The sequence below is a fragment of the Choloepus didactylus genome, chromosome 3 (assembly GCF_015220235.1).
Source record: "Choloepus didactylus isolate mChoDid1 chromosome 3, mChoDid1.pri, whole genome shotgun sequence".
Taxonomy (NCBI): Eukaryota; Metazoa; Chordata; class Mammalia; order Pilosa; family Megalonychidae; genus Choloepus; species Choloepus didactylus.
In genome coordinates, this window is record NC_051309.1 from 199,305,029 (window position 1) to 199,881,744 (window position 576,716).

Below are 576,716 nucleotides of genomic sequence, written 5' to 3' on the forward strand. Positions count from 1 at the left end.
GGGGTTACCTGTTGGAGTTAAACATGGAATTATTCACTGATCAAGCACAGAAAATTTAAAATGGGTAGTTCCTGAATGCTAAAAATGGAATGCAAAGACAGCTAATCCTTGTGGAAATTGCTGGTTCTGGGACTGAAGAAGTATGAAGATGAACTTGGAACATCTTGTCATACCAGAAACCAAGGAAGTTACTGAGTAAAGTTTGTCAGAATGACCAGGGAGCCAACCTGAAGGGGCAGGCTCCCAAGGGATGCATGAGTTCATAATGACATTGAAAGAAAAAGGGAAGGGAAGGGAAGGGGAGGGGAGGGGTCCACAAAAACCGTGGTCATTTTGGAAGATGTTGGAGAACCATCTTCATATTTTGAAAAATAAGGGGAAAATTTAAAGGGAAAAATCATGCCTATCCTGCCTGTCCTAAATCAGTTGTACTTTCGGGTAGCCAGACAATGGATAATAATTTTTTCTGTAGAGAAACATTCCATCTAATAATGAATCATCATGAGTAGCTGCTGCTGACATCACAAAATGAGAGACAATCTGACATTATCTGCCTGTTATTGGCAGTACACAATCCTCTGAAGTAATTTTGCCAAAAATCTGAACCTCATTCTGATCACACTTCTAGATCTAACTACCAATTTTTGGAAAATCCAGGGAAGTGTTAAAGAACACTGTAAGGATGTAATCAGCAAAAGGCAGGCTGATCCTTCAACAAATAAATTTCAGAGAAATATGAAGGTGATGGGGAAGAGAGCACCTGTAGATCAAAAGGCAGTTGAAATATGGCGTGTGAATATTTCTCAGTAAAATTGCATTAACTAGAAAGAAAAAGTTGAGAGACACCAACCAGAGGCAATAATGGCCTTCTAAAATTGTATGAAACAATTAGGAAAATCTAAACGTTGAATGAACGATTTGATAATACTAAAAGGCGTTGTCAATTATTTTAGGTATGGCAGTGGTGGTGTGGATGAAATGACGTGGATGAAATAAAATGATTTGCTTCAAAATAATCTGGGGTCATTGGTAAGTTAAACAAGGTTGTCTGAATTAATAATCATTGACATTGGGTGATGGGCACATGGGTACTTTTGTATATATTTTACTTTTTTGTAAAGATTTTTAATATTAAGAAGGACAGCTAAGTGTGGATTGGTTTCTATGAATAATAGATAATAATCTCCATTGATTTCTCCCTTTTTTGCATTCCCTGTCCGTGGGGGTGGAAAAAGTGCCTTGTTGAAGAAAATTCTTTTTTTCCCCCATTCTGACACTACCTGGGAAGTCTTAGTTTAGTGTATGGTAGGTTGACATTGGCCTGACAAAGCTCTGTAGAGTGTAATGCAAAGGGAGAGTTAATGTATGAGATGAGAAGGAGATCTTTGGCTTATCTTTTTCTATTTGTAAAAAAAATGTATGCCAGAGGTCCTGGACCTCAACAGAATTTAATGTTTAACGGCACGTCCTCAGTTCATCCAATACTAAGAAAGCCATTTTTCCTATTAGTAGTCCATCCTGCCTTGTGTAAAACCAATCCAAGGGGTATAATACAAACAAATGCCTCTGAACTGTTGGGGCTGGGGGAGGTAGGGGGATCCTTACTGTTCAGATACCCTGTGATAGACAGCAGTCTGACCAGTCTTTGGTCTCTAAGTCTAGCATGAATCTCATGGATGTAGGTAGGATTGTGGTAGAGCAACTGACAGGAGAAGCGCCAGAAACAAATGTTTCTTATTTCTTAAGATACAACTTTTCCTGCCCAAGTACATCTCACTACCCTGTGGGAAGACAGCTGAGTGTGAAGCCTGCCTGATATTTCTGGTTATCTCAACTTAGAGTTGTATTTGCCTATGGATGAAGATTTTTATTATTGTACTCTGAATCATTCATTCATTCATTTAACAGATATTTATTGAGCACTAACCATGTGCCAGGTGCTCCTTTAGGCCAGTTCAGGTACAATAGTGAACAAAATATTCTGAGTTCCCTGCCTTCATATGTTTTATAGGTGGACAGATAATAAACCATAAATATAATAAATAAGTAAATTGTAAAGTCTGTTCAAAGGGGATAAGAGGTATAGAAAAAGAAATAGAGCAGGGTAAGCAGGGTTGGGGGTCTTGGGGTTGGAGTTGCAATTCTAAATAGGAGGTCAGAGAAGACTTTGTTGTGAAGGTAGCATTTAAGCAAAGACTTGGAGTAGAAGAGTTAGCCTTGAGCTAGTTGGGGAAAGAGTGTTGCAGGCACAGAGCAAAGCTTGTTCAAATATACTGACGCAGGAGCATGCTTGGCAGGTTCGAAGAATTTCAGGGTCACTTTGGGCAGCAGAGTAAGCCAAGAGCCAGAGTAAGAGGTGATGGGTGATCTTGTAGGATCTTCCAAATCATTCTATGGACTTGGCTTTTCCTCTGAGTGATAGTGATATAGGGAACTGCCAAGGGATTTTGAGCAAAGGAGTGACATGATCTGACAACTTTCACAAGATCGTTCTGATAGCTGTGATGATTCTAGACTATAGGGGTGCAAATGTAGAAGCAGAAGTTGCAGTTATCCCAGTGGCTTGGAGGGAGCAGTAGCCACGGAACTAGTGAGAAGTAATCAGATTCCACTTAGAGTTGGAGTAGCTCGCCCAAGATCACACAGCTAGTTGGTGGCAGAACCAGGTTAGAGGCCAGTCCTTCCAAATTACCATCTCATGCCTATTCCACTCCTCCTCCTCTAGATTCTGTTTGTATCCTGTTGCCATGTTGAGATCCAGGATTTTGCATGTGATGTTTTGGTTGTATTGTAAGTATTTTAGTCTAGCTACATAATCTAAGCACCATTCTTTTGGAAATGTTTTGGGGCTAGAAGACAGTTTATCAGCTCTTTACTACTTCGATGTAATTTCTAGATGGTTGTTTCAAAATGTTTTGGGCATATATTCTTGCTCTGTCCAAGGCACACCTAGTATCTTAGTTTCCTGGGGTTGCTGTAACAAAGTACCATTATCTGGGAGGCTTAAAACAACAGAGTCTGGAGTCTAGAAATCCAAAGCAAGTTGTCAAAATGTCCACGTTTCCTCTGAAGTCTGTAGATTCTGGCAGTGGCTTGCTGGCAATCCATGATGTTCCTTGGCTTGTGGTATAATTTTGTCTCTTTCTCCATCACACAGCTGTCTGATCTCTCTCTCTCTCTCTCTCTCTCTCTCTCTGTCTTTCCCCTACTGACTCTGTCCAAATTGCCTCTTCTTATACAGATTAATCCAGTTTGCCCTTATCTTAACTAATAACATCTTCAAAGATCCTTTTTGCAAATAAGGTCACCTTCATGGGACTGGGGGTTAGGACTTGAACATATCTTTTGGGGGTACACAAATCAGTCCATCACCCCTAGTGATCCAGATGTCATCTGGAAGCACTCTGCTTGGTTTCCTGGAGAGATTCTGCCCTGTCCCCTGGCTACTTAAGGAAGAAACAGATGTCACCACTGTAATTATAACCACGATGCTTTTCTCTTACCCAGAGGGGTCCTGAGGTGACTGTGATCTTCGCTGTATGATTACATGGTCTATTCTCTTCAAATCTCCGGTCCTACATGACCAGGGGTAGTTCCCATAGGAGACACTGTGAGGTATCTCAGTTTCTAGATCTTAGAAGACAGATCTCGATGTAGCTCTTTGACCTAGGAGATGATGCTAAGAAACCCAAAGAGTTTCAAAGTCTTAGCTAAACAGGAGCTGGTAGCTTCAGTCTTAACACAACTTCCCAAGTGGGCCTGCCAGCAGAACTCCTAGTGTGTGAGTGCAAAAAAAGACATGTTTTATTCACCGATCTGTTTTCAGCTCCTCAAACCATCCTTGACACATAGAAGTGACCCAATACATATTTATTGCATGTATAGGTAAACTACAGACCTACTCTTTGGCAGCGATTTATCTCATTTTTCAGACATTTTTTCCTTCTCTTTTCTTTCTTATTTCTTGTCTTGTCCTTCCTCCCTCTTCTTCTTCTTTTTTTTTTTTTGTGGTGATGGTAGCACAACTGTATAACTCATGCAATTAATTCCACCGAATTGTACACTTAAAAAGGGTTAAAATGGCAAATTTTACGTTATCTATTTTTAACACAATAACGAAAAGAAGAAAGGACCCTGGGGGAGGTTAAGGCATCTGGACAAACAGTCGGCCCCAGAGCCTGGGCTCTGTCCCTGGGCCCCTTCAGGGCTTCAGGGGATGAAGGATTTTGCTTTCTACCTTGTTTGTTCTTGAATCACGCCTCCCACTTCTTTTATTTTCATTTTTACATCTATATAGAGAATTCCTCCTGTACCCCACCTCATGCCCATTTGTCATTGACCCAATACCAAACCACTCAGTCATTATAAAATTTCCCTATCCATATAAGAACTAAAACCTATGTATAAAATCCATATAAGAACTAATATGCCACAAGCTCACAGCCATGTATAATCCCTGGAAACTTCCAAGTCCCTTCATAACTAAGTTTTAAGGAATTTAAAAGTAGAAACCAAATGCATTACAGCAGTGCCCTTTATTCCCTTTTCCAGATTCATATAAATTTGAGATTTATTGTAACATATGGTAATATGCTTTAGGGATGTGAATGATTTCTGTCAAAAGGTGAGAATGAGTTTTATCAGACACTGCAGACAGATGGACCTGTGTAATTTGTGTAATTCAGACACCATAGACAAGCACACCCTATTTCCCTTTGCAACAATGCTTTTGTCTTTCACGGAGATGCGTTTCTATGTCCTGTGCTCCAGTGAAAACTACCTGCCATCTCTTCATCCAGAGAGGTAGAAAGTGGTGTCTTTGAATATGATGCAGGTAATTATATTTTGCTTTTTGGAAACATCTTCAAAATTCCAGTATGGCATTTTCATCAGGCACAAAAATTGGAATAGACTCACCTGCCCAAGACTGCAAACATCCGGATGGTCCCAGTGGAAGCTGCATAGTGGTCCTGGCGGATGTGACTTATTATTATCCTTCCTCTTTTCTGTTGTTCTCGTTTATTTCGCCATAACCTCAGTTAGTGAGACAATTGCATCTCCCGCATTTGGAGTCCTGGTCTTCACTCTATTGATGTGAGGGATGGTAAGAGGCATGGATGAGGACGCCATGTTGCCTAACTCCATCCAGTCTTCATGACTGGTGGCCCCTGGAGCAATGCACTGCAGAATCCTGCCTGAATGGAGGGTAGCTCCAATAATTCTGAGGAGCACCCACATACATTTTGATGAGCAAGTGTAATTTCTGTTTCTCAGTGAAAGCTACCTGCATGTTTTGCTATCTTATTTTCTCTGCAGCAAGTGATAGGATGTACTTTATGTGCTCATTGAAAACGAGATGCAAGATGTGATCAGATTATCACTGTCAAAGATACATGCAGCATTGGACTGCTGACTCTCAGTTCTTCACTCTTTGAGACACTAAAGAAGCACTGTTGTTGACAGCACATGTTGAGTGCCTATTGTGGGAGCACTGGACGAGGAGCAGCTCCATCTATGCCTCCTGAACCACCAACACCCCCAGAGAGGAAGTTTCTGTATTTGTTGCAGGAAATCCTGTTGAGCACCATCATCACCTCATGATGACAGTCATGCCACATGGCTCTCCACCAGCTCAGCTAGTGCCACGTGGCTGTTCTGTCATTCTCGTGGTTTCTGGGCACCGCTGGGCAGCACCTGGCTGGCTGTTCCCTGCTGCTCACTTCCTGCTTGACACTTCCCTGGTGTAGCTGAGGTAAGAGACTTCATGAACCTCTTGGAGCCTGCACACCCTCCCTGTCTCACCTGGCCCCAGGCCCTTGAGGCTACAGGTAGGCAGGGGCATGTTGCCCTGGCTCTAAGCTGCCACTACTCTCTTGGGATCTGCCTTTCCCAGTAGCTGCCTGGAGATAGCCCAACAAGATGAGGAGTTGAAAAGTTGACATCCTATGGGGCAAACTTTGATCAATGGAAGATGAGAGATGGTGGATAAATTCTTCTCCCTTCCTTGCCATTATGGACTGCATAGCTTATTCGGCCCCTCTGAAAGCATCCTGTAAGATGAAAACATCAGCTCTATGCGAGAACAGCTCAATAGCTCACGCTTTTGCATTTGCTCATCCTCCTTCCCCTTTTCCCTCTCTGCTAGGGACTGCTTTCCCCGATAAAGTGACAACACGAAACCTTTGTCCTCTGTTCTGGTTTCTAGAGAACCTGGACTAAGATGTTTATTACAGAATTTTTTTTAATTAATTTATTACAGATTAATTTTTTTCAATTAAAAATTTGATTGTAAAGCTTTGACCCAGATCATGCATTTTTTTATTTTTAATAATACATTATATTGCAAAAGTAATATATACCCTTAGTAGAAAATTTGATAAATGTGGAAAAATATAAAGAGAAAAATGAAAATAATTCATAATCCTGCTACCTAGAGATAAAGACCTTTAACATTTTGAAGAATTTCCATCCAGTGTTTATTCTGTACATCAAGAGTATTTATTGTCTAAGTAGACTTTCCCCCAAACAGATCTATAATTTTCAAACTCTCTCTCCTGCCTAACACTGCACTTGTCTGCAGATTTTTTTGTGGCCAGCTTAAATTGAAATCATACAAACCCATAGAGTAAGATTCCTAAGCATATTCTCAGAAATCGATGGAAATTTCCATAGTGCCTAACATGTTTTAAAAATGCTTTGGAAATTGGTATATTTTCTGACCACACATGAAACTCCTCTGTTTCTTCTTTTCCCTTGATATACAGTGGCACTAATAATAATCTTTCACAATGATGCTTAGAGAACAATAGAGCCTGGAAGGAGGGCTGATGATGCATTGCTATAAATAAGAACTAAAGTAGGAATTGTCATGAAATTCAGTTGAAAGATGCTGGGCAGTTAAAGTGATTACTGCTAAAATGAAGACTATTCATGTTGGTTTTACAGGAAGCTATGCTAGCATTTTGGGAGACAATGTGATGTAGTTATTAGTAGCACAGATTTTGTAGTCAGCCAATTCTGACTTCTCTACTTGTAAGTTATGTGACTCTTTAAGTACCAGTTTTCTCTTCTGAAACATCAGACTAATACTGGGCATCTTACAGAGTTGTTCATTTATTTATTCAACAAATACAACTGTGAGTCAGGCACTGTGCTAGTCTTTGGGGATACAGTAGTGACCTAGACAAAGTATCAGCTCTCAGGCAGTCCACAGTGATAGCTTGGTAGATGATCATTAGCATCACCGTCGATCACTGTCATCACTGTCATTGTCATCATCTTCATCGTCATCGTCGTCGCCATCATCATCGTCATCATCATCAGTTCAATTTCCCGTATATTGAATTTTGATATAAGAACATTGGTTAGCCCCAAGCAGGGCACTTTTTTTTTTTTTGCAGATTTTATTGAGATATGTTTGCTTATCATATATTCCATCCAAAGTATACAGTCAATAGCTCACAGTATCATCACTTGGTTGTGGAATCATCATAACACTCAATTTTAGACCATTTTCATTGCTCCAAAAAGAAAATTACCATATAGACACACAAAAAGAAAACCCAAAACACCCCTTATCCCTATCTCCCCCTATTATTGACCCCTAGTATTGGTAAGGTACACCAGTTACTTTTGATGCAAGAATTTTAAGGTAATACTGTTAATTATAGTGCATAACTTGCAACAGGTAGTTTTCCCCACATACTGCTCTATTATTAACTCTTTGTACCAGTGTTGTACATTTATAATAGATCATGCAAGAACTTACGTAAATTTGTTAATTGGTAACATACATGGCTCTAAACAACCCCATTCAACCAAATTTACCTACAATAAAGCACTATTCCTTATATTCCCCAAAACAAACTACCCTCACCCCATATCTATTTCCAAACATTTTAAGATCAACCTCATTATACATTCTGAACATATTAGGTTACCACTCCCCCTTCTCTAGCTTCTATCTATTTCTAGGTATCCTATATTCTACATTTTAAGACTCTACATTTTAAGAGTTTATATATTCTAGTTAGTTCATATTACTGAAATCATACAATATCTATCCTTTTGTGACTGACTTATTTCACTCAGCATTACGTCCTCCAGATTCATCCATGTTATTGCATGCTTCAGGTCCTCATTTCTTCTTACTGCTGCATAATTCCATCATATGTATATACCACATTTTGTTTATCCATTCATTCAAGCAGGGCACTTTTTAAAGTTAAGCTTTTCATTTTGAAATAGTTATAGATTCATAAGCATTTGTAAAGGAAACAAGACAAAGAGACTCCACGTACCCTATACCTAGTTTTTTCCAGTGGTAACATCTTAAAAGCTATCACACACTGTTCCAGTTTGCTAGAGTTGCCATTATGCAAAATGCCAGAGATGGATTTATTAGATTACAAATTTACAGTTCTAAGGCCATAAAAGTGTCCAAACTAAGACATCAACAAGAGGATACCTTCACTGAAGGAAGGCCTGTGGCATCCGTCCGGAACATCTCTGTCAGCTGGGAAGGCAAGTGGCTGGCGTCTGCTTGTCCTTTGCTCCTGGGTTGTGTTTCAAAATGGCTTTCTCCAAAAGGTCTCTCTCACCTTCTCTCAGCTCTCTGCTTGGTTCTCCTGGCAGTTTTCTCTGAGCACCTGGGAGTCCTCTCTTAGCTTCTCTGGGGCACAATCTGGGCTTCATCTCTTAGCTTAGCATCTCCAAATGTCCTAATGTCTGCCTCCCAGCATCTCCAAGTGTCTGGGTCTGTGTTGGCTCTTAGCTTCTCCCAAGGGCAAACGCTGGATTACATATCTTAGCTTCTCTCCAAATGTCTCTCTCAGCTACTCTGACCTCTCTTCTCTTTGAGGTCTCTTAAAGTACTCCAGGGAACTAATCACTAGATGGGTAGGGTCACACTTCCATGGAAATGATCTAATCAAAGTTCTTACCCACAGTTGGGTGAGTGACATGTCCATGGAAACAATCAAAAGTTTCACCCTAATCAAAAGACTAATAAGTCTGCCTCCACAAGACTGCATTAAAGAACATGGCTTTTGTGGGGGACATAATAGATTCTAGCCAGCACATCTTAGCAATATTAAGTCTTCTAATCCATGAACACAGGATGTGTTTCTATTTAGAATCTTAATTTCTTTCAGCAATGTTTTGTAGTTTTCAGGGGACAAGTCATTCACCTCCTTTGTTTAAATCTATTCCTAGATAATTTATTCTTTTAGATGCTGTTGTAAACTGAGTACTATTCTTAATTTCCTTTTCAGTTTGTTCATTCCTGCTGTATAGAAACACAGCTGATTTTTCCAGTTTGGAGATTAGCTCTTTGATTTGAAGTCTTTCTTCTTTTTTAATGTAAGCTTGAGAACTATATATTTCCCTCTCTGCACTGCCTTCGCTGCATCCCATAAGTTTTGGTATGTTGTATTTTCATTTCCATTCACCTCAGATACTTCCTAATTTCACTTGTGGTTTACTCCTTAACTCATTGGTTGTTTAAGAGTATGTTAATCAATTTCGAGATATTTGTGAATTTTCCATTTCTCCCACAGTTACTGGTTTCTACTTTCATTCTGTTGTGTTTGAAGAATATCTGTTGTATGATTTCATTACTTTTTTTTAATTTACTGGGTCTCATTTTGTTGCCAAAAAATGGTCTATCCTGGAGAATGATCCATGTGCACTTGAGAACAATATGTATTCTCTTTTTCTTGGGTGCAGTGTTCTATAAGTTTGTTAGTTCTAGTTGCCTTAGTGCTTCATTCAAGTCCTGTACTTCCTTATTGATCTTCTGACTAGATGTTGTATCCATTATTGTGAGTGGTGTTTCAAAGTCTCCTACTATTAATATAGAACTTACAGTTCTCCCTTCAAATCTGTCAGTATTTGCTTCATATATTTTGGGGCTCTGCTGTTAGGTGCATATATATTTATCATTGTTACATCTTCTTGTTGAATTCTGCCCTTTGTTAGTATATAATGACCATCTTTTTCCCTCATAACTGTTTTTGACTTAAACTCTATTTTATTTGATATTAGTATAGCTACCCCAGCTCTCTTTTGGTTACCATTTGCATGGTATATTTTTTCTATACTTTCACTTTTAACCTACCTGTTTCTTTGAATATAGTGTGAGTCTCTTGCAGACAGTGTATAGGTGTGTCATGTTTTTTTTTTTTTTAAATCCATTCTGCCAAACTCTGACTTTTGATTGGAGAGTTTAATCTATTTACATTTAAAGTCACTACTGATGATGCAGGACTTTCTTCTGCCATTTTGCTATTTGGCCTTTGCATGCCTTATACCTTTTTTTGTCCCTCAATTCTTCCATTAATGCCTACTTTATATTTATTTGATTTTTTATTTTATACCATATTGAGTGCCTTCTCATTTATATCTGGATATATTTTTCATCTCTTTTCCTTGTAGCTACCATTTGGTTAAAATTTAAAATCCTATATGCATAACAATCATATTTGGTTTGATACCAACTTAATTTCAATAGTATACACATATACCCCTGTAGCCCTCTGTTCTCCCACCTTTTTTTTTTTTTTTTTTTGCCTTCCTCCCCCTCCCCCTCATTTTTCTACTCCTCCATCCATAAACTGGAAAAAGGGGAGTGTGGTCCATATGACTTTCCCAATCACATTGTCACCCCTCATATACTACATTTATATACAATTGTTTACAAGATTCATGGGTTCTGGGTTGTAGTTTGATAGTTTCAGGTATTTACTGCTAGCTACTCCAATTCACTAGAACCTAAAAAGGGTTGTCTATATTGTGTGTGAAAGTGCCCACCAGAGTGACCTCTCGGCTCCTTTTGGAATCTCTCTGCCACTGAAGCTTATTTCATTTCCTTTCACATCCCTCTTTTGGTCAAGAAGATGTTCTCCATCCCATGATGCCAGGTCTACATTCCTCCCCGGGAGTCATATTCCACGTTGCCAGGGAGATTCACTCCCTTGGATGTCTGATCCCACGTAGGGGAGAGGGCAGTGATTTCACCTGCCAAGTTGGCTTAGCTAGAGAGAGAGGGCCACATCTGAGCAACAAGGAGGCATTCGGGAGGAGCCTCTTAGGCACAGTTATAGGCAGGCCTAGCCTCTCCTTTGCAGCGACAGTCTTGTCAAGGGCAAGTCCTGTGGTAGAGGGCTCAGCCCATCAAACCACCAGTCCCCTATGTCTGTGAGCACATCAGCAAACACTGAGGTGGGGAAGCCCAACACCCCTGCATTCTCCACCCACTCCTCAAGGGGCTCTGCATATTTTTGTCATTTTTTTTTATTAACTCTTTTTTTAAAAATTAACTATGTCAAAAAAAAATTTAGTTTAAAAAGATATACAATAAAAAAACATTTCAAACAAACCAGAACAAGCGAGTAAGAAAAAGACAACTAATCTAAAATAACTACTTTGCTTCCAACATGTTCCTACTCTACCCCAAGAAAGTAACCTAATATAGCAACATTTCTGTGAACTTGTTCCTACCATACCCATCAGAAATTAACAAACCATAGTCATTCCTTGGCATTCCCAGAACATTAAATTTACCCATGATAGCTTATCTGTTCTTATTGGGTTATCTTTTCTCATTCATTAATTGCTCTCTATTGCTAGTTCCCTTACATTCTGCTTTATAAACCATGTATTTTAGGAGTGTGTTCTAGTTTGCTAATGCTGCAGAATGCAAAACACCAGAGATGGATTGGCTTTTATAAAAAGGGGGTTTATTTGGCTATACAGTTACAGTCTTAAGGCCATAAAGTATCCAAGGTAACACATCAGTAATCAGGTACCTTCACTGGAGGATGGCAGATGGCATCCGGAAAACCTCTGTTAGCTGGGAAGGCACGTGGCTGGCATCTGCTCCAAAGTTCTAGTTCCAAAATGGCTTTCTCCCAGGACATTCCTCTCTAGCAAGCTTGCTCCTCTTCATACCGTCACTCACAGCTGCACTCTGTTCAGTCTCTTTGAGTCAGCACATTTATATGGCTCCACTGATCAAGGCCCACCCTGAATGCGTGGGGTCATACCTCCATAGGAGTATCCCACCGAAGTCACCACCCACAGCTGGGTGGGGCACATTCCAAGCAAATCTAATCAGCACCAAAACGTCTGTCCCACAAGACCACAAAGATAATGGCATTTGGGGGACACAATACATTCAAACCGGCAGAGTGTGTTGTTTAACCTCCAGGTGTTTGTGAATTTTCTAGTCTCCGATAGTTATTGACTTCTAATTGTATTCCATTGTGGTCAGAGAATGTGCTTTGAATAATTTCAATTATTTTTTTAAATTTATTGAGGCTTGTTTTATGTCCCAGCTTATGGTCTATTCTGTAGAAAGTTCCATGATCACTAGAGAAGAATGTGTATCCTGGTGATTTGGGATGTAATGTTCTATATATGCCTGTTAAATCAAATTCATTTATCAGATTGTTTAGGTTTTCAATATCCTTATTGGTCTTCTGTCTGGTTGATCTATCTAGAGGAGAGAGTGATGTGTTGAAGTCTCCCACAGTTATTGTGGAAAATCCATTGCTTCCTTTAGTTTTGCCAGTGTTTGTCTCATGTATTTTGTGGCACCTTGTTTGGCTGCATAAATATTTATGATTGTTATTTCTTCTTTCTGAATTGCCCCTTTCATTAGTATGTAGTGGCCTTCTTTGTCTCTCCTAACATTCTTGCATTTAAAGTCTATTTTATCTGTGATTAATATTGCTATTCCTGCTTTCTTTTGGCTGTAGCTTGCATGAAATATTTTTTCCATCCTTTCACTTTCAATTTCTTTGTGTCCCTGTGTCTAAGATGAGTCTCTTGCATGCAACATATTGATGGTTCATATTTTTTTTTATCTATTCTGCCAATCTATATCTTTTAATTGGGGAGTTTAATCCATTTACATTCAATGTTATTACTTTGAAAGTATTTCTTGAATCAGCCATCCTATCCTTTGGTTTATGTTTGTCAGATATATTTTTTCCCTCTCTCTCTCTCATTGTCCTTTAATGAACCAATATTGAATCTCTTTAGTACTGAACCTTTCTCTCTATCTCTCTCTCCTCTCTTTGTTTCTCTGTCAGTAGGGCTCCTTTTAGTATCTGAAGTAGGGCAGGTCTTTTATTAGCAAAATCTCTCAGCATTTGTTTGTGAAAAATTTAAGCTCTCCCTCAAATATGAAGGAGAGCTTTGCTAGATAAAGTATTCTTGGTTGGAAATTTTTCTCTCTCAGAATTTTAAATATGTCATGCCGCTGCCTTTTTGCCTCCATGGTGGCCGCTGAGTAGTCACTACTTAGTCTTATCTGTTTCCTTTGTATGCAGTGAATTGCTTTTCTCTTGCTGCTTTCAGAATTTGCTCCTTTTCTTCAGTATTTGATAGTCTGATCAGAATATGTCTTGGAGTGGGTTTATTTGGATTTCTTCTACCTGGAATTCACTGGGCCTTTATGCTTTGTGTATTTATGTTGTGTAGAAGGTTTTGGAATTTTTCCTCAAAAATTTCTTTGAATACTCTTTCTAGACCTTTACCCTTCTCTTCCCCTTCTGGGACATCAATGAGTCTTATATTTGGACGTTTTATTTTATCTATCATATCCCTGAAGTCCATTTCAATTTTTTCAAATTTTTTCCCCATTCTTTCTTTTGTTCTTTCATTTTCCATTCTGTGGTCCTCGAGGTCGCTGATTCATTGCTGAGCTTCCTCTAGTCTTGTACTGTGAGTATCCAGAATCTTTTAAATTTGGTCAACAGTTTCTTTTATTTCCATAAGATCATCTATTTTTTTATTTACTCTTGCAATTTCTTCTTTATGCTCTTCTAGGGTCTTCTTCATGTCCTTTATACTGTGCCATGCTCTTCTTCATGTCCTTTATATCCTGTGCCATGCTCTCATTTCCTGTCTTTAGTTCTTTGATTAATTGCTCCAAGTACTGTATCTCCTCTGATCTTTTGATTTGGGTGTTTGGGTTTGGGTTATCAATATCGTCTGGTTTTTTCATATGCTTTAAAATTTTCTGTTGTTTTTGGCCTCTTGGAATTTGCTTTACTTGATAGGGTTCTTTTAGGATATGTAGGATTTTTCAAAGACTAATCTCTGATTTGTCAGATCTACAGCTTGGTGGCATACACTTTCTCTAACTAAGCAGCAGATAGCATCCACGAGTCACCTACTCCCCACAGGTCAGTTCTCCCCAACTTTGTCTTTGTGGTGTGTGGGGGTCTGATTCTTGTGGGGTGCAATTGGTGCACCAAGTTTGGGTGTGTTGTTGGTGTTGTCTGCCCTGAATGTGGGGTGTGCGTCTGAGTGGTTAGGGAGGGGGGGTAGCTTTAATAATCAAACCTCCCAGGTGTTCCTGGGGATTTAAGGCTGTTGCAAGAGTCTAAACCTTCATTTCAGTCTCACCACAGACTGTATCTGCCGCTGGCCCACAAGTCCTTGGTATTGGTGTATGGTCCCTGGGATTTCCGAGTGGGTCCTTCTTCCAAGCCATGCCCTTTTAGGGCCTCTGCTGAAGGAAGGTTGTGCTACGTCGCAAATGCGCACTGTCCCTCAAGGGAAGTTCTGGGCTGCCAGGCTGTGTAGGGGTGTTCCCAGCCTGCTGGAAGGATAGCTTAATGGGGCATGTTAATTTCCACCTTTTTGCACAGCTCCGCCTTCCCAGCTTCGGGACAATTAGCTGTGGGTGCGTGAAAGTCTATTGTCCATGCCCAATATTGTGGCATGTGTTCGTGTTGCTGGAAGCAGTTCCTGTCACACTGGGTTTTTTGGCGTGGCTCTGGGCTGTGGCACCTGTGCCAGGCAGGAGTTTTCCCAGTCCACCAGGAAGATGGCTGCAAGGGGCATGGTTATTTTCCCCTTTTGGCTCCCCTCAGCCTGCCTCACTCTGAGACGATTAGCCATGGGTGTGCGTAAGGCTATTTTCCACATCAGATATTGAGGCATTTGCACAGCCTGTTCCCACCGTGCTTCACTGTGCGGTTCTCACTGCTGTATCTGCAGCTGCTTTTGAGTTTTTTTAAAAAAGAACTAGCCTGCCTCCAAACGCCAACCCATAGTTTCCCCACATCACAGCATGGCTGCCAGATATTCAGCAGGCTCACTCACTCATTTCAGAATGCAGATTCCCAGTTTCACCAAGTGCACAGATGGTCCCTGTGGATTTAGCAGAACTTGTCCAGCTGGTGCATCACTGGAACTGGTGTTCTGGGTCACTTTCTGGCTTTTAACTAGTATTTTTCATGGAGATATTTTTTTGCGCTGTCTCTCCTAGCTGCCATCTTATGTTTTCCCCCCACCCACCTTTTTTTTTTAATGCTTGTTACCACTTATATCTTTGTACACTGTATGTCCAAAACCATAGATTTCTCATTACTTTTTATACATTTGCATTTCAGCACCTGTAGGAAGTAAGAACTAGAGTTACACACCAAAGAATACACTACAATAATACTGGCATGTATAATTTCCCAAATAGTTACTTTTCCCACAGGTCTTTATTTCTTTATGCCACTTTGAACCAGTTTCCTTTCCTTTTGTCTGAAGAACTCCCTTTAGCATTGCTGTAGGGCAGGTCTAATGGTGATGAACTCTATCAACTTTTGTTTGTCTGGGAAGGTCTTAATCTCTCCCTCATTTTTGGAAGAAAGCTTCACTGGATATAAAATTCTTGGCTGGCAGTTGTTTTCTTTTAATGCTTTAAGTATCTCAGCCCATTGCCTTCTTGCCTCTGTGGTTTTTGTTGAGAAATCAGCACTCAGTTTAATTGGAACTCTCATACATAACATGTTGCTTTTTTCTTGCAGCCTTCAGAGCTCTCTCCTTGTCTTTGCATTCCATAGTGTGCACCCATTGGTGTTCTCTGGGCTTCTTGAATGTGCATATTCATGTCTTATGCTAAGTTTGGGAAGTTCTCTGTCATTTATTTGACTATTCCTTCTACTCCTTTCTCTCTTTGTTTTCCTTTTGGTACCCCCATTACGCATGTATTGGTGCACTTGATGGCATCCTGAAGTGTCTTAGGCTATTTCCACTTTTAATATTTCTTTTTTCTTTCTGCTTTTCAACCTGACTCATTTCAAGTATCTTGTCTTTGAGTTCACTGATTCTTTCTTCTGCCAGTCCCAATGTATTCTTGAAATGTTTCTGGGCATTTTTCATTTCAGTTATTGTGGCCTTCAACTCCAGTAGTTCTGTTTGGTTCCTTTTTAAATTTTCTCGTTACTAAGATTCTCGTATTGCTCATTCATTGTTTTCCTGATATCATTTTGTTATTTCTCTGTATTTTCCTTCATCTCCTTGAGCATTTTTAAGATTATATTTTTAAAGATTTTTTTCAGGATGTCTCCATTATGGTCTTCTTTGTTGGTATTTCCTGGATTTTTATCCTCTTCCCTTGGATGGGCCATCATTGCCTGCATCTTTGTCTTGTACTTTTTTGTTGCACAGTGTACATTTAAAATTTTTTAAACATTTACTCTGGGATTTATTCCCTGGCATATCTGGTGATAAGAAAGAGATTTCCTTGAGCTTTGGCCCTCCCATCAGGAATATCTTCTCAAGGTGAATGTGGTATGTAGGGTTTTCGCTGTCTTTCTGGGCCTCTTTTCCTGGGCTTTTTTGCTTGTTAGTTGTTTTGCATTTCTTTTGTTTATGGTTGTTTGGTTGTCCCCTCTGTTTCTCAGTAGACAGATCTCTGTCTCCCGGGTATTTGAAGCCAGTGAGACTTTGCCCCAGACTGTCCCCCTCTATAGTTTCTTACACTGCTTTTGTTGTTTCAAGCTGCTTTTGCCTAGAGGGCAAATTCTGGGAGGAAGTGTATGCCAGAGAGGACTTTCCCAAATCAACCTTTCCCAGCTAAAACAGGGCCAGGACCCACAAAGGGGGCACAGACTTTCTCCAAATATATACCCTGGGGAGGGGATCAGGAAGGCCACCCAGTGCTTCTTCCACAGAAACCCAAAGCTGAGCTTTCTTGGCCTGCCCAGCAAGTGCAGTTCTTCAAGTAACTGTCCCCTGCAGCCCTGAGGAAGCACAGCATCTTTAAGTTTTCAACACTGCTGCCCCAGTCTGGGGCAGGTTGAAATAATGTCTGCCTCAGAGCCAGGCCCCCAGTGATCTGAATTTGCTAATCAGAAGCCTTGATCAGTAATCAGCTCTACTCATCTCTGGTCTTGAGGAAGAGAATTTTTATTTCCCTTTCTGCCACGAGTGAGCTAGCCAGGGACTGGACCTCACAGTGGCCTGCCGCAAGAGTGGGGGATGTGCGTTGGTCTCTGATGGGGTGCAGAGAAAGACTTTGCTGTTCTTCACAGTGTTATATCAGCCTCTTCCTCCTGGTCTTCTCTGGATGATGGACCTCTAGAGTTTCAAAATACTTGTTTCAGACAGTTCCTGCCTGTTTAATAGTTGTGTTGGTGGAAGGACCGAGTCCTGGAGCTCCTACTCTGCCATCCTCCCACAAACCTCCTCCATTATTTGCTTTTAACCCTGTCGAATTACTGAATGCATATGAATGCCTGTGAATGCATTCACAAGTGCTGTAAAGAAGTAGAGGGCAGCATGTGAAAGTTGTACATCTTTGTCACATGTTTACCTTCTCACTCAGAATGTCACCATGAAGGCCATGCAATGTGGGAAGAGGGTAGACCACTGGTTGGATTCACATCAGACCTGAGGGCCACACTCAGAGAGAATGCCAGGCTTCAGAGTCCTATGGGAGTGGGGGTGGGGATGGAATTCCAAAGGAATTTGAAGATGTACATTTTACATTCTTTAAAATCATGAGTTCACACTATTTCCAATTCAGATTTAAGACTATAGTATTTTTACTTATTTTCTTTTTTTTAAAATCCTTGTGCTAAAAATCTTAGCTTCTGATGATGTTAACATAATTATTCACTTATTTTCTTTATCCTAGAAAATACCTATAATAGTTTCAAAATAAAACTACCAATGTTACTGCAACACTATTAACTGTATTTTCAGGTGTCTTTGGGGTTCCTTATGCTCTTTAATTTTATCCCTTTAATGATATACAGTAAAAATTCTGTTTAAGATTTTCACTTAAATAATTCTTTTGTCCATATGGTTATGCCACAAACTTGATATGCAGTTAGGGTCATTTGTTTGAGTTTGTTTTCTAATTTCTGGTTTCCTTTATTTTTCATTGGTGACTTATTTACACTGTTAAACTACATAAACCACTTAATGTTTCTAAAGTCTAACTTATGCAACGTGGTAAATTTTACTGAATTCTTGCTTCCATCCCTGTTGTTTCCAGTGCTCCCCCATTCCTACCCACATGGGTAACCAGTTTTATTCATTTCTGGTTATTCCTTCAATTGTTTATCTTGTTGTTTTTGCAAATTTAAGCAAATGTAAAATTATATTCATTCTTCCCACCCCATTCTTACGCAAAAGGTCTCAGTTCGATCATATTTTTTGCTGTGTTTTTGGTATTCATATTCATATTAATATTATGCTTAGGAAGGCTTCAATTTTTGTTTTAATTGCTATTTTTGTACTGGTATCTTTGTATGTGAACTTTAGTCCTCTTTTTGCTATCTGCTGTCTTGTGGATCCCAATTATAGGTAATAATGAAATTAACTGATAACCACTTCCTCTCCTCTCTCTCTCCCCAGCATCCAATATCTCTGGGTTCCTTACTGAACATATTATACTTTCTGGGAACTTTCTCCATTATCTCTCACTTATAATTATTTATATTATATCTGTATTTCAAGGTAGCACATTGAAATTCCTTCCACCATTTTTATTCCCATTTTTTTTCTTAATTCTTCAGATAAATATATTTCAGGCTTATCAAAGACCTTGTGCTGAAGCTTCCTATGTTTTTTTTTTTTTTTTTTGGAAGGCTGTCTGGAGCTCATTTTTATAGATTCCTTGTAAGGGCTCATGGAAACAACATTAAACGATGTCTTGCATGTTTACAACTGTTTGTGATCTTTATTATTGATTGTCAGTTTGGTTGGATATAAAATCATTGGCTCATATTTTCTTTCCTTGATTATTGTAAATATGTTACTCTTCTGGCTCCTGATATATTTTGTTGTCAACAAGTCTGATACTAAATCTCTTCTTTTTTCCATTATAATTTTGGTGGTGGTGGGGAGGCCTAGATACCCAAATAATTTCTTCTTTTTCATTGAATTCCAAGAATTTAATTAGAATATGTCTCAGTGTAGCCTGCTCTGGTTGATTTTCACAGATACATAAAGTGTCCTTTCAGCATGTGGGGCCAAGTGTTTTTTTGCTATATATTTTTTTTAATAGTAGGAAAGCTTTCTTGAATTAGTATTTGTTCTGCTCCATTGATGTGATTTCCTTCTTCAGGAACTCCAATTATACATTGTTGGATTTTCTTTGCCTATCTTCTATATCTTTCTTTTTTCTTTAATCCTTTTTCTTCTTTATTTCTGTTTGATTTTTAAATTTACTCCTTTATAATCTTAATTTCCCTTTCTATGCTTTCTGTTGTGTCTATTTGTTCTTGTGTACCTTCCAGTTTAGTTTCTATTCTGAAATAATTTTTTCATTACTCTCTAATTTTTTTTCTGATCTATCTTATTTCACACATTCCTTTCTAGCTATCACATTCCTAAAACTTTTATATTTCTTATTTATTCCATGTTCCCAGAGTTTCTATAATTTTTAAAAAGTACTTTGAGTTCGTTTTATTTTAGGATACATTTTCCTTCTATTTTTGTGGCTATATTTTTCTGTTGTACCTTCATACCCTTGAAACAGTAATTTCATTTTCTTTTTCCTAAAATATCTTTGTATGGGGTTTGATTACATTCCTTTTCTAATGCTCATACTTATATGAGATGGGTTTCCCTGTACTTTTAGGATGAGATTTTCATGTAGAGACTAGGTTGATCCAGGGTAGCTTTACAGCATGAGGGCTTCCTTCTCTATTTTTTCATCAGTGTATCCCCCACAAAATGGCCATTCTGTGTATCTACCTCCATGGTTCTGAAATCTGCTTCCTTTGTACCATCTCTCTTTACATCCAGTACCCCTGCCCTGATCATTTTAATTCTCCCACCATAGTCTTTTCCTCAGGGTAGATCTTTGTCCCTCTGGAAAGGAGTTTTTGTTGAGTATTTCTGAGGTTATTGAGGACCTGGCCTCTTAGTTTCTTCTCTCAGAGTGGAATACTCACCTGTGAGGATGAGCTTTTATTGGAAACTTCTTAGTTCTAAGGTTCTCAGCAGTTGTGGACTGGAGCTTATCTTACACTGGCTTGCCAGAGCTGATTGTGTGTATCTCTTCTCAAATAAGTGGTCAGAGATATTAGCTGTGGTGAGAGTATTTAACTACAGAAATCAGCAAACACTACTAATCAGTGATTTTTTTTTTTTAAGAACAAAATACTGGTTCTCAGCACCAGGAAGTTCCCCTTTTCCTCCTTCAGTTCCTCATACAGCTGCTGATCCTACACAAAGTCCTGAGCCAGTTCTGTTGATGGTGGTAGTTTGTCCACAACTACAATTATTCTAGGGATCTGGGGAAACCTTGTAACCTAATCTGTTGAAAATATTGTCTAAGGGTTGTTTACGTGTTGCTGTCCTATTGCTGTGTGGATTTGGAAAGATTTATGATGGTCTTGACCTAACTAGAAGCCCTCCCAGAAATACTTTTCAATGTTACTGGCAATAATAATGCTCACATCTTTATAATATGATAACATTTTCATGTCTTCACAGTAGCACCTTATAGTTTACATAGAGTTTTCATTTGACCCCCTTGTGAGATAAACAGAGCAAATCTAATTCCATTTTGTGGATGAAGAAATTGAGGCTTACAAAGGTCAAATGATTTGTCCATTTACAGCTTATAAGTGCAGAACTGGAACTTGAACTCAGATTTTCTTGAACATAAAGTTTTCAAGTGTAAATACATTTGCTGCAAATGTTGAAGTTGAGTCGATATGTTGCCAAAATCTGGGGCAATATTCAGATCTTTGGACTGAAGTTTCAAATATTTGATCACATGGACTTAAAATTTGACTAAATTGTGTAATAGCTATTCTTGCACTGAAACTGCTTCTTTTTCCAGTTTCTCCATTTCTGTAAATTGTACCCCACTCCCCTGGGAACTCAGGCTTGAAACCAGAAAACAAGATAATGGGGTGTTCCTTCCACATTGTAATTCAGGAATGCCAGAAAGCTGTCTTCACTTTTCCTCATGCCTTCCACACAAATTCCTCCTGGTTGACTGCCACTTGAAATTCCATAATATATTACTTTGGCTTCAAGCCAAGAGAAGGGAAAAGACATAAATTTCTTCCTTTCAGTGCAGACCATGTGCTAGGCGCTGTCTTGTTTGTTCTCTATTTCAACGTTATGCATTACACATTTTTATAGATGAGAGAACTGAAGTTAACTAATGTTTTCTAGGTCACAAAGCAAGTAAACGGCTCGTAACTGCAGGCAAGTTGGTTTGACTAAAAAATCTGTGATTTATCTACTATTCTAGGCCAATTATGTGGGTCCAGCACTGTAGTAAATATTTGTATCCTTGGAGTAAATAAGTTTATTAGTGTAGCAGTTGACAAAGGTGCCCTATCCATATCTCCTTAGGCTTTACCATTGTAGTGCACTGGGCAGAAATTTCAACTGTCTGAAGACTTTTTTTTTTTTTTTTTTTTTTGGCTTCCAGAGTCCATCCTTCTTAAGAATACTAGTTAGGCAGGATAAAGTATAGGAGAATTAACTCTGGAGCTCCTCCACCCCACCCCATCCCCCTCACCAGTGGTCCTCGACCAATGGCTGGTTGGAGTGTAGATGCTCCAGCTGCCTTTTCCCTGGGAGGTTAATTCTGAAGCACAGGTTCTCTGCTTACTCCCAAAGTTCTCCACTGGGACTAGACTCCAGTTATCTACACAGAGATGTGCTTGATAATGCACCCGTTGTTGATTGCCTTCCTATCCCTGTCTCACTTCCGAATTTACCTACTGGTGTTTCCCTGGATCCTCTCCAAAATAAACCACCTGCACTTGAATGCTTGTCTCAGGATCTGCTTCTTTGGAATCCAAAATAAGGCAATCAGCAGCTGTCCTAAATGCAGATTTTCATGAGAGGAAGAATCAGTGGACTTTGGGATCATTAGACATTGGAGGGTATACAAAAGCCACATCAGCTCTCATTTGCCCCCAAATACTCTTAAGTCAGAAGTTTATTGCTGATCCCGTTAGCCATGGCTAGAGATGTGGCATCATATGTTGGTCAACCAGTATGATTCCAGCCTAGGAGATAGGAATAAAGGGGTAAACAAAGTGTGTAAAATGTCCTGCTCTCATGAAGATTATAGTCTAGTGACTGCTGGGAAATTCTTAAGAAGAACCAAATGGAAAATGTGGTTGTTCTAGTTTGCTAATGCTGCAGAATGCAAAACACCAGAGATGGATAGGCTTTTATAAAACGGGGGTTTATTTCGCTACACAGTTACAGTCTTAAGGCCACAAAGCATCCAAGGTAACACCTCAGCAATCGGGTACCTTCACCGGAGGATAGCCAATGGCGTCTGGAAAACCTCTGCTAGCTAGGAAGGCAGCTGGCGTCTGCTCCAAAGCTCTGGCCTCAAAATGGCTTTCTCCCAGGACGTTCTTCTCCAGCAAGCTTGCTCCTCTTCAAAACATCACTCCCAGCTGCACTCAGTTTCCTCTCTTTGAGTCAGCTCATTTATATAGCTCCACTGATCAAGGCCCACCCTGAATGGGCGGGGCCATGCCTCCATGGGAACATCTCATCAGAATCATCTCCCACAGCTGAGTGGGACACATTCCAAGCAAATCTAACCAGCACCAAAATTTCCGCCCCACACAAGACCACAAAGATAATGGCATTTGGGGGACGCAATACACTCAAACCGGCACAGTGGTATATCCATACAATGGAATATTATTCAGCCATAAAAAGGAACAAAAGTTCTGATACTTGTACATAGATTAACCTTGACGACATCATGATAAGTAAAATAAGCCAGACACAAAAGGACAATTGTCTTATGATCTCACTTATATTAAATAAATAGAATATTCAAATTCATACAGACAGAAAGTAGATTATAGGTTACTGGGGGTGGAGGTGGAAATGGGGAGTTAATGATTAATGGATACAATGTTTCTGTTTGGAATGATGGAAAAGTTTTGGTAATGGATGGTGGTGATGGTAGCATGACATTGTAAATATAATGAACACCACTGAGTTGTATACTTGAAAGTGGTTCAGATGGGAAATTTTATATTGTATATATGTTATCACAATAAAAATTAAAAGAAAAAAGAACCAAGTAGAAAACCTAGAATTGAAACATACATATCTAAAATTAAAAAAGAATACATGACAAAAACATTGGGAAAGTTTAATTATAGAAGAAAGGATCAGTGAACTTGAAGACAGGTTGACAGAAATCAAACTGGAACATATGAAGTGAATAAAAGATTTAAAAAAAAATAATAAACAGAGCTTCAGTGCTTGGAAAATATCTAACATGTAATTGCAACCCCAGAAGAAGAGGAAGGGAGAGAATGTGGTAGAAAATTTGTTTGAAAAAAAAATGGCCAAAAATTTTCCAAATTTGATGAAAAATTTCAGTCCACAGATCTGGGAAGCTCAGCAAATCCCAACAGAATAAATTCAAAGAAAACTGCCCTGAGGTGCTTTGTAGGCAAACTGTTAAAAGCCAGAGATAAAGTAATCAAAGAAAAAGGATTCCATACATGATTAGAAACAATGGAAACAGAAGACATGAAAGGCATCTTTAGAGTGCTGAGAGAGGAAAAAACCTGTCAACCTGGAATTTCATGTTCAGTAAAAATATTCTGAATTATCAAAGTGAAACTAAATGAATTATCTAGATCATTTGATCTTTGGAAACACTTGTTTGGATGAGTTAGGCTCCAAGGTGTCATATGGGCAGTGGAGCGTGATTCTGGAGCCAGACTGTCTGAGTTCAATTCCTGACTCCAACACACTAGCTGAGTAAGCTGCCTCATTTTCTCATCTGTAAAATGACAATAATAATAGTATCCACATCACATGGATAGTGTAAGGATTAAGTGAATTCTTTAATTTCCTCCAACTCTTTGGAAATTTTCAAGGTATCTTTCTACTATCGGTTTCTGGTTCAACTCCATTATGGTCTATTATAGACTGAACTGTGCCCTCCAAAAAGATATGTTCAAGTTCTAACTCCCAGGCCCATGTATGTGACCTTTCTTGGAAATAGCATCTTTGAAGATGTGATTTATTAAGATGTGGCCAAATTGGATTAAGGTGGGCCCTCATCTGATATGACTGGTGTCATTAAAAGAAGAAGGAAAATTGGATGCTTAGAAAAACAAGAGGAAAACACCATGTGATGATGGAGGCAGTGATTGAAGTGCTGCAGCTGTGTGCTAAGTAATGCTAAGGATTGCCAGTAAATCACCAGAGGCCAGAAGAATCAAGGAAGGTCTCTGCCCTACAGGTATCAGAGGGAGCATGGCCCTACTGACACTTGGATTTTGGATTTCTAGCTTCCAGAACTGTGAGACAATAAATCTCTGTTGCTTGCATCCACCAAATTTGTGGAACTTTGTTATGGCAGCCCTAAGAAATGAAGACATGGTTCAAGAACATATTTTGCATTATTTTAATTCATTTAAATTGTAAAAGTTTGTTTTATGATCCTCAATATATTCTATCTTAGAGAATGTTTCATTTGAGGTTGAATATGTATTCTGCTGTTGGGTGGAACATTCTATAAATGTCAATTAGATCTAGTTGATTGATGATGGTGTTAATTTCTTGTAAATCTTTGCTGTTTTTCTGTCTACTAGTTCTATCTATTACCAAAAGAGGAATGTTAAAAGCCTATAACTGTAATTATGGATTTTTTAAGTCTCTTTTAAGTTCTCTTGGTTTTTGCTTCATGAATTTTGAAGTTCTGTTTTTGGGTACATTTATCTTTAACCTCACCGTTCCATGTGAGCTGTGACTTGAAAGATAAGATACAATTTAAAAGATGCCAAAACCAGGAAGAGAATTCTAGTAAACAGGAATAGCTGTTGCAAAGGCACCAGTGAATGCAAGAAAACATCATGCCCTGTGAATAAACAACAAGCACCATATTACTGAGGTAGAAGATGAATGGTAGAGAATCACCAATGAGCTATACAATTTGCTCTATTGTTTTGCTAACCTTTGACCTGAATTATCCATAAAGAGCTATATGTATTATCTGGATCATTTAATCTGTGAAAACAACTGGTTTGGATTATTTAAGGTTCAAGTGTGTCATATGGGCAGCAGGGCTTTGTCTGAGCCCAATTTCTTGTTACTGTCTGAGTGAACTTGAGCAAACTCCTTAATTTCTCTCTGCATCATTTTCTCATCTGTAATGAGAACCTCAGAATACACGAACATTTTCTCATCTGATAATAATGTCCATCTTGCAGTGTTATTGTAAGGATTAAGTGTGATGACCCCATGCAAAATGCTTGCAATGGTGCCTGGCAAATGGAAATCACTCAGCCAACAAAAACTACACATTTCAAAGTATTTGTTCAAAGCAAAGTCTTGAAGTAGCCAAGCTTCACTAACTGATTTCTTTAGGAGACTTTGCTTCCCTCCAACATACTCTACAAAATGTGGATTGCCTGCTTCTTTGCAGGTTAACAGGAATGGCTACCTGATGCTGCAGCTCTACCTGTCCATGTATCTGTTGGTTTTTCTGTCCCTCTTTCTAACCCCAGTGCTGTTTTACCAGCATCTGTTATCTCTGCCCCACCATGAGACTCTTTTTCTGCCCTCCTGATTCCCACTTAGGCATTTGTTATATAGCTGAATTGTAGCAGAGTGAGGTGTTACTGTATTTACTTAGCCTGATAATATGTAGAAGCTCAGGTGATAATGGAATGTACAGTTCTTATATTACAGAGCCTCGGACTCCCAAGTCCATTAACCTCTGGCCCCTTTTATGCTAGAATTCAACAAAGGGAAAGTCAAAAGTTTAACTCCAGAGAAGAAATGACTGTGTAAATGCAATTTTTTTCAGGCATTAAAATGAAGGCTCAAATTCTGATCCCATTGTATCTTGCACTTGTTTTTCCTGAGAAGAGGTTTAGCAGATTGTTTTCCTAGAGCACATTTTTAGATACTTGGCCATTATAACCAGGCTTGCAAGTACAGACCTAACTCTGGATAAAATTGTAATCATGGCCAAGTTTGACTCTGCTGCCTTTGCTGCTCCCATTTGACTCCAGCTTCTACTTGACTGTCCCTGTTTTACCCCATGGAACTCTTTCCCTCAGGCAACATCCATGCTCCAGAACATTCCATTTCTAAAGGCATCCACCCTGTCCTATGTTGTGTTTCCTCAGGGCTGGGCATTGACTAGGATGCCACAGAATTCTAGAATTTTCATGCTGAAAGAACCTCAGAGATGTATTAAATTAGATGTATTAATGTAAGTTAAAAGTAGGGCTATATGTATACACACTCACACGTGTGTGTGTGTGTGTGTGTGTGTGTGTGTGTATATATAAAACATGGGTTATTGGAGGGGAATCTCCCCAATTCCTCCATATCAAAGGCTTACTCTCTCATAAGACCTTCCTGGTAAAGGACACACAGCTTAAATTATCTTTTCTCTTTGGTTCGATGAGCTATAGCATTATACCAAATAGGAGAGATTCGAGAGCCATTGTCTTCCCCAGGAATTTTTGCAATGAGAGGTCACTCTTTATTTATGAGGCCATGAATCTCTTTAAAATCTTGGAATTAAGTATTTTTTTTATATTAAAATGTTTATTTTGGGATCATTGTAGAATTACATGAGATTGTAAAAAATGCATTCAGTACTTTTAGCTCAGGTAATAATTGTACACTACCCTACATACCATAGATGTGTTTAAGCTATGATGACTGATGGATGGATTGGTAAAATAACTATATTTCATGGGACATACATTCAGAAATTATGGGGCCCAGAGACAGAAAGCAAATCTCCCAGATCATTCAGTAGCTTTGTAAGTGTTTTGTTTCCTTTGCATTTCTCATTTTTAAGGTATTTTTATTTAGCTTTTGTACATATGATACACACTTAATGTCACTACATTCTATGGCTGTTAATTAGTGAAACATAAAATCTAATTTGTGAAATGCTAGAATTTTCTTCATTTAGCTGGTCAGGAATCTGAGAGGTAGGCTGAGTTCAGTGGTTGGGTGAAGATGAGAACTTTTTTTAAAAAAATTAACTTTATTTATCAAAAAATAAAAAAAAAAAATTTCCAAACAAAGCAAAGGAATAGGAGAAATAAATGTCCTGAAATAACTTCATTGCTTCCAATATGCTCCTACCTTACCACAAGAAAATTAACGAACCATAGTCATTCCTGGGCTTTACCATATCATTAAGATGAGAACTTCATAGCAGTCACCTTCTGAAGAACCACAAGGCTTCTCCCACCTCAGAAAAGGAGTTTGGTTTACAGACATTGTTCCAGCAACACAAAAGGCACCACACTTCCTTTAGACCAAACTTACCCACAGAGAATTCTATTTATCGTTCTTTTATCTCCTTCCAGAATTCAGACAGGCAAGAATCCTGCCTCCAGGCTGCCACGCTCAACATACGACAGCCCACTCTCAAGGAACCAGAAATATTTGGAATTTGAAGTGGATTGAGCACTGAAAAAACACATTAAGAAACCAAAGTTTGGGACTAATTTAGCCAAGCCCTGGCCTCCCTGAAATGCATTGGTAAGCATTACCTCCAAGCTGACCTTTTTGCAAGAGTTAGTAGAGAATGGTGGTTAGAGGTTTTTTGTTTTTTTTTTTTTTTTTTTTTTTGTTTTTTTCCATTCTTTTAACATGATAAAAATTCTCTCTGCCAACTCAACTTGTACTTCGGGATGAGAACAGGTTACTTTCTCTGCGGGAGAGGGAAGTGTTAGAGTGAGGCCCTCTGGGGGAGTTCTTGATGTTGGCTACAGCTTTGATGAAAGCTTAAGCTGAAAGATGCATCAAGTTGGAAATATATATTTTACAAGTGGAGGGTGTAGGAGGGTGTTCTGGATTCCACCAGGCATGCACAGAGCATCCTGTCATGCAAAGCAGGGAGGGGGGTTGAATTTACTGCCCAGATCCCCTGTGAGGCAAGATCCTCTCACTTACTGTGCTGTTTGAATCTACTATGTACCCCAGAAAAGCCATGTTATTTTAATACAATCTTGTGGGTACAGACCTTTTAGTTAGGTTGTTTCCGTGGAGATGTGGCCCACCCAACTGAGGTAGGACCTTTTGATTAGATTATTTCCATGGAGATATGACCCCACCCATTCAAGTTGGGTTTTAATTAGTTTACTGGAGTCCTTTAAGAGAGCTCACAGAAAAGAAGAAAAAAAGAAGCTCAGAGCTGACACAGACCCAGTGTTTGGAGATGCAGACAGAAAGACATTTGGAGATGCTAAGCTAAGAGATTAAGCCCAGAGTCTGTCCCTGAGAAGCTGAGTGAGAACCCACAGATGCTTATAGAGAAAGCCATTGGAATCAGAAGCTGAAAGCAACACAACCCAGGAGCAAAGGACCAGCAGACGCCAGCCACATGCCTTCCCAGCTGACAGAGGTGTTCCAGACACCATCGGCCTTTCTTTGGTGGAGGTATCATCTTGATGATACCTTAGTTTGGACACTTTTAGGAACTTAGAACTGCAAATTTGTAACCTAATAAATCCCATTGATAAAAGCCAATCCTTTCTGGTATATTGCATTTTGGCAACTTTAGCAAACTAGAACACTTACCTTCTCAGGAGCAATGTGCTATAATCCTCCTAAGATCCATGCAAACAATGAAAATAAAATTCCCTAATTTTGAAGAAGACAAAATATAAAGTTACACCAAGAACAAAAGAAGGGCAGCATTTGGCTAAGTTGTTTGCTTAAGTTTGAAGCTTTTCTCTCCATAATCTAATAGGAAAATCTTAGAGCATTTACAGCAGTGGCCACCAGTAGATAGACTATCAGAGACAAAGGCAGGATCTGCGGTTGTAAATCCCCATATCCTTGAGGAGAGCTTGAAGAACATCAGTCAGAAAGGAGCGATGCTGGAGAGCTGGGGCTGGGTGTGGGGAGTGTTCCGAGGGGGCTGGAGGAAGAGCAGTGTTGACAGGTGCAAAATCAAGCTCTTTTGACTTATACAGCAAAAGTGTTTTGTTTTTTTTTTTCCAAATCCCACCTCTTATTCCAAGACCATTATCACTGGCAAGGTCTGACTTAAGGTTTTGGAAAATCTCATTGTGTTATTTACCCTCCCAACCTGATAGTTCAGTGTAAGGGGAGATTTGAAAGGAAATAGAAGGGCAGAAGACCCCATAAAAACCCTCGGGGGTGAAAGGCAGACATTCAACTCTAACTCCCCTTGTATCTGTGTATGGCTATTTCAGGTCCTTTCCACCACCAGCTGGGGCACCAGCTTTTTGTCCATCCTTTATCTCTGCCTCCAGGCAACTTCTTCACCCGACTGCCCCAATCCTGCTACCTTGGGTATACTTCTGATCCCAGGTCTCTAAATCCAGAATGATGAATTCTGAGAGTACAAAACAGGTTTGAAAGAATAGCTCCAGGGGTCAGTATGGATCTGAGTCTGGTAGTAAAGAAAAGTTCTTGGCCTTATACTTAGCAAAATGGTTGTATTCCATATTGCCTTACAATTAGGGTTGCAAGATTTAGCAAATAAAAATACAAGACTCTCTGATACATGCTATCACATGGATGAACCTTGAAAACATGACAAGAGAAAGAAGTCAGTCACAAAAGTCCACATATTATATATGATTGAATTTATATGAAATGCCCATAAGGGGGAAATCCATAGAGAAAGAAGGTAGATTAGTGGTTGGCAAGGGCTGGGGGTTGCGGGGGGGGGGGGGGGGGGCAGGGATGGGGATTGATTGCTAATAGGTTTTCTTTTGGGGGTGCTCTAAAATTCTAAATATTCTAAAATTAGCTTGTAGTAATGGGTACATGACTGTGAATACGCTAAAAGTCATTAAATTGTACACTCAAAATCGGGGAAATTTTATGGTACATGAATATCTTAGTAAAACTGTGTTTTAGTTTCCTTGTTGCTAAAACAAATACATATGTACTGGGTTGGATTTAGCAATGGGAATTTATTGGCTCATGGTTTTGAGAGTAGAAGTCCAAAATCAAGGTATCATCAAGGTGATGCTTTCTCCCAGAAGACTGTGGCATTCTGGAGCTGGCTGCTTGTGATCCTTGGTCCTTGGGTTTTCTGTCACATGCCAATGCACATGACACCTTCCCTGACTTGTCTCTTCTCTTGCAGGTTCTGTTAACTTTCAGCTTCTGGCTATTCCCTCTGTGGCTTTTTTTTCTGTCTGACTTTGACGCTGCTTATAGATGACTCCAGTAATCCTGATTAAAGCCCAGCCTGATTCATTTGGGCCACACCTCAACTAAAGTAACTTCTTGAAGAGATCTTATTTACAATGGGTTCACACCCAAAGGAATATGTTTTTCTGGGGTACATAGCTAAAATCCAGCACAAGCTATTTTAAAAAATGCCAGATGCAGAGTTAAATTTGAATTTCAAATAACAAAAAAATTTTTAGTATAATTTTATCTCATGCAATATTTGGGACATATTTATGGTGAAAAAAATTTCATCATTTATCTGAAATTCAAATTTCACTGGATGTCCTGTATTTTACCTGGCAACCCTACTTATGATTCAACTAAATGTTTCAGAGAGCATCAACCCATAGCGAAAGTAAGAAGAAATAGTTCATGACATGTCATTTAAATGAGATATAAGGGGACTTCTACTTACTCATACTTTGGGTATCAAAATGCTTAACAATTACCCAAAACAAGAACTTCTTAATATAATGATCCTCAATTTAAAAAGAAAGTCTACTGGTAGCTGCCAAGGCAGATAAATCCAGGAAGAAAAGAAGCAGCCTATACATTCTATTATTCAAAATTTCCAAAAATTACAGAAAGTGATTAGAATTGAGAAGAACTGGTTGTTTTCTCGGAGCTTTCTATCCTTTACGTTTTATGAATCTTGCCATTGAATCAGAAATATTTGGAGGGAAGTTTAAGAGTATGGATCTTTACAGAATTTTCAATTTATTTCAAGTATATGAGAAATTATTGTAAAGAATTTACTACCTAATAATGATTGCCACATAATAAGATTTACTATAAAGCAAAAATTGTCACACTTTATGGAAGAAATTGATGGCAAAATATTTTCTTCATGTAGGGGTGATGCATATATATATTCTCTGGAAGTTTGTATTTGTTTTCTTTACTATGATTTTTTTTAATTAGAGAAGTTGTAGGTTCACATAAATATCATGCAGAAAATACAGAGTTCCCAGATACTTCCCTCTGTCTATTATTAACACTTTGTATTAGTGTGGTATCTTTGTTACAACTGAGGAAAGACTATGATTATAATTGTATGATTAACTATATTCCATAGTTTACATTAGGGTTCACAGTTTGTGTTGTACAGTACTATGGGTTTTCAAAAATTTTAATTCTAGTAATATCTAGAATGCAACCTAAAATTTCCCCACTTAACCACATTCAAATATATAATTCAGTGCTGTTAATTACATTCATGACATAGTCAACCATCACCACCATCCATTACCAAAACTTGTCCATCGCCCCAAACAAAAACTCGGTGCCAATTAAGCATTTACTCCCCATTCCCTACCCTCCTCACAGCCCCTGGTAATCTGTATTCTAGTTTCTGACTCTATGTATTTGCTTATTCTAATTATTTCATATCACTGAGATCAGACAATATTTGTCCTTTGAGTCTGGCTTGTTCACTCAACACGATATCTTCAAAGTTTATCCATGTTGTCTCATGTATCAGAACTTCACTCCTTTTCACAGCTGAATAATGTTCCATTGTATGTGTACATCATATTGTGTTTATCCATTTATCTATTGATGAACTCTTGGTTTGTTTCCATCATTTGGCAATTGTGACTAATGCTGCCATGAATATCAGCATGCAAATATCTATTGCACTCCTGTTTTCAGTTTTTAAAGGTATTTACCTAGAAATGGGATTGTCAAGTCATATGGGTGTTCTATACTTAACTTTCTGAGGAAACACCAAACTGCCTTCCACAGTGCTGCACCATTTTACACTCCCACCAACAATAAATGAGTGTTCCTATTTCTCCACATGCTCTACATTTGTTACTTTTTTGTTTTTTGAATAGGCATTCTAGTGGGTGTGAAATGGTATCTCACTGTGGTTTGGATTTCCATTTCCCTAAAGGCTAATGATTTGGAGTGCCTTGTCATGTGCTTATTGGCTCTATGTGGAAGTTTGAAGCTGTATGTACCCAGGAAAAACGTATTCTTAGACTTAATCCATTCCTGTGCATGTGAACCCATTGTAAGTAGGACCTTTGATGAGGCCACTTCTGTTGTAAGGTGTGACCCAGCCCAATCAGGATGGGTCTCAATCCTAACTCTAGATCCCTTTATAAGTAGAATGAAATTCAGACAGTCTTTTTTGGTTACTATTAGCATGGAATTTCTTTTTCCGTCCTTTCATTTTCAGCCTATTTGTGTCTTTGGGTCTAAGAGACTAAGGTGAGTCTCTTGTGTATAACATACAGTTGGATCATGCTTTTTTATCCATTCTGCCAATCTGTGTCTTTTGATTGGAGAGTTTAATCCATTAACATTCAGGCCTATTACTGAATAGTACTGAAGTAAGTACTGCTTCAGCCATTTTGTCCTCTGGCTTTTAAATGTCGTGTCTTATTTTGGCTCTCTGTTCCTTCATTGCAACTCCTTTTCTGTATGGTTGATATTTTGCAATGTATCTGACAGATCTCTTTCTCATTTCTGTTTTTTTCTATTTTAAAAATATTTCTTTTTGGTTACCCTGGGGTTTATATTATACAACCTCTTTCTATAACCTGCTAATTTGAAAAGATATCAACTTTTAGTTTCAATGACATACACGTTCTCTGCTGCCATACTCCTCTGTTTCTACTCTTTATGCTATTTTTGTCCTACTTTACCACTTTTTATTTTGCACATCCATTATCAGGAAATATGACTTTTCCTGTTCCGTTGCATTCTAATTCTTATATGAATTAAAGAGTAGAATTGTATACTGAGGATACAGTACTACTGAGTTTTGCATTTACCATTTTAGATACCCTTACTAATAATCTTCATTTCTTCACACTACTCCAAGGCATTCTCTCCTGACGTTTCCCTTCAACCTTCAGAACTCCCTTTAGTAATTCTTGTGGGGAAGATCTTAAACTCTCCCTCATTTTTGAAAGACAATTTTACCAGATAAAGATTTTTTGAGCAGCAGTTTTTCTCTTTCAGTACCGTAAATGTATCATACCACTGCCTCCATGGTTTATGATGAGAAATTGGAACTTAATCTTATTGAGTATCCCTTGTATGTGATGAATCCTTTTTCTTTTGCTGTTTTCAGAATTTCTCTTGATCTTTGGCATTTGACATTCTGGTTAGAATGTGTCTCAGAGTAGGTCTATTAGGATTTATTCTGTTTGGAGTATGTTGCACTTCTTGGACATGTATATGTCTTTTATAAGTGTTGGAAAAATTTCAGCCATTATTTCCTCAAATATTATTTCTGCACCTTTTCCCTTCTCTTCTTCTGGGACACCCATGACATGTATGTTTGTGCCTTTCATGCTGTCACTCAAATCTCTGAGACACTGCTCAATTTTTTCCATTCTTTTCTCTACCTGTTCTGACTATGTGATTTCAATTGTCCTGTCTTCTGGTTTGCTGATTCTTGCCTCTGCTGTTGTAAGCCTCTAGTGCATTTTTAATCTCCATTATGACTTTCATCCTCATAACTTCTGTTATGTTTCTTTTTATACTTTCAAATTCTTCTTTATGCTCAGATATTGTCTTCTTAATGTCCTTTATCTCTTTATGCATATTTTCCTCTTTATGCAATTCCTCCTTGAATTGATTTAGGACATTTGTTTGAACATCTTTGATTTGTTGTTTCAACTTCTGGGTCTCCTCTGAAGTTCCCTTGACTGAGCCGTATCTTCCTTTTTCTTAGTGTGGCTTGTAATTTTTTACAGATGTCTAGGCATCTGATTATCTTGATGAGTTAACTCTGAAGTTCATTTTTTCCCTTTTTCCTAGGGTTTTATTATTGATTTGCTTTGTGTTAAGGCTCTTTTGACACTTGGTCCAACTTATTCTGGGTCTATAGAATAGCCCAGATTTAACCGATCAGATTTTCTCAGCTCTTCTTCATCTGATTCTTGCCCTGGATATGTAGTGCAATTGTTTCACCTCCAGGAGAAAGCTTCCGTTCCTCAGTTCCTCCTCCAGGAATTTTGATCTGTTCTGTTTGTTATTGTGCAGACTTTTCTCCCCAACTCCTGTGATTGTTTAAATTATCTCCCTTACTCAGTGCCCCATTTTCCTTACACTTTCCAGTTCTAGGGCCCATCTTATCTTGTAGCAGTTCATAGCAGCTCATGACCTAGGGATTGGTAACATACCCACTCCCGAACTAATTACTGTCAAAGGGAAAAGTATAACCCTCTGACAGTTCGGACTTACCATGAAGCTGGGAGTGGGATGAGCTCCCCTAGGGACACAGGGGCTGTGGGTAGAAGAAGTAACTAGTTGTGGTAGACTGAATTATGTACCCCAAAATAGACATATTTGTAATCTTAATCTGCATCCCTGTGGGTATGAACCAATTATATATAGGACCTCTTGAAGATGTTATTTTTAGTTAAGGTGTGTCACAACTAAATGAGGGTGGGTCTTATTCCATATTACTGAAGGCCTTATAAGGAGGAGAAATCAGAAGCCAGAAGTTAGAGAAGGTGAAAGAAGGAGAAAGAAGTTAGAAGTCAGCAGAAACTGGAAGGGCAGAAAGGAGAGGACACTACCATGGCAGAGATACAAGCCAAGGAACTCCAAAGATTACAGGCAGCCAGCACGAGAACACTGCAGACTGGGAGAAAGCAAGCCTTGCTGATGTCTTCATTTTGGATGTCCAGCTCAAAACAGTGGGCCAAAACACTCTTGTTGTTAAGCCAAAACCCACTGTGTTGTAGTTGTAATAGCAGCCTGGTAAACTAAGATACTCACTAAACAAATCCAAGTTCTTTGAGGAAAAAAAAAAGATTTGTGTGTAAGATTGTATGCTGGAAAGGTAACAAGCAAACATTTTATTGACAAGCATATTAGAAAAATCTTTTAAAAAATTGCGTTTCCTCAAAAAAAAAAAAAAGGCACCATTAACCAGTTTACTCATTGTAACTCACACAATATACATTTTTCCATTGAGGTAACCATGCTCACCTTGCTTTTGGTGATTAAGTGTCATCCTTCACCCTGTCATCCAGGGATTGCCTCATCCTCAATAAATTCAGACGGCAGCAATTAAAGGACCAGATAGTAAATGTTTTAGACTTGTGGGCCAAATAGTCTCATCACAGCTGCTCTATCTACTTTTGCGCGAAAGTAACCAGATAGGCATGACTGGGTTCCAATAAAATGTTACTTAACAACAACAACAAAAAGGTTGCCAGTGTTTAATTTGATAGCTTCTGCTCTGTGGTATATATACCATTTCAACTTCATTTAGCGTAGCTACTTTTGGGTCAAGGTTTCAGTCATTCAACTAAAAAAAAACTATTAGAGCCACTAGCCTCTTGAGCTAACACATTGAATCCAGAATCTCTGTCTATATTCGAATTATGTAGTATATATTATTATATATATAAATAAATTCAGCCCAATCCACCATTACATTCCTTCTACTCTGATCTAATACCCTTAAGATCCATTCCTAAAGATATCCCCCAGGTTTCTGTTAATATAAATTGGCAAAATCTTGCAGTTCTTCTCTTCTGTATTGGAATGTCATGGGTCCCATTTTGTACCTGTTGGGACCTGCTGGAATTTAAGTCTGGTCTAGAAGCAACAAGAGATATTTTGGGTAGACAGACCCTGAGGAGGATCACCAGTCCCTTGTAAAGCAACAGCCTTAGAAGAGTCAGTCATGGGGATGCTAACCACCTCACACAGGGAGGAAAAGCTGCTTCTACTAGCAAAGGAGACTCGGCAGAATTTGGGGATTCAAGGCTCCCAGCTGCACTGAGTATGCCCATGTATCTGATTCCCAATTTTCAGGCTCCCACTCCTTCTATTCATTGCCCTAACTTTAGCAAAAGAGACCCTGCAAGGTTGGGGATTCAGCTGGATTGGGCTTTGTGTTTGGTTTACAGAAATCTTAACCTTATTGCTACAGGAAAAAGATATCTTTTGCAGTAATCATAGAAGTTTTCTGATCCTTTACGCAGACTTTGAATCGGGACTTTAAATCCCTGAGCTCATCATTTTCTTTTGCCCCGTTCTCCAGAACACTGAGAAGTGACCAAACAACCACATTATATGTAAAATATTCTATGGCAGAAACCCTTTAGTCAGTTAAAGCCTTAATTTCTATAGACACTTGATTGCATGTATCTATAGATAATAATTTAAGTAACTTTTGTCATGCTATGGACTACCATTATTTCCTTTACCAGTGGAAACAGATTAGAGAACAAATTTCAGATCGCCTAGAATCAGTTCAGAAAATCCATCCTCTAGAACAATTTCCAGTATCAATTTCCATATAAGTCAGGGATCGGAGAAGCAGAATCACTATATAGGGTTTGCTTATTTCAGAGATTAGAACTTATACAATTGTAGGACCTGCTGGAGGTGTCTGTGCAAGGCTGTTGCCTTTCTATCTGGTGATGAGTCTGAAGGCTTAATAGGTCAGTTAGCTCAATAGTGGAGAAGGAAAGCTGGATATGAAGTGGGATCAGCATGGACAAATTAGAATCCATGAGGACAACTGCAACCCACAAGGACAATCCCGGACTGTGTTTGTCTCTCACTGTCTCTTGGGTAACACAGATAAACAATAGGAGATGCTGGTGGCCTTTACGATGGAGCTGCCCACATGCTTGGCCCAGGACTCAGAGCAGCTGAAAGAAGTGATCAGATGGGAACGGGAGGAGTATTGGACAGCTGCTCAGTGTCCCATGTGTGAGCTGACATGGTGCACTGACCTTCACAGAACAAAAAAGATGGTGGGTGTGCCAGTATGAATGTATTATGTCCCCCCAAACGCCACTGTCTTTGATGTAATCTTGTGTTGGCAGACCTATCAGTGTTGATTAGATTGTAATTCTTTGAGTGTTTCCATGGAGATGTGCCCCACCCAACTGTGGGTGATGACTCTGGATAATTTCTATGGAGGTGTTGGCCTGCCCATTCAGGGTGGGTCTGAATTAAATTACTGGAGCACTATATAAGATCAGACAGAAGGAGCAAGCTGCTACAGCCAAGAGGGGCACTTTGAAGAAAGCACAGGAGCTGCAGATGACAGACAGTTTGAAGACAGCTGTTAAAATCAGACTCTTGCTCTGGAGAAGCTAAGAGAGGAAAATATCCCAAGTGCAACTAAGAGTGACATTTTTGAGGAACTGCAGCCTAGAGAGGAACGTCCTGGTAGAAAGACATTTTGAAACCAGAACTTTGGAGCAGAGGCCAGCCACGTGCCTTCCCAGCTAACAGAGTTTTTCCGGACGCCACTGGCCATCCTCCAGTGAAGGTACCCCATTGCTGATGTGTTACTTTGGGCACATTATGGCCTTAAGACTGTAACTGTGTAACCAAATAAACCCCCTTTTATAAAAGCCAATCCTTCTCTGGTATTTTGCATTCCAGCAGCATTAGCAAACTAGAACAGCATGTACTTCATTTTGCCTTCTAAACATTGCTCGAATTTCTAGTGGTTAACCGTAACTCAGAAATATGCAGGAAAGGGCATTCTGGAAATGCAGTTCTAACTTAGCTAAGTGGACATGGTACAAGGCCATCAGAAGCAGTAAACGCTATTTCTTATTGTCATAGTGTTTACATTTGAGTGCGGAAACAGACAATAAACCAATATAAACAGATAGAGTTCCACAACAACCTTCTGAGGTAAGAACTTGTATTATCCCCATTTTACAGAGGAGGAAACTAAGGAGAAATAGATGAAGTATTCTGCCCTAGGTCTCACAGCTAGTAAGTGCCAGGCCAAACTCTGGACCAGCAGCCTGCAATGAAAGCCTATGGGATTAACTATTACTCTATTTTATTTATTCTGCATAAAGCCTTCTCCAAACACTCAACTCAAACCAAACCATCCTTTGAAGTGATATCACAGATTATAGCAGTTTGTGGCATTTGTTCATTTTGTTCTTTAATTATGTTGTCCTTATTGATAATTATCTCCCCAGCTTGGTATAAAACTCTGCCAGATAATATTAAATTTTTTTTTTTTTTTGTATGTCTGCTTCAGCTCCCAATAGTGCGGTGCATTCAGCTGGCCACCTGTAAATACTTGTTGTGTTGACTTATTGCCTTGGACAGTCAGAGCAGGGTGGGTGTACCCACAAGACGTGTGTATCTGTGGCCTTAGCAGCATTAAATCTGAAAGCAGTCTCTTTCTAAATTGCTTTTGTCAGTTCTTTGAAATGTGCTGTAGAAAAGAGAAAGCAGCCAGGGCTCCTTCAAGGATTCTACTGGTCTTGTGATAATCGCATAATCCGGACAAGTCAGGGCAAAGGAACAGATGGGGAAGAAAGAGGGGTCAAGGCTGAAGCCGGCCAGATGATGCCATACATTTTAATTTTCTGTGAAGAAGGAAAATTCCAAAGGATTATGATGCAAATTCCTATAGTTCATTCAGCCGATGGAAGGTATACAAGCCTTGAAACTTCAGGCCTAAATCCTGTGTTTTTGTACACCCCCAGAATGAAAAGGACTTTTGTTGACTTTCATTTCGAGTTAATTCAACATTCAACCCACAGAAAACGGAAGGTGGTGGATGACATAGAAGAGGAAGGGGCCTCCACCCACCTCACAACATTCTGGCATTAGTTGTTATCTGCTCTCATGAAATCATTGGAAGGGGATTTGTTTTGTGGTTGCGTTTTCTTTTTCTTTCCCCCAACATCATTAGCACTAGGTCTGCAGTATTTCCTCAAATATGCGAGGGGAAGGGAGCGGTGACTTCCTAAAGGAAAGTATTTATATTTTTAGCCTGAAATAGGCTTTTACAAAGCTTTTCTCAAAAAAAAAAAAAAAAGAAAAAAAACATTAAATGAGAGTTCTGAACAACAGAAAATAGATTTTAAGCTCTAGTTAAGGTAGTTCAACTTGTAAAATATATTTTAATATGATGCAAAAGAGAAGCAGCAATTTTGCTTTATTTTATTTGCTTCTGGGTTTTCGAATATTTGCCTCCACTCCACTCTCTCCAGAGCTTTTTTGCTTTGGGCTCACATGTCAGGAGGGTCCAGGAGGGCCATTCCTTTTCGAATGCTGGGATCCAGCACATGCTGTGACTAATAGGCATGGGGAAGAGGTTGCATAAGTGGGGAAGCAGGGAGAAAAGGCATGAGAGAGATGCTTCCCTAGGAGGACACAACCCACACTGTGTTATCGTAAACTTACCGTGGCTATGGCTGGAGAGATTTGTCATGGTCACCCAGGCCAGTGCTCTCAGACTGTTGATCATGTGCACCAGGGGATGGAGCCCAAGAATCTGTATGTAGAGCATGCGGCCCAGGAGAGCTCGTCCGATTAGCAGCTGGTGCAGTGGCCTTGTGTCACAAATGAGCAGTTGATGGTCTAGACAGGTAATGTGACTCAGAGCCACAGCCGATTTAAAGTGGAACTCACTTGAGACATGTGGCTTCCAAAGGGACACCAGGCTGTCCAAATGTGGATGTGGACAGAGAAGACACAGCCTCTGTATTTGCTTCATTGCGTTCAGGAAGGCATGGCTGCCATCCCTCCATTCCTCTCTTATTTACCCATCCTGAAATCCATTTAAGAGACACAACCTTTATGCCACAGATGCAGATAAAATGTGAATACTTCTGAGGAAAGTACAAGGCTGATACATATTCTACCCAACCCAACATTAAGAAGATTTGATAATGGTAAATGATCCATTTCTGAGCAGATTTTGATATTTGAGGAAGAGGTGGCATGAAATCGCATGGAAATCAAAAGCGTGCCCTGAATGGCAGGAAAGTCCACAGATTGAAGACTGGCTAGAGGATGGGAATTTTGTTTTCAAATTTTATTATTATGAAAATTTCTAAACATTCAGCAAAATTAAAATGATAATACACTGATCACCTATATACATACCATTTTTATTTACAAATTTTTAACATTTCCAAACATTTGCCTTAACTGTCCACGTGTGTGTATATTGTGTGGTGTGTACATCTCTGAACCCTTTTTAAAATTAAGTTGCAGACATTTGTGATACTTTATCCCTAAATACCTAAACCATCAAGGAAAGGTGAACTTTTCCTTTTTTGTTTCTGCATAGGACTAGCCGTAACCTTGATGTGACTACATGGTCCTAAATGTTCCATTTCCTTTTGCTTTGGCTAAGTTGAGAAATCACTTTAGGATTTGCTAACCTCTTGAAGCCCTACTCAGTTTAGAGTGTATTAAATTTTTCAAGTATCCTTATAAAGGTTTGGCTAAAAATCACTTAATTATTATGTCATTTGCAAACAGTTATTTCCTTTCCCCATTAAAGAAAACCAAATATGAATATCAGGATGTGGCTGAGATGTTCAGTTATGTGTCAGGGATGTTTTCATCTCTGCAAAAGACCTAGACCAGTGCTTCTCTGCTTCAGCAGGTGTGGGGAGTGGGGCTGGGTAGTTTTGCATTTCTAATGAAATCCCTAGTCCGGTCGATGCTACTGATCCATGAATTATACTTTCAGTAGCAAGGATCTAAGACTAAATTAATTTCTCTGGCCTCAGTTGCTCTTACATACAAAGAGGGTACTAAGGGCCATTGACTGAGGAGGCCTGGTGCTTTAAGTTCTTCCCAGGAAATGTCAGGAAGGAATCTAGAGGACTGTATTACGATAAATTCAAGCATCAAAAAATTGTGTTTACGTCCTTGCTAGCATGAAGTTAAGACTTTGATTTGTGCACATGCAAATAAATCAAGGTTAAAAAGAATTACTGAAAGCCATGTTGATCTAGGTGTGGATTGGAGTCTTGGAAGCTGCCTAGCAAAGAAAACAAAGCTTGGAATAATTTAAGTCACTTAGTGCGTTGGCACCATGTAATTATCTATGTAAGTGAATAAACTATTGCTTGGGTATCTCTGTATCATTTGTTGGATAGAGGAGAAAAATCAACTCAGAGAAGAAGTTCATGCTGAACAAACTATTTAATTTCAATTTCTTAACTTGTAAAAAGCAGAGGATGAAATCTTTGGCTGAATTTGGGTTTTAGAGCTGTGCTGTCCAGTGCAGTAAGCACTAGCCACATGTGGCTTTTGAGCACTTGAAATGTGGCTAGTCCAAATTACTATGTGCTGTAAAAGTAAAATATACACCTTATTTAGAAGACTTAGTATGAAAAAAAGAATGTAAAATATCTTATAATAGCTGTTTATATTGATTAAACATTGAAATGATTTTCTGGATATATTGGGTTACATAAACTGTAGTATTAAAATTAATTTTGCTTGTTTCTTTTTACTTTTTTATGTGGCTACTACAGTATTAAAAATTACCTATGTGGCTCATTTTTAATTTCTGTTATAATGGTGCCGTTTTAGATTATTTGGTTCTGGGATGCAGCAGTTATTCTAGATTCCATCAGGGGTAAGGCAGCACTTTTATAGTCAAAAATCAGTGAACATGTGCTCAAGTGTCACTTGCCTGTAGGCAAAAATGAAGTCACAATAGAAAACCTTGTGGCTCACATTCCCTTTATCCAGTGTGTAAATGGATGAGTAGCAAAATGGGGACAAAAACTAAATGAAAAAATAGGGTGGGATGGGGAGATGATTTGGGTGTTCTTCTTTACTTTTATTTTTTATTCTTATTTTTATTCATTTTGGAGTAAGGAAAGTGTTCAAAAATTGACTGGGGTGATGAATGCACAACTATATGATGGTACTGTGAACAAGTGATTGTACACCATGGATGACTGTATGGTATGTGAATATATCTCAATAAAACTGAATTAAAAAAAAAACATGAAGTCACAGTAATACCTGAAACTTCCTGGCTCCCAGCCTCCCTTTTCACATGCAGTAACTCTAGTCTTTCTGGAGAGGCTTGCAAGCCGCCTTCCAGCTGCTCCCCACCCCACCCCCGCTGGCCTCTGATGTCACTTCCGACCCCCAGGTCCCCCCTTTTCCCTCTGAGGAAGCATCTCTTGGGTCCCCCAGAATGCCTTTTCTGAGGCAGCTTCCACTGGGCTGCTTCCCCACCTCCCAGCTGCCAAAATGATTTGTCTATGAAGGAACCTTCAATATAGAAGTGGTTAAAATCTTTCCGCCTCCTCCCCTTGCCCTCAGTAGATTTTTTGTTTCCAATGTAAATTGTTGGAGGAAAATAATTACTTGCAGAGAAGGGTGTTCAGTACATAAGCTATATGTAAGTTTCTCCTCTGGCTCAGCCTGGAAACTGCCATTAAGGATCTAAGAGTATAATGCAGGGACAGAAAAAAAAAAGAAGTCATAGTCTTCCAGTTCTGTGATTCAAAAGGCAAGCCTCCTTTTTACTTCGTTCCAGTTGGAAAATTCTAGAAAAGTTCACGTCTTCACCCGTGGCCCGATCACTGCATCCAGAAAAGTGAGGTTCTGTGACTGGGCTTGGGTCCCTCGGGGTGAGGGGTGGGTGGGAAGGGTACAGAGATGGCCTGCCTACCAGAATCACAGGACTGAAGTGAGGGAGAAGCATTTTTCCAAAGGACAGGAGTGCTGACAGGCACAAATGACAAGATACACTGCAGAGAGTTATCCTTTACTCCAGGGCACAGAGTCAGAGAAGGGGGCTAGAACCAAGATTGCTAGGGTCTCAGACCCTGCTCTTTCCACTGCACAACAAATGTTAATTATGAAGATTCATACCAGACCTTCCTATCATGCTTTTTTAAATGCATTTTTTATTGTGAACTTTAACATGTATACATAACAGCGATAACTTTCAAAGTACGATTTAACAAGCAGTTAGAGAGCAAATCTCAAAGAATGTCATGGGTCACAGTTCCACAGCTTCAGTTATTTTCATTATTGTAGAATATAACATACATACAGAAAGGTGTTAACTTTCGATGTACAGCTTGACAAGCAGTTATATAGGTAATTTCAAAAATTGTTGTGGGTTCCAGTTCCACAGTGTCTGTTCTGTCCCCATTGTGCAATATAAGGTATATACAGAAAGGCAAAGACTTTCAAAGCACAATTCAACAAATAGCTATAGAGCGAATTTCAAAGAATGTTATAGATTGCAGTTTCACCATGTCATTTACCTCCTTCCAGCTATTCCAACACTCCAGCATCTAAAAATATATATAATTATGTAAAGTTTCAGTATTCATAGACCTTTGTATATCTTATCTTGTTTGTTGCTACCCCTTCCTCTCACTTAATCTCTTTCTCCATCTTCAAGGGTGTCTAGGCAGTGAGCACCCTAACTTGTTCATATTGAAAGGGGGTGTCAGCAGTACGGGGAAGGGGGCTGCGTCTGATTATTGTGCATGAAGAGGCTGTTGCCTCTGGGTTTTAGGACTTGTCTGGTGGATTTAAATTTCTGAGAGATAAAACCTAGCGAATGAATATTTTATAGAATCTCATGTAGGGACCTAGGTATTTGGGGACTACTTTTGGTAAGGGCATGTGTTCCGGTTTGCTAATGCTACTGGAATACAAGATACCAGAAATGGATTGGCTTTTATAAAGAGGGGTTATTTGGTTACAAAGTTATAGTCTTAAGGCCATAAAGTGTCCAAGGTATCAACAATCGGGGACCTTCACTGGAGAAAGGCCACTCGTGTACAGAAAATCTCTGTTAGTTCAGAAGGCATGTGGCTGGCATCTGCTTGCTCCCAGGTTGTGTTCCAGCTCCACTAGCAGCTCCTGTGTGTTCTTCAAAGTGTCCCTCTTGGCTGCAGCAGCAAGCTCCTTCTGTCTGAGCTATTATATAGTCCTCTGATAAACTAATCAAAGCCCATACTGAATGGACAGAGCCACACCTCCATGGAAATTATCTAATCAGAGTTATCACTTCACTTACAGTTGGGTGGGTCACATCTCCATGGAAACAACCTAATCCAAAGGTTACAACCTAATCAGCACTAATACATCTGCCCTCACAAGATTGCATCAAAGAACATGGGTTTTTCTGGGGGACATAACATATACATAAACCGGTACAGCATGGCTTACTGCTTATCACACTTTTAAGTGTTCAAGTTGCTTTCATATAATGTATCTTATTTTCAGTTTCATTCTACCTGGTGTTAAGGAGAGAAATAACAGACAAGGATCAGTGACATAAGCAGAGTATTTCCAAGGAGTTAAAGCTCAGAACATGAAGTGTTATTTGTCTCATGCTGAACTTTAAGATTCCTTTGAGGTTTTGAGCAGGAAAAACAGGAGAAATTAATTTGGGTCTATCAACACATAAGGAAGAGCCATGGCACCTCATTAGGAAACACATGAAGCTCCCCGTCTAGCTGTCTGGTCTAGCACCCTCCATTCCTCCTCTCACACCAGTGCTAAAATCTCGAGGAATATTTACCAGCTCACACTCTGTTCCAGCCGCCTCCCTCTGCCCGAGGCTTCCGCACATCCTGCTTCCTCTTCCTGGAGTATTTTTCTTCCCATTTTGTCAACTGGGTTGGTGGCCCCACACCAATCTCTGGGATCCCACCACATCCAGTGCTTAAGCTGATGGTTGCACTTCTCTCTGGATTGTAATTTCCTGTTTATTTGCTCATATCCCCCATGAGATCACAGGCTTCTCGATATCTGAAATTGTGTCTTATTTGTTCTTATATTCCCAGCCCTAAACTCAATCCCTGTCACTAGAAGACGTGCAATAATACTTGTTGAATGAATGACCAGGAATCATAACTTTACAAAGATTTAAACGCTACTTGGTGTGGTAAGGTTTAAATGCACGTTGAATAACGTGTAGCAGGGTTTGTTTTCATTTTATTTAGTCGTTTGTTTTTCAAGAGTGAGAGGCAAGTGAGAGGCAAGTGAGAGAGATTGGCAAGGAATGGAGGAAGAGAGGAAGCAGACTCAAAGGCAGTTAAGACAGAGGCTTAAGTAGGTTGGAAGGCAGCCCAAGAGGGTATTTGTGGAGCTAATGGGCCATTCCTGGGGACAGAGAATATGGATTTTTTTTAAACAAAGAGTTTATTGAGCTCTGTGCTGTAGCCAGCACTGGGCTTGATGGTGCCAGGGAGCAGGGAGAGGAAAACACCAGGGGCAAGAGAGAAAAAGGGCTTGGCACACCAGGAAGCAGCCGTGGAATTGCTGGTTTTAACAAAGGGCAAATGTGATTAGTTCAAAATAAGCTAAACCTCCATGTGTGGCCTGAGCAGGTCTTTTACAGTCTCCAGAGGAAGAGGTTGACGTTTCCAGAAGTTTTAACCAGCATCTTCTTAATATTGGCCAAGGGTGACCCATCTTTATCACCTGGACTCACTTCTCCCCTTTGCCCAAAGGAAAAGGCTCAGTAGTGTGAAAAAGTCTACATGCACCACACCAGCTACACCCAGATTCCTAAATATACCTGTTTTCCTTTCTCTGAAGTTCTGTAAGGGCTGCTCTCTGCCTGCATCAAATATTTACAGCCATGTCCACCCTGTAAAGCCTGACTACCATTCAAGATCCATTTCAAATGCAAGTCTTCCCTAGCTTCCATTCAGAATCAACCATTTCTTTTTAGTTTCTAGCATAGTTGGCCTTTAAACTCTTTGGTCAAATAATCCCTAAAAAGATTTTGCAAAACTTTAACCCCTTGCAAATGATCAAGCTGATATCCTTTTTTTTTTTTTTTTTTTTTTTTTTAGCATAGGTTTAAATAGTGCAAATATTCACTTTCTACGGTATTGTGAAACTGGTGGCTTAAAATACAGTATGCTAGTTTGGATATATTATGTCCCACCAAAAGCCATATTCTTTAATGTAATCTTGTAGGGGCAGATGTATTAATATTAGTGTTGATTAGGTTGGCATTCTTTGATTGAGTGTTTCCATGGAGATGTGACTCAATCAACTGTGGGTGAAACGTTTGATTCATCATGGGTCTTGATTAGTTTACTGAAGCCCTAAAAAAGCTCACAAACAGAAGGACCTTGGAGCAGCTGCAGCTTAGAGAGACATTTTGGAGAAAGCCGTTTTGTAATGCAACCTAGGAGCAAGCAGATGCCAGCCGCATGCCTTCCCAGCTAACAGAGGTTTTCCAGACACTATCCGTGTTCTTCATTGAAGGTACTCTACTGTTGATTGCTTTGTTTAGACATTTGCATGGCCATAAGACTGTAACTTTGTAACCAAATAAACCCTCTTATAAAAGCCAATCCATCTCTGGCATTTTGCATAACGACAGCATTAGCAAACCGGAACATATGATGATTATATTTCTCTTTCATATGTATCCAATGGAATCAAAACAGCCTTGCAATGTGATCATCTTTAGCCATAAAAAAGAAATACAAGAACAAATTTTTCCTTCGTAGGAGTAGAATGAAAATGATAGGAAACGATGAGGTGTAGAGTCCCGCAGCTGCTTCTCTGCTTCCCTGATCATGCTTTGGGCAGTGGCAAAACTACAGGCAGGTTTGTGCCTCAGAGGGCAGAAAAAATCTGTGTTCTCTGCCCTCATAATGTCCTGGGGAGGTCACCAGACCATAGAGAAAAAATGACTGTGGGATGGGGTCTGAGTTGAGCAGGTCTTAGATAGTGGCAAAGCATTTCCTGCACTTCAGCAGATCACAGAAACAGCAGAATGATACCTGGGACATGGGAGGGGTCCAGGAGAAGGGGATAAATGCCTCCAAACTTGAAGGAGCAAGTAGATTGAAAAGGAATTATTTCTCCCTGAGACTGAACACCAAGGGCCAGGCAGAACAACAAGCATCTAAGCAGATCCCGGGTGGACCGATGACACGGGAGACCAGAGGAATCTCCTCCCCTCTGGATACCTCGGCATGACATGTGCCTCCCTCCATATCCCCCCCAAACCCCAAGGGTACATCCACAGATAAGGGATTGAATGAGATTTAGTTTCCACTACCCTCATGTGATGTGGCTCCAAAAAGAAATATTGTGAGTCAAAGAAAAATAAAGCTACATTTCTTACATGTCTGAATATACTGAGATATGTACCTGCTACAGATGTTTAGAACACACTTTATTCTTTCTCTCCTCTCCCCAATTAGTCCAAATGCTCCTAGAATGGGGGCTGTTCCTTCTTTATAGTAAGGGCTTTGACACTAGTATTTGTGGCATGTGTATGAGTGTGTGTGTATGTGTTGGTCACTGTGGCTGTAGTGTGTGAAGGATTGTCTTGATTCAGAAAAATGTAATCAGTATTTTAATGTTAGATTTGGTGGATTTATGCCATTTTGGGTCTTATTTTGGAATTATGGTTAAAACACCCCCTCATGAGCTTTAGGAAGAAAGTATTTTCACTGTGGAAAAAGTGAACTTAGAGAGCAAAATATGAAGAAAAACTCAGATTGGAGAAGGTAGGAAGATACTCATGAGAATGAAGGAACTTGTGAGAAGAATTTCAACCAGCTAGAGAACCAAAAGGCGGGAACAGGTCAGTTCTAGTTCATTGAGCCATCAGAGAGCTGCCCAGACTGGCCTCCAGGAGTCTAAGGTTCTCAGAAATAAAGGCATTTCATGAGTGGTTCTTCAAATCCATAGAAGTAAGGCCAGAATTAGAGCAGCTTCAAGTTAAGCTTTTAGCTGAAATCTGAAGCTTGAAAGTTGGCCTATAAAGCATATGCCTGTACTCCTAATTAAAGCATGAATAGTTGGTTGGGCAAAGCAAAAATAACAATGAAGCATTTTTATGTCTCTGTAATCCTTGATCAGCCTAAGATAAAGCTGTCCACAGTACACTAACCTCCACCATTTGTCCTCTCAAGCTACAGGTTGTGAAGGAGCTTTCTGCAAAATAGTCATGTCATGAATTTGAAATGTGATCTCTGACTGATAAGGTACCTTGTGTTGGAAAAGAGCCTGGGCAAGGTGGACATGGTGAGAACAAGGAACTGCACAGCGGGCAGGCTGGTTTTTACCATCTCCACCAGGGAGAGAGATGCTGGTAAGAACTTCCTCCCCTGGGAGAAGTGAGGATATCATCATGTATCTCAATCATAGAAATCTTGTGGCATCTTCGATTCACGCAAAAGGGATAAACAGTAGTTTTGCCTATGTATTGAATGAGAAGCATATTAGACAAAGAGGTTTCCTAGGTGCATGCTTTCTCTGTATTGGAAATGATATTAAAATTGGATAGCAATCCAAAAAAAAAGTGGTGAATTCATATACGTTGTAGAAAAGATCATCATTATTATAATGAGCATATCAAGGGCAGGTGAATTGGTATTCAATTATATGGTGGTCAATAATTTCAGCACCAAAATGACCAGGAAAATGTGCAGTAAACCTGTAATAAATGAGGTTTTTAAATTTAAAACACTTAGTTCTTTCCAAGGGAAGCTTCATGTTGGGTGAACATTTTGCTGTCTCTTAACAGTCACTCATTTCCTCTCATTCCAGGAGGAGAGATATTGACTTGAGGAATTTACGCTAGTGAGAAGGGTGTATGGCAGTTTTTGTTCTGTCTGTTGTGGCCATTGTTTAGAGGACTTCTTGCCCCTTTCCCCCTGATATTCAATCCAGAGGAGGTCTCCTCAGAGCCTGTTCTTTCAATGCTGACCTGTGCCTGAGACTCTCCTGTCATTTGTCCTGTGGACATGATAGGATTGACTTTCGCCAAAGATCGTTTTATAGTTACGGAACACCATCTGTCCTAGATCAGAAGGCATTTATTTGTTAATTTCCTCCAGAAGGCTTCCAAGACCTTCTGCAGGAGAGCACTAAATATATTTTCTGGTCTTCAGTTACAAGTTGGAAGGCATCAGCTAAGGCTTGTAAATTGTCGATGCTGGTGGGTGGGTGAGATCATGAGGCAATGGCTTGCTGTCCACCATGATGACAATCGGGCTCATCTCACTAATCCAGCAACAAGCTGTGTTCCCACTTAGGGTGCTTCCTTCATGCAAAACACCTTGTCCCTTCCACCCTGCTATCCAAATCCCTTTGGACCCAGAAAATGTTACCCTTTGTCACAAAACTTTCTCTGGCCACTTTGGTTCTCATAGATCATCTGTTCTGAAATTTCAAAGAACCTGTACTCTCCTCTGCACAATTAAGCAAGATCAAACTGTTATATTAGTGTTTGCTTTTATTTCAGGCATACATACATACATATATATATACATATATATATATATATATATATATATATATGTGTGTTTGCTTTTATTTCAGGCATATATATATATCTATCTATCTATATATATATATATATAAATATATATCTATAAATGCGTTTATTTGCTGAATTGGGCTTAGAGAGAGAAAGGCTACATCTGAACAACAAAAGAGGTTCCTCGGAGGTGTCTCTTACCATAATTATAGGAGGGCTCAGCCTCCCATTTACAACCCTAAATTTCACAAGAGCAAGCCTCAAGTCCAGGGCCTGATTTATTAGGTAGTGGGCACCTAGTTTCACTTAATAGATACTCTATCCCAAGATAAACGGTCAGTTTCTTACATCATCTTTACTTTATTTCAGGCATATTTATCTCAAATCTCCCAGCTAGACTGCCAATCCCTTCTTCCAAAAGTGCCAATTACCCAGAAGGTGCTCTTTAAACATGATTTAAAATGAACAAACAAAAACAATGAAAATCTTGCTCCCCTGTGTGATAAAGGAGTATGTATTCCTTCTCTTTAGTGTAGTCTCTGTGGTATTTGGGAAGATGTGTTTGGTCAATCATCTTTGTCCCACAGGCTCAGTAACTTTTTCAATGTCACTAGTGTAAGTGGTAGAGCCAGCACACAAATCCAGATGTGCTGGGTCCATATTGAGTGTTCTTTCCAACACAGTGTACCCCTTCAGTAAGAGAGCAGAAATCTGTGTTCCCACAGACTTCAGCAGTTACAAGTCACATAAATGGAACTCTAGAAAGAATAACATTATTTCTTCCAGATTGTAGGGGTTTGCCAACTGTCCTAGCACTCCTTTCCAAAGGGGAGAAGACATTTAAATATTTATCACAGAAGATTTGTGACTGGCTAGGGGAGAAGTATGATCAATGGCTTGTGAGTGGATATCCGGACATGGGGAGAAGAGCAGTGATTTGAGTATGGCAGCATTTTTCTTAGGCATTTCCTAAACCATGAGACAGTGCAATTAGGATCAGAGACTATGGAGTCTGATCACCTTGGTGTGAATCCTTCTATGAGCTATGTGAACCTTACTTTTCTGAGCCTGAATTTCTTCATCTGTAGGAAATCTGTATCCTTAGGATAATAAGAGCCTACGTGGTAGTGTCGCTCTGAAAATTAAATGAATCAGTATCTGTCAAGTGCTTAGCAAAGTGCCTGGCTCATGGTGAGCGCTATATAGCTGTTTGTTAAATAAATAAAATATTTTCTCCAACACAGAAAATTCCATAAATTCTATAAAGAATATAGAATTCATTTTAATCTCATGATACCTAAACCTCCTTTTGTTAAAACACAGATAACATTCCTTATCATAGTTTCTACTTGCCTTCCCCAGAAGAACACATTTGATATGTATCTTAATGGAATTTTAAAAAGCATTTTACAAATAAATAAATACTAATACTATATTAAATATATTTCATTGTTTGATGGATTCTTTTCATAAATGGCGCATGATGCCATTATGGAATCTGCTTTTTTCATTCAATATTATGTTTTTGAGATACAGTAGTGGAGAGTTGCATAAATCTAGTTTTTTCTTTTTAATTACTAGGTAGTATTCTACTGTGTGACTATATTTTATTTGCCCACTTACTAATGGGCATTTAGGTTGTTTCTAATTATTTGTTCCAGAATGAGTATTTAATAATATTCTCATGTATTAAGTCAAATATTTTTATTGTAAACATGCATTTCCAAGGTCAAAAAAGCTTAGTTATGCAAAGTTACAGAATTAATGTTATATTTCATCATACATGAGTGTTTCAGAATTATGTGTGAGAAGGCACATTAACTCGGGAAAATGTTGCAACACCACTTTCAAAATAAGCTTGTATTTTAAGCAGAAAGGATTTTTATGAGAATATCTCATTTTAGCTGTACTTGAATGTTGATGCATCACAAAATCCCCAGCAAATGCATCTTTTGAGAAAAATTCTTTTCAGAAGAAATAGTCTAATATCATTTAAATGCAGTATTGCAATGCTATGCTCCCCAACATCTATTTTGAGGTTTTCTTTCTGCTGAGTCCATGCTTGGTGAGGTATTCAGTTTTTAGAGACTTAAAAACAGATTTTTATCAATATAACCCAAGCACACACATCTATAGGAAATTCTTTTTCAAAAAATTTTTATTGGGGTAACATATATATAACATAAAATTTCCATTTCAACCACTTGCAAGTATAAAATTCAGTGGTATCAATCACATTCAGTGCCACTATCACCACCATCCATTACCAAAACTTCTCCATCACCCCAAACAGAAATCTGTACTAATTAAGCATTAACTCCCTATTGCCCACTCCCAGCCCCTGAAAAAGGCAAAATCTTTACATCATATAGACCTGCTGCACCATTGTCTGAACTTCTTTCCCATAGCTAAGAGAAATAAATCTGTATCTTACATGTCTTCTATTACAAATAATATTATTATTTATTTACTTTTAAGTTGGATTTTTTGGGAGTGTATGTATGTTTGTGTATGCATTTTTGTTTAATTACCAAAATAACACCTACTCATTTAAAAATATCCCCAAAATTGTAGTCCAGGAGAAAAAGAAATGTTAACCTCATTACCGTTTCTTTGCAATTACACTCACTAGGGGTAACTCCTATTAACCGCTTGGCTTGCACCTTACTGTGAATAAATGTAAGGTAGTGAATCAGGAGCTTAGCAGGTAACAGGTGGTCAACTCTAAATGGATGACTGAAGGGAGTGTTATGAAGGGACTGTTTACAAAGGAGTGGGTATGTTAAGGGAAACTAATGTGGGCTAAGAGCAGCAGGAACTCTTTACCACACTTAGCGTGAAGGGGTAAGGGAAAGGGTGGTTACTAACCCAGCAAGACCTGTCTATATAGAATTGGCCCCAAGATAGGAACCCTGACCTCGGGTAGGGGAACACAGCCACTGCCAACTCCTGGGCCTGACCAGGCAGAGCTGAGGGAGTGAATACCACCTTCTCACTCCTCCTGGCTTCCCACCTCTTGCTGATTTCTCCCATTGGTCAGATCCAGCTGGAAGTAAGAAGACAAGTGAGCCCTCTGATGCAGTCCGTGGTAGTCTGGTTCCTGGATGGAGAGGAGGATAGTGGAGATGGGGGAGCAGTGTCTAAGGGAAATGGAGAAATCCGGCCAGGAAGCTCACCCCGAGCCTCTGTGCTGCCCCAGTCCCCTGATAGAGTCCCTCCACACCACATGTATTTGCAGATTTCCCTGGGTTTCCTCTTAGGGCACAGGCAGCCTCCGTTCTCTGTGTTGGATGATCACTTGGAGAAGATTGCCAGGAGGGCTGGCAGGGTGAGTAAAGCTGGGGACCTGGGCCTCCTAAACTAGCAGAGTCTCCAGCTGGGATACCACAAGAAGGGCAGAACTGAGCAACAGGTGTTACCTGTGGGCCGTTTTAATACTTAGATTCTGACTCATCAAATCCAGGTGGTATTTGCTTAGCTCCTTGAGCCACCAAGCAAAGACTGATGAAAGAGCACTCAATTCTTAATTAATGCATAATAAATCATAGAGGCATTTCTCCTTTTTGGGAATACAATGCTTGGACTCACCTGGCCATTTTCAGAACTGTGCATTGCTTTTGTTTAGCTGTAATAGCTCCTCTACCTCACATCATGTTGGAATATTAGTATAGATATCAGACAATTCTGTATATAACTGCTTATATTCCAAGGGTTTTGGCTATAAAATACTGAATTATAACAAAATTATGATCAAGTAAATTTGTCTTCATTTTTAATTTGATTGTTTTTTAATTTTACCTGTGGAATCGATTAGAATAGATTTGAGGGGGTTAACGATTTATAAAATGGATCACAAATCTCTATGTTTGAGTTTTGAGAGTTAGAAGGAGAGAGTAGCACACCAACAGAGATATCATATTTTAATAAAAAACAAGGAAATGTGGAAGTAAATTAATCATAATATGTTCTCAGCTTAGATTCTATACTTTCAGCTGTGCACTGATTAGTACAACTCCTAAGTAAAAGATAACCTTAAGCACTTGCAGTGGGAAGGCATAATGCAGCTGATGGCAACATAATTAGAACTTTTTGAACCACCTAAGCATTCTCCCTCCTCTCCTTGGCATAGTCCTCGAGCCAGTCACCTACTTCTCAATGCTCCGTTCCTAGTGTGATCTCTGTACTTTGTGGTCTCACTAGTGACAATGATGGACAAGCTATCTCTAAGACAAATGGAGACCCACTAACTACATGTCTTCATAGTCAACAGTTTTAAATCAAGCTAATGAACTGTTAAATAACTTATGTTTTGAGAGACGTATTATTTTATAATTTTTTATTATTTATTTTTAACAGCTTTACTGAGATATAATTTGCATTGCATAATATCACCTCTTTTAAGTATCCAATTTAAAGAATTTTAGTATATTAACACTGTTGTACAACTATCATCACAGTCTACCTTTAGAACATTTCTATCACCCTAAAAAGAACTCCCTCACCCATTCTCACTCCCAGCCCCAAGCAACTGCTAATCTGCTTTGTCTCTATAGATTTGCCTCTTCTGGATATTTTATATGAATAGAATCATAAAATATGTTGTCTTTTGTTTCTGGCTTCTTTCCCTGGGCATACTGTTTTTGAGGTTCATCCATATTGTATCAGATATTGATACTTAGTTCTTTTTTATTGCCAAATAGTATTCCATTGTATTGCTAAGCCACATTTTATTTTCCATTCGTCAGTTGATGGACATTTATTTTCCATTCGTCTGTTGATGGACACAAAATCTACTTTTTGGCTATTTTAAATAATGCTCTATGTACATTCACGTGTATGTTTTTGTGTGGACGTATGTTTTCCTTTCATTTCTCTTGGGCAGATACCTGGGAGTAGATTTGCTGGCTCATTTGGTAAGTCTATGTTAAACTTTTTAAGAAACTATTAAACTGTTTTCCAAAGTGGCTGCACCATTTTACATTCCCACTTGCACTTATTAGAGTTCCAATTTCTCCATATCCTCATCACTTGTTATTGTGTCTTTTTTATTATAACCCTCCTAGTGGTTAAGAAATGGTTATTTCATTGTGCTTTTGTCATTTTGTCACTAGGCATTTCCCTAATGACTAATGATATTGAGCATATTTTCATGTGTTTATTGGCCACTGGTATATCTTCTTTGGAAAAATGTCTATTCATATTTCTTGCCCATTTCTTAACTGAAATTTTTATCGAGATACTTATAGATTCACATTCAAGTATAAGACATAACATAGAGATATCCCTTGTACATTTGCCCAGTTTCTCCCAAAGGTGATATTTTGCAAAATTATCATATAATATCACAACCAGGATATTGACATTGATATAATCTGTTGATCTATTCAGATTTCCCCAGATTTACTTGTACTTCTTTGTGTGTGTGTGTGTATTTATTTAGTTCTATGCAATTTTATCACCTGTGTGGGTTTGTGTATCCACCACCACAATCAAGATAAGAATATTTCCATCCCAACACACATCCCTTGTGTTGCCCTTTTATAATCATATCCACTTCCTTGCCCCCATTCTCCCCACTTCCACTGTTCCTAATCTGTGACAACCACAAATCTGTTCATTTTTATAGTTTTGTCGTTTCAAAAATGTTACATAAATGTAATTATAGAATAGGTAACCTTTTGGGATTTGTAGTTTTTCCCCACTCAGCATAATTCTCCATAGATTCAACCAAGTTGCTGAGTATAGCAATAGATTGGATTGTTTAGCCATTTACCCATTGAAGGACATCTAGGTTGGAAGGACATCATGAGTCCTTTACTATTATTAATAAAGCTCTTTAAACATTCATATACACATTTTTGTGTGAACATAGTTTCCATGTCTCTGAGAAAAAGGCCCAAGAAAACAATTTCTGGGTTATATGGTAATTTCATGTTTAGTTATATACAATGTTATAATTGCAAATTGTTTTCCAAAGTGGCTGTACCATCTTATATTTCTACTAGCAGTGGGAACAGGGTCACATTTTAATAGGAAGTGATCCTGTTTCTCTGCAGCCTTGCCAGCATTTGCGGTTGTCACTGTTTTTTATTTTAGATATTCTGATTGGTGTGTGTATAGTGGTAGCTCATTGTGGTCTTAATATTTTCCTGATTATTAATGATGTTGAATGTCTTTTCATGTGCTTAGCTTATTTGCCAGTTGTGTATCTTCTTTGGTGAAATCTTTCATGTCTTTTGTCCATTTTCTAACTGGATTATTTATCTTTTTACTGTTGAGTTTTGAAAGTCCTTTATATATTCTGAATACAAAGTCCTTATCAGATAGATGATTACAAATATTTTCTCCCAGAAATACTGTGGATTGTCTTTTTACTTTCTTGATGGTGTCTTTTTTTTTTAAGCAACATTTGATTATTGTTTTATTTAAAGCAATTTTATTGAGATATAGCCATCTCTTCCTTTGGTCTCACACAGAAGTTGAAGTTTTAAAAAACAGTCAGTATCATCCTTTACCCTGTTTCCAGTTTGCTAGAGCTGCCATTATGCAAAATACCAGAAATGGATTGGCTTTTATAAAGGGGATTTGTTAGGCTACAAAGTTAGTTATAAGGCCATAAAGTGTCCAGACTAAAGCATCAACAAGAGGATGCCTTCACTGAAGAACGGCTGATGACATTTGGATCACGTCTGTCAGCTGGGAAGGCACATGGCTGGTGTCTGCTGGCCCTGTGCTCCTGGGTTGTGTTTCAAAAATGGCTTTCTCCTAAATGTTTCTGGGATTCTGTCTTCACTCCTCTCTTTCAGTTCCTGTGTGTCCTTGCTTCTTTTTCCCAGGATGCTTCCCTTTAAGCATCTGGGGGTCCTCTTTTCGCTTCTAAGGGACAAACTCCAGTGAAGGTATCCTCTTGTTGATGCCTTAGTTTGGACACTTTTATGGCCTTAGAACTTTAAATTTGTAACTTAATAAATCCCTGTTCTGGTTTGCTAATGCTGCCATTATGCAAAATACCAGAAATGGACTGGCTTTTATAAAGTAGGTTTATTTGGTTACAAGTTTAAAATTTCAATTACTGTTTGTCATTTTTAGAGGTTCCATTTTTTCTTTTAACCTCAAACTCAATTTTATTCAATAGTCTCAAACTTGTTTGTCTCAATTCTTGCATAAGCACCAGCATCAGGTAACTAAATTCACTTTTTTAAAAAAATTCAGTTTTATTGAGATATATTCACATACCATACAGTCATACATGGTGTACAATCAGCTGTTCACAATACCATCCTATAATTGTGCATTCATCACCCCGATCTATTTTTGAACATTTTCCTTACACCAGAAAAAATCAGGATCAGAATAAAATATAAAAATAAAAAATGAACACCCAAATAACACCCCCATCCCACGCTATTTTTCTTTTAGGTTTTGTCCCCATTTTTCTACTCATCCATCCATACACTGGATAAAGGGAGTGATGAGCCACAGGGTTTTCACAATCACACTGTCACCCCTTGTAAGCTACATTGTTACACAATCATCTTCAAGAGTCAAGGCTACTGTGTTGGAGTTTGGTAGTTTCAGATATTTACTTCTAGCTATTCCCATACATTAAAACCTAAAAAGTGTTATTTATATAGTGTGTAAGAATGTCTACCAGAGTGACCTCTTGACTCCATTTGAAATCTCTCAGCCACTGAAGCTTTATTTCGTTTCATTTTGCATCCCCCTTTTGGTCAAGAAGATGTTCTCAATCCCATGATGCCGGGTCCAGATTCATCCCCAGGAGTCATATCCTGTGTTGCCAGGGAGATTTACAGCCCTGGGAGTCAGGTCCCACTTAGGGGGGAGGGCAGCAAGATCACCTGCTGAGGTGGCTCAGTTAGAGAGAGAGAGGCCACATCTGAGCAACAAAGAGTCACTCAGAGGGAGACTCATAGGCACAATTATAAGCAGGTTGAACCTCTCCTTTGCAGTAACAAGCTTCATAGGGCCAGCCCCAAGACAGAGGGCTCAGCACATCAAGCTGTCAGTCCCCAATGTTTGTGAGAACATCAGCATAGAGGTTCCATTTTGTACTTTTTCGAATACGTTTTACGTTTGCTCCATACATATTTTTTTTTCTTTTTAATTTTTATTGCGATTTTTCAGATAACATACAGTTATCCAAAGATCCAAAGTGTACAATCAGTTGCCCCTGGTACCCTCATACAGCTGTGCATCCATCACTGCACTTAATTTTTGTTCAATTTTTAGAATCTTTTCATTACTCCAGACAAGAAATAAAGTGAGAGATGAAAAAAGAAAAAGAAAAAAAAGGAAGCTTTTTAAAAAATTTCTTCAATCACACCAATAATATCTATTTTTTATTCTGTATCTGATTAATCAAAGTTTTGAAGTTTCTGTGGATTCGGCTCACTCTTGGTGCCTTCTTTCCACTTGTGTCGTTTGCTGTTTGTGCTCGTGTTTCCTAGCACTTCAGAGACAGATTTGTTTGCTTCTACCAATACCTTGGCATCACTAACAACCCATTTTAAGTTAAATTCTTAGCTAGTAAGTTTTGATAATGTGATTTCAGACTTCAGTCAACATGAGGACTTGTCCACAGCCTTGAATCATAGGAGACATTCCTCCCCATTACTTCCACCTAGAGGCAAAACTAAAATGCACAACTTTTTTTGCCTCTTGTCTTCATCCTTTTAATGAGATACAGCCCTTTGAGGGGCCTGTCTTTAGGAAGGAGTCTCTTGATCTGACTCCATGGTTTACATAGCCTCAGAACGTTATCTCCTGCTTGTCAAGTATGGCCATGGAAACCCAAGCTCTTGCCGACTCGGGATTGTCAGATGTCTTCAGGGAAGCTAATGGCTCCGTCACTTGCTTTGTGACTGGTGTAACACTCATTCCTGGCTTTAAAGGAGTTCTTGCAAGTTCACCCATGCATCGAAATAGGATGGTTTTGTTCATTTGTTTGTTTGCTTGCTGTTTTTTTTTCTTGATTGATAGTTAAGAAATAAATTTATGTTTCATTATTTTATTCCACAAAAAAATTCTGTGTTTTTCTTAATAGGAAATTCATTCCATATACAGTTGTTGTTAGAACTGATTTTTTTTTCCCTCATTTTGAATACAGTTTTACAATACTTTCTTCCATTGTTTTGGGTGGGGGAAGGTCAATGACCTATATATTTTTTGCCTTTATCTTCTTCAATCTTTTGCAAAGTGTCTATTCTTTCTCTCTGTGTTCCTGTTCCAGAGGGAGCAGCATCCAGGAGTGGAAGGGGACTGCAATTGTCCCCTCAATTTCCTGGAAGGTTTAGTCTCTCATCTAAATCAAGGGATAAGGCAGATGAGTGGGAAGTAAGAGTCATGCTGCCCCGTTTGTTCCAGGCAGTCTCTGTTTCTTAAAGCAAAATGGAATATGCCATGGGCTGAGGCCTGAGTGGGATTTTCTTAATCCAGCTCCGTTTGCCTTATAGTTTGGTATTTCTTTCTAGATTCAAGCAACAATTCTGTTAGTATTAACTGTCAGTTATATTGTGAGTTTTTCTTTTTTCCATGTCTTCATAGTTATTTTAGGAATTTGGAGATACTACATTGAGGGTCACCAGCCAGATGACTTTTTTTTTTTTTGTAGAGAAGTTATAGATTTACAGAGAGATCATGTACAAAACACAGAGTTGCCATATGACCATCCCCCCTTTACAACATTTTGCATTAGTATGGTAACTTTGTTACAATTGATGAGAAATTGTTATTATAATATTCTAATAGTTATGGTCCATAGTTTATATTAGGTAGGGTTCACTGTGCTGTACAGTCCTATGGTTGCTTTTTGCTTTTTAAAAAATTTTTTTGTTGTAGTCACCTAAAATTTCTTTTAACTACTTTCAGATATATAATTCAGTGGTTCTAATTACATTCACAATGTTGTATTACCATGTTTGCATCGCCCCCAACAAAAACTGCACCAGTTAAGAATTAATTCCCCCTTCCCTAGCCCTCCAAGGCCTCTGATAACCTATATTCTAGTTTCTGATTCTACAAATTAGCTTATTCTAATTATTTTATATCAGTGATATCATATGATATTTGTCCTTTTGTGTCTGGATTATGTCACTCAAAATGAAGTCTTCAAGCTTTGTCCATATTGTTGCATGCATTAGAACTTCATTCGTTTTCACAGATGGATAATATTCCCTTGTACATATATTTATCATTTTACTTATCCATTCATCGATTGATGGACACTTGGCCTGCTTACATATTTTGGCAGTTGTAAATAATGCTGCTATGAACATCAGTGTGCAAATAAATATCTGTTTCCCTGCTTTCAATTGTTTGGGGTAGATACATAGAAGTGAGATTGCTGGGTCACATGGTAATTCTGTACTTAACTTTCTGAGGAACTACCAAACTTTCTTCCACAGCAGCTACACAATTTTACATTCCCACCAATGATGAGGGATTATTCCTGTTTCTCCACATCCTCTCCAAACCTGTTATTTTTCATTTTAAAAGAAAGTAGCCATTCTAGTGGATATAAAGTGATATCTCATTGTGGTTTTGATTTGCATTTTCCTAACAACTAACGATCTTGAGCATCTTTTCATGTGTTTTTTTGCCATTTGTATATCTTCTTTGGAGAAATGTCTAGTCAAGTCTTTTGCCTATTTGTTAACTGGGTGGTTGGTCTTTTTATTGTTGAGTTGTAGGACTTCTTCATACATTCTGGATATTAAGCCCTTATTGGATATGTGATTTCAAAATATTTTCTCCATTTCTGTAAATTGTCTTTTTACTTTCTAAATGAAGTGCTTTGATGCACAAGCATTTTTAATTTTGATGAGGCCTCATTTATCTATTTTTCCTTTTGCTGCTCATGCTTTTGATGTCAAGTCTAAGAAACCAATGGCTAACACAAGCTCCAGAAGATGCTTCCCTGTATTTTCTCTAGTAGTTTGGCACCCTTATCAAAAATTGGTTGGTCACATATGTGAATGTCTAATTCTGAAATCTCAATTGGATTCCGTTGGTCTATAAGACTGTCCGTGTGCCGATACCATGCTATTTGGATCACTGTAGCTTTGTAGTAAGTTTTAATATTAGGAAGTGTGAGTCCTCTGACTTTGGCTCTTCAGGGTCCCTGATTCTTCCATATAAATTTGATGATTACTTTTACCATTTCTTCAAAGAAGGCTGCTGGAATTTTGAAAGGAATTGCATTGACTATATAAATTGCTTTGCATAGAATTGACAATTGACAATATTTAGTCTTCCAATCCATGAGCATGGATTGTCCTTCCATTTATTTAGGTCTTCTTTGATTTATTTTAGCAATATTCTGTAGTTTTCCATGTTAAGTCCTTTACATCCTTGGTTAAATTTATTCTCAGATAATTGATTCTTTTAATTGCAAATTGTAAATGGATTTAAAAAAAATTTTCCTCATCAGATTGTTCATTGCTAGTGTATAGAAACACTACTCATTTGGGGGTGTTGATCTTGTACCCCACCACTTTTCTGAATTCATTTAACTCTAATAACTTTGTTGTAGACTTTTTGGGACTTTATATATGATCAAGTCATCTGAAAAGAGTGAAAATTTAACTCCTTCCTTACTGATTTGGATGCCTTTTATTTCTTTTTCTTCCCTAATTGCTCTGGCTAGAATTTCCAGTACAATGTTGAATACCAGTGGTGACAGTGGTACCTTATCTTGTTCCTGATCTTAGAGGGAAAGCTTTTGGTCTTTTACCTTGAGTCTGATATTTGCTGTGGGTTTTTCATATATGTCCTTTATCATGTTGAGGAAGTTTCCTTCTTTTCCTAGTTTTCTGAGTGTTTTTTTGAAGAAGGGTCGCTAAATTTTGTCAAATGCCTTTTTTGCATAAGTTGAGATGACCATGTGTTTTTTCCCCTTCATTCTGTTAATGTGGTATATTACATTGACTTTTTTCAGTTGAACCACCCTTTTAAAATTTGTTGAGACTTGTTTTGTGGCCCAACATATGGTCTATCCTGGAGAATGATCCATGTGCACTTGAGAAGAATGTGTATCCTGCTGTTTTTGAGTGCAGTGTTCTGTATATGTCTGTTAGGTCTAGTTCATTTATCATATTGTTCAAGTTCTCTGTTTCCTTATTGATCTTCTGTCTAGATGATCTATATATTGAATAAAGTGTTGTATTGAACTCTCCAACTGTTATTGTAAAGGTGTCTATTTCTCTCTTCAGTTTTACCAGTGTTTGTCTCACATATTTGGGGGCACTTTTGTTGGGTGCATACATATTTTTGATTGATTTGTTATTTCTTCTTGGTCAAGTAACCCTTTTATTAATATATAGTATCCTTCTTTCTCTCTTGTAACAGCTTTTGATTTAAAGTCCATTTTGTCCAATATTAGTATAGCTACCCCAAATCTCTTTTGGTTACTACTTGCATGGATTATCTTTTCCTATCCTTTCACTTTCAACCTATTTGTGTCTTTGGGTCTAAGGCAAGTCTCTTGTAAACAACATATAGTTGGATCATGCTTTTTATCCAGTCTGCTCATCTGTGTCTTTTGATTAGGGAATTTAATTCATTAATATTCAGTGCTATTACTGTAAAAGCAGTACTTACTTCAGCCATTTTGTCCTTTTTTATGTCATATCTTTTTTTGTCTCTCTTTTCCTTTATTGCTGCTTCTTTTGGGATATAGTTGATCTTTTGTGATGTATCTGATTGATCCCTTTCTCTTTTCTGTTTCTGTACATCGTATATACTTTCCTTATGGTTATCCTAGGGTATGTATTACACAGCCTAAGTCTATAACCTACTAGTTTAAAAAGGTACCAACTTAATTTCGGTAGCATACACATTTTCTTCTCCCATATCCCTCCCTTTCCATTCCTTATATTGATTTTGTCCTAGATTACCTCTTTATACTTTGTTTGTCTGTTATTGGGAAATATGATTATTTCTTATTCTATTATATTCTATCTCTTATAGGAATTAAAGACTAGGGTTATATATTGAGGATATAGTACTATTGGGTTTTGCATTTACTCATTTAGTTATCTTTACTGAAGATCTTCACTTCTTCATACTGCTCCAAGCCATTCTCTCCTGTCTTTTCCTTTCAACCTGAAGAACTCCCTTTAGTTTTGTAAGGCAGGTCTTTCAGTGACAAACTCTCTCCATTTCTGTTTATCTGCAAATGTTTTAAATCTCCCTCATTTTTTTTTTTTTTAATCATCATTTTATTGAGATATATTCACATACCACGCAGTCATACAAAACAAATTGTACTTTCGATTGTTTACAGTACCATTACATAGTTGTACATTCATCACCTAAATCAATCCCTGACACCTTCATTAGCACACACACAAAAATAACAAGAATAATAATTAGAGTGAAAAAGAGCAATTGAAGTAAAAAAGAACACTAGGTACCTTTGTCTGTTTGTTTGCTTCCCCTACTTTTCTACACATCCATCCATAAACTAGACAAAGTGGAGTTTGGTCCTTATGGCATTCCCAATCCCACTGTCACCCCTCATAAGCTACATTTTTATACAACTGTCTTCGAGATTCATGGGTTCTGGGTTGTAGTTTAATAGTTTCAGGTATCCACCACCAGCTACCCCAATTCTTTAGAACCTAAAAAAGGTTGTCTAAAGTGTGCGTAAGAGTGCCCACCAGAGTGATCTCTCGGCTCGTTTTGGAATCTCTCTGCCACTGAAGCTTATTTCATTTCCTTTCACATCCCCCTTTTGGTCAAGAAGATGTTCTCCATCCCACGATGCCGGGTCTACATTCCTCCCCGGGAGTCATATTCCACGTTGCCAGGGAGATTCACTTCCCTGGGTGTCTGATCCCACGTAGGGGGGAGGGCAGTGATTTCACCTTTCAAGTTGGCTTAGCCAGAGAGAGAGGGCCACATCTGAGCAACAAAGAGGCATTCAGGAGGAGACTCTTAGGCACAAATACAGGGAGGCCTAGCCTCTCCTTTGCAGCAGCCGTCTTCCCAAGGGTAAAACTTATGGTAGAGGGCTCAACCCATCAAACCACCAGTCCCCTATGTCTGTGGTCATGTTAGCAACCATGGAGGTGGGGTAGGCGAATACCCCTGCATTCTCCACAGGCTCCTCAAGGGGGCACTACATCTTTTTTTTTTTTTTTCCTTGTTTGTCTTTTTTCTTTTCTTTTTTTTTTTTTTTAACTTTCCCTTCTTTTTTCAAATCAACTGTATGAAAAAAAAAGTTAAAAAGAAAACAAACATACAATAAAAAAACATTTCAAAGAGACCATAGCAAGGGAGTAAGAAAAAGACAACTAACCTAAGATAACTGCTTAACTTCCAACATGTTCCTACTTTACCCCAAGAAAGTTACATAATATAGCAACATTTCAGTGAACTTGTTCCTACTACATCCATCAGAAATTAACAGACCATAGTCATTTCTGGGCATCCCCAGAACGTTAAATAGCTTATCTGTTCTTCTTGGATTATTGTTCCCCCTTCCTTAATTGCTCTCTACTGCTAGTTCCCCTACATTCTACATTATAAACCATTTGTTTTACATTTTTCAAAGTTCACATTAGTGGTAGCATATAATATTTCTCTTTTTGTGCCTGGCTTATTTCGCTCAGCATTATGTCTTCAAGGTTCATCCATGTTGTCATATGTTTCACCAGATCGTTCCTTCTTACTGCCGCGTAGTATTCCATCGTGTGTATATACCACATTTTATTTATCCACTCATCTGTTGAAGGACATTTGGGTTGTTTCCATCTCTTGGCAATTGTGAATAATGCTGCTATGAACATTGGCGTGCAGATATCTGTTCGTGTCACTGCTTTCCGATCTTCCGGGTATATACCGAGAAGTGCAATCGCTGGATCGAATGGTAGCTCTATATCTAGTTTTCTAAGGAACTGCCAGACTGACTTCCAGAGTGGCTGAACCATTATACAGTCCCACCAACAATGAATAAGAGTTCCAATTTCTCCACATCCCCTCCAGCATTTGTAGTTTCCTGTTTGTTTAATGGCAGCCATTCTAACCGGTGTTAGATGGTATCTCATTGTGGTCTTAATTTGCATCTCTCGAATAGCTAGTGAAGCTGAACATTTTTTCATGTGTTTCTTGGCCATTTGTATTTCCTCTTCAGAGAACTGTCTTTTCATATCTTTTGCCCATTTTATAATTGGGCTGTCTGTACTATTGTCATTGAGTTGTAGGATTTCTTTGTATATGCAAGATATCAGTCTTTTGTCAGATACATGGTTTCCAAAAATTTTTTCCCATTGAGTTGGCTGCCTCTTTACCTTTTTGAGAAATTCCTTTGAGGTGCAGAAACTTCTAAGCTTGAGGAGTTCCCATTTATCTATTTTCTCTTTTGTTGCTTGTGCTTTGGGTGTAAAGTCTAGGAAGTGGCCTCCTAATACAAGGTCTTGAAGATGTTTTCCTACATTATCTTCTAGGAGTTTTATGGTACTTTCTTTTATATTGAGATCTTTGGTCCATTTTGAGTTAATTTTTGTGTAGGGGGTGAGGTAGGGGTCCTCTTTCATTCTTTTGGATATGGATATCCAACTCTCCCAGCCCCATTTGTTGAAAAGACCATTATGGCTCAGTTCGGTGACTTTAGGGGCCTTATCAAAGATCAGTCGGCCATAGATCTGAGGGTCTATCTCTGAATTCTCAATTCGATTCCATTGATCTATATGTCTATCTTTGTGCCAGTACCATGCTGTTTTGGCAACTGTGGCTTTATAATAAGCTTCAAAGTCAGGGAGTGTAAGTCCTCCCACTTCATTTTTCTTTTTTAGAGTGTCTTTAGCAATTCGAGGCATCTTCCCTTTCCAAATAAATTTGATAACTAGCTTTTCCAAGTCTGCAAAGTAGGTTGTTGGAATTTTGATTGGGATTGCATTGAATCTGTAGATGAGTTTGGGTAGAATTGACATCTTAATGACATTTAGCTTTCCTATCCATGAACATGGAATATTTTTCCATCTTTTAAGGTCCCCTTCTATTTCTTTTAGTAGAGTTATGTAGTTTTCTTTGTATAGGTCTTTTACATCTTTGGTTAAGTTTATTCCTAGGTACTTGATTTTTTTAGTTGCTATTGAAAATGGTATCTTTTTCTTGAGTGTCTCTTCAGTTTGTTCATTTCTAGCATATAGAAACATTACTGACTTATGTGCATTAATCTTGTATCCCGCTACTTTGCTAAATTTGTTTATTAGCTCTAGTAGGTGTATCGTTGATTTCTCAGGGTTTTCTAGATATAAGATCATATCATCTGCAAACAATGACAGTTTTACTTCTTCTTTTCCAATTTGGATGCCTTTTATTTCTTTGTCTTGCCGGATTGCCCTGGCTAGCACTTCCAGCACAATGTTGAATAACAGTGGTGACAGCGGGCATCCTTGTCTTGTTCCTGATCTTAGAGGGAAGGCTTTCAGTCTCTCACCATTGAGTACTATGCTGGCTGTGGGTTTTTCATATATGCTCTTTATCATGTTGAGGAAGTTTCCTTCAATTCCTACCTTTTGAAGTGTTTTTATCAAAAAGGGATGTTGGATTTTGTCAAATGCTTTTTCAGCATCTATTGAGATGATCAATTGATTTTTCCCTTTCGAGTTTTTAATGTGTTGTAATACATTGATTGTTTTTCTTATGTTGAACCATCCTTGCATGCCTGGAATGAACCCCACTTGGTCATGGTGTATGATTTTTTTAATGTGTCTTTGGATTCGATTTGCAAGTATTTTGTTGAGGATTTTTGCATCTATATTCATTAGGGAGATTGGCCGGTAGTTTTCCTTTTTTGTAGCATCTTTGCCTGGTTTTGGTATTAGATTGATGTTAGCTTCATAAAATGAGTTAGGTAGTGTTCCATTTTTTTCAATGTTTTGAAAGAGTTTGAGTAAGATTGGTGTCAGTTCTTTCTGGAAAGTTTGGTAGAATTCCCCTGTGAAGCCATCTGGCCCTGGGCATTTATTTGTGGGAAGATTTTTGATGACTGATTGGATCTCTTTGCTTGTGATGGGTTGGTTGAGGTCTTCTATTTCTTCTCTGGTCAGTCTAGGTTGTTCATATGTTTCCAGGAAATTGTCCATTTCTTCTACATTATCCAGTTTGTTGCCATACAGTTGTTCATAATATCCTCTTATAATTTTTTTAATTTCTTCAGGATCTGCAGTTATGTCACCTTTTTCATTCATTATTTTGTTTATATGGGTCTTCTCTCTTTTTGATTTTGTCAGTCTAGCTAGGGGCTTGTCAATCTTGTTGATCTTCTCAAAGAACCAACTTTTGGTGATATTTATCCTCTCTGTTGTTTTTTTGTTCTCTATGTCATTTATTTCTGCTTTAATCCTTGTTATTTCTTTTCTTGTACTTGGTTTAGGATTGGTTTGCTGTTCATTTTCTAGCTTCTTCAGTTGATCCATTAGTTCTTTGATTTTGGCTCTTTCTTCCTTTTTAATATATGCGTTTAGTGCTATAAATTTCCCCCTTAGCACTGCTTTTGCTGCATCCCATAGGTTTTGGTATGTTGTGTTCTCATTTTCATTCGTCTCTATATATTTAGCAATTTCTCTTGCTATTTCTTCTTTATCCCACTGATTGTTTAGGAGTGTGTTGTTTAACCTCCAGGTATTTGTGAATTTTCTAAGTCTCTGATGGTTATTGACTTCTAATTGTATTCCATTGTGGTCAGAGAATGTGCTTTGAATAATTTCAATCTTTTTAAATTTATTGAGGCTTGTTTTATGTCCCAGCATATGATCTATTCTGGAGAAAGTTCCGTGAGCACTAGAAAAGTATGTGTATCCTGGTGATTTGGGATGTAATGTCCTGTAGATGTCTGTTAAATCTAATTCATTTATCAGATTGTTTAGGTTTTCAATTTCCTTATTGGTCTTCTGTCTGGTTGATCTATCTATAGGAGAGAGTGATGTGTTGAAGTCTCCCACAATTATTGTGGAAACATCAATTGCTTCCTTTAGTTTTGCCAATGTTTCTCTCATGTATTTTGTGGCACCTTGATTGGGTGCATAGACATTTACGATTGTTATTTCTTCTTGCTGAATTGCCCCTTTTATTAGTATGTAGTGGCCTTCTTTGTCTCTCAAAACATCCCTGCATTTGAAGTCTATTTTATCTGAGATTAATATTGCTACACCTGCTTTCTTTTGGCTGTAGCTTGCATGAAATATTTTTTTCCATCCTTTCACTTTCAGTTTCTTTGTGTCCCTGTGTCTAAGATGAGTCTCTTGTATGCAACATATTGATGGTTCATTTTTTTTGATCCATTCTGCGAATCTATATCTTTTAATTGGGGAGTTTAATCCATTTACATTCAACGTTAAAACCGTGAAGGCATTTCTTGAATCGGCCATCTTATCCTTTGGATTATGTTTGCCATATTTTTCCCTCTCTCTATTAATATCCTTTATTGTACCCATACCGAATCTCTTTAGTACTGAACCTTTCTCCAAGTCTCTCTGTCCTGTCTTTGTTTCTCTGTCTGTAGGGCTCCTTTAGTATCTCCAGTAGGGCAGGTCTCTTGTTAGCAAATTCTCTCAGCATTTGTTTGTCTGTGAAAAATTTAAGCTCTCCCTCAAATTTGAAGGAGAGCTTTGCTGGATAAAGTATTCTTGGCTGGAAATTCCTCTCACTCAGAATTTTAAATATATCGTGCCACTGCCTTCTCGCCTCCATGGTGGCTGCTGAGTAGTCACTACTTAGTCTTATGCTGTTTCCTTTGTATGTGGTGAATTGCTTTTCTCTTGCTGCTTTCAGAACTTGCTCCTTCTCTTCTATGTTTGACAGTGTGATCAGTATATGTCTCGGAGTGGGTTTTTTTGGATTTATTCTATTTGGAGTTCGCTGAGCATTTATGATTTGTGTATTTATGTTGTTTAGAAGATTTGGGAAGTTTTCCCCAACAATTTCTTTGAATACTCTTCCTAGACCTTTACCCTTTTCTTCCCCTTCTGGGACACCAATGAGTCTTATATTCGGACGTTTCATATTATCTATCATATCCCTGAGGTCCATTTCGAGTTTTTCAATTTTTTTCCCCATTCTTTCTTTTATGCTTTCATTTTCCATTCTGTCATCTTCCAGGTCACTGATTCGTTGTTCAACTTCCTCTAGTCTTGTACTATGAGTGTCCAGAATCTTTTTAATTTGGTCAACAGTTTCTTTAATTTCCATAAGATCATCCATTTTTTTATTTAGTCTTGCAATGTCTTCTTTATGCTCTTCTAGGGTCTTCTTGATTTCCTTCATATCCCGTACTATGGTCTCATTGTTCATCTTTAGTTCTTTGAGTAGCTGCTCTAGGTGTGTCTCTTCTGGTCTTTTGATTTGGGTGCTTGGGCTTGGGTTATCCATATCGTCTGGTTTTTTCATATGCTTTATAATTTTCTGTTGTTTTTGGCCTCGTGGCATTTGCTGAACTTGATAGGGTTCTTTTAGGGTTTGTAGACCAGTTGAAGTCCTTATCTCTAATTTATCAGATCTACAGCTTCGTTGAGTACACTTTCTCTAACTAACCAGCAGGTGGCGTCCACGAGCCACCTGTTCTTCACAAGCCAGATATCCCCTGCTTAGCCTTTTTGGTGAGTGGGGGAGTGAGTCTTGTGGGGCCCAATTGGTGTACCAAGCTTGCGTGTGTAGTTGGTGTTGCCTGCCCTGTATGTGGGGCGTGTTTCTGGGCAGTCGGGGAGGGGGGGTGGCCCTAACAGTCAAATCTCCCTGATGATCCTAGAGTTTTAAAGCTACTGCAATAGTCTAATCCTTCAGTTCAGTCCTGCCACAGTTTGTCTCTGCCACTGACCCACAAGTCTTTGGTATTGGCGTATGGCTCCTGAGACTTGCAAGTGGGCCCCTCTTCCAGGCTGTGCACCCCGGGTCCTCTGTTGAGGGATGACTGTGCTATGTCACAGGTGAGTGCCGTCCCCCCAGGGCAGTTCTGGGCTGCTGGGCTGTGTTGGGAGGCTCCCAGTCTGCTCAAATGATGGCTGAATGGGGCTCTGTTAATTCACACTGCTCCCCCTTCCCAGCTCTGGGACATTCAGCTGAGGTTGCAGGGAAGGCTAATGTCCACGCCCAGTTTTGTGGTGTGCGCCTGTTATTTGAAGCACTTCCGTCACACTGGGTTGTCTGGGGCAGCTCTGGGCTATGGGGCTGGCGATGGGCAGGAGTGTTTCCTGTCCACCAGGATGGTGGCTGTGAGCGGACACCCCCCTTTTCTTGGGAAGTTGTGGTGTTTAGTGAATTTTCTCAGCCACTGGATTATTGCCTTTTGTCTCAGAGCTCTCTTAGTTCTGCTCTTGACTTGACGTGCCCAAATTTCAATTCTTTGAAGCTTTCTGTATTGAGCTTCTTAGAGTAATTGTTTTAGAAAAAGCAAAAAGGATTTAAAAAAAAAAAAAAAAAAAAAAAAAAACAAAAACGGCCCTCCTCAGAGGTCTAATGGGTTATTGAAATGCTAATAGACAAAGCAACCAGGGCCATTAAGGAAAGGTGCACAGGGCAGAGAGATCAGCCTTGCTTCGGGATTTGCATATGCGCCTCAAGGCCTGATCTCCGCCCTTTCCCTTTCTGTGTTCACCAGAACTCCAAAAATCCTCTGCTTTTATTTTGGAGTTTTTCGTGTTGTTTTTTTTCTATGCCTGTCTCCTCTCTGCTGGGCTGGCTGCTCTCAGAGTCTCTGGTGTCTGGTCTCAGTCTATCTATGGTTGGAGTTTGAATCAGTAGAATGAGTTTCCCATAAGAGCAGCCACTGCAATTCTCCCTTCTCCTTCCTGGAGCTGACAGCCCCTCCTCCCCCGGGACTGAGCCTGGCAGGGAGGGGCGCGGGTCCCCTGGCCGCAAAAACTTACAGATTTCGCTGATCTCAGCAGTTCCACGTTTTCATGAGTGTTGTATGAAGTATGCCCAAAGACAGATTGCTCTGTGGTGTCCAGTCCACGCAGTTCCTGGCTTTTTACCTACTTTCCTGGAGGAGTAAAGTTCTAGGGTCTCTTCGGCGTGTCTCAGCTGCGACTTTTCTTCCACCACCCTCTTCCAAAGCTTGAGAATTCCGGGAGCTCCCCGCCGGGAATCAGGGTTCTTTAGCAACCTCCCTCATTTTTGAAGGACAGTTTTGTGGAAAAAGAATTTTTGGCTGGTAGTTTTTCTCTTCAGTACTTTAAATATATCATACCACTGCCTTCTTGCCTCCATGGTTCCTGATAAGAAATCAGCATTTAGTCTTATTAAGAACCCCTTGTAGGAGGAATTGTTTTCCTCTTAATGCTTTCATAATTCTCTCTTTATCTTTGGCATTTGACATTCTGGTTAATAGGTGTCTTGGAAGACATCTACTAGGGTTTATCCTGTTTGGAGTACATTGTGCTTCTTGGACATGTATATTTATGTGTTTCATAAGAGTTGGGAAATTTTTGGTCATTATTTCCTCAGATATTCTTCTGCCCCTTTTCCCTTCTCTTCTCCTTCTGGGACACACTTGACATGTATGTTCATGTGCTTCTTGCTGTTACTCAAATACCTGAGACACTACTCAATTTTTTCTGCTCTTTTCTCTATATGTTCTTCTAACTGTATGATTTTGATCATCTTGTCTTCTAGTTTGCTGATTCTTTCTTCTGCCTGTTCAAATCTGCTGTTGTATGCCTCTAGTGCATTTTAATCTCTCTTATTCTGCATTTCATCCCCATGGTTTATGTTATGTTGCTTTTTAAATTTCTACATTCTTCTTTTTGCACACACATTGTCTTTTTAATATCCTTTAGCTCCATATCCACATTCAGTTTATTTCTATTCCTATTTTCCTTCATCTCTTTGAATTGATTTAGGAGATTTGTTTGGATTTCTTTGATTGGTTGTTCCTAAGTCTGCATCTCCTTTGAAATTTTAACTTGTTCCCTTGATTGAGCCATATCTTCCTGTTTCTTAGTATGGCTTGTAATTTTTTGAAAAAAAAAATTTTTTTTATTGTGAAATGTAACATATATATAGAAAAGTGATACATTTCAAAATACAGTTTAACAGGTAGTTATAGAGCAAATTTCAATGTATAGTATGGGTTACAGTTCCACAATTTCAGGTATTTCCTTCTTGCTGTTCTAATACACTAGAAGCTGAAAAGGAATGTCTATATAATGATTCAGTAGTCATAATCATTTGTTAAATCCTAACTTCTCTGTTACAATTCCTCCCTCTCATTTGATCATTTTCACAGTCTTGAGGGCTGTTTGGGCCATGACCATTCTAACTGCTTCATGTGACAAAGGGGTGCAACACTATGGGGTAGGGGGATACAACTGGTTGATGTTCTGGGACAGACCACTACCTCTAAGTTTCAGGGCTTATCTGGCATAGGAACAATCTGGAGGTTTTAAGTTTCTGGAAAATAAGCTTAATAAGTAAAACTTTTATAGAGTCTTAGATAGAGCCCTGGGTTTTCTTTAGGGTTTTCAGGAATACTGTTGGTTGGGGCTTGACATACCATGGCAATTTATAACATCTGGCTGGAGCTTGCATAAGAGTAACCTCCAGAATGACCTCTTGACTCTGTTTGAATCTCTTAGCCACTGAAACCTCCTTTTGTTTCTTTCCTTTTGGCTTGTTTTTTTTTTTTTTTTCCTGATATCTAGGCATCTAATTACTTTGAGGTGCTAACTCTGGCAATCAGTATCTCCCTGTTTCCTAGGGTTTTATTATATATTGGTTATGGATTAAGGCTCTTCTTCAATACTTGTTTGAGCTTATACTGAACAATTAGAGCAGACCATGTTTAACTATTTAGATTTTCTCAGGTCTTCTGCACTTGTTTCTTGCCCTGGACATGCAGTGTACCTTTTAAGGTCTTTTAAAGGGAGAAGGCATCCTTTCTTGTGCTCCTTCTCTGAGAGTCCTGATCTGTTTTGTTTTTGCTTTTGTGCAGAATTTCTCCCAGCTCCTGTGATTTGCTCAACTGCTAACCCTCAGTCAGTGCCCACTTTTCATTATTCTTTTCAGTCCTGGGGCCTATCCTGCCTTACAACAGTTCAGTTTTTCCTATTTTTCCATAGGGGTTTCTGCCTCCAGCAGCTACCACATTAGGACATCCTGCCCTAGGTAGCCAGATGGGGTCAGAATTTCAAACACCCACTTTGTTGTTGTTGTTTAGGCTTTTAAGCAGTTAGATTCTGGGTTGAGTGTGTTCACTGCTTGTCATCCATCCTGCCACAGGTCTCTTTTGTTTTCTGTGGGCCCTTTTGTGTGCATGTGCTGGCCAGATGCTCGGTTTCTGCCCTGGGTCTCCGTGGCCTTGCATCCCTGTCCTGGATATGATGGGGACCTAACTTGCTGATGTCAGTAGCTCTGGTCTGCATCCATGCAGGAGGTACCCAGGTGTGCTGCCACTGTGTGACTCTTAAGCTGCATGTCACTGAGTGTGAGTGGGGTGTTTGGACTAGCAGGTCCAAGGCACAGATCTCCTATCTTCTTTTATGTAATAGTTTTTTTCTCCCTCAGTTCAGCATTTGTGGAGTCCTTCTCCAGTCTCTATAATCCTCCAGAGTTCCAAGTAAGAGGGATTTGTCCTTTTATTAGTTGTTTCTGAAGGGAGATTTTTCCAGGAGATGTCTTAGGTAGCCATCATGATGATGTCACTTACCATAAATTTAACTGAAAAGTCAGCCATTAATGTTATGCCCTTGAAGTAATGTCTTTTTTTTTTTTTTTTTTTTTTTTTAACCTCTGGCTCCTTTTAGAATGTTCTGTTTGCAGTTTTACCTTGATATGCCTATGTGTGTTTTTCTTGTATTTTCCTACTTGGGCATAGAAGTTCTTAAATCTGTGAGATGATATTTCATATCAGTTTTGGAAAATTCTGTTATCTCTTAAAGTATTTCTTCTGCCCCATTTGCTTACCTCTTCTTATGAGGTTCAAATTATGTATGTATTAGAATGTTCCAGTATATGCTGCATGTTTCCATGCTCATTTTCCATTCTTGATTTCCTTTGTGCTTTAAAATTTGTCTATTTTCTATTGACCTTTCTGTTCACTAATTCTTTCTGCTACTGTATATTATCTACTCTTAACTCCAAGTAATTGAGTTCTAATTTCAAGTTGTAGAGTTTCCATTTGATTATTTAAAATAGATTTCAGTTCTCTGATAACATTCTGTATTGTTTTGCTCTTTTCCATCTTTTCCTCTATTTTCTTCAATATGTTATAGTTATTTTAAAAGTTCTTGTCTGCTATGGGTCTGTTTCTATGATATATGTGTATACACACACACACACACACACACACACACACACACACACATATATAGAGTGAGAGAGAGAGATTGTTCATATACCATACAGTTATCCAAAGATGCAAAGTATACAATCAATTGTCCCCAGTACCATTATACAGCTGTGCACCCATCACCACAATTAATTTTTTAGAACATTTTCATTACTCCAGAAAAGAAATAAAGACAAAAAAAGGAAACTCAAATCCTCCCATATCCCTAACCACCCCCGCCTCCATTGTTGACTCATAGTATCAGTATAGTACACTTCTTACTGTTGATGAAAGAATGTTAAAATACTACTAACTCTAGAATAAAGTTTGCAATAGATATATTTTTTTCTCTATATGTCCATCTATTATTAACTTCTAGTTACAGTGTCATACATTTGTTCTGGTTCATGAAAGAGATTTCTAATATTTGTATAGTTAATCATGGACATTGCCCACCACAGAATTCACTGTTTTATACATTCCCATCTTCTAACCTCCAACTTTCCTTCTGTTGACATATGTGACTTTGAGCTTACCCTTTCCATCACCTTCAGACACCTTTCAGCACTGTTAGTTATTCTCACATCATGCTACCATCACCTCTGTTCATTTCCAAACATTTAAGTTCAACCTAGTTGAACATTCTGCTCATAATGAGCAACTGCTCCCTGTTCTTTAGCCTTGTTCTATATCCTGGTAACTTATATTTCATGTCTATGAGTTTACATATTATAATTAGTCCATATCAGTGAGACCTTGCAATATTTGTCCTTATGTGTCTGACTTATTTCACTCAATATAGTGCCCTCAAGGTTTCTTCATCAACCCGTTTTTCTTAAGACAGCTTTGTTCACACACCATACATTCCATCCTAAGTAAACAACCGATGGTTCCCTATATAGTCACATATTTATGAATTCATCACCATCACCACTATCTATATAAGGACATCTACACTTCTTCCACAAAGCAAGAGGAAGAGTCAGAGAAGGTAGAGAGACAAAAGAAAAAAAAAAAAAAAGAAAGAGGAAAAAAAAACGTGACAGCTAGGAAGCAACAAAAGGAAAGATAGCATTAAACTAAGGTAGAATAAAGAGTACAAATGCCAAGAGTCCCATACCCCTCCCTTATGTCCCCCTCTTACATGCATTTAGCTTTGGTATATTGCCTTTGTTACATTAAGGAGGCATAATACAATGTTTCTGTTAATTATAGTCTTTAGTTTGCATTGATTGTATTTTTACCCAATACTTAACACCTTGCAAGGTTGACATTCGTTCTCCCTCATGAAAAAACATATTCATTCATTTTATCACAATTGCTGATCACTCTAGGTTTCACTGAGTTATACAGTCCCAGTCTTTATCTTTCCTCTTTCCTTCTAGTGTCCCACATGATCCTAACCTTCCTCTTTCAACCATACTCACAGCCATCTTTGTTCAGTGTACTTGCATTGCTGTGCTACCATCACCCAAAATTGTGTTCCAAACCTCTCACTCCTGTCTTTTCCTATCTGTCTGTAGTGCTCCCTTTAGTATTTCCTATAGAGCAGGTATCTTGTTCACAAACTGTCATTGTCTGTTTGTCAGAGAATATTTTAAACTCTCCCTCATATTTACAGGACAGTTTTGCTGGATATAGGAATTTTTGATTGGTGGTTTTTCTCTTTCAGTATCTTAAATATATCACCCCACTTCCTTCCTCCCTCCATGGTTTCTGTTGAGAAATCTGCACATAGTTTTATCAAGCTTCCTTTGTATGTGATGGATCGCTTTTCTCTTGCTGCTTTCAGGATTCTCTTTGTCTTTGACATTTGATAATCTTATTATTAAGTATCTTGGCATAGGCCTATTCAGATCTATTCTGTTTGGGGTATGCTGCACTTCTTGAATCTGTAATTTTATGTCTTTTGTAAGAGATGGGAAATTTTCATTGATTATTTCCTCTATTATTGCTTCTGCCCCCTTTCCCTTCTCTTCTCTTTTTGGGACATCCATGACATGTACATTCATGCATTTCATGTTGTCATTCAGTTCCCTGAGACATTGCTCATATTTTTCCATTCGTTTCCCAATCTATTCTTTTGTATGTACGATTTCAGGTGCCTTGTTCTCCAGTTCCTGACTGTTTTCTTCTGCCTCTTGAGATCTACTGTTGTATGTCTCCATTGTGTTTTTCATCTCTTGTATTGTGCCTTTCATTTCCATAGATTCTGCCAGTTGTTTATTCAAACTTTCGATTTCTACCTTATGTATGCCCAGTGTTTTCTTTATAACCTTCATCTCTTTTGCCTTATCTTCCCTAAACTTTTTGAATTGATTTAGCATTAGTTGTTTCAGTTCATGTATTTCAGTTGAAGTGTAACGTTGTTCCTTTTAAGGGGTCATAACCATTTTTCTTGTGTAGATTGTAGTTTTCTGTTGTTTAGGCATCTGGTTTCCTTGGTTACCCCAATCAGGTTTTCCCAGACCAGAATGGGCTCAGGTCCCAGAAGGAGGAAATATTCAGTATCAGGTTTTCCTCAGGGTGTATCTTTGAAGATTGACACACCCTGTGAGGCCTCAAGCTGCTGTGCTTCTCCTAACCTGCCCAGTAGGTGGCTCCTGTCAGCTTGTAGCTCCTGACTTGTGTAAGGAGGTGTGACCCAGGCTCTGGGATCTGGTTCTGAATGGAAGGCAGGTAGTAGAGCTGGGCCCCACCTCTTTCCTCTTAGGGAAAATACACCCCTAGGGAGTTTTCATTTGCATTTAAATGGGTTCTTTGTCTCTGACTGCTATCTCCACCCTTGTCTGGGTCAGAGCACTGAGAACTGAAAATGGTTGAGGCTTTCTCCACTGAGCTGCTCAGGTTGAGAGAGAGGAAAAGGAACAGAAAGCCCCCTTCAGGGCCAGTCCATGGCCCCCAGTCTCACCTGCCGGCCAGAGACAGCACTCGGTCCTCTGAGCTCCCCCTCCCAGCACAGAGAAGTCCCCTGGCTCTTCAAGGTCAGTCATCACTAAAATCCTTTGTCTGCTTGTTGGGGATTTGCAGCTTGCATTGAGCAGTCCACATTTGCCAATTAAAACCCCAGTTGGAGCTGGGCTGAGGAATATTTGCTTGTTCAGAGAGTGCTGCTTTCTACCACAGCGTGGCTTTGCAGTTTGGGCTGCTGTGGGGGAAAGAGGGCTCTTGGCTCATGCCCACAGCCTCTACTCACAGATTCTACACTGCAATCTCTGGCATTCCTCTCAATCCAGGTTGGTGCACAATGTGTGGACAGTCACACTTGTCCCCCAGCAGTTATTCCAGATCATTTACTAGTTGTTCCTGGTTGTTTATTAGTTGCTCTGGGGGGACTAACTAACTTTCACTCCTCTCTATGCTGCCATCTTCTTCCGTCTGTATCTTCTATTACATTTTTTCACTCAAGGATTCAACAGACTTAATATGGTCCTTTTCCTTGGCATTCCTTACAATATTTAACTAAGAGCTGGAGATTGTATATAAAAAAAGTGTAGAGGCTCCAGATGATATCTTCCTCCAGAGAAAATTTACCCTTTCCCTTGCAAAGCAGATAGAATGGGGCTGATAACTTTAATTCAGTAAGGGACTGGGCCAACTATAGTATGGATTGCAGTTTTGGCATAGCTCAGTTTATCTATGGTTCACCTTTTTTCTTAGGCTGATGTCCTCTTGGGCTTTCAACCGAGAACCTGATATGTATACTGGAGTTACTTCCCCTGGCAGGTCATGAACTTTATTTAATCTTTGTCTCATCATTACCATGAGACTGCCAAAAGCTTTTCTTTTATTTTCTGAAGTTTTCGTCTCAGGATTTTTCCTCCCATCTTTTGCAGCTGTCTTGAGAACAAACTGCCCATGTTTGAGGCATTTCATTTGTATCTCTCAAGCCACATAAGACTGCCAAAAAAGTCTGCTGGATTCTCTTTCCATCAGGAGCAACTCTCTACTCAGGCAAATCCTGGATTTTCAGCCTCTTGCTATTTCCAGGATTAATCAATTTCCTCAGAGAAAAGTGGCTGCAGAAGATCATATCACTGCTTCCCAGTTCTGTCCTCTAAATTTTTATTACCTTTTGTCCCTGTTGCTTCAGCAACTATATGATACCTTTAAGCAGACAGTTGTTCTTGGCAAAATAACTGGTCTGACATAAGCTACCCCACCCTATCGAGAAGCATAAGTACAGTTCTAGAGGTGGTATTTTTACTATTTATCATTTTTAGGTGTTTGTAGGGAGAAATTTTTAGGATATCGAACATGATCTATAGCCAGAAATTGAAGGCTTAATTGTGCTTGTTTCTTGATAATAAAGTATAATTTAATAGTTTCTATTAAAATGAGTTGTTTATACTGTGTGTGTATATTCAATTCTGATTTGAAATACAATTTTTGGACAGGAGGTGCTTATCTAATTACTTTTTCAAATAATATCTATACCTTTAAATATATTTAAGCAGAATGAATAAACAAATTAATTAAAAGTGGTGAGCTGAAAAGCTACCAAGATTTGCAATAATTGTCCCAGAGAGTAGACAAGTCTTGTTGATATGCCACCCATTTTGTACTCGTGAATTATCCAGAAAATACCTTTAATATTATTTTAATATTATAAAGGAAATATGACAAATAAAACTACTTCAAAAAGTTTTTTTTAAAAGACATCTGTATTTTTCTAACTAAAATAAATGGGATAAATGTTTAGAAGTTAACGACATTGTCCTGGATCACCAGGAATAACCAACTATATATAACATTTTCCTAAATTCTTTGTTTGGTCACATGTTTTAAATAATTAAGTGTAAAATAGCATAAGAACTGAATTTCATTTATAATTGAATACCCAACCTAAATGATTTTAAACTCCCACTTTTTAGTAAATATAACATGAATTATATTATTGAGCTTTCTTTTGTAAATGACTGTATTTTTGCCTTTTAGAATGTTTTGATATCTGCATATTTCAGATAGCAGTTATCTGATTAATCATAGAATTTTCCTAAAACGGTATATTTTTAGCTGGCCCTTCTCTTCCCTTTGGAGATCTGCCATCTGCAGTGATCTCAGAGGAGGGAGGGCCTGTTTACTGGAGAATATGTACTTTGGGCAAGATGGCAGGGTTCTGGCAGGTTATAATTTCCACTGCTGGAGATCTCAGACATTGAGAATTCACTTCCTTTTTGGGGGAGACACAATCAAGGGAAGAACTTGGCAATTCAATTTTTTTTTAAAAAAATCAACAGATAATAAACTGATTCTATTCCAGTGAATAGGAAAAAAAATGTATAAAAATTACATCTGTTTTACCATGTAGTTTTGTTATTAAAATCAGCTACTGCTATTCCACATAAAGTAGCAACAAGATGTTATATATGATCATCTATAGACTTAAAAAATTAATGACAGTGTGGTATGTAGTATGATGTTTTTTGTTTCCTACCACAGCACTTATGGGAGATGCCAGTTACATAAGGTACACACCTCAGTGGTGGGAGTATGGGTGAAATGTGCAAATTCTGGCAGTGGTTGTATCTCCATCTCCTTCCTTTCCTACCTAAGAAAGCCTATCAATATACAAAGAAGGACAGTAACATTATTATTGGAAGAACATTGAAGCCACCCTAATTTAAAGATAAATAAAAAAGAATCAGTCTCAAACTTATACTCTATTGTTGTATTAGCCTGCGTTCTCCAGTGAAAAAGAACTGACAGAATATATAAATACAAATATTATGAGATTTATTATAGGAATTGGCTCATGCAACTATGGGGATTAACAAGTCTGAATTTGGTAGGCAGGTCCCAAGTTGGGAACTCCGATGAAGGTTTTGATGAATTCCCCAGGAAAAACTGGCAGGCTAAAGTAGAGATAGAAATTCTTCTTTCTGACTGCTGAAATCATCAGTTTTTTCTATAAGGCTTTCCCTGATTGGATGAGACTTCTCTCATTGCTGAAGGCAATTTCCTTATTTGCTTGTAGATGTAATCAGCCATAGATGCAATCAACTTACTGATAATTTAAATCCACGAAACACCCTCACGGCAATAATGGGGCCAGTGCTTGCTTGACCAAACAACTGGACACCATAATCTAGCCAAGTTGACACATAAACTTAACCACCACAATTGTTAATAATAATTTTTTATGACACATTTTCTACTGATAGAGATCATTAGTGAATCATGACCTTGAGTTGCACAGAAGTGTATTTAATACATCAACATCAGACATCAAGGACTTATCTTTGAAGTGCTAGTCCAATATTACCCATTGCAAGAAGTCTTCTCTGATTCCCACTGTCACCCATTGGTAATGAACCACTCTTTCCTTTGTTCCCCTACCTTTTTTAGTGCTCCTCTGTAGCATGTACATGTTTCTACTATTGCACCAATAAGGCATAATTTCATTTTGGGTGTGGGGATTACTTGTCTGTCTCCTCTCACAAACTGTAAGCTCCCTCACAATAAGGTCTATGTCATATTTATTTCTCTATGTCTAGTACTCAGCACACTGCCCAGAATACAATAGGTGTTTGATATGTGATTGTTAATGAGTGGGAGCAAGATTTAGTAACTTCTAATCACTCACAGTTAAAGTCTGATGTCCTAATGGTGTGGATAGCCAGTATTGTAAAATATTACATGAATAAAAGCAATAACTTTATTTGATGGAATTTTTGTTCAAATAAAAATGAGTTTTAGCATGAAATTTGTGTGGGTTTTCATTGGGTTTATACTAGCAGGCAAGAAAAAAGTAAAACACTTTAAAGGGGGAAAAGTATTACTCTGGACTAGCTTTTACTCTTTATTTTATTTTTATTTATTTATTTATTTATTATTTATTAATTTTGTTTAATTTATTTATATTTTTGGGTTTTACTCTTAATTGCTACCATGCACAGCTACAGGAATTAACATGAACAAACTACTAATAGAAACATAAGACAGAAAAAAAGATATTTTGTTCACTGCTCTTTGGAAATTGGTTTTCGACTGGGATGGGCTTCTGCTGTTATAATTGAGGTGCCAGAGCTGGTGATATTGGGAAGCCGGAGTATAGAGGGGTCATAGCTGGGTTGAGAAAAGCTGCAAAGATATTCTTCTTTGGATGACTGTCAACAGAGGCGTTATTTAGCAGCATCTCCTCAAGAACCATCTAGGGTTAATTTTTAGGCTCTATGAGGGTCTCAGTTGTAGAGGCAACATTAAACTTGCCCTAGAAGAGATTAACTCTTTTGAGAAAAAATGAGTGAAGAATCACAACTGATAGAGCAGCAGCTCTATTCTCAAGAGGAATATCTTGAGCCATTTTGAGAAAGTGTCTTAGACAATCAAGAAGTCTTCCCTGTGAGGAATATCAGCATAGAATCTTGACTAAGGTAGGTGTCTTTGGTAGATTATGGGAAGAAAGTATGTGATGGACTTGTGCAATCTTTTCAGTATCAAATATATTCTAAACTGCAAGGTATAACCAATATCTTCACATAGGTGATCCCAGCTGTGTAGCCACGATGACAAGATGATCACTAAGTCTTCAAAGAAGTGGACCAGAGAGAGCCTTCCAATAGAGGGAGCCCTGGAGAGTGGTGGTTAAGAGCAGAGTCTGGAATCAGACTGTCTGGATTTGAATCCTGGCTTAATGACTTCAGAGCTGTGATCTTGGGCATGTTAGTTAACTTGTCTGTGAATCAGTTTCTCATCTGTAAAATTAGGATAATAATAGTCTCTCTCCCATAGGGTTGTCGTGTGGACCAAATGAATTAATATACTAAAGTGCTTCCATGGTATACAGCATATAGAAAGCACCACATAAATGTTAGCTATTTTTCTCATTAATCTGGGAAGTGCAGTTACAGACACTTAATTCAGGGCATCAATAATCGATGTTATTCTTTCAGGTTAGTAGACAAGCATGCAGTCATATGCATCAATCAAGAAATTAATTGATATGGCATGAGTGGTATGACACAATTAAGGGATTAGGCAGATTACCCTTGAAAGAATTCTTTAGGAGGCTTGTAATGAGAACATCTTATTAACCCCATGATTATAGAGGTGCTATGGAAGTTCTGGTCTCCTGCTTCAGCAAGGTTTTATTGAGTGACTTGTGCAGATGCCATTGTTTTTTTTAATTAAAATTTTTTTTTAAATTCGTTTTATTGAGATATATTCACATACCATACAACCATCCATGGCATACAATCGACTTTCACAGTACCATCATATAGTTGTGCATTTATCACCCCAATCAATTTTTGAACATTTTCCTAACACCAAAAAGAATAAAATAAGAATAAAAAATAGAAGTAAAACATAACATCCAAATCATTCCACCCCCCCATCCCACCCTATTTTTCATTTAGTTTTTGTCCCCAGTTTTCTACTCATCCATCCATACACTGGATAAAGGGAGTGTGAGCCACAAGGTTTTCACAATCACACTGTCACCCCTCATAAGCTACATAGTTATACAACTGTCTTCAAGAATCAGGGCTACAGGGTTGCAGTTTGACAGTTTCAGGTATTTCCTTCTAGCTATTCCAATTCACTAAAACCTAAAAAGGGATATCAATATAGTGCATAAGAATGTCTACCAGACTGACCTCTTGACTCCATTTGAAATCTCTCAGCCACTGAAACTTTATTTTGTTTCATTTCACTTCCCCCTTTAGGCCAAGAAGATGTTCTCAATCCCACGATGCCTGGTCCATCCCTGGGATGTCATATCCTGCGTTGCCAGAGAGATTTACACCCCTGGGAGTCATGTCCCATGTAGGGGGGAGGGCAGTGAGTTCACCTGCCCAGTTAGCTTAGCTAGAGAGAGAGGGCCACATCTGAGCAACAAAGAGGCACTCAGGGGGAGACTCCTAGGCACAGTTATAAGTAGGCTTAGGCTCTCCTTTGCAACAAAAAGCTTCATAAGGGCAAGCCCCAAGATCGAGGGCCCATATGCCATTGTTTTTGACACATAATCAATTGGTGCTTTGAATTATGAATTTAAGAGTCTAAATCCACTTACAACATGGATGGTTGTAAAATAACTTAGAAAGACTTCCTTTTCTTCTTTATTCACGTAGGATTTCCATAGATGCCAAGATCAGGTTGTCCTTAAAATAGTGTTTCCTTGCCTGGATTTTTATAAATTAGTGTTCCATATGAAGCATGCAAATATTGCAAGAGCAATGCTTATCTCTCGCTATGTAGCCAATCACTCCAAAACCTGGCAATGTAAAATAACCACCATTTTATTATGCTTATGATTCTATGGGTCAGGAATTCAGGCAAGGCATGTTGGAACTGGCTTACCTCTGCTCCACAAAGTTGGATGCTCCAGCTGAGGTAGCTCAACAGCTGGAGATGTCTGAGTCAGGTCAGTTGGGCCATCAGTCTGGGGCTTCAGTTCTTCTGCACTTGGAGCCTGGTGGGGCTGGAATGCCTCCTTCACTCATGTATCTGGTGTCTGTGATAAGGTGACTGAAACAGTTGAGGCTTGACCAGTGTTGCTTTCTCTCTTTACAATCATTCTTCATGTAGCTGACTTGCGCTGTCTTACAACATGATGATCTCAAAGTGGTTGCCCTTCTTACATGATGGCTGGCTTCCAAGAGTCAGGAAGTGGGAGAAATGACACAGCTTCACTTCATTTCTATCCTATTAGACAAAGCAATCACAGGGCCTGACCAGAGTCAAGGGGGTAGAGAGATAGACTCTCCCTCTTGATGGGGGTGTGGTAAGCCCATACCACAGAAGATCACGTGAACTTTGGAAAACATCGTTTGCCACAATCTGAAATTCCAAACTGAAGGCATTTAGGCTGGAATGCATCTCACTGAACGATGACTGCATAGGCTTCTGTTATATCACAATGGACAATTGGCAATTAATAAGATTGGATGAGAGCAAGTTTAACAAAGCCCTCTTTTCCTAGCAATAATGGCAGATGGTGGACTGGAGGCAAGAGAAGTGCTGACAAAGAATTTCATCCACAGTGCTCTTTTCAACCTTCACAAAGTACCACTCATCTTGAACTTCAGTATTGAGACAACTGAGGCAAGGGTATCTGAGATGTGTTTAAGGATTTCTTATTTGATTAGACATTCAAATATTGTTTATTGTGTTTTTCCTGAGTGTTTTCAAGTAAATTTGGTTCAAGAATTTCTTCTGAATGAGTAACACTTGTTTATCTTGTATGTTCTTAGTTCTTTTGGAGTCTGTAGTCCACGGGTGCTGGAGACATAGATCCGGCTCAAATGTTGGCTTTACCAAGTATTAACTGTGTGATTTTGGGAAAATTACTTAATATCTATGAACCTCAGTTTCTCATTCAAACAATTGGCATAATAATAGTTCCACCTTACTGAGTTTTGTAAGGATGAAGTATTTGATAGTTGCTAAATAATTTCCCTTGGAATATAACCAAGAACTATTATCTCTATGTGGCCCAATATAAAGGCCTTGGATACTGAACCTTGGGTAGGAAATAGTTCCTCTCCAAGCAGTGTCTGCACCTTCCTTTGTGATATCTACAAGTGCCTCTCTGAAGGGGGTATAATGCACAGTCACAAGATTTTGAGTGACATCAACATTGTTATCATTGCAGTTTTAGTGAGTTGGGCTTTGGGCTGGAGTAAATGCCTTCTTCCTCTGAGAGGTCTTCCTTCATCATCCTATGTAATATATGTCCTCCCTGTTTCTTTCTGTCACTTCACCTGTTTGACACTACAAGGCATTACTCTCATGCTATAATTATAAATACGGTTTCTTTTTTTACTTGGTTATCGCTTTTGCTACACCCATTTATTTTCCCTTGGCTGGTTTTTATTTTGTCTTCATAATAGCACTTTAAGGAATGCTCAATTCATCTTATAGCTCCCTGATGCTGCAGCAGCTGGAGATTGGGAGCTGAGACAGGAGGCACAGAGGGGCAGAGAAAGGGAAGGTCTGAAGAAGAAAGGAAAGCCAAATTCATGGGCAAATTGGATTTTGGTGAACTGACATGGAGTTCAGGAGAAGCACCTGAATCCTTGGATGGGGAATGCTCTGGGACCATTGGGAACTGAGGACTGTTGAAAATTTTGGATTACTTATCTCAAAAATATTATTCCCATTGTAATTATCTTCTGAAAAAATCAAAATGATATGTCAACATATGAAAAGTGTTTAGCATGCTGCCTGGCATGTAGTAAGCAATAATTAAAGATAATGATAATGTTAATAAGGTCGATAACAATGCAGATGATGACAGTGATAAGCAATAAAGTAGCTTCTTATCTTAATTCCACTGAATTTTTAAAAATTCTTAAATTTTTGTATTTTTATTTATTTTTCCATTGTGTTTTTAAAAATTCAGTTTTATTGAGATATATTCACATACCATACAATCATCCATGGTGTACCATCAACTGTTCACAGAACCATCATATAGTTGTGCATTCCATTGGTTTTTGATGGTGCACCATCTTAAGATGATCCTTCCTGTTCAGAAGATCTATAGTTCTTCTGCCATTCATGTGTGCATGCATGCATGCCTGGGTATTTATGGCAAGAATATATGTGATGGAGAGCATTTAAACTAGAAGTTGCTCTTTCACTATGTCACTTTATTGTAAACATCACAACAGTGGAAGCTTTTCTTGGCTCATTAAAAATGCTGTGGTAGGCAGCCTCTAGGATGACTCTTAACGATGTTTACCTCCTGGTGGTCATGCCCTTATGTAATCTTCTCCTTCTGAGTGTGGGCGGGCTTTAGTGACTCACATCCAGCAAAGAGAATACAGGAGAGGTGATGGGATGTCACTTCCAAGATTAGACCCTGACTTCTTTCTTGGGTGCTCTGAAAGAAGTTATCTAGCATGTTGTGAGTTACCCTATGGAGAGGATCATGTGGCAAGAAACAGAGGGAGGTCTCCAACCAACAGTCAGCGAGGAACTGACACCCTTAGTCTGACATCCTGAAAGAAACTGAATTCTACCAACACCATGTGAATAAGCTTGGAAGCAAATAATTTCCTAATTGAATCTTCAGATAAGACTGCAGTCTTGGCTTGACTGCAACTGCATGCGAGACCATGAGCCAGAGGCATCTGGCTGGGCTGTGCTTGGTCCTGACCCACAGAAACCATGAGATGTAAATGTTTGTTGTTTTAAACTGCTAAATATTGGGGGTAATTTATTATGCAGCAATAGATAACAAATACAAATGTCAAATGTCATTTATTTACGGGACGCTGGTAGAGAATCTTTTTGGAAAACTCCACCTGCCAGTGGTTGGTTAGCTAAGTGGAACAGATGGGACAGCATGGCATTGAGCTTTGGAGACTGCCTGCCTAGGTTTAGATTCCTGCTCTGCCATACATGGCTGGGGAATCCTAGACAAATTACTTACATTCTTTGCACCTTCGTTTCCTTGTACATAAAACTGGCATGGGAATACCTACCTCAAAGGGTTGTTGTAAGCATTAAAGACTTTCACATGCTAAGGGCTGAATAAATCTTAATCTATTATCATTATCATGTGGGATTGCTGCCCAAGGCCAGACAATGACCCCTGAAGCTAAATGTGGGACGAGGAGGTAGAACTCATCCATACATCTTAACATCTTAGGACTGAGCTGCTAAGCCATGTGTTTGGGAAAAGAGGCTTACTTATTGAAGAAGCAAGGATGGGACAGGAGGGAAGGCTTTAGCCTTCATCTTGGTTAAAATATGGCTCTGACACCTTTTAAGCCTGATAGGGATAGTCGAAGATGGATAACATATTATTTCAAGCAATCTTTCAACAGGTGGGTATTTGAATACACTGTTCTTTTTATATGAGGAAATACATTGTTCTGGGAAATTCATTCAAATAAGCCATCTGATTATACAAACGTAAAGCAGGGCCTATAATTGGATTGGAGATGTTTGAGATGTGTCTCAAATGGGAAAACTATCTGGTAGAGAATGTCAAAGATTACCTGTGTTGAAGGAATTATTGCCTTTATTTTCCTAGAGAAAAAGATACATCATACTTGCAAACGGTTGCTTGTTCTTGTGGAGTTTAGATGTTTTTGTTCAAGAACTGCTGATAGAAAAGGCAGGAGCTGTTCTTGGAGAGACTTGGTGAAATTCTGGTCATGAACACAGCTGCTTTTGGGCCAGGTGACCAAAAGTGTCCCTAAGTTTGAACAGGTTTTACTCTGAACCTCGAGTCACCATGGTTTAGGGAGGATTGGGAGATAGTCTTGTGCTTCAAGAAGATGATAGATGATAAAGGGCCTGTGAGGAACTTCATGGGCAGGGATTAGTGCAAAAGGAAGCAGAGCAGGAGACCCCCAAACACAGCAGATGCTGGATGGTTTCTGTAGCTGGCACATGGTTTGTGAGCACACATGTGGAAAGGGCTGGAGCCTGAGATGCTGTTGCATAAACAAAGCAATCATTTAGAAAAGTTCTAGGAGGGATTTAGTCACCTGAAGGGTAGCTTGCCTTAGTGACCCTGAAAGTACCTTCATTCTTGTGATTATATGGTTTTTTTAAAGCATGATGTGACAAGTCATGCAAAATCTCCACCTCTGATCAAAGCATTTCTTTTATTCAATGGAGGGGAAAGCCTGAAAATTGCAATGCAATTGTAATCTGGGCTTTGGAAGAAGCAAAAGTCAGGGAGGAAAAAGGCCACACTAAGGAAAACGATATATTCCGTGTCGTGAAAGAATAGAAAGGGAGGAAATCAGTGTTCTGTTGAGTGCCTACTAGATGTCAGACACGTTTATACATGTTATCTTGCTCCTCATAACAACCTTGTATTTTAGAGATAAGACATCTGAGGGTCAGAGCGGTAACTTGCCTGAAGTCCCTCATATATCTGTTAAATAGATTGAGCAAACATTGTCTCACTCCATAGCCAAACTCTCTCCACTAAACCACACTGACTAAAATTTACAGTACAGATGATCAAGGACATTTTATTTTAAAGGAGAGTTGTTCAGTATTTTAGAAGGGGTGAAATATTCATGAATAAGTGGACTCATGAATAAGTGAATGTCAACCCAGTAGCAATGAGTACACCTAGTGCTCAGATCTTGGTTTCTAAATACCATTGTCCATTAAAATGAACCAGTGCCCCTTGGAAAAATAGCTGATTCCCTGGCTGGGGCAGGGAAAGTACAAGATGAACCCAGAACATTTTCTTGTGCCAAAAAAGTAAGGAAGTGCTTGGAGAATGATGGGGACAAGTCAAAAGGACCCAGGAATCAGCTTTTAGAGGCTCCCACTGGTCAAATTTGGGATAATGTAAGCATCAAAATAATGATGGTTAAGGATTATAATTTAGTGAATAAAGTAAGAATCCATTGGTCCATCTTGTTATACAGAAAGACAGACAGAAAGAAAGAGAAAGCAAGCAAGCCAGAAGAAGGGAAAGCATCAACTAACAAAGGTATAAGGAATGATGGAATTAGAAAATCACAATTTGGCAATCATTATAATAATAATTTGGTCTAACAGAATCATCAGTGACTGCTAAAACTAATGGGTAAAAAATTTGAGGAGTATCAGAATATTTACATAGTCTCAAGATAGATTTCAAAAAGATACTTATTAATTACAAGGGATAGGATAGTAACTTTATAGTCAAGAAACTTAAATATTTAGAAAAAATGAAATGGGTGTGTATGAGAGAGACAAATACGATTAAAATGTTAACAACTGCGCAATCTGGCTGAAGGTATCTGGGAATTCTTTGTACCATTCTTGCAACTTTTGTCTAAGTCTGAAAATAAGTCAAAGTAAAAAAAAAAAAAAAGATAAATCCAAAGTAAAACACTGTCACAAGTGTGACATTTTTCCTTTTATTTTCCAGCCACCATCACTTCCTCTCTTCCTGAGGCACAGGCTTTGAGAAGGGAGGGCAAAAAGCGTGGCATTTCAACGGTGCCAAATTGAGGCTTAGTGCTACAGAGCTAAAAGCCAGGCAAGAAAATAAAAGGTCTCCCCACACGGCTGGTGTCTGGGAAATTCTAAGGGCAGAAAGCACAGCCTTCATCACAGCCTTCGCCCCAGCTGCCTTCCTCTTCCCAAACCAATCCTTGGCTTCCTGAGACTGACTTGCAGTGACACACACCTCATGCTGACTGGGAACTTTATAACTCAAGGTGACTCCTTTTCTTTCTTGATTCCTTCAACAGCCCAGTGTCATGGGTTGAGCAGAATTTAACTTCCATTATGCAGATAGGGAAATGGCCAGTGACTTGTTCAAGGCCACCCCCCATTAAGTCTAAAACCGAGGACTTTAGACCTGGATTTAGTGATTTTTCATGATAATAAAACTCCAGGACGCCAGCAGCAAACACTTCAGTCACACCCCACCCCCAACACCAACCCCCACCCCCAGCCCAGGATAGACAATATTTTTCTATATCTGGTTTTCAAACTGTGGTACCAGGAGCTGCGGCGTTAGTGTCATCTGGGAATTTGTTAGATATAAAAATTACCAAACTCCACCTCAGAACTACTGAATCAGTGGAGCTCCAGATGATTCTGATGCCACGGAAGTCTGAGAACCACTGCTCCTCAAGTGTAGCATGAACCACTAATACTTCTTCAGACAATCACCTTTTTAGATGTGACAACTAGTCTTTCTCAGTGGAATTAAGCGAAGCAGTTTTGCACAGAAACAATCTGAACAAAGGATTTTTGTTGTTTTTAGAAGCATAATCGATACCTTTCCTGGTAAATTTCTATAATCTCCTCCTGTTGTGTAGATGACAATGGCAATCAGGGGGTTCCTTCTGGAGTAGACCCACAGTACACGCTAGAGATCCTAGAAGTAGTTCCACAAGAGTTTGGAAGGAGGGACTGATGACAATTTTTCGTGGGTGACTAAGTTTTTTAAAAAGCCACTTCCAGGGGTACACTAACCAGTCAGCGAATCCACTTGTTCCAGCGGGAGGTGGGAGGTGGGTGCGGGGGTGGAGCGTGGGGAGGAGCGACACTCGCAGCTCGGGAATCGGTGCCTTCCAAGTGTCGCCGTGCGTCCCCCCGCCTCGGGGTCCCCCCGGAGCCCCGCTACCTAAACGCACACCCCCTGGCACAGCACCCCACGCCACCTCGATCACCTCCTACCTGGGATTCCTTGGGATTCCTCGGGCCGATACCAGCCAAGCGGGCTCCCGGGCCTCGGCGGGAACTGCCCGCCCCCTGGGCCGCCTCCTCCCGCGTCTCCGCCCCCGCCGGGGCCGCCCGGCGCCGAGGGAGGCGAGGGTGCCACGGCCGGAAAATGAGCGGTTCCTGGAGGGGGGCCGGGAGTTGCAGGTAACGCAGCCGAGCCGGCCAGGAGGCGCGGAAAGGGCTCCGCACACCCTCCCTCGCCCGGAGCCGCGAGGCGACCCGCTGCGCGCTCCCGGGGGCTACGCTGGGAGCCCCGGGTGCCTGGAGGTGAGGGAGGCGCGGCAGCCCCGGCCCTGTGTGGGGGGTCACTGACGCTCCCGGCTTGTCGTGCAGCGACGTTCCGGTGGCTGTTCCCGGGAGCAGCGAGAGGCGGCGGCTTAGGTGAGCCGTGTCGTGGCAGCGGGCGTGGGATGCCTCAGAAGATGGAGAAGTTTTTGCAGATCGCGCCTCACTCTCTGGCCATCGTCCTGGGCCCGGCCGAGGGGCCGGCGACTGAGAGGCCCGGGACCGCCCAGCCGGTGTCCCCGGCCCAGCCCCGGCAGCTCTCCCGGCACCACATCGGCTACGAGATTTTCGCCGACTTCAAAGCCGAGAACATGCAGCACTTCTGGAACAAGAAGGTCACCGCCGCGGTGGCCGAGACCTTCTTCCTGGGCTGGATCGACGAGCAGGTCCTGCTGATCCAGGGCAAGGAGGAGCATCTGGAGGCGCTGCGCGAGGGCTGGACGCGCCGGGCGCTGCGGCCACCCTCGGGGTTCCACATCCGCTGCCTGGGTGAGTGCGCCCGGCCGCCCGCCCCGTCTCGCCGCGGACCCCCTGCCCCGCCCCGCCCCGGGCCGGCTCCGGGCACGGTGAAGGTGACTGCCCGCCCCGCGCTGGCGTGCAGGTCCCGGCTCCCCTCGGTGCCCGGCGCCTCCCTCCACCTCCCGCTCCGCGGCCGGGGGTGGGGCCCGCTGCGCTCTGGAAGCGCCGGATTGGGGAACTTCCTGGCACCTAAAAGGGATATGTACCTTCCCCCCCATCCCACACCTCCCCGGGCCCGCGGGAGCCTCCCTGGCTGCGCCGGCGGCGCGCACCGGCGGGGCGGTGCCTGGGGCTGGGCAGGTAGGCGGCCCGGCGGCAGCGCGGGAGGCTCGGCGGGTCCGCGGCTGCTCTGGGGTCTGTGAGTCTCACCTTTTCCATACTGCTCGGGCCGTGTGTTTGTGCGCACCACAGAGAGGAGAGAGGGAGAATTCAGGTAGCAATGGGGCTCTAACGCGAGAGGCGGCGGTGGGCAGCTTGGGTGCACGGCCACCTCCCGGCACGTCCTTTCCCAGGGCCGCGACGCTGCCCCTGCGCGCAGTCTCTGGCTCCTTTCGCCTGCGGAGACGTGTCAGTCAGCTGTGGAATTGGCCAAGTTTTAAACGCAGACATTTCTCTATAAGACAAATGTGTATATTTCGTTTTAAACTTGTTACCTCTAGTTTATCTTTCTTCGGATCGTTTTATGCGTTTGAAAGAAGGGGCGCGAAGAGAATAGAGAAAAGTCTGATCCTCAGCAGAAGAGAAAAAAATGTGAAGGGGAAGAGAGCCCCAAAGGCAATAATTGCTGTCGCATTTACAATGTTGCATTGACTCGTTTTTCATGGCGCTGCCTCGTTTATTTTTTTCCTTCCTTAATCCAGTTTACATCTCTTTTAGATTTTACCTTATAGTTTTGTATTTTGGGCCCAGCAGTTAAAAGCATATATAGTAAATACTAGATGTTTTATGGAACGATTTCAAGGAAGAAAACCTTTCTAGTCTCTCGGTTTAGAAATTCTTTCATGACATTTTGGGACGAGGTCAAAAGTTCAAACGCTAAACGACTGTAAAGCCTTCTTTTTTGTTATCCACTGTTGCTATGCTGCCTTCTTCTGCATGATTAGCTTTTACCTGCATGTGTCTTCCAGTATGCAATGCCAAGTTTATAGCATTTAAAAACTGTATTGCGTTTTGTTTATTTTTGCATAGCAGAAATCTTTACAAAGATTGAGTAGACAAAAAGCCAGTAAAGATTGCATCACGTATGTTTTGTAACCTGTTCCAAATTTCAAAAGGTGCTTTAGTTTTAGTTTTGTTCTTTGTTAACTTTACCAAAGCTTCAGCTGAGCCCTTATAATTAAGCTGTGTTAGAAAAGGTGCCAAGATTAAACTGTTTGAGGCTTGCTCTGCTCTTGTACTGTGTGGACTGAAATGAAGTTAGAATATACATAGTTATTTTAATGCACTGTACAGATAGTTCTACAGTATTGTAGTAGTTTTCTTTTAAACTTCTCTTCCTACTTATTTCTTACTTTTTGTTTTGGAAAATTTTAAACATATGCAAAAGAAGACAGCATATTATACTGAAACCCCCATGTACCCTGCATTCAGCTCCAAAATTTATCAACTTATGGCCAGCCGATTTCATCTGTAACTGCCCCAACCCCACCCTTTTGAAGCAAATTCCAGACATTGTATTTTTTTGTAAATATTTCAGTATGTTCATATTTTTTCATTTCAGCAGAATTTATAAGGTTATAGGAATTGGTGATATCTGTTATATTAACAGAAGAGAAATATGTTGGCAGTTTTAAAGATTCCACATGCTGTAGTTGATTGACTATTGCGTTACCTGGCCAGGTAACCTCTTGAGCTTTCTCAAGCTGACTGGCAGCTGGGGGATACCACCACTGCAGACCTCAGCTCAGCCCTAAACTCTGTACCAACCACCCTTGGGTTTAAGAGGAAAAGCTTAAAAGAGCAAAGAGATTAGATAAAGGAGCAAGAGTGTTACCTGCTGGGACCCAGGTGGCCTTGGGGGGTTCAAAATCTCCACTGGAATTCTAGTTCTGCTTCAGTAATGATGGTAAAATGCTGAACTGTTTGTAAGAATTCTACTATAAAAATTCTCTACCTGAACATCAGTGGCTGCTAAGGCTTCCTACTTTTTTGTTGGGAGATCTTTTATTGGGTGTTGAAATTCCAAAATCTGGGAGCCACTGATGACTGGCTCACAATCTTCTATTCAGAGCATGAAAAACAGGTAAACAAGTTAATATACTAAAAAAAATCACAAGAGGATGCTCAAGGGGAGCCTAGCTGTAACTACCCTGAAAAGAATGAGGGACATTATCATTGGAATATCCTTGAATATGTCAATATTATATATAAAAACAGGACTCAATCACCATCTTTGATACTTTCCTATTAGTAATATATTCCTTGCAACATACCTTTCAAGTGATCCTCCAGTTTATACTACATGTATTATCAGGTACTTTTATGTTATTTTGTGATTTTAGCTGATTATTGCATGGGTGTGAAACAGACCTAGGACCAAACACTCAGATAAGTATTTACAGAAGCCATTCTGTTCCTACGTGTTACACTTGAATTAAACTCATTAGTCACCAACAATCCTCTTAAATAACTGGTAGCCAAATGCTGGTTCAAATTTTATTCTAGTTGTCAGTAATGATTATTCACAAAATTTGATTTTATTTTCCAGGTGTTCTCCTAGATTCCACCTTAGAAAGTGGTAGTAAAATTGTTCCATTTGATTCTCCCCAGGGAATAAAGCAGAGGAATGGCTTTACTCACCTCTCTTGATTTTCTGTTCCCCTTCACACAACTTGGAATGAATGACTCCACCATGAGGAGTAGAGAAGAGGTCAGCATAGGTGACTTTTTCTGGCTGTGCCGCAGTACAGTTGAGGCAAGCCTACACTCTCACAGCAAGATCGAAAGTTAATATCTTGTTTTGAAACTAGGAAAAAAAATGTCATTATTGAAGTTGCAAGCATTTTGGTGCATGTAATCCCAAAAGTATGTAATTCTCACCAACTGTCAAATTTCAGGCGGGGGATTGATGGGAACTGGAGAACAAGGAGATGATTATTGGATTTAACAAGAAGCAGGGAATTAAGCAACTCTAAAAAAAGTAGTTTTGATCCGGAATCTTCAAATCCACTCTTAGAAATAACTTAGTATGGGCATGTAGAAAAAGGTTGAGACTTTTGATGTCCAGGACATTCAAAGGGGATATATGTGTGCAGGAAACTAAAAATGTTTAAAAATCATTCCATAGATTTTGAGCAAATCACATTAAATTAAATCCCACCAATGTTTATTGAGTGTCTACTAGTCACTAGTCTCGGTGTCACCCCTGGGAATACAAATACTGATGAGACATGCAACCTTTTTGCAGATTCTGACACAAGAAACTGAGAGTCTGCAAAGTGCTTTTTGAGGACATTTGAGTAAGGAGCAGTTAGTTCTGCCTTGTGAGCTGGTTGGGAGTTTTCTAGAGGAGGTGAGGCTCAAGCTAAGCCTTATGCAGGTGGAGTGGGGCTGGGGTGGGAGGTGGTGCAGAGCAGGGGGCTTTCCTGGCTGGAGCAAGATCATGAACAAAGTCATGGGGTTGGGGAGTTCATAGCATGTTTAGGAACCGGCTTGTTTGGGTGTGTGGGGAGAAGGGTAGGGTAAGATATGCAGATTTAGAAGCCACTGGAGGCTTTTAAGCAGGGAGGGGAGAAACATGATTTGATGTGTGTTTATAATGAGATCTCCTGGGCTAGTGATGGTCATGGATGGGGCTGGGAGGGGATTAGATGAAGGAGCACCCAGCAAAGTCAGTTGGGCAGTCATGGGAGAGAAGGGTGCTATACTAGAGCATTTGCTGTCTTATTGTACATGTCCATGGTCAGCGTGATACCATTTGAAGCCTGGTTGAGTCCTGAGGACCTGCCAGCCCCAGTCATAGCCCTTGGTGTGGAGCCCCATAGGTTCCCCTAACTCCGGATCTTGGGGAGCACACGTTAGTGTCTCTGTCCGTTTTCCCATTTTAAGTTTAGCTATTCAAATAGATAGGCCCAAATATGCCTTTTATACTTTAAATCAGGACTTACATTATGAAATTGTATGGAACATACAGACATTAAGATTTTATTTTCTTCCAGAAATGTTTGTTGGTTTTCTCAAAAAGAATGTTGCTCTCTTAAAGTGGTTTCTTTAAGTAGTAAAATCTCAAGATGGAATTGTTTCATAAAAATTGCATTATACAAGTCACATTCCAAGAACTTAAGTTAACTTTAAATTGAATAATATTTCTAGACGAATGGCTTACATTGCTTAACAATTGTTTTAAAGCTTTTTGAGTTATAGATATTTAGTCATTCAACAACTGAAACACTTCCGTTTCTAAGATTTGTTCTAGGCACTGAAATGGACAATGAGATGCAGTCCTTGTACTTTTTGGAGTTTCCATTCTAGTGAAGAACAGATATTTACAATTAAAGAAATAATTTCAGAAAGCATAAGTGCTATAAAAATTAAGCCAAGGATAGAACAGAGAGTAACTAAGGGAGGGCAACATTTGATAGGTTACATTTTTGATTGTTTTTTATTTTCTAAGTGCTTTACTTTCATTAACTTAGCTTTAAGTCAGCTATCCTATTTAGGTGTCATTATTGTGCCCTTTTTACAAATGAGGGCACTGAGGAAGAGAAAGATCAAGTTAGTAGGTGGCAGAGGTGGGATTTGGACCTAGGCAGCTATGTGCAAGGGCCAGTGCTGTGAGTGCCTGTCCCACAAAACCTCTTGTTTCAGGTAATACTTGAATGATGACGAGTCGGCCAACAATGGCGGAGCAGCAGCTGTCAGCTTGACATGTTACAGGAACAGAAAAGAAAGCCAGTGGGGCTGGGGCTTGTTGAGCCAGCAGAACGTGGAGGGCACAGCAGGGATGAGGTCAGAGGGCGAGCCACAGCCAGTCCACGTGGGGCCTTGTAGGATTTTATTTCGCCGAAAGGAGGCATTGAGTGTCTAATGAGTATAGAGTGCTGGGATGGAGGTGTGCGCAGAAAATCCAGAAAAGCTTAAGATGTGGGTCTTGTTTTTAGAGCAGCTTACCTCTCACATTAAGATCTTGGGATGAAGTCTAAGCAGTGAACAGTGATGCACTGAAAGTTTTATTAATTTCTAGCTAGCCATAAAAAGCATTTTTTATGAATGACCTCACTGGCTCAAAGATATTTTCAGCAAAGGTGTGTCAGTTTCATTGCAATGAAACATTTAGTGTGAACTTCTGAGATCTAGGCCTTGCTGCCATGACTGAGAAGCTTTGCAAAGATTTATAAATCCTCTAATGATTTGTACAGATTTATAAAACCTCTAATGGCTTAATTCTGATTTTGAGCACGTGTTTGTTTCCTCATGGGTTTACTCTGAATTTGGAAAATAAATCCCATTAAGAGGTAAATTTACCAGTTATCACCAAGTTCCTTTAAAGGGGCCCATAAAACCGAAAGGGGGCTGTTGTCTGTCTGTGCACCTTGCACTGAGTGAAGGCACTGGGGAGCTGGCTGGCTGTTCCTGAGAACAATCACATGTTGGGGGTGAAAATCAGAGAGGCTTGTTACATACAAACTATTTGCTACAAATAATTTTAGAATATATTTAATCTTTTGAACATATATCTCATAAGGTAATATTTGATTGCCTTAAAAATAGAATTTTCAGTATAGGGGGCAGATTTCAACATTTATTTGGAATTTGGAGCTTACACTTTTAGTATTACTATGCTCAGTTTATATATGTGTAAAACAAGTTTTAAACCCTTCTATTCTGTATGATAGCTTTAGGTGTAATACAATCACAGACATTCCTTAATATAAGGGAACAAATTATTTTAATGAGGAAGTTAAATAGATGTATTTATAAGGGACAAGCTGTGGATCTAATATATTAATATCTATTATATATAAATATTAAAAATAATATACATATCTTTTGAAGTATATCCTATGTCAAAAGCTTTTAATACACTTGAATCACAGTGATGATATGGGGAAGCCCTTTTTAATGGAGAGCTGAGAAGGACATGATCACTCTTGATAGAAGTAAAGTTGGACACAGTCAAGGGTCAGAACTAGGGGTATCTCCTTGAAGAATCTGATAAATGACTTAAAGGATAAAGAGGATGCATCAGAGTCTTTGGGGTTGAAAAGGAGAGTAAACCCTTTTAGAAGGGCAGACCCAACTAATGAGAGCCTCACAGGTGGTCAGGGGCTGTGGCAGAGACACAAGGATGGAGGGGAATTTTAATGTAGGAGGTGGTGTATTTAAGAATGAAAAATCCATTCCATATGAATAAAATTATGAGGCCATGATAGACTATCTATTGAATATGTTGAACCTGTTTAATTTAGACTAAAAAGACCAACATAATGTTGGCTGTCATTACTTGAAAAAATATTATTCTATCCTTATGTAGAACTATGTTACATTTGAATCTAAAATTATGTTTTTTTAAGTCTTGTTTTAGTATCTCAAGGATATACAATGAATGGAGTTCGAATTCTAGTGCATTGCATAAAAAAATCCAATTATTGTTACGGTTTAAAAGAATCAAAGAAGATCCATGAAAGGGCAACACATTGATGCTTGACAAACCAGGACACTGGTGACTATAAATTTTGACATATATGCTGTTAGCCTTCCCCTTACCAGACTGAAAATTGCTTACCATTTTAGTCTGTCTTCACTGACTAGCCCAATACTTGGATAATTATTCTTTTTGGCCTTTCCTGGATCTTCTCTGTGTCATGCATTTTTTGTATCCTGGATATTACTCATACCCCACACCTTCGAGCCAGATCATCACAGCTGTCTTCCCGATTTCTGAGAAATTTTTCTCGTCTGATAAGAAAGGACAGACCTGGTTGTTGTACCTGTCACTCCCAAGCCTCGTGTTTAAATACGGACATGATGTCTGCAGTTGTAGCAGTCATCTTTTGACCATGGCAACCTGTGTGAGGAAGAAAAGCAAAGTGCTACGAATGGCGGAGCTCAAAGATAGAAAAAGAGCTTGTGTCCCTGATGGCATTGAACCATGGTCAGCCTCCACCTTCCTTTGGACTTGTTGTTATGTTAGAAAAATAAACCACTTATGTTATAAAAATAAATCAGCTACTGTGATTTTTCTGTTAAATACAGCTTAACACATCCCTGACTGGTACAGTCTTCTAAGAGAAACTGCAGTGCAACTATCTTTTGAGCTCAAAATCAGGCAAGACAACTATGGTCTCCCAAGGCATTCCACGGGGCCTTAGGATGTTGGTGGACACCAGCTCAGGCAAGCTCCAGGGCTTAAGATGTTCTTGTGATGATAACAATATGAAAGCAAAGCTATGCGTTGTAGATTTAATTTTTACGACCCAAATAAAGACACTATGATTTCTCTAGTTTATCAATTTATGGTCAAGGTGCTATAATATAATTTTCTAAAATGAGAACCCACTATCACTGGAAAAGGACTTATCTCTGTAGCCAGCATGCCACCTCTTCCCCAGTACCACACACTTGGGGGCCATCTAATGCTCAGCTTATCTCCAGGGTGTGGATGCTGCTGAGTGGCAATAACTCCAAAATAATCTCTTTGTCATGAATTTGGGGGCCCTTGGGGATCACTGAGGGCCTACAAGTGTCTTTAAGGGATGGACTCCTGTGTGGTGGAATTCCATCTCTTAAAACCTGAGGTTGCTTCAGCCTTCCATCTTCACAGTGGACCCACGAGCACTGAGAGGATGCTGGCTCAAAGGATGGTCTCTGAATGCAGCTGCCCTCTGTTTTGTTACTTCCTTGGCAACTTGGCCATCTCACAGCCTTTTCCTTCTCTCTCTGTCCCCTCCTACTTCCCTGGTAACACCATGTGTAAGCTACTTTCCTTCTTCCCTTTCCCTTTCCCCTCCAATTTCCCTTCAGTGTTTGGGCAATTTTTGCTTTCAGATCTTTAAAACAAAATGTTTTATGATCACATCTCTGCCTTTCCACTTCTAAGTAAAAATTCCCCCACCCCTGCATTTTCTGGACACTAAAGGTCTCCTTATGTCCCCATTTTCGGGGCAGTAGGATCCAACACCCGCCCTTCTAAGGAAAGCTATCTTCAGAGATTCTGGCTACCCCTCTCCACCCCCACCATCCCTGGAGGCTGCCAAGATGGTTTTCCCACACTTTCATGCTGAAAAAGAGGGGAGAAACTTTGACATACTTAATTCCTTAGAGGGGACACCACCGCTGATAGGATTTTCAAAATAAAATTTAACTTATTCACAGAAACTCCCAAACCTTTGGCTGTTGCCCCTGGAGGATGCTTTCCACACTTGGGACAGTCCTGCAGTTATTCCCAGCCCCTTGTCGCCGCAGAGCCCTCAGTGTTTGCACTCACTCCTGCTATTGTTCCTCATTTCCTTTCCTCCATGCAGTTCAGTGCGAAGTGTCACCTTCTCAAGTTGGCAGCTGTGCCTTATCCACAGGGTCACAGACCCACTAACTTCCCTGCTCCATTTCTGAGCACTTCCTACTTGTTTGGCAGCCCTCGGAGGGAGGATTTAGCTGGGAGGGGCTGAGCCTGGGGAAGTGTGGCTGTGTGCTAAGCAGCGGGCATGTAAGGGGAGAAGACAGGGTGTGTGAGAGGAGAAATAAGGGAGCGAGGATCACATGTGAACACTGCTGAGTTCACGATGACTTGACTCCAATTGGAAGGAGTCTTGCTGTGACTCAGGGCCACTCTTGGCAGTGGCAATGGTGGAAGTTGTATCTACCTTTCTGACATGGTTGAGGGTTTGGGCTGAGCTTGCGTTGTTCCCTCAGCCAATCTCCCCAAGGCCAGGAGGAGGATTATGGGATCTAATATGTTGTCTGGCAGTAAAGGTTTCCCCACTCTTGTGTGAAATGAACTTTTCAGTGTGACAACTCACCTTAGCTTTTTAAAATTCCTTCTCTCTGGCCAACCAACCAGACACTCCTGGACTCCTGAGGAAGCAAAAGGGTGATACGGCTCAATGAACACTGCGTCCTGTGGAAAACAGTTTCCAATTGTTTATTTCATTGGTTATAATCACATTTATCCTATAAATTTATGATGTTGGCCAACATTTACCCAGATCCTCAAACCTTCCTCGCTCCAGGATAATCTCTGATGCCCTAGGTTCTGATGACTCATCATTCCCCCGGGTCCTTCCCTTTGGGTCTTGATAGGCTTCAGAAGACTTGGAAAGACTGTTGACTTTGGAGTTAATATAGAATCTCAACAGACATGAATGATTCTATTTGTGTTAGAGGGTACTCTAGGTTGATCATTTTCCTTTCATCAGAGTCTGTTATTAATTTGCAAAAAAAAAAAAAAAAAAGGTTTGTTCAAGGAAAGTCTTTAATGGTTAGTAGACTGTGAAGAGCTAATGTAGAAAAATGAAAGTAGTAGCTGCTCCTAGATAATGGTGCTTACTCTAACATCTTTCTCTTTTTAAATTTTCTCTTATGTTAAAAAAAGAATATTCAAGAAGGCACCCTTTATGCCATATACTCCTTCATTTTATTAACTATTTGCCAACTTGTACTTCAGATTTGGGGGTGTGTGGAGAAAAGAGGAAGAAGAATTAATTTTTATAAATCCTTACTATGGATCAGAAATTGTTCTAAGCACTTTATATATATTGTCTCATTTAATCCTTGTAGAGGTAGTGCTAAAGGATCTCTGTTTTATAGAAGAGGAAGTGGAAGTTCAGGGATTAACCTTGCCCAAGTAGCGGATCTCAAATTCCAACCCAACATCTGACTCCAGAGCTGGAACTGTTTACCTTTTAAAACTGCTTATTTCTGCTGGGCAAAGATTTTAGCTTTGTTGAATGTTATTGATAATTTTTCTCTTATATTGTAATTTCTCCTGAATGTTGAACATATTTGATTCATTTGAATTATGAGTTATGAAACTTGTTTGGAACTCACAAATATTTTCCACAAAGTAAATGAAGCAGAATACCAAAGAGAATGCCAGGGGCTTGAGATTTTAAGCTAGGCAAGCAGTGCTGCTCAGAACATCTGTGGAGAGTGACGTGAAACTTGGATTACTCACAAACCCAGCCTCTTGATTTAAAGAGTTTTTAAATGCAGAATCATAAGAGAACTGCAGGAATAGTGGCAGTGCCAGATGTATATTCAAAGGGTGACCTAAGAGAAGCCTTAGAAAGCATTTAATGATAAGATAAATTTTGCTCCCAACTGAGAAGTGTTCCCTTATAGAACAAAGAAAAGGGCGTTGTAAAAATGGTACTGAGAAAATTGTTTTTATGATAAAATAGAATATGGTGCTAGGAGGAAAATTGTTTTTCCTTTTCTTTCTTTCTTTCTTTTTCTTTCTTTCTTTTCTTTCTTTCTTTCTTTCTTTCTCTCTCTCTTTTTTTTCTTTGTTTCTTTTTCTTTCTTTCTCTTTCTCTCTTTCTTTCACTTTTTCTCTCTTTCTCTCTTTCTTTCTTTCTGCTTTTTTGAGGATCCAGAATTAAATAGCTTTGGTATTTTCAGATTCTATGAGTAAGCCAATGGTCAACTCTATTTTTCTTAATATAATTTAAAGGCATTGCTTCTCCTAGTCAGACATTTTTTGATTTTTGTAAAAGGTTACACTAACAGTCTTGGGTCTGAAATAATTATTGGTTTTGAATATTCCTAAATTTTTTAAAAAAGGTAATTTGTTGTGGTAAGGTGTGTTTTGATTACTTTGGGTTATGGTGCCAGATAAGTTTTTTTTTAAATTAATAATATAAGACACAAGTTCTGTGAGTGAATTATATTGGGTAGTATAACTTATACAGTGTATCTGTGATTGTTAAAATATAAGACTTCAAAGTTATGAAATTACTTTTGAGTTTAGCTTTGTCTACATCCCATAAGCATTGATATATAATATTCTCATTGCTGTGATCATTTAATTAGCCTAAAATTAGTTTTTTTATTTCCTCTTTGATATAGTAACTATCTTGGAGAGAGATTGCTTTCCCTTTTTTTTTGTTCTCCTAGAAATTTTAAGTTTTTAAAAACTGTTGGTATTGATTTCTCATACTATTTTATAGTAGTCAGAAAATGTTACTTGAAAAAGAAATATTTTTTTTAGGATATGCATGTCTGTTAAATTTTGTTATTAAGTTCATGTTACTGTATGTTGTTCAACTCTTCTATTTTCTCATTTACTTTTTGTAAGTTTGGTCTAAAGACAGTGATAAGTCAGGTAAAGTCAGCTCTCAAGAATTATTTATTTTTTTCATTGGATTACAAATTGTTTTATTTCTATGTATTTTGACAGTTGATATCCAATAATATATTCATTATTGATTTTGCCTTTTGTCAATAGACCTTTTACATAAAGGTCCTCCCTGATGCTTTTTATCTTGAAATCTTTTTCCAAAATTAATATTGCTTCCTCTGCTTTTGCTTGGTAAATTACTGCCACCTTTTTCATTTTAATCTTTTGTATCTTTTTTTTTTTGTGTGTGTTTCATAAGCAGAATATAGTTAGAGTTTGAATTTTAACCCAATATCAAGAGTATTAGTCTTTTTAGTGATGTTGAACCATTAATTTGTATCATAATAGATTATATGTTACTCATTTAAGACTTCTTATTTTAGGTATTCTCTTTGTTTGTGTTTCCTTGCATTTCCTTTGTTTTCTGTCTTTTGTTAGACTGTTTACCTCCCACCCACCCCACCCCCTTTCTTTGGTTAGAGTGATGCTTTTCAAACTATCTGTGGTAAATGATTCATTTTAAAAAATATTTCCAGTCCACCTAGGACCATAATTTTGTAAAATACAATAAAATGAATTATTAAAAATAAAAATGAAAAACATACAAAATAGAAGCTTACTTTTTGATTATTAAATTCAACAAACTTAAATTTCTCTGTCAAATTGCTATAAAATTTTCTAAATGCTTACCCTCTCTTTCTGTGTTATCTTGTTGTGGATCAGTAATACTCTGTGGATCATTGTCTGTCTGCAGGTTACACTTGAATAGCACTGGTTTAGAAGTTACTTACTGCTTTTTAATTATACTTGCTTATAATTCTACCTTAATTGTATCTATTTATCAGCACAACACATTTCAATTACTTATGTAAGTTGAGGAATTTAGCATGCTTTTCCTCTTCTTTTTCGTCCCATTTTTCTATTTTTGCCAAGACTTAGTGTGCAGGCATAATATTTATATTCCTAAAATGCTATTGACCAAATTGATGATTTTAGGTTCTTAGAGTAGGTGTTAATTTGCAGATTATCTCTGACTATTTACTCTGATCTTCCCCAACTAATTTCTACATTAGTGGATAATATTTAATTGTGGAATAAACATAATAAACGAATTTTAATTATAAAAGCAGTATATGCTCATTAAAGAAATGGACCAAGTAAAGTACTTAAGTTACAATATAAGTTTCCAGTTCTTCATCCCCAATACTTTCTGTCCTATTCTTTAGAGGCAGCCACTGTTGACAGAATGGTGCGTATCCTTCAGGTATTTGTAAGACTAAGAGATCAAGAACTTTGTTTTGTTTGTTTTTGTATCACCACTGCCTGGAAAATAGTGGGAGCTTGAGAACTCTTTATGTAGTGAATTAGTATAAAACCAAATATGCATGTGTGTGTAATATATACTATGCAACTTGCTTAGTTCACCGAAATATTTATTGTGGATACTGCAACAGTTCCCTATTGCTGAATATTTAAGTTGTGTATTTCCATTCCAAAATTAAAATGTAATCAGTGGATCTGCTAAAAAGGCAATAAGGAAGAGGGCTGAGCACCTGCTAGATACTTGGTACTATTCTGTTAATTATTTTAACTCTTATACTGACCTTATGAGAGAGGGCTGCCATTATTCCTGTTTTATTGGTGAGGAAACTGAGACCAGTGAGGTTCAATAACTTGCTCAAGGTCACTCAGCTAGTAAGTGGTGGAGCCAGGATTCAAACCCAGGCTTCCCTGGGCCAGAGCTCCCCACTACACTTCCCCACCTCTCATGGCTGTTGTTCACACTTCCATGGTTTGTGAGTCTTCATGTTGATTGCAGCCATTGCTGTACATTCTGGAAGATGAAAATTGGAGCGCTTTTTGAATGCATCACTGGCATCAACAAACTGACAGGCGAGGATATTACTTATGCTCAGTGTACGTATCTGCTCCTCTGGATGTACAGAAACATAAGCACTTTCCCTGTGCTAGCACTGCCTCCTTCTCCCATATCATTTGAGCCTGAGGCTTGAGAAAAGCAAACAGGGATTGTGATGCTTCTTGCCACTGTGTTAAGAATCAAAATTTCCTTTTGCTTCTCTTGCCTAAAAGAGTTCTTAGCTGTTGGTGAGCCTAGGAATCACCTGGGGAGCTTGTTTAAAAAATGCAGGTTCTTTGGCACCAATTCTAGAGATTTTAATTCAGTTGACCCAGGAATTTGGGTTTATTGCCAACAGCTAGCAGGTATGCAGATGTTACTTGGAGAAGCATTGCTTAGGGAAAGGGTGGCCATGCTTGGGGGAAACTTCTCTCTGCAGGTCAGTGGGCTTCCTTATGGCAGTAACTATCTTAGAGAGTTCTGAGAGTTTGAGTTAGAAAGAACAACGCAATTATAAAACCTTTCTTTAAATAGTAAGGGTTCCTGTCTGAGAGTGCAGTGTAGTGAGCACAAAAACTTTTGAAAGTGTCAGTCATTCAATTCAGTAAAAACATGGGAGGTCCATTGTGGCAAGCCCTGTTGTCGGGCATTTCAGAAGCGCCAAAATGGAACCACTAAGGTCCTTGAGGAATTGGTGACCTAGTCCCGGGAGTGAGACATGTGCATGAGGGAGGGTGGTGTGTGCTTCAAGAGAGAACATAGGCAGGTAGAATGGATGGAGGCAACTATTTACAAATCCTCTTCAAACCCTAGTGGGCCCTCGCCTTGGTTCTGCCTTGCCTTTCTGTCCCAGGAAGGTGCCATGGAAAGCAGGTCTGGGCTGGAAGGCTGGAGGGCTGAGAATGGAATCACTGCCGTTCTCTCTTGGCCATGTGCTTTCCTGTTCACACCATCTGCTCCCACCCCATGTGCTCCGGGACCTGCTGAAGTGGAGGCACCCCTGAGGCAGTTATGTGATTTCAGCCTCAATTTTCTTTATTTGTTTCTTACACATAAGAGTAGAGGAGATCATTTAGATTCAGATATTCCTTAAATATGTGTTCTTGTTTATGTACATTTACATACATAAAAAAGGTACATGGGTGGTTTGAAAAGTGCCACACAAGGAAATAGTTACTATTGTAAAAGGAGACTGAGTGTGTGGCAGGAGCTCCTTGTGGAAAGTGAAGGTCAGGAGGACTCTGTTGAAACATATTAAAGTAGGTATTCAAAAATGAAATGCCTGTAATTATTGCCAAACATAAAAAAGAGTGTCTTCTTTTCTCAGTATGGAATTCAGGATTTAAAAAGTAGTCCTGTTTTAGTTTCCTAGGCTGCTCAAGTAAATACCATGAAATGGGTCAGGTTAAACAATGGAAATTTTTTAGGTTATGGTTTTGAGGCTTAAAGTCCGAATCAAGGTGTCATCAAGGTGATGCTTTCTTCCGAAGACTGTTGTTCTGCAGCTGGCTGCTGGTGATCCTTGGTTCCTTTGTAACTTGGCAAGATACATGGCATCATCTCCTGGTCTCTTTTTCTCTCCTGGGTTGTAATTCAGCTTCCTTGCTTTCTCTGTCTCTCTGTCTCTCTGTCTGTATTTCATTCCCTTTTATAAAGGACTCTAGTAATAAGATTAAGACCTATCCTGAATGAGGTGGGCCTCACCTTAGCTGAAGTAATCTCATCAAAAGATCCTACTTACAATGGGTTCACACCCACAGGAATGGATTAAATTTAAGAACGTGTTTTTCTGGGGTGCATACAGCTTCAAACCATCACATGCTCTATATACAAAGATGACATTAAGAAGCTGGGGTCGTTGATTGCTTTGCTTGTTTTCCTAGAGGTAGAGATGAATTTGTGCTAAATTCATCATTTGTATACATTGATGATACATTTGTTTATTTGTGTGGAATTTGGGTATGTACTGAGTCTTAGAGTAGATTTTTCTTTATTTAATGCAAACGACTCTTAGGGACATGGACGTTTGTGCCTAGCACATTTATTTGACCTTCTAGAAAACAAAAACAAGAAAATGTATAGACTTTTGGCATCACTATTGTATATTTTTTGTTCAACACATTTACTTTGCATTAGCTATTCTGATAAAATATTTTAATGACTTTTTTCCTTATAAAATTTTTAAAAAAGTTGAATTATGGACATATATTATTCTCCAACCATTAATAGATTTTTATACGGAAGAGCCTGCAATATCAGCTTTTTATAAATTATTCACATTAAACTGAAGTAGTGAAGTGCAGCACTCTGTGGTTACTGCTGTTTTTGCAAATGGTTTCCTTTTGACCCTCTAACTAGAGCAGTGGTGTGGAGACCAGGTTTTTCTATGGACAAGTGATCTCCCATGTTCTCTACCATTGATCATAAGGAAGTAGAATCAAGAGCCATCACCATTGCTGTTACTTTGCAGCTGCAGGGAGGGAAGCAGTGCAGATGTGAGTTGGTAAAATGATTTTTTCCTGGCCCAGAAGCCTACATTGTACAGTATCGATCTGGATGGAGGCTGGTGTGGGTGCCCCTGCCCTGACTAGGTCACAAGGGACAGGAGGGACGAGGGAGGAACACTGGCCTCCATTTATTCCAAAAAGACTACCTCATTGGAAATTGGAATTGCTTTTGTTTCTTTGATTTTTTTTTTTTTTTTTTTTTTGTTATTAGTTTATACCATGCAAGTATCTTAGATCCAGTGTTCAAGAGCAGAAGGGTGAGAGATATTGGCAGTGTTACTGCGTTAAACTAGCTCACAAAACAAGCTACACGTTCGGCCAATTCTAGAAAGAGATTTCCAGATGTTGCACTAAGCCTAAAGCATGGGGCGTCATGCCCTTCCTTTGGGGGCAAGTTTTGGCTCTTGTCGCTTTCTTCTCCTGTTTTAAACATCCATTTCTTTAATGGGGAAGAGATTGATTTGTGTTTGAAACTAATTGTGCCAAATGAAGAAATACATAAAAACAAGAAAGGGAATAGAAACTTGTAACCGAGGCAAATCTTCAGTTTGAAGATGTCCGTGAAGATGAAATCAGATGGAAATTGCTGATGACATTAACTCAGCAGCATATGACTAATTAGAAAAGGTTTCCTGTGGAAAAAAGTTTAATTCATTGATTTTTCCCTCTCATCTCTTTCTTTTTTAAAAAATGAGCACTTTATATCTCTCTTTGACACTGTTCAAGAGACAAAGCTAGGAAATCTCCAAAATGTCTTTGTTTTCTTAAAATAACATCAGTCTCCTCGTTTCTCAGGTATGTGCCTGCTTTTTCATAAAGTGGCCAAAAGTAAGAAAGCCTGGATTCCTTAAAATCCAGCACCATATAGCTATATTTGTTAGACACGTAAAAGCGAATTTACCAGTAAATGTATGTCATTTGAATAAACTATACCTTAAATTATTATGTACCCAACTGATGCTTAGTTGAAAAAGTCATATTGTGCATAATAACTAATGTGCCTAAATTATTTAAATGACATTCAATTCTTTTAAAAAAATGCTAAAGATCAAGTACTACGTTTATTTTATAATGATTTTTTCTCCTTTCCCCTCATTACAATTTCTGAAACTTTATTGGTAGAGCAGGGAGGGAAAATTTCATGCCAATAGAAAGTACATCAAAATTATTTCTAAATAGTGGTTTGAGATGAATTGGTGAGATCACATAATTTCAATGACGATTTGTAAGATAGAAGCCTCTGTGAGAATGTAGATCTGTATTGGTCAGTCTGAGGGTCAAGATTATGGTCCATGCTTCTAAAAATGCTTTTACTTTCAAGAAGAGGGATTTTGAGTATGTGCAATTGTGTAAAGAGAGAGAATTTGAGCGATTTTTTTCTAAGACCCAATCTTTTGAAACCGAAAGTTCTTATGACTTAAAAATGTGAACTCGAATGGATGAATGTAGTTCTTTGTAATACTACTAACATATTTAATTTCCCAAGTAGATAGGTCATTGTGCTGATTTTGCCCTCATTTCAAAAAGATTGTTCAGGCATTTCAAGTAAGATACTGCCTTCTTAAGTCATGAAAGTCAAAGACGATTACTACTTCTATGATCCTTTGTTTAAATATTTAAATGATTTATTTATAAATATTCTACTCATTTACATTAGCAGGTCACTTTGTGTTTTTCCCATTAGACTGTGATTTCTTTGAGGGTGGAGACAATAACATATTTGATTTGTATTTCCTAGTCCAGTTCTATGTAATGTGGATTTCAAAGTATAATTAATGCTGGCTGGCTGCTGGTGGCAATTTCAAAATTACCATTTTAAAATTGAAGAAAGAAAAGTGCTCAATGCTGGCAAGAGTGAGATAGCTGATGCCTTAATACATGATAGTAGTATTTTTTTAAAATTCAGCTTTACTGAGGTATATTCACATATTATACACTCATCCATGGTGTACAATCAGCTGTTCACAGCACCTTCATATAGTTGTGCATTCATCACCCCAATCTATTTTTGAACATTTTCCTTACACCCAAATCATCCCCCCCCCATCCTACCCTATTTTTCATTTAGTTCTTTGTCCCCATTTTTCTATTCATCCATCCATACACTGGATAAAGGGAGTGTGATCCACAAGGTTTTCACAATCACACTGTCACCCCTTGTAAGCTACATTGTTATACAATCATCTTCAAGAGTCAAGGCTACTAGGTTGGAGTTTGATAGTTTCAGGTATTTACTTCTAGCTATTCTGGTACATTAAAACCTAAGAAGGGTTATCTATATAGTGCGTAAAAATGTCCACCCGAGTGACCTCTTGACTCCGTTTGAAATCTCTCGGCCAGTGAATGGCCATTTTAAGTTGGTTTTGTTTTGTTTTGCTTTTTTTTTTCGGAAAGCATCTTGGCAATTTGTATCAAAAATCCATCTAAATAGTCACATACTTTGATTTAGTAATTTTACCTTTAGGACTATAACTAAGAAAATAATCCAAAATATAGTGAGCTATATGTAGGAAGCTATTCATTAACAATTTTTAAGAAAAATGGTAACTAGCCTAAAATCATGAGTTGAAAATAATTAGGCAAATTACAGTTCTATATACTGGATGGAATACTATACAGCCATTAAAATGACTATGAAGGCTGCAAACCACATAGAAAAATACTTGTGATATATAATATTACTCAAAAATGAATTGAATATTTCATAGCTATACAAATCCAAACAAAATCTCAAACCAGATGCATATGGAAAAATGGGAAAGGCTAATAATAATTACCATGTATTGAATAATTACTATGTTTTAGACAGTATGCCAAATATAATTTTTCCCTTAATTTTTATAAATGGCTCTTGTTATGCCCATTTTTGGATGAGGAAACTAAGCCTAGAGAGGGTGGGTAACCTTTCTCTGCTATGCTAAGTGATGGTTTTGGGTCTAGACTTAGGTCTGCAAGACCTAAAGTCTGAGCTTGGAACTGGTGATTCCCAAAGTCAACTATGCATTAGAATCATCTGGGGATCTTTAAATAAATAAATGAATTTAACAGATCAATAAATGCTCTATCACCCAACCCAGCTCTGTTGAATCAGAATCACCAGATATAAATCTAGGATCATACATTTTTAACAAACAAACTGGTTTCTATTACCAGCCTGGAACCAGCATGTAGGACCCTCCTCAAATTCCATTGGTTGTATAAAACCCCAAGAAATACATTAAATATTAATGATAGTGGTTGAATTTGGGTAATAGGACTAAGGATGATTTTATTTTTGTCTTCCACTTTTCAGCTTTTCTCTAGTGAGAACTAATATTACCTTGAAAGTATAAAAATCTAATGAGGAGAATGTTGGAAAAGAGATTTGTTATTAGAGAGTCTCCCTTTCTTTTGGGGAAATATTATATACAGCTTCTATTTAAAAGCTCATTATTAGGGAGAATGAAATCATATCCCAAAGAATCTTAATCTCAGCAACATATTACAACGTATGCAGTCTAATAGTGATTACAAAAAACAGTATATATATTAAATTTATTTGTTAGAACACTGCCTTAGAGAAGAAGACCTGGACTCTAGATTAAAAAAAAATTTTTTTTTAGAGAACTTTTGGGTTTACAGAACAATCATGCATAAAAAATAGTACAATTACAAAAAAAAAAAAAAGTGGTATTGTCAGTTGTAACAAACGCTCCACACCAATGCAATGTGTTGGTGGCAGGGTGGTGTATGGACTACAGATTTTTAAAAATCAGTTCAATGGCATGTGAATTATATCTCAATTAAAAAAATGAAAAAGAAATTGAATAATTATAAAAAGCCACAGAGAAACTGGTCTGTTAGCTCTGTGACCAGCAATAGAGGAAACTATGATCACAGAACATTTTTATTGTGAAGGAAGGGGGAAAGAAATATTTTTCTCATAGCTGAGGGTGTGAACAGAGATAATTACAGGAAATAAAGCACTTTATTGTTAATGTTCAATCACTTGATACTAAGTATAGGGAGCTAAACACAGGGGCTTTGTAGTCAAGTCTCTATAGTACTGCAAAATTGCCATCTTGGGTCACTCTGAAGCCAGAATAACAATGTGGTACCTTAAATAAAATAAGGGGATGCTGAAAAGTTTCTGTATTTCTTGGAAGGCTGATGCCAAAATTTAGAAAAGGTGTATATGTATTTCTAAAAAGAAAATGTTCAAAAACTTGTATTTATATTATCATTTACATTAGGAAGGTGTGTATGTATTTCTAAAAAGAAAATGTTCAAAAGCTTGTATTTATATTATCGTTTATATTAGGATGCATTTGCTTACATGATTGGATTTCTGGAACAGCTTTAGCCTGTGATGTCCAACATCAACATCTTTTATCACTTGTAGGGCTGGCCAAACAGTCTTCAGAATTCCTGGGTGGTTTCAGAAGAAAACCAATAATTTGATGATGCCTACATAAAGTTTGGATTCATAAATGTATATTGTAATGGATAAGATGCTTACTGTATATATTTTTATTTTATTTTTTTAGCGCAATTTTATTCAGATATATTCATATAACATACAATCCTCCAAAGTGTACAATCAGTTGTGTTCCCTAAAAATGAGAATTTCATGATGATGTCTTAAAGAGGACTTTATTTTTTCAATTAAGTGATTATTAATATAAAGCTTTCACAATAGGACACAATAGCCCTATTTTTGGAACTCCAGGGGAAAAGACCAACTTCTTTATACTTGTGAAAAGTTTTCAGTGGAGCTTTGCATATTTTGGTAGAAAAAATTTGCAACTCTGAAGAAACAGAAATTCTATTCTTTAAGGGACTCGAAGGGACAAAGACCAACATTATAGTTCATACATTTATGGCTGAATTAAGCTACGTTTTAAATTAAAACCACTTCTTTATTTTTTCAATTTGATGACACTCATGACTTTCTGAAAGTGAAACGTCTCATCCAGTCCGTCCACTGGACAATCCACTCATGACATTGGTAACAAGTTACCTCTGATAGCTTGGGAGGAGAGACCTTTTCTCCTTGAAGTTCTTGAAAAGATAACTCCAGGAGAGGTTTTGAAATAGGAATTGTGCTCAATTGCCAACAGCTCGATGATGATATCCTTATTTACATGGAAACAAACATGCTTTTCCAGGAATTATCTTCTTTTCTTTCATTTACATACATTTGCTAGATTGTTTTTTTCCTCCTCTTTTGACTATAAAAACAAGCAGCAGAAACAGTTGTGTTCCCTTTTCCCATAACGTCAACACCCCTTTTCAACATGAACAAGTTAGGGTGGTCACGGCCTAGATATCCCTGAAGATCGGGAAAGTGATTAAACTAGAAAAAGGGGTAGCAACAGACAAGATAGATTTTAACAAAGGATTGTCAATACTGAATCTCTAAATAATTTTCTCTTTCTAATTGCTAGGGTATTAGAATAACTAGAAGGAAATAACTGAAATGGTGGAACAGTAACCCATAACATTCTTTGAAATTTGCTATATAACTACTTGTTAAATTGTAATTTGAAAGTTATCACCTTTTTGTATATATGCTATATTTCACAATAAGGAAATAACTGCAACTATGGTACTATAATCCATGGCATTCTTAGAAATTTCCTATGTAACTACTTGTTAAATTGTACTTTGAAAGCTATCACCTTTTTTGCATATATGTTATATTTTACAATAAGGAAATAATTGAAACTGTGAAACTGTAACTCATAACATTCTTTGAAATTTGCTCTCTAACTACTTGTTAAATTGCATTTGGAAAATTATCACTTCAATGTAAATATGTTATCTTCCACAATAAAAAATAACAGCTCAAAAAAAAACAAGCAGCAGAACACTTGATTTTGAAGTGACTATCGTTGCATGTTTGGCAAGCAAGCATCCTTAGCATTTTAAACAATACTGTGTGAGTGAAGAAAAATATGTATATTTCAAGGTTCATATAAACATTTTTCTTTTTAAAATATCAGCACTATATTTTTCATTGACATTTAAGTTTCAGACTTCAAGTAAAAGTAAAGGTGGGCATGCAATTTTTTTTTACTGAAAGGAGGCATGGGTTGAGAAAGCTTGAAAAATACTGCCCTAGTGGATCACAAATAGGAAAATAAGGTTCTTCTTCATCTGATTTGCTGGCTTTTGGGCTGTGTTTTCTTCCACGCAAATTGCCCCTGAAAGGGAGGGTGGCAAGGTTATGCCCTTAATTAGGAATGAGAGTATGCAAATATTCTGGAAAAGAGTTTTACGATACTGTTGAGATTTGGAGTGCTTAGAAGACGTGAATTATGGCCTGATAAGTATCAAAGTAAACTCCAATAGATATTAGTGGTTAAAAACGTGATTTTGCATAGTTCCCCCATTACTCTGTTTTTGCAGTGAGTTCTAGTTGGACAGTTTTAAAAAATTCTCAAAAATCCAGATTATTTTAATTTTATTCCAAAGATGATGTTCTGTGTACACAAGGCTGATAAGCTGCTTGTGCTTGTGCCCCTCACTTTCATCTTTCACTGCTGTCCCTATTACAAGGGTCTTATCTAGTAAGGAGGCGGGCCCTGGGCCCTTTTAACTCAGCCCCCTTCTCTGCCTGCATCTGTGGAAAGGCTTCGAGTACCACGAGTGGTCCATTCCCTTCCTCTACTGCTGCCACATGCTCATCAATGTCACCCCCCCCCCCCGCTGGGTGGAGGTGAGCCGTTGTCAGGTGGGGTGTAGACAGCTCGAATATGGATTTGGGTTTTCATCTGTCCTGCCCCTTACCAGCTTGTGGTCTCAGGCAAGTTGCAGTCCTGCCAGAAATTAAAGGAGATAAAAAATAAGAAACACAAATATAGCAGTTTATTCTTTATTCTTTTAAAACTTTGGATTCTGTGAAGATGAAGCAGAATTCATTCTTTCTTTCTTTCTTTTTCTCTTTCTTTCTTTTCTTTCTTTCTTTCTTTTTTCTCTTTCTTTCTTTCTTCTTTCTCTCTCTCTCTCACTCTTTCTCTTGCTCTTCATTCCATCTTCCCTTCCTCCTTCCCTCCCTCCCTCCCTCTCTTTCTTCCTCCCTTCCTTTCTGCTTATTTATCCATGATAGTATAATAGGTTATATATTTTGCAAAGGACTGAAATTTTCATACTTGGTTTCAAAATATGCTAGTTGAATAACATAAGCTGTCGGAGTAAAATTTAGTTAATTCCAATGTGATTTTTGAGAAGCTCAAGGCAACCCTGAAACAAGAAGATTAAAATTAAGCTAAAGAGTTTTTTCTATTCCTGGTTCTGTTACCTTCTTGGCCCTCCTTTCCCGATGCTAATCCGATATGCTGTAACAACTTTATTTTGCTTTTGAATTGTACACAGAGGTTTGGGTAGAACCTTCCCTTGGCTGGATGCCCATGTGTAACCATATGGTACTTCAGAGAATGCAGATAATGGCTTCATTTTCCTCTCTGTTTTAATAGGTGGAACCTGTGCTAGCAGGTATGAGATCTTTTAAAAGGTACAAATGAATGCGTTACACTATTATTCATGCCAGAGCAGAGCAGACTTGTTTATCTGTTCAGAAAACTGTAGCTCCCTTCTTAGTTTCTGGATATTTTCACCCATGACTAAGAGAATACGAGTGATTCAGACCCTTACACTCAAGGCCACGGTTCACAGCTTTGTCCCTTTCTCTGTTCTTTGCTTTGATGTCACAGGTGTTGGGGCTGGGGCCTCTTAGGGCACATGTCCTCTAGTAAACCACGATGGCGAGGTTTGGCTGGGTCTCCTCTGCAGGCCCAAGACACCAGCACCTGGAGCCTGGAGATCCTCTTGGGCCCCATGTCTGGGCCCTCACTGGGGGAAGGAAAGGGTCCCTGCTCTCACAGGCAGCCTCCACTTCTGCCTCCCGGTAAAGCACGCCCTACCCCTGCTCAGTGGTCTGGGTCACAAAGGCACAGCTTCAGCCTTAATCCAGGCAGGACCCCCCAATCCCCGCTCTTCAGCGACCAAGAAACTGAAGCACCGAAGGTGATGTGATTTGTGTAGGGTCTCACGGCCAGAGTGTCCCAGGACCAAGGCTAGTGCCAGGGGCAGCCCAAGACTGGGCTTTGCCCTCCAGGGTGGATGCCCACAGCTTTCCTTTTCTCCTTGTCAGGGTCAGCAGAGACCAGCGTTTTTGGCTCTGGACTCTGGAGTCTTTGCCCTCCACATGCCAGTAGTGAAATGGCTTTTCCATCACTGGCCAGGGTGTGTTGGACCTAACAGAGTGAGCCTGGAAGGAACTCCTTTGTGTTTTCGGAGATAGAAGGTCCCACTGTTGCTTGAGAACTGAGCTTAAAATGCAGCTGCCGTCTACTGAACAGTACAGACTATTTAAATACATTATTGTATTTAGTAATCACAGAAACTCACTGAGGTCTTATTATCTCCATTTGACAAGAGGCTGAAATTCAGAGAGGTTAAGTATCTTATCTGAAGTCAGACAAGTGAAAAGTGGCAATGCTGAAATTTCAGCCCAGATCTACCTGGCTTCACAGCCTGAACTTTTTCTACAGGGCCTCCCACTTGGGTGTATTTCTTCTCACAGATTTACCCACTTTGGCTCTCCCGTGAACTTCGTGTGCTCTTCAAGGCTTATTTCATCAATTTTTCCTTCAGTGTAAATTTAACTAGAATAATGAATAATGGTCCTCTTTCTTTATAAAGCTCTATTATCCGGAGGCTCCTGTTGTCCAAAAGTTGACTGTCAAAGGCAAATCATACACAAAAAAGGCTTTTCTTCCCAAGGACCTATAATACTCCTTAATCTCACAGACCTGGAAAATGAGTGAATGTGGGATTGGGCTGTTGGGATCTTTTTTTCCTGATAATAGTTGTCAGTGATTTGGCCCACAAGAGGTTACTGCAAAACCTGTCCTCCTAGTTCTTACACCAAAGAGACAGCTGTGCCTAAAGTTATTTAAGGCTCCCCAAGTTCATCTGGTGGACAGCCTCAGCAGGTTTGAAAACTTTCAATTCCAGGGCTGGCCACAACTTTCCTGAGTTTTTCCTTAGCTCTTTCCCTCCGTGTCTCTAGACTGTAAATGCTCCAGGGCAGGGATTTTGTTCTTTGGCACATTTGAACTATTGTAAAGGGCTATGTACACCTTACATTAAATAAGGTATAACAACAATACAACCTTGTCCTTCAAGACAGCCTCAGGTCTTGATCTTCTCCCCAGATATGCAGATGTGTATAACCCCATATCTTGTAAAATCAGCGGCCACACTCTCACATGTGTAACTAATAAATTTTCTGCCTGCTTACTTGATGCTCTGCTGTGCCCTTGAATTCCTTTTCTCATGGGCATGGCCAAGAACCTGGAAGCCAAATCTGGTAACATCACAAGAAGTGGTTTTTACAAAGGATATGTTTGTTCTTGTAAACTTGAGAAGGCATCAAATGCTAAAGTAATTTGATGGTTTTAGGTAATGGTTTTGTTGCGCTTCATCCCATAAACTGCCTGCCACCCACTTGAAGGTGATTTTGGAATTAAAAAAAATCTGATAATAAACTTAGACTGTCCATAATAGGAAAGTTTAATCAGAGATCCTCTCTTATTAACCTTTAAACTATTCTCTGGCTCACTGTTTTCATTTGCTAGGGCTGCTGTAATAAGGCACCACAAACAGGATGGCTTAGCACAGCAGAGATTTATAGTATCACAGTTCTGGAGCCAGAAGTCTGCAGGCTGTGGGGAAGAATCATTCCTAGTGTCTTCCTAGCTTATGTTGGTTTGCCAGCAATCCTTGCGCATCGATCTCTGCCTCAGCTGTCACATGGCATTCTCTTCCCTATGTCTGCCTTGCTCTTTTCAGGACACTGGTCATATTGGATTAGGGCCCACTCTATTTCAGTTTGGCCTCATCTGAGCTAATAACATCTTCAGAGACCCTATTTCCAAATAAGGCCATTGTTCCGATTTGCCAATGCTGCCAGAATGCAAAATACCAGTAATGGATTGGCTTTTATAAAGGGGGTTTATTTGGTTACAAAGTTACAGTCTTAAGGCCATAAAGTATCCAAGGTAAGGCATCAACAATAGGGTACCTTCACTGGAGAAAAGCCATTGGCATCTGGAAAACCTCTGTTAGTTGGGAAGGCATGTGGCTGGCATCTGCTGGCTCCCGGGTTGCATTTCAAATGGTAAGTTCTCCAAAATGTCAATGTCAGCTCTCAATGGCCACCTTCAGACTGTCTCTCTAAGCTGCAGCTGCTCTGAACTCCTTCTGTCTAAGCTTTTACAGGGCTCTGGTAAACTAATCAAGACCCACGCTGAATGGGCAGGACCATACCTTCATGGAAATAATCATAATCAAAGGTATTACCCACAGTTGGTTGGGCACAGCTCCATGGAAACAACCTAATCCAAAGGTTCCAACCTAATCAAGACTTGATACATCTGCCCCCACAAGATTGCATCAAATAACATGGTGTATGGGGGACATAATACATCCAAACCGGCACAGTCATATTCTCAGGACCAGGGGTTAGGACTTGAACATGTCTTTTTCTGGACACAATTCAATCCATGACAGTCATAAAGATAATACAATATTCTTACCCTGTGTGAAACCCCCATATTTGAATATAAATTACTTCTCACTTATCTTCTACTTTTGTTTAAGCCTATATTATTTTCCTAGTCTATGGACCTGGGGTAATTTCCTTAGGTAAATTTCAGTTATATCTGATATGAAAACTAGAGAGAGTTAAATGGGACAGTTAGCCACCTTGATAAACTTCTACACCTTCTCAAATAAACAAATGCAAAATATTACTGTGTGATTGTAAAAAAAAAAAAAATCCTACTCCTTCACAAACCGATGAACAAAAGCTATGTTTATTTGACTTGTGGAATAAATTTCAGAATGAAGCATAGAGAGTAAAATGTGCATTTAATGAAAACAGTATTTTAATAGAGTATTTAGTGCATATCGTGTGATATACAGACACCAGGCACCATGGAAGATACAAAATACATGGTGCATTTGGTCCCAGCTCCTAAGGGCTCACACTCCACTGAGAGCACGTGGCCCAGTGTCAGGAGCACATGACTGTGACAGAAGGTCAGGCGCCAAAACGTGTTGCCAGGTAAGCTCCGTGGAATCATGGAAGGGGATAGACTATAGAGCTAAACAGTGATTTTTACCCTGGACTGCTAAGTGTAGGTTACAAACTGGCTCTCTCCCGGGCCTGCACATGCAGAAAGCCCTCCTGTCCCCTTACTCCTCCATGGCCTTGGGCTGGGGAACTGGTAGAGAAACATGGTGGCTCATCCTTGTCTCTTATAGACCTAGAAGGCTGCATATCAGAGACACTCTCTGATGTCAAGAGGTTAGTGGTGGAGAGCCTGAGGTGGCTGGGGCATTCTTTTACAGCTTATTATGCTTTGACGATTGAGCTAAGTATACATGGAGAAGGCAAAGAGGCCATGGGCGAGCAGAAAGGGATGCATTGTAAGGCGGGAGAAGCAGCTCAAGTAAGGCCTCCAAAGTAGTAAGGAGCAAGGTGGGCTCAGGGACAGTCAAAAGCAGATCCATCCCTCAGCCTGTGTTGGGCTTGTGTGGGGACGGCAGAGGTCAAATCATACCAACTCTTAGCATCACTATACCAGTGAATAATGCTATCAAGGCTGCCCTAAGCAGAATGGAGGGGAGGCTGCACCCCAGGGCTATAAGCAGACTTTGGGGGCAGTTGATGGCGGCTGCCTTCATTTTGTAAGTGGATGTCTAAGGGTGCCTCTGCCGTGCTAGCATAGGCTGGAGGTGCCACCCACCTCTCTCCTTGCCAACTTTTCTCCCAGGCCTTGCTGTAGAGCCCTTAACACTTGCTTCCATTGTTCTTCTCTGGGGATAGCTTGGGGCAGGGCGACCTATACTTAATGGAGAGTTAAGGAGTGTGGGAAATTAGAGGTTTGTTGGGGCCTGACTTTGTGGAGAGGAAAGCAGGCAGTGGGGTTTAGATGTGATGTGGCAAACAGTGGAAAGTTGCTCTGGGCTACTAAACCCAGGCAAGGAATGATAAAAGCCAGGTCTGAGGAAGATTTGTCAGGCCAAAGAACGGCAAATGATGGGGAGAAAGCAGGAGATGCAATGAGCTGAAAATTGCCATCATTTAATCTCTGACTTCTTCCACTGCTATTCTCTATTTAATCTAATATAGAAGTTCTCAATTTTTAGTGCACAGCAGACTCACCCAAGGAGCATATTAAAAATGCAGATTCCTGGGTCCCACTCCTGGGGACTCCGATAAAGTAGGCCAGGAATCTGTATTCTAGACGATTCGGTTGCCGTTGATCCGGGGACTGACTTTGAGAAAACTGACCTGGTTAATCATCAGGTTCTATCAGTTTTGGGTCTGATTTGCTTCCCCCTTAGGACCCCTTCTTTCTGTTCTTACTGCCACTAGCAGTCCATGCCCTCAACTGCTTTCTCTACCTTTATCCCTCACTATTCTCTTCAGCTGTCCCTGTTCCCCTTCCCATCAGAATGGCTTGTTCCTTTATCCCAGGAGACACCTCCTACATTCCATCTCAGCCCTCTGACTCCAATGACAAGCTGGCCTTTGAGGCACAGCTCAAGTTTGTGTTTCCTGGGAAAACTGCCCTGACCTCCCCAGCTGAGTAAGAGGTGACCTCTACTTCTGCGGCTTACTTAATTGTCACGAAGTGCAAGGTAAAAGCTTTGGCTCAGTCAGCTCTGGGGTTTCTCCTTGCTAGCCCCCTTCATCTTCAGTTTTCCCTGCAGGGTTGTGGTGAGGCTTAAGCAAGATTATTGGGTGAAGGGACTTAGCACAGTGCTTAGTACTTGAAATGTGCTTGGGTAAATGCTATTTCTCCTTCTTTCCTCCATGCAACCTGAATCCCTTGCAGGACCAAAAAACTCAAAAAGAGGTCTGTGCTTTATATTCCTCTCCATTCACTGCAGTGAGCATACTGTTTAACAGGAAATAATAATACAAAAAGTAGTAATAGCGGTACCGGTAGTGGTGGCAAAATAATAGCAAATTTATAAAGCATGGTTATAATTCTTTACTTATAAAATTACTCATTTACTCTTTTCAGTGATGCTTTGAGACGTTTGTGGTTACTATCATTAACACCAGATGAGAAAACTGAGGCACAGAGTGGTTAAGTAATTTGCCCAAGGTCACCTAGCTGCTGCTGTGTAGCACAGCCAGTATTTGAACTCAGGAAGTCGGACTACAACCTCTGAATTCTTATAGCACTTAAATAAGAAGAAAAGTCTATTTTTATTATGAAAAATGTCAATCATATACAGAAATAGAGGAAATGATATAATGAATTCCTATTTACTTAGCTTCAGTGGTAATCAACACAGGGCCCATCTTGTTTCATGTGTATTCCTCATCTCCAGTTTGGATTATTTTGAAGCAAATCCAAGATACCATTTCATTGTAAATACTTACCATTTCATTGTAAATATTTATGCATATATCCCTAAAAAATGGTTTTTTTTTTTAGCATAGTGACAAAGACTTTCCTAATAACATCAACTATCCATCTTGTATTTAAATTTTCCTGATGGTTTCATAAACATTTCTTACAGTTCATTTGTTCAAATCAGGAGCCAAACAAAAGATAGCCCATTTTCAATACAGATTTTAAAAGCAGAGTACCTGAAAACGTGTACTTATTAGAATTTTTTGTGTGTCTAAGTTGTGCAAGGCAGTTTGAGGAGGGTGAAAGATTTCAAAGGAGCTGTCAGTTGGACGTGGCGACTGACTCGACTCAGAGCACGGTGGAACATGCTAGCTCATTTTGCCTCCAAGGTTTTAAGCTTGGGTGAGTGACACAGAAGTAGAACTCTGGACAGATACAAGCAAGTAGAAGGAAGAAACAGCCCCAGGAACATATGATGGGTATGGCTTGTGGTATGTATTTAGAATCTTCAATCATATTCTGTCTTACACGTCCATTTTGCGCATTTCATTCTTCATTTCTACCCTCCCACTTGATTCTTCTTTCATGGGCAACTGGAAAGTCATTGCAATCTGATTTTTTTTTCTTTAAGAAATTAATGGAAACTTTGGGGTGTACTTAATAAGAACAATGTCTTTGAGTAAAGTAAGTAAATGTGGTGGGGTAAATTCACATTTCAGTGGCATAATCCCAGTGGTGACAGATCTGATTTTTTAGATGTATTCTTTTGTTGTTCTGTCTTATATTATATCCTGGAAAATGTCTGGTCAAATAAGCAAGCATGCAGAGAATTGGAAAAATGAAATTCTCTGAAATATTTCTATTTGCTTTGAAATTATTCATCTCCTTGTTTTAGGGACCTTGCTAACTTCAAAGAGAAGTGTTGTAATTTACCTTGAGCTTGATGGATTTTTTTTTGTTTGTTTGTATTTAACCAAGCTCACACTTTAAAACTAGATGGAGAATCATGTGTATGTCGTAAATTCTTTTGCTGAAACCTGCTGCTGCAGACATATGAGTTTCGTCAAGTAGATTTAAGTTGTAACAGGCATAAGAAAGACAGAAATTTGGCTTTGGTGCCAGCCAAGAGATTAGAATAGCAATTTGCTTATTTTAGCTGTTTTATAGCAGCATTTATAAAGTTGACTAATTTTTTTCTGCAGATATTTTGCCAACTAGCATTAAGAAGCAAGAGATTTAAGAAATAAACTTTTACTCTTTTCCTATTCAAAAAGATGGTACTCAGTTTTTCCTACCATATTTTTCTTTGGTTAAAGAAGTTAAATTTGGCTTATATCTGAATAATTTTTCATGCTTATTATAAGTAATTTTCAAAACTGGGTCATGAAACTACTGGATTTTTTGTGAGACGTTTAGTTGCTCTGCTGTGCTTTGAAACTTAGCTTAGGCATAGACATTCTTATTTTGAAAAATTAAAAATATTAACCTCTATATTCAATATCTTCAAGACTGCAGTGGGATTGTGAGTTGTAGTAGAGGAGAGAAAAGAAGAGAGGACACGGAAAGAGACTGTTTCCTTTCCCTGTTTGTTAAATATTTATTTAAAGTCCATTGCCATTTTATTGCCTTTCTTACCACATTAGACCTTTCCAACCTCAAGAACCCATCTTAAATTGCTAAAACTTTCTCTAAGTAAGAAAATTATTTTAATTTTGTTCAATCTCCTTACATTTGGATAAACATTTCCCTTGTGTTTTTGTATTAAAATGTAATTCACTGATACTGGTAACATAACATTTTAAATTTCATATGGAAGTTGGTCCCTTGGTCACATCGTCTGAGCCACTGGACCAAGCCTCTCCTGAATCTGCCCCTACCTCGCAGCTTGCAGTTACAGGAGCCAATAAGTTCCCCATAATTTTCAGCCAGCTTGATTTGGTGTTTCTGTTACTTGCAACCAAAAACATCCAACTGATCCTACTTGTTATAAACCTTACAAACAGATCTTTTTCTGTTTCATGTATAAAATGAAACCAAGTAATTCTCTTTGGGCCAAGGAATTTATATTCCCAGAGATACTAGAGAAAGTCATATGCTTGTACTATTGCCATTTTAGAAAGCTCTGTTACTTAAAGCCAATAATTTTAAGGCGATAGTTTAATGGCCATTTGAACTCTTAGTACACAGTGTCAATTTGTAACAAAACAAAACAAAACAAAACTCAAATAAAACATGAGATAACATTTTAAGACTTCCAAAACAGAGAAACGCTTTAAATTATTTTGTTTGGATTAGTTTTTAAAATGCAAAACATATACTAGTTGCTTAGATATTTTGTTAATTATTATTTCCATGCTTGAGTTCTGTGCAGTATTTCCCATTATGTCCGTTAACAGGGCAGTGACAAAGAAAACCCATAAGTGAATATATTTAAAAAGTATTAATGTTATTTCTCAATAAACAAATTCCCTCTTAAAAAAAGAGAAAGAGACATGAAGAAAAATCAACAGCTATTGAGCATCTGCTTTGTGTCAAGTTCAATGCTGGTGTTTCGTGGACATTTTCTTATTTAATCCTAGAGGTGAGCATTATTGTGCTTGTTTACCTGTTTGTGCAGATTGAGGCAGGATTGTGAAGTCCTTTCCTACCACTTCCCGGTGCTGCTGGAGTTATGCTGATTGTGATTATGTCTGGACTCTCAGTGGCTCTTACCCAGCTCTGGGCACTGTGCCTCTATAAGATATTTCTATTTCCAGTCTAGGTGTGAGGACAACCAATCTCACCTCCACCCCTATAAAGGGTATGCAAGGTTGCCGGGTGTATTATTATTTGCTTTCGTGCCAACCTGTTTTCCTTGCACATGTTAGAAAACTGGACCATGTATGTAACTTAATATTCTAATTTAATTAAAAGATTGTCCCTCCCCTTGGCCAAATGCCCGTAGATGTGGCTTATTAAACTCTTACTTGGCTGAAGTCCATTCTAGATGTGCTGAGACATTGCTTCTGTGGGTTTTGATATTGTTTATTGAATTCCACAGAGCAATGAAATGTAGCTACAGTTGTATTAGATATGTTCTGTCTGTGAAGAGAAAGCCCTGTGGCTTGTGCATAGTATCTGGAGAAAGGAAGATGTGTGGTGAAGGCCTAAATGCCCTGGCTGGGAGAGCAGATATGATGGTTAGGAGAGTGCGTCTGATGGTTCTTGTCGTCTGCCCCAGGGCTGGCTTCACCTGTGGCTCTGCTCTCTCAGTGTGTGCAGGGTGGGGCTGGCCAGGCCCTTGCAAGTATTTAAGGGTGATATAGGGTATATTTTGTTGGTTGCAATTAGCTAGGGGTGGAAACATATCTTTCATCATAGGCCAGTGGCTCACTGAAAAGAAATTAGTCATGTGCTTCACTCACCCAGCTAAGAAGCAACAATTAAGGGTCCATCTCCAAGAATAGGGTATTTGTTATGATTTTAGAGTCACCTAATTCATCATGAGCACATTTGGGAAAGTCAATGATGATAGTAGACTGCCAAATAAGAATGATATACAAAAAGAATTAGCATGCTGTTGTAACAGGTCTGCATTTTCAGAAAAAAATGTTTTTTCTGGATGTAATTAAATAATTGCAGTTCATAAGTTGTAACTTCTTGTGTTTCAGTTATTCCTAGGCTGGAATTCTGGGTCAGACCCTCTCCGTGGAGATGCCCAAGGATCAGGCTGGAATTCAGGCCTGAGTAGCTGCATGGGAGGGGTGTTTGGTTTTCTTCCTGGTGGCTGTGGGGTGGTGGGGCAGTGGAGGGGTGACAGATTTAGCGGAAGCTACTAACTGTTAGCAGTTTACAGGGGAGCAGAGGTCATAAGAGGCAGGATGTAGAAGGTTAAAAAGGTCGTCCTGTAAAAAATACACCGACAGAAATTGTACAAATGTAAGGACAGCTTTGGCAGGAAGGAGCATGGCTCTTTTGCCCCTGGTTCTGCCTTGAACTTGGAATCTTTCTTTACTGGCCTTGCCAAATTGCAGCTCTTGTCAGGAAACAGGTGTTTACACAGTTCCTGAAAACACAGTCGTGTGGATCATGAAAATTAGTTTTGACGACCTTGATGGAAAATTTAGAAATACGACAATGCTTGGTGAATATTGGACTTAAATTGTGGGGACAAATGATCTAGAAATATTTTGTGAGATGGACTTTTGTCCTGCGGTGAATTAATCTACTATTTTAGTCAACGGTATTTTTAATCAATTTTGTTAGTACCATTCTTTGTCATTTTCTCTATCTAAGGCCCCAAGTTCTCTGTTCCCTACTCTGAGTCTTTCTTCTTCCTGTTTTCTTTACTGGGATTGCTCTGCCCAAATCCTCCAAGTTTCAGCTGCTTCATCTCCTCCCTGAAGCTTCTTCTATTGATTCTGGAGCTCACTGATTTCTGTTTCTGAAAGTAGTGTTTCTAATTATCACTACCACCCATTCTGGCACTTACCCACACTCTGTCTCTTTTTACAGAAGACCTCATTGACATTTTCTAAGGAGTGTAAGAATTTATCATTTTTTTTTAAAACTCCAGAAAACTAGGTTCTGCGTCTTTTTAGTTGCCTGTTACTAGTTTCTTACTGTGATTTTCATTAGACTTTTTCCTGGACTCTTTTCTCAAGGTGAAGAAGAGGTAAACTTCATATGTAAGTACCCTTATTATACTTAAGGGATAGTGATGTGTCCTTTTAACTTCATCTCTGTGGACCAGACATTACAGTTTTAAAGCATTCTGCTTTTCAATCTTAAATGAGAGTGGAAGATCAGTAGCTATTAAAAATATTTTGCTAATTTGCTATCAAAATTAGATTATCCGTGGTGATGGTGTGCCTGTAATTTTTCCTTTGAGATGGATATCATTCAGTAGGTTTTAACATTGATAAGTTTAGTTCTTAATAATCTTTCTAAATGTAGCTAAAGCGCATTTTTCTTCATCTAAAGTGCCTGCAGGAAGATAAGCCAGACTGAAGGGCCAGAATCTCTTCCTGATTTCGTGGGAGCTTTTGTGCTTTGCACCTGATCTGTGTTTGTATGTGACCTATCAGAACTCTCTTTGTGGCTATTCAGCAGAACACTCAGGTCCAGAAAAATCAAACAAATTCAGACTCTGTTTTAGTGATGATGAAGCTGGTGGGGTTTGTCAAATTACTCGTAAAAAGTTGTTTTCTCAGGTGAGTTCATTTGAATTCAAATGAATAAGATGATTCACTAGAAACTCTCTAATCTCTTCTCTACTACCCACGCTTTAAAATCTTCAGGTTAAATAGTAAAGATCCCAAGGAAGTACAAATATGGAATATCAGGAAAGGTTGTTCAGGAAAAAATCAATCAGAAAAAATTGTGGCAATTTTATTGCCACGTCAGAGAAGTAAAACTGGGGGGTGGGGAGGTGGGAGGACGATACACCCCAAAGTAATTTGGGCAGAGAATAAAAATTTATTTGCAGCACCCCCCCCCCCCCACGCCCGAGGAACTGGGGAAAAATGTGGAAATGTTGGATTTCCCCACCTGGGTTACTACTGATATTCTCAAAAACTTCCAATTTAGTAGACCAAGCCCTGGATCTTGGAGCTTGCCCTTATGAAGCTTGTTACTGCAAAGTAGAGGCTAAGCCTACTTATAATTGTGCCTAAGAGTCACCCCCAGAGAAACTCTTTGTTGTTCAGATGTGGCCTCTCTCTCTCTAAGCCCACTTGTCAGGTGAACTCACTGCCCTTCCCCCTATGTGGAACATAACTCCCAGGGGTGTAAATCTCCCTGGTAATGCAGTACATGACTCCTGGGGATGAGCCTGGATCCAACATAATGGTATTGAGAAAATCTTCTTGACCAAAAGGGGGAAGACAAATGAAACAAAATAAAGTTTCAGTGGCCGAGAGATATCAAATAGAGTCGAGAAGTCACTCTGGAGGGCATTCTTATGCACTATATAGGGATCCCATTTTAGTTTCTAATGTATTAGAATAGCTAGAAGGAAATACCTGAAACTGTTGAACTGCAACCCAGTAGCCTTGATTCTTGAAGACGATTATGTAACTATGTAGCTTTTATGGTGTGACTGTGTGATTGTGAAAACCTTGTGGCTCATACTCCTTTTATCCAGTATATGGACAGATGAGTAGAAAAATGGGGACAAAAGTTAAATGAAAAATAGGATTGGGGGGGAGATGGAATGCTTTGGGTATTCTTTTTTACTTTACTTTTATTTTTATTTTTATCTTTTGGAGTAAGGAAAATGCTCAAAAATTGATTGTGGTGACGAATGCACTACTCTGTAATGGTACTGTGAACAGTTAATTGTACACTGTGGATGATTGTATGGTATGTGAATGTATCTCAATAAAACTGAATCTAAAAAAATCAAAACAAAAACAAAAAAACGAAAAACAAAACAAAACAAACCACTGGGGGGTGGTATTAAAGCTAATGGAAAGGGTACAGGCAGGAGAGAAGCTTTGTATTTCTAGAGGATTACTTTCATTCCAGGCATATAACAGTTTGACCACAGCAGGTAGATAGAACACGAAACTATGCTGTGACAAGATCCAAGCATGAATTTACTTCTCCTCTATAATCAGCTGAGCCTCCATGGGCAAGCCATTTGCTCTCGAGCCTCAGCTTCCTCATCTGTAGAACAGCTGCAATAATATTATTTGCTTTCCAGGAGGAGAGCATTTCACAAGCAGCAAAGCATCACACAGCCTTTATTTTTGTCCCTTTCACAGCAGAGCATGGTAGCCAGAATATTGTAGTACTTGATGTGTATTGAAGTAATGTATTTTCAAATACTTTGATGTTTCATATGAACCATTTTGGAGCTCTGAAGTTTTATACAGTGAGAGCTTTGGGCGCTTGGTCAACCTGTGACTACATCTTTATGATCTATTACCTCTGGACAAGGAGCAGTCTAGGTCAGCTGGCAATCTTTGGGTGAGATGTGGGGATGCTTCCTACAGTCAGCTCTAGCAGGAGGCAGAGTGGAACTGGGAGAGGTGGTGGCATTGGGATTACTTCCTGATCACCTGTATGGGTTGGCTGCATGGAGCATGGAGGTCCTGGGCATCCATTCACACAACTGGTGGCTGTAGAATTCCTTACATCCCTCTGTTCCCTCCCAGAATAATCATAGAGATACATGCATATAATCCATTTCTGCCTTCCAGTGATACTAATCAAAGGCAAGAAGAACACAGAGGCTCTTGAGCATTAGTTGCTTGCTTTGAATGTCAGTTTGGGACTGAACTTCATTCATTCAATCCAGTCAACAAAACATTTAGCACTTACTGTTTCCTGCACTGTGCCTGAGTTTGTGGTGGAAGACACCTATTGCCATCATTTATGATCCAGGGTTACAGACACAGTGGAGCTGTGTGCCAGGTGCTCCAGAACTCGTGGATGAACTGTGAATCTTCTGATGTTGGGGCTGGGTGTACAGGAAGGATGTACAGAGCAAACACATGACCTTTAGAGTTTGCTGCAACACAGTGGCATGGAGAGGAAGCATGATGAATCTTGAAGCAGAGCACAGAGTGAATTCCAGCTCCTCCCAAAATTGTGCAACCCTCAGGCAAGTTACTTATCATCTTTGAACCTCAGCTTTCTCATCTGTGAATTGGCAAAGACCTTTGCACAGTACTTGATATCCAATAAGTTTTTAATAAGGGTCCATTTATTCTCCCTCCCTTCCTCCTACTGCCCTTCACATCATTACTAGAGGTAAATTACTGTAGTAGAAAGTGCATTGGAACTGGTAGATTAGGGTTCTAGTTCATCCACCAGCTTACTATGTGAGCTGGAGCTACACATTCATATCCTTCTGTGGACCTTACATGGGATCTGTGAGAGGAAGGATATGGGTTGAGTTGTTTATGATTTTTGGCTGCTAGGAATAAGTTTATGTGTCAAGATTGTTTCATTTCTCTTGGGTATATATCCAGGAGTGGAATTGCTGTGTCATATTATAACTCTATGTTTAGCATTTTGAGGAACTGCCAGACTGTTGTCCAAAAGGATTGCACCATTTTACCATCTCACCAGCAGTGTATGTGGGCTCACATTTCTCTGCATCCTTGACAATGCTTGTTGTTGTTCATCTTTTTTATTTTAGTTATCCTAGTGCATGTGAAGTGGCATCTCATTGTGGTTTTGATTTATATTTTCCTGATGACTAATGAGGTTGAGGATCTTTTCATGTGTTTATTGGCCATTTGTATATCTTTTTTGAAATCTCTATTCAAATCCTTTGCCCATTTTCAGAGTTGGTGAATTAAAAAATTTTTTTCTGTGGTAAAATTATGTAATTTGCCATTTTAACCATTTTTAGGTGTACAGTAATTCAGGGGCATTAATTATATTTACAGAGTTGTGCTATTATCACCACCATCCATACCAAAACTTTTCCATCACTCCAAATAGAAAGTCTGTATTCATTAAGTAATAACTCCCCACTGCCCTTCCCCTGGCCCTTGGTAACCTCTGTTCTACTTTCTGACCATTAATTTGCTTATTCTAGATATTTCATGTAAGTGGAATCATACAAAATTTGTCTTTTTGTGTTTGGCTTATTTCACTTAGTATAATATTTTCAAGGTTCGTGAATGTTGTAGCATGTATCAGAACTTCATTCCTTTTTATGGCTGAATAATATTCATTGTGTGTTTATACCACATTTTGTTTATTTATTGGTAAATGGACATTGGGTTGTTTCTGCCTTTTGGCTATTGTGAGTAATGTTGCTATGGACACTGGTATACATTTAATACTTGTCATTTGGAATTCTCTTAGCTTGTTGAGATTGGCTTTTGCTCTGTGAGCCTACCTGGGAGATCCCTGTTCTAAGTTAGCAGCGGCTATGGAAGTGGTGTGGGGGCTTCCAGCAGCAGCTATGGCCTGAGGACCACCCGAAATCAGCACAGGCCATAGTTGTGGCATGAGTCAGAATAGGCTAGTTTATGCTGAAGTAACAAACAATTGCAACATCTCAGTGGCTTGACACAGGGAGCTTTGTTTCTTCCTCATACAAAGTCCACAATCCAGGCTGCCTTAACCTTATGGCTCCACTCTGCTTTTTGTGAACGGGAACCACTGGAAAGCTGTTCAGGGGCTTTTAACTGCCGCAGTCTGGAGTGATATTCACCTATTATGTTCACAAGCATTGATGAGATCCTGTCACTTGGCCCCACCCAACAGAAGGGGGTCTGGGAAGTGTAGTTTTCCACTTCCCGGGAAGAGAGGACCAGTGATGTCCATCACGGTCACCAATTGCCATTCAGGAGACCATGACCTCCTGGGACAACCCTGAGGAGATGCAAAAAGGGTGATGATTTTAAATCCTAATGCTTTCTCAAAATATTTCAGTTGGCCCCGTGAAACTACAAAGATTCACATAGGGACTTTAAAATTGATCTGGAATGTTTGCTTCTAGTTTGATTAAGCTGGTTCAGTAAGCCCCAGAATGGGCTGTCTTTTCTGCTTTTCGTGTCATCATTCCTGGTTAACGTGTTTTATTGAGCACTTACTATGTGCCAGGTGTTGTGCTGAGAGCTGGGGATACAAGGATTAATCAGCACTCATCCCTGTCTGTTAGGAGCCACTGTATAAAAATGGAGACTAACGTATAGGCAAATAATTATGCTGAGGAGTGAAGGTCTGTGTGTTTTAGTAGCTGTAGGAAAGCCTCCCAGGGCAGAGGGGAGAGAATCCCCGAAGCTGCCTTGGGGAGTGGGAAAAAGCATCCCACAGAAGTCACTGTTTGGAAAGGTTTATTTTAAATTATGAAATGACACATATTCACCGTTGAACATTTAGAAAATACCGAAAATTAAAATTAAGATCACCTATAATGCCATTACTCAGAAATAACCACTTTTTACATTTAGTGACATATTTCTCTTAACATTATTTTATGATCATTAAAATTGTTAAAAATATTTTTAATGACTGTAAAAGATAATTTTGTAAGTTTGTCATAATTTATTTAATTACCCCTTTGGATCATTTTGAGATTTATTTAAAATTATGTTGAGAAGAACATTCTCTATATAAATCATTGTTGATTTATCTATCATTTATTTAGAAATGAAATGACTGTGTCAAAGGTATGGACATTTCAAGTTGCTTATAAATGGACAGATTTTTTGCCACAGCCATGGCAGTGTGTGAGACCCTCTTTTCAAAGTCATCACAGTAATACTCTTGCTAAAAATTGTGTTATGAGTTTCAGGGTTTTTGGCCTCTCTATAGGCTGCCCTCCCCCCCCCCCCCAGACAGCGTATCGTTGATAAGGGGCTGGGGAAGCATGGGGTTCTGTTTACCTGTTACAGATAAGTGGCTCTTACCCTTGGTTCTGCCTGCACCCCTTCATGTGCATTACACATGCCCATCATCAACATGCCCCATTACTTACAGAAATCCTCGATTTGGAGAGAGGCACATCAGAGTTTTCTGGGATGCGCTTGAGAATCACTTATCTACAAAATCCGGTGACTTCATGTCCTCCTACATGTATGCAAGAATAATAAACCTATTACCTAATTTTCTCCAGAAACCACTGGAGGGCACTATGAGCGAGGGAAATGGAAGACGTGGCTCATCAGCTGTTCCTTTTAGAATGAGGAACATTAAGCACTGGAAGAATCCCCTAACTGCAGTGGAGGAAGTTACTTTCACTGTGCAAAGTTGAGAATAAATTAATGAAATAGGCTAGAAAAAGAACTTTTGACTTGACTTTTCTTGTACCTTCCATTTTAGGATATTGGGATAGTTTATTTTAATTAATAATTTACTGGAAATACTTTGAAATATGTATGAGCTGTTTTGGTTCTTTTAAGTTACATATGATGATGTGGTACCTATAAATTATGCAGATTGCAGAGGTGAAAAATTCATAAAGCTTTTAAGAATGAAAATGAAACAATAAATGTTCAGGATACCCAGATTGTGTTGCTATTGAGTCCGAAGTTAGTTTTGGTCAAACACTCTAAGAATTTTGTGTGTTTTGCTTTTTATAAAATAGTGCCATTGAATAAAAGAAGAAATCCTGTGGCACATGAAGGCTCAAGCATGGAAAGACTCCTTTCTTTTTCATGGTAGGAGGGGAGTGGGAGTTTGGGTGAAGGGAAAGTCAAAAAAGAAGCTTATAATTTTTCTCTGCTATATTGTAAAAAAAATATGATAATTTTGCTTATTTGAGTCAAGGCTTCTGTACCTAGATTGGAATGTTCTAATACCTTATCATTAGAAGTAGGCAATGCATAAAAAGGCTGAATTTTCAGAGAATGATTTTCAGAGGGGATTTATAATAATGATTCCTAACTTATTTGGAAAGTTTTCTGTTTCTCCTTGCACGGTGTGCCAGTTTGAAACTGTTAAGGACCCCAGAAGAGCCAAGATCTTTTAATTCAGTCTTGTTGGATGAAACCTTTTGATTGTTTCCACAGAGACGTGACTCACCCAACTATGGGTGAGACCTTTGCTTAAATTATTTCCATGGAGATGTGACCCTGCCCATTACAGGTGGGTCTTAATTAGATCACTGGAGTACTTTAAGAGAGCTCACAGAAACATGGAGCTCAGAGAAGCTGAGACACATATTTGGGGAGAAGCTAAGATATGTAATCCAGAGTTTGCCCCTGGGAGAGGCTAAGAGCCAACACAGTTCCAGATGCTTGGAGACACTGGGAGATGCAGACAGAAGTACATTTGGAGATGCTAAGCTAAGAGATGAAGCCAGGAGTTTGCCCGGAGAAGCTAAGAGAGGACCCCCAGATGCTTAGAAAGAAACACCCCAGGAGAACCGATCAGAGAGCTGAGAGAGGCTAAGAGAGGCAGAAGCCCAGAGACATTTTGGAGAAAGCCATTTTGAAATGCAATCCGGGAGCAAAGGACCAGCAGACGAGATGCCAGCCATGTGCCTTCCCAGTTGACAGAAGTGTTCCAGACACAATTGGCCTTTCTTCAGTGGAGGTATCCTCTTGTTGATGCCTTAGTTTGGACACTTTCATGGCCTTAGAACTGTAAATTTGTAACCTAATAAATCCCCTTTATAAAAGCCAATCCATTTCTGATATTTTGTATGACGGCAGTTTTAGCAAACCAGAACACATGGTTTCAGCCAATTCTCCTCCTCTTCCTCTTCCTCCTTCTTCTTATTAGACAAGTTGTAGGTTTATAGAAAATTCTGCAGAAAACAGAGTTCCCATATATCCCCATTACTAATATCTTGCATTAATGTGGTATATTTGTTATAATTAATGAAAGATATTATTATAATTGTACTATTAACTATAGTCCATGGTTTACATCAGAGACTAGAATACAGGTTACGGGGGGCCAGGGTGGAGATAGGAAATCGGAAATTAATGCTTAAATTGTACAATTTTCTCCTTGTGGGGGGATGGAAAAATTTTGGTAATGGATGGTGGTGATGGTAGCACAGCATTTTGAATGTAATTAATAGCACTGAATTATATATTTGTATATGATTAAAAAGGGAAATTTTAGGTTGTATAAATGTTATTAGAATAAAAATTAAAGAAAAAATACATAGGACTGTACGACACAAACAGGGACCCCTACTGTAAACCAGTCAATTCTTTTCCAGGGATGAACTCGCTGCTATTTTTGTCCCTTCCCTTAACTGGTTGGTTCAAGTTTAGTCTCCCCACCAGGGGGCATGCAAAGAAAAGCCGAATCAACAAACCTCAGTCTGATAATAAGCTACATGATTGCAACTCAGTGCAGTGACACTTTCCTAGCATTTTTACAGCAAGGAGAAGTTTTATGCATGTAAGTGTGTGTGGTTATTTGCTGTATTTTAACTGCATAAAATTGCCATATTTTCCACAGGGCCTTTTAGAAATCCTTTAAAAATAATTATAACACTGGTAGTTTCAAAGAAATTCTAGTACTATGAGGTTTGCTAATAGGCATATTTCAAACTTGCCAAAGAAAGCCCTTCTTCAGTGTCCTGAGATTTGGCTTTAATGTATTTATCTGCCTCCAGCAGCACTTAGGAATTTGGTTACAGTGTGTTCTTAGAGACTATTGCATACTGTAGGTTAGTGAGAGTGAGTTTGAAACATAATATTACTAAATAATCAGAACCCTCTATACCATGCTGATCCCCTCCCCATCTTTCAATGCCCAATCTGCTGCTTATTTTAAACTTAGGTTCATTTGGAAGTTTCCTCACTCACTATTTTAAAACATTTAGAAAAGTTTTTTGGAATAAGTTAGATGTTTAGAAAATAGGGGCAGTAAAAATAAACAACCAATGAAAGCATTCCAAAATATATATTGGACAATTGTAGGGAACAATTTGAGTAAATCAGAACCACCAGAAATCATCTCTAGATTTCAGAGATGATTAGTCTATGTTTTAAGAATTTATTATTGAACAAACATTGAAAACAAACCCAAAACAAAAGGAAAACAAACACTTGACCTTGTATTAATCAAGATAATGAAAAATAATGTATAAGATAAGTACATATATTGGGAATTTTATTTACCCAGAATTAAGGCATTCATATGGAAAAGTTTGACTGTGGAACTGTGAATAGTGGTATTCCTTTCAGCGAGTATTCTGTTCTTGCCAGTGTGTAGCTTATGTAATTAATTCCCTCATATAATCCCTTGCAAGAAAAATTAGTCAAATGGATAATGAAGCCACTTGATCTTTTTATGCTCATTACAGCATATATGCATTAAACTATAACACACCGGAAATTCTCCATTTCCCTAGTAGTTCTTACTGCCTTTATTGATTTGAGTATTTAAAAAAACGATCTTGCTATTAGGTGCCCGAGGCATTCAGTAAAACTCAGACTTTATAAGAGCGCATTTAGAAGTGCCTTTTTAGACGGAACCCAGCCTATGTCAGTTTACTGGTTCTGTACTACATGACTAAACTAATTTTTCAGTTGCTCTGAATGAAGTATAGAAGGCTATTTCTTTACTGAAAAAAGCAAACATGAAAACTTGAAGTCTTACAGTCAGCTTCTATCAATTTCTCTTTAATTACCTCCTGAAGTGCCTATTAATGACTCGTTACTTATAAAAATAAATTATAGGTACTCTGCAACCCTGCTTGTAGTTTCTTTAAAGTTTTTATTTGCCTACTGCCAGGAAAATGGGTGTGTGATAATTATACAGGCATGAGAATCGAATTGCTTGGTAATTTTATGTATTTAATGAAGTGTATGACAGGGCTAAGAGCAAATGGGGTTAAGCTGAGGTAGAATAAAGTGCCCTATAACAAAAAGCATGTCTTCTTATACCATGTTGGCCAGCTACATTATGTTGCACAACATATGTGCTTAGCAAATAGGGCTGATTGGTTTGCAGTCCTGGTTTCTGTGGTTTCAGCTGCATAATGGTTTCTTTTTATACGAGGCATTTGAAACTTTTTTGAGATTGCCGTCATCTCTCATAGATAAAATTGGCCATGGTGGGTAGCAAACTCTTGGTTTATTTATTTATTTATTTTTTAACTTAAAATTACTCTATCAAATAAAAAAATTTCCAAACAAAACAAAGTAAAGCAATGGGAAAAACAAATATGCTGAAATAATATCCTGTTTGTTTTTGAAACAAAACCTTTTTGAAGCAAAATAAAGTTTTACAGGGGATCCCGATATCTCAGGATAAAATAGATACTCTTTTTGGGAGAAGGGATAAAAATCTCAAACCTTATCCACCACCCTCTACAGAGGCATCCTTCTGATCCATAGAACTCCTCAGACTTCAGTGAAAAACCTTGAAATAGAAGATTAAATAGTTTTTGTATTTATGCACTATATATTTTCGCTCACTTTTTATACTTGCTCAGTCACATATCGCACAAAAACATTTGTGCATATTCTTGGGAACTGAACTTTTAGATCTGAGGTCAGCAAACTTTCTGTAAGGAACTAGATAGTAAATATTTTTGGCTTTGTAGACTAATGACTTCTGTTACAGTCGCTCAATTCCACCATCATAGTGCGAAAGCAGCCACAGACAATATGCAAATGAATGAGCATGGCTGTGTTCCAATACAACTTTATTTATGGGCACAGAAATTTCAATTTCATATGATTCTCACACATCATGAAATATTATTCTTTTGATTTTTTTTCACCTATTTAAAAATGTACAGCCATTCTTAGATCATGGGCTATAGAAGAGTGAGCAGGGTTGTAGTTTGTGGACACTGCCTTAGATCATCTTATAGGCATTACCTTTGAGAAACAAAAAATGAAAAACAATGAAACAGGGGGCATCCTATGTGTTTACCTGAAATCTGTATTTATTTCCATTTCTCTGATGACCTCTTTTCCCATTTGCTGGGACTACTCTAAAAGGCTGCTTTGTGTCTCAGAAGCCTCTGATTCCTGATACAAATGTTCACTGAGTACATTGTGCTAAGAGGCAGTTAAATATAGATTAGGACAATAGGCTATTGGCCTGGGCTACAGACTAACTAAACCATAGTATGTAAAATTAAAAAGTTTATTTTTAGCTCTAATATTTGATTTAAATTTCTCTTCCCAGTGTCATTCCTAATGGTCGTTTTCTAAGGAATAGGTGTCAAAGTCCAGACTAGACAAACGTGTGCCTGGATCCCCCTGCTTTCTCTCCCCAGCCCCAAACACCCACGTCGGAACAAGAGTGTGCAAGAGTTGAAAACGTGTAAGGAGAGGAGAGATTGTTAGCGACAAAGTATACAAGAAGTAAACACAACCATAAAGAATGGAATCTCACTTGTTGGAGGAGCTATCTCAGGCCTCCATCTTGTCTTGCCTGTTTCTTCTCTGCCAATCTTAGAATTTCTGATACTTTCTTTAGAGTTTTAGGGAGGAGGTGAAAGCCTTAGAGACGTTCTGTAGGATTATCCAGCTCCCTTCATTTTCCTCACCCTCCTTCCTTCCTTTCACGCACTGTGTCTGACAGAGTGGAGTCTGGAGAGCATGCGAGACCTAAAGCACTGTGTGTCCTTGGTGGGTGCAAGGCAGGGCAGCCCCCACCCCGAGGCAGAGCTCGTGAGGCGAGGCAGGGGACCTTGTCAGATGGAACTAGGAAAGGCCGAGGAGGTGGAAAGAGGAAGATGGTGGTGGGAGGCTTTGGGTTTTAAATTGGAAAGGACTGACAGATGGGAGCCACTGTGGCTCTTGAGCTTGGGAGGGACATGAGAAACTAGAAGACTGGATTTACCCTAATTGATTTTAGAAGATGGATTACAAAAGAAGGAAGCAGGATGATTAGGAGGCAGTTTTCATGACCCAGGCCGTGGCTGTGGCAGGTGGCTGTGGCTGTAATAGGGGGTAAATGGATGAGATGACTTTGAGAGATCATGGAGAGAATTTGGTGACAGATTGAATATGATGAGAGAATAAAAAGAACCAGTCTGGAGTCATGCCATGGCTTTCTCTTTTCCAGGTAAGGGTAGCTTGCCTTTCTGGAGGGAGTATCATCCTTGAAATCAGGTTCTTTGAGGCTGTATCCTGGGTTCCTCCACTCACTCTCTCTGAGACCTTGGAGCTTTCATTCATTCATTCATTCAAGCAACAGGTATTTATTGGGCATTTATTATTATGGGGCTGGGTTTGTAGGGCATATTTAGAGAGCCTGGCCTGCTTTCAGAGAGCTTAGAGTCTAAGAGGGGCTCTGATCTGTAGATAAGCAATTACAAGGCAGTGTGGTGAGTGCTGTACAAGAGTAGACACCAGTGTTATGGGGGCACATGAGATGGGGCACCAGTCCTGGCCTGTGTGGGGTGGGATGGAGTGAGTGAGGGTTCTTAGAAGTCTTTGACTGGAGAGTGATATTAAAGCATAGGTAAGGACCAGTATTAGTGAGCCAGGCAAGGGGTGGAGCAGAGGCAGTGGACGGGAGAAGGAGCTGGTTCCAGGAGGCCTAGGAAGTGGTGAAGTTAAAGACTCAGAGGCAGGGGCATTGGGCTGGTGAGATGAGAGCTGCAGCTTCCAGTGTGAGAGATGAGAAACAAGAGATGGGGGTGAGCAAATGAGCAAGGCCCCTCAGAGAGGGCTGCTGGGCCTGGGCATTCAAATTCTTTTATTCATGATGCACAGAAAGAAAAACGCTGTGCATTGTGGATCACTACACACACAAACACACACTTTGTGACTTGGAGCACACGTGCATAAGGGCACACGTAACTGAAAACAAAAACAAACTCTTAGTATATGCAATGTATTCTACGTTTTATATTCTGTTCTCTTCTTCCTTTGTTTTTGGTTAAACCCAATTTTTCACCAAGTAAATTAGACCTCTCAGCCAGAGCCAACAGCTCCATGTATGCCTTTTGCACAGATCCCTCTGGTTATATAGCTTGAGAAATAGATTGCGTGGAGATCAGATTGAAACAGAGACCAGCAAGGAAGCAGTTGCAATGTCCAGCTAAGGGTGGTGGTAGTCTGAAGTGTGGTGGTGGCAGTGGAGGTGGAGAGGGGTGGGCACAGCTGAAGAAACGAAGGGATCAGGATGGCTGGTTGAGGGAGAAGAAGGCCATCAGGATGTGTCCTCAGTTTCTATATGTTTCATTTTTGAGCCTCATTGCCTCTAACCATAGAGTTGCCATGATGCTGGTACCTGACTTCTGAGTTTTCATGAGGTTTTTAAAGATGCCAGCACAGGGTAGACATTTAACCCCCAGACAGAGAAAGGCTCAAATCTCTGCAGCTTATCGCCACTGAGCATTAGACACTGAACCCAGCGCCTCCTCGGTTTCTTCAGCTGTAAAGTGGGGAAAATAACAGTACTTCATCGAATAGTTGTGAGGATTAGATGAGATGATATTTGCAATGCCTTTAGTAAGTGCTCAATGAGAGGCAGCTATAAACTAGGAAAAAGCACATGGCATGCTTCAGGCTACTGATAAATTCCAGACTGTTCCTCTTTGAACTTTCCCTGTCTGATTATTTTAAAGCTTCTAAAAGAAAATCATTTTTATTACTATTTTCTGAATCATCTCCAATATTTAATTTCCATTTTCATAAAAGAAGGGCAAACTTGAAATTAACATTCTCAGGGAGTCATTGGACTGCTGCGTTTGCTCTTGCCAAGACCCCACAGCATGTATCACCAAAAAGTTAAAACCCAGTTTACCTCTCTGTGAGCTGAGCAGCAGGCTTTTGAGACTGGGATGAAGACATGAAACAGAAGAGTTCCCCTTATTCATATGTAGATTGAAATTTACTTCTTTTCTGGTAAATACCCAGGTAGAATGCTGCATTTTTACCCACCACTCCATACACAATGCTGTATTCCTACAATAATAATGATCTTAGCAATTGTATTGCATGTGTATGTGTGTGTGTGCACACATGATTCACAATTTTTATTTTACTTGCTCTTCGTAGCAACCCTGTGAAGTTGGTAGGACAGTGTTGTCATGGAATGACCTCTACTTTAGAAGTATGGGCAGTGGGGAGACTTGCCCAGGATCACATCTCAAGTTAGTGACCGAGTTGGGGTTGAAGCTAGGCCTGCAGACTCAAGGCCTGTGTAATTGTCACATCATGCCACTTCCTACAACTTCCTGGGGAGCTGAGAAGCACTTGTCTTTGAGGCTTGATAACCCGAGTTTCTGGTTTTAGCTTCAGTCATTCTGCCAACTCTGTCATATTAGATCTTCCGACTACTTATCTCAATTTAAGTGTTGGGGAGTTTTAGGGGGTAAATCCCTTTTCCTTCTTCTAGGAAGTGTCACTTTTCTATTGGTGTCATTGAAGATTAAATTCTCTAGGACTTTAAGGACATGATTTTATTTAGAAAATTAAAACAGATTCTTCAGTGCACTGGCCAGATAGGCCTAAAATAAAACCTTTCACAATTCAATTTTGCTTTCTTGAAATGCCAATTGAGGCAGGAACTAGTGCAGGAAGTAAAAAACAAAATGTCTGACAAAAAAAAAAAAAAAAGAAAAGAAAAGAAAGCAAGAAATAAAAAAGCAATTTCTAATGATAGTAAATATTCAGGCTAAGTATTGATTGCTCTCTTAGAGAATAGCATCTCAGAAATATCTTCATATTTATGAAATAAAATTCTTTTTCTAGGCTGGTGCTTCTTATAATGTTTGGAGTTTTGGAATTGCATTTATGAAACTGCCTTGTTCAGGTCGAGTGTGTTTATCTCACCAAAGCTCAAAATATAGGAGCCCAAACCTTGGGGATGCCAGCTGGCTCCTCACACTCACTTTGCTATGGGGAAAGCCGGAAGAGACATGCTTATTTCCTTGCTTTTCAGGAGCTGGGAAGCTGGATAGGTTGCAGCCTTCCCATTCTCCTAGATGTAGGTCCATCAAAACGGTAGACATGGGTGCCCAAGAGTTGCTTAAACTTCCTGAAAGGAGGCACTCCTGGGGCGATTCCAGCCCTGGTATGCAGCCCTGGATTTCAATCCCAGCCTGTCACTTACTGCTACTCATCCTCCATAATCTTCATTTTCCACATGCATGTACAAGGATGACAGAATCTGACCCAGGTTGAGGACTAATGAGCACAGTTTACACATTTCCTAGTGCGGTAACTGGCACACAGTAGGTGCTCAATAGAAGGCAGCCTGCTTTCTCCCTTCCCACTGTCTCCCTCCATGTGGTTCTAGGCACAAAGGAAACCAAAACGCCCCAGGGCTGGCCAGTAAACCAGACCGTGGAGCCAGTTGGTTCCCTGGGGCAGCTCTGTCCCTCCCTGTCTATTCCTGCCTTCTAATCAGGTACAGAATTTGTGCTGGAACCAGCTGAAGTCCCTGATGAGCAGGAAACCCCGAGAGAGAAGTGACTGCCTGTCTCTGAATCTGGATCTCTCCATTCTACACTAGGAGCACATGGCGCTTAAATAGCTACCAGTTATAAAATTAGATGCTTGTAGAGATAACCTTTATTTGGATAGCAGTTTACAGGTTTAGGGCATGTTTATTGTTCTTGATCACAATTTCTTATTCACTAGTTTGTCCTCCTGGGAGACTATAAACTCTAAGAAGAACCAAATTAATCTCATTCATAGATATGCACTCAGTACCTTGTATATAGTAACAAAAATGACTGTCAAATGAATAAGGAACACAGTGCCTCGCCCAGAGCTGAGAATATAATATGGACTCAATACCTGTTGAGTAAATATTTTTTTCTTACTTTTTAATTGTTTTCTTTTCTGGTATTCATTCATTCATTCATCCATTCATAAGTTGAGGCTAACATCCATATAGTAAAGCACATAAAATACACTAAACTTAAGTGTACTGCTCATGACTTTTTTTACATATATCTCTGTCAATTGATATCTGTCTTCTATGTATGCATAAACACGCACACACACATATTTACATCCCCATGTAACAAGCACTTAAATTGAGATATAGAAATTCCTATCACCTGAAAGTTCATTTTTAAAGGGAGTGTCTGTATTATATGTTCTACTTTTTACAATAAAATTCATTTACTCATCCATGTTTTGTAGAGCATCTATCATAGCACCAGCTGCAAACAAAGAGAGATACCTACAAATTTAAGATACACACTGCCCTCCAAGGAATTCTGATTTAGTTTGCAGGAAAGGACTAAAACATGAAATAATCCAGTCACCAGTTGTTTACCAAAATTAACACTGTAGACCAATGGTTTTTGGATTTTTAAACATTTTTATTAGTGGCAGAACTGTTTCTTCAAATTAATACTTACCTGGAGCCCCACTATATAAAACAAATAAACAAGGAAATGTTTCAGTTGAGTAGGGGGCACGGAATGTTGCTTGGTTCAACCCCCCCACCCCACGCCACCCCCACCCTGCCAGGCGAGGTGTTATGGAACCACAGGTTTAAGTGTTAATGGCAGTCAAAGGAGAAAAGATTGCTGTGGCTAAAAAGTCAGGGAAGACCCCCATCTCCGTCCCAGTGATTGGAGATGGCCAGTATGTACACTGTGGATGGGTACGGTGTGGGAGAGGAGGGAAATGGCCTCCCGGGATGGGAGGGCAGCCTGTTAGAAAAGGTTTGCAGTTATGAAGGAGCCTATGGTCAGTTTCAGGGACGGTGAGACGACTGCCCCGACGGCGTCGCGATGCGCGGAGGGGGATGTTCAAGGTGCCGCTGTAGCGTTTTGGGCGGGACAGCAGGGGCAGCCCCAGGGAGGGCGGTGCTAAAAGAGGGCAAGGCACAACTCCACACTCGGCTTTGCACTAGACTTCTGCTTGCATTTCATTTAAATTTTACTGCAGACAAAGGGACTTCAGCCAGTTGTCTTTAGACAGTCAGGCCAACCTTTGGAATAACTTAAGGGAGAGGAAGGTGAGTTACATCTGTGGTCTACTAGGTGGGGGTGAAGAATCTGTAATATAAGGTGATGCCATTTCCTTGAACCATTCGAAGACTTAAACAACTTGGAACAAATGTCCTAGGAATGTTTAAAAAGGGAGTTGCAAAGAATGAGTGTGAAGACTTGGAAAGAAAGGCATGAGAGATGCATTTATATTTATAGACTATAATGACACAAAGAGATGGCGTGAGTGCTGAGAGTACTCCTAATTATAAATAGAAAGAGTGTGAAATGGCTCAAATGCACTGAGTCTATTTCTACCAAAGCAGAGAGAGCTTGGAGAGACAGCCACTCTCACAGGTGAATAGGTTGTCATTAAGTGTATGTGTGGTGGTTTGGAGCAGTTATGTACCCCAGAAAAGGCCATGTTCTTTTAATCCATCCCTGTGGGGGCAGACCTATTGTGGGTGAGACCTTTTGATTAGGTTGTTTCCATTGAGATGTGACCCAGCCCATTCAAGGTAGGTCTTAATCCTTTACTGGAGTCCTTCATGAGAGGATAAAAGGCAGACTCTTGGAGAGAGCTTAGAGAGAGAGAAATGCCCCGGAGATGCTAAGAAAGAACCCACAGATGCTCAGAGAGAAAGTCACTGGAATCAGAAGCTGAAAGCAATGGAACCTGGGAGTCAAGGACTAGCAGACACCAGCCATGAGCCATCCCATATGATAGAGGACCCCTGGATGACAGCAGCCTTTCCTCAGAGAAGGTATCTTCCTCTTGATGCCTTAACTGGGACATTTTCATGGCCTTAGAACTGTAAATTTGTAAGCTAATAAATTCTCATTGTAGAGCCAACCCATTTCTGGTATATTGCATTCCGGCAGCTTTAGCAAACCAAATCAGTAAGTTACATGATAATTTACAAATGGTTCTTAGAAGTTATGCTTTGAAAGGACCCCTGTATGTCAGCAAGCATTGATTAAAATGATGACCTATCTGACTGTATAAAAGAGTACAGGGATTCAACTTTAGAAAGGAATCATGAAAATTACTTTTTATTTGTTGACAGCAAAATTGATATTATTTCCATTTGCAGTTCTTTGACTGCTACATTAAATCTTTTTGTGATTCACTTCTATGAATTCAACAAATATGTGAAAAATATTGAGCACTAATTGTGTCCCAGGACTTTACTGTTAGCAGGACTTATAGCAATGAACAAAACCAACAAATGTTCTTGCCCTCATGTAACTTATATTACTGTGTAATAACTCCTGTGTTTTCCCACAGTCTCACTGACAAGGTGAGATAACAGTGCAAGAAGGAATAGACAATTCATTTGGTTGAAGTCTGGGTGGATTTTCAGATATGTACAATTTTAGGAAGGTAGCGATTTTAAAACAAAAATTAAATAGAAAAATGAATCCAACTCAACATATCAATACCCATTGATGACCTCTATTTGGTAGCATAATAGAAGTCTCTCTCTCTCACTCTTAATATTCAAGGAGAATTCTTTCTGAAGTATTAGCAGAAATTTTAGGGTAGATTTGGTAGCCAGCAAATTCCAAATATATAAGTATCAGTAATATAGTAGTGTGTAATCCATAGGCTAGGAAGTTCTTTCAGATATTAAAAAAATGTATTTGTGAACACTTCAGCCATTTTGTTAATGTTTGGCCATTAGAGTAAGGATTTATCTGAAACCACTAAACATTAAGTGACACATTAAGGGCATTCATGTTGTGATCCACTCCTTAAAATAATCTTCCTTTTCTGATTTTTTGAGAATAATGAGGGAACAGATATATAGCAAATGTAAGGAAAGATGTGTGTTGGCAATTAGTTTAATGAGTATCCTGTCAGATTGTCTACCTAAAAATCAATCAAAGTACACATGTTAAAATAACACACATTTCTCTATTTATAAGCAAGTGCTACTTAGAGAGGTTATAAAAAAAACAATAACTTATAATGCTTTCCTTAAATAGAAAATCACCGATATTAAGAAGAAGATAAAAAAGATTAATTACCCATTTCAGTTGGGGTTTTACTTGAAACCCAAGAATTCTTGATTGTTTCCAACTTTGGCGCTAAGGCATTTTTTCTGTTCCAAATTAAAATATGGAGAACATGATTTGTCAGTTATTTTCACACTTATTAAATTTTAATTTTAGAGACAATTTAGAGAACGACAGTGAAAATAAACTGTAAGAACTGTTTATAACATTGGCAGAAGCAAAGTTATTTTCCTAAATATAACCTACAAATATTCTCATATTTCAGAATTGGAGTTGAATGCACTAACACAAGTGCTTCAGCATTTTTTGTTTTTGTTTATTTTTCTGGTTTTAGGAAAAAAACCCACCAAATCTTAGATTTTCTTTTCTCCTTTGAGTTTTAGTTATGATGATGATAATTTATAATATATTTTAATATATTGTAAAGGTAATAACATGCGAGAAAATTTCAAAAAGAAGAAAACATTCATAATTCTACAATCTATTTATTTTTTGCTCTCTCCTTCATATGTCATCATATTTTCTAATAGTTGTAATTATAGTTGACCCATAATTCTGTACTTTGTGTTTTTTTCTCAGTTAGCTTCTTTACATGTAAATCATATATTATGTAGTGTGGGCATATAAGTCTGAGAAGAAATTGTGTTTACTTCTTTATTCTTATCTATAAGATAAGATAACTGAGTTCTCGTACTCAGTTCCAACTTCTAATCTAAAAACAATCCAATAAGGTTTTTGTTTTTTTTTAAATAAAAAAACAAAATCATTATTCAATTTGGCAAATTTATATTTGTTGGTATTCTAAAATATAAATATCTAAAAAAGAGACACTACCACAAGTAGTTATTAGGGTGTCACTCATTTTTTTCACTAACTCTTCACAGTCTCTTAAAGAGTTCCCATGGTCCATTTGGATATTTTGGCACTGAGAAATGTTTTCAAAAAAGCAGTAATTGGCTTCCTAGAAAAACAACCCTATGAACTCATTTCCTTCTTTAGGTTGCCTGTTGTTTTTGTAGGTTAATGAAACTAAGGTGAGCAATTGCTTTGTTTTGTTTAAAATCAGGAATTTTACTCAGTCTTTTTGTATTACAATTTTTTGAAAAACTGGTTATAATTCTGCTATGTCTGACACAGTCACCTTTCATTCTCTCACTTTTATTTGACAATTTGATTACAGAATTGTGAAAAACAGCCCTGAGTTCAGAGACATTTTACCTTGAATGATACAAAAAAAAAAAAATCGTGTTTAGTAGTAAAATAAGCCATTGCTAACATTAAAACTCAAGGTGAGTCATTTAATTGCATCCGTTAAAAAACAAACAGACATTTCTTGTATTGCTTATCTGTGGTAGAAATTGTATATAGGATGTTAAGATCATTACTAAAAATGCTTATAAATGCTTTAAACCATTCAGCTTCATTTCACCAAAGAGATAACATGTTCATTCATTCCCCCACCTCCAAAAAATTATTGAGCAGCTCACCTACTATGTGTTCAGTATTTTGTTAGACATATAAATGTGACTACAGCATGGACTCTGATCCCATGGATAAAATGTTACTCCACATGTGCATAGTGTTTTACATATTATAAATAATATCCTTAAATTCTCACAAGAATTTCGTGAAGCAGATATTAGTTCCATTTTATTTATGAAATTTAGAACACATTATAGTCCACCCAAGGCTGTCTCTAACTTAGTTTCTCAGATTCCCAAACCAGTGATGCTCCTCAGCCATAGAGATGACTCTCTGAGAGTCTAAAAAGAAAGCTAAGAGATGTCCATCATTACTAAATACAAAATTAACAGTAATACATGTAATCAGAGAAATACAGCTAAAATGATACAGGAGTCCAGAAGAGGGAGAGATGGCTCTGGATGGGATGGATATAGGAATATCACTGGAATAGGACTTTGCATGTACAGAGCTGGAGAAGGTTGTTCCGTCCAGAGCTGGAAAAGCTTAAGTAAAGGCCAGGTGGGACATGGGCTTGGGGAGAATGGAAATAGGAACAGTTAGTGCTTCAGTTTGTCTTCAGTGTAGAATGTGCCACAGGGAATGGTCGGAGATGAGGCAAAAAAAAAAAAAAAAAGGACACATATTCCATGTCTTTGATGCTGGGCCATGAAATTTGAATTTTATTTGTGAGGACATGGAGAACAATTTGAAGTTTCTAAGCAGAAGTGTGATCAATATGGCAGCAGTTTTATACACAGGAGTTGCAAACTTAAATGCTTGTAAAGGCCAAACAGGGCAACCAACAAGTGAAGTAGAGAGAATGTGGTAAAAAGAGAGGATGTCTTCTCTATGGCACTTTTGCCATTCAGTGATTTGGAATGCAACTTTTCATCCTGCTGCAGATTTACTATTCGCCTTGTGCACACGTGCTTTATTATCACAAATTACATCATTATACGTTGCATGCCCATCAACATAGATTTATAATTATTGTTTTATGTAGTTGCCTTTTAAACCATACAGAAAAAAAGAGGAGTTACTAACTAAATATTCATTTATACCAACTTTTATATTTACCTATGTAGTTACATTTATGGAGTTCTTTATTTCTTTATGTGGATTTGAGTTACTGTCTAGAATACTTTCATTTCAGCCATAGAATTCCATTTAGCTTTCTTGTAGGGCAGGTCTACTGATGATAAACTCTCAATTCTTGTTTATCTGGGGATGTATTATTTTCTCCATATTTTTAATCCTTCGTTTTTGAAGAATACTTTTGCCAGACATAGAATTTTTGGCTGACATTTTTTCTTCAAGTGCTTTGGAAATGTCATCCCACTACTTTCAGGCCTCCAGGGTTTCTGAGGAGAAATCAGCCACTAATCTTATTGAGGATTCCTTATCTGTCATGAACAACTTCTCTCTTGCTGCTTTTAGGATTCTCTCTTTGTCTTTCAACAGTTTGATTATAATGTGTCTTGGGAGAAATATTTTTGGGTTTCTCTTACTTTGGGTTCATTGGGCTTCTTTCTTGTGTAAATTCCTGTCTCATGAAATTTGAGAAATTTTTAGTCATTATTTCTTCAAATGTTCTTTCTACTCCTGCTTTTCTTTCCTGAATCTTCCAGCATGTGTATATTGGTACACCTAATGGTGTCCCATGGGTCTCTAGGACTATAGATTTTTTCTTTTTCTTTTTTCTTTCTCTTCCTCAAAACGGGTAATCTCAATTGACATATCTTCAAGTTTGTTGATTCCTTCTTCTCTTGCTCAAATCTGCTGTTGAACCCTCTAGTGAATTTTTCATTTTAGTTATTGTACTTTTCAATTCCACAATCTCTATATAACCTCTTTTATAATTGCTATCTCCTTATTGCTAGTCTGTATTTGGTGAGACATTGTTTCATGATTTCCTTTAATTCTTTGTACATGGTTTCCTTCAGCCTTTTGAGCATTTTTAGAATAGTCGATTCAAAGTTTTGTCTAGTTGTACAATGTCTGAACTTCCTCAGGGACAGTTTCTATTAGTTTCTTTTTTCCCTGTCTGTGGGCCATACTTTCTGGTTTCTTTGTGGTCTTGTGATTTTTGTTGAAAACTGGACAATTTGGATATAATAATGTGGCAATGCTGGAATTCAGATTCTTCCTCCTTTCCAGGGTTTGTATCGCTACTTGTGGTGACTGTTGTTTGTTGAGTGAATTTTCTGAACTAATTTTGTAAATTCTGTATTCTTTGTTGTGTGTGGCTACTAAAGCCTCTGTTCAATTAGCATAATGGTCAGACAGTGATTCAACAGAGATTTCCTTAAATGCCTAGAAACTAAAAATAAAAAAAGATTCCAAGTCTTCTTTGTTGATGGATTGTATGTATGTGTGTTGAGATATGCCTTCAGCACTCTGCTGAGCAGTTTACAACTCTGCCTTAGCCTTCCCTTCCTACTTACCTCAGCCAGAAGTAAGAGCCTAGGACCTTCTCAAGTATTTTCTGAGCATGTGCCCACCCTGGGCATGTATGTGGCCTATTTGATTTGCATGAATATGTGGGAGATTTTCAAAGGCTGTATTCCCAAAAGCATTGTACACACAGCAGTGTGCCTGCTGTTTGCTCCAGCTGTTATTCCTTGCTTCAGGCAGTAGTGGCTAATACATTTGGTTTTAAATATATTTAAAACATTTCAATGTTTTTGACAAATGTCCCTGGGGTAGTCACCTTTCTGCTCTGGGATAGTTCTGAGTTAGGTAAAATAAAGTCCTTCAGGGAGCCAACAGACAGGTCAAAACATTCAATAACAGTTTTTTGAGCCTAAGTTCCACTCTGCTTCCTCCAGGAACCTACACTGGCAATGTGGGTTGCCATTTTTAAAACTGCTGCTGAGTTGGGAAGGAGAGGATGGGGCAGGGTAAGTTAAAATGCCACAAAGCTCTCCTACAAAGACTCTGCCACCTTTTTCTTGATTAAGTGTTCACCTGATTGTTGTTAAGCTTTGATTAGTTTCCAGAGTTCATATAAAGTTAATTCTAACAGTTTTTGCTACTTTATTCACTGTTTATGTGGAGAGATGGGTCCTGGGAGTTCCCTATTGTGCCGGTTTGAATGTATTGTGTCCCCCAAATGCCATTATGTTTGTGGTCTTGTGGGACAGACGTTTTGGTGCTGGTTAGATTTGCTTGGAATGTGCCCTGCCCAGCTGTGGGTGGTGACTTTGGTGGGATACTCCCATGGAGGCGTGACCCCACCCATTCAGGGTGGGCCTTGATCAGTGGAGCCATATAAAACATGCTGACTCAAAGAGACTGAACGGAGTGCAGCTGTGAGTGACGTTTTGAAGAAGAGCAAGCTTGCTAGAGAGGAATGTCCTGGGAGAAAGCCATTCTGAAACCAGAACTTTGGAGCAGACGCCAGCCACGTGCCTTCCCAGCTAACAGAGGTTTTCCGGACACCATTAGCCATCCTCCAGTGAAGGTACCCGATTACTGATGTGTTACCTTGGACACTTTATGGCCTTAAGACTGTAACTGTGTAGCCAAATAAACCCCCTTTTTATAAAAGCCAATCCATCTCTGGTGTTTTGCACTCTGCAGCATTAGCAAACTGGAACACCTATTCTGCCAGTTTTGCTGATGTCACTCTGTACACAAATGACTTTAAAATATTGGATATATAAAAGAAAATGTATGTGTGGGCTAGGTGCAAAATGCTACTATACTACCTTTGGTACAAACTGAATGGGAGAGGAGAAAGATTGAATGAGAAGAAGGAAGTAGCAAATGTGAGGCTATTGATCCAGCGTCAGGCCCCCAAATCATTGCAGCTTTCCTAGAGATTTATGCAATTCAGTTCTGTTCTGTTAGTGAGACAATGTTTGGCTGCTTGTAACAGAAAACTCAACTCCTACAGGCTCAAAAAGATAGAAATTTATTTGACTGGCATAAGAAGAAACCTGGGGATGGACAGGCAAGGGCTAGAAAAGTAGCCCAGTGATGTTGTCAAGAACTCAGGCCGTCTGTTTTTCTGGTTCACTGTCATTGGAATATTGGCTCTGATATCCTCAGTTGTTGACTCTTGCCCTCAAGATGCCTGCTGCAGCTCCAGATATCTCCTTTGCATTCAAGGCAGAGAAGTGGCAAAAGCCTTTTACTGGTAATATTTTTTTAAGTTGGAACTTAAGTTGTAAGTCCTCCCTCAGAAGACTTCTTATAATTTATTAGACATAAATAGGTCACATGCCCACTCTTAGATCAATCCCTGGCTAAAATGAATGAGATTACTATAGCTAGTCATAACTCTTCTCTTAGGGCGGAGGAAGGGCTTGCTCTCCATGAGATCAAGGGATCAGGGTTCCTCAAGCCAGGAAGAAAGGAGGACAATAGCTATTAGTGGTTGCCATAGGCAGAAACAAGGAGGTGGCTGCTTGAAGGGTAGCAGCTGGCTGCTTGGTCCTGAACCCTGCCAGAATTGGAGCAAGCTGTCATCTTTATCGGGGGAGGTGGGGATTAGAAATGGGGATCAGAAAAGCAAAATGCCCAAATAGTCATGAACTAGGAGTGAAACCATAAGTGTCAGCTCAGAGCCAAAATAGACCGAAGTCTGGGACATGTCCAAAGCTGGAACCGGAGCCCAGAGCTCATGACAGGGCCCAGATGGAGCAAATAGAATTCTGCTGAGTGCCTGGTGTCTGGCTCTAGGTTTTGCCTTACGGGAATTTACATTACATTTAGAGATTGCAAGCAGTTTCTGACTGGTGTGGCAATCTCCAGATCCTTAGACAAGTATGACTATGAAGACAGTGTGGCAGAGGCTAGCAAATTCCAAGCATTGAATGCAAAATGAAGGAAGGGATTTTCAGGGCCAAGTTGGGAAATTGGCAAAAGTCCCAGACACAGGAGGGGCCTGATTTACCGGGTAGCTACCAAAATAGGAGCTTGGGAACAAGGTTTAGAGCTGAAGCCCTGTTATTTGAAGGCTGGAAGCAGGGTGGGATTAGGGAAGTAGGAGCCCTTTGATTCAAACTGGGATTTGAGGGAGAGACGAGCAGGATGTGCTACTTGATGCCGGACCCCATTGTGGAGCCGGCTCAGGGTAAAGGCCTCCTGCTTCAGGGTGGGATTGATCCTGGGGATTGAAGATGAGCCTACTACAGGTGGGAATCTGATAGGATCTGCCTGGGAAGGAGAAGAAAGGATGCATGGGAAAGCAGGTTCACAGAGAATGGATAAGAAATAATTTGGAGGGAGCATTCACAAGACTTGGCAAGAGGAAGACAATGTTGGAGTTTGAACCCAGGAGGCTGGCGTTAACAAAAACATGGAATATAGAACCGACAATAATTTTCTAAGCTAGAATTCCTTGAGGCTGAGCCATACATAGGATGTCTCGGTAGAGGTGTTAGTAATTGATTAAGTGAGACTGGTACTTGGAAGAGAGCATACAGTTAGAAATAGAGACTGAAGTCATCAACTTCAAGATGATGATGGAATGAGAGTAGACAGGGAAGGGTCACGGAGAAAGAGTTCAGCAGGTGGTTTTTATTTATGTACCATGAAGAAGAGTTCAGCAGATAAAATAGTTACATTTGTTTCTTATTCATTTTATTTCCACGTGATTTTTTTCCCCCAGATCCCTCAGATTTCTGGTGGATTCTTCTTTCCTCATGTTTTTCAGATATTCTCAATTTCCTCATATATCTGCTTTTTCTTATGCCTGCAAGGATGGTTTGTATTCTTCATGGCCTGCCCCCCCCCTCAAAGAAAAAAGAAATAAAAAATTACCCCCGTCCCATCCCTTAGATAAGGAGGTGTGACTATTATACTTCATGATAACCATTTATAGTAATTGTTATTTATGAGTAGTCCACCAATATTATATTAAAAAACGGCAGAAGAAGAAAATGTTGTTGCCCTCTTCTTAGTTCTTTAATCATGCAGCAAATGGGAAAGAGGAAGACACTGTCTTACCCACATCAGAATCATTCTAGGTTGAACAATTTGGCCACATCCTGTACCTTAGAAGGAGCATTCCTTTAAGCTTTTTTTATTTCCTTATTAAGTTAGAGGTAAAATTTTAAGGATTTCTATTAATAAGAAAAAGAAAAAGCAATCAAAACCTATGTAATAAAATAATGAATGGTTTCATAACCTGGTGTAAGAGCTCCTAAGTATAAGTAATATACAGAGAGAGCTGTAAGTTCTTAACAATCCAATTGGGCAAATTGTTAATTGAACCTGTGATTTTTGAGTATGGGTGTCAACTATTTTTTTTTCAAACACAGATGGGAAATGCAAAGAACCTTTCAGGACTGAGGTGAAAGCTATAGATAACATGACCAAATTATTTATGGATGTAATCAGGATACTTTGGAGAGAGAAAGGTGAATTAGGATTAATTACACACGAACTATTTGGGACAAAGTAGGACTTACGGTCACTTTAGTTCTAGTTCTTAATAGTGGTTCACAATTCATATAATTCAAGGTGAAACTAAATGAAAACGAGGCATTTCCTGCTTGTTTCAGCATCTAAGTTGAAGTACTGTCTGGTTATATAAAATGCAGGTGGTTTAAGGTCCTGGAAATGCCAAAATGAGATTGTCTTAGTTGTTAAGCTTTTCTGGTTGCTTTTCAAGTGAAGGTGATGGTTGTTTTGGAGACTGTACTGAGTGGATTCAGGGCCCAGCCCTGTAGGCACTTAATGACTTCAGTGCGGGTTTTTAATCTCCTGCCCAAGTGTTATCTTACTTGCCCAGACAAGCCATTCACCACTATAGAAGAGTGTGGGAAAATTAACACTGCCGGAGCAACCAGGGGAGGAAAAAAAATGGTCTGAAGGTAAAAATGAATTGCAATAGTATTTATTTTAATGCATTCGGGAGAAGGGCAACTTTAAATCTGGGGGTTGCTTAGAGAGCCCAGCACCTTTCAATGGAAGGAAAAAGAAAAAGAGGATTGAAAAATATACAGAGCATAGCTATCTTTAATGTTTAAGTTAGCTATCAGGAAACCTGAAATGCTGAATGTAATAAAATGTTGACAGCCGCTTCACTTAACATGCGGTAACTGGAATAAGGACATCTTTGGCACCAAAGGAAATCAAGAGAATAAAAGCAGCAGTCGTCAGAATTTGAAGTAAGCCACTGATTATTACCATCTGTACATTTTACAGACGTTTTGCGAAAACCAGAAACCCAGGATCCAGACTGGAGAGTAAGTAGATTGAACTCTGGGGTATGTTGTTTGAAGAAATTCAGAAATCAGTCTGGACTTTTAAATACAATACTTCATAAAGCCTAACAATTTTTTTTCTGGTGAAAGTGGCACTAATTGTTCACGTGTCTAAAGAAATGGAACAGCAGGAGAAGTTATTTGCTGACTTCATGTGCAATACACCATTGTTATAAAACTTTACTATACTATGCTTTCATACATGCATGATTTCTCTGTAAGTGTTAAATTATTTGTAAATTGCTCTCCGGTTTCAGATTGTTCTTATACAATGTGCTTTTTAATGTGTTCTTTCCAGAACTTGTGGAAAGCTCATCATGAAACACATTTAAGTGTTTTGAATAATGAATTGGTTCATCTCTGTCATAGATCACATTGAATATCATTAGACGAATTATTTTGTCCTTTGTTTGATTATTTAACACTATGCCTTGGGTTAATAGGGAGATTCCTTATGGTTGAGACCCATATATAGAGATAAAACACAAAGTTTCAGGTCATATATGTATAGGGGTGTTTTAATCAGGGCTTATATTTGTTCAGAGACCTTAGAATTAAACTTATAAACTTGAGTCATTTAAAAGCTAAATTCCTGGTGGGGTGGGGTAGGGTGGGTGTGGGAAGCTTACTCTTTTTTATAAAAAGTGAAAAGTATATTTTAAAATAACAAATAGTGAAGAAGACAGGGCAATTTATCTAAAATGTCTATATAAATAAATACATGGAAACATTAACTTACTTGACATCTCACTGAGAAATAGAAACTTTCTTATAAATGAGTTTGATATAGAGCATGGAAAATAAAATTCAATGAGATAATTTTAGCTTGAAAATAGCAATCACTGGCAGATTGCAGAAGTCAACCAATTGTCACTTGGTGCTTTTCTATCCAACGCATATGGAAGATTGTTTATAAAGAGGGAGTATTTTTCAAATGTGCATATGAATTTTGTAGAATACTTGGCAATTCTTGGCTAGTTTGGCAGCATTAAAATCTTGGAGCTTTGATACTTAGATAAATCTCCTGGCTCTGAAAGGTTCTATGGATAGATTGGTTCTTTCCTTTCAAAACCTCAAATTTTAATGTTTAGCAAGAAACCTTTTTTTTTTTTTAATTCATAGAATAATCTAAGAAAATTTGGCCAAATTAAAATGAGAGTAGAAATAAGAGAGTTAAATTTCCACACTTGTTGAATACTTTATTAGCAAGTAAGTTGAATCATACACATTAGTTTGTGTTTAATTCTGAAAACTACTCCTCTCAATTGTTCACTTTCAATTAAAGCATATATTTGAGTCATTCCTATTGTAGGGTGCCCTGATAGTGCAGCCCCTTCAGCTTCTTTCATTTCTTTAATTAATGATGCAGATTCCTTTAGTTCATTAGCTAGTCTTGTGGGAGTAAGTTAGGTGTAAGTGAAAGGGCCATGAGGTTTTTTTGGACACTTGGGTCCTATTTGACAAATTATTGCTTTGGTACATTAAATGGACCCCAGTGTCCTAAAAGCATTTATGTAATTTCCATATGTTCATCTTTTCCTTCTGGAAATTTTAAACCAGTGGTAAGAGAAGCTTGGAAAACCAAGCTCTTTATTGAGGATAAACTAACGGTTATATATTTATGATACATTTTTAAAAGATCTCACTGAGGAAAAATCATTTCTGAAGTTTATTATAAATATGTTTATAATATACCTAATTTTTTTGATTAGAGGAGTTATAGGTTTACAGGTAAATCCTGCAGCAAAAACAGAGTTCCAATACACCACTGTCCCAGAGTTCTCTAATAACACTTTACATTAGTGTGGTAACTTTGTTACAATTGATGAAATAATATTATTATAATCATTGGGGTTCACTGTTTGTGTTGTACAGTCCTATGGTTTTTTAAATTTTTTTATTTGGTAACATCTATACAACCTAAAATTTTCCCTTTTAACCACATTCAAATATATAATTCAGTTGTGTTCATTATTTTCACAATGTTGTGCTACCATTACCACCATCCATTACTAAAACTTTTTCATCACCATAAATGGAAACTCTATAACAATTACTCATTAACTCCCCATTCCCAACCCCCATCCCAACCCTTGGTAACCTGTATTCTCATTTCTGACTTCGTGGATTTGCTTATTCCAATTATTTCATATAAGTGAGATCATACGATATTTGTCCTTTTGTGTCTGGCTAATTTCACTCAGCATGATGTCTTCAAGCTTCATCTATGTTGTCACATGTATCAGAACTTCATCCCTTGCTATGTCTGAATTATATTCCATTGTATCTATATACCCCATTTTGGTTACTCATTCACCTGTTGATGGACACTTGGGTTGCTCCCGTCTCTTGGCGATTGTGAGTAAAGCCGCTATAAAATGAACTTCAGTGTGCAGATAGCCCTCAGGGTCCATTTGCAATTCTTTGGGGTATATACCTAGAAATGGGATTGCCGGATCATGTGGTGATTCTATACTTAACTTTCTGAGGACCATCGAACTGTCTTCCACAGCAGCTGCGCCATTTTACATTCCCACCAATGAGTGAGTGTTCCTGTTTCTCCGTATCTTCTCCAATACTGGTTATCTTCTGTTTTTTGCATAGTAGTCATTCTAGTGGGTTTCAAATGATATCTCACTGTGTTTTTTTTTTTTAAATATATATTTTATTGATATTGTTCACATACCATACAACTATCCAAAGATCCAAAGAGTACAGTCAATTGCCCAGGTTACCATCATATAGCTGTGCATCCATCAACACAATTAATTTTTTTTTCAATTTTTAGAACATTTTCATTACTCCAGAAAAGAAATAGAGACAAAAAAAGGAAACTCAGATCCTCCCGTACCCCTAACCACGCCACCCTCCATTACTGATTCATAGTTTTGGTATAGTACATTTGTTACTGTTGATGAAAGAATGTTAAAATACTATTAACTGTAGTGTATGGTTTGCAACAGGTATATATTTTTTCCCTATATGCCTCTCTATTATTAACTTCTAGTTATAGTGTCATACATTTGTTCTAGTTTGTGAGAGAGATTTCTAATATTTGTATAGTTAATCATGGACATTGTCCACCACAAGATTCACTGTTTTATACATTCCCATCTTTTAACCTCCAACTTTCCTTCTGGTGACATATGTGACTCTGAGCTGACCCTTTCCACCACCTTCACACACCTTTCAGCACTGTTAGTTATTCTTACAACGTGCTACCATCACCCCTGTCCATTTCCAAAGTTTAAGTTCACCCTAGTTGAACATTCTGCTCATAATAAGCAACCGCTCCCCATTCTTTAGCCTCATTCTATATCCTGGTAACTTATATTTCATGTCTATGAGATTGAATATTATAACTAGTTCGTATCAGTGAGACCCTGCAATATTTGCCTTTATGTGTCTGTCTTATTTCACTCAATATAGTGCCCTCCAGGTTTCTTCATCAACCCATTTCTTTTAAGATGATTTTGTTCACACACCATACATTCCATCCTAAGTAAACAGTCGTTGGTTCCCTGTATAGTCATGTATTTATGTTTTCAGCACCATTGCCACTATCTATATAAGGACATACCCATTTCTTCTACAAAGATGAAGGAAGAGTCAAAGAAGGCAGAGAGGCAAAAGAAAAAGAAAAGAGAAAGAAAAACAAACAAACAAAAAACAAACCAAACTTGATAGCTAGAAAGTGACAAAAGGAAAGATAGCATTAACCTAAAGTAGAATAAAGAGTCAGACAACATCACCAATGCCAGGAGTCCCATACCCTTCCCCCATCACCACCCCCGCCATGTGCATTTAGCTTTGCTATATTGCCTTTGTTATATTAAAGGAAGCATAATACAATGTTTCTGTTAATTATAGTCTTTTAGTTTGCATTGATTGTATTTTCCCCCCAATACCACCCTATTTTTAACACCTTGCAATGTTGACATGCATTTGTTCTACCTCATGTAAAAACATATTTGTACCTTTTATTGTAATCGTTGAGCACTATAGGTTTCCCTGAGTTACACAGTCCCAGTCTTTATCGTTCATCTTTTGTTCTGGTTTCCCACATGGTCCCAGCCTTCCTCTTTCAACCATATTCACAGTCATCTTTGTTCAGTGTACTTACATGGCTGTGCTACTATCTCCCCAAATTGTTTTCCAAACCTCTCACTCCTGTCTTTTCCTTTCTGTCTTCAGTGGTTCCTTTAGTGTTTCCTGTAGAGCAGCTATCTTGTTCACAAACTCCGTTGTTGCCTGTTTGTCAGAGAATATTTTGAGCTCTCCCTCAAATTTGAAGGATAGTTTTGTTGGATATAGGATTCTTGGTTGGTGGTTTTTCTCTTTTAGCATCTTAAATATATCAGACCACTTCCTTCTTGCCGCCATGGTTTCTATTGAGAAATCCGCACATAGTCTTATCAGGCTTCCTTTGTATGTGGTGGATTGCTTTTCTCTTGCTGCTTCCCGGATTCTCTCTTTATCTTTGATGTTTGATAATTGAATTATTAAGTGTCTTGGTGTAGGTCTATTTAGATCTATTCTGTTTGGGGTATGCTGCACTTCTTGGATCTGTAATTTTATGTCTTTCATAAGAGATGGGAAATTTTCATTGATTATTTTCTCTATTATTGCTTCTGCCCTTTTTCCCTTCTCTTCTTCTTCTGGGACACCAATGACACATACATTCTTGCTTTTTGTTTTGTCCTTAAGTTCCTGGAGACATTGCTCATATTTATCCATTCTTTTCTCTATCTGTTCTTTTGTGTGTAGGCTTTCAGTTACCTTGTTCTCCAGTTCCTCAGTGTTTTCTTCTGCCTCTTGAGGTCTGCTGTTGTATGTTTCCACTGTGTCTATCATCTCTTGTGTTGTGGCTTTCATTTCCATAGATTCTGCCAGTTGGTTTTTTGAACTTTCAATTTCTACCTTATGTAAGCCCAGTGTTTTCATTATATGGTTCAGCTCTGTTGCCATATCTTCCCTAAACTTTTTGAATTGACTTATTATTAGTTGTTTCAATTCCTGTATCTCAGTTGAAGTGTAAGTTTGTTCCTTTGACTGGGCCATAATTTCATTTTTCTTAGTGTAGGTTGTAGTTTTCTGTTTTCTAGGCATGGTTTCTTTGGTTACCCCAATCAGGTTTTCCCAGACCAGAACAGGCTCAGGTCCCAGAAGGAAAAAATATTCTGTATCAGGTTTTCCCAAGGGTGTGTCTTAGAAAATTGGTACACCCTGTGATGCCTCAGGTCACTGTGCTTTTCTGACCAGCACGTGGTGCCTGTCAGCCTGTAACTCCAGACTGGTATAAGGAGATATGGCCCATGGCTGTTTTCCCCCAGGCTCTGGGGTCTGGTTCTGAATGGAAGGCAGGTAGTAGAGCTGGGCCCCACCCCTTTCCTCTTAGAGAAGATAGAACCCCCCCTGGGGAGAGGTCATTAGCATTTCAATGGTCTCTCTCTGCCTGTGCTATCTCCACCCTTGTCTGGGTCAGAGCACTGGGAACTGAAAATGGCTGAGGCTTCTCCACTGAGCCAAAACAGGGACAGAAAGTCTCCTTCAGAGCTAGTCCATGGTGATCCTCTGGCTCTCCAAGGTCAGTTGTCACCTAAAGCCTCTGTCTGCTTGTTGGGGATTTGTAGCTCGTAGTGAGCAGTTCACACTCACTAATTAAAACCCCAGTTGGAGCTCAGCTGAGCTATATTTGCTTGCTGGGAGAGAGCTGCTCTCTAGCACCAGGAGGCTTTGCAGCTGGGGCTGTGAGGGGAGGGGTCTCCCAGCTTGGACCCGCAGTTTTTAGTTACACATTTTATGCTGTGATCTCAGACATTCCTCCCAATTGAGGTTGGTGTATGATGAGTGAATGGTCACTTTTGTCCCCCTGCAGTTATTCTGGATTATTTACTAGTTGTTCCTGTTTTTTTATTAGTTGTTCCAGGGGGACTAACTAGCTTCCACTCCTCTCTAGCTGCCATCTTAGATCTGTCTCACTGTGGCTTTTGATTTGCATTTCCCTAATGGCTAATGATGCTGAGCCCTTTTTCATGTGCTTTTCACCAATTGTATATCTTCTTTAGAGAAATGTTTATTCAAATCTTTTGCCCATTTAAAAAATTGGGTTGTCTTTCTATTGTTGAGTTGTAGGATTTCTTTATATATTCTGGATATTAAACCCTTATCAGATATGTGGTTTCCAAATATTTTCTCCCATTCTGTACATTGTCTTTTTTACCTTCATCATGCAGTGCTTTGATGCACAAAAGTTTTTAATTTTGATGAAATCCCATTTTTGTATTTTTTCTTTTGTTGTTCATCTTTTGTTTAAAGTCTAAGAAACTATTGGCTAACACAAGGTCCTAAAGATGCTTCCCTGTGTTTTCAACTAGGAGTTTTATAGTTCTGGATCTTATATTTAGGTCTTTGATCCATTTTGAGTTAATAATGTTTAAAATGTGAGGCAGGGTTTCACCTTCATACTTTCATATATGGACATCCAGTTTTCCCAGACCATTTGCTAAAGAGACTATTCTGTCTCTGTTGGGTGAACTTGGCACTATTGTCAAGAATCAATTGGCCATACATAGGAAGACTGAACTCTCAGTTTGACTTCATTGGTCTATAACTCTGTCCTTGTGCCAGTGACATGCTGTTTTGATTAATGTAACTTTGTAATAAGTTTTAAAATCGGGAAATGTGAGTCCTCTAACTTTGTTCTTTTTCAAGATGGTTTAACTACTTTGTGCCCCTTATACTTCCATGTAAATTTGATGAGTGGTTTTTCCATTTCTGCAAAGAAGGCTGTTGGAATTTTGAGTGGGATTTTGTTGGATCTGTAAATCACTTTGGGTAGCTTTAATAGCTTTATAGTAAACGTCTTCAGGATTTTCTGTACATAGAATCGTGTCATCTGCAAATAATGAAAGTTTTACTTCTTTTCCAATTTGGATGCCTTTCCTTTCTTTCCTTGCCTAATTGTTCTGGCTAGAACTTCTAGTACAGGTTGAACAACAGTGATGACAGTGAACATTCTTGTCTTCTTTCTAATCTTAGAGGGAAAGCTGTCAGTCTTTCACCATTGAGTAATATGTTAGCTATTTTCCATATATGCCCTTTATTATGGTGAGGAAGTATCGTCTATTCCTAGTTTTCTGTGTGCTTTTATCAAGAAGTGGTGCTGGATTTTGTCATGCCTTTTCTGTGCCAATTAAGATGATCATGTGGTTTTTCTCTTTATTCTCTTAATGTGGTGCATTCCATTAATTGATTTCCTTATGTTGAACCACCCTTGTACACCTGGGATAAATCCCCCTTGATTATGGTGTATAATTCTTGTAAAGTGCTTTTGGGTTTGGTTTCTTGTATTTTGTTGAGGATTTTTGCATCTCTATTCATAAGGCATATTGACCTGTAATCTTCTTTTCTTGTGGTATCTTTATCTGGCATTGGTATTAGGGTGATGTTGGCATCATAAATTGAGTTAGGGAGTATTCAACTTTTTTGGAAGAGTTTGCGCAGAACTCGTGTTAATTATTTTTGGAATATTTGGTAAAATTCACCAATAAATCCATTTGGCCCTGGGCATTTCTTTGTTGGGAGGTTTTTTGATTACTGATTCAATCTTTTTGTTTGTTATTGGTCTGTTGAGAGCCTCAATTTCTTCTTGAGTCAATGTAGGTAGTTAGTGTGTTTAGGAATTTGTCCATTTCATCTAGGTTATCTAATTTGCTGCCATTCAGTTTTTTTTTTTTGTAGTATCCTCTTATAATCCATTTTATTTCTGTGGGCTTGGTAATAATGTTTCCCTTTTTATTTCTGGTTTTAGTTATCTGTGTCATCTCTTTTTTTCTTTTTTGGACTAGATAAAGTTTGTTGATTTTACTGATCTTTTCAAAGAACTGACTTGTGGTTTCATTGATACTCTCTGTTGTTTTTTAATTCTCTATTTAATTTATCTCCACTCTAATCTCTGTTATTTCCTTCCTTCTGCTCCCTTTGGGTTTAGGTTGCTGTTCTTTTCCTAGGCCCTCCAGTTGAGAGGTTGGTGTGTCTGATTTGAGTTCTTTCTTCTTTTTTAATGTAAACATTTAGAGCTATAAATTTTGCTGTCATCACTGCCCTTGCTGCATCCTGTAAGTTTTTGTATGTTGTGTTTTCTTTTTAATTTGCCTCAAGATATTTTCTAATTTCCCTTGTGATTTCTTCTTTAACCCATTGGTTGTTTAAGAGTGCTTTGTTTAATTTCCACATATTTGTTAAGTTTTCATTTCTCCCTTTGTTGTTGATTTCTTCCTTCATTTTATTGTGGTCAGAGAAAATAAACTATATGATTTAAATATTTTTGAACTTATTGAGACTTGTTTTGTGACCTAACATATAGTCTATTCTGGAGAATGACATATGTGCATTACAGAAGAATGTGATTTCTGCCACTGTTGGGTGAAGTCTTGTATACATGTCTGTTAGGTCTAATTGGTGTATTATAGTATAATTCAAGTCTTCTGTTTCCTTACTGATCTTCTGTCTAGATGTTCTATCCATTATTGAAAGCAATGTATTGAAGTCTACTGTGAATATAAAGCCATCTATTTCCCCCTTCAAATCTGTCAATATTTGCTTCATATATTTTGGAACTCTGCTGTTAGGTGCATATATATTTATAATTGTCATGTCTTCTTGTTGAATTGACTTCTTTATCTATATGTAGTCACACTCTTTGTCCCTTGTAACAGTTTTTGACTTATAGTCTATTTTTTAGATGATATTAGCTATCCCAGCTCTTTTTTGGTTACTCTTTGCATGGTGCATTTTTTCCATCTTTTTGCTTTGAACCTGTTTGTGTCTTTAAATTTAAGGTGAGTCTCTTATAACAGCATATAGTTGAGTCATGCATTTTTTTTTTTTAATCTATTCTCTCAATCGCTGTCTTCTGACTGGGGATTTTAATCCATTTACATTTAAAGTAAGCACTTCTAATGCTGGACTTTCTTCTTCCAATTTGCTATTTAGTCTTTGAAAGTCTTATACCTTTTTTATCCCTCAGTTCTTCTATTAGTGTTTACTTTTTGATTTATTTGTTTTTTGTAGTGTATAATTTTGAGTCCCTTCTCATTTCCTTCTGTATATATTTTTCAGATATTTTCTTTGTGGTTACTATAGGGCTTAAATTTAACATCCTAAATTTTTAACAGTCAACATGTGCTTTGATACCAACTTAACTTTCACAGCAAACACAAACTCTGTACCTATACATCTCTGTCTCCCTAACATTTTTTTGTACTCACTATAAATTATATCTGTATACATTTTACATCCCAGACATAGAGTTATCATTACTTTTTCATGCATTTTCATTTTAGATCTGTAAGAAATAAAAAGTGGAGTTACATACCAAAAAATACAGTACAATAGTACTGGCATTTGTAATTACCTATATGGCTACCCTTACTGGGAAACTTTGTTTATGCTGCTTTGATTCATGGTCTAGTGTATTTTCCTTTCATTCCTGAGAACTTCCTTTGGTATTGTGTGTTGGGCAGATCTAATGGTGGTGATGAAATTCCTCAGCTTTTGATTATCTGGGAATGTGTTAATTTTTGAAAGACAATCCTACTGGATATAAAATTCTTATTTCTTTTCTTTTAGTACTTTAAATATTTCAACTCACTTCCTTCTTGCCTGCATGGTTTCTGATTAGAATTTGGAACTTAATTTTTTGGGACTCCATAAGCAACTCTGTTGCTTTTCTCTTGCACCTTTCAGAACTCTTTCCTGGTCCTTGGCATTCAACAGTTTGTCAGCTATGTGTCTGGCCATGGTTCTCTTTGAGTTTATCCTGTTTGGAGTTCAGTGTGATTCTTGAATGTGCATATTCATGTCTTTCATTAAATTTGGGAAGTTTTCTGCCATTATTTATTTGAATATTCCTTCTGTTCCTTTATCTCTTTCTTCTCCTTCTGAGACTCCCATAGTGCATATTATTGGTATGCTTGATGATATCCCACAGGTCTCTTGGGCTCTGTTCCCTTTTTTAATTCTTTTTTCTTTCTGTTCCTCAGCCTGAATCACTTCAGTTGTCTTGTCTTTGAGACAAGCTCCAATTCGTTGTTGACACCCTCTAGGGGATTTTTCATTTCAGTTGTTGTGGCCTTAAACTCTGGCATTATTGTTTGGTTCCTTTTTAAAATTTCTATCTCTTTGTTGAGATTCTCATATTATTCCTTCATTGATTTTCTCATATTCTCTAGTTCTTTTTCTGTGTTTTCTCGTGTCTCCTTGAACATATTGAGGGTCATTTTAAGTTTTTGTCTGTTTTCTTCATTGATGGTTTCTGGATTTTTACCTTGTTCCCATGGATAGATCATAATTTCCTATTTCTTTGTCTTGTAATTTTTTGTTTCACAGTGTACATTCTAGTATTTTAAAGTGTTAACTCTGTGATTTAGTCCCTGAACTGTCTGTGCCTTAAGTTTGTATCCAGTTAGTGATAGGACAGAGATTTTCTTGAGTGTCAGGAGCTAACCAAAACAAACAAACCAATGTGAAAAACCTTTCACGGTCTTTGCAAGTTGGCTCTGGATTGACTGGTGCTCTCCTTCAGAGTTTAGCTCTACTATCAAAAAGATCATCCTAAGATGAATATGAAGCACAGAATCCTTTCTGTCTTTTCTGAGCCTGTTTCTTGTCCTGGGCTTGTACTTGCTTGTTGCCTTAGGAAATCCCTGATACAAGAATTTGAGTGTCACCTCTATACTCAGTGAAATAGACTTTCTCCCCCTCTTGGGTACTCTGTTGTAAGACTTAAAGCAGGTAATCCTTTGACCCAGGCTACTTTGACTTAATTATTTCTTACCCTGCTTTAGCTTTCTGCAAACTGTTCTGTCTGCAGGGCAAGTTCTAGGAGGGTGAATCAGAGTTTCCTAGTTCAGTCTTTCAGGCTGCCACCTGATAAAGATTAGCACTCACATGCAGGCTCCATACTACATGCATAGGAGCTACTCTGCTCCCTCTGGAGCAAGGCTAGGGGCCCACAGTAGACATGCAGGCTGGCCCCACACAGGTGCCAGGGAGGGGTAGGGAAGGGGTCAGCAAGGACACCGCAAGTCTCTCTTATTTTTTGAAACTGTCTTTTGATTCAGAACTCACCCGGTTACTGAAACCTTTGGCTGTTTTCCAGAGTTCTGAGAAGATGACTCTGCCAGTTTTTGTTAGTAGTCTAAATATTCTGTGACAAAACAACATCCTGGAGTGTCTTACACTGCTACTCTGGTTGATTAGAAGTCCTATAATAAACTTTTTATGTATATGTAAGCATCTTAAAGCTGTAGATAAAATGCACTGAGTAGGCATTGTTGATTTCTCCTATTGCAAACTACATGCAAGCAAGCAAGGTTTTACTTAGCAGAAGGTAGGGCTAGCATGGTGTGATGCGGAATGTTAATTATTGGTCTGGATGTGTGGGAACGGAGAGCAAATGTGGGCCTTTCACCTCCATCCTGACATCCTTTTGATGTGATGCTGACCGGCATTTTAGCTGCCTAGTGGGCCAGTTTGACAGGAATCTTCAGTCTGTCACACAGATTCTGGGAACACTCTGGTCTCATCTGTTCCAGTTTGAATCAGGAGCAGGGTAAGCTGAGCTGAGGTCAGTAGCTGCCTCTGCAGATCCGTTCTGAATCAGCTTCCAGTCTAGGGTTTCATTGCTGGACTCGCTCAGGGCTTCCTGCATGGTTTCAGGAGAGTTTGGGTGGATATGCCTCTCACAGAAATGCCTTATGTGTGCAACCTGGCTTCCTGAACAGACCAATCCTAGGAGATCGTCCGCTGTGCAAACCAAAGGACATCCAGGGATCTGCCTGCAAAAAAGCCTTGTCTAAGAGCAGTCGCTGCTTGTCACCCACCTGCCCTTGGTAGACTTTCTGCTGGTGGTAGGGTGGCCTTTGTGAAGCATCACTTTGCCATCAGCTGGCACAGGTCCTGGGGAATAACTCCCTTGCCCAAGGGTACTGGGGTGCTTTGCAGTTAGGGAAGAAGGGAAGGAAGGTGTCAAGGTACTACTTTAAAAATAGTCTATTTGCAGTGGTTTCTGTTTAATAGTGTATATCTATGAATAATCTGGAACTTTATTCTCCTTGGCATTTATCTCATGGAATTTAGGTAACAGATTATCAAACCTCACTGAGAGTTTACTATGGGAAGTCCTGAAGATTTGGTGCCTGCTATCTAAATGAAGAGAGAGGGCATATCATGCAGCAGTGAAGGAAATGAGTGCATAATTAGAGCTAAATTGAGTGGTTTAGGCTGGGAGTGCTGCAGGAATTTAGAGTTCAGGGAGGTCAAACAAGGATTCCTCTTCCTTCTCAAGGATGATCCTTTTGCTTGATCCCAGATGAGCCAACTCCTTCTGCTCAATCCTGGACTCTTTGCCTCCTGCGTACTAACATGTGCAGGTTTGCCCTCTCTGATTCTGATAAGGCTCTCCTCTGACCCGTCTTCTCCTTGAGCTATGTTATTTTTACTTCTTTACTACACAACTTAGAAAACTGTTCTGCTTTTGTTCATTTTGTTTACTTACCTCTTACTCTTCACAGTGAAGCTCTTGTCCCTCCCTCTGGCCCGAAACTTTTCTCCCCTGAATCATCAGCAACCTTGTAATTGATGAACGTTTTTCCTGTTTTCCTCGAGCTCTCAGTTATGGTAGTTGTTGTTGACCCCTTTTCTATTCTGAAACTCTACCTCCTTGGTTTCTGGAAAGTTGTGCTGTCTTTGTTTGCATGTGTTTTGTTGGCAGTACTGCTCCTTCACCCCCCGCCCCTGCTTATGTGAGTGTTTTCCAAGTTTCAACCCCACCTTTCTCCTTATTCTCTCCCTCGGATATTTCATCCACCCTACTTCAACTCTCACCTCAGAGGATTTAGTAATTCATTTCTCAACTGTGTATTGAGCTCCTGCTATACCCCAGGCAGTGATCCAGGCATGGAGGATGAACTGACAAACAAGACAGAGAGGTCCTGCCTCCTCGAATCTACAGTCACGTGAGGAGATTGACAAATAGACCATTTCAGCAACTCCCAAAAGCACCCCACTAGGGGAAGTACAAGCTCCTACGGGAACCCATGGAGAGGTACCTGACCAGACTGGGGCCAATGAGTGACGCCTCAATCGGCAGCCGCCTGGAATCCTAGTCTCTCTCTTGAACTTCAGTCTCTCTTGGATGAACAGTCACCATTGCAAACAGATGGTATCTAAAATGAGAGACCTATTACCCTTTCTTTCAAACTAGCTCCTCTCCACGCTGCTCCATTTCTGGTGATGTAACCAGCATTTCCCCAATTATTTAAGCAGAAAGGCTGGGAGTCATAGATTTCTGATTTCTCTTAAATTCCTCACCCAGTCAGTCACCCATTTCTGTCGGTTTTTTCTCTGTAATTGCTCCCACTCTGCTTCCTACTTTCCATTCCCATTGCCATTGCCTGTGGCCAAATGATCACCACCTCCTTCCTGCATTATTTAATATTTATAAATGGGTTATTTACTTATTCAGAGAGGATTTTTGAACATTACCCAAATGGGTCATGTTCATGGTAGAAAAATTAGATAGTACGGATAAACAGAGAAAGAAGAAAAGAAGATGAGAAAGAGAAAAGGAAGGAAGGGGAAATTACATGTTTCACTCTATTAATGTTTGCTATTTGTTCTTCTAGACTTTTTCTGTGGTATTTATAGATCTAAATATTCTCATATTTAAAAATGTGAAAAAAATAGCTTTCAGATTGTGATTATATTATCCATATTGTTTCGTGGACTATATTTTTCCTTTGCCATTGTATTAGTCATGATTCTTCAGAAAGACAGAACTGACGGGATCAATCTGTCTATCTGTAAATGTTAAGAGAGTCATTATAGGAATTGGCTTATGTGACTGTGGGGTTTGGCAAGTCTGAATTCCATAGGGCAGGCTCTAAGTTGAAAACCCAGTGATGACGTTGAATTCCCTAGGAGAAGCAGACTGGCTGAAGTAGAGATAGCAAGTTTTCCTTCTGACTGCTGAAACCCTCAGTTCTCCCTTCAAAGGCCTTCACCTGATTGGATGAGGCGATTTGTCTCGTTGCTGAAGGCAGTCTCCTTTGTTGATTGTAGATGCAGTCAGCCATAGATGCAATCAACTGACTGATGGTTTAAATCCATGAAATATCCTCAGGGCAACAGTCAGGCCAGTGCTTGCTTGATCAATTAACTAGGAAGCATAGCCTGGCCAAATTGACACATGGTATTAACCATCACAGGCGTCTGTCATCAGCACCTTTCCATATCTATAATATAGTTATTTGTAATAGTTTTTTCATGGGTGCATAGTAGTTTGAACTAGTTTTGACCCTAATCTCTGTGCCATTTCAATGTATTGTATACACCACTGCTAGATGATCTTAATGCTTGATTTGTTCTTGCTACTCTTATGCTGAAAAACGTTGGTGGCTTCCTATTGCCTACCTAATAAAAATCTCTGCTCTTTATCTAGGAAGGTTTCTCTTTCTCAGTCTTGTCTTCCTTCCCTCATCAGGAATAAGAGCTTTTTGGACCCTGATTTGGTGGTGATCATGCACTAAGCCCTTGTGTTGTACACCTTCAGGAAGGTGGGGCTCAGGAATCAGGGAAGGGCAGCTTGTTGTGGAAGGAGAACCCTGCAGTGCCTCACTCTGTGCCTTGTTCCTTCTCCTGCCTGTGGCGCCATCCAGTGTCACTCACACGCTTACTAGATCCTGGGACTATGGATGTGACCAAGGCACCTCCAAGCTCCTGCCACTGTGACTGCGGGAGACAGCCCTGTTAACACATACAGTCTGTGTGTTCAGTGTTGTAATCAAGGCAGGATCAAGGTGCCGTGGGAACAAGACAGCGCTCCAACTGGGATGATAGTCGAGCTGGTCTTGAAGTGCAACAGGCACTTGTTGACGTTAGTTGGGTGATCAGAGAGGGCGAGAGTGGGCAGTGCGGGTCTGGGGTGGGTAGGATTTGTGGGGGAGGCCGTGACACCTGGTGAAGCCTGCAAGGAAGGTGGAGGGCAGATGTGGGTGTTGGTGTGGCCGTGGCAAGAAAGAGACAGCAAGCACAAGGTATGGAGGGCCTTTGCTGGGAAGCTCAATCCATCCAGCAGATGGTTTTGATTGGGCAAATTAAATGGCAAAGGATGAAGTCGGCCTGGCCTGTGCTCTCCAGGAACTCATAATCAAAATCAAGCTAAATTTCTGTGTTTTATGATTTTAATACTAAGGTTAAATCCCAAAACCCAGATAATATGGGACAATACAAATTATTTAATTGAACTGACTGGATTTTTCTTTTCTGGTATACCAACAGACTAGAAAGCTTTTTTGATACCTAGGATTTTATTTTCATTGTTATAATATTCTTTAGGATTAGTTCACATCAGTTATATTCACTGATATAAAGCCAGATTAGTATATGTGTTTGAGTACTTACTTGTCAACATATTAAAGCTAGGCAAAAACATAATGGTGCCTCTCTAGGGAAGAAGCAAAAAACCTTTCTGCCGTTTAAAGGTAATGCATAATTCTGCAATTAAATATCTGTGTCCCTTCAAAAATTGCATTCCTTTTTTACTGATGTTTATATTTATTTGTATTTAGTTCACTGTGAATTTTCAAACCAAAGAAAATAACTTGCACTAGTTTTTGAATTCAGTGACAAGGAATTATTCAAGCTTCACAAATTGAATAAAAATATTTTAAACTGTGAGGTACTTTCCCTGTAGTCCCACCTCCTTATTTTATAGATAAGGAAACAGAAGTCCCTCAAAGGTGAAGCAGTTTGCCTAAAGAGATGCAGCTCATTAGTGTCTCAGCCACAACTCAAATCCAGGACTTCTGACTTTCAGTCCTGTGATTTTTCCACTATTTTATGCTGCTGACCTGGTGAAAGAAGGAAGGAAGGGAGGAAAGAAGGGAAAGGAAGGAAAGAAAAGAAAGAAAGGAAGAGAGGAAGGAAGAAAGAGGGAGGGAGGAAGGGGAAGGAAGGAAGAGAAAGAAAAGGAAGGAAAGAAAGAAGGAAAGAAAGGAGGGAGGGAGAGAGGGAGGAAAAGAAAAAAGGAAATTGGAGAATTGAGCTGACATGTTGCTTTACTTCTTTTACCTCTTTATAAACTGTGAAAAATCCTAATGTACTTTAAAAGAAACATTTAGAAATGTATCAGAATGTGTAAAAAAGATCAGGAATATCTGTGATATGCTAATTAGAAAGTGTCTCATCATGTGAGAAAAAGGAACCTTGGCAGAAGGAGCAGCTATTCAAAGAAACTTAAGGAAACTTCAAAAGTAGGACAAAAGAGTGTGCTTTTTATTTATTTGGTAATGCGTGGCTGCCATCAAATTTCTGATAGGGTCTGACACCTTTATAATAAACCCCATAGAAGTGGGGTGGGGGTGGGGGGAATCTCTCAGACACATGGAAGAAAAAGCAAACAATTTCACTTCCATCTGAGTTTCCTGAGGTGTAAGTCAGGGCCTCTCCCGGAGTACTTGCCTGCCAGACTTCTTCCTGTGGAAACTTGTCAGGGCTACCATTGGTAGTTTGCAAAGGGATTACGTTTTGGCAGCCATGCTAATCACTCCAAGGTGACCCTCTATTTGGAGAAGCAAATCCTTTTCGGTTATTGTCACAGTATGCTAATCCAATGCTGCAAGGAATTATGGGGGGGGGAGGGGGGGACTAAAGTGTTTCTTCCCCCAGTACTTACTTCCCCGGATCTCTCCTAACTAGAAGTGCTATTTCTAACAAACAAGTCCTAAGTGACATGGAAAAAAAACACCAGAGCCTGGTCAAATTTCAAATTCAGGCACAGACCTGAAACCCCAGAACAGAGAGGTCACCGCCCCCACCCCTTTCTTCCCAGTGTGGTGTTGGAGCCACAGGAGAAGCCGCTGCTGGATTTGCTGTGAGGGAGCCGCTCATCCAACTGTGGTGTTCGGAGCACTGGAGGACCTCGAGGCAGAGAAAGGGGAGGATTTGGGGTGCTCTCAGCCTGTGAAGTTATGACAGCCTCTAGGTAGAGAAAGGTCTGGGGAAAGATAAGGGACACCCTGAAATACCACTCCTGACCTTAGATGACTTTCAAGCAGGGTTGAGTAGATAACGTGGATTTTAGAGTTGGAACAAACTGATGTGCGATCCCAGTTGATCTGCTTGTTAAGCTGTGTCACCACGAAGTTGTTAAGTTGTTCTCTGTGAACCTCAGTTTCTTCATCTGTAAAAACGGGTTGTGGTGGCTACTTGGAGGGTGTTTTTCTGTTTTTTAGGGTTCAATGTGATAACATAATGAAATGCTTAGGGCTCATCGTGCGTCCCCAAAAGCAGTATCAATTATTATTATTCCTATCTTCATGAGTATAAAACGGGGATATATCAAGAACTGTTTGTTTAAATCAGGACCCAAAAGAGAGCCTGCAAATGATGTATAGCTTGATGAATTATCACAAAGTTAACAGACCCAGGTAACCACCATTCAGGTGAAAACGAAGGTAAGCTGGTTCCCCGGGAGCCTCCTCATCCTCCCAGTCCCCATCACTTCCCCTCCCTTCTTCCCAAAGGTGACGTTGTCCCCAATGCCCAGCACTCAACACGTATTTCGTGAGGGTCTCCTGTGTTCCAGGACAAGGCAGCCAGGAATCCTGTCCTCATGGAACTTACTTTCTAGAGGAAGGAGGCAGATAGTAAAAATATATGTGAATAAATTAATAAGACCATTTCAGGTAATGGCAAGTGTTATGAAGAAAATAAAACAGGCTAATGGGATGGGGAATGGCCATCGGGGGTACTTCGGAAAGGTAGTCAGGGAAGGACCTTCTGAAGAGGTGACATTTGAGCTGAGACCTGACTGAGGAGGGTCAGGGTGGGCTTGGGGAGACTTGGGGAGACTTGGGGAGCAGCAGGCAGGGAGCCTGAGGTGGGAATGAGTTGAGAGGAGTTTGAAGAACAGGAAGATGGCTGGAGTGGCACGAGAAGCTGTTCCTGAGTAGGCAGGGTCCAGATGAAAGAAAGCAGGTTTTATTGTAATTGAAAAGCCTTTTAAGGTAAACTCTAATCAGTGCAATGAGAGAAACAAGTACTGAGGAAATCCAGAAGAGGCAGAGATTTGCCTCCACTCTATTTTCTTATAACAGTGTCCTGTCACACATCAGACAATCCTTCTCCCTTTTAAAGCACTCTCACGGGTAAGGGCTTGGTTGATCTTCATGACCACCTTGTGAGGTGTATGAGAAAGGTATGATTATTTCCTCTTGGAGTTGAGGAGATTGAAATTGTGAGGGCTTAAGGCTTGTTGCAGAACTCTTTTTACCACACCAATGAGCCCAAGGGTCTTCATAGGGGACATTTGGGTTATTAATGTCATAATGGCTCAGAATCTTCTGCTAAAAGAAACAAATGAACTCCTGTAGGGGACAGGTGGCCTTGTGTCTTCCAAGGGGTTATTTGTGGAACACCAGTCACATATAGAACTCAGGAAGGAAGGAGTTCCAGGTGGAGAAAATGTGGAAACGGTACACAGTACCCCTCCCCCCTTGGAGATTCCCAATGTAAAATATTGTAGCGTCTCAGGGAAGCTCTTTAGTAAACAGATACATTAACCCAACTATTTCCCACACCAGGCCATAGAACCCCCTTTTATATGCAATATCCATTACTATCTCAAGGGATGCAAATTCCTAGAAATGACGTTTAGAGAACAAAGACTCAGAAAGTTGCTGCTTAGTGTTTAATAACTGGTCTCTTGAAATAGTTCAGTTATTTTCTGAGCCTGAAACTCTGTGAAAGGGTGAGAAACAACATTTATAAAACAGTTCCATATGCTTAGAATAAAGAACGTGGATAAATGGAGATTCAAAGTGTTGAAAATCATAAATCCTCTCCTGTTTTGAACACTAATGTTAATTACTTTGCCCTTTGAACCCACAGCATTTCCTTTCCTATTGGGCCATGAGTGACTTGTATTTTGAATTCTAGGATCTCAAAATAGGAACCAGTCTTATCTGGTTTAAAGGAAAAATGTTCTAACCACAGGTGGCTTTGATTTGGGATTATTATCTACAAGGATACATACTTATGTAGAAATGACTCCATTTATAGATATCTGTGCCTGTTTCCGTTACAGATTCCTCTTCTTTAAAATTTTTCTTGCTTTCATCTAGGAATTAACACAATCATATCTGAACTTGCAGGAAATAGGTATTTGCAGAAATCCCACTGAACTCTGGCAAAGTCTGTGGAAAAGCGCCTGATTTACTTCTAACATCAACTTTCTGATTCCCCACAGAATTTCACATCTTTTAACACCTTTATCTATCTTCATTTCCCAGCTCCAGCTCCATCTGTGTTGTCTTCTTCATTTCGTTAACTCTGTGGTCTATATTTTTTAAAAAATGTGAATGTTACTTTTATACTCTGCATTGCTTGGAGTTCAGCATTTCTCAAATCAGGTTCTCAGAATAAAACATTTTGAAAATATGAGGAAACACAGAGGTAAAAGGTGCTCTGCACTGCAGGATTTCTCAGTGTTTGCACTATTCTGTATGCATATAAGTAAGCTAGCGCAGTTAGTGTTTTCCAAACTTATTTAACTATTAAATCCTCATATCACCCCCCTTGTGTAGTAATTTATAGGAGTGTTGTCCTGCAAATCCCACTTTGGAACATGCTACTGTAGGATTAAACCCAAACCTCTTAACCTGAATTTTTTTTTTAACAACCCTTCCAGCATTATGGCCCATTTTCCTTTATATTATCAGTCCCAGCAAAACTAATGATTTTATAATTCTCCTAAAAAACCTTTTCATTTCCCCATTTTTGGTCTCTTCTGGTGATACTCCCTCTCTCTTCTTTGTTTCTTTTTCAGCAAATCTGGAATGTTTCCTTCTCTTTCTTCTGTGCCTAGATGAAAGGTTACAGTTCTTCAAACCCGAACACCTCTGGGAAGACGTTCCTGCCCACCAGAAACCACAAAGAAACTCTCTTAGGGCTGTTATCACCTGCACCACACCTTTAGCCCATATTTGGAACCTTTACTGCCTTGTGGCTTATCACATATGTGCTTTCTCTGCTCCTTGAGGCTAAAACCCATATCGCGAGTATGTGTGTGTGTGTTGAGTCTCTAGTTGAGCTTTGCTCAAGTAGAAACTGCGTTGAATGAAAACAGCAGTTTATATGTCGTTTTAAAGACGATTATTCATCCGCTCTCTTCCTGTATACTAGGTTTTAAAGTGACTGAGATGAGTGAGATTTTTGGTTTACCTACCTCCTGTTTCATGAGGTGGATGGAGATTATAGAAAAGTATCAAATAGCAAAAAAACATATTAAACACATAGCAGGTACTGGGTTCTGTGAATAAAAAAACTGTATCTTCCCTAAATGAATTTACAGTGTGTGGTGGTGGGGAAATAAATATTATAATGCAATTTAATAAAAGGTCATGCTAGTAGTATCAGAAAACGTCATAGGAATACAGAAATGAGAATGGTTAATTTATGCTGAGAAGGCTGCAGGAAGGCAGATATAAGGAATCTAAGGGATGTAAGGGGACAGATTCATCAAAGAAGAGATAGTGATTTAGACTAAAAGTATTCATGAAAGTAGGAGTTTGGAGTGGGGAGAGGAGGGGAAGGAGTTCCAAGCAGAGGAAGGAAATAACCAGAATGAAGACAGGGAGTCAAGAAAGCCTTGGAGTGTAAGTTGCATGGGAAGGTGTTATGGAAGAAAAAGCAGAATTTTGTTTGGAGTCATATTGTGGAAGGATTTTTACCATATAAGCATTGAGAGGACATTAAAACAAAGTTTAACCCCATGAGGGTTATGATCACATTTATGCTTTAGGAAAAATGGTGAAGGGAGTTGACTACAGATGAGTAAAGTGAGGGTTCAGTTGAGATTGAAATGGAGTCAATTATTATGATTATTCCCAGCCGATCTGGGTATAAGGAGTAGAGAAAATGTACAGCCTCGATCAGGCAGAGGAAAGATGCACATGCAGGGGACCATTTTCTTTCAAAGTAGATTTGAATTCCTCTTGGTGGAATAGATAATGTGGGTGCCTTAAACTCTTTCTGTCTTCTCTTAAGTGATCCATGCCTTGTATACTCCCTTATGACAAGCGCTCAGCCTGTTTTAAGAAGATAAGCTAACCCCGGACATGTTCTTTACTTGCCTAAAAACCTGATTGTTGATTTTCCTAGTGGTCTTTCCTCCAGGTTTCTCTATCTGGCAGCTTCCAAGATAGCGTCTTGTAACGAGTTAGGAAAGAATGTTCTCCCTGGAGAACCTGTTCTGACACTCTCAAGATCCTGTTTCTCCTTGGTGTTATGAGTAGGAGGGTTCAGTCTTCAGGTCTTCAGGGCACGATTTAAGAACCATCTGTTTTAACCAGGCATCTTGCCTGATTTATGGAGAAGAGAATCATGTAGGGGGAGGGGTTGGTATATACTATATTCTCCTAATTAGATCAGAATTACTGTGCGAGTGCCAGAGGCTCAGGCAATGATGTCTTTGTATTATTTGATTTGATGTCATTGTTATTTTTCCTTTAATTGTTCTTTAACTTAAAGTTTCAAAGTCTCTCTTTAAAGCATTTGTGTTTTTGGAACTCTCAGTTGTTGTTTTTTTTTTATTTACGTAAAAATGACCAGGTCTTCTTTACGGTGGTTACTTTATGCATATATCCCATCTCTACATGCTATAAATATTAATAGTTTTATTACCCTTACTTATGTTTGAGGAATCATTCTTCATGCCAGATAAATTCAACAAATTCATCTAATTCTCCCAATAACCCATTGAAGTAGGTTCTTTAATTATTATCCCTGCAGTATAAACAGAGACTGAAAGGGAGAGGGGGGATGGTGGTGATAGTGGTACAGCTGAGATTTGAACCCAGGCAGACTAGATCCAGGTTTGTGCACTTAACCACTCCATTATATTCCTTCCTCAGGTAACTTTCTCATTTGCTGCAGTATAGAAGGATGCTGCTATTTCCTCATTTTTCTAAAAGAAAAAATATGTGTTTTAACTAATGCTTCAGATAGGATCCATGTTCTTCCCACTAAGTTATCGCTTTCCTTTCCAAAAAAGGACGTGGAAAATACAAATTACATAAAAAGTTACAAGAAGGACTTGGTTTTTAGGTGGTAGTAGAGTAAGTGGAATGACTCAAAAGTAGTGAGTTTAAATTTCAGCTATGACTTGAATGAACTGTGTGAATATGTACAAGTTACTTATGTTTTCTGAGCTTCTTTCCTGACTTGTAAAATGATTTCAGCTTTAACTTCCATGAAGCTGAAATGAAAAACAGTGGAAAGAAAAGGTATTGGCTGCCTTTGGGAAAGATGTGGAATCAGGGCTGGTTCCCTTCAGAATGACCAGACCCTGGAGAAGTTTGCAGGAAGATGTGGAGCTAAGCAGAGCAGGAGTTGAGGAGGAAGGCCTGGGGTCTCCCAAAGAAACATGTATTTCAGATAAGATTCATCTTGTACTACTGTATTACATTTCTGGCATGCTATTTGTCATTTTCATATAATTATGTTTTTATTCGAGATTATAAATTGCTACCATTTGGAATTTTGTCACTATTTCCTGTTAGCAAAGAATAATCATCATTAACAGAAGGAACAGGGGTCAGAAGAGTTTGCTTTGTTTTTCATTTGTCAGTTTTGTTTATGAATCAGATTTAACTTAAGGCCAACATCTTGACACTTGAGGTTTAATTTGTGATCATTTTGTTTATAATAATGTTAGGGTAGCTCTGATTTTTTAATCAGATTGTTTTTCCCATTTTAAATTGAATATTTGGTGTGTAAGTTTTTGGTTTTTTTCTTTTTTTTTTGGTTTCTCATAGTGTTGTTGATGGAAACAGATATGCTACTGTTCAAAAACGGCAACAAGTGATTGAGAATCTAATATATTAGTTTAGTATTAGATTAGCCCCTTCTTTGGGACCCCCTTTTATTGCTCTTGCCAAGCGTTACATTTAACTTTTCTTTAGCATTCTTTTAAAAATCTAGGAATAGAGTAAAATTTAGCTACGTGTAAACATTTAATCATCTGGGTTTTCTAAATGTCAGTAGTATTTAAAGTTTTTTTTCTTATGCTACTATATTTGGACTGATAATTTGGTTGCAAAACAAACTTTTTTCCATTACTGGTTTGATAGGCTCTAACTGTGCACTCACATTAAAAAGTATAAAGTATTAGATCTCTGATGGCAAAGTGAGGAGAGAGGGAATAGTAGGGATTATAGGTTTAAATATAGTAAATGAAATGACCAGTGTATTTTATGTTGTAAATCAGCATGACCGAAAATTGAAGCAAATCATCCCCACATTTGTAACCCTGTGGTACAAATTAGAGGTAAGAAAAGGCTATCATTTGTTTATAGTTGTTTTAATTTTTCCCAGAAGTGGGGGCTGTTTTGTGTGTCAGTGGATTAGCCAGGCTTGAGCTCCAGAGCTGCCCATAAACAATTTTATAGATTTTAGAGTAGATCAAGGTGGATATGTGTTCATCTTCTATAAATACTCAATGTTCACAACCCCTGAGTGTTTAGAAAATCATTTTCCTCTGACTGCCCCTACCCCCATTTTCATTTGCTGATTGCACTTTCAGAAATTTCACTGAAATTCTGGTTGATTGTGAAACTCCCAGCCGACCTTTAAAACTAATTGGTACTATTTACTGAGGGTTTAAACAGAGAGTTTAAAAATATGACAGGAAGATCAGGTGAAAGAATAGAACTTGTTAAGCCCAAGAATCCAAGGGAAAAAAAATGGATGTTGATGTGGTAGATATGTAATTTCTTACACAAGGCTACTGAAGGAAACGGTGCCAAATGAGCTTTAGTGGATGTTGTCTCATTTTTTCTTTGTCATTTCATCATTATAAGTATATAAAAATGTCCTAGTCTCTTGGAGCAGTGTTCCATCCAACCACTATCCTGCTTTACAGTGGGACCAGAGACCAGTGGTTATCTGTCCTTTGTTATCTTGAGAAGGAGCTTTCCTTTAATAACTCAGCGTCTATTTCCCATCTAGGCAGTTCTCCCACATAGTTAATTCTTGGCTTGTGCAATCACGTTTAGTCTATTAATAATTTAGCCTCCTTGCTGGGCCAGGTTCTGTGCTGGGCTTAGGAGATTTAAAGGTGAATTGCTTCCTCTCAAGGATATCTCACTGCCCCATGGAGGGGAAACAGACAGGGAAGCAATTAATCACAAAATGCCAAGTGTTAGAATAGAGCACCCACAGAACTCGAGGGACACAAAAGGGGGAACTGATTGCTTGGGGGAGTCAGAACTCTTTTAGTTTTTATTCATGTAGTTTGAAATTTGCATACTAAGGAAACAAATTAATGTACTATGTCACTATCTGCCTTTCAAACACCGGAGTGTATTCCAGTTCTAGGATTTGGAATCTTACTCAGCAAACTGTATTCACCCACAATGCCTCACTTTAGCATCTTCGCTGAAATGCTAGGAAAACATTTAGATGTCAGGTCAATAAATCACAGAAACTGTTTTCTTAATAAAGTTTAGTGACTTTTTTTAGAGAAGACACTATATTCACAGATAGCCATGGGCGATCATTTCTTTAAATTGTTCTTGGACCAATGTATTGGCTAACGGAAGACCTTTCTGTGTCTGTTTTAGCTTGTCTGGGTATTTGGTAAGGTGGCAGGACCTTCGCCAAAACGAATATGATGACTTAGGTGAATATTGCCCAGGAAGACTTGAAAACCTGAGGAAATGAGCTGATGATGAAACCAGAGAGACACACATTACAGCAGTATTGTAATTCTGGTTCTTGAGAATGAATTCAGATGCTCAACTTTCCTCCTGAATGCAAAAATGATAGTCTCTTGTGCAATTCAAGACATTATGGAATGTAGCAAGCTGTGTGCTGCAACTTGAACAAAACCTCAAATGAGTGGAAATAAGGAGCTTGGCTTAACTGAATTTTCTGGTTTATTAAGAGTAAACCATTTATTTTCTTTTCTATTCTTGTCCACGAAAATATGTCTTTAATATAATACAGTGAACCTCCCAGAATCTTCTTGGTTTATGTGTTGTTGTGAGGATTTGCCCTAGGTTTATTTGACTTTGGCATTAATCCTTATGAGAAGAACATGAGAATATAGCTCTGGGGAATTCAGATTATTTTCTAAAACTTTCAACAATGAAATAAACACTGGTTATGTATTTCTTTCCTATTTGGTTAGTGAAATTAAAGATTCTCAGTGTGATGTTGGCTGTTTTTAGTATACATGACAGACACAAGAAAGGAAGTTCTGTCATCTAATGACACATATTTGCCACGAAAAGGAAAAAATGTAGACAATAAAGAAAATATAAGCCACCACTCAATGCTGCCAGAGTCATTAGGTAGAACTAGAAACTGACCATATTGAAAGCTATTCAGAATCCATGTCCATATCATTGGTGTATATAAATTCATAGGTAGATGCTGATTTTCTAAGCTTTTTATCCCTATAGCCATAAGAATCCCATGAAACATTAAAAGCCATGTACAAATACATATCACCTCTTCAACTTGTTAAGTTATATTTCATCACTGGTGGTAATGTATACTTGTATATTTGTATCCTACATGGTTACACAGTTTTGGAAATAGGAAATATTTTCATTCCTTGGATTTAATCAGTAAAGGTGAAATTTAGAGAGAACTTCCAGAATACTTAGAATAGTCATTCATCACACTCTTCATTTGTCACACTCAGAGTTAATCTTTATTAATTTTGGCTTTGCTAAATTTAAATTTGTCATTGTTTGGATAAGTTGGACTAGGATAAGTTTGTGAGATTTATGAAAGGGCTTGTTAGATTATATAATTGTATAAATAGAAACAATCAGGAACTATTTAAAGCTACTTAAGAGACCACTATTTCGAAGTTCCCATATACTTGAGAACATTGATAAGCTTTTTAAAAATTATTCTCCTCAGTCATTAAAGGAACCCTGGAGATGGTTTGTTTTCCCTTGCTTCATTTTTGGGATGTAAATTCCTGACTTTATTATGGCAGGTCCAAGGAATGGGCTTTTGATTAAGAGAGGACTACTCAAACCAGACAGTTCATAATGTGACATGTGGCTTTTTTCCAAAAATTTGTTTGAGTTGATTTAGAGCTCAGAACTCATATTTCCATTGAAAAAATCATTTTAAGTAGCAAATAAAGTTTTAGACTAACTCACCAAAGCTTATTTCTCTCCTTATGCAGCTGTAATATTATGGTCCTAATAACTTTAAACTATAATGCTATTATATAGTCTACTCTTACTAGTACCAGGGCCACAGTATGATTAAAATGGCTTTGGCGGGTTGGCTTGGGAAGTAGTGTGACAATTCTAACACTACATGTGAGTCTGTAGTAGTGTGCTAAGAGTTCATTTGTGAGTAGATGACTATTTGTAGTAACTAAAAGCATGATTCAATACTAATATTTCTGTCTAGGTCATCAAATACAGTTTAGGTCTATTTTAATTACCAGTAGTACATTCATCCTCTTGCACTGTATGTTATTTTTTTTTCAGCTACATTGGGGAATATATAGGGTTTTTGTATACTGGACTGTGACATGAATTGCCATTTGTAATATTTTGGGGGGGAGGGGAAGACAATGCATTCTATGACTGTGGCTTATAAATTTTAAGTCAAAGAAACCTGTGTACATCCTTGAATTATATGCTTTCAAAGAATGAGAGTAAAATATATTTAGTAATAAAAATCTTTAGATTTAAAGCTCTTTCTTTGGATGATTCTCATTGCATTTTCATTTTTATAAGGTCTTTCAAAGTCATAATTAACAGGTTCATGAGATGTTTCAGTTACTGCGACACCAAAGGTAGCCCGGTCGATAGAACCGTGTTCTTGAAAGGATGAAAGTGCAATTTCTAAGAAGATCTTCTGTTTCACGGTTTTTATTAATTCGAGCTAGGCTTCCCACAGCAAGCCCACATTCATGGCGTTTACTGAACGTAAAAATGTTCCTCTTGAAGGCTTCTCTAATTCTTTCTGAAAGTTAAAATTAAGAAACTCAGAAAGCCTGCATGATAGTGGCTATATATGGTTTACCTAATGGTTTTCTAAAATTATTTATGGGTTTTTAAATTTCTTAGCTTCCCTTTTGTTCTGGCTTGCTAATGCTGCCATTTAGCAAAATACCAGAAATGGACTGACTTTTATAAAGGGGGTTTATTTGGTTACACAGTTACAGTCTTAAGGCCATAACGTATCTATCAACAAAGGGCACCTTCACTGGAGAAAGGCCATTGGCATCCGGAAAACCTCTGTTAGCTGGGAAGGCACGTGGCTGGCATCTGCTTGCTCCCAGGTTGTGTTTCAAAATGGCGTTCTCCAAAGTGTCAGCGTCAGCTTTCAATGGTTGCCTTCAAAATGTCTTTCTTGGCTGAAGCTGCTCCGAAGTCCTTCTGTTTGTCAGATCTTTTATATGGCTCCAGTGATTTAATTAAGAGCCACCCTGAATGGGTGAGCTAAGACCTCCATGGAAATTATCCAGTCAAAGGTCTTCTCCAAAGTTGATTGAGTCATATCTTCATGGAAACACTCAATGAAAGGATTCCAATCCAATCAACACTAATATATCAGCCCTCACAAGATTTCATTAAAGAGCATGGCATTTTGGGGGACATAATACATTCTAACTGGCACACCTTCTTGTCTGTCTCAACTAACGTGGGACTTGACTGCAATGATTCTTACTGTGCAGGTGGGCGCCAGTTGTGGCTGGGTTTACCAGATAACATCGTGCTTACCTGGCAATCCCAGTCTTTATACCTTAGAGTCGGGTTGATTGCTCCAGTTATGCCCATGATTTCTTTTTCTTTGTCTACTGTCTTTCTTTTATTACTGTGAAATCTCCTCAGGGAAAAAAAGTACTTTTTCTTCTCCTTGGCCACTCTTCAGAGTGCATGTCTTTTTTTAGTGCCTCTGATAGGCATTTCCTGCTCTGTTTTCAAATCTTGCTAAACTTGAAAATGTTTTGAACCTTGAGAAATGGATATCCTGCTCTGCTTTCAATGCTAACACCAGTGAGTAAAATTACACTAATTGCTTTTACTCTCCTAGTCATTTTAGTTCCGGTATGAGAACATTATGGTGTTTATGAACAGGCTTTGGTGCCAGAAAAATAATATAAAACCATTGCTCACAAAAATAAAGCCATTAGGAGCATCAGCAACACATAATAATGGCAATTAATGACAACCAGGGGCCAACTTATTGCCTGCCATATCTGACATTTTTTTAAGGGAACAAAACATATGAAGTTTATTTTATTATTATTGTTTTACTTTGTGTAAGTATTTTTACATCTGCTTGTGATTATTCTGCCTTGTAACTACCACCTCAGGCCCAGTTCTTTTTAGAGGAAAAAAATGAATTCCTTATGTAATAAGTTATCGTTTGGAAACTTTCTCTGACAGACTATGAGCTCTTCTTATGAAACATTCAATATAAAATATAAAAAAAAAGTCCAGCTATAATTCACTACAGAAATATGGGTTTATGATAGAGACTTAGTGGATCTTGTGTGTCCAAGTTAGTTGCTTTTGTAAAGACAAAAATTTGTGCCTCATCTATTAAAGTAATAAAGTAATATGAAATGTTGCAGGGTAAAAAAAATACCCTATCATCTGGATAAACTATAACTTCTACAAAGTCAGCATGGCATCAAGTGGGCCCATTTGGATCTTGCTCAAAATTACTTGTTTATTGGAAATACCTTCAGTTGAGGATTATATGCAGCATAGACTCTAAAAGCAGAGGTATAGTTAGATTCCAAAAGATATATAAGCCATTTATATACTGAAAAATCACAAGTGTTATTTAAAAATTTTAAATATAAAGAATAAATACAAAGGCTGCGTGTCCAAATTGAAATAGCATCTTTAACATTGATAACAAAAGGGGCTTCTTGCAGAGTGTGAAGTGATGGAGTTTTAAAATTAGAAGCTGGGTATGTTGCAACCTAAGAAGCATATGATTTAATTGTTGCTAGGGTGAGTGTACTGCTTTTGCCAAAAGCTGAGTAAATAAACAAGATAAACCCACATAAATTGATGGCTTGGGTCCCCGTAACTCATTGGCCATCTGCTTATTATTTTTTTTAATCCTGCATTTTCTCACCCTACAATATCTGTGTATCTGACACTTTGGAATTCAGATCTGCTATAATAAGATTAGTCAATCATGTCTGTGGTTCTGTTGTTTGCTTTTCAGTGAGAGTTTGAAAAGTCACAAAGACCATGGAATCAACAATAAGGCATAAAATTTTCAGAAAGTCACGTTCTGATCCTTGTATATAAGCTGTGAATGTTACTTCTCAGGTTTTAAAAGTGTTACTTATTTTCCAGAAGCTGTCTCTTTATTTTTAATATGAAGGGAGTCTTAAGTCTGTTTTCTGCATGTTACATCCTGTTGGCATGTTCAGATCTGTCTATAAGCATTTTTCTATTATGTACATATAAAAATTTGGAGGATTCATTTATTTATTTGGGTGTTCTGTTCTATATTTCCAGAAGGGTGTTGAAAGCTGTCTTGAAAACTGTTAAACAACAACTGTGCTAGTAACACACATGATATGAAACACTGTGATTTGAGGATTGTTTTCATAGATACAGTGGAAATAATAATACCATCTTTACTACCTCACAGGTAGATTGAAAGGATAAGTGAGTTAAATTATGTGAACATGCTTTGAGTTCCTTGGTAGAAAACTATTGAAATCAGGCATATAATTAGTTTCATCACCATTATTAAATTTTGTGCTTCTACTGAAAATTGCCCAGGGAAATTGACAGTAATGCATTGTTGAAATTGTGCAAGGTCATGCTGTCAGGTGCCCCACGTGTAAATGGCTTCATTTTCCCAGGACTGTAACTCCAGGGCTCTGCAGTGCGCTCAAATCTCCTTAAACTGGAGATCATGGACTAGCTGTATTCTCCAGATACTTACCTTTTATCCCACAAGAGCCCATTCTTCTTTCCACATGAGCTGGATATCTGTGCCAGTTTTGCTTGTGGCTTCCATTGAGTGAGTGATGAGTGGACAGTCGTTTTATCTCTATTAGAGGAGTATTCTGACTCAAATACAGTTGAACCAATACCCCAGCAGATGGCAGGAAACCAATTGCAGAGACTTGGAGAAAAAACTGGCATTGATGTGTCCAACCCACGTTTGGCGCTACAACTCTGTTGGGATATTTTCTTAACGGTGACATTGTGGGAAAGTCTTCATCCCCAGGTAAAAGTGTCTCTTTCTGGAAGCCACTTTTCCCTGGTTACCCCTGGGTTCTCCTATTCTCTTCAGCTCCAGCCACCTTGCATTCATAACTTAATAAGAAAGTTCTTCTTGTACTTACTGCTTGGAGAAAGGAGGAGAGCCCTGTGGGCAGAGCTTAGATTTACAGAATTTTCTTTAAGCAGCTGCAATCTCTGGAAGACTGGTTGATTCCTGGAAAGCTCAGAGAGTCTCCAGAGGACTGAAGGTTATTAATGAGCTTTCATCACTTTGTTGAGTTTTAAAAAGTACTTATTATTTTAAGCAATTGTACGGAACTCTTTCTACTAGCATCTTCCCCTTGATTTGTAGAAATTTGCACATATATGCAGAAGCTATACATGTATCTTACAATTCTGTAGTGTAAGTTAAATTTGCAAATTGTAGGATTTCTTTGTTTCCTGTGCACACTCAAGAATAGCATCAAGCACATTTCAAAAGGTCTCATCCGTCTGTACTATCCTCAGACTTAGCGAGGCTCTTTCACTGGTCAACGTTCTGCCCCCAGCAGTTGGCAGCAAAGCCTATTTTTAGTTCTTATTCTCAAAAACGCTGAAAGTTCTTCCCTCTTTTCTCTTTTTTCCCTCCCCATTCCCATAGACTTTAATCTGACATACGCAGTGGTGAGTACCATGATCAGGGTTTTAGGAAATGAGGCAGAAGGGAAGAGGCATTTGTGGTTCTTTCTCTTCTTCGTTCCCTCCTGTTACATAAGGGGAGCATGACAGCACTTCCCCAGAGGCCAGATCATTTTTATAGGGCCTCTCTGCGTTTGCCCCAGGCCAAGTCTCTCTTTGGGGAGAACAGCCTGAGCCCTGTTACCTTGAGTTCTTCCTCACATGCTATGGGAGCCACTGCTGTTTGACGCTGACCTTCCCAGCCTCTGCATGGTCTGCTCCTCCTTCGCCTTTCCCGCAGGAGCAGTTTGCAAAGCCCTCTGGGAAACGTTTTGTCAAAAGAGAGATGAAGAGGAGGGTAAACATCAAACATGGCTCTTAAGTGGGGTGGAGTTTTGCTTCTTTTAATTTTACATCAGTACTGTAGGATACCGTTGACCCAGAGATCCCCATTCCACTAGAAATTTTACAGGAACATTTTGCTGATGTTAACCTTGAACCCTACATGCTCCCCAGGAGATATAGATCTCTTGCTGACCCAAGTTCTGTTTCACGGGAAAACCTGAACCCCATTTCTGACACACACACTTCTTTGACAGAGACTGTGTCTAATAATTTGAACTTTAAGGGGAGACTCCAAGCAGTCTAATTCATTACCCCCTGCCTGGCCCGGGCCCAAGCTCCTGGCAGCCTCCCAAACGTGCCTGCACAGGCGGTGCGTGACAGCCTTCCAGAGCATGTGCAGCAGGTTTGCAAAGTCTGGGCTTCGCTTCCTTTGGGGGAAATGCCAGCTTTGGCTTAGCATCATCCCATTTGGCTCTGACCAGTAAGTGGATGACTAATGGCTTCTTGGTATTCCTTATTTACAATATTAATAACCAGAAATGGAGCTAGACTGGAGAGGAGATTTTTCAAAATGAAAGTAGTTAGTCATGTTAAGCGGGAATGGGGAGAAGAGGTTGCCGACGTGAAGGAAATTGAGAAGTGCTGAAGACCCCACCTGTACAAAGACAACCCCCCCCTGAGGCCCACCGAGCAGTTTGTAATTCTCATTGTTAAGTAGGAGACCTTCTCTCTGTGGTCTGAGCCCAGTTGCTTGACTTCTGTGCCCCTCTCTCTTGTCTGCAGAGTGAAAGGGGTGGATCAGGGGTTGTTGCCAGGCAGGTAATAAAAAACGAGTGAACTGGGCAACATGGATATTCTCTTCTACTGTGAGTACCATTGTGACATCGATATTGATAAACAGATCTCCAGGGTGAGAAAAATTTACAGCAGTGCGTGCACCATGAGACATGGCCACTGACTTCTGGACTCTGAGTTGGAGGAACTTGTTGCCGTGAGGGCTAGGGGTGTGTGTGTGTGGCCCATCTGCGTGGGCAGCTTCTACTAGCTCCATTGCTCATTGCCTTTCAGGAATGAAGGCCCTGTGCTCATAGCTTTGACTTTTTTTTTGTTTTTCCTCAGATGCTGTAAATCTAAACATTTTCCAATTTTTAATACTATAACCTACCTACCCCACCCCACCAAAAAAACAAAAAAACAAAAAAACTCTTATGTGTGAATTGAATTTGACCAGTTTTCTATCTTTGGGATGAAAAATAATCTTAGTTCTCTTTTAGCTCAAAATTCTGTGTTTCTGTGATTCTTGTTACCCCCTGAACTAAGACCTTCTACTCAAAGTGTGGTTTGTATCCCATCACATCTCTTAGCAGCTAGAGAGAAAAGAATCTCAGGCCCCATCCTGGAGCTACTGAATCATGATCTGCATTTTAACAAGATGCCAAACGTTACAGTTTGAAAATGCTGAACTGGAGTGCAATTTCAGAACGGTCCTATTCACATGTTTTGGAACAGGGTAACACATGAACACTCGCCAGGATTTTAGCATGATTCCAGTCTTCGGATTAGTTCACTGACCAAGAGACTGGATGGGCCAAAATGAAGATTGGTTCTGATGAAGGGAGAAGTAAGGTCTGTGCCTTTTGTTGGGATAATAGTTTGCATTTCCAGAGCACAGCGGGATAGAACATATGAAGGCTTTGAGCTTCTGACTGAGGATAAAGGGTTATTAACTTTATTAAAAATTTTGAGCACCTACCTGATGTCACTCTGTGCTTGACACTTTCACATAATTTAACTTCTTGAGGCCTGTCAACCATATTTTGAGATAAGAATTATCACTTGAATTTTTTAGAGGAGAAAATGGATTGCAGAATAGCTTAGGTAACCGTCTGAGGCTGCTTGCTAGAAGGGGAAAGAACTGGGATTTGCACCCAGGAAAGATGGATCCCAGAAAAGAGCTGCCCAGTTCGAGCTTAGTTTACTCAACTTTTTCTAGCCCGGCCTTGAAGGAGACATTTTTTAGATTCAGTGAACATGCCTGATAAAGGTGTCATTTATAGAATTCCCAAGAATAAGGAAGACTAGAATGCAGGTCTTGTAATGCTGATCCAAGTTGATTTAGCTTTTTTTTTTTTTTTGGTTGTTTTTGGAATGGCTATTTGTTAGATATTTAATGGAGTATTTGCCCATTAAAAGGGTGAGAGCGTCTACAAAATAAGAAATATCAGTCACTTCACGAGGACCAATTATTCTGTTTTTAACAATTGTTTCTGTATTTAAGCCAGGAACATGGTTCCTGATTTTGATTTTGAATTAGAATCGCAGACAATAGCAAATTGGGAACATGCGTGCAGTTTTGGTGTTGAAAGAAAACAGAATGAATGTGAATTTAAAAAGCATGTTCCTTGTGCACCTTTTATGGAACATTTTCCCCTATAATGACCCCTTCAATTTAGTATTTAACATTTCAAAGGATTTTGAAGGACTCTGCCTTCTCAAAAGATTTTAGCTATTGTCATCATTAGACTTCAAAGCAGAAACTGCAGGCTCTTTTAAAGCCAGTGCTTTTAATCCTAACCTTTGTACTGAGATTAAGAACACAAGGGAGAGCCCTTAAGGGGTAAGCAGAGTTTTTGTTTTGTTTTGTTTTGTATTTCTTTTCCCTAGGGAATTATAATAAAAGCTCCATATTCTGGAATTGTTCTTTAGTCATTGACGGATTTTTTTTGAGATCTAAACTATGATGAAACCTGACAATGGTGTCTGTCATTTAAAAATGAGTTGAAATAATGAAAGGACTTGGTACTTCTGGATTAATTTCATGTGTGCATGGTCTGTTTCCATAAAAGATAAAGAGGCATAAATCTGTCCCAGATTAGTTTATGTGTCATTTTTCAATGTTTGAAGGAGGCCTTATACATATACATACATACATACATACATACATACATACATATGTGATGGAGGGTGAAGGGTGTAAATTAGCCATTGGACCCTCAAGCAGCCTCAGCCCAGCCTCCCATCCTTTGCCCAGAGGGGCTCTCTTGTCCTCTTACCATCCCATCTTTCCCCACATTCACAGACCATGCACATGAGCACACAAACACCTTCCTACTCTCAGCCAATAAGTCAAACTTGGAATTATTTGTATAGCATCCCCACAGAATAAAAACTCTCCAGAAGCACACAATGGCTCCATGCATCACTATAGAGGAACCACAGACCTCCCTCCATGGGCGTTTTTATAAGTACTTGTACATCTTGCATGAGCTCAGAATGTGGCCAGAAGGTGGAGTATAGTTAATAGTTTTCTCTTCTAGTGGTAACTATTGCCAGTAAGGTTCTGTGTTGCCATGTGTTAAAATGAGATACATCTCAGTCATCCAATTTATCATCAGCAAAAACCCCTTGCATTTGCAAGGCTCTTTTCAGTTTTCAAAGGACTGCTGCATACACTAGTTTCTTGGAGAAATCTGGAGTATGGTTTTGGGGATCACAAGTCGCATGGTTGGTTTGCTGCTGAGGAGTTGAGGGAGAAGGAATGTGGGGACTGTTTTTAGGTGTATGGCTGGTTTTCTAAGAGGCTTGGGGGGTGGAGGCAGGATGGCAAATAAAGGGAACAGGGATCAGTATACTTGAGAAGAATGGAGGGGCAGGGAAGGAGGGTTAAGGAAAAGTGATAGCATGACACAGTGCAAACAGAACTGAGTCAGAAGTCAGAGAACTGGGGAACACTTAGTTCATGTTCTGCTGCTAACCCGCTGCACAGCCTTGGGAAAGACACTCTGTGCCTCAGTTTCTTCATCCATGCAGGTGGGCATATGAGGAGACGGCTTTACGAGTCATCTTTTTCAGCTATCAGATTATTTGAACTCATCTAAAGATCCAGGCTTAAACCAATCAACAAATCAGCCAAACAATCGAATAAGCTAAAAGTCTGGTAGTGGAGGATAAAAACATTGAGTTTATTTTGCAGAACAATCAAAAGATACTGTTAGAATTTTAAAAAGAGAATGTCACAGATCAGGGACAAATATAATTTTGTCATCTACATTAAATATGACCAGAAAAAGTGTATTTGGAGGCCAAGGAAATGAAAGGATGGGTCCGAAATATTTAGGTTAGAATGAACTTGGGGTCTATCCCTGCTGAAGACACGAGATAGCGAGAAAAGGATGGATTTGGGGAAGACTGAAAGAGACAGCAGAAAGATTTGACCATATGTCTATTAGTTATTCTCCTATCATTTTAAAAATTTGTATAACCAAAGTGTGAATTTTTAGCATCTTATGCAGGATAGAAAAGAACACTGGAGGGTAATAATTTTGGTTGGATATTCAGACTGACTCATTGGTTGGGTTATTCATCTTTCAGACACCAAGTGAAAGAATGAGGGTGAAAACATTCCCCAAATATGACTAACGATACTATGGGGTGGTACAGGCTCCTCTCTGCCTTCTGTGAAGCTCACATTAATTGTCTTTTCTGAGTTCTGCCGGCTGCTCAAGTTACCCCAAAACTCAGAGATTGTCTAGGAAAGAAGGCAAACATTTAGCATCAAGAGGGCGAGGAAGGGTTAGGCCTGATCATGGAGAGCAAGTCAAGACTTGATCAGGGAGTTGAAAGGGTGTCACCGCAGCAGGTTATAGGCTCCTAAGTATTTGTTAAATGACTGCTGAAACTGTTGTTTTTTGAAAACTGGAATTCAACATTAATTGTTCCCCAGGGTACATAGAAAAACCTGATCAAAATATTGAGATCTCTGCTTAAAGCGATTTTTAGGCAGAAATGCACAGAAAGATAATTTTTCTAAGCTTAGTTATGTTATTCTCAAACCCACTCAAGCCAATTTCATACCATGATTAAAACTTTCATCTGATTTCATTCTCGGTGTGGCATGTGAGCAATCATCTGTGCAGCTTTATGAGGCCGACAGATAATGAACGTAATTATTATCGACTGAGACATCTTTAGGCATTTTTCATTCTTCAGGTAGAATTTAATTTGAACCAACAACTTTAAAAGTAACTTGTTTCGATGGTTTGAACTTGAACTGACCTAGAACTGCATTACACGGAATGAGGGCCCCGGCTAAAGTACCATATTCTATAATACGCTTTGTGACCAATAAGGCTGTGAGAAGATGCATAAGTGACAGCCATTAGGACTTCAGGTCTAATGTACATAAACACCCAACTCACTGTTCTGAAAAATTCCAGAGAAAATGGTTGTTCTAAAACAGATTCCAGCCTGTTCTCTTTTGTGAGGACTCACCAAATGGAATTCGGGAAACTTTGTATCCCTGAGGTGAAACCCCGTTCCCTTCATCCCAGCTACACCCTTCCCTGCTGTTCGGTATATGGAATTTTCTGTTAACTCTCCCTTTACTCTGAATCCACAGTGGTCTTTATGGGATCCTGAGTGCTGGGTTCTCACTTTTTAAAGCAATTTTAAAAGAGAAAACAGGACATTTCTCAGACATGAAACTGTTTCATTTCCCAGGGGTTCAGTTAATCCTGGGATATTGCAAGAATTCCGTGAAACATAATTCAATTAAATTCTATCACTTCATTCCATTCCAGTTCTGGAGAATCCTGTGGCTGCATAAAGAGTAACAAAGCCGAGACTTTGGTCATTGTCAGATAAATATCTTTCTTTCAACATTTAGGCCTAATGTGTCATTTCTCTAGTTAAACAAAGCCACTTGTAAAGGTTTAGCAGCTGTTAGGATTTACTATGCCTGGGCTGCCCTTCTAACTGCTTGTCTGATACATTTTGCTGTTTATTTTTAAATGGGTTTCATATTTCATAGAATCTTATAGCTGGAAGGGACCTTGGAAAACTTCTGCTTTTACCCACTTGTTTTGTAAATGAAGCAATGAAGCTCACAGAGGGTATGAGGCTTTAAAGGTCACAAAGTGAGTGAGTTGCAGAGTGAGGTCTAGAACCCAACTTTCTTTACCCTTTCAGGATTTTTGGTAACTTATTTCTGAATAGGATTTAGTGATATTTTTCACCTATGTACAGACTCTTAGGAGGAAATTTTTCCAAGGAATACATGGTATCATTGCAGATTTAAAAGTTGGAACTTTTATATAGCAGTTTCTTGTGTCTACCTTTTATTAGGGATGATAACTAACATACACAAAAGTAGAGAGAGTAAAAAGATGACCCCAAAACTGAACTTCAACAATTTTCAATTTATGGCTCATTTTGTTTCATCTATACCCTTGCCTACATCCTCACCCCCAGATTATTTTGAAGCAAACTCCAAACATCATATTATTTCACCTGTAAATATTTCAGTATGCATCTCCAAAAGGTAAAAGCACTTAAAAAAACATAACCACAATACTGTTATTAAGATTAAATAAATTAATAATAATTCCATAATTTATCAGATATCCTATAGTCGTGCTTTTTGATTTGTTAGATATATTCTTTAGCCAAGGAAAAACAAGCTGTTCAAATGATGGGTGTTTTAGATCAATGAAGAGGAGTCATCAAGAGCTCTTAATATCACTAATAAACCATGTCATGACTTTAACACTGAGGAATTGACCGATAGTTGCTTGATTTTGGACTGTTTTAATTCTCCCTTCTGCGTCAACTAGTAAATTTTAATGCAATGTTCTCCAAAGGCATTGCAGCTGTTCTTTTCATATCACGTTAAGTTCTTTAAGTAGCAGTATATTAAAGAAGCCTTTCACCACAGAAAGGAGAAAGTCAGAGTTGTTTTTGCTGGTGGGCCCTTAACTAATATTTCCATAGTGTGAGCAGATGTAAACGCCCTGTGCTCCAATTTACTAGCGAGAGATATAAAATATTTGGTGGTAAGACACACGTTCTAGTCACTAAAAATTATCTCCCAGGGAAGCATTTTAGGGGAGATGTGGTAAGGGGGCATGGTGGATAATGCATTTCTCATTTCTTCACCTTCTCTTTATAAATTTCCCTGGTAAAACTCTTCAGTGATAGAAGCCAAGAACAGATTCTGAGTGTCCATTCAGATTGGCATGGAATTTTGTGTTGCAGATGATAGGGTACAAAACAAAAATGCTCTTGTCACTCGTCTGCTGTGATGAGGAAGCTACGAATTCCTTTAACCTAACTAAAATCAGAAGTGTTCCCAGGAGACATTTTCTTCCTTAGAGAAAAGGTAGGGAGAGTTGGGTCCTGGTACTGATAACCAGGAAGATGGATTTTCCTGAAAGCAGTGTTCATTAAAACGAATACCCCAGTGCATTACCCAGCTGGTAGGAAAGAAAGAACCTCACCGGCGAGCACAGCCTCTGTGCTGAGTGCTGTTTTTGTCATCACACATCCAAAACCTAACAGTGGAGAGAAGTGTGATCTGAAACTAGTTTAATGCTTGCTCTATCTAGGTCAGACTGACTTCCAGGGCCTAATAAAAATCAGTGTCATGTGGTAATTGGGACTCAAGGCACACCTTGTGATTTGCTTAAACAACCTCCACCTTTTTAGTGTTTGTTTATTTTATCTTTTCTCTCTGCCATTGACTTTGGTCCAAAAAGAAGTGTTTCAGGAAGAGAGGAATTATGCAGCTGATATATGCTGTATTTGACCATAGCTGTTTAGTGACCAGGTTGACACTCGGATCTCCAGCGGCCATGGCCTCGCGCCTGTGGCCTCCTTTCTGGGTTTGAGTTATGGTGATTCGGGGTCCTGTTCAAGGAGACAGATGAATCTCACCCATCTGTGGGAGCTGTGCTCTTGCAGGACTGCCTCATATTTGCTTTGTTAGTGGTGTTCAGGAAGGAAGAGGAAACACCTCAGCTTCTGGAAGCCAAACAATGTCGACCTCCTGCCTGAAGGATGAGTGGAATTTCGGGATCTCCTTTTATCCAAGATCCTGCTCTTTAAATAGGTCGATTCATGTTTAATCCACAGAAAATGGGCCTTACCCTCTGACTATATGATCTGTAGAAAGCCCTCCCTTAAAAAAGGAATATATTTTATCAAGTTCCTTATTACAAATGGCCAACAGCCAAATGCTTAAAACAATAGAGAACTTAACTCCATTTATGGCAACATTTTCATGGAAAAACACATTAGGAGCTCCAGTGTTAACATGTGTCTCAGCTTCCATCCTCTGAAACTGCTGGCCAGAGAGAGGGATCCTCCACTAGTTCCAGCCCACGTATCCACAGAGATGGGGCCTGAGTGACAGAGTGGACACGGGGGATTCTGGAAGGGAATAAGGAGCAGTGGCAGATGTAGGGGGTACTGCTGGGGGGAAGCACAGAGGGCCATGACAGGGCTTCAGGTGGTTGATGGGTGATGAAGTCAATGCAAAATAAAGACTATTGGGGTCGTGGTTGTGAAGCAGAAAGGATGGGATGGATCTTGCGCTTATGAGATGCTTTGTACATTGAATGTTTCTAAGCCAGGGATACCTGAATGTTTCAATAGCACAAATCTTAGAATAAATCCTGCCTATGTGTCTATGAGTCCATTTAGGGCATGTGGAGACACAAGAGAAAGGGGAAAGTAGCAAAAGGTTCAGCTGTTATTATGTGTCTCGTGGTGTTTCCCAGGTTTAAGGTGTAAAATGAAGGGTGAACCAGACCAGAATTAAACACAAATTAGTAGGGTGAGATACAGTACATAGGAGAGGGGAGGCAACAATTAAGTCTTTTTCTTCTGACCATTTGTATTGATCAGATCCTCCAGAAAACAGAACCAATAGGATTATAAAATACGTGTGTGTGTGTGTGTGTGTGTGTGTGTGTGTGTGTGTGTGTGTGTGTGTGAGGGAGGGAGGGAGGGAGGGAGGGAAGGAGAGAGAGAGGCGAGAGAGAGAGAGAGAGAGAGAGAGAGAGAGAGAGAATTATTATAAGTAATTGGCTCATGTGTTTATGGGGACTGGCAACCTGAGATCTGTAGGGCCGTAGGGCACGCCAACAGGCTGAAAGCTCAGGCAGGAGTTTTATGCCACAGTCTTGAAGCAGAATTTCTTCTTCTCTGGGAAACCTCAGTTTTTGCTCTTAAGGCCTTCAACCGATTGGATGAGTTCCACTCACATTATCAAGGGTAATCTCCTTTATTTGAAGTCTACTGATTTTAGATGTTAACCAAATCTACAAAATACCTTCACAGCAATGTCTAATATAATAAGCACTAATAAACTAATATAGTGTTTGATTAAATAACTGGATACTGTAGCCTAACCAAGTTGACACATAAAAAGAGCTATCACACCCTCTTTCCCTGGAATGTCCCTTTTCACTCTGAATAGCTCTTCCCCAATCAATGACATTTATCTCATCAGTTGAACAGGGAGCTAACAATCTTTAGTGAGAGCTTCCACTACCTCCTGTCTTCTCTCTCTCCCTCCCTCCTACAATTATGTGTTAAATACCTTCTTTGTGCACCAAGTAAAGCTGGGTACTTGAAGGATGCGTCCCTGTCCATGTTGAGATCCTTTTCCATGGCCGATCAACTCAGGGGAATAGCCTAGCTCTGTACAGTCCTGCCTTGCACGGGGATGTCATATCTAAGAGGACACCATTCACATCAGAGACTTCATAGATTTATAGTTATTATAACAAATTTTGGAGAGATGAGGTAATATGTCTTTAAAAACAAAACTCTTTTCTTCCCCTAGTTGTCACAAAGGCACTGTATGAGCTCCTCAAGGTCCTGCCTTTCCCCCTTTACAGCATTACAAATTCCGCTAAAGATTGAACACTTCAAAATTTGTTACCAGGTTCTCTGCTGAGCACTCTGCATGCATTTTCATATTTATTATCCACACATCATTAGGATAGAGCTGTTTCCCCCATTTAACCTTTGAGGGATTTTTGGCTTAGCGGAGATTTTGGAGTTTGCCCACGGTCATGCATCTTGTAAGTGTCAAATCTAGGACTTAAATTCAGACTCCAAAGCCCATGCACTTTTTATTACCTCAGAAGGACAGGCACATATTTTAGGCCCATCTGTATCCTCCTACCCCATGAAGAAGAATATGATGTTGGAGACTTTTTTTTCTTTTATTCCCCTGAGACAACTTCATTCTTCAAAGTGTGAGGATTCAAGGCTCCAAGCAAGAACCCCCTTAGACTATATCTTCCCCAAAGTAATAATAATGGCTCAGGTTTACACTGACTACCCTGTGCCAGGTGTTATTGTAAGCAGTACACATTGTATTAACTTGCTCGAGCCTTTCAGCTACCCTAGGAGGACTATCATTGACCCCATTTTACAGTTGAAGAAACTTGGGTGCAGTGAGGCTCACCAGCTCGTCAGGGTCCAGTGGGCATTTTACCTGGGCAGGCTGTCTCCAGGAGCTCTACACACCCTCCTGCTGTGCCACTGGGGTCTCAGGTACCATGGAACCCCACGTCTGCTTTCCTCCTGGCCTCCAAGGAGCCTGTAGGAGGAGGCCTTTGTGAGTCTGACGGCCGTGACAGCTGGTACTGAGACAAAACAGCTGAATTGGGATCTGGATGGAATCTCTTGCTTGCTACTTGCCAATCTCATGGTTACTTCTTATTCTGACTTGCTTATTTATGGGCCCTGGGGCTTGGCAAAGAAGAAGCTAGAGGTTCACACAGTGTGCACAGAAATGAAGCAGACTCTCCTGTTAATGAGAGTTAGACATCTCAGGCGCTGCTTTGTTCCCACCCCTTCCCCCCACTTCATTCTTTTGATATTGCTCAAACCATGCAATTATGCCGGTGGCCAGAAGACAGAGATGATTTACTTTTCCTTGGGCTAATTTGGCTTGGTGCAAGGGTAGGGGGCAAACACTCCCTACCTCTGGAGCACTGAAAACAAGGTGTCTTCTTTCCTGTAGAAGCGATACGAACAGTTTCTTCCGAAAGGGAAGTTTTGCTTTCATAAGCTGCCAAAGCAATTCTCAAAACTTTATTAGGCCATCTCTTACTTGATTTATTTTTTTATTAATGAATCCAACTTTGATTTAGGATCCTGAAAGAGTCAAAGGATTGTCAACAACTACACTTAAGCAAACAGGCAGAGCAAAACCGTGAAGACGAAAGTGTAACTTAGCAAAGTTTAGGCCTTTGTGAAGGTGGACTTTTCCTTGTTTCAAACATCCCGGCAACCTCAAATCTGAGAACTTCAGCACTGAAAGCGCCCTGCGGTCCAGTTCTTGCCTAAGGTCTGCAGAGGCACAACTGGGGCTAAATCCAAGTCTTTCCCATAAGGACCACAAGCCCATATCTGCTCTTCTCCAGGCTTCTTTTCATGATCTCTTGACTTCAGGCCTTTTCCCAAACTTCCTATCCCAGGGACAATCTTCTCCCAGCCTGCTAATTTATCTCCTTTCTCACCTCTTCCTTTAAATCTCCCTAGTTCGATAAAAATATGCTGACTACTTCCTTTCAGCTTTCCTAATCTAGAGGTGAAATTGCCACCCCCTCTCTTGCAGAAACTCCACCCTAATTTTAGATTTATCCTTACCCTCATGCCCTTAACCCCCCAAGTGCCTTTCCCCTTTGCTTGTTTACTCAGATGCCATTGTTTCATGTCTCGTTGTCTTGTGCCTGTCCTACTTTTGCCATATGCTAAGCAAAGTTAGGGCTGAGGCAGGACCAGGTAGCCCAAAGACTGGAGAAGGTGAGAGTTGGAAGTGAAGGAGGGTGTGGGTAGGAACCCCACCCACAAAGGTGAGGCGGACCATGGTTAGAAACAGCCAACGCCTAAGAGACTTCAAAACTGGGGGATGTGGTTTGTGCCTGTGTGGTGGATCCATGGATCAGTGTTGGAGATGTGGGAACACCTGATCTCTTGTTGGTGGGGTGTGTTCTATTCAGACCACAGTTTTTTCTTCTAGCAGAAACCAAAGTAGAGCCAGGTTTTTAATTCTATTTTTCTTTTCTAATTAGGAAATAAAGCAATAAAACAAAATACAACTTTAAATAGAAGTCAAATAAATATTTGAAAATCCTCAGACTTACTAAGTTTTATTCCATTTGCCTGTCTTCCATGGCAGGGACAATAAAGGCTTTGTGGCTGGCAATTACTTTCAGCTCCCTGTGTGTCAGACTGAACTAAGAGCTTATATACGTTATCTTATTTAGTCTCACCACTTATGTGTTATTATTGGTCCCGTATTAAAGATGAGAAGCCTGAGGCTTATAGAGGTTAAATAGCTTATCCAAGGACACAGAGGTACTAAGAGGCAGGGCCAGAACTTGAACTGAGATCTGACTTCAAATTCTGGGTTTAGCACTGAACTGGCATAACCAAATGGTGTCAAGCTTAGCAATTCTGAGTTCTTAAGAACTTCTTTTTACTATTCCTATTGTTCAAAAATAAATTTTAGCATGGCTTACTGTGCTGTTACCTCAAAATCACCAAGAAATAGAAAAAAGACATCATTATTTACTTGAGCCCTAATCAGCTCTTTTATTTTAAAAGAGTGAGCTATCTTGTATTTGAATAGTACTTTATGTAGGTTTCAAAGTGTACTCTATATATTATCTCATTATAATGACATGGTGTCAAATTTGAGAGAAAAATGGACCTAGGGGCCATCTAATGCAACCCTCACCTTTTTTAAATGAAGAGATTGGGACTCATAGAGGTTATTTGATTTCACTATTAGGAATCACCAAAGCCTGGTTTAGAACTCAGATTTCCATACTTCTATTCCAGTGTTCTTTACCCACATTCATTCTGCAGGGGAGCCCTCTGTCTTCCTTAGGAACACATTGAAGTAGGTAGGCGAAAAAACACAGGCTCAGGGAAGTTAAGTGATACTTGCTTAAGGTGACAAAGGCACGTAGTGGCAGAAGCCGGATGTGAGCATAAGAATCTTGATTGCTGGTCCAGCTCATTTTCCATCACCTCCCTGCCAGCCCCTGAGTCCTGCCATCCTGTGCCTACTTGGGTTGCTCTGTGGAAGTCCCAGAGTGGCCCCATGTTGCCTTGAGCCTATTGAAAAGAGAGGGAACAGTATTATAATTGGTGGATTGTGAAAACATAAAAAAGGATATGTATGTGTGTGCGTTTCTTTTAACATCCTCTATTTTCTTCTTTTTTTGGTGAAAAAAGTCAGATTTTATAACTGATTGTTAAGGGAAAAAGGAAAAATGAGTGCTTTCATTTCCAGCAATCTGGCAGGCTGTATATCCTGAATACCTCTAGATTAAAAATAAAATCTAAAAATTTCCAGGTGAAATAGTAAATAGTATTTCTTGGCTCTTCGACCTCATAAAACACAAGTCCAGCTCCAGCCACCTTTCAGTATCATTGAAGCGATCACTCAGACCCAGCAAGGGAACTGGCTGCTCATGCTGAGCAAGGGGACTTGTAAACAAAGGGTAAATCTCAACAAAGTTTGACTAATTAAGACAATAATACAAGAAGGGTGAGGGAGTGGGAGGAAGGGGGGGAGGATGGAAGAAAAAGCAGGAAAAAGGAAGGGAGGATGGGAAGGAAAAGATGTAGGAGGAAGGAAAAGATGTAAGGAGGGAGGGAGGGAGGGAGAGAGGAAGGAAGAAAAAAACATTGGACAACAATAATCTGTGAGCTGTGAGCCTGTGTGTGTGTGTGTGTGTGTGTGCATGTGCGTGTGTGTACAGGGTTGAATTATTCTCAGGTCTGTGACTGGGAGAATGGTTCAGATAGGGATTATTTAGATTTTTCAAAACTAAGAATGCTTGTTAAAATATCAGAGGGAATCACTGAAACAATAGAGAGTAAGAGAGAATGAAGAGAGAGGGAAAGAGAACAAGAGAGCTTAATTATTCAATGTGGAATAATGAAGAACTTATTTTTGGTTTTCCAGTGTTAAGCCATTTGACCTGGCAGTCAGAACAAGTTATCTATGAACTCAGCCTTGGACCAGGTACAGGATATTAATTTAAAGATTAAATTACATTAACATCTATCGAGTACTATCTAATTGCCAGATACTATTCTTAGCTCTTTGTAAGTGTCCTCTGATTTAATCCTCAGAACAAACTGATTAGGTAGGTACTTTTATTTACCCCATGTATCATGGGGAAAAGAGAGTTTATACAACGTGGCTTTCAGACACTGACATATATACTCCAGAGTGATCACTTTTTTTTCTTGCAATTTTATTGAGATACTGTCACATACCATACAGTCATCCAAAGTATACAGTCAGTTGTTCACAGCATCATTGTATAGCTGTGCATTCATCACCATAATCAATTTTTGAACATTTTCATTACTCCAAAAATAATAATAAAAATAAAAGTAAAAAAGAACACCCAAAACAACCCACCCCCATCCCCCCTATTATTCATTTAATTTTTGTTCCTATTTTTCTACTCATCTGTCCATACACTGGATGAAGGGAGTGTGAGCCACAGGGTTTTCACAATCACATAGTCACACCATGTAAGCTACATAGTTATACAATCATCTTCAAGAAACAAGGTTACTGGGTTGCAGTTCAACAGTTTCAGGTATTTCCTTCTAGCTATTCCAGTACACTAAAAACTACAAAGGGATGTCTATATAACGCATTAAGAATAACCTCCAGAATGACCTCTTGACTACATTTGAAATCTCAGAGTGATCACGTTTAACTCCTGCACTATATTGTCTTGGCAAAATCCTTGTGGAGAAATCCTTGCTTCAACAAAATTCTGGAGGGTACTAGAGAGAGCTGTGACCCTCTGTCAAGGCTCAAGTCCTCCTGCATCTGTTCTTTTGTCCTGGGCCCGGGAACCCCTCCAGGAGCCCCACAGCTGCACACAGCAACAGTCAGGAGCCCTTCTCCCTGATTTCTTGGGTCCCATCCGACACTGCAGCTCTTGAACTGTGATCATTTGTGGTGGTTACAGGGGGCCAGCAACGGCTTAAAATTTCCTTCTAGACTGACAACTGCATGAACTCGTTCTCTCTTAAACTTTTATATTCTAGTTGCTGAGGTTGTGGTGGTGATTACAATAGTCTGCAATCACTTGTAAAAGCAAACTGGATGTTCGTCTCATAATTGATACACACTTAGGGCATATTTAGCCCCTCATCCAAAGCAATTATTTTTCACTTGTTATAGGATCTAAATTAAAAAATATCACCCGTGAAATTGTTACCTATTCATTAGAATATAGGCGGTTACTCCATGAATACATTTATTTGTAAATACCCAATATGGATGGATTCTCTTTTGCCTAAAACTTAAATAATTAAGGTTTAAAAATGTATAATGACTCTGGAAAAGTCTGTAAAAGGCTTGTCTCCAAGGACCTGGAGATGTCTAAACAGAATGTCACATCAGATATCCTCTTCAAATCAGTCTTGAGATTTTGGAACAGAACTGTGCCCCCCCCCCCCGCATTTCTCTGAGTTCAACTTCCCCTTTCCTTTAGAACCTTTTGTCTCTTTTGTGTAGCTTCTTATTCTGGTTAGACCTTTTCCCGTTTTCTAGGATATTTACCCTCTTTTCTACTGGGAAGCCACAGAGTTAGTTATGTAGCCATTTTCTGACTGGCACTGAAGTGTGTTCACATGGAATCCTAACTGTAGGCTGAGACTAGCCTTTAGGTCTAGTCTCATTTGTGTTCTGAAGCAGGTTCCACATATAAGATGTTTAGACTTAGCACATTTCCTTTTCCTCTCTGCCAGTGTCCTCAGCTTGGTGGACTGCAGGGAACCACAGCTGGCCTCTTTAGGACTGTACTGCCTTATTCCCTGTGGGAATTTGGAAAGTGAGAGGAAAGTAAGTCTTGGAGATGCAAGTTACACCTGATTTCATACTCTTGTTGCAAGAAGCATTTGCCATCATATTCAATGACCTTAGCCAGTTTTTCTTTATATTGCAAATGGGACCATAGCATAATCAATTCATTATGTCTTGCTAAAAAATAAACTTTTGCCACAGAGCTTTGAGCCTTTACCCTTCTTGTCAGATATAAGGGAAGAGTAGCTAGAGATGTCTCAAAACACAACCATTTTGCATTTGAAAATGTTTGATCTAACTGCAATTTTTCTTATCTTTCCATTTAGATTCATTTGTTCCTCTTATTAAGTGAAACTTACATTTTTTGACTGGTCTCCTTCCACAAAAAGTAGGGTAACGGTATGTCCTGGTTTGTCCAAGATGACACTGGTTGTGCTGTTTTGGATATATTATGTCCCCCAAAATGCCATGTTCTTTAATGTATTCTTGCAGGAGCAGACGTATTAGTGTTGATTAGGTTGGAATCCTTTGATTGAGTGTTTCCATGGAGATATGGATCCCACCCCTTCAGGGTGGGTCTTGATTTAATCTCTGGAATCCTATAAAAGAGCTCACAAACAGAAGGACCTCAGAGCAGCTGAGAGTGACATTTTGGAGAGCAGCTGAGAGAGATATTTTGGAGGCGGCCACTGAAAGCAGACTTTTGCTGCCACTTTGCTCTGGAGAAGCTAAGAGAGGAAAAAACACCCCAAGAGCAACATTTTGAAGAACACACAGTTGCTGAGAGAGGTGCTGGAACACAACCCAGGATTAGCAGATGCCAGCCACATGCCTTCCCAGCTGACAGAGGTTTTCCAGACACCATTGACCTTCCTTTGGTGAAGGTATACTCATCTTGATGCCTTAATTTGGACATTTTCCTGGCCTTCAGACTGTAAATTTGTAACTTAATAAATCCCCTTTATAAAAGCCAATCCGTTTCTTGTATTTTGCATAATGGCAGCATTAGCAAACTGGAACATTGGTTTTAAGCATTTTGTCCTATTATAATTAATATCATTCTTTTCACTTTAAAAAGTGTCCTAGTTGGGGTCCTCCACCAAAACTTTGAACAACTAGCAAGAACTGACAGAAGCATCTTTCTCAAAGCTCCAGAAAACAATTAAAGCCTGTGGTAACAGGATGAGTGCCAAATCAAGAAAAAGACTACTTAAAAGCAGTAGAACCTTGTGATGCCCTCGCTGCCCCTCCAGCTCCCACTGGTTTGGTGCAGAGCTGGCCTGTGCTCCCAGTGTGGATCCCTGACTCCAGATCTGAAGGGAGCAGAGTAACCCTCCTGCACATACTGGGGGCATGTAGGTCTGGCCCAGTCTGTCTGGTGGTGTCCTGAGGGGCTCACCATCCTACAACTTGCCCTGCATGTAGAAGGCAGCTCTCCAAACTCTACTACAGAATGCTGAGGGAGAACAGTCAAGTGGAGTTGCCTGGGGCAAGGGATTGCTATCTGTAGGGCATAGAGCACAGTGCCCAGGATGTGAGGAAACTGTTTGCTAACAGAAGAGAGGGCATTCAGAATCAAGCAAAAGGGTAATTCCAGGCCCATGACCAGACCCTTGGGCAGAAAGGACTAAGGATGACCCTATGCTTTGGCCTGGAGCTATTCTTCAAACTCTTTGTATAAAGAAGCTCTCAAGGACAACATTGCACAGGTCAAGCTGCAAGGACTGTGTATTTGGTTTGCTAAAGCTGCTGGAGTGCAATATACCAGAAATGGGTTGACTTTTTCAATGGGATTTTATTAGGTTACAAATTTACTGTTCTAAGGCCATGAAAATGTCCAAATTAAGGCATCAAGAGGAAGATACCTTCCCTGAGGAAAGGCTGCTGGCATCTGGGGTTCCTCTGTCTCATGGGAAGGCACCTGGCAATGTCTGCTGGTCCTTCTTTCCTGGTTCTGGTTTCAATGGCTGTCTCCAAATGTCTCTGAGCATTTCTCTCTCAGCTCTTGTGGGTTCTTGCTTGTTTCTCCTGGGGCATTTCTTTCTTTCGTCTTCTTCACAAAGGACTCCAGTAAAGGGATTAAGACCCACCCTGAATGAGCTGAGTCACATCTCAATTGAACCAAAATGTCTCACCCACAATAGATCTGCCCCCACAGGGATGGATTAGAAGAACATGGCCTTTTCTGGGGTATATAACAGCTCCAAACCATTACACACTGGGAAAGGTAGTTTCTTTGTTTCCTTCTTCTGCTTCTTTTTAAAATTTTAGTTCCTGGAATTCAAGGAAAGCTCTGTCGTAACACTAGCTAGATACATGCTTAAGAAACAGACATCTCGTGGTCTAAATTCCAGCAATAATACATTAAAATATCAAGATGCCCAGGTTTCAATGGGGAGTTACAAAGCATGCCCAGGCAAGGGAGGAGTGATGTCCTAGGCAAAGAGAAGACTAAAACATTAGAAACCATGAATGAGGAGGACCAGACCTGGGACTTACCAGATAAAGACTTAAAAACCTAAATATGCTCAAAGAGCTGAAGGAAAACATGGACAAAGAACTAAAGGAAGTCGGGAAAATGATAGATGAACACAAGGAGAGCATCAATGGAGAGGTGGAAACTGTAAAAAGGAACTAAACAGAGCTGAAGACCACAGTAACAGAAATTAAAAATTCCCTAAAGGGGTTCAACAGTAGATGGGAACTAGCAGAAGAAACAGTACACTTGAAATTAAGACAGTTAGAATCTTCTAGTCTGAGGAGCAGAAAGAAGAAAGAATGAAGAAAAGTGAACAGAGCCTAAGAAACCTGTGGGAGACCATCACGCACACCAGCGTATGCATTGTGGGAGCCCCAGAAAGAGAAAGATGGGCAGAGACAATATTAGGGGCAATAACAGCAAAAACTTCCCAAATTCAATGAAAGACTCAAATGTACATCTTCAGGATGCTTAACAAATTAAATGCAACACATGAGCCTGGGTGGGATCTAGCAAGGGAGGAAAAAAGGCTCAAAGGGACATTATTGGGACATATGAAAAATTGGAATATAGACTGTAAGCTTTTTATCAATATGAAATTACTTGAACTTGGTTACTGTACTTAAGGTGGTTACATAATTGAATATCCTTGTTCTTATGAAATGTACATGACAATATTAAATATTCAGGGAGCATGATATAGACAACCTACACTCAAGTGTTCAGACAGTAGATTGATAAATAGACAAACAGACAGTTAAATGGGTAGATAGAATGATACGCAAATGTGGCAAAATGTTAAAATTGGTGGATCAGAGTACCTGGGGGTTGGTGGGGGTATGTTGGTGTTCTCTGTATGGGGTTTGTATTATTTTTGTATAAGTTTAAAAGTATGTCAAAATAAAAAGTTAAAGTGTCCCTTTTGAGTGATAAACAATATAGTAACCCTATAGAAAGCTATTGCAAACTATTGTCAAGTTTTAGCTTACCCTTTGTTTTAAATAGAAGTTTCCCAACACCTTAAAAATACAAAACAAATAATTAGATGATTTAAGATAATTATCCATAAGCTTAATTACTTAAACTGCTAAATATTGAAAGGAAGTTTTTTTTAAAAAAAATCTTTCAAATGGACTTAGCAGCAATTATTTAATAAATAGCATTTTCATTCTATAAATGAAAGTTAAAATGTTGTAGTAATTATTAAATGATTCCACATTAATGTCCTATAATTTGCTGGGAATTAAAGCAGTTATTCTCAAATAGAATCTGGAATTTAAACAACTAGGGCCTTTAAAAAATGTATGTAATTTGATAAAACAGGAAACTATTTGAGCTTTGCTTCTTTTTGGTATATGATTTTAATTGTTAATGCATAACATTTCCTTAAATTACAGGAAGATGCATGTTAGAAAAAAGATCCATCCTTTAAAATCCATCTATGTTATAGTGTGGTTTTCATTGGCTTAGAAAAGAAAACTTTCAAGATTGATTAGTCTGGAGGAGGCCTGCAGATTTAAGTCTTTAAATCTCATGTACCATTTGTATAAGTGAACTGAGTCACTTGAGTCATTGGAATAAATTCATTTTCTATTTTATATGCACATATATTTATAAAAATGTATCAATAAGATGAATTTAAAATTTTTGGACTATACTAGCAATATAAAGATTTATATGACCATTCAGAAATCACAAATAAGTTACAGAAATTGTAATTTTAACTTCCTCCAAATTTGTGGCTGAACAAGAATAACCCTAAGTCTAGTAAACAGCTCATATTAGGCATTACTGAGGCTGTGGGGTAGACAGAAAAAGTGCTAGACTAGGAATCTCAAAAATGGAATTTCTAGTTCTTTAACCTCTGTATGATTTTGAGCAAATCATGTATTGTCCTCCAGCCTTAGTTTTTTTCATCGTTAAGTATGGGAACAACCCTCACCTTGCTCATTTCAGATCTTATGAGGCTCAATACACTGTTAAGTCCTATGCAAACACAAGGCTTCACTTATTATTCCTTAACTGCAAGAATTCTTCCCTACAAGTAGGCATGAGAAGAAATGAGGATAGATATAAATTAGTTCATTTACAATCCTAAGTCCACTTTATAATTCCGTGGATATTTGTTGTACCTCTACTAGGAACACGGCAACACATAGGCACTGAAGAGGATCTAAAATTAGCATACCATGACAAACATTTACTTTTTGAAAGGCATTATAAATAAAATGATTAATAAAGTGAAGTCTTTCTTGGCCACTCCACTTTCAGTTGAAATCCTCCAGTCTCAGTCTTCCTCTCCTTCATTATTTTCTTCAATTATACTTATCACTATTTATACTTATTTATATTTACACTTACCCCTATTCCATATTTAATATATTATATAATTTACTAATTTGTTTATTGTTGTCTCCTCCCACTGGGAATATAGACTCCTTAATGACAGAAGAATTTTGTTTTCTTTTTTTTTTTTAACTTTTGTATCCCTAGCATCTATAGCCATTGCTAGCACATAGCAAGTTCTCAATGAATATTTGTTCCTTGAGTGAAAACATGGTCAGCACTGTAATAAATAGGAAGGGTTGTTATTGTTATATAAGTGGATCAAGGGCTTCTGACACTGCAGTGGAATAGGAAGGAGAAGATGGAAAGTTTTTCAGAGCAGTGACCTCAATTTGAATCTTGAAGGATGAATCAGAGTTTTCCAGAAGTACAAGGAGGCAACCGGCTTCCTAAGCAAACAGGGTAGCTTTCACAAAGATGTGGGAATCTTAAATGAGATTACTGAAGAGTGGGCACAGTTCTGCACGTCTGGAGGTGGGGTGCCTGCATCCCAAGGGGTACCCTGTGTGATTCATTGGGGCACCAGGAGGAAATGTTAGAAGTAAGATTTACATTGATGTTTTAAGCAAGAAGTACAAAGGATATTAAATCTTACAGGACCTGTGCTGGGTGAGTGCATCAGGTGTCCTGAGAGATATGTGGGAACCACCAGGTGGGGGCCCTTTTTGCATGTGAGATGCTGTAATTTCCTTTACTTTTAGTATGTTGCTACCTATTGCAGTTTCTCTGTGCTGGTTACATGGATTTATAGCTCACGTGATCTTCACAGTTTTGTAACGAGGTAGGGAGTGACCATGAAAATATTTTCTACCACACAAATATCCTCTGTTTATCTCCTGGAAAATAGTTCAAGGAGTTGTTCAACCTAAAGATAAGTTTTTCATTTTCCTTTATAAAATTTCAGGAGTTACAAATTTGCTGACCTTTTCTGAATATAACAAACTTGGCACCCATCACTATGATCTGAGGAACTCACTGCTATTGTGATTTTAGCTGGTCTTTTGGGGTTAGTCAAATATGAACGGAATAAAGAAGGTCATGAAGACATTGTGCCCTGCTTTGGCTAAAGCTTTGTATGGTCCAATAAAGAACTTGTTCTACCTAGTGAAGCTTGGCAGGAGAAGCAAAATTTACTCACCGTTGTGTACACAGGGTAAGCCTGAGATGTGCATGAAACATTGACAGATGTACCCAATGAATTGTTAAAACTGTCAATCATGGAAATCCAGGCAACTGAATTTCTGCTTTTTCACTCAGCTTGTGAAGAGATGCAGTGAATTAAATCCATGATTGTTTCATTCTGAAGCATGTTGGACTTCATGTAAGAAAGCCCATTATTCATCTGTTTGGGTTTCTGAAGCATATCAGTTCTTTCTGGAGGGAATCTTTTCTCTGTGAGAGTGTGGTTGCTTTTGACTTTGTAAATCACCACATTTCGGTGCAATCTTTGCTTACTTGAAGGCTTGTGAGTATAAGTTCAGGTTCTTCAAATGAGTAAATATGCTAATTTGCAAAAGCAGTATTTCAGAATGAAACAAAGTAAAAGAAGTGATTGGACATCTGGGGTGCACATAGTTGGTTGAACAGCCTGATTATGAAATCTTCTGAAGATTTTTCTGAAAATATTTTAACAATTACGAAGAGCAACTTGAAAGCTTAGTAAAAGAGCACCACAGGTATTTTTCCAAACAAGAGGGCAGTAGCTATTACTAATACATGATATACTCAGAATAAAAACAGATTCTGAGATTACGTCAGGTGATACAAAGTTGTGTGTTGTGTGTGAACATAACTTTTATGTTCATAAAGTTTGTAGAACATAAGTCAGCTGCTTCATTCTCAGTGTCCAACCTCACCAGAGGGTTGGTTAACTATTTTTCATGATTTCCAACAGTATTCACATGTAAATTGGGGCTTACCCATGCTAGTTAATAAAAACTGAAACGTATAGTTATCTTATTATCCTACAGTTTCATTTTCGCCTTAAACTATTTAACATTGAACCAAATTACTGATTACAAATTTCCATCTTTAATTGAGGAACGTATTTTGAAGCATGCAGCATAATTTTATTTTAATTTTTAATATGTTAATCTTTAACATGGTTTAATTTCATTGAATTTTTCATGTTATCATTTATGAATCTTTGGCAAATGACACTGGCTTTCTATTTATAGCCTATCCTGAATCAAGACATTCAGGATAAAGGAAATTTGTGAAAACACAAGAACTTAGTGACTGATTGAGATTTGGATGGCTGTGGGCTGCATGGGCGGGAGAGCACTGAGAGAGAGAAAGCAGTTGAGGCAGGGCCTCACGTCCTTGCCTTGGAAGCCTGGATACCTAGTAGTGCCTTTCGCCATGACAGCATACAAGCCAAGAAGCCAGAGGTTGAGAGGGTAGGGATAGAGATGATTATTTTTGAGTAATGAGCAGCTTGAGTTTGATTTTGCATGGAGTACCCAGGGAAGATATTCAGTTGGCAGTGGGAAATCAGGATATAGAGATCTAAGAGAGAGGTCTGAGATAGTGAGAGGTATTTGGAAATCATTCACTTATAGGGACTAAAACAAAGCAGTGGATGGTGTTGAACTCAGCTAGTGAGATTGTAAATAAGAATAAAGGGTGACTGAGGATGGAATCCAGAGAATACCCAGTATGTAATGGGCAGATGGACAAAGAGTCATGATCTGATCAAGAAGTAGGTGGAGAGCCAGTAGAGAGTCACAATGCAAAAGTCAAGAAAAGGAGAAGTTGTAAGAGGAGAGTGGGCAGCAGTGCCAATCAAGAAACCAAAATAGGGCTAAAATAATCAATGGAGTTGACAATGGAGAGATTGTCAGTTATATTAGCAAAAGAAAATGTGTGTATGTATATATTTTTGAATTATGTAATAATGAGAAGTAGTCTGAGACTAAGAGCCAAAATAAGTAGCATAAATAATAAGTACTACAGAGTTCAGGAAAAGGGAGGATTCAAAATAAAAATGACTTCCCAGTTTCTGTATGTGGAAGTGCAATTCCATAAACACTGGAGTATCTGTGGTTCTCTGTCCTTTGTCTACCCTCCAACCCCATCCCCTAATATTTTCAACTGTCAAGGTCTGCAGATTCTAACTTGGCAATGTTTCCCATCTACTATTCTCCATTCTTTCTGCCAGAATTCAAATTCAGATGTGCTTCATGCTTCACACTGTTAGAATAGCCTCCTAACTGGTCTTCGAGTTCAGGTTGCTCTGTTCTCTGGGTTATCCTCCATACTACTGCTGGGATAATTTTTAAAACAGTTTTACTGAGGTATAATTTGTATACTATAAAGTTCTCCCATTTTAAGGTTACAATTCAATGAGTCTTAATAAATGTATACAGTTATACAACCATCACTGCAATCTAGTTTTACATTTCTATCACCCCATGTTCCAGTTTGCTAATGCTGCCATTATGCAAAATACCAGAAATGGATTGGCTTTTATAAAGGGGGTTTATTTGGTTGCAAATTTGCATTCTGAAAGCCATGAAAGTGTCCAAACCAAGGCATAAACATACGTATACCTTCACTGGAGAAAGGCCATTGTCATCCAGAACTCTGTTAGCTTGGAAGGCACATGGCAGACTTCTGCTTGCTCCCAGGTTGCGTTTCAAAATGGTGTCCTCCAAAATTTCAGCGTCAGCTTCCAATGGCCATCTTCAAAATGTCTCTCTAAGCTGTAGCAGCGAGCTCCTTCTGTCTGAGCTCTTATAGGGCTCAGGTAAACTAATCAAGACCCACGCTGAATGGGTAGGGCCACACCTACATGGAAGTAATCTAATCAAAGGTATTACCCACAGTTGTGTGGGTCACATCTCCACGGAAACACTCAATCAAGAGGTCACACCCTAATCAGAAAGATTAGTCAATCTGCCCCAACAAGATTGTATTAAAGAACATGGAATCTGGGGGGACATAATACATCCAAACTGGCACATCCTAAAAGGTTCCCTCGTGCCAAACTGCAGTCCAACTAGATAGAAATTTTAAGTGCACATCCAGTTATGTCTGTCCTCTGTTTAGTCTTCCACATTCCCCTTTTCCTTTTGAATCATCAACAAACTAATTTGCTTCTTATCCTGAGCACTCCACCAACTGGCCCCCATATGCCTTTCCAGCTTAATCTCTCACTCTTCCCCTATATTTCCCTGCTCTTCAGCCAAACGGGATTATTTATGGCTCTCTGCATAGGTTTCTGACCACTGTGGCTTTACTGTGGCTATTTTCTCAAGCAGGCATGTCCATCCAACACCATCTCTTTTAACTAAAATATTACTCATGTTTAGAGTCCCATCTCAGATGCCACCTCCACCAAGAAGCCTTTCCTGATACATATAACTATAGCACCTAACTCTATATCTCCCTAATTGGCCTTTATTTTGTTCTCTTTGTACTTGCCCCAACCCCTTGCTACTTTTTAAGACAGAAATGGAGTTTTTACTTATCTAAGACAACAAAGTGGGGCAGGAAAGATATTACCTGTTGGAAGTTCTAGAAGTACTGACCTAAAGTTGGAAAGGACTGGTGTTTGTGGGGCTGGTGTTGGAGTCTGGCTGCCCAGGGAGCAGACTTTGTGTTAAAGAGTAGTGGGGGTGAGTTTTAATAGGACAGTATATGACAGATTAGAAAATGAACATTTTATTTGGGCAGCTTGGCCTTTGTTCTCTGGAGAAGGTAATAAAGAAAGAAGATACTTTTTCCCCAACTCTGTTCCCCATCTGCTGGAAAAGACCCATCCGGTTCATTTGAAGCTCACAGTGTTTAGCTCAACTCTTCTTCATTCTCCATGCCCACCTTGAAAAATTTGCATCTTCATCCTCACAGGAACTGATGAGATGGAAAAATGAGAAGGGGGGGAGGTAGGGAAGATCAGATAGGGGAACATAAGAAAGAACGATATTGTAAAACAGCTTCTTGGATGTTTTGGAAGTCATTAAAAGATGATGGGTAGTATTGCTGTCAAAAAATAATACTCCTTCCTCCCTATAGTGAGTTCTGGGTCCAAAAGTAAATGGGCAAAAGATGAGGCCGCCCAGAGCCATCCCTCAAAGGGACTCTAAGAGGAAACCCAAATGTCACCAACTGGCCTTGATTCTCTCTTTGACTATTCCTCATGATGCTTTCCCCTGTCTCTTTTTAATTCAGAAAAGCGGTATTTAAATTGTATGAGGTGTAATAGATCCTGTTCCCTCACCATGAGTTTCCGTGTTCCTTTGTTTTCCTAGGTCCAGAGATAGGGAAACCTGTGTAATCTGTGAAAAAGGGGAGGAAGGAAGAGGGGAGCTTCCTTCCTCTCATACAGAGAGGATTCAGAGAATTGTTCTGCACCCAACAGAGCTCTGTATCTTTGGATCCTGATGAGTGTAAGACTTGGACAGAGGGTCAAGCAGTCGGCAGAGTGGATGATTCCAGGCCGGACAGAGAGTTGCTTCCTCCTCTTAAGGTCACAGGTTGTAGGTCATAGGGCAAGAGATGTTTACAGACATCTTTATCCATCTGGAAATGTTCTAAGGACCAGACTGGACCAGCAAAGGCACAAATGGCTCCATCTGCAAATTGGCAGGTGGAATTTGACCAAATGCAGAGTATTAATGGAGACTTGGCTTTAATTAAGCTTTAAAAAAAACCCACTGATATATTAATAGCATATGAAAAATTAAAAGTAGGATGCTTTTGATCTAAGACAGACCAAGTGTTTGCTAATATATTTGTTAGTATAAATTTTTAAAAGCAAATACTGCATTTCCTGTAAACTTAAAAAAAAAAAAACACCTTTAACATTTTTTTCTAGGTCTTTTACAAACTCAAATGCATCCTTGAAGAACCCAATTTCCAGTAATAATTGGGTGGAACCTGGCCCTGCCAGTCTACTTTAGAACTTGTTTTGTATTCAGAGTTTACCTAATATTAGCCTCTGTTTTCCAAGACAATAAAAGAGAGAGAATATGTTACTAGTGTGTGCAGGTAAGACTAAGACCAATTCACCAACAACTCGTCCTCCATGCCCAGCATACAAAGTCAATTCTCTGCTGTAACTCTGTTCCTTGGATTTTTTCTTGATCTTGGTAACTTCTCCACTTTGATCACAGTGTGTTGAGATCCACCAGATGCCACAGCTCTGATGCACACTCTGATTGTGCTGGGTTATGCTTTCTTCTTTCTGTTTTTAAACCCAGTTTGTGAATGCTGTTTGTTTCAGACTTCCAACTTAAGAGCATCACGGTGTCGGTGTTACCATCTGGTAGCTTTCCTGGCGCTTGGTGGGATTCAGCCTGTTTTGTTATTCTGTACGAAGGAGGGTCCATTGGTGACCAAAAGGTTGTGCTACCTAGAAGGGATTTGGGTTTTAAAAATGTGCACCCCGCCCCCACCCCGGCTTTAGTGATCAATAATAGTAATAAAATTAGCTATTTTTTATTGATGCCTTTAACACGTTAGCACTGTCCTGGCTGCTTACATATTTATTTTAGATCCTCACTACTGTCCTTTAAGAGAGATATTATTACCATCACAATTGAGAAAAATGGAACCCAGAGACTGACTTTCCCCAGGCCTCTTAACTAAGGCATGAATTCCAGGTGCTTTCGTGTCACTGCATTTCACTGCCTTCTACTTCTCTGAGACCAGTCTGGCCTGGAGATCCGTGTCACATTTGTTCTATCCTACTCCATTGACAGTCCTTCACATGACACAGTACCCTCTTAATTCACTTCTTGGGGAGTCCTGCATCCCCAGACTTTGCTCTCTTGGGGAACAGAATTCATTGACTGCTCTTTAGACCTTGTCAGAGGTAGGTGATGGGTGACAATGTGTCTAGTGGAGGGAGTAAGAGAAATTCAGCTTAGATTTTGACAGGAATAGAAAGAACAAAATATACACATTCTTACCATTTTAGGAATTCTCTTAAGATTTAAAAATGTTTTACCCTGTGGATTTACCACTTACCAGAAGGTTTCAACTTAAACAGATCTGTGTTTCCCAAAATGTGCTCCAGCAAAAGTGGTCAAATTAGAGCTCAAATAACTTTTCTTTTTGCATATTCATGACATTCATTAGCATATTAAAGCCTCTGATAGGTCCAGCAGTAGGGCAACCTGTTTTACGTTTGCTTAACACATTTTCCAAGCTTATTTGACACTGTAACTCTCTTTTCAAGTAACATCTATTACCATGTCTTGATACAGGTGCTCCTCAGAGTGCACCTTTGGGAGCTGTAGATCTAAACGACCACTGCCAAGACAAACACACTGGTGGTCCACACAAGAAGAGAACATCTTCTAAGAAATACTGAAAAGGCTGGAGCTTTCTGATAAAACTGTAACTAGCAGTCTAGAGCTTGGATTAAGGAAGATGCAATTTATCTTCTAACTGTGCTCTGGGGACAAAGCCTTGGCCACCTACCTTAGTTGGCTGCTTTTGGAGGAGGCGATGCATAAGTATATGAATGCATGAGTATAGATCTGCCTCTCTTCAGAAATTCCCCCAATTTTCCATGTCACAAGCCATGGACACCTCTGAAAACTCAGCCCTCCAGGGCCATGATCTTTTCCAGATTCCATGTAGCTTCATAAGTTGGGCCACACGCTGCCAAATTCCAAGGTATATATGTGTGTATTTGTATGTGTGTGTGTGAGACTAAATGAGCCTATTTGTCAAATTAAACTATTAATGCATTTTGCAAATTATGTTTCAGGAAGAGGCAGAAAGAGTTAATGGATGTTATTGATGGCAGCACAATAATGTGAATATAATTAATACTACTGAAAATTGTACAATTGTATTTGTTACTACAATAAAAGGTTTTTTAAAAAGCCCCCATCATACATCTCCACACATCATAATTATATTCCGTAGCATGATTAGAAAAAAAAGATAAATTACTCTCAGACTCAGTATTCCAGTTTTTCCTTAATAAATGTTTTAATCACAAAGTTCCATGTGACATCACATGCATACACAAATGCATGCACACCTATTTCCTGTCTGCATATTTAGGTTGTATTATGATATCGAAGTCATAATTTAGCAGAAAAGTGAGGCAAGGAGGCGCACTTTTGGTTGCTGTTTCAGTGGAATGGCCCTGAAAATTCCAGTTTGATGAGTCTAATATCCTAGTGGAAGTTCCTAGTGCCATATCAAGGGGTTTCTTGTATCCCAGGGCATTGTGTGTTTAGGAAGTCCTGGGTTGAAGTTTGTTTTCTAGGTTATAAGGACAAGGCTCTGATCTGTTATATTTCTTAATTTATATGCATATATTATTTTTTCACTCATATCAGCTTTTATTCAGTCACTTGTGTAGTTCAGTTTTTCTCTGATCTAAATATCCTTCAATCTATGGTTGGTATGAACCTTTTAATGTCTGAGGGGGGCTTCCTGTGCATAGCAAAGATTGTTTACAGATACTTAGGACTTTATTTAATTAATGTTCCATATACTAGAGAAAGAAATTCAAAAATCAAAATTTTCTTTACTAGAGATAGAGATTAAAAAATCAAATTTTCCTTTGGTTTTTAAGTTCGAATTATTCTATTTATAAATCTGGGATTTTAAAGGTAATAAAATAAAATCATAACTCTCAGGGGGGCCTTTGACAAATGTTTGATCAACTCAAAATGAAGACAAAAGTTCCTTTACTCAACAGTTAGCCCTGTTTAGAAACCCAGTTATATACATCACCTCGAACACTTAAATTGCATTTATAAATCTCGTATATTTAATTTTTAAAAGGCACTTAATATGTTTGACTGAGAAGGCTTCAAACCAAATATTCCCAAGTATTTAATCAGCCTTTCAGAAGTCATCAAATGCATGCCATCACTGCCGGCCACTGGGAATACAACTATGAACAAAACAGAACAGTGAACAGCAATGAATAAAACAGAAAATGTCACTTGCTCTTATGGAGTTTGCCTTCTTGTAACTCTTAAATTCACTCAGCTTTTTGTAAATCAAAAAAACTGAGATTCTCTTCCTTTAAAAATTTAAAGTTAAAATTCTTGTACCTTTCAACTTAAAATTACAAGTCTAAAACCAATTATTCATTTGAGTAAGAATCACAAAGCAAATCTGTCTAATTAGCATCTCTAATCTGTCTGATACGTAAATACCAAAAGTACAAATTATTCTTTAGCCTATACAAAAATACGAATACCATAAAATTAATTTGCTTTATCATTTATTTAACTCTAAATGTTCCTAATATTGAATACTGTGGTCACTATACAACTGAGTAGTAACTGTACTTGATGGACCATCCATGACCTCCAATACGTGATTGTTTTCGTAGGCTGAGAGATTTGAAATTGAGACTAGGGGGCTGTATATGGCCAGAGCAATTCTTTCCGTAGCACAGATGAGCACATTGAGTCTGTTTTTAACAGTTACTATAATAACAAGGGACTCCACATCCATTCTCTTTAGATAGAATCGGTTCTGCAGTATGCTGTTTGCTATATTCAGGCCTTACCTTCATAACCTCTTTCAGCATTGTTTCCTGATTTGGATGCATAAAACACTTAACCAGTAGTCTCTACCTCTTCTAATTTGCTTTAACATCTGTAGGGTTTGAAGCTGTATGTACCCCAGAAAAACATGTTCTTAAATCTAATCCATTTTTGTGGGTGTGGACCCATTGTAAGAAGGACCTTTTGATGAGGTTACTTCCCTTAAGGTGTGGCCCACCTCAATCAGAATGGGTCTTAATCCTAACACTCGAGTTCTTTAGAAGCTGAATGAAATTCAGACAGAGAAAGAAAGCCACAGGAGGCAAGAAGCTGAACCTAGAGAGAAGGGAGAGATCTGGAGATGCTGCCTTGTGCCTTGCCTTGTGACAAGCTAAGAACCCCAGGATCACTGGCAGCCAGCCCCAGGACACCATAATCTTTTAGGAAAATGCATCGCCTTGATGATGCCTTGTTTTGGACTTTCTTTTAGTCTCAAACTGTAAGCTAATGAATTCCCATTGTTTAAGTTGACCCATTTCATGGTATTTGCTAGAGCAGCCTAGGAAATTAAAACACCATCTGATGTCATTCAGTTAGCCCAACCTATTTGCTGTGTGATTCTTCGTGTCTGGCTATTTGGCCTTGACTCCAGGGGCATTCTGTTAACAGTCTGGACACAGCATATCACTTCTCTGCAAGTGGCTGAGGGGAGCTGTAGCTCCCCAAAAATATTCACCAACTCACCTCCATTCTTACATATGAACAATTAATACTTTCTCAGTTTTAAGTCAAGGGCTTTTCAAATTCCCAGCTGCCCCCTCCCTTCAAACAGATGCTCTCCTCTAAGCCCCTACTCTATAGAAATTCCAAAACTATCACTGCTTCTTTGATTTAAACTTGTCAGTAGTTCTTATTGCACTGAGAATAGAATATTAAACCCTTAAGCATGGCCTACAAGTCCTTGCATGATCTGGTTCATGCTTCCTCCACGACCCCATCAGGCATCCCTCCTGTTCTCTTATTTTGCTCCAATTCCAGCCTCACTGGCCTGCTTTCACTTCTTCCAAGAGAAGCAGTCTTTCCTACCTCGGGGCTTTTGTGCATGCTGTGCCTGCTTTCTGAAACACTTTTTCCTCATTCTTTGATTGCGTGGCTCCTCATCCTCTAGGTCTCAGCTTAACTGTTATCCCCCCATAGAGGTTATTTTTCTTCAGGGTACTTAGCATAATTTGTGCATTTATATACCTACTGTGTCCCTCAAATAGGCCATCAGCTGCATGAGGGCAGGGGGCTATGCATGATGTTCTGTTTGCCCAGCACCCACACAGTGCTGGCATATACTAGACAGTCAATAAGTATTTGTTGTACAAATGAATATTACAGATGCCACAGTAGTTGCCGTTAGCCTTATGTCATAATTATTGAAATCATTCACACAGCCATTTTTGGCTCTGGGAGGTGCTGAGTAATTGTTGAATTCAATGGTGCTACCTAAATGTCAACATCTCTAACATTCAATAATACAATTGCTTTATTACCGTTATGCTCCTTTACACATTTAGCCTTCTATGGCTTATAAAGCCGTAGTCTTTCTGTTTTCAGCAGTCCTTACTGTGAAGGAGACATTTTAGCAATTTGTGCCTTTTGGGGGGCTATGCTTTCCTAACTTAAAAGAAAAAGGTCACTGAACATTAGCTAATTGGTTTATAGTTAATAATAAAATTTGATTAGTGTACATGGAAGTTTCATATGGTACTTAATGACACTGTTTATTTATTTATTTACCCCTGATATCTCAAGAGCTGTATTTGTTACATTGGCCCCACTTGACAGCCCGTATCCTTGAGATACACAATGGAAACCTCTAGTCCTAGATTCTATGTCTGTGGCTGAGACTAGGCTCCTTCTGCCTCCAAGAATCTTGCTGCCTCCAAAGGATTCAAGCCTTGGAATAGCACGGGATTGTGCTAGAACTTCCTGAATCTTAACCATTTAGAGCCTGCTGCTCTTTGCATTATCAGCTCTTTGCTGCTGTGTGCAATATAGGAGTATATCCCCATGAAGATTTTTCGATTCCTGTCTCTGCATCTTGGCACCTGCTGTGTTTATGAAACAGCAGGATAAAAATGATTTTTGAACGTTGCATTGCCACAGATAGCAAAAAAGCAGAAAAATATAAAATAGAATATTGAAAAGAAAATCAGATTTATTTTTGTTGTTGTTTACAGCCCAGAGCATGTCTGGAAACCTAAAGGGGGAGATGGGCTTTGAAAAAAAAAAAAATACAGAACAGCAGCGGAGGGTGGTGGGGGTTAGCAGCAATGTGGAGGTGCGCCTTTAACTCGGCGTGACCTCCGCGTCCCCGGGCCGCGCCACCACCCGGCGCCCGGACCCGGGCGGCGCACCGCTCCCTCCTCCCCTCCCGCGCCGCGCGCATTGTTGTCCTTTAGCGATTGGTCGTTGGACCAGAAACAGCTGTGCCGAGCTGTACACTGTAGAGGAGCTGCGGATCTGAATGCAGTTTAGCTGGCTGGAGGATCGAGGGGAACAGAGGAAGAGCCGGAGGCCACTTCCACTGCGTTTCCAGGCGACGTGGACCAGGTGCCCCCGTATTTGCCTTTGTCGGAGGAGCTCGCAGTGGCGCCCCCTCCCTTTGGCTCTAGCTTACTTCGCGGTTGGCGCAGGTGGGTGAGGTAGAGCACCGCAGATCTTCAGTTACCACCTGAGGTTTTTCTCTCCCTCTTCCCGAGGGGGAGGGACCTTCCTAAAATATGTAAATATACCGGCGCTGACTCCTGGTTGGGGCACCAGCTTATATCCCAGCGCAGCCGCTGGATGTTTTACATGAAAATGAGAAGCCTGACAGATCCCGTGCTCTAACTTAAGGCAGCTTGGTGATCAGCCTGAGAGTGGCCGGCTGCCCTGCTTCCTACCCTTCGATAGCCATTCTTCGCGCTCGCGACTGAGCAGCGGTGCCACCGTGCGGGTGTCGTCCCGGCAGACTCGGCATCACTGGCAGCCATGGCTCCCGACGTCGCCTCTGCCAGTAAGTAGGAGCATGCATGTGTGTGGGGACGCATGCATGTCGGCACACACACACCCACACCATCCTGAGCCTCCGCTAAGGAAGAAGGAAGGTTGAAGAGGCGCTGCAGCCGCAGGGACACCGCGGGCTCTTCCTGGATTCCGCAGGAACCCGATTGCCGCAGCTGCTGTCTGCAGAGCCTGCTCGGATCCCTCTGCACACGCGCCCCCCCGCTCCCCATTTGAGCCTCTGTAATGAAGACTGCCTCCCAAGGAGTGCAGGGGAGGCAGAACCAGTCTGTGCCGGGGACTGCAGGCCAAACGGCTGATAGGCCCAGGGGGACACAACTTGTACACTGTCATCCGAACGCCTGTCGCTAGCCCGCCTGGTGCGGAGGGTCTGCCGCTGCCCCACCGGCTTCCCGGGCGCCCCATTCTGGGTCAGCCCCGGAGGCCTCGGCTGCCTCGTTTGTTTGGGTCTTTTGTGCCGTGGCTCACAGTTGGCTAAGCACTCCTGCGCTGAATCGGGCCATTGTCTGCGCTCCCATTGCTTTCACGCTGCAAGTCTCGGCGCCCCCACCCCGCCCGCCCCCTCCCCGCCTCCTCCTGGCCGGGGAGCCTGCTAACGTGCCTTTCCCCCCAGGAATCTGGAAGCTATAAGCCGGACGGATTGCAAATGAAGTGTAATGCATTGTGGGACGTGTGTAAAATCGGAGCCTTCGCCGTGGGGGAGTGGGGAGGCGTGGGGAGGGCCGGACCCGCCGCTGGCGGTGTAGACGCCGACGAGGAGGGGCTGGGAAAATGTGCGCAGAGTCCTCCCGGGTCGTGCCCGCCGTAGACGGATGAAGCTGCGCTCTGCGCCCTGGCGCTGAGGCCCCGAAGATCGGGGCGGCAGGTAGCCATCCCCACCATGAAGAAGACCCGGAGCACAACCTTGCGGCGAGCCTGGCCTAGCTCGGATTTCTCCGACCGGGCCTCGGACCGCATGAGGTCCCGCAGCGAGAAGGACTACCGCCTGCACAAGCGCTTCCCCGCGGCCTTCGCGCCCCAGGCTTCGCGCGGTTACATGACATCAGGTTGGTAACCGTGTTTCTGCCCGCGGGCCGGGTCCGCGGGGCGTTCTCAGTGCGGCGCTGCTGGCGTGCTTAGATTGGAGGACGGGAGGTGATGGATGCGATAAGTTATGGATAAAGCAGAAAAAAAAATTAGCTCACATCCACCATTTTGTACCTCCGCAAGATCCACAGCAGGCCCTCTCAATATGGGGTTGGAGAGCTATTAGTTAGGTAAAATACTGGAGGGGAGAAGAGCCGGGCGTTTTGGCTGCAGGGAGATAAATGACTGCAAGCTCCGCGCAGCAGCCTCCTTGAGCTTTGTAGGAAGAGTCTGCCCCCAGTGTTGCCTGCAGTACCAGACTTGCGTGCTCCTGTATTGTGGCCAGTTATCTTAGTGGGTGTTAAAAAAAAATAAGGGGCACAGGTTCCATTCACAGTCGTGGATGGTTTGAGTCAGGGGAGAGCTCTACATACATCTCAGGCTCGTCTTATTTGCACGCAGAGAACTGTGTTGGAGCTCATTGAATGTGTTCTGTCGGGTAATGGTGTATATGCGCATTTGAATGCTCACATGATTCTGCGTGGATTTAACATATGTTTCTTTGAATTAGGTTGTATGGAAAGAATGGAGGCTGTATCATATTGCATATCAAACAGGAAGGACCAACAAAACTGTAAATGAAAGTAAATATTTCCAAAAAGATTTCTTCTTAAATGCAGTGCTGTAAAAGCATTGCTGAGGAAGCCACTTCTCTTTGAAAATACAACGGAATGGCTTTGGTTGTGATTTGGGAACCCAGGGGTGAGATACTTGAGGAAATGCTGAAGAAGGAAAATCCTGGAAATCTTTTATGTTTTCTCCTTACCTATTGCTAACCACTTATATGCAATCATGTGTAAGGCATCAATTTTTGTTTTTCATTCCAAAAGAATTAATTTTCTCTTGAATTCATTGTAATGGAAGATCCAAGATTGTAGTTTAAACCCAATGTTATTCCAAATCATTCTAATCTCTGTCTTGACTGGGAAGATTGTGTTAAACTTGCGTTTGGTACTTACAGTCTAGCTGTACTATCTTTTCCTAAAACAGCAAATCCTTTTAACTGGGGCCAGTATCTCATGCTTTAAAAATGTCTTGTGACCACATTTCCATGAATATAAACCCTAAAGAAAGTAGCTGTTTTTTTTTTCTTGCAAAATCTGGCCACATGAGGATGGTTTGCTCTTTTGGCAATATCTTGGTTTTCTCTTTCATGAAAAGCCAAATTTGTAAAGGAAGTGATAACTACAGTTTATACTTCAGTAATGTAATTCAGTCACTGCTGTGGCTGCTATAATCTTCAGACCTGTGACAGCAAATTTTGAAATATGCCTAATCCAAAATCTAACCTCAAAACAAATATCTCCATAAGCCCATGTCTGCACTGAGTGTTCAGATAACCTTAGGTTTCATATACTTGGGGTTTGAATGTCTTCATTCTATACTTAATAGTGCCCTCTCTTTTTTTGCCCCTCTGGTGGAACCAGTGATGACATGACACCAACTATGAAGCAATGAGGAGGGCATGTGGCCATAGTTTCTTCAGCAAATCTGCAACACTCTTTAGTAATTTCAGGCATATTCCCATGAAGCCTATTTTTTATCTGTCCTGTCATTGCTTCATCATAATCACATTTTCATTCTTTGCAAAAGAACTTCTCTGCTCTTGCCTGGGGGATGAAGCTCTTTACTTTTATTTGTTTCTATTTTATTTCATTTCTTGACCTCCAAATGGTACAGCGGTCTTATGGCAATTACGAAGGATAACCTGTTTCAGCTTGGTAGTTTCTGTGTAGATTCAGTGTTAGGTTTCTGCTGAGAAACAGAAAATCAAAAGGATGGGGGGGGGGTGGAGGGAGAGAAGAGCTATGTCATTCATTCAGCATTTTGTGGAGTGCCTGCTAAGAGCAAAGTGCCTTGCTGGGTCCTCCTGGGTATACAGGTTGGATATAATACGGTTTTTGCCCAGGGAGGGAGAGGTATTATTTTTTATTTTAGATATTAATTTACACATGTAATTAAAAAAAGTGTTGGTCCTAATGAAAGCAAAGAGTAAATATTAAGACAAACACCTGTAATAACCGTTGGTAGAGCCTTTTTCACATGTAACCTTTGGTGGGAGGGGGTTATCAATTTCCTTTCCAAGTATGGCTACTTTCAAAATATGTGTTGCTAGGAATAGATGATATATTGAGACACTTTGAAATAATTTAAATGAAGCTCCTTTTCTTTCAGGAAATGTAAAGGAAATCCACTTGTATCAAAGTTAGTGACTCTATATAAGTAAGAGCCCTTGTCACATGGAATGAAATAGAAAATGAAGCAGCCTATAAACATGTGAGGCTTTCATATTTCTATTTTCTGTTTGTCCAGTCATAAAGCCCAATAACTGCTTGTATTATCCTACTTCTTTTTCAGTAAAAAGGTGTTTAATTGTTGTGGATCAATTACTTGGGTTCAAAGGACATAATAAGACTCTTCAGAGGTGTACTAAGTATTAAATAACTTCAGCTAAGAGACTATTTTTAGAATTCTCCCAACAAATATTTCTAAAAACCATGGGGGAAAAATCTCCTTTTTAAATAAAACTCTATAAAGTAAAAGATCTTTGGAAATTTTTAGAAATAGATAGTAATAATGGTTCTTTTGGTCTAGAGTGCCTATCACATAGAAGGTGCTTCAGATTTAACCATATTTATTAGGGCAAAATTGTAGGCATTCCATAGTAGCTTTCTAATGAGACAGCACATTTCAGTCTTTTCTCCACTAATAAGTAATTACCAGTTTGAAATGTGATTTATAGCAATAGGCTTGACATTTAGTCTTGGCTTTTTCATAAACCTTTAGAATAAATTGCACTTAAGCTCCAGAGGTTAGAATGGGCATATATAAAACTAAAGAGGTCTCGTCAAAGGACAGTTAGCTAGAGTTCTGAAACTTTGAATCTCAAAGACCATGCCTTATATGACTGTTTAATCTCCCACCTCATGCTACTAAATCTAAAGTAATCCTAAGAATTCTCAGGCCTCCTAGCAACCAGTAAGTTCACAGGCCATGAGATGAGTTCATTGTTCATCTTGTCTATTAATTTCCCAATGGTAATTTCGGGGCAGAAGGGGGAAAATCTAGCCTTTTGTTCAAATCAAGATGAATAGCAAAATGTGTATGGCATTATCTAAAGAAGAAAAGGGGTTGGATCAAATGGATATAGGATAATTCTTCATAATTTTCTAAAATTAGAAATTATGATGTTAAACTTCCTTTAGTTTTGCTAAGTTAACTGGAGATAAAACTCACTACAGACAGGGAAATATCTATATAATGCTTATCCTTTATACATGAAAACATGCCTAAGTACCTCTGTGAGATGATTTTCAAGGCCCGAAACCTTTTGTTGATGAAGCTGTTAGAGTTTTCCCTGTTAAAACTGTGTGAACCCTGTGACCTCTTTACCCATATGGTAGTACTAACTTTCAATTTTCTTAACTCCCCCATCCCCATCCTCAGAGATGAGTACTTCTTTATATTCCATGTAAAATGCTACCAAGTTTTGGGCATTCTTATTGATCAAGACTGGAAAGTAATGAATTTGTTCATGAATGAGGTACCTTTTGGTTCAGTACTTGTCATTTTAAAGAACCTCTTAAAAGCATAAAGTAGACCTATTTTTTTCATACTGTGGATTTAAAGAATTCAAAAACAAAAGCCCCAAAGTAACATCTTAAGAAAATTTAAATCAGTTTTGTTGGCTAATTTAAAGTAATATAATCAGTGGGGGGAAATCACCCAGACACCACTTTGATTAGTTGATTAGTTTTCATTTTATAGAAACTAATTCTGGGGCACAGCTGATTGTGCATTCCAGTTCCTTATATTCTGTTATTTTAAGACACTTGAGAGTTTTCTGGGAGTGGAAGATAGATGCTCTAGGTTCTGATCTGGGTCTGCCACAACCCAGCTGTGTCCCTGACAAGTAACATGACCTCCTTCCCATCCATAACAAGTCCTCGGGTTCCAGAATGGGGCATAGAAGTGGCTCTGTAATGAGCAAGCACAGAATTTCTGAACACTTACACATAAATTGTAACCAAAAGAAAACAACCTTTACCCTTTTTTACTTATTGGAGTCATGCGCTTCCATACGTGGGAAGAGTAATCATTTTGCGATGGCATTGTATTTCCTGTCATCCTCAAACATGATGTTAAATGTCTACATTTTAGGGCTTCCCTGCCAGCTAGAATAGTATGGGGGTAAGAGTGGAGGGTGGGGGCTAGGGGTGATAGCTTAAGACCTGGCAAGTTATAATCATATGCAAGTTTTAATAGACAGCATCCTGTCACCTCCTTTTCCCTCTTTGCAGAGATCCACTTTCAGCCTAGCTGCTCCAACTGTGTTTTAATTTCAAACTACCTGTGTTGACTCCTTTCATCAGGCAAGTGGAAGTGAGGAATATTACACTTGGTGGTGAATGACTTTATTATTTATTTCCCAAGAGAACGTGAATGTGCTTACAAAAGGTCACCTCTCTTAGTATTTCAATATTTTCTACACTCTTGTGAAAGTTTTTATTTGAAAAAAAAAGAATATGAATATGTTGTATAAAATAATAAAATCTTAACATTTTTACCTGTCCAGAGCAATTCTGGCTTTAAATGCCTTATGCTCCAGAGATTTAGGACAATTCAAACAGTGGTCTCTGTTCTTTGGTACAAGATTGCTTAAGCTGAAAGAATGTATAGCTAAGTAGCAAAATCTGGTTAGATCCTTGCTGGTAGAATAATACACTAACTTTTGAATTTAGGACAGAATTTTGTAGACCAGTCACGGAGACTGTGCAGTGATTAATCTGTAAAGTATAAATTAGAGGTAGTTTGCAAGACTATAGACTACAGTCAATTCTAAATTAACCTTAGCCACAGTAACAGAAGAATGAAATGACATGGGTGGTTCTTTAAGTAGACAATAAACTTTTTCTTAAGCAATTAATCCCTAGACTATTTTTGTTTGTCGCTGGAATGCACAACCAGTTGGTCAGAAAATCCTGTTGATTTCTACCACCAAAATATTTCTAAAATCAGTGCCTTTCTCTTCATCCCTGTTGTTTAAAGCTTCTTTTTTGATCTATTACAATATCTTTCAAACTGACCTGTTTCCATCTGATCCGTTCTCCATGTGTCCTCAGTTTTATTACCCCTAAAGCAAAACTAGTCATGTTGCTTCCCTTTTAAAAGTTTCTCATGCCAAGCCTTTCATGTCATGACCTCCCCTACTTTGTCCACCTCTTCTTCTGTCCCTCCCCCACCGTTTTGTGCTTCAGCCTCTGCGAGCTCTTTGCCTTCAGTAATACCTTTGTGCTTTGTAACTTATGATACAGTGTTTAGAATGTGCTCCCCCTTCGTTAGAGGTCAGATAGAATCCTGCTTATGCTTCCAGAACCAACCCATATGCCCCCTTCTCTTTCAATCGTTCTCTGCATCCTTTTTAGAGTGAATCTCTCCAGTGACATTTATTTTGTACTTGTGTTATAGTGACACAATCACGTTGTTCTGTGCCACGTGCTGACATGTGCGTCTCCTGTGCTACACAACGAGCTCCTTGATGACAGTACCTGTTTTATTCACATCTCTGTCTTGCCAGCAGCTGCAGAGCTTGCCACATATCAGGCACTCAGTAAATGCTTACTGGTTGAATATCTAAAACCTGGCTTTAAAAAAAATGTTGAATGAAAATGTATCTGAACTCCTAAGATGAGTTGTCATCCTTTTATAGTTGTGGAAGTTATCAAGGAATATAACATTTTATCTTATCCTTCAAGGATCTACCATTGTGATTGTCACACAGGAAAAGCTGTAAATGGTTAAATAATAGGATATAATCAAGAGTCAAGTGGGGGTGGTTGTATAAGTGGAATAGGAGTTTGGAGAAGAGAAGGATATAGATCAGAAAAGGCTGCCTCGAGGGGGGCTTGCTTGGGTCTTGAAGCACTGGGGTAGGATTTGAAGAGCCAGAGAAGGAGGATTGGGAAAAGGTGTCGGAAACAGCAGGAACCAAGGCATGGAGCCAGCAATGAAAATGTGTATGTGAAATTTGTCATACTGTAACTTTGGGATATGGAGATGACATGTAGCTAGGCCAGGTGGGCTCTTGATATTTAAGTGGAATGAAGAGTTTATGTGGTAGGTAATAGATTCATGTGTTTGGGAAAGAAATGATGAGTGAAGCATTTTAGGAAGTGGCTTGCAGGATAGAAGGAAGAGCTGAGGGTCTAGAGGCTTGGCAACTAGCAGGAGTGGGTGAGGGGCTGAGGTGGTAATTCTGCAGTAAAACAGTGAGGGACCACCACAGACCAGGGGTTCCCAACCCTGCTAGGTGTTAGCATACCACCCTCAAGATTGTCTTTTCCGTGTCCACATACACGCCTGTACTGTTATTTACTTAGTAGTTTCCTTTAATTGACCCACTTTTTAAATTAAGTAGATTAAAAAGAAAACTTTATATTTTCTGTGAAATTATGGGTTTTATTTGGTAATTATACTTCTCTAATTTCCATTAATATCAATATATAACTATTCAGTAAAAAAAAAAAAAATCAACTAGGTTCCACCTAAAATGAACTCATGTGCCCCAGTGGTACACAGTGGAAAACAGTTGTAGGTCAGTGAAGGAAGGATGGGAGTGAAGAGGAAAGGGAGAATCTGGGAAAGGAATGGGGCTAGTTGTTCCTTGTAACTAACTAGATTTAGGAGGTGAAAGAAAATAAAAGATGAACCAGGGATTTTTGTTGGAAGAATGTAATAAATGATCAGAAGCTGGGAAAAAATAGCACAGTTGATGAGTTTTGAATAGAACATGTTGATTGTCCAAGCGGAGATATCTTTTTTTGCAGTTAGAAAAATAGAACTGGCGCTCAATAAAAAGGAAAGGTTATAGTTACAGGCTGGAGGTCATCTGCCTAGCATGTTTGTCAAGAACAAGAGGATAGATTAGCTAGCATATTTTATGTTCTGCTTCTTAGAAGGCAGCAGATGAGTTGGTTGTTTTTATTTCCAGCAGATGGAGGGTCAGTTGGACTCCATTAACTTTGATTCTTACTAGGATTTCTGAAAACCTGGAGAATCACGGTTAGGATTGCCTAGGAGATTGTTTGCTTTCTTGTTGCTAAAAGTAAAGTGGTTCTTAATTCTTGGATTTGTTTTATTAGAGTTTGCATTTTTTCAGAAGCTATTGTATTGTTGATAAAAGGGATATGCTTTAGATATCGACAGACAGATTTGAAAAGGGTTAGAGCTATACAGGTAGCGGCACAAAAGACTGGACCAGCTATGTGAATAATGTATATTTCAAGCATCTGTCATATACCTATTCAGTTGAAAAATTATGGCTTAGATAACTCATACACACAGTTAAAATCTCCATTTGTCTTTCTTTATTAATCTATGATGGCTCCTCCAGGCCAAGTTTTCTCTTTTTGAAGATAAAAGAGATATTTGGCAGATGCCTGTGGGCACGAGGGCTAACAGGACTTACTCCAGGCCCCATCTTTCTGAAGGCCATAGTTTTGGGGGGAATAACTGTCTAGCTTTGCAATTATCACCCCCATCCCACCCCCACTGCAAATTCCTGTCTGATTGGTTCCTCTTTGAGAATGAGTAGACCATTTATTGCTTTCGGCGTTTCCAACTTTTGCTTTGAAATCGTTTCATTATTAGATGAAATGAAGGCCCCCCCCCATAGCTATTAAGTTGCATTGGATATTTGCCTTTTTTAATTTTTATTTTTGACTGCCCAGCATCTGAGCCCTCTTTCTGTGTCTCTGTAATTCTCCACCTATGACTCTTGGTAGGAGGCAGAGTCTGCATTTCTCTCTATAGAGGCTGAAATTGCTATGTAATTGCTTTCCTTACTCTTAGAGTAATGTGTATGTGAAATTTGTCATACTGTAACTTTGGGATATGTATGTATGTATGTATGTATGTATGTATGTAACCAGTCACATACTCCCTCCCACACTTTGAATCTGGCACCATCAGGGCTAATGTCAGGCATACTCCCTGGAGGGGGCAGTGGTGTGGCAGCAGGCTGTTGCTTCTGAGGCTCCTAGCTCTGGCAGAAGGTGCCCAGTGTGGCAGAGTTGGTGGTGCAAACTGCAGCCTGCGGCTGCCGTGGAGCCCTCACTGAAGGGGCTCTGGCTGCAGAGGCCAAGGCCTGGATCTCCAGCCCTCCCTGAAATCCTGGGAGTTACTCAATATAATTTAGTAAATTCCTCTTCTGAGAGGCTATGGAGTATAGAGTTTTAGAGCAGAACTGCCTGTCAGGTGTCCTGGCTTCGTAATCCAGTGCTGCCATCACTAGCTGCATCATCTTGGATGAATCCCCTGCTTTCTCAGGGCCTCAATTTCCTCATCTGCAAAATGGGAGTCATAACTGTACTTTTGGATGCGTTACGTGAATTAATTTGCATGAAGCACTTAACATGGAATTTGGCACACAGGAAGCGTTGTACCAGTATTACTTGCCATTGCTATTATTTAAAAAGCTAGGGTTGGCTTCTCTTGCATATAACTGACACATCTAGGGTCTCAACAGTATCTCAACCAGTTATCTCCTCCAAGTATGATATAAAGAGTAAATTGCATATTAGCAAGACAAAGAAATACTACAACCATGTTACCTTCATTTTGTTACAAGTTTTCAGAGCCCACATGGTTTTTCCTTTCCCTCTACTTTGCATCTAGTTTCCTCCCAGTGTATAAAACTCAACTCAAGTGTTAGTTCCTAGAGGAAGCGTCCTTGGTCTGATTGAATCTGATTGAGCCACCCCTCCTCTTTCCCCCCACAGCACCCTAGGCAAACGTCTGAAAGAATCTATACATCTGTCATCATTTTCTTGCCTGACCTTCCTTCTAGACTGAGGACACGGATCCTGTCTTGATTTTGTATTCTCAGTGTCTAGCAAAGTGCCAGGTATATATAGTAGGTGCTCAATAGGTGTTTGGTTGTGTAGATTTGGGGATTGCATTGTCTTTGTAGCATTCCCAATAGTTTTTGTGAAACCTCCGATATTGGTGTTTCACTTCTTAACCATATTCGTAGCTGGTGCCGTGGGGTTGATGACGAAAGGTCTGTAGGAAATTCCTGAAACATCAGTAGCCCTAATTCCCTCCCACTTTTGGCTGGTCAGTAGCAGCCAGCTGGTATTACTTGGGGCAGTTTTGATATACAGCAGGTTGTACATATGTAGGCTTCTGTCTTAAAAGTTTTTAAAATCCCAGCATGGATCTTTTGTGAAATTGTAAAACAATATAGCTTTATGAATCTGCCAAACTTCCAGGATAAAGAACCTCTTTAGATCAGATGCTGGAGCCTGTAATTATAGTGAGTCTTCCTGTTAACCTAGTGAACCCATTTGAGTTTTCATTTTGATTGGTTTTAAAATAATCGGAAGAAGTATATGGACATTTTCTACCCCTGCTTGCTAACTGAATATTTATATTGTAGATGATGCACAAGCTTCTGGTAAACATTTAAAGCAGCCCTTAAAAAGTTCTCTTTAGCCAGGGAGTGAAGAAACCCAGAACAGTGGAGTGAGGCTGGTCGCAGTGTCAGATGAGCTTTTGCACATTACTGTTAGCAGATTCTGTCTTATGTTCAGAAAGCATCTTTTTATAGCAGAAGAACATTGTGATGTAAGGCTTTGAAATCAGACAGTCATCTTTGATTGGTGTCCTGCTGCCCACTTGCTGGCAGTGCAATCTTGATAGCTTACAGGATCAATCTATTTTCTGTTTTCTCATTTATAAAATGAGGATAAACTTAGTATATAACTTATAGGAGTTATGCAGATTAAATGTGCAAATTCATGCAAAATAATTAGCTGAGTGCCTGGCATGCAGTCAGCATTTATACATGTTTGATATTATATTATTATTTACTTTATATAATTATTATTATAAAGGATAGACTGGTTCCTAAATGTTTTATACCTAAGGATACCGAAGCAAGGGATGCCAGGCAACTTGCCCAGGGTCAGGTAGAGTTAGAAAACAGGCTTAAATCTAATTTTTAGCCTAATTTGTGGCGCTGTTTTAATCAGAAGTCAGATATTCCATTTCTTATAGATTTTGGTGTGTGATCTTCTAAGAAAATCCACAGAATTATTCATTTATCTAAATGGGCTCACTTGTCCTTGAATTTCTAACTTAGTAAAAATGGTAGAGAATTGCTGTGTATTCATTATCCCTGTGAAATATAAATCTAAGAGAGCTTGGCTTCACTAAAATCAGGGGAAATCTGTCCCTTATAATCAGACATAATTTAATCTGAGATAGTTATTTTGCCTTTTCATTGGTGGAAGATAAAGAAAAAAGATCTCTGGATCTGAGGGTTCAGCTGTGTGCTTGTGTATGTGTGTATATGCAATAAAATTGAGTAACACAGACACACAATATTAAAAGGGAAGGCTGTGAGGCTAAGCGATATCTTTCAAGGCTAATTTTGAAATTGAAGCCCAAATGGCTTCTCTCCTCCAAACCAAGTACCTTTTCTCCTTTGGTGAGTTTAAAAGCTAGTTGATGGTCCCAGTGGGATCTCAGGTCAGACTGGCCTCCCAGGCTGCATAGGAGATGCAGGGTGTGAGCTACAATTTGGGGTTCACTCTTCCCATGTGTTAATATTTCAGCAGCTTTTCCAAGAGCAGATGGTTTAGCATCAGGACGTGGAGCTCTGGTGTGACAGTCTGAGCTGGAGAGAAGGGCTTTCTCCCTCCTCCGCAGCTTTCAAACCTGCTGCCAGCTCCCCTTCACCTCACTTTCTAGGCTGGCGTGTGAACCACAGCCATCCAGAGTGTGAGCGCTCAGAGCTGTTCATCAATGCCCACCCCTGAGTTTCCATTTTACTTACTCACTTTTCAACACCTTGCCCCCTCCCCAATCCTCCTTTCCTTAAAGTCAAGAGAAAAATACCTAAAGAGAAACCTAAAGTACTAAGTGGCTTGTTTTATATGCTTATGGCCAACTAATTGAACTTCAAAAGCCCCCTCGAATTAGGACTCCCCAAATTCTGACTCTTGTCTGTTAAAACGTAGTTTCTGGAGAATGCAACCTTGTTTTTCCGTATGTTATCCCCTGCTTGATGTGGGTGATTTAAATCTGTAGAGAACTGGAAGGAACATTTGCTTGGGATGCTGAAGGCATAGTACATAGCAATATACCATCCCGACCTTAAGGGCCAGAAGTGGAGGTTTCCTCTGTCAAACACAGTCCTATGTGTGGAAGCGCTCTCTCTCCAGTCATGTACTGCCGAGTGTCGTGAGGGTGGGATTAATTTTGGAGGCATATGATTCCTGTAGTTAATGGTCACACAGGGTACATCGTCAGGCCCCCTGGAAGGTTTCTGTGGAACTCAGTGATGGGACATATGCACAGGCTCCTTCTCTCAGTCTGGGAACACACTCCCGAACAAGATAACAGAGTTCCTGAGTGCATCTGAAATTCAGATATGAAACAGGAGCCTCTATGTTCTCCCTTTCTTCTCCCCCAAGGAAGGGAGCCAGTGTTTATTGAGCAGGTATTTGGTAGCAGGTGCTGTATAAGCATTACCTCATTTAATCCTCAGATCAATTCTGTGAGGCAGCTGCTAATTAGTATTTTAAGCAGCACAGATGACAACACTGAGATTTTATATACATGCTCACACACATGCTCACATCTACTTTAATTATGTATGTATTCAATTATCCATCTATATTTTAAGTGCTAGTAAGATGGATTTCTTATTTTTAAGTCAAATTGTAAATATTTTCTTTTACTAACCCACTGGTTCATCTTGCACTTGCCCTAAAGCTCAAGGACCCTACTTGAGAGGCCTGTGTTGTACTGAGAGGACAGATTTTAGAGTTCCCCTCATATTCCAATGAGTTTCGCCCTAAACATTTATGTATGCTATTTGAAAATGATCTGCCAACTGAAGAATCACCCTGTCCTTGCCCTAAGAAACCACAGGCCCTCTTAAAATCTGGCAGGGGAATAGGAGGTGAGGGCTTTTGATATATTTTCCAGCTGCTGTTTCTTACCCTTGCTCTTTGTATCACCTCAGAGTGGGTTTCTTTGTCCAGTTGTTCTTTGTCTCCTCAGTTGTCATTATTGGCTTGGCATTATCATGAACTCTCAGTCACGCAGTGAACATCCCTGATTCTTGGAGGAGATGAAATAGAGTTGGGATTGCGCAGCTCCTGGGTGTTAATTCTTTGGCACAAAGTTACCTGACCACAAAATTTGAAACTTCATAGGGAAAGAAGCCCCAAATATAAACATAATTTCATTCATTTGCAAATCATTTTCTTCTGCATCCTTCTTTACTTTTTTAATTATGAAGAATTGCTGAAGGACACCCAGGGGAGTGAATCTCCCTGGCAACATGGAATATGACTCCCGGGGAGGAATGTAGACCTGGCATCATGGGATGGAGAACATCTTCTTGACCAAAAGGGGGATGTGAAAGGAAATGAAATAAGCTTCAGAGGCAGAGAGATTCCAAAAGGAGCCGAGAGGTCACTCTGGTGGACACTCTTACGCACAATTTAGACGACCCTTTTTAGGTTCTAAAGAATTGGGGTAGCTGGTGGTAGATACCTGAAACTATCAAACTACAACCCAGAACCCATGAATCTCGAAGACAATTGTATAAAAATGTAGCTTATGAGGGGTGACAATGGGATTGGGAAAGCCGTAAGGACCACACTCCACTTTGTCTAGTTTATGGATGGATGAGTAGAAAAATAGGGGAAGGAAACAAACAAACAAACAGACAAAGGTACCCAGTGTTCTTTTTTACTTCAATTGCTCTTTTTCACTTTAATTATTATTCTTGTTATTTTTGTGTGTGTTGTAATGAAGGTGTCAGGGATTGATTCAGGTGATGAATGTACAACTATGTAATGGTACTGTGAACAATCGAATGTATCATTTGTTTTGTATGACTGCGTGGTATGTGAATATATCTCAATAAAATGAAGATTTAAAAAAAAAAGAATTGCTGAAGAAACATTAGACTTAGGTGAAAATGAACTTTTATTCCGTAGGCCAGTATCCAAATAATTAATCATATGACCACCCCTGGCCCAAAAACAAAATTACACCATCCGGGGGCAAACTAGGGGGAGTTATTTAGGTTTGCATGGTAAAAGATAGGATTAAGTCCTAAGTAACCATGAAATTAACAAACTAGGAATTTTGGTGAAAATGATAAAAAAAAAACTGTATGGATGGCTAAAATTGGGTAAGTTAGTTGTATCATTTATAAGAGCCATTTAACTGGTTTAGAATATATCAGATGTATATTACAGACTTTTTGATTTTAGGGAAAAAGAAAAGTGTCTTGTTACTCCCTTATAGGAGTGTTCACTCTGAGAAAATCCTTTATAGTTTCCCTCTGTTCTTTCATGGCCCAGGAGAATGAGTGCATTCACCCATGGCAACGCAGTGAATGTGAATATGAGGGCATGATTTTCATTTAATCCTCGTGCAAATAGGAGAACTTGCAAAAATCTAGCACCTGAGTAATCCTTGAGGGGTTGATCATTGAAAGTAATACAAATAAAGCAAACTCCTGTTCTTTAGAACTTTTAAGAACAGCCCCCTCCTTTTATGACTAATTAGCTTAACACTTAATTCTATATACTAGACAGAAAATACTGAAGAAATATAACACAAAGTTGTCAGCTCTTAAAAATGTGATCATAATTTCTCTGTATTCTTAGCTATAGAGTCAAGACACCAAAATATACAAACTGAAAAAGGTCAGATTCACTTGTATTCAATTCTCAAAGATGTAAATTTCTTACTATTTGCGTATCTATTGTTTTAACTTCTGATTTCCTTACCATTTCAAATAATTTGATAAGTGAGATTTGATTAGTAGACTACTTCAAAGGAAAATGGTTTAACAACATGCAGTAAGTTAAATTTACAGAAATTACATTTACCTGAGCTAAAGACTTTCCACAAATTCACTATGACCTGATGCTTTGAGAAGACTAATTCACTTCAAGGATGCATAGTTTGTTTTTTAGGTGCAAATATGTTTAACTCTATAGACCCATTTTTAGTCATGTATTTTAAGAAATGTAGATATTCATAGCTTTACTAAGTTCTGGATGTTCTTTCTTCTCTGGGAAGTTAGAAGGAAATTTGAGCCATCTCTGTATGGTTTCCCACACAGAGAAAAATGGTGTGTATGAGTGGCTTTTTTAAAAAGCAAACCACAATGACCTGTTAATAACTACAGTGGATCGTAATACATGAGCTAATACAACAAAAGAGAAGCTGGTTTCTTGTGCTTTTATTTGAATGCTATTTAAAAAAATTTTTTTCCTGAATGAGAGAAATAGTTGAATATGGTTAAAGTCAACTTCCAATTGTTACTTCAAATTTTATCCCCGTTTACAGTGTCCACTATGGGACAGTGCTGTGGGATGTAAAGATATTAGCTCATACTGTCAAGTTGCTTAAAACATAGTTGCGAGCACAGAATGTCCTTGGCAGTGAGCTACATGCAAGCAAAATGTTAGAATTGTGAAAAACCAGAAGCCGTTTATCAAAGGGTAATTGAGAGGTGCAGCATAAAGTTGTCATGTGACATCTGGCAGCCTCAGCATTGAGTTGTTATTCTCCTCGCATTCTAGATATACTCACGGGAAGGTACCCGAGATAGGAACGCCGTGTGAAGACTGTGATTCTTAGACACCATCTGTGGACCAGTGTTGAGTTGGTTCCTTCTGCAGAATTATCCAGGGAGCTTGTTAAGCAGACACACATCTTCGCCTCATTCCCCAAGTATTCAGATTTGTAGGTTTGGGATGAGGCCCAGAACTTTGTTTTTTTAAGAGCTCCCCAGGTGATTCTGATGTACAACCAGGTTTGATAGCTACTGAATTTGAATTACTTGCCTAGGACAATGAGCCTCTCAGTTCATTCATTCATTTACTCACTTCCTCAAACATTCAGCCAGCCAGTATGGAGTGCTCATGGGAGGGCCTCCACACATATGCTGGCTTTAGGGCGTTAAGAGCAATTCTGTCCCCCACGAATCCCACCATTTACTTGGAGATATACAAAGAAACAATTGCTGGACCGTGTGAAGTGGGTTACAGTGGATCCAAGAGCCCTGGGACACCACATGGTGTAGGGGCTGAGAGATGGAGAAGCGACTTCAGAAGAGGTGCAGTGAGCCCCGAGTGGGCCTTAAAGGCTCAGTGGGAGTCAGCTGAGCAGGGCAGGGCCCAGAGTGAGAGGAGAGAGGATGAGGAGGGTTCACGCAGGCTCCTACAAGAGGTCGCCTCTGGAGGCTAGATGGGGGTTGTGAGAGAGGAAGACAAGAGGGAGTAGAGTCCAAGATCTAGAAGAACCTTTAATTTCAAGCTGAGGAGTTGTAATTTTATTTTTGAGGAGAATTTTTAGCAGGGGTAAGACATGCTGAGATTTGCATTATAGAGAGATCATCCTGGCTCAGGATGGAAAACGGGTTGAGGGGCCTAGAGGAAGAAATTGATAGGAGGATAATGGACATTGGTTTGTAAGGGTACAGGCCAGCATGTTGGGGAATTTTAAGCCCCATAGAGTCTCTGCCCTCCTCGAAGCAAGAGGTGGGTCATCTGTGAGGAGAGGTCAAAGAGGTGATGGGCAAGGTGGTGAAGTCAAAATAGCTGTGCTGGTACCAGGAGAGGGGTGCATCGATGGGTTTGTGATTAATGTGGAGAGCCTGGTTGAGGCTGGATACCATGAATTTGTGGTGGTACCTTTGCATGATAGATTTTCATAAGTAGTGTTGCATAATCTGAGTGCAGAAATGGAAAAACCAGACACTTAGATTTTTCTAGGATTGGTGCTTTGCCAAGCAGAAGGACCAGGAGTAATAAGAAAGTTGGAATTCCTTTTTCTACCAGCAGCGTGACCTTCGAATGAGGCTGGAGAGGACAGGATGTCTCATTTGGGAGTTTGATGGAAGTGCAGGTGCGGTTTATGAGACAGGGGTGTCAGTGTATTTGAGGCAATTCATTCATTCTGCTCACTCTTCCATAGTTATTTGACTATGATATTCTAAATACTCAAAAAGTGAATCTAAATTAGAAAGAAATACAACAGGCAGAATTTGAATGTTGTCTTAAAATAAGTCAAAAACTCACTTTTAAAGTTGTTTTAAGAATAATTCATATCTGAGTATATTGTCATTAAGAATGATTTCATATGATCCAGCAGTGCTTTTCTCTAGCTCTAGTCAAGAATAATTGATCATCTAATTAAGCCTTTGTCAGATGTGACTTGCTATGTATATAATGTTCCACCAGACAATGTAATAAATATAGCTAGGACTAGAATTGCATTAATTTGGGATAATTGGGAGGAAAACTAGTCTAAATAAGTGAAAGATTTAAATTTTATAGAAAGTTTAATAAAATGCAGTCATTACTTTCATGTCCTTAGGCTATCGAATGAATGGATGAATTATTTATAATTAGCATATCAACTGTTGCCATATAAGAGATTGCCTCTTTAGTACTTGAAAACAGGTTATTTTTTTTCCTTCTTTGATAATTGATATGGTCCCCTTGTATTTCATTTACACACTTATTTGTACTAACTAAAGATAACCTTCAACCCTGCAATATCCCATAATCTGAAATCCAAATTAGTACAATTCAAATTCAAATTAAATTTTGTTACACGGGGAGGACAAGGTAATTCTGCCCCCTCGCAGACATCTTGGGCCATTTTTTTCTTTTTAAAAAGATGTATGTATTTCCACCATCTATATAAGAACAGATGTGTTTTTAAATTTCAAGAGGAAATAATAAATTAGTTAATTAGATATTCAAGATAAAAAATAAAAATTAAAAAATAAACTGTTCAAGATAAATAGTAAATAATTAATAAAAGATAAAATAAAAAAATGTAAGATCCAAGATAAATAAATATTCAGCTGAATAATAAATAAATATACAGGAAGGAATAAATAACATTGTTTTCCTCAAAGAATGTTTTAGAATTCATGATAATGGCATTCTCCATTTATTGAAGACCTATTAGGTGCCAGTTATATTCTTTCATTTCATCTGATGGCCAATCCTATGAGGTTGGTGCTAGTATTATGTCAGCTTACCTATCAGGAATGTGAGGTTGAACGTTACACAGCTAATAAATGGCAAAGCTAGGATTCAATCCAGATCTCAGAATGAAGTTTATTTAGAATGAACCTTTAGTACTTCATCCTCCAGTTTAGAATTAGAATAAAACAAATGGTGTTTTTAACCAGACCTGTAAGAAAATTAGGAGATGGAAAATGGGAAATGAGTAAAGTATCAACTACTATTAAAAGAAAGGAAAAACCAATCACATTAGTACAAAAATAACAGAGCACCATGAGGATTAAAACAATACACAAGTAAGAGTATTATTCACTGACCCTGATTGTTTTTCTAGCTATTTATCGATTCTTTGCACATACATATTTGGTTTTCTGAAACAAGAGCCAACACCGGGTAGTGGCTCAGGGCCTGGGTTTGAGAGCAGGTCCCTAAGTTTGGATCCAGGGTCTGCACACATCTGTCTGTGTAGCCTGGTGCAAGAGCCTCACCTCTTTGCATCCTATGTGTAAAGTAGGATGAAATATCACCTACCTCCTGGAGTTGTTTTGAGGATTAAATGAGATAATAAACGTGAAATGCCGAGAATAGTGCTTGGCACATAATCAGTGCTCGGTAAAAGGTAACAATCATTATTAGTAATAACAAACTTGTGGTTTGAGTATAGCAATAAGCAGTGTTGGATCTCCGAGAAGAGCTCATGTATTTCTTAGAAACTTTTCCTATTTTTAGAGGGTAGAACAGGCTTCACTGCCAGTAATCATAATTCCCCTGACCTGTAAGAGCCGTTTTAAATAGTGTGTTTAAAATAGATTGACTTTGCAGGATAGACGTGGTACTTTTTCGGTGCACGTGTTACTGATCTGGAAGTAGCAATTAGGACTTAATAGTCACGAGGTTGCCAACTGATGCCTTTTGATAGGAGGTAGGAGTGTGCGTGTGTGCTGGCATGACGTCCTAATTACTGCCTTGTTTTGCCCTCTCTGGGACTTTCCTTGGGCTCTGCATCTGTGAAACACCACCATCAGTGCGGTCGCGGTTACTGCTTCTGGGGGGAGTGGCGGCCGGTAGCTGAGCCCTCAGCTCTCGGGGCTGCTTAAAGGGTACCGGCGGCGGGGGCTCTTTCCCGGAGGCGAGGGCGAGGCGGAGGACTTGGCCAGGTCCTCGGCGGGAGGCGTGCAAGGTGTGGAGGGCGGCGATAAGGACAAGACACTCTTCATCCAGTAGGAGTATGCGCCAAAGAGAGAGATTTATTCAGGGGTGATTACAGGTTATATAGGCTGGTAAGAAGGGCAGGGCTGGAAAGGAGGTGAAGTAGCCTTAAATGGCAATACTGAAGGGAGAGGGGCTAGGATTGGTTCTGAGAGGACGCAGGAGCCGTTGCAGCGGGCGGGAGTTGTTCCGGCCACGGTGCATGCGCGCTGGCGGTGGCAGGAGTTGCCTTGGCACAGGGGAGTGTGCGGGTAAGATAAGGAAGTGGGGAAAGGGCGGTTGGGAGAAAGGCGGTTTCCTCTGGCAAGCCTCCCCTGCCAGTGGCATTTTGGGTGAGGAAAAGGGAGCTGCCTTGACCTCGCTCCCCAGGCTCGGGGGGGCTGCAGAGGGCACTAACGCCCGTACCTACTACCCTCCCCAGGGGGTGATATCAGGTCCCCTGGCCCAGGCCTGGTAAGTCGAGGTACAAGCTCAGTCACCCGCACATCAGTCTGCTCTCTCTTCCTCCTGGGGAGATACTCAACTTTCCTGTTTGCAGGTAAGCGAGCAACCCCTCAGCAGGGCATAGGCTTCCCGCCAAGTTGCCCAGAAACAGACTTGGCTGTGCCGCCCCTCGTTGCTGCTGACCATTGCTTGCAGAGGCTGTGAAAGGACAGGCTTGGCGGTCATGGACTCAATGGAAAGGACAACAGTGCAGATCTGTTCCCAGTTGAATAGAGGCCCTGCGGAGCCACCGTGTATTATGTCAGTGGTTCCGTCTGCATTGTTTGCTTATCGGCTTTGTGGCAGCTTCTTTGCAATAGATGGCTTTTCAGTTCAGGCCATCTGTCTTAAGTGCATTTGTTTTTTTTTTTCCATCAGTTAGGAAGGGGAGCAGCTCTAATGATGGGACATTTTTGTGTCGGGTGTTGCCCTCCTGTTCATCTCTGCATCTTCCCAGCGTTTTCCCCTGTAAATGCTGCTACCATCCAGCTACAGGCTTTCTGTACAGAAGATAAGCTCTTTAAAATAAAACAACAACAACAAAAGCAGAAAACAATCATAAGACTACTTTGGTGCCTAAAGGAGTTTGGATTTTGCCTCTTCAAGGTTCTTGAGAAATTTATATTCCAGTTGGAGAATATTATAAAGAAACCAACAGAAGAGAGCCCTGGTGTTGGAGGATTTATTGGTGATTTTGATTACTACTAGGTGATTTGGAGGTCTAGGATAAAACTTGTGCTTTTGCTGAGACATATTTCAATCCTGTCCAACGTGGACATGAGATAGTGACTGGGTGAGTGGCCCTGTGATTGACTGAGTGGAGCCTGACATTCAGCATCCAGCCCAGTGTGGCCATGTTGGTCTCTCCTCAGAGTTTTTGACTCAGGAGGGGATTAAAAATTTGGTTTATTTTGGGGGGTGGTTCTGATAAGAACACTGGTCACTGTCAGTGACAGAAATTAAGTGAAAATGAAGATGTCTGAGAAAGCCATAGCTCTTACCAGAGGAAAAGAAGCATTGGAGAAAGCATCAAATGCAAAATTTGGTGATGGTTTGGATCTGTGATATAACCCACACCCAGAAAAAGTAACTCCCAGACCCATCTCGAGAATGTGCTTAAGATAAATGTATTCTAATTGCTGTCTTAAGGTTCATATACAGAATCTTTTAAAGATATAAAGAAGGAACCTAAAAATTTAAGTTGTTAGGAAAATAATATGGAATATGTTTGGAAGCACAGAGATTTGCTGAAGTTCTGCGACCTATCCGTTACCACTGACTAGTTTATTTTGTACAGCATATAGGGTGAGACCAAACAATACAGAGCTTTGCCCTATCAAGTGCATAGCTATAATTAAACCAAATACCTTATGCTATTTTTTGATTCTGTGGTGGCATTTGCCTTCTCTTGAACACTCCAGTACAGATTTAGATACAGATGAAGGAATTCAAGGAAAAGAATTGTCTTGGTCTAGTGGGGTTTAGAAAAAGTAAGCATGCTGATTTTACACTACATTAGGTATAGCTGTGTTGATCGCCACTATACCTGAGTGTAATTCGGGACATAATTTATATCAATAATCAATGAATGGTTGGATGTATTTCTGATATCTTTATGAGACTGAGAGAATGATTGAATCTCTGACTATAGATCATGCCAGGTTCTTCCAAGCCTTTTGTAAATATTAAAATTGAATGAACAGAGATTCTTGCAAAGATTCGTAACTCTCACGTCTCACTGCCTCCCCAACACATACCCCAAAAAAGACCAGTTAGCAGCATTGTATGGTAAAGGGCCTCAGCGTAGATGAGCTCTCAGTTAAATGTATTTCTCAGATAAGGCAGCTATCTTCTTGGCTTTATGTTTCCTGCTCTGTGACTATTTTTGTGCATCTAGAAAATATCACAACTAATTATCCTAGCTACATAACATTTGTTTTTAAGAAGGAAATTAGTCTTCAATATTAATTTTAATGCTTAATGGAATACTATGAAGCAGTATTCTTTCCTTTTTGTTTTTTTGCAGGAAGAAGCCATGGTTTTGTTTTGTTTTTGTTTTTGTTTTTGTTTTTGATACTATAAGTTAATGTCTCTGAATATGTAGTTTAAAAACTGAAACAGATCCACAGTGTTTTCTTTTTGTCTGACATGATATCCCAAGAAACATATCTGGCTTCTATAGATGTTCTCAAATCGATGAGACTGAGCAGAAGCCATACAAATTAAAATAGAAATCTATTCGGTAGATAATCAAAGTGTGCTTGTTAATACCAAAAATAGCCCTAAAAATATTCATCCAGAAATGGTAGGGGCTTTGTGTTTTTGTTGCTGTGGTTGAAATGATTGGATTAAAGCAAAACCTATCTTGTAGAGTAACCTGTACTTTTAATTTCTCAAAAGATCTCCATTTATGATCTGTAGTATATTCATTATGGGGCTACTGTATTTCTGTTACTCTCTTCTGCTGATTTATTCAACAATATTTAGTGTCTATATGCAAACAGTGTATTAGGTGCCCAGGTATCTAGGGATAGTAAAGGATACCAGGCACCTGTTCTCATAGAGAATACACACTATTGGGAAAGAACGGAGCTGAAAGGAATTCACTGTACCTGGAAGGTGGTGTACAAGTTAACAAAAAGCCAGAGCCAGGTCTGGAAAGTAAGGCAAATCTAACTCTCTTATCATCCAAACTGGAACCCCTGGGCCAACGAAAAGGATTACTATTAACAATTAGGTCAGAATAGCAGGTAAAAACTGCAATGATCCCAGACAAACCAAGGCACATGGTTACCCTACGTATAGGCCATGCTAAGGAATATGCACATCATTCAGGAGGCAATGAACAAGAAGCCATTGAAAGTTTTTAATCTAGGGAGTGATCCTCTGGAAGGCAAGGAAGGATTCAGGAGAGAAATGGGAGGCAAGGAGACCTGGTAATGGCTGCTTCGGGGTCCGGGCATAAGAAGGTGATGGCCTAAACGTGGAATATGACTCCCGGGGAGGAATGTAGACCTGGCATCGTGGGACAGAGAACATCTTGACCACAAGGGGGATGTGAAAGGAAATGAAATAGGCTTCAGTGGCAGAGAGAATCCAAAAGGAGCAGAGAGGTCACTCTGGTGGGCACTCTTACGCACACTTTAGACAACCCTTTTTAGGTTCTAAAGAATTGGGGTAGCTGGTGGTGGATACCTGAAACCATCAAACTACAACCCAGAACCCATGAATCTCGAAGACAGTTGTATAAAAATGTAGCTTATGAGGGGTGACAAGGGGATTGGGAAAGCCATAAGGACCACACTCCACTTTGTCTAGTTTATGGATGGATGTGTAGAAAAGTAGGGGAAGGATACAAACAGACAAAGGTACCCAGTGTTCTTTTTTACTTCAATTGCTCTTTTTCACTCTAATTATTATTCTTGTTATTTTTGTGTGTGTGCTAATGAAGGTGTCAGGGATTGATTTAGGTGATGAATGTACAACTATGTAATGGTACTGTGAACAATTAAATGTACGATTTGTTTTGTATGACTGCATGGTATGTGAATATATCTCAATAAAATGAAGATTAAAAAAAAAAAGGAAAAAAAAAAGAAGGTGATGGCCTAGACCAGCTGATGACAGTGGAGAGGTGAGTGGTGGGCCGATGTACTTTGGAGACCCAGGTGACAGGCAGCAGTGTTTGAAAGCATATAGCATATGACATACGTGCACGGTGGAGGAGTCCAGGAAGATACCCAGGGTTCTGGGTGAGAGAAGGAAATGCATGAGGAGAAACAGGTTTGGGGTAGGGGGAGATGGTGAGTTCCATTTTGGATATGTTGAGTTTCAGCTACTCATGCAGATAATATAAGCAGACACTTTTCCTCTTACATGTGAACCTGAAACCACCCTACAGCTATACCAGTATCATTACTTACAGCCGTGAGTGCATAGATTTACTGTGTTTCACTCATGGGATCATGTCAATCTTGAATAATCTAGCTACTCTTTTGAGCCTTGTAAATAAGTAGCATGGCTGCGCCTCTTGAAGCACTTGAAATCTGGCTATGAAATGGGGAACCCAGCTTCCCACAACTGCAGTGTTTCCCAACTCCCTGTCAGAACTGCAGAAGATGTGGGTGTTTCTGCAGCTTTAGAACTAAAGAGATGTCCCACATGAGTGCGCCTCCTTTGAACAATATTTATAGCCTCTTGCAGCACACTACTTCAAAAATACCTAGTATTTATAAAGTACTTGTTCTAAAGAGCTTGCCTATATTTTTGCATTTATCTTTAGAACATGCATATGAAGTTGGCAGGAGGCAGATTTGCAGTCTCAATGCCAATGAAAAAATATAAACATGACAATGCTCTCTGAATGATTTATTGGTCAATATTTATATTATCCTAATGTTTAAATTTTTAATGTACAGCAATCAAAAGGCTTCTCCTTAACATCCTGGATGATGTCAGGAGTAGTGTATCTGGGTCACGTCCAATACTTATTTGAATTTGTGGGCAGATACAAATGTCAAGACTTTCCCCAATGTATTTTAAATGATACTGATTAACTTTAAATTTGATGCTGTAGATTTAGCAAAAGATAATTGGGGATGGTTCTCCTTAAGCATGTTTAATGCTTATCCAAATTGAAGAGTTGGCACAAAAAAGTATAGAAAAAACAGGAGGGGGTTATGTCAGAATGCACTGTGCCCAGCTTGGGTATTGTAAGAATTTCAGTTTTGGATGCAGTTGTTAAGATCATAGTACCTTGTGTTTGGAAAAGCATTTATTATTTATTTATATCCTACTCTATCCTCCCTTCCCCAAAAGGATTTGAGATGTTTTATGGAGATGTGTAAATATAATGCAATTTTAAAAATTAAATCAATGGAGAAATGGACAAAGGGAGAATAAAAGTAGGAAAGTAAGCAGGAAGTAAGGTATTCCGGATAAACTGCTGCAAGAAATTCAAACCTAAATTCCACCTGTGTAAAGACTGATGCATAAATGTTATATTTAATTGGACAATGCCCTCACTCCTGAATGCCCCTCCGCACCCTCACCCCCCTTAAATCAGGAAAGGGAGAATTATTCAAGCACTTTGATCTAAGAGTATAGCCTCCATTTATCCTTTATTTTTTTGTCTGTTCTACTGACTAATCCAGCTGCAAAGCATTGGTGGCAGAGTTAATTAAAACAAATATCCAAAATCTTTTATTCAACAGTTGCTTTGTTTAGAGCAGTTCTCAACCCTCTTAGCCTCAACAGACCCCTTTTATTTCCCCAATTTTATTGAGATACATTCACACACCACACAAACCATTCAAAGTATACAATCATTGGCTCACAGTATCATCACATAGTTGTGCATTCATCCCCATGATTGATTTTAGAACATTTTCTTTACCTTTTGCCTCTCTCACCTCAATTTCCCTTCTATCTTTGTTGGAACAGGGAGACAGACTTCCTCACCCCTATAATTCTCTATGGAGTTGGCCAAAAAATGCTAACTCCCAGGCCCAAGGGGTAGACAACCCTAAATGTAAAATTCTTATTTTTTTCCATCTTCCTCTCTTCTCATTCAACAGGGTGATAGTCATTAGAGAAGATGTGGACATGTGCGAGGACAATTCTGCTTGCCACAAAGCCTGAGGGGCCACCACTGGTATTCAGTGCTCAACAGAAATAAGAATAAAATAATAAAACCCAAATCTTCCCCTTCCCCTTATCCCCCACTGTTGTTGACCCATAGTATTGGTGTAGTACATTTATTACTGTTGATGAAAGAATATTGAAATATCTATAGTCCATAGTTTGTAATATACCCCTCTATTATTTTTTTTTACATTTGTAGTGGTTCATACAGGAACCTAATTACATACGTGACTTTAAACAACCACTTTCAATCAAATTCACCCCCAATTCATTACTATTTTTTATAATCCCAAGAATAAGCAACCATCACTTCTTATTCCCAAACGTATAAGTTCAACCTTGTTTGAACCTTTTTTACAACAAATATTTTGATAGGACTTCTTTTCCAATCCTGAAATATAATCTATCTATACACATTATTTAAAAAAATCAGTGTAGTTTGAGGTGATGGAAAAGTTTGGGTAATGGATGTTGGTAATGGTAACACAAGATTGTGAATGTAATTAACAGCACTGAATTGTAAACTTGAAAGTGGTTAAAATGGGAAATTTTGAGTTGCATATATACTACTACAATGCAAAGTTTAAAAAAAAATCAGTATGCTCCCTAATTGTAAAATAAATGGGAAATATGAGCAATGGCATTTATAGGTAAAATAATATGTAGTTTAATATGTAGATGCTTGGGTAGGGCCTCACTAAAAGATATAATGAAGCTGTCAAATGCTTGCACCTATTGGGAGAATCACCTTTTACGCAAATGTAGACTGAGCCAGCAGTGTTGCATGGGTGACTCAAACACTAAGCACCCTTGTTTTGGTGATATGATTTTCTGAAAAGGGAAGTGAGTCGTGATAACATTTTGAACAAAACAAAGTTCAGTCTTCCTTTCATGTGCAGTTGTAATCCTAGAAAATTCAGCTTATATTAAAACTGGACAAAACGGCTTTGTGTTTCTATTTAAAATGGAGTTTTGTTCTCGGTGCAGATAATTACAAACAGGTATTTTACAAACTGAATGTTCAGCAGGACCTGGGGAAGCCATGCAGGAGCACACAGCACAGTCTGGTTGTTGGTGCCATGCACTGCAGAAGTGTCCCCGGAACCTCAAGCACTGAATACCAGTGGTGGCTTCTCAGGCTTTGTGGAAAGCAGAATTGCCCTCGCACATGTCTGCATCTTCTCTAATGACTATCACCCTGTTGAATTAGAAGAAGAGGAAGACGGAAAAAAGAAAGGCAATAAGAATTTTATATTTAGGGTTGTCTTCCCCTTAGGCCTGGGAGTCAGCATTTTTTGGCCAACTCTGTAGAGAATTATAGGGGTAAGTCTGTCTCGCTGTTCCAAGAAAATTAGAAGGGAAACTGAGGTGAGTGAGGCAAAAGGTAGAGGGTGGGGGTGCCAGACACAGTGGTTTGAGAGCATGGGGGCAAATCAGACCACACTGTGAATGCTGACCCTGCCACTTGGTAGCTGTATGATCTTGGAAAAATCCTTTTAAACTTTCCGAGTTCTTTCTTCCCCTGTAAACACAACTACTTATGCAAATTTATAGGGCTGTTATGAGAACTCATGGAATGATAATGTACTAAAATCACTGAGGTTATTTATCCCTGGGACTCAGAATCCACCTAAAAAATGCTCGTCTCCTTTGTTCCCCTCTTGTACAGAGATTTACACTGATGGTGGTGGCATTACAGGGAGGGGGGTAGGGGTGGGGGGATGAGAATTATAATTAGGTGAAATTTTTTTTCTTAATTTTTAAGGTAGAAAGCCTGATACGTGGTTCATTATATACCCAGCAGCATCCGGAATTTTTGTGGAAATGAGTCCTGTGCATTTCAGATTTGGATTTTTACATTTCAGACATTCCTTGGAGAAAAAAGGTTATTTTTTAAAATTACAAAAGAAGTACTTGACTGTAGGAACTTCAAGCAACACACATGTAAACACACTTCCCTGCAATCCTCACCACCTCCGTCAGCACCACCACTAATCCTTCTCCCTAAGGGTAACCCACTGCCAAGCAAATTTAAACTGAAAGACTTGTGCACCCTCCAAGTCTTGGCCAACACCCTTCCTTCCATCTGGAGCCCTTCTGTGCTATCTATGTGAAATCTTCCCTCTCATCCGCCTTGATGAAGCCATCCTTCTATAAAATATCCACCTGGTTCGACTCTTTCTAATTGCTTCCACACAGCCTTTCTTTCTTCATGGCTGTGATTGATGTGTATCACTGTATTTTTCTCCTGTAAGGGATTTCTGTATTTTCTTTGTTTTCTTTCACAAGGGATCATGCATTTATTGAATAAAGTCTTTTATGATGACAGTATCTTAAATTTACATATGCATGTATTATAGTGTTGTTGCTGTTTTTATAACAAAGTTTGCTCAAACGGGAAACATTGTCCAAGCACTGAGATTGTGATTGTACATGAACATGCAGAACTGTGGCTGAAGCAGGTAAACGAATAAAACTAGATAAACTGGGAACAAAGGACTTTTTTGAATGTACCTAATTGTAAATAGATTTATTTAAGGGAGAAATGTAAGTGCATTGAACTCTTTAGTATTTAGAATTACCAGCCTGCCTGTATTCTTGGAGGTACAGTTATGCACAATTGCATGCTTTGTGACAGTTTGCTTTATTTCATAACATTATGCAGCATTATCTGTTGTAACCATTTATATGTCTTGTAAATGCTGCCCTGTGTTATCTCCATTATAATGAAAGATTGAAAGGGTTTTATAAGAATGAAAGACTCGTAAAACATTTGGAGGTGTAATTCAGTGACCAAGGGATTGATACTTTGCATATTATGATTTTTTTTGCAAACACAGTATCTTACTAATTGTAATAAACTTTGAAAGAGGCATCATTAGGAGGGAAATAATGACAGTATCTTAAAGTTACATATGCATATATTTTTGTGTGCTACTAAGAACAGTGCAGGTGTCTTTGATGTACAGTTAAGAGTTTGCCTTGGGTAGGGGCTGTGACGACCCCTGTTCCATCTGATAGACATTCATTGAGCCTTTCCTTCCCTATGAGTCAAGCTCTGCATAAGACAAAGCTTAGTAACACGCAAAGGAAGATCCAAGACACATTGAAATTATTTAACATACGTGATCTTCAGCTGAGATAAAAGCCTGCAGTTAAAAAAACTTAATCCAGATCAGTCTCCTGGTTAATTTCAATTCCCCCTTTAGACACAACTTTCTTGAAAGGCTATAATACATTCTTCATCCGTCCTGAAAGAGGCTGTTTCAAATGTAGGGAAGACTGCATCTTCTTCCTGTACTTCAAACACTGTGGCTCTCTGTTTATTAGACGAGACCATGGGGTTTGCTTAGGGGTGTCAGCATTTGTTTCAGAGCTACATGGAGGGGGATCTGTGGCAGGTCCGTGAGGTGATGCGTTCAAATATTGAGAGTAGGCATCTAAAAACTAATAGCACTTTGACAATTCAGCAAGGTCCAAGCTTGTGATTAGTGGGCTTACCTTACCGAGTTCAGATGTGGGGTGAGCTTGCCTACCAGTCCTGCTCAGCAGGACCTCATTCTGTCAGGGGATGTTTTAATATCAGGGGATGTTTTAAGATTAGTTTCTGTAACCCAAACCCTCGTTAAATCAGGCAATGTTTTAAGATTAGTTTCTGTAACCCAAAAGGCTATGAAATCTGGAAACCATTTCTTTCATTGATAGACAATTTAAATTGAACTCTGCTGTTACAGAACTGGTTAATGATGTAGGATTAAAGATGAATTTGAAAATGAAGCCAATGATGCTGAATTTTGAAAATGCAGCATCACTGGCTTCATTTTGAGTAAAGATTAAAAAATATCCTGAGCTTGCGGAACTTGTTTTAAAGTTTTTTTCCATTTCCATTAACATTCCTTAGTGAGACTGGTTTTTCTGCTAACACTGTTATTCACACAAAACATAGGAGCATTTTAGATACACATTATCCCCTGTGAGTAGCATGGTCAGCAATCCAGTTTAGATTAGTAAATTAACAAGCAAGATACAAGCTCATTTGTCACATTAAAAACTAAAATGATATACTTTGTTCAGGGTGTGCATATAGGCAGTTAATATGGGGACTCACTGTTTCACTTCTAACTTTTGTTTCATTAAAATTGCAGAAAGACAGAATTGCCAGTGTAATAGCACGTCTCTAAATTAATCGCCTGTGAACACACTTTCAATGAACAATGTGCAATATTTGTAATCCTTTTCTATTTTCCTATGCAATGTAATTTTGTTACCTGCATATAATAATTTAAAATGGGGAGGGGGGGATGAAAAAAATAGGGCTTGCCTTTTTTTTTTTTTTTTTTTTTTGGCCTGTTTCTCATTTCATTTTTCCCAGAAATTTATTTTTATTTTATTTACAAAAGTATCCTTTACCACAGATGGTTTGAAAAGCACTGACATACTGGATCCATCTGAAGTTGAAAAGACTAGAAGCCATTTGGTTTACAAGCACACCTTTGCAGACACTCCTTTATGTAGGAGGTTTTGGTGAATTCATTTACTTCGTAGATTTTTATGTGAAGCATGTGGGGTCCTCACCATTTTTTTTTTTTCTGTTCTTTTTAAAGAAAAGTAGATGGTTTTCTTTCAAGTTCTTTTTTCATCAGTTTGTTTACAATCAGAATCTATGTTATTTCCAAAGTTTGCTCTTTCAAATGCCATGGCTACTGTGTGATGACTTCGGTATTCATTGCTCACCATTACCGTAGAGGGAACATTCCGCCTGTTTTAGGATGATTGTTTTGAAATGCACTTTAGATTTTTTTCTAGCCTTGAACTTATAATATCGTTAATTGCAGTATTTTATCAGTTCTGATTTAAAATGCTGATCTTTTAATTATGAAATTGTAATTATAAATATTTTTCCTCTAAATAAGTTTTTTTTTAAATGAGAGCCATGTGATAAAGTTGATCAAAATAGTCAGCTCCTTAGTATATACGGAATAGAGGATGGTTTTTGGATTTTTAAATGATTTGACCAGGTAATTTGGATTTTTAAGTGGTTTATAACAAATTTAATCATTTGGAGACGTGGGCCTATATAGATGGTTATTAGTTTGGTTACTTTGACCTATTAGTTTCCTGTGACTGCTATAACAAATTGCCACAAACTGGGTGACTTACAACCACAGAATTTTATTCTCGAGCAGTTCTGGAGGCCATAAGTCTGAGATCAAGGTGTTAGGATGGCCTCACTCTCTCTGAAGGCTGTAGGGGAGGGTGTGTCCTTGCTTCCTTGCTTTCTGGTAGCTCCTGGAGCTCCTTGGCTTGTAGCAGGGTAAGCTGAATCTCCACCTCTGTCTTCACATGGCCTTCTCCTCTTCTCTTTGTCTTTCCTCCTTCTGTCTCATTAGGACACTTGCCATTGGATTTAGGGCTCAGCTGTATAATCCAGGATGATCTCATCTCAAGACCTTTAACTTAATTACATCTGCAAAAACCCTTTCTCCAAATAAGCTCATATTCACAGGTCTGGGGGTTAGGTTGAAGACATATTTTTTTGGTGGCTAACATTCAACCCACTACAAAATGGTAAAGATGTTTATAATTGCTGAGCATTTCTTGAGTGTCAACTGTAATGTGCTATAGTGGTTGCTCCAGGGACAGATTGTGGTAGAGTGAAAAGAGTGCCAGTTTAAGGGTGGACGACATCATGGAGACATAATGGTCCCAAAAATTCTGAGCAGTGTGATAAATGAGTCAGGAGTGATCATAATCATGTTTTCTCTTGTTTGAAGATGCACGTTTTTATCATGTCTGAAATCAAGATGCCCCTTAAAATCAATGTGTGCCAGAGGTTCCCTGACTTTTTCAGGTCATGGCATCCTTTGTGTCTCAGTATTTTTTTTCACGGCACTTCCAGGGCAAAAGAAATACCTAGTTTTGTTTATTAATTAGTTAGGTCCAAACAACTAAACAATAAATCTATGTCCTAACAACTTAGTAGCAATTTGAAAATTAATATTTTATTTAATTCTTAAATAACTCCAGTTTCTTAGGGGATGTGTGCACCTGGCAGGCACTGCACAACCTCTCAGAAGTGGGAATTAGATGTTCACTGACCCCTCAGTCCTTGTTGCACATGGATTTTCCCACAATCCTGCTTTTTATCCTAGCAACCGCCAAAGAGCTTGCTTCGCAAAGATGTTGTCATCAAAAGGAATGTAGCACAATCTAATTTGAAACTGTAAGATAACACAAGCTAGTTTTTGGCATGATGCCTGACAGAGGTCAAGTACTGTTGTCTTCTAAATTGATTGTACTAAATTTACCCTGTAATCGGGAATGTTTAAAAGCCTGACTTTCTCTTTAAAACTTTCCTAGTCTTCCTTACACTAAATATTTTATGTATTATATTTTAATCCAGGCTAAAACTTAGTTTTCTAAACTTGCATCCCCATTTATTTTAACGTTTTTAATTTTGGTTTTACAGTTTCTACATGCAGTTGGCCAATGAATACTTGTTGATGAAGACCATTTCAAAGAAACTGCTTTCTGTTCAGGCTGGCACAGAGATGAAACATTTAGGAGACACAAACCTTGTTGCGCCGTTTTGATCTGGTGCGCTAACCAGCCACTTTTTATGAAACCAGCTTCAGTCTAGCATCTTGTAAATAGACCAGCAATAAGGATGAGGAATTAGTCAAAAAGCATTAGGCTACTAACTTGGTTCATTAATTTGTTTAATTTGGCATTGATTTATTAATTTACTCTGTAAGTATACTGAAGTGTGGATTCAATGTATTGATGGAGTCCTTAAGTAATACGCATTTGTTTACAGTATTTAATTCATCTCCACCCCTTCTTTTGGTTCTCTTTCTACTGTTCAGTTCTTTCATCCATTCAACAAATATTTCTTAAGCACCCAGTAGATGTATACTGAGAATATGCACCTGCTAAGTATATTGGACATACAGTGATAAGCAAGATGAACATCACATTATGTACTTAAAGTATTTAGGACAGTGCCTGGCACATAGTAAATCCTCAGTAAATGGTAGGTAGAATTAATGTTAATGTTATTATTATAAATTTATGTATTGCACCTTAAAAAGCTCTACCAGAAGGAAAACAGAAATGAGATAGAAATCAGTAGATTGTGGATTTTTTTTTATAAATTTGTAAATTTTGGCTATAGAGAGAATGTGAGACTTTTGTTCTAATGATTCTCTTGTTGACATTTGTCACATCGTCATGCCTGGCAACTTGCTTTTCAGTTATTGGATTGCATATGTGTTGAAGAGCCTGTCTTCAACCTATTAAAAATATGTATGGTTCTCAGGGGTGTTTACTACATCAAAAGTGTTTAAACCCCTCAAGGATTAGTAAGTAATTAGCTTTCATGCCTAATGTGCAAACAGGAGAGGAATCTTTGATTTTGACTCAGTCAGTGCAATTTTAATGTTACCAGCTCTGAGAACAGCAGTCAACAGTTAAATAAACTTTGACACCAAGAGCAGACCTGTCAACAAAGGCGTAATCCAATTCTCTATTGATTGATCAACCGGCTAATTTTCTTTTAGTTTAGACACTTATAAACTAGTTATCTTACACATTTGTACCATACGTATGTGCAAAGCTTCTTGTTGAAAAAACAGAAACAAAATAGTTTGGATAGTTGTAGAATATTCACATGGCTCACACCATCAGACCACACTTCAGATTGTTAAATCTGAGTCCCATCTGTTTGCTGAAAGATCGCAAAGAGACTTCTGGTTGTTCTGAGGTCCTATCTTAGGAATGCTTATACTTTTTCCCATTGTTTTTATAACTTACATACAAAACCACTAGTCTTCTGGTTGCCTTCGATTATTTTCTTCATTTTCTTAAAAAGAAAAGGAATTTGATATTGCATAATTTACATTTGTAGTGCAAATTAGCTTTCTAGGCACTCCGGAAAAAAAAAAAAGGAAAGAAGGAAGGAAGGAAGGAAAGAAGGAAGGAAGGAAGGAAGTTCATGTTTTAAAAATGTGGACCAACTACTATTTCAACTTCAGAAAACAAATTTCAGTCAGGATCTTTGTAGAACCACAAAAGTAGGATAGGTTCATAGGAAAATGGAGAGACAGAAGACATTTACAAGGGTTTTCTCTATCATGTGATTTTTTAAAAAAACAACACCTTTCTTAATAGTTTCCTTTGAAATAAATTCTATGGACCTGAAACAAGAAGTCATTATTACTATGCTAGTCAAATATCTTCATTTCATAAAGAAATAAGCCTGTGTCTTTGTATTACTATATAAGCATTACTTATTAATGTGTCTAATTGTTGGAGCTTTGAATTCCAATTCTGGCCATAGCTCGTTTAAACTTTTGTAGAAAAATGTGAATCTGGGAGGCAATCAGTTTTTAGAATGGCACTACAAAAGAAACAGTGATGTTCCAAACATAATAAGATTTATTAATCCAAATGGAAGTTTAGGTTGAAAGAGAACACTGATCCTTCCTTGTTAAAAATATTTAATCACTTAACTAACAGTAACCGAGTATTACTGTATAATACTATGGGAAATTGTCCCTGTCTTTGCAAACTTGACAATCTGGGAATATTCTCTTCATGTAAATGGGGTGAGTAAGTAGTTGTTCAACAGGGCTAAATAAGGGAATCATTTTTTTTCTTTAATCTAAAATATTTTTAACTGAACACACCTTTTTGATGGTAGGGCCAAAGACAGTTTTTTGCATATGAGTTTGCCAACTGGAGTTCTTGAATAAATCATACCTATAATGAGTGGTCGATGATTTGATTTCCAGTTTGGGTTTCTGTAAAGAGTGCTGAGAATGAATTAATTATTAAAGTTGGGAGATAGGTACATGGAAGTTCAGCATGTTATTCTGTCTACTTTTGAATGTTTGGTATTTTCCACATGGAAAATGTTTTTAAAAATTAAAGAAAAATAAAGTAAGAATTTAAAACATATGAGGAGAAATCAGAGTGTAGAACTATTCTTGGTTTTATGAATTTTAAAATAAAATCTTCCCAGGGGATGCCAACTCCACTGTAGCTACTACTGGGCATTGTGCTGCATGCTAAGGATTCCAAGATGCCTGAGAAGCAGTCCCTAACCTTGAGAAACCAGAGATTGGTGAACAGAAGACAGACACGTAAACTCCCCGAATTGTAGTTGGCTTCATAAATGCTCTAATAGAGTCTGTATATAGAGGAGAGAACTAAGTTTACATCCCAAGTTGGGGGATTCTTAACAGAATAGGTGATAATTTAGCTGCACTAGATACTAACCTGAGAAATATAGTAGTTACTATCAGTTCAAACCCATTGCTAAGTGAGGGTCTCACCAGTTTTGGCTTAATGAAGACCGGAGCTCCCCTGCCCCTCCAGGCCGTGGCTTAACTAGAGCAATTCACGTGGTACTGGCTGTGTGAGTCCTCCAAACTCTAGCAAAATAAAATCATCAGATACCACATTAAGATTATATCATGACTCATAAGGTATTTACTGAGCACACATTTACAATATATGGGTGACAAAACTAATTTAATTATAAATTCTCTATTTGCATTAGGTCACGTCAGGTTGGTTTTGATGGGTAGGAGTTGCTATGTGTGTCCCTGGATAAGTTGCCTTATAGGCCTACTTTTAAAAATGGAACCCATGGCATTTCTCAGGAGAAGAAGTTTTGTGAAAATGAGGAAGATTCAATTATAAATGTTGCAAAGTGTTGTGGAAATTCATTTAATAGGATTGTTTTACCTCCCTCAAGCCAAAGCACACCTTTTAGTGAAGACTAGAGGACACTGTAATTTAGGTCCCGACTAAGGCTTTTGGAAATGATTTCTCATTCAATAGAAAAGTATTTTCAGTATAAAAATATTCTTTTTTATCTTCAGTTTGTTTTGCTAGAATGCATCATTTCCTCTCCCCTTGCTAAGAGCTGAAGTCATCTTATCCTACTTTTAGAATATATTTCTTGAAGCTCTTTAAAAAGCTTCAGTCATGAAATGCTTAATGTTCTAAATCTGAATAAAATCATTTTGAATGTAGCTGCAAAGCTCCCTTAGGACTACAGTTTTTTGTGTTTTTTTTAATGGAACAATTTAAAATATTTTCTATGTAAACGGGCACTCAGGGTAAATGATTTTAGAAAACCTGCAGTAATGTTTCCTAGGTATAACTGGTCTTGTTCTAAAACAAATAAATACAACATATTGGCTGAATTCAAGATAACAGAAATTTTTTAATTGTTTTAGCTGACCTCTCAATATTTAATAAAAGAAGCATTATAGCAAAGGGGTTAAAGTCATGGGCTTTGGAGTCAAAGTGACTTGAGTTCAAGTCCTGAATCCTGCTTCTATTTGCTGGGTGACTTCAAGCAAATTATATCTTTTCTGAGCCTCAATTTCCTCATTCGTATAATGTCTTTTGTAATAAGAACTACTTCAGACATTATTGTTGTTGCAAGGATAAGGTGTGATTATGTATGTGAAAAGTGACAAGCCTATAGCAAGAAGTTAATAGTACTTTACTATTGGCTTCAGCATTTACTGGTTTATTTTGTAGTTTGTGGGACTGGTTTGTCTTTTGCTTCCCATACGAACACATTCCAAAATATGCCCTATTGTCTTGACTCTTTGATTGTACCCAGAACTCTGCTCTTCCACTAGGTGTGTGTTATGTAATATCTTTGTGTTTGTTTCTGCATCTAAAATGTGACTGCTAATAATAGCTCCCTCAATGGGTTACTGTGAAGAACAAATGAAGTATCATATGCTGTACTGATCAATACTTAGTAAACATCCGCTACCATATTTTATTACACATGATCTTTTCTTTCCTTGGAATGCCTTTCCTCCTTACTCCTTCCTGATGGATTTCTCAGTTCTCACCTCCTCTGTTGAGTTTCTTAAGATTCCCCCAAATGCAGTTCAACTTTGTACATACCAAATCAGAACAGTTGGCATGTGATATTATAATTGGCTTTTTAATTGATTCTGTGCTATTGTAAGTCACTGGAACAAGGTTCTAGTGTCAGGTCACATTTAAGACTTAGTAGAGAATATGTGTAAGTATGTGGCGACTTATTTCCTTTCAAAAAGTCAAAGCCAATAGGTGAACTATTTTTTTATTGCACATTTATTATTTGTCCTTATACTGATAAGTAGCATTTCAAAATGAGCAGATGGAGTGTTTTCCAATTTAGCCCCAAATTAATGTTAGTCAGTTCAGTACATAGTTTGGGGACTAATCACTAGCAGGTAGCCAAGTGCTCTCGAGTGTATCGGTTTAGTGACTGTACAGCCTTTGGATGGACTATGAACTTGTTTATTAAAACTGAAATAATAATACATAGCCTACTGGGTTGCTGCTATGCTTAAATGAGATAAAATACAATGTAAAGTCCCTGGTACTGAGTCAGTGCTCAGTAAATCTGAGATGTTTTCTTCTCTGTACACTGAATTTATCCACTGCTGAAATAACGATGCTCATTCTTAGAGATCATGAGAAAAATAATTTAGTGTAAGTGATTTCCTCCAACTAAAGTTGTATGCAGTGGTGGTGTTACATTTCTGATACTTTTTGAATGTCCTAGTGGAGAAACTGAAGTTATTTAATTTGTTATCATCATTGGGGAGAAGCAGTGTTCACAGCCAACAACCTGACCTGAAGATAAGACTCAAAAGGAAGAGCAGATATCAGAAGTGATACCAAGTCATAAAAATTCAGGAGCCTAATTACGGAACAAATACTCTCATCTGCAAGTTTCAAGAGAATCTCAATGTTGATTCTTTTAACACTGTAACTCAAAAATATCATTTTCCTTCCATTCTCCTTTAATGGCAAGTTCTAAACTGTCATCGCAATCTTAATATTTTGGATTTGTGATTTGCCAAACTTTCTTACTTTTAATACCAATGCGTTTCAGATTTTCACAAAATATTTTTATAATTTTTTGTTGTATTTCTTCGTTGAGTTCTTGGTGGCGTTGAGGCTGGGGTCTTATAAATTCAGAAAGTAAGCCAAACAGTATTTTACGCCATGTTCTTTCACAGGTGGGTACTTTGTTCTGATCAGCATTTATGTTCCTCCTGTAGCCATGTCACCTTTCCTCTTTTTCCCCACACACTCTACTTTTGAGGTTTAAGGTCTCCCACAGAAGGTTAATAACTTGAATTAAAAGTCATAAACTTTTCATTTTAGGCATGCTCTTTGTCCCCTTGTATAGCATTTTTATTGTACTTGATTAATGTCCTGTGTCCTATCTACATTATACTTCTTTTAAACTACATTACCATTTCATATAAGGGGTAACTAAAGCCGAAATTCTTTAATTTTTATTTTTCTCCAGGTAGATTAAGACATTTATTCATTCATGCTTCTACCCATGCATATATCCAGCACATATTTATGGAGATCTTACAGTGTACCTGGCCATAGTCTGGGTGCTGGGAACTTCAGTGAGCGAAACTGAAGTGATCCCTGCCTTTGGGGACCTACAATCTAGTGGGGAGCAAACACGAAGTAAACAAAACTGGTTGTTAGGAAATTAGAAGAGGGGAAGCCGACCTAGGCAGGGTAGAGGGCAGGGAGTGTGAGGCTCTGGGCCCCAGAAAGCCTCGGGGAGGTGGTGGAAGGCACAATGGACAGTGCCACCGGAAGCCACTGAAGGTCTTTAGTCTGGGAAGTGGCATGAATCGATTCAAAGTTCGCTCTGTGCTGAGGAGATGGGATGGCGTGGAGCTGGATGGTTGGAGATGCAACAACATAAAGCGCCCTTCCACCTACATCAGAGTTTTTAGTTTTAGTAAAAGGAGTGAAGGGACAGAGATGAAGGGCTTCAAGGAGGGGTTTGACATGATCACATTTGAGGCATCTTAGAAAGTCAATCTTCCTTTAATGTGGAGAAAGGATTTAGGGCAAAGGGTAAAGAGAGGAGCAAGACTGATGGAAAGGAAATCTCCTTCCTGCCTTCTAACAGGTATTCTCATGGATGATTTAGAGGAAGACAATCTCTTATCCAATTTTCAAAAAGGAGGTGATTGGCTGCTTCACCATCCTATGTCTTCCCTACACCCTTTTTCGTTTTTACATATTAAAGTCATTTTGCTTTCCGTCAGATAAACAACACTGGATTTCCAGATTCTCTTTCTCAGAAAACTTCAATACAGAAAGAATGTGTTGATGAGTTTTCTCAAAGGCAAGAGAAGCAAGTGAATGTAAAATAATCCAACTCATGCATATTCCAAACAGGAAAACTGTTGAAGAACAACATGCTGCTTTTTACAAAATGTGTGCTTACGGGGGTCTTCTGATATAAACTTTTTACATACATTTAAAAAATGCTCACACATCCCATTCCACACAATGCCCATGATTCATAGTATGCTTCCTCTAAACATTAAAGTAAAGAATCTATCACTGATTTTGCCCTTGTTCTAAAAACTTTTTTGGATCTTGTTCTTGGTTCTGAGTTATTTGAAATGAACCATTTGGAAGATGATCATTTTCCAAAGTATATACAGATCTCATCAGTGTCTATTAGATTGCTTTTCTCAAAAGTAATTTAGTTACAAGAGTTTCCTATTAATTAATATTTTCATCGCTCTAAAAATTTATACACCTTTGAAATTGTCAAAGTACTTGGGGTAAACAAAAGGGAATTTAAAAAGCTATGAAATGAGAAGAGCAGAATAAGTTTCTTCATCTTGACAGTCTTAAAATCTAGGGCATCGTCTCCCAGAATGTGGTCTGCGACACTTGGGCCTCTTGCATTAAAAGAAAAAAAAAAAAAAAAATAGAGTTCCCTGGTTACAGTTTGGGATTAAACAATGTTAAGTCATTTTCTTTACTGGAGGGCTGCTTAGAGCCTTAGATTAGTTAATGAGTGATGATACTTCCAAGACTTATTTGACCACAATTTTTTTTTAAGAAGTGTTTTTAGAGCTAGTATTTTATGCGCTTTATTTTGGAAATGCCGATCTTCATGCAGGGGGTGGGGTAAGGGGAGGTGGGGTGCTGGGAATGTGTTTCCTCCACCCCTTTATTGCCTTGCATTGTAATTGCCTATTTATTGCCTCCTCTCACTAGAGGTCCAGGAGGGCAGGGGCTGTCCCTTGTTTATGTTGTACCTGAGTAACAGTTAACTTGATTGATCATTTTCTCTGTCATGTGTTCATGAGAGGGGTATATCATTATTACACCCATTTTACAAACGAGGAAACTTAGACACCAGGATGTTAAAAACTTGCCCAAAGTTACATAGCTAGTAAGTGAGGGAACCAGAAGAAGGGTCCTCAATCAGAGTTTGTTGAGTGAATAACTGAAATTTGTTACGCTTTTGCATAACTACAATTCTTGACCCCTTATTTTCATAAGAGGTATTTGAGGGTTAGTTCATGTTGATAATTGTCCTCTATTTACAGGAATTATGGTAAATTTCTTAATGGTTCTTGATGAAGGACTAAGCTTCGTGACTGAATGGTTTGGGATTTTTTTAATAGCATAAAAGATAGAAATTAAAAGATCTTCAGCCACAGCACCAGTGGATTGCTCCTTGTCATGGTGCTGGAGCTGGAGGAAGTAAGCAGTATCTGACCAGTGGATTGATTTCTGACCTACCTGAGCCTATGCAATTCTTCACAGTGTAGTTTAAAATTTACTTTTTTAAATTCAATTTTATTGAGATATATTCATGTACCATACAATCATCCAAAGTGTACAATCAGTTGTTCACAGTACCATCATATAGTTGTGCATTCATCACCCCAATCTATTTTTTGAACATTTTCCTTGTACCAGAATAAGTGAAAATAAGAATAAAAAATAAAAGTAAAGAACACCCAAAACATCTCCCACCCTATTTTTCATTTAGTTTTTTGTCCCCATAAAATTTACTTTTACAAAGGTAATTATGTGTATGGTTTAAAAGTCACATAATACAACTAACATGCATAGTAAATTTATTAATACACACACACATGCATGCATTACTCTCTATGAAAACATCAGTAACTGACAAGCTCTACACAAGGGTCCTGTGTTGCAGTTAGTTGTGTCTTCAGTCTCCTTTAATCTAGAACAGTTTTCCAGCCCCTCGTTGTCTTTTATGACATTGACCTTTTGAACATTAGGGACCAGTAGTTTTGAAGCAGGTATCTCAGTTTGGATTTGTCCCATTATTTCTTTATGATTCGATTCATCTAATGTAGGTGATTTTTTTTTCCTACAGCGGTTGTGTTTTGTCTTTTTTCAATGCATAACATTAGGAGGCACACGCTGGGCTCATTGGTAATATGAAGTTTGATCATTTGGTTATGTTGGTGTTGGCCAGATGTCTCCATTGTACTTTTCCTTTCATAATTAAAAAGTAATCTGTTTGGTGATATTTTGAGCCTGTGTGACTAACTTGTTCTCAAACAACCTTTCACCCACTGGTTTTAGCATGCATCAGTAATTCTTGTTTGAATCAGTTATTACAAAGGTGGTTGCAAAATGTTATCATTTCTTCTAAAATTATGAATTGGTGTTCTTTGTTAAAAAAAAAAAAAAAGCACTACCCGTTCCTGCATTCCCTGTAATTTTGTTGTTGTTATTTGATATCATGATGGACTCATGGATTCTTTTATATTCAATGTGTTTCGTCTTTTATAGACATTATGCTTTTTATGCCCAACTTGTTCTAGAGTTGGGAGCTCCTTCAACCTGGTTCCTGTATCCTTTTGACATATACTCATCAGTTTTGGAGCCCTTTCTTACTTTCTGGCACACAAAACATGTTTCACATTCATTTATGCTTTTCCTGCCTCATACTTGGAATCAATCAATCATTTCTCTAAAGAACCCTGGTTTCCTTTAGTACATATGGTGTTTAGAAACCAGGATCTCAAATGCTGGATGTGCTCATTGCTTCTACTGGGGTATCCTTGCTTGGAGAGCTTTTCGGTGGACAGAGCTAGGAAATATATATGTTATAAAATCGGTAGTTCATACTGATATCACAGGGTGCTCTATCTCCTTTCCCTGATCTGTGTTTGTGTCTCCCTCCTCTAAAGATATATTTACTACTTTTCTTAGTCTTACCATACACAAAAAATCCTTTCAGAATTAATACACCCACATCACTGTCCGTGGTTGGCTTTCCCTCTTGTATGTATATTTAAACTTCATTCTGTTACTTCAGCTACCTCTCATCCGTCTGCTTTTTCAGCTTCCAAAATTATTTGACATTTCATCTTCCCTCTCATTCTCTTTTTCCTTTTTTATTCCTCTTACTGTCATTTAAGTGGGAGTTAGAAGGTACTGTTTGCAGTCTATTATTTAACTGAGAGCCCCATCATAGACATTCCATCTGTTGGTTACTTGAGGTGAAAAGAGAGGGAGGAATTAAATAATATTTACCTTTAGTACCACAAATAGCTCTCTCTATCATCAATCCCTCACTTTAGCAATTCCACATTCCTCCGATGATCCTCACCGACAAATTAGAACACTCTACAGCTTCCTTGAAATTTTTGTTTCTATCTGAGGGTATGGGACTTCCCTTCAGTGGTATTTGGCAGCAGACCTGAAAATTCAGACATGGGCAATGCTGGAGAGAATATGGCCTGTCTGTCTGGTTATATATTGTGCACTGTGCTTGAGTACTGAATACTGTAAGTCAGGTAGTTCCGTATGTCTTCAAACGGAGAAAAATTAGTAAACCTAGCCTGGGAGGAAGCAAAAGTCCAGCCACCTCTCCAAACCCATATCTGATACCTTGATTTTCTCATTTAGTTGAAATTAGTGCAGTTTTTTCCTTAAGTTGTACTGCTTGGACTTTCAAAACCACTTTGATGTAAGCTATCTCTGCTTTGATGCCTGTTATTCATAATGAACATAGTTTCAAATTTTAATTTTCTTTTTACTTTATTAAATATGTTAAGCAGAAGTCTGAAATATCAAGAGAATTTTTACCTTAGAATTCTAAGAATGGCTTTGGTATCAACTCCAGTTAGAGTGCCTTGGGGAGTAAGGGGCGTTTTCAAAAAGGTGGTATACGTGAGGCAGCCATTATCTCTGAAACAGTTTGGGAGGCTTAATTTCTCTTTGCTTTGGTAAACACACGGTGGCAATTCTGTCCATGGTTTTCCAGGTGCAAGGCTGCTGTTTCTGTCCTCCCCAGCAGTGGTATATTTTGATGGTCAAGTCTAAAACATTTGATTGTTGGCAGGTTCACAAGCTTGCTTATTTTTTTTTTTTAATTTTTTATTTTTTGCCAGCTACCTATCTTTTAGCACTTGCCATATTGGCAGATTTTACGGATCTTCTCTCTGTGCTTTATTTATTTATTTACTCTTCTTGCATTGTGGAATTATGGGTAAAGCTGCTTGAAATCAGGATCATGTGAAATAAAAATATGTAAGGAACATTTTGACCGAGACTAATGTGACTATTTCAACATAAATAATCGATGCTGAGTTGGCGTGTATCTTTTAAGATGGGAAGAACATCTTTAGCAATGTTCATGGTTTGGTTTTGCTTTGCTGCAGATTAGGTTTAGCAACAAATTCCATCTGGCGGGAGCTACATGGCAGTCTCTCAATTGATTGGTTATATTGGGACTTCATGGGAGTGTCCTTCAAATCGCTTTTCCCAGCATTTTTTTAAGCTCCATTGAAAAAAAAATAGAAAAGAGGAAAAAAAAAAAAGACCCTGCATTGTTTCAATTTGAGTCCAACATGCAAAACATAGTTCTAAATTTTTAATTAGCTAAGTGAGTGGTGAAAAGGAAAAGTAATATGACAAGCCTCAGTGAGCAGCTGGGATGTGTTGCCATGACGACAAGTTCAGCAGGCTGCCAGCGAGCATGTCAATGGGTAGTATTGGGAGAGGGCTTTGAAACAGTGCCTGCTAGCCACGATGTGATTGGTCACGCCTCTGTTGTCTTTGTGTGAACCGGTGGATGCTGGGTAAGACCTAGAGTGAATGCTCAGCTTGTCTCAAGGCTGCAATGAGGTAATGCTTCTGAATCTTTGGGGATTATGAGCGCCTGTTTCCAAAAGACTGCAGTCTAGAGTGTGTTAATTCCTTTTTGAGTTAATTACTGACTATAACATGCTAAGAAGTTTGACAGCTGCCTTTAGTCATTCTTTTATATGTGCATGTGTAGATTATAGGTAACTTAACACGTGTGTATATTGCATGTAGAATCGCAAGCGTATTCTGAGAAAAGAGGTAACCCTCCATATTAGTCATTCTGCTTAGAGTCAACATTTCATTTGCTTGCATCAGTGACACTATCTCTTGAAGGATAAATGATATAATGTATTAAAATGCATTTATGTCGTGTAAGCGAACTTTTTCATTTCTAGAGAGTATTTTGGTATTGATTACTTTTTGAAATCTTATTTATGGTAAGTCTCTATGGTAGATATCAAGGGGGTTGTAAATAGTGTTGGATTTGCTTTGTCAGTATGTTTAGTTCATTTTAGATTCCTTGAAGTTGGGCAGTTTATATCTGAATATTTATTTTTTATTGTCTTTCATTAATTGAACTGAATATCTGACTGCTCCAAAATTATCTGCTGAATAATGGTCCAAAACAGTTTAAACTCAAAGCCTTAGAGGAAAGCTGTGTTTAAAAATGCAAAGATCTAGAAATGTTTACAGGTGATATGTGGGACAAATACTTCAAGGTGCTGAGATGACAGAAATATATGAGCTTAAACCCTAAACCCAAACTCTGGTTCTCTGTGACACAATGCCTTGGATTCTTTCCAGGTTGTTTTCTTGGGGGGGGGGGTTGGGGTGGGAGGAGGCTGGGGAGCTAGAGAATGCTTTTCACATTAGCAAACAGTAACCTAGTGCCCTGGAAGGGTTAGGGCAGCATCTCCAACTTCTAAATTTATAACAAGGGGGAAAAGCTGAGTTGAGATGATATGGTTCATCATGTCACAAATGAAAAGCATGTGAGCTAGCTTTTGGACGGAGGTTGTCTAGCTGTCATGTTGCCACCATGTTGTATTTACCTCACAAATGGTTCATAAAAATTTATAAGCCTTAAAATTTATAAACAAAGACTAAAAACACCTTTAACCACAAGGAATGGTTTCTGCTGCTGCTGTTGTGCAGTACAGCTACCTTGTTTTATTTGAGGTCAAGCCACGGGCATGTGGTTGAAACTAGATGGTTCTGTAGCCCAGTCATCACTATTCATGAAATACAGGGCCACGGCATAGTAGGAGTCAGTGTCCCTTCTTCCTGCATACCACACTTTCTTTATTCTTTCTAAGGGATTTAAAGTTTGACTTAATTTTACTCAAGTAAATGGTTTCAGTTTATAAGTCTTTGTAAGGAAAGACCTGACCAAGGGTAAACAAATGTGGTAGTATATCTAGGTTTTAAAAAAAAATTGGTTCAAATACTTTTGGCAAAAACAGGCCCTTAAATTGTGAGTTTCCCCAACCTGTTGAGTCTGTCTAGTGGCACATATGCCAGAGCCAAATAGCCTGGACTGAATCAATGAATGGAGCAGCCCTTACAGTCAGCTGGAGTCCTTTGTCTAAAATAAAGCAGAGTGCAGTAATCCTGTGAAGACTATAGAAAAAATCCACCTGTTGATAAGACAAGCACTTTTTCTCTATGAAAATTTTTATGTTTCATTTCTCTGGGAATAGGTTAATGGTGCAGCTTCAAATCTCAAGCATGCTTTGCTAATTTAAACAGTTTTTATGTTCATTAATGATTCAGAGTTTACATAAGATTGAATACTCTATAATACAGTCCAATTGTTATAGGTAGGATTTGTGAACCTAGCTGTCTTACAGGCTATACAAGTTCCTTACTTTAAAATTTAGAAATTGTACTTCTTAATCCTTATAGAAAGGTATCTTTATTTTGTTTAACTACATGCTAACTTGTTTCCTTAATCCTGTAGCAAAATTCAGATGTCTCTGTAGATATTGCAAAATCTTCTTTGTTAAGTCATTCTAGTATTTAAAACATGTACAATTAACATGTTGAAGAATGAGTGAAATGAAAGGTAAGGAAACATTCTGCTTAATTTACTGTGTTTCACAAGCTTTTTACTAGTTTGAAAACCCTCTTGAAGATGAGCAATTGTAAGTTCCAACTAGCATGAGTCATTATATCCTGTAACAGGTCCCACAATAAATGACTTCTGATTGATGCAAAGTCTGGTGCTCTTAGAGATTAACAGCAGATGCAGTGTTTCACTTTCATCAGCAATATTGTCCAATGAAACTAGCAGTTTAGCAAAGGGCTTTGCTCAGAAATAGCATGAGATTGATAATAACCGGTGGTCTATAAAGTTCTCAAGAACATGACCCTTTAGGGAAATCTAGAGAGAAAAATATGCTCTTAAATAATCTGAGAGGCTCAAGAAATGAAAAAAATACTCTTCTCTAAAAATTCACTGTTTACAAACATATCACAAGCCCACCATGTTTATAAAATGGGGGGCTCACTGAGCAGTAGAAGCAAACATTTTTGCAGGAAAAGCAAAACTTTAAAAGAAGGCAAATAAAATTAGGGACTATCTATGGAACATTGAGTATCGAGTTTTGAAGCTTTGGAATGAGACAAAATCCTAACTCTTCTATGTTTCTTCCGTGTAACTTTTGGTAACTTACCCTCTCTATGTCTCCCCAGGAGTTGGGGTGGGGAGGGAGAGACCAGCCTCCAGACCTGGGTCTTCACTCTAAAAAGAAAAGTTCACATGGAAGCATGAAGAGTAGGGAGTGTGATTGTTTCCCCCAACTAAGGAAAGCATGGATTCTAGTCTCTTGGACTTTATTATGACAGAAAAAAAACAAAAAACCTGCATTTGTGTAACACAACTTAATTGGCAAAGTGCCATTAAAGTAATTTTTTAAGTGGTACAACTTATTTAATAGAGAATTCAATATTAACTGCTGATTTCATCCATTTTAAAATGCCATATCATTTCATATGTTAAAAGTAAGACCTTACAAATTCACAGTATAATAATTTCAATCACTGAAATAGTGGCTAGTCTGAAAGGTACTTTTGTTCCATTTAGGAAGAAAGAATTTTCTAGTTGAATTAATGGCACCAGAAAACACGAGAGAGAGTATCTGCTTTAGAGAATAAACTGCTCAAGTCACTTCAGTCCTTTAGATGGGTTACTAATGAATATTCAAATATTATGTTAAAAATGTGTGGTTTTAACATGTCATACCCTTTCATATTTAGGAGCTAATTGTTTAGATTGTGCGATTAGGTTGTATATAATATATATAATACTGGAATGCTAGAGTAACAAATGCTGTCTTTATCAATTCTTACATGTTTATCTTGGCACTCTTAAGTTGATAATATGTTACTTGTAGGTGGAGGGTGCTGTGTCGTGGTCTTCCTTTTGTCCTCATAATACCTAGCCAAGGCTAAATATAAAATAGGTACTGTATATAATGCTGCTGTCAATATTGGAGTACAAGTATCTGTTCGAGTCAATATTGTGGATGTAATTAATACCTCTGAGTTGTGTACTTGAAAGTGGTTAAAACAGGAAAACTTGAGTGGTATATATTATTAATATATATTTTGTTATGATAAAAAATTAGAAAAATAAACTGTGATAAAGGAGAATGGACAAGACAGTTGTAAAAAATAGGTGGTGATATATATATATCTTATTTAATTGTTAAAAAATTGATGGATTTTATTTGGAGAGGTTAAGAAAAGTTACCCCCAACTTCAGAAACAGGAAATGCAAAGTGTCTGTGAAATCTTAGGTATATTGCTTATTGAATTTTCTTATTGCCAAATAGTGTTTCTCATCTTTACCCATTTCCTCTTTTCATCGAAGTAAAAAATTTATGTTCTTCTTGAAATTTGAAATTTCAACAAAAAAGGAAATATGGTGGTTGAATTTAAATAAAGGCAATTATACCACGTATGTGCATCTTTTAACCACTCGTTGCCTCTGTTTCAGCCTGGAAGGGTGACAAGAGCATAGATTTGGGATACTAGTCAGAACCACATTTGAATTCTGCATGTACCACTTACTGGCTGGGAGACATAAAACAATTGACTTAGCTTTAGCTCTTTAAATGAGGATGATACCTGCATCACAGGGCTGCATTAAATTAGATAACATGCATGAAGTGCCTGATGTATATAGTACTAGCCATGTAGTAGGTGCTCAGTTAATGTTAGTTAATGTTTATATTCTGTTTGTATTGAATTGCTAAAATGATCAAATTCTTTTAGACCTAGTAAATTATTGTTCTTGCTGAGATAAGAGAAAAACGATTCTTCAACGCTGTTATTCTAGAAGAATATCTTCTGATATAAAAAAATCTATTGCCTGTGTTTATGTAATATCCTGGTTTTATCAGTTCAAAAATAGGAATGCACAGATATTAATGTATTTACAGCCTTGGGGGCTCATCATTGGGAAGCCAACAGGGTAAGAAAAGTGCATCAGATAGGAAGCTTATTCTGGCAGTCATGCTTTGGGTGGATTGAAGAAAACAGCAGGAGACTTTTGCAGTAGTCCAGGTGAAAACCAAAGAGGCCCTGATCTCACCAATAGGGAAGGAGGGGGAAAAAAGCTGATTTAGAGACATCCAAATGATGAATAGACTGGTTTCGTTGACTATTTAGTTTGGGGGAGCGGGGGTGGCACCAGGGTCTGGAGCGTACCTCCTCCGTGGGCTATAGTCCAAGCTAGGAGATAAAAGAGGAACAGATTCATTGAGAAAGATCAACTTCTCAGTGTTGGATGTGTTGAGTTTGAGTTACTTGGAACGTCAAGGTGGAGAGGTTTGGTAAGGAGAGTGAGAGAGAAGTGGTGTAGAAATCAGTGGAGAGTTTAAGGACCAGAGAGTGTGGTTCGGCCGCCATCTTCTCTGGTCTTACGTCTGTAAACAATGAAACTGGAGAAGAGGTTGAGGTTGGAGACCTGGGAGCGCTACTTTCTAGATGCAAGCAGAGGAAGTAGGTACAGAAGGAGGAAACTTATGAATTGAGGATCGAGGTTATCTTTTTAACAATCTACACATGACTGGTTTCCCCAAAGAAGTTGGTTAAGTCAACTGTTTGAAACTGAAAAGCCAAAGCTGGGAAGAACCACAATCCCCTAATACAGCGTCTCTTCCTTTGACATTCTGATGAGTCCCCTGAGTCAGTTGGAGGCCTTTCCATTTCATCACGCTGCACCCTTCCAGCAATGCACTTTCTCCAGAAGCTGTTCTAAATGGTGGTTATGTACTCAGGCCAAACCACACAGTTCACTTGAAACTTGAATGAAAACAAAAGTACCACAGATGGTTGTGGAAAATCCGAGACTAAGCACTAAAGCAGAAACACAGACTTAAAATAGCTTTCATTCATCTTGAATATCTGTGCTTAAACAAGTTTATAATTAAAGGAATGACCTAGGACACATGTGGAAATTGTGACTTAATCTTCTTAGTACTTTTGAGAGCTATTAAAACAAGAAAATTCTCTTTCCCTTGTCAAAGTGTGCTTCAAAACTTTTTTCTTTCTTTTTTGATATATTATTATCACAGCTGTTGTAATTGCTTGACAGTGAAGCCATTGATTAACTGGGTGACCTTGGGCATGTTACCCAACTCTTGTGGATTTCATCCACAAAATGACGATAATAGTATCTATTTCATGAACTTCTTATGAGAAATAAATGAAATGACGTGTAAATCTCCTTTGATGATACTTGGTAAAGAAAGGCACTCAATAAAGTGTAGTTATTGTCATCAATAGGAGGAGGGAAGGGAGAAAATATTCTGAGGTACGGGGCAGGCATTAGACATGAGAGGGAAGTGTTTAACGTTGATGGAGGCGTGTGCACACACGAGAAAATGCTTACCATAGGATTATCAAAAAAGTGCATGGTGCGAGAGGAAGAAAGGGGAGCCTGGGGGTATTTGGTTTCCATGAGGGTAAAAGAAGGAAGTGTGGGATCAGCACTGGAGTATCCACCGGCCATCATAGCGTGGTGTCCATACCCAACACTTGAATGTCCAGGATCCAAGCCATGCCTAAATTAGAGAATTTGTTGGGTGGCCTTTCTTCTGTTATGTTTTTTGTCATTTGTAAAAAATTTTTATGAAATCATAGTTGGATTGTAGAACATGGCAAAGATGGTGATACTAAGAAGGAAATTAGTTAGAATCCTGTTGGATTCAAAGGATCCTCAACTTATGATTATGAAAAATATAGTGGTTAAAATATGGAAATGTTAAAACTTATAGACATAAATCAGTGTCTTAGTAATACTGATCTTGGAAAATGAAAGATGAAAGTCCGTTTTTTTAAAAGCAGGAGAAGACAGAATGGGGAAGACAAAGCTTAAGGAGAAATAGGAAAGACAACAAGTCAATCAGTTAAACAAGTAGATCTGTACATTGATTTGATACACACTAAGAAAGTAGCTGAAAACTGATGTGAGTTGTAAAGCAAATGGTTATTGCTTTTTATTATTTGTTAAGAAATCCAGGGTTGGTTACATTTTGCTTTAAGAGACTCTGAAAATCACAAGCGGGGTAGGGAGACGGTTTTGGGGTGTGTGTTAGGACTGCAAATACCTGTGTCCCTCTTGCTCTCACCCATGTGAAATCTAGACCAGAGGTTCTCAGACATTTGGACCTAACAGACCAAGAATATTTCAATAATGTCTGCATGGATCAACATAAGATTGCTAATGTTCTGTCAAGTAAAGACCTTTTTTTTTTTTTAAACTACTCTCTACTGTCCCAGTATTGTGTTAAAACAGAAGACATTTCATACCCAAGTGTGTGTGCACACATGGGGAGAAGAGTATAATAACAGACTTTTTAAAATCAAGTAAAATTATCTTTATGAGAATTTTCCATGTTTGTCCTAATTTTTCCTTCTTTTCGTTGTGGAATGGTGAAATAATTGCCTCACACAAGCGCAGATCTATGGACCAGAATTTGGAAAATGCTGGCCATCGTCTTCCCTGCTCCTAGGTGGCCAGCCCGGGACAGCTCGGGAAACAGAAATCCTGCCACCTCCACTGCTACAAACCCAGTGCCAGAAAGACCAGCACTCCTTTCCAGACCCTTTTTGCCCCCAAGCCAATTTATCAAAAGAATCTTTGTTGCCAGGGTTTTTTTTTTTTTTTTTTTTTTTTTTTTTTTTTTTGAGACTGGATTGAGTTGGGAAGTGGGCAAGGGCAGAGGGGATAAAAGGTGGGCCAAACACACAAAGGTGAAATTTTAAATATTTATGATGGTGATGGACACATGACTTTAAGCTATACAGGAAAGAATAATTTAGATTCTAGCATAAAGTAATAGTATATAGTGTCACAATGGGAATAATGTCTTTCTTCAGCAGTCATTTCTTTATAAAACATCTTTAGGAGGTGTGGAATTTAAAAGAAGCTGGTTTTGCTGTTCCTATGAGATTGACCCCCATTATTAGGAAATATGAACATGGTAGATGTACTGATTTTTGAGAGTTGACAGAAATATCTACTAATCTGAACACACCATGAGAGTATAATATCCTTTAGCAGTTGTATGTGTTACTTAAAAAGATAGTAACAAAAAAAAAAGATGATAAAGTTTTAAAACTTGTTAGGTATGGCAGTGACTTATTGGCAAGGAAAGGGGTAATAAGGTAAAATGTGGGAGGAAAAATGTACCATGATTCTCTTATAAAATAACTTACAGATAATTTTTGTTGATAAGTTTTGTGAATTTAGAATTTTTTTAAATTAACAGCATAATATTTGGAAACATTTACTTTTTAAAATTAGTTTGAGTCATACTTAATCCACGTATATTAATAACTCTGGCTTTATACTTTGCCAGGTTTGCAGGTTTTTAGACATTAAATTTATGTAACTCGTTTTGGGAAAACTATTGATCTATGAGAATAAATCTGAACAAACCATGATATAAAGGAACTGTCACTCACCCATTCCTCTCACAGTATAAACTTTGCCGCATTACTTTGCCCAGACACCAGAAAATACTTTATGCATACCACCTCGTCAGCTCTCTTGCTCTCTCTTTCTAACTTTATGTGTGTGTATGCATGTGGGTTTCAGCTTAGTTGTCTGTCCTGAGTTTGAGTTGGAAAACAGATTTTACTCACTTTATAATTTCCTGTTTCAATAACAGTGGTGTTGCACCTAGTATTTCAGACATCTCCACACCTCCAATGGCCTTTGAACGCTAAACACCTATCAGAGATGTACACACTGATAATTCATTTTAAATGGTTTCCTGGCCATGGGCTGTTCGGTCAAACTTCTCAGTTGGACTAGGGGGAGCTCCTCAGGGAGCCCCACTATGCAGAGCAGATCAGACATAACTTGCCGCTCACTGAGGGGGAGCATCTGGGGGACCTCACTCCGGGATGCCGGCTCCATCACCATCTCCCTACCAGACTTCACCTAAGTGTCCCCTTAGGTGTCAGGGAGGAAGGGAAGTCACCACATATGTTCAAGGAAAATTTTGGTGTGACTCCCCATTAACAGCAGGGAGCCATCTACCTGGAGCTCTCAAGGGCTGAGCAGCCTTCTTCTCTACCTCCACTCTCTCTTCTATTAAAGTACTGATGCCACTAGGCAGAAATTAAAATCATCATTTAATGAAGTAGGAAACTTTATCCTTTGTAAGGAAAGCTTTTCTTGCAAGTCTGCTCATGCTGCATGTATGATTTTCAGATTTCTCTCTATAACAGAGTAGAGTCATAAATATATTTTACCTATTTACCATGACATCCACTATAAATTTTGGTTCAACAGGCACTTTGCTGTGCTATTATGATTCAACTTTGGTAGCTGCTCCATATTGAATGATAGGCTTGAACATTGCCCTAATGGACCCTTTGTAATGTAACCTTTGGATCACATCCCTCAGTGAGGAGGCCATTGAAATTATCGGGTCGAGTTATTTATGGGTGGAAATACAATTTTTGAGGTATGCTATTGGAGGATTTTGCTTTGGGTTGAATTTTTGATCTGAGGGATAGGGTATAGAACCAGTCATGCTTGTATTCTGAACATATTTGGGTGACACATCTCTGAGAACCACTAGGTACCAAAAGATTGAAGTAAAAGTTGGAGGGCTGAGCATACTTGAGTAAAAGTCTCAGGCCGCAATTGTTTCTCCTTGTATTCATCATGGCTGCGGCCACCGAGTACTTGACTTCTCCAGCGCAAGGCTGAGGACGGAGTCTTTGAAAGCACCCATTACTCTACCACATGTGGTGTAGATAAAAGAGAGAGGGTCAAAAAGGAAAGTAATGAACTCAATAATTGCGCCTGACGCTAATGATCTGGTTTGTGGGTAGTGTGGATGCCTCCTGGCCCATCTAACGCTGATGACAAAGCTCATTAGTTCTCATGCCAGAGGGTGGATTAGGGAATGAGAGAATGGCATTTGTGCCAATCAGTTTCGCTTCTTATTAGTAACTCGAAAGAAAATATTGTGCCAAAGAGGCTAGTCAACCTTGTCTATCCACCACTATCACAGATGTGGGGAAAAAGGGAAGTGTCTGGTATGTGGAAAATGGAGGAACAGAAACAGTATGTTTTTGAGGCTGAAATAAAACTTAAAAACCCAAATCATAAAATAAAAGTAAATCTTTATAAAAGAAAAGCAAAGACTCAACGTTAATGTATTTGCTTCTTCTATTATTGACAACAGTATTTTACACAAATAAAAAGTAATGACAGATTCTGCTTCTGAGCAAGATGAAGTTAGCACGCCGCACCATCTCTTCCACTGAATGGAGCTATGAGCCCTAGACAGAATGCATGTGGCAGCTACTGCAGAACTCTGAAGAGTAAATGGTAGCAAGCAGAGTGAGGAAGGAGATCAGAATTCAAAGTGTTTTCTTCCCCTTCCGGTATCACATGACATAGACTCAAAGGTAGCTCCAGTACAGAAGATGCACCCCAGTGTGGACAGAAAGATCTTCCAGAGAAGCCCTCACTTTCTGGCCTGGGGAGCCAGAAAGCGGACTCCTGAGGGTCAGAGAGAGTGAGGGGAAATCCTTTGTTTTTTTCTTCTTTTTTACATTCTCTTCTGCACAAACTCCAGGCAATCCTGCAGAGACATGGTGGCAGTGGAGGCTGGACAGAAATTTAAAACTCTGAGGGGAGGGGAATCCTTTTCAATAAGAGGAGCTGTAGTCCTAAGAGCATAGGGGTGAATTCCCATGGCTTTTTGCTTTCTCTCTCCCTCTCTCTGTCCTCCTGCCACTTGGAACCAGACAGAGACCCAGCTGCTGGAAATATGTGGCTGATAAGGAAACTAAAGCCCCAGCCTTCAGGTGGAAGGATCATGAAAGGTGGTTCTAGAAAACCTGAAAGTAGTGGGGAGATAACAGAGAGGAGGGAGCTCAAGAAATCTGTCACATAAAATATTGTATGAAATCCTGGCCTCACTTCTGAGCTGTCATGTGTGGATCTGACCTTAAACAGCATTCCTAAAGCTTTGAGAACTGAAACACGGGCTAGACCACCATATAGGTCCCGACTAACCTGGGTGGTGCACATGTGGGATGGATCCAAATAACACTGCAAAGGTTTTGAGCACTGAACTGACATTCATACCACAGATGACAAAAGATGGTTTGGAGATTGCAGCCTGAACTTAACTGGGTAGGTCACCTGCTAGGAAGAAATTCAACATTCTCCTTAGGATAAACAAGATTCAGAGGCTCATACCATAATAATCAAAGTTGCTCAAAATTTTTCAGCTTATGAATAACCAGGATAATATCAACTCACATGGGATAAGACAATCAGCAGTTTCCAGTCTTGAGGTGTGACAGATGTTGGAATTATTAGATTAAGTCTTTAAACCAGCTGTTATAACAAGGCTTCAAGAAGTGTGGCTAAACACTCTTGAAAAGAATGGAAAGATAGAATAGAAAGAAGTGGAAGATATAATGTAGAACAGAGTGGGAATTTGAGAACTGAAATATGTAACAACCACAAATAAAATTTTATGGATAGGCTCAATAACAGAATGGAGATAAGAAGAGTCAGTGGACTTGAAGATAGATCAATAGAAATTAAGCTATCTCAACAGCAAAGAAAAAAATTGAAAAAAAAAAAATGAATAGAGCCCCAGGGATGTATGGGATAGTAACAGAAAGGTCTAACATTTATGTCATCTGAGTTGCAGAAAAAGTGTGGCATGAAAAAATATTTGAAGAAATAATGGCTGAAAACTTCCCAAATTTAGCAAAAGACATAAAATTTCATATTCAGACTCAACAATCCATAAACAGGATAAAGTCAAAGAAGTCATACTCAGACACATCATAAACTGTTGGAAACCAAAGATAAAGAAAAATATTGAAAGCATTAGGGAAAAATGATGCATAACATGTAGTAGAACAATGATTTGAACAACCATGGAGGCTTGAAGGAAGTGGAACAATATTTAAAAGTATCCAGTGAAAATATCCTTCAGAAATAAATGGGGACGTAATGACATTCTAAGGAATGTGAAGATACCAGCGAATAAGTAGAAGTTTTTGATGATGTAAGTGTAAAGGAGAACAAAGCCCCAATAATGCATTTCTTAGTCAACCGGTATTTTTTGAGCACTTAACTAATATGCTAACCCCTGTTTTTGGTGCTGAAAACACAGTGGTGAACGTGACAGTTTGAACCCTATTCTCATTCTAGTCAGTAGGAATAGAGATTGAGGATTAGGATTCAGTCTGGGGTATGTCTCGAGATGGGTAGGTTGAAGTTAACTCTCCACTTCTGTGAAGCCTGTGCTGGATTAATGCTTTACTCTCTGGCCTGGTTCTCTGGATGCCTGTGACGAGTACAAATGCAACCCAGACATGCCGCGTTTGGGTTTGTGATGGAAGTTCTTGGCCAGTATTTCTTTACTTCACACTCCGTCTGGACTTAGTTTGCGGTAATTTTTACCCTCTTATTTGTGGTTCTCTTTTGGTGGAAGTATTGTGATATCATCTCATCATGTGTGTTTACTTTTCATTCCTCAGTTAATTGGAAGCACCTTGAGTCAAAGGTTAGTTCTGCAGTTATGTCTCCTTTTTACAGATATGACAGTCTTTGCAACCTTCATGCTTTCTTTCTGATTCCATCTTACAAAAGAGGAATGCAGGCCACAGAGAGGCTGATTTGGCCATAATTAAAGATGCCAGTGATAAAGTCATTCTGTTTCTCATTTCTGTGACCTTATAACTAATTCCAGCAAAAAGGGCTCTGGGACTCAAAAACGGTGTATCTTTAAAGCAACAGAAGTGCTGGTGATAATTTTGAAAACTATTTGGGTAATTCCATGAACTTTCAGGTATATTTTCAGATGTTGTTGCTTCTCCAATTTAGGGCATATTTTGCCTCCAGGGTTTGGGGCTCTATTCTGGCACGTTTATGCAGAATCAAGATAAATGTGGGATGGTCTTTCTTGAGGGTCAGACCACTTACAAATTTTGGGAAACTGCTGTTGAATGATGTCAGGTGTAATTAATTTTTTAAAAAATTTCATTATTAAGACAAACCTGGATATATCACAGAGTAGAATTCACAACTTGCATGAATTTCACAGAGACTTCAAAGTGGAATTGTTTTTCCTGCATCTGAAGACTTCTTTGGATTGTATTCTGAGACCCCCAGAGCATATCCTTGCTATTCTCTGCAGTTGAAAATACTCAGTGGAAACATCCTGTGGTATGGAATCAACAGTCCACAAATCTAAATGCTATTGTAATAAAATTGTAATGGAGAAGGGTAACATTTCATTTTTCCATGCTTTCCCATAGTGTTCTTACAGTTTGGCATTAAAACAGAACACCAAGCTTTCTTTGGGATTAAAAGATGTCTTGTGCACCCTTCTCTAAGAACATCAAATTGAGAAGCTGCCTTTTTAACTGAAAATTCACAGGCTCTCAGTTTTTCTCATTTTCCTTTTATTTTTTCTTTCCTTGTTTTCTTTGGATATTGATTAGAAGAACTGAGGGCATACAAATAATGTATACCATAGTGTAGTATGGAGAATTGGATGTCTGCCTACTTGATTTGTAATATTTTATCTAAATTGCATCTGGTTAAGCCTTAGAGTTTTTCTTTTAGTATGTTTTACAAGGTGGTGTGGTATAAGGGAAAATGGTCTGACTAAGAATTGGGAGACATGGATGCTAGTTCTGGCTTTGCTGCTTAATTTTTATAACTTTGGGCAAGCCACCTCCCCTATTGGACTCTAGAGTTACCTTTGGTCAAATGATAATGTACTAGTAACATTTCAGTGCCTCCTCCAATTCTAAAATGCCATTTTTCTATGTCCGTAGTCCTATGAGAATTGATCTGAGCCAAAGACTTTTGAGAATTTTAGTAAATAATGCAGAAGGTCTGCGTTCTTCACTTTGTGTTCACACTGATGCTCTCTAATGCTTGTAGGATACCAAATGTTTTCGTTCTTTAAATATTTAGGTTTTTTTTTTTTTTTTTTTTTTTTTTTTGCCTGTATGCTGTTGCATCTAATCCAACTATAATTGAAATTGCTTCTTCCACCATAACAAAAATGCGTTTGACTCAGTAAACCCTTAGCTATAAGGCCATGAAAACATTGGAACTTTCTGTGTTTGAAACATTTTGATTCAATTTTTAATTTGTACCTTTTTATCAATTTTCATGCAACCAGGAAAGTCTGATCTGTTATTGGTGCCTGGGGATTTCTGTTTAGAGGATTTTGCCTCTCCTTTTTATTTATGAGAACTAATATTCTACCCGGGGTAGAATTCATCACTCTGAATTACCAGGCTACACAATGGTACAGACCGTCTTTTGGATAGACAGTGTTGGGTGCTTGTGACACTTCCACAAATGTGCTTCTGATAGTATCCCAATATTTCATGCTGGAAATTTTGGACAGTCCCTTTGTGGAATAAAAAATTATCACATCTCTCCACTTCTCTCTCTTCCCTGTTTAAGCACTCTTTGCATTTTGTTCAGTCTCATAATAGGCTCTTACCTTGTCTCAATAATTAATTATCTTCTCTCTTTGGATCCGTCCTATACCCTGTTGCCAGAGTAACTTAAAACATCAGCACCAGTGACATCACTCCCCTGTGAAAACCTTGAATGCCTTCCTTCTACAATTTAATGTTCTCCAGATGCTGATCTCCGCCTGACTGATTCTTGGGCTTTATCTCCACCAATCCCCTTCATAATCCTGTCAACCTGGCCAAGCTGGACAGGCCACCTACCATCCCCTGAAATGACTTGTACTCTCTCGCCTGTGTTGTCTTTGTTCACACTGCTTCACTGCCTGGAAAGACATTTCTCACCTTCTTTTCCTTTTCCTTTCTTTACCTATCGTCTGGGCCCACCTGGATGCCTCCTGCTTCCCAAAAATGCCCCCAATTCCCACCATACTCCCTTGACCTCTCCTTCTGACATTGGAAATAGTGATCTTTCTTTATTCTCTTGGTGCTCTTTTCCCCTTTCCCTTGAATGACTCAGATGATGATGCTAAACTCTGTAAGGATAGGAGCTCTAAGTTATCATGTTTATATTGACTTCAGCAACAAACATAGTGTCTTACATGTTGTATTTAATAAATGTTGACTTGAGCTACATTGAGTTAGGGTAGGTGTAATATAATATTGCTGCAGACAGGGATATATTTTTCCTTCCCTCATGGCCCAGTCTTGCAAACAGGAGAGAGCCCTGGCATCACAGACTTCTGCATGACGATGGGAGGCAGAGAAGCAACATCTGACTCTACTATCCACATAACATTGCTCTAACAAAGATGCCATAAAATTATAAATTACTGTTTTGGGAGAATGTGGCGTTCATGTAGGTGTAATGCCTCTTAGGGAGGAGACTTCCTAATGATGATGACAAATGGACATCTGAAATTCATCGCAAATAGAAAGCAGTTCATTTTCTGATCCATTAAAGACCATTCTTAATCTGATCCTGGGCAGCCCTTTTGCCTCATGTCCCTTTACTCCCTAATATGAGCCTTGGCCCGAGTTAGGACCCCCCTCATGCATCCCCCACCTCTCTCCTACCAACACATCTATGTCTGGTTCACACTTCTCTCTCCAGGCCATTCATTCAGCATGTACTCATTGAGTGCATACTCAAAAATCCCTCTCCTCATGAAGCTTATCTTTAACATGTAGGGTGCCCTCTGGTTTTTCTCACCTCTCTCACCCATCCAGAGTCTAAGACAAGTTTGCCTTTGCCTTATAGCATTCCTGACTACTTTGGCCCAAGTTCTTTTCTTCTGAATTCTTGGGAGCTTCTGTCACCCTTTCCTCTCCTTGACAGGTACATTGTCTTGGATTCTTTGCTCTTTTTATGTGAATCTTGTCTCCTCAAGCACATTATAAGCTTCTTGAGAGAAGGGAACATGCCATTTGTTCATGAAAAAGTTCTCATACCAATACACATAACCTGTGTTACGTTATAGTATCTTAGACGTCTTTAAGTTCCCATATTTGCCATCAGATTTTGCATGGGGCACCTAATAAACATGTTTAATGGATTTAAGGGTATTTCTTATTCTCTGGCTTATCAAGTGCAATAGCTCTAAGACTCTTCTGGGCCATTGGTCATCAAAGCTTCTATCAAGATCCTTCATGACCATGTCAGTCTGTGGCTCTACCATCTCATCTTCTACCAAAGAACCAGTCAGGGGCCATGCCCATCCTCTGCCCACACCTCAACCAAGCAAGTCACCCCTGCAATACTCTACACAGTGTCTGTAAACCTTTACTGTAACACTGAGGCTGTTATTAAAAGAAGCAAGAGGCACTAGAGGAAGGAGAAAGACTGCTGATTATGGCTGTAGTGGATTCTTGAGCTTCTGTCTCCATCATAGACTGATACATAAAACATCAGAATGTCTTCCTCACCTTGATTTCTGAGTTGAGGGTAATGTGTGCCCATCTGAAAACCCATTTTGCCATCAGTAGGACCGTAAAATGGGCTTGTGGTCCTGGTTTTGACTGATACGTTTGCACTGCCTTGAATGGTTACTGTCTGCCAGCTGAGGCTGCAGGACAGGCAATCAGGGATTGGAGAACTGGGGGAAAGCAGCTGCTTCCGGAGGAACCAAACCTGTGAGCTTAACGTCACTGGCCTCATGTACTAAGTGAGCTAATTGGATTCAATTTAAATTAAAAAACTGAGGTACAGGGTTTTGTTTCCAGAGGTTATTTTATTATAATAATGGAGATGCAATATGTTTAGTGGTTCAAATCCTGGTTCTGCCACTTACCAGCTGGGTGACCTTGAGAAAAGCAGTTAACCTCTTGTAAAAATGGGGATAATAACAGTATTCACCTCCTAGGGTGGTTGTAAGGACTAAATGAGTTTTTTTATATAAGGCACTTAAAACAGTGCATGTGAAAGTAGGCACTATAAAATGAGTGATTATTAGAACATGTTTAGATATTAGAAAATTTTAATCATTTTTATTTGTAATTTTCCATCAGTTTTCTTCAAGTTTTGTTACTGTCTTTTTCTTTATCCACCCATTTAACCTTTTCTGTATCATAGAAGGAACTTGAGTTTTTAACGTTAAGAGGTAGAACTGTGACAAAGGGCTTCTCCAGAGGCTTTTAAATTGCCAGGGCAAAAGGATCTCTATTTAGAATTTAGATCTTAATTTTTTAATATCTCTGTTGTATGTTATGTAGCATTCTTTGGCTACAGTTGTTTATTAGGTATACTTTCTGACCTTTTGGTGATCAGACTATGGCTGACAGAAATGGGCCAAATTAGATGGATTTATAGCTCATGACACAACCAATTCCCAAAGACAGTTGATTACAGAAAAGTACATAAATGAGACCAGGTTTAATAGTCAACATGAAAAACTTCTCAAGAGGTGGACAGTGTGACATAATAGCCAAAAACCTTTCACAGTCTGAGAGCACATGAATGTAACTTCAAAACAAGGAGGCAGTAGTACCACAAGGGAGGACACAGTCGGAGTATATTATGTTCTTCATACAACATTTTAAGAGGGAAATTTATAGATCACAGCTCCCTAACCATAGGGGCAGAGGATTTGAAAACCATGTCAAATGGTTAAAGGAGCTGAAGAGGTCTTATTTTATTTAATAACATTCAAATCAGATGTACCAGTCATACATTTTGTATGTTGTTCCAGTTTGCTAAAGTTGCCAGAATGCAATATACCAGAAATGGATTGGCTTTTACAATGGGGGATTATTCATTCACAAATTTACTGTTCTGAGGCCATGTAAATGTCCCGATTAAGGCATCAATAGGACCTTACATTCACTGCAGAAAGGCCAGTGGCCTTCAGAACACCTCTGTCAGCTGGGAAGGCATGTGGCTGGCGTCTGCTGGTCCTTTGCCCCGGGTTACGTTGCTTTCAGTTCCTGGTGCATCCTTGCTTGTTTCTCCCAGGGTGTTTCTCTCTAAGTTTCTGGGGGTCCTCTCTCAGCTTCTCCAGGGCAAACTCTGGATTTCTTCTCTTAACTTCTCTCCTGGTTCTGGTTTCAGTGGCTGTCTCCAAAATGTCTCTGAGCCTTTTCTCTCTAAGCATCAATGAGGTCTCTTCAGAATATCCCTGCCTTTTATCATCTCACGGAGGACTCCAGTAAACTAATTAAGATCCACCCTGAGTGGGCAGGGTCACATCTCCATGGAAAGAACCTGATCAAAAGATCCCACCCATAATAGGTCTGTGCCCACAAGATTGGATTAAAAGAACGTGGCTTCTCTGGGGTACATAACAGTCTCAAACTAGCATATATGTATTTCTACATCTATCCAATTGTATATGTATGTATAAATATGTGTATTTGTGTATGCATTTATCTCCATGCTTGCTAAGTGTCCAGAACCATAGACAACTAGAAGAGAGATGATCTATGTGATGTAGGGACAGAATTATTGTTTGTCAATATCGGATAAGTGATCAGAGAGAAGGTCATTTTTTTTTTTTTTTTTTTAATTTCCCAAGGGCAGGATGAGAATCACTGTGCCGGGGTTACTGGAGAGACTGATTTTGACTCAACAAGAAGAGGATCTTACTGTGGGCTGTGGACTGGCTTGGATTGAGGGCTGAGGCTGCTCTGTGCCTGGAGGTGTGTGAGGACAGGCTGAACGTCACAGCAGTGACTTGGTGGCCCAATGAGGACTCTGCTAACTCAGAGATTCGGGATAGCCTTACTGAGAGATTGATTATACTTTTGTACTTTGCAGCTTCAGTTGTGTGCATTGTAGCTTAGCTACCATATTCATGAGGATGTGGGAGAATTTGTTGTACAAACATCCTCTGCTACCCAAATCCCTGTAGTTTCTGCGTATGGAATGATTTATCAGTGTCTGGCCGCTGAGTGAGATGCCTGTTTAGGTGTTGTTTGGTTTTGGGGAGTTTGGACAGTATTGTTACTAAACCACAGCATTCATTTCTTTCTTAATTATTCTTTTCCTCTCTGATTCCATTTTTCTCTGGTTTTAATGTGATTGCTGATACTTGTACCTTTCTTTCCTTTTACCCAACTCCCACCCCTTTTCCTTCCTGAGATGTTTATATGGTGTTTCTTGTACTTTAAATAGAGGTGAATGATTTTCTCTATGGTTCTACTGAAATAAGCTCCTGTATGTGTATATGTGTCTATGTGTGTGTGTGTGTAAATAAAATATGTACACGTATATATGCATGAGGTATCAGTGTGGGGCTAATAGTGGGTGTGGTACAGTACAAATAGTGCAATGAAAAGGGACTTTTTACACAAATATGTAATTGATGTTTTGCTTGACCCAGAAATTAAAAAAAAAAAAAAAAAGCAGATGAAGCAGCCACATACAAATCATGTATCATCCCATTTTGTGCGATTTCAGTTGTAAACTCAAGAGAACCTCATGCTGAGACCTAGTTCCTGACATAGTGACCTCATTTCCCCTGCTGCCTTTATTGGCGGCGGCGGGAGCTGCACTGGCTCGTGTTCGGCGAGCGGCCGGCTGCCTTTGCTGCAAGCTTATGGGTATGCATCGGGAATGACGAGCCCCAGGCTTGCAAGGACTTGCCCGGCAACTGGAATTTATGACAAATAGCTCACTGCAGCTAAACTTTGATCCAGCGTACAGTAGAACCGCCTGTTACACACAGGAGGGAGATTCGTCCTTCATCACAATGAAAAGCCAGCCTTAAAAAAAAAAAAAAAAAAGGGAAAATGTGTAATGTCTATAATTACAACTGGTGAGTATATGACAATGGATCAATTTTCATGTGCGTGTGTTTTTTCTTAAAGCATCTGGAGGTGCCCTTTTATTGTTTTAATGATTTTAAAAAATATGAGTGGTTGCTCATGCATGTGAGCGTCCCTGTGCCCCTTGGAGAGGAGGATCTGCTCCTTTGCAGCCCCGAGGCTGGGAGACATTCCCAACGCAGAATCTCTGTGCTGCACAGACAAAGAAGCCTGCACAGACCAACAGAGGCTGTAGCTTTTCTTGGAGCGATGACTCATTTCAGTTCACAAAGGATTCTGGGCAGGGTAGTGAGAAGTCAGGTTGGCTGGTCCATCCCTATGACTTCACTTTGCAGAGAGCAAGGAAGAAGAGGAGTGACACTGCAGATTCCCGAGGCACTGCAGTGTGGGATGCTGGCTCAGTGCAAGTGGCTGTGATGTATAGGCTAGGCGTGGAGCAGGGTTCCAGCTTATTCCATGCAAATAGGAAAAAGGATGGTAAAAAGGACTTTTCCCCCCTAAAAACGTCACCAGCAAAAGCACAGTCACACAGCCTTTTTGAGGTGCATTTCACCTGCTTTTGAACTGGACTTGTACCAGTATCTCAGGCCCTGAATGTTAAGAAGAGCTGAGAGTTCTGGAACTCATTTTTAACAGTAGATCTAAGAAGGTAAAGTACCAGATTCCTGTTGCATTCCACGTGCCCTCAGTAGCCAATCTGAAATGCTCATTTAGCATACTATTACTCGAAAGTTTACTCTTTCTTCTTATTACAGATTCTAAGACGTCCGTTTCTGTCACTGGCTCCTTCTTGTGCTTGGATGCAACCCCCCTAGCATGCACCAGGCATTAGCATCAAAGCTACCTGGGGGATGGAGCCAGGCCAGAAAGGGTCAGGTACGTTCCCCTGCTTTTGTTTAAAGAATTGTTGTGTGCAAAGAAATATGGTAAAATGTCTGCAACACCTTGATAAGGGTGATAAGGGTGTGCTGTGTTCTGAAAAGTGGACTTGCTGCTATAACCCTCCTCCTGGCCTCAGTTTTAGGCAGTTCAGGGGTTCCTGGAGGCTGCTTACCAGACATGACCTCAGCAACATGAGTCATTCCAGAGTGTCACATCAGAACTGAAAAGTCAGCCAGCTGTAGGATTTGCAAATAGGAAGTAATTAAACTGCTTCATATTTCTGTCAGCTGTATATCTCTTTCACTCCTCTGACAGAGGCATTCAGTAAACACTATTTGAAATTTTTTCTGCTCAATTAATACCTCTGAAATTCTGTGTGTTATGTAGCCTGTTAACCTACATGCAAGGCACTGAAATCCAAGGAAGGCTGATTTATATCCAAGGAAGGCCAAATTATATGCTTAGGGACTGTTTCCAACTTTGAGAACACATTGAGGCTGCTATTAACTACTAAGGAGGTAAGCAGATTTCATCTTACTCTAATGTAGGATTCAGCTTATTACAGAGTTGTTTTCTTACAACATCCATAGACTTTTCACACCAAAGCTTTTTTTTTTTTTTTTAAATAGTGAAATGGTAAATTTTGGTTCTCAAAAGTATATTACATGCCATATTTTCAGAGTGAAACTTGACAAACCTGAAAGCATGTAAATACTCATCAACATTAGCACTGTTGTGTATTAAAGGTATATATGAAAATGTTGAATCCCTTATGTATTTGCAGTAATAATTACACCATTTTAAAATAATCCAAGCTCTGTAGTGGAAAGGCCCTTGAACATCTTTTTCATTGCCATATAGTCACCCCCATACTCTACTCTTTCATGGAAGGAAAGAAATTATGCTTCCTTTCTTCATTCTCAAAGATGTCTCTGATTTATGCATGACACTGCATCTTAAAGCAAAGTTGAAGATGTCAAGTCAGTTTTAATGGCTCTTTGGTCCAGGAAAAAAAAAAAACCATGAGCATAGTATGCTAAGAAAATAATTAAATGGTGTCCGCACACACATCAATTCTACTCTCCCTTAAGGACTCTATTCCCTTCCTGATAACACCTACCCAGAGCTCATTTTTTTGTCCTTGAAACTCCTGTGACTATTATAGAATTCATTTGCTAGTCATTCATGTATTTTCTTGTTATAGCTCTTCTAAGGATGTTATGAGCAGTAATTTGAGTATTTTATAATTGCTTTATATTTTCATGTGTTTATATCTTGTTTCTCCACCTAAATTATAAGCTCATTGAAGGCAGGGATCAAGATTTATGCATTTTTCTATAATTCACATCTCCTAGTAGTTCCCTACCCATAGAAGCCACTCCATCAATAGTTGATTGAGAAAGGCAGTTAAAAAGCATTAATTTGTTATAAAGGGAGTTACCTATTTTGTTAGCTTTAAGAATCTTCACAGGGTGGATTACTGCAAGTGCCACTACCTTGAGATGTGGTCACAGACAGGAAAGCTGTTTTACACTCCCTGTGTAAAGGACTATCATTACAGATTTAATGGTGGGGCACATAAATATGGCTGCTGATTAAGGTTTACTTGATTAGGAAGAATAATTTTATCAAATAAGCCATCCTTAATTAGTGTGCTCACGTGTGCTAAATTCTGAGTGTGTCTGAAAGTCCCCTTTTTTAATCCCCCAAGACATTTTCCTTTGAAGATATAACTGTAAATGGCTATTAGGTTCCCAGTTCCCTCAGTAATTTTTCTTAACTCCTGTTGTCACTGATCTTCAGTACTAAGAGTACTTACTTAAATTCTGAGTTTCCTTTTCCTTTCTTAGGGAAAGGACTCACACAGCTAAAATTGGGAATAGTCCAACTTGTTTTTTCATCCTTGCAGCCCTCCTGCCATACTATTTCCTGTCTTCTAGTGTCCTCTCCAAAGTCCCTAATGTAATACCTGTTTCCCCTTTGCTTTAAAACTGTTCTTTCCCAGCCCACTACTATAGCCCATGTGTTATGTGTTCTATATATCTTAGCTTTTCTGCCTCCCAGTCAAAATATTCCATTCATTCAGTGCAGATACTCACAACTAAGAATAAGGGGGAAAGCAATATGATTAAACCAATTCATACTAGTGTAAGGAAGAGTTGTGCCCCCTTAGCCTTCCCAAAGATGTTTCCATGTTTTAAAGAAGCTTTGTTTCAGGTTTTTAAAACGGCTTCTTTTTTAGAACCAAATGGATTTCCTATTGGTGGAATTCCAAACGTTAAAAAGGAATTTGGATAAATGTTCATAGGCTTGGGGCAGATATATATATTTTTTTATGCAATTTTGTTGAGATATATTCACATAACATACAGGGCAGATATTTTTAATACTATGATTTACTAAATATTTGATCTCAAGGATGGTGTATGCTCTCAACCTTTATTATGTCTTTTAATCTCCTCAATAATTCTGTAAAGTAAACATCATTATGTTTACTTTACAAAAGAAGAAATCGAAATCGACACAAGAAATTAAATAACTTGCTCAAATCATACAGCTAATAAAGAGCAGAATTGGACTCGGAACCTAAAGTTTTGACTAAAAAGTCCATGATCTTAATCACTGTCTTGTAATGACAAATTTAGGACCGAGAAGTTACTTATCAGCAGTTGTGGGTTTTCTCTGTTTTTCTGTTCTCATTATCTGTACTCTTTCACCTTTGTCACCTGCTATACATTCTTTCATAACAACCTCCATGGCAGTTGGAAGGGGTGGTTGGATCTTTAGGTATTTGGGAGTTGGCAGCAGTCATTCAGTATAATTTTGTTGCACTTTGGGAGCTGCCAGTATATACATATTTGGACTGTGTTTGATTAGGTTTTCTTCTTCTCTTATATTTTATAGAAATCAGTCACAGTATGGTCTTTATCTAAACCAATAAAGCAAAGAATCCAGAGGTTGAGAATCAGCTGTGGTGATTCTAACTTATAAAGAGGGGAAGAGAATGAACCTGGAAGAAATGTTAGACTGATTTATTAAACAACCAAACTTGAAAAATGGCACCAATGGAAATTTGAGCACCTCATATATCCATAGTGCTAGGTGAAGTTCTGATATAGAATGAAAATGGGAAAGAAGTTCTTAAAGGCTTAAAACAGGAAGTTAGACTCTGTCTTCCACAATATCATAAAGAAAAGGAAGACACTGTATTGCCTAGGAGCTCTTGTTAGCCAGATGCCTTACAGAATTGCATGACATCTGAGAGATCTTATTGTTGTCAGCTAGGCCTGGTGTGTCATCATGGCTTTAACTTGGTCCTTGATGAGGAATCATAGAACAAGGTGGCTGCTAGTGATGGAAACATCTTGGCAGGTAGCAAGGTCTTGCCTTTTCTTGCCTGCATGTGTCAGACCTATTTATTCAACAAAAGGAGTGTCTGCTGTGTGACCAGCACTGTGCCAGGTTTTATTGCATCATGCCTGACACAAGTCACGCTTGTTCATACTAGTGTAAGAAAGAGTAATTTGGTTTAGAATATGAAGCCTTAGAGAAGGTTTGAATTATTGAAGCATATAATTTGATCAGATAGCTCATATTTCCACCCTATCTTTTCAGCCACAAATAACCAAAAGGTTCGAGTGTTAGATGTTTATGATTACAGAAGATGTCATTAATCATCTCCAGTGATGGGGAAAGCAGCTCCCTCACCAGGGAATTCTCTCCCATCACTTTCCACAATCTCCCTTCTCTATCCAATTCTCTACCCACTCTGGCTTGTCTATCTCTGCTTACTCTGTGACAATGTTTTAATCAGTAGTCAAATCCCTAACAAGAGTGATAGCTGATGTAACTAATGAAAGCACATAGACGGGGCAAGATGATGGTTTTTTTTCCATAAATCAATGAGCTGACTGATTTGTCGTTTCACCTAGCAGCATCTCTCTACATTAAACGGACTGATATGCAGAAAGATTCAGGGGGATCTGGGGACTTTAACTCATCTTTTGGGTGCCTTCTGCCACCATGATTACTCTTGTTCAACTCTACTCTCATTAGAAGGTTTTTTTTTTTTTTAATTAAATTCAATTTTATTGAGATATATTTACATACCATACAGTCATCCATGTGTACAATCAGCTGTTCACAGTACCATCATATAGTTGTGTATCCATCACCCCAATCTATTTTTGAACATTTTCCTTACATCAGAAAGAATCAGAGTAAGAATAAAAAGTAAAAGTAAAAAAGAACACCCAAATCATCCCCCCCCCATCCCACCCTATTTTTCATTTAGTTTTTGTCCCCATTTTTCTACTCATCCATCCATACACTGGATAAAGGGAGTGCAATCCACAGCGTTTTCACAATCACACTGTCACCCCTTGGAAGCTACATTGTTATACAATCGTCTTCAAGAGTCAGGGCTACTGGGTTGGAGTTTGATAGTTTTTGGTATTTACTTCTAGCTATTCCAATACATTAAAACCTAAAAAGGTTATCTATATAGTGTGTAAGAATGTCCACCAGAGTGACCTCTCGACTCCATCTGAAATCTCTCAGCCAGTGAAACTTTATTTTGTTTCATTTTGCATACCCCTTTTGATCAAGAAGATGTTCTCAATCCCACGATGCCAGGTCCAGATTCATCCCCGGGAGTCATATCCTGCATTGCCAGGGAGATTTACACCCCTGGGAGTCGGGTCCCACATAGAAGGGAGGAAAGTGAGATCACCTGCCGAGGTGGCTTAGCTAGAGAGACAGGGCCACATCTGAGCAAAAAAGAGGCACTCGGGGAGACTCTTAGGCACAATTATAAGCAGGTTTAGCCTCTCCTTTGCAGTAACGAGCTTCATAGGGGCAAGCCCCATGACAGAGGGCTTGGCACATCAAGCCGCCAGCCTTCAATGTTTGTGAGAACATCAGCAACAATCCAGGTGAGGAAGCCCAACACTTCTGCATTTCCCCCCAGGTCCTCAGGGGGGCCCTGCATGTATATTTTTATTCTCCTCCCAAATTACTTTGGGATGTGTCACTATTTCACTCTAACCTATACAAACCTACCATATCTCACTTCCTATTCAAAGTTCCATGTAATTGTGATGTTTGAACCAACTGACTGTAGAAGTTATATTGTTTGGAAAATATAGATCTTGCACCAAATAAACATCTCTTCCCTTGGTCTCACGTGGAAGTTGAAGTTTTAACACAAAGTCAGTTTCAACCTTTACCATTTTGCCCAATTTGCCCTAGTTTTAACCAGATCTGCTTCATTCATATCTCTAATTAAAGTCTGGGCTCTTTTTCAGCTTTATTTTATTTTTTTTTTTAACAGTTGCTGTGTGTGTTAATACTGACATTCATATCTGCTGAGCTCTAGCTCTGAGTTTCAGGTGTCACACAGATATCCAATGTTCCAGAGACCAATCAGGTTATACACAAAGAGATCAGCATCTCAGCGTTTGGAGATAGCCATTACAATTCAGGCATAGAAATGACTGCTGTAAGAGCTTACAATCTAGGGACCATTACAACAATCGTTTCCATGTTAGGCTGTGCTCTAAGATTCAATTCTGAGTTTACACATTGTAGTGGCATTATAGTGTTTGCCTTTGTTTCTGGCATACTTCACTCAAAATGCTGTCTACAGCACCTCCTTGCGTGTCTCACAGCTTCACTCCTCCTCGTCATTGCTCAATATTCCATTGCATGCATATGGCACAGTTCACCATTCCGTTCCTCAGTCAGTGTACCCTTAGGCCACCTCCACCCATTGCAAATCATGAATACTGTCCCATAAACACCAGTGTGCAAATGTCCATTCATGTCTCTGCTCTCAGATATTCCAAGTACATACCCCATAATGAGGTGGCAGGGCCTTATAGCCTCCACATACTTAGCTTCTTGTGGAACCACCACACTAACCTCCAGAAAGGCTACACCATTCTGCCTCCTAACCAGCAGTAAATAGGTACATCCCTTTCTCCATGTTTTCTCCAGCACTTTTACCCCTATTTATATTTTTTCTTACAATTTTATAGAGATATATTCACATACCATACAATTACCCACAGTGTACAATCAGTTGTTCACGGTATCATATAGTTGTACATTTATCACCACAGTCAGCATTTGAACATATTGATTACTATGAAAAAGTGGTTTTTTTTTGGCAAATTATAAAGATAATAAAAAGGAAAATAAAATGTCATAAATACAATATAATAGTATACAATATAACGCCACTACCAAGAATCCCATATCTCTCCCTTATATCCCCCTCTCATATACATTTACCTTTGGTATATTGCCTTTGTTACATTTAATGGACACATATTACAATGTTACTGTTGACCATAGACTCTAGTTTGCTTTGATTGTTTTTTCCCAAATACCATCCTTTTTTCAACACTCTGCATGGTTGACATTCATTTGTTCTCCCACATGTGAAAACATTTTTATATTTGTACATTTAGTAACAGTCATTGGCCACTCCAGTTTTTGCCAAGTTATATAGTCCCAGTCTTCATCATCTATCTTTACCTCTGGTGTCATATATTCCCGTCTCCCACATCTTTCAGCTTTACTCACAGACATCTTTGTTCAGTGTACTTAAAATATTGTGCTACCATCACACAGTATTATGCTATATATTTTTGGATCTATACAACCAATCTTGCTGAACGTTCTGTAGTCCTTCAGCATCAAATGCCCGATCTCTACCCTCTTTCTATCTCCTGGTAGCCTGTGTTATCAGCTTTTAATTCTCAAGGTTTGCTCATTAATGTTAGTTCATATTAGTGAGAACATACAGTATTTGTTCTTTTGTTTCTGGCTAACTTCACTCAACATAATGTCCTCAAGGTTCATCCATGTTATTATATGTTCCATGTCTTTGTTCTGTCTTACAGCTGCATAATATTCCATCATGTGTATATACCAGTTTGTTTATCCACTTAGAAGTTTTTTCATAAATCATAGCTAACAAACACCATTAACTTAAGTATTAGTAATTGGAGCCTCCTCCTCATGTTATCTTTTCAATTTAAACAATTTAGTCAAATAGCAGCTTAGGAATTGGACCTTCCTTTAAGAGACCCATCAAGTATTGAAATAAAGCATCAGGAAGCTCTAGAAAAGTTGTTATAAAATTTCTAAATGTTCTAAAATTCTGTTTTTTTAAGTCATTTCCTTCCATTGACTATTTGTTTCTTCCAATTTTATTGAGATATAGTCACATATCATACAGTCAGCCAAAGTGTACAATCAGTTGTTCACAGGATCATCGTATAGTTGTGCATTCATCACCACAGTCAATTTTTGAACATTTTCATCACCCCCCAAAATAATAAAAATTAAAATAAAAGTAAAAAAGAACACAATTAAAATAAAAGTAAAAAACAACATCCCCTCAACCCCCCTATTACTCATTTACTTTTTTGTTCCCATTTTTCTACTCATCCATCCATACACTGGATAAAGGGAGTGTGAGCCTCAAGATTTTTTACAATCACATGGTCACATAGTATAAGCTATATAGTTTTACACTTGTCTCCAAGAATCTAGGCTACTGGGTAGCAATTCAACAGTTTCAGGTATTTCCCTCTAGCTATTCTAATACACTAAAAACTAAAAAGGGATGTCTATATAATACATAAGAATAACCTCCAGAATGACCTTTTGACTCTATTTGAAATCTCTCAGCCACTGAAACTTTACTTTGTTTCATTTCTCTTCCTCCTTTTGGTCCAGAAGGCTTTCTCAATCCCACAGTGCTGGGTCCAGGCTCATCCCAGGGAGTCAATGTCCCATGTTCTCAGGGAGATTTACACCTTGGGAGTCATGTCCCACGTAGCAGGGGAGGGCAGTGAGTCAGTCCTCCCATTGACTATTGCAATGAGGGCTCAGCCTTCAATTTCTGAAATCAGAGGCATTTAAACCAAACTGGTAGAAGTTCCTTTTTTAATGCTAGTTTTCTTTTAAATTTCAAATACAAACATTTGAAAATCAAGTGTAGTAAATTGGTTTCAAAGGAAAGCTGCTTAAAATGTAGCAGCGCATGAGCTAATGGGAGCCACATGGTCTGTCCTCCTGTAAGGGGGTGTGATAGTCTTCCAAAGAGTATATAGGAAGGGAATGTGTGTTTATTTAGAACAGCTTTTAAAAAACATTGTAGTAGACCTTCTGTTAAAAGAAGCAAATGGCATTTATACATAAAATTGGTATCAATAAATCAAATTAAATTGTAAAACACAAGATTTGTCTGATTCTCTGCATCAGAGAAGTTGTACACTTGACTTTAACCTCAGAGTTCTTATGATTTCCCCAAGCCCAAGGGGTATTTAAGATAAAACTTGGCAAATTAGTGGTTCTATAAATAGTTTGTTGAAAGGAATAGAGTTGCATTGTCCCTGTGCCCACTGTACGTTTTACAGACATGTTTGACCATTTTTATGAGGAGTTACGGTATCTACTATATGCAGTAATTTTACTGGCATCTATAACTTTAATTGTAGCGTTAATTTTGGCAGAATGGGGATGAAAAAAGGCATACTTTAGTCCTGAGGAGCAAAGCTGAGCCAGACTTTGAAATAGAAGGAGTAGGTTATGAAGCCTTTATTACAAGGGGAAAATTAATAGCCAATATATTTAGCCATTCCTTTTTAAATTTAAAGCCTTCTTTTTCAGATTGGCTGAGCATTAAAATAGTTTCTCCAGCAAGATGGAAATATAGCTAGATACAAGTACTATATTGTGCTTTTATGTCAGAATTCTGCTGCATGGATACAGAATCATAGAATTTTAGAGCATGAAGGAGTCTTTGAAATCATCTCATCCAAACCCTCATTTTACAGATGAGGAAACAGGCGCAGGGTGGGTAATTCTATTTCGTTTGAAGGGATGGCGTACTTAACAGTATTGCCTGAATGTTTTTTTTATACTGGGAATTTCCTCATTATAAACTAGTCTGGTTTCAGAACTGAATTTGTAAATAGGTTGTTTTGGTTCATGAACTTCATTAGGATCAAAGATATCTCTTCAACCCAAAGTATAGATTAAATGAAAATTTTCCGTGAAAAATAGTATTTAAAAATAAATGGGAAAATAGACTAATTCAAATTGAATATTGGTGCCTGAAGAAAAATAGGATTATTTAAAGAGGGCTGAGATAGAAGATGGACTTCAGAATAATTTGAGGTTGTAGTTTATGATGATGCAGTTCACCTGGAAAAATTGGGAGCTTTCCTTCTCTTTGGTACAGTTGTATGAGCGTGGGCTCTTTAAGATGAAATGCATAAGTGTCTTTTTGGGGAGTTAGGAATATCGTCCTGGAAGGGAGGAATATCAGCTGTCATGGAAGTCACATCTTAAGAGGTGCTTTGTCCTCCCTCATATGCGAAGGTTGAGGAAATACCAAGAACCTGAACTAACGACTATACACAATGAAAATGGTTTCTGAAGGGACAGGGTTTTGTTGCAGTACTTTTTTTCTCTCATGTAAAACAGAGAAAGAAATGGTCCCTTTTCCTGCTCAGTTTTAGAACTCGAGTGCCTAAAGGTGTTTGCTATCTAACAGGCACTCATATTTCTTGAAAAGATGAATTCTGTGGGAGAGAATTTTCTGAAATAATTCCAGCTAAAGTAACTGCCAAAAGTTGGAAGAGAAAGTAGAGGGATTTAAATAGTAAACGTGAATGTGCATGATAAAGGTATTTCCTGAGGTGGAAGTAACTAGGTGTGGACAATAAAAGACAGAGAAAGCCGGGTGTGGCAAATCTATGACTTGTGCCTCTTGTCCCAGGACCTGCTTGCCAGTCGCCTGGACTGTTACAGGGGTGTCCAGTCTGTTCTCCATAACACCACAAAGGGGATTTTCTAGTACAAGCCTACCGTCTAATTCCTCTGTGTAAAAACATTCAGTGGTTCCCCATCAGCATCAAGAACAAGATGTAAGCTTTCTGGTCAACCATGCTCTAGCCCTACTTTCCCCTTCACCTCACTGCTGGCCTGCTCCAGCTGTGCCGAAATATCACACACACACACACACACACACACACACACACACCACCCCAGGCTTGGCATGTGGCTTCATTCCCTGTACGTGCTCTCGCCCGCCTCCACGTGGACTATCCATCCTTCACTTCCCTCACCATTTGCTGGGTACATAACCTTTCTCCTCGTGTTTATCAGCCAAGTACCTTAAGTAACAGCAAAATCCAGATTTTCACTGACGTATTTTAAATGTGATGTTAAATGCTCTTCAAATCATATATAATTGTGTAACTTACAGTTATAAATTTTTCATGTCTTCTCGTATTTTAAATTCACTTAATGGAAATTTATGGACTGCTTACTCTGTCCAAGGCACTGTGCTTGGCTTTATCTGGATGATTCTGGATTTGACAAATGTCCCCTGAGGACAGTACATAAATGGATGTTTGTAAGAAAATAAAGCTGAAATAAAACCTGTTTACTCCTTCATTTTTTTTTTTTTTTTTTAATCATCATTTTATTGAGATATATTCACATACCACGCAGTCATACAAAACAAATTGTACTTTCGATTGTTTACAGTACCATTACATAGTTGTACATTCATCACCTAAATCAATCCCTGACACCTTCATTAGCACACACACAAAAATAACAAGAATAATAATTAGAGTGAAAAAGAGCAATTGAAGTAAAAAAGAACACTAGGTACCTTTGTCTGTTTGTTTGCTTCCCCTACTTTTCCACACATCGATCCATAAACTAGACAAAGTGGAGTTTGGTCCTTATGGCATTCCCAATCCCACTGTCACCCCTCATAAGCTACATTTTTATACAACTGTCTTCGAGATTCATGGGTTCTGGGTTGTAGTTTAATAGTTTCAGGTATCCACCACCAGCTACCCCAATTCTTTAGAACCTAAAAAAGGTTGTCTAAAGGTACCCAGTGTTCTTTTTTACTTCAATTGCTCTTTTTCACTCTAATTATTATTCTTGTTATTTTTGTGTGTGTGCTAATGAAGGTGTCAGGGATTGATTTAGGTGATGAATGTACAACTATGTAATGGTACTGTAAACAATCGAAAGTACAATTTGTTTTGTATGACTGCGTGGTATGTGAATATATCTCAATAAAATGATGATAAAAAAAAAAAAAAAAAAAAAAAAGGTTGTCTAAAGTGTGCGTAAGAGTGCCCACCAGAGTGATCTCTCGGCTCGTTTTGGAATCTCTCTGCCACTGAAGCTTATTTCATTTCCTTTCACATCCCCCTTTTGGTCAAGAAGATGTTCTCCATCCCACGATGCCGGGTCTACATTCCTCCCCGGGAGTCATATTCCACGTTGCCAGGGAGATTCACTTCCCTGGGTGTCTGATCCCACGTAGGGGGGAGGGCAGTGATTTCACCTTTCAAGTTGGCTTAGCCAGAGAGAGAGGGCCACATCTGAGCAACAAAGAGGCATTCTGGAGGAGACTCTTAGGCACAAATACAGGGAGACCTAGCCTCTCCTTTGCAGCAACCGTCTTCCCAAGGGTAAAACTTATGGTAGAGGGCTCAACCCATCAAACCACCAGTCCCCTATGTCTGTGGTCATGTTAGCAACCATGGAGGTGGGGTAGGCGAATACCCCTGCATTCTCCACAGGCTCCTCAAGGGGGCACTACATCGTTTTTTTTTTTTTGTTTTTTTTTCCTTGTTTGTCTTTTTTCTTTTTTTTTTTTTTTAACTTTCCCTTCTTTTTTCAAATCAACTGTATGAAAAAAAAAGTTAAAAAGAAAACAAACATACAATAAAAGAACATTTCAAAGAGACCATAGCAAGGGAGTAAGAAAAAGAGAACTAACCTAAGATAACTGCTTAACTTCCAACATGTTCCTACTTTACCCCAAGAAAGTTACATACTATAGCAACATTTCAGTGAACTTGTTCCTACTACATCCATCAGAAACTAACAGACCATAGTCATTTCTGGGCATCCCCAGAACGTTAAATAGCTTATCTGTTCTTCTTGGATTATTGTTCCCCCTTCCTTAATTGCTCTCTACTGCTAGTTCCCCTACATTCTACATTATAAACCATTTGTTTTACATTTTTCAAAGTTCACATTAGTGGTAGCATATAATATTTCTCTTTTTGTGCCTGGCTTATTTCGCTCAGCATTATGTCTTCAAGGTTCATCCATGTTGTCATATGTTTCACCAGATCATTCCTTCTTACTGCCGCGTAGTATTCCATCGTGTGTATATACCACATTTTATTTATCCACTCATCTGTTGATGGACATTTGGGTTGTTTCCATCTCTTGGCAATTGTGAATAATGCTGCTATGAACATTGGCGTGCAGATATCTGTTCGTGTCACTGCTTTCCGATCTTCCGGGTATATACCGAGAAGTGCAATCGCTGGATCGAATGGTAGCTCTATCTCTAGTTTTCTAAGGAACTGCCAGACTGACTTCCAGAGTGGCTGAACCATTATACAGTCCCACCAACAATGAATAAGAGTTCCAATTTCTCCACATCCCCTCCAGCATTTGTAGTTTCCTGTTTGTTTAATGGCAGCCATTCTAACCGGTGTTAGATGGTATCTCATTGTGGTCTTAATTTGCATCTCTCTAATAGCTAGTGAAGCTGAACATTTTTTCATGTGTTTCTTGGCCATTTGTATTTCCTCTTCAGAGAACTGTCTTTTCATATCTTTTGCCCATTTTATAATTGGGCTGTCTGTACTATTGTCATTGAGTTGTAGGATTTCTTTGTATATGCAAGATATCAGTCTTTTGTCAGATACATGGTTTCCAAAAATTTTTTCCCATTGAGTTGGCTGCCTCTTTACCTTTTTGAGAAATTCCTTTGAGGTGCAGAAACTTCTAAGCTTGAGGAGTTCCCATTTATCTATTTTCTCTTTTGTTGCTTGTGCTTTGGGTGTAAAGTCTAGGAAGTGGCCTCCTAATACAAGGTCTTGAAGATGTTTTCCTACATTATCTTCTAGGAGTTTAATGGTACTTTCTTTTATATTGAGATCTTTGGTCCATTTTGAGTTAATTTTTGTGTAGGGGGTGAGGTAGGGGTCCTCTTTCATTCTTTTGGATATGGATATCCAACTCTCCCAGCCCCATTTGTTGAAAAGACCATTATGGCTCAGTTCGGTGACTTTGGGGGCCTTATCAAAGATCAGTCGGCCATAGATCTGAGGGTCTATCTCTGAATTCTCAATTCGATTCCATTGATCTATATGTCTATCTTTGTGCCAGTACCATGCTGTTTTGGCAACTGTGGCTTTATAATAAGCTTCAAAGTCAGGGAGTGTAAGTCCTCCCACTTCGTTTTTCTTTTTTAAAGTGTCTTTAGCAATTCGAGGCATCTTCCCTTTCCAAATAAATTTGATAACTAGCTTTTCCAAGTCTGCAAAGTAGGTTGTTGGAATTTTGATTGGGATTGCATTGAATCTGTAGATGAGTTTGGGTAGAATTGACATCTTAATGACATTTAGCTTTCCTATCCATGAACATGGAATATTTTTCCATCTTTTAAGGTCCCCTTCTATTTCTTTTAGTAGAGTTATGTAGTTTTCTTTGTATAGGTCTTTTACATCTTTGGTTAAGTTGATTCCTAGGTACTTGATTTTTTTAGTTGCTATTGAAAATGGTATCTTTTTCTTGAGTGTCTCTTCAGTTTGTTCATTTCTAGCATATAGAAACATTACTGACTTATGTGCATTAATCTTGTATCCCGCTACTTTGCTAAATTTGTTTATTAGCTCTAGTAGGTGTATCGTTGATTTCTCAGGGTTTTCTAGATATAAGATCATATCATCTGCAAACAATGACAGTTTTACTTCTTCTTTTCCAATTTGGATGCCTTTTATTTCTTTGTCTTGCCGGATTGCCCTGGCTAGCACTTCCAGCACAATGTTGAATAACAGTGGTGACAGCGGGCATCCTTGTCTTGTTCCTGATCTTAGAGGGAAGGCTTTCAGTCTCTCACCATTGAGTACTATGCTGGCTGTGGGTTTTTCATATATGCTCTTTATCATGTTGAGGAAGTTTCCTTCAATTCCTACCTTTTGAAGTGTTTTTATCAAAAACGGATGTTGGATTTTGTCAAATGCTTTTTCAGCATCTATTGAGATGATCAATTGATTTTTCCCTTTCGAGTTTTTAATGTGTTGTAATACATTGATTGTTTTTCTTATGTTGAACCATCCTTGCATGCCTGGAATGAACCCCACTTGGTCATGGTGTATGATTTTTTTAACGTGTCTTTGGATTCGATTTGCAAGTATTTTGTTGAGGATTTTTGCATCTATATTCATTAGGGAGATTGGCCGGTAGTTTTCCTTTTTTGTAGCATCTTTGCCTGGTTTTGGTATTAGATTGATGTTAGCTTCATAAAATGAGTTAGGTAGTGTTCCATTTTTTTCAATGTTTTGAAAGAGTTTGAGTAAGATTGGTGTCAGTTCTTTCTGGAAAGTTTGGTAGAATTCCCCTGTGAAGCCATCTGGCCCTGGGCATTTATTTGTGGGAAGATTTTTGATGACTGATTGGATCTCTTTGCTTGTGATGGGTTGATTGAGGTCTTCTATTTCTTCTCTGGTCAGTCTAGGTTGTTCATATGTTTCCAGGAAATTGTCCATTTCTTCTACATTATCCAGTTTGTTGCCATACAGTTGTTCATAATATCCTCTTATAATTTTTTTAATTTCTTCAGGATCTGCAGTTATGTCACCTTTTTCATTCATTATTTTGTTTATATGGGTCTTCTCTCTTTTAGATTTTGTCAGTCTAGCTAGGGGCTTGTCAATCTTGTTGATCTTCTCAAAGAACCAACTTTTGGTGATATTTATCCTTTCTATTGTTTTTTTGTTCTCTATGTCATTTATTTCTGCTTTAATCCTTGTTATTTCTTTTCTTGTACTTGGTTTAGGATTGGTTTGCTGTTCATTTTCTAGCTTCTTCAGTTGATCCATTAGTTCTTTGATTTTGGCTCTTTCTTCCTTTTTAATATATGCGTTTAGTGCTATAAATTTCCCCCTTAGCACTGCTTTTGCTGCATCCCATAGGTTTTGGTATGTTGTGTTCTCATTTTCATTCGTCTCTATATATTTAGCAATTTCTCTTGCTATTTCTTCTTTAACCCACTGATTGTTTAGGAGTGTGTTGTTTAACCTCCAGGTATTTGTGAATTTTCTAAGTCTCTGATGGTTATTGACTTCTAATTGTATTCCATTGTGGTCAGAGAATGTGCTTTGAATAATTTCAATCTTTTTAAATTTATTGAGGCTTGTTTTATGTCCCAGCATATGATCTATTCTGGAGAAAGTTCCGTGAGCACTAGAAAAGTATGTGTATCCTGTTGATTTGGGATGTAATGTCCTGTAGATGTCTGTTAAATCTAATTCATTTATCAGATTGTTTAGGTTTTCAATTTCCTTATTGGTCTTCTGTCTGGTTGATCTATCTATAGGAGAGAGTGATGTGTTGAAGTCTCCCACAATTATTGTGGAAACATCAATTGCTTCCTTTAGTTTTGCCAATGTTTCTCTCATGTATTTTGTGGCACCTTGATTGGGTGCATAGACATTTACGATTGTTATTTCTTCTTGCTGAATTGCCCCTTTTATTAGTATGTAGTGGCCTTCTTTGTCTCTCAAAACATCCCTGCATTTGAAGTCTATTTTATCTGAGATTAAAATTGCTACACCTGCTTTCTTTTGGCTGTAGCTTGCATGAAATATTTTTTTCCATCCTTTCACTTTCAGTTTCTTTGTGTCCCTGTGTCTAAGATGAGTCTCTTGTATGCAACATATTGATGGTTCATTTTTTTTGATCCATTCTGCGAATCTATATCTTTTAATTGGGGAGTTTAATCCATTTACATTCAACGTTAAAACCGTGAAGGCATTTCTTGAATCGGCCATCTTATCCTTTGGATTATGTTTGCCATATTTTTCCCTCTCTCTATTAATATCCTTTATTGTACCCATACCGAATCTCTTTAGTACTGAACCTTTCTCCAAGTCTCTCTGTCCTGTCTTTGTTTCTCTGTCTGTAGGGCTCCCTTTAGTATCTCCAGTAGGGCAGGTCTCTTGTTAGCAAATTCTCTCAGCATTTCTTTGTCTGTGAAAAATTTAAGCTCTCCCTCAAATTTGAAGGAGAGCTTTGCTGGATAAAGTATTCTTGGCTGGAAATTCCTCTCACTCAGAATTTTAAATATATCGTGCCACTGCCTTCTCGCCTCCATGGTGGCTGCTGAGTAGTCACTACTTAGTCTTATGCTGTTTCCTTTGTATGTGGTGAATTGCTTTTCTCTTGCTGCTTTCAGAACTTGCTCCTTCTCTTCTATGTTTGACAGTGTGATCAGTATATGTCTCGGAGTGGGTTTTTTTGGATTTATTCTATTTGGAGTTCGCTGAGCATTTATGATATGTGTATTTATGTTGTTTAGAAGATTTGGGAAGTTTTCCCCAACAATTTCTTTGAATACTCTTCCTAGACCTTTACCCTTTTCTTCCCCTTCTGGGACACCAATGAGTCTTATATTCGGACGTTTCATATTATCTATCATATCCCTGAGGTCCATTTCGAGTTTTTCAATTTTTTTCCCCATTCTTTCTTTTATGCTTTCATTTTCCATTCTGTCATCTTCCAGGTCACTGATTCGTTGTTCAACTTCCTCTAGTCTTGTACTATGAGTGTCCAGAATCTTTTTAATTTGGTCAACAGTTTCTTTAATTTCCATAAGATCATCCATTTTTTTATTTAGTCTTGCAATGTCTTCTTTATGCTCTTCTAGGGTCTTCTTGATTTCCTTCATATCCCGTACTAGGGTCTCATTGTTCATCTTTAGTTCTTTGAGTAGCTGCTCTAGGTGTGTCTCTTCTGGTCTTTTGATTTGGGTGCTTGGGCTTGGGTTATCCATATCGTCTGGTTTTTTCATATGCTTTATAATTTTCTGTTGTTTTTGGCCTCGTGGCATTTGCTGACCTTGATAGGGTTCTTTTAGGGTTTGTAGACCAGTTGAAGTCCTTATCTCTAATTTATCAGATCTACAGCTTCGTGGAGTACACTTTCTCTAACTAACCAGCAGGTGGCGTCCACGAGCCACCTGTTCTCCACAAGACAGATCTCCCCTGCTTAGCCTTTTTGGTGAGTGGGAGAGTGAGTCTTGTGGGGCCCAATTGGTGTCCCAAGCTTGCGTGTGTAGTTGGTGTTGCCTGCCCTGTATGTGGGGCGTGTTTCTGGGCAGTCGGGGAGGGGGGGTGGCCCTAACAATCAAATCTCCCTGATGATCCTAGAGTTTTAAAGCTACTGCAATAGTCTAATCCTTCAGTTCAGTCCTGCCACAGTTTGTCTCTGCCACTGACCCACAAGTCTTTGGTATTGGCGTATGGCTCCTGAGACTTGCAAGTGGGCCCCTCTTCCAGGCTGTGCACCCCGGGTCCTCTGTTGAGGGATGACTGTGCTATGTCGCAGGTGAGTGCCGTCCCCCCAGGGCAGTTCTGGGCTGCTGGGCTGTGTTGGGAGGCTCCCAGTCTGCTCAAATGATGGCTGAATGGGGCTCTGTTAATTCACACTGCTCCCCCTTCCCAGCTCTGGGACATTCAGCTGAGGTTGCAGGGAAGGCTAATGTCCACGCCCAGTGTTGTGGTGTGTGCCTGTTATTTGAAGCACTTCCGTCACACTGGGTTGTCTGGGGCAGCTCTGGGCTGTGGGGCTGGCGATGGGCAGGAGTGTTTCCTGTCCACCAGGATGGTGGCTGTGAGCGGACACCCCCCTTTTCTTGGGAAGTTGTGTTGTTTAGTGAATTTTCTCAGCCACTGGATTATTGCCTTTTGTCTCAGAGCTCTCTTAGTTCTGCTCTTGACTTGACGTGCCCAAATTTCAATTCTTTGAAGCTTTCTGTATTAAGCTTCTTAGAGTAATTGTTTTAGAAAAAGCAAAAAGGATTTAAAAAAAAAAAACAAAAAAAAAAAACAAAAAAAAAAAACGGCCCTCCTCAGAGATCTAATGGGTTATTGAAATGCTAATAGACAAAGCAACCAGGGCCATTAAGGAAAGGTGCCCAGGGCAGAGAGATCAGCCTTGCTTCGGGATTTGCATATGCGCCTCAAGGCCTGATCTCCGCCCTTCCCCTTTCTGTGTCCACCAGAACTCCAAAAATCCTCTGCTTTTATTTTGGAGTTTTTCGTGTTGTTTTTTTTCTATGCCTGTCTCCTCTCTGCTGGGCTGGCTGCTCTCAGAGTCTCTGGTGTCTGGCCTCAGTCTATCTATGGTTGGAGTTTGAATCAGTAGAATGAGTTTCCGGTAAGAGCAGCCACTGCAATTCTCCCTTCTCCTTCCTGGAGCTGACAGCCCCTCCTCCCCCGGGACTGAGCCTGGCAGGGAGGGGCGCGGGTCCCCTGGCCGCAAAAACTTACAGATTTCGCTGATCTCAGCAGTTCCACGTTTTCATGAGTGTTGTATGAAGTATGCCCAAAGACAGATTGCTCTGTGGTGTCCAGTCCACGCAGTTCCTGGCTTTTTACCTACTTTCCTGGAGGAGTAACTAAAACATACAGCTCACCAGTCTGCCATCTTGCCCCGCCTCTACTCCTTCATTTTTAGAGCAATAGGACAGAATGATAGCAGTTTAGACAGAATTTGTGAAACCATAAAGTACCTATGAGCTTTTAGATGAATTCTCTTTATGAATGTGTTCAGACCTAATTCTGATTATGTAAATCCACTCTATATCTGAGTAAATTATAATTAACAGTTTATGAAAAAGTGGCAGTTTCTGTAAATTATGGTGGCCAACAATATTTTAGCAGTATTTATGTTCTTTTGTTTTCTTCTTTGACCATAAATGTGGCCCAGTTGTTGGAAGAATTTTCTATTAACATATTTTCATCAAGCAGGTCTGATATTAGGGCCATGGAAAATGATGGTAAACCTGAATAATATGTTGTGTTGGGAGGTACTTATGGATTCCTTTAATACCCATCTTAAATGCATGTTTTTAAACCTCACTTAATTTATAATTATTTTTCTATGGTAACTGCTATGCTTTTGGGGGGACTATTGTTCATGAAATTAGTTGGGGTGAGTCTTAAAAATGCATGAATAAGTATACTTTTTGTTTTCCAATTATTTAGCTGAAATATGAATAAAATCACAATCCTTTAGGCTCCCCTGAGACCTTGGATTATGTTATAAATAGACATTCATTCATTCAGCAAACATGCATTGGGTGTCAGATGTGAGCTCTGCACTGTTGGAGGTACCGGGAGTGTAATGGAATGTGGCACTCATGTTTCCTTCTGCCGTGAACTTATATTCCAGTGGGTGAGACAGACAATAAATCAGTAAGCACAGACAGACACACCCTCAGAGACAGGTTAGGTGCTCTGAAGACAGGACGATCAGGTGGTGTGAGGGGGGACACTGCCCTATGGCGGTGGGACAGCCTTACATCAGGTGGTCAGGGAAGAGCTTTCTGAGGAGACCCAAAGGATGCAAAGAAGGCACCCTGGGAAAGGTCTGCGCGAGGGGCATCCCCGCCAAGGGGAACAATGAACACAAGGGCTCTGCACTGAGAACAGCCTGGAGTGTTCACAGAACAGCAGGAGGGTTGTGGACCTGGAGCAGGCGGGGTGAGTGGACAAAGAGGAGATGGAGAGGGAGGGGGTCAGGCTCAGACCCTGTGGGCCCTTGCTGCCCAGGTGAGTAGCTCAGATTTCACTCAAAGGATTTTATGCAGGGAAGTATGTATTTTGTCTTTTTCTAAGAAGACCCTTGCTGCTTTGTGGAAGGGGTTTTGGGGGTCAGGAACGAAAGCTGGGAGTTGTCAAGTAGGGGGCAGCACTGGAGATGGAGCTGAGAGAACAGATCCAGGATGCATTTTGTAGGTAGAGTGGACCAGATCACTGATGAGGTTAGGGATGGGAGGAGAGTGGAAAATAATTTATCTCAGTGCAGCATGAAAATGAGATGATGTGGAGAGAGTTATTTAGAGCATCCAAATTCTATTTTGTTCTATGTCCTGAGTTAAAAGTATTACATGTGTTCCTTATAGTGAAACTGATATCTTAAAAATAACTATAATTCAAACACTTGAAGCATGCTGCCTCTTAGAGTTGGTTGCAATGAATTAAAAAATTTAAGAAGATGGCAGTTAAACTAAACAAATATCTTCAGCTAAAAGTATAAGGACAAGAATGATCTAAACTAATTTTGCTAATAGTCATTTCTTTTTTCAGAGAGGTCAAGTTCTCTCTCATAATCTATACAAAATCAGGAAATAGGCCTGCATATTTTAAAACTCATATTTAGTGTTTCTGTGTCCTTATTCTTCTGGGAAGTCTTTAGTTATGATAGACAAATTTTAGAAGTTGTGCATAAGCTGCCAACCTCTCAAATGATACACAAGTCAAAGGTCACTGGAATCTGCTTCGATCTCCCCCCTCTGCCACCTGACCCCCCATCTTCCACTTCACCTGACTTTTAAAATTATTCCGGGTGGCTTTGAGGTCCACATGGGTAATTTAGCAACTCTCAAACACCCTGGCCCCAATACCCCTCATGCTCCAGGACTGCAGGAGGTGGAGCCCGAGAGAAGGAAGCACAGAAGAGAGCCTTAGAGTGTCCTTGGCTGGGCCGCAGGTCCACTGTGGGAGGAGAGAGTTGGACAGTCATGGCTCCAAACTCCCATCTTTGCTGCCACTTGCCACCACTCCCAGTTCATATGTTACACATTAGCCTTTGGAATAAGGATTTCTTTTAAGAAAGAGCGCAGCCATTTTTAAAAGGTTTAAATACACTGTTCTTGGCAGTTACACATCTGCCCACTGAGGTGGTCCCAACCCAGATCATTCGCAGTGTCATTTTTTAAAAAATTCATGTTATTGAGTTATATTCACATACCATGCAGTCATACAAAACAAATCGTACATTTGATTGTTCACAGTACCATTACATAGTTGTGCATTGTCACCAAAATCAATCCCTGACACCTTCATTACCACACACACAAAAATAACAAGAATAATAATTAAAGTGAAAAAGAGCAATTAAAGTAAAAAAGAACACTGAGTGCCTTTGTTTGTTTGTTTCTTTCTTTCCTTCCCCCATTTTTCTACTCATCCATCCATAAACTAGACAAAGGGGAGTATGGTCCTTATGGCTTTCCCAATCACATTGTCACCCCTCATAAGCTACATTTTTATACAATCGTCTTCAAGATTCATGGGTTCTGGGTTGTAGTTTGATAGTTTCAGGTATCCACCGCCAGCTACCCCAATTCATTAGAACCTAAAAAGGGTTGTCTATATTGTGTGTAAGAGTGCCCACCAGAGTGACCTCTTGGCTCCTTTTGGAATCTCTCTGCCACTGAAGCTTATTTCATTTCCTTTCACTTCCCCCTTTTGGTCAAGAAGATGTTCTCCATCCCACAATGCCAGGTCTACATTCCTCCTTGAGAGTCATATTCCACATTGCCAGGGAGATTCACTCCCCTGGGTGTCTGATCCCACATAGGGGGGAGGGCAGTGATTTCACCTGCCAAGTTGGCTTAGCTAGAGAGAGAGGGCCACATCTGAGCAACAAAGAGGCATTCAGGAGGAGGCTCTTAGGCACAATTATAGGGAGGCCTAGCCTCTCCTTTTGCAGTGTCATTTTGAGTATCACTAATATGAATTGAGATTCATCAGCCAATGAGTAAAATTATATCCTCAATAATAACCCAAATTTCAGTGCTATAGCTCCAACCTGTTCTAACCCCATCAAATACTTCCAAGTACACCTCAGAGGGTCTCCATAGACCCCAGAAGTTTATGAGTTCTAAGTTAGGTCAGTTCCTGGTTTCTGCTGATTTTTGTCTCTACTGGCCTTATCCTTTTCTAGATTTGGGTACTCCCCTCCTCTCTTGCAATTAAGAAAATGTCTTATTCTTTTCATGCCCATCTTTCAGAATTGATTTCAACTTCATGATTCAGGGGAGAGGTGAGCTGGTGAGCTGAGCTGAGCTGGGTGAGGGGAGCTCAGGCCTCTTCCTGCACAGCACCATCGTGCCCTGTGACACATGGGCCTGTTGCCTTGTCTGCAGGCCCTGCTAGACTTTATCCCCTCACATGATGATTTCATTCCCAGGCCCTCTTGCCTGGTTTCTTCCATCAAGCCCTTTTCCATCCAGTCCATCAAAGCACAGTTCAAGTCCTTTCCCAAAGGGCTTCTGGACTCTCCTGAAAATTAGGGGTTGAGGCTGGCACAGTTTTAAGTGCCCCAATGATTAGGAGACTGGGCCATCCCAGAGAACGCTGAGGTCTTCTAAGGAGGGTATCACCTAGTGTCCCAGGCTGACCAGAGACTTGCATCTGGCCAGCTATGGTAGCTTATTACAAGAGATAAATCATTATTAGGAAACAAAAAGGGAGAGATTATGGGAAATAGCATAGCAACTCACAGATACTCCTGTCTGATGTTATTTTTCACCCTCTTGCTGCAGAACCTTTTTCAAATGAAATCTTATGGAACCCTTAAGTCTACAACAGGTGACACTCAGGTGACAGGAAAAGACTTACCTGCTCTTTCAGCCTCTCTCTGCTGGGGGCACCACACCCCAGAAATCTCTAGGGGATTCTAGGAATTCTTGGAACATAACTTGAAACTATCACACCATGACATAAAGATTGCAGATATGAAGACAGAATTTGCATTGCATGTTGATACCTCCTCGAAACCACCATCAGTTACCACCTTGCTTCTGGGTCTTTAGCCTCTTCCACCTCCATTGGCTCTTTTCTCTTCCTGTGCAACCATGTGCAGAAGGCTACACCTGTAAGTTGCCCCTCTCCCACTTCTCGTCTGTCCTCCATGCTGCCACCTGAGTCATCTTTATGAATTGCACATCTGCTTTGTTATTCCTTCAATTCCTTCTAGGCTCACCATCCCCAAGGATGAAGGTCTGGGCTTGCAGCCCTTTCCTTGTTGTCCCTACGTAGCCATCCCCCTGCTTCCGTACTGCTTGGGAAACACCTGCATGCCAGCCCTACCAACCCCTCAACCTCTGTTCCCCACTCCCCAGCCACTGGGAAAACTCTTCCTCTTCAGCACTGGATTCAGGTTGCAAGTCCTTGGAAAAACCTTCTACGACTTCCTGCTTCTAACCCCAGGTGTGGTGGTGTTACACAAGCTGTCCTCCCCCCGAGATTGTTGTGCAGCCTTCTCCTGTGGCACTGTGAATGTTGGTTGATCTACTTGTCTGTCTCCTACACTTAAATACAAACTCTTTGAGGGCAGGAATATATGGTGGGCTCATTCACTTTCCTATCTCCATATCACAAGCCCCCAGCAGATGCCTAACATATAGAAAGCACAACGTTTGAATGAATGAACCATCAAGTTAGCAACCATGCATTTATCAAGATGTGAATGGCAGTTATTAAATAAATCAGTTCCAAGTTAATAAAAAACATAAATCATTTTTCAAAGCCCCATTGTTGCAAGTCTTTCAGTGCCATGTCTGCTTAAATGAGATCTCAGGTTTTAAAGCAAAGTTTCATTCTTCAAAGCAATAGGAGCTTTATTGTGTGGCAGTCTTCCACCTGAATGGAATTTTGGTGGCTAAAACAAAAGTTTTCAGAGTTTATTGTATTCATGATACAAGGAATGGGTGATGGTCATGTGAAGGGTGTGTGCGTGTATGTGTGTGTGTGAAGGTGTGTGTATCACAAATGACCATGACTTTTACTGAATCACTCACTTGAAAATTGTCTTTCTGCAGGTGATGTGTCACCAATCAGTATGTCTCCGATCAGCCAATCTCAGTTCATTCCACTCGGGGAAATCCTTTGCTTGGCCATCTCAGCAATGAACTCGGCAAGAAAACCTGTCACCCAGGAAGCACTAATGGAACACCTGACAACGTGTTTCCCAGGTAATGGAAAAAGAAGGTAGCACTTTCCAAATGGATCTAGGACTTCAAGTGGACTGTTCTTCCCATGTTTAAATAGAATAGGAAAAAACTCTTTATCAGAATGACCAGAAGCTTTGCTTAATCCTGTCATTGAAAATTAATATACCTGTGTTATTTCACAAATGATTTTCCTGTTTCAGCTGTGATGCCTTTTTAATTGGCATCACAGTAAAAGAGGTTAAATCAGAATCCATGAAGAATTCTGGCAAAAACTACCAAGATTCCATTCAACCTTTGCAATTCAAGTTTGTTTAAATACCTAAGCACGGTGGTTCAAGGGACTTGTCGGAAACAACTAAAAGTTTTAGTCCAGAGGGGTTAAACCATGGAAAGTATAATGTCAAAAAATAAGCATATCTTGCACATTCATGTCATGGCTTGATGAGTTTTAAGAATATGATATTTGATAAGTTAGTTGAGATTTAGAAAAATTAAATAAATGTTTATGTTGTCTCTTAAATATTATTTAAAAAACACAGCACAGCAGCTGTAATGAATGACATTTTGCACTCACCTTTAATGCTGGAAAGCATTAGGAATGGTGATAATCTGTAGAAGGCATGCCTCATTTCAAGAGCGGCAATCCCCCAAAATGTAGAATCCTATTAGAGTTGCCAAATCCTTGAATTTTTCAACAGAATCTCGAAATTCGGAATTTTATGTGTAGTCTCTAGGCTTCCTTAAATATTGACAATTGTGTGTGTGTGTCTCTGTGAATGTATTTCAATGTGCAACATTCAGGTCAAATAAAACACACTGTCAGACCACAGGTTTTCACCCTTGATTTTGGACTCAGCCTATTCTTTGACTGAATTAGAGCCATGTGAATAACTGGTACTTGACATGTTTTTCACTCAACTTAGAAGAGACCTCAGAATATATAAAGGGTGGCTGTATCAGTTAGCTTTTGCCACAAAAATGCTGGGTAACAGACAACCATGGGGATCAGTGGCATACTACAAGAAGCATTTATTTAGCTCAGGTATCTGTGGACTCTCAAGAATCAGCTGATCTAGGCTGGGCCCAGCTGAGGGGTTCTGCTCCATCGGTACCACATCTTCTTTGGAAAAGGGGCCTAGCTGGGGCCCATTCTGCCCATGGGGGAGGAAGAGGCACAAGAGAGCAAGCCCAATTACACAAGGGCTCTTCAACCCTCTAGTCCTGCCACCCCCACTAACATTTCATTGGCCATGGCAAACATGGCTAAACTCAAAGGTAAGATGTGGGGAAGTGTATTCCATCTCATGGGGTGGGGGAAAGGGAAGGAAGGACTACTTCTAAACAATAACCTGGTCTATTATAAGGGGTCACCACACTTTTCCTTTTGCCCCAAAGAAGCTTTGTATTTCTACCCCAGTGATTTTTCCTCCTTTTTCAGTTTCCTAATTGATATGTTTTGAAATTATGTGTACTGTTTAGAAACTCTTAACATGAACCCACCCTTACAGCCTAAACATTATCTTAAATTTGTAACATTTTGTGAGCTCTGAATGTAGTTCACTGTCTGATAGTTTGTCTTTCTTTGTTAACTTGAAGGCAACCTCTTTCCCTTTCGGTAGTAAGATAAGCAGAATTCCACGCGTGAGTGCGGTGGGAGGGTCGACACAAGATGCACTGGGGTAGAAGGACCTTTCTTTCAGCCTTACCACTGGGTAGCCACTTCTGACATCAGACATCCCAGCAGCTTTTTAAATTCTTATGTTTGTGTATAGCATCATGAGAGATTCCACAGCTTTTTCAAACTTGATTACATATCTTTCTGGGCTATAAAATAGAGAATGGAAGGAAAACAGCGCTAGCAGGTAATAGTAAATTGCTCACTATCACCATACAACTGATAACAATATCACTACACTGGAATACTTTGTGGAGAAAGCCACAGGTCATTTGTACTTAAAAGAACAACTTTTAAGTAGCTTTTATGGTACATGAACTTGAATTCCAAGGCCACAGTTTCCGTATAGACTGAGGGGAGCTAAACCTTTTTCATTTATGTGACCCTGGTGACTTCTTGGCCAACCTCAGAAGTTTGCAGGGGCACTGCACAAATCTGAGTCTAGGGCAGGGGCTGGTGAACTACAGCCTGCAAATGTAGCTCACCACCTGCTTTTGTAAATAAAGTTTTATTGAAACACAGTCCCACCTTTTCATTCATTACTGTCTATGACTCCTTTTGTGCTACAATAGCAGAGTTGAATAGCTGCACCAGAGAGCAACTGGCCCACAATGCCTAAAATATTTACTGTCTGCCCCTTTACAGAAAATGTTTGCGAACCAATCCTTGTCCAGAGAATGCTGCTGATTACTTAAAATTGTATTCAGCTGTCACTCCAGATTTTAAACTAGTATTTCATAAACAAATGAGATTTTGTTTCCTGCCTGTCTTCCTTCTTTCTTTCTCATCTCCTTCCTCCTTTTTTTCTTACCTTCCTTTGCTTTTCTGCCTTTCTCTTTCTATCATTTAAGCTATACCAGAGCAAAACACTTTAGAAAACTTAACACTATTTACATGTTATTTGAAAAATATATTCCCTAGGCATTTTCAGTGGCAATGCCAAAACTCTGGAAGGACTTACATATCAAATTTACATTTTGTGGATTTTTTAGAGGTAAGAGAAAAGTAGTTACATTTCTTTTTCTGTATCTCCCTATATGAAAATAAAGTTTTGAAGTCTAACTGAATATCATCAAACTATTTGCAGTCTCATATTTAATGCATATGCTATAAATTTAAAAAATGGCCTAGAATTTAGCCACTATTCCTGTAAAATGTCTTATATACTACAACAAACTTTTTATTAACACCTTTTTAGGTGGGTTGAATTTTTCCACTACAGAAACAATAATATTATGGCTCTCAAGAATTGCATGTGCATGGTCAGGATTATGTCACCAGTTCAACTGAACTTCATTTCTATTTTGTGCTGAAAGTATTGTAAATTTTTTTAAAAGTTTGTTATTATACCAGTCTTCAAGTCATTTGTTTACAAACCAATGTACATTTATCAGGAGTAGAGCATTAGACTAAAAGGAAACCAGGCAACTCAAAAATTAAACAGTTACATTCAACAATATATTATCTATAAGCAATGTCACCTTTTCTAACCTTGATCACTAAGGAAGTGATCACTAAGGAAGTTCTAAAGATGGTAACACCAATGGGTATGTATGTCACATCACGTTCATGTATTGTCTGTCTTCGAGAACTCCAGTCCATTTCTAATGCCTTCATATCCCATTAATACCCAACCGCTCCTTCTTTCATGATTTTGGCAGGATTGGGAGAACCTAAACTCCTCAGCCCACCCAGTGTTCTAGGTCACCATGTGATGTTCTTTAAAAGTGATCTGGGTTTCCGTAGGCCCTGACCTCACATTGAGACTATGAAGAGCTAACATGTGTTGAGGACTCATCATGTTTCATGCATCCATTAAGCTCATTTAAACCCTAAATGATGGTATGAGGGTGAGTACTATTATTATCCACACTTTGATGTCTGTAAATTGAGGCTCAGAGAGGTTAAGTAAATTGCCTAAGATGATGCCTGCTAACAGTAATGGAGCTGGAATTTGAACCCAGTAGTCTGGCCCCTGAGTCTGAACTTTTAGTCTCCACATTACATTGTTACCTACGTTAGGCTAACCACACGAAATTGCCATTTTTGTGGATTAGACATCATTGAATATTGGCAGTTTTGTATGATTCAACCTGAGCTATTTCCAAATTACACCAATCTCATTAATATTATCACCCTGTATATGCCTTGTGTGGAGGAATGGAGAATATCCAAGAAACAAAGTAAAAGGGCTGTACCCTGGAGGAATTTATAATCTTGTCTACTTCAAGACAAGGATAAGCATTTGCTCAAAACCCTTTGAAAACATTAGTTATTGTACAAAGAAGTATCCCTGATTTTCTTCTGGAATTTCTGTTCTAGAAAATAAGGCAGTTTTGGACTCAGTGATCAGACAGATATAGTGTCTAAGCTTTTCACTAGTTTGCTAGGGCTTCTGGTTGCAAATTAGAGAAATCATGACTTATGTCAAGAAGGAAAAACTTCTCACCTGAATTTCACCAGTGCTGTTGTTTTCCTAGTAGCTATTCATTAAATTTATATAATATCATTTAGAATATTTTTCATTTTTTCCTCATTTAAAAATATTCTTTCATGATTCAATTAAGTAAAGTATTTGCAACAACAGTACCAACCTACCTGTATCTCACTTCCATCTCTCTTCTTCCCAGCTTTTTAATATTTTTCCCACCTATAAGTAGGAGCATTCGTGAGGTCTATCAGAGAAAACCAGAATTCATACCAAACATAATGAACACCTTTGTCTGAATCCTGCTTACGTGCCGTGTGATAACACTTTGCAGCCTGGCAAAATTGATAGGATTCTGAAAATCAAGAATCAACCACATGCTCCTTCTTCATTCTCATGAGTGTGTCTTACTGCCGTTGTTGTTTTGGTTTGGTCTTAGGTGTTCCAACCCCAAGCCAAGAAATTCTGCGGCACACACTGAACACGCTGGTGCGGGAGAGGAAAATCTACCCGACTCCAGACGGCTATTTCATCGTGACTCCACAGACTTATTTCATAACTCCTTCCCTCATAAGAACTAACAGTAAATGGTACCACTTGGATGAGAGGGTACCTGACAGGTCTCAGTGCGCCTCTCCACAACCCGGAACCATAACGCCCTCTGCCTCAGGCTGTGTCAGGGAAAGGACATTGCCCAGAAACCACTGCGACTCTTGCCATTGCTGTAGAGAAGACATGCACAGCATGCACGCATCCACCCTGCAGAGGAAACCCGCCAAGGACTGCCGAGACCCTTACTGCCCTCCTTCGCTATGCCAGGTGCCACCCACCGAAAAGAGCAAAAGTACTGTAAATTTTTCTTATAAGACAGAAACTCTCTCAAAACCTAAAGATAGCGAAAAGCAGTCCAAAAAATTCGGATTAAAGTTATTCCGGCTAAGTTTTAAAAAAGACAAGACCAAACAGCTGGCCAATTTCTCCGCCCAGTTTCCCCCTGAAGAGTGGCCCCTGAGAGACGAGGACACACCAACGACCATCCCTCGGGAGGTGGAAATGGAAATCATTAGGCGGATTAACCCGGACTTGACTGTGGAAAATGTCATGAGGCACACTGCACTAATGAAGAAGCTTGAAGAAGAAAAAGCCCATAGGAGTAAAGCGGGGTCCTCTGCCCATCACAGCGGAAGAAGTAAAAAGAGCAGGACGCATCGAAAGTCCCATGGGAAATCTCGCTCACACAGCAAGACGCGGGTATCTAAGGGAGACCCTTCGGATGGTTCTCATCTCGATATCCCCGGTGAAAGAGAGTATGACTTTTGTGATCCCCTCACCAGGGCACCCAGGGAGGGCTGCTTCATCATCGAACACAAAGGAGATAACTTTATCATGCACAGCAACACAAACGTGATCGAGTCCCATTTCCCCATGACTCCAGAGTGGGATGTGTCCGGCGAGTTGGCCAAAAGGAGAACAGAGATGCCTTTTCCTGAACCTTCCAGGGGAAGCGCCCACTCAAAAGTGCATCGAAGCCACAGCCATACCCAGGACCGACGGTCCAGGAATGAGAGATCCAACAAAGCCAAGGAGAGATCCAGATCCATGGATAACTCCAAAGGCCCTCTGGGTGCTTCTTCTCTAGGGACGCCCGAAGACATGGCTGAAGGCTGTAGCCAAGACGACCAAACCCCCAGCCAGTCCTACATTGACGACAGTACTTTAAGGCCTGTGCAGACCGTGGGTCATCAAAGGGGTCACATGTCCTCCACAAGCTATAAAGACACATGTATACCAGAAATCGTCAGTGGCAGCAAGGAACCTCCCAGCGCTTGTAGCCTTTTGGAGCCAGGCAAACCACCAGAGAGTTTGCCGTCGTTCGGTGAACTCAACTCTTGTCCAACAAAAGCGCCCACGGATGACTACTTCCAGTGCAACACCTCCAGCGAGACGGTGCTCACCGCGCCATCGCCTCTGGGAAAGAACAAAGAGGACCACGACGCGCCGACCCTGGCGGAAGGGGTGAAAAAGCTGCCTCCCTCCGAGAGGCAGGCCCCGCATTCCTCCAGGGAGCCCGGAGGGCACAAGGAGGAGTCCCCAAAAGGGCCGGGCGGGGGCCCCGCGGCCTCGGGCTCGGCGGCGGAGGGGCTCGCCAATGGACGCCTCGCCCAGCACCACGGCGCCGAGCCCGGCGGCCTGGACAAGAGGAAAGAGATCTTCAGCAAGGACACGCTGTTCAAACCCCTTCACGGCACCCTGTCTGTCAACAGCTACCACAAATCGAGCCTGTCCCTCCTCAAATCGCACCCGAAGACACCCACCGACGTCCTGGCCGGCCGCTGCGAGAAGCTCGAGCCGTCCCTGGGGTCGGCGGCGCAGGCCGTGCCCGCTGCGCAGCGCCCGCAGGAGGCCGGGGCCGGCCAGGAAGCGTCTTTTGACTATTACAACGTCTCTGACGACGACGACTCCGAGGAAGGCGCCAACAAACACACGGAGGAGGAGAAAAACCGCGAGGACGTGGGCACCATGCAGTGGCTTCTGGAGCGGGAGAAGGAAAGAGACTTGCAGAGGAAATTTGAAAAGAACCTCACCCTCCTTGCCCCCAAAGAAACCGACTGCGGCAGCAACCAGAGGGCCACCCATTCGGCGCGGCTCGACAGCATGGACAGCAGCAGCATCACTGTGGACAGCGGATTCAACTCCCCACGGTAAGCCGAGGCGCCCCTGCGCGCCCGTGTGGACGCGGACCCGGGGCCCGGGCGTCATCCGAGAAGCTGGAGACGGTTCCCATGTCGCCGTCTCGGTTCAGTGGATGAGGGCTGGAAGTTGCGTGAGTGGTATTGTTAACAGCCTGTTTCTGACTTCTTTTTCAGGAATTGAAAAAAAGGTTTCTGCAGCTGTAGAGATCACCAATCTGGACTGGTGGGTTGGCCCCTGCCCTCAAACTCGCATCAGCCTGGTCTCACGCCCGCGTTTCCCAGTTTCCCTCCCCGACCCCTCCCACGCCACACCCCACACCCCACGTTGATATTGTCACCATGCTCATAAAGGAAGGAATTGTTAAGTCCTTCAAAAATAGTAACCGCTGGAGTAGAAGTAGTAACTTTTTCAGTAGGCGTAAAGTTTGAAACTTAATGAATTGACTCTAGGACAGGGGTCCCTCTAGCCTGAATAAAACAGCAGTTCTCAAAACCTTTCCAAAGTATTTAGAAACCTGTTGCTCTTTTAATCCCTACTTTCCTTGCACTTGCCCCCTTGCTCTGACACCTTCCTCTCTTACCCCTCACATGTCTGCAAAGAAATGTTAACTTTCTTCCCCTCACAGTGAGGTTAGAGACCTGTAGGCTATTAGATCAAAGCATGTGTCAACACTTTTCCTTCTGCTCCTGCAGAATCGATGCAATCTATTTGGGCATTGCGATCTTAGTGCCATCTTTTCAGAAGGTGGTCATACAGCGAGGGGTTGACAGTGAGGGTGCTTAATGCTGAGTGGCCTTGTCCAAAGCACTGAAGTTGTTCAGAGGCTGAGAAAGCAAGCAAGAAGTCTTTGCAGCTTCCTTGTTCCTCCTTAACTCTTCCTTCTCCTCAAAGAGCAACTTGGGACCTAATTCTCCTTCTAAATTCGACTCCAGATTGGTGACTCTGGGATGCAGAAATGCTATGGAGAGAGAGACATTTTTCATCAGCTGTGATTCCTGAGATTTCATAATACTTATAATTTTAACAGGTATCCAGATACGATTATGCATTTCATATATTTTTAGTTATTAAGAATTAAAATTAATTCTGTTGTGATTATTTCACCGTATCTCTGGATAATTTGGGGTCAGAGCATTAAAGGATCAGGATTGGGAATCATTAATCTATTTGTCCAATATCAGGCTTTTGTTATTTCTTAGAGAACTAGATGATGATGATGATGATGATGATGATGATGATGATGATGATTTTGGCCACATAGCCTTTTGTCCAAGTTAAGGCTTGTGTGGAAATCTAACATCTAACACAGACCACAGAGCTGGCACTCTGGTTTTAACATGAGTGGAAGAAGGAGTCCAGGTCTCCTCTGCCCGTCCCTCAGGGAGCCCCAGGACACCTCAGATAACCATGGCACCCAGGCTGAGAACTACTGGCCTGTTAGGATTTGTCTAAGAAATAATTTTGGGATAAATAATTTTTTATCTTAAATCCCATCTTAGTTTATTTTACAATTTATTTCCTGTATCCTTTTCTTTCTCTTTTCTACTTCTAACTTTTTTTTCCTCTTGAATTCCTAGTAAGTGGATACCAGAGATACATTAATTGAAAGTCTGTGATCCATGGTAAAAGTCCAAAAACACCACTTATGGAAAGTGTGGTTTATTTGTCTGTACCTTTCTGTTCTACTCTTTCTTATTATATAGACTCCGCCTGCCTAACGCTTTTTCACAAAACAGCTTGGAACTTCAGTTGCCCTCCTGGCCTGTGGGAAAGCTGCAGTACCCCAGAGATAGTTGCTTAGGAAATGTTGGGAGTAGTTTAATGGGTTCTATCTCAAGAACCCACCCACTCCCTAATATTGGAAGTGTTTTGCTTGTTTTGGGGGCAGATAAACAGAAATATTCTTGAAATAGTTGAACCAGTGTCTCCACAGAACACATTTTATTATCTCTAAATTTGGAGTGCTGAATATAGACTTTATGTTTGGGATTATTTCTTGAAGTGACAGTGAGTTTATTTTCATTTTTAAAATTATGTACTTGAAGTTAAATGCTTTGTCATGGTAGAAGGTAAAGGTCTTTCTAAGGAGACAACCTTCCCACATGAACAACGTTTCTGTCTGCTATTATTAGGTAGAATTTTCTCTAAGGGATGCATAGGTCACCCACATAAATTCAAAAATTGCCTTTCTAATGTATGAAGATGGTCTACAAGGGGGGGGGGGGTATTTGACTTTATGGGAGTGTCTCTCCAGCTTGGAGGAGTATACTGTAAATAGCAGTATCATACTGACACTTCTCCATTACTGTGAGACACAGGACTCTTAAGTGGGCCGTTTATTTAGCTCTTTCAATAAATATTCACCAAGAAACCAAGGGGGAAAAAAGATCCATAAAGGTGATCTTCACACTCCACGGTTTCAGTGCTGGCTCAGAAGTCACATCCAGCCACATGTCCAAAATTCTTTGGTCCCCTTTGTCGAGGGCTGAAGGGTATTGAGAAGGCAGAAGGTGGTGACTTGAGATCTAATATTAAGAGATGAAAAATCTTGAGATGAAAAGCCTGTTATTCAAAATCTGAGGCCAAAATCTGGTTGATAAATACAGTGTGAAAATCAGAGAGGCCAGAGGCTGCCAGGAATGTATTTGCTTAATGCACATGTGCTGTACAAGGATAGACAACAGAGCTTCTTGGCTCAGTTATTCCACCTATAAAATATTGAAATCATATTTTTAAGGTTGCACTCCATTAGTTACCTTTATTAAAGAAAAAATTTTTAGATTTGAGGAATATTTCTCCTATTCCATTAACTGTTTCCCCATCATTTCCAGAGCCTCAATATGAATGTCAGACTGTACCCATTCTTGCAGCAATAATGAAATATATTCTAATGGAGAAACTGGAGTACAGTGAATATTTATCACTATTAATATGTTTGCTATGGTCGAAGATGGACTGGGCATAAGCATCTTTCAGCACAGACAGCTTCTATCCTAGATGATCTATTGTAATGATAGGTGTTTACAGCGCCTGGTATACAGCAGGTACTCAATAAATGTTAATCCCATGCCTCAAAAACCTCTATAATTGTGGGTCCTTTGGACCTTAAAAATGCGTTTCCCTAAAAGAGAGATCATTGTAGATTTCCACTTCAACCGTCTGTACTACTTAACTCATTATATACCAGACATATAGTAGAAAAAATTTACATATTTCCAGCTTTTTGCAGTATACAAATTCTTCGTTTATGCATAGATCTTCACAATTACCCTGTGAATATGTAAATAAAATCATAATTATCCCCATTTTAAAGATGGGGAAGTCGGTCACTGTCAAAAGTTACCATCACGATCGAGAATGAAACTGAAGGAACGTGTCATGGAATCTTTGGGATTCTACTGTTTATTGCTTGTGCTCCTTCTGCCACCTGACCCCATGCCTCAGGTGTAGCCCTGGCAAGCCTCTTGTAAATTTTCTTGAGGAAGGTGGTGAAGCGGGTAAGTAGTTAGGCCAAGCACTTCCTGTCTTTTTAGGGATGAAGTTTTGGAGTCTTCTTTATGCCCAGATTTAGCATAAGCATAATGAGAGAATTTGACTTACCTCTATTAATGTTTAACCATCTGAAGATACCCTCTGCCTTCCAGAAAAGTTCAGCAGTCTTTCAGGGAGCCAATGGAAAACTTCTTTTGAAACAATTAACCCTTAACTCCTTGGAGAAGCAAACTCAGGCAGCTAGAGGTTAAGGTGTCACCACATGCTAGGAAGGGCTGCTGCAGTACAGGTTTCAGACTAAATGGCTGTCGGCGTAGGATGGGAAGGAAGGAGAACAGGTGAGGATGTCTCCATTACAGTGGTTTGACCTGTTGACCAGCTTCAGTGGGTTCAAATTGGCCATAGAGGCCAACTTTCATGCAATACTGTAGAAACCTCGAATCTATTCAATGGAGTGGATGTTTTGAGCGGGATTATGGGTTTTCTGATCTCTGTAAACTGGTAAGTTTATATTGCCATTTTGGGAACCTTGAACATGAAACCCATTCAGCTCCCCTCAATCAGGCCACTTAGTCTGGTTTCTGCTAGTATCTACACATTTGAAACATTAAGTGTTCTAACCTGTTGGAGCAATAAAATAGATTCAAATATTTCTAACTTAGAAAAATAAGAAGAGAAATCAAAACAATAAAGCGCCCCTGTAAGAATCCTTAAGGAAAAAAATTCTACCAAAGAGGGAAAAATGAATATAAACTTCACAAATGAATGGAGAAAAAAGGTTCTTTATCTGCTATAATGTATTTTACCTGAAGTATTAGAATTTGAAACAGAGGTATGAAGTGTTTAAAGAGAATTGTGTTCCCATCAGTGCTGCCAATTAGCTAGCTAGTGGCGTGCTTGAAGTCCACCAGAGTCAAAATCTGCTAATCAAGAATGACAACGGAATCATTGAGGTAAAATTATTGAGTTTATTCAGGAGCAGTTATGCCAATGAATTTCCAGCCTGAAATGAAACCATTAACATGAATATTTATGAGTATTCATTTTTAAAACTAATATGCTAGCTATCTATCATATCAAAGTTTGAAGTAGTTTCCTTGAATGTGAAAAGGAGGGGGAAAACACTTCAAAGTGCATTCAGTCTTAAAAGAAAAAAACCTCTTTATTCATTTAGTATGCTGCTGACGATCACATGTTTTGTGAAAACTCTGGAGTCCATTCTGGAGGAGCATATGTGAGTGATCAGACTGAGATAGTATATTCATATGACATTATGAACCGACGGAGGAAATCCATTAACTCCATCATTTGCTCTTCCTCCGGTGCTCAATATATAATTATTTATGTTAAAAACAAAACAAACCCTTTTTACTCTTTTAGTACTCGGGAGAGCCTGGCTTCCAACACTTCAAGCATTGTCGAAAGTAACCGTCGTCAGAACCCTGCTTTGAGTCCGGCCCATGGCGGAGCTGGACCAGCCTTCAACTTCCGAGCAAGTGCGGACCCCCCAACAAATGAAGCCGAGAAATTACAGAAACCTTCCAACTGCTTGCAAGCTTCTGTTACTAGTGTGTGATAGTCATGTTGCCTCAGATTTTCTCTCTCGTTCGATACAGCAAAGTTTACGACACTGGGACTGATGTCCACGTCTTTGGAAAGACAAGCATCTTAACCACAGTTTTTGTGTTTACTTAAACTGTGCTGCTGAGTAGGCTAGGGCAAAAAAAGAAAAAAAAACAACAACAAAAATTTTATTTCAGAATATTGCTTTTCACATTTATGGCTCTATAGCAACAGAATAGCAGTAGGGGTGATATGTATACTTTTGCTTCACTAATTGTAACTGAGCACATATAGGAAAGTCTAGACACTGTAAGTGTAATATGCATTTTCAATGTCATGCAGTTGCCAATTCCACTTTGAAATGCCACAGATGCGTGTTGCTCCCAGTCTGTGGTTAAATGGTGCCACAGAACTGATCCTTGACACTTCCAAATAAATGAAGCCACTGCAAAATGTAAAATGCAAGGGTTCACCTTGAGGGAAATCAATGCCAAACTGACCAGAAGGGATCCCAGCCCTCTGTGAGTTATGTATGCACCAGTCATTTGCACTGTGAGTTTTCATGACACTATCTTGCAGGAGCTAGTGGAAGTGTGTCAGAAGGGGTCATGATTGAAATACCGGGAGTGTTTGGGGGATTTTGTTTTTATGTGTAACAGATGCTTGTCTGACTGTTAACCTTCCATAATCACAAACAGGAATATAGGCCTTTGAATCTGAAGTGGACAAAGGAAGGGAATTCTCAGCCTGGCTGGGTCCTAGGGCTAAGTGGTGGAAAAAATTTTGTGGACTTTTAAAAGGTATTAATCAAATATTTAAAGAAGATAGTTTCCTCCTTGTGATCCTTATGATGATCCTATCTTACTATAATAGATACAATAATTAGTTTGTTTAAAAGCAAAATGTTCTTTGTGATACAAATGAAGAATATGGCCTGAGGATATTATTCTTTCTAATGGAAGGACATAAATCTATTTTATGTAGTTTTAAATAGAATGCCTAAATTAGGCTGTGGGAGATAATTTTTAGTGATTATAGGAAACAGCAAATTTCGGGAGAGTTGGACTTCAGGCCTTTTATTCCTGGGAAGATATCTATAGAGAAAAGTTTAAGATAATTTTTGATTAGAAATATACATGTGCCCATGTTATTAACAACAGAATGTGCTCATTCTGCAAGTGCGGTATAATAATAATTTGTACTCCCCTAAAATTAATCAGAATTACAATTATGCATATATGAACTATGCCAGAGTAATGTTTACAGATACTTTGTACCAATTTCAGGAGGCATTTTTAGGTGGATATATAGTTATTATCCCAACTTATTTTGAAATAATTTGTTAACATTTTCCTTTGGTTTACAATATCATGTTGAATTAAAGAAGACTCCCGGCAGCAAAGAAGCTACAGATTATCAATTTTCTACCTTATAGGAAAGAGACATGTCAAAGTTCCATGTTTTATTTTATGACAACATGAAATCAATCTGCAGATAATGGAACATTTTGGCAAAAAGTTACATATGGCCCTGTAAATGGTTGAAAAAAAACTTTCCTTTAGTTTAGTGGCAGGCAGTATTGAGCCATGTACCACAAAATATATCCAGAAACAAATGTAATTTTTTTTCCACTCAGATTTTAGTAATTGGCATAAAATTTTTGTGAAACACTTCTGTTGCAATTAGGTGCAATGACTAGAAATTTGTTTAAGAATGATGTCATATACATAGTTGGATACAATTTTGGGATTTTAAAAATTGGACTGATTCTTGAAACATTTGGGTACTCCCTCCAGCCTTTTCAGATGTTTGGAAGCCATGCTGGGTCAAAAACAGACTCTTCAATTTTAGCATCAATTCCTTTTTTGTGTGCTTGCAGTGAACCTCAGCATGTTTCTTAGTCAACTCCCACACCCTTTAAATGCTTAAATCAGTTGGCTTTCAGTTTCAAGGCTTATTCCATTCAAGGCAAGCCTTGATTGCTCCAAAATGCATTGTTTCTCTCATTGCTTAAATATGTCCAGAAGAAATGATAATGTATCTAATAGACTCCAGAGTCTATTTCTTTGGGGAACTGTATACCATATGGTTACTGAATTTTTCTGACTAAATTCATTTTTTTTTCAAAAACCTGCCCTCAAGTTTTTCATACTGTCAGTTCATAAATAATATAACCATTGAAACAATACATCAGCCTCTAGTTAGTTGATCCTCTGAAAGTAGCCATGGTAACAATAAAATGCTGTGTGAACTGGAAAGGAAAGCATTATCTTTAAGAGAAGCTTTAATATATAAATTTACCAATATTTCACAAGAAAGAGGTTTACAGAAGACATTATTCAAATAAAATGTGTACACTATTTGTCAGCTGCAATGGTGTACATGATTTTTAAAAAGCCCCCTTAGACACTAGCATGGCAGTGATGGACTTTAAAGATGACTCAGTGTAAGCAGACGTATCTTAGAGAAACAGTCTCCTCTGAATCTAATCCAGATTCTTGAATGGGGGAGAGGTGGTGATGGGAAATGTGACCCAAGCTTTTCTGCGTTCAGATTCCCAGTGATCAAACACTCGGGCCATCCCCTAGCTGTGCTAACATCCAGTCCTCCAGTGAAATGATGGCTGTGGGTAATCCAGCTGCTTGTCTCATCTTCACTTAAGTTTACGGAAAGGTTTACAAAACTGAATTTGGTTGAATCTCTGTATCATGTTCAACTTTAAGCGGTCAACACATCCGTCGGCATTTTGCACACTTATGTATTATTATGATACAGCATATTACTTTATGGTAATTTTTATTTTTACATATAACTACCTCCATAAATTTGATGAAATGGCAGCAGTGCTTTCAAGTGTATTGTTTAAGAAAAGCAGAGTTTTAAGATGTTTTTAACCATTAGGCCATGGTGTTGTGTGTGTGTGTCAGTGATTGCCTCTGTGGACTCATGACTTTTTTCATTGCCATGGTTTTCTTTTACGATATTATTTGGCTTTCAGATGTAATCCCGTCTCTCCTCCCTTCCCCACAAAAGCGTACTTGATTTTGTTACGAATGAAAGGAAATTTAAAATTCTTGTCTTTTTTTTCTTTCCATTCCTGCTAAAAGTTCTCTCTGGCAAAGAGCCAATTGGTAAACATAATTTAGTAAGCTATTTACTCCTATAAAAATCCGATGTGAATTCTAGTTTTTCAGTAACAGAAAGACACACAAGAAATGTGGACTGCCAACTTTGAAGCACTTTGGGCCTCTCTGCCTTCACTCGCATGCTACCATATTGAGCCCAAACCTCACTTTAATTAAACAAACTGTGCTGTGTATTCCACAATCTCTGTTAAATAATTTGTATTCCATTTTATATATTTTGCACATCTCAGGGGACCTTAATGAGCAAATGAAAAGGGGGGTGCCATCAAATAGAGAAAACAACTAGAAGAGCTAAAAGGGGATTAGCTAGATAAAAACAACAAATTACCACTTCTCTGATGTTGTGAAGCTCAAGTTTAGGAAGCATACATTGAAAGTTAATTTGGAGTAACAGTGATCTGAACACCAGCTGTTCCCAAGTCTCTTTTTCAAAACCCAACCAACATTTCTAAAATGTAAATTTAAATTATATTGCAGTCACCATAGGGATAAAAATCCTGTTCAATGAAACCAGAAGCATTGTTCCTTTTTTAAGTTGGCACAGCTTTGTAAAATTCTACCCGGGATAAACCACTTATCACCACAAAGTGTACTTGAAAATAAAGTTTTTAATGTAAATTATAGACATATTGTTCACAATACAGTAGTTACCTTTTGAAAAGTTTCACCATTTATAACATGGGCGGTGTTTGGAGATTGTTTAAAACCCAACACCTGATCATGACTTTGCATAGTTCATTTTGGGATCTCCAAAGTGCTTCCAAAGCATTCAGATTCACAGACAATTAATGAAGCAGGTCATATATGTAATGCCCATACTTGAAGTGAATAAACAGAAGGAGCGACTTAAGATTACCCAGAAACCCAGTGGCAGCTATCAATGACCGATTTTCTATCTGTTTGATAGACCATCATGAGAAATCACTAAATACAATGCTATTTTTCTGATATGTGCTAATAAAGTCAAAGAAAACCAATAACAGCTTTACACCTTTGTCCATTTTCATTACAAAATTTCAGGGTGTTTGGAATTTTACACCTCAGCACACCTTACTGGTATCAGTTTATGAAGTGGGAGATTGACAAATTCACCCAAATGTCGTTGCAGTCAGTAGTAGATCTAGACATACACTCTTGTTTACAGTTTCATATTGGGCTTCTCTAATTCCCTGCTAAGGTACCATCTTTCAGGAACATGACTGCTACTGGCAGTGGAAGGTGCTGAAACAGAAATTTTAATGAAAACCTTTATCAAGTATTCTTTACTGTGCTCCTTAGCACAATAGAAAGTCAGCATGACGTATTGAGCCCTACTTTGGATTTCTGAGGGAGCTGATCAAGTTCCACATGTTTTCTTAAATCAGAATGTACAAGATCCTTGACAGGGACCGTCTCCTTTACCACGGGCCAGTCACAGAACCAGCTAGCCAGTGTGCTGTCAGACCACAGTGGACCCAAGCAGAAGGGGTCCCTTCCTTCCCCTCCCACCACCTTCCCTTCCAGAAGCATCCTGCCCATAGTCAAAGGCATCCAGGACTCTTCCATCAGTAGGTGACTCTTCGGTGTACATTTAGGGCTTGAGGAAGCTAGAACACAGTTTTTAAAAAAATGCAAAAGCCATGGAAAACACTGTCTTGCTTTAGGTTAGCAAAATATAAGCAGGAAAGAGATTTCTATTGGTCTGACATTTACCGAGTCAGATAAAAGAATCAGCTGTTTGCTCCACCCATCTCCAGGAAGGTTTTATAGTATTAAGAAAACATGCAATATTTTCCCATTAGATTTTTATTTAGGAGGCATTTCTTAAATTACATATATGAAAAAATTCATTATTAAATTTCCTCATGTATTTGAACAGATGTTGGCATCTCCTTGATTGAGTTCATCTCTGCGTCTTCTGCAGCACATCCCAGAGAGAGAGTCCCCCTGATTGCCCCATGTTTTTAATCCTGTGTTCTTACAGTTGTTCAATGACTTCTGGCTAATAATTTGCAAGGTTCAGAATTCTAGAAAGCACAAGGGGGACTAACCCTTCGTATGAGTGTGTATTATCAGTTATAGGGCTTTAATTGCTAGCTGAAATGTAAACACATGCACCATCATGCCAACAGAGGGGAGGGAGTGTTTCCCAAGTGAGGCGGCAGTGACTGGAAGCAAATATACTGGGAGAAGCTTGGCCAGTCCTTGTACAGCTGCCTGCCTCCCTGACCAAAGGCTAACCTTGGCATCCCCTGGTCCCTTACTGCCATCAAACAAAGGTCCCAAATCTGAGATCTGAGGTCTCTTCCCTACTAAATCCTCTGCAGTTACAGGAAATTAATCATGAAGTTCCTCACCTTTCTATCCTCTGAGGTCCTCCTTCCCTGCCTCCTTCCTCTTCCCCCATCTCGATACGGATACATTGCCATGGTTTCCACATTGGAAGGGCAGAATACTGTGCAGTATTGTGCACACAGGCTGTGTTAGGAATAGAGCCGCCCTAGAGTCACCTTCATGTAAAAATCAACAGCTACAAATTAGGGTCCTTGGAGTCACTGACATAGATACTACTTTCTAGAAAAGAAATTTAAACATTAACTTTAAAGGGATCATAACTCTGCAGGTATCTTTCTCTGAATGACTGAATGTGACTATTGCATTAGGGTAAATGAATTAAAAAGTGCAAGTGGGATTTACTGTATGTTAAAAAGGAGTTTTGCAGCCAAGACTGCCTTGAATAAAATGTGTTTGCACTGAAAAAAAATTTAAATTACTTGGTCTCTGGTTGCTGTAAAGGTCATCCAAGATGGATGTTCTGTTTATATTGTATAGTATTTCATATGAAATAATTACAGTTCATGAAATGTCTTCCCTAATGTTACTGATTTATAACAGCACATTTGTAACATGGTTTTTATCGTGTCAGTGTATCATATTGTAAATGATGATTACTTGTCATGCTTAGTATAATAACTTAAAAGAAAAAAAGGACAGGGATTTTTGTAAGTCTATATTTGAAAGTCCCTCCATATGGTAATATTGTGTTCATGTTGTTCATGTAGTGTTGTGTGAAATATCCATTTTGGATTGTGTTACTTTTTAAGATATTAAATAACATTTGGTTATATGTCTAAGTGGATTTTTTCTTTGGTACTTGAGAGAAAACATCTTAGGTGAGATCAATTTATTTCTCTCTTCAATTAGTTTTAATTTTCCTCAACAAATTTTTTATTGCAAAAATTTTATTATTTGAGCTTTTAAACAAAAACCACTAAAATTAGCATTTCTGATCAAAATTCTTTTTCCAAGAATGTTGAAACATCACATTTTCAGATAGCTATTTGAATTTATACCTGTGTGAGGTCTTAGATATGCATAAAAATTATTTTCTATATGAAATTCTAAAGTAGCACAGTTAATTTATTTTTTTTAACCCTCATATCACAACTTCTGTCCCCAAGTGAATGTGGTCTTCTCCCCATTAAACACTAGGAAGCTATTCACATTTTCCAATGAGGCACTTGCACAAGGCAAGTTTGGAATGCCTCCATGTTTAATTGCCTTCAGAATCTATTACACAGTCTTTTGACACTGCTCAGGGGTGGCAAATCTTATCCTTGGAGAATGGACTCCATGTTTTTTTCAAGCCAAAAGTGATTTGCTGTCAAGTGAGTGATTAAGCTGGGGGGTGGTGTTTTTAGTCAAAGACAATATGCAGCTCTAAAGTAGAGCCTGATTTTTTTGTAGAGACAATACCCAAAGCAGAGTTCCCAAAACTGTTTTGAACAATGACAGTATCCTTTGGATAAGCGTGGAGACCCCACGGTGACCACATTGAATGATAAGTCTTATTTTAGTTGTCTACATTTGTCTGTATTATTTTTAAACTACCTCAATGCAGACACTTCATTTTTCAGGCCTGAAGTTAGAAAGAACAAGAGTACTGGGAGTATATTGTGAGTTTTACTCTAGGACCACGAAGTGCTGTGCTAAAGGAAAGGTAATTGTATGTTGCTTTCAGAATGACCCAGTGAACTAGACACATGGAGGAAATGTGGCAACTTAATAAGAAGATGGAAAGCAGGATTCTGACTCCTTTGAGAGAATGGTCACAGTTCATAAAAATCTTTTCTTTCCAAAGGAAATGGTGTGGTTTTAACTTATTTTTAAGTTTTTAGAGTGGTGGTGGTGTTTTTTTTTCCCTCCATAAAGAAAACCCAAGCAGAGTGCCCAATACTTGCCTCCTACCCTATTGGCAGCTGTGGAATGGAGAGACCCTGAATAAGAAAAAGAAGTAATTCATCTGACTTGAATAATTTATTTAACTGTAAAATCTCATCCCTGCTGTGGGAATACTTGGATTTAGCGATATTCCTCCTATTTGGGCTCAGTGGCTCCAGAGTTTTCCTGTAAAGCATATAGTTAATCACACATGTAACAAGTGTATGCGATGAATGTTCACATAACACATTGTGCCATAAAGGAATACCAAGAATATTCAAGGCATCTGCACTCAAGATAGGCTGGGTATGGTTTGTTTGAATCACATTAAAAGAATTGCCTTAGAAGTAGGATGTTAAAAATGAGAGGGAAATGCAACATGACAGATAAGAGAAGTGAGGCCAAAGAAGTTTGGAATCCAAAGGGCAAAACTGAGCTATTGACATTCAATGAAGAGCAAATTCTTTTCTTCTCAGGTCCTATCTAGGACTTCAGGGGGGCCTTTTTGAGTATTATTGACTCAGACGGAGTGAACCCCAAGCCAGAATGGGCTTGCCTGGCTGCCTATTTACATGGATTATTAAAGCAGCCCCCAAATTTCAACAAATTCCTCTCAGGTCACCTTCCTTCACTCCTCCTTTGTCTCTCTTACTTTGTTATCAAGTTCCATGTGTTATTTTTCTTTTCTATTTCCTTGAGTTTATGTTATTGTATTACTCTTTCCTCTACATTTGTTTTTATGCTTTCCTGTCTGTTAATGTTTGAACTCATTCCTGGTCTCAATTATTGCTAACTGCAATTGGTTACTCATGTTTTAAATTTCAGATTAATACTGCCTTACCTTCTTGGGGTCCACAGGCCACTGTTTTCTCTCAATCTTGTTTCCACTCTCATTTGCATTGAGAAGTCTGCCACCAGTGATTCATCACTGCACTATACATACTATAGTAGTGTATCTGTAAGTTGCCAGTGATTCATCAGGCCTTTAATGAATATATATTTCTATGAATGTATATGAATATATGAATACTATATGAATACACTATCTATATTTCGTTAGACCAAAGATCTCTGTCTTCTCATAGTCTGCATTTGGCAGTGAAACATAAGGAGATGTCATTTAAGAGGAGAGTATTTGACTCGCTTTTAATGATGTGTTGAGAAGTTTCTATCTTGGGAAATTATTTGAACTTTTTGCATTTGTGCTTTAAGCCAGCACCTGCCACTCCTTACTATAGGCTTTATTGTGGGAGACATGCTTTTCCCCCAGAAAGGAACTTCCTTTAAAGTTAATAAAAACTCAGTGGTTCAGCAGTTCTAGCATTTGGAATTTCACTCTTGAATGTCTTCCACAAACATGACTTTTCTCCATTTGCCTATTAGATTGCAAAAGAATTGGTAGGTCTGGCCTACATAGTACAGCTTTTCATCGTTTATCATTCTTGATAAGACAGGCATGGCAGATAACCAACAAATCTTAAATGGATCAGAGAAGACATTTTCCCCCTCTCTTTTTCCCTTCATATGTTATCTGATGGTAGTTCATGTGTTGAACTTTGTGAGAAGACATCTGTGCTGAAATGCCACAGGATCGATACTCAGATTGGGAAAGCTTCAGGATTCTCTGGATAGAGCACTGACCTTGGAAAACAGTTATTTCTCTTCCTTGTCTCCTTCTGTTTATAAAGTGGATCTGATTAGGCAGATTGGGGCTCCAGCTGACCCCATAAGAAGTTACACAGATGGGCACTTCAGAAGTTATCATTTCTAATTGACTTTTGCTCTAGCCAATTGACAGAACTATCAGTATTAAGAGAGACTTCCCTAAGGATTTCAGTTGTCTTCATATTTTGTGGAGAGCTTATTGAGAGTAAAGTACTTTCATTTCATTTTTTTAAGTAAACTTTTTTATTTTCAAATAATTTTAGATTTACAGTATTATTGCAAAGATAATACATAGAGTTCTCACATACCCCATACCCCATTTTCCCTATTATTAATGACAGGGTAGTTTGGTCCATTTGTCACAATTAATGAACCAATAGTGATACACTATTATTAACTAAAATCCATGCTTTATTTGGTATTTCCCAGTTTGCACCTAATGTCCTTTCTCTGTTCCAGGATTCCACATTAGATTTAGTCGTCATGTCTCTTTACTCCTTCCTTACAGACTCCTCTGACCTGAGCTAGTTTCTCAGACATGCCTTGTTTTTGATGACCTCGGCAGTTTTAAGGAGTACTGGTTAGGCATTTTGTAGCATGTCCCTGCATTTGGATATGTCTTGTGATTTCCTCCTGATTAGACTGGAGTTACATGTTTTGGGACGAAGAACACAGAGGTCAAGTGCCATTCTGATCTTATCATATCAAGGGCACATACTGTCAGCCTGGCTTATCACTCTTGATGTTAACCTTGGTCGCCTGGCTTGAGGTAGTGTTTGTCGATTTTCTTCACTGTAAAATTCCTCTTCCTCCCAGCCCCCTTTCCATAATCTACTCTTTGGAAGTTGTCAACATATGCAGCCTTCACTTAAGGAAAGGGGCGTTATGCTCCACCTTCTTAAGGGCAGAATAGCCACAAAAATTGTTTGCAATTATTCTGCATGGGAGATTTGTCTGTTCTCCCCAATTTATGTGTTTATTCAATCATTTATATGGATTCATGGGCATTTATTTCATACTTTGGGTTATAATCCATATTACTTTATTTTATTGGTCACTGGGCACTCTTTCAGTAGGCTCTTGTATCCTTTTGACATGCCCCATCGATGTGGTGTATTTATTTACTTTGGGGTGGGGCAGGGCACTTCCCTACTTTCTGGCACTACGAGATGCCCTAGGCACATCTTCTATATCTCCTGCCCCTGTCTTAGATCAGCCATTCTCCAAGGAGTGGTTCCTTTTATGGAGAATGTTGTTAGAAAACAAGATCTGGGTGCTCTGGGATGCCTTTGCTTCTAGGCACTGTCAGCTGACAGAGTAAGGAGATAAATGTGTGTGTACTAACCTGCCATATGTACACATAGCTATACACATATGTATAAATATTTCTATATGTAACCATCTGTGTCTATGTTAAGCTAAAGATCAGCTCATGCTGATTCTCCAACTCTAATCCATCACCACTCGGATCATTCTATGCTTATCTGTAACCTCCCATTCCAGCAGTGAGAGACCTGGCTCACCCTATCTGCCATCCATTTGCTTTATTGTTCAATTCCAGTACACATGTATAGTGGCTTATCCTTTGCATTTTGTAAAACAGAGTTGATAAATGTGGATAAACGTGGAAGTAAGACAATGAAGATTTTTCTCACCTGATCCTAAGTGGGTGTCTTAATGTGACACTACCGTGAAGTCATAAACTTATTCATGGACTTACTTGGTCCCAATGTGATGTTTCTGAAGACTTTTAAGGTTCTGAGGGAAAGGGGGAACTATTCATATTATTTAGTATGCGTCTTTCCTTGTGTAGCACTGTCAGTACTTAGAACGAAAGCAATATATTAATTTAATAATAAAGCATATGTTTGGTGAGCCCCCTACTTCCTTTTGCCATTTCAAATCTCTGCATATCTAAGTTTTAACCATATTTTAAGGTTCAGATCAAGTGAAACCTCTTTTACAAGGGCCTCCCTGAACAGCCCCCTCCACTTCCACATCCTGGAAAAAGTATAGCCTCTTTCCCTCTCCTACCGCACAGCATTTATCCTTTCCAACCCTATCTTCTCATCTTTTGTCTTAAAGTCAGGGCTTAAGACCCCTGCCAAAGACCATGCCCTTGCTTAAACAATTTATACTATTTCCTGGGGGTGCCTCCTCTTGTCCTTGACTTTCAGTGGTCCTTTGGAATTTTTGAAATCTTTAGTAGGTTCAGCTCTGCAAGAAAACAGCTCAGTGTGACAGCTTCAAGCAGGATTTCAAAAATGTTGAGTATTTGACTCAGGTCTGCTTATAACCCAAGTCACCTTTGGCTTCTTTTTGCCTCAGGTGTGTGTCTGCCTTATAACAAAGGAAACCCGTAACTAGGGTATGGCTTTTGGAATGTCAAAATTTGTTAAAAGATTAAAAGCTGAACAGGAAGCTTTGAGCCCTTCTTGTTGTGACTGCTCCTGCCACAGGGCCTCCCTTCCGTTTCTCTCACTCTCCTGGGCTGGGACTTCAGAGAGGAATTAATGTTTCTGCCCAGCTCCTCTCAATGTGTGCATGCAAGAAAAGGTGGGAGAGGAACTAAAAGAGGTGGTAAAAAGCCATCAAGTTGGTGGATCTGTAGGGGCCGCTGCATTGTGCAAGTGGCAAGCCTTGCTCAGTGGGGTGTGCCAGCTCCATCTATGGGGGAGGTAAGAGGCTGTGTGTTCTTTGGGACTGCAAGCAGGGAGGCTCTTCCCCAGAGCGGTCAGAGTCTTTATGATTGCGGTAACAACGTGTTTCCTTTTAACCATATCTTAAATCTAAAGGCAGCTGACTATAGTTTATACAAACTTTTAGTATAACAAAAGAATGGACTCTTTTTCTCTCCTGATTTTTTCCTATCTTAGCCACATGTTTTTCTTTCTGTTTCTTGTCATTCCTTCCCTCAACCTCCTGCTCCTTCTCCTCTTGCATCTGTGGGATTTTGCCTACAGCTAATTCTTCACTTTAATGTTCTCATTTCTCCCCCTCCATCACACGCTTTCAAAACAAGTCCATGAGTTTGATTTTTTTGATAACCTTTTTTCATAGCTTCCTACAACCATTTCCTCAACTATCACTAACTGATTTTATAGCTGTAATGTGGCTATTTAAAGCTTAGTCAGAGTTCTACAATGACAAACTACTTGCTATTAATCCAAAACACTCAGGTGACGTTGAGTAAAGCAGTATCTCCATTTTAGCCTTGCTCTGGATTGACATAATACCAGAAATCTTCCAAAGCTCTAGTTTACCTGAGGTGCTGGGGATTGGGGATCGTATTCGGCTGGATTTCTAGAATGGCTTTATTCTCTGTGGCACCAGCGTCCCGTCCTGGGGTTAGCCACTGTGAACTAGATGACTGTGACATCAGGTACCCAGTGGGAAATGGGGGGCACGTGGCCTTTCTGGTAAACTGAATAGAGCCTTCCAAATCCACACTTCTTGAAAGTCTTGCCGCTATGAAAATACGTCTCTTTCTTTTAGCTTTCTGTACATTCCAGTTTTTCTACAATAAGCATATGTTACTTCAAAGTCAGAAAATTGAAAAAAATTCAGTGTTTAAGAAGGCAATAAATGGAAGAAAGGTCATAAATTGTGTCTTGTATGGATCTTCTGTTTTGATTCTCTCACCAGAAGATTCCTGGTTAATGAAGTCCTTTCTTCCTCCACATTACCTTCTGGTTGCTTCACCTCTGATTGAGGCTAACCTCTGAAGCTTGCAGATTTCTCTTGAGTATAAAAAAAAGAAATTATTAATATTTTCAAGTTGCAGGTTGATGTGCTTCCTGCTCGCCAGTGCAAAAACATTCTCCTAGTCTCAATAAAGCATAATCCAGAATTTCCTAATATGAGATAAGATTAAGAGGGCAAATCAGGATTAAAGATAAGGGCCCTTCCCTCTTTCAGGCAAAAACTAAAAGCCCATCATGTAAGGGAGACAAGTGATCATTCATAGCCAGTGTAAACTGGAGCTTAATTTGTTCCCCTTATTCTTTATTTTAGAACTTAAACATTCTTTCCAAATGATTTGTCACAACCAACTCATTCTCCTCTCAAAATCTGAGACAATTCCTAATCTACCCAGAAATCTTGTGTTTGTTGATTAATATTATGCTTGATTAATCCTCATCATAATTTGTAATAAATATTTGTAAATCAGACTTTAAAAATATAACCCCAAAATGTAGTCTGTGAAGGGAAATGCATTTTTTTAAAAAATTTAGGGTGTGTTGTTGTAGACTAAGATTTGGCAAAATTAGAGCTATAAATGAGGTTCAAATTTGATAGTACCCTGAATACTGGTTTTCTAAATTCAAAAGTTAATAATATGCTATTTGAAGGATATGGAATCTATGCAATAGAAAGATTATACATAGCATACTTGTGTGTATTGTAATATCATTTGGATATTCATTTTGATACAGCAGATACTTTAAGTAACAAATTTTCAGTTCTTCCCTCCTGGCTGCTAGGCATTCTGGTGGGTTCTAGGTACACAAAGGAAAAGGCACGATCATTGTCTTCTAGGGAATCCAAATTCAGAAGGAAAAGTCACTCCAGCACAAGGTAAGGCAAAGTAGCAATGCAAGCAGGGTGCACAGTGTCCCAGGCATCATGGGAAAGTGCACCTGCCTGGAGCAGATTTACGTTCCAGACCTACCTCACCTGCTCACCCACTATGGGATTTGGCAGCCAACATCACTCATCTGCCCTCTGAGGCTCAGTGTTACAGTCTGTTACAAAAAGGGGGATGGATTCTGCCTTCCTTGCCTCAATGATTTCTGTGAGGATTAAATGAGATCCGTGAAAACTACACATATTGGGTAAGGTACAGAACCAGTATTGTGCTCTTGTGCAAGTTCAGGGGAGACAAAGGTCAACTTGCGCTACTGTGGTGGGGATAGTCTTACAGACAGTTGGGATTCGAGCTGAGCCTTTAAAGAAGGGTGAGATATTGCTAAGTACAAAGGGATCTGAAGACTATTCCAGACATGAATAACAAAGTATTAAAAGCATAGAAATTTCCCAACACAATTTTGCTGCAGAACATGAAAAATGATCATTAGAAAGTGAACTAGTTTGTCATGTGCTATTGCTTCATGTCTATCTGCAGATGGAGCTGCTTTCTTCCCCTGCCCCCACTTTCAATTTTTGTCTTAAATTTAACTTTAAACAGGAAGGTCTGTCTTAGCCCCTTCTCCTTCTATCATTTTATCAGTCTGTTCTCTTTTCTTTCCTTCCTTTTCACATGTACATATTGTGTGCCCCCAGCTGGATTATAAAGTCCTTGAAGTCGGGAACCTTTTCCAATCATGTCGCCTCACAGAGTCTGTGGAGTGCCTGTCTCTGGGTTGGTAGAGCCAATGTGATGCTGACAAATGGTTCTTCCTTCTTTGTGCTATTATGGCCACTGATGCAACAAGCACAATCCATTTGCAGTTCTATTGGGAAATTTCAGAGTATCACTCATGAAGTAACACATGTATGTACAGAACAAGCCAAATGTATTTTTGAGACTTATGAAGTCCCTATACTTTTGTGACAACTCACCACACTGTAGTCATTGATGTAAAGATGCCATGATCTTATTATATTTTAAGTTTGATTTGAAATAAATAGCAAAATGAGATTCTGAGCCCCAACCCACACTTTTCTGATTTCTCTCCTATTACTTTGGCTCCTCCCTCTAAGATCCTCAGTCCACCCCTTGAATTAATGGTGTTGGGTGGGGGCAGACGGGGTGTTGTCTTAGGGCCTCTTTTCTTCTTGTCCCTGGGCAATATCATCTATGCGTCTCCTTTAGTTTTCATGTCAAAGACTCCAATATCTTAATCTCCAGCCCAAATGTTCACCCTGAGTTTCAGATTGGACATTTCTACTTCCTCAAAACCAATATTAAAAGCTAATCTTGCATCTTTCCCATAAGAACTTGCTATTCCTTTCTGGGTTCCTAATCTCACTGAAGGATCTCATTAACCACCCAAGTGCCAAAGCCAGAAACCCAAGAGTCATCCTTGCCCCTTCTTCTCTCCTTCACATGCCGCCTGGAATCCAAGTGACTTTCATTTACCTCCTAGATATCTCTTGACTCATTCCAGTTCTCCCCACTCCACTCCCTCTCCATGCTAGTTCAGGATGCTATGACATCTCTTCTGAATTATTTCAGTGGCCTTGTAATTGATTTCCTGTTTTTACAATGCTGTAGCTGGAGGCATCTTTCTAAAATACAAGTTTAATTATGTATGTTACTCCCCTACTTAAAACCTTTCAGTGGTCAAAATTAGACCCAACTCTTCATTAGTCTTGTAAAACCCCTCCTGTTCTGCTCTTTCCCTCTCTCTCTCTCCCTCTCTCTCTCTCTCTTTCCCCTACACACCGGTACCACCCCCCCGCCTCCTATCCCTGGCATTCCAGTGTTCCAGCAGGAGCCTTTCCTAGGCTCTTTGCTGCCTCCAGATCATGTCAAACTAGAGCACTCTCCCACTCATCCTCACACCCATCACAGCCCTCATTCACTCTTCAGTCTTTAGGTTGCTCTGAGCTGGCTGCAAGAAGCTTGTCCTGCCCTGCAGAGTCTGGAGAAGGCTCCCTGCTATAGGCTCCCTTAGCCCTAGCACTTACTGAGCAGCATTGGGGGTTGTGTTTTGCCACAGCCTAATCCCCAGGATGCAGACTCTGAGATGAAGATTTGTGCAGGGTGTTTAGTTGGGAGTGCTCTTGGGATCATCCCATGGGGAAAGGCAAACAAAGGAAGCAATAGTGCATCAAGGAGAAGCAGGTCAGTGTCAATGCCCTTCAACCAAAGACCACCAGGACACCCTTGCAGTTGAACAAGTTGATTTTTTATTCCTCCTTGCAGTGAAGGAGAACACACCTATCATGGGGAATCATGGGGTGTCTCAGTAAGGGGTGTTAGAAATGATGTATTATAGGATTTGGCCTTTGGTTGGGTAATTTGGGGAAGAGTCCAAGGTTCAATCTAGATTGCAAGCTGCCATGAAGTGGTGGCACATCCATGATTATCTCAATAAATCTTATCTATAGGGAGGTTGATATTAGAACAAGGATAAAGTTCTAATTGGTAAAGAAATAGCAGTTACTCATTTTACCAAGAGTGGGTGTTTATTATTTTGTGGGTAGCACAGTGACCTTGTTTCTGTCCCTTCTTAGATGAAATTATGAACTGGCCTTGCTTTGTCTCATTTTATCATGGACTAAGAGTATCCTTGTTTGAGGTTGGTACTCTGTGAAATTGTTTATGACTAATAGGAGAACGACACGGCCTGGGTGGGAGTGCCGGGCCAGCCTCTAACTAGCTTTCTTCCTCAGCTGGGAATGTAGGTTCATCTAAAGCCCTTAGCTGACCCCAAAGGGAGCTCCAAAACTGGGGTGGTCCTGCAGGGTTGTCCACAGACGGGGTGAGTGAGTACTCCGCATCCATCAATCACTGGATGCAAGCTTCCCCGGGGAAGGAGGACTACCCTCGGTCAAGATGGCTCTTTTCAACCAAGGCAATTCCCTAAGAGGACTAAAGCTGAGGGCTGTCGGACAGCAACACTCCCAAGAGCTAAGTCCTTCATTTCAGAAGAGTGATTGGGGTGGCACTTCAGAGCAACCACTACACCTCTTTACTTCTTTCCAGTCTTTCTGGACGGTAAGCTCTGCGAAGAACAGAACTGACACTCTCGTGATCATCACTGTACCCTCAAAGCCTAACATGGTGCCTGATACATAGTAGGTTCTCCATAGATATTTGCTAAATTAGAGATGCATGTCACGGGTTCTGGGTATTCTGCTTGACTACATATTTTACCCCCCGTCCTTCCTGGTTGGCAGCTTACTTCCTGGGAACTGTTAGCGCACCATCTCACCATCTGGAATGTCTAGAGTGACAGTTGTCATCAGTGGATGGGGGTGTAGCATGACTTAGAGTCTTGGAGAAACCTTCCCAAAGTACACATGCTTGGCCCCAAAGTTGAGATTCAGTTAAGTGTAGAATGGGGTGCAGGCAGGCTCCTGAGGGTCAATCCTAATACTTCTGCCACTGTCCCCAAAGAAGTAGCTTAAACTTTAGTGGTGATTTCTTACAGTAGTCTTCAACAAGAATCAGAGAACACTTTTCACTTTTTTTTCCCTGCCTCCTCTGACATCATTCTAAAAAGCCTAACACCCTAAAAGGAAGTTGTCACTGTCAACCTGGGAGGTCTCGGATGGAAGAGAATTCCACTGAGACATTATATACAAAAAACATTTTCAAAGGGCATGGGATCCTTAATATTCTTCCTACAATTCCAAGAATCTGATTTAAATGGAAGAGCTCATCCTTTGGTGATTTTAATGACTATCCAGAGATACTTGGTTTCTACTGCACAGGAATAGCATGCCAGCCCATGGCAGCCCCCACCCAAGCAGATGCCCCTGGAGCTGTTGCTTCTAGATGTCACGTTCACCCTTTGAAACACACCTTCTGTAGGGAGAGAAAGCCAAACCCAAGGCTTCCCCCTGGCAAACATGGGAAGCAGGTGAGAGTATCTTGAGCCACTTTTCTATTCTCTATCAGTTGTGTCCTGTAGCCTTATCCATCAGGTAAAGGGGAGGAATGACAATAACTGTCTAGAAAAGCTACCCTTTCCAAAGGTATACATGTGTTACAAGAATATACAATAGGAGGATGCTGGTGCATGTGAAACTGCATAGATTCATAGTACTCTGTTCATGTGTCTTTCTGCCCCATTAAGTCTGTCAAGAGCTTCTTGAGGGAGGGGCTGGTGTGCCTTAGTCATCTTGGTATTTTCCAAGCAGACACAGAAGTAGATGAATGAGTGAATGAATGAATGGGGTGGTAGAGGGAAGTAGGCTTTTTTTTTGGCCAGGAAGTAGTTTATTGGTAGGCACAAGTAGAGCGAGGGCAGTGTTGGCAAAGCCTTCATGAGTGCGGGGCCCCCTACTTGTCCAAGGAACCATGACTGGAGATGAATTTGACTCCACAACCATCCAGGTTGAGGCGCTTCTCAGCCACCGTGTCTTCAGATTTGGCAGCATTAAATTTGGGAAAGCTCCACTTCCTGGAGATAGGGATTTTCTGGTGTCCAGGGAACTTGAACTGGACTCTGCATTTTGAGTAGGGTGCCCTGTGACGAAGTCACAGATCCTTCCTAGTGATTCTGGCTCTCATTTTATTTTGTTTTGTTTTAAAGTTTGCATGGCTAAATGAAGAGCCTATGAAACACGGGTACGTTCTCTCAAGAAGCTTCCAAGCAGAATCTCATGGCATGGTACTGATATATTTGAGGGGGGGCGGATTTTTATCAGTAATTTTTCTTTTTAAAGTATTTTAAATAGAACAATTTGTATATTTGAAAAATAAGGAGTAAAATTAGAATTTTGATGTATGAGGCTTATAGTAAAAATCTCTCCTGGACTGTTTCTAGCCTTGCCTTTGAACTACTGGCTCTTGGATCTTGTACTTACCACTGGATTCTGTGCAACCTTTGTGATTGTAACACACATGCATACATTCACACATGCAAACAAGTTGGGTGCAGATGGACAAAGAGCAGAAGAATTAGGAAGCTGTCCGTAGGTGTGGAACAGATAAACATTCCGAATATCTGGTTTGTTTGTTACGCCTCCCTGAGCTTAATATTTTTTTTCTGATTAAAAATGACTGTATGTTCACTATAGGAAATCTGATAATTGTAGGAAAGCTGAAAAGAAGAAAATAAGAACTAACCATTATCCTATCACCCAAAGATGAGCACAAGTCATATTTAAATATACTGTATTTCCTATCAAGATTTTTATATTTTTGAAACAATTTGGGGATCACCCAGTCCAAACTGTTTTGTAATTCCACCATAATTAGCATGAACATTTTCCATGTTTTGAAATGTTCTTCTTTTAAATTTTAAATATTTAAAAGAATATTCACTTAAAAGAATTATTTTAAAAGAACTTAAAATAATATTCTTGTAAATATTCTATCATGAACATTACTCTAAATGGTGTGTAGTATGCCTTCCTTAAACCATTTCCTTCCATTTCCTTTTTGTTGGACATTTTTTTTTAAATTCTGCATAATTGATGATTAGCTAGAAACTCCTTCCCCTTTTTCATTTCAGTTTTTGTAGCCCACCTTTTTTTTTTTATTAGAGGGGTTGTAGCTTACAGAAAAATCATGCCTAAAATACAGAGCTCCCATATACCACCCTACTATTAACACCTTGCATTAGTGTGGTACATTTGTTACAATTCATGAAAGAACATTTTTATAATTGTATTATTAACTATAATCCATCTTTTACAATAGGGTTCACTATTTGTGTTATATGGTGCTCTGTTGTTGGGTTGTTTTGTTTTGTTTTGTTTTTTAGTTTTTATTCTAGTAGCATACATACAACCTGAAATTTTCCCTTTTAACCACATTCAAATATATAATTCAGTGCTGTTATTTACATTCATAATTTTGCACTACCATCGCCGCCATCCATTTCTGAAACTTTACGATCAACCCAAATAGAACTCTGTACAATTTAAGCATTAACTCCTCATTCCCTACCCCCTCCCCATCCCGTGGTAACCTGTATTCTAGATTCTGACCGTATGAGTTTGCTTATTTTAATTATTTCAGTGAGATCATACAATATTTGTCCTTCTGTGTCTGACTTGTTTCACTCAATGTGTTATCTTCAAGGTTCTTCCATATTGTCATGTCACATTTCTTTAAACATTTTCTTAATATCAAATCTTTAGGCTACAATGAACATCTTGAAAAAATCTGAATGTTTCCTGGAACTAGAATTGCTAGGTCAAAAGCTGTATGCATGTTTAAGGCTTTTTAAATACACTATTATAATACCCTTCAAAATTTGCTTTGTCCAGTTATACTCCAACCAGTAGTTATCATAAAATTTATTTTGTAACACATTCGATGCTCACTTTCATTTTGGTACTTTTACAATTGTATCCATTCCTTTCCTATTTTCATTTGAGGGTTGGGTTCTGGTGTAGAATCCACAAAATTATTCTGCCTATTGATTGAGTCTTTAGCAGCTAAAATATCACATCTTCTAATTACGTTTTTCAAGACACAATTTTTATGATAAAGGATTTCTTCACTTTTGTACTTCGAAACATACACCACGGGAAACCGAATTAATTATTTCTAGTCATAAATATGTTGAGAGAAAGTAACAGTTTTACTTATCTACCTTTTCATCTGGGTGACCAGAAACAGCATAGGCAACTTGCAAAATTGTTTCCACTTGCTCAAGCACAATGCCAGTATGATTTGGTCTCCGACTTGGTTGGGAAATATTTACAATACACCCTGGATATTTTCATCCTGGACATATGGATTGAATGAAAGCATCTCTAATTCCCATGAGGATGTAACATCTCTCATAAAATGTTTTTCATCTTAGCCCCAAGTGGAAACTGCATAGAACCTACTTGGCAGAGTATTCTTCTCTATTGCTAATGGTAGATTCCCAAGATGCAACAGGTTTCAGATTTATTATTCTCCAATAATGAAGAAACTCAAGGGTACTTAGACCTGGAAGACCTGCTTATTTGACATCTTTCTTTCAAGGTAACGGTTTTGCTGCAGTGTGTTTAGCAGGCACCAACTTATTAGTGATAGCTTTTTTTGTGAAAATGTGGTTATCAAAAAAGGATGATATATAGTAAAGAGCAGCTGCTCCAAATCACAAACTATTCATAAATAGCTTTCCCTACCCGGCCTCTGCCCCAAATGAGGCCCTCTGTTCTTTGATTATAATAGTCAGCAGGAAATTAAATCTTCATCAGATGATAAATAGTTTTAAAAATATATCTCCCCAGTGTTTTGACTGTTGTCCTGTAATATGGTGCACTTTCACTGAACCAGCAATTGTCTATAATAAAAGAATATTGGGGGACAATGTTTAGATTCATTGAATTCTAGAACTTACAAGGAATTTCTGGTTTCACTGTTAAAGGTTGATAGTTGTGTATATGTTATAAGCTGTAATAAAATGAGAGTTTTTGTCTCTTGCCCCAATAAACAGTTACTATTTTTAGTACATAAAAGCTGGAGAACATTTTTCCTAATTAAAAATAACAGATACATGACTTTCTTGTCAATAAGCTAACAATTGCATTTTTAAAATCCTATAAATATTTCATTTTTTTGTCATCAAAAAAAGAGACCATTTCTTTCAGCTGCCTTTTGAATACAAAACCATCTTTTCTGTATGCATGGGGAACAAATATTATTGCTCTTGGTAATTATCCTGATGTCTTTTCTGGTTATAATTATCTGTTTGTACATTATATTGACCACTCCCCACAAGGCACTTTAAAATTTGCAGCTTACATTCCTAATAAGAGGAAATCAAGGCTTCACAGAAACAATTTAGGGATTTTCCCAAGACCTGTTGGGGCTGAGGTGCATTCTAAATCATCAAATCAAGACAGTAAATTAATTGTCAGTTCTAGATTGTGATTAGCCACTTGAACCAACTTGTTTCCACTAGAGGTTAATTGAATGTCAGTCTTCCCTGTGGGTGACTTTTCAAACTCTTAATAATCATAAATATCTATAGAAGAGAATCTCAGTTGTAAAAGGCTTGACTGAGTCTAAAAAATGCAACTTTGTTCTTATCCTAGCTGACTAAAACCTTGAAATTGAAGTTTTATCTATTCTTTGACTGTATGTAAAAAAACAAAGACTGTGAGCTTGTTTTCTACAGTCTGTCTTCCCTAGATCACATGGGCTTGTGCTTATCTTGAGGGTGAGAGATCTGAGGACTCCCACCTTGATATTGCAATGAAAACTTTCTCTCAAATCCCTAAATTCCCTCATCTGGCACAATAAATTGGAAAAACCTGCTGTTCCCTTTGGCTTATTGAGTGCCGCCATGTTAGAGTAATATCCAGAAATTGGCTCTTCTCTGGTGTAGCAGAAGGCACATGATGAGTCCCAGATGATTCTGCAAGGTTGTCATTCCCAATCGTAATAGAGTGCATGAGAGAACCAACCCAAAAGAATGGTGCAATCCCTTTTTATTTGTATTATTTTCTTTCGTTCTTTCTTTTTCTTTCTTTTCTTCTTTCTTCTTCTTCTTCTTTCTTCTTTCTTTCTTTCTCTTTCTTTCTTTCTTTTTCTTCCTTCCTTTGTTTTCCTTCCTTCCTTCCTTCTTTCCTTCCTTTCTTTCCTTTTTCCTTCTCCCTTCCCTTCCCTTCCCTTCCCTTTCCCTTCTCTTTTCTCTTTCCTTTCTCTCTCATTCCCTCTCTCATTATTTCTCTCCTACCTATCTTTTCCTTTCTTTTCTAAAGGGTACTGAGCATCTGAAAGTTGACTGGTATCCTTGCTTAATGGGATAATTTGCTCCCCTTCAATATTGACAACTGGCACTGAGGGCTTAAAGATTTTTGGTTGGACATACCTCCGATGCTGCCAACTTTGACATCACACAGGAAAGCGGAGGGGACAGGGAATGAGTAGCACCTTGGAGCAGTGGCCCACTGGCCATCTCTAGCTTTCCTTGTCTAAGACCAAGCCTTCTGCATTTCTATTTTGGAGACAACAGTTGTTGATTCCTTTCCACTTGCTTTGTCCCTGGTTGTCTTAAAATCATAGGGAAAGCTGACAGCGCTCCCTAGAAAATTTCAGAAGATCCCCAGGTACCTTAGAGAAAGTGAGATGACTGATAATTGAACCACCTTTATTTCTCCAGTTCTGGGTGAAGTGCCTTTCATAGATTACAGACAATTACTTCCCAGATGTGTTCATCACCCTGATTTCATAGATGTGGGGGCTAAGGCTTGGACACTTGCTCCCTACTCACGTGCACCACTAATAAGAGGGCGGACCCAGGCTACAAATTGAAATCTGTTTTACTCTAAAGTGTGTGTGCAGTAACATGTTGGTAGTAAGTACTCCCACCACGGCCAGTTTCAGGCTACCAACCTGAAGTCACTGAACCCTGAGGAGCTGGAGGAAGATGTGCTTAATCTGCTCTTGGAGCGGGCTGCAGTGCACCATTGCCCGAGAGCTTGCCACAGCAGTAAGCTGCCTCTGCCCTGTGGGGTGGGATTCCACAAGCCTTCTTATAACATGGGTGGTAGGAACAAGGATGGTGAAGAGAGAGGAGCTATAGGACTTTACTGTGGCTTTGACATTTAGAAAGTGCTTATCTGATTGAAGGCTGTCTCTTTTATTGCTCTCAAGCTTCAGCCCACCTGGGACATGTTGGAGTGCTATCTCAAATCGAGGCATTTCCAACATCAACGTACAGAACAGAGAGCAGAGGAAGTGTCACGCTAGACCTCTTCCTGTGTTGCTTTCACTGAAATAGGTTTGCCTCACAGTCTTAAAAATCTATGAAAGCTGCTTACCAATTCTGTGGTTTCCCATCTAACTGTAGGGATATTAAAGGTGACTGGAGATTCTTCTCAGCCATATTTGGATGCAGCTCTACTGAGGAATCAGGGCTGTGGGGGATAAGGAGGAACTTGCAAGAGTTCACCATACTTCTCTTTCAGCTAGCTATCCTTTGGCTGCTACCAGTCACGGTTGATTGGGGAAGAAAGCAAACGGAGACTTTTGACTCCCTTTCTTGCTGACGAAAGTAAGCAGACTTACAGAAATTGGAAAAAATAGAGCCAGCTCCTTGTCCCATCCTCTCCATCCAGTCTCCCTGACTGTGCATGGAATGTAAAGCTATTTTGTGCAACTCACCACTTTTAATCATTTTGACCGCACTATCAGGATACCCTAAGGTGGTTGGTGTTCTCGTTTGAAGAAGAGGGAATTTGGACTTCAGGGTGAATTGTGTTGTCCAGAGTCACATGGCCGGTAAACAGCAGAGCCAGGAATGAAACGCTGGCCAGTCTCACCCCAAAGCCCTTTTCTCTCTGTGATGCCATGCTGCCTCGTGTACTTTTAGCTCAACAGAAACCGTGTCATTTTGCATTCTATTTATAGGACTGAATCAACTATAAAGTTCATGATTCCACTGTCTTTGGTATGTAGCGTGCAAAACTAGGGTCACAAGGGTTGTAATGGAAGGTATCCACAGACTAACCACTATGTTGCTGACAAAAGACAGATTTCAGAGCAAAATAATCTTCACAAAGCATGCTGAACATGTTTCTAAGATGCCAGGCCATAGGAAGTTTCTTTATAAAATAATGTTTATCATTTTTTTCCTGCTTATAATAATAATATACAATCATTGGAAAAAATCTAAGAAAATATCAGGAAGAAAATAAAAATCACCCATAATGTTGGCATTATGGCATACATGGTTCCATTTTTACAGTTGTACATATATGCATTTTTAAATAAAGTCAGACTAATATTTTTTATATATGTGTGTGTGTATTTGTGTGTGTGTTTAACCATGACATTGTTTCTGACCATCTGGTCAACCGTTGGCCAGGGCTGTATTTCTGAACATCTCTTCTTACACACAAAGTGCTGCCCACTGGGAGGATTTCTTTTCTCCAATGTTCAGGACTAGCCCTAAGTGGAGCTACCGAGACTGCTGGCCTGAGTTGTTTTCCAATTTGGTCAATTGGTCATAGGGAGTTTGCTAGGAAGCTATGGGTCTAGGCTGAGGGTGTGTTGGCAGTGTGGCCAGGGTAGGCAGGAAACTTATTTATGCCTTCAGGAACTGGCAGGCACTGACCTGTATACATTTCCACAATGCTTGAGTGTCTCTTGGAATTTCCAATTTTAATTAATAGTAGACCCAATAACACCCAGTTTATGAATGGCAAGTATACGTGTCTGGTCATCTGGTGTCCCATGGTTGGTCAGGCTCCACCAGGGTCCAGAAGCAAGCCAGGTGTTGCAAACCTCAAAATAAGAAGCAATTTGTTGAAGGAGGCATAGCTTTACTCATAAACATTAAGGTCCTTCACTTTTCATGCTCTTATTGGATTTGATGTCCAGTCCCTTGATGTCCCCAGGTGCTTCAGACACTGTCGCATTTTTGGAGTAAGAGGGTTCTAGCACCAGCACCTATTTCTCTGTAACCCTGATCAGCATAAGAGCTTTGCCTCTTGTGGAGTCTCACTCAAGGCCAGCAGCCCTTCCCAACACTAGAAATGTTTTCTTTTTATTATAAGTAGCTTTAAGTTTTCCTATGTTATTTAACTTACCTTTTACCATTTTTCAAAGTCAAGATTATACTTCATCTTCCGATTTCCCCATTATAAAAGAGGGCATCTAGTTTGCTTATATTTCCCCTTCCACCATTCCCTCCCTGACCAATTTTCTGGGCTATATTAATCAAAATACAGTTTGTGGTTTCATAATTTATTTTACATTTAGTATCTTCTCCATCTATGAGTACTTCCTTTCATTTTCATTTACTTATTTTCAGTGGTTTTTATATATTTAACACTATGCTAGTTGGTTTTAATGACAATAACCAGTTCTTTTATTTGCCTGCTCACTGATGCTAGAACTGGTGTTATAATTATCTTTCAGTCTTTTGGAATGCATCATCAGATGCATTTTTAAGAAGGGTGCATAGATGGTATATTTTCTGAGCCCTTGCATGTATGAGACAGTTTTTCTGATGCCTTTGCAACAGAAAAATAACTTGACTGAAAGTAAAAATTATTGTCACAGTGTATTTCCCCCAAATTCTATAATTATTGTTTCACTTCTTCTGGGACATGGCATAGCAAAAAATCCAAGTTCGATTTGATGGTTGAGTTTGATTTTTGTTCTCTTTTGAGGGAAGCTCTATTTTGTAACTAGATAATTTTAGGATTGTTATGTTGTTTGATAACTTTTTTAATCACTTTACCTTTTTCTGCAAATAATTTCAGACTTACAAAAAAAGTTGCAAGAATATGAATAGTAGAAAGAACACCCACATACACTTTAGCCAGATTCACCTATTGTTGACATTTTACCCTATTTGCCTTTGCCTTATCATTTACTCTCTCTCTTTCTCTTTCTACACACACACACACACACACACACACACACACACACACACACAACACTTTTCCTGAACCATTTGAGGTTAAGTTATGCACATGATAGGCCTTTACCCCAAAGGATATTTCCCAAGAATAAGGATAGTCTGTTTAAAATTAACATTGAAAAAATATTTTTATATAAGCTACCATCCATATTCCAGCAATTCAGTAATGTCCTTTATAGCTTGTATTTTTTCCTCCAACATAGTGTCCAGTCTAGGGTCATATGTTTTAGTTGTCATGTCTCTTTAGCCTTTAATCTAGAATATTTCCCAAGCATTTCTTTGTATTTTATAACATTGACATATTTTGAAAAATATGGTTGTCCCCCCTTTATAATGAAAACTTCCTCATTTTGGATTTGTCTGATGTTTCCTCATGATTGGATTCAAATTAAGCCTCTTGGCTAGAACGCTCCATTGGTGATATTGTGCCCTTCTCAGGGTAAAATAAAAACCTCTGGAAGCTCTGAATGTCCACCTGCCCCTTATTCATTAATTTTGATCACTTGGTCAAGATGTCTAATTTTTCCAATGTTTATTTGCTGTTTTCCTTTGCAACTAATAAGCAATCTGTGTAGACACACTTTAAGACCATGCAGAGATCCTGCTTCACCTAAAAAAAATCCGCGTCTTTAGCATCCATTGATGATTCCTGCCTGAACCAGTCTATACAACAGTTCCAAATTGATGACTTTTTTTCCTTCTCCAGCATTTACTGGGCAGCACTTGGTGTACGGTGAGTAAAAGTCCCCTTGTCATCCATCTGTCATCCATCCATTATCTATCTTTCTATCTTTCTATCTTTCTATCTATCCATCTGTCTCATCTATCACCTATCCACCTATCATTATTGAGAAGAACCCATATATTTCCATTTTTTTAAAAATAATTTACTATTCATTACTGTACTTAATTATTTTAGAGCTAAAAGTATCCTATGTTTGGCCAGAGGGAGTCCGGTCAAGCTGATTCCTGTGTCCTTGTGACATGCTCCCATCATTTATTTTTTTCACTATTTTCTTACTTTCTGGCATAACAAGATATTCCTGGTTAATCTTGTACCTACTCTCCTCCAAACCAGTTTCTTTTAGTGGGGAATTTTATTACAGACCAAGTTCTGGGTGTCAGGTGTGCTTTTTATTTCTGCGGTATCTTTGCTTCTTAGCAAACATAAGAACAGAGCTAGGAAATATTCACATGCATATATAGATAAGCACACAAGGACTTGCATATACATGCATATTTGCACACATGCATGCATATACTCAGACATATACAAATTTTAGAAAGCATATTGATACCTCCAATTCTAATCTCTTTCCACAGAGTTCTTTTCTTTTATTCTCCTGTTACATATTTATATGTCCCCTTTTTCTCAGTGACTGTTTTAGCTTCCTTGGCTGCTCGAGCAAATACTAATGCAATGGTTTGGCTTAAAAATGGAAATTTAATGCTTCAGTTTTAAGGCCAGGAAAAAGTTCAAATCAAGGCTTCATCAAGGCAATACTTTCTTCCCAGAGACTGGTGTCCTAGGGCCGGCTGCTGGTGAGCCTCGGTCCTGGGCTTCTCAGTCACATGGCAATGCACATGGTGGCTTCTCTACCCTCTGCCTTCTCTTCCCGGCTCCGCTGATTTTCAGCTTCTTGCTTCCGGTGGCCTTTTTTCTCCCTGTCTGAATTTCATTCTGCTTATAAAGGACTCCAGGGCTAGGATTAGGACCCATCCTGATTGGGTTGGGCCACACCTTAACTGAAGTAACCTCCTCAAAAGGCCCTACTTACAATGGGTTCACACCCACAGGAATGGATTAAGTGTAAGAACTTATTTTTCTGGGGTACATCCAGCTTCACACCACCAATTTTTAAGAGTTTTTTTTTTTTCTTGTTGTGTACTCATTCCTTCATCAAAATATCCTACTTTCATTTTATAGATACAACGTCTTCTTCAAACTCTTTGAGAATGCTAGAGGTTTTTGTTTGTTTTTTGGCTTTGTTTTGTTTTGCTGTGCTTTAGTTCTCTCCTGTTTTCTGCATGATCCCTTCCCTCTGGGATCATGTTTTCTGTTTATCATGAACTCCACTTTTTATATTTTTTATTAATCCCAGGTTGCTCGTTCTTATTTAAGTGTCAGGTTCTAAAAACTAGATCGGGAGCTTTGTATATTTGGGTAGGGTTTTGTTTAAGGACAATTAGGAAGGCAGCTGTTACTCTAGGATTTGCTAAAACCCAGAATGCGGAGGTCTTTTTCAGGGGGTGGGGAGAGACTTAATTTTTCAAAAAAGTACCTTCTGATTCATCAGCTTCAGAAGCATATATGTTTAGGTAATAGCATCCTATGCAAAAGGCTAGGGACATTGCTTAATTTGCTTAGCTTTAAAAGATCCTCTTGTTTTCAACCTCAAGTGTTACTACCATTTTTGCCATACCAAAGTCTCCAATTCCTAAGACTCTGAGGAATCTTGCAGGACAAATCCCCTTCTCCCTTTGGATCCAGATTCCCCTTGGTGAGCACTATGCAGTTTCAGTCATCATTCCTCCACTGGCTGTATGCTTACAGGATTCTGTCAAAATCTCTCATCTGTAGGTAGTCCCACTCTCATCTCTTATATTGTAGGCTAATATATTTTTAATCTTTTATTGTCTTTACATTCTAGTGGTATCTCAAGATCTCAAGAGGGAGAAATTCTTTTTTTTTTCTTTTATGCTTTGAGCTTAACCTCTCAATATATTAATTTTTTCTCAGCTGCAAAATGATCATTTATAAAGCACTTGTAATTTTTAAAGTCTGTTATAAATCTCTCCTCTACTTGTGAGTTAATGTTATATCCTGAAAGCCTGTGCCTCTGCAGGTTTCAGCAAGTCTCCTCAGAGCAAGTAATTTAATGAAAAAAAAAAAAATGTCTTTAAATGCTAAATGACCTCCCTAGAGTTGCTTTGGAGAGAAGCAATAACCAGTAGGAGATCAAAAATACCTTCTCCCTCTCACCTGGAATACCCTACAAGTTAAGGTTTATGCTCAAAAAACTCTGATTTTTCCCGTCCATGCATCTTAATAAATGTAGCATGCTTTTCTCAATTTTCAGTCCAGTGAATCTTTTGTTACATTCCAGTTTCTGCTGTTCTGGACAAAGACTGCGTATTATTTTGAATTTTCATTTGGAATTCTCTCAAAGTGAATTTTGACCATGCCACTGAATCTGTATATAATTCAAAAATTCCAAATGTTTTTGTCCAGATATTTTGTGCAATGTAGATAGACAGAATTTTGATTTATTTTATTTTATTTGTTTATGTTGATCAGGACATTTGAAACCAAATTAAAGCAATGCAGTGAATATGTAAGTTGAACAAATTTCTTCATAGTAACACATTATATTGAGGAAAAAACAGCCAACACTTAGATAGTTATTATATGCCAGACACTTTTCTAGGTTATTTTACATTTATTAATTTATTTAGTGCTCATACAACCATATGTCCCTGTTCTAGTTTGCCAATGTTGCTGGAATGCAAAACACCAGAGATGGATTGACTTTTATAAAGGGGGTTTATTCGGTTACACAGTTACAGTCTTAAGGCCATAAAGTGTCCAAGGTAACACATCAGCAATCGGGTTCCTTCACTGGAGGATGGCCAGTGGTGTCCGGAAAACCTCTGTTAGCCAGGAAGGCAGTGGCTGGCATCTGCTCCAAAGTTCTGGTTTCAAAATGGCTTTTCCCAAGACGTTCCTCTCTAGATAGCAGTTCCTCAAAAATGTCACTCTTAGTTGCACTTGGGGTATTTTTCCTCTCTTAGCTTCTCCGGAGCAAGAGTCTGCTTTCAACAGCCGTCTTCAAACTGTCTCTCATCTGCAGCTCCTGTGCTTTCTTTAAAGTGCCCCTCTTGGCTGTAGCTCCTCTTCAAAATGTCACTCACAGCTGCACTGAGTTCCTTCTGTTTGTCAGCCCATTTATATGGCTCCACTGATCCAGGCCCACCCTGAATGGGTGGGGCCACACCTCCATGGAAATTATCTCATCAGTGTTATCACCTACAGTTGGGTGGGGTGCATTTCCATGCAAACAACCTAATCCAAACGTTCCAACAGAATCCCCACTAGTATGTCTGCCCCACAAGATTGCATCAAAGAATATGGCTTTTTCTGGGAGACATAATACATTCAAACCAGCACAGTCCCACCTACTATTATTTTCATCTTCATTATATAGATAAGGAAAGTGAAGCTAGGCTACAAACTCCAGCTGATTGGCTCCAGAAGGAAGTTGAAGGTGAATGATTATCTTAGAAATCAGAAGATGATAAAAGAATTCATTAAGATGTGCAAAAGTTTCATAGGAAAAACCAGATGGAGGAAACCACCTGAGTGGAAAATCCAAAGAGACTAGGTCAGCCCTCTTATTTTCAGAAGCTCCACCCCACACAAATATATTAATATTCCTCCATATGCTATGTTAAATACCACTCTTTTAATATACAAAATTTTGAAAATGATTTTATGCTTTCACTCACTCATTTGCTCATTCATTCAACAAATATTTATTGAGCACCAACTCTGTGACAAGCATCAATCTAGGCCAGTGAACCAAACATCCCTGACTTCATGGACCTTACCTTGGAGCAGGGGTGTGTCGGAAGGGGACAGACGGATAGCAATAAATGTAATAAATGTATGGCATGTTAGTAGGTGCTAGATGCTATGGAAGGAAGGAGGAGCAGAGCAGGGTGAGGGAGATTTGGAATACCAGGGAGGAACGGTTTCAAATATGGCGGTCAGGATGAGCCTTTAGAGAGGTCAGATTTGAACTAAGGCTTGAAGAAGGTCAGGGAGTGAGCCTTGCTACATCTAAGGGAAGGGTATACAGTAGCATGCCTGGTATATTGGAAGAACAGCATGGAGGCCTGTGTGACCAGAAAGGAGCTGGGCAAGGGGGAAAATGTGGGGGAGATAAGCTCTGGAGGTAATAAGCTACAATGAGGTGGGCTTTTGGGGCTGACTTTTGGACCTTGGCTTTTCCTCTGAGTAAAATGGAAAACCATGACTGGATTTGACATGGTCTGACTTATTACAAGGACCACTCTGGCTGCTGTATTGAAGAATGGACAGTAGAGGAACAAGGGTAGGGGGAGAGAATGTTAGGGGACCAAAGCAGTAATCAGGCAAAAGATAATGGGTCCCCTTGCACCCTAACGGGAGGCATTCAAATTGAAATGCATTTTGACCTTGGAGCTGATGGGATTTGCTCACATGTTGGACTTGGATTGTGGGGAAATGAAGGTCCAGAATTAGACCTCATGTTTTTTGACCTGAGCAGCGGATGGTGCTGCTGCTGATTAAGATGGGGAAAGTCGCAGGTGGAAGAGGTTTCAGGGGCTTGCCCTGTTGAGATTGAGGTGCCAGTTAGACCATCCAAGCGTCAAGTGGGCAGTTAGATTTTACAAGTTTGGAAAAGAAGTGTGGGTTGGACTTTTGAAATGCCTTTCGTGATTACCTGTCTGCAATTGATTTATTTAATTTCAACTGGGTATAATCTTTAGCAACCATCCAGAGCATCCAAGAATTCCTATGAAGTGAGAACTTTAACTTCAAACTGTTTTCAAGTGAATAAAATATTTGAACTCTAAATTTAACAAGCATATTGACATGTTTTAGAGATATATAGTTGAATATGCATGGATTTCAGTTAGTTCGTTTTCTTTTTGCATTTTTAAGGCAGTGATTTTTTTTTTCTTTTAATTTTTCAGAGTTTCATAGGCACTAATGAACTCGTAGCCTGGGCATTGAGCCTAACTAAGGCTGAAAAGGCACTGATGCAATGATAAAGGTCGGGGAGGAAGTTTAGACTTCCCCCACATGAGGATGGAATATCCCATTTTTCAGTATCTACAGTGATAATACCTTCTTGTGTTCTTTGTTTTCAGGTTCGACCTTTCCTGTTTCTTCCTGTCTGGGTGTTGCCTTTCAGAGGGGGTATTGGGAAACGTTTACTTTTTATCTCTTCTCCTTGTAGACGAAAACTTTATTAGCATATTTATCTTGCCAAGTGCTAGGAAGGTAATTGCAATTTAATAGGGTTTATCATCCCTAACCTGTTGTGTACTCTGTGTCTATTTAGATTTGCTAGTGGGCAAGATGTTTTAATGCAGTTATTAGGAAATTTAACTTGGTAGAGTTAAAGGTCTGATACTTGGAGTTGAGCAAGTTTCTGCCTGTTAATTACTCACAAGTAAACAGATCAAGGCACTTGGTAATGTGCTAAATACCATCATTTGTTTAGGGTTGTAGGGCAATAAAATAGAATATGGTCAGCTGGGATCCATGCCCCAAATTAGCCTTTCAAAGCTCTGAGAGTCCAGAAAACTGATACTTAACTGCTGGTGACATTGGATATTCCTTCAATCGGGGATAAAACTTTTTCATTGTCCAATCAGAGATAAGGCTTAGAATGAAAATAGCTGAGACAGGTAGCCATGACCAGTTAGGGTCTTAGCTTCCTACAGACCTTTCAAATTAAACAAAATCCAGAACCCCAAGGTTCAGAAAGGCAGAAGGAGAATCTCTATGCAGAGAGGGTGAGGTGGGCTCTGTTCACCAATGCTTTAACTTCTTTTAGGGTTCTCTTATTTCATTTAGCTCTGCTACTGTCCCTGGCCCCAGAGGTGTGTTGTACCCACTTGAAAGTTCTTCCCCAAGCCTGAACACCATTGCCTTCTCCATGTTCCTTTTAATACAGCTCTGATGGGCTTGGGCCCTTCAAACACTGCTCTGAACAGTAGAGAAGAAGAAAAATAAAAGACAGAATGTATGAACATTAAATAGCCCTGCTTTCAAAGGCTGAGCTAATTACCTTCCAGCCCTGAAGACTTGGCAAAAATTGGGTCACCCATCTGGGTTCTTTTTTTTTTTTTTTCACTTGTTATCATTACTATTATTATTATTATTGGAGTAGTTCACAGAACAATTGTGCATAAAATACAGGATTCCCATACACCACCCCATCACCAATGCCTTGCCTTGGTGTGGAACACTTTTTACAGTTGACGATAGCACATTTTTATAATTGTACTATTTAATGAAGTCTATAGTTTAACTTAGGGTTCACTGTTTGTGAGGTGTAGTTCCATGGATTTTTCTTTTTAATTTTTATTCTGTTACCTTGTATACAATCTAACAGCTCCCCTTTTAATCATATTCAGATATTTATTTCAATGCTATTGACTGCGTTCACAATGTTGTGCTACCATCACCACCATCCATTACCAAAGCAGTTCCTCCAGTCCAAATAGGAGCCCTGTGCATTTTAAGACTAAACTTCCCATTCTCTATCCCCACCTTTTCCCCTGGTAACCTATATTCTAGATTCTGAGTCTATGAGTTCGCTTATTGTGATTCTTTCAAAACAGTGACAGCATACAATATTTGGTCATTTGTGTCTGGCTCAATTCACTCAACATGATATCTTCAAGGTTCATACTTGTTGTCAGATGTATCAGGACTTCATTCCCTTTTACAGCTGGATATAATTCCATTATATATATATATAATGATGGCTAATGATATTGAACATCTTTTCATACACTTTCTGCCCATTTGTATATATTCTTTGGAGACATGTCTAAGTCTTTTGCCCATTTTAAAAATTGTGTCAATTGTCTTTTTTATTTGTTTGTTTGTTAAGTTGAGGGATTTCATTATATATATTACAGATATTAATTCTTTATCAGATATGTGGTTTCCAAATATTTTCTCCCATTGTGTAGGGTGTCATCTTACTTTCATGATAAAGTCCTTTGCATCACAAAAGTTTTAAATTTTGATGAGGTCCCATTTATCTATTTTTTCTTTTATTGCTTGTTCTTTGGGTGTAAAATCTAAGAAACTATTGCCTAACACAAAGTCCTGAAGATGTTTCCCTATATTTTCTTCTAGGAGTTTGATATTTTTAACTCTTATATCGAGGTCTTTGATCCATTTTGGGTTGATTTTTGTATACGGTGTGAGGTGTGGGGTCCATGTTCTTTTTTTTTTTCAAATAGAGATCCAGTTTTCCCAGCAACGTTTGTTGAAGGGACTATTCTTTCCCAATTTAGTGGTCTTTGCCACCTTGTCAAAAATCAGTTGGCCATAAATGTGAGGCCATCTCAATTTTATTCCAGTCTTCTAAATGTCTGTCCTTGTGCCAGTAACATGCTGTTTTCATTACTCTGGGTTGGTAATAATTTTTTAATTCAGTTTTATTGAGATATATTAACATACCATACAATCATCCACAGTGTACAATGTGTTGTTCACAGTACCATCGTATAATTGTGCATTTATCACCACCATAAATTTTTGAACATTTTCATTATTCCAAAAAGAAAAATAAGAATAAAAACAGTAGTAAAAAAGTACACCTAAAACATTCCATTCACCCATCTCACACTATTTTTCATTTAATTTTTGTCCCCATTTTTCTAATCATCTGTCCATACACTGGATAAAGGGAGTATGAACCACAAGACTTTCACAATCACACAGTCACACCATGTAAGCTACATAGTTATACAATCATCTTCAAGAATCAAGACTACTGAGTTGCAGTTTGACAGTTTCAGGTATTTCCGTCTAACTATTCCAATACACTAAAAACTAAAAAGGGATATATCTATACAGCACACAAGAATACCCTCCAAAGTGATCTCTCAACTCCATTTGAAATCTCCCAGCCACTGAAACTTTATTTTGTTTCATTTTGCTTCCCCCTTTTGGTCAAGAAGATTTTCTCAGTCCCATGATGCCAGATCCTGGCTCATCCCTAGGAGTCATGTCCCACATTGCCAGGGAGATTTACACCCCTGGGAGTCATGTCCCACATAGTAGGGAGGACAGTGTGTTTAACCTGCCAAGTGGGCTTAAAGAGACAGGCCACATCTGAACAACAAAGAGGTTTTCTGGGGGTAACTCTTTAGCAAAATTTTTATAAGTGGGCTTAGCCTCTCCTTTGCAGTAACAGGCTTCATAAGGGCAAGCCCTAAGATTGAGGGCTTGGCCTACTAAATTGGTAGTCTCCAATGTTTGTGAGAATATCAGTAATTCCCCAGGTGGGAAAGTTTAATATTTCTGCATTTTCCCCCAGTTCCTCAGGGGGGCTCTGCAAATACCTTTTTATTCTCAGCCCAAATTACTTTGGGATGTATCAAGATTTCACACTTAACTGTACAAAACTACCAGATCTCACTTCCTATTCAAAGTTCCATGTAATTATGGTATCTGAATAAACTGACCATACAAGTTAAATTATTTAGTGTGCTGCAGAAGATATAGATCCTGAACAAAATAAACATCTCTTCCCTTGGTCTCACACAAAAGTTGAAGTTTTAGAACACAGTCAATATCTTCCTTTACCCTTTGGCCTGATTTGCCTTAGTCCTAACCAGATCTGCTTCTTTCATATCTCTGAGTTGAAGTCTGAACTCTTTTTCCACATTTTAAATGTTGCTGTATGAGGTAATACTGACATTAATAGCTGCTGAGCTCTAGCTCTGAATTTCAGGTGTCACACAGATACCCAAAGTTCCATAGACTGATCAGGTTATACACAAAGAGCTCAGCATCTCAGAATTTAGAGACAACCATTACAACTCAGGAATAGATGTGACTGCTGTAAAAGCTTACACTCCAGGGACCTTTAGAATAAGCATTCTACTGATAACCTGTGCTCTAAGATTCAATTCTCAGGCTTTGTACATTATAATTAATCCATTTTAGTGAAGCATTATAAAGTTTGTCTTCTCATTTCTGGTGTCTTTCACTCGAAATGCTGTCCTCAAGATCCATTCACCTAGTTGCATGTCTCACAACTTCATTCCTTCTTGCAGCTGCTCAATATTCTATTGTATGCATACACCACATTTCACCATTCTGTTCATCAGTCAATGAATCCTTAGGTCACCTCCGTTCACTGCAAATCATGAATACTGCAGCCATAAACACCAATGTGCAAATTTCCATTTGTGTCTCTGCTCTCAGATCTTCCAAGTATGTACCTATTAATGAGGTTGCTGGACCTTATGGCACCCACATACTTAGCTTCTTGTGGAACCACCACACTGTCCTCCAGAAAGGCTACAACACTCTACTTCCCCACCAACAGTAAATAGCTACATCCCTCTCTCCATGTTTTCTCCAGCACTTGTATCCCTCTGTTTATTTTTTCCCTGCAATTTTATAGAGATGTATTCACATACCATACAATCAGCCATGGTGTGTAATCAGTTGTTCACAGTATCATCATATAGCTGTTCATTCATCACCATAATCATCACTTGAACATATTCATTACTCCAAAAAAATAAATAACAAAAAAGATAAAAGAAAACACACAGTACTATACAATAGAATATAATAATAAGGTCAGACAGCAACACCACCACCAAGAATCCTGTACCCCTCCCTTATGTTTCCCTCTCATAGACATTTAGTTTTGGTATATTGCCTTTGTTACATTTAATGGAAACACATTACAATGTTACTGTTAACCATAGACTCCAGTTTCACTAAGTTAGAAAGTCCCAGCCATTATCTTCTATCTTTTCTTCTGGTGTCATACATGCCCCCAACCATCCTCTTTCAACCATCCGTCATCTTTGTTCAGTGTACTTACAATATTGTGTTACCACCTCACAGTATTGTGCTATCCATTTTTGGATCTATACAATCAATCCTGTTGAACATTCTATACTCCTTCAGCATCAAATTCCTGATGTCTACCCTCTTTCTATCTCCTGTTAACCTGTGTTCTCAGCTTTAACTCTCAAAATTTGCTCATTAACATTTGTTCATATTAGTGAGACCATGCAGTATTTGTCCTTCTGTTTCTGGCTAACTTCGCTCAAGGTAATGTCCTCAAGTTTCATCCACATTGCCATATGTTCTGTGACTTTTTCTGTCTTACAGTTGTATAATATTCCATTTTGTCTATATACCACAGTTTGTTTACCTACTTGTCCATTGATGGGCATTTGGGCTGTTTTCATCTCTTGGCAATCATGAATAATGCTTCTATAAATATTGGTTTACAAATGTCCATTCATGTCTTAGCTTTCATTTCTTCTGAGTATATATCTAGTAATGCAATTTCTGGATCTCATGGCAGTTCTATACTTAGCTTCCTTACGAACTGCCACTCTGCCTTTCAAAGTGGCTGCACCATTCTACATTCCTACCAACAGTGAATAAGTGTGCCTCTTTCTCCACATCCTCTCCAGCACTTGTAATTTTCTGTTTTTTGTTTTTGTTTTTGTTTTTTGTTTTTTGTTTTTGGTAATGGCCTTTCTAGCAGATGTGAGATTTTATCTCATTGTGGTTTTGATATACGTTTCCCTAATAGCCAGTGAAGTTGAGCATCTTATCATATGTTTTTGAGCCATTTATATTTCCTCTTCAGAAAAGTGTCTGTCCATGTCTTTTGCCCATTTTTTAATTGGCTGTTTGTCTTTCTGTTGTTGAGTTGTAGGATCTCTTTACATATTCTTGATTTTAAAACCCTTGTCTGATATGTGGTTTCCAAATACTGTCTCCAGTTGCATAGGCTGCCTTTTTTACTTTTCTACTAAAAGTCTTATGGGCTTAGCACTAATGTTTAGGTCTTTGGTCCATTTTGAGTTAATTTTTGTATAAGGTGTGAGACAGGAGTCCTCTTTCATTGCTTTGGATATGAATATCCAGTTCTCCAAACTCCGTACATTGAAGAGGCTGCTCTGTCCCAGTTTCATTGGCTTGATTGCCTTATCAAAGATCAATTGTCCATAGATGAGAGGGTTTATTTCTGAACACTCAATTCAATTCCATTGGTTGGTATATCTATATTTATGCCAGTACCATGCTGTTTTGACCACTGTAGATTTGTAGTCTGCTTTAAAGTAAAGTAGTGTGAGACCTCCCACTTTGTTCTTCTTTCTTAATATATTTTGGCTATTCAGGGCACCTTGCCCTTCCAAATAAATTTGGTTATTGGTTTTCTATTTCTGCAAAGTACATTGTTGGGATTTTAATTGGTATTGCATTGAATCTATAAATCATTTTAGGTAGAACTGGTATCTTAACTATAGTCTTCCAATCCATGAACATGGTATGGTCTTCCATTTTTAGGTCCTGTTTGATTTCTTTTAGCAGTTTCTTGTAGTTTTCTGTGTATAGGTCTTTTGCGGCCTTGGTTAAATTCTTAAATACTTGATTCTTTTGGTTGCTATTGTAAATGGAATTTTTTTCTTGATTTCCTCCTCCTGTTGCTCATTACTTGTGTAGAGGGACACTACTGATTTTTGTATGTTGATCTTGTATCCTGCCACTTTGCTGTATCCATTTATAGCTCTAGTAGCTTTTCTGTAGATTTTTTTGGGTTTTCTACATATAGAATCATGTCATCTGCAAACAGTGAAAGTTTTACTTCTTCCTCTCCAATTTGGATGCCTTTTATTTCTTTTTCTTGCCTAAATGCTCTGGCTAGAACTTCCATCACAATGTTGAATAATCATGGTGACAGTGGGCACCCCTGACTTGCTCCTGATCTTAGAGGGAAAGCTTTCACTCTCTCCCCATTGAGTATGATGTTAGCTGTGGGTTTTTCATATATTGCCTTTATCACATTGAGAAAGTTCCCTTCTATTCCTATCCTTTTGAGTGTTTTCATCAAGAAAGGATGTTGAATTTTGTCAAATGCCTTTTCTGCATTGATCACAATGATCATGTGGTTCTTCTGCCTTGATTTACTGATGTGGTGTATTACATGAATTGATTTTCTTGTGTTGCACCAGCCTTGCATACCTAGAATAAACCCACCTGGTCATGGTATATAATTCTTTTAATGTGTTGCTGGATTTGAATTGCAAGTATTTTCTTGAGGATTTTTGCATCTATATTCATCAGAGATTGGTCTATAGTTTTCTTTTTTTTTTTTTTTGTAGTATCTGTCTGACTTTGGTATCAGGGTGATACTGGCTTCATAGAATGAGTTAGGTAGCTTCCCCTCCTCTTCAATTTCCTCAAAGAATTTGTGCAGGATTGGTACTAATTCTTGAATGCTTGGTAGAATTCACATGTGAAGCCATCTAGTCCTGGGCTTTTCTTTTTTGGGAGCTTTTTGATGACTGACTCAATCTCTTTACTTGTGATTAGTTTTTTAAGGTTTTCTATTTCTTGTTTGTTCATGGTTTTCCAGGAAGTTGTCCATTTCATCTAAGTTGTCTAGCTTATTAGGTTATAGTTGCTCATAGTATCCTCTCATTATCTCCTTTATCTCTGTGGGGTCCATCAATTTTATTGATTTACTCAAAGAACCAACTTCTGGTTTTGTTGATTCTCTCTATTGTTTTCCTGTTCTCAATTTCATTTATTTCTGCTCTGATTTTTTTATTTCTTTCCTTCTGTTTGCTTTGGGGTTAGTTGGCTGTTCTATCCCTAGTTCCTCCAGGCAAACAGTTAATCCCTCAATTTTTGCTCTTTCTTCTCTTTTAATATAGGTGTTTAGGACAATAAATTTCCTTCTCAGCACTGCTTTTGCTGCATCCCATATGTTTTGACATGTTTTGTTTTCATTTTCATTTGCCTCAAGGTGTTTACTAGTTTCTCTTGTAATTTCTTCCTTTACCCACTGTTTGTTTAAGAGTGTGTTTTTTAGCCTCCATACATTTGTGGATTTTCCAACCTTCTTCCTGTTATTGATTTCCAACTTCATTTCATTATGATTCAAGAAAGTGTTTTGTATCATATCAATATTTTCAAATTTGTTCAGACTTGCTTTGTAACCCAATATGTGGTCTATCCTAGAAAATGATCTGTGAGCACTTTAGAAAAATATGTATCTTGGTTTTGTGAGATGTAGTGTTCTATAAATGTCTGTCAAGTCTAGTTCATTTATCATACAATTTAACATCTCCGTTTCCTTATTGATCCTCTGTCTGGATGTTCTATCCATTGATGAAAGTGGTGTATTGCAGTCTCCAACTATTATTGTAGAAGTATGTACTTCTCCCTTCAGTGTTGTCTGTGTTTGCCTCATGTATTTTGGGGCACTCTGGCTTTGTGCATAAATAGTTATGATTGTTATGTCTTCTTGATGAGTTGTCCCTTTTATTAATATATAGTGTTCTTCTTTGTCTCTTTTAATTGTTTTACATTTGAAGTCTAATTTGTCTGATATCAATATAGCTACTCCTGCTTTTTTATGGTTATTTTTTTGCATGAAATATCTTTTTCCAACCTTACACTTTCAACCTATTTTTGTCCTTGTGCCTAAAGTGAGTATCTTGTAGATAGCATATAGATGGGCCCTGTTTTTTTAATCCATTCTGCCAGTCTATGTCTTTTTCTTAGGGGGTTTAATCCATTAACATTTAGTGTAATTACTGTAAGGGCAGTACTTTCTTCTACTATTTTGTCTTTTGGATTTCATATGTCATATCTTATTTTTTCTCTCTCTCTCTCTTTTACCCTTACTGATAGTCTTCATTTCTACACTCTTCTCCAAACTTCTCTCTCTTGTCTTTTCCTATCAACCTGTAGCACTCCCTTTAGTATTTCTTGTAGCACAGGCCTCTTATTCACAAACTTGCTCAGTTTCTGTTTGTCTGAAAATATTTTAATCTCTCCCTCATTGTTGAAGGACAGTTTTACCAGATATACAATTCTTGGTTGGCAGTTTTTCTTTCAGTATCTAAATATATCATACCACTGCCTTCTTGCTCCCATGGTTGCTGCAGAGAAATCCATACATAGTATTATCAAGCTTCCCTTGTATGTGATGGATTGCTTTTCTCTTGCTGCTTTCAGAATTCTCTCTTTGTCTTTGACATTGGACAATCTGATCAGTAAATGTCTTGGAGTAGTTCTATTGGGATCTATTATGTTTGGTGTATGCTTTTGAATCTGTAATTTTATTTCTTTCATAAGAGTTGGGAAATTTTCAGTGATTATTTCTTCTATTATTCTTTCTGCCCCTTTTCCCTTCTCCTCTCCTTCTGTGACACCCATAACACATATATTCATGTGCTTCATGTTGTCATTCCATTCCCTAAGACCCTGCTCCTATTTTTCCATTATTTTCCCTGTCTGTTCTTTTGTGTGTATGGTTTCAGAGGTCCTGTCTTCCAATTCACTGATCCTTTCTTCTGACTCTTCAAATCTAGTGTATGTCTCCATTGTGTTTTTCATCTCCTCTATTGTGCCTTTCATTCCCATAAGTTCTGCCAGTTGTTTTTTCAAGCTTATGAATTCTTCTTTATAGTCCAGTGTCTTCTTTATAGCCTTCATCTCTTTTTGCCACATTTCCTTTCAGCTCTTTGATTTGATTTAGAAGATTTGCTTTAATGTCTTTAATTAGTTTTTTCAATTCCTGTATGTCAGTTGAAGTGTTAGTTTGTTCCTTTGGCTGGTCCATATTTTTGTGTTTCCTAGTGTGGCTCATTATTTTTAGCTGTCTAAGCATCTGATTTTCTTGATTAGTTTATTCTGGAGCTCATTTTCACTCTTTTATCTAGGGTTTTCTTGTTCATTGGCTTGTTCTCTGTCTGTTCTTTGGCCTTCAGTTCAACTTATTCTAGACCTCTATTTAGTTGATCAGAATTTTTCAGCTTTTGTTTTTCTGGTTCCTGCCCTGCCTCTATGTAACCTTTTTGTGATAGGGTCTTCCCAGATATGATAGACCCCAATCAGATTTTCCCACTCCAGACAGGCCCAGGTCTCAGGAGGAGAGTGTAACCCATACGAAGTTCCCTGGGAATGAGATCCACACGTTGTCAGACCCTCCTGTGAAGACTTTAGACTGTTACTTTCATATTCTGTCCAGCAGGTAGCACTTGTCAGCCCACATCTCCTCTCCAGTGTAAAGAGGTGCAGTGCCTTTAATTCTCAATGGATCATGTCCTTGTCAGGGGTGTGACTGACTCAAACTGTTTCTGTTATCCAGTATCTGATGTCTGAGTTCTCTGAAGAAGGGCCACCACTTAAGCTGGGCCCTGTCCCCTTTGTCTTGGGGAAGTTATATCCTTCGGGGGATTATCTCTCCCACTAGACTTATTGCCTGTCTCTCAGACTTATCTTAGCTCTGTCCTTGTCTGGGCCCAGCTGACAATTGCAAATATCCGAGGCTTTCTCTAATGAGCTACTTACAATAGTTTAAAAAAAAAAAAAAAAGAAAAGGAAATTCCTTTTCAATGCCTTTCCCCAGCCCCCAAGTTTTGTCATTCCCGCTATAGACTATTTAAAGATACACCCATTAGATGTATCTCTTTCACCTGACTAGTTGCTTTCAGACAACTTTAGCTCTGCCCTTGCCAGTATTCTGGCAGTTCTCATGGACTATTGAAAAGTAAAAAAAAATAAAGAGTCAGAGAGAGAGAAAAGAAAAGAAGGAAAACAAAACAAAACAAAGCAAAAAAAAAAAACAAAAAAAAAAAAACAAACCTTTTCAGAGCCAGACCCCAGCTACCTGGGGTTTGGAAGCAAGAGCCAGAGGTGGTACCCATTTCTATGTACTCCTGTTTCTTGGAGCCCAGCTCTTTTCCAGTATTCCAAACACCTTCAACTACAAAAGTCTCTGTTTTGTTGTTGTTGTTGCCACTGTTGTTAGCTCTGCCTCCTCTCTGCTAACTGAATCTTCCCGGTTCCTTTTGGGCCTTGCCCTTGGTTTATCTGTGCTTGGAGTTTTTATACAGCAGTCTGAATTTGTTAATTAATTCTGCATTTGGGGTCTCAACCAGGTCCTTGTTTCCAGCACAAATTGTTTCTTTTTCTCTCTGGGAACCAGCTCTAAGACAGTCTGCTGTGCCTGATGGGGGAGAGGCGCCAAACCCATGGCTGGGTAAACTTACATTTCTTCACTGTGATCTTAGCCATTCTGCATGTTCCAGACTGGTGCACGATGTGTGTCCAGTCACAGAAGTTCACCAAACCACTGTTCCATACAGTTCCTGATTAGTTACCAGTTGCCCTAAAGGAGTAACTGAATTCCACACCTCACCATTGCACCATCTTGCTCCAACTGTAATAAGTTTAAAACTTGGGAAGTGTGAATCCTCCAACTTTATTCTTCTTCTTCAGGATGGCTTTAGCTACATCATTCCATATAAATTTGATGATTGGCTTTTCCATTTCTACAAAGGAAGTTGTACAAGTTCTACAAAGGAATTTTGATTGGGATTGCATTGAATCTATAAATTGCTTTGGGTAGTATTGACATCTTAATGATATTTAGTCTTCCAATCCATGAACATGGACTTTCTTCCATTTATTTGGGCCTTATTTAATTTCTTTTAACAATGTTTTGTAGTTTTCTATGTACAAGTCCATTATATTCTTGGTTAGATTTATTCCTAGATATTTGATTCTTTTACTTGCTATTGTGAATGGAATTTTTCTCTTTATTCTTCTTTCAATTATTCATTGCTTGTGTTTAGAAACACTACTTATTTTTGGGTGTTGATCTTTTACTACACCCCTTTGCTAAATTCATTTATTAGCTCTAGGAGTTTTGTTGTGGAATTTTCAGGATTTTCTGTATATAAGAGCATATCATCTGCAAATAGGGAAAGTTTTATTTCTTTCTTTCCAATTAGGATGACTTTTATTTAATTTTCTTGACTAATTGCTCTGGCAAGAACTTCCAGTACCATACTGAATAACAGTTGTGACAGGGGGCATCTTGTGTTGTTCCTGATCTCAGAGGGAAAACTTTCAGTCTTTCCCCATTGAGTGTGATGTTAGTTGTGGGCTTTTCATATATGCCTTTTATCAGGTTGAGGAAGTTTCCCTCTATTCCTAGTGTCCCAAGTGTTTTTACCAAGGAAATGTGCTGTTTTTGTTTTTTGTTTTTTGTTTTTTCAGATGCCTTTTCTGCATCGAGATGATCATGTGTTGTTTTTTCCCTTCATTCTATTAATGTGGTGTTATTATATTACCCATCTGTGTTCTTAAGTAGCAGCTCTTGTCTTGTCTTGAGACAGCATACTCATCTATCAGAGTCAAGGTCCAGAAAACCAGAGTCCATTTCTCTCCCTATCTGAGATTCTCCCTCCAAATTGCAGGTTCAAATTGGAGAGATGGGCTCCTTCCCCTGACAATTGACCATCTCCCCAAAAGAATCTTTTCTCCAGATGAGACCTCCATCCTTACATTCACAAAGACTGTACTGGGTTTAATAGTGTCCCACCACCACGAAATTCATGTCCACCCAGAACCTGTGACTGTGGCTTTATTTGGAAATATGGTCTTTGCAGATGTAACCAAGTTAATATGAGGTCATATGGATTGGGGGTCCTTATAAGAAGAGGGTTAATTGAGACATGCAGAGAGAACACCATGTGAAGATGGAGAAATAGATTGGAGTTATGTGCCTATGAGCCATGGAACATCACAGAATGCTGGCAACCATCAGAAGCTAGGAAGAAGCCCAGACAAATCCTTCCCTAGAGCCCTCAGAAGGAGCATGGCCCTGCCAACACCTTGATTTAATACTTCTAGCCCCAAGAAGTGTAACTTGATAAATTTCTGTTGTTTTATGTCACCCAGCTTGTGGTAATTTGTTACAGCAGCTCTAGGAGACTGAGACAGGGGCCCCCTGTCCAGGGCAAGACATGAACATCTGTCACCACCTTACCAGAGAAACATCAACCAAGGGGTACTTGTCACAAACAGCCACAGGAGGGTTAGCCTGCACAGTCCCTGGTGCCACATGCAGGCCTCAGTAAATTTAGAGGCAGGGAGGAAAGAAACCCCATGAAAACAGCAGAGAGGGAGAGAGCTGGGAAACTAACTCTGCCTGCTTTACAGTTCTGCCCCAGGCAGGCTTTGCTTTTATGGTACTTGAGCTGGTAATCTAAGGATGGAAACTCAGAGGCTGTGTCTTTCCGGTGGTGCCAGGGATCTCAAAAACAAGCAGCAAGTCCACTTTCATGGTTTCTGTGAGACGGGAGGCTCCAGCCTCCCCACCTTGGAGTCTCCCTGTGTCCTGCAAGGAGCACCGGTGGGGTCCGGGTCTTTCCCTGTTGGGACTTTGTGGGTAAAACTCATGCACACAAGGCCGCCCTCCCACAGCTGTGGTGCCTCCTCCCTCAGTCTGTTTGTTTTCCCAGGCCTTTAAGGAACTGTCATTTGTTAACAGGTGCCAAGCGGTTTCATGTTCTAATCCCTCTACCATCAGCTTTTCCTTTAGCGCCACACCCACCTTCCTAATGGGCTTGAACTTGCCACTGTCCAAACATGAGCTACCGAATTGAAAACTTGACTTTACGATTTAATGCAGCCCACATGCATGGAAAGGGTGAGTTTGCCCTGGAGGTCGAGGGCGGGCCTTCCCCCTCAATGTTCTGGAAGAGTTTTGCCACTCGAGATCCCAAAGAGGGTGGAGCACATTCCCAGGGAATTGGGGAGAGCCTGGCTGCCACTACACTGTTCTGAAGAGGTTGAGCATGTGCCCCAGAGATGGAAGGGAATCCGGGAGCTGCCCCGATGTTTGAGGAGGGTGGGGCCGAGAAGGTGGTCTCCCCAATGTGTGGATATGTTGGAGCACTCACCTAAGCCTTTGAAGAGGAAAGGGCTGCCAAAAAGGCCCTTAGGAGGGGTTAGACTCCCACTCTCTCAAGCCCCAAGGATGCAACGTTGTTCTGTTAATGACTCTCAGACTTTGAAATCTAATGGAGTTTGTCCTACAGGTTTTAGGAACTGTTTTGGTCCTGTTAACCCTGTTTTCCTTACTGTTTCTCCTTATGGCAATGGGAATGTTTATCCTATGAATGTCCCTCCTTTGTATATTGGAAGCATATAACTTGTTCTAAGTCCACAGATCCAAAGCTAAAGGAAAAGTATGCCTTAGGACTGACCATGCCTATATTTGATTTTGATGGGATCTTGTACTTAACTATTGTTACTGAAATGATTTAAGTTTCTGTGGTATTGTGGGATGAATGTATTTTGTATTTGGAAAGAATATGTTTTTCTGGGGTCCAGGGGGTGGAATGTGTCAGTTTGAAAGTATTATTTCCCCCAGAAAAAGCCATATTCTTTGATGCAATCTTGTGGGGCAGACATAATAGTGGGGATTAAGTTGGAACGTTTGGATTAGGTTGTTTGCATGGAGATGCACCCCACCCAACTGTAGATGATAACTGATGGGATATTTCTGTGGAGGCATGGCCCCACCCATTCAGGGTGGGCCTTGATCAGTGGAGCCATATAAATGAGCTGGCTCAAGGAGAGGAAACTGAGTGCAGCTGTGAGTGATGTTTTGAAGAGGAGCAAGCTTGCTAGAGAGGAATGTCCTGGGAGAAAGCCATTTTGAAACCAGAACTTTGGAGCAGACACCAGACACATGCCTTCCCAGCTAACAGAGGTTTTCCGGATGCCATTGGCCATCCTCCAATGAAGGTACCCGATTACTGATGTGTGACCGTGGACTCTTTATGGCCTTAAGACTGTAACTGTGTAGCCAAATAAACCCCCTTTTTATAAAAGCCAATCCATCTCTGGTGTTTTGCATTCTGCAGCATTAGCAAACTAGAACAGGTTGGGTTTTTTTTTTTTCCCCTAAGAAACTTATCTGATCTTGGCCAGGTTTGAATTTGTCATTAAGCTGCATGTAATGTTCTTATATTAATCTTCCTTCTCACTCCTTTAGCATTGGTTTACATCAATCATGCCTTGTACAAAAATTACTTTATTTATATTCTGAATACTATTTCAGACAGACATGGCAATCTCTTTGAAATGGGGTTAAGCCATTTCACTAGGTTAGGGAACAGAGTAAGGTATTGAAACGAAAATGTCTTATATTTTACAAAATATAAAAAGTACTTCCTTGATTTTCTTTTTTTTTAAAGGATGACTTCAGATATATTTGAGGCTTCTTGAGAATTTAAGTATATCATAGGATAGCTCTTGATTTCTTCATAGTCTGGCACTTATCGTTTACTACTTCCAATCTCTATTTGACCCTGTGGGGAAAAAAATGTCAACATAAGGGTTAAGCAAAAAGTCGACTTTAAAACAAGCATTAGTCAGAGACAAACTCCTTGTTCTTTTCCAAACTTTAGGGGAAGAAAGGAGTTCCATAATTTAGATTTTTCTCATTTTCCTCCATAGAAATAGCAGCTCTTCTCTGGAAACAGCTCAACACCACAGATTCTTTTCACTCACATGTGTCTTTTAATCTTTATGACTTTTATTCTAAATAAAGTAAATGCCTTTGACCTTCAGTTCAGTTCTAAACGGGGAAGCCCTGTATGTGGTGGTTCTGTGGGGCTTTTTGAACTTTTTTCCTCCCAAATTATGACTGTTCCTCAGTGAGTCTTGACAGTAAATTTCTAAATTAGCCCTTGTCTGAACTTGTGTTTGGTTAATCTTAGGTATTTAATTCTAAGTGTCATAGATTCCACACATTTCCAGCGCAGGTGTCAGATTAAAAAAGACACTTTGATGCCCTCATTGTATAGGTCATTTTAATCATTTTTCTATGCCAGGAGCAAGGTAATTAATATTGCTCTCTTGTTGCAGGGCTAGAGCAGTGGCTTTTTAAAATGTGGTATTTTGCATGTATAGGCTCTGATGTTGTACAGCAGGTTCTACTTGTTATTTGTCTACCTTGGTGCCACAGAGGATATTCAAAAGACACCCCATAGGAGGCGGTTACTTCTGTCAAGGAGCAGGGTGACCAAAGCTAATATGTAGCAATGTCTGCTGAAATGTTTATTTTACACAGCTTTTAAAAAGTAAACAGAAACCATTATTGTAAATTGAGCTAAGAGAGATTATGCTTCAGGAGGAAATCAGATACCCAGAGTATTAAAAAAAAAAAAACATTTTAGAGCTGAAAGCCTGATTTTTTTTTTTAATTAAATTCAGTTTTATTGAAATACACTCACATATACCATACTATCATCCATGGTATACAATCCACTGTCCACAGTATGATAACATAGTTATGCGTTCATCACCACAATCTATTTCTGAACATTTTCCTTGTATCAGAAAGAACCAGAACAAGAATAAAAAATAAAAGTGAAAAAAGAACACCCAAATCATCCCCCCATCCCACCCCATTTGTCCTTTAGTTTTTATCCCCATTTTTCTACTCATCCATACACTAGATAAAGGGGGTGTGATCCACAAGGGCTTCACAATCACACTGTCACCCCTTGTAATCTACGTTATTATATAATTGTCTTCAGGAGTCCAGACTGCTGGGTTGGAGTTTGGTAGTTTCAGGTATTTACTTCTAGCTATTCCAATACATTAAAACCTAAGAGGTGTTATCTATATAGTGCATAAGAATGTCCACCAGAGTGACCTCCCTACTCCATTTGAAATCTCTCAGCCACTGAAACTATTTCGTCTCATTTTGCATCCCCCTTTTGGTCAAGAAGATACTCTCAGTCCCACGATGCCGGGTCCACATTCATCCCCGGGAGTCATACTCTGCATTGCCAGGGAGATTTACACCCCTGGGAGTCGGGTCCCACGTAGGGGGGAGGGCAGCGAGTTCACCTGTTGAGATGGCTCAGTTAGAGAGAGAGAGGGCTACATCTGAGCAACAAAGAGGTACTCAGGGGGAGACTCAGTCACCATTACATACAACTTTAGACTCTCCTTTGCGGTAATGAGCTTCATAAGGGCAAGTCCCATGATCGAGGGCTCAGCACATCAAACCGCCAGTCCCCATGTTTGTGACAACATCAACACCAGTCCAGGTGAGGATGTCCAACACATCCGCACCTTCCCCCAGATCCTCAGGGCTGGGGAGGGGGAGGCTGTAAATATATTTTTTATTATCTGCCCAAATTACTCTGGGATGTGTCACTATTTCACTCCAGCCTATACGAACCTACCGTATCTCACTTCCTATTCAAAGTTCCACGCAATTGTGGTGTTTGAACAAATCGACTGTAGAGTTGTACCGTTTACAAAATTTAGATCCTGTACCAAATAGATATCTCTTCCCTTGGTCTCATATGGAAGTTGAAGTTTTAAAACACAGTCAGTTTCAACCTTTACACTTTGGCCTGGTGAAAGCCTGATTTTGTTGCTGTTTTTCTTTATCTTCCAACAAATTGCTTCCCAAGGCTCTGGTTGTGAAGTCAATAGGAGTTCTGGATACAAAAGGACTCCATTCAGGTATGAAAAGAAACAAGCATGGGGGAAATGCAGATTTCTGGATAACAATTTTGAAGTTGTTTCACAGTTAACATATGTTGGTGTTTCCCAAACATTTATCCCTTTTTCCTTTGAGAAGTCAAATAGGCAATCAGTAGATTGCTTGGTTAGCAAAGAATGCAGATCAAAGGGAAGTGAACTGTTTTATGAGAGGTTGCATCCAAGCCAGCATGTGAGACCTGACACATCATCCCTGCAGACAGCAGCCTGTTTGCCTCTTCCCACTAGATTTGGGTGCATCCCATTCTGGGTCTTTCTGCAGGATGGTGCCGCATCAATCCTGCTGACCCCTGGTTATTGGACATCTCCTCTTTTTCCAAGACCTGGACTGTGTGTTCACCCATTCACCCAGTCATGCACATGAAAATATATATTGAGTGCTTGCCTGCCAGGTGCCCGACACTGTACTTCAATCTTTGATCCACAATCTTTCTCCAATTAAGGCACCATGCAATTGATTACATGGTCCCTTATTAAATCACATCCTAGTCCCTGCCTTCCCCAAGATTGCCACATGTTGATTTTAATTGGATTAGAGATGTTTCCAAACCCATCTTGGTTTATTGAATGAAAATGTATGTGAAAGTTTACCCCTGAAATTGAAAAAAAAAAAAAAAATCAAATGTCTCTTTTGGAGCTATTCAAAGGAAAACAGAGCCAAGTTAAGATTGATAGAATGGAAAACTGTTTTCCAAATCCCTAAGTGGCATTACTCACTTCTTGGAATAGTATAATTACTTTTATTTTATACTGCAGAAAAATTTCTAGTCCATCACACATTTCCTCCTATAAAAAAAATCATTGAATGGTGCTCTTTGTACAGAATTTGGAATAAATTAGTTGTTCTCTTTCTGATGAACTGCATTTGGAGTTGTTTACTGTGATGTAAGGGAAATCAAAGACCAACTTCTGAATATTGCAAATTTCTGTTCTTAAATAGAGAAATACATAAGGACTTGGATATTTCAGACTTTTGACAGTGGTCAACAGCATCAGAAACACCTTAGATGAAAACATTTAGAGGAAAACCATTTCGACCAAAAGGAGACATATTATTGCAATTCTCATGTGATGAGTGTGCTTTAGACGCACACAACGCGGCTTTGGCTACCATGCCTACAGCCCCTTCTGAGGAGCTATGAGGAGCAGAGAAGCTCTAAGCAGTGGAAGCCTTGGATGAGCAGAGGAATGGAGAAGAGTTGGTTGCTCATCAGTGGTTTGGGAATGACTGCATCTCCAGAATGGGAGGGCTCTAATGTAGGGAGCAATGGGCAAACCCCACCAAGGTGCCTGCAGAACTGCATTTGATTCTGACCTCTCTGCCAGGGCTTGGTGAAGTCTGGCTGTGCTGCTCCTGGCTGTGCCCTGGTCTAAGTCCCCTGTGCATCCCCCCGAAACCTCTAAGACTGAGATAACCTCGGTATAAAGAGCCTACCTACCACCAAGAGCCAGGAGTTTCAGGGGCTCTGGGCTGGGTGAGGGTGGCTTTGCCTGTGCTGAGCCCTGCATAGTCACTGAAACTTTGGGGCTTCACTTTCTTGTCTATAAGGTAGGGTTTTGAGGAGGAAGCGTTCCACAGAGGGCTCATTGCATGCCAGGCTGAGGTCTAACAGTTAACATGCTTGTCTCTTTCCACAGCTACTGCAGCCTTACTGACATCTCACAGGTGAGGTAACTGGCACAGAGAGCTCAGTGACTTGCCCAAAGTCATTCATGAGCAAGTGGCAGAGACAGGATCTGCATCTTAATGTGATTAAATTCAAAGCCAGTGTTTTTAACCACTGTGCTGGGCTACTCTGTGGTCCTTTTATCACTCCTGTTTATCACTGGTGTTGATAAAGAAGGCTACTGAAGTGACCCATGATTTCAAGAGGTCAAACATAAAGATAAAAACACTTTGGATTTGTAATGGACTGCCACCCTTAATATACGAAGGCCAGGCTCTTGCCATACTCCATATAGCACATCCTTTTGAGCTTTTATTAGTATTTTTAAAAATAGCAGTAGGGGATTTCTGCTTATTCATCTATATTCTCAATGGGTTACTTTTATCTTGTGCCAGCATCTCACATTTGCAACCCTTGGCATTTAAACAGTTGCCCATAAAATAAGGATTAGATGTGGGTGGCCTAAGAAGAGTTTTGGGAAAGACTAGATAAGGGAAACCTCTCATACCATCCATTGAATATGATGTTTTCTATCCCAAACAGTAAGTCTAAATCATCAGTTTATGGATCAGAGAATGATTTGGTAAAAACCGACAGTAAGTATCATTTAATTGCCCCATAACAATGTTGCATGTGTTCATGTCTGTTATGAGTGTGAGTGTACTATAATGTGTTTCACCCACACAAAACCATCATATCCAGTTTCCATGAGACGTTGGGTTCCCAGGGATGAGTGTCAGGATGGGAGACATAGAAAAAAAAGCTTGTGATTTTCAGGAAAAAATTATTTGGCTTTACTGTTAATAGTGAAGGAAACTTGCTTTTAATTTGACATGTTTCTTCCTTTCTTTTTAAAACTAAAAACATTATTTATAGTCTCCTTATAAAGATAATATATCTTTAATTTAGATAAACTAGGAAACACAGAAAACCCCAAACTTACACAGAAATAAAAATCTTGACTTTTATTGTTGGCCTCTTTATTTTTCATCTCAAGATCACATAAGAAATTTTCAAAATCTTGCTTCTTCAACACTTCCCTTGAGGGAGTTGACTTCTCATTCTCAACTCAGCCAACACCTGCCAAGTGCCACAGAACTCTGGGTGCAATTTGCCAGGCCTTTGTGGTTTCAAATATCACTTCTTGACTCCAAAATCTGGATTTCCATTCCTGACATTCCATGTAATTGACCTTTTACTGAAAATTTAATGTTCATCCATACGTTTCACTCTCATTCTCTCACATCATCCAACTCTTATTACCAAATGCCAGGACTGCTGCTACAACCTTTTAGCTGGTCTCCCCAGCTCGAGTGCCTTTTCCTTTGAATGAATCCTTCATACTGGGACTAGTGTAATTTTTCTAAAGCAATACTTTTAACATTACCCTTTCCCTTAGTGCCTCTCTGATACCTGTAGAGTAGTGTACAAACCCTTTAACCTGAAAATCAAAATGCTTTGCAACCTCTCTCTCACATACCTATTCCACTTATCTTTCCCTTTCCAAGCCAGGTGTGGCAGAAATATTTATTGTCTACTGAAAATCCGTGTGCTCGCCAGCATTGCACAGACTCCCTTACTGTTAGACTGGGACGAGGTGCCTGAGTTCTGACTAAAGGGAGGTGGGCAGAAATAAGGTTTAGCACATTTCTAGGACCAGCTGTAAAAGCCCTTATGTGACTCTTCCAACTTCTCTTCATGTTTCGCTGTGTCTTCAGAGGCCAAATGCTTCACAAGCTGCAGCTATTGAATGATGGAGCCTCCATCAGTTGGGGTCCCTGAGTGACCATGTGGAGAACAGCTTCTGCCGACTGATGTTGAATATGTATTATGAATAGAAATCAATTTATTTTGTGTTAAGCCTTTGAGATTTTAGAATTAACTGTTTACAATAGCACAGTCTATCCTACCCTGGCAAGCAACATGTGTGAAGCTCTACTTTAGCCAAACCAATCCGTTTGTTGTTTTTCTCATTCTTGTCTGGGAGATTTTGCTAACATTGTTCCCCTTCTCTGAATATTCTTATTTTTTCTCTACACTTGGGACTCTTCCCCTGTGATCTGCCTTCCTGTCGTCCCCTATATCTCTCTCCTACATAAGGCTCTTCTGGTTATACTCATGCTCACAAAAAGCAAAAGGTGGGACTTTATTATGATGCAGGGGTCTCATTTTTGGTTCTTGCTATATGTTGACTTATTTGTTCCTTTGTACTCTCTCTCAACAGATGGAGCTGTCTGCCTTTACGCACACAGCCCCCCACAGCTCTCAGTTCCCTTGTCCTCACGTCAAGCAAGAGCAGAGGATTGGGATAACTAAAACCACATTTCCTAATTCATGAGGCCAAGAATCAGATTGGCCCAGCTTGAGTCAGGTATCCATCTTTGGCCCAATTAACTATTTTGAAAGGGTGACAGGCAGTTCAAATATAGCAGATATGTCCCATTGCTTTGGGTGACTCAAAATAATTTCCAGGAAAAGATGGTAAGTCATGGGCTGGGCAATCACCACAAAAGTGTCCACTTCAGTATTTATTCAACCTTTCATTCAACAAATATCACACACTGCCTTTCCTTTCTAAATTTTAATGTGTATGTGTCCTATCTTCACAACCAATCAGAAAGCTCCTTGGGAGCAGGGATGCGTCTTGTTGATTGCTATATCCCCCTCATGCCACCTAATGCAGTGCCTTGCACGTGAGAGTGCTCAGTAAATGGCTACTGATTGACTAAGCTTTGCTTCAGTCTAGGCTGTGCTTCCTCCTTCTTGGGACAGAACAAACGGCCAAATCATTGTCAAAAAGAAAAATGCACACCAGAAGGGCATGCTCAGGGCCCTTTAAAGTATTTGCAGCAAGTGATGTGGTCTGTTCTGTCCAGGTTATAGGCAACATTTATTTTAGATTCAAATGTGGAAATGACTTCAAAGCATTCTGTTGAGTCTTTCATTCCAGGAAATCTTCAGTAGACCCAAGCACCTTCTTTTTGTTTCATTTTAATCGCCACTTATTTCATAAGTATGATTCTCTAACCATTTCATTCTTATTTACCTACATGGATGGGAGGGAACCTGCTACATGGGACTTATTAGTAGCTTGGAGTTTGGAGTTATAGAACTGCCTCATTCTTGAGGTTTCAGAATTAAAGATTTTTTTAAGTTTAAAATGTTATTTTAATTTTAAAAGAGGAAGAATAATCTTCACACACAATCTAGACCAGTGCTTCTCCAAGTTATGGACAATAGACCGCCTCCATCAGACACCCTGGTTGGAAAATTGCAGATTTTAGGGCTCCATCCTAAGACAAATGAATCAGTAAGGCACAGAACTATGCATTTTTAAACAACCTTGACAGGAGAGTCTTAATCTGTAGTGTTCATAAAAATCACTGATCCTGACTTTTGATTTAAGAAGCCCCAATGTTTTCAGGCACTGCTAGGCATCTGAATCACCTGTGGAGTAGATTTAGCACGTAGACGCCTAAGCACCACCCTTTCCTAAAGGGATCACAGTCTTCGGCTGGCCCCTCTTTGGTGGCAAACAGCCAGTGGAATCAGGCTCCACTCAGCCTTCGATCAACAGACTTGCCTTGACAGTATAAATACTCAAATTTTGCCAGCCTTCTTGTGAAAGGTTTGCAGTTCTCCAGGGTGCCAGGCACAGCCGTTAATAACCAGGGTTCTAAACCATATGTCTGACCCGGTGACTTTGCTACTTAAAGAACTTCTATGTCCTGAGGGGCTGGAGATGCAAAATCTATCAATGCCAGCAGGCTCTCTGAAGGTCTTTGTCTCCCATGCATGTGACGCAGTTACTGCTGAAGTGCATTATTTAGTAATTGGGTGCATTTTTATCCAAAACAATTGTTGTATAAACATAATATGTAAGTGTATGTATTTATTTATCATTGATTCAAGCAATTGAAAGTGTATTCAAAACACATGTGAGGTACCAGGTATGCAAAGAGGACTAAAGTGGGTTCTCTGAATGGGTGTCAGGACATCCTAGAACTCCCAGAAACTATTCATTTTGTTTGGGAAGGGAATCTAAGCTGTCATCAAAATTTTATTGCACTTAGAACTAAAAAAAAACAACAAAAACAAGGGAAAAAAAAGGAAAGAGGGAGGGAGGGAAGGAAGGAAGGAGAGAGAAAGAAAAGTCTGAGAAAAAGTTATATTCCTTTCCCCCTGAAGATATGGCCCCTGCCCACATCTCCAGCTGTTTCCTGTCACTGGACCATCAGGGTTAGGTATGGCTTTTGTGCCCCCTGCTGTGAACGACCATCTCTCCTTGTCTGCCCAGGAAATTCCCCCTCTTTCACTAAGAACCGACTAACATAGCAAAGGAAAGCCAAGTTTCCCCAGAAGCCTTCCCTGATGCCCACCCGGCTCCCACGGCGAGCGTTGCTGCTGAGCCTTCCTCATGCTTCCAGGAGGCCTATCGGCACTCCCTTGTTGCCATGTGTCACTGACTGTACTGGGATGAAGAGTGTTCCCTAAAAATTCTAGTCCATCTGGTATCTGTGACTGTGACCTTATTTGGAAATAGGGTCTTTGCAGACGTAATCAAGTTAACATGAGGTCATGTGGATTAGGGGGGGCCCTGAATCCAATGACTGTTGTCCTTGTAAGGAGAGGGAACATTGAGAGAAAAGACCACGTGAAGATGGAGACAGATTGGAGTGATGCGTCTACATGCCAAGGAACACCACCGAAGGCTGGCAACCAGCAGAAGCTAGGAAGAGGCAAGGAAGAATTCTTCCCCGGAGCCTTCAGAGGGAGCACGGCCCTGCCAACACCTTGATTCCAGACTTCTGGTCTCCAGAACCGTGATTGAATAAATTTCTGTTGCTTGCAATCACCCAGTGTTTGGCAATTTATCACCAAGCCCTAGGAGACTAAGACACTGATCATGAGCATATATCCCCCTGCCTCACTCCTCGAGCCTAACAAAGTTCTTGCATAGTGATTCTGAACTTTTTTGAGACCTAGATACTAAAATCTGATGGCACCTTAGATCCCCTCCCCAGGGAACAGGACACACAACACAAAGGGTATGGTTTCAGAGGGGTGAGGATTTCCTGAAACCCTTCAGGGAGCTTGCCTTGATCACCTGTCATGCCCTGTGCCTAACAAGCTCCTTGATCAGATACTAAGATTCTTGAATTAACATTGAATACACACGTGGTCATGCACTTATCATTACTCAAAAACATTGATTGGGAAAGAAATTAATGCACTTTCAGATATGCCCAACAGTAATAGCTGCATTGCATAGGCATGTCCTACAGAGCTTCTGTTTCTGGTTTGGAGATTTTGCATCTCAAGTATCTAAGGATTTAGTCAGAGGTCTAGTCTACTTCTGACCAAGGAGAGAGCAAATTGAGGAAGCTTGCACAACTGTAGTCCCAGAATGACTTAAACAAATGATCCCAGACTTTGTGGAACAATGAATAACAGTAAAAAATAAAACCTGGGTGCCTGACAGAAGTCTGCTGGAAGCCTGATAGAAGTTACCAACATATAATTTTGTCAAGTAAAGACATTTTTAAAAAATCCTGTCTTCTGCTATTACAATTGTTTCATTAAATGAAGGATATGGATCACTGCATACCTCTGTGCAGAATGGAGATTATGACATGTCAAAATTAAGGGCAAATTTTTAGATTGCATGTATTGCACTTCATAAAAAGGAGACTCTCTACATTAACTCAGTAATGTAGCTTCCAGTAAACACTGTGTTAAGGGCATCGATCCAAGGACCAGGGTTTGGAAAGAGCAGAAGACTCAATTTCCTAAGTGGATCTGGAAGACGGTGAGGGGAGATAGGTCCCGTTTCCCTCTGTGATGTTCACCAGCCCCTGGAAAGCTGCGATGTTTAATGACAGCTGGCCTCTGGGCACTTACGAGACCGCTGGAGACTAAAGAGATTCTTGTGTATGTACACGTAGAGGCTGCTGGTATATGGGGGTGGTGGGAGGTTTCTTTCATGGCTAAAAAGTGGCAGGGGTGGGATTTGAACTTAGATCTAAGGTCACCATCTTAGTGCCACACTGTTCTCAGAAAACTGAAGACAAAAATCTGCAGGGCAACCCAACAGAGCTACCTGGGGTCCCCAGGACTACTCTGGTGGTGGAACCCTTGCCAATGCTTTGCTTTGCCCACTCCCAGTGCTGCCTCACCCACTCCCTGTGTGTTCTTCCAGGCTCAGCTGTGGGGCCTCTTCTGGGAATGTTCCCCAACATCCGAGAGGGCTGATCCTTCTCCCTGGGGTTCTCACTGCATCCAGAGTATATATCACAGTTGGGTATGTTCCAGGCTGCTGTGAGCATCTGTTTCCTCTGTTCCCTGAGTGAGTCACTCCAGGGTAAGTTGTGGGCCCCTTCCCTCTGTATTCCCAATGCCTCATGAATCCCAGACATCCTGAGACTTCGACAAGGGTTTGTCGAAGAGATGAATGAACAAATGTCTCAATAGCCACATCTAAAAGATGCCACCCTGTTATTATCTTTCATTAGAAGAACATTAACTGTTTGTGGTTTTTATTATTATTATCATTATGGTTACTCAAAAGATTGACATTCTCTCATTCCTGTTATATCTGACTTTAACTTATTGCAGTGTTAGGTCTAAAATAGTGTCTAGCACCTTTCTGTGGGTGCTGTTTCCAGAGCCTCCTGATGGCACATTTCAGAAGGTGAATTATAAATACCTTTTGCTCAGTTTTTGTAAATAGGTGCCAGACTCAGTTTCTGTCATGGTTTCTGTTATCCTTCCTTGTTGTTGAAGGTGCTAAAGATTTTAAATTTCAACTTCTTGACCTTTCAACATGAAAATGAAGGCTTTTAAAAAAAAAATCCCCAATTCCAATTCTGGTACTTAGAAGGAATGACAGAAGAGGGAGCTCTCAGGTAGGTAATAGTGGGCCATTCGTGGGGAGGCACTGTCTTGCTTTAAACCTTCATGATGTATACTCTAGTAATTTTTCTGAGTAGAGAAGGATCTGGGGAGGAGCAAGTATCAGCATTTAGCACCACCTAGCCTGGAGGTGGAGGACACGCTGCCTTCCAGCATCTGGCCTCAGACTTCTCAGGCATCAGGTTCCCCTCACAGTGGCGCTTAACCCATCTTCACTCATCATCATCTACCCACAAAAGGGCTCTGAGAAGCAAAGAAAGGAAATAGCGATCTTCTGAGTCCCACTGCCTCCACGCTGAGCCTTTTACATGTTGTATCTTGGTGGTTGTGGTGGCAGGAGGTATTGCAGAGCAGAGCCCAAGCAGCCGAGCAAACACCTCAGTCTTTTTCTAGCGGCTCTGGAGAGGCTTCTGGAAAGAGGAAAACCTGGGAAACCAGGTGCAAGATTGACTTTGCCCTCAGCCCATCCTTTTGAAAACCGCCATATCCCAGGACCCTGTTGTCATGGCCTAAATGTCTCAAGAAACCGATAGAACAGCCCCTGGTCTCACTTAAAACCTTCCACATTGCTGTCTCCCCCACTGAGTTTACATGAGATCAAAACAACTGGTGAATTTAAGTCAAGCCAATCAGAGTTGCCTTCAGTCATCTGGCTGCTGGCATGAGGCCATTCTGTCCTTTCCCGGAGCCCTACCAGCACACACACACACACAGACAGACACAGACACACACAGACACTAACACACACAGACACACACAGGAACACAGGAACACACACACAAACACACATGAACACACACACACACCCAAACACACACACATACCCCAAACACACACAAACACACCCACACACCCACACACACATGAACACACACGAACACACACCCAAACACACACATGAACACACACAGAGACACACATGAACACACATGAAAACACACAAACACACACAAACACATAGACACACAAACTCACAAATGGTCTGACTAAAAGTGTGCTTTAGAACCTTCAGATTTTTCTCTGTGGCCAGTTCTTTTGATGTTCATCCTGGCCCACTCCTCTTATTTTACAAACAAAGTCACGGAGAACCACAAAATCCAAGTTGTTTGCTGAAGGCCCCGTTCTGAGCCTGGCCCTGGGAGTCCTGTTCTCTCACCACCATGCTACACATGACCCCGTGTCAAGTAGCTCATCCTGTAGTCCAACCCCTTTTTGACTAACTGCTGACTTTTTCTTTTCATGAACATGACTTTCATTTGGTCACTTATAGTTTTACAATAACACTAAATTAACGTCCAGAATTCTGGCCAAGAAAAATACCAGTAAAACAAAATGCATCAAATGTATGTAGTCGTTAATTGTTTTAAAGAGCAGTTTCATACAGTAAGTGGATAGAGTGGAAAGCAATAAACTTGGTAAAATTATTAGGTGCTCACTCCTTACTCTGTTTTCATGTTCAAGGGTGTAGACTTTCTTTATTCTTGGAGCCCCCCACTTCCTCAGTGAACTAGCACTGCTGCCTTGTAGGGACATTTAAAAAAATATTAATAAAGTTTCTGTTTTAGAAAAATTTTAGATTTATAGGAAAATTGAGCATCTAGCACAGAGACTACTGCATCACCACCCCCATTTCCCAACCCCCAACCAGTTTCCCCTATTATTAGCATCTTACATTGATATGATACAGTTGTTGCAATTAAGGAACCAATATTGACACATTCTTATTAATTAAAGGCCGTATTTATTCAGAGTTCCTTAGTTTTTCACTGATATCCTTTTTCTGGTCCACTATCCCATCTAGCATAGCATATTACATTTTGTTGTCACACTGCAGTCTTTTGCCAGTGGTTCTAGAGAGGCTTCTGGACAGAGGAGAATCCAGGAAACCAGGGTTCTTTAGGTTCTTCTTGGCTATGAGTTTCTCAGACTGTGTGTGTGTGTGTGTGTGTGTGTGTGTGTGTGTGTGTGGTGGGAGCTCACAACTCTTTCTCTTTTTTCAGTTAGAAAAGTTGTGGATTTACAGAAAAATTTTGCATAAAACATAGGGTTCCCCTATAACACCCTATTATCAACACCTTGCCTTAGTGTGGTACATTTGTTACAACTGATGACAGCACATTTTTATAAATGTACTCTATTAACTATAGACCATGGTTCACCTTAGAACTCATTGCTTGTGTTGTACAGTCCCATGGATTTTGAAAAAATTTTTATTCTGATAACATATATACAATCTCAAACTTCCCCTTTTGACTATGTTCAAATATATAATTCAGTGCTGTTAATTACCACCAGCCATTACCAAAACTTTTCTTTCATCCCAAATAGAAACTGTGGAATTTAAACATTTGTTTTTAACGACCTTGACAGTTTTGAGGAGTACTGGTCAGACATATTGTAGGGTGCTCCATTATTGGTGTTTTCTTTATGATTAGACTGGGATTATGGATTTGGGGGAGGAAGATCACAGATGTGAAGTGCCAAGTTCATCACTTCATCCCAAGGGTACATGCTATCAACTTAATTGATGACTGTTGATGTTGACCTTGATCACTTGGGTGAAGTGGGCTTTGTCAGATTTCTCCACTGTAAAGTTATACTGTTTTGCTTTCTCCTCCTTGATGGTTTTTCTAAATTTCAAAATATCTCATTCCCATGACTGTATTATGCGGCTTACATAACCAGGTGGACACTTTGTATGGTTGCAGCCAGCGTTAAGGTTTTGGATCACCTTATTGTCTGTTCAGCAGTGGGACAGTCAGAAACAGGCAAAGACCTTCAGAATCTGTGTGTCCTCAAATCTTTCTCAGCAGGCAGTGGAACCCAGCATACAACCCAAGACTGAGAGGGGAATCAAAGTTTCCATCAGCACACCAGACACATTCCCATGAGTAGCCACCAATTCTTCTCTGCTTGAGTTCTCATTTAAAGCTCTTCCCTGTTTTATTAGTTATGAAATCACAGCCAGTCTGAACTAGAGCATAAATGCATGTAGCAAAATCAAGAGTTCATATAGTCACTCAGCAAACATTCCCTAATACAGGTCTAGCATTCTGCAAGGGCACTTCGACTGGATAGTTAAGCCCTTAGAAATGAAGGCAGGTCATTCTTCTGCAATGTCATTTACAAACCTCAGCAAACGGAGGGAATCTATTTAATACATGACAGACAATGGTAGCTGCAAAACCGGAGAAAGTAGTCTTTCTCTTGCTTCTGTGAAAGTACAGATAAATGAGGGATTTAAAACTCTGGGCTCCTTACATTTGGATTTAGGAATAAATTTTTGCCTGGATGTTTTCAAGCAGAGACAAAGGGCAACAAGACATAGATTCAGAAGATGGAGAAATGAAATGATCCAAGGCCCCCTTCAGTATACTTGGTGAAACTTCCAGGGTTTTTCAACAACAAAAATCTTTGAATATAATACTGTGCCACTGATAGAGGCTTCTGAAAAGAGAGGAAAATAGGAACACACCCTTTTCAAATAGGTCTGAGAGAGAACTGAAAGAAGTTGGGAGACTTGACACAATTATGAGGAAAATAGATTTGCAGCTGGGGGCTTCCAAAGTGCAGGACATGGAGCAAAAGGGAAGCCAGGTCCTGCCTTTGGGCTCGAAGTGCCATCTTCTCTCTGTCCACTCACCCACACTTCTGGCTATTCCCCAGCACCTGACACAAAAGGAATGAGGTCAGAGGATGTAGAGGACGAGGTGTGTCTGGCAGCTGGGCCGGGCAGTTTGGGTATTGGAGGAAGCAGTTGTAGGACCCATTAGAATGGACAGAGGACTAGTGACAAGCAGCAGACAAAAGCCATTGGTTGGTAAATGCACTTAGAAAGGTGGAAAAGAGGAAATGTTTACAGTAGAGGACAGAAGACAACATCCTGACAGGAAAAGTGGCACAGCATGATCACTCCCCTACGGAACATTCCAGTGTATGCAAGACTGTCATAGCCATTTCCTCAATGGATCTTTAAAGATGGAGATTTAAAATCTGCCAGTTCTTTTCGATTGAGGAACATCTCTAGAATCACAGAGACATTTGGAGACATATGGAACCTTTTGGCTGGAGCTTCAAGGCTGGGTTTTCTACTTGCCATTGAAGGTGAAAAGGTAGATCCACTCCTGGGTTTAATCGAAACCTTCTATTTGGGTGCTTTGCATTTACTGCCAAAAGAATATTTTAATCTATTAGGCAAGTGTGAAATGAGCATTGTTTAGGCTTTCAGTTAATGTCCTCCAGGTTTGCTGGGTTTTAGCACTGAAAGTCCCACTTCCTGGAACCCCCTCTGTCTGGGGCAAACTGTGTCTCCCTGCCACGCAGTAATCTGCCTTTGGCATCTTCATTTCAATAATTTGCATTATGGATAGTCTCTTGTCAGTCTTCATAGTCTGTCATTACTGAACGTCTTCAGCATGCTTGTCTTTCCCCGCTGTCCAAGGGGAATCTAATAAAGACGTGGGCTCGGGCACCAGCTCCACTGGGAAAGATCTTTATATCCCAAGGGCCACATATTTCTCATGAACTCTAGGTGAAACCTTGAAGGTCGCTGCTTACATATATTGATCCATTAACAGCTTTGTTTATTCAGACTAACTGGGGAGAGAAGAGTGCTGGGAAATCTGGGACTTGGGACAGAGAAATTTATGGTAGAAAAAATTGGAACATTCCTGAGCTTGTGGCTGAGTTGGGAAATCCTGAAAAGGAGTCCCTGGGAGAAAGTGAATTGCATAAGAGTACCTAATGCTTGCTGTTGATGCTCAGAAAAGGGAGGAAAACCACCGGGGTGAGGTTGGGAAGGGGTTGTCTGTTCCAGTTTCTAGCTCAGTGTCTTTTGGGGAGTGTCACTGCTCCAGTGACTTCTAACAGCTTTGATCTCCGGGACAGACCAAATGGACCCCTTGGATTTTGTTGAAATTTTAGCATTTATTTACGTTTATGTCACGTCTTCAGGCATGTATTACATGGGTTTCCTCTACAGTGTTTCTTCAGCTGCAGTTTCATAAGTTATTCTCCAGGCTCTGCATGTCTTTGACATACTGAGCCCATTAACTTGAAATCAGAAAAAAAGTTCTGGGAGGTCTCTAAATTCCTTCCTCTGATTATCAGTCCCTACGCTAGCTGAAAATAAAAGCACTGGGCTGGAGGAGGAAAAATAATTGGCCTAAATGGTCATGGAAAAGTCTAAACAGAAGATTTTCTTTCTTTCTCCACTTGTGATGATTTATTTTCATGGTTTTATGAGGCTTTAATGAGGAAACCTTATCTGTATGCCTGGTAATTATCAACCCAATTCCCATTTCCTGTCAGAAAATCCACAATAAGTAAAACAAAAATGGTAGAATTGGGGAACTCTTTGACCTCTGACCCTTATGGCTGAGGAATAACTCGTTTCCATACAGAGCCTGTGACTATGACGCATGCCTGTGACTTTTCTTATAAAGTGTTGCTTACACTAGATTGTCACCCTCAATTTAGTATAACTAAATGCAAATAGAGTAAGAAGCTGTTGAGTCTCCTGAATGCTGTCCCGTGAGGTAGCCAATTGGGGTAGGGAAAATACAGTTTCTCTCTTTATGATTTAATATAGTTTCTAGTCTGGTCTTTAATATAATTTCTAATTTATTCTGTGGGGGTGAATGAGCTCACACACACCCTGCCACCCCCCACCCCTCACCCCCGCCCCAAGCAAGGGCATAACCAGATACAACAAACTTTGTATTTTGTGTCACTCAGCAAAGTCTCCATGGCCACTGCCTTAGGAGCAGATGACCCTCAGCATCCTGGGATTCAAGCAGAGAACTCGGCAGCGCCATGGCAGATGCCTCCAGAACCTCTAGAGCCAGAAGTCACAGCTACAGGAAGCTTGAATGCATGTGCCAGCAAGGAGGAAGCTGGTGAGAGCTTTAGAGTCTTTTTTAGAATTTTAGGGCATCATAGCACCCACGGCAGCAAAAGAGTCAGGACACATACGAATCTTTATTTTCAGTTGTCATTTAGTTCTTACACTTTTCTCTAGGTGTAAAATTTGTCACGCTCCCAGATAACATACTAATTTATCTCTGCTTGTTCTGTCATTTTATAAGAATTTTGTAAATGCTTTAATGATATCTTTACTGGTTTCTGGGCCAGTGGTAAAAGAACCTGAAGAATAATGCAACGATTTAAATTAAATTATAGAAATAGTTTTCAAAATTTTATTTTCGAGTCACTGCAGATAGGACTGGGTAGGTTTCCATCAGATACAAGGTCCACTCCATGAAAAATTGTGAGATGGCCCAAATTTGCCCTTGCTCACTCTCAAGTGAGTTTCCAGTCCCCAGATCCAGCTCTGCATCTCTCCCCAATCTTCTCTTCCCCGTTGAAAGCAGGTTCGAGCAGGAGACCAGGAGATAGAGCCTGGTGTATAGCGCACACATGGGCACAAGCTTTTATTATCTTTTCCAGATATTTATTAATGTATACCCACTGGCTCCTTCTCTACACTGTAGGGATGTTTTGAGTGACAGGCTTTCTGGACAAATGAATGAACTGGGTCAGGCCTATCTATTCTTTACCTCTCTAGAGTGACCATTACGATTAGTCACCCTGCTAGAACAGCAGCAAAGAAAGGGCTCTTGGCACACCAGTATTTTCCAGAAGGAGCATGCTCCATGACCAATGGTTTCTGTAAATCAAAACCCAGTGTATTGATCTAGAACAGCGCTGTCAGTAGAAATATTACGTGTGTCATCTAAGTAATTAAGTTTTTTCTAGTAGCCACATTTAAAAAAGGAAAAAGAAACAAGTGAGATTAATTTTAATAATGTTTTATTTAACTCAGTATGTCCAAAATATTATCATTTCAACATGTAACAACAATATTAATGCAATATTTTATATTGCTTTTTTGCACTGAGTCTTTGAAATCTGATGTGTATTTTACACTTACATTAAGTCTTGATTTTAACTAGACACATTTGAAATTCTCAATAGCCCCATGTGGCTAGTGGCTACCACGTTAACTTGTATCTAGAATATTATTCTACTCCAACTAACTACATATCCTCAGTTAGTTACCATTTGATGCTCTGGGTACTATTTGGTAATGGTGTGGTATCTGAGACAGAAAACACTGCTTTACCTGTCCTTTATTATTATATTTCTATCTACCATCCATTCTGGAGCAACATTTAAAACTAAGATTAGAATTAGGATAGCCCCAGCCCATGTCTGCCTTCAGAGACTGATGTGCTAGTTCACTACAGACCTTTAGTCTATAAGGTTTAGACCACTGACTCCCAAAGTTTCACCTGCGTAAGAGAATCACTTGTTAAAAATACACATTCCTGGGCAGAACTCCAGAACAACAGATGACAATCTCCGCATTCGAGGACCAGAAATCTGTCTCTTATCAATACCACCAGGTGATTCTAATAGACACTGCGTCTGAGAACACTACCATCCACTCTCAAACAATTTATGATGGTTTCTTATCTTCTGGTTTTTACTCATTCGGGCCTTTGTTCGGCCTCATGCAACAACTCACGTTCACGCACATCTGAGCATATGGAGCCTTTTCAGAAGCCTGCTGATCCATCTCTGTTCTGTATTTCATAATTGTCTTGCTCTCAGTCAGTTGAATTCAGAGACCTGTATCACATACACAACAACTGAGAAACCGTTCATGGTGTACTTTTAAGCCTCTAACTCTCCATTTGAAATGCTTTCCTCTACTTTTGCTGTGTGCCAAGATAGCTCTGCATGTGCAATACCTTATGTTTAGACAATCACTTTTCTCCCTGGGGCTTTTAGAGTATTTATAAACATTTTTTCATGAATCTTCATTGCACCTCTGTAAAATAAATAATGAGTGAGAGTGCTTTCATTTAGCAGGAGGCAAATCAAGGCATCTGAGGGGTTAAGTGACTTGTGAAGAAAATTTGGGATCCAAAGCGAATGGTAAACTCACATCTCTTCTTGTTAGCCATTCGTGTTACTTCACTTCCCTGGAATCTGCTGTGGTCATTGAAAGCCAGTTGGAATTACTTCGGACAAAAACACTTTACTGTAGATGCTGTGTGTGCCAAATTACTGCTCCAGGTGAAGAGGTAGGATTATTTTATGCCCATGTTGGGAGACTTGAGGTAGGAGGTGTAGCTCTTTCATACTTATTTGTCATACTGTGTCTTCAGGTAAGACAGCATCTATAGCTCCCAAGTCCCTGGAACCGAGTGATGATCATTTGAGATGAAAGCTGCCCCTTCTATATGCCTTTGCCCCCAACCAAGCGGCCAGAACAGTATTAATTCAGGGCTGCAGCAGGCTCAGCAGAGCTTCCAGTCACAAACAGATGTCTCCAGGCCACAGGTTTCTTTACCTGGTGCCAAGACCACTTCTGCCTATAGGCATAAGGTAACCCAGCTTTGTTCTCTGGTGCTGTTTTTTTTTTAAGGTTGATTTTTTCAATTGTTGGTTCATTTCAATCATAGGTTCATTGTAGAAAAAACTTTAAAATATAGAATGTGTCAAGAAGAAAATGAAAATCACCTATAATTGTACTACCCTCAGAGAAAACTGCTACTATTTTGGTGTATTTTCTTTAGGATTTTTTTCTTATTTACTTATTTATTTTTTGGTAGCATATTTGTGGTCACCTGAAATCTGCTCTCTCTTCAAGAACCCTCCATTCACTTAGTGGGAAGTAGTCTTTAAAAAGCCACCACCAGGACACTAGGAATACTGACAGCTACTGGATATGTAACTGTGTCTATGTCTTTTTAGTGGACAAAGCTATAAGATACCTATTTACAGGTAAATCTCAAAGAATTGTACTGACACTTCTAATTCAAAATCAGGCCTATAAGGGATTCACTTAACTTCTTCTATTTTATATCTGCATCTACTGTCTTCTACACTGAGGATCCTGGTTTTCAATGACATGGAGGATGATATAATTAGAATATCCCATATTTACTCATATGCTTTATCTTACGTTACTCACACAACAGCTTCAGAACAACAGTGCAAATATTCCTACCACCGGTATGGTTGCGGACAACAGTTAAAAAATTTTTGCATATTCTCTCCAATTCAATCATCCCATTTTTTAAAATGCAATTTTATTGAGATATGTTCACACACTATATAATCCATCCAAAGTATACAATCAGTGGCTCACAGTATCATCGTACAGTTGTGCATTCATCACCACAATCAATTTGAGAACATTATCATTATTCCAAAATAAAGAAAAAAAATAAAAATAAAAAAGAACACCCAAACCATCCCATACCCCTTATCCCCCACCCCTTATTTATTTTTTTGTCATTATTTTATTACTCATCTGCCCATACACTGGATAAAGGGAGTATCAGTCACAAGGTTTACACAACAGGGTCACATGATCAAAACCATAATTATACAATTATCATCAAGAATCAAGTCTACTGGATTTACACTTCAACAGATTCAGGTATTTCTTTCTAGCTACTCTAATACATTAGAAACTAAAAAGGGGTATCTATATAATGCATAAGAATAACCTCCAGACTGACCCCTTGACTCTATTTGAGATCTCTCAGCCACTGAAACTTAATATGTTCCATTTCTTTTCCCCCTTTTGGTCAAGGAGTCTTTCTCAATCCCACGATTCTGGGTCTGGGCTCACCCTGGGAGTCATGTCCCACGTAGACCCCTCCCATTTTTAAACCGTTTTACTATATCTACATTGTCAAAGCATATAGCCACTGCATAGTGTCCTCTCTGCCTTGTTCTATAGTAGATATGTATTTAATATTCATCACTAGACCTTATGTCAGTATTTCTCTGGTCATTTTTGTTATCTGAACCTTGTTTTCTAGTAGATTCATTAGGATGGACTCATGGGAACAATTTTTCCTGAATTATTTCACGTTGATAACAGTTTGTACCTTTCATACCTGAAAGGCTGTTTTGTGGCTCACAAATCTTTGGCTCACATTTTCTTTCCTTGGGATCTCAAATATGTTAGTCAAATTTCTTCTGCCATAAAGTTTTCTGTTTGAAAATTATTTCCATTAAAAATAACTTTTTCTTTTTGCTTAACTGCCCAAAGGCTATTTGTTTGTCTTAAAGTCCAGTAATTTTACTATAATGTTTTGATATTGGTTGCTTTGGTTGATGTTCTCAGGTATGTGGAGTGTTATTTCAATTTGTAGTTTCAAGTTTTAAAAAAAAAATTCAGTAAAATTTCCTTGAATTATAGTTTTAATTGTTCTGTTCCTTTGCTTGGTTTTCTTCTTCTTGAAGTCCTTTTACCTCTATGTTAGATGTTCTTTGCCTGTCATCAATATTTGTTACTTTCTCCTTGAATCATTTTTATCGCTTAATCTATTTCTGAATTTTAAACGTCTTTCACCTTATATTTCTCCTGAAGCATTATCTGTTGTGTATTAACTTTTGTGTTCACTCTAATGTAGATTTCATTTCTGAAATTAGTTTCCTTTCTCTCATTCTTTCATGAGTTTTGTTATTCCATTTCTCAGCTTTTAAATTTTTCATTTGTGTTGTTCTTTCTTGTCTTGTATTGTTTTCTTAATGTACTTTTGCTCATGCTGAAATAGTAAGTTATGGTTTTGCTCTGCTTTGTGAGCATGTCTTTCTGGCATTCTTTCATTGTCTATAAGATTGTTATTGTGTTTCTTATTTTCATTTAAAAATAACCTTTCAATGGGATTTCACCTCAATACATTTCACATTTTTATTTGAAATTACTTTTTCTGAACTTTGGAAGGAGATGTGGTTCAGGATAATCTCCCTAATTTCATAGGATATCTTCTTTGGTTGTTTTCATGCAGTGCTCAAAAATATGGTGTCTTCTTTCTAAGAATTCCTGACTTGCCTCTTTTCCCCCATGCTTATCTGAACCTCCTCTTTCTTTCATCTCTATTGTCCCTATCTTGCTCTATTTTATTGGACTCCTAGAAGACTCTTCTCAAATTTGGGCCTTTTCCTGGAATAGAGGTGTGCTAGTTTGTATATATTGTGTCCCATCAAAAGCTATATTCTTTAATGCACTCTTGTGAGGGCAGACATATTAGTGTTGATTAGGTTGGAATCATTTGATTGAATGTTTCCATGGAGATGTGACTCAGTCAACTGTGGGTGAAACATTTGATTAAATTATTTCCATGGAGATATGGACCTTATCCATTCAAGGTGGGTCTTGATTTAATCACTTGAGTCCTATAAAAGAGCTCACAAACAGAAGGACCTCAGAGCAGCTGAGAGAGACATTTTTGAGACAGTCGTTGAAAGCAGACTTTTGCTGATGCTTTGGAGATGCTAGCCCACTGTTTGCTCCAGAGAAGCTAAGAAAGGATGAAACACCCCAATAGCAACATTTTGAAGAACGCACAGGAGCTGAGAGAGGAGCTGAAACACAACCCAGTATCAGCAGACACCAACCACATGCCTTCCCAGCTAACAGAGATTTTCAGGATGCCATTGGCCATCCTTCAGTGAAGGTACCTTATTGTTGACATTTTCATGGCCTTTGGATTATAAATTTGTAACCAAATAAACCCCCTTTATAAAAGCCAATCCATTTCTTGTATTTTGCATAATGGCAGCATTAGGAAACTGGAACAACAGGCTTGACTGGTCAGTTTCAAGAGTTCCTAGTGGCTAGACTGTTCTACCCCCCTCAGAATTTATTGCAGACATCTTCCACTCACCCTCTATTGGGTTGGCCAAAACACCCTCAGTTTCAGCGGTTATCTTCACGCATTGACTAATCTGAGGGTTTCTTGTTTTTAGGTCCATCAGATGCCCCCTTACTTCTATCTGCTCCTTCCTCACAGACACTGACACTAGCAGACCCTTTGGCTATTGGTAGTTTGTCTTCATTCATCTGTATTTTGAGGTTCTTTGGGATACTCTGTCACCTAGTTTTGCTGCAAATGTTGCCCAGGGGTTTTTTATTTTGCTGTCTAGTAACTCGGTCTGTTTTTACTGTGGGGATTTAGGGAGATTTAAAAAACTATCTTCGCTGCCATCATCATCTTCCCAGAATCCCTTTCAAATTTTAAATAAATGACTATACATTCAAGAAATTCAAAGATCTCTAAATAGGATAAAGAGATATAATACTGATACATATTATAATCAAAATGTGATTGCCAAAGACAGAGAGAGAATCCTGAAAGCAACAAGAAAGAAGCAACACATCACGTACAAGAGAGCCTGAAGACTGAGTGCCTATTTCTCATCAGACACTAGGGAGGTAAGAAGGCAGTGGGATGACATATTTAAAGTGCTGAAAGAAAAAAATTGTCAATGATGAATTCTATATCTGACAAAACTATTCTTGATAAATGAGGGAGAATTAAGACATTCCCAAATAAACAGAAACTGAGGGAGTTCACCACCACTAGAACTGCCTGACAAGAAATGGTAAAAGGAGTTCTTCAGGATGAAAGGAAAGGATATTAGACAGTAGCTCAAAGTCATATGAACAAATAAAGATAACTATATGGGTAAATAAAAATGCCAGTACAATTGTATGTTTGGATTGTACATTATTATTTTGGATTTTATATTGGATTTTATATTATTATTTATGATATTCTTACATAATCTAAAGGTACAAAGTCATAAAAAATAATTACAAAACTATAGTGTTGGGTACATAATGTATAAAGCTGAGACTTGTGACAAGAACAACATAAAGGGGAGTGGATGGGGAAGTAAAGGAACATAGTATATGCTATTGAAGATAAGTTGGTGTCAAATCAAATGAAAATGTTATAGATCTGGGATGTTAAATTTAAGTCTCATGGTAACCACAAAAAATAAAATCTGGAAAACATACACAAATGGAAATGAGAAGGGATTCTAAAACAGGGATTTTGCACTACAAAAGATCAACCAAACACAAAGGTAGACAGTAATGGAAGAATTGAGGGACAAAAAAGGTATAAGAATTACAGAAACCAAATAGCTGAATGGCAGAAGTAAGTACTGCATTATCAATAATTACTTTAAATGTAAATGGATTAAAAGGTAGAGATCAGCAGAATCAAAAGGTAGAAATCAGCAGAACGCAGAGAAAAAGAATGACCTAACTATATGCTGTTTACAAGATACTCACCTTAAATTCAAAGATCCAAATAGGTCAAAAGTGAAAAGATAAGAAAAAATATACCAGGTAAATAGTAACCAAAAGAGAGCTGTGGCAGATATAGTAATATTAGATAAATAGATTTTAAGTCAAAAACTCTTTAAAGGGACAAATAAGAACACTATATACTGACAAAATGGTCCATTTCACAAGAAGTTATAACAGTTATAAACATGCATGCAACTAACAACAGAGCTCCAAAACATTGACAGATGTGAAGGGAGAAATAGTTCTACATTAGTAATAGCAGGAGATTTCAATACACTACTTTCAATAATGGATAGACCATCTAGACAAGAAGATCAATAAGGAGATAGAGGACTTAAACAATACTATATATCAACTAGACATAACAATACTATATATCAACTAGACATAATAGACAGCTAACAGTATACTCAGCTGTGAAAGACTGAAAGCATTCCTCCTAAGATTAGGAGCCAGACAAGAATCCCACTTTCTCCATTGCTATTCAATATTGCAATGGAAGTTCTAGGCAGAGTAATTAGACAAGAAAAAGAAATAAAAGTCATCCAAGTTAGAAAGGAAAAAGTAAAATTACCTCTATTCACAGATGGCATGAACCCATAGTTAGAAAATCCCAAAGAATCCACAAGGAATCTACTAGAGCTAACAAATGAATTCAGAAAAGTTGTGGGGGGTACAAGATCAACATGCAAAAATCAGTTGTGTTTCTATACACCAGAAATGAACAATCCAAATGCAAATCAAGGAAACAATCCCATTTATAATAGTTTATAAGAGAATAAAATATCTAGTAAAAAACTATAGATGTAAAAGACTTGTACATTGAAAAACTGCAAAACATCGCTGAAGGAAATTTAAAAAGACTTAAATAAATGCAAAGATATCCCACGTTCATGAATTGGAAGACTTAGTATTCTTAAGATGTCAGTACTTCCCAAAGTGATTTACAGATTTGATGCAATCCTGATCAAAATTTCAGAAGCCTTTTTGCAGAAGCAGAAAATCCAATCATCAAAATCATATGGAATGGCAGCGGGCCCTGGATAGCCAAAACCGTCTTAAAAAAGAAAAACAACGTTGGAAGATTGATCCTCCTGATTTCAAAACTTACTACAAAGCTACAATAAGCAAAGCAGTGTAGGAGTTGTAAGGACAGACAAGTAGACCAATGGAATAGAATTAAGTGTTCAGAAAAAAATCTTCACATTTATGGCCAATTCATTTTTGACAAGAGTGTCAAGTCCATTCAATGGGGAAAGAATAGTCTTTTCAACAAATGGTGCTGGGAAAACTGGATATCCACATGCAAAAGAATGAAATTGGACCCCTACCTCAAACCATGCGCAAAACTAAATTCAAAATTCTTCAGTGGCCTAAATATAAAAGCTAAAACCATAAAAATCTTGGAAGAAAATATAGGGAAACATCTTTAGGACCTTATGTTAGAAAATGGATTTTTAGACTTTAAACAAAAAAAACAAGTAATAAAAGAAAAATTAGACAAATTGGACTTTAGCAAGATTTAAAATGTTTTTGCCTCCATGGTCATTATCAAGAAACTGAAAAGGCAACCAACAGAACGGGAGAAAATTTTTGGAAGCCACATATCTGATAAAGGTTTTGTATATAGAATATGTAAAGAACTCCTAAGGAACAACAAGACAAACAGCCCAATTTAAAAATGGACAAAGGACTTCAATAGACAGTTCTCCAAAAAAAATATATGGATGGGCAATAAGCACATGAAAAGACGCTCAACTTCAGTTACCATTAGGGAAACGTGAATCAAATCCATATTGAGATACCACTTTATACTCACTAGGATGGCTATTATTTTAAAACTGGAAAAATAACAAATGCTGGTGAGAATGAGGAGAAATAGGAACACTCATACATTGTTTGATAATATTTCCTGTAATTACGTTCAGTTTATTGTTTTGTTGTTTGGAAATTTAATTTTGCTTAGTTTTTGATAATCAGAAGTTTTAATTCTTTATGTTTCCGTTAATAGTTGTTCCCATTGCTCTTAAGCTTTTTTAAAGTCTCATTTTCTCCTTACCACCCTCCACAGAAAAGTCTGAGAATTTGATGAACAATACTTCATCACCCAACTTGCTTTGAACAGCAGCCTTTTGGCTGGGATGAGGAAATCCCAGATTCACAGGGACATAGAGGATGCTCATGTCCTACCATAGCAGGCACACAGGCTGTGTGAGTGACCTTTTGTGTTAGTTTGGAGCTGTTGTGTATACCAGAAAAGGCCATGGTCTTTTAATCCCTTCCTGTGGGTGCAGACCTACTGTGGGTGGGAGCTTTGATTAGGCTATTTCAATTGAGAAGTGACCCAGCCCATTCAAGGTGGGTCTTAATCTTTCACTGGAGTCCTTTATGAAAGGATAAAAGACAGAAAAAGCCCAGAGAGCTCAGAGAAGCTCCAGAGGAGCTGAAAGAGATGAAATTAAGAGAAGCACATAGAGAAAAGCCCTGGAGAAAATAAGAGAGGACTCACAGAAGCTCAGAGAGGAAGCCACTGAAGCCAGAAGCTGAAAGCAATGAAACCCGGGAAGCGAAGGGCCAGCAGATGCCAGGCATATGCCTTCCCATGTGACAGAGGTGTCCCATTCAGCAGTCTGCTTTCAGAGTCCAAGTATCGTCCTGTTGATGCCTTGAGGTGGACATTTTCACGGCCTGAGAACTGTAAATTAGAAGCTGATAAATTCCCATTGCAAAAGCCAACCCATTCTGGTATCTTGCATTCTGGAAGCTTTAGCAAACGAAAACACCTTTAAAGCCTCCAGAAATGAATGTAAGGAGAGTCTCGTTAACCTGAGGCATTGCAATCCCGTGGCTCTGCAGCCCTTCCCTGCTGCTGGAGATCCCCAGCAGCAGCTGCCACCATTATGCTTTATTAGTACTGAGCCAACAGCCTGGGAGCCACTGGCAGGAGGGCCTTTTGCTAAAAAGTAATGGGTCTGACCTTTCAGGATGTAAAGGCCCTTCACTGAGTATTTGCTCAGTAAACTTAATTGACTCTAAATAGCTCTCCAAGCATCATAGCTGTTTGGTCCTGGCAGGACTTACTATAGTCGGTGTTAATTCAGTTGCTGGATTTGATATTCTCAGTTCAAACTCATGAGTAAGTTACGTGAGGCAATTTTTCCAAAACCCAGTTGAATTTCATCCTCCACAAAAATTCGTATCTTGTGACTCAGAACAAGGTCTGTTTTCTGCCTAGCCACACTTTCCCAAATATTTTGTTCTGGTAACACCAATGGAGCTGTCTTCCATTTGGCTGCTAGCTATTCCTGAGGGAGAATCGGTTGCAAATGATATGCCAGAGTAACTCTTAACTAAGTAACTTGTGATTCACTATGGTCGGGTAAGTGCTCCTCTCCAATTAGATCTGTTTCAAAACAGAAGCCCTTTTCTAAGTGATTTTTATTATGACTCTGATGTAATGAAGTATTAGAGAACTTCCAGGATACTGAGCTAGATGAATTTTTGTAACATGGCAGAAAACAGTGAACTCCTAAGCTGCACAGTTTCTAACTTTAAAATTATGTAAACCATAAATGCTCTCTTAGAATCCTTTAAAAGGCCTAATTTCTAATGATATTTCTGTCTTCCTCTACCTCAGGGGTTTTTCATTCTTGGTTGAACATTCGAATCACCTGGGGAGGTTTTTCAACTACCACAGTCTGGTTCCCTCTTTCCTAGTTGGGTGACCCAGCAAGGGACGCTGTGTGCAAAGTGCCTTTGAAAATAATAAAGATGTGACTCTACAGGTTACAGTTACAGAGAGTGGCCTGGACCCTGGAATGTTCAAATCCTCCCCAAGACACCCACCACTTCATGCAGAAATACCGCTTATTACCAGTTAGGGCTTTGGCCCCAAATCCCTTTTAGTTGGCTAAAATGGGCTGGACTGTGAAAAGCTTCTAGAATTCCTTTTTGCCCCTTTAGTTTAAGGGCAGGCAGAGTGGCTTCCTTTTTTCTGCCTCCCTATCCCCCTGTCCTGGCCCTGCCTCTCCACCCCTCATCACCGGCCTGGGAATGGAGGGGTGTGCTCCAAAGCAGGGCTCCTGTCCTGAGACGAGGTGTGTGCCAGTTTGAATGTATTGTGTCCCCCAAAACACCATTAACTTTGATGCAATCTTGTGTGGGCAGACATATTGGTGTTGATTACACAGTAATTCTTTGCTTGAGTGTTTCCATGGAGATATGACCCACCCAACTGTAGTTGATAACTCTGACTGGATAATTTCCATGGAGGTGTGGCCCCGCCCATTCAGCATGGGCCTTGATTGGTTCACTGGAGCACTATAAAACTCAGGCAGAAGGAGAGAGCTTGCTACAGCCAACAGGGACACTTTGAAGAATGCACAGGAGCTGAGAGAGGAGCTGCAGATGAGAGACAGTTTGAAGATGGCAGAAAAGAAAGCAGACTTTTGCTCCGGGGAAGCTAAGAGAGGAAAAACTCCCCAAGAGCAACTAAGAGTGACATTTCTGAGGAATTGCTGTCTAGAGAGGGACATCCTGGGAGAAAGCCATTTTGAAACCAGAACTCTGGAGCAAGCGGACACCAGCCACATGCCTTCCGAGCTAACAGAGGTTTTCTGGACACCAATGGCCATCCTTCAGGAAAGGTACCCATTGTTGAAGTCTTGCATTGGAAACTTTACGGCCTTAAGACTGTACCTGTGTAACCAAATAAACCCCCTTTATAAAAGCCAATCCATCTCTGGTGTTTTGCATTCAGGCAGCATTAGCAAACTGGAACAAGGTGGAAGTGCAGCTCCCTTGTTGGTTCCCAGTGACACTGCTGTGAGTCCAGACTTCCCTGACAGCATAAGGGCAGAGGAGAGAAGAGAGCTGTAAATGAGATGATCCCAAGAAGGGGATTTTTTAAACACTCCATTCCTCCCCCTGAAAGTTTTTCTCCACTTCCCCCTGCTGCTCACTCTCATTTCCCTCACTCTTTGCCTTTCAGTAGGAAAGACAAAATCAGACTCTGAAGGCTTGAGAAGGAAAGAGGTGGTGACTGGGGTAGGAAAAATGATGGCACATGCTTGTATTAGAGTCTTGTTGAAAAGTCACATTAAACCTGGTGAAGACAGAGCTAATTTATCTCTTTCTCCTTTCTTCCCATCTGCTCCACTTCCTTTTGTGCATCGTTAAAGAGGGAGCCTGCTGAAATGCAGAGGAAGGAGCCCTTGCCCCTTGGGCTCCCTGTCACAAAGCCAGGCATTTGTCAAATCCTGCTACTTGCTACAAAACATTTCCTGCGTCTGGCTCTTCCAATCCATTGCTACTATGAGAACAAACTCAGGCAATCTTCCAACTGGAGTATCCTAAACTTTCCACTTCATTCATTCATTCATTTGTTCATTTATTCCACAGATGATGGTCATTACGGGCTATTTTGTGGCAGACATTACTGTGTGCTGGAGAAGAAACACAAAACGAGAAGACTCAATCCCGGCATTGTGTTCAGCCTTACAGTCTAGTTGGAGAAGCTTGAAAACAAATTATTACATTATAATAGGACATGTTTTGTAACAAAAGAAAAAATAAAAGGATATGAAAGCACAAAGGCATCACAGAGAAGCTAGGATATGAAGGATAAAGAAACATTTGATAGAAGGAGAGGGGGAAGGGTCATCCAGACACAGAGCCCAAGCAAGATTGTTGAGAATGGCACATTCCAAGGGCTCAGCCAAGAAGTTCAATATGGAGAACTACTAGATGTAGGGCAAAATCCAGCGGTAAAGGTAGGTTGGAGGCAGAATGTGGAATTTAATTCTATAAGGGTGAGGGAGACAAGGGTGGCATTAAGCAGTTGAGTGAAATGCTCATCTTTGCCTTTGCTAGGAGATTATAGTACAGGTGAGGTAAAAGAGCAAAGTGGAGAGGGTGGGCATTGGATGCCAAGAGCAAGATTCCAAAGGAGGCAGTAGAGAGGACACCTTCAGGAGCACGAGTACTTAGGGTTCCTGCCTCCAGCTTCTCTGCATGAGTGCAGATGCCTTCTCTCCTTGTGTTACTCACGCTTCCTCTGAAATCCTTTCCATCCACTGCCTGTAGCAATCAGAACATTTTGTCCCAAAGAAATGGGAATTCAACTCTGCTCAAAAATGGAAGCAATGGACTGACTACCCTGTAAGTTCCTGTTGTGAGAACAGTGACTATTTTTAAATTCTCTGTGTCTCTAGAGAGTAGCCCTGGTGTGAAGGAAGAACTCTAGAAATCTGTGATGAGCTGGATTGAATCCAGAAGCAATTTTTCTCTCTATCATTCTGAATTTTCTCTAGAGTGGCTCATTTTGCATAGGGCAGATTATCCAAGAGGCAGCTCTAGAAGTTCTCATAATTTTATTACATGGTCAGCATGGTCTTTTTTAAGATTTAGATTCACCCATCCTTCAAATATTTGAGGGCCACCACATGCCTTACACTGTTCCAGGATCTGGATGAGCAGAGGTCAGTCATCAGACCAGCACGCTGCCCTAATCAAATAAAACTGTTTGTGATTTAAACTTGCTGAAGGTATAGCAAACTCTTCAGGCAATTACCTGACTAAAAATTATTTTAAGAGGAAAGAAAATTAATCATTCTTTCTCAAAAGTAAGACTGAGATGCATGATTTGGAAAATGTATTTTTAGGGAATTAGGTCTTATTATGGGGGTTTCTAGCAAAAATGTGGAACCCAGTTTGGAAAGCTCTGCACAGAAGGAGGCGAGGACAGCCCTTGGGGATGAGTGTTCTGAAGGAAGCACAAAGGGAGGGAACCTGCAGGAGCTCCTCTCCAAGGATGACATTACAGATGGTTCTAATGGCCTCAGGGTGTTAGCTCTGTGACCATTTGAACCACCACAGCCATGCTTCTGGAGACGCCTCCCTGGCTCAGTGGGATGCTTGGTGGTACAGAAAAGAAAGGCCCTGGCAGGTATGCAGCATTCGGGGAGTTAACCCTGGGAACTCTAGGCATCCATCCTTGTGTCTTCCTCTATTTCTCAACTTTAGTAGTGTGGACTCTTATTTACCACATGCCTGTTTTTCCCCTGGGCCTTCTAGCTCAACACACCATTTATTTGGCTCCCTCTCTGCCTCCTGACTTTGATTTGAATCCTTGGATTCTGAACAACTTTTCTCCCCTTTGGCAATACTGACAATGTGTGACAAATGACCTCTATTTGGCAGAGCCCCAGGACGGCTGACACCTGGGAAAGGGCCTTGAGGCAGCCCAAGCCTGCAGGGTCTCAGATACAGGCAGCAAGCAAGGGTGCTGTGCCCCGGCCTGGGAGTCCTGGAGGGTTCTCCAACTGTAGAAGACGAAGGTTAAGCTGCAGAATCAAATATATGGACATACAAATGTCTAGCATAGCCCCAAAATTACTGGGAGCAACTCAACATCTTTCTATAGCTTTTCACTCAATGATGCGCAATGTATATATGAAAAGCAAGGAAGGATTGGTAAAGATCATGTTTCCTGCACGCAAATTTAAAGCACTGATGCTATCGTTATGGTTACAATAAAAAATCCTATATAGTTTTTCAACTGTCATTCCCCTCTCCCTTAGGTCTTAGGATACTGAGACATCTTAACCTGTAGGTAAAGTTTAGCATCCAATAAAATGAGCAACTACTGTCTCCAGCTATAGCCTAATATACTGTAGGCTGGTGTTTCCTATTCATGCTAGGAACAGACTCCCCCATTTGGTGATTCCTGGGCTGGTTTGTAGACATCAGGCTTCTATGAAAGAATGGTTATATTTTTCCCCAAGCAATCAAAAGTCATGTGCTTACATATTATTTTGAATTAATTTGGATGACACTTACTTCCATTTGTATACTATTTTAAAAATCCTTAATTCTAAAGTTAGAATTCCATGGCCAGTATATTTAAGTCCAAGACTCAAGGCAAACTATCATAAATAACCAATATAAACTTTTCATCAAAAGGCTACAGAAGAAATCAAAATGAATGCAAAGGTCTGAAGTCCTCTGTAAGAACTTTTACTCTAATTATCGTGAATTACTTTGGTGTGAGAAGCAGAGAAGCACAACAGATGGAAAAATAGAACAATGAATTAAAAAAAAATCAAAAGCAAACCCCTGTCTATCCCATACACCCAAGGGAGAGCCTTGTTCTTGTAAAGCCTACATTGTTACAGCGTGATAGTATGACAGATGCCTTGTTCTTTTTCCAGAGCGAGCCAGTGGCTCACCCATAGACTGTTGTCATTTTCCACACCCATCAGCTTTCCATGCACTCTGGCCTAGACGAGTCCGTGCCTCTGCTAATCTTTTAACAGCACCTCTCACAGTGACAGAAGCCGCTTCTGGATCTTACACCTTCTCATCCTTTCAGTAAGGAACATTTATCAAAGTCGTAGTCCCAGGGCTAACAGATGCTCCATGTGGTGGGAACATTTGCTTCTACTCTTGCTGCTTCCTTCCTTTCAGAGGGACATTTGCTACAGTGCTGACTCTGCCTTTCTCTGTCCCCCACACCCATTTTTTCCCAAGGGAGAAGACATGGTTTACCTGACTGGTAAGTTTGGAAAAAGGGGCTGAGCACGGGTGGTTCAGCTCCTTCCTGTCCTCTTCTTTCTGACTTGCCCCCTCACCTGTGTACCCAAAGCTGATGATCCTCTCTGCAACTCTGTGCTCTGAATTTTACAGGTGCAGGGCCATGGGGGTCAAGTCTGAGTAATTAAGAGGTGCGGCATTATAGCCACATTTCCCAATGTCTATCAGCATTATCACAATAAGGGTGATGTTTCACCTTCCATCTGCCAAACCTTGTGTCTTCCTTGATTAGTTCCAAAATTTGTTAGAGAGCAGAGATGTCAATTATAAGGGCCCCCTCAAACCCTGATGTTAAAAACAAAAAGAGAGAGGAGTCCCTGCTTCCAAGGAAACTATAGTCTAACGAGACAGAGAAGAAAAATGCAATTGATTGCATATTTAACATGTGAAACAAACTCATGCAAAATAGAATCTATATCAATTCAAGGTATAAGGCACAATATTTTTCAGTGCTGAAGGGAAACCAAGGTGAAGTAATTAATAAGAAACAATGGGATTAGACAAGAAGGTCAGAGGAGAGATTAAAATGGTGAAGCAGAAACTTAACATTGCAGATATGGGTGGTGGAAAGGGTGAATAAAATGAAGTAAAATGCAAAAGTTGAGTCAGGTTAGATGTGGGCATATTGTAGGAATTTGTCATGGGGTTTGGAAGGCTGAGATATTATCTGGAAGACTCAGGAGGTAGGTTGGCAGGGTGGAAAGCAAATTGACTATGAGGCTCTTGTCCTGATGTTGCAACTAACTACATTTTTGTCTCTAGGTGGGCCATGTAGCTTCTTTGAGTCTCAGTCTCTTGTATGTAAAATGAGGGATTTGTCCAAAGTCCATTCTAGAACTAACAGTCATTCAAGTATTCAATAAATATTCATTGGATACCTACTATGGGCCAGGCATTTTCTTCGGTGAATTAGACGGGCAGTGTCATTGTCTCTCTTTATGGAACTTTCATTGAGGAAATAGATCCTATTAAGCAGTAATTTAAACCATGAAATGATTACAATTTTAATCAGTGTTAAGAAGGAAAAGCACAGGGGATCTTGAGTGTATAATGTTTCTATAATCAGGGGAACCTAACCTGGTCAATGCATGTACAAGGAAACAATATTTAAGCTGAACTCTAATGGAAGTGGACACTAATTTGGCAAAACAACTGTGAAGTGGCTATGGAAAGACTAACCAGAGAGGAGAAAATGATGTGCCTGAAGTGCCCAAGGCAAGAAAAGCTTGAGTTGTGAAAAGGAGAGGGCCATAGATCAGATCCAGTGATGGGCAGTGCCAGATTTTGCCAGGCCTGGTAAACCATCATAAAACTATTAGACCAAGACAATGGGAAGTGACTAAAGGGTTTAGAGCAGGGACGTGACCTGCTCTGATTTGTATTTCAGAAAATCCCTGAGCTGGAAGAGAAGCAAGCTAGCCAGTCAGAGTATTCTCAAGGAAACTTGATGGGAGCCCATTGCATGATGATAAAGGAAAGCTGCCAGTGAGAAGGACAGTTTTCAGGGTGAAGTCAAAGGGGTTCTCTGGGAGAAACTGAGTAAATTTGAGGTGGAAAGTTGACTTGGATAGACACTGGGCTCAGGCTGTCACCAGCATTGTGGTTGAAATGGGGTTGTGCCAGTTTGAATCCCCCAAAAGGCCATTATCTTTGATGTAATCTTCTGTGGGCAGACATATTGGTGTTGATTAGATTGTAATTCTTTGAGTATTTCCATGGAGATGCAACCCACCCAACTGTGGGTGATGACTCTGATTGGATAGTTTCCATGGAGGTGTGGCCCTGCCCATTCAGTGTGGGCCTTGATTAGTTTACTAGAGCACTGTATAAGCTCAGACAGAAGGAGAAAGCTTGCTACAGCCAAGAGGGACGCTTTGAAGAACACACAAGAGCTGAGAGAGGAGCTGCAGCTTACAGAGACATTTTGGAGATGGCCTTTGAAAGCAGACTTTTGCTCCAGAGAAGCTAAGAGAGGACAGACACCCCAAGAGCAACTGAGAGTGACATTTTTGAAGAGCTGCAGCCTAGAGAGGAATGTCCTGGGAGAAAGCCATTTTGAAACCAGGACTTTGGAGCAGACACCAGCCACGTGCCTTCCCAGCTAACAGAGGTTTTCTGGACACAGTTAGCCATTCTCCAGTGAAGGTACCCAAGTGTTGATGCGTTAACCTTGGACACTTTATGGCCTTACGACTGTAACTGTGCAACCAAATAGACCACCTTTTATAAAAGCCAATCCATTTCTGGTGTTTTGCATAATGGGCAGCATTAGCAAACCGGAACAGGGGTCCTGATACAGGGCACAACTGGCAGGTGACACAGGCTTCTGGTAGGGTGTTCTGGTGCATGCAATCAGTGGATATGAGCTATTCTCTCAGGGAACATGTGTGTTCATCTTTCACAGAGGGTATTTCTCCTTGAATTCCTTGGGAAACTTTTTTAAGTGTCCCATGCCCATTTTTGTGTAACCAGAAGTACTAAAATACAAATTTCTAGAGTGGTTATTACCTTTTAACAAAATGACTGTTTCCACATAGACATTAAAAGGATAATAAAGGAATATTATGAACAACTCTATGCCTACAAATTTGATAACTCAGAAGAAATGTACAAATTCCTTGAAAGACACAATCTAGCAAAACTCACACAAGGAGAAACTGATAATCTGAATAGGTTTATATCTATTAAAGGAATTGAATCAACCATTGGTGATTTCCAAAGTAGAAAGCACCAGACCCGAATCATTTCACTGATGAATTCTACCACACGTTTAAAGAAAAAGTGATACCAATTCTTTAATCTCTTCCAGACCGGCATTGTGGGATGGAGAACATCTTCTTGACCAAAAGGGGGATGTGAAAGGAAACGAAATAAGCTTCAGTGGCAGAGAGATTCCAAAAGGAGCTGAGAGGTCACTCTGGTGGGCACTCTTATGCACAATTTAGACAACCCTTTTTAGGTTCTAATGAATTTGGGTAGCTGGTGGTGGATACCTGAAACTATCAAACTGCAACCCAGAACCCATGAATCTTGAAGACAATTGTATAAAAATGTGGCTTATGAGGGGGGACAGTGGGATTGGGGGGGCCATGGGATCACACTCCCCTTTGTCTAGTTTGTGGATGGATGAGTGGAAAGGTGGGAGAAGGAAACAAACAAACAAACAGACAAGGGCACCCAGTGTTCTTTTTTACTTTAGTTGCTCTTTTTCACTTTAATTATTATTCTGGTTATTTTTGTGTGTGTGGTAATGAGGGTGTCAGGGATTGATTTTGGTGATGAATGTACAACTATGTAATGGTACTGTGAACAATCAAATGTACGATTTGTTTTGTATGACTGCATGGTATGTGAATATATCTCAATAAAATGAATATTAAAAAAAAAAAAATCTCTTCCAGAAAGTAAACTCATTTTACTAGGCTATATTACTCTAATAACAAAACCACACAAAGATAATACGAGAAAGGGAAATTACAGTCTGGTATCTCTCATGAATATGCTTTCAAAGTTCCTCAAAAAAATTTTAGCAAATTATACCATAACCAAGTGAGATTTAGTCCTGTTGTGCAAGACAGATTCAACATTTGAAAATCAATTAATATAATCTATCACATCCACAGATTAAAGAAGAAAAATCAAATGATCATATCAATATGTACAGAAAAATGAGTATAGCCATTCATGATAAAAACTCCCAGGAAATGAGGAATAGAGGAGAACTTACAACACCAAAAGCACAATCCATGAAAGAAAAAAGTGATTAGTTGGACTTCATTAAAATTTAAAACTTCTCTAGGAAAGACACTGTTGAGAATGAAAAGCAAGCCACAAATTTGTGGAAAATATTTGCAAAACACAAAGCTGATAAAGGAGTTGAATCCAAAATACACAAAGAATGCTTAAAACTCAACAATAAGAAAACAAACAACCTAATTTAAAAGAGGGCAAAAGATCTGAACAGGCACCTTAACCAAGAAGATATGCAGATGAAACATAAGCATATGGAAAGAAGCTCAACATCATGTGAAATCACGGAATTGCAAATTAAAACATCAGTGTGATACTACTACACACCCATTAGAATGGCTAAAATCCAAAACACTGACAACAATAAGTGCTGACAACGATGTAGAGCAACAGGGACTCTCATCATTACTGGTGGGAATGCAAAAATTGTACAACCACTTTGGAAGACTGATTGGCAGCTTCTTACAAACCTAAGCATAGTTTTACAATGTGATCCAGCAATCATGCTCCTAAGTATTTACCCAAATTAGTTGAAAACTGATGGCCAAACAAAAACCTGCACATAAATGTTTATAACAGCTTTTTCATAATTGCCCAAAACTGGAAGCAACCAAGATGCCCTTCAAAGGGTGAATGGATAAGCCAACAGTAGAATAATGGACAATTATTCAGCAATTAAAAAATGAGTTGCCAAGTCAAAAAAAGACATGGAGAATCCTTAAATGGCTGTTGATAAATGAAAGAAGCCAGTCTGGAAACTACATGACATTTTGGAAAGGCAGAAACTATAGAGATGGTAAAAAGAGCAGCGGTTGTCAGGTGTCAGAGGAAAGGGGGCTGATGAATGGGTGGAGCACAGGGCATTTTCAAGGCAGTGAAACCTTCTGTATGGTACTGTAATTGTGGGTAAATTGCAAAATGCATTTGTCAAAACCCATTGAACTGTACAACACAAAGAATGAACCATATTGTAAACTGTGGAATTTAATTAATAATAATGCATCAATATTTGTTCATCAGTTGCAATGAATGTACCACACTAATGTAAGATATGAATAATAGGGGAAAGAGTGTGTAAGGGTGCAGAGGAGTGGGGTATATGAGACCTCTCTGTACTTTCTGTACAATTTTTTTGTAGATCTAAACCTGCTCTTAAAAATAATATCTATTAAAAAATTGTTGCTTTTCAACAGAAGTATTTTAACATTTCTCTAAAAAAGTAAATGTACTTTTCGACAAATGGTGCTAGGACAACTACAAAAGAATTAAGTTGAACCCCTTCATCACACCATACACACAAATTAACTCAAAATGGATCATACAGCTAAATGTAAGAGTTAAAACTATAAAAAAAAACTCTTAGGAGAAAACAGAGAAGTAAATCTTCATGATCTTGGGTTAGGCAAAGCCCTCTTAAATATGACATTAACGGCACAAGCAAAAAAATGAAAAATAGATAAAATGGACTTCATCAAAATTTTAAAACTTTTATGCTTCAAAGGAAATCATCAATATACTGAAAAGATAACTCACAAAATGGGAGAAAATATTTTCAAGTCATATAAGTGATAAAGGACTTGTATCCAAAATATGTAAAGAACTCTTACAACTCAACAGTAAAAAGACAAATATCCCAATGTAAAAGTGGTCAGAGGATCTGAATAGATATTCTCCAAAGAAGATATACAGATAGACAAAAAGCACATGAAAAGATGCTTAACAGTATTGGCTTACTGAATGACGCAAATCAAAATGAGGAAATGTTACTTCACTACCCACGAGGATGGCTGTAGTCAAAAAGACAGATGTTAACAGGTGTTGCAAGAATGTGGAGAAATTGGAAACTTCATATATTGCTGGCAGGAATTAAGTGGGGCAGCCACTTTGGAAAATAGTCTGGAAGTTCCTCAAAAGTTTAAACATAGAGTTACCACATGATCCAACAACTCCACTTCTATTTATATACCCAAGAGAAATGAAAATATCCATAAAAACTTTTACACAAATGTTCATAGCAGCATTGTTCATGATATGCAAAAAGTGGAAAAAAAAACAAATTTCCTTCAACTGATGAATGGATAAATAAAATGATGCACTGTAGATCCATACAATGGGTATTATTTAGCAATAAAAAGGAATGATGTACTGCTGTATGCCACAAGATAGATGAACCTTGAAAACATTATGCTAAGTGAAAGAAACCAATCACAAAAGATCACATATTGTACAATTCCATTTATATGAAATATGCACAATAGGAAAATCTACAGAGACTGAAAGTAGACTGGTGGTTGTCCAGAGCTGCTGGGGATGGAGAGAAGGGACAGAAGAAGGGGGGAGGTTGGGAGGAAATGGGGAGTGACTGCTAAGGATTATGGAGTTTCTTTTTGGGGTGATGACAGAGCTCTAAAATTGTTTGTAGTGATGGTTGCACACCTCTGTGAATGTACTAATAGCCATTGAACAGAACACTTTAAACGAATGAACTGTTTGATATGTGAATTATGTCTCCATTATATTGAACAAAAGTAAATATGCTCACAATATTGAAAGTCTAATCTAACTTCCTCCATCCCTTCCTTCTTTTCTTCCTTTCCTAAAGTCCAAATTATAAGCATGGGATGGAATATATTTACTCCATGAAATGAGGTGTAACTACATTGTCACTGGGATGATAAGGAAAGGTGACGAGCCAAAAGTGGAACATACATTTAATTTTAGGAACTACAGACAGAGAATATTTGAGGCTGAAACAAGTCTCCTTAATGATATTTATTCTTTTCTTTCATTCCACATGTTTATGGAACATGAATTAAACATTTGAGGCACTGTACAATTTCAAAGCAACATGTAAGTATATTTGCTATAGCACAGACCTGAGCCCAGGTTTCAAATGTTTTGTTTTTAATCATTGTGCCAAGCCTACCACCTCCCTTCTTTCTAGCAAGTAGCTTACAGTAGCTGACTTTAGTCTATCACAAATTGCTTAAAAAAATTCAACATACAGTCACATTTTGGAACTCTCTTGATATTTACAGAAATGCAAAACGCTTTTGTAGAAAATTCATGAAACAGCTCTTTAGTAATGTCTGAGTTCGTCTGGTAGCACCACTGGGAATCTTAGACCCAAAAGGAGAGGGGTGTGGAGAAGTCAGCTTTGACTGTTTGGTTCCTCCCCACACCACTGGGGCTTACAGATCTCCTTTGGTTTAAGGAGGACTGGAAGCTTGACCCAACTGGGCCCAGGAGCTCAAGTCAGTCAGACTCAGCTGATTATGCAGCTGCTTTCAGCAGACTTAGATCTGCCAGAACCAATACCAATGCCAAAAGCAGAATGCTAGATCAGAACCCAGCCCTCCTTAGAGGAAACCCAAACCTTAAACGCGTTGTCTGAGACCCCGCCCCAAATGCTTTGAACCTGCCTCTCTGTAGGTAGGGCGAGATGAATCTTAAATCCCAGAAAGTTTGCAAACAGCCATCTATGACTGGACTCAGATCTGGTGTGGATTTCCCAAGACCCTTTAAAAGTAAAGGGAGCTGGACTTTGTAATTCAGGATGCTTCTAGGCTAGAAAGAATTTCCTGAGCCTGTTGTAGTTTTTGCTTAGGTTTTCAGAACTTAATTGAATTGGATTCTGGAGATTAAGCCTATGGCAGCGGACGCAGCCATTCATCTCTTCTTTAATTTAAGGATAACTCCTTTCATTTATTCCTGATTGTTTGCAGGTCAACCCACTTATCCTCTTGCTGGAAGTAGCAGTAAAGTAGTAAAATAATGCAGAAGAAAAGGTGTCCATACATATTACTAACAGATTTTATTCCTATGAAGCAAACACATTTAGAGAAAGTGGAATTTTCCTGGGGACAATAATGTAACTATAAATAAATAATCAAAGAAAAAAAATGTTTGACCAAAAAATTCAGCCACTAAAATGTATGCATTGTTTTAGGCAAAACATTTTCTTCCTATTCAGTGCCTGAATCATATCAACATTCATGATTCCTTTTGAATCTCATTCTCATTCATTTATTTGACAAATATTTACTGAGCAACTACATTTTGTCAGACAGTTATCTAAAATGTTATTATGAAACTTTAAGATTTTAAGGATGATTGAGGTAGAAAAATTGTGTAACAGAACAGGAAGGACAAATGAAAGGGTGTGTGCATGTTTAGACCCTTCCTGGTTTTGATGATCCACTTTTAATTTACTCACTTGGATATCTTTGTAAGAATCCTTCCTCCTTCGCATGTGGGGGAAATAGGCTCCACTGAATTCACTCCTTTGAGGAGAAAGAAAACTTTGAACAATAGATGCCTGTTTCAACAACCCACTGCCAATGTTCTGAAAGCACTAATTTGCTTTCAGCCAGAAAACAAAGGCTGATTTGCCTTCTTTCCAATTGATTCCATGGTTTGCTGGGGCTTTAAAAACATGTTACATAAATGCTTAGTACTGTTACAGAAATCTTTTGTGAAGATAAATTGAATTTTTAAAAATCAGCGATCTTTTGCTCCCATCACTCATGGTACTAAGACAACTCCCAGCACTCTTCAATCAGGGTGAGCATTGCTATTCATTTTTCAAGGTAAACACCATGTAAAAGCTTCATATAAAAAAGACCTGGTGTGTTCACTTTCCTGACCAAACAAGTTCCATTTGCAGATGTGCCTCATTTAGTGCAAACTTGGTTTTAATGAAATGAGAGAGAAATATAGTATGGTGCCTGTAGACATGAGTCCAATCAATTAAAAATGCAGTTATCCCTTATTTGACAACAAAGTCTCCTACAGCAAACTTAGATGACAAAACTAAAAATATTTTAACTCAGGCTCAATGGCTCTTCTCACAGGTTCCAACTAACTTAGGACCCTGAGGAAGCAACCTTGACCAAACTGGTTTCCTAATCAAAATGGCTAGTTGGTCAGTGACTGGGATTCAGCTGCAACACATTCTCCTGCTGCTGCCATGTTCTTTGGATTTGGGGGGGTCACTCAAAGACTCACTTTGTTGTTGTTAAGAAGGCATTGCTTCAGGACCACTGGTGCATAAAACTCAGGCTTAACACAACATCATTCCAAACAGTGAGCCAAGATTTCTGAGGATATGTCCATGCTCTCAACAGTAAGACATCCCTTTCCCAGCCTGCAATGATACGATTGCTAAGGTCTGCACTCCGAATCGGGCCCCGAAGAGAGGCAGTCTCTGCATAAGCCTTCACCCAGGCAGGCGGGCAGGCAGGCCCTCCATCCGTCCATAGCATTCAGGCCCTGCTCTGTGCAAAGCTTCATCCCATGATACACTATGGTAATTCTCCGAGAAGCCCCTACCTATCTAAGCTTTTCTGCTTCTCAAGGCAAGGGAGAAATGTTTGCCATGCAGACTTTGGGGAAACTGATATCTTTTACCTTGTTCTATTAGTTCTCAAGTTCTTAATGATTTTGTTTGATTGGGGATCCAAGCTGAGATATGCCCTTGCTGGAGACTTTCTAGAAAAAACAAAAAACAAACAAACAAACAAAAAACCTCCCTAAGCTGGGTCAGAAACAGACATCGGCAGCTATTGCTTTAATGCAGACCTCCTCTTTTCTGGGATGGAAGGTACAGGATTGTGGCCACAGACTCCGAGGATGGCTCCTGGGTGTGGACAGGGCACAGCTGAGGGCCTGACCTGGGAGGCAGCTCGTGCAAGGCAGGGTACAGCCAGACCCAGGACCACTGGGCAGTATCTGCTCAAGATCTGTTTGCTACGGGGGCAGGCTCCTGCTCAGATAGGAGGAGAAAAATACAGTTGAACAAATGAGGAAAAGCTGGGATTTTCCTTACCTTCAGGAAAAACAAAGCTATGTGTTTTTTTGAGAAGCAGGGACTTTGATGTATAGAAACATTCAGGAAAAATGTATTTACAATCTTTATGGCCTTGATTGTGTTAATGAAGCTATTATTCAAATGGAAAATGAAAAAAAAAAAAATATCCACTTTGGAGGCACATTTGCTCACAGTATTTTGGGACAAACAATAAGGTCAGTTATACAAACAGCCAGAGAAAAGTCAAGGCCAGCGCACAGCTGCTCGTTGGGATGGCGGCGCCGGCCTTCAGCATGCACACAACTCTGTCCCAGGACCCGTTGTTGGGCAGCGGGGCGATGCCCGCCACATTGCACATGACGTTGTAGACATCCACGGACCGGATCGGTGCGGCTCTGAAGTGGGATTTGAAATCTGAAACGGAAAGGCAAACAGGCGCTCACTGTCACCGGCAGGGCAAAGAGGGGCCGAATCACAACGGAGGAAAACCGCCCCAGGAGCTCTAGGATTGGAAGTTCAGCTCCACCCGCGGGGCGTGGCCGAGCGATTGCAAATTGGAAGGCTATAGGTTAGGAAAGGAGATAGCTTTCTACCCTTGTGGAGACGAGTCCCTTTAAAAGAAGAGCCAGCAAACAGACTCTCTTTGTGCATAAGACAGAGCTTTCCTGGAGGGGCTGAAGAGCCATCTGGGCTACTCCATTTCTGCCGAAAGCCAGTGTGGTCACAGAAGATTGACTGTTTTGCTGGGATCTCCAAAACCAAATTAAGCTGTATGCTTATCTTCCAGAACATCTATCTAGCAGCAACTGATTAGCTTGAGCACTAATTTCTACTGTGAAGGCGCCGGAGCAATACAAGAACGTTTCTTTTCAAGGTCTCAGGGCTTCCTGAGATGTGAAACCATGCTGGCTAACTCAGCAGCAACAGCAATGGTTTCCTCAATAAGTCTGGAAGATCGACTGAATTCCTTGGGAGGTTTTCACTGAAGATAAAATAACCTAGTCATGTGGAAAGTAAGTGAACTTGTACTGGAGTTAGGGACCCACACGAAGGCTTTGAGAGAGCTAGTGTAGTCTAATGTAGAAGAGTATTGTGCCCCCTCCCTGGGATCCACACCAAATTCAAGGAGACATGTGGGAATGCCCATTGGGGATTGAATCATGACCCCCACCAAAAGCATGTTCACACCCCAACTCCTGGTCCTGTGGGTGTGCCCAAATGGAATGAGGGTGGGCCTTAATCCAATATGACTAGAGTCTTTATAAGCAAAGAAAATTGGACACAGAAAGAGAAGAGACAGGGAGCAGACAGAAGCTGGAAGTCAATGGAACCCAGAAGAGAAAGAAGATGCCACCATGTGCATCACCATGTGACAGAAAAGCCAGGAACTCTAAAGATTGCTGGCCAGCCAGAAGATATTGACCCCGGGAGGAAGCAAGCCTTCTAGCCTTTGAAAATATGAGCCAATAAATTCCTGTTTTTAAGCCAACCCCATTGTATGGGATTTGTATGATCAGCTGAGAAACTAAAACAGAGCTTAATAAGTAAGGGCACTGAAGATGAATGCAGGTCATTAGAGGGACTTCAGTCAAAAACACCTTCTCTTTTTCCATGGGGGACATTTATGATCCTAAATGCAAAACATTGTCTGTTTAAAGAGTGAATATAAGAGTTTAGTAATTTATATAAGCAGCTTTACTTTAAGGTCCCAAACACAGCTTTCAACAAAATACCCAAAGCAACATTAAGGTTAATTCAAGAGGAGGACTTTTTCCATCAATAAAGGCCTGTGTCATGTGCTTTTAGTTCATCTAAAATTTTAAAGGAAATGGATAGCTTGGGGATGGCCAAGTTTGTCCATCTTTGAAAATAATCTCCACAACTGCTTTACTAAAATAGTCACATATACTTTATTTCAAAAGCAAGCAAACAAACAAACTTCCAGAAGTACTAACACCAAATTCTGTTCTTGTATTATTCCTGGGATTATAAATATGGAAGAAAGTTATATACAGAAAACTCTGCCACGGAGCATGGTAGATCCAGGCAATCTCCCAAATGATGGTTTTTTCTCACTTTGGAGAATCAAAGTTGAATTTAGTATAAAGGGGCAATAGAGTACATGTTAAAAAAAAGAAGAAGAAGAAGCAGCTGAAGATGCACAACCAGACTGTAGCTACTTACTAGCTGAGTAACCTCAGATAATCTATTTAACCTCTCTGGCCTCATTTTCTTTAAATGGGGGTGGAAATCATACCTAAATCACAGTTGCAGGCACACATTATATGCTCAATAAATGGTTGCTAATATTATTAATAAACATGTATAATAAACGTCAAACAAGGACAACTATGGATTGCAAATATTCACCTTATAAATTATTTGGGTAGTTCATTTTCCCTTTGGGGCAGAAAAGATACGAATCAGCATTGTCTCAGGGTAAAAACAAGTGGAAAAAAAACCCAACAACTCAGGACTTTCTTGGAGAGGACAATGTCCTGTATCCTAGCCTCTCTTAATAATCAAGGCAAATTTTACTATTAGATAAGGATGGTGTTTACATTTCCTCAACAGAAGAATCAGCTGCAACAGGGGAAATGATTGAAAAGTTGTTCCAGTGATGCTGGAAGCCAGGCCTCTCTCTCATTTGACTTGCCATGTGACTTGGCTGTGATGATCACACTGTCCCCACCACATGGTGGTCATGTCTTGTAGGGTATGTGGGGAGGAGGGTGTGTGGGGTGAACAACAAGGTGTCCTTCCCCAGTCTTTCAAACACCCTCTTTTTAAATACTTTGCAGGAAAAACTGAGATTAAGTTCTACTGACAAAAGTGTTAGAGAAGATCATCATCTTACATCGAAAGTGCAAAATCAAATCCTGGGCACATAAGTAGGAAGGAGAATTGGGTTTCATTGCCATCTCTTCTAGTTCATGGCTCCCTGTTCTACAGGGATAGGACTTTGGGTCTTGAGTCGAGATGATCCAGGCTGGAACAGAAGCTTCTAGAAAATTCCTGAATAGCAAAACGATACTTGGTCCACTTTGGGAGGACCCAAGCAAGCTCCACTCAGTCCAAGATGGCATTTGAGCCTGGACTGGGAATCCCAGTTATTACCATGGGTTTAATAGTTCTGGATATTAAAAATGTTTCTCCTAAAGAGAGAAGGTTCTGCAGGTTCTCACTGCATCTGGCCACCTTGGGCAGCTTTTGGAGTGAGGTTTGCTGGCTTGTAGACAGCTCACTGAATTACACTACTGCTGTCTTATCTTGAGTGTGGAGTTCTCCAGGGCAGATTAGGCTGCTCAAATTAGAAACTGGGTTTCAGCAGAGTGAGGCTGTCTTCCAGAGTTATTTCCCTTTCTCTTGGCTGGGCCAGACTTACTGACTTCTAAGGCTGTATCTGGGCAGCTGCAGCGATGCCCGGCCTCCTCCCTAAACAAGAAGCACCCACAGTTACTCAGGAGGCATGTACCTTTATCTCTAAGTGCAGCTAGACAGCTATTAAAGGACTTGATCTTAAATTTTCTTCTGAGTAAACAGTCAGTGTGTAAAGCTGTTCAATCTTTCATTAGAACTGGAGCCAGAAACGTGATGGTTTGCGGGAGGCTCTCAAGGATGTATCTGCCTGGAAACATTTTTGTGATTAGTCCTGTCCATTTTCATCAGGGGCCGTCCTTCTGTCTGTAAAAGACCGAGGGCTTTTAGTTTTAAAGGACCATATGGTGGAAGCCTTTGTTAATGGACAAAATTGCCGCACTGGATTTAATTTTAAGCTAATACAGCTTTGGATACTTTGCCTTTAGTTTTTTGGTTTGGGGCTAGATTTGGTTCTGCTTTAAAATGTGCCTGAGACTCTTGCTTACATTCATTCCTTCACAGACAACTGTTTTGCATCCATGATCTTATTTCTATCTTCAGGAGAAGGAGGAAGCAGTGTGTTTGAATGAAAGCTCTGCTGTGTAATGCTTGCCCATAGAAAGGCCAGAGCCCCAGAATGTCTAAAACCTAATCTAACAGCAGACCTTGATGTAGTCCTCCAGGCTCCACTCCCAATTCATTTAATTCTTGAGTTCTGCATATCTGAGCTGGGACTTGACTGGCAAGGGGCACCTGACAACTATTATTGGGTAATGGCTCCATGCTCCGATATCCTCTGAATTCTCTCTTAGGCCAAGGTGGTGAACCCAGTTAGTGCTCGGTAAATGTTGGCTGCTACTGATTCTGATGCTCACGTCAGGGCTTAGGAAGTCAAATCACATGTGGGAAAGGATTGGGACTAAAGTGTTCCCTAGACTCAGGCTCCCAGAGGCATCTAACTGAGGAGGCTGCAGAAACTGGCACCTCAGGGTTCCTAACAGCTGCTTGTGGTAAGTAGAGTGAACCAAGGCAGACCAGCAGATGGAATGGGGCGAGTTGATGCATATCATTAATCTTGCTACATGGAGAACAGCAGTGCTTCCAAGTGTGGTCACAAACCTACCATCTGCATGGTCGATTGAATCAGGCCCCCCATAAAGACATGTTCAAGTCCTAAGCCCCAGTCCCATGTGTGTGAACTCATTTGTAAATGGATCTTTGAAGATTCTATTAAGAGGAGGCCAAACTGAATCCGATAAAAATGGAATCCTTATAAGCAGAGGAAATTCAAACACAGTCAGTCAGTAGAAGCCAGAGAAGGCAGAAGACAGATGGCCATGTGGCAGAGGCAGAGCTTGAGCTAAAGTTTGCCAGCAAGCCACCACCAGAATGCTACAGACCTCAGAGAAAGCATGGCCTGCCAACACTTGATTTTGGACTAATAGCCTCCAAAACTGTGAGCTGATAAATTCTTGATGTTTAAGCCAACCAATTTCTGGTATTTGTTACAGCAGCTCTGGCAAAGTAAGATGGTTTGAATGGAAAGTGTAGACTTTTATGGGCTGAAACATTTTGATTGACATCTGACAAGAGGGATTTGGAATTTTAATTTCAGGATAAGCTTATCAAATTTAATAAAGAAGGTGGACCATAATAAGAAAAAAGAGCAGTTCATGAGCCAGTCTACCGATTATTGATGGTTGTTCGATCTCTTTGTGGTGTTGTTTGTTTGTTCTTTTAAGGAAGGGAGTGTTCAGGTAGTGATATGGTCTTCAGAATATTTGATAAAATTTTCTTAAATGTGAATTTATGTGCTGTAACAATTAAAGCAAATACCCAAATTGACCCTTTCCATCTCCCTTCTAGTCCTAGGAATTAATTGATCAAGGAAGATACAGCAAAATGGCTTTCATCCATGCCTAGTCACTCTGGCTCATTCTCAAGGCCAGTTTCAAGGTCATTTCTGAGTCTGCCCTCAAACACATCCTAGCTTCTGGTTGGGCTCTAAACCGAATGAACATCACAGGAGTGGGTGCTCTAAACAGGGAGGGACTGTTGAAGAGCCAGACCCCATGAAGGGATTACAGCAACTTCAAGACTCACGGCTGTCAGTGGCCCGGCATCTGATAAGCTTTCCTGGACATCAGATAGCTGTGAAATAACACTGTGATGAATTAAGTAAAATATGAATCACAAACATGTGGAATACATTTTCTTCACTGCACTCAGGATTTAAGATTTACGAGGAAAAGTATTTGGCCACATTTGCCAAACCCAAGAAGCATTTGAAAAGATGCCAGCGGAAGATGTTTCATGGAGACCGGCTGGGTTTGCTCAGCGTGCCTCATAAAGAGGATCCATAAAGAAATCACTCCAGCCTTTACCAGCGCCATTAGCTCCTACTGAGAGATACTTCTGTGAGAACGGCCGGCTAAGAGTATTTGGTCATTTCCTGCCTACCAGGTCCAAAGGCCAGGAAGATGCCCCTCATGTCCATGAGCTCGTTGTCGTATCCATGCCACCCGCGCTGCCAGCCTTCCCTCTTGCCAGTGCTGTTCATCCAAAATGGAAGCATCTCTCGATTCTGAAATCAAGGAAGGCATTTACATTACCTTGTGTCCAGAGCAGTCATAGTTAGTGGGCATCTGACACAAACCCCCACTCAGCGTGGGAATTTCCTCCCGGTTGGATCACCCTCAGCTTCCTGCTCAAACCTTTGAAGGCAGCCCATTACATTGCTGAGGAACTTGAGTTAAGAAGATTTTTCCTCTATGGAGCTGAACTGTACCTCATAATAAATTTTAGAGCCACTACATATAGCATGTTAGAGACAGAAGGAAGATTAAAGTGCACCTATTCCAACCATCTCATTTTACTAGAAAGCAACTGAGGCCAGAGGGCTCCATGGAGCTGCCCACCAGCCCTGTTCTCACCACCGTCTCAGCACCCTTTCCACCACACACATGACCCTACTCTGTTGCTGCTTCCAGCTCCACCCTCAGGAGCTACTCAGAATAAACCAGTGCCCTCTTCAAGCCATTCCTTCAAACATTTCAAGATGGCGCTCATGCTCCTCTTAATCCAAGTCTTAATCTCTTCCTTTCCTTTTTCATGGACTCCAGAACCATCATTTCTCTGTCACCCTTCTTTCCTTCAGAACTAGATTTCCTTAGACTACACGTGCTTACTTGTGAAACAAAGGGCTTAAAGACAGTTTTGTGAATCCTGAGGAGGCTGCAGCAGTTGAATGCAGTCCTAGCCATTCATTCCAAACTAACCATCCATTCATGATATTCCAATCCTCTTCTTGCTAAGCAAGGGTTAATATTACAAATATTTCAAATGCAGATGGTGGAATTGGCTGGCCATGTTGAAGGAGTGGAATAAAAACAGCTAAAAGGCCAGCAATTTACAGGTTGGCTTACAAGACTTGCAATAATGTCATGCATTTAGTATGTTGTATGGTTCACCAAGAGCCTACACTGACATCCATTTAATCATCGCAGCAACCCTGTGTTGATGATACAATTTCCCCCACTTTATAGGTGAAGGAGCTGAAGCACAGAGAGGGTAAGGGACACACAGCTAGGGAGAGGCAGGGCAGGGTTTGGAACCCGGGTTGCCTGACTCCTGATCCTTGTGCATCTCCCCCCAGCTCATGGCCAGAGGTCACTGCAGTGCTCCTGCCAGCACTGGACAACTGAGTGACCCTCTCCCACCCACCTCTTGCTTCTTTACTCACTGAGTGGTGGCTGACAGAAAGTATAGAGAAGAGATTTTGGAATCAGTTCAGTGTAGGGAATGTAGGGTTAAGTTCCAGTTTGGCCACTTTCTAGCTCTGTGATCCTGGGCAAACTACTCAACATCTCTGAGCTTCAGCTTCCTTATTGGATGTGGGGATATTAGCACCCACTTCTAGGGTTTCTGGAGGATGACATGACCATGTGTTGGGTGACTGGCACACAATAAGTGCTCACTAAATGGCTGCTGTCTGGACTCCAGATGCCCCTGGCCATTCTGATCATGAGCAGGAGTACAATGATGGCTGTGAGAGCTGAACTCTCACTTGCTTATTTAACTGTCATATCACATGGCACACTCATCCAGACTCACCCCATAAATCGCTCCCTAGCATTACTACTTTCCAAATCTCGCTATTTCATTGACTCTCTGTTTCCTGAGTATCTGTCATCCCTTGTTCTGCCTTCTTCAGCTGTAGCTTGTATTTTTCCATGGGAATGCTTTATTAACTTATTGCATTTCTAATTTCTTATACAGTTTTTTTTTTGTTCTTTATCTGTCTTATGGTGATGATCACAACACATCCCAATTTAGCTTTGTCAGCTAGTTTAATGTGTTGCTTCTCCCTTTCACGAGGCACAAGGCAGTGATCCCTGAAGCCCTAAATAGAAAATTTTTGCTATTGACAACATCACTAATTATGAGCCCTGTGGTATGTGTGTATGCTAAGACAAAGGGACAGGTAAAAGAGCGATGAAGACTGATTACCTGATTAAGAAATCACTGCCTAAATTCCACAGATACAAACATACAACAAAGCGCCTCAGCCCTGAAGGTAATTGAAGATCTGACTGATCATAGGTGAATCCTAGTGTTTATTAAAATGCCAATTTGCTCCAGCGAAACAACTGTTCTTACAGATGAAAATGATAATAATAAACTCCCTGGTTATGTAAAAAAGCTAATTGTTTTTGTCTGAGTGATTGAACGGATTGTGTCATGGACACAACCTTAATCACAAAATGGTGCATTGATGGTTTTCTTCCTTTTCCTTTCCTAGTGGACTTCAGCATCTCTGTTTTGCACACCACATTATCTTCCCAAGCGCATGCCTCTGTGTCTGTGCTTAGAAGGAAGGGTGTGCCACAGACCACTCAGTTTCCAGGTGACTTGGTTGAGGAACCTGACTCTATCTGAACCCACCAGGCCACAGACTGCACCTAGTGCCACCTGGTGGCATCCTGGGGAGGTACCCAGGCCCTCCAGACTTGGGGGACGGTGAGAAGGAGGTGGGGGTGGCATGTGTGTGAGCAGGTGTGTGTGTTGGGAGGAGGGGCTGGGCTCCTAAGTCTGCATCACCAAGTAAACCAGGCCCCTCACAGGGCAGGCAGCCGGTGCCCAGGGTGGCCGGTTCTTGTGCAGCACGTGGAGAAGGCCCAAGTAAGAGACCCGCCTGGAAGGGGCAGTTTCCTAACAACCCGGTAAGGGAGGGAGTCTGCCTGGTGAAGGCAGCGAAGGAAAGGGTGTCATCGGTGAAAGGAGTTCCAGGAGAGGGCTTGCCAGCGTTGGAGAGAAGGCAGTGATTGAAGGGCCTGTGTATCCAATTCAGCAGACCTCCACTGTGCGCTGAATCTGTGCCAGGCGCTCTGCTAAGCTTCTGCGGCAGTTCCTTCGCCTAAAAGTAGAGCTCCTATTTAGTGAAGAAAGAAGGGGGACTGGAGGGTTCCTGACAGCTTCTGTGCGGGTCAAGATCACAAGTGGGTGCCCTAAGTGAAGCAGTGACCTAGGCTGGGCCACCCGGGAGGCCTTTGCCGGGAAAAGTAGCGGGGGGCAGCCCTGTGCCGCGCCTCTGTGCACGTGCGCGGGTCCCGGGAGCTCCTAGGAAGAAGCCCCTGGGGCGCTAATAAACAGGATGGGGAGCTACCGAAGCTTGGGACGTGGAGGCGGGAGGAGCTGCTCTGCTCTCGTGGGCCTTCCCAAGGGGGCCCATCAAATAGGGTGACCAACTCTCTCCGTTTGCCCCGGGGGTGTCCTGGGATGCGGGACTTTCAGTTTTAAAAGCAGGACAGCTCAGGCAAACCGGGATGAGTTGGTCACCGTGCAATCAACACTCTCACCCAGAGTAGTTTGTTCAGCACTTGCTGGAGCCTTCCCGGGCTCCTCCCCTATACATTGGTGGATAGCCATGCCAGGTTCCCTCCTTGAGGAGCTACGAAACTGTAGCTAAGCATTTCTAACAGAACTTCTGGGGAAGGAATCGTAGTGGCTCCACACTAGAAAGCATCAGGAGAAATGCTTCTGAGTTATGTTTATAGACTTGGGTTCTTTCACTTCGGTGCCTGGGTTACAGGAAACTGCACCACAACCTTAGTATAATCGTGTCTATCATAAACTTGCTTTAATTTGGGAAGCCAGGGGGAGATTTATGAGATAAGAGTCAGAGTTTCTAGAATAGGTCTTTGGCTCAATCATGTCAGCGTTTAAAAATATATAATTTAACGTTGGCCACTTATCTGCACAACAGAAAACTGTAAGTTAAACCATTTATTCTGTTTGACACTTGCCTGGGCCCATCTCTTTGAATTCGCCCTTTTAGGATTTGTTTCTAGAGCTGAGCTGAGATGTCTGGGGAGTGCGATTAGAATTGTGAGGGTAGCCTCAGGTATAAGGGTGAGGTTGGAAGGAGGGAGGAAAGACAGGAGAAAGCAGGAGGCCACCTGAACAGTTTGTATTCATTATTTTTTGTGTTTGCATGTGTGCAGGTACTTGCTTTTGCAAACTCTCGGGGAATTTACTCATTTCTTATTGTTGCGTTTTTGGAATACATTAGCACGTCTATTTCTCGCCCATTCTTTTTGAATTTCCCTCGGTGTAGATCAGCAGATGGTTGCTAAGCCACAGAGAGTGTTTTTCTCTGAGGAGGGAGGCGAGCAGGCAGCTGTGGGGCCACGTGTAGCCTCCAGCTCTTTCCCTGCCCCTAGAACTCGCTTCTCACGGGGCGGCTGAGGATCTGGAGATCCGTCCTTTGTGGATTTCCTGCCTGGCCAGAAGGAACTGGTCCCTCCTGCTCTGCCCCGGTGATCTCTTGGGGCTTCCTCCCGTGGAGACGGTGATCTCTCCCACCTGGTAATGCGGGAGCGCTGGTGGTGCCCGAGGTTGGCTGTTAGAGTTGCCCTGAGCTGGCCAGGGCCCCATTCTTGGGTGTTTTGATTCAATAGGTCACAGTGAGGCAGGGACTCCTTCTTTTTAATTCTCTCTCCTGAAAACCCTGGGATGCCATTCCCTTCGCATCTACCATGTACTGCTTTGAATTCTCATTTGTCTTTTTCTGAGGACAGTTTTTGGTTATAGTGAATGGCTATCCTGAGGTCCGAGACTATGTCTTATGCTTTTTATGCATCCCTGAGTGTAGCAGCCCAGAACCTCACTCTCGGAGTGTGCACAAGGCCTCGGTGACCAGAAGATCACCTCCCAGGAACAGAGCCACCTCCCAGAATCAGAGCTGCCTCCTGGAATCAGAACCACCTCCCGGAATCAGAGCTGCCTCCCAAAATCAGCTCATGCACAGAACTGCTTTTCAGTGGGCAGGACCACTGAGTCCTGACTAGCTTGTTTCAACTAGTATTCCATCCTCACTGGTCGGTGCCTGCGGTATACTGGTAGTTAAACATTTTGACCCTCCTCTTAACCACTGAGAGTGTAATTTATCTGGTAAAGTGGGGCCAGGATCCCATGTTTCCCCACTTTCTTCCTTTATGATGTATCTCAGCAGATCTCTGGGACAATGGGAACATAGTAGAAATCTGATCAGATTAAAATAAAATGTAAAAACCTACCTAAGGTGTATTAGGGGCCTAATTAAAATTAAATCTACTTTGTTCTCCTCAGACCTGGTTACAGCAGGAGCCTCCACCTCCCAGAAAACACAGTAAACTTCTGAAATTATCCCAGGCTGAATGAGTGACACAATAATGTCCAAGTCGCGGGTGGCTTCAATTAAAGCTCCTGTGAAAGTGGAGCCAGTTTGGCTGGCTCTGGTGGTTTGGCTGTGATGGTTCAGGTTGAGCTATGGCTTCTGTTACAAACCATAGTTCCTCAGGTTTTGTGGCACAGCTATTTTAAATTGTCCTTCCAGAGAGGCATCCGGTTAGTGAGACTCTTGGGAGTGGAACTCATGACCTTTGAGGTGTGTTTGCCACGTGCCACTACAAAGAGTGTCCCTCTCACAGTTTCCCTCTCTCTGTCTTAGAATGCAGGGAATTTGATTGCTAAAATGGAAATTAATTACTCAGGCCTCAGGTCCCTGGTCTGACCCTTGAAAGCCCCTCGCCCCACACAGCTTAAACCTTGAAATGGAAAATGCCAGACAGCAAAATCAGCAGGGATCAAGGCCAAATTCCTCACGTGGCTAAATCTATGGAGTAGAGCAAAATGTTGGGGTTTCTTTCCCTTTTTTTTTTCAGGCTCATATTTATTGAAGTGTGCCAGGGATGAGGAGGGTATGCGTGTGCTCTCAGGAGGCTTCCCAAATGACCCTAATCACCACCAGAAAGCAAGCAGCTTCCAACACTTGACATCTGACTTCCTGAAGCTCAATTAGCTGGGCCTGCACAATACCACTCTAGCTGCCACTGAAACTCAGAAGCCATGTTTTCCAGATTGTCTTGATTTCCCCAACTATTTTGGACCTGGGCCTAACTGCCATTCAACCACAGGGCTTAGAATTGAGCCTGGCGTTTCATATCCTTTGCTAGTTTTCAAAATAAAGCTTTCCTATCGGGAAAAATATTGGCCTCCCTTAGAAGCTTGGGCCTGAATGTTGCTGCATTTCTCTCAGATTAGACCTCAGACAGCAGTCCAGAAGGTCAACGATGAGGCACCATGTTTCACAATCTTACTCCAGGCTCTGGCCCCATCCTGCCTTTCTAAGCACAGTGGCATGGGGTGGACACTGACCAGAAGGGGCCATGGGAATTGGCCCTTGGAAGCCGGGAGGGGACTGATTTGTCATGCCCTTGGGCTGCAGCTCTGAGCTGACTGAAGCTGAGAATTCCCGTCAGGTGGTTTCAATAACTTCCCTAGTGAAATCTTGTCTAGGGCTACTAATAATTAGCTAGAGTTAAAGGCCTGACTTGGCTTTCCTCTCTTTTTTCTTGGTCACTGATTTATAAACCTGCAAAACGAATGAACTGTCGATAAGTAAACAAGATTCACTGTCTCATTATCCATTCAGTTCCAAAACATGTAATGAGCCTCTATTGTGTACTGGGTTCCGTAGAGGAAAACGAAAGACGAGATGCCAACGGCCTGCCCTCAAGGAGCTTCCGTTAGAGGACTGAAGAGAACAGAAGCAGGCACTAGCACCAGGAGTTGCAAAGAGGAGGAAATCAGGGAATTGTTGGATGTTTTCATGGGAGAGATGGTATTTGAGTTGGGCTTCGAAGGAGAGGCAGGAATTTGGAAAGAAAGGGCATTCAGGGATTCCAATGACTGTTTATTGGGCTGATTGAAGTTATGGGAACACCGTGAGCACAGCCATCAGGAGAGATGGATGAAGTTGGGAGAACTTGACCATCACCACCACCCCACCACCCCCCTTCACTTAATTCTAACACTTAAGTATTAATTATTTTAAGAAATTAGAAAATTTTGGTTCAAGTATATGCACATCTCTCCTGTTGGTGATAAGAAAGGAAATAACTGGAGATTGGGAAGGGGAAAATGGAGGCAAAATGGAGAGCAGAGCAGCTGTGGAGGTTTCTGCAGTGCTGACGCAGGCAAGAAAAAAATAAACCGTAGTTAGAACTTCTGTTTCTGCTAGTGTGAGGGAGCCGAGGCAGGTCTCTAGACTCACTGGGAATCAGAAGAAATGAGTCCATAACGCTGAAACATGAAATCAGAACACTGAACATTTCGATGGAAGACATAGACCATTTAGAGGGGATCTTTGGAGAACTGGACAGACTGTGTGCCGAGTGGTTACGTTTAGGTTCAAATCCTGGCTTCGCCACTCCTAGCTTGGTAACTTTGTAAGATATTTAAAGCTCCGAGCCTCAGTTAATTCATCAGTACAAGCAGGGTAACAGTATCCACAATGCAGAGTCATTGAGAGAATTAGAGATAGTGACTAGGAAATACTTAATTTGAAATAGCTATTGTTGTTGACACAAGTATTAAAAATAAATTTTTTCCTGATATCTCTAGTATCAACAGAATGTCAAATAGCTTGATGCACATGTCATTAACACTTTTCTTGAGGGGTGGAGGATTTATTCTAAAGTTTTTAATGATCCAGTCATGATAAATGAGGATCATTTTTGCAATACCCATTGTTACTAATTCAAGGTGTGTGAGATGCCATTGATGGTCTCTATATTTAGTAGGGCAATGTAAGAAATATAAGAATTTTTCTGGAAAGGGTTTCCCATTGCACCTGAGATAAAATACCAAGTCAATGGCCTGGCCTGGTTGTGTCCCTGCTTACCTGTCCACCCTCACCCCATGCCACTTTTCCTCTCCTGCTCTCGCCACACTTAGTTCATTCTTTCACTTTCTTTAATTCTCAAAGCTCTTTTCTGCTTCAGGTTCTTCAAGCACTCTGTTCCCTTGCCCTGGAAAGCAATCCCCCACTTTCTGCCTGATTGATGACCACCCATCCTTCAAAGATTTCTGCTTCAAGGTCGCTTTCTCAGAGAGACCTTCCTGCCTAACTCCCCCCAATCTAAATTGGGTTCCCTACCCTCCCAGATATTCTCTGTCATTGCACTCTTTTTTCTTCATAGCACTTAACACAATTTGTAATTGCATATTTATTTACTTGTATGGCATTCATGTTTGGCTCATTTGCTGAGCCAGCACCTCCATGGAGTCAGGGATTCCCAGTGGCTCCCCACTGTAGAACGAGAACTTTGCAAAGTATGTTGTATGTCATAGACATTCAACAAACATTTATTGAACTTGATAGATGAATGCAACCACCCCCTAAGTGCCCTTTAACTGCCCTGGACACTGTGATGATACATTCTGCCCCAGCCCCTTTCCAAGCACCCCCTAGGAGAGCAAGGGGTGTGGTGCATCTGGCCAAGAACCTCCTGTAAAGAAAGGGTGAGTGAAGGAGAGCTGCTGCGGGAAAATAACGCAGGCTGGAAGAAAGCAGCCAAATCGTGCAAGGCTTGAATGTTCAGGTAAACAGTCTCACCATGACCCCCAGGCAGTGAAACAAAATGGATAGGTTTTCCAGAAGATAATGGCAAAGTCTTAGAGAAAGAGAGGAGACAGGGGCATCAGTCAGGAAGCCCTATTCCCCATTCTTGAAGGAAGGAGCTTGGCTAGCGTGACAGATGTGGTCCTGACACGTGGACTCTGCAAATATGAACGCCTTCAGATTTCTGCTCTTTAAGAAAGGGAGGCCAGAGAAAGGACTGAGTGAAGCTGGAAACCTAACCTGCATATTAAAAAGTACAGAAGCAGAAGCAAACTGTGGGGAGCCACTGGGAGAACAGCTTGCTTTTCTATGGCAGCATCAGCACTCACACTGGGTAACTGTGACTGTGCAATTCCAAGTGACGAATTAAATCTCTTTCCCTGTCTCTATCTTTTTCAGTGACAGTCCTCTAAGTAACTGTAAGAAAAAATGAACTCAGTTAAGTCTTTGTGTTAGAGCAGCTGCCTGAGAGTCTGCAAAACTTAAACTGGCAGAAAGCTGGTGTTTATATGGGAAGGGCAATTTTACCAAGGAAGCCAGATCTTACATGCATATGGGAAGATGGCTGTAGGGAGAAAGGAAGGCGGAATGGGATTCTATTTTATTGGCCTTCAACCAGCATCAACTTGTCCTGACTCAGCTGTTTTTCTGATCATGTCTAAGCCAGAAAACAGACTCTCCTGCCATCTAAACTCAAACCAGAAAGATCACTTTCTGGGCTCAGAACAGTGCCATGCTGCAGATATGAAGTGTTAGCCAGCACAAGAACATTATCCCATGTGTGGTGTGCTGGTATGTATGTTACAAAGCAAAACACAACGTTCTTTTACCATTTGGGGAGAAATTTTGCAAATAGGAATGTGGGATTAATAGTCCTGGCACAGAGCGGGAGTAACGACATCGATTGGAGTTTTCAATTCTCTGTCGTCAACAAGGTATATTAAGCACTAGAAATATGTAAAAGAAAAAAATCTAAGGAGAGAATGGGCACTTAACTTTCAGGATAATTAAGAAGATAATTAAATAAAACCCTAATGTTATATTAAAGTAAAATCAGAAAGTGTAATTTTTACTGATGGTGTCTTAAAAATAAAAATCCAAAAATTCAGGGGCAGGAATAAAATGATTAAGGTATTCAGTCTAGGAAACTAAGGAACAAAAAGGAATGATTAAAAGATATCCAAATTTCTCTCAGGACTCAGGAACAACTATGACTTTTCAGAGAAACATTTGTGCTCTTGTGTTATAGACCCCTGAAGTTTTATTAATATAATTGATTATTCTTTCCCCTTTTTATTGACTGCTAGGAAACTCAGAACCACATTTGTGTTCCATTTTATGTTGTGTAATGTTATTTTCAGAACTAACAATATACACAGTGCGGAGTCATTGAGAGAATTAAAAGTAGTAACAAGGGGATCTAGATAGCTGTTATTATTGTTGTTGTTGACCTAAATTTTAAAAAGAAATTTTTCTTAATATATCTATTACCTGAAAATATAAAACAATTTTCTGTTCATGTTTTGAAACTTTGAGGGGGTGGGAGGGGATTGGAAATACTTCATTCTAAAGTTTCTAGTGATCCAAGCATGATAAATCAAGATTATTTTTACAGTACCCATTATTACTAATTAAAGGTATATATGAGATGCCACTGATAGTCTCTCTCTACTTAGTGGGTCAACACTAATCTTTCAGAATGAATCTTATTTTTCCCATCCTATTTATCCTCCTTCTGATTTATTTCTTTCTTTAACTTCCACATATCTTTAAATTACCTCAAAACTCCTTTTAGAGATAATTAAGAGAAAAAAAAGCTGCTCAAGAAATTGTCGATAGTTAGGCATTTTCCTTTGTGTGTGTGTGTGTGTGTGTGTGTGTGTGTGTATGTGTGTGTGGCTTCTCCCCTCTTCTTAAGCCATACAATGAAATAGTGGGTAACACTTGCTAACTTATTGACTCTTAGTCTTGATTTACTCAAATATGTGTATATGTGTGTGTATGCGTGTTTGCAACATATACAAAAGTAATATATAATATATAATAAGTATAATGTAACATAGTATAATATACAGCTACTATATAGCCTGAGCCTCAGAAGTAGTCTTGCAGTTTCCCCTTGCAGTCTTGCAGGGGAGCAGGTATTTGAACCCTCAGGGGGCCCTGGGAGCAGAGCCAGGGGCAAGAGGAGGCCTCCTCAGGCTCCTTGATGGGCTTTCTGAGCAGACAATCACTAGACAGAATGTTGGAGATGGTGTGGTTTGTCCTTGCTCTACTCTCACCTCGTTTTCTTTGCTTTTCTAAGTTTTGGGGGCCTAATCTGCCCAATTCCCATTCTTGAAATCATTTTGTCCTGTGATTGTGGCCCCTGGTCTGCATTTCAGCACAGCCCCAGATCTCAGGACCAAAATGGACCAAAGGAATTTTCTAGCCACAGTATTAAATTGATTACTGAGATATAAGAAGAAGTTTGCTAGTGGATTCTGGGCAGAAGTGGATTTATAGTGCAGTTATAAAAGCTCAAGCATCAGGGCCTCTCACTTGCAGAGGCCTTTTGCTAGTCTCCGTACCAAATTTTGTATTCATAATTATATATTCTTTTTTTAAAGAGACAACTTCCCCCTGGTCTGTAATCTTCAGTGACCCAGAAAACCTGGTTTTGGAATATACTTTCCTCCTTGAAAAATGTTAAGACCCATACAATGAGAGGCCCACCCCTCTTTCCTGCTTTTGGATGTCTTGAGGGGATGTGATGGTTGGAGCTGCAGCAGCCATCTTGTGACCTTGAAGGGAAAACCAAAAGAATTGTAGAATAGCTGATTCAGGGCCTTGATATCATTGAATTGCTGGATTAACCAACCCTGGAACTGCTTACCTCCAGACTTCTGGCTATTTGAAAATATATGTCTTTAGTCTTTAAGCTACATTTATTCAAGTTGACTACTATTTATAATCAAGAGTATTTAATTGATACCCCTGAGTCTCCCAGTACTGTGTTTAAATCACTCATTGGAACAGCTTGCTTCTTCTCATTGGAGGCACTACTGCCAAAATACTGTGTTTACCTTGCAGACAGAAACCTTTTCAACAGCACTTCTGCTCAAGCAGCTTCAGTAGTGCCTACTCCACTCGAGTAGATGGTCCAGGGCCATCCATTGGAAATGAGATGGCACCTCATCAGTTGCCCAGTGACTTTCTGGGGCCGTCTGGCTTTATCACTTCCTCTATCTAAGCCCAAGCATCCACCAAATTACCTCAAATCACTTCTGCATTCTTACACTGTCCTTCCCTACCATGACCCAACCTCTCAATGCAGTTGATTTCAGCTAAATATGAGAAAGTAAACAATGGATACCCATCATCACACTAAAAATGAGTGAGAACGAACTGTGGATTAACCCTCACAGTCTATGTGCATGTCAAAATCCAAAGCAATTCCACTAGAATTTTCTAAATTGAAAAATTACTCAAAAATAAAACCTGTGGGTATGACTTGGAAAACACGTTGGCTTTTGGAGTAAAGTTGGATAGGCACATACCCTATGGCCAACACTGACTGCCTATGCGTCCACACAAGACCCCCAAAAAACCACTATAAACAAAAATGCTGGAAGCCCAAAATAATCTCACTCTAGGAGATCCTCAAACAGTGTGATAAAGTGAGAAGACGCATTTTGGTTCTGAGAGGAAAGAGCTTTACGGACCAAGGGGCTGTCTTGGAGGCCTTTTAGAGCACATGGCATGAACAGCCAAACTCTGAGGACAGGAGAAGCCTTGTTTGGCTTCTGGACTGTAAGAGCTGACATTTCTGACTTCACCTGCTTTGTTCCCTGTGTCCTCCTGTGACCAGGTGCTTCTCTGTCTGAGAGCGCTCAGCAGCATCTCAGTCATCCTGAACGACTGCCCTTCATATCACCGTCACCAGTCCCTGGGCTTCCGCTCATAACCCACCTGGATTTCTACTTATCTGCACTTGCCCTTTCTCCGGCTGAATAAATACCAGTCTGAGACGGTATACACAGTTGGCCTCAACCAACCACCCTCATGTCCCAACATCTGTCACTCTCTTTTACTCTGTAGTCCAATCAATTTCCAACCCACCTTCAAACTCATGTCCCTCCAAGCACCCATGCCCTCTTCAAGATTTGATTCTAGACAGGACGAATGACCTCGGATTCCCCCAAAGGGCTGGGCTTTCCCACTGACCCTATATCATGAGCTTGGAGTTGACGCCGACAGGGAGGAAATTGTTGCAGTTGTTCAGACACGAGGCAATTAGAGTCTGCACCAAAAATGCAAGATAGTCTCCTCTGTAAAATCGAGTTGGCAAACTGAGGAACTGGATCTGTGGGGTTTTCTTTGCTACATATTTATCTTAAAGGTGAAAGCAAAGCCCGGCCTCTCTTTGCTGTTGGCTGCCCTAAAGCAATTTCTTTAGTTCACAGTAATTGTTCCACTTTAAACTGAACGGGTTACATTGTAAGCCTGGGTAATTGAGTTAAGGCTGTTTGTTAAAACACAGCGAGTCTGGAGCCACGAAGTCTAAACCGTGACTCCGGATTCGCCTGCAGTTTTTGTCTGTGAAGTCACCGGATCAAACCTTTTGATTCTCTAAATAAGTAAGTAATAATGCAGTGAATGACATTGCAGTGAAAACAAAGTGTCGATGCTGAATAATTATTTGTCTTTGGACTGTTTGAAGGAACTTGTATAATGAATTAATTGTCATGTTTTTAATAATTACCTCAGTTATGAACCACCCTTCATCGGCCACTAAGGTCAGAGGAGAGACAAATTTCCCTTTCTTGTAATAGAACCTGCTTGGAATGTCTTCTTTCTCGTAGACGGTCATGTGTTCCACTGTTCTCAATTTGTTATATAGCTGCAAAGAAAATCAAGAGAGACTAGTATTGAATTCTCTTTCTTAAATATATATGAATATTTATTTGATAGGGGAGGGAAGGATTTTATAAGTATGAAAGGAAAGAAAAATTACACACAAAAAAATCCTGGATAGATTTGACAACATAAAGATGGGAATCTTTTCTATGTCTCAGAAAACAAGGTGGCTTTACCAAGTAAGACTGAAGACCCACACACCCTACGAGCCAGCAAGTCAGCCCGCCAGGATACCGTGAGAACCCCTCAGACGTGTGCACCTACAGACGTTTGGAGGCAAACTGGACCAGCCCAAAAATGCCCAGTCACATGGAAGGGATAAATAAACCATGGTGTGTTTCTACAATGCAATACTGTACAACAACGAAGACAAACACGTTACAGCTACAGGGAACACAGGCCCGAATCTCAGGAATCTCAGGCGGAGAAAGAAAAGAAAAAGCAAGTTGCAGAAGAATAAGGCAGGATTATTCCTAGCACATAAACTTCAGATAACTATAAAACTAAACTAAGAATGTGGTGAAACTGTAAAGAGAATTGCAGGAATGGCAACTCAAAATTCACAACAGTGGTTTCCTTCGAGGGGGCAGAAAAGGGTATGGGGTCCTGACAGGACAGAAAGGAGATCTCACAGGGAATGGCAACATCCTATTTCCTAAATCTTTGGTGTGTATAATTTGTCCATTGTAACATTATGCTTTACACCTTACACATATTTTATAATAATTCCACTGGATCTATTCAATGATTAATACGAAATTTACAAAAATTATTTATGTAAAAAATGCCATGATCGAGTTAAAAGGCAAATGAGAAATTGGTCTGCCTAATGTTAATTACACAAAGACCCAAGAAAGAGGATTTGTTGTTTAACTTGACCTAGAGCACGTCCCACCTACGCTAGAATCTTAAAAGCACTGGATAATCTTTTGCCATTAATTATATTACTAACTTTAGGATGAAGATGTCAACTTTGTACATACAGTCAATTCTCATTATTCATGGTAGTTATGTTTTATAAATTCACCATGAACGCTCCTACATGTTTCTTGTCACATTTTCATCAACCAATCAATATATAACCTTGTATTCTGTGTGTTTCTGATTAAAGACACCTTATTTAATATAGATTGTCGGTTCATTAACAATGAACTGACAACCAACAGAACCATGACTCATGCCTGAAAGAAGCTTATCTAACGTGTATTTTCTCTGTAAGGAACGTCACAGCCTTCTTGCACTCAGGAACAATAGACAGGAATTCAGGACCATGCTTGGGGCCCAATTTAAACAGCAAAGTCACCCACAAAAATCACAAGCCTGTGAAAAATGTGGCGGTAAATATACTGTGAAAAGGACACTGTTTACAAGATTAGAGCTGAAACAAGAAGGCAGAGCATGGCCTTGTTTGACCTTAGCTGGGAACGCGTGCGTTGGGCTACTTAAGTTTTTCACTGTTCTGTGCATGTCCACAAATGACCACGGAAGCACTGTGAGTATTGATTTTGGGGTTACAAATAGATTTTAGTGAGTAGGCAAATTTGCAAACACAGAATCATGAAGAATGTGGGTCAACTGAATTTCCAATATTGAACAGCAGCTTATATATTTATGACTACAACTAAAATCAACTGGCCAATATTTATTTGCTGGCCTTTAGTGAAATCAGACATATATTCTTTGGTATTGAACATAAAGTTGAGGTATCAACCAACCCTGAAAGATCATTTTCAGGCTGTTTGGGATACATTTTCCAATGTTCCCATGAGATATGATTTCTTACTCAAGAAAACCCATAATTCTTAAAGAAAGCTGGTTGCATTTGCAGAGATATTTTGGATAAGTGAAAAACCTGATGACACATAACAGGTCTCACAAACTGTTGTGCCCATCACATGGCAAGCTGTCACCCAAACACACCCCCACTTTTGAATAATGTACCAAATGCTTTAGGCTGCTTGCAACTGCCTGACTTAAACACCACCTTGGAAGCGGCTCTTTCCAGCTCATAAGCAGTTGACGTTAAAGCATTCTGGAGATGGCGTGCTCCTAAGTGCCAAACTGGAGATACAGATGATCTTCCTTGCCAGGAAAACAGAACTTCTTTGCAAGAAACCATTTACCATGAGACCTGTCAATGTGTAAAATATTCTTCCTGCTTTCATATTTGGGAGTTTATGGGGACATTGTAGATTATCCAATGCCTCTAGTTCCTGACCATGGGGCCTGGGGACAAAAGCAGCTACCTGGGGGGATGGGGCACAGCTGGGGAGGAGTGGTATGTTGGCACCTGTATCCCTCAACCCCCAAATAAACAGATCTCATAGGGGGCAGACAGGATTGGAGAGAAGGGTCTCTTGGTGAGGGAAGTAGGATGCTAGGTCTCTGGCAAAGCTCTCTGCAAAGCTGACCTACGCCAATCTACGTCTACTCCATCAATACCCGTGACTTCTGTGAGGATGGATGGAGGCACAGGACAAAGGCCTGATGCTGGTGCCCTGTGGTTGGCAGCAGCCTGGGCCTCCCCCAAGGAAGAGAGCCACTTCCTGATCCAGATGAGTTTTGTCTGGGGGTGGACAGAAGCCACAAAGCCTGTATTGGAAGGTGGCAGGCAACCTGAGGACAAAGCAGTCAGCCAAAGATGTCACTTGTCCCTCCTCATTTTCTCAGGGTGATTTACTAAGTGCTGCCAGATAAAATGACTTCCTGGAGAGATTGGTGTGTAGAGATCTAATCATCTCAGGGTGGTGAGTTCCTGGAGGGAAGCGACCATGGGGAGCGGAGCTTGTCCCACATGTGGCACACTGCGGAAACTCAGCCATACCTTCTTGGGAACATTCATCTTTGTTGATGATAATTGTAATAGCAATACACGCATCCTCCTTGCAATGGGCCCCACATGCTTCTGTGTGCTTTGTGGCACCTAGGAGGGCAGCTCAGCTTCCACCATCACTGTCCTTTACAGAGAAGAAACAGGGGGGCCATGTTGGATCACTGGCCCCATCACCGACTGATGCCAGAGCTGGGATCTGACTCCTGAAGGAAGGAGCCTCAGCTCCCACTCCTCCATCATCTCCTTCTCTCCAGTCCCCTGATGGGAACAGGTCTTTCTTCCAGAGGGACAGCTCCCATGTGTGCCTCTGATATCCCCCAGACTTGCCTGAGATCTGCTGCATTTTGGTCAGTAATAAAGTGGCCCTATTAAGTGCTTGGTGCGTCTCACACAAGCGAGGTGCTGCACATCCTTTATCACATTTAATTTTTATTAACACCCAATGAGGTAGATGCCATCATGCCCATTTTGGAGAAGAGAAAACACAGACTCAGGGAGGGTGAGCAGCTTGACAGAGGTCGCTCAACGAGTGAGTGGCAAATCAGCCTCAGCCTCCTGAGGTTCATGACACTGTCTGTCTTTCAGTGTTAACACTACAGGGAGAGGTTAAGGCACGGTGTGGTGGCAAATAAGGGTGTGTGCTACTCCCTTCCCCTCCCCTTCCCATCCGTCCATCCCCCCATCTTGCCTCTGAGTGTTTCCCGGGGGCGGGCCAGAGGCTCACGACAGGCCCTCGGTCCTTCACTTGCTGCAGGTCCGTCAGGCTGATGTACTTATTCAGCTCAATCACTTTGTCCATCCAGAAAATGTCAGTCATTCCGTGATCCGAGAAGATGATGACATTCAGGTTGTCCTGCAGTCCCCGCTCCTAGGGTTTGTCAAAGGCAGTCACGACGGCACTGAGAGAGAGGCTCATACATTTGAAAGTCTCATGGAAAGGATTTTTTAAACTAAAAATGATAGGAGAGTTCTTAGGCAGAAGGAAAATGATCCCAGATGGGCGGGCAGAGCTGCAGGGAAGAACTAATAGCAATAGGAATGACAAACGTGTGAGTAAATGCACACAAATACTAATTGCTTAAATATCAGTAAATTCTTAAAAAAAATAATAAAGTCATAGAAGAATGGATATGCTCTCAATTCTGAATTTAATTATCTACTGTTCTGCCCTGAAGAGACACAGGTCACAGTCACAAACAAGCACTTTGGGATGGGGGTGTTGGCTTTTCCAGATACACTCTCTGTTTTCATCTTCTTTGGCTCTCGCAACAAACTGGGGTGGTAGTGTGAGAAGTAGCATTCGCCCATTTTGCAGATGTGAAAAATAAAGTACAGGGAAGTTGAATGTAACTTTGATAGCAAGCTAAGAAAAAAATAACTTGCTTCCAGGCAGTCAGCAAGTGGACAGCAAAATCAGACCAGAACCCAGGACTGGCTCCCAAAGTCCATGCCAAGCTGGTCACCAAAATTATTAGGATTCTCAAGGCCTGGACCATCTCTCCAGCTGACCCAGGTAATGATGCAGCTCTGGGTCATTTTGATCACCCAGGCCTGGCTGAGCAACAAGGGGTCCCTCGGTACCTGAAGGGGCATTGAGTGAAGAAAAGAGACCCATCAAAGCTTTGCGTGGGCCAGGCCGGCCATCAGCAGGGAGGTATGTGGAGGGAGGGGGCGGAAAGAGAGCGGCAGGAAGGAAGGCCAGGCCAGCCTCCTGACCGGGTTCACCTGGATCCACTGGGTCATGTACTGCAGGACGGTGTCGACAGCCTTGAGGGCATCCTTCCTCTGTGTGGAAGAAGGGCCATAGTGGTGGCCTTCCACATCGATGCGCTCATGGTATATGGCTGCCAGGTCAGCACGGCCGCTCCTGGAGGGGCAGAGAGAGAGGCACGGCTGAGGGAGGCCCCTTCAGCTTGCTCCCTTGTCACCCACCAGTCCTCCGTGCCCTGCGGGCCAGGCAGAGCTGATACTGTAAAATGAATGAGGCGAAAGATTTCAAAGAGAGTCTAGAGGCTGTCCTGGAGGCTACTCCTGTGCAAGCTTCAGCTAGATATGCCAAATGGCCACAGGATGCCAAGCCCAAACCAATTGTAGTCCCGAAAACCCTGAAGAATACCCGGATCCCTATCTGAGACTGTGTAAAAGTTTCACTCACTGAGTTTATTCTTCAGAAATTTAAATCCTCTGGAGAGCTCCTATGCCAGCTAAGTCCCAACACCCAGAGGCAATAGCCTTTTCAAGAACATCAACCAGATGCGTTTCCTTTGCTCAGAAAGTTGACACCTCTTTTTGACATGAACAGGTTAGGGTGGTCACTGCCTAGACATCCCCGGAGATTGGAAAAATGATTAAACTAGAGGAAGAGATAGCAATAGACAAGATAGGATTTAACAAAGGACTATGAATACTGAATCTTTAAATAATGTTTTTCTTGGTTGCTAGGGTATTAGAATAGCTAGAAGGAAAGAACTGAAATGATGGAACTGTAACCCATAGCATCCTTTGAAATTTGCTCTATAGCTACTCATTAAGTGGTACTTTGAAAGTTATCTTCTTTCTGTATATATCTGATATTTCACAATAAGGGAATAACTGAAACTATGGTATTGTAACACATAACATTCTCCAAAATTTCCTGTACAACTACTTGTTAAATCATACTTTGAAAGATATTACCTTTTTGTATGTATGTCATATTTCACAATAAGGAAATAACTGAAACTGTGGAACTGAAACCCATAACATTCTTTGAAATTTGGTCTCTAACTACTTGTTAAATCTCACTTTGAAAATTATCACTTTTATGTATATATGTTAAATTCCACAATTAAAAACATTAGGAAAAAAACATTTAAAAAAAATGAATGAGATGAGATCTCTAAGGGAGAAACGGGAATCCTGAACCAAGACTTGCCTGTCTCAGCATCTTAGTGGCCGGAGCCAGGCGGCATGTCTCAGGGGCACCTCCCCTCTTGTCCCTGTGGCCTGCCTTGCTTGAGATTCCCAGAGCTGGAAGAGAGGTGGCAGGGAGAGGAGAGTTCCTACAGCTCCATCCTCATTACCCACTGTCATCCGAAGATTGGAATAATTGGAGGTCATCATTTAAATAACTACTGTTGAATTATGGGTGGACTTTAAGGAAGTCTCTAAAAAATAGCTAGACTTGGGGTTGGGTTGACTGGTGTACTGGTTTGTATATATTATGCCCCCCAGAAAAATCCATGTTCTTTGATGCAGTCTTGTGGGGGTAGACCTATTACTGTTGATTACATTGGAATCCTTTGATTGAGTGTTTCCATGGTGATGTGACTCAGTCAACTGTGAAGGAAACTGATTGGATAACTTCCATGGAGGTGTTACCCTGCCCATTCAGGGTGTGTATTAATTGGATCACTGGAGTTGTATAAAGGAGTTCACAGACAGAAGGACCTCGGAGCAACTGTGAGTGACATTTTGAAGAGGTGCTACAGCTAAGAGAAGGATGAAATGCCCCAAGAGCAACATTTTGGAGAACACCATTTTGAAACACAACCTGGAATCAGCAGACGCCAGCCACATGCCTTCCCAGCTAACAGAGGTTTTCTGGACATCTTTGGCCATCCTCCAGTGAAGGTACCCTTTGTTGATGTCTTACCTTGGACACTTTATGGCCTTAAGACTGTAACTTTATAACCAAATAAATCCCCTTTATAAAAGCCAATCCATTTCTGGTATTCTGCATTCTGGCAGAATTAGCAAACTGGAACAACTGGCAAGAATAAGAATAGGCTTTACGACAGCAACTTCTGGGAAGGCAAATGGATTAGCGTTCAATTGACAGACCCTTGCTCCAGGGGGACACAAAACAGATCAGAACTAATGTGGATATGGAGGGCATTCCAGCAGTCACAACACTGCTGTGGGCCAGGAGACCCCGTCCTGGCAAAAGTTTCCCTGCTGGCCAGGTACTGATGGTGCCTCGATGGCCCCTTGGTGCTGGGCTAAGAGTGATCTGCAACTAGACACAGAAGCTGAGCAGGAGGCTTATGGAGTGGGGAGTGGGTTGAAATCCCTTGTCATGCCCTCTCCCTCCTTCACACGGTGCTTCCTGCAGCGACTCCCCTCCCACGGCTCTGGCTGTGCCCACAGTGCCCTGGACACAGGTCACAGCCATAAGGAGGCTGTTGCTGATAATAATGGTTCCAGCTGTAGTAACCCACAAAGGAGGGAGCAGAGGGAAAGACTTTAAAGTTAAGGCCTCTGCTCAGATTTTATGAAGGTCAGTAATGAATACTCTTGGTGGATTACTTTATTTCTCTTGAACAACAATATTTTAAACACACACACACAAACACACACAAATGAGGTGGCCAGTCTCTCCCGGTGGGGCCTCCCCAACACTCGGGATGTGAGGACAGAGCGTGCACCCTACAGGCCCATGGTGTGGGATCTCACCGTCCACCAGGAAGCAGGCGTGCACTTGGTTTCCACTGCCAGCCTGAAGCAGCTCCAGCTCACCCTTTGGGACTCATGGAAATTACCGCCTCCTCCAGGAAGCTGCTGCTGATGCCCCAAGGCTTGGCTGGGTGGCCCGCTCATGTGCTCCTACAGTGCGTTTGGCTCACGTCTGGGTATGACTATTCATGCCGTGCTGTAACTGCCCATTTGTGTTTCATCTCTCTAACTTGTGAAACTCTTTCACACTGCGGGCTGTGATTCATTCACCATCATATCTCTCTTCTAGCATTTGGCATGCAGTAGGAGCTTTATAAATGTCATTTGAATGCATAATAATGGTAAGCCCTCAATATACGATCGCTACTATGGGTCGTACATTATTTTGAGGTCTTTTATATGCATCATCTTATTTAATCCTCACAACAGCCCTATAAGGTAAGACTGTCTTGAACAGCTGCCAGCATCACTTGTCTCGGAAGAGATGGAAACAGGATTCAAACCCAGGCCTGCTGACTCGAAGACCTGAACCCACCATTGAATACTCTGAAAGCATCCAACAAACCACCCCGGAAATGGTTTGTCTTCTCTTACAAGAATTCTACCAACCCCAAGAGAGCTAGATGTGAGAAAATGCAGTCATCACAGTAAAAGTGAGTCACTCTCATTTTTTGATGTAGAGTGCTCTATGTCTGTGAGCTGGATATGCCTCCAAATTCTGGAACTGCAGTGAAAGGTGTCCATAATTATACAAAAGCATTCATAGATTTTGCAGATGAGGAAATAGGCCTAAAATAGGAACTACTCAAGGCCTCATAGATCTCTGGGACACAGCTAGAACTGAACATGCAAATCTTCCAATTCCAACATCAGAATGCTTGTACTCTACAACCCTGGCCTTGGAAGGTCCACATCTCCACCCACTGAACTGGGGAGAAAGTTCCAGAGAATGTTCTGGCTGCACATCTTCCTTCATTAATGTTGTCCTTGCCTGGAGGGCAAACATGGTAATGATGTCTTAGTGTTCCACTGGGTATCCTGAGGTGCTTCATTAACACTTTTGAGGATATATTGTTTTCAAGTCAAGAGAAATTGCTAGTCTAATGTTCTTTTCTCTTTATAGAACAAAACAAACTGGATCTTTTTAATAAGCACCATACCACCCTCCTCCACAATGTGTATTAGTTTGGGTTATTATTTAGGTGTTTCTCACAGATGATATTATCATTATTCATACTCGCTAATGTGTGAATGACTAATCCTAACTTCCTCTGCATCTACAGACAGCAGAGAACAAAAAGTCACTTCAGGGTCCCACAAGTGTGTAGGTGTTGGGTAAAAAATAATACTTGGTAATGGCATCACCATACCTATCTCTAAACTTTTTTGAGGCCTGTGTTCATTAGACTGATGGAGCTGATGACATTCTCTTGACAACTATATTTGAACATAGTGGAGCCTTCCATAGAATCATTCCCTCAAATAAAGCATTTAGTGCTTTATGTACTTGCATTTTTGCCATTAGAGATGTGCTGATTCACACAGCATCTCCTTAGTTATCCACAGGGTGGAGGTTCGTTTGAATTTGCTGGCTGCTGAGACAAATACCATGCAATGGGTTGGTTGAGAAACAGGAGCTTATTGGCTCATGGTTTTGAAGGTAAGAGAAGTCCAAAATCAAGACGTCATCAGGGTGATACTTTCTCGCAGAAGAGATGTGGTGTTCTGGGGCTGGCTGCTGGTGATCCTTGGTCTTTGGCTTTTCTGTCACATGGCAATGCACAGGATGGCCACTACCGGCTTCTCTGGGTTCTGTTCACTTTGGTTTCTTCCTGTGACTTTCTCCTCTGTGTGTCTGAATTTCATTCTGCTTATAAAGGACTCCAAAAATAGAATTAAGACCCATCCTGATTCAGTTGGGCCACACCTCAACTGAAGTAACCTTAGCAAAAGGTTCTACTTATAATAGGTTCACTCCCACAGGAATGGATTAAGAATATGTTTTTCTGGGGTACATAGCTCCAAGGCACCACAGGCGTATTTGGGGGAAAATCCTGTTTAATACAGTGATGACTTACTACAGTGAAGAGCTTTCACAAAGAGGTATACTGCTGCATTAAAATTCAGTGAGATTCTTTCAGGCCACTTCATTTTAGATGCTTCCTTTTAATATAGCAGCCACTTCTATGGTTTCCTTGAGGCTATTTACCATGTCCACAAATCGTCACGTGATCAGAAAGCCAGTACATATCACAGATTTACCTGATGGCTTTGTGGCAGGAAGCTGTCAACCCCAGATACCGGGAACTCTGGATTTGGGATGCTTGTGATTCAGAGGTTACACGTGTGCCTTTTGTGAAAGAATTCTATGTTGAAGTTTCATTGATTCATTAGGGACCTAAGTCTTTAAGGGCTGAGCACTCATGCCTGTTTGGAGTTGAGCTGACAAACTCTTGTTCGCCAGCTGTTTTCCACATGGATCTGGTCTCCGTCACAGGTCAGCTCATTTGTAACTGAATGCTTGGGTGAGGGGTGATGGGTGGAAGTGCCTGCAGATCTGTTATTGGCCTTCTTGTTAAGATCCAGGAAACCTGCCAGAGGGACGTGAGGTTGTCATCCCCATTACCTGAGAGCTGCACGTGCATTATTGAAGTGCATTGGAAAGACAGAAGACTTAGGGAGAGAAAAACACAGCAATTTAATGGATCAGTTAAGATGATTGACTGTTAAGAAAAATGATCCAAAACTTGGGGGGAAAAAAAGGCCAAAAAAGGTCTGCCCGTACCTACAGTGTCATACTGGAGCATTGTCTAATAAGCTTGTTTAAGGGTCACCAGATTCTCCAAGGAAATGTTATTTTTTTGCTTTTACCTTATTATTCGTTCTGATTAGAGTCTAGATGGCTGCAAACATAGCTGTTAACTTGTGGGAAACTGGTAAGATGGAAATGGTTTTTGTCTGATAGAGAAGGCTCCCCAAAGGTTATGTATGGTTTGATGATCTCCTACATCATTGAACATTTTTGCATCTAACAACAGTGGTATCCCACTTTTCCTTTTTTTTCACTGAAAATATGTATGTATCAGTTTCTAATATCCTTCTTTGAACCAACTTTGTTTTCCTACTGATTCCCTCAATAATAAATTAATTACCATTTTGGCATAATTCTCATACAAACATGCAGTGAGCACGTGACAAATTGAAAATTGAAAATTATACTTTGATGGGGTATTGGAGCCAGATAGATCAGGTTCAAATTCTAGCTCCTCTTCTTACTAAGCTGGGGGTTTTCAGAGGGACCCCAAAAATCTCTCTAAGCCTCAATTTCCCTGAGTGAAAAAACCTACTCACATTACATGAGCTGGAGGCTGTAAAATGCTAGACACACGGTAAAAGGTAGGGAGATGGGAGGAAGCATTTCCTTCCAGCTATCCCTAGACTGCTTTTGTCCTGAGTATGTGTGCAGAGCAGGGAAAAGGACACAGTCTCTTCTGAGACTGCCCTCTTGCACCTTATCCCTCAGAGCCCACAGGGAGGAGGGACAAAGACCAGACCCACGGAGAGAACCATCTATTCATCTGTCTCTTCCTTTATTGCACCAGCAGCCACTGAGGCTCTGGGATCCTGATGGAATGCTTTTGGAGCTATTTTCGATAGCCCAGCGCTTGACAAAGGACAGCAACCCTGTCCGCCATTCCCACAGCTCGCTAGCTATTTGATCACGCCTTTTGGACGGCCGCATGGTCAGTGTGCATCGATCATGCTGGAAGCAGCCAACTGGCCCCTTCCAGGCAGCCACAGCTGCATCAGCCGCCACCACTCACTGAGGCTGCTTCCCTTACACCCCACTCGCAAATGAACTACTCAGGGTTTATTTCTACTCTAGCACCATGCACCTTTGCTGCCAACTGAAGCATGAAGAGCCTGCAAACCAGACTTCCAGGAGGATGAATTAGGTGATGCAGATTACAAACGGCTTTCTTTTCTGACAGACAAGGTGGCAATGGCGAGCAGGGGCAATGTCTGCAGAGCTCTGGGGTGTGTGGTGGCAAGGCACGTGGTGCACTAGGGACTGGGTTTGCAGGCTGCTGAACACTGAAACACTGAGCAGACTGCAAAGGCCACCATTCCTCCTTAGTCCTTCTCGAGCCCCAGGCCCAGGGATGGCACCAAAGGAAGAATTGCAAAGAGGTGATCCTGTTGCAGGGCTTCTCAGAGATATGGGTGTAGACCAGGGTAAAGACAAGAGAGTTGACTCTAGAGGGATTTTAAGTTTCTTCACACTCAGGAGATAGAACAGGAGACTGAGTCCTAAGTCCCAGTGGAAAGAGAAGTGCTCTGGCTTCAACCCTTACTAGCTGTGAGAGACTCCATGCAAGGTATTTAACCTTCGGAGAGCTGGTGGCTTTTTTTGTAAATTGGAGACAACACACACATATGAAAGTGGATGCGAGAACAAAAATGGGAAAATGGAAAACAAAGGTCCTTTGACACAATGCTAGCAAATGGGAGCTAAAAAAAATCATCGCTTCTCTTCTCCCTTCTCTATTTCGCTAACCAGGAGTTCTCTAAGTTCAAAAGTAAGGTGGAACAAGGGTATGACTTGGGTCAATAAATCTTTTTGAGTAGTGGAAGGCAATGCCCAGATCCACTGTGGGCGTCGGATTAGCCCTTTCCTAAAAGGCCCCAGGCATTGTCTAGGTTCAGGGCTGAGGTGAACCCTTTGCTGAAATGGTGTCCCTGATTACCACTTCTGTGTTCAAGACCTTAACTCCTCTCCTGCTTTCTATCAAAGCCTATCTGTTCTGCGTCCCATTCTCTCTGCTTCTGAAAGTGATAGTGAAGTGAACAAAGACACCCTATGAATGGTGTTGACCAGGAGAACTGTGTGTGTGTGTGTGTGTGTGTGTGTGTGTCCATATGCACGAAGACTTCAAGTGCTGTTCAAATCACCATTCAGAATATGAGATCAATTTGAACAGAAACCAAAAGATTAGCTATGGAGTTCTTGACATGCTCCTCCATTCAGGTCTATCTGATGGAAAGATAAATAATTATGCATCACTGCTTAAACAAAGCACACCAAGAAAATTAATGATTCCTTTGAGTCATACTCTTGCATGGGCCAGCTGCTACATGCAAAGTGATCCAAATTTTTCTGTCTGTCTCTATCACTCACTTCACTCCTGAAGAGAACAGAGATGAGATTTTTTTTAAAAAAAGAAAGATATTGACCCACAACTGTCAATCCCTTATTCTACTTTGTAAGAAGGTAATGAGACCTGTTCTAGCAACGTAGGTTGGTTGAAGGAGGTACTTCCTTTGTCTTTGGGGGAGGGCCTAACCCATCCTCCTGCCTTCCACAGGCAGTATCATCCAGCCTATTCATCTTTTTCTTCTTCTTTTTTCTCTCATCTCAAGCACTGACTAGTTGTAGAGTTGGTGGCTCACCATCTTTGCACCAACTCTTCCCAGGGTTGCTTCGGGTGGCCCTGCTCTCTTTGGCTGTATGAAGACCCCATGAGACAGATGCCCTCACCTGGGTTCAGTCCCTCCCAGGCCTTCACTGCTCAACTCCAGAGGCACCATTTGCTTTTGAGACTGTGAATGCTGCCCCCTTGGAGCTCAAGGCCGATTTACATGGACTCCAGTGTGAACAATGCTGAGCTGGGCAATGTGGTAGAACCAGAACACATCATTAGAGGCCCAGCTGGGGCCACTTTCCTGGGCTTGCAGTTCTTTGTAGCCTTGCTCTTTTCTCTCTAGGGGTTCCCAATGCCTTTTCTGGAGCACACACCCACACATCACCAACACACCACCAACAACAACAAAACCCTCTCCATTTCTCAATGCTGTAGTCCTATATAAAGATGGAATTCAATTCCCCAATATTACATAGCTTTGCCACTTTGCTTGAATAGAAAAAAGAAGAAAAGAAAAGAAAAGGAAAACAGAGCCCAACACTCATTCCTGCAGCATTCTGGTGTCTCTCAGGACAGGAAAGTCTGTTCGGACTGGCCGGCTTGTGGACCAATGCTGCCCTGGCATTCACATGGCTGTGTGCTCTGTGCTTCTCTGCTTGTGAATCACTGGGTAATATGTGAGTTCATCCGGCTATTAAAGCAAGATGAATGTGAAAATGATTTCCCTGCCAAACAGAGTTTTGGGTTATTTGGAGGTGTTTGGGTGACATCTGTGTTCCAGATTTTCAAATTTAGCATGGCAGTTGGCTGTAGGGATGGCTAGCAATTTTGGATATGTTGGAAGCAATACTGTTTGGATACAGAGCTATTCCAGAGTTCCAGCTCTTCTATCCGCTGTGCATGCTGCACTATTCTGCTTTGCTTGCACACGCTAGACTGCAACACAATATTCCGGGTCTTCATGTGTGTGGTTTTCCAGAACTTGTGGACAAGAAAAAGAAAGCAGAGTAGGTAGGAGGCATGATCGCATAATGTACATGACTTACAAACCATGTGTTGAAGAATATTTATTTAAGGGTTTCTTTCCCCAGACTCTGTCCTTCTCCCCCTACCCCCACCCAACCTGTTAATCAGAAGTGGAGCCTCCATATGTCCCAAAGGGGCCCTTTTGACGAGTTTTTATGGAAGTGGAATTATTCTAAGAATCGGTGATGTCTTCTCATTTCACAGCTCTGTGGGGTGATTGCTGCTCCCCATGATGGTGGAGGGGGGAACGAGGGTCAGGTCCATAATTGTCTGCTCTATATCTGAGGCAATCTCAGTTCTAGGTCAAGTTGGGTAGTGACTGGTGCACAGTGCTCAGGGGACACTGGCACACGAGGTCTGCTCAGATTGAAACCAGGCTCTTTCTCTTGGGAGGGTGAAGGTCTCCACACTCTGATTGCTGTGCATCTTCTGCCTTGACCCCACCTATTCAACAGCCCAAGTGATCATAAGTTGAGCCCTGGAAACATGAGAGCCCCATTATATCCCTAGCCTCCTGATTGTTGATTCCTAATGTGTCTTCACCTGGCCCCCCATCCTGACTTCCACTCCCAGTGATTGTTGAGATTGACTTAAGACTTTATTCTGAAATCATCTTGCACATTGGTTTCCCTGACAGAGATTGTCCTGTGCCGTTCAGAACACATTACTGATTCCTACAATTTTCAAACTGTGTTTCATGGTTCCACGTGGGAGAAAAAACAATGCTGTGTTCTGATATGCTAATGTGCTTTGCATACTTCCAAGAAGGAGACAGAGTAGGCAATTTTCCCAAATGTATTTGACCACAGATGCTCCATTTTTGCCAAATACTTATTAATATCTCCTGAGATACAAGTTCACCAAACCATAATTAGGATATGCTGGCATTTGTATTGCTTCCCCATTGCCCAACAGCATCAAAAAGGAAGTCCTGAGTCCCTGAAGACTTTCTTGCTCTCAATTCAAAATTTCCAAAGAGTGCTCCTGCCTGAAATTACTTGCTTACAATTATTCCCTGCCAGTAGTTAAGAATCACTATTTGAGAGACTCATGAATTCTCTGAGACATTGTTTGACCCATACCAAGTTTTCTTAATTCACTTTAGGATTCATTATTGGTTCTGGAAACAAGAAAGAATTTGGGTCACTTACTTGAACGAGTCAAGAGCATCACTGACTGCATTGGCAAAATTGATATCCGTTGGAACATTTTTGTATTCTAGGCAGTAAGTAGGTCTCACACCAAGAATTTCAACTTCACAGCCTAAGAAGGAAAAAATGGTAAATGGTTACTTTCTTCAATAAGTGAGGTAGGAATATGAGCCCATTTCAGGAAGCAAATACCATTGGTCAAAATAAAATTTTTATTTATTCCCTTAAAAAAAAAGTCTTAATTTATTGCTGATAGGTATTTAACTGTATTTTGTTTAACTAGAGCAAAAGTTCTCAAATTCATTGCTTTGCAACACTGGTGTCCCATTACTGGGATCTTCTCTAGATGGGTAATGGCTGCCTTTCCCAATTTGAAACAAAAAAAAACACTTAGTACATAGAAATGTCTGAATAAAAACTTTATTCTCCGTAAAAGTTTTATAACTACTGAGTCTTCTAGAGTAGACCTTTGCCTATTCTAGAATCAGGTATTAGGTGGTATTTGATTAGTCAGAGAATTGCAAAATAAGAATTTTGAAATTCTTTGGTATTAAAAAACTAACTGGACATAGAGGTACTACACCACATAAACACACTTTAAAAACACTGAACTGGATAAAATACAATACAGAAGATGGCAGACTGGTGAGCTGTATGTTTTAGTTACTCCTCCAGGAAAGTAGGTAGAAAGCCAGGAACTGCATGGACTGGACACCACAGAGCAATCTGACTTTGGGCATACTTCATACAACACTCATGAAAACGGGGAACTGCTGAGATCAGCAAAATCTGTACGTTTTTGCGGCCAGGGGACCCACGCCCCTCCCTGCCAGGCTCAGTCCCGGGGGAGGAGGGGCTGTCAGCTCCGGGAAGGAGAAGGGAGAACTGCAGTGGCAGCCCTTATCGGAAACTCATTCTGCTGATCCAAACTCCAACCATAGACAGACGGAGACCAGACACCAGAAAATCTGAGAGCAGCCAGCCCAGCAGAGAGGAGACAGGCATAGAAAAAAACACGAAAAACTCCAGAATAAAAGCGGAGGATTTTTGGAGTTCTGGTGAACATAGAAAGGGGAAGGGCAGAGCTCAGGCCCGAGCTCAGGCCCTGAGGCGCATATGCAAATCCCGAAGAAAAGCTGATCTCTCTGCCCTGTGGACCTTTCCTTAATGGCCCTGGTTGCTTTGTCTCTTAGCATTTCAATAACCCATTAGATCTCTGAGGAGGGCCCGTTTTTTTTTTTTTTTTTTTTAATCCTTTTTTCTTTTTCTAAAACAATTACTCTAAGAAGCCCAATACAGAAAGCTTCAAAGACCTGCAATTTGGGCAGGTCAAGTCAAGAGCAGAACTAGGAGAGCTCTGAGACAAAACGCAATAATCTAGTGGCTGAGGAAATTCACTAAACACCACAACTTCCCAAGAAAAGGGGGGTGTCCACTCACAGCCATCATCCTGGTGGACAGGAAACACTCCTGCCCATCGCCAGCCCCATAGCCCAGAACTGCCCCAGACAACCCAGTGTGATGGAAGTGCTTCAAATAATAGGCACACACCACAAAACTGGGCGTGGACATTAGCCTTCCCTGAAACCTCAGCTGATTGTCCCAGAGTTGGGAAGGTAGAGCAGTGTGAATTAACAAAGCCCCATTCAGCCATCATTTCAGCAGACTGGGAGCCTCCCTACACAGCCCAGCAGCCCAGAACTGCCCTGGGGGGATGGCACTCACCTGTGACATAGCACAGTCATCCCTCAACAGAGGACCCGGGGTGCACGGCCTGGAAGAGGGGCCCACTTGCAAGTCTCAGGAGCCATACGCCAATACCAAGGACTTGTGGGTCAGTGGCAGAGACAAACTGTGGCAGGACTGAACTGAAGGATTAGACTATTGCAGCAGCTTTAAAACTCTAGGATCACCAGGGAGATTTGATTGTTAGAGCCACCCCCCCCCTCCCTGACTGCCCAGAAACACGCCCCATATACAGGGCAGGCAACACCAACTACACACGCAAGCTTGGTACACCAATTGGACCCCACAAGACTCACTCCCCCACTCACAAAAAGGCTAAGCAGGGGAGAACTGGCTTGTGGAGAACAGGTGGCTCGTGGATGCCACCTGCTGGTTAGTTAGAGAAAGTGTACTCCATGAAGCTGTAGATCTGATAAATTAGAGATAAGGACTTCAATTGGACTACAAATCCTAAAAGAACCCTATCAAGTTCAGCAAATGCCAAGAGGCCAAAAACAACAGAAAATTATAAAGCATATGAAGAAACCAGATGATATGGATAACCCAAGCCCAAGCACCCAAATCAAAAGACCAGAAGAGACACAGCACCTAGAGCAGCTACTCAAAGAACTAAAGATGAACAATGAGACCATAGTATGGGATACAAAGGAAATCAAGAAGACCCTAGAAGAGCATAAAGAAGACATCGCAAGACTAAATAAAAAAATAGATGATCTTATGGAAATTAAAGAAACTGTTGACCAAATTAAAAAGATTCTGGACACTCATAGTACAAGACTAGAGGAAGTTGAACAATGAATCAGTGACCTCGAAGATGACAGAATGGAAAATGAAAGCATAAAAGGAAGAATGGGGGAAAAAATTGAAAAAATCGAAATGGACCTCAGGGATATGATAGATAATATGAAACGTCCAAATATAAGACTCATTGGTGTCCCAGAAGGGGAAGAAAAGGGTAAAGGTCTAGGAAGAGTATTCAAAGAAATTGTTGGGGAAAACTTCCCAAATCTTCAAAACAACATAAATACACAAATCATAAATGCTCAGCGAACTCCAAATAGAATAAATCCAAATAAACCCACTCCGAGACATATACTGATCACACTGTCAAACACAGAAGAGAAGGAGCAAGTTCTGAAAGCAGCAAGAGAAAAGCAATTCACCACATACAAAGGAAACAGCATAAGACTAAGTAGTGACTACTCAGCAGCCACCATGGAGGCGCGAAGGCAGTGGCACGATATATTTAAAATTCTGAGTGAGAAAAATTTCCAGCCAAGAATACTTTATCCAGCAAAGCTCTCCTTCAAATTTGAGGGAGAGCTTAAATTTTTCACAGACAAACAAATGCTGAGAGAATTTGCTAACAAGAGACCTGCCCTACTGGAGATACTCAAGGGAGCCCTACAGACAGAGAAACAAAGAAAGGACAGAGAGACTTGGAGAAAGGTTCAGTACTAAAGAGATTCGGTATGGGTACAATAAAGGATATTAATAGACAGAGGGGAAAAATATGACAAACATAAACCAAAGGATAAGATGGCTGATTCAAGAAATGCCTTCACGGTTATAACGTTGAATGTAAATGGATTAAACTCCCCAATTAAAAGATATAGATTCGCAGAATGGATAAAAAAAAATGAACCATCAATATGTTGCATACAAGAGACTCATCTTAGACACAGGGACACAAAGAAACTGAAAGTGAAAGGATGGAAAAAAATATTTCATGCAAGCTACAGCCAAAAGAAAGCAGGTGTAGCAATATTAATCTCAGATAAAATAGACTTCAAATGCAGGGATGTTTTGAGAGACAAAGAAGGCCACTACATACTAATAAAAGGGGCAATTCAGCAAGAAGAAATAACAATCGTAAATGTCTATGCACCCAATCAAGGTGCCACAAAATACATGAGAGAAACACTGGCAAAACTAAAGGAAGCAATTGATGTTTCCACAATAATTGTGGGAGACTTCAACACATCACTCTCTCCTATAGATAGATCAACCAGACAGAAGACCAATAAGGATATTGAAAACCTAAACAATCTGATAAATGAATTAGATTTAACAGACATATACAGGACATTACATCCCAAATCACCAGGATACACATAATTTTCTAGTGTTCATGGAACTTTCTCCAGAATAGATCATATGCTGGGACATAAAACAAGCCTCAGTAAATTTCAAAAGATTGAAATTATTCAAAGCACATTCTCTGACCACAATGGAATACAGTTAGAAGTCAATAACCAACAGAGACTTAGAAAATTCACAAATACCTGGAGGTTAAACAACATACTCCTAAACAATCAGTGGGTTAAAGAAGAAATAGCAAGAGAAATTGCTAAATATATAGAGACGAATGAAAATGAGAACACAACATACCAAAACCTATGGGATGCAGCAAAAGCAGTGCTAAGGGGGAAATTTATAGCACTAAACGCAAATATTAAAAAGGAAGAAAGAGCCAAAATCAAAGAACTAAGTGATCAACTGAAGAAGCTAGAAAATGAACAGCAAACCAATCCTAAACCAAGTACAAGAAAAGAAATAACAAGGATTAAAGCAGAAATAAATGACATAGAGAACAAAAAAACAATAGAGAGGATAAATATCACCAAAAGTTGGTTCTTTGAGAAGATCAACAAGATTGGCAAGCCCCTAGCTAGACTGACAAAATCAAAAAGAGAGAAGACCCATATAAACAAAATAATGAATGAAAAAGGTGACATAACTGCAGATCCTGAAGAAATTAAAAAAATTGTAAGAGGATACTATGAACAACTGTATGGCAACAAACTGGATAATGTAGAGGAAATGGACAATTTCCTGGAAACATATGAACAACCTAGACTGACCAGAGAAGAAATAGAAGACCTCAACCAACCCATCACAAGCAAAGAGATCCAATCAGTCATCAAAAATCTTCCCACAAATAAATGCCCAGGGCCAGATGGCTTCACAGGGGAATTCTACTAAACTTTCCAGAAAGAACTGACACCAATCTTACTCAAACTCTTTCAAAACATTGAAGAAAATGGAACACTACCTAACTCATTTTATGAAGCTAACATCAATCTAATACCAAAACCAGGCAAAGATGCTACAAAAAAGGAAAACTACCGGCCAATCTCCCTAATGAATATAGATGCAAAAATCCTCAACAAAATACTTGCAAATCGAATCCAAAGACACATTAAAAAAATCATACACCATGACCAAGTGGGGTTTATTCCAGGCATGCAAGGATGGTTCAACATAAGAAAATCAATCAATATATTACAACACATTAACAAGTCAAAAGGGAAAAATCAATTGATCATCTCAATAGATGCTGAAAAAGCATTTGACAAAATCCAACATCCATTTTTGATAAAAACACTTCAAAAGGTAGGAATTGAAGGAAACTTCCTCAACATGATAAAGAGCATATATGAAAAACCCACAGCCAGCATAGTACTCAATGGTGAGAGACTGAAAGCCTTCCCTCTATGATCAGGAACAAGACAAGGATGCCCGCTGTCACCACTGTTATTCAACATTGTGCTGGAAGTGCTAGCCAGGGCAATCCAGCAAGACAAAGAAATAAAAGGCATCCAAATTGGAAAAGAAGAAGTAAAACTGTCATTGTTTGCAGATGATACGATCTTATATCTAGAAAACCCTGAGAAATCGACGATACAGCTACTAGAGCTAATAAACAAATTTAGCAAACTAGCGGGATACAAGATTAATGCACATAAGTCAGTAATGTTTCTATATGCTAGAAATGAACAAACTGAAGAGACACTCAAGAAAAAGATACCATTTTCAATAGCAACTAAAAAAATCAAGTACCTAGGAATAAACTTAACCAAAGATGTAAAAGACCTATACAAAGAAAACTACATAACTCTACTAAAAGAAATAGAAGGAGACCTTAAAAGATGGAAAAATATTCCATGTTCATGGATAGGAAGGCTAAATGTCATTAAGATGTCAATTCTACCCAAACTCATCTACAGATTCAATGCAATCCCAATCAAAATTCCAACAACCTACTTTGCAGACTTGGAAAAGCTAGTTATCAAATTTATTTGGAAAGGGAAGATGCCTCGAATTACTAAAGACACTCTAAAAAAGAAAAACGAAGTGGGAGGACTTACACTCCCTGACTTTGAAGCTTATTATAAAGCCACAGTTGCCAAAACAGCATGGTACTGGCACAAAGATAGACATATAGATCAATGGAATCGAATTGAGAATTCAGAGATAGACCCTCAGATCTATGGCCGACTGATCTTTGATAAGGCCCCCAAAGTCACTGAACTGAGCCATAATGGTCTTTTCAACAAATGGGGCTGGGAGAGTTGGATATCCATATCCAAAAGAATGAAAGAGGACCCCTACCTCACACCCTACACAAAAATTAACTCAAAATGGACCAAAGATCTCAATATAAAAGAAAGTACCATAAAACTCCTAGAAGATAATGTAGGAAAACATCTTCAAGACCTTGTATTAGGCGGCCACTTCCTAGACTTTACACCCAAAGCACAAGCAACAAAAGAGAAAATAGATAAATGGGAACTCCTCAAGCTTAGAAGTTTTTGCACCTCAAAGGAATTTCTCAAAAAGGTAAAGAGGCAGCCAACTCAATGGGAAAAAATTTTTGGAAACCATGTATCTGACAAAAGACTGATATCTTGCATATACAAAGAAATCCTACAACTCAATGACAACAGTACAGTCGGCCCAATTATAAAATGGGCAAAAGATATGAAAAGACAGTTCTCTGAAGAGGAAATACAAATGGCCAAGAAACACATGAAAAAATGTTCAGCTTCACTAGCTATTAGAGAGATGCAAATTAAGATCACAATGAGATACCATCTAACACCGGTTAGAATGGCTGCCATTAATCAAACAGGAAACTACAAATGCTGGAGGGGATGTGGAGAAATTGGAACTCTTATTCATTGTTGGTGGGACTGTATAATGGTTCAGCCACTCTGGAAGTCAGTCTGGCAGTTCCTTAGAAAACTAGATATAGAGTTACCATTCGATCCAGCGATTGCCCTTCTCGGTATATACCCGGAAGGTCGGAAAGCAGTGACATGAACAGATATCTGCACGCCAATGTTCATAGCAGCATTATTCACAATTGCCAAGAGATGGAAACAACCCAAATGTCCTTCAACAGATGAGTGGATAAATAAAATGTGGTATATACACACTATGGAATACTACGTGGCAGTAAGAAGGAACGATCTGGTGAAACATATGACAACATGGATGAACCTTGAAGACATAATGCTGAGCGAAATAAGCCAGGCACAAAAAGAGAAATATTATATGCTACCACTAATGTGAACTTTGAAAAATGTAAAACAAATGGTTTATAATGTAGAATGTAGGGGAAGTAGCAATAGAGAGCAATTAAGGAAGGGGGAACAATAATCCAAGAAGAACAGATAAGCTATTTAACGTTCTGGGGATGCCCAGGAATGACTATGGTCTGTTAATTTCTGATGGATATAGTAGGAGCAAGTTCACAGAAATGTTGCTATATTAGGTAACTTTCTTGGGGTAAAGTAGGAACATGTTGGAAGTTAAGCAGTTATCTTAGGTTAGTTGTCTTTTTCTTACTCCCTTGTTATGGTCTCTTTGAAATGTTCTTTTATTGTATGTTTGTTTTCTTTTTAACTTTTTTTTCATACAGTTGATTTAAAAAAGAAGGGAAAGTTAAAAAAAAAAAAAAAAGAAAAACAAGAAAAAAAAAAAAGATGTAGTGCCCCCTTGAGGAGCCTGTGGAGAATGCAGGGGTATTCGCCTACCCCACCTCCATGGTTGCTAACATGACCACAGACATAAGGGACTGGTGGTTTGATGGGTTGAACCCTCTACCACAGGTTTTACCCTTGGGAAGACGGTTGCTACAAAGGAGAGGATAGGCCTCCCTATGGTTGTGCCTAAGAGCCTCCTCCCGAATGCCTCTTTGTTGCTCAGATGTGGCCCTGTCTCTCTAGCTAAGCCAACTTGAAAGGTGAAATCACTGCCCTCCCCCCTACGTGGGATCAGACACCCAGGGGAGTGAATCTCCCTGGCAATGTGGAATACGACTCCCGGGGAGGAATGTAGACTTGGCATCGTGGGACAGAGAACATCTTCTTGACCAAAAGGGGGATGTGAAAGGAAATGAAATAAGCTTCAGTGGCAGAGAGATTCCAAAAGGAGCCGAGAGGTCACTCTGGTGGGCACTCTTATGCACACTTTAGACAACCATTTTTAGGTTCTAAAGAATTGGGGTAGCTGGTGGTGGATACCTGAAACTATCAAACTACAACCCAGAACCCGTGAATCTCGAAGAGAGTTGTATAAAAATGTAGCTTATGAGGGGTGACAATGGGATTGGGAAAGCCATAAGGACCACACTCCACTTTGTCTAGTTTATGGATGGATGAGTAGAAAAATAGGGGAAGGAAACAAACAGACAAAGGTACCCAGTGTTCTTTTTTACTTCAATTGCTCTTTTTCACTCTAATTATTATTCTTGTTATTTTTGTGTGTGTGCTAATGAAGGTGTCAGGGATTGATTTGGGTGATGAATGTACCACTATGTAATGGTACTGTAAACAATCGAAAGTACGATTTGTTTTGTATGACTGTGTGGTATGTGAATATATCTCAATAAAATGAAGATTAAAAACAAAACAAAACAAAAAAAAACACTGAACTATAACAAGGATGCTGAGCCCTGACCTTTCTTCTCACAAAATGAAGTAAAAGAATCAAAGGCATTTGTACTGGGAAGAGACATCCAACCCTATTATCAGAATATAGGGTAGGAGGGTGTTCTAGTTTGCTAATGCTGCGGAATGCAAAACACCAGAGATGGATTGGCTTTTATAAAAAGGGGGTTTATTTGGCTATACAGTCAGTCTTAAGGCCACAAAGTATCCAAAGTAACACATCAGTAATCGGGTACCTTCACTGGAGGATGGCCAATGGCGTCCGGAAAACCTGTTAGCTGGGAAGGCACGTGGCTGGCATCTGCTCCAAAGTTCTGGTTTCAAAATGACTTTCTTCCAGGACATTCCTCTCTAGCAAGCTTGCTCTTCTTCAAAACATCACTCACAGCTGCACTGAGTTCCATCTCTGAGTCAGCACATTTATATGGCTCCACTGATCAAGGCCCACCCTGAATGGGTGGGGTCACACCTCCATAGGAGTATCCCACCAAAATCACCACCCACAGCTGGGTGGGGCACATTCCAAGCAAATCTAACCAGCACCAAAACGTCTGTCCCACAAGACCACAAAGATAATGGCATTCGGGGGACACAATACATTCAAACTGGCACAGAGGGGGACAAGATTTAAGTCAGTCTGTTCAATTTAAGTCAGTTGAATACATAGCTATTGAACACCTCCTATGACCTAGTCACTTCATTCCTACATAGTGGATACAAAGAAGAATCAGTCAGATGCTCACCCTGGGTCATTCCAGAGCCCAGTCTAGTGCATGGAGACATACACGGAAACAGTGTAACGTGCGATCTAATGTGAGGAACACACTTACTGGGTAGCGTGGGAGCTCAGATGCAGGCACTTATTATCTCAAGTGCATTGCCTCCTGGTAGCCTTCCTTGAATTTCCATACCAAGATCAGTCCTATGGACTGCATTTAGCCAAGGCTGTGGGCAATGGAGAGGAGGGGCATCCCGGACAAAGAGAGCAGCTGAGCAAAGTTCAAAAGTCAGAAAACATAAGGTGTGTGTGGAAGAGAAAAAAAGCAGAATACAATGCCAAACAAGGGGTGGTAGGACATCAGAGGCTGCTCAGGGAAAATGATTTCCAAGGTGGGATTGAGTAAAAGTGGGGCATGTAGGGAGAACGGAGAGAAAAGTTTGCCTGTCAGTAAACACATTGATCCCAATCCTGGGTACATCTGTTAGTTGGTACAGCTGATTTATGAGAAAGTGTGGCAGCATCCAAGTCAAATCCCTTCACCTCGTATATCATAGCAAGTTCTGAGTGCCCCCCTGAGAGGCTCCATTCCACTCCGTTGACATCTTGGGTTCAGGGAAGGCAAGGGCTGTGTAAGACAACAGAGAGAGAACTAGTCTAAAAGGCAGACAGCTCTTTTTGCCAAGATCTGTGCACTGAGTGGGGCAAACAGATAGATGACTCGGGAGCAAATCCTACCCATGGGTCCTGAAGATATTAGTCATTGTAGAAAATATTTATGGGTCCTTGATTGGTTACAGCAATTTAGATACTGTGTTTTATATGCTGAATGTGATTTGTGAATTTTTATTGTTCTTTCAAAGCTGTTTATTCAACAATGTATGAGGGGCATGCTCTATAACCACTTGGTACTCAGTGCTAAAATCCAAAAGCTAATAAGGCACCGTCTGTCCTTCAAGGGAGTAACAGTCTAACACAATGTGGCCAGATGTCTGCTTCTGGCATCTCTGACACCTGGGTTTGTAAGTTTGTAAATAATGTAATTTTGGCCATGGTTTTGCAAGTAAAGGAAATGGCAACCCTTTTTTTTTCTTAGATTTAAAGTTTTTCTTTATTAATTTTCATTTACAAATACTCTATGCCCACCGAGCAAAACTCCCTCTCCCCCTATCCCTGGTAACCTCTAATCTACTTTCCATCTCACTTTTTTGCTATTTGCACACTTTTTTTAGTATTCATATGTTAATATCAAGCCATAAATGTTTTTTTGTATAATAGACAATAATTATGTTTGCTAGTATTGTTAACAAACGTACATTCTCTTAATCCTTTTGTTGTATTAAAATAAGTTGCACACTTCACCTGAGAAATTTGCCCTTGTCTCCAAGTAAGGTAGTACACACACTACTTTTCATTGGTTAATTACATGTAAACTTCTATAGGTAGAGGTAATTTGTGATAAACTAGAACTGTTACACTGTAATAGAATCCTTTATTTTAAAAAAATTACAATTAATTTCCATTTTAATTTAATTGAGTCTATGGCAGCAGCCAAAGTTTAAGGCTAAGGCAGGAGAATTGAGAATTGAGAAAAATCCTCCCAAAGAACAGGAACCCTTCACTGAATGCAGTCAAAGAATAGAGACAAAATGGAGGATGGAGAGAGATCTTTTGAGTTGCAGAAAGTTAGAGACAAGGTTAGAGAGAAAACGAAGACCCAAAATGTTAGCAGGAGAAATGTAAGGCCTAGAGTCCTCCACTGGGCAAATTCCAAGTCCTGCTACAGGAGTGATCCTGCTATCAGAACATTTTAAACCAGTGGTAAGTTACACTAATTAAAGTTTCAAAAGAGACAGAGATCCAGCTCAACTATAGATTATGTTGACTTAGCCACCCCCCTCAAGACCTGACATAGGAAGGGGCATGCCCTTTCCTGGAGAAATTTGCTACACTCTCTACTGTTCTTTTGCAAATAATGCCCTGCATATAATAAAAAATCACCATACATGCCAAGAAGCAGGGAAATATGCCCTACAATTAAGAGAAAAAGTAGTCAAATGATGACACAAAAATTGGCCAGATGACATAAATGTTGGCCAGAAAGAACAAATATAGAATATCTCTTTAAAATATTACTGACTATTTAAAGTAAAATGAAGAACAATGTATTATAGGGTTTACAACATTGGTAGAAGTAAAAAAAAAAAAATATGACATTGAGACTACAAAGAATGTGGTATGGATAAATAGTAGCTTAAATCCAATTACATATAATTACATCAAATATAAATGGACTAAACCCTTCACTTAAAAGGCAGAGATTGTCAGACTGGATAAAAAAGCAAGACCCAAAAATATGGAATCTAAAAGAGAAAAATTACAAATAATAAGTACATTTACTGGTTTGAAGGAAAGGCATGGAAAAAATGCTATACCATGCAATATTAAATACAAACAATGTTTTCTGCATGTGGCTGTATATAAAACTATATTTCTATAAAATAGCAAATACAGTGAAAATGAGCAACCGGAACTCTCATCATTTGTTGGTGGGAGCATAAAATGGTGCAATCGCTTTACAAAATTGTCTAGCAGTTCCCTATAAAGTCAAGTATGTATCTACTCTATGAATCAGCAACTATCTCCCTGGATATTTATCCAAAATAAATCAAAATATAGGACCACAAAAAGACTTGTACAAGAATGTTCACAGTAGCCTTATTCATAATAGCTCCAAACAGGAAATAACCCAAATATCCATAAATAGGAGCATGGAAAAACAAATTTTGGTATAGTCAAGCAATGAAATACTAAATAAAAAAGAATGAACTACTGATACATGCCACACAATGTATCTCAGAATACATTTTTTAATGTATCTCAAAAATATTATACTGAATTAAAAAGAAGGCAGGCACAAAAGAGTATATACAATATGATTCCATCTATATGAACCTAAAAATGGACAAAACTAATCTATAGTGACAAAAATCAGAAAGTTTCTGCTTCTGGGGATAGGGATGATTGGTTTGAAGGAGGAATGGTAATAGAAATATTCTATATCTTGATTTGAGTGGTAGTTACACAGGCATATGAAATTATGAAAATGTATGAATCTGTACTCTTATGATCTGTGCATTTTACTGTATGTAAATTTTCTCAAAAATTAAAAAATAATTGAGAACCTATATGTGCATAATATTATATTGCGATGTGAATAATATTGAGCAAAGCTGGTTACGTACAAAGGTTAATGACAACAATAACAACCTGTGGTTGAATGGCTACTGTGTATCAGGTACAATATGTGGTGTTTACACACTCTACTTGGTAGATTCTTACAAATCTTCTAAGATAGCTGGTATCATTACCATTTTACATATGGGGAACTCAGACAGGTGAAGAGATTTCCAAGTTGTTATAATGCAAGTGTGAGGGAGATCTAAGATTTGAATTCAGTTCTATCTGATTCAAAAACTTCAGGCATTATTTTTAAATGATAGCTGACAACTTCAGACATGCAAGGGAATGAAGTATGCTTTCCATACTGTTAAGATTCACTCACGTTTACTGAAAAAATAAGTCAAAATAAAAAACCCAAGAATGAAGAAGATGGAGTTTAAAAAATAAATACCAGTGAGTAATGAAACAGCAAAACACAGTCAAGGGGGGAACTTTTGGGGAAGATAGTGGAGTAGGGAACTACAAGACTCACCTTTCCTCCAAAAACAGCTAGTGGACAGGCAGAAACTGTCTGAAATTACTGTTCTGGGGCTCTGGAGGCCAGGGGAGCACCGTACATCATCCAGGGGAGAGCAAGATGAAGAGACTGAGATACTGCAGTAAAAAACTGTGAATAACTTACTCTGCAGCAGTGGCCCACACCCATCCCCCACATTCGAAGTGACCTACCTTGAGTTAGGTCATTGGCTGCTGCAGATGGGAGGGACATGAAAGCCCTGCTCCCCAAGAACAGGGAGGATCACAGCTCAGGACTGATCATTGCTTTTGATCAGTGAATGCACAGCACTGGATTCTGGATCTGAACTGCAGTTTTATCCCACCCCAGACAGGAACTGCCACCATCATTGCTTGAACCCTACCCCAACAGGTTTAAAGACACACCGCCTACTTAGGGCTGTGGGGAACAGTTTGCCCAAAGAGTGCCATCTGCTGAGCAGGCCAGGAATGTGCAGCCTCAGAGGGCCAACAAAAAGCTCTTTGGCATCTTTCCTGACCCCCTTTCCAGGGCTGTTTGGAACTGATTTGTGCTCTCTTCCTGGGTCCCTGGCTCTGTTTTGGCTGGGAAATACTGACTTGGGAAAGTCTTCTCCAGTGTGATTCTCCTCCCAGAATTTACCCTCTATGCAAAAGCAGCTAGAGACAGTGAAAGGAGTGTAAAAAACTAGAAACAAACCAATAACAAACAGAACTGATCAAGATTCCTGGAGAAGGAACAGAAGGAAGGAAGCTTTCTCCTGCAGGTGAAACAATTGCACAAAAAGTTCAATCTTAAAAATTGTACTACATATTCAGGGGAAGAATCAGACGAAGAAGAGCAGAAAAAAGTCTGATCAAACATGGGCTATTCTACAGGTCTAGAATGAATTAGACCAAACATCAAAGAAGAACTGTAACAAAAAGAAAATCAAGAATAAAACACTAGACATGAGAGAGAAACTGATCTTAAGCATAAACTCTTCAAGATAATCAGACTTCAGCAAAAAGTTATAAGTCATACTTAGAAATGGGAAGATACAGCCCAGTCAAGGGAACAAATTAAAACTTCAGAGGAGAAACAGAATTTGAAACAATCAAAGATATTCAAACAAATCTCCTAAATCAATTCAAGAAGATGAAGGAAAACATGGCTAAAGAGATAAAGGACATTAAGAAGACACTATGTGAGTATAAAGAAGAATTAGAAAGTATGAAAAAAATACTAGAACATATGGGAATGAAAGGCACAATAGAAGAGATGAAAAATATACTAGATGCATACAATAGCAGATTTGAACAGGCAGAAAAAAGAGTCAGTGAACTAGAAGATAGAACATTCAAAATCTTACAAAAAGAAAAATAGATTGAGAAAAGAATGGAAGAAATTGAGCAAGGTCTCAGGGAATTGAATGACAGCATGAAGCACAAAATATACACAGCATGGGTGTCCAATAAGGAGAAGAAAAGGGGAAAGTGGCAAAGAGAATTTCTGAGGAAATAATGACCAAAAATTTCCCAAATCTTATAGAAGACACAAATATACATGTCCAAGAAGCACAACACATTCCAAACAGAATAAATTCTAATAGATCTACTCTGAGATACAAACTAATCAGAATGTCAAATGCCAAAGATAAAGACAGCACCCTGAAAACAGAAACAGAAAGGCAATTCACATATAAGGGAACAGCAATAAGATTAAGTGCCAAAACTGTGGAGGCAAGAAGGCAAGGTAACACATCTTTAAGATACTGAAAGAGAAAAACTGCCAGCCTAGAATTCTTTATCTGGAAACACTGTCATTCAAAAACAAGGGCGAGTTTAAAATATTCACAGATAAACAGAAACAGAGAGAATTTGTTAACAAAAGACTTGCCTTACAAGAAATACTAAAGAGAGTTCTGCAGGATGAAAGGAAAAGACAGGAGAGAGAAGTTTGCAGACTAGAGTAGAAATAAATATTATCAGTAAGGGTAACTAAAAGGATAAAATGAGAGACAAAAATAAGATATGACAGATAAAAACCCAAGGATAAGGTGGTCAAAATAAGTACTTCCTTTATAGTAATATCATTGAATGTTAATGGATTAAACTCCCCAATCAAAACACAAATTGGCAGAATGGAAAAAAATTATGATCCATCTAAATATTGTCTACAAGGGATTCACCTTAAGTTCAAGGACACAAATAGTTTGAAAGTGAATGTTTGGTAAAAGATATTGCACATGAACAGTAACCAAAAAGAGCTTGGGTAGCTATAATAATATTGGACAAAAATAGACTTTAACTGCACAACCATTATAAGAGACAAAGAAGGATACCATGTATTAATAAAAGAGTCTCCACCAAGAAGAAATAACAACCATAAATATTTATGCACCTAACCATGGTGCCCCAAAATGCATGAGGCAAACATTGGCAAAACTGAAGGAAGAAATAGATGACTCTGCAATAATAGTACAATATACCACTATCACCAATGGATAAAGCATCTAGACAGAGGATCAATAAGGAAACAGAACTTGAATAATATGAAAAATGAAATAGATCTAACAGACATATATAGGCTATTGCACCCAAAAATAGCAGAATATACATTCTTCTCAAGTGCTCATGGATCATTCCATGGGATAGATTACATGTTGGGTCACAAAACAAGTCTCAATAAATTTAGAAAAATTGAAATTATACAAAACATTTTCTCTGACCATAATGGAATGAAGCTGGAAGTCAATAACAGACAGAGAACTGGAAAATTTACAAATATATGCAGGTTAAACAACACAGTCTTAAACAATCTATGGGTCAAAGAAGAAATTGCAAGAGAATTCAGTAAATATCTCAAGAGGAAAGAAAATGAGAACACAACATATCAAAACTTATGGGATGCAGTGAAGGCAGTACAGAGAGGGAAATGTATAGCCCTAAATGCCTACGTTAAAAAAAAGAAACAGCTAAAGTCAAAGACCTAAAGCACAACTGGAGAGCAGCAACTAATCGCAAAACAAGCAGAAGGCAAGAAATAACAAAGATTAGAGAAACAAATGAAATTGAGAAAAAAAAAAAAAAAACAATAGAATCAACAAACCAAAGTTGGTTCTTTGAGATGATCAATAAAAATTGATGAACACTTAGGTAAACTGACAATGAAAAAAAGAGAGAAGATGCAAATAAATAAAATCAGAAGTAAGAGGGGGGACATTACTACTGACCCCACAGAAATAAAAAGGATCATAAGAGGATACTGTGAACAACTGTATGACAACAAATTGGACAAACTTAGATGAAATGGACAAATTCCTAGAAAGACATGTAAAACCTAAACTGACTCTAGAAGAAATAGGAGATGTCAACAGAACAATTACAAGTAAAGACATTGAATCAGTCATCAAAAACCTCCCAACAAAGAACAGTTCAGGACCAGACAGCTCACAAATGAATTCTACCAATCATTCCAAGAATTAGTACAAATCCTGCTCAAACTCTTCCAACAAATTGAAGAGGAGGGAACACCACCTAACTCAGGCTATGAAACCAACATCATCCTAATATCAAAGCCAGTTAAAGATACTATAAGAGAAGAAAATTACAGACCAGTTTCTCTAATGAATATCGATGCTAAAATTCTCAAGAAAATCCTTGCAAATCAAATCAACAGCACAATAATAGAATTATACACCATGATCAAATGGGTTTTATCCCAGGTATGCAAGAGTGATTCAACACAAGAAAATCAATTATTGTAATACACCACATTAACAAATTGAAGGGGAAAAACCACATGATTGCCTCAAATGATACAGAAAAGGCTTTGACAAAATCCAGCATCCTTTCTTGATAAACAACAACAACAACATAAAAAACACTTCAAAAGATAAGAATACAAAGAAACTTCCTCAACATGGTAACAGACACATATTAAAGACCCACAACTAACATCATACTCAATGGTGAAAGACTGAAAGTTTTTCCTCTAAAATCTGGAACAAGACAACAATGCCCACTGTCACCATTGTTATTCAGCATTGCGCTAGACATTCAAGCTAAGACAGTAAGGCAAGAAAAAGAAATAAAACCATCAAAATTGGAAAGGAAGAACTAAAACTTTCACTATTTGCAGATGACATGATCCTATATATAAAAAGTCCCCCAAAACCTACAACAAAACTACTAGGGCTAATAAATGAGTTCAGCAAATTTGTGGTACACAAGATCAACATACAAAAAACAGTAGTGTTTCTATGCACTAGTAATGAGCAATCTGAGGAGGAAATAAAGAAAAAATTTCTATTTAAAATAGACACTAAAACAATCAAATATCTAGGAGTAAATTTAACCAAGGATGTAAAAGACTGGTACACAGAAAACTACAAAACATTGCTAAAAGAAATCAAAGACGACCTAAATAAATGGAAGGACATTCCATATTCATGGATTGGAAGACTAAATATCATTAAGATGTCAATTCTACCCAAACTGATTTACAGATTCAATGCAATCCCAATAAAAATTTCAACAGCCTACTGTGCAGAAATGGAAAAACAAATTGTCAAATTTAATTGGAAGGGTAAGGGACTCCAAATAGCCAAAAATATTTTGTAAAAGAACAAAGTTGGAGAACTCACATTTCCTGACTTTAAAGCATATTGCAAAGCTGCAGCATGGTACTGGCATAAGATAGGTATATTGACCAATGGATTTGAATTGACAGAATCATTCAAACAGAAGTAGACCCTCACATCTATGGTCAATTGATGTGACAAGGCTGCCAAGTCCACTCAATTAAGACAGAATAGTCTCTTCCACAAATGGTGCTGGGAGAACTGAAGATATATATGAAAAGAATGAAAGAGGACCTCTTTCTCATACCTTATACAAATATTAGCTCAAAATGAATCAAAGACCTAAATATAAAAGCCAGGATTATAAAACTCTTAGGAAAAAATGGAGGAAAGCATCTTCAAGATTTTGTGGTAGGCAATGGTTTCTTAGACTTTGTACCCTAAACAGAAGCAAAAAAAGAAAAAAATAGATAGATAAATGGGCCTCCTCAAAAGGAAAACATTTACCCCTCAAAGGACTTTTTCAAGGGAGTGAAAAGAAAGCCTACTCAATGGGAGAAAATATTTGGAAACCACATAACCATTAAGGGTTTAACATCCAGAATAAAAAGAAGTCCTACAATTCAACAATAAAAAGACAAATAATCCAAATTAACAATTGGCAAAAGACTTGAATAGATATTTTTCCGAAGAGGAAATACAAATGGCTAAAAAGCACATGAAAAGATGCTCAACATCGCTAGCTATTAGCAAAATGCAAATAAAAACCACAATGAGAGATCACTTCACACCTACTAGAATGACCGCTATTAAACAAACAGGAAACTGCAAGTGTTGGCGAGGATGTGCAGAAATAGGAACACTCATTCAGTGCTGGTGGGAATGTAAATGGTGCAGCTGCTGTGGAAGACAGTTTGGCAGTTCCTCAGAAAGATAAGTACAGAATTACCATATGATCTGGCAATCCCACTACTAGGAATATACTCAGAAGAACTGAAAGTAGAGATACAACAGACATTATCACACTGATGCTCATAGCAGCATTATTGATAATTGCTAAAAGATGGATGCGACCCAAGTGGCCATCAACTGATAAACAAAATGTGGTATATACATGTGATAGAATATTATTCAGCGTTAATAAGGAATGAAATTCTGATGTATGTGATAACATGGAAGTACCTTGAGGACATTCTATTGAGTGACATAAGCCAGACACAAAAGAACAAATATTGTATGATCTCACTGATCAGAACTAATTTTATAAGCAAACTCATAGAATTAGAATCTAGAATATAGGTTACCAGGGGATAGAACGGGGGTTGAGAAAGGGGATCTGATGCTTAATTTGTGCAGAATTTCTATTTAGGTTGATTGCAAATGTTTGGAAATGGACAGTGATGAGAGTAGCACATTGTTGAGTGTAATTAACAGCACTGAATTATGTTGGTGAATGTGGTTGAAAGGGGAAGTTTGGGGTCATGTATGTTTCCAGAAGGAAAGTTAGAAGCTAAAACATGGGACTGTATAAAACAGTGAACCATGTTGTGGATGATGGATTGTGGTTAATAGTACAAATGTAAGAATGCTATTTCATGAATTATAACAATTGTACACTATTACAAGATGTTTATACTAGGGTGGTGTATGGGAAAAAATACACCAAATGTAAACTATGGACAATGGTTAACAGTAATATTTTAATAATCTTTCATCAATTGTAACAAAGGTAGCACACCAATGCTAAGTGTCAATAATAGGATATAAGGGGTATGGGGTTTTTCTTTTTGGAGCAATGAATATGCTCTAAAATTGATTGTGGTGATGAATACACAACTCTGATTACACTGAGAGCCATTGATTGTACACTTTGATGGACTGTATGGTGTGTCGATATATCTCAATAAAACTGCTTAAAAACACAGCTAAGTCTAAGTAATAATTATTAAGGTAGTTATGTAAAAATTTTTATTGAAAAAAATTGGGGGTATATTTTTAAATTATAATGTAATTACCTGGAATTAAAGCTCCAAATTATTTCAACAAAAATTGTGGGAGAGTACAGGGGAAGAAAGGGAAAGCATCTTCATTTTTAATGAAGAGAAAGGACATTCAACACATAAATAATGTTTCATTCTTGATATTGATTTAAAATATTTGAATATACAGAAGAAAAGTTGTGTTCATGTGCATAAGTTCCTATTCACCAAAGGGAAAAAAATAGCATTGAAAAATTGATCAAATATCAAAATGAATGAAAAAAGGAAACATCCAGGAAACATCAACACTAAAATCATAAAAAAGAGAAAATCAAATACATTTGTTCTCAAAATTATGTTATTGAATTAAACTCTGTTCTTCAAGATAGTCAAGTTTAAGCTAGAAAAAAATCTAATTGTAAACTATTCACAAAATTAATATTGAAAAAAAATTTCCAGAGAGGTTAGACATAAAAACTGGAACAAAACAAAAACAAAAAACAAAAACCTCATACCTGCTAAAGGTAAATTTTAAAAATCAGGTATTACAATAGTATTAAACATATCAGAACATGGTAACAAAATCGTACAACAGGTTCAACCCTACATAAATAATTATGAATGTTTATGATTGTTTATAAACATACACAAAGATGCATTTTAGAAATATATGATTAAAGTGCAAAATTGTAATCTTGGAAGATTTTAATGACAAGTTAATATATCAGTATAAGTAGAGATATAGAGCATTTGAAAATTAGTATCAAAAACTGAATCAGTAAGTAAATTTTGAAAAATTTATCTTGTATAGAACATGCAATCTTTTCTAAAAATCAGTTGGAACAAAAATTGTCATACAATTTTTTGACCAAAAAATTCTGATCCACAAAGAAAATCATACAACTTCCAAAAAGTAGAAGTTTTATAAACCACAATGTAAATTATCTGACCAGAGATAATAAGACCAGAAATTAATTAATAGCAGTTTCACTAAAAATAAATCCAACTATTTATATATTAAAAACAAAAGTTTTGTGTAACTTGGTGTAAAGAGGAAATGAAACTTCACTGACAGGCTAGTTATTAACAACAGTGAAAATTCTACATTTTGAAACTGCATGGGATGCATTTTCATTTAGCTTAGAAGCAAATCAGCAACATTTGTTGCTATCACCACTGTAATTTATTACTGTTCTGGAACTTCTTATCAAGGCAATTAAAGAACATACAAAAATAAGAAATGAATGTGGGAAATCAAGAGGCGTGTACAGGAGTTCCTCTATGAGAATGTTTTTAAAACTTTTTTCTGTAATCCCTAGTAAAATATTCATATTTTTTTATAACACAGTCCAGAAATACACACACACATACACATACACACACACACACACACATCAGAAACAAATGTTTCACCAAACTATGAGCAATATACACTGATAATTTTTTGTTCTTCTCTTCTGTTCCCTTTTTTTAAATGCTGTTTAGCAATCTATACATTGATTTAACTGTTCACTATGGATCAAGACCTGTGTTTGTAAAACACCAACACCAGGTATATTCCTAGAAGTGGAACCCTGGGTCACTCTCATCCATTTAGAGTAAGGACGTGAGACAATATTCATACGATTTTTATTATATACATGCTTTCCCTAGCAAACATTTCTAGAAACTAAATTATGGTACATCCACATAATGAAATACCATGCAGGCATTAAAATAATTGTCATCTGTATTTACTGATATATGAATATTTTAAGTGAAAAAATTTTCAAAATAGTATGTGAAGAATGCTGTCATTTTTGTAACTATTTAAAACATTTATGTCTTTTAAAAAAAAGAGTGAAAGTGAATACAACAAAATATAAGAAAGGGCAATATTAGGGGTGGCTGGTTTGATAAGCTTTTTGACTAAACTTAAATCATACCCACATCCCTTCTCCTTTTCCACCTCTTACTATAGAAAGAGAAAAGCTGGTTTCTCACTTCCCCAGGTTCCCTGTGGCTGGGAATGTTCTTATGATCCAGTACGGGCCAAGGAGACATTGAGATCTTCTGGAGAGCTTAAGGCCAGAAGCTTTGCTTCCTTGGGCTAGATAAAGATGATTTTCTGGCACTGCCTCTTTTCTAATTTGGAATGCAAGTTGTGAGGACATGATCCCTTAACTTGCAGCAGCCATTTTGAGACCATGAGGCAACAAAGAATGAAGAGAAAACAAGTCAATATGCTAAGATGGAACAGAAGAATGTAAAGAGCCTAGGTTTTTAAAATGACATTATTAAGGTGCTGAACCATGTAAAGTGCTTCTTATTATGTGATACAAATACATTCCTGTTTGTTTTATCCACAGTTAGGTTTTCCATTACTTGCAGCAGACAATTCCTAACTGATACAGAGAATCATGGGTGATTTATACCTTCTTCATTATTTATCTGCATTGAACTAACTTTTCTAAAATAAATGTTACTTTTTTAGCAAGAAAACAAAAAGTTATTTTTTAGTGATAACTTCCAACTTCTTTCTAATATACCAATTAGGACACAGAAAAAGAAAAATTGACTCCACAAAACTCTAGACATTAGAGTCAATCTATTGCTAGAATGTGGGGAGAATAATTATTAACTACAATAGCTTTCTTGGGTAGCATTGTTAAGATGAAAATTGACCTGGTCTTCTGAATGTAAGTTGGAAAGATGCTTCAGTCTTATATATCCATGACCATTTCCTGGCTTAGAAAACCATGGTTTGCTCACATACATCCTAACATTGTTTGAAAATTTTATATCCTCTTGCATATTTCTAATATGATAGCTAAAATTTTTTATTTTTTATTTTTCTTGCAAAGGATACAATTTCTATCATATAGTAAATATTGGCATTTAAAAATAAAATTTTGGTATAAAAATGTATCCAGTGGAATCTAAATACTTCAATAATTTGAAACAGTATCATCCATTTAGAAATACATTAACAAACTTTTTTTTCTAACATTTGGAAATTTTACATCATTCTTTTTTTTCCTTCCTTGAACTCATGTTTCCATTACACTTTCCACACAAAATTTTAACCTACTGTAATATATTTTATCCTTGAAAATGTTTTGTTCACCAACTTGTCATATTATGCTACAAATATTTATACATAAAATTTTACTTAAAATGTAAAAAAGATATGATTATAAATCTTTAAACATTAAAACACTTCTTCCATGTCATTACATTTATTCTAAGTTCATATTTGATCAGAATAATATAAATATACTTCAATTTTCTCTAATCAACTTTTAAGTAAACTTTTAAATTGAAATATAACATACATACAGAGAAGTGCATAAACAGAAGTGTAGAGTTCAATGAATTATCACAAATTCATTTATCCATGGCCAAAATCTAGGAATGGAACATGACTAGCACCCCAGAAAGCCACCTGTACCCCATCCTCAATTACTACCCCTCCCACTTTCTTGGAGGCAACTACTCACATGGCTTCTATCAGCATAGATTGGATTTGCTTGGTCTTGAACTTTATATAAATGAAATCACACAGTCAATATTGTTTTATGTGTGGCATCTTTTGCTCAACATTCATGTTGCTGAGTGTAACAGTAGTTTATTCATTTTTCTGGGCTGTATGATATTCCACAGTATGACTACATATCACAATTTATGTACCCATTCTATTGTTTTTGAATGTTTGGGTTTTTGCCATTTTTTAATATTATGACTAATGCAGACCCAACCATTCTTGCACATGTTCTTTGGTGTACCTAGGTATGCATTTCTGTTGGGAGAGATCTAGGAGTAGAATTGCTAGATTACAGGGTATACATTAGTTCAGCTCCATTAGATAGTGCCAAAGAGTTTTTCAAAGTTGTTACATCAATTTACTCCCACCAGAACCTTGTAAGACTTCCAGTTGCTCCATCCTTGTTAACACATGAATCTGTCAGTTTTTCAAATTAACCATATTTCATTTTGGTGAGTATGTACTTCATTGTGGTTCAGTTTTGCATTTTTCTAATGAATAATGAATTTGAGTATCCTTCCATATGTTTATCGAATATTTGGATACCAGATTTTGTAGTGTTAGCATAAGTACCTTCCAGATTTTAGTATCAAGTTGACTTTTTCTTATTGAGTTGTAGGAGCTCTTTATATATTCCATATATGAACGTTTTATTTGTTCTATCTCCTTCCACCTTGTGATTTGTTTTTGTGGATTTTTTGTCCTTCTTAATGGTGTCTTTGAATAAGTTCCTAATTTTGATGTCTGCTTTATCAGTCCCATTTCTCATTACTCTTAGTGCTTTTTTTCCCTCCCTGTTTTAGAAAGGTTTAAAGATATTCACCTATGTTATTTTCTAGACACTTTATTGTCTTACAGTTTCATTTACAATTTAAATGGAAATACCTGGAATTAATTTCTATGTATGGTGTTAGATACATGTTTCAGTTTGCTAAAACTGCCAGAATGCAATATACCAGAAAAGGGTTGGCTTTTACAATGGGGATTTATTAACTTATAACTTACAGTTCTTAGGCTGTGAAAATGTCCAGATTAAGGCATCAACAGGATGATACCTGAAGATAGGCTACTGACATCCAGGGCACCTTTGTCACACGGGAGGCACATGCCCAATGTCTGCTGGTCCTTCGCTCCTGGGTTTCATTGCTTTCAGCTTCTGGTTCCAATGACATCTTCTCTGAGCTTCTGGGTCCTCTTTAGGTTGTCTGGGGCTTTTTTCTAAGCTGTCTTAGCTTTTTCTGTCTTTTATCCTCTCATAAAGGACTCCAATAAAAGATCAAGACCCACCTTGAATGCGGTGGGTCACATCTCAATTGAAACAACCTAATATAAAGGTCCCACCCACAATAGATCTGCACCCACAGGAATAGATTAAAAGAACATGGCCTTTTCTGAAGTATGTAACAGATCCAAATTACCATACTCCACCCTCTGGACCCCAAAAGACACATTATTTCATATGCAAAATACATTCATTCCATCATAATATCACAAAAGTCTTAAATCATTTCAGTAGCAATATTAAATAAAAAGTCTCATCAAAGTCTTTTATAGGTGTGGTCCATCCTGGGGCAAAATTCTCCTCTGGATGGGACTTTGGAAAGTTAGAACAAGTTATCTGCTTCCAGTATACAAAAGAAGGACAGTCATAGAATGAACATTTCCTTTTCCATAAGGAGAAATTGGAAGGAAAACAGGGGTCACTGATCCCAAACAGTTTCAAAAAACTGCAAGATATACTTCATTAGATTTTGAGGTCTGAGTGTCATATATAGAATGTGGTTTTGTCCTCTGGGCTTGAAAGAGTGGCAGCCCCATTCTTTCCAAGGGTATGCTCAGCAGCCTGGCTCTCTCCAATCACTGGGTGAGGGCTCCAATATCTCTAAAAATTGCAGAGACAGCCATGCTCTCAGTCCCATCCTCCTCAAGCATCGGGGTGGCAGCCAGACTCTCTCAAATCTCTGGGGCACAGGCTGAAACCCTTCAGAACTGGAGTGTCAGCCAGATTCTCCCCAATCTCTGGGACACAGGATCTACCCCCTTAGAACAGTGGGGTGGTGTCCAGACTCTCCCCAATCCCCTGGGAATGTGCTCCACCCTCTCTGAATCCTGGGGCAGCAGCACTCTTCCTGAACAATGGGGCAGAAGGCCCACCTCTGCAAACTCTGGGGCAAACTCACTCTTTTCTCATGCATGGGTGGGTCCGCTGGCTGGACCCAAAATTTCTTGATTCTAGACCCTGGCTTCTATGGTTCTGCCTTTGAAGTAATTTTTCCTTCAATCTGTCCCTTTTCTGTCTCTTTTGGTCCAGGCTTGCAGTGGTTCTGCTCATACAGATCTCACAAAAAACTCATCCTTTTTGCATGCAGCACACAGGGGTCCCAATTGTCAGACAATAGGACTTTCCACAAATCCTCTTTGGATAACTGCATTTCCAATCTTGACTTGTGCTGAAATGGCTGGCTGGTTCCACATTTGGTTAAATCCTCACATGGGGAACTATTCTCTAGGGACTAGTCTTCCAGTAGCTCCGAATTTTCTGAACCATCACTTTCTGGTTTCTTTAAATCTGAGAGTTCAGTTCTCAGCTTATCCCTTTCCTCTTGCATTTTACTATAAGCTGCAAGGAGAAACGGGCCTCATTTCCCAAATTTAGATTGGAAATTCTGTCACCTAGATATCCAAGCTTGTCACTTTCAAATTCTTCCTTCCATCCAACACCAGGACTCAGTTTTGCCAAATTCTTTACCACTTTAAAACAAAGGTCACCTTTCTTCCAGTTTGAAGAGACATTCATTATTTCTAAGTCCTCATCGGAAGTACTGTTAGCATTCACATTTCTACCAACAGTTTCCTCAGACCAATCTTGGACTTTTATATAAAGCACCTCACAATTCTTCCAGAATCTTCCCCTAATCCATGTATAAAGCCATTCCAGCATTTTTGGTATTTGCAAACTCAGCAGCACCCACTTCTCGGTACCAAAATCTGTTTTGGTTTGCTAAAGCTCCTGGAATGCAATACACCAGAAATGGACTGGCTTTTACAATAAGGATGTATTAGTTTACAAGTTACAATTCTAAGGTGACAAAAAAATCCAAATTAAGGCATCAACAGGAAGATACCACCTCTGAAAGAAGACTGCAGGCATCTGGGACACCACTGTGACACGGGAAAGCACATGGCCAGCATCTGCTGGTCCTTCTATCCCGCTTCTCTAACCCCATTCGTGTGGGTGTGAACCTATTTGTTAATAGGGCCCTTTGAAGACATTATTAATTAATGTGTGCCCAAACTGAATGAGGGCCAGTTGTAAGTCATTATGGCTGAAGCCATATAAGCAAAGGAAATTAGTTAAGGTGTGGCCAAATGAATCAGGGTGGCTCTTAATCTGGTATGACTGGAGATCAACAGAGGAAACTTGGACACAGTCAGTCACAGAAGCCAGAAACCAGTAGAAGACAGAATTAGACACCAGAGAGGAGGGAGGTAGCTCCATGTGACAGGAGCCAGAGATGCAAGCCAGCACCAAATGCTACAGACTTCAGGGAGAAGGCAGAACCTTGCTGACATCTTTGTTTTGGTCCTCTAGCCTCCAAACTATGAGCTAATAGAGTCTTGTTGTTTAAGCAAATCTATGTGGTATTTGTGATAGCAGTTTTGCAAAGTAAGATTTGTGTTATTTCTTCCTTAAATGTTTGATAAAATTCACTAGCATAGTCAGCTAATACTGGAGTATTTTTAGGGAAGATTTTAAATTATATAATTAAAAATAGACATATAAGTGCTCTGATTTTGTATTTCTTTTTGTCAATTTGGTAATTTTTTCCCTAACTATTTGTCTATTTTACATTGGCATAACATTTTTCATAACATCATTTTATTGTCTTTTTAATGTCTGTAGATGCTGTGTGGATGTCCCTTTTTCCATGTTTAATATTGATTAGTTGTGTCTTCTCTCCTTATTTATTGATAAATCTTGCTGGGGTTTTATCTATTGAAGTTCTTTTTAAGAATAAATTTGGTTTTGTCAGTTGCTTCTATTGTATGTTTGTTTTCTATTCATTCATTTATGCTCTTGACTTTACTATTTCCTTCTTTCTATTTTGGGAAAATGCAATTTGCTTTGAGATGGAAGTTTAGATCATTCTTTTTCAGCATGTCTTCTTACCTCACATATGCATTAATGACTATTAGCTTTCTATTAGGCATGGCTTTAGCTGCATCCCGCTTATCTGACCAGATCATAAATAGTATTGTCATTATCCCTCAATTAAAGATATTTTCTAAATGTCCATCATTATTTTTAACTTTGACTCCTGGGTTATTTAGAAGTCTTTCAATTATTTTCCAAATACATGAGGTTTTAAATTTTTTCTTTTATTATTGATTATAGTTAAACTACACTGTAGTTAGAGCGCACATTTTGTATGGTTTCAGACTTTTCTAATTTGTTGAGAAATGTTTTGTGGCTAACATATGGTCATTTTTGTAAATGTTCCATGTGCTCTTGAAAGTAATATGTATTCAGCAGTTTTAGGTGTAGTGTTCTAGAAATAACAATTAAGTAAACATGTTAATTATTCTGTGTAAATTTTTATATCCTTCTAATTTTTTGTTCTTTTATTCTATTAGTTATCTAGAATTGTGTTAAAATCTCTTTATATCATTGGAATGTACCTACTTTTTTTATTTCTGCCCATTTTTGCCTACTTTACTTTAAGGCTATGTAACTAGGTACATTACAATTTAAAATTATTATATTTTCCTGGTAGATTGATCCTTTTATCAACATGGAAATGTCCTTTACCTTAAAAATATTCTAGGCTTAGAGTATACATTGTCTGGTAGTAGCATAGCTATACTAGCTCTCCTTTGGTTTGTGTTTGTGTTGTATCTTTCATGTATCCTTTTATCTTCAACTTTTTAGCATCAGACATTTAATGTGTGTCTCTTAGCAGCAGCACATACTGATTTTTGTTTTTATCCAGTCTGGCAATACTCATTTTTAATGTAATTTTTATTAAAGTTTAACATAGAGTCAAAAAAGTACATAAATCATGGGTACTGTTAAATGAATTCTTACAAAGTGAATGCAGCTATGTAACCATAATCCAGATAAGGATGCAGAATATTACAGAGGCACCTTCTTATGCTCCCTCCTAACCACTGCTCCCCCAAGTGTAAATGTTATTCTAAACACTGGAGATTAGTTTTACTTGCTTTTGAATTTTATATAAATGAAATCATTCTGATTAATTGAAATATTTAATAAAATATTAGTAAAGAGGTAAAATTTTAGTTTTAATGTATTTACTGATATATTTGTGCTTAAATCAATCATCTATTTATCTTCTATTCATCACATATTTGATATTATTAAAAACTGAAATATTTGATTTATTAGAGTCTAATGTAAATTTGCACTTCAATAACTTTCCAGACAATGCAAAGACATTAGAACACTTTAACTTTGAGATTTATTTTTCTCCTATCTTCTGTGCTTTTGTTGTCATGTATTTTAATTCTCCATGATTTTTAATTCTAAAAGGTATCATCATCATTATCATCATCAATATTATCAATTTACCTGCATTTCAATTTACCTACATGTTATCTTTTGTGCAGCTCTTCATTTCTTCCTGCACCTCTGTGTTTCCACCATGGTCATTTTCCTTTTGCCTAAAGAATTTAATATTTCCTTTATTCATGACTTGCTATTGATAAATTATCTCCGTCTTCTATTTCTAGAAAAAGCCTTTATTTTGCCTTCAGTTCTTAAATTTTATTTTTTATAATTGTGATAAAATATGCATAACATAAAAGTAATTTTGACCATTTTTTAACTGGGCAATTCTGTGACATTTAGTACATTTATGATATTGTGCAACTTTCACCACTTTCTATTTCCAGACCTATCTTCATCATCCCAAACCAATACTTATATCTAACACTATAGGTAATAATTCCCCATTCTCCACCCCACCCTGATAACTACTATTCAGCTTTCTGTCTTCAGAATTTGCTTATTTTAAATATTTCATATAAGAGAATTCATACAGTTTGTCCTTTTGTTTCTGGCTTATCTCACTCAACATGATGTCTTCAAGGTTCATGCATGTTGTACGATGTACCAGCACTTCATTTCTTTTTAAGGTTGAGCAATACTACACTGTATGGATATACACATTTTGTTTATCCATTTGTCTGTTGATGGACACTTGAGTTGCTTCCATTTTTTTGCTATTGAGAATAATGTTGCAGTTAACATTGGTGTACAAATATCTGTCTGAGTCTCTATTTTGAATTTTTGGGGGCATATACCTAGGAGTGGAATTGCTGGGTCATATGGTAATTCTTTTTGCAACTTTCTGAGGAAGCACAAACTGTTTTCTACAGTAGCTTCACCATTTTACATGTCCAACAACGTCCTACTGTTCCTATTTCTCAACATCCTCACCAACACATTATTTCCTGTTTGTTTTTTTTTTTAATAACAGCCATCCTCACAGTTGTGATGTGGTAGCTCATTGTAGTTTAATTTGCATTTAATTTGCAGTTAAATGCAAAATTTAATTTGCATTTGCTTAAATAAAAGCCATACAGTAACTTGAAGCCATAAGAAGAACACTAGTAAAGGTAACTATATAGAAAATATAAAATCCTGGATTTTTGTACTTTGGGTTTTTAACTGCCTTTTCTCCTCCTATATGACTTAACAGGCAAATTTGTAAAATAATCATTAAAATCACATTAAAGGCACAAAATGTAGAAGACAATAACAATATAAAGGGGGAGGAATGGAGATATTTAGGAGTAGAGAGTTTGCATACTCCTGGAACTAGGGTGTTATTAGTTTAAGATGTTAATTGTAATTATAAAGGTAACCACTAAGAAAAGAACTTTGGAATGATAGAAAAAGGAAAGCAGAACGGAATCAAAATGGTGTACTTCAAACAAAAAGCAACTAAATACAAAAACAGGTTAGTAAAGGAGTGATTTAGGAGCAAAAGACAAACAAGACAGTCATAAAACAAATATCTAAATGCCAGAAGCAAATCCTTTCTTCTCAATTATTACATTAAATGTCAATGGATTAAACACCACCATGAAATGTCAGATGGCAGATTGGATGAAAAGAACATGATCCATCTATAAGCTGTATACAAGGGACTCACTTCAAGTACGAAGACACAAAGAGATTGAAAGTAAAAGGGTGGGAAAAGATATTCAATGCACACAGTTTTCAAAAGAGAGCTGGGGTGACTATATTATTTATTGTACAAACAACATTAGAAGAGACAAAGAAGGACATTATGTATTGATAAAAGGGTTAATCCAGCAAGAAGATATAATGATTATAAGGATATAAGCACCTAACAACAGAGCCACAAATTATATGAAGCAAAAATTGACAGAATTCCAGAAAGTGGTGTCTTGATTTAATTGTTGTAGAACTATCTAATCCAAGACACCACTTTCAGTAATTGCAAGGACATCTAAACAGAACACCAATAAAGAAATAGAGGATTACACAACACTTCTAACCAAAAAGATCTAGTAAACATATATAGAATACTCTCTCCAACAACAGCACATAGATCATTTTCCAAATAAGCCATAAGTTTACCTTCATTTTTAAAGGATATTTTCACTGGTTATAGAATTCTAAGTTGGCAAATGTTTTCTTTTATCATGTTGGAAAAAGAAAATCCATTTTCTTTCTGGATTCCAATGTTTCTGCTGGAAAGTTAGCTGCCAGTCTTAATTTTGCCCCCTTGAACAATTTTCTCTGGTTGCTTTTAAGATTTTCTCATTGTCTTTAGATCCCAACAGTTCTGAAATCTATGATGTTCTTTCCTAGGTTCCATAATGCTTCCTGAAATTATGTTTGGTATTTTGTCAGTTTGGGAAAATTCTCATCACCTCTCAGTTATTGTTTCTATCTCATTCTCTTTCTCCTCTCCTTCTGTGACCTTTTCACTACGCCCCATATGTCTCTTACATTCTTCTTGCCTTTTTCATCCTTTTACCTCCTCACACTTAAATTAAACAGTTACTTCTGGCTTATCTTCCAGCTTACCAACTCTCTCTTCAGCTCTGTCTTAAGTTCTAGAATTCCCTTTGTAAAAATAGATTCCAGTTTACTCATGCAAGTTTCCATTTTGTCTTTTAGCTCTGTTAATATACTAAAATAGTTCTTTTAAAATTTCATGTCTAATATCTGGATCATCTGTGGATTTGAGTCTCTTGTGTAATTTTTCTCTTGACTTTTCTATTTGTCAAGTCTTATCTTTTTTTTCTTTTGACCTTTTGGTGAAAACTTGTGTTCCTATATTGATTACTTCTGATGGGAAAGTTATTAAAAATTAAAAAGATCATTTGACACTTAGTATGTTATTATCATCCTCTAGAAAGCACATAATTTTGCTTATAGTGGGCAGCTAGACTATGGGAAGAACCACCTCATTCACAATGGATTAGGTTAGGGGCCAAGATGATTTAAAGCTAGGCTTTGTCATTGCAAAAGCTTCAATCCTTGTGAAGGATTCAGTCCCTGCAAATCCTTGTCTTTTCCTGGTTCATTATTTCTTCCAGGGTGTTGCCCTTTATTGTCCCAACTGAAAGTCTGGATGTTAACCAGGCGTCTTTTCCTTGGTGGGCTTTGAACTCCAATTTTTGTCCTTTCTCCCAGTCCTGTGATTCAGTGAATAGCTCAGCTCAGTTTCTTAGCATTTCAACCACTGCTTTCAAGATCAGCATTTGCTGGAGGGGAGATGTAGTACTGATTGCCAGACACACCTCTTTCTCCAGGTCCTGGTCCCACAAACTCACTGGTATGTCTCTGATCCATCACATATATGCATGCAAACACAGAGCTGAGGTTTTCTAGTTGTTCTCAGAGAGAAAATGTGTTTCAAAACAACTTAGGCAGCTATTGTACCAAGTGGAATCTCAAATTTTGATAATTAATTTTAAATATCAGTAGTAACATTTTATTAGAAATCCATCTCTTAATGAAAGGAATGGAGATGCTTTTTAAAATTAGTTCATGTATATCCATGGATGAATATTACTGATTGTCAAAAAAGAGACATGTTCAGAATCAATTCTATCTCTATTTGTTAAATGTCAATGCTAAGAAAGTTGTTCACATAAATAAGTAGACGGAAATAGAAAGTCTGCTGTACCAATGTCATTCAGTTCTTTGAACCACTTCTTTAAATGCCAAAATTCACAGTGACCTATCACCATAAATTTTTAAATAATATTTCAACTGACAAGTCAGTTAAGTCTTACATAAATAATTTAAAAGCAAGAATTGAAAACCACCTGACTTTCAAAAAGCTTTTTATTTTGTCACTAGTTTCATTCACTTTCTAAACACTTACTCCAATATTCTGAACTGTTCCTTTGTTTTGGTGCCTGGAAGCTTTTACACACTGCGGCAATGGACTTTAGTAAGACTCTTATGAATGAGAGGAATTTTTTTTATGTAAAATAGAAAAGGGGAGTGTTTTCATTCAGACAAATTTTAAGAATATATATGAATGCTCAGAATTGATTCCCTTAAAACTGTTCTTGTTCTTGGAAATCTTTGGGTGGCCCAGTTTGAAGATCTCTGAACCAGGTAGAAAGTAGGCATCAGTGGCTCTACTCCACGGGAACTGTAATATCCAGAAAGTAACTGGGCATATAGTGGGGTTGGCATTTGGGGGTGAGAGGTGAGATATATCTGAAAGCAGTGTATTTTATTCTCCTCATGGTCATCCCACAACTGAAGCTCTGTAAGCAGAACAGAGAAGAACTTTTGTAGCAGAGTGAACTGGGGAGTATAGTTTACTGTCTAGTCAGATGGTCAGAGAGCCAGACAATGGGGTGAGGAGATCATCTCAGCCCATCAGAATGCCCTGAATACAAGTCCTCCAGATAGTGTTAATTTGGACAGAAGCTATATACCTTCATGTGCCACTGGGAAGAGTTTGGGCTGGTACCCAAGTGGATAGAGACTGGGGCAAATGTAGTTAACAAGCTCTGTCTGTCTAGAATGATCTCTCCTTGGCCAAATCTCGAAAGTCAAACACATTCACATTACCTCTTACCTTAGAACTCAAAATGAATTAACGACTGGCAAAGGAAATAGCCAGCAGGAAATCAGAGTGACCATGCGGTAAAACATGAAGTTAAATTGGTAGTTTTAGAAAAAGCAAGGTCAATTATCCCCAGGCGAATTTGTGTGGGCGCTTTGTTTTGTTTTCTTTAGTCTTTATCTGATAGGAATTAGCAGACTGAAGGGAGTGTGTTGTGTGGATCCCATGAGGTAGTTCTCTAATCGGGCAACTGTGGACTCTTCTCCTGGCTCTGCCACAATCTGTGAACTTGGGCGAATTGCTCCATCTTTTGGGCTGCTGCCTCCAGGAATCTGGTCAGCTGAGATCATTAGTTCCCCCAACATGACTGAGGAAAGAAGGGGTTTCTGAGCCTCTGCCACAGGACTCTGTGGGAAAAGAGCCACCAACAAAGACAATGGCCTCAATTATGCAGTTTCAAAAGCCAACCAGGAACGTTGGAGTAAGATTTTGGTTTCATGAAAACTTTGAGGACATGTTTTGACTTTACTCCCTCTTATTTCCTCATCATCCCCAGGGCACTTGGAAGGAAATTACCCTTAATTAGGGTCATTTTTAGGAGGTAGCCTTATCTCTGTTTAGATCCTGCCTTCCTGCTGAACATTTTCACCTCAGGCTGGGTAAGTGTCTCCTCCTATCCCCTAGTAAATACGTCCTGAGTATAAAATATAGAGTTAGAGAGAACTTAAAAGATAACCGACAAGGGCCACCACTAACTCCCCTGAACCTTTATGTAAATATTTTTTGAAGTCACTTCTTCCTCAAAACACTTAACTCATCCATCAGAAAATTATTTTAATATATCCATTTTGTCACACTTGACTTCCACAGGTCAAAAAGTTGTCAAAATATACATGCTTATGTCTCCATTGTGAATGACAGCCCAATAGATGGGGTATCCTTATACAATTAACTAGCACAGCAATACTTGGTAGACCTACATCAAGCTTCTTTATTTGACAGCTGAGAAAACAGGCTCAGATGGAAGAAGTGAATGTCCCAAGATCTCCCCACTAGTAATCAGATCTCTAGCTCTGGTACTTTTCCACTTGCATACTGCTTTCCTGATGAACTTTGCTTCTTGGCAGCTATCTCCAAGGACCCCCAAGTTGAGCCCATAAAAAATCAGAGCACAGTCTTACCTTCCAAGGGGGATCTCACTGGCCAACTTTGACACATCTTGTACCAATAACCCCTGTGAGCTGCGTTTGATGTCATGTGAGACAAGTATGCAACTGTTGAATGCATGTCTCAAGAAAGCTTATTAAAACAGCTAAGCCAATTAACTCTCTTAGAAACATGTAACCTTTTCCAGGAAAAAGCATTTTAGGCAAAGGAGCTTGTGGGAACAAGTCTTTCGGGAAAACGTGGCCTGTGATCACAGAGGCCCTGTCCCCCTGGTTGGCCCGGCCCATGGGGCTAGAAGACTTTGGTGGGGGGTCCCTCTGATGTAGTGGGGGGCAGGCAAGGGGAGAGGGCTGGGGCCTGAGCGTGGTGTGCCCCTGAAGCCTGGCCTGTGGAAGGGCTGAGAGCAAGCTGGTGAAGACAATTAGATGACAAGCGACTCATCTATTAGAGCTGATTCATAAAACCCAACTGAAAATGAGGCATTGGGCATAAAAAAGTGACTAATAGGAAACCAAGGTGAGAGGGAAAGTGTGCCTGAGCCTGGCTGGCAGAGTCTCTGCTCTAGGAAGGTGGGTGGGTGAAGCTATAGCAAGTCGTAATGAGCCCAAAGGTGGGGTTTTAATCTCTGCATCTGCTACTTAGTTCTACATAGAGAAACCTTCTGCTCAGGGTCAGGGACTGCTCTCTCAGCTGACCAGTACTAGAGTTGGGTCCCCTGTCCTCCCCCATTATAGCCACCAGCAGCCTCTTTATGTCCGAGGCCCAGGCCTCAAGATCATCTGAATCCTGAAAATGATTAAAAAGCTTAGAGTGACACCATGTCCCCCCTCCCCCAAAGGAACCTGCCTTGACTTTCTTCACATATTTGGGACTCGTCCCTGTGAATCTAGCACCCCCAGGCTGGGTGCAGCAAGGCTTTCCCCGACCTTGGGCAGGAGCTCATGTACCAGTGCAGGGGACTTCACATGGGATTTGGAGTCAGACAGCTGCAGCGAAGCCCAGCTCCTCACTTACCTCCTGGGTGTGCTCTCTGGACTTCAATGCCCTCATCTGTAAAGGGGGATAATTGTAGTCATTTCTTATACTTATTCTGGGGGTTAAAGGAAATCATGTATGTGAAGTGCTTAGTTCACTTATATGCCCATATATCCATCTATCTTGCATGCCCTGTTATCATCAAAGATGTTCTTGGTTCCAAATATGACCATGCAGGACACAGAGTGATCCTGGGGAATTTTCAGTCCATTGCCCATTCACTACCACCCCAGGACAGGGGAAAGAGAATTCAGGAAAATAGTCTACCAGGACACTTTAGTAGAGAAGGGAAGGTTGGGGGTGGGAGGTTGCCTTGGGACTCTGAATAGAGCCTAAGATGAGGGCTCTTTAGGTCAAATGCACCAGGCAAGCTGCAAAATGTCTTTAATGTGGGCCCTGTGCGTGAGAACCAACCACGGAACTTTTCAGGACACTGACCAGGGGGCCCCATCCCAGACCAGTTATATCAGCATCTCTGAGGGTGCATGCTGGGCACTGGTGTGAATTAAGAGCAACCTCAGTGATCCTTACATGTATTAGGTCTAAGGCGCACTTCTAAGGAAGGAGAAACAAGGACAGAGGCTTAAGTAAATTTGCCTCTCAAAAAAGCAAGGACGGAGAAGCTAGGAAGAGCAAGAAAGAATGAACTAATAGGGAGGAAAGAAGGTTCTTTGAGGCCTTTCACAAGAGCACATCCTTCTTAACATGGAAGGTCTGGGGACCCTCAGGTATAGCCGAGACTGGGCGGAGTTGGTGGGGGGAGGCATGTGGGGTGTGGGGTGTACGTTGCGGGGGGTGGCAGAGCAGTCATCTCCCTGGAGCCCACTGGAGAGGCTCCAGAGGCTGCCCGGGAAGCCTGATGGTCAGGGTCTGGGGACTGGACTAACGTAGAAGGCAAATGGAGGTGGTGGTGTCACCTCACTCCCACTCGGCAGAAGCCCTGAGCTTTCCCACACCAACATCTGCTGTGGGCTACAGATTTCCCAGCATCCCTTGCAGTTATCCGTGGCCATGTGACAGTGTTCTAGCCAATAGAATGAGAGCAGAAATGATGTGCACCAGGTCTGGCTCCCAAAACCTCCTGCACATGACTCCCCATGTCCTTTCCTTTTCTGAGTAACCTTAGAGTCTGGGTCTCTGTACTGATGTTTGAAGGAGAGTCAACTTAGTATTTAAGGAACACCCATGTTGTAATTTCTATGGGCAAAAAATAGACTTCTACTGGGTTAAGCCCATTTGGGGGCTTTGAGATTGAGGGCTTTTCTGTTTCTGTAATTGATGTTGTCTTACTAAAACACCCTTTCCTTTGAACTCAAATCCCATTCTATACAGCACAGAAGGCACTTAAAAGATCTGGCCATTTCTGGTTTCATCCCTCCTCACTCCTGCCTTAGTCAATCACCTGCAATTTTATTTTACTCTTTGTGGTTCCACAAATATGACATGCTGTTGCTTGTCTTGTCATTGACCCTTAGCATATGATTCCTTCCTTTGACTCAACTGCTCCTAGGAATCTATCCTATATGTTTACCCAATACCCTGTTTTTATTAAAGTCAAAGCATCAACCAGAATGGATTGGAAATTGCCTGTGTCTTTTTTACTCCCCTATCTAAGGAAATGTTTCTTTACCATTGAACCCCTCATGATTTGCATAATCATTATGGATGCACAAAATGTTGTGGAACAGGAAATCTACACTGAAGTCCTATGCTCTTGAACAAGTTGCTTCACTTTTCTCAAGTTTCATTTACTTTTCTTTTAAAAAGCGAGTTGACTTGGGAAGACGGTTGCTGCAAAGGAGAGGCTAGGCCTCCCTATGGTTGTGCCTAAGAGCCTCCTCCCGAATGCCTCTTTGTCGCTCAGATGTGGCCCTGTCTCTCTAGCTAAGCCAACTTGAAAGGTGAAATCACTGCCCTCCCCGCTACGTGGGATCAGACACCCAGGGAGTGAATCTCCCTGGCAATGTGGAATACGACTCCCGGGGAGGAATGTAGACCTGGCATCGGGGGACGGAGAACATCTTCTTGACCAAAAGGGGGATGTGAAAGGAAATGAAATAAGCTTCAGTGGCAGAGAGATTCCAAAAGGAGCCGAGAGGTCACTCTGGTGGGCACTCTTATGCACACTTTAGACAACCCTTTTTAGGTTCTAAAGAATTGGGGTAGCTGGTGGTGGATACCTGAAACTATCAAACTACAACCCAGAACCCATGAGTCTCGAAGACAATTGTATAAAAATGTAGCTTATGAGGAGTGACAATGGGATTGGGAAAACCATAAGGACCACACTCCACTTTGTCTAGTTTATGGATGGATGAGTAGAAAAATAGGGGAAGGAAACAAACAGACAAAGGTACCCAGTGTTCTTTTTTACTTCAATTGCTCTTTTTCACTCTAATTATTATTCTTGTTATTCTTGTGTGTGTGCTAATGAAGGTGTCAGGGATTGATTTGGGTGATGAATGTACCACTATGTAATGGTACTGTAAACAATCAAAAGTACGATTTGTTTTGTATGACTGCGTGGTATGTGAATATATCTCAATAAAATGAAGATTAAAAAAAAAAAAAAAAAGTGGGTTGAGTTTTGTCATGAGGCCCCACCTAGAATATATGAACCTCTAATGCAAGTCAGGGGATTCCCCACCCAGATGCAAATAAAAAGGGTTTTTGTGTGTGTGAATGTGCTCATAAGTTTCTTCCTTTTATTTAAAAATTGTCTTTGTGGAAAAATGATTGCAAATTTTATTATTTATACATTGTTGTCTTCAAAACCAAAGCTATGTAGTGTACAATCATCACCACCACTATTAAAGGCAAGACTCCCTTGCAATAGATAGAGGTGAAAGGATACCCTGCAGGTATGGTTATGGACATTTCTTTAGCCTAAGTTAGCAAATGTTAAAGAACAGAAACAACCACAAACTTTAGAGCTTGCCAATGATGTCCCAGTTGATAAGTCCAGATGATATCTTTGCAGTCCTCATAATGTTCAGCAATATAGCATTAATAAGGGTTACACCCCTCTTGAAATCCTTTTATTTTTTTGGTGTCTATCAAAAGTGCATGTCAGAGCCCCTACCCCATTCTAGATAGTGGAGTAAGGTGCTTCAGGACTCCATCCCCCCACAGAAGTTTTGAACAACCAGCAAGAACTTGCAGAAATATCTCAAAGCTCCAGAAAACAGTTAGAGGGCCACAGAAACAGGGAGAGTGCTAGGTCAAGAAAAAGGCTCCTTAAAAGTAGGAGGATCTCCTCAAACCCATTAGAATGGCTGCTATTAAAAAAATGGAAAATAACAAGTGTTGGAGAGGATGCGGAGAAATAGGAACCCTCATTCATTGCTGGTGACAATGCAAAATGGTGCAGCCATGGCGAAGACAATTTGGCAGTTTCTCAGAAAGTTAAACATAGCATTACTATATGATCCAGCTCTCCCACTACTAGGTATATACTCCAAAGAATTGAAAGCAGGGACTTGAACAGATATTTGCACACCAATGCTCACAGCATCATTATTCACAATTGCTAAAAGATAGAAGCAAACCAAGTGTCCATCACCTGAAAAATAGATAAATAAAATGTGAAATATACCTACAGTTGTGAAAAGGAATGAAGTCTTGATATAAGCAACATGAACCTTAATGACATCATTTTGAGTGAAATAAACCATACATAAAAGGACATACATTGTATGATCTCACTGGTTTGAAACAATTAAACAAACTCATAGAATCAGAATCTAGAATATAGGTTACTAGGGGATGGGTTGGAGATAGGGAATGGGAAATAAAGTCTTAAATTCCTATTTGGAATAATGGAAATGTTTTGGTAATAGATGATGGTGTTGGTAGCACAACATTGTGAACACAATTAACAGCACTGAAATTTATATCTGAATATGATTAAAAGGGAAATGTTAGATTTTATATATGCTATGTATTTTATACATGATTGTTCTGTAACTTCTCTAATAAAAATTATTTAAAAATACAATACACATAAGGCATATTTTTATGAGTTCTTTAGTTTCTTCAGTAGTTTTTTAGACTATAAAGGGCCCCCAGAAAGCCAGAAAAAATATTGAGAACTTATTATTCATATAAATTCAATTAAATTATGTTTTCAATATTTGAGTGAACCTGAGGGATTATATTTTGGAGTTATTTTGCCTATCATTTCCTCTTTTAAGTTGTATTTTCATGCAATAAAAATACTGTGACTTTATTTGAAAAAAAGTACAAGAGCAAATGTGTCATTAAAAATAAAATGTGGTAGCATTTCCTGGCACTCAGGCTGGTCCCTTCTCCAGCCCTCACCAGCTTGGCACATAGCCAGTCCACACTCCCAGTGCAGATTCCTGGTTCCTGTTCCGGAAAGAATAGAGTAACCCTCGGGCCAATATTGGGAGCATGTATATCTGGCCCAATCTGTACGGTGGTGGCCTGATGGACTTGCCATCCCAAAACCTGCCCTGAGTGTAGAAGGCAGCTCACAGAACTCTCCTACAGATGTTACGGGAGAACAGGTGTCATGATACCTGGGGCACGGGATTGCTGGCTGTAGGTTATACAGTATGGTTTGCACAGAGCCATAAGGAAACTGTTTTCTAGGGAAGAGGGGGCATTTAGAACCATGTAAATAGGGAAATTCCTAGGACCACATGCACATGTCCAAGACAAGATGTGTGCACAGAAAGGATCAGGGAGGCCCTTATTCTTTGGCCTATAGCTATTCTCTAAACTCATTGTGTGGATAAGCCCTGAAGGAAAGCAGTGCACAAGTCAATCTGTAAAGACTGGAAAAGGTATTTTTCTTTTTCTTTTTCCTCTTCTTCTCCTCCCCCTCCTCCTCTTCCTTCTCTTCCTCCTCCTTTTTCCTCTTCTCCTTCTTCTTTTTGGTACATCCTGGAAATCATGAGAAGCTCTGTCATAATACTGTCTGAATATAAGCTTAAGGAACAGATGCTGCAGAGTCTACATACCACTGATAACACATTAAAATATCAGAATGCCCAGGTTTCAACAGAAGGTCACAAAACACAAAGCAACAGGAAGTGATGGCCTAGGCAAAGGAGAAAATTAAAGCATTAGAAACCATTAGTGAGCAGGATCAGACCTGGAACACACCAGACAAAGACTTGTAAAAACTGGTCCAAAATATGCTCCAAGAGCTAAAGGTAAACATAGACAAAGAACTAAAGGAAATCAGGAAAATGATAGATGAACACAGAGAGAATATCAATAAAGAGATGGAAATTATGAAAAGGAACCAAACAGAGCTGAAGATCACAGTAACAGAAATTAAAAATTCCCTAGAGGGGTTCAATTGCAGATTGGAGCTGGCAGAAGAAAGAATCAGAGAACTTGAAAATAAGATCATTGAAATCATTCATTCTGAAGAGCAGAAAGAAGGAAGAATGAAGAAAAGTAAACAGAGCCTGAGAAAACTGTGAGGCACCATCAAGCATACTAATACCTGCATTCTAGGAATCCCAGAAGGAGAAGGAGAAGAAAGAGAAGAGAGAATAGTCAAGAAATAACAGCTGAAAACTTTCCAAATTTAATAAAGGACATGAATATATTTTACCAGATGCTCAATGAACTCAAAACTAGATAAACCCAAAAGATCCACACCATGGCACATTATAATCAAACTATTGAATGCCAAAGATAAAGAGAGAACTCTGAAAGCTGCAAGAGAGAAGCAACCTGTCATTTACAAGAGAGCCTCAATTAATTGTCAATTTCTTGTCAGAAACCACGAAGGCAAGAAGGCAGTGGGAAGACAAATTTAAAATGCTTAAAGCAAAAAAACTGCCAACCAAGAATTCTATAGCCAGCAAAACCATCTTTCAAAAATGAGGGAGAGATTAAAACATTACCAGATAAACAAAAGCTGAGGGACTTCTTCACAACTAGACCTATACAACAGATGCTAAAGAGAGTTCTGCAGGTCAAAAGGAAAGGACAATAGACAATAGGTGGAGCCACAAGAAGAAATTGAGATCCCCAGTAAGGATAACAACATGGGTAAATATAAATGCCAGTACTATCATATTTTTGGTTTGTAATTCCAATTTTTTACTTCCTAAAGGATCTAAAAGGCTAATGCATAAAATGCAATGGTAAATCAGTGGCTTTGGCCTCATAATGTGTAAACATGTAATTTGTGACAAGAACTATACAAAGGTGGGGGACGGAGGAGTATAAGAATATAGTTTTTTAATACTGTTGAATTTAAGTTGTTATCAAAAAAAACAAGATTATTATAGATTTAGAATTTTTAATTTAAGCCCCACTTCAGCTCTATAGAAAATATCAGAGGATCTGCAAGCTTATAGAGACCGAAATTAAAGTACCGTTTTCCAGGGCTGGGGGACAGGAGAATGGGGAGTTAATGCATCATAGGTTAGAGTTCTGTTTGAGAAGATGGGAAAGTTTTAGTAAAGGGAAGTGGAGAGGGTACCCAAATATTGTGAATGTAAAGATTTATACCAATGTAAGCTTTATTTCAATCTTTAAATTTATTGAACTTGATAACTGCACTTGAGGTGGTTACATGGGTGAGTGTCCTTGTTCTTAGGAAATGTACGTGGCGGTATTAAGTGCTCGAGGAGCATGATGTATACAACCTACATTCAAGTGTTCAGGAAATGTAATGAGAATGATGCAGCATAAGTGACTAAATGTTAAAATTGGTGGATCTGGGTATGGGGTGGGGTGGAAAAGTTGGAGTTCTCTGTATGGGGTTTGTATTATTTTTATAACTGTCCTGTAAATTTGGAAAGCATTTCAAATTAAATAGTTTTTTAAAAAGTGCATGCCAACAGATTTCAATTGATGTCACTTTCTCAGTGAAACGTTTCCCTACCCTCTCAGATAAGAGTGGGTCCTTATTAGATGCTTTTATGGTATGATATTGCTTCCTTTATTATAGTTTTCAACTGTTGCTCTACTGTTTGTTTGTCTGTTTCCCCTGCTAATCAAGACCTCCTTCTTGGTTTCCTTTGCAGGCTCACCCCCTCCATCTGTTCATTAAATTTTAGATCTCCTCAACACTGTGTCTGAGACTCTCTTCTTTTTCCACTGTACACTGCCCCACCCTAGGCCCTGATGACCACTTAGACTCCCATGAATCACATATTTATAGCTCCAGCTCTCCTCTCTGAGCTCCAGACCCACTGACAGATGTATCTCAGAGTCAACTCGGAGTCTGTATTCCAAAACTGCTCCTCTTTCAGTTTCCCTAATTTCAGAGAAGTCACTATCCATATAGTCCTGCAGGCCAGAAACCAAGTGTCATACCTTTCACTGCTCCCTTATTCCCAAATCCAATTCTTCACTATGTCCCGGCTATTTTCATTCCTAAGTATGTCTCAGATTTCTCATCACTTTGTTACCCTGGTCCAAACTATTCTCATCTCTTTCCTAAGTTCCTGCAATAAATTCCACCCACTCCAGATCCTACATTCCATTCTCCAGGTTAGACAAGTCTTTTCAAAATACAAACATGTATTTGCCTTCCTCCTCAACCCCTTCTGATGACTTAATTCTTCTCAGGACAAAAATAAATTCTTCCAATTGGTCCAAAGAGCCACCCACACACATCCTCCCCCATCACATGGCTACACTGGCATTCTTTCAGTTACTGAACCTTCCGTACTTCCTACCTCACCATCCAGTACCTAAACCTATGCTGTTCCCACGAAAATCCCTACCTAGCTGTCCATCCTCTTAGATAATAACTCACGTCATTTTCTCAGGGAAACTTTGTTGACCCTCTCAAGTGAAACCAGGTCCCTTATTTGCTGATGCTATGGTGAAATATACTTTCCATTATTATAATTTTCACAGTTGTAATTTTATATTTATTTGGGTTGAATACTAGATCATTATATGTTTCCTTGACTGGAAGTTATGGTCTCAGAGGGGTGGGGGAGGTGGGGGATGGGATTCTGAATTTGTTTTGCTTGTGGATGTCTCCTGAAAGCCCATCCCAAGGCCTTGATTTGCCATCCTTTAATGTTTTGTGAAGAAATGGATTTGCTGTGACTTGTGAAGGATGGAAGTCCATCCCTGGCTTGGTTTATGTGGCCAGAAGTAAAGCCGTTCACTCTCTTGAAGGCTCTCCAATCACTATAATGGATGCTTCTGAAAAACTGTGATCTCCTTTGGCCAAAACACCCTTCTGCAAAAGGAGATTGCATGAGATTGTACAGCTATGGGAACCTTCTGATGTTGACAGGCAACAGTCCAGAGGGGCAACACTTTCTCAATTTCTCTGCAGGAAGAAGTTGGCTGACACCTAGAAACCCTGCAGGATTCTTTTGAAGATCGCTTCTTTCAGAAGACCTCAAACATAAAATATGAATTTGTAATCTTTTTCTTGCTGACACAGACAGCATCAGTGATACAGGCCTTGCCAAGGATGGACTTACTGACTTATGGACAAGGGAAATGATGCAATGTGAATTCAACTCAGAGTTTTAAAGAATCTTAACCTAAGCCTACCCTTGCCAGACAAAATTAACTAGAGGAGTTTGGGTTTCATCTGCTACTTTGGTGAGTCAAAGTTTTTAACGCATGTTTATATCACATAAAAATATTCAAATTAATTAGATATCATGGGCATATATGTGTTGTCATGTCAAGGATCACTTGGCAAGCCTCATCATTGTAGTCTCATATCACATAAGCACAAATTGTATATGTCGTATGTGTGGGTATATTTTTTGCAAAGGGGATCCATAGCTTTGATCAATTTCTCAAAGGGGTTCTTGGAGCACAAGCGCTAGAAGCAGCAAGCTACATACTAAGATCTCTTCCAGTTCTAAAATTACATAAATCTCAAGTCTAATGCCAAATTGGTCATACTGTTAGACACTTAAGTTAAAATCTAGATCCCTTGTCTTTGCAAGGCCAAATATCTGTTGGAAAAAAAATCCAGTGTTTATCCAAATGTTCTATCAAGTATATAGAGGCAAAGAACTTAGCTATGATGCTAACTCACACATTTGTGCAATTGTTGCTGGAGTCCTATTTTACCTGTGCAGAATTGAATGCATCTGAGTTCAACCCAACTGAACATTGTGAAGGACCCACCATGGCAGGAAAAAGGAAGAGGCTGTGGATGATCCATAATTCTTCACTAACAACCAGTACATGCTCCCTTACTTATTCAAATGAATAACACCCGAAATCTGCTGGAAGCTGAGTCAGATGCCTTCCCATTAACTCCCTGCCCAGACCACCTCTGGGCAGGTACAGAGTGGAAGCCAGGAGGAAATGTGTCTTTCCCCATGTAGAAGGTGTCTTCTTCAGAACACCTGCACAGGACCCTTAGAACTCAGGAGAAGAGCCCAGACCCACACCCACCACCTTCCCAGGGGTGTGAGGGTAGTTGTCCCCAAGCCCTCTGAATGCTTGGCTGTAGGGAGTTAACACTGCAAAGTGCCTGCAGAGAGATGCAGAACTTAGAGTCTTAAAACACTTACTCCAAGGAGTTTTAACCACAGACTCTTCATAGGATGTTATTTTTTATTGTGTTTCTGTATGTTATGATAGCTATGGGAATAAATTTAAAAACTGCTGCCACCATGTAAGGCAGCACAGATTGTCCAAGGAATTCAAACTCTATTCCCATACAATATCTTATTTACCCTCCCATATTTCCCAATTTCTCCTTCTTCAAGCCATGCTTCTCTGCTTTAGGTTGCTCTCCAGATGAAGTGAATCAAAGCCTCTTCCTTTTCCCTTCAATAAAATTCACTTGCCCTCAGGCTGGAAGGATGGGGTAGGGAAATAAAATTAGTGAAGAACATATACTTAGCTCTTATCCTTTACAGAATACTGCTGGTTCCTGATTATACAGTTCCTGGCTGGTTTCTTCGTGCTTGCTGTCCTGAATATTTGATTTACTGCTGGGATCATTTCTCTGCACAGCTCAGTGACACCATTGGGTGGGGTGCTAAAGACTCTGTTTGCAATATTAAATTTCTCAGGGCTCGAGGTGGGGTAATTTGGACTCTTCACCACTGATCAATTTTTCAGTCTGCTGCTTTATCTACCTGACAGGAAGACTTGAACTACTGCCATTTCCCAATTGCACTTCTAAATATTGACTTAATGGCGAGACTCAAAGTGTCATAACACAGCTCACTGGAGAAACGAAGATTTTCCAGGCCTCAGAGAGAGGTCTGTACAATGTCCGGTGGGTAATGGAGAAGGATGGAGGAGGATTTAATAGGAAAAATAAAATCAAGCCCTGTTTAGAGGAGACGCCTCTACACTTCACTTAATCTTGCAGAGACAAATGAGCACTCACTGGGCTATCGGCTGTGGCTGGAGGGGACCCAGGAGGAGGGTGAAAGGAGAGCAGTTACCACTGATCCCACAGCTGTTTACCAGCAAGAAGAGGGGACCTTCCTGGCTGGACTGGGCTGCGGAGCCTTCAGAGACTAGCTCTCACAGAGTTTTAATTGGTGTATCCATCCAGTTTAGAAAGATCGGAATGGGTCTAAGAAACAAGAGCCTTCTCATTCTAATTTCTCTCAAGACTTCAATACAGCCAGATGTTTAGCTAATTTTCATTTAGGTCACTGAGGAAATTCAGGAGACTATCTTCTTAACTTCTTTCCTCCTAATTGGGTGGCACCTAGGCCAATCAGGCAATTGAACTGTAACCGATCTTAGGGGCTGTTTGTCACATCACATTAGCTGTTGAACTGTGTCACAGTTTACAATCCTTTCTCACCCTTAAGATGATTTGGAGGAGCGACGAGATATTTTACATGCAAATTAGCTTTGCACATTTGTAGATACTCCATTATATATAAATTCAAGTTGTTTATTATCTACAAAGGAGCCTGATTCTTTAGGATGAGATGAAGAACAATACTCTATAATACTGCAGAGAGAAGACTGAAATCTGGCCACTCCCTACTCTCTACTCTTTAGGACCTCACCCCGCCTAGCCATGAACATCAGTGTCTGTGCCTATCCAAAAGGCCAGTCCCAGGAGACAAGGAAGAGCCTAAGGGGAGAATCTGTGGAAGATGCTCTTCAGAGCATGATGAACTCAAGACACAGAAAATTAAACCAACCAGATACCATGGGATGTGGTCCTTATGGCATCAGGAAAATATTCACCTTGAGGTCCTTAGTTTTGTTCTAAGGTGATCCCAGGCAGCATGCCCAATACACTCCTCTCCTATGCCTCTGGCATGTAAATCCTTATATTTGTTGATAATGGTGCGTCTGAAAATGACCTCATAATGCAGCAAAATCTTTTCACTTTAGACCTTGTGCACTGGGCTCAAACCTGAGCTTGACCCCTCTAGAAAGCCTGATTAGCCTGGATGATGCACTGACTTGCTTCTGTAATCAAAAATTCAGCTCCATGAAAAGCTGAGTCTCCATTTAAGATCATGGAGTCCTTTAAATCCTGACCATTGCTTGAAAGCTCCTTCTCATGTCAGGGGAGGTGGCTGCTGTGGACAGAGTGCCACATATCTTCTGAAGAAACTTTGCAGCAATCCCCCTGAAAGCTACATTCCCCAGCAGAGTCAGCCTCTGTCAGTCAGTTCTTCCATACAATTTTTAATTAATGCAGACATCCCTAGCGTCTGTGAGCTCACCTATGGATGCCAGTTGCTGCTCTGTGGCAACTTTCGTGGCACCTACCATGCCCACAGTTCTGCCAGCATGTTTGTGAGTCTGCTTTCCATGGTCTCAATCTGTCTGTGTTCTATGTTGCTCCAAGGGCTGGCACAGCCTTGAGTGCCCCTAGCAGCTCTCTACATGGCCACCCTACCCAGCATCCTCCAAACTCTTGCTGATAGCCCATGCCCTCCGTGTCAGCCATCTGTGATTCAGCCTTGGCTTACTCATCCTTCTCTCCACTCTCCCTAGTCCCTGCCTGTCACCCACCCCCACAGCTCACCATCCTTCCATGATTCCATCACGCTGCTGCTGCCCTACAACCCAAGCCAATGAGATTCCCTCTGCTGCTGCTCCCCATCACCTACCAGTCTGCCCTTCATTTATCCCTTCACTTCCTCTAAGCCTCCCCTGATATCTCCCTCCATAATTGCAATCATTAGTTTCACACCACTAAGGATAAAGAAAAAAAGTCTCTACAGCCTTGTGCATGAAAAGTCCAATTGTCCACTCACCCTCAGTACAAGTCTTACCTATTGGAACATAATAGTAAGTTCGTTATTTTGTTACTACTGAATCCTCTTACCCTTAATGAAAGATTTTTGATTGTTAAGATGCGAGTATCCTGAGGACTTGCCCCAGCAGCCAGGGCAGTTTGCATACTTACTTACCTCACGTACATAACGTATTTCCTCATTGATCTGGGATGTACAGGAGTAGTATTAATACAAAGGGACATTTAATGCTCTATGAAAATATTGTAGATGCTTTGAAATTTCTTTTCAATATTGTAGGGGAACTAAAATCTATAGAAATGGTACATAAAATTATTTTGTAAGGCAAATAACCATCCTTTAATTTATCTCCTCTGCATATGCAAAATTTTGAAAAAGTATGGTATACCACAGCAATATTCCTGAACCAAAGGAATCAGAAAATAAAGAGTTCAAAACAAAATTTAAAAAAACATGCCCATAAGACACATTTGTTAATGATCCCATTTTCTAAAGCATGGCTTGGTCTTCGAAGAGGACATCTACATCCTTTGACCTCAAAGAGGTTCCGTGGTGGAAGGCTGGAGGGGAGGGGCCTGGCTGTCGACACACTCACCTGGCCAGTAGTACATGTAGACCTTCCTTTTGGCCTTGGTCAGAGTGACCCACAGAGGCTCTGATCCGTTCCACCAGAGAGGCATCAGGCTGTCTTGGTTGACACCAATGTCAAATGACTTGTTGGTATTGGGGTCCCACATGTAGTTCCCAGTCATCTGATGGACCTCACAGTGGCGGCCTATATAAATGAGAACACAAAGCTGTTGGTTTATTGTTCTGGTTGTTTTTATTTTTATTTTTGTTTTCTGGTTATAAAAGTCATGCATGCTCATTTCAGGATTCAGAACAGCATAAAGATTTGCTACTGACTTCTTATCAGAGACATTTCTTTTCTCCTAGACTGTACCACAAAGGCAAAAATCACAGTGAGATGTTTAGTAATTTGTTGAGGATGGGGTCATTTTGAGTGGAGTTAGTCTGTCAAGTCTGAAGCTATTTTAAGTTAAACTGAGGACACCGTGCAGAATTTGACCCACTGTTCATGGCTCAAAGTCTAAATATGAATGAGGATGGCAATAATAGATTCCTGTGGGACTTGAGTTAGGCTCTTGCCATAGAGCTCTCTCTGGGCCCCTTCTAACCCCTCTTCCCACAAGATCAGGAATCAAGAAGTTTATTTTCTCCCTGTCTGGAAAGGAGGAGTTGTCGCCTGGGCGCTACACAATGATGGAACCAATGACATTTGGAACAGAATGGTGAGAAAAGAGATTCAACTTTGAAAAGCAAAGCAAGAAAGCAACCTTCAAAATGGAATGTTATATAGAAATGAGGGTTGGTTCTGTTGGGTACAGCTTAGTCCCAGAAGAGAAACCAGACATGAAAGATGTAAGCACTTGGACCCTTTCAAAATATTAGGCTTAAATTATTTAGTTTGGAGCAATCTGGTACATCTTTAAAGTAAAAGTAACACAAACATTGGCAAGTTGCTGCAATTTTAGTGACAGTCATTGACACCAGCATGGAATGCTTCACTAAGTTTCCTAACTATGGTCAATCATAGTTGTTTTGTTTGGTTGATTGTTTGCTGTTGCTTCTTTTTATCTCCCCTCTCCCCACTTTATTTTTAAACGAAAACAAGGAGAAACCATAAAATGCAATGTTGCAAATATGAAGACCAAAAGTATTATAAAAGAAAAACCTTTTATTTCATCACAGAAACCCAGGGATTCCACAAAACAGATATCCAAACAAAATGATCTTACCTCAAAGTTGTGAAGTTAGCTTTTTGACCTTGACCAAAATTACACATAAAGACAAATACAATTGAAAAATAAAATAAAAACTTTTAGCAGTTTTCCCAATTGTTAAGGAACTTATTAATTTTATTCCTTCAACTAATATTTATAAATGCTCCTATGTATCATATACTGTGATAGCTGCAGAGAATCAAATCTGAATAAACGGGGTCCCAGCCCTCAGTGTCTTGTAACTTAATACTCAACAGAGAATCCTCTGCATAAAAGAGACAGGCCTCGGTGGGCTGGGCTAAGAATGTGACCAGGTTGCAGCTGTGACTGGAGTGTTACAAGGATCCTAACTCACTCTGCTGGTGAGGATAGTTCCTAGTATGTTCTAACTCACTCATGAAAAGTGGGGACATCCTTCTTGTTGGTTCAACTGTCTTATCTTTTCCAGCATATCAAAGTTTAAGAATATTAAGGGGGCCCCTCTCATGAGTGTTCTAGTGTGTTAATGCTGCCAGAATGCAAAACACCAGAAATGGATTGGCTTTTGAAAGGGGGGTTATTTGGTTACAAAGTTACAGTCTTAAGGCCATAAAGTTTCCGTCAACAAAGGGTACCTTCACTGGAGAAAGGCCAATGGCATCTGGAAAACCTCAGTTAGCTGGGAAGGCACGTGGCTGGCATCTGCTTGCTCCAAGGTTGAGTTTCAAAATGGCGTTCTCCAAAAATGCTGGCCGCAGCTTCCAACAGCCATCTTCAAAATATCTGTTTCAGCTCCACCTACCACAGTGAGCTCCTTGTGTCTGCGCTTATACAAGGCTCTAGTAAACTGATTAAGGCCCACGCTGAATGGGTATGGCCATACCTCCATAGAAATTATTCAATCAGAGTTATCACCTACAGTTAGGTGGGTCACATCTCCATGGAAACACTGAACCAATAGGTTCCAACCTAATCCACACTAATACCCCTGGCCCCACAAGATTGCATTAAAGAACATGGCTTTTTCTGGGGGACATAATATATACAAACCAGCACACATGAGTAAAAGTGCTTACCTATTTCCTTTACTCAAATTACTGCATTACATACCTAAAAATTTCTATCATCATGATGTTCTTTTCACAAGGCAAGACAATCATGCTAATACTCATTGGAAAATCATTCCTTTGCACAGAAGTTCTTTCTGTATGGATGCCCTCTAACTCACCCTAGGGCAGGGAGAAGAGCTCGTCTGGAGCTGGTGTGCACAGAAACTGAGGCAGTCTGCAAAGCTGGAAGGTGGTGTGGAAAGTGATATTGAAGTCACTAACCAAAGAAGAGTCTCTAAATGAATTACTGAGATGGGACCAGAAGTGCTGGGGATATGAGAACTGGGAATAAAAGGAAGAGACAGCAAATGGGAGAGAGACAAGGATCTCCGCTTTTGAGTTTGGGACTGCTTTAGAAGAAATGCAAGAAACCTAAATATCAGCAGAGGCCTCATGTGATTCAGCTTTTACAAGGTGCTGCATTCAAAGAAGCATCAAAGAAGCATGAAGGAACCAAAAATAATTTATTGGAGCACTATAATCTTTACTTTTATATCTCAAAAATCCCCACAATGTCATTTATGTCATTTGAAAAAATTTCTCTCTTCTTTTAAACACTCATATTCAGCACTCTGGAGCCCAAAGAGTCCAAACTCTCTCAACACTCCTTTGCTGCCTGGGTAGAGAATTATGAGGAGCCATGCAAAGCTCTTGCATGACTGAAAGAGAAAGGGAAAGGGACAGCGGGAGGGGGAGGGGAGGGGAGGGGGAGAGAATATGAGAATATTCTCCCGGAGAAGATCTGCCAAACTAAATTTTTTACCTCTTAAACATATGTCTTTAGGACGCACCCATAGAACCTGGCTGAGGGGAGATGGGATCTATGTGTGCAGTTAACACATAGTCCTGGCATATTTTAGAGTTGCAAATAAAGAAAGCTTATTCTCTGTGTATTTGAGCCCCTTAGCTTTTTCCACAATGGATCTTCTCTCCTAACCATTATGTCTGATGCAGCATTAGCTTTGGTATCCTTCGCATACCAGTGGAGTCGGTGGCATCATCAACACAAGTGAACAAGGACTTTAATCACGACATTCTTTAGGAAAGCATCTTTGAGGCAGGGTTCCAAAGATGTTATTGGTTCCTACTCCTGTGTAGCCTACCGGGTGGTCTTGGCTGGAGCCTGGAGTGGCTCCTTGATTCTAAGGAAAACTCCAGCCTTGTGGAGGAAATGAATCATTCTGTCTCCAAAGACTCAACACTTCCCCAAAGGCTAGAAGTGATGCACAGGATGGAAGCTTTTGCTTACTTTCTTTGAATGAGTGCTACCTAACGAAGATTCTAGAACCAGTGGTTCTCCTTATATGAGTAAAATAGTTGCCAAGGGTAGGGTGGAGCTCTTTCCACCTGTTTAGAAAGTGAGTTTTATTCTTTTGGCTGATTGGGCCTTGAGTGGAAATGGGAGCGTGTATTCTTTAAAGGCTTAATCATGGAAGTTGTGCTAGTCCCAGGGGTGTCCTTTTGTCCTGGGAAAAGCCAGTGGGTGGGGGTGTGGGCTACCCAACTCATCATCTGCTCAGAATCTTTTCTCACGGCTGAGCTGATTTTCCTTCTCAGGGATGTATTAAGTTTGGCAGTCTGTGCTTGTAGTGGTCGGAGCCTGCTCTCACTCAAGCTGGTTTCCTCACCTACCTTGTCTCTCTCTGGCTTTTCCATCTTTATTGTCTGGGTAAAAGTGGTGGTTGAAAGAACAGAACAAAACAAGATGCAATATACTGGCTTCTGCAGCCCACAGGCTCTCATCTCCATATTCCTATTTGACCCATAACTATTTTTATCCATCTGCAACTCCTCTTGTTTTTGCTTTGGTTTGGGCTTTCCAAAGAAAAGCTTTGCTGTGGTTTATTATTTGGATCTTTTGCTAGTAGAAGCTTTCCTGACACTGTCACAAACCACAAATTTCAGGTGGTCTTCCAGTAGAGTGTAAAGAATATCTACTCTGCTCTCCCTCCACCCTCCAAATGGCAACTCTGTGAGGCTTTAAAATTGGTGCCAGGAGGGGCAGTGCTAACTAAGAAAATGGGGGCTGCTCCTGACATGAGAGTTCCCAAATGTAGTTGGAAATTTTCACCTTCTTTTCCTAAGACCCAAAAGACTACAAACTTACTAACGCAAAATGCAGCAGTCAACCTGATACTTGAAGGAGCTGTGGACTCTCCAAGCCCATCTGTAGATCAGTCTCATCTCAGTGTAAGAACTGCTGCATTCAACTGCAGGCTGCTAGTGGTTACTTTTCCCAGCACCAGGACAAGGGGGTACTGCCTGCCCTTCTCGGAGAGAACCCACACAATAGTTCCCCATACCTAGAACTGCTGTATGAAAGAGGCAGGATATGACATCATTTTTCATCTCCCAAAATCTTACTCAAGTGTGTTCTCATGTAATGGCCATCACCAGAATTTTTTCTTAGCAGGCACTCGCAATCCTCTGCCCCATGTTATATGTTTCCAAACATCTCAGAAATGAGTGGCCTTCACATCAAGTGAGGAGATAGAGGCTCTATTTTATCGATAACCAATGATCATCTGTTAAGGTTGTTGCTACTCAGTTATCAATCAGTTTTCATTTTTTCCTCACTATTTTCAAACAATACATGTTAATTCCTTCTATAATTCTTTATGTCACTTATTCTTTTTTTATTCACTCAGCATGCATTTATCAAATAAATTTTACATGCCAGATACATAAAGATCAAAAGATAGGATCTCTGCCTTTGACAGGTTCACAGCCAAGCAGGGGCAACAATATAGTAGAGTGGTTGAGGGGACAGATCTTGGAGTCCGATTGCATAGATTCAAATCCCAGCTCTGCTATTTTCTATCTGAGTGAACTTGGACAAGTAGCTTAGGCTATCTGATCTCTCAATTTTCTCATCTGAGTAGTGGGCATGATAATAATTATTGTGAGATATACAGATAGGCAGTCCTCCCTTTGTATGGTAGTGCGAGACCATAAAAATGATCATGCAAGCTGAAGCCATGCAAAGTGATCTTAATATAAATGGGAAAACTGCAATTGTTCTGTGACCTTTAAAATTTTTTGTCAAAACATTAAAAACTCTCTTAGTTATAAATTTATAGGGAAATGAAAAAATTAAAACTAATATTTATCAAGTACACTGTCATTTAAAACATTAGAAACATTGAGAATTAGAGTTTATTTCTTTGTACAGAACTTACAAAAATCAATATGAATGGTGCTTGCTTGCTTGCTTCTCAAAGCATAACTTACGATAGAGAGCAAGCATCTTTTCTATGCCTTGGTGAATTGTTGTACTCCTATCCAAGTTTGGATCAGCTTCCAACATTTTATCCTTTGTGTTTTCAATGCCATGAAATATCTCTAAGAGTTTCTTTAATGTAAAGTTTTTTTGAGGGTGCCACTCTCTCAAAAACATCCTCATCCTTTTCATTACAGCCACCTTCCTCATTTATGTTGATAAGTTCACTTCACTAAGCTCCGCTGGCTGTATATCCAGAGTCTCTTGAATGGCACCAGTGTCAACATTCCCACAATAAGCTGTTTCTTCTGTAATTCCATTTTTGTTTGATTAAAATGCTGCAAACTTATTTGTACAGTGTGGTGAAAGTTTCTGTCATACTGGACTTATATTATTTGCTGTTCCTTTCTTTCATGATGGTTGATGTTTTCAGTTACATATTTTATGTCATATTTCTTCCAAAACTCAGCTAAAGAAATTGCATGCTCTCCCATTGTAGCATCAATACCTGTACAAAAGTCCACCTAAGATAATGGGCTTTAAAAGTTTAAATAAATCCTTTGTTCATTTATTGTATTATTAAAGTTGCTTTTTGTAGTAAAAAGCAAATGTTCCCATTTTCATTCAAGTGCCCAAGAGAATTTGAGTGACCAGGAACATTATCTAACAGCAGTAGTGCATTAAAAGTTTAATTATATGGGTTGTTATTCAACATTGTACTGGAAGTTTTAGCTAGAGGAATTAAGCAAGGAAAAGAAATAAAAGACAACCAAATCAGAAAGGGAGAAGTAAAAATTTCATTGTTGGCAGATGACATGATACTACGTGTAGGAAAAAAAAAAAAAAAAAAAAAAAAAAAAAAACTATAGCAAAGCTACTACTACTGCTCTGTACCAGAAGACTAAATATAGTTAAGATGTCAATTCCACCCAATTTGAATTATAGATTCAATGCAATACCAATTAAAACCCCAACAACTTGCTTTGCAGAAATAGAAAAACCAATAATCAAATTTATTTGGAAGGATAGGGTGCCCTGAATAGCTAAAAATATCTTGATGAAGAAAAATGAAGTGGGAGATCTCACACTACCTGATTTAAAGCATATTACAAAGCTACATGATCAAAACAGCATGGTACTGGCATAAAGATAGGTATACTGACCAATGGAATCTAATTGAGTGTTCAGAAATAGACCCTTTCATCTACGGACAATTGATCTTTGAGAAGGCAGTCAAGTTGACTCAACTGGTACAGCACAGCCTCTTCAGCAAATGGTGCTTGGAGAACTGGATATCCATATCCATAGGAATGAAAGAGGACCCCTATCTCACATCTTATAAAAAATTAATTCAAAATGGATCAAAGACCTAAACATTAGAGCTAAGACCATAAAGCTTTTAGAACAAAATATAGGGAAATATCTTAAAGATCTTCTGATAGAAAGCGGTTTCCAAGACCCTACACCCAAAGAGCAAGCAATGAAAGAAGAAATAGATAAATGGGATCTCCTCAAAATTAAACACTTTTGTACATCAAAGAACTTTGTCAGAGAAGTGAAAAGGCAGCCTATACAATGGGAGACAATATTTGGAAACCACATATCAAATATAGTTTAATATCCAGAATATATAGAGAGATCCTACAACTTAACAATGAAAAGACAAACAACCCAATTAAAAAATGGGCAAAAGACATGGACACTTTTCCAAAGAGGAAATACAGATGACTCAAAAACATATGAAAAGATGCTCAACTTCACTGGCTATTAGGTAATCAATATTTATTTATTATTAAATAATAATATTTATTAGGTATCAAGAAAAAAGAAAGCTACAAGTGTTGGAGAGGATGTGGGGAAAGAGGCACACTTATTCACTGTTGGTGGGAATGTACAATGGTGCAACCGCTCTGGCAGTTTGATGGTTCATCAGGCAGCTAAGTATAGAATTGCTGTATGATCCAGCAACCCCATTACTAGGTATATATTTGGAGGAACTAAAGGCAAGGACATGAAAGGACATTTGTACACTTATCTCCATAGCGGCATTATTCACAATTGCCAAGAGATGGAAACAGCCCAAATGACTATCAATGGATGAGTAGATAAGCAAACTGTGGTTTATACACACAATGGAATATTATGCAGCTGTAAGACAGAATAGTCACGATGCATGCAACAACATGGATGAACCTTGAGGACATTATGTTGAGTGAAATTTGCCAGAAACAAAATGATAAATATGGTGTCAGTAACATGAACTAACATTAATGAGCAAACTCTGAGAGTTCATGTTAAGAACACAGGTTATCAGGAGGTAGAAAGAGGGTAGAAATTGGGCATTTAATGCTGAAAGAGTAAAGAAGAGTCAACAGGATTGAGTGTAAAGATCCAGAAATCGGTAGCACAATACTGTGTGATGGTTATACCATACTGTAGTTATAATAACAAAGTTGAGTGTGAGCATCAGATGTTCTGGGTGTCCTTTTTTATTTTTATTTTTTTCTTTATTTTGGAGTAATAAAAAACTTCTAAAATTGATTGTGGTGATGAATGTACAACTGTGTGATGAAACTGTGAGCCATTGATTGTAAACTTCGGATGGTGTGTGAATATATCTCAATAAAATAGCATGTTAAAAAAGTTTATTTGGTAAAAAAAGACAATTATGCTAGGAGACAAGAAGGCAATGCAACTACCCTCTTTGCTGTTTGTGCACCAACTGAATAACAGATGCACAGTGACCAATTAGCAACAGACTTTGAAGAAGGGACATGATCAGTCCTGACCATGATGTGCATTTGTTATTTACATAGTCATTTGTGGATGTAAAAACTAGCCATGAAGTTTGCACTTGATGCTGCAAAAGCTAAAATTAGGGTTGCTGGATTTATTTCAGTACAGTTAATATACTGTGGTAATTGAAATGTGAAGCATGTTGTTGGGAAACTGATATTATTTAACTAAACCGTGGTAAATGAAATGTGTGCATAACTGAACTATGCCAAATGAGGAGTAGTATTGAAATACATAGCACATATTAAGTACTCTGAATATTAACTTACATTATCATTATGGGAGAGAGTTACACAAGCAAATGTGATCTAGAGGTCAGTTGGAATCTTTCTCTTGAGCTTTCCATAATGATACGGTTCCAGTTATGCTCCCCCCACCAGACTCTTATAAACCCCAAGAGATTCCCATAATTGTAGGCACCTCTATCTCTAGACTCATTCTTCCATAAAATATGGCACCCAGAAATGAAGCTCAGCCTTTTCCTATATCCCACAAAAGAAACCACTCACAAAATATTAATGAATTTTACTTGGGATTCATTAGGGATAAAGAGAGGAATATTTGAGAGCAAATATATGTGTGTGTATATGTATATATGACATTCAGTTAAATTTGAATTTCAAATAAACAACAACTTTTTAACTACAAGTAGGTCCCAAATATTTCATGGGCTATATTTATACTAAAAAATTATTTATTTTTTTTTAAATTAAAATTTAACTGAGCTTCCTGTATTTTATCTGGTAACCCTAATTGTAGCTATAAAAAGCACACTTCATTTTTCCTGTTTCGTAATGACAATAAAACATGAGAAGTGGAATAAGGAGGAATATACAAAGCACAGTGCAAAAGTACAATAAGGGGCAGCTAAGTCTGTCTGAAAGAGTCAGGGAATGCTTCTCAGAGGAGCTGGGACTTGAAAGATTAGTAGATCTTTCCCAGGTACAAAGGGCATTCCAGACAGAGGTGATGGCATGTACAGAGTGATAGAGGAATGAGCAAGAATCGGATATTTCTTACTGGGGCAAAATGTAGAATTTTATTATTTCATCACTCAATTCACTTTCCTTGAAAAGTGAGATCCTCTTAATGATATGGCTGTGCTAGTACAATTCAAGATATTCATGACTTGACTCATTCAAGATCCTTGCAATAAACCTAAGGCACAGAGTTTAATGAATGGGCTGTTTGCAAAGGATAGTAGGCAGGGTTGAGGGGAGCCAGTAAGAGATGGTGAAGCATTCCAGGATTGGAGGTAGCAGAGAGCCATTACCCTATGCTTGAAGGCCTAGGGGAGGTGGTGTAACTACCAGGGAGGGAGCCCCAGGAATGAATACCCAACCTCAGCTTCCTCCCACCCTCTGGATGCCTACTGGTGCCTCCCATTGGCTGACTCCTACAGGTAGCCAGAAAACAAGGTAGCCCTTTAGAGGTCATCCATCAAGGCCAACCCCTGGAGCTAAAGGCAGGAGAAGGCAGAGTAAGGCAAGTGGGCAAATGGAGAATATCCAGCACAATGGCCAAAGAAAATCACAAGACATTGCTTTTTTAAGAAAATCATGTTGGCCACTTGGGTATAGGTTCTCAACTAAATATTGGAGATAAGTTGAACTTGATGTCACTGGCAAGGGGGCTTGTGAGCCTCTGTGGTATCACACACATCTCAGAATTGGAAGGGATCTCAGGTGGCTTCCTGATCTAATCCTCTACCTGTACATTCAGAGGTAAGGAATAACTCTCCACATTTTATATATATTAGGTCTAAAGGGGTTGAATATTTGCCTAATGTCACAAAGCTAATAAATGGTGGGTGGGGAGGAGGGGCAAAGAGAACAAGAGAAACTTGAACCTGGGTTCTTTGCATTTCACTTTTCATGACTAAACAGATTTAGTGACTATATTTGTACTCTGGGATATAAACATATGCTAATTTTGAGTGAGACCTCTTGGCTTTTTTAAAATTTTTACCATTTTATTTATGCCTTTAAACATGCATGCAGAAAAAGAACTGCATCGCTGTCTATATTAATAAACAATGAGATTCTACAGCCAATGAAGAATTTCTCTTTTATACAAAATCCTTCTTAATAACTGGGATATAATCACCTTTAAAGAGTAATATTAATCTTTAACTGTTGAAGTCATTTCTTCTGCTTTTTCTGTCTACTAGATATAAAAACAGCCTGTTGAAAAATGAAAAATAAAGTTGTATTTTAGGTGCATCAATTTAGTCAAAACATTACTCCATAAACACAAGTTACAAATTCTGTTAAAGATCTTGGAAATCATTCTTTTATAACATATTAGCATTTTTGGCCAGAGGGAGCACTTGGATGAGTTCTGAATCCAGATTTGCGGGCAGTCCTCTGGGGCCACCCACTGGAAGTCCGAGTTATAATGATGTGCGACCAGCAAACCAAGCTGTGGGAGATGTGCCCTCCTCTGGGAGAACATGGGTAGAGTGCAGAGATGAAGGCATTGGGTCAGGCAGGTGAGAGTTTGGGTAAGGGATCTTCCCACTTTCTAGCTATGGGAACTCAGGCAAACCTTTCTCACTTTTTCCACCTCTAAAATGGGAATAATAATACTTCCTTGGCTGAATCATGATATTAACAATAGTTAATGCATATGTAATGCTTGCTACATGCTAGGTATTGTTCTAAGTGTATCTAATCCTCACAATGACCCTATGAGATGATTACTGTTAGCCCCACTTTGCAGGAAAAGCCCAGAGAAGGTAAGTTACCTAAAGTCTCACATGGGGAGGTAGGGGAGCCAGGTTCAAACGTAGGCAGCCTGGCTCCAAAGTCTTTGCTCTGAACCACTACAATCTAGTAATGCTAGTTTAACACTCAGTACACTTCCCAGCCCTTAATAAGCTCACAAGAAAAGGGAGCTGTTATTATTATGCTTGTTATTCTGCAGCCGGCAAAGCTTCACCCTCCAGTACAGGTGATGACCCCCCTTCAGGAGACGCTGTCAGGTGGTGAGGTTCTAGGGCTCAGCTATTTAAGAGGCACCTCACCTGGGACAATCCATGGGATGGATGAGAGGCTGGGTTAGACTCAGGGGGACTGAGAGTCAGAACCTAGAAGGACAAAGGCCTGAATCAATTTGACAGAGGTCTGTCGATCAGTTTAGTAATAAGAGTAAACCTCCAAGTATTTGGAACCAGGTGCTTTATGTCTGCTATCTAATTTAATCTTCACTGGAAAATTCTGAGAGACATAACATTATTCTCATTTTGCTGATGGGAGAACTAAGGCTCAAAGAAGGTGAGTGACTAGGCAAGGGCCACACGAGAGATCGCTCTGGCTTTTCTCTTAACCCAGCTGCCAAAACAAATACCATACAATGCGATGAAATGGAATTTACTGGCTCATGGTTTCAGAGGCTAGAAGGCTTACTTCCTGTTGGATAGGTATCTTCTGGCTGGCGAGCAATCTTTGGCGTTCCTTGGCTTTCCTGTCACATGGCAATGCATATGGTGGCATCTTCTCCTTTCTTCTCCAGTTTCCACTGACTTTTAGCTTCTTGCTTTTCCTGTGGCTTCTCTTTCTTTGTACAATTTCCTTTGCTTATAAGGCCTTCAGCAGTGTCGGATTAAGGCCCAGCCTCATTCCCCTTGTGCACACCTTAACCAATAGCATCTTCAGAGGACCTATTTACAAATGGGTTCACACCCACAGGACCAGGAGTTGAGACCCAAGCATGCCTTTTGTGAGGACATGATTCAGTCCTCAATTCTTATCTCTTGCAATAAACTCATGTACAAATATTCCCATAAATATCTCTAAATGAACGAATGTAGTCAAACAAGGGATACCGTTACCAGAGGAGATGGTAATCTTAGGTTTCTTCTCCCTCTGGAAAGAGTCCAGCTGTGGAAAGTGAGGCTCCCAAAGGGCTGAAATCTGTGGGTCTCAAGTTAGTGGGCACATTCTAGACACCAAAAGTATATACATCATCTCAAATTGACATGGCTCCAAAGAAACTTTATATTCCTGATTCAGAACTGGGCCAACTGAGAATGTTAAAAAATAGAAGTCAGGCTTTCCCACTCCTAGAGTCCTCTTAGCACTTTGTCTTGAGCATTTAGAGAGTCCAACAATTAGATTAGACCATGTTTAGGTTATAGGATTTTCAAATAACTAGTGGATGCCCAAGAGACTTGAAAGAATTGTTCAGAGTTCCCAGCTTAAAAATTGAAATTTGCTTTATAGATCACCTCAGTTGGGAAATGCATCTTATTTTCTTGAATTTTTCAAAGACAGAATTTGTATTTAAAGAAGTGGTTTCTAATGAAATATGCAAGATTAAGTTGAAAGAAAAATTTACAATTTGCACATATTTGAAGGCAACTACTGTGCCAGACATAGTCACAATTGAGTCTGAGTCACAAATATTGCAGGGACGAAGATAACAGGCTTTGATTATAGTGTGAAGTGTAGGGACTACAGCAAAAATAACTCCAAAATGTTTAAAAAAAAAAAAAAAAAGTAGATATTTTTGTTCAGAGACATTCACATTCCTTGTTTTGAGGACCCCAAAGAATGCACTGCTTTAGTTTTCTCTAGTGGCCACTCGGTGCAATTGTTTAACAACTAGAATAAAGGAAAAGAAACAAAACTTATTTTCCTGCATAAGGACTAAAATAATTTGGGGAGTTTTTATTTGAATAATTTTTATTTTTGGATCAAAAGCTTAAAGAGGTTTCCAGACAATTTAATCCATCTTCACCTCTATGCAAAGTAGGATAAGAGCTGAATTAATTACTGCCTTCTCATTTAACTGAGTACTCTTAGAGACTTCTCAAAGAATGGTAGGTGTTTGGAGGGAGAAACTTCTTATTCTCAGCTTCCGTACATCAATTAGTGTGGAAAGCCGCCTCCCGAATCGGGCCTAGCGTATGCGCTGCAGCCTGCTCTAGAGTTACCCCCGCCCATCGAGTGAGCCAAGATGGCGCCTGCATCCTGTTTCCGCATAGTGACGCATGTATCCGCCACCCGCTCCTACCAATCGAAATCCTGTATACGCGATACTAGCCTAGAAGCTTATTGGTTGTTAATTGTGTATAAAAGGTCTTACCCGGACGGGGTAGGGTGAGACAGCCCACAAGGAGCCGTGCCTGACGGCCACATCGAGGCTGCTCTCCCACGAGGCGCCGTGCCCCGTGTGGGAACCAGTAACACAGAATGTTCATCTAGCTGTAGTAAAGGGCTTGCTTTCACAACTGCCGTGTGGTTCGAGTCGTGATTCATGACCAGGTTAGTTCGCGTAGTCTGCATCTCTCTCTCTCCTTCCCTGTTTCCCCTCGCCGGCCGGGAACCGGGGACCGAGCGGGGCAGCGCCGGACAAGTGGTGGCCCGTACGGGGAAGCTCCTCCTCCTGCCTCGCTCTCGACGGTCCCTCTGTGAGGAGAGCAGCGCTGCGCGTCGAGCTTACGGCGGACTTCCCGCGCCTGATCAACGCGAGAAGGTGAGTGCGTCTTATTACATGATAGTTAGGGCCCGTGGGTTTTCAGGTGACCCCGGGGGACTCGGAAGAGCTCTCCGAGTGACTGAAGTATAGTGCCGACTGCAATCATGGGGCAGTCCGGAAGTTCACCTCTCTTAGCTCCCTTAAAGAACCTTTTGAAACAACGGGGTATCTCGGTCAGGAAAAGCTCCCTTCAGCGTTTTCTTGATGATGTTGATACTTTTGCCCCTTGGTTTGCCTGCACCGGCAGCCTTAGCCTACCCTCTTGGATGAAGCTCGGTCGCGACATAGACCGAGCGCGCCAGACGGGCGTGTGTATGGACCCGATTCTAGTACCCATATGGGAGACCGTCCGTGCGGTCCTTGAACTAGAATCGGCTACCGGCCTAAGCCCGTCCTCTGTCTTGCAAGAAGCACGGTGCGCGCTCCAAGAAACCCAGTCAGTTTCGTCAGCGGACGGCTCCTGTAAGGGCAAACCGCCGGAGTCCAGTGACTCTGACTCAGAGTCAGATAGCGATACTGACGAGAAGGCGGAAGCATCCCCGCTAATTGAGTGGGAGGAGCCTCCCGCCACACCCGTGCGGCCTTCCGCCCCGCCAATGTCTACCGCTGCACCCCCAGGGACACCCCAGCTCCCAACTGACGCCTTGGGCGGTCCCACCAAAGGACCTTGCCGAGAGCTCCCTCTAGTGGCCATGCCCAGTAAATGTAATTATCCTTTGCTGCCAGACCCGGAAACCCCGATGGGTCGGTCAGGGGAGGGGCAACCTTTGCCGTACCCCCCGCCCGAGTATACAGGCCCTCAGGACCCTTTGCCATTAGGTAGTGGTGGGAGACATTTCTGGAGATGGAACCCTTTCACAACATTTAGACCTTTTGGCATGCTGGGTGGCTACCAGCCACTTGAGCCGCAGCCAGTCTCAGAAATGTACCCGGTTATTATCAATCCCCAAGGTGGCAATCGGCACGAATCATATGATTACAAACTATTGAGGGAATTGAGGCAGGCCGTCCATCAGTATGGCCCCAATGCCCCTTATACCTTGAACATGATCGAGAACCTCTCTGCTCTAAATCATACACCCGCAGATATTTTTCAGCTAGCCCGTGCTTGCTTGCCGTCAGGCCGATTCATAGATTGGAAAGCATGGTTTGAGGAGTTAGCTGAAGAGCAGGCCGCAAGGAATGCGGCGGGGAGACGTGGCGGGTGGAATGCTGACATGCTGTTGGGGAGAGGCGCCCATGCCCAGAACCAAACGGGTTTCCCACAAGAGGTCTATGCCCAGATCTTCCGCTGTTTTGTGGGTGCCTGGAAAAAGCTAACAGGTGAGGGAGAGGCTCAGGCCTCACTCAGCAATATACACCAAGGCCCCACAGAACCATTTGCGGATTTTGTAGCCAGGATGCAAACCGCAGCTGAGAGAATCTTCTCAGATCCAGGAGTAGCAGAGACTGTGGTTAAGCAAATGATTTTTGAGCAGTGCAACAAGGAGTGCAAAGTTATCCTGGCACAAAACAGAGCAAAAAATTTGACAGAGTGGGTCAGGCTCTGTAGAGATGCTGGCAGCCCTTTAACTAATGCAGGTCTAGCTGCCATGCTAGCCAGCTCCCTACAGGTGGCTACAAAAAGCCCGAGAACCTTAGGGGCAAAGTCTAACGGGTGCTATGGCTGTGGCCAATCAGGGCACTTTAAGAGAGATTGTCCCAATAGACGTCAACCCCCTGCCACTCAACGGTTTGGCGAACCAGGTGCAGCAACCAGGCCGTGTGGCCGTTGCCACAAAGGCCCCCACCGCGCAGAAGACTGTAAATCGGTTTTCGATGCGCAGGGTAGACGCCTCTCTGGCCGCCCCGAGCAGATTCCAAAAAACGGGAAGAGGGGGTCCGCCCTTTCGACGGACCCCCTTGCATGCCATTCGACAACACAGGATCCGATCAAATTCGTGCGTCCCCCGGCTCAGCAGGACTGGACCTCTGTGCCACCTCCAGACTCGTACTAACCCCCTCCATGGGTGTCCAGTTAGTAGGGACCTCCTTCAAGGGGCCCTTACCGGCTGGTACTGTAGGGCTCATATTGGGAAGAGCATCCACGGCCCTGAAAGGATTAACAGTTATACCAGGACTTGTAGATTCAGATTTCACAGGCCGTGCCCAAGTTATGGTTCAATCTCAGCGGGGCACCTTAGTCATTGCAGAAGGTGATAAGCTGGCGCAGCTCCTGCTCTTACCCAGCTTACATGCAGTCTTTCCAAGCAGAATCAGACAGAGAGGGGAAAAAGGGTTCGGATCCAGTGGAGCGATTTTTGAGGGACTCCATATGTCCCTGGAGTCTCGACCTATGCTAACCATTAAGGTGCAAGGCAGATCTTTCTTGGGCCTGCTCGATACAGGGGCCGATCGGTCTATCATAAGACAACAAGAATGGCCCCCCACCTGGCCAACGAGCAGGGCGGAAGAGCCCATTAGAGGAATAGGCCAAATTTCAGCGCCCATGCTCAGTGCAGCTGCCCTTCATTGGGCCGATGAAGAAGGACACCAAGGCAGTTTCCAGCCTTATGTATTAGCCCTGTCTGTGTCTTTGTGGGGAAGAGACATTCTGACCCAAATGGACGTTACTTTAATTAGCGGCTACTCCCCAACCTCTAAGCGACTGCTAAAAGAAATGGGGTATACCCCCGGCAAGGGTTTAGGAGCTTCACTGCACGGACGTGCGGAGCCTATACAAGCTGCCCCCAAGTCTGACAGACGAGGCTTGGGTTTTTCATAGGGGCCACTGAGGAGAGATTCCCACCCACACCTATAAAACTAAAATGGAAAACCGAGGCTCCGGTGTGGGTGCCTCAGTGGCCCTTGCCACAGGAAAAACTTGCAGCGTTGCACGCCCTAGTATCAGAACAACTAGAAAAGAGCCATATCGCCCCTTCCACGTCACCGTGGAACACCCCTATATTCGTAATAAAAAAGAAATCTGGTAAATGGAGACTGCTACATGATCTAAGAGCTATTAACGATTGCATGGAGCCTTTAGGGCCCGTTCAGATGGGACTGCCCCTCCTCTCGGCATTACCGGAGCACTGGTCGATTTTCATCATAGATCTGAAAGATTGCTTCTTTTCTATTCCGCTCCACCCTGAAGACACCCCTAAGTTTGCCTTTACTGTGCCCTCTAGTAATCAAGAGGAGCCCTGTCAACGCTTTGAATGGACAGTCCTGCCCCAAGGCATGGCTAATAGTCCTACCATGTGCCAGCTGTATGTCGCTGCGAAGCTAGCTAGCACTCGGCAGCAGTTCCCTCAAGTGAAAATCATCCATTATATGGATGACATTCTCTTAGCCCATAGAGACACAGATCTTCTTAAAACAGTTTTGTCACATTTAGTCCTTAGTCTTAGAGAAGCTAACCTAGAGATTGCCCCTGAAAAAATCCAAATGACTGACATTACCACTTTCCTGGGGGCGAAAGTCGCACCCACTCATGTTTCCCCCCAAAAGGTGTCTCTCAGGCTAGACAATATACACACTCTCAATGATCTACAAAAACTCATGGGGGATATCAATTGGATCCGTCCATACCTAAAAATACCCAATGTCAAACTAACACCTTTGTTCGACCTGTTGAAGGGGGATTCTAATATAAACTCACCTCGAAGCTTCACTCCAGAGGCAAGGCGAGCACTATGCCAGGTGGAACAGGCGCTCAGTGGCGCTGCATTGAAGAGAATAGACCCTGATGAGCCTTTTGAAGCCTGCGTGCTGCCGACAGAATTACAGCCCACTGCGGTACTGTGGCAGCGGGGGCCGCTGCTCTGGGTCCACCCTGGAGTTTCCCCCAAAAAAGTCCTAGAGCACTATCCTACAGCGGTTGCAGACTTGGCCCTAGAATGCATTAAAAGGGCTGTGCAGCATTTCGGTCAGCAGCCCAAAAATCTCAGGGTGCCTTATTCTTCCCAGCAGCTTGAGATACTCACCGGATGCATAGATCAATGGGCCATTCTCCGGTGTACATTTCTTGGTCCCATTAACAATCAGTTCCCTAAGGCTCCTCTCTTGCAGTTTGTCACCCGGCACCCAGTGATTTTTCCCAAAGTAACCTCTCCTAGGCCACTAGCAGGCGCCCCCACCGTATACACGGACGGCTCCAGCTCTGGAACAGGGGCGTATTGTGTGGAGGGGGACACTCCTAAAACAGTGCTCTTCCAACCACAAAAGCCTCAATGGGTAGAACTGCAGGTTATCATTGCAGTCCTGGAAAGCCTTTCCGAGCCCTTAAATGTCGTCTCGGATTCTGCTTATGTTGTGAACTCTGTACAAATTTTAGAAACGGTGGGCATTGTTAAACATTCCTCTACAGTAAGGACGTTCTTTGCCAAACTACAGGAGGTTATATGGACCAGGCAACACCCTTTTTACATAACCCATATTAGAGCCCACACAGGTTTGCCTGGCCCTATGGCCCAGGGGAACCATAGCGCAGATGTAGCCACTCGACAGCTGCACATCTTTCCGACGCTGGTACCGTATCAACAAGCCCGAGAATTCCATGCCAAGTTTCACATCAACGCAGGTACCCTAGCTAAGCGGTTCAGCATACCACGTGCAGCTGCTCGAGATATTGTCCGAGCCTGCAACAATTGTGCAGAGCAGAGAGCAGTCCCCTCGGTTGGGGTCAACCCTAGGGGTCTCACCCCAGGGGATACTTGGCAGATGGATGTCACTCATCATTCAGAGTATGGTAAGATCAAGTACTTACATGTGTCGGTGGACACATGCTCCCAAGTTTTATTTGCCTCTGCTGAACCAGGAGAAAGAGTCTCCCACGTCATTGCACACTGCCTTGCTGCATGGGCAGCTTGGGGTAAGCCAAAGACGTTAAAGACGGATAACGGGCCTGCCTACACTAGTAAATCCTTCCAAAAATTTTGTGACAACATGGATGTCCAATTAAAACATGGCATCCCCTATAACCCTCAGGGGCAAGGAATCATTGAAAGAGCGCACAGATCTCTCAAAGACTTGCTTAAAAAACAGAAAGAGGGTATAGGCCACGGCCTGTCCCCAAAAGCTCGACTGTCTGTAGCCTTGCTCACATATAATTTTTTAAACGAAAATTCACAAGGAATGACACCTGCCCTGCAACACACCACCCCGAGTCCTCCGCATAGAGGTCTAGTCCGTTGGAAGGATGTCCTGTCGGGGCAGTGGAAAGGCCCTGACCCGGTGCTCAGCTGGGCCAGAGGCTCTGTTTGTGTTTTTCCCCAGGAACCAGGACGTCAACCAGTGTGGGTTCCGGAAAGACTGGTGAGAACCGTGACATCACCTGAAGAAGCCAAGGAACAGCTGTCAGAAACGCCAACGAATATACAACCTGAACCATTAGACCAAGCCTCCGACCCTGCTGATGATGGCGACGACCGACAAGACGATAATAGTAGGACTGACCACCCCGCGGTTGCCCAAAAAGAGGATCGGTAACTCTGTTCTTTGCTCTCCTATAGCAATCCTTCTAATCTGCCTTTTTAACTATATTTCCTCCACAAGCTTCAACGAGTCCTTCCCCCTCACCAATGACACACTGATCCTCTCTTTTGCTAACCTCTCTGTCAAGGTTGTCAACACCACAGTTGCGGCGAATGCTACTTGTGAAACTGGGCTTGCTCCTACAGTCTGCAACCGTTCCAAAGACCCGGATGCCTCGCCGCCCCGCTATCCTAGTGTATCGCCCAAGTTATGTCTGGCTCCCCGTCAAGGCAACCGACTGGGTTGGCCCTGTTTCTCAAGTTGTTTCACTTAACAATATCCCCTTCTGTAAGTCTAGGCGTCCGAGGCATAAAAGAATGGCTATCGAATGCTGCCAGTGTAGCTTCCTCTTTGTTTGTCCCAACGATCGGGCAGGCTGTGCTACAAGCATGGACAGATCGGCGGCTCGCCATAACGATGGAAACGGTAAATGGCTTGGTCAACCTTACCCGAGACGTGCTACGCCGCCACAATCAGATGCTGAACTTAAATTTCCAGGCCATTCAGAAACTCCAAGCGGAGATAGATGAACTTGGACTGGAAACAGATGGACTCTGGAGAGTGCTTCAGCAAACATGTGACACCCGGTGGCTTACGGTTAAACTCTGTGTCACTCCTGTCAGGGCCAACGTGACCGGAAGCATTTCCAGAGTCTCTGATTGGCTGAAAAGGTCATATTTTCCTGAATTTGTTAATCTCTCCCAACAGGTGGAATCTAGTTTAGACACAATTGGGGGGATCAAGTTAAAACCCGTTAAAGTCGATCTCTCCGGGTTAGGCGAGGTTCTACAGAAACTATTGCACAGTGTTTCTTCCTGGTTCTCTTGGCCCAATTTAACTAATTGGATCCTCATTGCAGTGGGATTATTGGTGGGATTAGTCGTTGTTAAATGTTTGCTAGAACGCCTGTTTCAAGCGCAGCAGCAATTGCGTGTTACCACTATGATGGCTATGACTCCCACCTCTGTTACCCCCGATAGTGACCGATTTATTAACCATACCCCTTCCTGGTCGCCTCAGGTGGGGCGCTTTGGAGCAAAATTTGTAGCGAATCGCATGGCTGTTTCTCGGGTGTAAAAGGCGACACCAGTAGTCATAATTTTGTCTCAGGTGGGTCTCTAGGGCAGAGTCCTAGTTGTGGCCAGACTGGACCCTAGCCATTGCACAGAGACACCTAGTGACACCCCCGACTCTGGTTACTGCTGTTCCTGCCCCCGTCGTTGTTCCCCAGTTGCCAGGCAAAGCACTGCAGGGAGAGTCACGTTGTTTCCAGCTTACGGACTCTCCGGTCTCCATATGACGTGAGCATTCTGGTTGGTGCTAGAGGCTCCGCCGCTGGATGGCTGAGGCCTAATCCAGACTCCCCAAAGCACCAAAGAGGTTGTGAACCATTTGGGTTCACGGGAGCACGCTCATCACTGGAGACACTGGGTCAAAAATAAATAAGAAAGGGGGAGATGTGGAAAGCCGCCTCCCGAATCGGGCCTAGCGTATGCGCTGCAGCCTGCTCTAGAGTTACCCCCGCCCATCGAGTGAGCCAAGATGGCGCCTGCATCCTGTTTCCGCATAGTGACGCATGTATCCGCCACCCGCTCCTACCAATCGAAATCCTGTATACGCGATACTAGCCTAGAAGCTTATTGGTTGTTAATTGTGTATAAAAGGTCTTACCCGGACGGGGTAGGGTGAGACAGCCCACAAGGAGCCGTGCCTGACGGCCACATCGAGGCTGCTCTCCCACGAGGCGCCGTGCCCCGTGTGGGAACCAGTAACACAGAATGTTCATCTAGCTGTAGTAAAGGGCTTGCTTTCACAACTGCCGTGTGGTTCGAGTCGTGATTCATGACCAGGTTAGTTCGCGTAGTCTGCATCTCTCTCTCTCCTTCCCTGTTTCCCCTCGCCGGCCGGGAACCGGGGACCGAGCGGGGCAGCGCCGGACAAATTAGTAAGAGAAATTCAGACAATACCTCTGTCCTCGAACATCTCCATCCTCTCACTAGTAATAAAGCTTCCATCTTCCCTCCACCCACTCACTGGCCCCTCTTCCCCAGTGACATCAGATTAGCTGCATTCTGCACCCTACTGGAGGTGGACAGGCTCCAGCCCCCTCCTATAGGATCTGCCTGCAGGTGATGGCAGACCCCTTTTTGCATCATCTTAATGTAAGCTCACTAGAACATGCCAGGGGCGGGAGTGGGGGGTGGGAGGTTCCGCAGTAGTTCGTCAGCTCTCCTGTCTGTGACTGGGGGGAAGGAGGATTTCAACTTGGACAATTTTTTTTTAAAGGCACATTTAAGTCTTGGATCCAATCACATTCTCCAATGTAGCTTTTCAATGAGTGTAGAACTTGGAATGGCTAAAGGGTGGTCTCCAACAAAAGGCACCAGAGACCAAACTATTTTGGGATCAACCATCAAAGCTAGGAATTGGTAGTGAATGATCAAATGATCTGATCCAGCTTTTTGGAGTGCGAGGTAATCAGCAACAGGAATGGCTTAATCTGGTGTGAACCAAACAACTGACCCAAACAAACCCCAATACCTCTCCTTTCAACCCCCCATTTTTGGTAAGACGTAATGGAAGAAAACTCGTTTTTGTAGGGGTGGCTAGTTTTGCTTCTCGTTGCTAGAATGAACAAGGTATGGTGCTGTCCTGTCCAAGCTCAGGTGGGGCCACTGGGAATTGAGAGCAGCTTCCCCAGCAACAGGAAGGAAAAAAGCTTAACGTCTTCACGACATGCTCTGATCAATTAGCATTCACAATCAGCATATAAAGAGACGGTGTTTAGAGTTGACACAGTGCCTCACCTAATGATCTGTGAAAGATAATTTGCCTTAAGGATGAAAGAGCAACCAAAGAGAGCAATTCATCACTTTGCTAGGTGTAAGAGGTATCTTTTTGATGTATTGATAGCTCCCTAATCCAAGCAGCAGACACCACTGAAATAAACAGGAACTTTCTAAAGATAAAAACTGGAGCAGGAATTGAGGCCTGGTGAGCAGCACGTGGCCCAGCAGAGGCGCCTGGGGCCCCAATAGACCAAAGTCTGAATCCTGTCCCTGCCACTCACCAGCTGTCGGACCCCATACAAGTCCCTGAACCTTTAGTGAGCCTCAGTTTCCTCATTTGAACAATGAAGAGAATCCTACTTTCTTACAGGGTTAAATGATTTCAGGAAGGTAAAACTTTCATATGGTGTTTGGGATGTAGTATGCCTTTGCATATCATCACCTAATAAATTTTCTTTTAAAGGCAGCTGTATCAAATATGCATGTGCAGTTTTCTATAGCTTCTAGGGAGGCTGAGGCCAGGCTGAGGATTTCTCATTTGGGATTTTAACACCATCGTCTGAGAAAGACTCTCAAATCCCCTTGAAGGAAAAGAAAAGGGGCATTAAGACATATCTTCCATCTAGACCCGGCATTGTGGAATGGAGAACATCTTCTTGACCAAAAGGGGGATGTGAAAGGAAATGAAATAAGCTTCAGTGGCAAAGAGATTCCAAAAAGAGCCGAGAGGTCACTCTGGTGGGCACTCTTATGCACAATATAGATAACCCTTTTTAGGTTCTAATGAATTGGAACAGATAGCAGTAAATACCTGAAACTATTAACCCAGAACCCATGAATCTTGAAGATGACTGTATAAAAATGTAGCGTATGAAGGGTGACAATGTGATTAGGAAAGCCATATGGACCACACTCCCCTTTGTCCAGTGTATGGATGGATGAGCGGAAAAATGGGGGAAGAAAAAAAAAAGGGCACCCAGTGTTTTTTTTACTATAATTGCTCTTTTTCACTTTAATTTTTATTCTTATTATTTTTGTGTGTGTGGTAATGAAAATGTCAAAAATTAATTTTGGTGATGAATACACAACTATATAATGGTACTATAAACAATTGAATGTACATTTTGTTTTGCATGACTGCATGGTATGTGAATATATCTGAATACATATGAATTAAAAAAAAAAAAAAAAAGACATATCTGCCTTGCTCAGGACCAACTGGGAAAGCTGGACGCTTTGCAAAGCGGTGAATCCCTAGTTCAGAAACTGACCCCGGGCTCCTGGGCTCTCGGCAAACCGCCTTCCCCCCGAGACCCGGGAAATGCCTGGCCCGCCACTGCCCTCTACTGGTCGTTGGAGTTATCTCCACCCTGCGCAGCCTCCCGGGGCTGTGGAGAGAGCTGCAAGGATGCACGTTTTGTGTTTGGTTTCAGTGTCTCAGGAAGTTAAGCCTGCTGAGAATACAGGCAGAAACCGGGAGAAACTCAGTGTGCCAGTCGTTCTCTTTTGGTGTGAGCAGCCACACCCCCACAATTTGGTTATTCTGACACCCAGTTCTTGCAGGGAAGGCAGGATGAATTCTTGATTTTTCCTCCATATACCAGTTTTCAAAATGATTTGTTGGTTCCTGGTATCCTCCCAAAAGGTGACCAATGAGGTGTTTGTTTGAAAAGAATAATAATAACTGACATATTTAAACGTAGTTGATGTGTTTCATTCCATTGTAGTCATTATTCCTTCTGATGTTCAAGTTTCCCATCTTTGCCAGCGGGACCCTATTTAAGTCAGCTCCTGAATCCAGCCCTATTATTCTTTAATAATTCCCTTGTTTTCTGGGGGAAAAAAATATCCAGGCTTGCCAGTAAGCAAATATTGGTTTAAAAGGAAACAATGCACATTATGGGTTTGTAGTGAGTGATACTTCCAATTCAAATTTAGGACTACGTCATTTATCTTAACTCTATAGCTTCTTTCTCCCATGCCAAAAACTTCAGTTCTTAACCCTAATTGGGTTGTTCAGGTCTTGGGTCATTTGAGTTGTTTTCAGTCTTTTGCTATTAAAAATTATACTTCGCAAAGCTAGGTTGGAGACAAAAATTGCTCCTAAGGCCTGATGGGAGGCCTCCTAGTGCCTAGATGTAGGAATCCAGATCATCTGTAAAAATAACTGGGTTGGTGGTAGAGAAACTGTGCACTCCTGCTGCCAGCCACAGGCCTGTCATGTGCATATGCAATGCACTGGCGAGACAGAGAGAGGAAAAGAATGGCAGGTCTTCTCCCACCACCATCCCCACCAGGAGGCTCTCCCTGGTCTCCATGATGTGTGGAGTCAAAGAACAAGGTGGGGAGGTGAGCTAGAGGAGCCCACCACGCCTGAGCTCAGGCAGGTCAAGTAGCATAGGAACCTCACTGAGAAGTCAAAAGCTGCCATAGCTTGTCAGGTTGTAGCCAATGCCACTGGCTGCTCCTCCAGTAGAGAGAAGAAGCCATTAGTGGGGTAGAAAAGAAAGATGCATAAGCCTGTTGCCCAGTGTTCCCTGGGAGGTCAGAGTGTTGGTGGAAAATTCACTAATATATGGGCTGAGACAGGCATATTGGGACAGAAAGGTTATTTTCCCAAAATGATAATTCTTTTCTTTGAGGATCTTGTGAACAAAGAGTTTTGACCATGTTTATACAACGGATCCTTCCCCCCACCCTCCCTGCGTCTCTACCCACCCCAGCTCTCTCCACCCTTTCGCCATCACAGTTCATTGGACCAAGGGTGGACCAATGAGTTTCTTCTCGGCAATTTGAAATCGAGACTTAAAGAGTTGTGTTTTGGTCTAGCTGCTCTTCTTAACTAAAGAGATGTAAACTTGAATACATCTTTTCCTCGGCTACATGAAATGAGCAGCAGATAAATTTGGGTTGCAAACAGATGCATGTAAAGGAGCTGGAAAAAGAATATTTCCCTACAAGAAATTGGAAATAGCTATAGTTCTTCCCCTACTGTGGCCTTCTTCCTTCCGTCAGTAGGCCGAGCAATCCTGGACAGCTTCTGCATACTCTGATTGACAAAATATTGATCTGCTCTGTCTCGTAAGATATCTCCTAGCCACAGGTGGCTACTGAGCATCTGAAATGTTGCTAGAATGAATTGAGAAGTGCTGTAAGTGTAAAATGCACAACAGATATCAAAGATTTAATGTGAACAAAAAATGTAAAACACCTCATTAATAATTTTTACATTGATTATGTGTTGAAAAGATAATTTGGATGTATTAGGTTAAATAAAATAGTTATTAAAATTAAAAAAAAAAAAAAAAATTATACTTCAATTTAAAAAAATAAAAAAATAAAAAATACAGGCAGAAGCAGGGCACAGGGCCAGCCCCTTAAACCCTGTCGTCTTAGTTGCAGCAGCAAATTCCAACCCTCTGAAAACGCGACTTGTCTGAAGAGGACTCATTTTAAGACCCATGTTGTGTTTCCACATCCTCATCACCCCCATCCTAATCCTTGTTGTGTTTCACTCTCTTTTATAGGAATTTTGCTTCTTGTTTGGTATTATCCTTGACCTCAGACCTTCTTTTCTCTTTTGGTTAAGGTCAGTGATTTTTTTTTTTTTAATCTCAATTTGTAATGATTCCTACAGTGGAAATTTAACTTCTCACACCCCGTTCACCTTCTGGGATCAGCTACCCCTGCCTTTTGGGAAAGTCTCCCTCCACCCCAAACATGGTCCATTCAGGAACTTATCTGACATGGTGTTCTGGACTATGGTGAGTGAGGAAAGGGTGGGCCTCTGTCCCAAACTGGACCAACCAGGTACCCCAGCCCTAGATTACCCCAGGATCCAAGGTGGACCGGTCTGAACCTGCCCCAGGATTCTTCAAACTGGAGCTGTGGAGTGGGAAGAATCCATTCCTTTTGGTGGCCAAGCTGTGAAGACATGTCCCCAGTGTAAAGGCATGCTCCTGTGAGGAGAAAGTTGGACTGCAGGGGGGTAGAATGAAGGCAGCAGGGACGGGGCAGCAGAGCTAAGAGGCAGGGAGCAGAGTCCTGGCCTGCTGGGTCCTGCTTGCCTCCTTTCCGACCCTTTTCCCTTTTCCCACAGTGCCGTGGGCTGGATCCTGGCTGTGAAGGGCGCTGCTTTAGATCAGTCCTGGGCCCCGGTCGTGGATGACTTCCGAGAACCAGACCTTAGCCGTCTTACTTCTGCTCCTTTCTCCAAAGCCTACTCCTCCAGGGCAAATCTGACACACTAATTTCAGTTAAAAGGACTTAACCCTCCTGAAGATATTACATACAGCTCAAAAGTCCTTTCCCATGGGGATTTGCAAGCATATGAGAACAGTGTGATAAATGACAATGAACAACATTCTGCCCTAATTTCCTATACCTCCCTTCCTTCACTGAAGTATTTTTAAAGCAAATCCCAGGCATCAGATCATTAATCATAAATATTTTGGAGCCTATGTGTAATACTGAAGGACTTTGAAAAAATACACTATTGTTTTCATGCCTGTGTTGGTTTGGATGTATTATGTCCCCAAAAACGCCATGTTCTTTGATGCAATCTTGTGGGGGCAAATGTGTTAGTGGAGATTAAGTTGGAATGATTGGATTAGGTTGTTTCCATGGAAATGCACCCCATCCAACTGTAGGTGATAACTCTGATTAGATAATTTGCATGGAGGTGTGGCCCCGCCCATTCAGCGTGGGCCTTGATTAGTTTACTGGAGCACTATATAAGACCTCAGACAGAAGGAGCCTGCTGCTGCAGCTTACAAAGACATTTTGAAGATGGCTGTTGAAAGCAGAGTTTTGCTGATGCTTTGGAGGTACCAGTCCGGAGTTTGCCCCGGGAAGCTGACACAGACATTTTGGAGAACTCCATTTTGAAACACAATCTGAGAGCAGCTAACAGTGACATTTTGGAGAGCTGCTACAGCCTAGAGAGGAGAGGAGAAAGCCCCTTTGAAACCAGAACTCCAGAGCAGACACCAGCCACGTGCCTTCCCAGCTAACAGAGGTTTTCCGGACACCATTGGCCATCCTCCAGTGAAGGTACCCAATTGTTGATGTGTTACCTCGGACACCTTATGGCCTTAAGACTGTAACTATGTAACCAAATAAACCCCCTTTTATAAAAGCCAATCCATTTCTGGTATTTTGCATATGGCAGCATTAGCAAACTGGAGCAATGCCTAACAAAATGAACATTAATTGCTTACTATCTAATACCCAATCTGTGTCCAGTTGTCCCTTATTACCTCAAAAATGCCTTTTGTAAAGTTGATTTCTTTGAATCAGCATTCAAACAAAACCCACATGTTTTATCTGGTTGATACATCTCAGTCCTTTAATCCATAATGGTTCTCCTCCCTTTTGTTTATTATTTATTCTCCATTTATTTATTTAAGAAACTAGGCCATCTTTTCTGGGGGAAAAAAGTATCCTATTCTGGATTTGGCTGATTGTATCCTCGTGGTATCATTAGCATGTTTCTTTATCTGATGAATTTCTTGTAAGCCAGTAGTTAGACTTAAAGGTCTGATTAGATTCAGATTCCATTTTTTTTCAGGGGATGCTGTGTTCTTGACCTTGCATCATGTCATGTGGTGAATTAATCTGGATATCTCATTTTTTTATTAAAATCAGTCAGTAGGCTCAAATGTTGTCAGCCTACTCCACCTATTAAAATGTTTCCCATCAACCTTCATCTAATGGATTTAGCAACCATCGATGGTCATAACCAAATCAATTTCTTTAATAACGGTTGCAAAATCCCTCCCTTAGCAAGTGAAACTATTCCCTGGAAATGGGATCTTTTTGGAATTTCTGTGTGGCCTAGAAAGCTCTCAATTTGAAATGATTGGATGTATCATTTATCCATGGCTGGGTAACAGACCACATCAAAACTTTATTGGCTTAAATAAACAACAATCACTTATGCAGCTCACAAATCTGAAATTTGGGCATGGCTTGGAAGGGAAGGCTCATCTCTGCACCATGTAGTGTCAGCTGGGGCAGTGTATTAGTTAGGGTTCTCTAGGGAAACAGAATCAACAAGAGATTTATAAAAGTGTCTCATGCAACTGTGGGTATGCACGAGTTCAAATTCCGTCGGGCAAGCAGCAGACTGGAAGCTCCAATGAAGATGTTCAGTGAACCCCTCAGGAAACTAACTGGCAACTTCTATGAACGTGTTCTATGAACTCCTCAGGAAACACTTTGCTGGTGAGTAGAAGAAGAAGTGAAGGTCCTCTATCTGTCTCACTTAAAAGTCTTCAGCTGATAGGATTAAATCCAGCTGATTGCATTCTCTCATTGTGGAAGACATGCCCTTCATTGATGTAATCAGTCACAGCTGCAGCCAATTGACTGATGATTTAATAAACCAGCCTTCTGGCTTATTAACCAGCTAAAAATGTCCTTGCAGTAATGGTTAGACCAGTGCTTGCTTGACCAGACACCTGGGTACCATCACCTGGCTAAGTTGACACAGAACCCTACCATCACAGGAGGCTTCAAGACTGGTGGGGGCCTGGTACTGGGGCTCACTCACTCATGTCTGTTCCATCTTCTCCATTTGAGATTCAGGCCTGAGACAGCTTCTACCTTCCAGTCGTGCTCTGACCACAGAAGCCTATACAAATTAACGACTATAAGGGTTTTGATGTGGTTGAATGGTGCAGGTGGAAAGTAACAATTGCACATTTTTGGCCTGTCAAATTGTAAAGTTAAAAAAAAATACCCAAGCGGGTGGTGAGATAGGCGTCACACATTGCCAGAAGAAATGTAAACTGGTGAAGTCTTAGTGGGAGAAGCAGCAGAGCCACGCTTATCGAAGATCTAAAAGGTGTTTTTCAAACCCTTGCATCCAGTTATTTCACTTCTAGAAGTCTAACAAGAGGAAATGTCAGTGAAACTCACAAGACTTATGAATATGGATGTTCATCGCAATATTAGAAACAATCAGAACACAAAACCAAACAGCAATGATTTATTGAACTATGGTCCATCCATTGTGGGACACAATACAAATGATGCAGTTTTCCATTTTCCAATCTGTCTAAAGTAGCTCAGTATAATACTTCAGGTAGAAACTAGAATGAAGTGATCTCTAAGGCACCAGGGCCTTGTCTTTATTAAGTATATAATTTTTATTGCATGTAGTTGATACTCAGCATTTTACTATAGGATTCTTTTATTCTCTCAAAACAGTCAAGTGATTAAATCTGAGAAGACTCTGAAATTTTCTAAGAAAACAGAAAGCATTTTCCCTGTCTGGATATTGGCATACACTGTAGGAATTGTATTTTCAAATTACAGAGTCAACATTGAAAAAGATTTTAGAGACATTCTGGCTTAAATACTCACCCATTTCTTGAGTGTTTATCATTTTCAAGGTACAGTGAAAGGCACATGAGTGGTAGACTATAATTCCAGTATTGAAGGTCCTTACATTCTGGTATTGGGTGTAAGACAAGTATGAAAAATGTCAGAAAGAAAGAAAAAAGCCCAGTGGGGTCTGAAGAAGGAGCAAGGACCTGTATGTGAGACCTATGCAGGGACAGCACTTAGCTGGTCAAGAACAAAGGATCTTGTAGCTTATGATTGTGTTAACTCTGAAGAAAGGATATGACAAAAACTCAGACTCTAGTGACATTTAAACTGAGTTAGAAATGAGAATAAATTAGACAGGAAAGGGCAATATTGAAAGATCCAAATTACTGGTTGGTAGAAGAGGAAGCTCGTAGAAGAGGCCTTAAATACTTTTTTGAAATAAAGTACGATCTGAATCAACCAATCACTCAATAAAAAAATAATAAAAGAAATTTTAATGCTTCAGTCACCTACCAAGCTGATGAAATAAACAGGGTACTACATGTCTGCAACATTCCTAATAATCACCAACGATAAGAAAAGAAGCTTTTGCTATTTGTTAAGTACAGTGCTAAGAAATTTCCAGAATTATCTCATTATATCTTCATTAGCTTTATGTAAAGATATTTTACAGATGGGAGAGTCAAGACTCAGCAAGGCAGAAAATTCCTCCCTGCCAGAAAGGGCCAGAATCAGGATTGGAACTAATCTATATTTAGCTTGCACCCCAAGAGTATCTTACAATTCTATTATTTTTTAATAAAGTGTATGCACTTGAGTTTACTGGGTATGTTCTGAGCTACATGGCAATTTCCCTGGGGACACAAATGGGGAAAATTCATGGTTCAAAGTGGACTTCTGACCATATAGCGTAGTGTATAAGTGCACAGTTCTTGGAGTCAATGAAGACCCATAGCAAACTCCAGTTCCAACAGTCACACAGGTGGCCCCCTTGGGTGAGGCCCAATTCTTTCAGCTTTAAAGTGAAGGAATTGTAATGGATGTGTCTACCAACTCTGCTTGCTGCCTTTTGTTTTTAACTCACAACAACTTTGAGGCAGAAAGCAACACTTTTATGCATTCACTTGAAATGATCTAGTCACACCAAAGCATTGATGAACAATGCATAGTTTACTAAAGTTTACTAATAATGTACTACATGCAGAATTTACTCCCAAATCCCCCTTGGATACAGTTCCCAGGTCTCTCTTCTAGAACCTGAAGTTTCCAGGACATCTACCTCACCTTTTCCCCAGAAGTGCTCAGTTTTGGCATCTCCTATCCCTCACCAATGCAGGTTTTTCCCCTTTACCACCCCAGGCCTTTCAGTTTTTTTTTTTTTTTTTTTCTCTTAGAGAAAGTCTTGTAGCTCATACCCAGTCCCACTTTCCATACTCTACTTCAGCAAATTAGAATCCAGTTGCCTTAAAAATCAGTGGAGGAAAAAAAAAAATCTGTGAAGACTTATTATCACGTGCTATTTTTTTCCTCTTGCAGGGTTAATTCATGTAAAGGATTCATGTAGTAATTGCTGAATAAAAGGCAACTATTATTTTGATTGATGGAGAAACCCTATGTGCTCTGCTCTCTTCCTTTCCACACCATTACTGAGTTGATGCCAGGAGAAAATGGCTGAAAAGCCCTTCATTTGGGGCTACCATTGTAGAGGAAGTCATTTTATTACATCACTAGGAAAAAAGCAAGGCCATCACCAGGATGAGAATCTATAAGCTGCTGCCGTGTGAGACAAAAACTAGACACTCTGTCTAAACGGAAACACCATCAACAAACAGAAAACTTGAGACAAATTCTTGGTCTGAAGTATTGAGAAATAGGAGTCCCCCTTTTATCAAATCTAGTCTGCATCCCACCCTAAAGATGGAGAGAGGCAATGTGGTATATGAGAAAAAAGTCTGGGAATTAGGAGAGCTGGGCCTGATCTGCTACAATCATCACGCCACACTTACATCCCTGTCCTTCCAGTGTCACTGAGCCAGTTGGCCACAAAAGCAGAAGGTGTTGGGCAAAAAAGCCAATACAAAACAGTCTTGTGTCCAGGTGATGCAACAGACCTGGATCTAGGCATACTAGCCAATGGGAATAAATGGGAATAAAGCAGAATAGAAACCATTTTCAGGCCTGGACCACAAAAACAACCCCTGTGATTCTCCACATTCTCTCTTTCCCTGTCTGCTGGGTGGGTGTTGATGTTCAGGGTGACCCTGGAAACCACATGTTGAATCCGGCAGAGCCTTCATCAGCCAGGACTGCATGGAGCAAGCTCCACCCCAAACCACACACCACCAACTGGACTTTCATATGAAAAAAAAATCTTCTAGTGTTAAGCCACTGAGATATTGGAGCTTAAGTATTGCTATTGCTCATTTTACCTTAACTAATCTGATCATTGTGAGAGTCAGCAGAAACAAACAAACAAAATCTGCAAATCTTATCACCAAGGACTTCAGAGTTTGGAATTATCACATTTAGAATAGAAAAAAAAGTTGTATGATACATTTAAAGAAATAATAGACAGCTGCAAAATTAGCAAGGCACAAAAGAGACTATCAAGAATAACCAGACATAAATGTGACAATTTAATTTAAAAGTTGGTGGTAGGATAAATAGCAGAATAGACAGCTGAAAAGATACTAGAATAGAAAATGATCTAGAATTGAATATAGAAGGGCAAGGAGATGGAAATATGAAAGAATGGCTAAGAGATATGAAGAAGAGAATGAGAGGCTCTATCTTGCATCTAAGGAGAGATCCAGAAGGAAGGAGAGTGCAGCAGCAGCATTGCAAGAGATAACGGCTGTGAATTTTCCAAACTGATAAAACATATGAATCCTCAGATAAGTAGCGCAGTTTATTTGAAACAGGTTAAATGGCAATCAATTCATACCAAAACAAACTGGAGTTATACTGCAGAGCATCAACATGAGTCTCTCCAGAGTATATATCCAGAAGGGGAGCAGAATTGCTGGGTCATGAGTGGAGTTTACGCAGCACAGTCCTGGTGTACATTTGCTGTTTCAATGTAATGCTCTCTAGCTCCCTTCATTCTCAAACGAGTTCCAATTTGCATCAAGCTTGAGTGTCACCACATCCTCCCATAGGTTGGACAGAGCAACTAGGATAGCACAGCCAACATCTCTTGGGCGACATCTACAACAAAACTAGGCAGCAAAGTGTCCCCACAACCCACAAGATAAAAACCTGTGGGAACAACCCAACCACCCAAAGCTACAGGTCCCACATCGTCCTGGCATCCGTGTGGAGGCAGCTGAGGGAAAGCAGCTAGGATGTTCTTCCAGAACAATACTAAGACCTCAGCACCCTTTTACTCTGACCACCTTCTCCCAACTCACATGGCACCGTGACCTTATTTGAATAATAATAAAAAAAAACTGGTATTCTTGTCAAAAAGTTTAATTTGAATCTAACGTTCAAGAAAAATCAGAAAATTCCAAAATGTAATATATTTTATGAGATAATTGAATGGGACTTTTTGAGAATGTCAACATCATGCAAGATAAAAAGCAAAAGAGAAAAAAGATGAGGATCTTGCTATTAGTGGAATCCAAAGAGACATGACAACTAAATGTGATGTTTGAGTATCAATTGTATTCTGAATTTAAAAACAAAAAAAGTTATATAAAGGATTTTTGTGACAACTGAGAAAATCTGAAAACAACAGTAAATAATCTAATTAGTTTACATTATTGAGTCAATGTTCAATTACTTGGATCTAGTAAGGGTATTGGGTTATGTATAATGACATCCTTTTTCTTCTGAGATACACACTCAAGTATATAAGGGTGAAATGTGAGATTAGCAATTTACTTTCAACTATTTCAGCCAAAAAAAAAAAAACTTGTTTCAAGTGAGGAGTAAAACAAATGTGTCAAATGTTACAATTAGAGAATCAAGATGAAGGGCACACAGATATTCATAATGCTATTTCAATGCTTTTGCAGCTTTGAAATTTTTTGTTATTAGAAGCTTGCAGGGGTATCCATATAATAAAAAGGAATGTACTTGGGGTGCAGGTTATGATATAAATGAACCTCAAAAACATTATGTTCAGTGAAAGGAGCCAGAGACCCAAGAGACCACATGTTGCGTGATTCCATTTGAATGAAATATCCATACAGGGCAAAGCTATAAAGACACAGTAGATTGGTGGTTGTCTGGGGCAGGGGTGAGCATGAATGGGGATTAACAGTAAAAGTGCATGACAGATCATACTGGAGTAATGAAAGTCTTTTAAAATGATTTATGATGATGACTGTGCTGGCTGGTAAGTCTCCTTTTAAACAAATCATTGAATTGTACAGTTGAAAAGGACAAAATGATTAAACTAGAGGAAGCGATAGCAACAGACAAGATGGAATTTAACAAAGGATTATGAATACTGAATCTTCATATAATTTTCTTTTTCTTAGTTGTTGGAGGATTAGAATAGCTAGAAGGAAAGAATTGAAATGGTGGAACTGTACCACATAGCATCCTTTGAAATTTGTTCTATAGCTACTTGTTAAATTATAATTTGAAAGCTATTGCCTTTTTGTATATATGTTGTATTTCACAATAAGGAAATAACTGAAGCTGTTGTACTATAACTCATAACAACTCTGGAAATTTCCTATATAACTGCTTGTTGAAGCATACTTTGAAAGATATTACCTCTTTTGTATATATATTTCACAATAAGGAAGTAACTGAAACTAGAACTGTAACCTACAATATTCTTTGAAATTTGTTCTCTAGCTACTTGTTAAATTTCACTTGGAAAGTTGTCACATCTATGTAAATATGTTATATTCTACAATAAAAATATGATTAAAAAAAGAAAAGGACAAAATATATGACATGCAAAATTTGCCTTAATAAAATTTTTTTTTATTTTTATGCTTGGGGAAAAATTGAACAATACATTGTGTGGATACACAATTGTACCCAGTAAAACAATTTTTAAAACCAGGGAAATTCAAACTTGAAATTCAGCACAGTAGTTACTCTGGGAGGAGAAAGGAGGATGGGACTGGAAGAAAGAGGAGCTTCTGTGGAATTAGCATAAGATTAATTGTGGTTGTGGGTTCACCAGCATTCAGTGTATCACTGTGCTTTACAACTAATATATACATTGCTTATATTTTCATATGTATCAAATTTTACATTGAATTGTTAATAATGATATAGTCAAATGTTCACAGAGGACCACTACTGAAGTCTCTAAAATGAAGAAAGGCTTAACTATGATAAATAAAAACTTGTTCCTTGACTATTAGGGATTCAGAATAAGGAGACACATCTGCCTCCTTGAAGTACTAAGGAGATAAATTTAAGAAAGGGAAGAAATCATTACTTCTTTACCCATAGCAAACTTATCAAACTTATCACGCCAAGCAGTTACAGTAATAAAAATATAAATATATTTAATCCAGTAGGTAATATTTTACTTCAGTAAATAAGCCAATAAAATATAAGTAAATTTAATTCAATAAGTACTAGTTTATTACTACCCTAAGTTTAATAATTTGGTTTAAGTCAGTACAGTAGTAATATTTGTAAAACAGCAATGATGAAAACAAGAATCTTTTATTCAGCAAATTGATCATCTCTCTATGTTAGACACCTTGGTTATAAAAACATAAATCAATGTCTCTATCTTTGAGGAGCTCAAAGATCAATGAAGAGACAGACACATGCACAAATATTAAAGAACAAAACAATGTGAATTTGACAGTGCTGGGGAAAGTCAGAGAGGGAAAAACCCCACCTTGGAGATGTTAAACTTATGACTGTTCTGCCCAGAATGTGCGTTCTACCAGGGATTCTCTTGGGGGCTCCTACTCATCATTCATGGCTCTACTCACTTGTCACCTCCCCAGGAGGCCCTCCCAGACTACTTGACTCCCTTTAGGCCACTTATCACTATCTTACATATACTGTCCTTTATTGTTTACATAATTATAGTCTGTCTCCCTCTTTAAACCGTAAGTTCTGTGAGGGCAGGGCCCTGACTTGTTTTCCACAGTGGCCCTAAGGCCTAGAACAGTAACTGGCACACATAGCACTTGGGAGTGCATTGCATAATTGTTGAATAAGTGAACAAATGTGCTTTGAGGGGAGGAGGCTATCAGAGAAAAGGAGTTTCTTTAGCCCCGTGGGAGTTTGCTGAGCAGAGAAGATGGGGAAAGGTGATCTGGCAAAAGGAACAAGAAATGCCGAGGCACAGAGATGTGCATATGGGCACATTTAGGAAATCTGAAATCGTTTAATTTGGATAAAACATAACATGTGCATAGTAGGGAAAGTGTCTATAGATAATGGGGAAAAAGTAAAGGGAGCTGGAATATGAGGGGTCTTTAGACCATGCCCCAATATGAAAGGTGCAGCAGGAGAGAAGTCAATTTGTTCCTGAAGACAATGAAAGGGAAAGGGACGGCTAAGCTTTATGAGCAGGGAGATCACTAACTAGGGTCAGTTTTTAAAATAACACTCTTGGAGTTGTGAAGAGAAGAGACGAGATGTGGGGAAACCAGTTATAAATCTGTTGCTAAGAGGAGAAGTCTGGCTCAGAGCCTGTGGCAAAGGGTATGAATGGTTGAGAAAGATCTGAGAGGGCCTTACAAGGCAGAACCAATGTGGCTCGGTTATGGACTGGATATGAGGAATGAACGATAAAAAGGTGCTGAGAAAGACACAAGTTCCTGGCTTGAGTGACTGCCTGGACAGAAATTGTGAATAGAATTGTGAGGGTAGGATGTTGGTGATATCATGAGCATCATTTTAGACATATCAATTTTTGAAATGTGTAGGACATCCATGTAGAGGTACAGAGTTCTCAACCTTAAGAGACAGGCCAGGGCTGGAGATGTATTTGGAAGTCATCAGCCAACAGGGAGTGTTGCAGTGGATGAGATCATTAGGGCAAGAAGAGAGAATGAGAAAAGAAGAGGAATGAGGGCCAAACTCTGAGAAGCCCCAATCTGAAAGGGGCAGCAGGAGAGAAGTCAGTGAAAGCAACCAGATGATGTCAGGAGGAAGGAGGAAACATGGACCCAATCAAGAGTCTCTAAAAGGCAGGGATGGTCAAAGCACTAAACACCACAGAGAGATCTTCAAAGAGGCCATCGGATCTGGCTATTAGGAGGTCTTGGTGAAATTAGGAAGAACTGTTACATAAGGGGATGACATCAAAAGTCAAATTGTAATTCATACATTTTCCCAACTCTGGTCTGAGTTTAAGCCTCGTAACTGATCTCCCTGCTGCCACTCTTACCCTCTCTGGGCCCCTATTCTCCATGCTCCAGTAGCCGGAGTGATCTTTCTAAAATGGAAGTTACATCATCACAGCACTGCTCTACTCAAAGCCTGTCCTCACACTACAAAGAAGATCCTACATCTGCAGCATGACCTACCAGGAACCAACCCGGCCTCTTGTGCTGGTTCAGGTCCTTCACAAAGCAGACACCAAGACAAGATTAGACATGCAAGAAATTTATTGGATGTTCCAGTTTGCTAGTGCTGCCAGAATGCGAAACACCAGAAATGGATTGGCTTTTATAAAAGGGGTTTTATTTGGTTATACAGTTACAGTCTTAAGGCCATAAAGTGTCCAAGGTAAGTCATTAACAATCGGGTACCTTTACTGGAGGATGGCCAGTGGCATCCGGAAAACCTCTGTTAGCTGGGAAGGCACGTGGCTGGAGTCTGCTGCAAGTTCTGGCTTCAAAGTGGCTTTCTCCCAGGACATTCTTCTCCAGGCTTCAGCTTCTCTCCAAAATGTCACTCTCAGTTGCTCTTGGGGCATTTGTCCTCTCTTAACTTCTCTGGAGCAAAAGTCTGCTTTCAAAGGCCGTCTCTAAAATGTCTCTGTAACCCGCAGTTCCTCTCTCAGCTCCTGTGTATTCTTCAAAGTGTCCCTCTTGGCTGTAGCAAGCTCGCTCCTTCTGTCTGAGCTTATATAGGGCTCCAGTAAACTAATCAAGGCCCAAGCTCAATGCGCAGGGCCACACCTCCGTGGAAACTATCCAGTCAGAGTTATCACCTACAGTTCGGTGGGTCGCATGTCCATGGAGACACTCAATCAAAGAATTACTATCTAATCAACACTAATATGTCTGCCCACACAAGATTGCATAAAAGATAATGGCATTTTGGTGGAAGTAATACATTCAAACTGGCACATTGGGGAAAACTCTTGTTACAGAAAAAGGGAAGAAAACAGGAGTAGGGAGGAAGTCCTTGTGTCCCCAAGGTCTGACATTCATCAAAGGAAATAGGGAAGGAAGGGGGATTGAGTAGGAAGGATACCCAAAATTCTCTAAGAAACTTTTGGCCAGACTGACCTTGAGCCAAAGTTGCCCGTTAGAGGAACGAACCTGGCTGCACTAGGACCCCTGCTTTGCTCAGTCACTGTTTGGGAGCAGCCTTGTGGAAAGCCGCCTCCCGAATCGGGCCTAGCGTATGCGCTGCAGCCTGCTCTAGAGTTACCCCCGCCCATCGAGTGAGCCAAGATGGCGCCTGCATCCTGTTTCCGCATAGTGACGCATGTATCCGCCACCCGCTCCTACCAATCGAAATCCTGTATACGCGATACTAGCCTAGAAGCTTATTGGTTGTTAATTGTGTATAAAAGGTCTTACCCGGACGGGGTAGGGTGAGACAGCCCACAAGGAGCCGTGCCTGACGGCCACATCGAGGCTGCTCTCCCACGAGGCGCCGTGCCCCGTGTGGGAACCAGTAACACAGAATGTTCATCTAGCTGTAGTAAAGGGCTTGCTTTCACAACTGCCGTGTGGTTCGAGTCGTGATTCATGACCAGGTTAGTTCGCGCAGTCTGCATCTCTCTCTCTCCTTCCCTGTTTCCCCTCGCCGGCCGGGAACCGGGGACCGAGCGGGGCAGCGCCGGACAAGTGGTGGCCCGTATGGGGAAGCTCCTCCTCCTGCCTCGCTCTCGACGGTCCCTCTGTGAGGAGAGCAGCGCTGCGCGTCGAGCTTACGGCGGACTTCCCGCGCCTGATCAACGCGAGAAGGTGAGTGCGTCTTATTACATGATAGTTAGGGCCCGTGGGTTTTCAGGTGACCCCGGGGGACTCGGAAGAGCTCTCCGAGTGACTGAAGTATAGTGCCGACTGCAATCATGGGGCAGTCCGGAAGTTCACCTCTCTTAGCTCCCTTAAAGAACCTTTTGAAACAACGGGGTATCTCGGTCAGGAAAAGCTCCCTTCAGCGTTTTCTTGATGATGTTGATACTTTTGCCCCTTGGTTTGCCTGCACCGGCAGCCTTAGCCTACCCTCTTGGATGAAGCTCGGTCGCGACATAGACCGAGCGCGCCAGACGGGCGTGTGTATGGACCCGATTCTAGTACCCATATGGGAGACCGTCCGTGCGGTCCTTGAACTAGAATCGGCTACCGGCCTAAGCCCGTCCTCTGTCTTGCAAGAAGCACGGTGCGCGCTCCAAGAAACCCAGTCAGTTTCGTCAGCGGACGGCTCCTGTAAGGGCAAACCGCCGGAGTCCAGTGACTCTGACTCAGAGTCAGATAGCGATACTGACGAGAAGGCGGAAGCATCCCCGCTAATTGAGTGGGAGGAGCCTCCCGCCACACCCGTGCGGCCTTCCGCCCCGCCAATGTCTACCGCTGCACCCCCAGGGACACCCCAGCTCCCAACTGACGCCTTGGGCGGTCCCACCAAAGGACCTTGCCGAGAGCTCCCTCTAGTGGCCATGCCCAGTAAATGTAATTATCCTTTGCTGCCAGACCCAGAAACCCCGATGGGTCGGTCAGGGGAGGGGCAACCTTTGCCATACCCCCCGCCCGAGTATACAGGCCCTCAGGACCCTTTGCCATTAGGTAGTGGTGGGAGACATTTCTGGAGATGGAACCCTTTCACAACATTTAGACCTTTTGGCATGCTGGGTGGCTACCAGCCACTTGAGCCGCAGCCAGTCTCAGAAATGTACCCGGTTATTATCAATCCCCAAGGTGGCAATCGGCACGAATCATATGATTACAAACTATTGAGGGAATTGAGGCAGGCCGTCCATCAGTATGGCCCCAATGCCCCTTATACCTTGAACATGATCGAGAACCTCTCTGCTCTAAATCATACACCCGCAGATATTTTTCAGCTAGCCCGTGCTTGCTTGCCGTCAGGCCGATTCATAGATTGGAAAGCATGGTTTGAGGAGTTAGCTGAAGAGCAGGCCGCAAGGAATGCGGCGGGGAGACGTGGCGGGTGGAATGCTGACATGCTGTTGGGGAGAGGCGCCCATGCCCAGAACCAAACGGGTTTCCCACAAGAGGTCTATGCCCAGATCTTCCGCTGTTTTGTGGGTGCCTGGAAAAAGCTAACAGGTGAGGGAGAGGCTCAGGCCTCACTCAGCAATATACACCAAGGCCCCACAGAACCATTTGCGGATTTTGTAGCCAGGATGCAAACCGCAGCTGAGAGAATCTTCTCAGATCCAGGAGTAGCAGAGACTGTGGTTAAGCAAATGATTTTTGAGCAGTGCAACAAGGAGTGCAAAGTTATCCTGGCACAAAACAGAGCAAAAAATTTGACAGAGTGGGTCAGGCTCTGTAGAGATGCTGGCAGCCCTTTAACTAATGCAGGTCTAGCTGCCATGCTAGCCAGCTCCCTACAGGTGGCTACAAAAAGCCCGAGAACCTTAGGGGCAAAGTCTAACGGGTGCTATGGCTGTGGCCAATCAGGGCACTTTAAGAGAGATTGTCCCAATAGACGTCAACCCCCTGCCACTCAACGGTTTGGCGAACCAGGTGCAGCAACCAGGCCGTGTGGCCGTTGCCACAAAGGCCCCCACCGCGCAGAAGACTGTAAATCGGTTTTCGATGCGCAGGGTAGACGCCTCTCTGGCCGCCCCGAGCAGATTCCAAAAAACGGGAAGAGGGGGTCCGCCCTTTCGACGGACCCCCTTGCATGCCATTCGACAACACAGGATCCGATCAAATTCGTGCGTCCCCCGGCTCAGCAGGACTGGACCTCTGTGCCACCTCCAGACTCGTACTAACCCCCTCCATGGGTGTCCAGTTAGTAGGGACCTCCTTCAAGGGGCCCTTACCGGCTGGTACTGTAGGGCTCATATTGGGAAGAGCATCCACGGCCCTGAAAGGATTAACAGTTATACCAGGACTTGTAGATTCAGATTTCACAGGCCGTGCCCAAGTTATGGTTCAATCTCAGCGGGGCACCTTAGTCATTGCAGAAGGTGATAAGCTGGCGCAGCTCCTGCTCTTACCCAGCTTACATGCAGTCTTTCCAAGCAGAATCAGACAGAGAGGGGAAAAAGGGTTCGGATCCAGTGGAGCGATTTTTGAGGGACTCCATATGTCCCTGGAGTCTCGACCTATGCTAACCATTAAGGTGCAAGGCAGATCTTTCTTGGGCCTGCTCGATACAGGGGCCGATCGGTCTATCATAAGACAACAAGAATGGCCCCCCACCTGGCCAACGAGCAGGGCGGAAGAGCCCATTAGAGGAATAGGCCAAATTTCAGCGCCCATGCTCAGTGCAGCTGCCCTTCATTGGGCCGATGAAGAAGGACACCAAGGCAGTTTCCAGCCTTATGTATTAGCCCTGCCTGTGTCTTTGTGGGGAAGAGACATTCTGACCCAAATGGACGTTACTTTAATTAGCGGCTACTCCCCAACCTCTAAGCGACTGCTAAAAGAAATGGGGTATACCCCCGGCAAGGGTTTAGGAGCTTCACTGCACGGACGTGCGGAGCCTATACAAGCTGCCCCCAAGTCTGACAGACGAGGCTTGGGTTTTTCATAGGGGCCACTGAGGAGAGATTCCCACCCACACCTATAAAACTAAAATGGAAAACCGAGGCTCCGGTGTGGGTGCCTCAGTGGCCCTTGCCACAGGAAAAACTTGCAGCGTTGCACGCCCTAGTATCAGAACAACTAGAAAAGGGCCATATCGCCCCTTCCACGTCACCGTGGAACACCCCTATATTCGTAATAAAAAAGAAATCTGGTAAATGGAGACTGCTACATGATCTAAGAGCTATTAACGATTGCATGGAGCCTTTAGGGCCCGTTCAGATGGGACTGCCCCTCCTCTCGGCATTACCGGAGCACTGGTCGATTTTCATCATAGATCTGAAAGATTGCTTCTTTTCTATTCCGCTCCACCCTGAAGACACCCCTAAGTTTGCCTTTACTGTGCCCTCTAGTAATCAAGAGGAGCCCTGTCAACGCTTTGAATGGACAGTCCTGCCCCAAGGCATGGCTAATAGTCCTACCATGTGCCAGCTGTATGTCGCTGCGAAGCTAGCTAGCACTCGGCAGCAGTTCCCTCAAGTGAAAATCATCCATTATATGGATGACATTCTCTTAGCCCATAGAGACACAGATCTTCTTAAAACAGTTTTGTCACATTTAGTCCTTAGTCTTAGAGAAGCTAACCTAGAGATTGCCCCTGAAAAAATCCAAATGACTGACATTACCACTTTCCTGGGGGCGAAAGTCGCACCCACTCATGTTTCCCCCCAAAAGGTGTCTCTCAGGCTAGACAATATACACACTCTCAATGATCTACAAAAACTCATGGGGGATATCAATTGGATCCGTCCATACCTAAAAATACCCAATGTCAAACTAACACCTTTGTTCGACCTGTTGAAGGGGGATTCTAATATAAACTCACCTCGAAGCTTCACTCCAGAGGCAAGGCGAGCACTATGCCAGGTGGAACAGGCGCTCAGTGGCGCTGCATTGAAGAGAATAGACCCTGATGAGCCTTTTGAAGCCTGCGTGCTGCCGACAGAATTACAGCCCACTGCGGTACTGTGGCAGCGGGGGCCGCTGCTCTGGGTCCACCCTGGAGTTTCCCCCAAAAAAGTCCTAGAGCACTATCCTACAGCGGTTGCAGACTTGGCCCTAGAATGCATTAAAAGGGCTGTGCAGCATTTCGGTCAGCAGCCCAAAAATCTCAGGGTGCCTTATTCTTCCCAGCAGCTTGAGATACTCACCGGATGCATAGATCAATGGGCCATTCTCCGGTGTACATTTCTTGGTCCCATTAACAATCAGTTCCCTAAGGCTCCTCTCTTGCAGTTTGTCACCCGGCACCCAGTGATTTTTCCCAAAGTAACCTCTCCTAGGCCACTAGCAGGCGCCCCCACCGTATACACGGACGGCTCCAGCTCTGGAACAGGGGCGTATTGTGTGGAGGGGGACACTCCTAAAACAGTGCTCTTCCAACCACAAAAGCCTCAATGGGTAGAACTGCAGGTTATCATTGCAGTCCTGGAAAGCCTTTCCGAGCCCTTAAATGTCGTCTCGGATTCTGCTTATGTTGTGAACTCTGTACAAATTTTAGAAACGGTGGGCATTGTTAAACATTCCTCTACAGTAAGGACGTTCTTTGCCAAACTACAGGAGGTTATATGGACCAGGCAACACCCTTTTTACATAACCCATATTAGAGCCCACACAGGTTTGCCTGGCCCTATGGCCCAGGGGAACCATAGCGCAGATGTAGCCACTCGACAGCTGCACATCTTTCCGACGCTGGTACCGTATCAACAAGCCCGAGAATTCCATGCCAAGTTTCACATCAATGCAGGTACCCTAGCTAAGCGGTTCAGCATACCACGTGCAGCTGCTCGAGATATTGTCCGAGCCTGCAACAATTGTGCAGAGCAGAGAGCAGTCCCCTCGGTTGGGGTCAACCCTAGGGGTCTCACCCCAGGGGATACTTGGCAGATGGATGTCACTCATCATTCAGAGTATGGTAAGATCAAGTACTTACATGTGTCGGTGGACACATGCTCCCAAGTTTTATTTGCCTCTGCTGAACCAGGAGAAAGAGTCTCCCACGTCATTGCACACTGCCTTGCTGCATGGGCAGCTTGGGGTAAGCCAAAGACGTTAAAGACGGATAACGGGCCTGCCTACACTAGTAAATCCTTCCAAAAATTTTGTGACAACATGGATGTCCAATTAAAACATGGCATCCCCTATAACCCTCAGAGGCAAGGAATCATTGAAAGAGCGCACAGATCTCTCAAAGACTTGCTTAAAAAACAGAAAGAGGGTATAGGCCACGGCCTGTCCCCAAAAGCTCGACTGTCTGTAGCCTTGCTCACATATAATTTTTTAAACGAAAATTCACAAGGAATGACACCTGCCCTGCAACACACCACCCCGAGTCCTCCGCATAGAGGTCTAGTCCGTTGGAAGGATGTCCTGTCGGGGCAGTGGAAAGGCCCTGACCCGGTGCTCAGCTGGGCCAGAGGCTCTGTTTGTGTTTTTCCCCAGGAACCAGGACGTCAACCAGTGTGGGTTCCGGAAAGACTGGTGAGAACCGTGACATCACCTGAAGAAGCCAAGGAACAGCTGTCAGAAACGCCAACGAATATACAACCTGAACCATTAGACCAAGCCTCCGACCCTGCTGATGATGGCGACGACCGACAAGACGATAATAGTAGGACTGACCACCCCACGGTTGCCCAAAAAGAGGATCGGTAACTCTGTTCTTTGCTCTCCTATAGCAATCCTTCTAATCTGCCTTTTTCTTTTTAGTGGAACTATATTTCCTCCACAAGCTTCAACGAGTCCTTCCCCCTCACCAATGACACACTGATCCTCTCTTTTGCTAACCTCTCTGTCAAGGTTGTCAACACCACAGTTGCGGCGAATGCTACTTGTGAAACTGGTAATGGCGAGTTAAGTAAGGGAGTCTTGGTTGAATTTCTTAACGTTACAGGGAAGAGCCGCCAGTCTTGTGAAGGGATCTTGAGTAAAAAGGAGACTCAAAGGTGCCTTTTCCTTCCAGGGCTTGCTCCTACAGTCTGCAACCGTTCCAAAGACCCGGATGCCTCGCCGCCCCGCTATCCTAGTGTATCGCCCAAGTTATGTCTGGCTCCCCGTCAAGGCAACCGACTGGGTTGGCCCTGTTTCTCAAGTTGTTTCACTTAACAATATCCCCTTCTCTAAGTCTAGGCGTCCAAGAGGCATAAAAGAATGGCTATCGAATGCTGCCAGTGTAGCTTCCTCTTTGTTTGTCCCAACGATCGGGCAGGCTGTGCTACAAGCATGGACAGATCGGCAGCTCGCCATAACGATGGAAACGGTAAATGGCTTGGTCAACCTCACCCGACACCGAGACGTGCTACGCCGCCACAATCAGATGCTGAACTTAAATTTCCAGGCCATTCAGAAACTCCAAGCGGAGATAGATGAACTTGGACTGGAAATAGATGGACTCTGGAGAGTGCTTCAGCAAACATGTGACACCCGGTGGCTTACGGTTAAACTCTGTGTCACTCCTGTCAGGGCCAACGTGACCGGAAGCATTTCCAGAGTCTCTGATTGGCTGAAAAGGTCATATTTTCCTGAATTTGTTAATCTCTCCCAACAGGTGGAATCTAGTTTAGACACAATTGGGGGGATCAAGTTAAAACCCGTTAAAGTCGATCTCTCCGGGTTAGGCGAGGTTCTACAGAAACTATTGCACAGTGTTTCTTCCTGGTTCTCTTGGCCCAATTTAACTAATTGGATCCTCATTGCAGTGGGATTATTGGTGGGATTAGTCGTTGTTAAATGTTTGCTAGAACGCCTGTTTCAAGCGCAGCAGCAATTGCGTGTTACCACTATGATGGCTATGACTCCCACCTCTGTTACCCCCGATAGTGACCGATTTATTAACCATACCCCTTCCTGGTCGCCTCAGGTGGGGCGCTTTGGAGCAAAATTTGTAGCGAATCGCATGGCTGTTTCTCGGGTGTAAAAGGCGACACCAGTAGTCATAATTTTGTCTCAGGTGGGTCTCTAGGGCAGAGTCCTAGTTGTGGCCAGACTGGACCCTAGCCATTGCACAGAGACACCTAGTGACACCCCCGACTCTGGTTACTGCTGTTCCTGCCCCCGTCGTTGTTCCCCAGTTGCCAGGCAAAGCACTGCAGGGAGAGTCACGTTGCTTCCAGCTTACGGACTCTCCGGTCTCCATATGACGTGAGCATTCTGGTTGGTGCTAGAGGCTCCGCCGCTGGATGGCTGAGGCCTAGTCCAGACTCCCCAAAGCACCAAAGAGGTTGTGAACCATTTGGGTTCACGGGAGCACGCTCATCACTGGAGACACTGGGTCAAAAATAAATAAGAAAGGGGGAGATGTGGAAAGCCGCCTCCCGAATCGGGCCTAGCGTATGCGCTGCAGCCTGCTCTAGAGTTACCCCCGCCCATCGAGTGAGCCAAGATGGCGCCTGCATCCTGTTTCCGCATAGTGACGCATGTATCCGCCACCCGCTCCTACCAATCGAAATCCTGTATACGCGATACTAGCCTAGAAGCTTATTGGTTGTTAATTGTGTATAAAAGGTCTTACCCGGACGGGGTAGGGTGAGACAGCCCACAAGGAGCCGTGCCTGACGGCCACATCGAGGCTGCTCTCCCACGAGGCGCCGTGCCCCGTGTGGGAACCAGTAACACAGAATGTTCATCTAGCTGTAGTAAAGGGCTTGCTTTCACAACTGCCGTGTGGTTCGAGTCGTGATTCATGACCAGGTTAGTTCGCGCAGTCTGCATCTCTCTCTCTCCTTCCCTGTTTCCCCTCGCCGGCCGGGAACCGGGGACCGAGCGGGGCAGCGCCGGACACAGCCTGGGAGAAGTGGGGCCCCAGCACCAATGCAGTGGTGGATCGAGGGGCAGCAGATGGGGCTGTGGGTTAGAGATCTAAGCAGCTCATTTTCATGGCCTTCACGCCACTTGTTGTTACCTCTCGGCCATCATCTGCCACCCTCCCTCACTCAGTTTTGCTCCAGCTGCACTGCCTGCTTGCTGTTCCTCCAACACCCCAAGGATGTGCCCACCTCTGAGCTTTTATCCTCACCGTTCCCTCTGCCCCAGATGCTTTTCTCCCAGATACTACATGGCTGGCTCCCTGGCTTTCTTCAGGTCTCTGCTCAAATTTCTTCTTATCAGAAAGGCTTTTCCTGACCACTCCATACAAAATGGCACTCTCTTATCATTCCCAGTGCCCTTAACCTTTAACTTTGCCCACAGAATTTATTGCCACCTACCATTATTTATGTCTGTTTGTTTATTTGTCTGTGGCACTTCACAAGTGTATAATTTCCATGTGGGTGGACATTTTGTCCTGTTCAGTTCATGTGCAACTCCGATTAGCTAGGCACTGGACTGTTTTTGAACAAATAAATGATGAATACCTATTACGTCTACACAGTAAGCACTGAGAAAGAAAGTTTTTAACGATTGAATGAGCCAGATGCTGTTCTAGGAGCTGGAATGCAGCAGTGAGCAAGACAAAATCCCTGCTCTCATGGAGCTTTATGTTCTTTAATAAATTATGTTCTTTAATTGGATGGTCATAATCAATCAATTTTGGAAGCAGAGGCATCTTTCCTAAGTCCCTCTCAGTGAAATTGGAAGGAATAAGCTCTTCCAGGAGACTCTCCCAGGAAAGAATGCAACATCACCCATGGGTCAAACAAGCCAAGGGGTCTTTTCTTTTCATGCTTGTGTTTACGTTTCAATTCTAGAAGTCAAGTGCGGGTTTATGCTGTGCCTTCGCCTTTCACAGTGGTGTTTCCTTGTGAAAACGTTAACTGAGCTTGGCGTCTGTGGAGTGAATACCAAGATTTACAAAACAAACATTTTTGTAAAATATGATCCCAATTCTATTTAAGAAAATTAAACGTTGTCCTGGATCTTTGCTCCAAGTTAAAAAAAAAAAGGTAATTTCTTCGCCAACTGCCATTTTCGCTCCTCCCGATACTATCCGGAGGTCTGGGAAGTGTGCTCTATCTGGGAGCTGAGTAGTCACAGCACAGGGAGCTTCTGTCCTGAAGCCGCAGCTCCACCTGGCCTCTCTGTGCTTGCTGACAGTTACTAGGAATCCCCTCCATGGGACCACGGACAGTCATTTCATCTGAGAAGTTAAAAGAGTTCAAAAGAAACCTCGTGTCAAAACTAATGCCAAGCAGCTCTGGAGGTCTGAACACATAGGAAAACTTTGGCTTGAAGAAGTGATTCTGATGAGAAAAGACTTAGGAAAATTTATTCCCAACTAAATGGTGGAGACATTTCAAAACAAAGCCATCTCAGGAGCCCTCAAGTTTGAGATTAATTGTTAATCCCCTGAGCCCGCTAATACCATCATTTTTGCATTTCATTTGTTTCCTTATGTCATATAAGAGGCACTGATTTCCACATCAAAGTCAAACTCTAGTCTTATTCACATTTAGACTTGAAACTGGATAGATGTAGAAAGATTGATAGAAAGCAAAGTGACAGATAAGGTGGTTAAGCAAGCAAATGTATTTGCTATTCTTTTAAAATTTAATTTCTTTGATTTTCCATCCGGGGTAGCTGCTTGGGCAGTTAGCCTCCTTTAGGGCTAAGGCTTGGAAGCCAGCGGGCCCGTGTGCTCAGTGAGCAGCAGATTAAAGTCAAAATAGTAAATAGTTCCTTGTGTTTACAACAGAGGATTTCTTTTCTCCACATCCCTCCTTGAGCTGCCATGTTTCTAAATGAAAGTTATTACAGTGAAACTGGAGGGGGCTTGAGCCCAATAGATAGTTCTCCAAAAGAACTAAACTTTGTTCCTAAGGGAAATAAGTAGTGAAGGATGTGATTTTAATTAGCAATTTTTGACCTTAAGTTTTTAACCCCAGAAATCTTACCTCAAACTGGGCCGTTTTCACTCTTTTTTGGTCATAAGTTTGAGTATTAATAACGGGGAGTGGAAGGAAGGGGGCAAAGCTAAATTCATGCTTTGAAAAGTAAATTCATGGGCACATAGTTTCATATCCTAACCAAAGCTACAGTTCCAATTTGGTTAAGTAGCAGCAACAGTGAAGAGAGGACACGAGATCAAATAGGAACCTTGCCTTCTCTTTAACTCAAGCAAAAGTCAGAATATTTTAGGTGGAAATGGGCCCAGGAGTCATCAAAACAATAGGCAAGAAAGAGGATCTTGGCAGTAACATTTGAACTTACAGACTGCTTGGAGCCCTCAACCCCCTCAGTTTTCAGACAAGAAATTAGAGCTCAGAAAAACTTTACACCTGAGGCCACGAAGTTTAGCTACTGCCATGGCCTGGACTCAAACCTGTGTCTTTTGTGTCTAGTCCATTGCTCTCCTCACATGGATATCTCCCAGACAGTCCCAAGCCAGAGCCCAGCAGGACCTAAGAACGCAGAGAGGAAGGGGGCTCACATGAGGGGAAAAGTAGTGGGATTTGGCAATGAACTGAGAGAATATAAAATACGGCTAAGTAAAATTCAAGGTGATCTTGTTTTGGCAGAAGCATTGCCTTTTTATTTCTTTTTATTAAGAAATTCATATTCTCCTGCTGACCCCCAAAACACCTGGAAGTAGGAAGTGAACTAAAATAGACACCGTCTACCTCACACCATGTCACCAAGGGGACTGTTGTTGCTAAGAACTTTTCCAGACTCTTGGTAATAAATGCCTTAAATTCCCAAACCTAAAACTTCTTGGGTAAGAAGAAAGAAGCTGTGTTCAACAACCAGAGCACTGGATTACTCACCAATCTGGAATTTAGTGAAAAATGAAACCATCAGAGTTTTTTAAGTTGGGAGTTTACTTGCCTCTTAAAATATTTGTCAGAGTTTGCAAAATTCTCAATTTAAGCCCATTTCTGCTTTGGGTTCCTGGAAGCTCTTCTGGTTTGGGTGTGGCTTGGCATTGGGAAGGAGAGGACAAAGAGAATCATAGAGCTCCATCCCAGGTGGCCTTTGCCATTTCCATTTGGATTTTTCCCCTGCTCTAAGGATAAATACTACCCTTAATAGATTGCTGCAAAAATTCCCTTCCTGTTAGAAGTGAGGGTGGGATGGAGAACAGAGCAGCTAAAAAGGGAAACTGTGTTCATATTTTGGATAAAACAATTTTTGAGTAACTTTAAAACACATATAAAGAAGCATGTATTGAGTTCCTTCTAAACATCAGGTAGCGTGAGACAAGTTGAAGAGATCTAGGGTGAGTCAGACTTTGCTCTCTCAGGGAAGGCCATGGCACCCACGCCCCCATACCACATGTCATTACCAGCAACCAGTCTAGAGCTGCACAGTAGTGGTCTGGGTCAGAATCCCAGATGTGGTTTATCAAAAGAGGCCTGTTTAGACCATTTCTCACAACTGCTCAGCCTTGGCCATTTGAGATAAGCAGCTAAATGTCTGAGGTTGAATCTGCTCTTTTATATTCAGCGCCAGAAGCGCTTATTGTTTGCATTGTCCATTGAGACACACAAAGGAGGGTTTAAAGAATAGTTGCCCACGAAATTGCTTAATCTGGAGGAAGCCCTGAAAGGCAGGGGCTCACGTAGCACTGTGGGTGTCTGTGTATGCGGGCGTATGCCATGTGCAAAATGCAGCTACAAGATCGTCGTCTGAGGGACAGACACAGATAGCTGCACAAGACAGTGGCAGGACAGCACTGAGCGGAGAGCAGCTCCCTTGGAGGCTGGAAGGGAGAGGCAACATGATATAATGGAAAAAGCACGGGCTTTTGTACGCACAGGACCAAGTTCTTGCACTTACAGGCTCTGTGATCTTGAACAAGTAATTTAATATCTCAGAGACTTTGTTTCTTCATCTGTAAAATGAAGATAATTGTGTTTACCTTATTAGGGGGGTTCATGAGAATTAATTGAAACAGTGTTTGAAAGAACCTAGCACAGAGCCTGGTACAAAATACCGTACACATTTGGGAAATGTACATTCTGTTCCCAGCTTGACTGAATCTGGCCGCTTGTAACAAAGGAAGACAATATGAGTGCTGCAGAGATACAGGCCATCCATTGTCTTCTCAGATTCTGAATCTACCAACCAGAGTCTGCGTGGACAAAAGGTAGAGTGACGGATGGGGAGGCACCAGGCCTGGGCTTTAGTCTTGGTTTTCTCACTTACCAACTGAGCAACCTACACAAGGTACTTAACCTGCCTAAGTTCTCCTGTAAAGCACCCTTTCCTAAAGCCCAAGGTAATTATAAAGATCAATTGAAGACATCCAGATTGGAAAGGAAAGGAAAGCCATCTTTATTCACAGAAAACATAATCTTGTATATAGAAAATCTTAAGGAATCCACTAAAAAAACCGCTAGAACTAATAAACAAGTTCAGCAAAGTAGCAAGATACAAGAGCAACATACAAAAATCTATAATATTTTTATACATTAGCAATGAACAGTACAAAAATGAAATTAAGAAAACAATTCCATTCACAGCATCAAACACAATAAAATATTTAAATATTTAACTAAAGAAGTGCAAGACTTGTACACTGAAATAACATCAAACACAATAAAATATTTAGAAATATTTAACTAAAGAAGTACAAGACCTGTATACTGAAAACTATAAAACACTGTTGAAAGAAATTGAAGACCTAGATAAATGGGAAGACATCCCAAGTTCGCAGATCAGAAAACTTAACATTGTTCAGATGGCAATATTCCCCAACTGGTCTACAGATTCAACATAGTCCACATCAAAATCCCAGCTGGATTTTTTGCAGAAATTAGCAAGCTCATCTTAAATTTAAAACAGAAATGTAAGAGACCCAGAAGAGTCAATACAATCTTCAAAAAGAAGAACAAAGTTGAAAGACTTATGTGTCCCAATTTCAAAACTTTCTACAAAGCTACAGTAAGCAAAACAGTTGGGGTACTAGAATAAGGCTATATATAAGGATTAATGAAATACAACTGAGAACCCAGAAGTAAACTAACATTTATGGTCAATTGATTTTCAGCAAAAGTGTCACTAAATTTCAATGAGAAAGGAAAAGTCTTTCAACACATGATACTGGGACAACTACCACACATCACACACAAAAATTAACTCAATATGGATCACAAACCTGTAAGAGCTAACATATAAAACTCGTAGAAGAAAAAATAGAAATAAATCTTCATGATCATAGATTAAGCAATGATTTCTTAGATATCATGTGAAGAATGCAAAGCAAGAAAAGAAAAAAATTGATAAACTAGATTTTGTCAAAATTAAACACTTTTGCCCTTCAAAGGACCCCACTAAAAAAGTGAACAGGCAACCCCCACCAACTATGATAAAGCATTTGCAAATCATATGTCCCTTATGGAACTTATATCCAGAAAATATAAAGAACTCTTACAACCAAGACAAATAGCCCATTTTTTAAAAAAATAGGCAAAAGGATTTGAATAGACATTTCTCCAAAGAAGTTATGTAAATGGCTGGTAATCATATGTAAAGATGCTCAGCATCATAGTCATCAGGGAAATGCAAATCAAAAGCTCAATAACATACCACTTCACACCCACAAGATGACTATAGTCAAAAAGGCAGACAATAACAAGTGTTGGTGAGGACGCAGAGAAATTAGAACTCTCATACATTGCTAGTGGTAATGTAAAATGGAGCAGCCACTTTGAAAAACAGTTTGGTGGTTCCCCCCAAAATTGAAAGAGTTACCATATAACTCAACAATTCCACACCTAGGTATCCACCCAGGAGAAAAGAAAACACATGTCCACAAAATATTCATACACAAATGTTCATAACAGCATTATTCATAATTACCATAAAGTGGAAAAAAAAACCTCAAATTTCCATCAGCTGGTGAATGCATAAACAAAATGTGATACATCCATACAATGGGATACTACTGGTCAAGAAAAAGGAATGAAGTACTGATGCATGCTTAACATGGATGAACCATGTTCCAGTTTGCTAATCTGCAGAATGCAAAACACCAGAGACGGATTGGCTTTTATAAAAAGGGGGTTTATTTAGCTACACAGTTACAGTCTTAAGGCCATAAAGTGTCCAAGGTAACACATCAGTAATCGGGTACCTTCACTGGAGGATGGCGGATGGCGTCCGGAAAACCTCTGTTAGCTGGGAAGGCACATGGCTGGTGTCTGCTCCAAAGTTCTGGTTTCAAAATGGCTTTCTCCCAGGACATTCCTCTCTAGCAAGCTTGCTCCTCTTCAAAACGTCACTCACAGCTGCACTGAGTTTCTTCTCTTTGAGTCAGCACATTTATATGGCTCCACTGATCAAGGCCCACCCTGAATGGGTGGGGCCATGCCTCCACGAAAATATCCCATCAGTCATCATCCACAGTTGGGTGGGGTGCATCTCCATGCAAACAACCTAATCCAAACGTTCCAACTTAATCCCCACTATTCTGTCTGCCCCACAGGACTGCATCAAAGAATATGGCTTTTTCTGGGGGACATAATACATTCAAACCGGCACAAACCACAAAAGCATTCTGCCTAGTGAAAGAAAGCAGACACACAGGAACACATATTGCATAGTTCCATTCACACAAAATGTTTAGAAAAGGCAAATCTGTAGAGATAGAAAGTAGATCAGTAGTTGTCAAGGGCTGGGGGCAGGAATGAGAAATGACTACAGAGAACGAGGTTTCTTTTTGGGGTGGTGGAAATATTCTAAAATTATATTGTGGTGCTAGGTGTACAATTCTATAAGTATATTAAAAAATCATTGAGTTGTACACTAAAAATGGATAAATTTTATTCTATGTAAATTATACCTCAATAGTGCTGTTAATAATAAATTTTAAAGATCACTCAAGATCACAACTATGTAGATGCATATATAGGAATTGATTGGTCTATCAGGACCAAACAGGTAAATACCAACCTCCAAATCCTCCAGATGTAGAATTTACCCACAAACATTGTCTCTCCGTTTCCATGGTCCCCCAAACTCTGCCCTTAAGTGCAAATCCCCTAAGCCAATGACTTTTTGTTCTCATTTTAAAAAATATTTCTGTTTGATAATACTGACCTCCTATTGGAAACTTTGTCTTTCCCTGATAACTTTGACCCTGCTTGAATCTCAGTTTTCATTCATCACGCTCCCTAGATGTAAGCAAGTTCCACAAGGTTCTATTTTAATCTCTTTGTCTTCTCTCCCCACACTCCTCCCAAGGGGACCTCATCTACTCACACAGTTTCCACTCCAACTCCATGAGAATGAATCCTAAATACTTTTCTCCAGGCCTTCAGGCTAGTTAAGAAATCAACTCCTGTATGTCTGGCAAGTACCAAAAGTACAAACAGCATGAACAATTTATTTAGATACTGTATGAAGTTATTTTATTGAAATATTAGTGTGTTTGTTCTCTGTATTTTCCCCTTCATCATGCTCCAAATAGGACACATCCAGGAACTTTTGTCTTTGGAAAGGTCCATGTTTCTGGAGCAACAGCTGATCTTGTCAGCTGGGTGCTCCCCTTCTCGAGCTTGTTTGAGGACATCGTGATAGTGCTTCAGAGCGAGAGGAGAAAAAGGCATATGCACCTCTGAGTGCAGCAAGGATGAGAGGAAGGCAGAGCAAGCTACATAATTTGAAAGGCCCAGTGTAAAATGAAAATGTGGGACCACTTGTCCATAAATAATCAAGAACTTCCAAATGGTAACAGCAGAGCATTGAACCAAACCTGGACCTTCCAAGCACAGGGCCCCATGCAACAGGTCACCTGTCTAGGAAGCTATCCTGGAGGAAGGTTTTCCTCCCAGACCCGGTTGAGGTGAGGAGCAGTCAACTGGCTCAGCGAGACCAGGAGCAATTACTGTATGTTTACCAAACTCCATGGGGAGGGCTGATGGCTGTGAGATCCACCTGGGAGGCTGGTGTCAGGGTGAAAGGTTTCCAAGCCAGAAGGAGACCACAGAGCAGCAGGGCCCTGGTCTGAAGGGCCACACAGGCTGGCATGTGGGCACCTCGGTGGTGTCCAGTGTGGACCAGCGACCAGGGCTGCTGCCCCAATCTTTGGGACTGCATACGACCCAAGGACCTTTACATAACCCTAGGAGACAAGGAGAAGCCTCATGTCCCCACCCTGTAGTAACTGAAACCGAATTTCCACTAAGCCCAGTGGGATATGGGTCAGAGTAGGATTTAGGTTTATTAAAGAAAATAGAGAAAGGCAGTATTTCTTGGACCCACATTACATACTTTAATTCACTAATCTTCCCCCAAAGCTAGCTTGAATTCTTGTCTGATCCTGAGATTCTTTTCTCTCTGATCCTCCACATCCAATCAGTCCTGCCAATTTCCTCTCACAGGGGCTGTCAAATCCTTAGGTTCACTCTGCCCCTGATGACTTGGCTCCCAGCCGCCATCATTCTTGCCTTAGCTTTAAACGGTCTCTCCGTGCCCTCAATCCCACACTGCTCAGAGGTGTCAGGGTATCCATCGGAAGGCCCAGCTGTGATCCCCAAACACACCCCATCAGTCCCTCCTCTGCACCCTTGGCTCGTGCTATGTCCTCCACCCTCAAGGATCTTTGTCCATGTTTCTACCTGTCCAAATCCTTTAAGCTTTACTCAAATACCTGCACCTCAGCAAATCTTCTCTCTTCACTACACACTCCCAGCAGCAATCTCTGTCTCCCCCATGCCTAGGCCATTCTGCTCTTTGATTATATTTATTTGACACACATTTAAAGGCTCCAGCTTTACTGCAAGCTCTTCCAAAACAAAGGCCATGTCCCGGTCATCTTTAGAACCACCTTGAATGGATAATGTTCCCTTATGAATGTACTGCATAGGTATGTCAGTTTTGTATGTTGCAGGAATCAATTACCAGGTCCTTTGGTTCAGACAGTAAGTGAAAAGGAGTCAGCAAATGGATGAAAATCAGATCTCACGGCACCAACTACCTCTGAAATGTTACAATTTCTGGTCCAGGCCTTTAAGAGAAGAAGTTTATTTTGGCTTGAAAGAGGAATAGGTGGAGGAAAGCTGGGCTTGGGCTCTTGTGGAGGCTCAGGAATTTCAGGAAAGCTGGGAGTAGAATCTTTACAGAGGTAATAAGTAGTGTAAACAAAGGCAAGGACCCAGCGTTCCAGGAAGCCTCCAGCAAAAGCAGAGAGGTAAAAAGGGAGAGGTGAAGAGATCGTTCTTCAAAATTCAACTTCAACAGGAGTGTCTCATTTTCCAAGCTACTAAAACAAATATCATGTGATGGGTTCACTTAAACAGTAAGAATGTACTGGCTCACAGTTTTGAGACTAGAAGAAGTCTGAAACCGAGGCGTCAGCCAGGTGAACACTATGGCATTCCAGGTCTGGCTGCCAGTGATCCTCATCCTTGGCTTCTTTGTCACATGGCAATGCACATGGTGGTGTCTTCTCCTTTCTCTTCTGGGTTCTGTTGACTTCCAGATTTTGGCTCCTTCTTTAGGCTTTCTTTTTGAATGTCTGAATTTCATTCTGCTTATAAAGGACTCCAATAATCCAGATTTAAGCCCAACCTGATTCAGCTGGCCACACCTTAACTAAAAATAACATCTTCAATAGGTCCTATTTACAATGGGCTCACACACACAGGAGTGGGACTAAGATCAAGAACATGTTTGTATCTGGGGTGCATAATTCAATCTATCACATGAGGTTTCACAACTGGCCATAGTAACCTTGACTATTCCCCTTTCTGAAGGTCAGGATTCCTTCTGATTTCCACTGAAGGAAACATCTGAGGTGAATTTGCAATAGACCCAAACAGCTGGCTAATCAGTTAAAGAAAATAAAACAGCCAAACAGGCGGTCCGGAATTGTGTAAATAAAGTCACTTTTCCCCCCCGACTAGATTCTTTTAGCTTTTGGTTGAATGTTATGACACATGTTGACACAGCCTGGGAGTGAAATCTTTGGAACTTGATTCTCTTATCTGTTCCATCAGAACCTAATTCTGGGCTGCTTTTGCAGTGAGATTATTTGAGGTGTTTAAGGACTATCCAGGCTTTATTACCACCCACGGCACTGGGAAGTAGGGAGGATGGTTGAGCTGAATCCAAACACTATCCAGAGCCTTCTAGATGGTTCCATCTCCACTCTGGCCAGATCTCTGATTAAATACACACACACACACACACACACACACACACACACACACACACACAGAGAACATACAAATTGCTTTGAATTTCATCTCCGTTTCAGCTTACACTTTGTGAAAGATGTTAATGGACAATGTAAAAAGAAGCAAACACCTCCCAGAGAAGCTGAGCTGTGAAGGAGCAAGAGTGCCCATGGTGAAGTCAAGAGCTCAGGCAGAGGGGTCAGTCTGGGTAACACGCAGGAGAGGTGGGAAAGGAAAGCCTAGCTTCCGCCCCCTGATATTGGAGGGGGGCAGACACCAGCTGGGACTTGGAGACCCGCACTTGCTATGTCTCTGCCCCGTCTAGCTGCTGGGTATGAATCTCAGGCCTTGGTGTCCTGTTCTGCCCAATAGGATGCACCAGCTTTCTTAAGGCATCTTTTTATATTTTGTGATTCTGTAGATCTTTGGGGGAAATTTTGGATTGGAATATACTGGGTGTTGTTACCTATTCCCAAGCTTATTCACATTGTTTTAGAGCTGTATTTTACACAAGCAAATGCATGCTTAAATGGAGTATGAAAATAGCATGCAGAAATGTACAGGGAGTGGTCATCATGGTTTGGGACAAGGCCAGCAAAGGAGAATGGGCCAGATGGGGAGTAACTGCAGCCTGGAATTAGATCCACCTACAGCACAGCAAGCACCGGGACAGCCCTAGGTGCCTGAAAGCCCGGATGATATGCTCAACTTGACAGCAGTGTTGCCTTTGGCCCTGAGAAAAAGGACATCCAGTGTGAAGATGTGGGGATTGTCCTTAGAGGCCTATGGAGTATAGCCAGAAAGAATTCCGAGTCCAGTGAGACCAAAACAGGCATATGAAAGCACCAGGTCATCTGCTAGTACATAGCAGAACCTCAGCCACCAGATGGGATTCAGCAACAAAATTCTAGAGCCTAGGAGAAAGGTAGATAATGCAAGGCTCCTGCATGGAGTGGGACAGAAGTCCAGTTACTGACAGCATGCTGGGATAGTTCAACAAACAGAAATTGAGTGTCTCTTCTTTACAGCACTGGGACCAGGCTCAGGGCCTACATCCCTCTGGCTTCTGGGAGTGTAGAGCATCTGCAGGGCAGAGCGAGTGTGGATTGGCCTGGCTTGCAGGGGTAGCTCAAGTGACCCATCCTGGGGATGGAAGCCCACAGAGGGCTAGAATGGTAAGAACAAGTTCCCATTAGTCTTGCAGCAAGAGAAGAGCTTCTCAGAGGGGGAATGTAGCAGTTGAGAAAAGGATGATTACAGCCATCTTAACCAAGGGTCTTCCAAGCCCTGGCTGGCTGCTGTTTGCGAGTCTGCAGTATGGACAGAGAAAGCAAAACCAAACCACAAAATATCACTTTATGCCCACTAGCCTGAGAAGCATCTTTTTTTTATTTCAGTTTTATTGAGATATATTCACATACCATACAATCATCCCTGGTGTACAATCAACTGTTCACAGTAGCATCCTATAGCTGTGCGTTCATCACCACAATCTGTTTTTGAACATTTTCCTTATACCAGAAAGAATCAGAATAAGAATAAAAAATAAAAATAAAAAAAGAACACCCAAATCACACCCCACATTCCACCCTATTTTTCATTTTTGTCTTATCCCCATTTTTCTATTCATCCATCCATATACTGGATAAGGGGGATGCGATCCACAAGGTTTTCACAATCACACTGTCACCCATTGTAAGCTACATTGTTATACAATCGTCTTCAAGAGTCAAGGCTACTGGATTGGAGTTCAGTTATTTCAGGTATTTAAGAAGCATCTTTTTAAAAACTCTTTTAATATGACTATATTTGGCTAAATCACCAGGGGGTTGATCAACATCGAATAAAAAATGTTTGCTTATTCAACCAGAGATGAGCAAGTTCAGTGGGATATGGATAAATTTTGTAATTTAATATTTTGAATAGATAATTCATCCACGTTGTGCAAAACGATAGGCATCGAGAAGTCCATTCCTCCGCCTCGTGGTGCCTCACCTGTCCAGCTCCTACCGCAATAAGGAAACCATGATTCCTAGTTTCTTAACTATCTTAAAGATTGGTTTTCCCTTCAACTGGCAAAAATCCTTTGCTGGGCCCAGCTGACCCTGAACAGTGGTGTGTCCCGGCAGGGGCTGTGTGCTGCCTCCTGCTTCCCCGTGGATCCAGGCTGCACAGAGAGAGGGAGAGAGAGCTGCCTGCAGGCCACGGAGCATTTGTGACCAGAGTCTGAAGGAACACGTGAAAAGTTTTGGAAATAACTGACCATTCACACAAAGTACATGGCCTGGCTGCTCGGACCCTCTCAAACTCAGTGGTCTGACAGTGTTTTCTCCAGGGGCTGCTAGAGCCAAGAGGGTCGATGCTGGTGACTTCTCTGAAGACCCAGGATGTGGCTCCCAGGTGCCCTCATGCCCTGACACCCCATGCTCCCCACATTTTCACTCTTTGGTGACCTCTGTGGCAGGATGTCTTGCAGGCCAGAGATGTGTCCTAGAGGGCCCACCTCCTTGAAAGAAAAGAACACGGAAGCCCAGGCCTGTCTGCATCTCCAAGTGCACACCCAATGCCGTGACCCTTTCCCATTTCCCATGAGCCTGGGCTGCAGGTTTGGAGGGTAGGAAGTACATCCCAGCCGGGGCCTCTGGTCTGCTAGGGAGTGAATGAGGACCCCAGCATTTGATGGTTTGTTTAAATTTTTTGCCTTCAACCATTAAAACAGAGATTTTTCTCAAGTACACCTGTGACAGCTAAATTACCATACTGATAATTTTTTAAGGAAAACTAAACATGCTCCAGGGCTGGTGGACTGATTTGTTTGATTTGTGTGCAGGATTTGGAAGACGAGCCCAGGGACCAGTTTCCCTTGAGCAACCTCAGTGGGTGTCTCAACTGACTAACTCCATGTAGACACAGGGACCCTCTCTGCTACCCCTTTCCTCAGGCTGGAGTTCTCTTCCTGGACCAGGAGCTTCCAGTGGGATTAACTGAAGAACACTTTTTTCAAATGTATAAAACATATCAAAGTGGAGGTGCTGTGATCACAGCAGGGGAAACCGAGGCCCATTGAGAGCCCCTTCCAGTCACCTTTTCCCTCTGCTCCTACATGGTCCTTAAAGAATCTCTTAAGAGCCTCACTGCTATGACCCCAGCACACAGCACAGAGCCCCAGCACATATTATCCACTCACTCAATGCACAACCACCCCTGGGGCTCCATCTGCCAGACCTTCTCATTTTAAAGCAGCAAGAAATCAAGACCAGGAAGATGATGTGATGTGCCTAAAGTCACAGCTCTTCAAGGCAATCAGGTTCCCCTGACTTTCCTTTCAGGCCACCAGCACATCCCAACCTGCTCCATATGAGAAATTTTGGTTGGGGCTCCTGGGATAAAAGGTTAGGCTGTTCACACAAAAGGTGATTGACCAGAAAGCCTGGCATCCTGGGGGGCTGCAGGGAGTAATCTCTAGGGCCCACATGTAACTCCCAACAGCCAACCCACCCACCCACCATAGCACACAGGTTGGGAAGCTCTGCTGAGGACCCACTGTGCCAGTTTGGATATATCATGTCCCCCAGAAAAGTCATGTTCTTTAATGCAATCTTGTGGGGGCAGACTTATTACTCTTTTGATTAGGGTGGGACATTTGATTAGGTTGTTTCCATGGAGACATGACCCACCCAACTGTAGGTGAGACCTTTTGATTAGATCATTTCCACGGAGGTGTGGCCCCACCCATCCAGTGATTAGTTCACTGGAGTCCTTTAAGAGAGCTCATGGAGAAAAGAAGCTCAGAGAAGCTGAGAGAGACATTCTGGAGAGAAGCTAAAATATGTAATCCAAAGTTTGCCTCCGGGAGAAGCTAAGAGATGACACAGACAGAGACACTCAGAGATGCAGACAGAAGGATGTTTGGAGGTGCTAAGCTAAGAGCTGAAGGCCAGAGTTTGCCCCCAGAGAAGCTAAGAGAGGACCCCCCAATGCTTAGAGAGAAACCCCCTGGGAGAACAAGCAAGGATGCACAGCAGCTAAGAGAAAGAGAAGTTGAGAGACACAGAAGCTCAGAGACATTCTGGAGAAAGCCATTTTGAAACAGAACCCAGAAGCAAAGGGCCAGCAGACACCAGCCACCTGCCTTTCCAGCTGACAGAGGGGTTCTGGACTCCACTGACTTTTCTTCAGTAAAGGTATCCTCTTGTTGACACCTTAGTTTGGACACTTTTAAGGCCTTAGAATTGTATATTTAATATCCTAATAAACCCCCTTTATAAAAGCCAATCCATGTCTGGTATTTTGCATAACAGTAGCTTTAGCAAACCAGAACACCCATGTTTATATCTATTCTTGCAGCATCCTTTTGCCTCAACCTTGTCAACCACAGAAGACTTCACTCTTGAAAGCACCCAGCAGGAGCTACTCAGGAAGGGGTAAAGTAACTGCAGCATTCCTGACCAAAAGTCAGCTGATGATTTCAACCTGGGCAGCCCTTTGTCTAAATAGGTCTGTCCACATTGTTCCAGGACTTGTCTGTTGGCCCCTTCGTCCTTTCTACCAAAAGGACTGAGGAAAAGAGCAGGCTAAGATCAAGCCAAGTAGCCAACAAAGCCGGATGCTGCACACAGAAGACCTGCCTCAGGCCCTTACCTGGTGAGATGGTGAATACAATGGCAGCTATTCACAGGAAGGGGACTCTGAAACCCAAGTAGGTGTTATTTCTGAAATAAATGTTAACATGCTGCCTCAGGCTCCCTCCAAATTAATTTTAAATGCCCTTTAGTGTATGGTTTGGCATAGCATTCATGGTCCAGCAGGCACTGAGGGTACATGGTTCAACCAAACTCCCAGAAGCCTTAGCAGAAGACATGTGGTCCTGTCCATCCACAGAAGGGTGGGGAAAAGCAAGACAGGGGTGAGACCAGCTACGGTTTGTAAGCTCCAGTGTCTCAATGCAGGCAAACCTTCTGAAATATGGTTTGCTGCTATTATAATCAAAGCTTTCACCATGCTTTTAAGCATTACCTATTACCCTAACTGCTCCCTTCTTCAGGGAGTCAGTTTCCAGCTGCTGAACACTATATAACAAGAACTCCCTCTCGTCATCATGGAAGCCAAAAGAAACATAACTTTTTGAAAAGTGGCGCTTCAGTGTAGACAGGTCTGTTGATGGGAGCTTAATTAATGGAGTGCCAGAGGAGATTATTTTTGTAAATTCTTGGAACACATTACTTCTCAGGGCATGGCTGATTAGTGTTCTTCATGGCTTTTATTGCCCAATACTTCTCTGACCCAGTCTGCTTCTTTAGGCAGTTTAATCAGAGCTAATTACAGAGAACATAGTTTTAAATGAAAAGTGGAAAGATATTGCTAAGGTGTGGTGGGAAGTGAGTGACAAAATTAAGATGGAAGTTCATGCAGACAAGAAGACATTTTAATGTTGAATCTGTGAGAAATGCCCACTACCGGCTATCTGACAAACAGGGAGATAAGAAGTCCATTTACTGGGATCCCACAGCCCCAGCTTCTTTCCTTTACCCCCACAGTAATTCTATATATTTCTGAACTCTCCTTTAAGCCATTATGTCTGATCCCTTCAGGGTCCAACCCCAGGTCAATATCATAACTCTGCTTGAAACTTAATCTGATGAAAATTTACTTCCCAAATAAACCTTGCAGAAATAAAAAGCCCTCCCAATTCTCCCATCTCTGCTAATAGGTAGCTATGGTGGCTTGGAGTTATGTACCCCAGAAAAACATGCTCTTAATCTTAATCCATTCCTGTGGCTGTGAATCCCTTGTAAATAGGACCTTTTGATGAAGTTACGGCAGCTAAGGCATGGCCCAACTGAATCAGGATGGGTCTTAATCCTATTAGTTGAGGCCTCACAGAGAAGGCCAGAGAGAGAGAAGCCACGGGGAGTAACTAGAACTGGAAAGTCAATAGAACCTGGAATGAATGGAGAAAGCATGGCATTGTGGATGTCTTGATTTGGGACTTCTCCTAGCCCCAAACCGTGAGCCAATAAATTCCCATGGTTTAAGCCAACCCATTGCATGGCTTTCGTTTTAGCAGCTGGGAAACTAAAACAGCACCCCAGCCTTCTGAGTAGCTTACAGCCTTGTAATTTTTTTAGGCTCCATTCCCTTCAGTTCTGCCATATTTACTCACTCACCAACCAGCAAGTTCTGCCTCTCTAGAGGCTCTTCAAATTCAACTGTTCCCTTTCATATGCAGTCCATCACAAACAACAGATGCTCAAATATTTGAAATGGAAAAGGAATTTATTGATTTATCCTTGGTTTAGCTTGCAAAGCCTTCCATCAGTTGCATGCCTTTTTCCCCCCACAAACTCCTTCTCTAACCTTTCCACCCAAACCTAAACAGTGGATGGGTTTAGCACCCTTTCTCCCATCTTGCTAATTCTCACTTCTCTGACTTTTCTCATGCTATATTCCTCATATCTTCACCAGTCTTTACTGATTTCTTTTTTAAAGATCTGACTCAGATTTACCTGCTACTAAAATCTTTCCATTCATCTTTCAATGTTTAGCTCTAGATCCATCTTCTCCATGGAAATGTCCAAGACCATTGTAACTCCCAATAATACCTCCTTCCCCTGAAGCAGCCACTCTTTATTTTTATGTCACTCATTTGTATTTTATAATTTTCAGCTTTGGAACATCTCCTCTTTTGGTCTGCTATATTATTATCTAGCCTTTAAATTGTTAGTGGACATTTCTGGTGCTTTTTAAATCTTTTCTCCTTAACCAAGTTTTCTGAAGACAAGAAGACCCAGAAGTTTCTTATAAAATGTAAGTAATACCCATTTAGTGCCTATTGTACATCCTTGCCCTGTTGACGTCAAGCTTGGCAATTTGACTTGCTTTGGCCAATGAAATGTGAGTGGAAGTGACTTGTGCCAACTCTGAGCAGAAGTTTTAAGAGTTATCACTTTGCACTGCCATTTTCCCTCTTCCCTCTGCCACGTGACCCAGCATGTCTCATTTAGAAGTGGCTTTCATCCTGGGTCCCCTTAATGAAGAAGAAATAGGGCATAGTTCATCCCTAAAGTGCATACCCATGAGCAACAAACAAATTTCAGTTGCTGTCAGCCACTGATACATTGGAGTTACTTATCACTGCCCCTGAATTGAGCCTAACCTTACTAAGAAAGTGTGTAACATGTTATCAGTTGCTACAATACACATATATTTTCTCATTCTGTCTGCAAAACAAGAAAGTTTTTACTTTCTCTGTTCTACTGTTAAAAAAATGCTAAATCTCAAAAACAGCTGTTCAGATTCTGAGTCTCAAAAAGTGGCAGAATAGATTAAATAAGTTCCACAGAAAATCCATGGCTCTTTCCACTATACTGTGACCACCTCAATTTCAGGGCTGAAACTGCCAGAAACCCTCAGTGAGTAGGCCAGGGGAGCTGAACTGACTTATCTTAAGACTCTCCATTCATCCATTAGCAGCCTAGAGCTGCCATCTTGCCTAAGGATTTTAAATATAGAAGGAGCCTCCCACCATCCCTGAGTAGAAGACTCAGCCACAAAGGCAAAAAATGAGGTGGAGGTTGAAAGCACAAGGACCGTGCCCAGCCCTGCCAGCCCCTCCAGTTGCCAGACCCCTGCCAGGGTCACATGCCCAAAACCCCATACAACTAGGCTTTCAGTCCACTCACCCAGTCCCCAGAGTTGGCTCTGGTCCCCCTGCCTTGTTCAATGCTTTACTACCCTCTCTGCTTTCCTGGCTTTGGCCATCTTAACTACAGTTTTGTCCTGCCTCTGGACAGGTCTTCTGGTTAAACTTTCCAAGCCCTCAGCTCCTCTGACCCCTTCTCATGAGTTATTCTCCTTTCAACCCTCTCCCTGCCTCCAGATTTATAATCAAACAAAATTGATTTTTTTTTCTACTATATAAAGTGATGAGGTATAAGTAGTAATCAGTTCATCTAAGTGGCTACTTATAGTGTTGCATTCATACAATCAAATCACAATTTTGTTCTCCACTTCATTAGTTTAGAAGCACCTAATCAATGCCAAAATGAACAATTTCCCTGCAACTCTTAACTTTTTAATCTTTTAATCATTATTATAATGCTCCTATGCTATAATAAAGATTTGGAGAAGATAGGAATAAAGAAATAAACCGATTGGTGCTATGATGAAAGATAAGAATAGGAAGAATGGAGAGTGAAAGAACGGTGGCAGGTGTTATTTTAGCTGAGGCAGCCAGGGAAGGCATATCTGATACAGTGATTTGTTGGGGGGGGGGGGGGTAAGAGACCTGAAAAAAAGTGAGGGAGTAAAACCGTGGCTGCATCTGGTGGAACAGCATTACAGACAGAAGGAACCACAAGTGCCAGTGTGCAGAGGTGGGCACATGCCCCCACAGCAAGGCCACCAAAGGGCTAATGGGAGGAAGCCAGGAGCACAGTCAGAAATGAGGCCAGAAAGGGGCTAGGTGAGCGTGTGTCGCTAACTCTGCAAGCACCATAGATTTTACTCAGAGTGAAAGAAGAACCTATGGAAATGTCTTAACAGGGAAGTACAGCATCAGATGCATGTTCTGAAAGGGCCTCTCTGGTTGGTTTGTGGAGAATAGGCTTGGGGGGATGGAGGGGAGGAGGCTCCAGGTAGTGGATGGTGGTGGCTCCCGCCAGGACACCGGTGATGGAGGCAGGAGACGGATTCGGCTTGTGAGAGAAAAGGACGTCAGGAAGATGAAGCGATACCAGCAAAGGAGTTAGAGGGGTAGTCAGTGAAACCAGAGGAAATCGAAAGAGAAGTCGTCTTGGAAAGCCAGCAAGCTGTGGGGAAGGAGGGAGGAGGGGCTGTGCCTGAGCCTGTGCCTGGGGCAAGAGAGATGAAGGCTGAGGATCCACCATTGAAGGTGGCCACTAGGTGGTCAGTGCTGAAGACAAAACATGATTGGAGTGGGTGCGAGAAAGAAAGGGGAAAAGGGGACAAGAAATAGAGATAATTTATTTTAGGAGGTATCTTAATCTAAGAAAACTAATTGTGCCAGTTTGGATGTATTATGTCCCCCAAAACGCCATTATCTTTGATGCAGTCTTGTGGGGACAGACATGTTAGTGTTGATTTGATTGGAATCCTTTGATTGTTTCCATGGAGATGTGACTCAATCAACTGTGAGTGAAACATTTGATTGGATAATTTCCATGGAGGTGTTACCCCACCCATTCAGGGTAGGTGTTGATTGGATCACTGGAGGCATATAAAGGAGTTCACAGACAAAAGGAATTCAGAGCAACTGAGATGACATTTTGAAGAGCAGCTGCAGCTAAGAAAGGACAAAACGCCCCAAGAGCAACGTTTTGGAGAATACCATTTTGAAACGCAACCTGGGAGCAAACAGACACCAGCCACATGCCTTCCCAGCTAACAGAGGTTTTCTGGATCCCAATGGTCCTTCTTCAGTGAAGGTATCCTGTTATCGATGCTTTACCTTGGACACTTTATGGCCTTTAGACTGTAACTCTATAACCAAATAAACCCCCTTTATGAAAGCCAATCCACTTCTGGTATTTTGCATAACAGCAGCATTAGCAAACCAGAACAGCTAACCCTGTGGGGTTAAATGCAGATCTAAAGCAGGGGTGGGTGTTTGTGGGACATTCCCTTGCTCCCTTGTTAACAGCCTTGTTTTTGCTCTGATTCAACTTGATTTTAAGCTCTCTGGGTGAAGACCTCTTTCTTAAGACCGACTGTTTGATTGATCTTCTTGTCCACCATTGGAATTTTGTTCACATTTGTCATGTTGCAAACATGTCTTGAAGGAAAAACATTAATCAATCACAGTGACTTCGTATCAGGAACCGGACCAGGTGATTTCCAAGATTCCTTACAAATCTTGTGACTGTTAAGTTGCTGGCACCATGTAGGTGGCTTCCCAGGAAATTCCCCCACCCTAGGGAGTTTCAGTTGTTTACTTCATTTCTACATGAAGGTCTCCCAAGAGGGGCCAGTCCTAAATTTTTCTAAATCCTCATGCATTCTTTGCTCCCTTGTCTGCATCCAGCAGCACCTGAAATCCTGGCCTGATCTGGGATCTCACAGGTCATCTTGTTTTATTTTGTAGCTGGGGAAACTGAGGCACGACAAAGTACAATGCTTGCCCAAAGTCTTCGAAGTGCAAGGACTCCAAATGCAAGGCCAGTGTTCTTTCCAACAATACATCACACCTCATCATGCAAAAAGATCACCGAGGGCTCTATGTCTTCTTGGCAATAATTCTTATAATGCAGTAAGACCACAGTCTCTCTTATGATTCCCAAGGAGCCCTAAAACAGCATATCTTTTGGTAACAAAAGAATCTAGCAGGACTCTTTTTTTTGGTTCATAAAACGTTCAAATGCTCAAACCATATGTTTAAGCACAATTCCTAACTGATATATTCTTCCTTATATGAAAAAGGAGACTTTTTCAACATCAGGTGGAGAAATAAATATGGATACTTGGGGGAAATGGTCTAAATTTAGCCCTTAGAGTCAACCCTGGGACAGTAGAGATGTTCCGGCTTATGGCCTGGCACCTCCCACCCTGCAAACCACAGCCCAAGGCTGTGAGATTGCTCAGGAGGTAGAAGACCATACCCAGAGACATCTGTACATAAACATTACCCTTTGCCTAGTACTGTTCCTAGGAAAGTGGAAATTCAACTCATGGACCTGGCAGGCTTTCAAATCAGATGATCCATTTTGCCATCTGAAAATATATAGATAGAAGATAGGTGGAGATCTGGTGGCTTCCTCAGACTCCACTCAGTTTGAAAGTGACGTTGAGATCTTAGTCAGATAGTCATGGAAACGTACCGCCCGCCATCGAAAGGGCTCTTTTCTCCTGACTAGGCAAGTGAAAACACCCAGAGCTTGAAAAGGAAGTGTGTTTCTGGGTGACAGAGGCTTTGTGCAAATTGCTTCTTGGGCCAATGTCAGGAATGTGGGTCAGGCAAAAGGCTGTGTCACTGACTTGGTTTCTCTGTGGAGTTTTTAATAGCTCTTCTTTTTACTTACTGGCATCTGGCTCTCTAGAAAGGACGCCGTTCATTTTTCACTGGAATTGGGAAAACTGCACATGGCAGTTTATGAACTGGGTCTCCCAGCAAGGCTCTGAAAGAAGATGGGCTCGGGGGTGGTCTGTGTGTGACACTCTCTGGACAGAACTGCAGTCAGCCTGTGACACACAATAGCATCTGTGTGTGACCCAGCAGCCTGCAAACTGCTTCCCTGCAAGGGAGAAGCATGCCCAGTGAGGACGACAGGGGACTTTTGTTAGTCCTGCTTATCTTTGGACCTTGGTTGTCTGTCTGTTGGGGGAAATTAAAAAATAAATAAATAAATAAATAAATTCCTTGCTGTGCATGCAGTCTGATTTTTTTCTCCATGCCTTCATTTCTAATTCTCCAAACTATCTTTTCCCTTAAATTTGGGGCATCAGTTTATGACATTTTTATGTACACATGTATATAGTCAGAGTATACAGTCAGAGATATCAATTCATATGTTCAGATTTGTTTGGCTCTTTCATTCTGCTGAGATATGTAATGAGATGAAGAGATAAAAGAGTTGTCCTCCCCTTTCTGTGAACATAATTTACAGTGTTCTCCCTGTGCTCAGAGCACATGGCTAAGTACTGTATAACGGGTAATATAACAGTGTGTTCTTTACAGCTTCCCTGGATATTTTGCTAAATTCTTTCTGAGATCCCCTTGCTAGCCTTTAAAAGGCAAGCTGACAAACAAAGTGGAAGCTGGGACTCCAACTGTGTGAGCGGAAAGAGAGCTGCGAGTTCTGATGCAAACATGGAGGAGCAGGTTCGAGGGATCACATTTGCAGTTCTGGAAATTCCAGATGAAGGTCATCTTTAGGCAAATCAGCTTTCCCAAAGCCAGGCATGGTGTGGGTTAGCTGGGTTTGTTTGTTTCTTTGTTCTTATAGGCACTGGGAGTCACAAGTGAGGAATCTGATCTGCACAACATTTTTTCTTCTCTGTGTCATTTTATCCAGGCCCCAAAAAAGCAAAAGAAGGGGAAGTGGCATTGGTAAGTAACACTCAGGGATATGACCTAAAAATTCCCCCCAAGTAATCCAGGAACTCAACTACCCCCTGAGGAATCCCATGTGTAACTTACACAGTCCAGCACATTAATAAACAAAGCAAAGCTACACCAGGCTGACAGATGACTACAGATCAAGCGGACTGAAGAAATTTGGAACTGACACAAAAAGACCTGTCGATTTTTAAACACGGACTTAGAAAATATGGGGTTGGCTAGCATTTTTATTTGCAAAACAAATAACTACCATCTTATTGTCAAACAGATACCCACCCACTGCCATAGTTCTCTGTTCTCCACGCCGAGAAGCCAAAAAGGTCCTTGGGATAGCTTTTGGAGGAGTACCACCATCACGCACAAAAAAAGTCTCCTCAGCCAAGAACACAGACTTCTTGTCTGTCTTTGGTGTCCCAAAGGAAGCAGGGAAACGTGAATGTTTAAATAAGACTCCACTGACCGGAACTGTTTCCCATTTGACTCGAGCCTTCCCCTCCCCACCAGACGAGGACTTGGTACTCACCAGTCATCAGGGTGTAGTAATTGGGATACGAGAGACTAGGGAAGTCTGGAGTCAAGTAGTCCACCTTTACTCCCCTGCTCATAATCTCTTTGAAACCAGGCAAAGACTCCAGGGCCTCATCACTGATGTAGTCTGAGCGAAAACCATCCAGCAGAAACACCAGGAGCTTCCGGCGGGCAGAGGCTGGCTGAGCCAGGCTGAGTACAAGGGCCAGCAGGAAAGATCCAAGCTTTGCTGCCATGCTGCCAGAAGCCAGACAGAGCCCGACTGGCACAGCCGTCCCCTTGCAAAGACTGAGGATGGGGAATCTGTAGCTATTCTCTCTTCCAGGGGCTGGACCTTGAGCTGCTGGCCTTACTGAGCCAAGTTCACTTTCAGAATTTAAAGGTACAGCACCCCCTTAAAAAAAAATCCATGCTCAACCTTCACTAGAAAGTCCGGAGAATGACTCTTTCAGATAAACTGAGTTTCCCCAACAACCCAGAACTAACACCAGCAAAGAGAGTGCAACCTTATTATTTTTGGTGAATGTTCCAGAAATATAAGCACCCGCAGAAAGGTGGAATTTTAGGAGATGACAAAAGTCACCAATAACTCTGCAGTTGGGCTAACCAAAGGGAGGAGCCAAGAAAAAGGTCAATCTTTTAATTTGCTGTTATCCCACGCCTTTGCCTGATTTAAACTCTCTTACTACCTTTACACTTAAAATTTAGCAACACAGACCTTTTAACACACTGTATAAACAAGAGACAATGAATTTAGGTGGCCCTATTCAAACTTTTCAGCAGTGTCTCGCTGCCACAGAAAGTCATAGAGCCAGAGAGAAAGTCCTCGAGTTGGTCAAACAGGAGGTCATCATGGTAGATGGGTCTGAGGTAGCATTGCCCCAAAGGGCAAAAAGAGCTAGAGAGAGGAAGGGCAAGTGGTGGAGATGGAAAATCAGAGCTAGAAATAACCTTCCAGGCTTCACAACAAAAAGGACAGAGGTGGAATCAAAGGCTGTTGAGATTCAGTCATGAGGAGCTCGGTGAAGTGGAGCAAAGCCTGGGAGAGGCAGGAGAGACAGTTTGCATTAAGTCTAGCACTAAGCAGTAATCTAAGATTCTGGGAGTTCCTCAGGGTGGTTCTTTTATTTGTCATAAAAATAAATGCTATAGGTCATGTAAAGACTTATAACATGCCCACAGCTAATGCTTAGCAAATGTTAGATATTATTAGCATTATAAATTTGCTTGGATTCTGATGAAACTTGCAAGGCTCAGTGCAAAGTTTTATGGGGCCTGAAGACAATCGGACATCAACTACTCTAATCGTGACCAATTCTAAAATGCTCTCCAGCCTCTGCCCTCTGCCTGTGCCTTCTTGTCTTTTGTTCTGTTGTATTTGGAGTTCAGCAATTACATGTGACAAATATGTCACTTACTAAATTGTGTTGCAGAAACAGGAAACACATGGGCCAGATTACCATTGCCATCTCACTGGATTCAAACAGGGATCAGACTTAATTTCTCCAATAAAAAATAATGCTTGTTACAATTAAAAAATTTTAAGAAAAAGACAGAAGCTGATCCTTAATGCTTGTAGCTTAAAAACACATTATTATTCTTATTTAGGTTGTGGTGTATTATTGTTGCTCAAAAAAAGGAAAGAAGGAGGGAAGGGAAGAGAAGAGAGAAAGAGAAAAGGTGCTGATGAGCTGCCCTGCTTTCAAACTTCATATGTACTAAAAGAAGAATTTCCCCCTGTGGTAAGTGCCCAGGGAGGCAGTAGATCCAGCTAGATGTACTCAGTCTATTATGGAGCAGTTAGGGGTTTTCTGAACTATGAAGCTGGCATGATGGTACAAACCCAGATCATTTGCCTATGGGTGGCACGTCTGACCCTGGTCTCACTTCTGGAGAGGTTAAGTACTCCAAGCCTTGAAGATAAATAAAAGGCATCTACTTCTCTCCACTGCAGGGGGTAAACCCAAAATATAGGTCACTGATCCCCTCATCCAGCTGTTGAGGATGGCAACTCTGAACTACAACTCACTCCAATCTGAAGTGTCCATGGATCATCAGAAGTTCCCAAACCTCCTTAGTTCAGTTCTTGCTATTATGTGTCCAGGATGGAGATGTGCAGACGCATGATGATGTTTAGATAGTTTTGGATCAATAAGTTGTTGTCAATAAGCATCTCAAATATATTTATCAATATCTGAAGAAAGTAAGACATATGGGATGGAATTCAAACCCAGTCAATCCAGCATTGTGCATGGTCATACTTCTGGCTGTGTACTTTCTGGCCTAGAAAAGTTTGGAAATAATAGCTAAGTAACTGTGGTTAATATTAAGGATCCAATGTCTTTTGGTCCAAGACTTTGCGGGTCTGTTTTCTGGATGTCCTTACTTGGGGGTGGTAACCAGCACCTAATACTTAATGGCTGCTTCTCGCCACTTATTTTTCAAGAATTAGTAATGTCATAAAGTCATTGACTGCAGCATTCACCCAGATAATGCAGAAAAAAAAAAAATATCCTCTGGACCTTGGAACCACCTTTGCCCTAAAAGCTGCTCCGAGACTTATTAGGGACATGCTTGAGCTCTCAGGAATGTGCTGTCCAGATTGGTCAACACTCTGGTAATTTGCCTCCATGGAGAAGCAGATGAGTTGGAAGGAAAGAGTCCTGGTCTTTGGAGAAAGAAGACCCAATTCCGGAGTCTGGATTCTGACATTATGCAATCACGTGATTCTGAACAAATTGCCTTTTCATACTTCAGTTTTCTCCTCTGAAAAGTGATGAAAGCTCTGAGGTCCTTCCAGCTTGAAAATAGGCAAGTTTTGAAAGTGGCTACCCAAATCAGCCCCTATCAGCCAACATCAGCCCTTGTTGGCCCTGTTGATTAATTTCAGCTTTGTCAGCCCATACTGGCCCATGGTGGCCCATGTCAACCCCTGCTTTCCCTAGAAATCAGAAGTCTTAGCTCCTCAAATTCTTGCCCCAATCCCTGACTGTGGCAAGTGTACAATCTACTTTTTCTAAAGTCAGGCTTCAGAATGAGGGTCTTAATAAATTTTAAAATGATTGAAATCATACAGAATATATTCTATATTCAGAAAAATATTACTCAAAACTAAGGGTGAAATAAGGACATTTTCAGATAAATAAAAGCTGAGAGAATTAGTTACCGGCAGACCTGTATTACTTAGTATTACAATTACTTAGTATTACAATACTAAGGGATGCTCTTTAGGGTGAAAGGAAAAAATACAATATGAAAACTAGGATCAACAGAAAGGACTAAAGAGGATCAGAAATGGTAAATGGGTAGGTAAATATAAAAGACCATATTGTGCCTATATTTTTCTTTTCCTAACTTCCTTAAAGGCAAAACACTATTTAAAGAAAAACTAATAACACCTCATGATGGTATTCATTACTTATGAAGAATTAAAAGATATGAAAACAATAGCTTAAAAGAAAGGAGTCAAATATTTAAATGGAATTATACTCTGGGAGATTCTTTTCATTCATAAAGTGGAAAGACTTATGTATAGAGAGTAAAATGTAAAGTAGTAAAATATTAATTCTATGTAGACTGCAATAAGGATGCGTATTGTAATCCCCAGAGCAACCAGTAAAAATAAAAAGAAGTATAGATTAAAAGCCAACAGAGAAAATAAAATGAAGTACAGAAAATACTTAATTAACCCCCCACCCCAAAAAAGGCAGAAAAAGAGCAACAAAGGGGTAAAAATAGATGGGATAGATAGAAAACAAATGACCAACATGGTAGACTTTAACCAAACCATATCAGTAACTATTACATGTAGTAGACTAAATACTCCTAATAAAAGGCTAAGATTGTCACACTGAATGAGAAAGCAAGTTGCAAGTCTCAAATATTCTCTAAAATATGAAGACACAGATAAATTAGAGTGAAAGGAAGGGAAAAGATAAGCCATGTAAACAACAAATGTAAGAAAATAGTGTGGTTGTATTAATAGAAGACACTATAGACTTCAAAACAAGGATTATTGCCAGACACAAAGAAAGACATTTCTTAATCATGAAAGATTCCATTAATCAGGAAAGTATGAAACTAATAAACCTTTGCACCTAATAATAGAGCTTAGCTTCCAAAGTGCATGAAAAGTAACACGACAAACCTTGTGAACTCCACAATTATGAAAACTCCACTATACTCGGAGATTTTAATACCCTTCTCTCAGCAACTGATAGAACAACTAGATAAAAAAAAAATCGGCAAAGTTACAGAAAATTTGAACAAAGCTAAAATATGAACTACAACTTGACCAAACTGATATTTGTAGAACACTTGTACCCAACAACAGAATACATTTTCTATCCAAATATACTTAGATTACCATAGATGGAATATGATAGAACATGGTAGCACATGGTAGTTAGACCATATGCTTAACAATAAAAGAAGTCTCAGTAATTTAAAAATACTGGAATCTTAAGAATGTGCTCTCTAATTGCAATGGAATACAATTAGAAATCAATAACACTATGCTATTTAAAAATGTACCAGGTAACTTAAAATTAAACCACACACTTCAAAGTAACCCTTGGGTCAAAGAAAAAAGCCACAAGGGAAATTAGAAAATATTTCAACTGAATGAAAATAGCAACATATAATCTGTAGTATGCGGCTGAAATGGTGTTTAGAGGGAAGTTTATACTTTAAATTCTTGCATTGTGATAAAAGAATGTTTTAAAAATTGATAATGTTTCCCCCTGAAGAAACTAAAAAAAGAAGCACAAGTAGAACCTAAAGTAAGCAGAAGGAAGATGACAATAAAGATAACACTGATCTCCTATAGCGACAGGGCTGAGCTTCCTGAAAATCAGACCCAGAGCTTTTCCCCTGTGTGCCTGAATTCCAATGCAAATTGAGTTTCAATCCTTGCAAGAAGCCTTCTGTTACATTGATTGGGAAGGAATGGGGTCCTAAAAATTGGTATGGGGACATGTGGGTATCCCAATGAAGCTGCAGACATCAAATCCCTAAATTTTCCTGAGTCTTCTTTGCCAGTAGAAGCTCTTCCAACCTTTTTCTACTGAGGTTCACTCTGCTTTGCCTCAGAAACCTGTAATGACCTCCTCTGATACATTGCTTCATCTCCTCAGGACCTACCCGAGCCACTCTCTTTGTTTCCACCTATAACTTGACTCAAGTTTCCCAGCAGGCCCTGAAAGGTGAAGTAAAAAGTGTGACCCATAAGCAGGTGCACTACCCACCAAAATAACTGCATCTTTTTCCAATTTATATGGGCAGAAATCTGGGGGATTTATGTGGAAATGAAAATTAAGGGTATGCAGCAAGGATGGAAGGAATATGAAATTGGATTGGACCAAATTTATTGTTAAAATCCCACTAAACAGAGATTTTGGATTCAGTGTTGCAGCTTGAGGGGTTTGAACGGGCTCTAACAGTTTGGTTGGTTGGATAAAACATGGACCAAAAAGTGGTTTACACTAAATGAAGTAAAAATGCTAGAACTGCCTTGGTATACAAAGCTTAGGGAGATTGGAGTGTTGGAGTGTATTTATCATGAAAGACCTGCTCACCCACCCCGGGAGAATCCAAATGACCCACCTTCCACCACGACTGTGAGAATTAAATATCTGAGGGAAGATTCAGCATCCTTGAAGAGTTCTGGGGTTTCTTTTCTCTGTTGATCAGAAATTACAGTGGAAACTGCTGCCACTGAACTGGGATCCTTAAATGCTTAAGGACAACTGGATCCTGGGGTGTGAAGAGCCAAGTGGTGGCACTTAATAGCCAAAGACAAGGTGGGTGGAGTTACCGTAATGGACAGAAAAGTCAAAACAGTAATCAGAATAGTCTGACTCTCAGAAACCTATAGCATTGGCTAGTTGATCACGGGGCGCCTAGAAGAGAACTAGGCGGGCAGTCTATTAAATTCTTATTCCATCTGTGTAAGTGAAAGAGATCTAAGTCCAATGAACAGAAATCTGACTTGAATCACCAAAAGAGAGAGTCACAGCCCCTCAATCAATTCCCAGACTTGAGCCAGTTTACAGACCCAGAACCCCTTGAATGAAGGGAAGACTGGCTTCCTTGAAGGAAGGACCCTGCTACTCTACCAAAACTTTTTGCTGTTACTTTTTCTCCCAGCTTTCCTTCAAAGGAAGCTATGGCCATTTGTCAGCAGGACCGTGCATTCAGGAAAGGAGAATGATCACACTTTGGGGGCATTATTGGACATTGGCTCTGAACTGACACTAATTCCAAAACACCTAAAACGTCACCTGTGGTCCACCAGTGAAAGTCGGGGCTTATGGAGCTCAGATGATGAATAGAGTTTTAGCTCAGGTCTGTCTCACAGTTGGTCTAGAGGTTCCCTAAAGCCATCCTATGGTCATTCCATACCAGAATGTGTAACTGGAAGAGATGTGCTCAGCAACTGGTCAAATCCCCACACTGAATTGGAGATAAGGAAAGTTAATACAGAGAAAAGTCAATAAAATAGAAGAGACAAATAACAGACAAAATTAATAAGTCCAAAAGTTGGTTCTTTGAAAAGAACTCTAAACCCCTGAGCAATACTGATCAACCAAGGAAAAAAGAGAATACAAATGAGCAAGATCAAGAAGAAAGAGGGGACATCAATTACAGCTCCTATAGATATTAAAAGTAAAATAAGGGAATATCATGAAAAGATTTATAAATTTTATAATTCAAATGTAATAGAAAAATTTCTCAAATGCACAACTTACTAAATCTATTACAAGAAGAAAATGAAAATCTTAATATCTCTAAATGTATTTAAAAGTTAAATTAATCACCAAAAATCATTCTACAAATAAAACTTTTAAGTCCAAATGGTTTCAATGAAGAATTGTGTCAAAGATTTAGGGAAGAAGTAATACCAATCATGCGCAAACTCTTTTGGAAATAAAGCAGAAGAGATCACTTCTCAACTTCTTTTATATGACCAGTAAAACTATGATAGCAAATTCTGATAGCATTATAAGAAAAAAAAATTAAAAACCAGTACCTCTTATGATCTTAGATGCAAAATTTCTTAACAAAATATTAGTAAATTGAATCCAGCAATATAAAAGAATAATGCATCAAGACTGAGTAGGGTTTATCAATCAAAGTTGGTTGTCACTCAAAAATAAATCATAGTAAAATTCACCATGTTAACAAAATGAAAGAGAAAAAACATACAATCACCTCAATAGCATTTAACAAAATTCAAAAGCCATAAGTGATTTAAAAAAATAAATAACTCTCAGGAAACTAGAAATAGAAAAATATGTCTTCAACTTGACAAAGGGTGTCTTCAGAAAACCTGTAGTTAATGTCTTATTAAATAGTGAAACATCTTATTTTTTTCCTTGAGACTGAAAACAAGGCAAAGATGATCACTGTTGCCATTTCTATTCCACATTGTACTAGAAGTCAGAGCCAGGGCAAAAAGACGACAAAAAGAAATAATCCATAGCTAACATAATACTCTATAGTATAAGACTGCAAGCTTTCCCCTACGACCTAGAAAAAAGATCCAGATCTTTTACCACTTTTTTTGGTAAAAGTACTTTTACCTGCTTTTACCACTGCTTTTACCACTTTTACCCACTTTTACCGCTGCTATTCAGCACTATACTAGAAGTTCTAGCCAGAGCAATTAGGCAAGAAAACAAAATAAAAGCATCCAAATTGGAAAGGAAGAAATAAAACAATCTCTCTTCACCATAACACGATCCATTATATAGAAAATTCCAAAGAATCCACAAGAGAGCAGTTAGAGCTGATAACAAATTTTGCAAAGTTGCATACAAGATTAACACACAAAAATCAGTTGTGTTTCCATATGCCAGCAATGAACAATCCAAAATGGAAATTAAGAAAACAATTCCATTTAAAATCACATTAAAAGAATAAAATACCTAGGAATAAATTTAACCAAGGAAGTGAAAGACTATACACTGAAAATTATGAAACACTGCCAAAAGAAATTAAAGACCTAAATAAATGAGAAAACACCCTATGTCTGTGAATTGGAAGACAATACTACCCTAAGCAACCTATGCAATTCCTATAAGATTTGGTGCAATTCCTATAGAGATTACAGCAGTCTCTTTCACAGAAATGGAAAAGCCAATGTTCAGATTCTTATGGAAACACAAGGGGCTCTGAATAGCCAAATCAATCTTGACAAAATGTTGCAATTTCACAAACCTGAGGGTTGGTACAGGTGTTGTTTACATTATGCTCTGATATTCTGCATGCCAGAAACATATTATAATTTTTAAAAAATCAGCAGGACTTGTTGATTAAGTGAATGCGTGGGTGGTAAGGGTAAGGGAAGGGTCTTGGATGAATCCCAAGGTTCTGCTTTACATGACAGAGTGGTACCATTTGTCAAGATCCGGACTGCAGGAGAATTGCCATCTTTAAGCAGACACCTCATCATATAAATCAGAAAAAGGGAGAAGTTAATTTAAACCATGATCCAAGGCAACAAGGGAACTTTATCTTCGGAATAGAACTTGGGAAGTGATCTCAGCACACCCATCAAGGACAAGAAAATCTGAGTCCTGACACAACTACTCTTGTACAAATGTCCTAGTGTTCTTTCTTTATGTTCCACCCCCCTCAAAATGGAAATCATCATTTATGCAAAGGAAAGTAAAATGGATTATTTAATAATTATGAAAAGGGTGAAATGTAAAAAATGATTTAAAACCAATAAAAACTGCTCAGGTTTTTTCTTTAAGAAGCTGGAAAAATGGTTAAGCAAATAAATATGCTTGAGTTTACATTGAGATTCTGAAATACGAAGGGAAAAAAGCATTAGCAAGTAAACTGAAAATACCTTGACAAATAATTACCATGTTTTGGTTGCTGCCTGATCACAAGAATGGCTTTGAGAAAAAGAACTAGCATCACAGAATTAAACAATTGTAAACATGGAAGAGATAATGGAAAGAATCGAGTCTTGTTCTCTTCATTTTGGAGGAAAGGAAGCTTAGTGTCAATTAGGTGAAGGACTTGCCTGGGGAAAAACAAAGGTAGATAATGGCAGACTCTAGAGTAAGTGTCATCTTCCATATTCATGTTTTTTCAGATTTCAACATTCTTTGCATATTCTGCCTCTCCTTCCACCCTCTTTTATTATTTATTTGCTTGTAATATATTTATTGCTTGCTTTTAATGAGTCAGATCCACAATCCCTTATTTGAAACTCTTGGGACCAGAATATTTGGAAATTCAGGATGTTTTCTGGTTTTTTAATGGTAACATGGTGTTTTGGTTTGGTAAAGCTGACAAAATGCAATATACTAGAAATGGATTGGCTTAATGGGGATTTATTAGCTTACAAGTTTACAATTCTAAGGCTGTGAAAATGTCTAAATTAAGGCATTAACAGGATGATACTTTCTCTGAAGACCTGTTACCAGTGAGCTGGGCTCCTCTGTCAGACAGCAAGGCACATGGTGACACCTGCTGGTCTTTCCTCCTGGGTTTTGTTGCCTCCAGATTTTGGCTTCAGTGGCTTCCACTCTCAGCCAGGGTGTATCCATGTCTCTCAGCTTCTCTGAGCTTTTTCCATGAGTTCTCTGGGCTTTCTGTGTGTCTTTTATCCTCTCATAAAGGACTCCAATAAGAGGATCAAGACCCACCTTGAATGGAGTGGGACATATCTCAACTGAAATGACCCAGTCAAAAGGTCCCACCTACAATAGGTCTACACCCACAGGAATGGATTAAAAGAACATGATCCTTTCTGGAGTAGTAACAGAGTCAAACAGCACACATGGTGAATATAGAGTGTATTATGTAAACACCTACAACAGGGCCTGCGACATCACCCCATATTCAAAACCTATTAATATCTCAACACGAACATGTACAAAGAGTCACCTTAAGTGGGATAAATGAAGAACATACGCAGCCTCACATCAAATCTAGAGGAGTCTTTGCCACCACATGAGTTAGGGTGAGGACAAGCTTTTCCACCAAATAAGTTACAAAAGTGTTTAAGTTTTCAGAGGTTTTTGAATTTGAATATTGTGGATTGGGACATAAACTTCATGTTTGTGAGGAGACTCTTAATGTATTGATACTTTGCTCTTAACCCATAAGGCTTGGTAAGGCCTTGTTGTGTAAGGCCTTGTTAGAAAAATAGAAACGGCAGGCACTGCCAACACCCTAATGAAATGCCCTACAGCATGGGAAGCTATAGAAGAGAAAAGTGCCCAGAGACAAGCCCGGGAGAGATGAGTTTCTAACTTGGAAAACAATAAGATGTATGTGGTTGTCAATTATGACATAGTCACTGAGTAGCCTTTCTCTGCAGGAACTATAGGCATCTGGCTGCTCTCTGGACAGACCCAAGCCTCTTCTACATAACTATGCCAACCCACAGCCCCCACTGGAAAGCAAGCATCCATTAAGTTACCATGGCTTACATCAGTTAACTCTGTGCTATTACCTGACCACACCCAATTGGACAAGGGCTGATTGCACAAGTTTGGGCTCCTGACCCAACGGCAGCCCTTCCCAGAGCCTGTAATCGGCCCCAAAGGACACCACGACCATCAGATTCCCTCTTTCGGAATCAGTATCAGAGAAATATGTAAACTGAAGCCATGAAGAAGCAGAAACCATAAATGAGCAGAGGAATCGAAGTGGCGAAGAAGAGCAGCTATAGACAGAGAAGCAGAGATATAAGTCAAGGAGACCATAGGTCCTGTAAGAGAGAGAAGGAGAACATAATCAGCCTGCTCCTCCCTTGGGCCCTTGCCAGCTCCCTTTAGAGTCTACAGTATCCTTTCAGTGAACCCCCTTTTCATAGGGGGTCTGAGCGAGACTCTGATCATTGCACCAACAACCATCACTAAGGCTACTAGCTGCCAAGTCACACAAACAAGTACCTCTTTATTCACCAGTGGGTTCCAGAACGAGGTCTCTAGTTTCCTTCCCAGGGTAACTTTAAGAGTGTTAATTAGCCGTCAGCCTGAACACTTCAAACGGAGCTGAGTGGCCCAGATCACCTAAAAGTGTGCCCTCTGGGACCGTGTTTATCCAGTCAGAAGAGTTTGGTCTTAACTTGACTCAAGCTCTCTCCTGACTGGAAAAGGCTGACCCATAATATTAGTTTGGGGAGTCCATTTCCTGGAGAGAGCCCTGGATTGAAGTAACATGCAAATATGAACTTATTACAAATAGGAATTTTATTCTATTGAAAACAGTGAATATTTTTGGGCACCAGACACCATCCATCACTATACAAAATTTGTGAAGTTCTCTCAGATCTTCATATCTGGTGTGTTTATCTAACTCTTTATCTGAGTGAGAAAAGATATGTTTCATGTTAATATATGCTGTTTGCAACTAAGTTTAATTTTAAATTTGGTTGTGGAAGTGTAGTAAATAAAACCCTTCAAGAGCCTAAGGGGGTTGTCATTTCCAGGAATATGATGAACTAGATACCAGGACAGACCTGCTTGCTGAAAACTAAAATGCCAAGCAATTTCTTCAAAATATTTGTAAAATGCATTAATAACACAGGCAAGAAAGGAAAGAAGCACTGGAGGCAGGACTTGAGTGAACGCAGGAAACCAGAGCTGGTCAGAACACTGAAGTCAGTTTTCACCACAAGCACATTTGCCAAACTGTGGTGATCTGGAGGTTTACCTTTTACAGCTTCACTCCAGGCAGGGAACAAGAGACAATCCCCAGTCCAGTTAAAGATGTGTGATCTAATGGAATCATAAAGGTGAGACCCTAAGTGATCTGCACCTTCCACGGAAAAACCACCACCTCCACCACCCTGAGAAGACAGCAAACTTCCTGCCTTGAAATAGCGGGCCAGGTGGAGGAAAATTTCCCTGAGAATTATTAATCAAAAACTAGCCCTCATATGAGTGTGAGCCCCAGTTTACACTACTATGTAGTCAAATAAGAATTTGGCTTCAAGTTATCCTGAATTTTTAATGCTCCCAGGTGCTTGGAATTAGCAAGTGTTAATCCTCCCTGAAGTAATGCCCCTTGAACTTGAGACCTGGAAATTCCAACACATAAAGTTCTAAGGAATAAGAGCCCAGAGTAAACACATACACACACAGTCACACACACATGAAAATAAAGCACTTTGCCAAAGGGCAGCAGAAACAACAAAGAAGAATCAGATACTGGAATTATCTTCTACACAATACACAACAAATGTGTTTGGCATGCTGAAGTAATGAAAGAGGAGTAACAGACTATTTAAAACATGAACAGATTTGAAATGGAAGCAAATAGAAATTCCAGAACTGAAAAATAAAATAAACAGAATTTAAAACTTACAGGAACCTTTTAACAAAAAATTAGACAAAGCTGAATAAAGCATTAATGAACTGGAAGATGGCTCTGAAAAAGAATGCAGAATGCACTGCAAAAAGACAAAGAGAAAGAAAATATAAAAGAAACATTAGGGGACCAGGAGGATATTCTGATTACATGTAACACACATTTAATCAGAATTCCTAAAGTAGAAGAGAAAATGGGGCAAGGTAATATTTGAAGAGATAATAACCGAGAATTTTCCAGAAGTGATGAAAGACAGCAATCCTCTGATTCAGGAAGTCAAATAAATCCCAGGCACGATATATAAAAGTAATCCTCAACTAGGTACGTCATAGCAAAGCTGCAAGGCACCAGAGGCAAAAAGAAATATATTTAAAAGCAGAGACAGTGACTAGAGATTACTCAATAGGAACAGCATAAATTAGAATAACAAATTACTTCTCACCAGGAACAATGGAGCTGCATTCAAGGTGCTGAACAAGAAGCAATGATCGGGGAGGCGGGGCAAGATGGCAGACTGGTGAGCTGTATGTTTTAGTTACTCCTCCAGGAAAGTAGGTAAAAAGCCAGGAACTGCGTGGACTGGACACCACAGAGCAATCTGTCTTTGGGCATACTTCATACAACACTCATGAAAACGTGGAACTGCTGAGATCAGCGAAATCTGTAAGTTTTTGCGGCCAGGGGACCCGCGCCCCTCCCTGCCAGGCTCAGTCCCGGGGGAGGAGGGGCTGTCAGCTCCAGGAAGGAGAAGGGAGAATTGCAGTGGCTGCTCTCATCGGAAACTCATTCTACTGATTCAAACTCCAACCATAGATAGACTGAGGCCAGACACCAGAGACTCTGAGAGCAGCCAGCCCAGCAGAGAGGAGACGGGCATAGAAGGAAAACAACACGAGAAGCTCCAAAGTAAAAGCAGAGGATTTTTGGAGTTCTGGTGAACACAGAAAGGGGAAGGGCGGAGATCAGGCCTTGAGGCGCATATGCAAATCCCGAAGCAAGGCTGATCTCTCTGCCCAGGGCACCTTTCCTTAATGGCCCTGGTTGCTTTGTCTATTAGCATTTCAATAACCCATTAGATCTCTGAGGAGGGCCGTTTTTTTTTTTTTTTTTTAAATCCTTTTTGCTTTTTCTAAAACAATTACTCTAAGAAGCTCAATACAGAAAGCTTCAAAGAATTGAAATTTGGGCACGTCAAGTCAAGAGCAGAAATAAGAGAGCTCTGAGACAAAAGGCAATAAACCAGTGGCTGAGAAAATTCACTAAACAACACAACTTCCCAAGAAAAGGGGGGTGTCCGCTCACAGCCACCATCCTGGTGGACAGGAAACACTCCTGCCCATCGCCAGCCCCATAGCCCAGAGCTGCCCCAGACAACCCAGTGTGACGGAAGTGCTTCAAATAACAGGCACACACCACAAAACTGGGCGTGGACATTAGCCTTCCCTGCAACCTCAGCTGAATGTCCCAGAGCTGGGAAGGGGGAGCAGTGTGAATTAACAGAGCCCCATTCAGCCATCATTTGAGCAGACTGGGAGCCTCCCAACACAGCCCAGCAGCCCAGAACTGCCCTGGGGGGACGGCACTCACCTGTGACATAGCACAGTCATCCCTCAACAGAGGACCCGGGGTGCACAGCCTGGAAGAGGGGCCCACTTGCAAGTCTCAGGAGCCATACGCCAATACCAAAGACTTGTGGGTCAGTGGCAGAGACAAACTGTGGCAGGACTGAACTGAAGGATTAGACTATTGCAGTAGCTTTAAAACTCTAGGATCATCAGGGAGATTTGATTGTTAGGGCCACCCCCCCTCCCCGACTGCCCAGAAACACGCCCCACATACAGGGCAGGCAACACCAACTACACACGCAAGCTTGGGACACCAATTGGGCCCCACAAGACTCACTCCCCCACTCACCAAAAAGGCTAAGCAGGGGAGATCTGGCTTGTGGAGAACAGGTGGCTCGTGGACGCCACCTGCTGGTTAGTTAGAGAAAGTGTACTCCACGAAGCTGTAGATCTGATAAATTAGAGATAAGGACTTCAACTGGTCTACAAACCCTAAAAGAACCCTATCAAGGACAGCAAATGCCACGAGGCCAAAAACAACAGAAAATTATAAAGCATATGAAAAAACCAGACGATATGGATAACCCAAGCCCAAGCACCCAAATCAAAAGACCAGAAGAGACACACCTAGAGCAGCTACTCAAAGAACTAAAGATGAACAATGAGACCCTAGTACGGGATATGAAGGAAATCAAGAAGACCCTAGAAGAGCATAAAGAAGACATTGCAAGACTAAATAAAAAAATGGATGCTCTTATGGAAATTAAAGAAACTGTTGACCAAATTAAAAAGATTCTGGACACTCATAGTACAAGACTAGAGGAAGTTGAACAACGAATCAGTGACCTGGAAGATGACAGAATGGAAAATGAAAGCATAAAAGAAAGAATGGGGAAAAAAATTGAAAAACTCGAAATGGACCTCAGGGATATGATAGATAATATGAAGCGTCCGAATATAAGACTCATTGGTGTCCCAGAAGGGGAAGAAAAGGGTAAAGGTCTAGGAAGAGTATTCAAAGAAATTGTTGGGGAAAACTTCCCAAATCTTCTAAACAACATAAATACACAAATCATAAATGCTCAGCGAACTCCAAATAGAATAAATCCAAAAAAACCCACTCCGAGACATATACTGATCACACTGTCAAACATAGAAGAGAAGGAGCAAGTTCTGAAAGCAGCAAGAGAAAAGCAATTCACCACATACAAAGGAAACAGCATAAGACTAAGTAGTGACTACTCAGCAGCCACCATGGAGGCGAGAAGGCAATGGCACGATATATTTAAAATTCTGAGAGAGAGGAATTTCCAGCCAAGAATACTTTATCCAGCAAAGCTCTCCTTCAAATTTGAGGGAGAGCTTAAATTTTTCACAGACAAAGAAATGCTGAGAGAATTTGCTAACAAGAGACCTGCCCTACTGGAGATACTAAAGGGAGCCCTACAGACAGAGAAACAAAGACAGGACAGAGAGACTTGGAGAAAGGTTCAGTACTAAAGAGATTCGGTATGGGTACAATAAAGGATATTAATAGAGAGAGGGAAAAATATGGCAAACATAATCCAAAGGATAAGATGGCCGATTCAAGAAATGCCTTCACGGTTTTAACGTTGAATGTAAATGGATTAAACTCCCCAATTAAAAGATATAGATTCGCAGAATGGATCAAAAAAAATGAACCATCAATATGTTGCATACAAGAGACTCATCTTAGACACAGGGACACAAAGAAATTGAAAGTGAAAGGATGGAAAAAAATATTTCATGCAAGCTACAGCCAAAAGAAAGCAGGTGTAGCAATATTAATCTCAGATAAAATAGACTTCAAATGCAGGGATGTTTTGAGAGACAAAGAAGGCCACTACATACTAATAAAAGGGGCAATTCAGCAAGAAGAAATAACAATCGTAAATGTCTATGCACCCAATCAAGGTGCCACAAAATACATGAGAGAAACATTGGCAAAACTAAAGGAAGCAATTGATGTTTCCACAATAATTGTGGGAGACTTCAACACATCACTCTCTCCTATAGATAGATCAACCAGACAGAAGACCAATAAGGAAATTGAAAACCTAAACAATCTGATAAATGAATTAGATTTAACAGACATCTACAGGACATTACATCCCAAATCACCAGGATACACATACTTTTCTAGTGCTCACGGAACTTTCTCCAGAATAGATCATATGCTGGGACATAAAACAAGCCTCAATAAATTTAAAAAGATTGAAATCATTCAAAGCACATTCTCTGACCACAATGGAATACAATTAGAAGTCAATAACCATCAGAGACTTAGAAAATTCACAAATACCTGGAGGTTAAACAACATACTCCTAAACAATCAGTGGGTTAAAGAAGAAATAGCAAGAGAAATTGCTAAATATATAGAGACGAATGAAAATGAGAACACAACATACCAAAACCTATGGGATGCAGCAAAAGCAGTGCTAAGGGGGAAATTTATAGCACTAAACGCATATATTAAAAAGGAAGAAAGAGCCAAAATCAAAGAACTAATGGATCAACTGAAGAAGCTAGAAAATGAACAGCAAACCAATCCTAAACCAAGTAGAAGAAAAGAAATAACAAGGATTAAAGCAGAAATAAATGACATAGAGAACAAAAAAACAATAGAAAGGATAAATATCACCAAAAGTTGGTTCTTTGAGAAGATCAACAAGATTGACAAGCCCCTAGCTAGACTGACAAAATCAAAAAGAGAGAAGACCCATATAAACAAAATAATGAATGAAAAAGGTGACATAACTGCAGATCCTGAAGAAATTAAAAAAATTATAAGAGGATATTATGAACAACTGTATGGCAACAAACTGGATAATGTAGAAGAAATGGACAATTTCCTGGAAACATATGAACAACCTAGACTGACCAGAGAAGAAATAGAAGACCTCAACCAACCCATCACAAGCAAAGAGATCCAATCAGTCATCAAAAATCTTCCCACAAATAAATGCCCAGGGCCAGATGGCTTCACAGGGGAATTCTACCAAACTTTCCAGAAAGAACTGACACCAATCTTACTCAAACTCTTTCAAAACATTGAAAAAATGGAACACTACCTAACTCATTTTATGAAGCTAACATCAATCTAATACCAAAACCAGGCAAAGATGCTACAAAAAAGGAAAACTACCGGCCAATCTCCCTAATGAATATAGATGCAAAAATCCTCAACAAAATACTTGCAAATCGAATCCAAAGACACATTAAAAAATCATACACCATGACCAAGTGGGGTTCATTCCAGGCATGCAAGGATGGTTCAACATCAGAAAAACAATCAATGTATTACAACACATTAAAAACTCGAAAGGGAAAAATCAATTGATCATCTCAATAGATGCTGAAAAAGCATTTGACAAAATCCAACATCCCTTTTTGATAAAAACACTTCAAAAGGTAGGAATTGAAGGAAACTTCCTCAACATGATAAAGAGCATATATGAAAAACCCACAGCCAGCATAGTACTCAATGGTGAGAGACTGAAAGCCTTCCCTCTAAGATCAGGAACAAGACAAGGATGCCCGCTGTCACCACTGTTATTCAACATTGTGCTGGAAGTGCTAGCCAGGGCAATCCGGCAAGACAAAGAAATAAAAGGCATCCAAATTGGAAAAGAAGAAGTAAAACTGTCATTGTTTGCAGATGATATGATCTTATATCTAGAAAACCCTGAGAAATCAACGATACACCTACTAGAGCTAATAAACAAATTTAGCAAAGTAGCGGGATACAAGATTAATGCACATAAGTCAGTAATGTTTCTATATGCTAGAAATGAACAAACTGAAGAGACACTCAAGAAAAAGATACCATTTTCAATAGCAACTAAAAAAATCAAGTACCTAGGAATCAACTTAACCAAAGATGTAAAAGACCTATACAAAGAAAACTACATAACTCTACTAAAAGAAATAGAAGGGGACCTTAAAAGATGGAAAAATATTCCATGTTCATGGATAGGAAGGCTAAATGTCATTAAGATGTCAATTCTACCCAAACTCATCTACAGATTCAATGCAATCCCAATCAAAATTCCAACAACCTACTTTGCAGACTTGGAAAAGCTAGTTATCAAATTTATTTGGAAAGGGAAGATGCCTCGAATTGCTAAAGACACTCTAAAAAAGAAAAACGAAGTGGGAGGACTTACACTCCCTGACTTTGAAGCTTATTATAAAGCCACAGTTGCCAAGACAGCATGGTACTGGCACAAAGATAGACATATAGATCAATGGAATCGAATTGAGAATTCAGAGATAGACCCTCAGATCTATGGCCGACTGATCTTTGATAAGGCCCCCAAAGTCACCGAACTGAGCCATAATGGTCTTTTCAACAAATGGGGCTGGGAGAGTTGGATATCCATATCCAAAAGAATGAAAGAGGACCCCTACCTCACCCCCTACACAAAAATTAACTCAAAATGGACCAAAGATCTCAATATAAAAGAAAGTACCATAAAACTCCTAGAAGATAATGTAGGAAAACATCTTCAAGACCTTGTATTAGGAGGCCACTTCCTAGACTTTACACCCAAAGCACAAGCAACAAAAGAGAAAATAGATAAATGGGAACTCCTCAAGCTTAGAAGTTTCTGCACCTCAAAGGAATTTCTCAAAAAGGTAAAGAGGCAGCCAACTCAATGGGAAAAAATTTTTGGAAACCATGTATCTGACAAAAGACTGATATCTTGCATATACAAAGAAATCCTACAACTCAATGACAATAGTACAGACAGCCCAATTATAAAATGGGCAAAAGATATGAAAAGACAGTTCTCTGAAGAGGAAATACAAATGACCAAGAAACACATGAAAAAATGTTCAGCTTCACTAGCTATTAGAGAGATGCAAATTAAGACCACAATGAGATACCATCTAACACCGGTTAGAATGGCTGCCATTAAACAAACAGGAAACTACAAATGCTGGAGGGGATGTGGAGAAATTGGAACTCTTATTCATTGTTGGTGGGACTGTATAATGGTTCAGCCACTCTGGAAGTCAGTCTGGCAGTTCCTTAGAAAACTAGATATAGAGCTACCATTCGATCCAGCGATTGCACTCCTCGGTATATACCCAGAAGATCGGAAAGCAGTGACACGAACAGATATCTGCACGCCAATGTTCATAGCAGCATTATTCACAATTGCCAAGAGATGGAAACAACCCAAATGTCCTTCAACAGATGAGTGGATAAATAAAATGTGGTATATACACACGATGGAATACTACGCGGCAGTAAGAAGGAACGATCTGGTGAAACATATGACAACATGGATGAACCTTGAAGACATAATGCTGAGCGAAATAAGCCAGGCACAAAAAGAGAAATATTATATGCTACCACTAATGTGAACTTTGAAAAATGTAAAACAAATGGTTTATAATGTAGAATGTAGGGGAACTAGCAGTAGAGAGCAATTAAGGAAGGGGGAACAATAATCCAGGAAGAACAGATAAGCTATTTAACGTTCTGGGGATGCCCAGAAATGACTATGGTCTGTTAATTTCTGATGGTTGTAGTAGGAACAAGTTCACTGAAATGTTGCTATATTATGTAACTTTCTTGGGGTAAAGTAGGAACATGTTGGAAGTTAAGCAGTTATCTTAGGTTAGTTGTCTTTTTCTTACTCCCTTGCTATGGTCTCTTTGAAATGCTCTTTTATTGTATGTTTGTTTTCTTTTTAACTTTTTTTTTCATACAGGTGATTTGAAAAAAGAAGGGAAATTTAAAAAAAAAAAAAAAAAAAAGAAAAGAAAAAAGACAAACAAGGGGGAAAAAAAAAAAAAAAAAAGATGTAGTGCCCCCTTGAGGAGCCTGTGGAGAATGCAGGGGTATTCGCCTACCCCACCTCCATGGTTGCTAACATGACCACAGACATAGGGGACTGGTGGTTTGATGGGTTGAGCCCTCTACCATAAGTTTTACCCTTGGGAAGACGGTTGCTGCAAAGGAGAGGCTAGGCCTCCCTGTATTTGTGCCTAAGAGTCTCCTCCTGAATGCCTCTTTGTTGCTCAGATGTGGCCCTCTCTCTCTGGCTAAGCCAACTTGAAAGGTGAAATCACTGCCCTCCCCCCTACGTGGGATCAGACACCCAGGGAAGTGAATCTCCCTGGCAACGTGGAATATGACTCCCAGGGAGGAATGTAGACCTGGCACCGTGGGACGGAGAACATCTTCTTGACCAAAAGGGGGATGTGAAAGGAAATGAAATAAGCTTCAGTGGCAGAGAGATTCCAAAAGGAGCCGAGAGGTCACTCTGGTGGGCACTCTTATGCACACTTTAGACAACCCTTTTTAGGTTCTAAAGAATTGGGGTAGCTGGTGGTGGATACCTGAAACTATCAAACTACAACCCAGAACCCATGAATCTCGAAGACAGTTGTATAAAAATGTAGCTTATGAGGGGTGACAATGGGATTGGGAAAGCCATAAGGACCAAACACCACTTTGTCTAGTTTATGGATGGATGTGTAGAAAAGTAGGGGAGGGAAACAGACAGACAAAGGTACCCAGTGTTCTTTTTTACTTCAATTGCTCTTTTTCACTCTAATTATTATTCTTGTTATTTTTGTGTGTGTGCTAATGAAGGTGTCAGGGATTGATTTAGGTGATGAATGTACAACTATGTAATGGTACTGTAAACAATCGAAAGTACAATTTGTTTTGTATGACTGCGTGGTATGTGAATATATCTCAATAAAATGATGATTTAAAAAAAAAAAAAAAAAAAAAAAAAAAAAAAGAAGTAATGATCAAGTTAGAATCCTGTGCTCAGGGAAAATATCTTCCAAGAATAAGAGCAAAATAGAAGCATTTTCAGACAAAGAGTGAGAAAGTTTGCCTCCTGGACTGTGCTGGTTTGGATGTATTATGTCCCCCAAAACACCATGTTCTTTAATGCAATCTTGTTGGGCAGATGTATTAGTGTTGATTAGGTTGGAATCTTTGGATTAGATTGTTTCCATGGAGATGTGACCCACCCAACTGTGGGTAATACCTTTGATTAGATTATTTCCATGGAGGTGTGGCCTCACGTATTCAGTGTGGGTCTTAATTAAATTAATGGAGTCCTATAAAAGAGTTCACAAACAGAAGGACCTCAGAGCAGCTGAGTCTTAGAGAGACAATTTGGAGATGGCTGTTGAAAGCAGACTTTTGCTGACGCTTGGGAAATGATAGCCCAGAGTTTTCTCTGGAGAAGCTAAAAGAGGACAAA

General features: G+C 40.1%; 2 protein-coding genes and 1 long non-coding RNA gene across 9 annotated transcripts; 2 read left to right on the forward strand and 1 right to left on the reverse strand.

The window, feature by feature from the left end:
• Positions 1–89,870: 89,870 nt before the first annotated feature.
• STOX2 (storkhead box 2) lies at positions 89,871–321,667 on the forward strand. Of its 6 annotated transcripts, none has more exons than XM_037831082.1 (5): positions 89,871–90,035; positions 90,225–90,665; positions 303,432–303,584; positions 308,106–310,368; positions 315,233–321,667. In XM_037831082.1, the coding sequence occupies exons 2-5, from the start codon at positions 90,302–90,304 to the stop codon at positions 315,426–315,428; spliced, it is 2,976 nt and encodes a 991-aa protein (XP_037687010.1). In that variant the 5' UTR covers positions 89,871–90,035; positions 90,225–90,301; the 3' UTR covers positions 315,429–321,667. The 6 variants fall into 6 exon arrangements, with proteins under 6 accessions (XP_037687010.1, XP_037687009.1, XP_037687011.1 ...); XM_037831083.1 differs by adding an exon at positions 310,534–310,582 and having other exon boundaries at positions 89,872–90,665; positions 315,233–315,315; XM_037831086.1 differs by lacking the exons at positions 89,871–90,035; positions 90,225–90,665 and adding exons at positions 217,001–217,093; positions 279,556–279,676.
• Positions 321,668–365,734: 44,067 nt separating this feature from the next.
• On the forward strand, positions 365,735–366,866 carry LOC119530182. The gene is made up of 3 exons (XR_005216050.1): positions 365,735–365,800; positions 366,241–366,268; positions 366,813–366,866. It is a non-coding gene; the product is annotated as an uncharacterized LOC119530182 (long non-coding RNA).
• A 34,549-nt stretch (positions 366,867–401,415) lies between these two features.
• ENPP6 (ectonucleotide pyrophosphatase/phosphodiesterase 6) lies at positions 401,416–555,828 on the reverse strand. 2 transcript variants are annotated; one of them, XM_037831087.1, is made up of 8 exons: positions 555,549–555,828; positions 486,582–486,761; positions 438,533–438,644; positions 428,224–428,365; positions 427,187–427,366; positions 423,511–423,648; positions 410,282–410,405; positions 401,416–404,875 (listed from the first exon to the last, which is right to left on the reverse strand). In XM_037831087.1, exons 1-8 carry the CDS (start codon positions 555,787–555,789, stop codon positions 404,682–404,684), a joined length of 1,311 nt encoding a protein of 436 aa, XP_037687015.1. In that variant the 5' UTR covers positions 555,790–555,828; the 3' UTR covers positions 401,416–404,681. The 2 variants fall into 2 exon arrangements, with proteins under 2 accessions (XP_037687015.1, XP_037687017.1); XM_037831089.1 differs by lacking the exon at positions 427,187–427,366.
• Between the last annotated feature and the right edge of the window lie 20,888 nt (positions 555,829–576,716).

Coding starts and splice junctions, on each gene's coding strand:
- STOX2 (XM_037831081.1), top strand. CDS start 90,302: ATGCCTCAGAAGATGGAGAAGTTTTTGCAGATCGCGCCTCACTCTCTG. Junction 90,666..303,431: donor GTTCCACATCCGCTGCCTGG/GTGAGTGCGCCC, acceptor GTCTTTCTGCAG/GTGATGTGTCACCAATCAGT. Junction 310,369..315,232: donor AGCGGATTCAACTCCCCACG/GTAAGCCGAGGC, acceptor TTACTCTTTTAG/TACTCGGGAGAGCCTGGCTT.
- ENPP6 (XM_037831087.1), bottom strand. CDS start 555,789: ATGGCAGCAAAGCTTGGATCTTTCCTGCTGGCCCTTGTACTCAGCCTG. Junction 427,367..428,223: donor ACATGACCCAGTGGATCCAG/GTGAACCCGGTC, acceptor GACAAACCCTAG/GAGCGGGGACTGCAGGACAA. Junction 410,406..423,510: donor AAGGGTGGTTCATAACTGAG/GTAATTATTAAA, acceptor CCTTGATTTCAG/AATCGAGAGATGCTTCCATT.